Genomic DNA, 493449 nt, shown 5'->3' on the forward strand with positions numbered 1-493449 from the left:
TCTTCTTACATGGTGCAGAGCATGAGAATCAGTGTTCTCAGAATAGGTCTGTGCTATACACAAGCCAACAGAAAAGAAAAATGTTGTCTAGTGATGTAACTTAAATAATTAGCAGGCAAGATTTGGAAAATGGCTTTTCTGGATCCTATACATGTAGGAATCGTTGCCTGTAACAAAATATTCTGCAGCATGGTTAAATTCAAGACTAAAGTGCTGATGTTAGCTCTGTAATTCAAATAATAGTTTTAATGTCAGAATCCATATATCTATTCAGCCTAGCTTTAGTACTCTTATCTTTCTAGCAGATATCTCTGAATATACATTTTTCTTTTAGACTCCCATCCCTTTTTCTTTCATTATCTTTTGCTGTATCAATAATAGGGAAGGTAATAAGCCTGATGCCTTATTAACCTTCTAACTTTTTTCCCTTGATGTGTGTAGGGGCGCAGAAAACTGCCAAAATCTGCAAATACTTAGAAAACTTCATGTGAACTGCTGCACATACCGTAAGCGTATTTGGGAACTATGGTAGGAAGAAGGAAAAGTATCAGTAGTGACCAAGTTTCAGCCTGTCATTAAATAAGCTAAAATGTAAAGGTTTTAGTAAACTAAAAAGCCTACTCATTCAAACAAACAAAGTGTATAATCCTACAGAAACAAGAATATAATGTATAACAAAATGGAATTAACTTTCAGTTTTATGTGAAAGTGTAATTTATAACTCTGAATAAGAGAGATACTGTTAAAGGGTTGATTTCTGGTTAGACTGCCAGATCAGCAGTGTATTCTGTTAGCTAGAAAGCTGTTGGCTCACACTGTAAGGGATGTATATTCCCTTGTATTTTTTCTTAGTATACATGCTATAGTTAGGGTCAGTATGTGCAAGTGCTCCTCTTGTAAAAAATCCTAATGCAGGTGTCTTGGTCCAAATATTACAGTAATTTTAACATCAGTGAATCCTATTGCGTGCTACACAGAAAATGTGTTTTAAGTTCACTGTAAATCTGTTCTTTGCCAGCGTCTTACTTAGAATGTTTGATCACACTAAACCACACACAGTTGTGAATGATGGTTCAAAGGACTAACACACAATACGACACTACATTATTGTGAATTTTAATAAAAAAAGGAATGGCTTTAGCTTTTTTTACAGGAAGTCACAGTTTTATTATAATCAATACAATCACGGTACATTAAAGATAAATTATGTATTGGTAACTACACAGAGAAAAAAGGACTGCCTATTACACGTAATTCGATGTCTTTCCTAGATTTTCTTTCTGGTTTGTTTGTTTGTAACAGAATGATGGTCCCTTTATTTAACAATAAAAAAGGAATAGGTATTTGTCTGTTCCCAGGACAGACCAAATCCTGGTTTGTTTTGAGAATGGGAATATAGGCATTTCCTTGCTTCAGAAAAACAGCATACTCTGGAAACCTGAGGATGGAGGTACTTAAACTGGGGCTTCTCTTCTTTATCTTACCCTGTGTGATTATCCTTCGCGAAATTTATTGCTTCACTGTTTACAATATAAACTGGCTTTAAATTTCAGATAAAAAGCTATACAAATAGTACTCTACCTTCCTATATTTAATATTTTTGCTGTCCTCTGTTACATTTAGCATGTTTGCATACATCTGAAACATGAAAGCGTGGTAGTTAAGACTTAATTCGGAACTCATGGTAATACAGAAGCTTATAAAAAATTAACCTGTGTGTAGATGAATGAGCGGTGTTTTGTCAGAATTGTTCCCCTGGAAATTCTCTAGCCAATTAAAAGTTGGTGAAGGGACGCCTTAGAGAAAATGCCCCCCACCCCTCACGTCTTTTGTTACCTGACAGTATCCTGTGGCTTGTGGAGTTCCAAGGCTACCATGAGGCAAAGCTGTGCTTTGTATGCAAGAAAAACCATGAAAAGGTTTGTCTATGCTCCTGCCACATCTCTCACTGCTTCCTTTTTGTATTCAGCTATAGTAAAAGCAAAAGCAGCAGTAAGCCAGACCTAAGCTCCTTGAAGGAGTCTAGTTTGGCTTTATTAGTGGCATAACATCAGCACGTCCACCTTAGATGTGTGCAGGTGTACATGGAGATGTACAGGCACATAAAAGTACATGGAGAGTACACACACATGTATAAACATATAGGCTGTCTGAGGAAAGCCTATTACAGAAAGGCCAACTTGGCATTGCGCAGCAGCAGATGTGAGGGAAAGAATCTCAGTTTACTTTTGCTGGAATCTCAGTTTACATTTGCTGTGCTAATTGCCCTTTCACATTAACACGTGAAAAGTCTTTTTCAGAGGTTGCAGCCACAGAGTGGCACTGACTGTGCTCAGGGCCCAAATGACTCATCTTAATCTGGGGGATCTTCATGTGTGATGTCCTGCACTGATTTTTTTCTGCCAGTCTGGTTTGGAAGCATCTTACTACTGAACCAAGAACTGGAGCAGAAGAATAATCTGAATACTTACCCATTACCCCAGAAAGCTAACCTTCTAATGTCAGTGCTGCTTTCCTTTTGGCCATGTTAACTATAAGGCTGAACAGTGTTGTGACACACAGGATCACAGAATCATAGATTAGACTGGGCTTGAATGGATTTTGAAGGTCACCTAACCTAGCCCCCAAATGAGTCCTTTTTCCATACCCATGAAACCAAAGCAAAAATACTAATGACTACATCCCTATTTATAAATATTTCCTGAAGCTTTTCCTATTAATGTTTCTGAATAAAAGTTCATTTCCTTATGGGACATTGCTATTATAGCTAAATATGGGAAATACTGCAGTCGGCCAGCTGTAATCTGAAAAAATCCCTGTAACACCCCCCCTCGCACCCCCCCACCCCTCCCCAATATACATTTCTCTGTCGGCTTGGGTCACAAAACAACTAATTTGAAAATAATCCTTAAATTAATAATTTAAAGATGATTTTATTCTTGCATTACAGTTTAACTGTTTCTATACATAGCTCCTCTGAACAGTTGTTTAGGCACCTCAGCAGGAACTTTGCTATTCTCTGGTGCAGGATCTTGGAGCTGCATTACCCATTGTCTTCAACGGGATTTATGGACGCTCAGAAGCCCTGGGCATCAGGCAGTTTGTTTTCTCCTAGCTGTGGATTTAAGCGCCCGACTTTAGGAATCTATATTCAGTAACACGGATACGGGTGTCTTCCTGTGCTGGGTTTGGTTTTTCCTTTGTACAAATCAGCAGCTGAAACGCTCGATGGGTTAAAAACAACGAGTCCCCGTGTGCTTTGAGTATGGCAGGGCCGTCGGAACCGCACACCTGCTCAGGACGCAGATACCTCCACGCCCTGCGCACGCTCTTACTGCCTAACGGAGGCGTTAAAAAGCCCAATGCGCCCATCCAAAACTAGAGCGAGCGTTCCGGGGAACCCCACCGTCGCTTGTGTGCTGTTCCCCCCTGCCGTAACGTCAAGGGGCAGCGCTCGGCCTCTGCGGCAGCCGCTTTTCTTTCGGGTTAGCGACCGCCGCCCGAGCGGCTCCGCCGCTCCCGCCAGGCGCTCACGGCACTACTTGCTGCTGTCGGCCCGGAGCGCTATTAAACCGCGGCAACGCTGAGGCTCTTCCCGAGCGGAGCGCACCGGCCGGGCTAGGTTTTTGCTTCCTTCCTTCGCTTGCCTTGTCGACTAACCCCCTCTAGCGCTGAGCCGGCCGCATTTGACCTGCGGGCTGCCGGCAGCGGCGAGGCGAACGGGCGCTTCTCGCCTGCCTTACGCCCGCCCCACACTCCCCTCCGGAGGGCGGCTGAGGAGGGGCCGCCGCCCCTCCCTCCATCCCGTTTCCCCCGTGCCCCTCCCGCTCGCACCGGGCCGCCCGCTGGCTGGCGGGGCGCGCGTTCCGGAGCGCCCCCGGCGCGGGGCCGCGCTGGCCTCCCGGCGGACCCGGCACCCGCCGGGCTGGGCGCAGCGGGGCGGCCCCGCGGCCGCACCGGAGGGGGCGATCGTTCGGCGGGCGGCAGGGGAGCGGCGGCAGCACCGCCGCCAAAAAACTGCAGCCGGCTGCGCCGCACGCAAATCAGGAGGGAGCAGCGAGCATCACACCAGAGCCGCCTGATTCCTGATTGCTCCGCAGCACAGGGGGAGAGGCAGAGACTGCGAGGGGCGAGCAGCAGAACCGGGAGCGGCGGAGGGGTTGGGGATGCTGCCCCACAAGTTTCCTTGATCCCTTCAGGAGCGGGAGGAGGCGCCTGGCGCTTCTCATTCTCCCGCCTCGGCAGCTTTGCGGCGCGGGCGAGGCGCTCCACCGTGGGGAACTGACGCCCCTCAGCGCTGCCGCCGGCCGGGGATGCGGGGGGCCGTGCGGCGCGGCCGGCGGCGGAGGAGGCTGCTCCAGCGAAGGAGGCTGCTGAAGCTGCTGGGGGCGCTTCTACGGGGCTGACGGTGCCACCGGCCGGAACCGGCGGAAGGAGCGGGGCGCGACCCCCGCCCACCGCTGCCCCTCGAAGTTGCCGGAGCGCTCCGTGCTCGCAGCGCCGCCGCCCCTCCCGGCGGGGCGGTCAGCGGGTTCTCCCGGAGCGCCCCCTCGGCCTCGCCCTCCGGGCCACCGCCGTGCTCCGGGACCCCGTTGGTGGATGCGCCCGCCCCGGCCCGAGCAGCCCCCGGCGGCACTGCAGGCAGCGCAGCCCCTCGGGCCGCGCCGGACACCGGTGAGGCGGCGGGTGTGGACGCCGCGGCGGCGTTCCCCGCCGGCCTGAAGGAGGACAGGGAGCCTCGGCTGGCCGAGGACGCGGGGCGCTCGGCGGGCACCAGCCATGGGGTGTTGTGAGGTGAGGAGATTGCTCTGGAGAGTCGGCCTCTTCCTCCCCCTGCTGACAGCGCGCCCCGCCACCGCCGGTCACGTCGCCAGCAACCACGGTAAGGGCGGCCGGGGGGCGGGTGCGGTGCGGGGGGGCTCCCGTCAACTTTCCGACGGCCGCGGGGTGCGAGGGACGGGCGGGCGGCTGCGGCGGGGAGGGGGCTCGCACCTGTGCCCCTAGCGCTGGTGCCGCCCAGCCCGGGGAAGTGCGGTGGCAGCCCGGGGTCGGTGTCGGGGCGCTGGGGGGTTCCTCGCGGAGAGCTCGGCCTCTCCTGGCCCGCGGGGGGGGGGGCGCAGAGGGAGTGCGGGGCCCGGCGGCCACCGCTGCCTGCCGCCCGTGCCCGTGACCCCGCGGAAGTTCGGTGTTTGGCGAGAGGGAAACTGGAGGGCTCCGCTTCCTCCGCCACCTCTCCGGGAGGGACGAGGTTCCGACCCCGCCGGGCGGCGCTAGGGCCCGGGAGGTAACGCAGCGGCGGCCGGGACTATCGGGGCGTCTGCGGGCTCGGCAGAGCCACCCCCAGCCGCCGAGGCTTGTGACTGAGCGGCCGAGCGGCAGGTAACCGAAAGTTACCTCCCGGAGAGGTGGAGCCGAAGCAGCTTTTTACTTGGAATACGGTTTTAAGGTTTCCTTCATTCTGGCTAACGCAAAGCGCCCTCGGAGTGGGTTTGAGAGGGCTCACTGCGCGTTAAGGGAAATTGCTGCTCCTCGGCGAGCTGTTGAAAGGTGCCTGCCTTAACGCCTAAGTTTTACGTGCTACGGTCCGAAAACCCCGCACATTTAAAGTCTTTGTCACAGACAGTATTTTAATTCCGTCTGTTGCAAGGCGTACGTTAAAGAAAAATGCCTCAGGATTAAGAAGGGAATCATCCTATTTAGGAAAATATAAATGCATAGCACATCATGGGGATATGAAGTTTTGTTAGGAAGAATTGGAAAAAACTCCAAACCCACTCATAACTTCTTGTGAAACACCATGCTATGTGTTATCGACCATCTGGATAGAGCAGAGCATTTCCTTATCTGTTTCTTTAATGTACATCTCTATTTAAAGTTATGGGCTAGGTAGGATGCATCTATTTCTAAATTAGGAGAGTCTGTCCTACTTTTAATATTATTTTTGTGCAATTTAGCTTTCATCTAATGGGATATTAGTGTGATGTGAGTGAAAATATGCGAACTGAAGGGGTAGTCCTGATGTTGCTTCTGATAGAAATCATTTTACTTGTTATTGAAAGGAGTGCTGAAAATGGCTAAGGTGGAAAGTAATGATCAGACAAGACAAACTGGTTTTAGTTGTGGAGTACTATCAGATATATAGTTCATATATTTTCACACTTCTATAATCTGTTTTCAGTGTTTATTGTATCCATATGGGTAACAATAAAAAGAGAGAATAAAATACCTAGAAAAAAGGAAAATAGGGTAGTACAGCAGCAAATACTGACTGCAAATACTGAGCAGTCAGGGGCAGCTACAGCAGGGATGTTCCAAGGTAGTATTGTCCTTTTCCTCTTCCACACTGCATGTGATGAATAATTTCAGTTTGTAATTGTATAACATACGGTCATATCAATGCTATAGTAGATTTTGCCCTAAATCATGTCTTTGAAGCCATTGGATTCTTAGAGTAGCACAATGCAGTTTTCCTTTCCTGTCACTCTCATTAGTGCATGTTATTCTCTGCCACATTACCACAAGGCCAATCATGTAATGTGAACATGGTTAAAAAAAAGTAATCTATCTGTGTTGTAAAATAGCCAAGACACAGTACATGCATCACAGGTAAAGGATTTTTATGTAGTAATGCAAATTGGATTATATTTCTAAACTAGGATTTGATATTCCTGGAATTAAACGAGTAATGTTTAAGTAGTGTTTCAAAAAAGCAGGTGAAAAATTGGGGAAATAGTTACCAAAACAGTTAAGCCCAAAGGAAAGTCTGTCAAGGGTGAAGTGTTTGTTTGATGTTGACATAACTTTTCCCAAGAAGTTCGGGTCTTGCCTGCATAGAGCACTGATGAGGTACTGAACTTCTGAATAACTTCTCTTGCTGCACCTTGTTTCAAAACTTCCAATGAAATGAGTGACTTCTTATCTTTGGCACTGTCACTGTACCGTAAAAGTCAAACTAGAAGCGTGTCACTGAAATCTGGCAAATAAACTCTCTAAACGGAAGGTGTAACTCATCAAAATGCACACAAACAGAAAATTTACTGGATACAGGTGCTTTAAAATGCACGTTCTACCACATTAATGCTAGCAAAAAGTTGGCTGGCTGTGATGCTTTTCTCTAAATACAAGAATTGGATGAAAGAGAATCAGTACAATGAAGAAGTTCCCCATTGTGTAAACACTTAAATGTGTGAGTTTAAAATGCTGGTTATTAACATTTGGAATCCCAGCTGTAAAGAGTATTTTGAAATCTAGCGAGGAAAAAAATCGTAAATTTCCATAAGGTGATATTTTCTGACTGTACATGTTGAAAACATGTTTGCGATAATTGCTATTGGGTTTTTACTAATAATGCTGGTAATTATAACTTAGCTTGGCTTTACTCTCTGATACATTTTGTTTCTATTTTGTATTTACAAACATAGCAGCAGTAGTGCTAAATAGCAAAGGAATATTTTATTTGGGTTTCTTGATTGATTGGGGCAAAAAAGTGAAAGGGGAATAAGTTTATTATTCCAATTTGGTAACAGACAGCCCTTCCACTTAATGGATTATTTCCCATTATTAAAGAGGGATTTTCAGAGAATTAATATACTCCAGTCTTATAATTTATTACTGTGTTGGGATTCATCTTTTTGTTTGTGCTTCTCAAACAGAAAGATAGATTTTATATATATATATATGTGTGTGTGTGTGTGTGTATACATACACACAGTTCCAAGACTCTTAGGTTGTCATTCTTCACCCAGTAAATCAATGTGTAGTGTCTTAAAGTACCTGTAGCAAGGCAGACACAAACAATACTATCGACAGGGATGTGAACTTACTCATTTATCTTAATGGAGTGGTAAGTTCAAAACCAAATTATGGCCATGCCAAGGACTGGGTTTTTTCTGCGAAGGAAAACCTTGTAGGTAGGCAAGGCCATAGAGCTGCATAGGAACAATGTACCACTGCAGCCTGAAACATCGATGCTGGCAACATAAGCCTAAACTAATGGTGTAGGGTGAGTGTTTTCATGTTCATCTAAATTTTCATTATCATATCCATGACATCCAGTTACGAACACGTTGCATTATTATGCAAGATTTCAGCCTGTGTTATATATATAACTATTCTGTAAGTTTGTTTGATTGCCAGAGCACAATGAATTGGGCAATTCCTCTCAAACCTAAAAATACAGATAATAGCATCTGAGCTGTGAAATTCTTTGTGCAAAACTTGTGTGATCTTTTAAGATAAAAGTTGCATCAGGTTAACAGTTCAGTTGTGTCCTGTGCCAAGCAAGTGCCTGTATGTATGTTTCCGCGTACATGTAAACCAGAAAAGATTTTTGTACCCTGGCTTCTTTTAAGCTGTAGCTTAAAAGATAATGGCTACATAAGGTAGCCATTATGCGTCACCAGACAATTAATTTCTGAACTAAACTGTAGAACTTCATGAGCTTATAATGTGTCCCGTCTGTCAGTGAACTTTAAAAGGGAGTTGTTGCTTTTTCAAGTTACCAGGTACCTGTGTATCTTGTCAGATTATGCAAGGTTGGTCTTGTTACGCTTCCTTCTAAAAGGCACTTGTATTCATTTTCTTCCTCTTACAAAAAGAGTTGAGGTAAGAAATAATGTCAGATGTCAGTTGCGAAATTCTTATAGCCTTTATTTTCACAGTGATTACACTTGATGTAAATTGGGTAGCTCAAAGTAGATAATAAAGCTTTTGAATTCTGGTGTTAAAATCTCAGACAGATTACTAATGACCTTGAGTTATTCATCAGTTCCAAGAAGTTGGCTTATTTTTATTCACATATTTATTTTTACATAAGTGCAATCCATCACAGATAAGCACTCTTTTTGAATACAGCACTCAGAACCTTCTTGTCGCAATAAGGAGACCAAGGACTAAGTGTCTGTAGAGACTGAAATTCTGAGTGGAACTCATGTTTTACTGCTAGAGGATATCTCTTACTTAGAGGACTTATGGTCCTGTCAGGCTGTGCTGCTGCCTATATTGTACTTGTCCTGGTGGTTTCTGCTGCTTAGTTACTCGGCTAGTAGTTTTTGTACTTACATCATTATGAAAAAATGAGAAAACAAGCAAAACCACTGCAATAGACGCGTGTCATTCCTTTTTAAGTGTGCAGCTGAAGTCATGAGCAAATAGTATTTTAGTTTCAATCTACTAAGACATTTAAAAAAGATTTTTACCCCTGTGTCCCATATCCATATGGACTTGAGTGCTAAATGAATGCTTAGGAACTCTGGCAGTTGTAGATAAAATGACTTGTTATCCAAAAGCCTTGATCTGTATGCCGTAAGTCTGAGACGAACAGATTTGCAATTAATGCCTCATGATATATTCCTGGTGGTGCATTTGGCAGCACTGAGTGCTGTTTGGATATTTTGTTAATTTGTTTTGGACAAATGAGAATGATTGGTATGGAAAGAATAAATATTTAAATATGTATGGCTTGAGCAGATAAAGTTTGAAACCAAGTCGGCACAGTAGCTCACATGTAATTTGAGGGTGACGAAACACCAGAGTGGAACTAAAGTGTTTCTAAACCTGTTTTATATATATATATATATATATAAAAACTTGGCCTTGTTGAAGAAGGAGGCAAGTCAAAATCAAGCTACATGTGATAGGGAAATAAGGGAAAACAAGCAGAAGAGAAGAGTTGGCTGTTAGCAAGCAGTGGTTTTTACATCTCTCATGATTTATTCAGAGATCAGTGTTTCCAGTTTCAGTTGGTATCTTGCCTGCATCGGAAAACAAGCCACCATAGTTCCTAGAAAACAGACTGACACTGGTGCAGACGGGATGACTGTCCTGCCTCTGCCTACTCTGCTGAGGTCCTTTTCAAAGCATCTGCTGCTGGCTGCTCTAAAATTGGCCTTCAGTATTGGATCAGATACACCTTGGGTTTGATCCAGAACGACCATTCTTATCCTCCTACGGGTTTAACAGTTAATTTTTGGCCGGACAGCACTTCTTTCAGCAAGTCAACTAGTTTACAAATGCGAGAAGGAAAAAGCATGTAGGAAACTAATATTATTTTCTTAGGGAAGTCTCTGTGTTTCCAGATATATATTTTGAATCTAACTACTTAGATCTGAATTCGGTTTGAGGGTTTGTTTAGGATACCTGATGTTGGACTTATGACTTGAGAACTTTAGGGAAGTATTAAAGTTCAGTAAATTATATGTAAGGTACAGAGTAAATCAATATCTGATTTGTTAGCTGTTTCTTTAAAATGAAAAGGCTAATATAATATGTTTCAAGTCTCCTTTAACTGATTGGTAATATTTAGAAACTGATACACATCTGCAGTATGAGAAGCATTTTACTGTTCTTGTATCCCAATATATCATAGCTATGTTAGGATATGTTCTTTTTCCAGCTGTGTGTAAGATGGGATGTTTCCATTAGAATCACTGGATTTCTGTAACATGACGTTGACACAAAGAAGAGGCTGCCCTTTTGTTTGTTATGCCTCTTTACATGCTGAAAGAGACAAGTAGGGAAAACAAAATATTTGTCCAAAATTTATCCTGACTTTCAGGAACCACGTTATCATGGAAGAGTGGTCAAGAGAAATCTGTTGTGAACAGTACATTTTCAGAAGTTGGTTTTCAGCTTGTAAATGATATGCCAATCTTTATGGTAAGGTGTTGAAACCAAGAATCCTTTTAGGATTTCTCTTACGTGATATAAACATGAAAATCTTTGCAGGATTTCTTTCTGGTCCATACAAATCAACTTGCTCAACTTCATGGGAATGTGATTTTCCAGTCTTTTTTTTTTTTTAAATGATTTTCTTAATTTTGAGTGCCGCTTCCTTACCGTTTCGTTTTGTGAACTTGAATCTTGGCAACTTGTGTAAAATTCAGGGGGTTCCTATCAATGTTTGTGTTTTCTGTGTTGGCAGAGGTTTGTATGAACTGTTAGAAACCTAAAGATACCCCTTTATTTTTTATCATCATTTTCAGGGCTTTTAAAATGCATTTCTGAATTCTTCTTTCCATTTCTGTACTTATTCCTTAAGGTAATCATCATTCTGTCTGCTGTTGTAATGATGCCAGAATATTTCCAGACCATACAGAAGCCTGGAAAATTTATCAGTGAAATTGCCTTCTGCTGGTTCATTTCTCTTGTAATCCCCTTAGTCTTCCAGTCTACCACTTACTCCAACAATCCTATACTCATTCCAAATGTGCTTTCATTATCAACCTTGCAACACCTTCTTCCCATGTCTAAAGTCCATTCAAAATAGGTAAGCATTAAAGAAAAGTCACTTCAATTAATCCAGCATTCATTTGTAACATAAGTACTAATTTGAATGTGTTACAGAACACAGCTTGGAGAGCAATCTTGGCTTTTAATCAAATAACTGCATGTTTTATATGGAGGTCTGAAGCTTGCTAATCCGTGGTATTAAAAACAGCAATCCAAAACCATCCCAACAAAACCTAAAACAAACCCCCCTGAAGTTTTTCCCACCTAGTAGGAAATTTCTGCTGGTGTGTCACACCCGCAACACAGTACTAATGTGTGTTAACATTTCTGTTGCTTACTGTCTTGGATGTTAGTATTTGGACGAAATTCCATCATCCTTCTAAAAACCCATAAAGGTACTGAATACCTTGACAATGGTGATAGTTTAATAAATAGAGAAGTATTAATTTTAATCAATGAAGCTATTTTATGATGCTTTAGGTAATGACATAGATAATAAAAAAACCCCAACACAATGCACGGGTGTGTTTTTATGTAGCTTAAAATACTGTTTTCTACGCTTTAAACAATTGGTTGATAGTATGTCATAATAATCCTCAACTCTTAAGCCAGCAGATACTACTACTTGGCTTTATGAGTTTATTCACTTTCTAAATAGATACTGCCTCAATAATTACTCTGTGAATTTAAAGAAAGCAGCTGGATTTTGATCTTTAAACTAAGACTAGATTAAAAAATGGTGTAAAATTCTCAACTGACATTTATTTTGACAGTCCAGTAGGGCTAGTTTTTAAAAATCAAAAAACCCCACATTTATGATGAAATTTTATCTAGATTGAAAATTAAATTTCCTTTCTGTACAATAATCTGAGGACTTAACATGTATTTTGTCTCTAAATATGAAAAGGTTGAATTCATGTTTAACAACCGTTCTGCAATCTTGATTCAGTTCTTGAATCAATCTTGATTAATTTCATTGTTAAAAAAATCATAATGAGATACAAACCAAGGTAGGGTGGTGAGGCACTGGAATGGGTTGCCCAGGGAGGTTGTGAGTGCTCCATCCCTGGCAGTGTTCAAGGCCAGGTTGGATGAAGCCTTGGGTGGGATGGTTTAGTATGAGGTGTCCCTGCCTGTGGCAGGGGGGTTGGAACTGGATGATCTTGAGGTCCTTTCCAACCCTAACTATTCTATGATTCTATGATTCTATATACTGTATGAACTTCAAACACGGGCTTGAAATAAGGTGAATCAAAATAAAGAACTTTAGATTTGAATCTTTTTTTTTCCTGTTCTCTGAAAATCTGTGAGGAATAGGATATTATTAAATGTTGTTTTTTTGTTATTATTATCCCAGTGTTTTCCAGCCTTTATCCCTAACTTTTCCCAAATACGCTTCTCTGCCAAACACCACATTATGTTTGAAAGTTCTGTGTTACTGTGATTTATCTCTGTGCAAAGCAGGAGACAAACGGAAGTTTTGAGCAAAGATTCAACCCTGATTTTGTATTACCCACCAGAGTGGGCCATGGTCATTCATTCACTAGCTTCATGACTCTTAACATTTCCTTACTTGTGGTGGTGCTGTTGCTAGAAATATTCTGGAAAACATGGGGGTTAAGGGAGGCTGGTACAACATAGAAGCCTGTACATGCTTTCCAGGATGCTGCTGTTGGGAAGATGCATGATTAGGGGTGGTCCATGGATCTCTTTTCCTTGTACCAGCTTGTACAAAACAGTCACAGCATAAGAAACATGGAAAAGGCCAGTGGTCTTTTCCTCTCCTTTCACCCACTTCTGCTTTTTCTCTCTTCCACTGTCCTATTGTATGTGTCCATACTTTAAGGTTCTACTTAAAGTCTCTAGGAAGAAACAAGAATTTCAAGATGTCACACTCTTTATTTTAAGAGAAATTACTGGTTTATGGCTCTTCCCTTACAAGAGAGGTGGTTTTATTTGTTCTAAATTGACTGAATGCCAGGCAGTGTGTCTGTGTTGAAGGTGTCTACTGTTTGCTGACAGGCTCTCCAAAAAGAGCAATACCAAATTAATGAAGAATGCACAGCAGCTAGAATGCACAGCAGCTAGAATGCACAGCAGCTCCTCATATGTCAGTGCAGCTCTGTTGGGTAGCATGAGCAATACTTGTATGAGAAGCACTAATATAAACACAGCAATCCAGGGTGAAGATTTTAATATATAGAACTGTTAACTGCATTTGTAATAGAGCATTCCTTCATGCCAACGTGTTTTTTTTAAATTATAGAGGTTTTAGCTTAGAATAAAATCAGTGCTGTGTCACTTCTATGCAAAAAGAAAGATGGGCAGTAGGCACCACCTGTAACAAACCGCTGTGAAGGGGCACACACAGAATGAGGACAGAGTAAAAAGCATTTTTACTGGGAGCTCTACCATCTCAATCCATTTAATGGCTTCTGCACCTAGAACAAAAGGGGAAAAGTCACATACAGCAAATAGTATCATTGATGCATGTAATGAGTGATTTGTTTTGGCTGGGAACCCTTGGTTAGAGTGCATTTGCCGCTGTAATTTGTGTTCTCTGGCTGCTGGTTGCTTCTTAGCTTAAAATAAAGGAATAAAAGAATGAATTGGAAAGCACTCTGTAAAATAATGCACTAGTGTTTTAATCTTGGTAAAAGTGATTATCCCTGAAATTTCCCAGGGCAGTTATCCTGGTGGGTTCCAGCTGGTGGTTTAAAATCAAATTCTACAGGAAAAATTATGCTGAAATTTAGAATTAAATTGTTCGAATATTTTTTTGGACATCTTAAAAAAGTATGAAAGGAGACCTAATGTTTTTTTCCCTGTAGTGCTTTCATTCTTTGTGGTTGGAAATGGACTGCATGAAAAGCATTTGGATGAGGGATTTATATTTCAAAATGTGGTTTGAATCTCACACTTCTTCTGCTAATCAAAGTGGGACCATATGAGATTGCATGGTCCTTCAGCAGCCAGACACAGCAAGGTATGAAGATCTTTGAAAGCAAAGTGAGGGAAATGTAAAACCTGTGTCTCTGCTAGATTGCTTTTGTTTGTATTACTGAAGTTGCTAAATGCTTACATGCCAGAATGATATAGTAGGAACACCCACTCAGAGGGTTCTGTTAGATTTAATCGTTCAGTTTAGTGGACTTTATTTTGTAGAGGAACATTTAATTTAGTTAAATGTGAATGCTGTTAGCATCTAGGAAAGAAGAAACATGATTGAGAGGTGTGGCACATGTGAGTTTCTGAGTCATACCCACACACTGACTGCCATCAGCTCTGATGGAGACCCAAACTCTGTTGCAGCTAAGACAACAGTAGGAATGTTTATCCTGTGATTTTCGTATATGATAAAAAAGGTCATAAAATGTCAGATTTCCAGACAGATAATTTCAGAAAGAAGTAGCTGAATTTGCTTCTTTAAGAAATATAGAAGAAAATGTCTCCTGCTAAGGGTAAGACTGCCTTTGTAAAATGGTTATATCGGAAGTGATAAAGATGTGTTGTATTCAGAGGAAAAGGAATGATTGTGTACACTGCACAAAGAAGAGAGGTCTACCAGAGAGAAGTATTGTGTGAAAACTGCTTCTGAAGACATTTGGGATCGTAAAAGTCAGCCAGGAAATCAGATGGTATTCTGTGTCATGTTAATGGTTCCTCTTGATGCAGATGAATATAATGATGTTATCATATACTCTGTTTTTCTATAGGCTATCTAAAGGGCATCTCAGCTAGTGCAGAGAAGTGAGTGCTGGTGGCTGGAAGGAGTCCAGCATTTCCTGTTGCTGTTTAATACATGGTTCTGTGCAAACAGCCTGCGTGCAGTTATTTTTTGAGTGTTGAATCTCTTCTGAGCTATTATTTTTCACAATATTCTTTTGAATGAGCCTTCTGTGTTTTTTATAGCTGTACTAAAGAGAAGAGTTAAAGGCCCAAGCTTTTAGCTTATGTGGCAGGTTTGTGACACCCTCTGCGTATTTCAAGGAATTAGTTTTTCATGTGCAGAGGTAGATGGTTTTCAGTGCCATCTTCAGCAAAAGTCATTGGGTTTTGGGTTTTGGTTGGTTTTTGTGTTCTTTCTTTTTGTATTTTTTATATTCCTGTGTATAATTGTTGTTCTCTGCTGAGAACACTTTGATCCTATTTTAAAAATTCATGATACATCAGGACTCGGATAAAGTGAATTTGTACCACACAAATTAAGGCTATGAAACTTTCTTGCCATTTTGTGTACCTAGTCTCTCACTGACCTTACTGAGGTCAAGGCCTCACCCTCAAAGCACAAGTCTTGGCCAGCTGGCCCATGGAGCTGTTTGGCACCCACAGTCTTGGGAACCAGCTATCTTTGATGTAGACCGTGAGCTGTAGGGAATACTTCAGTTCTGGCTGTTCCTAACTTTTTAAGTGTGGGATTTACTAATCCCAATAGCATAAAAATGTAGTTAATACAAAATATCCTTTCCTATTGCAATTTTTATGTTCTAAAAAGTTCAGTTTTTCTCTCGTTCTTTATTTATCATTCACATGAGATGGTGGTTAATGTCAATCGATGGTGTAATCCTCTAAAAATGATCTGAATTACTTACGGCACTAGAGGTACCATCATCCGTGGCATAATCATTAGACAGGGATGAAGGCATGCACCTTGCCAGTAGATTATGCTAAGCAGCAAAGAAATTTGGAACTTGCAAGTAAAATTGGCTCGTTTTCAGGTAACACACCAGGGTTGTCCTCTCTAGATTGAATAAGAGCTGTAATCGTCATGACCTCCCATTCTATGGCTCTTTCTGTTACTTCAGTTGTCCTTTCCTTTCTTCCCTTTTTCACCTTTCTTAACCTCATTCTTGTGCTAAATGGCTTTGCCCATCAGTGACCACAATTTCCTTTTTATTTCTAATTTTTTATGGTTCCATTCCTTGTTTTGCCGCATTTGTTTGCAGATGTTTTTCCTCCTTATCCGGCTCCCTCTGAGCTCTGGGTGAGATCAGAGAATACAGATGAAAGTTTTCTGTACTTGTTGATTTGGAAGTCGGAAGATCCAATGATAGGACCATCATGTGCAGCTTGGCAGTCTTAGTATGGAGTATGCTTAATTCCTCTGTGGTAACACTATCAGCATAGTCAAATGGATACATAGAATCTGTTAAGGACGGAATTACCTAAGCATAGGTAAGCTTTAGAAATGCCATCATTTCAAATTTCCATAGTGAACATGTTCAGCTTGGGTAACAGCTTATAGCAGACAACATCAGTGAACGTGTATCAGGATGCTTCAAATCAGAAATGCAACTATTCCTTAAGTAAAGGTGCAAAACATAATTTCCTTCATGTCTCTCACTCTTGGAAATGTTTGAACAGGGTTTTTTTATTATTTTTTTATCATTTTTGGTTGGGGTTTTTTTGGTTTTTGTTGTTCTTTTGGTGGAAGTCCACTTCAGATTTGACCTGGAACATTTTAGTTTGGGAAATGCTGAAAAAGCAAAAAATGATGTTAAAAGATGAGAGAGTTAAGTAACGTGAGCCATAACCGTAGTTAGAATTGAAGTCGCACTTGTTGCCAGTTTCCTGTTTTGTTCCTTTCTCAGGGCACACTTGTCGCCACAGTACATCAAGAGTTCCACTAATGCTTAGCCTGTTCACTTTACTAGTAATAATTTTCCTTACTAATTTTGTAACAAGTAGTCTTGATTTTAAGTAATGTCCTGAGGCCTCAGCAGTATTGGGTTTCCATTATATTAAAGCAGATTAGGGAATTATTTTTAATAGCTATACTCAGATATACTTGAGAGGTGTCTCAAGAAATAAAAGCTGCTTGGAATTGGTGCTGCAGATGGATATTTTGAAAGCAAAAAAGAAAATTAATAATAGATTAGGCTTGATTATATTTTAACATTTAGAACTGCACATAGACAATGTTAAGACTTAGTGACAGCAGGCAGTCATCTTCCTGATTTACATCTGGACCTCCATTCTCGGTTCTGGTGGATCATGGTACATACACTTTAAAGGTTAATGAGCATATAGCTCCTCTGATTGTTCAGGCTTTCACATGAATGGCTGAATGTTTTATAATCCACTTTGTTCTATGTGGAACCCAATTTGTTCTGGGTGTTCTTTTCTGTGTGATATGAAATTCCAAGTTGCTTGAATGTTTAGATGAATTAAAAGTAATGTATGATTTTCTGTCTTACCTTCCTCTGTACACTTGTTTTGCTCTACTGTGATTTAAGCATAATTGCTCCTGACTTGCATTCTTTTTAAAGGAGAAGAATGTGAGGATTGTGGTCTTTAGTTATTTCATTTCTATAAATACATCAAACAGTGCTCCTAACAAAGAGCATTGTTTCATCTTGCTATGTTGTTTTTAACAGTATCTAGCTGCTTATTCCTATTTCTTTTTACCTTCCAGTCAGTTTTTAAAACACAACAGTAGTTTTACCTCCCTGAACAGGATTACCAAGTTGATCTTCTCACCCAATTGGCCTTTGCAAAAATTTAAGCCTTTTCCAGTTTATGACTAAAAGTGACTGAAAAGTCCCAAGAGGCTTGTTAACCCTGCCTCTCTGCTTTTCAATTCCAATAAGCATCTTTTCCTGTTCAAATAATAGTTTGGAAAAGAACTGTGTGTTGGTATTGCTGCTGAAAACCTGAAGATTCTGTGGTGTTTGCACTTGCTTTTGTATTTTTTATTTGAAGCTCACTTTTGCAGTTTGAGGGGCTCATGTCCTTGTCAGCAAGTGTGCTGATGGCATGAAACTGAGGGGAGTTTTTGATATGCCAGAAGTTGCGCTGCCATCCAGAGGAACCTTGACAAGCTGGAGAAATGAGCTGATGGGAACCTCATGAAGTTCAGCAGAGCGAAGTGTCAAGTCCTCCACCTGAGGAGGAACAATCCAGTGCAATATATAGTAGGGACCCCCCAGCTGGAAAGCAGCTTGGCTGAAAAGTACCTGGGTGAGGACACCGAGGCAAATGGTATCTTGGGCTGCATTAGGCAAAGTATTGCCAGTGGGTCAAGGGAGGTGATCCTTCCTCTTGGTGCTGGTGAGGCTGCACCTGGAGTACTGTGTCCAGTTTTGGGATCCTCAGTATAGGAGAGACAGGGACATAGTGGAAAAAATCTAGCATAGGACCACGAAGGTGATGAAGGGACTGGTATATGGAAAGGTTGAGAGAGAAGGGCTGAGAGGAAAGGTTTCTCTGTCTACAGAAGAGAAAGCTTCAGGGGTATCTTATCAGTGTATGTAAATGCCTGAAATGGGGGTGCAAAGAAGGCTGAGTCCGGCTCTTTGGTGCCCAGTGACGGGAGCAGAGACAGTGGGCACAAACTGAAACACAGGAGATACCATCTGAACATCAGGAGACCCTTTTTTATGTTGGTGGTTTTGGGTTTTGAGACCACATTGGGAGGGTGACTAAGCACTGGCACAGGTTACCTAGGGATGTTTTGAAGTTGCCTCCATTGGAGATACTCAGAAGCTGTCTAGACATGGTCCTGGGCAACCTGCTCTAAGTGGCCCCTGTTGAGCAGGGAGGACCTCCAGAGGTTCCTTTCAACCTCAGCCGTTCTGAGAATCAGCAAAATGCGTCAGTAAGCAGTTTCAGTTTTAGCTGTGAATGTTTCCGTTTCACTCGGACTTGGCTTTTTCTAGCTCAAACAGTATCTATAGTAGCTTTCCATTGCATGTGGTTAAATGGTGGGGACAGGGAAAGAGCATCAGTGAAGGAGGAAGGTGAGTTGGTTAGAAACTGAGAGCGGGTTAAACCTTCTTCTTTGAATTGTAACTCTGTAATGATATATTTCAAAAAAGAATAACAGTAAGTTCTTTTTTTTCATCCATTTTGTTCTCTTTGACCTTGTGTGTGGACTGGCGTAAGTGAATGCGTGCCATTTTGAATTGATAAGTAATTTCAGTGTCAAAGTCTGCGTTGGTAAAAACGAAGCTGTGAATGGTCAGTGTTCTCCCAGATATTTCTGTGCTATGGTACCTTGTGCAGGATCATTTAAAGAGGAATCAGCCAGGACATAATCATACCAGGCACTGTTAAGATGTGCAGATTCAAGAGAAACAAGCTTGTGTGTCAGTGAAAGGCACTGTGACTTTCTTAAAGGCAGGTGTAAGAAAGGACAGCTGGACCATTTGTGTATCAGAGCGGAAAACCAACACCAAAGCTGGACAGCTAATCTCATAATGAATATACATGCATATATAATAATCACATGATGAAATAGCATGGATACATACATTCATGGTACTGCTGTAAGGCAACACCCCAGGGAAACACAATGGCTTCTAGATCAACTATGACTCAAGAAGGTATCACAAGGCATACCTTAGAGAACGGGAATTTTATCATGTCCAGTATACAGTAATGGTGCCAAGCCAAATTTGGTGTTAGAAATCAAATCCACATACCCATAGGTTTTAATAACCCCAGACTTCCAGGTTTGAGGAAGAGTCAGAAGTAGAGCCTTCAGTAGAGTTCATAGGGTGGGGTTTTTTCTGTCTCGCGGAGTTTGGTAGATCGTTTCAAACTTTTCCATGTAGCCAGAAGTAAACCCCCAAGATTCTTACAGCTGCTGGGCTCTGAAAAAATCACTAAATCATGGCTTGGGACTTGGTTGTATTAATATAGATCCTGGTCATGTTTTTTGTTTTCTTCCTTAGCTGTCAATGTTGTTTCCACGTTGTTTGAATACAAGTGAAACGTGGCCATTTTAGGAGAAAGTAATTTTGAGAAGCTGTTGAGATGTCTGGCCTAAGTATGCTCTTGTACAGATACACTGGAACAGGAGTTGACAATGTGCTCTGAGGGTTTACATGAGTGTTCTGCACAGGCTATTTATCAGCTCCTAGGGAGTTTAGTAACTCGTATGTCACTGTTTAGTAACTATGTATGTCACTGTTGACGCAATCAGATTATTTCATTTATCTAAGGGGCTCACCTATGAAGTTGAAAGGTCCCATTAATTCACCTGAAATAGGAATGAATGAAAAAATGCCCAAGTAGCAATTTTATGTCACAGCACAAAAATAATATACTATATGTCCGTTTGCACACAGGGATGACTGAAGTGAGTCATCTGGAACCGCACTCCATTACATAAATAAAATTAAGGACACTGTAATTCAAACGTGCGGTGTTTGGCTTATATAGAAGTCATAAAGGGAATGGGTAAAACTGGAGTAGCTGTGTTACAGAACTCGGGTCAAAGTACCATACATTTACCAGATGATGCTGATAATGTGGAGTATGAATGATACTGATAGCACAGTGTATCAAAGTAACACCAAAGAGTGGGAATGGGAAAGACAGTGAAGCAAAATTGTTAGTTTGGGGTTATTGCTGTTAAGCAGAAGCTTGTTAGGTTTGGTTTTTTTTTTTCCCCTTTTTATTGTAGGAATTTTGTTTTAGAAACACTAGAACTTGGTTAAAATCAATACTGGGGTTTGGGTGAAGTGTTCTGATCTCCTGTATAAGGAGAAACCTTTTTGCAGGGAACCGTTTTTTGTGTCTTGCTCATATTATCAAAGTAAGACGAATTGCCACCATCTGAGCAGATAAGAATTTTTTACCTCTCCATGTCAGATGAGCCTGCCAAAGCAATTTGTGATTGGAGATTTTTTCCATCACTATAACATGTAATATACTTTCTCATTAGGTTCTTAAGGACTGCTGTTTTAGAAAAGGAAAAATAAATAAACCAAACTGAAACTGCTGTAGGCAGTTTCTTCATAATAGCCTTCACTTAAGCATCTGCTTTTCATGCTACTGTATTTCAACTTTTAACTGTGATTATGGATGCTTGAGTCTTTGACCTAAGGAATTCTTTCTTTCCGTTATCTGGTGTTCTCATGTCCAAATGAGATGCGATTACACCAAATTCAGTGACTGCATTGTCCAAATGACCTGATTATTTGAGCTGCTAGGAAGTAACTCAGTTTGAGTTCCAAGTTATTCAGCATGCGCAAAAAATGACTTTGAATGATTGGGTTTTGGGGCCTTTGCCACATGGAATGGATGTTAAAAGTTTTTTGGTCTGGTTTAAATGAAAACTATGAAAAGAATTTAAGGAACAGTCTGAGTACAAAATGCTTGATGAATAAAGTTCTTGCTGGTTGGCTTTATGGGGGGGTAGTATTCTTTGAGCAGAGCTAAACATTTATGCAGCTGTAAGGAGCATAAATATGACTGTCATTGCAGTAAAGTGATACAACTTATGGCAAAACCTCCTAAAATAGCAGTGGGCTGTCATTTTTTTCAGATAATGAGATGGAACTACATTTTTGGTGAGGGAGAGGAGCAAAAAAGAGGAAGAAAGAAGAGAAAAGAAAAAAAAAAGTCAGGTTCTCCTGATTCTGTTACATGAATATTCTAATGCACAAAATCTTGGGTTTAGTTTTAGCAGGAAAAAATGATTTGTTCAACAATGTCATCCATAGGTGTAAGCATCCAGATCTATAGACTCCAAGCAGGTTCTAGTGCTTTTTTAAAAATGACATAATTTCAAAAGTATAATAAATAAATTAATTCCAGCATAGGGAAGGCAAGAAATGTCATCAACTTGAGTCCATTGATTCCACTTTTATTGCTCAAAACTGCTACAGTTCATAAAATGCAGTTTTACAGGCTATTAGTCCATAATGTGGGTTATGTCCTTTGGAGACTTACGTTAAAAGATAAATGCAGTAGTTCAGAAAGATCTATATTGTGGTTCTGGGAAAAGGGTTCAAGAATTATTTAAGTGCTTTTTACTGTGTTTCAAAAGGAAAAGGGTTGGAGGGGAGAAGTTACCAGCAGCTTCAAAGACAGGAAAGGAAATTAGCAATGGGAGAGTCAGTGTATCATTCAGCAAGTGGCTTAATTTCCTTGGAGGTGAGGAAAATATTTTACTGCAACAGAATTGGCTTTGAAAGATTGTTTTTTAATTGTTCTTGACAAAAAAACCCAGCATTTGTGTTAGTGGTACATGCTAAGACTTCTTAAAGTGCGTCGAGAGGCTCAGTTGACTGTAACTGTAACATCGGATTGGGAAAGAGCTGCTGCCACAAGCAAATGCCCCTGTGATGCTGTATAAGAAAAATAATTTTATCTTAATTCTATTTAAGTGATGTTCCCTTATTGCTTCTGTTGGGAAGTTGTTCTGATTTTCAGTGCTGTGAAATTAAAATGCATTTATAAACTGTATCTATTACTGCTTATTATTTATGCTCATGCTGGCAGTGTCCCAGAGCTTAAGAACATCTTTCCATTCTCCAGTTTTATCCAGTGGCACTGTTGCAGGAGGGGTGATGTCTCTTCTTTTGGGTTTTGGTGTGCTGTTTCATCTCTCATTCAAGAGATTTCTGATCACTCTCTCAGTTACAGTTGCCTTTGCTTGTTCTTCATCCTGTTTCAATTCATTCTTTGTGGATCAAAGGTGTCCAGATCCATATGCATCTTTGCTGATGAGGTTTTACCGGTGCTTTGTGCAATAGTAGTAGTTGCATTAGAAATACCTGACACTTTCTGTGACGGTGTTTGTCTCTGTTCCCATGATGTTTGATTGGTTCTTGGTTGGTCTGTCATCAGCTAATACGTACACACCTTACCTTTTCTGTCTGCTGCTAGGCTCCCACTTTACAAAAGAAATTCTCCTTGGCTCCCTTTGGATTGCCTAATGATTTACATTCAACGTCCTTCCTTCTTTGTTATCCTTGATAAGAAGAATCATTCCTTTTCTACCGATAGCCCCCCATATAGGGAGCGTTCCAGCCTGCAATTGTGTTGACAATGCCTCCTGACTTTTCCCATGAACAAATATCTTGTTGGAACTAGCCTAGTTTGGCCAAGGATATTACTTAAATAAGATCAGCCTCATGACTAATTTTTGAGGAACTGCATTATGAACTGAGTGGTTAAATACCGTCAGTCTTGAAAGCATGCCTTTTATGCACTTCCCCACCTGTTTTGCTCTCTATTTAAAGCAACTCCAAAAGCTCTTTTGCAGTTTGTTTCAGTTTCCTAACCCAGATTTATTTCTGACATTTCTACAATAAGATATACATGATAAGCTGGAATGTTCACTGCCAGTATGGTGTTGCCACACAAATAAGAATTTAATAATATCTTAACTATAATTCCGCAAGTAATATTTCATAATTTTTCGTAGAGTCAAAATGCTTTGCAGTTTGCATAATTCTGCAATAACGCTGAAAGAAGTACTGCATTTTCAGACTCAAATCGAATGAAATTATCCTCAAATTCAGCTATGATTTTACCTTAATGCATTATAATTCAGATGTCAGCTTTTTCTTCCATAATTTGATTCTGCTTGGCTATTAGGATCGCTCAGTACTTACTCTGTTTTATTGCTCTTAGATGAAATAAATTAAGCTGTATAGCAATATAAAAGATAATATTCATTGTTATAAATTTGGCATTTACACAAATGAAACATCTTAAATTCCCTCTTTATCTGTTTTAAATTAAGTATGAGATTTCAATCACTTGTTCTGATTGAGAGCAAGCGCTGTGTTGTGGAAAGGAGGAGACTGTGGACAGTCAAAAAAGCAGGCTGAGATTCTGATCAGGGCATTCATTATTGTTGGTGGGAAATAGTGTTAAACAATAATTGATTGCATTCATGTAAAGGGTAGAGAAACCTGCCATAAGATAGTATTGTGTTAATGGTCTGAGAATGATTTTCAACAGACGAGAACGGAAGAGTAACAAACAATATTTCAGATTGCTCTGGTGTGGTGGTAGCTAGCTCTTGTAAGAAAAGAGGCCTTAAATCAGTGTGTGTTTACATAATATGTGTGATGAATTTGTATTCAGGTTTAGGCATGATCTCCCTTCGTGGTTGCCTTTTTCAACTTGGGATGTAATTTTGTACTTAATTTTCACCCTAAAATATTTTAACGCTGGTTCTCTTCATCTCATTTCTTACTTAATTCTCACTGTAATCTCTGTAATCCTTTTTATGGGTAGAAAGAAAACACATGCAAGTAAGAAAACCCCTGCTCTTAGATTTAACAGTCTTAATTTAATCTTTGCTAACTCTATTGAGGATATTGTTTGCTCCAGAATAACTATCATTACTGAAATGAAACCTTATTTCTTGCAGACAGGCTTCTATCGTGCAGTGTGAAATGAGAAGACAACTTCAGTTGTTGTAGTTTTAGTATGTCCTGTGAATTGCCACATTTTGAAAGACTGTGATTTAGCATTTTAGACAAATCAGTTACTGATGATATAATTTCAAATCTAGATACAATTCTGGTGGCAAGTTTTTTTAATGAAAGCAAGTTACATGAAAACATGTTAGCAGGCTGTTTCTGACTTGTACATCATTCCTGATGTGCAAAGAATAAGAAATATGTTTCTTTTTAACAGTCAGTGTTCATCGTCTTCCTGTGTAGCCCAGATATCCATTACCACTTTTCAGTGTCTTTTCTGTGTACCAGCCTCTAAATCCATATTTTCCTACAACTTCGGTTCTGTCTTCCATCGTGATCCTTTTTTTGCTGTTCAGTGCAATGCATTTTCTTTCTCCCTTTTCCTCCATCAAGCCTTCCCATATGAAGTTTGACTTCAGGCTAGCCCTTTCTGCCTCAGATTCCTTAATGAATCTTTGGTCCCTCTGAAGCTCTACTACTGCCTCCAAAAGACTGTATTTCCTTTTAGCCTCATCAGGTCATACTATGTTCTTGCAAAATTCCTTGTCTGACTGCTCTAGTCCCCCCACTCAATCTGTTCTCTGCTCCGTAGGCATCATCGGTTTGTTGATCTTTAACCACCTTCATCAAAATCCTGTTCCCACAGCATTACAGTTTACATTGGGTTTTTCCTTAACTGTAATATCCACTCATTTGATCTTTGGGTGAAAAATATCTGTTCTTAACCGAGTGGCCTTTGGTCTTAAGAGTTTGTTAATCTGGGTGTCCCTCGGCCTTGCCATAAATGACTAACCTGGTGCTGCTCTGCAGTGCTTCTTCCTTCTTGGTGCTTTGCTATTTGCATCTTTCACAGGTAACACTGTACTGTGTTTCTCCTGGTTTACTTCCATATTCTTTGTGGTCCCAACTAGACACTGACTGACTGCAGATAGAAACATCACCCTTTAAAATCAGAAAGGGACCCTTTTTAAACAAGACAAACCCATTGAATTATCTGTTCTGCACGACTTGCATAACACCTGCTGTGCAGTAAGTCTGGAGGTGGGTGTACTAGGTGATTCTTCTCCTGTCTCTCTAGTTTGTGACTTTTAGGGCAGCTAGTGCTATAGAGGCATTGCAAATCAGCCCACTGTCTCAAAGGGCTTCTACTCCGCAAGAGGAGCTGGAGGAGGAGAAACTGGTTTAGGCTCTAGCCCATACCAGGAAGCAGGCATGTAACCATACTGTAGTGTATCTTTTAAAGGAAACGGGAATAGCAACATGACCCATTTTGGAAGGTTTCATTAGCAGAATTTAAAAACTTGTGTTAATGATAATTCTTTAAAGTTACTGTGCAAACCCAGTTCTCTTTAATTACATCTGGTAAAATATTCATTTAAAGTTGTACCCAGAATATTAATATGGAACTGTGTATGTTGGGGCTTTAAAGGAGGGAGTCTGTGAGCTACAGAATTTCCTAAAGCAGGAGCATAAATCGCATTCTTCATATGCTTTTCAGAGTACTTATGTATAACAAACTTTATTGGGAAGATGTACAGGGTCAGTAGTATTTTTTCCAGCCTTGGTCTTTGTCATGTTGTTAAAAACTTTCACACTAGACTATAGATGTATATCCTGGATACATACATATGTAAATAGATGTGAACTTCATGAGGTTCAACAAGGCCAAGTGCAAGGTCCTGCACCTGGGGTGGGGCAAGCCCCGGTATCAGACTGGTGGATGACGGAATTGAGAGCAGCCCTGTGGAGAAGGACTTGGCAATACTGGTGGATGAAAAATTGGATCTGAGCTGGTGATGTGTATTTGCTGCCCAGAAAGATGGCTGTTGCCCAGAGTAGTTGTGGACACCCCATCTGTGGAAGTGTTCAAGGCTAGGTCGCATGGGTCTTTGAGCAACTCGGTCTAGTGTGAAGTGTCCCTGCCCATGACAGGGGAGTTGGAACTGGGTGATCTTAAGGTCCTTTCCAGCCCGAACTGTTCTATGATTCGGTAGTGCTACAATTCTGTGATATACTGGATAGACTTATGTCCTGGTTTTAGCTGGGATACAGTTAATTTTCTTCTTAGTAGCTGGTACAGTGCTGTGTTTTGATTTTAGTCTGAGAAGACATACTCTGGTGTTTCAGTTGTTCCTGATGAGTAGTCCTTACTTAAAATGAAGAACTTTGTGGTTTCCCATGCTCTGCCAGTGAGGAGGGGCATAAGAAGCCAGGAGGTAGCAGAGACAGGACACGTGATCAAAAATAGCCAAAGGTTATTCCATACCACAGCACATCATGCCTGGTATATAAACTGGGGGGAGTTACCCAGAAGGGACCGATTGCTGCTGGAGTCGGGCTGGGTATTGGTCAGTGGGTGCTGAGCCAATTGTATTGTGCATCACTTGAGTAGGTGATTTTTTTGTTGTTTTACCCCCCCCTTTTGTTATTATTGTTATTGCTAGTATATTTTACTTTATATCAATTATTAAACTGTTCTTATCTCAATCCATGGGTTTTACCTTTTTTCAATTCTGCTTCGTATCCCACAGCAGGAGGGGAGCATGGGTGGGTGGATGGTACTTAGTTGCCAGCTGGGATTAAACCATGACACCTTCCCAGACAAACTGAGCATTTTCCCTATATTATAGTCTTCAGATAGTAGCAAAGAGTAAATTTTAAATTATCCCTTATTTTTCCTTTAGTAGAGTAATTCATCTTTTCAGTCATTGTGCTCTTTGTCCTATTCTCACGTTTTCTGGGCTCAAACACTTCAGACAGAATGTCAAAAGAGGAGAAAACTGCACAGCTTTTGAAAAGAAAAGGTATAAATCAAATTTTAATTCAGCTATTACCCGTGTGATAATCATTCAAATATCCCAAGTTCCTGTATTCTGCAGTAACACTGTGGATGTAATACTATATAGGCTATGTTTGGCATTGCCTCCAAAGCCCCTTGGCAGCACTCCAGCAATCCTCAGTGACATTCCTCTTGCATCGCTGGATTGTGTAACAGGCACTTAAGTCTGAAGTAGCCTTTCAAAGCGGTGCTTTGAAGTGAATAAGTCACAGAGAGTGCTACTGCAATTCCAGCAGTAGCAATGTAGTGCTATACCTGCCAAATCATCGAGCCCAGGACTGTACATTTCAGGGCAGTGGAAGTCTCACAAATGCATTCCACCCTCGTGCGTGTTACACATGACAGCCCCTTGTTACCAAGAAGTCTGTTTTCAGTCACATCAGAAGTGACTGTTTTTACTTTACACTGTTTTAGAAGGGAGGGATTTTTGGTTAATTAGCTTTAAAAAAAGTATTAATACCATGCTGTTAGGTTCCAACTTCTTTTTTTCTTCTGCTGGCATTTAAAGAGCTGTGGACTAGGAAGAAATAGATTAAAAAATGTTCCCTGCATCATATCCCAATCACCTCTTGCACTCTAGAAAATCTGCAAACCCCCCCCCCTAAAATAATATGGAAAAAAGTAATCTTTTTCCTTTCTCTTCTTGATGTGATATCAGAAGAAAAGTTTCTGTTCATTTAGCTTATCATATAGTCACAGAAAGAAAAAACAGGACAAGTATATACTGTTAAATGTTAGACCAGTTATTCAGCAGACCAGGCACAACGATTTGCTGCGTGAATGATGGCATTCTCAGATCCATTTATGCTCTTCAGTTATCTTTGAAATTTAATCTCCATGTATATGCATTAAAAGTATATGGCATTCAAAGCTCAAAGTCTGCCTGTAGTAGAGGTGAGTACTCCACAATGTCCAATCTTTTAAAGCAATTTGATCTTTGGTTAGATAGTCAAAACTTCTTTCCTGTCAAGTAAATGACAGGATGTTGTATATTTAGCTGTTGAGAATGTTGAAAGTATTGCAAACCTGATTATTTTGTAAAAACAATTGAGCCTTGGTGCTGATATTCCACTGTGAGTAAAGAGACCAAGATTTTCAAAGCTACCTGTTATTAGCATGTACTTTAGCTTGACAGCCTGACCTAGCACCTGTAAAATGCTTGTGCTGTGAAAGCTTGGTGCTTGACACCATAAATTATAAATGATGACCCGGTGGAAAAAGTGACAGACTGATGCAGAGAAAGAGAGAATTACAAAGTGAAAAACATTAAACTGGCTGGCTATGTGGATGTTTAATCAAAGAAGATAAGAACCATTTTATCATGGTGAATATAAACCTAGGATGTCTCTGGGAATCTATGTCAAGAGTGGAACAGCTTTTCTAGTAAGTTGCATTTACTTTGGTATATTTTTTGAGGCTCTGCATTAAAAAAAGGAAAACATTCAATATAGGCAAATGTTAACCTCATGTTTTCTGAGTTGCCTTTGTGCCTCTTTCTGGATAATTCTTTTCATATGAGTTCCGCTGAGCTCTTTTTCTGTGCATCATGGTCATTTTTAGACTACAGCAGTACAGCCAACTGTATTAAATATTTAACTTCTAAAGTAGGTAACTTATCAAGCAAATGAGATGCAACTTCAGGAAGCAAAGGAGAAAAAGCGATCATTTTGATTGAGAGCATTGACACCTTAGAAAGTCATGACTGCTTCCTCTTTGATACGCGTACAGCTTGTGGCTGTACTGATGACTTGCCTTAACTGCTGACAGATAAAATCATCGCTAATCATGTCACCTTTAACAAGCAGGAAAAATACAAATGTAGGTTTGATAGCCCTCCCCTATCGTCTGTATGTCACTTGCTTTCTTAGGTCATTAGGAAGATCAGGGAGCATATCTTTTTATTGGAGTATGAAATATTGACTTCATCCTGCTTATATGGCATTAGCATAGATCTGTAATGCATAATAATGATGTGTCTTGTCACGTTTGAAGGCTCATTTATATGACTTGTGGATAAATTCTGAGTGGTGATTCAGATGGGGATTGAACAGCTACGCTTTTCCACCCTCTGTACCACTTCATGCAGACATTGTTAGCGTTATTGTTAGTTTGGGAAATCAAGGTAGTCAAGATGTGCCATTTGTGGGCTATATGGGCTCTTTGCTTTCTGTATTTCAGCTTTTCTGACTACAAAATGGGAATGGCCCTGTTTCATTTTATGTTGTAAATATACAGATTGAGTGTAGGTAAACTCTTATTTAGCTGCCTAGAGTTAAGAGGTTGTGCTGAGCTACAGAAGCAGTAGAAAATGGGAATGGTTTTAAGGTGACAGAGTGTAGATTTATATTAGCTATTAGGAAGAAATTCTTTACTGTGAGGGTGGTGAGACACTGTAACAGGCTTCCCAGAGCAGTTGTGGCTGCCCCATCCCTGGCAGTGTTCAAGGCCAGGTTGGATGGGGCTTTGAGCAACCTGCTCTAGTGGATTTGCCTGAATGTCGGAGTTCCAGACTCCTGATTCTTGCTCTCAGACAGTCAGAAGCAGGGTGCTCTGCAGCTCTGACTGCACCTGTGAGAACGCCCCCAGGGGCCCTTCCGAAAAGCCTGAACTGGTCCCTTGCCTCAGTTCTTGAGCTAGAGCTCAAACAGCTATTTACGGGGCTGTATTGCCAGTCAAGCATGAACTCTTCAGTTGCTTCAGCCTTTGTACTTCTAACATCTGTCTATGCTGTTCCTCGGGAGTCACCAAACAGCTAATTTTTCATTATGGTTATTAAGTAACTACTTGAGTAAGCAGTGGCCATCTGTCTTCCCTGTCCCCATTTGTCACTTTTGTCAGCTGTTCTCTTCAAAACTTCTTTCTATAGAGGGGCTGTTGTGGAAAAGTCTGTGTTGATTCTGGTTCTCACTCCACTTGAAAAGAAACAGATGACCAGGTTGAAAGGTGCTTTTGTATCAACCTTCCCAGTTACGCTTGGGGAGAAGGCAACAAACCTGCAATAGTATTTCATATTTACTAATAGAGAGGCTAGGTCTTTGGATCAGTGCAGTTCAAGAAGGAATTGGATGCCTCGGGTGGGTTTTATTATCCTCTTGAACTCCTATGGGAAGTTTCTATCTCTCTTGAAGAGGGAGGGAGGTTAACAGCGAAGTGGAGGACATTATATCATCATGATGTCTCTGCCCATGGTAGGGGGGTTGGAGCTGCATGATCTTAAGGTCCTTTCCAGGCCTAACTATACTATGATTCCACAACTGAAGTCCCAATCTAATAGGATTGACTTCAACAAACAAGTAATACATACATTACCAGTGCAAAGAAAGATATATCTGTTTGTCTGAATTTCACTTGTTTCTAATTTCCCTAATGTAGACAGATTAATAAACAGAGCTAACAAAACTGTCAGGTAGTCATGTTCATTAAGAAAAACCGGTCCGATAGCCTGCTGTTGACATGAACGTGTTGGTGAACTGAACATCAATTAGCTTTTTTAAGTTGGAATAAAATTATTACATAGGGCAGCTGGGATCCTATCATAATTTTGTGACTTCTGTTTTTATCAGGCCTTTCTCTTGACCTTCTTGTATCTCACACTTGAAAGGTTAGGAAAATAGTACAGCTATGTGACATAAACAAGCTCTGGTGCTATTTTCTGGACCTGCAAACAACATTAATTTATCTCACTTCATTTTAACAGTAATCCCTGCTGAAAAGCATATCTTAGAAATGAAAGCTGAGTCAATAGTTAAGAACACACTGTTTCCTTGGTACCAAATGCTCCGATTTTTCCATCTTATTCTTTGTGAGAAGTCCATTATAACAGTCTGCTTCTACCTACCAGGACTTTCTCTTCAATTCTGTGTTCACTGCCTGTCCTGCAGGGCTGTTATTGCATTGCTAGCCCCTTCTGATGCATTACAAACGTAGGAATTCATCCCTTCTGGATGTTCTATGGATTTGAGAGCCTCCTCCTGTCTTGCTCCCCTGTTTGGAAGTGCATTGTTCAAGTAAACAATTTTGAAGTCACTTTGACACTGCTCTTAGGGAGAAACCTGTGTTATAGGCTAGGAGAGGTAGGATATTACCTATTCATTCTCAATTCCACAGTTACCTGAGGAAAGCTTGGCAGTTCATCTGTTTCTCAAGTAAACAGATTTCTTTTAGATGTGAATATGATTTTTACTTCAGGAATTGTATATTTTCCTCAAGCTTGTGAATAAGACTCCCACTGAAGAAGCAAGCATTTATGTTAGACCTCAATCTACATAATATTTATAGATATCTTAGGGCAAAACAGCATGCCAAGTGGTAGAATACGCAGTTAAGATCTAATTGTGTGAAATTTGTGACTGTGACTATTATCCCAGAAAGATTTTGGTGCAGAGATTGTCATGTATTTATGTACTGACATTTTCTACATGCTGGGTTTGTTTGGTGCTACTGAGTGTATTGGGTTGATTTCCAAGGCTCTGCCTGGTATTGGTGAAATGAAGCATGGAACTTTCCTTACTGGGGAAGGCCATACCTTTTACTGACTAGTGTCACATGCCTGTGACTCATAAGTTGTTTAATTTCTCCTCTTTCTTTGTAATAATTGTATTATGAAAACAGGGATTAAAGTTGTGTGTTAAGACAGCACATTGATGTTGAAGAAAGAAAATGTTACCCTAGTAGAATAACCATTTAAAGATTTCTGTCCATCATAAGTTGCTTTAGAGAGACATTTACCATGATAGTGGTCATATATGCATGTGCAGAAAAACCATTAAAGCATGGTCTGATGCATCGGTGTGGAGAATCTCTAGTTGCACTCCTGTTGGAGGTCATCATGCAGGGAATCTTCTTCTCAGTTCTGTTGTAAAACAGCAGAAAAGGTAATTTCTTTTTCCTTTATTCATATGTTTATTGCCTCTTTTACACCAGAGAAATAAGGTTTTCCCACAATACTTTGCACAGGAAGCTGCCACAAACATTTCATACGTTGGCTTAAATAATTCGTAAAGGCTAACACTTGGCCAAATAGTATCTATTTTAATTGTACTGGCACTACTTCAGGAGTGAAGTCTGCCTATTACATGTTGTCTAAGCAGAAAAAAAACCCTTCATTTAAATGACAGCATCTAGGCATAATTGACCAGTTTTCATAACTGATCAGTTCTATTTTGTTTGTTTCTTTGTTGCTTTATTTGTTTGTTTGGGATTTTTTGTTAAGAAGTATTTTAACACTATTCTAATGCTGTTAAATGCTAAATGTTATTAAAGCCAGGCAACAAAAATAATGGAAATAAACCCAGAACGTAATATATTACTATTATTCCTTTTGGGTGTGGAAATTGTTTCGTGAAAATAAGTCTGTTTCAGGTTTTTTTATCTTACCATGTCTTAAGCTTCAAGTTTATAAAATAGATGTTTAAATTTGTCCAAAATTTCAAATATTTCCTGATCCTGAAATAAATAAAAGATAAGTATCAATAATGTTATTTAAAGTAGAGGAGTGATAGGTATAGGTATGTTCAGTGGCCTGTGTACAGGTTATAAATTGTAAATTATAATAATTGCTTATCAGAGCATTTTGATAGCTGTTTATAGTATCAAGATTGCTTATTTTACAATAAGGCGACCTGCGGAAGGAAATAAATTTGCTCTTGTTCAAATGGGAAATGTTTGTGCTTGGATACTTCAAACACTGAAGTTAACTTTGTTTGTCAACCTTTAAGTGACAAGTAGCCTCAGATTTACCGCTTTTCTTAAATCCTGCTGCCAGAAACATAAGTGTTAACAATACTAAAGCCACAGTAAATGCAGTAGTTAAGTAGCTATTTGTTCTATTATGTTTTTTAATCATTGAAATAATACATAATGACTGGTGCCTGTTGTTCACTGATTGTGAAAGCCAAAGGCTTTCACTGGAAGGGCAGACTTTTATGACTATCTGTCAAAATTGAGAATGACAAGCACCTCCGGTATGAAGATAGGCTGAGAAAGTTGGGGCTTTTCAGCTTGGAGAAGAGAAGGCTGCATGGAGACCTCATAGCAGCCTTCCAGTACCTGAAGGGGGCCTATAGGGATGCTGGGGAGGGACTGTAGTGACAGGACAAGGGGTAAAGGGGTTAAAACTTAAACAAGGGAAGTTTAGATTGGATATAAGGAAGAAATTCTTTCCTGTTAGGGTGGTGAGGCACTGGAATGGGTTGCCCAGGGATGTTGTGAGTGCTCCATCCCTGGCAGTGTTCAAGGCCAGGTTGGATGAAGCCTTGGGTGGGATGGTTTAGTGTGAGGTGTCCCTGCCCATGGCAGGGGGGTTGGAACTGGATGATCTTGAAGTCCTTTCCAACCCTACCTATTCTATGATTCTATGATACTATGATTCTATGATACTATGATTCTAGATAAAGAAGGTTTAGACATAATTAATGAAGTCTGAAAAGATGCTGGTAGATGACAAATACTTCAACCTTTTTGCGCTGTAGAAGTTATAAAATGAATTAAGCCTACTTGTGGATTTGTGAGTGTCAAGTATTGCTGGGTTTAACTCGGATTACCTTTTTTGTTTTCAAATCCTTTGGAGGTGCTGAAACACACGTTAGGTTCTTTGTTTAGAATGTGAGTGGTTTTTTTCGTTCTACCATGGCTACATGCCTTGTTATTTGGAAATAATTGTAAAGTTGCATTCTTGTTAGTAAATATAAGTTGAGTGGATGTTCATGTAACTCCTTGTTGCACAGATGTAATTATATATGGTGTTCGTGACTTGTTCTTATCAAACAATGTGATGATACAGTCAGGGATCCGTTAGCATTGAACAATGAATATAAAAATACAGTTGGTTTGTGAAGCTAGTGGCTTATTTCTTCCTTCTACCTTCATAGACTCTGATTGCTAAAAAGTATGTGGAGCTGAAAATACAAATATTTGGCAAATGAATTGCAAACAAAAAAGGAATACATAAGCTTGCAAAAGTGATATGTCCTATCCACTTAATTGTTCACATGAAATACCCTGTCGTTCCAAGGTTCCATTGGTTGCTCCTTTCATTTTCACTACCTTGAGGGGTTTGACAGTATATGGACAAATAGTACCAAAGATACAGTTGGAATCAGTTGCTTCTGCCTCCATTAGTTCTTTCAGTAGGTTCAAGGTTTTACTCTTTCATTTTAAATAATTACATAAACTAGATCTCTCAGTGTGATGTCTTTATGATTTTAGGTAGCAAAACCAGCATTTGGTTCACTTGCTTATTTACATGGTACAGTTGAATAAAAATATACATTTAATAATCCAAATTCAGTGAAGTCTTCCACCAAAACAGCACAAGAAGATAATAAATCACAGCTTCATCTAGATTTTTCTGTTCAACCCTTTAATGCTGTGAAGTCACTCTGTTGTGACTGAGGGCTCTACAAAGGTTGGCGATGCTGATAATAATAGAGAGTAAAGGGATTCATGTTGATTATTCAAGTGAGAATGGAAGAAAGGCAATGTGAAAAAGAATAATGTGAAGCTGAAGTTTTTGGTATGAAAATATTGGCTTGCATTCTGGTGAGAGATGGAGCAGTAGGATTATAGAAGCCTTCCACTCTCAGGAGAACATGTATGTTTGGACCTAAGGTACAGACAGGATAATTATGTTGGCTCTGAAATAGCAGGAGCACTATGAAAGTGTAGGAAAGCATAAAATGATACAGCAAAGAGCATAAATTTTAATTTAATTCAAAAAATGATCTTGCTAAGAAACAGACAGTAAGGTTCTGTAGGGGAAAAAGGTTGAATAAAGGAAGTGGGTAGTGGCATTTTATGTAAAAAGAACCGCTGTTTGTTTTAATCTTGTTAGCTCAGAGCCACAGGATTTGAAATTAATATCTATCCAGGTGGTAGTAGGGAACAGTAAGACTGAAACTGGTAAGTGAATCAAATTAGGAACTAGGGTAAGTTGTCCCTTAAGCATCCCTTAAGCATTTCCATGCAATGCATGGAAAGAAAAATTGCACTGGGGGGGGAATTAGTTTTTGAAGGTGTTCACTGGAGACCTCATGTAACTCAGAGTAAAACGCCACCAAGTTAAAGGACGGGCAGTTATCCAACATAGAACATAAAGCAGCCAGTCTAATAATGTTGCAAACTCTTAGGGCTGAGAAGGTGAATTTACCAGAAATGAGATGTTGCATTTTGCACACGAAAAATTATTCTGACCAGTTCTCATTCATTAGAGTTGAATTTTAATCACATGTTTGCATGAGTGCTCAAATGTGAAAATGAAACAGTGGAAAGTGGAAATATGTTTTTTGCATTCTTGATTGGGAAATCATTGGTCAATAACAAAAAGGCCAGTTTTAGTCAACAGTTCATCCTACATGAGACATGTTAGGTAAATAGGTGTTATGTTAGGTGATGTGCAAGCAGCAACTAGAAGTACAAACAATTGTAATAATGAAAAGAGAGGATATATGTGGAAATAAGTACACATTAGAAAATATGAAATATAGAAAATTGTAAATAGGAGGTAAATATATTAGGTAAAAGCCCAAGTGTCACAACACTCAGGATAATGGGAATTTCTCTACTGTATTATAGATAAAAATGTTCACGTGGATGGTATTGAACTATTTTAAAAAGAGGCAGAAAATAAGGTGCTCAGACTTGAGAAGATTAGAAATCAGTGATTTACTTGCATAACATGAAGAATATGAAATACTCCCCATCTGGTGTAAGTAGTTCTCTTCCAAGAGTCCTGAAAGAATTGGCTGAGGAGATCTCTGGGCTACTGATGGTAAATTTAATGAGTTTTGGGACTTTGGGAATTCAAGAATATTGGAAGAGCGTAGGTGTTAGAGTACTGGTTTGGAAAGGGAAGCACCATTAACCAGGTAACTAGATTTTTATAAAAATCACTGTATTGGAGAGGATTCGAGAAGTCATTTACCTCCCTTGCCCCAGGGCAACGTGAGATTATGTAGAAACCAGATCTGACAGTGTTTACTGTGTCTTAAAAGCCTCCCATAGAGGAGATTCCGTAGCTTCCCAATTAGTCACAGCTATCCCTCTTCTTTACAACTGTAGGGGTAGTAAGGATTTTCCTGAAGTCTAACATAAAACAAATGCTGAAGGGAGAGGAAGGATTACTTTATATTTTGCTGTCTATAATCCTGTTTATCTCAGTCAAACAGCGTTGGTGATACTTTGTTTACTGTATGATTTCTATGACTCCTGTATACTTTCCCAGCAGAACAGCTATCTAGACAGGTGCTCCTCATGCGGTATTACTGCATCTCATTAATCTTGACTAAACCAGATAGCTGTTGCATGCAGGACAATGGAAATTACGGAAAAGGATTCAATTGGCACTTATTTAATGAACGCCAGTTCCTTTGTTTTATGGAAAACAAACCTAGTAAAAAATCCCAAGCATTTAAATAGTTTTTCCCAGTTGATTACATGTTAATTGCCAAAGGGCACTTGCATAGTTCTCTCTTCTTTCTGTCTTCCTCAGGCAGACAAGGCACAGAGGTAATATGTGTAGATTTTGTGTAGTATGATAAAATATCACAAAGTGATATTTAACTTCTGACAGCTAAAAGCTTACCAAATTTTTTAGTAAATAGCTCTAAAAAAACCTGAGGTCTGAGAAACCTCAAAGTAGTTTTCAGTGACTGTGAAATCCCAGAATTTGAGGTTCAAAATCCTAAATTCTAACGGATCAACGTTTTTCATTAGTAACATGGAAATAAATATCAAATTAATAGCTGACAAAAGACAAGTAAAGAAAGAAAGCTGGTGTGTAGACCGGGAACAGCCTTTATCACTTTGTAAAGGTCAGCTCTTAGAAGTACAACTTGTCTTAATAGAAACAAATGGATCTTTGTACATTCAAGAACAAAAATGCAACCCAAACTGAAAAATAACGATGAAAAGGAGTGATTCTGGAAAGGACAGTGAACTTTGATAGATAAAAGTGCCTGTGAGTGCAGTGCTGCAGTCAAAAATAGGCTAATGTGACCTCAGATATATAAACGGGATATAAAAATAAGCAGGGTTCTTAATATATGTGTTTGGAAGGAATTATTTCAGCAGGTGATCCTATTTTTCTGCAGCTCCCTGAGTTACTAGTGTTGCCTTCAGAAATTAATGGTTGGTTGTCATTCTGTTTTCCTTGCTAATCTTTGGTTTACCCCACCACAGCTGTAACTGGAATGTATTAGTCTGCAATGAGCAGGAGATCAAGCTGGGTGATCTCGTGGCCTATTCTGATGTTGGACTATGATTCCATATGATTGGCCACAATCCTTTATTCATTTAAAAGTGTTAGGTCAGTCTGCCTGAAGATGTGGAAAGAAAGAAAAGAAGCTGGGGAAATGAATGCTTGGGAAGCTTTGTTCTTGGTTGTGCAGACAAGATTGTAGAGTTCATCTTCAGAACAGCATTTTGGAATTAGAATTAAAATTCCACCCTGTCCTTGGAGTTCTGCTCATCATAATTTTATATAAAACAGTTCTCTCAGGACCAGGCAAAACCTCTGGAAAGATTAATTTCAGTTGTAAAGTCTAATAATAGCAATGTAAGATATGTATAGAAAAAAAAGGAAATGGGAGCTCAGTATGTCATAATGAGTTATAATAATGTAATCTCTATTAAAGTATGTACTGGAAAACAAAGATAAACACTTAAATTCTAAGTATGAACAGGGCACTTTATGTGTCTGCAGCTGTATGCTGAATTTCATACATTATTATTGGGCAGGTTACAGTATTCTTAACTCAGTTTTTTAAGGAAGGACATGAAAGTGCAAAATCTATGTTCCTTCTATTGAAAAAGATTATTTTAAAGGATCTTTGAGTTAATTTTGAATTGTGGTGTGACTTTGTAGTGGTGGACCTACACTGTTTCACTCTTGTTCACTCTGCAAGTTTTATACTCTATGTTGTCTCAAAACAGAATGGCTGCTACAAGTGGAGATCGGGTATCAAAAATGTCAGTAACATTGCTTAGTTGCAAACAATTTATTTACAGCTTTTTTTCCCCATGTCAGTTCCAGACACATACTTTTGCTTATGCTGGCAGCTAATGGCTGTGATGGCTGTAGTGCATGAAGTCTGATGTAGGAGGAATGGGACTTTTTACGGCATATAAAGGAGTGAATAAATAAGTAAATGGAGGGACAAGGGTCATTCCTGGTTCTGTTAACATTTTAGGGAATTCTCTCACTTTAAGCATTAGACATGTAGCGTCCATTATCTGTTTTTAGCCTCTTTGCAATGGCAAAACACTCCATCCCTGGCAGTGTTCAAGGCCGGGCTGGGCAGAGCCGTGGGTGAGGTAGTCTAGGGTGAGGTATCACTGCTCATAGCAGGGGCATTGCAACTAGATGATCTTAAGGTCCTTTCCTGTCCTTTCTTATGATTCTGTGAATTGCCGGTTCTCTTCAGACTTTCACTGTTTTGCTGTCAGAGGAGAAGCATTCACTCCTGTTTGTGTTTTCAGATGTATCCATGTGGGCATTCTTCTTAGTCTGGGTTTCTTTGGCAGAAAAGTGTTTTTGCCAAGGAGCTGTGAGTTGGAAGCTTCTTGGCAGTGTAAATTTGTCTGCCATCAGGTCTGTGCTGCTGGGGATAGACTGCTTCTTAATTACCTCATTTAAAGATAGCTTGGGTATCTCTGTCCCACGCTGAAGTCTATCATGTAGATATTTCTGAATCACTGAAGTGTGTGCAGATTTTATTACTTTATTCGTGTCCTCATTTGTATAGCCAGCCCTGATGATTTTACCACTCTGCTGGGGTTTGTATTTCTTTGCTATAATGTTTACTTGATCTGCGAGTATTTGCATATTTTTGATTGATAATAATTTCATGTCTTTTACTGTCGGAAAAACAGTGTTAACTTTTATGATTTTCATTTCTGAGTCCGAAAGTAATAGCATTCTATGCAGGTGATAGCATCCTAATTCTGATTAATAGTGTGGTAGTTTGAATTGTCAGGTTTGAAGTTCTAACAGATTTCATGGCTATAAGCAAGCATATGTAAGCATACAAGAGGCTTGGTATGTAAAACGTATCAAAAATCGTATTTTAACAAAACCTAGTAATTTGGTAAATGTATATTCCCCCATGGCAGGCTGGAACTAGATGATCTTTACAGTCCCTTCCAGCCCAATCCATTCGATGATTCTATGATTATGGTTCAACTAAATTTAAACTTAGCATGCTTTCAGTGATGGATTTGCTCTAGCTCTTAATTTTTAATGTATAGCTTTGAGCTTTGAAGTAGTACTTGATTAATTTGGGCAGGGAATTAATTAATTCAAGCTCCACTGAAGAAATGAGTTATTTTTCCTTGCTGTATTTTGGGGCCTGTTCCGTGGCAATACTGGCTTTGGTTACCTGGACAATGCTTATTAAATCATGGTCCTGCTGCCACAAAAGTTTTAAAGAACAGAAGTATCAGAATAGCACTTCATAAGTAGCAAGGTATAACCTTAGCTGAAAACCGAGTGTATTTACAAGGAGTCTGCTGGCTAGAGAGAGGTAGGGAGGAGAGATGGAGCGAATAAATCAAACTCCTAAGAGGAACTGAAATATTCTCAGAAACCAGCTGAGCATTTAGCCTTCTCTGTGAGAAGGGGATAGCTGAACCCAGCAGCTTCATTCTTTTGGAGGTGGCAGGTCCCCAGTACATTGTAACTTGAAGCTTTAAAAAGGAAACTTCTGCATCACAGGCCAAATAGGAAGATGCTTTTTTGACTCTTCAACAAGCGTATGGTAGCCTGATGCAAGTAGGAAATACTGTAGCAGCTGCAAATGTCAGCTTTTTAAGTAAGCAGAAGGCAGCAATGCTCTCAGTGGTAATAGTGATTTCTTTTCTTCTATTTCTTAAAGTAAAATAGAGCTTGTAAAAAAAAAAGTTTATCTTCAAGTTATTCACAAAGCTTCATAAACTGGCGCAGTGGTGAAGAAGTGGAGAGCGGAATGCTGCCCTTAGTTCAGTATCCTTTTTAAAATACCATTGCTTTCTTCAGATAAATCATGAAACATTTATTTGGTGAATGTTGAGCTTGTTACCTGACTGTAAATTTGCTGATAAGACTTATTTCAGTTTCAGGTTAAAAGTCAACATAACAGTTAAATATAGAGGAACTCCAATTATCACTAATACAAAAGACAAAGGAAGATGCTAGATCTAGTTTCCTCTAATAAGCTGGCAAGCTCATATGGTTCCCATGCCAAAGTGTCTTTTCCACAAGGCAAAAAACCATGACCTGGCTTCCGCTATTGCTGCTGTACTGCTTTATAGAAACACATGATAGATAACTGATGGTTTGGACAGATAAGAGGTGGAAGACAGTGCGCAACAGCATTACCCCCTCTCAAATGTATGGGTAGTGGTGTCATGTTCCAAACTAATAGCTTCATTTTTCTCCATCATTTAACCATCCAGGGAAGAAGTAGAATTTGTGGGCTATAAGGAGGAGCTCAGCGTTCAAAACACACCCACTTGATGGTTAAAATAAATTGCCCTATACAATATTTTATGTTTAAATACTAAATTTGCAGTTCTTAAATTAGAGGGTCAGATGAAACAATTCCATTAGAGGGCAGTAGTACATGTAGGTACGATGTCTCGGGTATTAAATAGTAAGTTTGAAGTTAGCTGCCTTAGCACTATGAGCTGTAATTTTTGCGATGTTAGTGAAAATGTAAAATGAAGCTAATGTAATTTAACATACGAAGATAGTGTAGAAATATTTTGTAGTATACAAGCACAATAATGCACATCCTTCTCAACATATATTAAAAAAAACAAAATGCGACAGAAGTGATGTAAAATATGCATAGCTGCTTTCAGCATTGTGATATTCCAGCTAAAATATCAACTCTAAGGTTTTTAGTCTGTTTTCTTTCTGAATTATGCAATTTGTATATTGTATAACTTTATTTCTGATAAGTTTACGGTTTCTTTTTAAACATCTTACCTTTGAAACTCTGTTTTTCTTTAATTTATATGCTTTAATATTCAAGTCCATGTGTAAATCTAGATTTCTGGACAAGCGACTGCAGAAATGTGCATACCTGTTAAGGCACCTTTTAATGATTAAGCATCATTAATATACTGTGATTTTGCAATGGTTTCTTGCAAAGGATTTAGGGTTTTTTATGAGTTACATCTTCTGAGACATTTGATAATGAAATGTAAGCCATGAAAACCTCAATGCTTAGATTCTGGTTTTATTCATACTCTGACATTTTATTTGCTTTAACAGCTTTAAGCAGACATACTTGGCTAATATGGCTAATTCAGTTAATAACCTGTTTAATACTTGATGTTGCATATGCCTAACTAAGCAATACCGCAAACATACCATTTCTTTTTCCATTTTCAGTTGTGTTACTTGACACTACAGCTGTCCTTGGAGAACTAGGATGGAAAACTTTTCCTTTAAATGGGGTAAGTCACTCACCATTTTGGTTTTATTGTCTGGATTTTGGCATTCTGATACTCTGGAAGTGAATGGCTATTATACTTGGGTGGATGTTCTTGCAATCAGAATGATTTTAGTTCTCATGACTGGAGCAGCCTGTGCTGTAAGTAGGAATAACAGATGTGAAAATAATGTGAGTACACATTGTTATGCCCTTTTCTTGCTTTTCTGAGTGTTAAGAATGTGTCTTACTTTAAATCTAACTGTTACACATCATAAAGTTCCATATTAAAAATTTCTATGCTAAAGGAATGTTAGGACTACATTTTTTTGTGAAATATGAGGAAAAATAATTTTTGATATTGTAACTTGAAACAAAACTTTAGTAATTTAAATGAGGATTAGGATAGACTTTAGCATCTGGTAAAATGGTGTCAGGTTGGCTAAATCAGAAGAACATTATGAATTTGCTAATATCATTAAATCAGTTTAAATATTTATAGAATAGTTTTGTGGGGCTTTTTTTTCCTGCACTGACCGTCTAGTTTGAAGTTTGCTCTTCCAGTTTAGTGTCTTACATGGGTTCACTGTGCTGTAACTAAAGGCTGCCAGGAGGCACTTGACATTGTGTACAGGGCCCCAGACCGTTAGTGGTGTCTGGTATACTTGGAGATGGCTTGGCAGGTGAGGCACAGATGGAGAAATGTAGCATTTTCACTCTCTGAATTTCAGCCGTCAGTGCTTTGCCAGTGGCTACACTGACAAAACCCATCTTCTCTTTCCACCCAGGTAATGCACCTAACAGAATTTCAGAGGCATTTGTAGTTTCACTTTATAAGTGAGATACAATATGCTGGAGCATTTAACACCTATTGTATCGGCTTCTAGTTCCGGTGTCACTGTGATTATCATTTCTTTTTATGTTAGCTGGCATTGTCTCTAAATTCTTGTGTATGAGGCATACAATTACTTGCTTCTCTGAAATGAGCTCAGAAAATACTGGTTTTCTGAGTGAAAAATCCTGTGTATTTTTAGTTATTTTATTTCTCGTGATCTGTTCCAGAAGGAAGTAGGAACTGTCTATCCTCAGAACCTTAACAATCCATTTCCATAAAATGTCGTCTGTGTTTTTGCCCTCAGGGATTTCAAGCAATGTGGCATTTCTTAATCTCAGCCTATTTTCAACTTTATGGATTACTCTTTTTCAGAGTTTTCCAGTTCTTTATATTCCTAGATGAAATCTCAGTGTGTTACAGATACCTTTATGTTTTACATTTAGTATGCAGGCTCATGCAGTCTGAGTTATAATTCTGAAGTCTTACTTCCTTCCAAAATTCTAGATAAAGTGAATACTGTCATATACCATGATGAGAAATGGTATATGTGAGGAATTTTTTGCTCTAGCTTTGTGATAAGCTCCACTGAATTGAACGGGCATTTGGAAATCATACAAGATGTAATTTCATTTCCTCTATGAATTCTTAAAAGTTTTAGTTATTCCAATAAAAACAGTCACGAATAAGCAAGCACAAAATCAAAGTTGATTTAAAACGTAACTGTTACAACATACCTATTTTGGTTGGTCATATGGAAAATTAACATGAGTTTTGCAATACGCAGAGGGTTTCAGGTATCTTAGGACCTTTGCTGTGTTTTAAGAATTGGCCGTGTTTACCAGAGTACAGGTTTACGTTTGAGGCAGTACTTGCGATTCAGTTATTGGGGATTTTCCCCAATAGGTATAATTTAGTTGTCATACAAGTAGCTGGAGTCAGTAAGTGGGAGAAATGTGGTTTGTAGCTTGAGGAAAATACACAGAATAAGGCTTCCTGGGAATTTAATAGGCAGAAGAGCCTAGAGTGAGAACTGTGAGATGTGAGCTGGGTAAATAGTTAAGAGAAGTGCATGTGTACGTTTAACTCGGGGGAAAAAATACATATAAACTGTTGATGAATTAGCCTGAGCTGTAAATGGCATAAAGGTTCATGTGCACTAAAACAAGTAAGTTTTTGAACAAAGTCCTGGGAAAGTTGTACAGCTGAGAATCCATGATTTGGAGAATCCATGATTTGGAGAAGCATGTTCCATTTAAGAAAGAGACTGTAAGATACTGGTGACACACAGCAGGAGATGACAGGATATGCAGGCAAACAAGGTCTTCCATTTCTCACAGTGGAATGAAGGAAGATGCCTTAGGTCAAAAGGCTGCTGTGAGCAGTAGGACCTAATGGCAGCGATGCTCCTCTGAAATGGTGTGAAGAATGAGCAAACAGAAAACCCCAAATAAATAGTGGAGATATGAAATGAGAGTTACTTCTCTCATTGAGAGTTATGGAGAACTTTTGAGTAAAATCAATAATTGCTAATTTTTCAGAGTTAGTGTCATTCTGACAAACTGCATTAAAATATACCACATGTACCTGTTGGTTTACATATTTGAACACAGTGAAGAATTGCATAAAGCTATTAAAATATGAAAAGTCACATTACTTTGGCTTATAAAATATTGAAAATGCTAAAATTAACAAGGATATATTTCTAAACTGTTTTGATACAGCTTATTTCTTTCCCAGTTATATTTTGGGCTTCTGTACCTTACACAAAGGCAACAAGAAAACTGAGCGTACAAGTGCTCATGTAATTAACAGAATATGACATTTCTATGCTTCTTCATGTCACTTTTGTATATAGTCTCTGCAAAAAAAGGTCAATAGTCATGTTAATTATTATTTGATTCTTATTAAAACGTAAGGCAGAACAGTGCTTTTGGGATCATCTAATAACTTCTATAATATTACTGACCTAGTAAAGAACAGTAAAACTGTTGTCTTTCTAAATCTCTCACAAACATCAGGGATGTCATATGTCCACAGTCCTGTCTAATCTGAGCTACTTATCTGTTCTAATATAATTCAGAATACGGCATAATTTTTCGTGTGATTGAGACTATCACTGCAGAAATAAGAACCTATTTTGTCCTGTGATGGGTTGGTCCATCAGCATTTTCCCTTTTCTTGGAGGAGAGTGACAGGTTTTGGTTTGTTTGTGCATTTGGTCGATAGAGATTTTTTTTCAGATAGTGCATAAATCTTAGAATTAACCAATAACTCGAGTAATTTTAATTGTCTCCTTTTTTAAATAACTGTATATGTTGATGTTTAGATGTATAAGGCGTCATTGACATAGATACTGCTCTAATGAACATTTTTGAGGTCAGGAGGATGGGATGATAGGTTTTGTTGAGATTGTGACATTACCAGAAGTCATGAATTTACTGGCAAACTCAGTCATGAAGAATGTTTCCATTAAATTAAATAGCAACTGGACAAGTAGTACTTGGAATTTGGTTAGTATTGGGTATCCCTCAGAGATTTCCAACTATAACAGGCTAGGGTGAAGCAGGAGAAAAAATTAGGATGTATTCTTTTGGAATTGGCAGAACCTTCACCTCCCAGACTTATTTATGGTAGTTTCAGAAAATAATGTTTGCAAGCTTTCAGTGGTTTTGGTAACCTCTAGAGGTAGCTACAAGCAAGTAAAGATACAACATGGTAGTTTCCTATGCGGCATTTGTATGCAATGCCATCATTTAGCTGCAGAGTTGAGTTATGCACAACTGTGTTATCCATTCCTTTGTAATACAATATGTGATTTTAGTTTTTCATTTTCTCCTCAGTTATTTGTGCAGCCTTCCTGAAGCATGAGAATACAATAGTTTTTCTTGCAAATGTGTCTTCTGTATTTTCTTGTCAGGTTTTTTTTCCTTGTATTTTGAACAGGTAATAAATTAAGTGCTTAGAGCTACAAAATGCAGCATATCTTTGAGGTCAGTAGGATCAGCTTTTGTTGACTGAATTCTAATGTAGCTTCTCAGTGATAGGCTGTCTAAAATTTCTGCTTTAATAATAGACACATCTGATACTTCCTGTGTTCTTTGGGCTATGGTTCAAAATGACTGATTTATGAAAAAGCATGTGCTAAGAGATGAAGGTAGATCTTTACTCAACAAACTGTCACTCCATAACCTTGAAAATGTAGAACAAATTGGTCTGGATTGGGAAGGATACCCTTCATAGGTTTGAAAACAGAGTGTAAACGTGTACTGGTGGGCAGGCTACTTGAGTTCATGTGAGCCATCATACAGGGTTCCAGCTGAAGTCAGTTTGCTGACTTTGGGGACAGGATTATTTGTTAGGCTTTCTCACTACAGCAGGTGGTGCTGTCCCTGTTAGAAGGGCAGGTTTTTTAGGGGATTAAGCCTGGTTTAAGGTTTTGAACATTAAGGAGGAAAGGAGAAAACAGAAAAGCATATGTATTGGTCCACTAGCAGTAATGCTAATAAAATAATGTACCTTGGGCAGCTCCAGTTGGGTTTTTTTCTTCTGTCTTTGGTGTAACTTCTTAAAATATTTATTTCCCATTACATTAAACAATGTAACACAATTTTGTGAGTGAAGCTTGCTCACAGGCTCTGGTTTGGAGACTGCTGTCATAATGGCCTCTCTATGCCTGAAAAACTTCTACCGTAAGTATCCTACTAAACTCTAAGACTGCCAAATCTACCTGGCAACTGTTAATTTGGAGTAAAGTCTTCTTAATTAAAGAAGAAAACTAATAATGAAAACATGTGCTTCTACCATTAATCGAAATTTTAGCTTGTGTGTGACCACTTCATAAACTCCAAAATAATTTTAAAGTCAGTGTAAAAAATGGTAAGGTGACTCATAAAACAAAGCTGTGAGAAATTATTTACATGTGGAAGGGCCTTGTAGCATTTACCTTGTCACATTAGGCACAATGTATAGACTCAGCAGTGAAGAGCCTACTAGAAGCCCTCTAAATTATTTGACAGCTGTGTGAATGATGAAACTATTTTAATCACATTTCCCGCAGTTATTGGAACAGCTTTCTTGTCAATTGGCGAATTTCCTATTGATTTATCCACAGAAGCAGTTCTGGTTTGAGTAACTTCTTTCTTTGGGGGATCGTTTAAGCTTTTACATAACTCTCAGTAATTTACAGTTTTAGTGGGGGTTTTGTTTTTCAGTAGTGAATTTGTTGCAACTGGACTTGTCAAAGCACTGATTGATTATTTTTTTGTTGCCTACCAGACTGATTATTTACCCTCTATGTTAGAATAATCTTTTACAGTAATGCATCAGTCAACAATTGACTTAACTCCTTCTTAGCTGATTAGAGGATACTATTGTAGCTTATAGTAACATATTTTTGAATGGCTTAGCGCTGGTTTTCATCAGTACTCACTAATCTTTTTTCATGTTGTCATCAGAGGTGATACTGAGGTTATCCGGTGCTAATGTGTAAACATTTCTTCCAGCGTAGCTACATCCATCTTCTCCTTCACTTTTAAACTAATACCTCTGAAGATGATTTGACCTGGAAAAATGTCTGGGGACATTCTTGCACAGTACATAAGATCTTTATTATGCATTTTCTGAAGTGGATTGATTATTATTTTCAGAATTCTCCTGATTTCCTTTGAAGTCACATGGAAACAAAACACTTCCAAAGAAAGAGAGAAACTTAGACCCCTTCCTTTAGTAAAGCTGTCAGTAAACAACACAGTATAGTAGGGAGTAGTATAAAGTGGAGAAATGGTTAAGAGAAGACAGAGGAAGTAATGTGCCAGTGGTAAAAAATAGGAAGATAAGCAAGAAAAACACAAGCATCTGAGATACAAGACTAAGATGTGCATAGTGAAAAACACTAATAAACAAACAGAAAGAGAGATCAGTGCATTAAACATGTTCAGGTAGCAGTATGGCATCATAAGAAAAAAGGTAGGGAGTGAATGGTGTATGTGGTGATAACTCGGTGTCCACAATCTAGTTCTGCATTTCATATTATGCAGTTACCTAAAAGCCAAGAACTACATTTTACAAAAGATGACAAGTGCCCAGTACAGAAATGCAAATCCTCCTCACTAGTTCCCAGTTGTTTTGAGTTGCTAGGAAATAGAAATGGCTTAAGTTATGTATATTTGTAAACATACAATTTGCAAGCCTACCTGGCCACTTTAATATTAATTTTGAAGGATGATGATAATCTGAACATCTCATGTAGCAGTGTGAATTACAAAATCATCAGTACTTCCAATCTTCACCTTTAATACTGTAACTATTAGAACTCAGTAGATATTTAAAGTATTTATGACCAGCAGGAATAATTCATCAGATTGTTGTTTTGTCAGAGGCTTAAGATTTAAAGCCTAACCATTGCATTTACACAGAAACAAGTGTTTCACTGAAGTATATATTTTTAAGAGACCTTGAGGAACCATAATTCTCTTGGTTAATAGTTCCATTAAGTAATTAGAGCACTGTTTAAAAAAGGATCCCTACCGCCTGATTCTTCCTTCTCAGCATCGTACTGTATCTGAATTGATGAAAAACTTGTGAAGCCTCACTTGGAGTATTGTGTGCAGTTCTGGTGTCCTCAGCATAAAAAGGACATGGAATTGTTGGAGCAAGTCCAGAGGAGGCCACGAGGATTATCAGGGGGCTGGAGCACCTCCCGTATGAAGACAGGCTGAGGAAGTTGGGGCTGTTCAGCCTGGAGAAGAGAAGGCTGCATGGGGACCTAATAGCAGCCTTCCAGTATCTGAAGGGGGCCTATAGGGGTGCTGGGGAGGGACTCTTCGTCAGGGACTGTAGTGATAGGACAAGGGGTAACGGGTTAAAACTGAAACAGGGGAAGTTGAGGCTGGTCATAAGGAAGAAATTCTTTACTGTTAGAGTGGTGAGGCACTGTAATGGCTTGCCCAAGGACATTGTGAATGCTCAATCCTTGGCAGTGCTCAAGGCCAGGATGGACAGAGCCTTGAGTGACATGGTTGAATGTGAGATGTCGCTGCTCATGGCAGTGGTGTTGGAACTGGGTGATCTTAAGTTTTTTTTCCAGGCCTAACTATTCTGTGGTTCTATGTGTATAACATAGCACAGCTATTCTGTTCCATTCAATTCTCTTCTATTCCATTCCATCTTATTCCGTTCTATTTCATTCCCTGCACTCACAATGAGTTGTTCAATGAAGAGACCATTAACTGTTTGAAATGCCAAGGGAATTTCAGCTCCAAAAGCACTTTCAAAGACACAAATCAGAACGGTTACAGGTGGAAAGAGTGTTTTATTTACAAATAAAGTTATTTTAGTTGGCTTGGTTTAGTTTAGCTTAGTTGAGTTAATTTCAGCCTGGTTTAGTTTAGACCATTCAGCTGAGCTGGAAAAAACCTCCCTTGCAGCCTGACAAAGGAAGGGCAGGGCAGGAGCGGTGCCGTGGTGGTGCGAGAGCAGTGCAAGAAGAACCCAGCCAGAAAGGGCCAGGGCAGACCTGACAAGGGGTGGTGCTCAGTGCCACAGAGGACAGCAGCAAGTCCCGGGGCCACGCTGGGGCCACCCTGGGAGTCCAGAGGCTGCCTCCCCCCGGATGCGGGGCACGAGGGCCACCTGCGTGGTGCACGAGCACCGGGCGATAACGCAGCCAGACTGGCCCCAGGAGCCCTGACAAGTGGTGATGCTCAGTGCTCAGAGGAAGGCAAAAAACCCCCGGGGACCGGTGCTGATCTGCCCCGGGGGAAAATTCCTTCCTGACCCCAGTGCTGGCGATCGGCTGCTCCCTGAGCACGTGAGCAAGACCTGCTCCTGGTCCACACGCTGGTTACGCCTCTGAGGGGACAAGGGGACACTGGCACTGCCTTTTCTGCCTCCGTCTGGAGCCATCTCAGGGGCTTCCAACAACAGCAAAATGGCGCTGGTCTGATGACTCCTTGGAGCAAGAATCTTCCTGTGCTTGGCAGTAGAGCTCCAGAGCACTGGGGGAGGGCACTGAGCCATCTGCGCATCCTTCTTCTTCTGGCTGCTGCCACTCTCTCCCCAGGCGATGAGGATGGCGAGCTCCCCGACGACTGAAGCAGGATTTCCATCCATCCATCCATCTAATGACCATTGAGCGTGGTCCGTCCAGGAGCTGGAACAACAGCAGAGAACCTCCTGTAGCTTCATGCAGTTAAGGGTTCCCTCCCTCGATCCCCCAGTCACCTGATTTCCCGGTACCCAGGAGAAGAGGATGGCGAGCTCCCCAATCACTGAAGCAGGATTTCCATCCATCCATCCATCCATCCATGCATCCATCCGATGAGCTTTGAGCGTGGTCCCTCCAGGAGCTGGAACGGCAGCAGAGAACCTCCTGCAGCTTCGTGCAGTTTTGTGTTCCTCCCTCAGCAGCCCCCCTCACCTAATTCTCCGGAGCCCAGAAGATGATGATGGTGAGCTCCCTGATGACCGAAGCAGGGTTTCCATCTATCCATCCATCCATGCATTCATCCATCCGATGAGCTTTGAGCGTGGCCCTTCCAGGAGCTGGAACAGCAGCAGAGAACCTCCTGCAGCTTCGTGCACTTAAGGGTTCCCTCCCTCGGTCCCCCCCTCACCTAATTCTCCAGTGCCCAGGAGATGAGGATGTCGAGCTCCCTGACCGCTGAAGCAGGATTTCCATCCATGCATCCATCTGATGAGCTTTGAGCGTGGCCCCTCCAGGAGCTGGAACTGCAGCACGGAACCTCCTGCAGCTTCGTGCATCTTCCAGTGTTGCTCCCATCAACCCCCTCCCCCTCCCAGTAATTCCCCCGATGCCTCAAGGGCTTCCTCTGGGATGCCCTCAGGCTGCCAGCTCTGTCCCGGTGGCAGCGCCGGGCACTCTGGCAGTGGGACAGGGGAGGGCGCTGGCCTTACACTGCCCCAGAGCATTGTGATGCTGCGTTGCCGGGTGCTGGCGCTATGACATCGGGGTGATGGTTCCCCCACAGCCCTGCCCACCGCAGCCCTGCTGCTGCTGCCCCTTCTCCCAGCATCCCTTGGAGAAAGGCCTTTGGGCTGCTGGCCCTGAGGCAGTGCCTGTGCCCAGGAGGCCCAGGGGGATGTCCCTGCCCATGGTGGCCACACACTGGGCACCGCTGCGAGGTGTCCCTGTAAATAGATCTGTGTGTTCAGACCGTATCAATAAAAGCTTTTATACCATGCAGTCATTTGACTGTGGCGATCCCAAAGGTGAAAGAAAGGGGTTTGGGTTCCCTCTCCTTAAACTCTGCAGAAACGCAGAGAGCGTACAGCATTTCCTCACCAGTCCTTATCAATGCACCAAGTGTCATTTGCTGCTACACTGCTTATGCTGACGCCTTCTTCTTGGAAAGAAGAATTCAAGGAATCTCTTCTATGTTTGTGTTGTGGTTTAAGCCCAGCTGGTAACTCAGAACCATGCTGCTGCTTGCTCGCTTCCCTGCTTCTTCCTCCCTCTGCTCCCAGTGGGATGGGGAGGAGAATAGAAAGAATGTAACTCCCACAGGTTGAGGTAAGAACAGCCCAGTAACACAGGTATAACACAAACCCAATACTGCTGCCACCAATAATAATAATGATAAGGGAAATAGCAAGGGGAGAGAATACAACTGCTCAGCACCCGCTGACTGATAACCAGCCTGACCTGAGCAGTGATCTGGGTTTTTTGGGTAACTCCCCCCATTTTCTATACTGGGCATGACGTGGTGTGGTATGGAATACCTCTTTGGTTAGTTTGGGTCAGGTGTTCTGTCTCTGCTTCCTCCCGGCTTCCCCTCCTCCCTGGCAGAGCATGAGGCTCAGAAGGTCCTTGGCCAGAGTAAGCATTACTTAGCAAGAACTGAAAACATCAGTGTTGTCAGTGCTGTTTCCAGGCTCAAAGTCAAAACCACAGCACTGCACCAGCTACTAAGAAGGAGAAAAATGCCCGCTAGTGTTGAACTCAGGACAGTTTGTTCCACAGGGTAATGTTTCTTGTACAGGCTGTTTAGATACTTGCTTGTGTCTATTAGCATTCATGTGTCTAGTGTGGGGCTTTACCTCTTGTATTACTACTTGAACGCAGCATTTCACTGACTGCTGCCTAATTCCACGTTCTTGAAAGCTCCAAGTGTTTTGATCGCAATTTGGTTTAAGCTATCTGGACTGAGCAGGTTTTCTCTGCAACACTCAGGAAGAGCAAGTAAGTGACTCAGTTGTTTAGAACAGTTTTAAAACTCTCAGTTAAGTGTCATGTAAGAAGGACATGGAGCTGTTGGAGCAAGTCCAGAGGAGGGCCACGAGGATGATGAGGGGCTGGAGCACCTCCCATATGAAGACAGGCTGAGGAAGTTAGGGCTGTTCAGCCTGGAGAAGAGAAGGCTGCGTGGAGACCTCATAGCAGCTTCCAGTTCCTGAAGGGGGCCTTTAAGGATGGTGGGGAGGGACTGTAGTGATAGATGATGGGTTAAAACTTAAACAGGGGAAGTTTAGATTGGCTATAAGGAAGAAGTTCTTTACTGTGTGGGTGGTGAGGCGCTGGAATGGGTTGCTCAATGAAGTTGGGAGTGCTCCATCCCTGTCTGTTTTCAAGGCCAGTTTGGACAGAGGCTTGGGTGACTTACAATCATTTAATAGTTAAGGTTGGAAAGGGTCATCTAGTTCCAACCCCCTTGGCATGGGCAGGCACACCTCACACTAAACCATGTCCCCATGTCATGGGCAGGATCTCCTGCCTTGACCTGCTGATCACACTCCTTTTGTTGCAGCCCAGGTACGGTTGGCTTTCTGGGCTGCAAGTGCACACTGTGAAGCCGGCTCATGTTAAGTTTCTCATTGATCATCACCCCCAAGTCCTTCTCTGCAGGGCTGCTCTGAATCTCTTCTTTGCCCACCCTGTTGCTGTGCCTGGGATTGCTCCGACCCAGGCGTAGGACCTTGCACTTGGCTTGGTTAAACTTCATAAGGCTGGTGGCAGCCCACCTCACAAGCGTGTCAAGGTCCCTCTGGATGGCATCCCTTCCCTCCAGCATAATCAACTGAACCACACAGCTTGATGTCATCAGCAGACTTGCTGAGGGTGCACTCAATCCCACTGTCCATGTCACCCATTAAGTTGTTGAGCAAGACCAGTCCCAACACCGATCGCCGAGGGACACCACTCGTTACCGGTCTCCAGCCGGACATCGAGCCATTGATCACAACTCTTTGTGTGCGCCCATCCAGCCAGTTCTTTATCCACCGAGTGGTCCATCCATCAAATTGATATCTCTCCAATTTAGAGACAAGGATGTCGTGTGGGACAGTGTCGAACGCTTTGCACAAGACCAGGTAGATGACGTCAACTGCTCTACCCCTGTCCATCAGTTCTGTAGCCCTATCATAGAAGGCCACCAAATTGGTCAGGCAGGATTTCCCCTTAGTGAAGCCATGCTGGCTGTCACCAAGCACCTTGATTTTTTTTTTATGTACGTTAGGATGCCTTCTGGAAGAATCTGTTCCAAAACATGGGTTAATGTGAGGTGTCCGTGCCCATGGCAGGGGCGTTGGAACTTAATGATCTAAAGGTCCTTTCCATCCCTAACTGTTGTATAGTTCTATGATTCTAACTATGTAGTATTTACAGTCAATTTTATTATTTGCTGCAGTAACAAATCATCATGCCACTTTCTTGCTCTCCTGTCTAACCATTACTAGGCTTTTTCAGTACAGTAATGGTACTGGGAGCTCATCATCAGTACTTCCAATCTTCATTTGGTTCACTTGGTTCTCACTGTGACTTATAATTGTCTTCCAAAACTGTAGTTTTACACTGTATAGTAATCTGTCTGTTAGTTAAAAGCAGTGTTTTCACTCCTAGATACATAAATATACATCATACTTTGGTGATCGTTCCTGACCAAAATATTTAATTTGCTATATGTTATATACCAAATAACTTACCTTTGAAAAGTCTCATTAGAAGAAAAACTTCTGTATGTTGAATTTTGTGGCAAAAATACAATACTTAAGATGCTATATGACTATGTAATCTGTAATCTGTGCTTGACTGTTGTAATCTACTCTTAATTATCCGTCATGTGGCACCCAGTATAAAGGCTCAAAAAGACCACAGCACGTTACTTTCACTAAACCCTCTTTATCAGGTCAGGATTTGTGGGGTTAATAAGATACTCTAGGGCATTTAAAAGCCAAATTAAGAAGTCTGATTTTATTTATTGGTTCCTGCTCTGCTCTGTGGTTGGAGAAGTGTGATGTAGTTAACAAGGCATTGTAGTTCAGAGACATCCTCTGCTTCTTAATATGGTTTATTTTGCTGGATTAACCCTAGCCAGTAGCTAAGCCCTTGCCCAGTCACTTGCTTACTCCCACCCAGCAAGAATGGGGGAGAAAGTCGGAAGGGCAAAAACTTTTGGGTCAAGTTAAAGATAGTTTAATAACTTGGGTTAAAAAAAGGGATGCAAGGGCAGCACCTCACATAAGCAGGCTGATGCCTGTCCAGTCTTCAGGCAATGGCTGCTTTGATAAAACTGCTCCCTACCCGCAGCTTGAATGCAGAACTTCACATTATATGGGATGGAATAGCCCTTTCTTCAGTGTTCTCTCCCCAGCTCTTGCCTACTTCTCACCTGTTCTTTGTGAGGACAAACCGAGAAACAGAGGAGGTCTTTGTGCTGTGCAAGCACTGTTTAGCACCAGCTAAGCCACTGGTGTGTTATCAGTGCTATTTTGGTCATCAGTCTAAAATACAGCAACATATGGACATCTGTGAAGAAAATTGACCCTGTCCCTAACCCGGTAAACATAACTAAAATTACTTGTGTGAAAGTCAACAGGAAAAAATGCCAATACCAAAAAAATGCTTATAGCTGAAGGCGTATTACTTGTATCCCAAGCAAATTGTAAAATCATTTGGTTTGGAAAGACCTTTAAAATCCTTGAGTCCAACTGTGAACCTAGCATTGTCAAGTCCACTAAGGCATGTCATCAGTACCTCCAGGGGTGGTGGCTCAGCCACTTCCCTGGGCAGCCTCTTCCAATGCTTGATCACCCTTTCAGTAAAGAATTTTTTCTTAATACCTAATCTAGATTTCTCCTGCCACAACATGAGGCCATTTCCTCTAGTCCAGTAGCTTGTTACCTGGGAGAAGAGACAGACCCCCACCTCACTACAGCCTCCTTTTAGGGAGCTGCAAACAGTGATAAGGTCTCTCCTGAGCCTCCTTTTCTCCCGGCTGAACAACCCCACTTCCCTCAGCTGCTCAATGTAAAAACTTGTTCTCTAGACCCTTCACCAACTTCGTTGCCATTCTTTGGATGCATTCCAGCACCTCAATGTCTGTCTTGTAGTGAGTGGCCCAGAACTGAATGCAGGATTTGAGATACGCTGTCACCAGTGCCAAATACAGGGAAACAATCACTTTCCTAGTTCTCCTGGCTATGCCGTTTCTGATATAAGGTGTGCTGTTTGGTCTTCTGAGCCACTTGGGCATAACTCTGAATAGTCTGTGGAACAGAGGATTGAGCTATGGATAGATGTTGCAGAAGTAGCAAGAAGTAAAGTTTTAACTAAGAACTGAGGACATTTTTGAGAAAAGATGCATCCTAAAGTCTAAATTCTCCCCTCTATTCCAGCAGTTCAATGGCAATAAAGATACCTACTTACATTTATGAAAGCTCACCAGCAGGATTTCAGAGGTGTCACAGAGGCTGTGGTTTTAATAACAGGTAGGGATTTAGCTGTCAGAACATTTAACAAGGATGAAGGAAAAAGAAGGAAGCTAATCACATTTTCACACAATACAGGGTATTTAAAGTGATGGCATTGGGAAATATATTTGAAGTCACGTATTTGAGCTGTAATTTGGACATAATCAGACCCCATGCTCTGCAATACGGTATTTAGCATCCTTTTTGATGGTAACAATGTTGTATGAAGGAAAAGGTAAATGGAGCTTTTTTTTGGGGGGGGGTGGGTTTGGTTTGGTTTGGTTTTTTTTAGATTGATTTCCATCTGCAGGGATTAAACAATTAGCTGTATCCAAGATCTAGTTAAATGTCTAGGAAAGGTTTTGTCAGGGAGTTGCTGTTCCTATTATGAAATGACTAACTTGTGGGAGTCAAGTTTCCGTGTTTCTTTTAGGCGCATCTATTAAAACCTTGAAGGTTTTCTTGAAAAGCCTGTGCTCCTGGGAGTGTCATTGTGTCTTTTGATGGATGCCTGATTTTTTGTCTATGCCTGTGTTTCCTGTTAATACGGCACAAATCTTAATTTACCTGCATATGTAACCTGAAAACCTTGGCCAAAGAAGTAGCCGTGACTCTGCTGGGAATTTGAGTATCTACTGGATGGATGCAGGGTTACCAAAACATGCTCCATCTGAAGTGGTTAAATTCACAAACGCCGCTGTGAAGGAAGAGATATTGTCTCCCTCATTCCTCATTTTTTGGTTTTTGTACATACATTTGGGCAGTATCCTGCTTATTTTTCATTTGGTTTTGTGTGAAACATCTGATTACAGATTCCACGGAGAACAGTTATTGCCATATACACTGTTGTGTTCTTACTTGCTTATTGCAAACACATTAGGGCCCATTTGTACTTGCCCATTATGCAGTGACAGACCTAAAGCCTTAGGAGCCTAAACAGTGAGGTGGAATTTGCTGTAAATTAAACAAATACTAAACTCACAACAAACCAAACAACAAAACCCCCAAGAAAACACTTGTAGGAAAGTATATGTAATGAAGGAGAATTATAAACGTATTTGAATGGTTCAGTATAGAACAGCTATATACTTAAATAGTAATCTGTAATAGTAAAGCAATAGAAGTGGTCTCTAAACTGCTCAATCAAAAGCAATTGATTGTATTTTTAGTGTACTTCGTGGCAAGTGTGAACTTTATGGTAGTAATGTTGCATATACTTTTTGCATTATTTTTCTGTTCCTGTTTAATTTAAATAGTATTGGATATAAATACATTCCTAGGAAAGGCAAAATCTCCTGTATATAACTGGAACTGTGGGCCATCTGCGAAGCTGACGCATTTTTCTTACTGGTTTTCTAGTAGGATGACCTCTTACTAGGATGTCAAACTAAGAGTTTGCTATCTCCGTTTCATTCTCTGTAACTATCCACATATTTAACATAAAACATACCAAGGGGGGTAAAATCCATGCTGAATTCGTAGCTGAAGTTCAAATCTATCAATTTAATAGAGAAAGGATACAACACTTAATGAGTCTGGCTCTTTCTTGTCCTAGATCTAACTTCTCCAACTCACACCTCACACCAGGTACTCCTTGTTTTCTTGCTTGTCTGTATGCTTTCATTACCATTAAGGAATCTGTTTTTTCAGGTTTTTTAGATCATTTTTGAGTAGCATGAACAACACGATAAAGAAAAGTAAAACAAAGCAGGCAGTCTTGTAATCCTTGATGCAGAGAAGGGCTATTTAAAATGACAACCTTTTTTACCCTTAAAAAAGTTTGTTTGCACTTAGGTTAGATGCAGTTGATGCATTTAATGCCCAGAAACAGCTAAGTAGTAAATATAAAGCTATTTCCTTTATTTTCTTACTATGCTGATTTTAATGTATTTTGTGTATCTTGTATGTTATAATGCACAAAGAAAGTTTATTATTTTTCAATGTGTATTATATAGCAAGAGAGGGCACAGGGTGGCAGTTGCAGTATTTGTCTTTTTTCATGTTTCTCATTCTAGGTGTGAGAAACACAATAGGAAGTGGAGCACAGTAAGTGTTGAACTTTTTTGGTTGTGCAGTCCCACAAAATGAATGCCAAATCCTGTATTGCTTTTTCAAAATGCATTGGTTGGAAGTTACAGTAGATGAGTACCATCCATGGGTTGCACATCTGTGCGCTCAGTGTGTAAAAAATACTTTTTTAAGTCTTTGTAGGCTGCACATACACATCTTGCATTCAGAAGTTTACAGTATCTTGGCTTACCAAAAAATGCAGTAAGAAGAAGAAAAATATAATTTAGTGAAAATTAACACATTTTTGCCTTTTTTTTTTTCTGTAGAGAATTGTATTTTGAGAAGGAAAACATACATGGTTGAGGGAGAAGGAACGATTCATTTAAGTTGCATGGGATGTATTTTCAGAGGAGTTGAATTACAGAGTTTTTATTGTTTCTGCCAGCATGTCAATACTCCAAAATTCAAAAGATTCACTCGTATCCATTCCCAATTATATATAATATTGTCCTGACATAATTCAGTGTTCACTGTGCTCACACATGGAATGCTAGAGGAAAGAATACTGAGTGTTGCCTTCATCACTAAATCGTGGAAAAGAAAGGTTGAAAGGAAAGTGGAAGAAAAGCAATATTTATGGAAATAGCAGTTGCATACTGAACATCTCTTTATCTGAACCATTGTATTTTCAGAGACTTAAGAACTGCTCTACTGAACTCCTGGGAAATACCCCTTGGAATTCCTATGTGCTTAGGAAATGGCCTCATAAATGCTTAAATAGTTGATAAATACCTAGGTATTCTGAAAAGCAATCTCTCTGGATTGTTCAAAAGCCATAGAAATATTTTTCCCAGGAGAGAAAGGTAAAAGTGGCAGCAGCAAAAGATGCTTCTCTGTCTCATGACCAGTTGCTGCTTTCTAGTCATATGCTGCGTTCAGTAATTGAGGGGAACCAGGCAAAATGCAGAGACTTTTAGTCATTTCTAGTGACAGGAATTATTTATTTTCTAAAAGTGGATCTTCTGTGTCTAATGAAAATGAAAAACTATTCGTAAGGATTTGCAATAGCCTGACCTTAAATTGGAAGCCTTTACTTAGAGTTAACAGAAAAGGAAGATAAAAAACCCCTAACAAGCAAAACCAAAAGAAACCCCCAAAAATTTACTTTTGAACCTTTCACAGATGTTTAAATACTTTGAATGAATTCTTGAAGTTACAGAAAATTACCCAATTGATAAAGAAATCTGCAGGCTTGAAGCAGTCTCCAAGCTACTTTTAAATACTCAGCACACACATAATTCCCCCTTGAAAATTGCCGTAAAGGACTTATTTTCTGATGGTGCTTTAAATTATGTTGGTACACGGGTACCAACAGTTTTAAGAGTTGTAAGGATGGAAAGACCGTATACTCATAGTTTTTCCGCTCTGCTGGAATTCTCGCCGAGTGGATCTTAGTATAGCAATTAGGAATGGTTTGGGCACAACAAAATACTACTCTATTTCCCAGATTTTTTCCCTTGTGCTGCTGAGACAGACCTGAGTTCTTTTTGAGAAAGTGTGGGACAAGGAGTCTCACTATCACTTTGACGTTATCTGCGATCTTCATTTTAGTTGCAGTCTTCAAGGGGTTAAAACAGTCGGTCTTCATCCTTGTAGGCAGAGACAGTTTTCTTCCTGCTTTTTCTTGCTCCTTCGCCTGTATTTTATATTCTGTCAGAAGGTACCTGTTTTATCTGCTTCCTCAGTGACATGCATTTTGTTGTCCATGTGTTGATGCTAAACATTCAAGTAGACATAGAGGCTATGTCTCTTCCTAGCTAAAAAATGGTCAAGAAGCTGTAGTAGAGTAGATTGTGCACACTCCTTGCCTGTTAACTTTCTCCTTGCTGCGTTGCAGTGATCCCACTTGCTGTCTCTAAAACAGGTCTTCCATGAACTCAGGGCTGAGATACTCCTCACATAAGAAATGGATACTCCTCACATAAGCCTAATAAGATGCTTCAAAAAGTGGAAATAGATAGTTTGCAGATATGTTTATTGACTTCTAATAAGGAAATGGAATTATTTTTAATAATCACAATTATTTGGAGAACAGGATAGAAACCCAGTAGAAACTCCAGGTGTTTATGAATAATAATTTATAACTGTATTTCAAATTTAAGAGGATAATCCTCTGTTGTATTTGATCAAAAGAATCCCTTCTTAAGAGTTTAAAATGTAATATCTAACTTGCAGAAATAAATTGAAAGATCACAAATGCTGTTCAGGGGCAGAACAGCATTTGAAGAATGCAGATGTTTTACTGACATTTGTTTTTTGGGTTTCTTTTTGTAAGATGAGCATATAACCTTGAAATGAACAGGAATGGATGGTCTCATTTGGCAAAATAGTACAGATTTCTTTCTGTGCTTCTGGAAGCTTGATGATCCTGTGGGGTTTTTTGAGAAACAAACAAAACTTTTCCAGTGCACACACACTGAGATAAGGTGGAGATGAACCTGTCTCTGGGTGTTTTAATATTGGGCAAGGATTTTATCAACCAGATCTGTTTAAAAACCCAAACCAATAAAGTCTCCCAAACAAGGCTATCACTGAATGGAACAAATACACATAATTTCAACTAGCAGCAGTTACTTTAAGAAGCCTATGAACGTTTCTTTGGAATTGACAAGTAGTGTTAAAAAACTGGGTTATATTGGAGAGCAAATAAAGAAAAGAAGCAACAAAGTATAATTTAGCAGACACAGAAGCTGAAGAGTGCAGTGATATGCTTAACATGGCCTTGTTCAGTGATTTCTCTGCACGTCTGTAGTTTTCATCAGCTTTCCATGCTGCAAGGAATACTCCCAATTTCTTAATTTTTCTTAAGGAAGAGCTCAAACATTTTGGTTTGCCTCTCAGCTAATGAATACACAAATATTCTTCCATTATGCTTATGACTAGTAAGTCAGGCAGTGGCGAGCATTAGACATATAATTTATGCCCTAAAATTTGGCCAGTAATGTTCAATTTACTACCATAGATGTTACTGCATACATGTTGGGTCTTATGCATGTCACAAGAAGGCTACTAATAGTTTTATATCAAAATAGTTTAAAAGGGTGATAGACTTCATTAATAGCATTAGCATAGCGAAGGAGATTGCTTTGGTTCCCTGTTTCATGTAGGCTAGCTAAAGGGATTGACTTTAGCTCCCTGATTCTTGCCATGATGATTAAGGGGATTTGTTTAAACACCCGATTTCATGTGGCATAGCTACTATAAAAGGATTAGTTTTGGATTCTACTTTCACGAAGGAAAGCTAAGGGGATTAGCTTTACCTTTTAATTCCATGACAAAATAACTAAGGGCAATTGCTTTCACTGACCATGAGGTTGTATCATAATTTTTCTTGCCTCCACTGTTCTTGTTTCAGTTTCTTTTCCTCTGTTCCTTTTGCCCAAAGTCATTCTACTTCAAGTTTTCTACCCTGCAATTAGAAGGCTCATATTGAACTTTTTATCCATTTAGGGAAATTAATGAGAAGTAGTGAAATTCCATATGTTTTTGTTCTCTTCCTCAGTGAAACTCAAGCATTAGTATTTCTTTGGCATTACATGTTCTTTTGCATTTGGTTTCTGACAATGAACATGACCATGAGCTTCAGCTCAGTAGCTGAAGGACTCAGAGGACTGTCTGCACTGCCTATAAGAGCAAAACCACAGAAATTCTTGCTTAAGTCCAGTGAATGGATCACCAGAACCACACGTGGTATAGCCAATTCCATGCAGCACCAAATCCAAGCCAAGAAGCACTCTGGAAGGGCAGGGTTTGTTAGCTAGGCAGCAAAGCCCTTCACTTGAGTGCTCTCAGAAACTCTCCTTGTATTTCTGCACACTGTTGCTTCTTTGAATATGCCAGTTCCAGCAGAAAAATCTCAGAGGCTTTTGTATCAAATTGCATTGTTCAGCTAGGACAAATTAATATCTTTCAAACCACTTTGAAGCAAATGAGATGTCTGTATGTAAATTCAAAGCAAGGTATTTCATGCACAGCTAATGAATTTATCTCTGTGCTATTAAATAAACTGGGATCTGTGCCCTGGCTTTGAAGACAGGTGTCTCTACAAAGCCATGATAAATACTTGCTCTTATCTGAATCTCTGTCTAGGGGATGAGCAGTTTTTAGTCTATAGATCCAGAAACTAATGAGCTGCTTTTTTTGATAGTCTTTTTTTATATCTTTTTAATCATTACTTATTTGCCTAATGGAATTGCTTGAAAATTTATGTATATGCTTACCAAAACACTGTGACATATGCATGTTTTAAAGGTAAGTTTTTATTCTGGTGTGCTTAAAGGTGAAAATACATTCAAATTCTGCGAAGAACTGGCCTTGTATATCTATGTTGTGTCAGAATACATATGTATGTACGCAATTGGGAAAGAATAGACATTGCTTTAGACATTTTGTTGAATGCCCTAACTCAGCTTTAAATTTCCAAGGCTCTTTAGCTGTGACATTTTTCCTTTGCCTCTAAAAGTAAATCGCAACAAATCTATTTGGAAAGAAAGCTGATTTTACATGGAATTTTTCCCATTTCTGAAGAGAAAGAAATGCAATGAAGAAGTTCTTCCAGAAATGTTAACCTGCCAAGCATTGCATATCTTGAGCCTTTTATGGAATAGGTAGTAGTTTATTAAGGAAAACATGCAGGAAACCACCTCAGTAAAAAATTAAGTTCTCTGTAATGTATCTGTGGTAGCAGTGCTATGAGAAGTTAGGCTTTAACCCAGGCCCAGCTGATTTACCCGCAGTATAGGATCAGCGTGTGATGAAGATGAAAACAATTTAGTCCTCCTCCCCTCCATTTGGGTCAGTGCAGGAAATTTCCTGAGGGAACATGTTTTGTTCTTCAGAATTATTTTGATTTATATACTCAGGACTGTTTCTAAGGGTGAAGGATTTCCTTCTTTGCCTGCTACGGAAGAGCCAGGGTAACAGGGTAAGAGTTACTGCAGTGGCTTTAATCTGAATATTCCTTCCCCATGGGAATCATTGTGAATCTACAGCCTGGTTGCATGAGCTAATTTATGGTCAATGATTATTAAATCTTGTATTTCTTTACTCCACTGGAATAAAGTGACTTCCTGCATGTATTTTAATATGAATACACAATATGATATGGTACTAGAGATAGCAAATTAATCACAATGGGATAAATTTTGTGCAAGAGTAAAGCTTGAATCTTTATGGAGTATTGAGGCAGGTTTTTAAATGCTTTTTCTGTAGTACTGTTGTACATAGGAGGGCTTTTTCAAATTTTCACCACGTAAGTTTTGTTCCTGCTGAATTAGGTTACTCAGAAATAAGTCAGAACTTCAGTGAAGACACATTTAGATGTAGGAACATTTTCTAAGAGTAATGAGTGCAAGGGGGTTTTAACTAAATGTCCAAAATAGGATTATAGCAGTAACTATAATACATGGTTATAGTCAACTGCATTAGATTATATAGAGGAATAAAGCATAGGAAGCTTTTTTGGCTTTAAGCCCCAGAAAAATGTTTTCATCAGGAGTTCCACTGAAAAGAAGTTTTTTCTTTTCAATATCCCTCTTTTTCTTCTCTTTACAAAGTAAATCAATTAAATATTAGTGATAGGTTGCCAATAAGCAAAAAGCCCAACCTTCCTATGGTCATCATAGTTCACTTACTACCAACTCTTTGAAAATTCCACAACAGAAATTTAGACTGAGATTTGACAGCTTTGAAAGCAGCATAAGAATGATTTACTATTTCTATGAGCCGTAGTCCTGATTTCCCTAGCATTTTACTTCTCTATGAACACTTCAGTGAAACTTTAGAATTGTTTGTGACTCTAGCCTACATGCTGCTGATTCAGAGGTTGCATTGAGGTCCACAATACTCAATTGTATACACTGGCTAAACATGATTGTGTAATTTGCCTTCTTTTAATATTATGCAAAGGTATATTAGTAAGATTTTGTTTGCAAGTGTTAAAAGTCGGACAGGACATGCTTTTGTAAAGCTTCTGAATTTTAGCTAAATGGTTGCGTTTGAAATGGCATTTCTAGTTCCTTTTTTAGAGTTGTAATTTTAAATACAACTATTGTTGGTGCTATGTAGGAGAACTGAAATACTGTCAAAGAAAGGTCCAGTAAGTGTTAAACTACTTCTTAAGAAGCAATATACTTTGCTGAAGCCACTGTTTTCTGTGATTGTACTGAAAATGAAATGGATTATCTACTAAGTTGTTGTGATTTAAGAATAAGGTCAAGGATATCAAAGATACCAAAAATGTTTCAAAATGTTAGGGAAAACTTGTGCCTATGCAGTTCTGTGGGTGATTTTGTATTTCTTTTTTCAGTTACTTTGAATAGAACCTTTTTTGATTTGTTTTGTCTATGTTTTGACTTACTCAGATTTTACTTCATTACAAGAGTTGAATGTGTATTACTCATTTTGATCTGTTTACATTTGCACTGATACATCAAAGCTGGTTTGTTGAAATTTTAGGAGTGATATGTAAGCTTGTTGTTCCTTAGCACAGGACATGTAAATAACATTGAACAGCGTCACAGAGGAAGTTCTGCGTCAATTGTGTCATACCTGGTTTCTTTGGAAGTGGAATTCAACAATTTCTATAGAGTGTGGTTTTGTATGGCAGAGAAACACTGCCCTCCCTGTAAAGTTCATAGCCTTATGGGATATGATTTGTAATTACCTTCATTACCCTTGGGAATATGACATTAGGAGAATAATACTTTCATTCAAAATCTGAGTTTGTCTAAAATAATGCCACAGCTAATGCTGACTAACGTGGTATTTGAGACAGCAACCTCCTTAATCCCTGGATTTTTAAAAACCCTTTTAAAGAGTAAGGTACGTTTTGAGACCTTAAATTAAAGGCAAATGTAAAGTTCTTACTATTCGTGGATTTCCTTGCTCTTTTTCACTTATTAAAGAAAAGAGGGGACTAAATTTTACCATTTGCAGGTGAATGTAGAAGGAACAGGGAGAATGTCTTAGCCACCATCTGAAAGTAGAATATTTTCATATCCATATCTTGGTATGGATGCGGATGGCATCTGGCATGCTTGATGAAACGCCTTGATCTAAAAATGTATGCAGTATGGGTTATAGGCTATGTCTTTTGTACCTGTTAAATTCACAGTTGTGGGTGATATATACAGTATTTGCCTCAAAAATGAGTGAAACCCTACAGATACTGCAGTAACAAAAATCTCTGAACCACTGGCAAACAGAAGTGGCATACATTAAATGCATCCTTGTCTCTAAACTGGAGAGACATAAATTTGATGGATGAACCACCTGCTAGATAAAGAATTGGCTGAATGGCCATGCACAGAGAGTTGAGATCAATGGCTCAGTGTCCAGTGGAGACCAGTAAGAAGTGGTGTCCCTCAGGGGTCAGTGTTGGGACTGATCCTGTTCAACACCTTTGTCAACGACATGGACAGTGGGATTGAGTGAGACCTCAGCAAGTTTGCCGATGACACCAAGCTGTGTGGTTTCGTTGATACGCTGTAGGGAAGAGATGGGATCCAGAGGGAGCTTGACAGGCTTGTGAGGTGCCCAGTGCTAAACAAAGCAAAATGCAAGGTCCTACACCTGGGTCGGGGCAATCCCAGGCACAGCTACAGGTTTGGCAGAGAAGAGATTCAGAACAGCCCTGCAGAGAAGGACTTGAGGGTGTTGGTCGATGAGAAACTGAACATGAGCTGGCTTCAGTGTGCGCTCGCAGCCCAGAAAGCCAACCGTATCCTGGGCTGCATCAAAAGCAGCGTGACCAGCAGGTCGAAGGAGGTGATCTTGCCCCTCTGCTCTGCTCTTGTGAGACCTCACCTGGAGCATTGTGTGCAGTTCTGGTGTCCTCAACATAAAAAGGACATGGAGCTGTTGGAACAAGTCCAGAGGAGGCCATGAGGATGATCAGGGGACTGGAGCACCTCCCGTATGAAGACAGGCTGAGGAAGTTGGGGCTGTTCAGCCTGGAGAAGAGAAGGCTGCGTGGAGACCTCATAGCAGCCTTCCAGTATCTGAAGGGGACCTATAAGAATGGTGGGGAGGGACTCTTTATTAGGGACTGTAGCAATAGTATAAGGGGTGATGAGTTTAAACTGAGACAGGGGGAGGTCAGGGTAGGTATAAGGAAGAAGTTCTTTATCAAACTGTGCAGAGACACTGGAACAGGCAGGCCAGAGAAGTGGTAAATGTTCCATCCCTGGCAGTGTTCAAGGCTAGGCTGGACAGAGCCTTGGGTGGGATGGTTTAGTGTGAGGCGTCTCTGCCCTGGCAGTGGGGTTGGAACTGGATGATCTTAAGGTCCTTTCCAGCCGTGACCCTTCTGTGATTCTGTGATCTACCTGAAACGAGAGTGGGGCAGGACAATGCCTACAAACAAAAGCAAAGAAAGTATTATAGGAGCCTGTCGTGGTTTAAACCAATCCACACAGCTCGTCCACTCACCCCCCCCCCCCGACCCTCCCCACTCCCGGAGGGATGGGGAGGAAAATCAGGAGAATGTAACTCCCACGGGTTGAGATAAGAACAGCCCAGTAACTAAGGTATAACACAAACCACTGCTGCTACCACAAATGATAATATTGATAAGAGAAAATAACAAGAGAATACGATACCACCGCCGAACGAGTTCGACCCCCCCCGAAGAGCCAGAGCCTGCCCCTTCCCGGGTAACTTCCAGTTCCCCCTCCAGGCATGACGTGCTATGGTATGGAATACCTCCTTGGCTAGTTCGGGTCAGGTGTCCTGTCTCTGCTTCCTCCCGGCCTCCCTCGTCCCCAGCAGAGCATGAGACTCACAGAGTCCTTGGCCAGAATAAACATTACCTAGCAACAATTAAAAACAATCGGTATTATCAGCTCTCTGCCCAGGCTGGAAGTCAAAACACAGAGCTTGCACCAGTTACTAAGAAGGAGCAAAACGGCTCCTGGTAAACCCAGGACAGAGCCTAAATGTTTGGGCCTATGTTTATGGACTGAAAATATGCTCACCAGGGGCTGCGCTGGTCATGTAGATTTGTGCAAGAGACTTAACTGCATTTTCCATCAGAGGTGGAAGCATGCCAAAACAGGGATTTTGTGCATGTAAAAGTATCTGAATCTTTAACTTAGATATGGCTCTTTTAGTGTACTTAAGGTTTAAAGTATGCATCCAGGGATCTAACTTTCCATTTGCCTTGGATCGGGGCTACACAGTCAAAGAACATTTTGTCATAAATCTCTTGCAGTGGACAACAGTTATGAAAGTGTTGCTCAGAGCACAACTGGAAGGACCTACATTTTAAGGGAATTCAATAGAGAGTTTCAGCTGAAAATGCATATCTATGTCCATAAAAGTTTTAAATTAAATAAAATGCAAAGGATTCTTTTCTTAAGTGAATTAATAAATCAACATACCTTATAAAAAGGAATCTCAGTCTAATTTTAAAGACCCTATAGCTAAATGACATATACAAGGTTTTATTTTCTTAGGATCTTCTTGTCCCTTGTAGAAATATTGTGCATTCATTTCTGTCATAAACACAACGCAAATAGTTTTCAAGCTGTGTGACAGCATATGTTTGGTATTGTACCTTGTTGAAGGGTCAAAAAGTTTAGACCTCAGCTACCTAAGAGAACAAAAACTCAACAAACCCTGTAGAAGTACTAAAGGAACTTTGCTTTCTGAATCCTGTAATTAGTCAAGAATAAAGGAGTGATCAACACATGCCACATTTTTACTCTGATTTTCTTTGTATATAGATAGTGCAGGATGCTTTCCAGCAGAAGATTCCCATTGTTTTTGGTAACCATGGCTATTATCAGTTTTGTCACTTTCAGTTTAAATTAATTAAGGTACTGTGTTAAGTGCAGAGAGCATTTTGTTTTCAGTTAGTTGCTGACTTCTTGATAGCAGTAATGCTATAGAAATATGTAGATTGGTCTCTATGATCATATATGTCTTGTGATATGCTGCATTTTAGAAGTCACTGTTATATTCCAATTGTTGTAAGTCTGACTTTTTTGTACCCTGCTGTCTCACAAGTTTTCTGGCTGCATTTGTCAGTTCATTTGGCTTCCTTCTGCTCCCTTCCAATCTGTCAGCAGGCTTGCAACATTTTCATTTCTGCTAGCTGCATCGGTTAGATTCCCCTCAGTGTTCAATCTGTTCTGCATTCATTGTGCCACGTTCTGTGCTGAATTGGTAATTGTGTCCAGAAATAGTAACTGACAGTTGGTCAGTTGGAAAATGGGACAGCTAGGAAATTATGATGAAATCAGTTTAATGTACTTAAACCAAAAATGACAAATCATATATAGGATAATACAATAATAGGTACTTCATTTAAGACAAGGGTTTTTTGATTGAATTTTCTGAGTCAAGAGTGAAGTTTTGCTTCTTTAGAAAATATTAGTACCTCGTAATTCAAATCTGTGGTCCACATTTTTAAACTTCCACCACCATATGTAAAATATCCCCAACCCTAGCTAACCTTTGAGATGTCATGAGCCCACTTACCAAACACAGAGTGAGGATTTGCTCCAGTCTACCATGTCCATGTCTAAATTAGGTTCTGGGAGAGGGGTTTTATTGCTCATATATGTTTATATTACTATATCAGATCTTTGTGGTTTGAGACTTGCATGTCAGTTGAGTATATCCTGATATCCTGCCATCAGTATGTCGTAGGGTGATATTAGAGTATCACACAACTCTGATCAGTGGAGTCCTTTATCTTTATTACGTTCATATTCATAAGCATAGCCTCAAAATCTTCAACTTGTAGAAGTCGTTATCAGTTATTACCTTCAAAGCATTGTAGATCCTTTAAAAAAATAAAAAGTCATGCTTCCAAAACAGTACCAAGCTGAGCAACCCCCCCGAAACATAAATGCCTTGGCCTTACTCTATGTAGGTACATATTGAAAACAAATACGTTCATTTCCAACTAACAACAATTTGGAAACATTGTGTTTGTCTCAAACAAAGAAGTTTGTCTCTTTAGCTTAGCCACACTATACAACAGCATCTACTTTTGCAATCTTAAATGCTTCTTTATTACAACTGTGCATTTGTATTAAGAATGTGTCAGCAAGTACTAAAATGCTCCCTTGGAAAGTTCTGAATAAAAAGTTGTGCTCAGATTATTAGTTAGGAAGACCTTTCATATGAAAATTAGACTGGAAGTGTTCAAGTGTTCATTACAGTAACTTCTTTAAGAATCATAGAATGTTTTGGGTTGGAAGCGATCTTAAAGATTGTCTAGTTCCAGCACCTCTGTCATGGGCAGGGACACCCTCCACTAGAGCAGGTTGCTCTAAGCCTCATCTAACCTGGCCTTGAACACTTCCCGGAATGGGGCAGCCACAGTTTCTCTGGGAAGCATGTTTCGGAGTCTCACCACCCTCATAGTAAGTTTTTTTTTTCCTAATATCTCACCTAAATCTCCTCTCAGCTTGAAGCCATTCCTCCTTGTCATGTCACTTTGTGAAAAGTCCCTCTCCGGATTTTTCGTAGCCCCCCTTTAGGTACTGGAAACTGCTCTAAGGTCTCCCTGGAGCCTTCTCTTCTCCGGGCTGAACAACCCCAACTCTCTCAGCCTGTCTTCATAGCAGAGGCTCTCCAAGCCCCTGATCACGTTCTGGACATTCTCTGGACTTGCTCCAGCAGGTCCACATCCTTCTTGTGTTGGGCTCCCAAAGCTGAATGCAAGTACTGCAGGAGGGGTCCTAGAGAGCAGAGGGGTAGAATCACCTCCCTTGACCTGTTGGCCGTGCTCCTTTTGATGCAGCCCAGCATATGGTTGGCTTTCTGGGCTGTGAGTGCACATTGATGGCTCATGTTGAGCTTTTCATCAATCAATACCTCCCAAGTCCTCCTCAGAGCTGATCTCAGTCCATTCTCTGCCCTTCGCTTTGTCATGTTGACTGCACCACACAGCTTGCTGTCATCAGCAAACTTGCTGAGGAAGAACTCTATCCTACTGTCCGTGTCACTGACAAAGAAGTTAAACAGTGCCAGTTCCAGTACTAAACCTTGAGGAATGTCACTCATCATAGATCTCTAGTTGGACATTGAACTGTTGACTGGAACTCTCTGAGTGTGACCATCCAGCCAATTGCTTACCCACTGAGTGGTCTAGATGTCAAATCCATGCCTCTCCAGTTAGAGACGAGAATGTCATGTGGGACAGTGTCAAATGCCTTGCACAAGTCCAGGTAGATGACATCAGTTGCTCTTCCCTTATCCACCAGTACTGTAGCCCCATCATAGAAGGCTACCAAATTTGTCAGGCACGATTTGCCTGAACAAATTTGATGGCCTTTTATGAAGCTGGAATTAGGAAGAGGGTGCATCCCTTTTTAGGTCATGTTAACCAGGTAATATTACATGTGTCACATTCAGAAGTCATTAAGAAGCACTGGATTTGGACAGATATTCAAAGACTGAGAATAGAGACCTAGAGTTGTTGACAACTAGGCTAGCACTACTCTAGATGATGAAATCCACGCCTAAAGAAAGAGACCATATAGGAATTTTGAAGATGCCATCATCTGGAGAGAAGGAGGGAGAAAAAGAGAGAGGCATAATGTAAGAATGATGAGGTCATTTTATCTTGTTACATATTGCTGTTACTTTTTTGTTATGTATGACTACATTACCAAATATAGACACGCATTAGAATTCTAGTTTTTCTTCAGGCTGATGGGTACAATCAGATAAAACACATCGTGCCAAATGTATACCAGATGTCTGAAGTACTTCAGAAGAATTGCATCTATAATATAACTAAATTGCCAGAAAAACGAGTAAAGATAATCAGTGTAAGTAATCTGAAAGTGCGTGGAAGTGACATAGGACAATTGGTAAAATTGATGCAATATAGATTAGACATGAGTTGTATCAGTCTTTCAAAATGTCATATTATATTTAGCTTGCAGTGGAATATACTGGTCTGAAAAGTACACAATGTTATTTCCCTACAATATGAATCTTAATAAAGCTTAGTAGTTGCGTATATTTTCAATACAAGTTTGACAGACTGGTTGCTATTTGGGAAACAATTTGCATCAAAAAATCAATAAAGAATGATGGTAAGGTTTAATATAGTATTGCTTTCAATAGACTAGGTGATAGAATATGGATCAGTAAAATAGATCATCTGAGAGGTAATGTAAATTGATTTTGGCACAACAGAGTTAGGTACAAGTTTGGAAGTTTGATCCATTCATAAATTTAAGAGACTACGAAATTATTAAAACAAATGTTAGAAATGCAAGGTTATACGTCCTTACTCCTAGGGCAGTACTCCTACGATTGATTGATAGTAGGAATAGGAAATTTTTCCATACATGTATTTCTTAGAACTCAAACAAAACATGCTATCAATATGCTGGTCCACAGGTCTTCGGTTAAGTAAATGATATAGTTAAACCTCTTTATCTTTCCTGCAGCCATACAAGGAAGGTCTTTCAGCTAGGGTTTAGTGATCTGCTTAGTCACCATGGCTTTGGCCTTCAGGAGAACGCTGCTAGAGTAGCTTGTGTTTCGTTAAAAAACACCTACAGAAAGAAAGAAACTCTTCATTGCATGCATTTCATTTAGATCTGCTGCTGTTAAAAGGTTTCTAAAAACCTTTGAATTTATTCATTTGTCTTCTTCTGTTGCAGCTTAGAGTTCTCCTTAGTTTTATTTTTTTTTACATGTGTAATGCTCTTTCGATAAAACCCCAAAAGTAGAGATTGAAATGGTGTCTTACAAGTATTGTTTGTGTTGCTTGCAATTTATACTGAACTATTTTGCCCCAGGCAAGTCAACATTGTTCTGTTGTTTCTCAGTTGTACTGACTGAATACTTTCCAACGTATCATTTCAGTCATTCAGTAGATCCTTTGCAATAATTCTAAAGCCACAAGACAAGGAAAATACCTTTGCTTATTGGTATTTTTTCTGTTGCTCTAAGCTGAATAATCACATCCACGAAGTTGTGAAATGTTTTCAAAACACAGGCGGGGGCTTGTTTTATTTACTTGAAATTCCTATAGGTAAATAGAAACCCTCTTCCCCTACTGAGCCTGCTTTATTCCTGTTAGAAGCTTCAACTCAACTCATACTTCCTTTGATACAATTTTGAAATCTTTTGTCACTACATATAATAGTTAAAATTCTTTCTTAGGCTGTTTCTGGTAGTTGTAGACTGGCTCCCAGTGGACATTTCATTCATGTTGCCAGGTCAAGAAAGAAAAGTACATAGTAAATAAGAGAAAGGGAAGAGGACTTAGGCACTAAACTTAGTAGTTTTCCTTTTGATTAAAACAGGATGAGTGCACTCCAGCAGTGGGACAGTCCTCTGTTTTGCAGTGAACAATGGATGCAGTTAGGGAAGGCTTTGTTTCTTTGCTATGGTGGCGTACGTGTTGCTATTCTTTTTGTTTTAACAAAAGATTAAACTGAATTAATGCCGGTGCTTTCATAATACTAGTCTATTAAGAAAAAAAGTCTAATTTGGAAACAGGAAACTCAAAAAAGAAAACATTTCTGTTTACATTTTCTGTCAAAAATCTGTGGAGTCTACAATTTGTTATACAATTGAAGAGAAGAATGGAAGAACACTGCTTAGGAAGACCGTGTATTTAGATGGTTAAATCAGGTCGTCCTTAGAGGATTGCCTTTTACTCAATCTCAGTAAAGGAGATTATTCTCAGCTGCAATTTACTGTCACGAAACATTCCATATTTTAGGCTGTTGAGACAGCCTAAAGTTAAATCAGTGGATGGAATTCAGAATGATCAGACTTTACATTTAATCTATTCATTGACAGCACAGGAAAGAAAATGGTGATGATTTTTGTAAACCATCTACATCTGTTAGAAAACTATCTTAATAGATAATTAATTTATTTTAAAAAATCCCATTCATATGGAGACGTGGGATTATGGTCAATTAAACTATATAGTTAGGTCAAAAAGTACGGAAAGAAATTGTCTACTTTTACATAGGAGATATTGTTCAGGAGGATAGTTTACGTATATGAACACAAGCAGTCACTTTTTTGACATAAACTGTCTCCTGAGTGGCTTTGCAAGTGACTTAAAATGATAGCTCTTGAAAGTACAGTTTTGGTGCCTTGTAGCATACATTAAGTCTCCACTCCATAAATATATTCCTAAACTATAAATACTCTATTACAGAATGCGTACATTTTGCAGAGGTTTCATTTAAATTGCAACCTCTCCCTGTCCCATAGAAAATCCGTTGTTCACATTCAGTGTGCAAATAATTCTGATGCTGTTAAGATCAGACACAAGACAAAAGAGAAATCATGTACAATCATTGTATGTGTACTCAGTTTGAAAGCTCGTAGAAATTCTCAATGTTCACATTAGCTCTGCTTTCACCTTTGAGAGAATTTATTCTCACTGCTTCATCACTGCCTTGTACAGTGCCTACAACAGATGAAATGCACCAGAGTTTTAATAAGGTTTTACTGTAAGTATTTTATGGAGATCAGGAAGTGCTATCATATGATGTGATAAGTGGACACTTACCGTAAACAAACAAAACCACCACAGTGTTTTTTGTTACAGCTGTGACTGTACCAGCTGTATGGTTTTTGCTAAAGGAAAATAAAAGATCTGTCTTGGAAAAGCATGCATACAGGACATAACTTACTTGATAAAAGTGAGGGGAAAGTACACTTGTAATTAGCTTTTGTACTGCAAGTCAGCTGCAGTGGCCAGAATTAGAGTTTTGCACTTGTCAGATTGACACTGACAGATACATGACCAGAAAGCTCATACACATGCGTGATCTCTGCTTTTATTGGTATGGTTCTTTGCAGGCTAGACACCTAAGGAAAACTTTGGAAGCATGTATTAGTCTCTTAAGTCTCTTATAACTGTAAAATGTTACAATATACAGATGATTGGTCTTTGTAAGAGTACTAGAGTTTTCTATTCAAGTTTACCACTTGATGTTAGGTATTGGCCATCATGCAAGAAAATCAATTCACTATGCCAAAGAGATGTAAGTGAGCAGTAAACTAAGCTGCAATAAAGGTTTTATTTGGATACACAGGTTACAGTTAACCTATTTTTCCTATTGTCCCTTTTATTAGTCACCTAATCTCTTGTATGTGAGAATGGCAAAAATGAGTAATGAGAAATGGTTTAAAGGTCAGACAGCCTAGTTATTGGAGTAGGTACGCAACGGAGTGTGTACCTGCACACTGTACTCTATATCAGAGTTCTGATATGATCTAAACTAAGAAAATAAACAGCCAGTAAATATGTTAGAGAGGGGTGACATGGTCAAAGCAACAGGCAATTAAAACCAAGCTTTATCCATCATGTTTCGCATAGATTGAAATGGGCTTGTAAAAGTCAGAATATTCCTTTCTAAGAGACACGGTCCAAAGGTCAGAGGATAAAGGGTCATAGTTATGATCTTTAGGGAAGACATCAACATTTGAATGTGGTCAGGTGCCTCCTTAGTGACAGATCCTGTCACTGTTAAGGGGAAATGGCATATTCTCTTTAGACGATGTGGAGACTGGTAAAGGCAATGCCAGTAAGTCAAGCAAGAAAACTCACAACATCATAAAATCATAGATTAGTTTAGCTTGGAAGGGATCTTTAGGGTCCAATCCCTTGCTCAAACAAAGCTAATTTCAAAGTTAGACCAGGTAGCTTTGGGCTTTTCCAGGCAAATTTTGAATGTTCCCAAGGATGCAGATCCCTCAGTCTCTGGGCAGCCTAGTTCAGAGCTTGACTGTCTTCATTGTGAACATTTTATTCTTTATAATTGACCAGAGTTCTTATTATTGCAACATGTTTTCCTTGTGTCCTTTTATTATGTGCCTGGCAGTCTGGCTGTGACTTTTCTGCGAGCAGACGTTAGTTAGCTGTGGGCAGCACAATAGATGCTCTGTTAGTGTTCTGTTCTCAGGCTGAACACAGCTTCTGCTTTCACCATGTGTGCTCTACCGCCTTCACCAGCTTCTTGAACCTCTGTTAGACTCAGCCCAGTATGTCAATGTTATTCTTGTGCTGGGAAGTCACACTGAACTTGTTGTCCACCAAGACTCCTGATCCTTTTCTGCTAGGCAGTTTTCTGGCAAAGCAGTCCCCAGCCTTTACCACTACATGGGCTTATTCCCTTCCAGATGCAAGATTTGACAGTTGCCTTTGTTGAACTTTCCTAAGTTTCTGTTAGTCCATTTTCAAAATCTCTCTGAATGACAGCCCTCCTTTCCAGAATACCATCCTCTCCTTCTGAATGTCATATGCAACTAGCTGTGGGTTTATTCCAGTCTATCCACAGATACAGTGGCAGACCATGCCAAAAGCCTAGATAAAGTAAACAATAACTACTTCTCTCCCCTTGGCCACACAGGCACTCATAGAATCATAGAAGTGAATCAGGTTGAGCAGGTGAAATTTGCTCTTGGTAAACCTCTGCTAGGTGTGCTTAGTCACTTACTCTCCTTCATATGCCTTCTATAATCCTCACAGGGACAGATGTTAGGCTAACAAGTTAGTAGTACTCAAAGCCTTCCTTCATGCCCTTTTTGAAGATGGATGTGACGTTTGCCTTTTTCCTAGTCTAACATCAGACTTTGCCAGTAAAGATGGAGGCAAAAAATTTAGTGAGTTCCTTAGCTTTTTTTTTTTGTGTGTGTTAATTTATCCTCAAGTCCTCTGCTTCATTCTGCACTAAGCACACACTTTCCCATTTTTTTTGCCAGTGTACTTACAGGAGCCTTTGTTGCCACCCTTCACCAGGTTCAACTAGGCTTCAAATTTCCTAATTCTGTTCCTACATACCCAGGGTATGTATTACTACATACCTTCTATATTCCTCTCGGGATGGCTTGACCCAGTTTGCATTTTGCATACACTTCCTTTTTGTGTATGAGCTCGCGCAGGAGTTCCACATTTCTGTGTTGACCTTCTGCCATAATGCTTGGCTTTGCAAAAGGCCTTTTCTGTGCTAGAAGGTCAGTCAAACAACTATTGGAGACCAGTCGAGAGTATCTGTGCAGACTTGAGTTATATAAAGTTGAAAGAAAAATGTTTTTGCCTAGAGGAGCAAGCTCAGAAAAGCGAAGCAATTTCTCTGTACCCTATCTGGAAACCTTTAATGAGTTAAACTTTTGTACAAGTCCCGATGAAAAACAGCTATGAAAAATACTTTTGACCTGTACCAATAACCTGAACAGACAAGTTTTCATGCTTGTTATCTACAATACAGTAAAAGGGAACATAGTATAAAATTAATGCACATTTAGAAGTTAAGTAGAACTGTGGGTTATGAACAGGGAAGGAAGACATCACTGTTGCTATTATTATTATTATTAATAATTCCTCACAAAAAATCACTGAACACAATTTCACTTCATTACTTTGAGCACAGAAAAAGCAAATCCCACTTCCTCTTTTCAGCTGTAGCTGAACTCGCTGAAAGGTTGCAAGAGAGGAGTATTTTTAGGCTGCTGGAGTCTTATTTGTTGCTTGTTCTCAGTGTTGAAGACAGGAAAATATGTAGAAGCATTCAGTATTTGTAGTTAGCCTTTCCTACTTTCCTTCCTGAGCATGCAAAAGTTCAAATGTTATCCTCTTGGCTTTTTTAATTTATACTTTAGACAAGTATGGATTCACAGGAAGCGAGTTGGTAGTGCGTAAAGCCCTGGTTATGTTTAGCTTATATAAGAAGGCAAAACTAATGTGTTTTCAGGTATTGCAAAATACACTGGTTGAATAAATTGTTTAAGAATAATAGATTTTGTGGTCATTTTGTAGGGAGGGCACACAAAAATCATGCGATGGGTGTCTTTTTTTCTTTTTACCCATGGTTATGGCAGAAGTCAAGAGCTGCTTTGACATACCTTTCATTTACTATCTTTATGTTCTTTATATTTAATGGGAGTCTTTCTTACATGTTATTGCCTGTATGTGATTTATCTGTAAAGATCAGTACATTGAACATCAGTTAGTAATTGAACTGAAGAAATCAAAACAGAAGAATTATTTCAATATCTATAAACCACTATGTTCTGTATTATGACTCAAGCTTATTCATGTGATTTGCTTGTGACTACCGCCTTTCTCTTAAGACATTAAAAGCCTTGAGACTGCAATGATAATAGCATTTATCAAACCAGTCACACTCCATTGGAAACACCAGTGTGCTTGTAAGGAACAAGAGAATAAGGAACCTCTTTGCGAATTATTGTGTGAGGGACTGCAAAAAAAGGTATCAACAAATGAAAAATAACACCCCTGACCCTCAATATGATAAAGAAAAAATCAACCATATGAAATAGCTTAAGAAAGATGACAGCAAACATACTAAGGTATTCTCAGGTGCACTAGAAACATGGTTTTAGAAAAGCTAGAAAGTTCTTTAGGAACAGATGCTGACTAGTTGGGTGCTTTAGAAGAAAGACAGTATCACATGTTTCTTGATTATATCCATATCCAAAGAAAAAAAGTTGTTTTTTGTCTTTTGCAACTGAATGTAACTTCATCAAAGAAGTCATTAACTGTCTGTATTGGTGGTGTGCTTTTTACCAGGAACCTGAATTTTAACCTGTTTAAAAATAGCAAATGTTGACATTAAGAACTGATCACACAGATAAATATTAACCATCTGAAGGTTTAAGGTCAAGGAACATTAATCATAGAATCATAGAATAGTTGGGAACTTAAGGGTTTGAACTTAAGGGTTCCAACTTAAGGGTTGGAAAGGAGTTTAAAATCATCTGCTTAACTAAAATTATTGGTTTGGGGATCTGGATGCCAAAACTTCATTTTACCAAAAATCAACCCCAGTGGGATACTTGGTGATCCTGTTTTTTTCCAGGAAAGTTACATGTGAAATGTGACATACTTGTTGTCATAATTAACAGTCAAATAAGGTCTGAGAACTAGAACGCTCAATTTCCGGGGCTGCTGTCAGGAGGTCGACAAGTGTCCTGTTCACTCCCTTCCTGCTGAGATTTTCAGTTCTCTGGTATCTAGTGAGACACACCAACACATGAATTTCTGGAATAAATGAAAAGAGCAGTACATTTTAGTTCGGCTATCAATGGATTCTTTCACAGGCATGAGTGATCGCACTGTTGAAGATGTAGTGAGTAAGACAGATCTTTTAATTTATTTCTGGAGGTAGTATCTAAGGCTGTTGTACAAAAAGTCAGTGCTCTGGAGCAGCCTTTGAGCGGGAGAAGGGAGATCTCAGCATACCTGTGGCAGTGGAGTTTGGTGTCCCAGGAGATACGTTTCCCTCCTGCCTTCCATGGATTTCTCCTTTGTCACTCCAGAGGGCTCAGGGTACCTGATATTTCTGCAGAGCAGAAAGATTTTAACTTCTTAGGCTTACCGAGGACAAGGTAATGCTGATGAAATAATACCGAATCCTTCCCATGAAAAAGAACAAATCATAGTTGGGAAATGCAATAAAAAAGAAGCAGTTTAGCTCCTTCAAGCTACCTCAGGGTCAGCCAATAGTGGACCCACATTTGGAATTAAGAAGCTCTTAGATCTTGACAAAGCTTTTTCTTTCTCTTCTGTTCTCACATCATTACACTTTGTATAATGAACTGTCTTTCTGCAAGGAGTCATTTTTTGCAATTACTGATAGCATACTCAGCATTCTAATTTGACACCTTAAAACCAATATTTATTGTAGTGCAAATTTACGTGAAGATAATTTCTCTAAAGAACAGCACTAGATTTATGGAAAACTGGTTTTGCTGCAAAAGGTCAGAAAATCTAATCAAAACATCAGATCTATCATAATAGAGCCTTTTCTCAGTGTAACTTAATCCTTTTGATCACAGAAGGTTTTCTATTGCGCAGGCTCAGAGAAGTTGTTTTTTATCCCCTACTTCAGTTGAAGCATACTTTCAAGTACAAAGCGCAATGTACTGTTGCAGAGAGCTATGAGCAACCATTTTGTTTCATCAGAGGCTTGATGATGCCGAGGGGAAACCAAAGTGAGATCTGCAAATAGGTGCCAATAGTGACCACAGGCGTTCCAGAGTAGGTTGCAAAGAGCGTGTCACTTAGAACTGTAGCATTTGAATGAAGACTTCTAGAAATACAGTGTCAAGTGTGAAACGTGCATATCACAAGAGCTTTAAATTACAACAGCTGCTTTCAGATTTTCTTCAGCCACAGTAAAGAGCAGACACATCTGTACTAACAAAGAGACAGTGGCAATGAAAGGTGCTGAATTAATTTGAATTAATTTAGATAAGGATTTACCCTCTTCATTTGGTTTGAGATAAAATGATAGAATGATTAGGGTTGGAAAAGACCTCAAGATCATCAAGTTCCAACCCGTCTGCCATGGGCAGGGAGGCCTCGCTCTAGATTGTGTTGCCCAAGGCTCTGTCCAGCCTGGGCTTTAACACTGCCAGGGATGGAGCATTCACCTCTTGTTTGGTCAACCCATTCCAGTGCCTCGCCACCCTCACAGCAAAGAACTTCTTCCTTGTATCTGACCTAATCTTCCCCTGTTTAGAATCATGGAATCATAGAATAAGTTTAAGTGTAAACCCATTACCCCTTGTCCTATTGCTATATTCCCTAATGAAGAGTTCCTCACCAGCAAACTTATAGGCCCCCGTTCAGACACTGGAAGGCTGCTATGAGGTCTCCACGCAGCCTTCTCTTCTCCAGACTGAACAGCCCCAAATTTCTCAGCCCATCTTCATACAGGAGGTGCTCCAGCCCTCGTGGCCTCCACTGGACTTGTTCCAGCAGTTCCATGTCCTTTTTATGTTGAGGACGCCAGAACTGCACACAGTGCTGCAAGTGGGGTCTCAGGAGAGCAGAGTAGAGGGGCAGGAGCACCTCCTTCCACCTGCTGGTCACGTTCCTTTTGATGCAGCCCAGGATACGGTACTTGCAGGTTCACACATATTGAATACAAGAACGTCAGTAAAAAGTGATTGTTTTCTGGTGGGTCTTTTCAAAATGAGTGTTTCTGATGAATATATTTCTCACTGAAAAAAAAAGTGAAAGTATTTTTGCCCATATACAGAAATACAGATTTCAACTTCCCAAAGTTCTAATAAAAATATTAAAATCTGTGAGAAATAGCACTCAAGTATGACTATGTAACAGCTTTTTTTAGCTGATTTAATGCTTTTGGGAAGAATGGATGCATTAGAAATGTAATATGTCTTGTAATATTTTAGACTTTCATTTATTTCAATATTGTATTTCCAGGTATTGTAAAAGAATGAGAAATGAGATATACATGTAAACGGAAATAAGGATTTTATTTAAAGTGTACTATTCTGCAACAAACAGCGTGTTTCAAACTTTTTTTATAGGTTATGGGCCAAATCTTCTCAAGTTAGGCTTTCTAAGGAGTTGTGGAGAATTAAGTTCAGTAAAAGACAAAGCTTCCTAAGAGGCTGAAGATTACAGAAATCTGTCACAACTTAAAAGTCTATACCAGAGCTTCTCTACTGCACTTGATGTTGCTATTTCCTGTCCCCTTGAAGTGAGGGCTAGCACTGGATGTGTTCACTTATAGAATGTGTATTTTTCATATTGAGAAAAACATTTGCATTAATGTGCAGTTGGAGTTGTATAAAAATCTGAATGCCCCATGCTCAATTGCAGGTAAAATAAGGAATTTGGTTTTCACCGTTATTTAATGTATCATGTCTTTGACAGTTTAATATATTTAGTTGAGCAGAGAAGAAATTGTGACAGTTTAATACTGGAAAGTATAATTTACACAAATATTAACAAACGGATCTAAAAACCCCACACTGATTAAAACAGAGTTCACTGAAAACCTCCCAACTGCAAGGCAACAGGCCACAGGCCTTGGTGGGGCTGTTCTGCTTTCAGATGTCATCTCTAATTATGGAATCTTACTCAGATTTGAGGCTGAGGGTATAGGATGGCTGTTGGGAGAGTGATGTAGATGAAGCAGCTGCTAAGTGATGCTTTATCGTTCCTTATAAAGTATAAGTAGTACTGTTATTAAGTTGATGGTGGTACGTGGACATAAATTAGACAAAGGTTGTAGGTGGAGGTAATTTAATTCATTAGACTACTTCATCACACAATCTTTCATGTATAAAAGCCTCTCTTCTGGTCTGCTTTAGACAGAGTAGAAAATTTATCGGCTTTTTCCATGATACCAATTCATCTAGGAAAAGCCATAACCTCCACCTACAGATCTTTTGTTATCCATGGAATAAAGTAGTTTATCTCAACATGTCCAATTGCAAGCAGCTAAACAATAATCGAAACCATATGCAAATTTCAGAATTTAAAATCTCAAAGCACAATTTTTGCAAATCCTTAAAATACGACAGCTGCTCAAATATCATTTGTCTAGAGGATTTAGTTAAGCACTGGATAATTACAAATGCATTAGGGATATTGTTTCCGACAGTATTTTTATTCAGAATTTAACAGAACCTCTTAAATTTGCATACTTTGGTGGGACCAAATAAAAAATGCAAGTTTGAACTTGTGGAATGTGATCTAATTTGCATAAAATACACATTTATAATAAAAATCTAGAGCTCTGTGGGACCAACTAGGGCTACAGTGTAGCTAATTCAATCTTTAGCCTAAGTTCATCTAAATATATGGAGAAATTATAGAAATGACTACACTTAAGCGATTAATGTAAACAGATTTTAGGAACTGCTTAACTGTTCACGGTATAAAGACTTAAAAATGATTATACGTTTCTAGAGAAACCAAGTTTGACACAGAAGCAGAGAGACAAGCTCACTAGAGTGTGGCTGAATGTGTAGGCTATGAGTAATTGCTCATTCATATTAAACAACTCAAGCTACTCCACAGATCGACACCCCTGTGAGATGTGACCAGGCATCAGAAGCCCAGATTCTATATAACTGAGGCAATGTGAGATCAGTAACTCCTTCACATTTCCATTCAATTCACTGCGAAGTGAGACTGTGAAATGTGCTGATTGTGGGAACACAAAGACCACAAAAAGATTTTGAACACTGACCTGTTAATTTCCTGTTTTATTAAGGTAGTTAATTTCCTGTTTTATTAAGAAAATGGAAAAGCTGATTAGATAAAATTTAGTAGATATCTGTGTGGACCCAGTGAAATTATTTATGCAGTCCCTAAACAGACACATTAAAAGGATCAAGGAAGGAGCTGAAGCTATTTCTGAAAAGTATGTGGATATCGCTTAACAATGAGCAGAGTTTCATTCAAATTTGTATGCTTCTTATACTACTGTTTCTGTTATGTTCTGATGCTGCTCCTATCTCAGTGCAGGGGATGGTCCCTCTAGCAGTGGAACCCAGAAGCTGGGTTTAAGTTTTCTTCGTGCCAGTGTTATATTCGTGTCATGGTATACACTAAATCATGACTGTATGCCTTTAACAGTACTGTCTTCCAAGTAAGGAAAGCATCTTTCTTACTTGTCCTTGGAATACTCCATGTCACAAACAGATTACTTACCTAATGCTATTCTGGTTTACTGATAAAATGAGAGGCTATGTAATCAACTATACTTTGGAAAAAATGACACAGGCTGATGAAAACAGGTAAGGCATCTCAACAGACCATCTTGTAACCTGCTTTACTTAGCTGTGATGAAGGATATCTTTTGCCACAACAACGTATTGCTAATCTCTCAAATCAATGCTTCCTATGCAGTAAAGCTTCCATCAGAGATCTAATCCTGCTCCTATTTAAGACAGCGAGAAAAATAGAACAGGTTTGAGGCCAGTATATGCAGAGAAGCATGTAATCCCTGTTAATAAACATACATCCTACTTGAAATCAATCATGGGGCAAGTAGCAGCAAATATTAGGAAAAGACATACAAATAATTTGCTTCTGTTACTGTACATTAAGCCTATGATTTTACTGGCTTAAGACTTTTAGTGCATTATAGTAGATAACAGTGAAGTAAATGTTGCAAGGGCAGAAAATGATTTTTGTACATTGCAATGCTGTGTCCCCCTGTGAAGAATAGAATGTGCTAGGAAAGTCCCCTAGGGTTTCTGTTTAATCCAGTGTCCTGCCAGTAGCTACACACACACTGTGTCTCCTTCTCTGATAACTCTGGAACATCTGTTCTGGTTTGACCCTTAACAGGTATAAAATCTTCTGAAGAATTTTCTTTCTAGTCACTGGCACAGCAGTGAGTACGAGAACATACTAGTGAATTAATACTACTTGGGCTCAAATCTCATTTGTTTCATTTGTGATCTTGTCTCCTGGTATTTAGAATACCAGGCCTGGTTTTCAAAATGTGAATACATGGAAAATTATTAAATATGCGATAAAGTGTCAAAAGACTGATGATAAATGGTAGCTAAACTGAGATATGTTGGTGGTGTGTGTCACAGAAACATGCTATTTCCCTGCAGAAGGTGGACGCTTTTTTGCTACAGAGGCATCATGTTTCTAAGATGGGTGCCTTGTAACTGCTGTTGATACTGTCTTTGTTCAGATTAAGTAACTGTCACGAGAAATGCAATGTGGTGCTGTTTACCTTTGTCATGGGTAGAAATGGTAGGTCGCATGTTGACTTCGAGATACCACCATCTCATCAGCTGTTCCCAGGGAAGTGGGCTAGGATAGCTTGTTTTTCACACAGGTTACTTAGTTTTCCTGTTTCAGTACCTTTATTATAGAAGGTGACCCTTTCCTGCCTCAAAAAGATGTTCTGAAGATGAATACACTAGTGATGATGGTGGGAAAAGACCCAACTAGATATGATCTATTGTAGCAGCTCTGCCCGCTATATGCATAGTGAAAATGTTTTTGCAGTGATAAAAACATTTCCAACTCACTCAGAAACTAAAGGTTGGAAAAGAAGCAGTGGTTTGTGGCATTGGTAGCCTGTGCCTGTCTGGTGTTGACTGGGTATAGTTAGAAGGTTTTGGAAAAAGAACAATAGAGACAGTCTGTATCTGTAACATGATCTCAGATTAGAGATTTTAACTAACAGAGGGAAATAGTTCTTCAGAAAAACTCATGAGTTAGAATGATGACTGGAACTTTTCTTAGCAATGTACAGTCTTTCTTAGAGTTCTGTGGTATTTTAATGTTAAGCGTGAAAAATAAAGCGTGAGGTTGTGTGTCGGTACCCATTCCTTCACTACAGTCTGAGCAGTTTCATTATTCACAGGCTCAGCTGGCCCATTTAGAAATCTCAACAAAGCTACCTAATGCAGATATTTTTTAAAGAACTAGATTTTAGAGGAATATTAAAGTCGGTGTTAAGAAATAATGTGTTTATTTTCTGAATGGGGACAAATATGTTAATTCTGTGTATATTAATAAGCCCTTTGATTTTTTTTCTCTTAAATGCAAATAGTTTGGGCTGAATGTTTAGGGGACTAGTCCCCAGCATAAGGCTGCCAGAATGTGCATTCTTTCATATGCAGAAATGTGTAATAAGGATATCTACATCTTGCTTTCCAATAAAGGGCGAATGGGGAAGGGAGGAAGAAGAGAGAGGGAGTTGTGTATAAGAAGATACAAATCACAGTTCACAGAATGAGTAACGAGCTTTGGTTGCTTCTCAAAATGTCTTCAGCTTCTTGAGCAATGTGCTGCATTAGTGGACACTTCAAGCAGTAGTACTTCCTATGTAGTGTCATAAATGCAATCACTTACACCTGTTAGCTTTTTTAAAAGTGTATCATCAAATATATTACGTACCAAAAGGAAGATGGGAAAACAGTAATAGCAAAGAATACCACCTTTAATGTAAGTTGATCTGTGAGATGCATTAACAGCAAAACCAAGTTATCTGTAGATCGGTGTCCTACAAGTTCGTTTTATTCTGCTACTATCTCTACAGCACAAGAGCTTTGTGTGGGAGTTACCACCACAGCAAGAAGGATGTGCTGTGTCTGGTTCCAGTTACATGCATGCTGTCTGGCAGCCAGTATGCAGCAGAGACCAAGCAGCAGAGCTGCACTCTTTATTTGGGTCATTTTATTTTCATGCTTCGATTCTCACAAAATATTTGCCATTGGTGTAGCAGAGAGATTTTCTGTAAGGTAAGAGGTTCAATAGATATTGATGGAAGGAATTAACAGCAGGCAGGCAGCAGTGACAGAAACCTCATTTCTTTGGGAGGTCAGCAATCTTCTTTCATATGTTAGTTGGTTTGAAATATTTTTCCTTCTTGCTTTAGAGTCTCCTTTCATTTTCAGTTAAAGCAGATGAGACACTACCATTAAAATACTACTGCAGAAGCTGAATCAAAGCTATTTCAATGCCTGTGCAATACTGATGTGAGGTGGCAGAACTATCGATAAAGTCGGTGCATGCAGTTTAATGGAACAAAGTTACTGAGTCCTGAAGGTGGCCTTGGTCAGTAATGTATAAAAAATTAATGAATGTATCAGAAAAAAGGTCCAAGTGACTAGGTAGCACAAGTGGGAGTACATACAGAGCCCTCAAGATGTTTAGGTGAAATCATAGGGAATTTGTTTTCGTATCTTTCCTGTGATTTGCAAAAAGGGCACAAAAGTAAATAAAGTAAAACAATAAATGCATATTTCAGCAATTTAATACGTAGTGAGTCTGCATCTCCCTCTTTCTATCTAGATTAATGTTTTGCCTTATCTGCTGTAAGCAATATCCAATCCAGAAAGTCTGTTCACCTCTCTCAGGATATGATCATTTAATCTATTCTTTGGTACACTTCCATATTCATGCTCTTTTGTGTCACAGACAAATTATTTCAGACTTTCAACATCTTGAAATGGCTTATCCTCAGACGGTTATATTTCTTCTTCCAGTAATTTCACAGAACGTACCAGGTCACAGGAGCCAATATTAGTTTCTTTCATTGTAGTGTTTTCAATAGCTAGCATTTGCGTTACCTTTAAAAGACTCCGTCTACTTTTACAAGTTAAATAGATTTGTTGTGTAGTGGCAATTATCCTCAAATATATACTTTAAAGAAGGTTAGACGAATGGTAATCTATTTGCAAATGCTGTAATTAGAAATAGCAATCACAACATCTTTTTCAAACAGCAACTGCCTCAGTAGTTTGCTATATGTAAATTACCAAGAATTTCTCCTTTGATATCTTGGAGATTCCTTTTTTCTGTACCCTTTAACATCTGTGACAAGTCGAATGAAATTCAAAATGCAGCTTGATGGAAGAGAATGTTTAAGAGAATGTTTTCACTCTGTGATGCCTCAGAGAGGGATCATCATAGGTTATTTCATAAACTGCTTGTTTTAAGTAAGTATTAGAAAAAACCAATTAGATCAATTAGATTAGATCAATTAATTAGGCTAGGGAATAGATTGGAAGTTGTATTTCATATGTACAAAGACATATCTTCTGTCAGGTGAATCCTAGGAGCACTGCGTTTAACTTGGCCTTACGAGAAGGTTTTCTGACATTTTCTCCTTAGAATCATAATAAGAAAACCTCCTACAGGATAAGCAGTGTAAGTGATACACTGCACAGCATTCTAAATAAAGCACTGGGCCTCCACCTGGCATTCCAAGGGTTGAATTGGAAGGTAATCAGATAAATCCTATTGAAAAGCTTGAGCTGGGTAGAGTTTGTTTCAGGCATTTTCTCCTCACAGTAAATAAATACTGATACCACAGTGTGTATGGTGGGGCATATTAAGACATTGTGTTATGTGCTGTACTTAAATAATCACAAAATAGCATTTTCTGCTGTTTCAGATTTACACAGCTATATATGCAGCTGTTATTGTTTTAATTTTTCTTCTTATGGTATTGGCCACATGATATTACCTAAGAGAAAGACAAGAAAATTAAAATAAACTTAATAAAGAAGATACATTTGGTATTAATGGATCATTTTGTGGTAATTGTGTTGTTGCTGTCTGGGTGGAAGCACAAGGGATACTAATGTTCCTACCTCTGCTTCAGCAGCCCCAAAGCAATTAGTAAATACAATTAGTTGTGGCAAAAGATTGTGTTTCATTTGAATGCCAAGAAAACCTTGAAGATTGTTGCAAAGCAGCAAATAACCTCATTTGAAATATCTTGCAATAAAAAAAAAAAAGAGATATATGAAGATAGCAAAAGAAGACTGCCTTGCATTGGTTTATGGGGCCTGTAAGGATTCTGGGGAGGGGCTCTTCATTATGGACTGTAGTGGTAGGACAAGGGGTAAGGGGTTCAAACTTAAACAGGGGAAGTTTAGACTAGGTATGAGGAAGAAGTTCTTTACTATGAGGGTGGTGAGGCACTGGGACGGGTTGCCCAAAGAAGTTGTGAATGCTCCATCCCTGGCAGTGTTCAAGGCCAGGTTGGACAGAGCCTTGGGTGGGATGGTTTACTGTGAGGTGTCCCTGCCCATGGCAGGGGAGTTGGAACTGGGTGATCTTGAGGTCCTTTCCAACCCTAACTATTCTATGATTCTGTGATTCTAAATGAATGGTGCAAAGACAGAACCCTGCACAAATATGGGATTGTAAGCATAGAAACATGCTTACAAAGAGAATATGAAGTTGAATAGTGCTTACTAGAAAGCTGATCATTTGTACTCCACATTTTCTAAGTCCCTTTTAAGTTTTGTAAAACTTCACCCCTTTTCTTTAATTATATCTACTATTAGAGAAACAAATACTTTCTAATCTAATGTGAAAGGACAGACCCCAGCGTATTTCCCGTCTGAGTGGGAGTCGGGGATCATTTGCTCTCAAGAAAGCACCAAAAAAATATATGACATAGTATCCTCCATGTTTTCTTAGTTCTACCTATGATGTACACCTTCTGCATTGTGAAAAAGATACAGGATTTGTTTTCACATGTTGCAGTCTGAGAATTTACTCTTGATAGTTTTTTAACCTTTCTAGTTCAGCTATGAGAGCTATAGCATATTGTCAGTGGTAATATGTGTTTGTTGAGTGAATGGTATCAGAAAGGTGTTTTCATTATGATTTGCTGAAGGCTCATCAAAATTTTTCTTGGTCTGCCTCTTTTTCATATTAGATCCTTGGGAAGAAATGTGTGAGTATGATGAAAAATGCAGAAGGGACTCTGGTTAGAAGGTTCAATCAGCTGCTTTTTCACCGTGGATTCAAACTCAGGTTTAGGTAAAATACCTTGAGAAGTATTTGTCTTCAGTACCCAAGCTGACCAGTAGAGTTGCAACCTTTGTTTTAATATTAGACCTAAACAAAACACCTGGAAGAATACTTTGCTTTTTACACTGTTTTGAGCCTGAATAGTGTCCCAGATAAACACCCTGTTAACTTGCTGTGGATGCTGGCCCGAAATGCATCATTATAGGGATGTTACCTTCCTGCCTCAGCCTTCACTTGCATATTACTTGCTTTCTGTACTTGCTTTCCATTGCTTACATACTTGCTTTCCAGTATCCTTTAGGAGCTGTAGTGAGAAGCAGGTCTTCCTCTTGAATCATACTGCAGTTGAATTTATTCAGGAGATAGCACTCCTCAGTCTTAGCACTCTTCTGCCTACATTAAGCAGCATTCATTCCACTGAAGCTACAGTTGTCTCTTCATGAAACACAAGTGGTACTTAATGGTTTACCAAGAAATGGCTGATCCCTTCCCACCTCCTTCCTGACTGTACTCTTCCATCTTTCATGATGAAGTGCTCTGATGACTGACCTGTCTATTTTGTATCAGTCTGCGTATGTGTTATCAAATATACTTGATGAAAACATCTGATTAGGGTAAGAATAGATCTTTTCACTGCGAGCAGATACAACGACAATCAACTACTTAAAGCAGCAATGTAGCTGGAGTTAAGAATCCCTGAAATCTATCAAGGGTTACACTGAGCAGTTTTAAAGGACTACAGTTTAAGGTAATCTGTTGTTTGGGGGAAACATGCTGTTTCAGGTAACAAAGTGAAAGCTATCTTCATATCCCTTCATGGTGAATATGCAGAGAGTCCTTCTTACAGAAGTTGCAATATTCCTTGGACAGAAACACAGTGATAAAATACACCTTTTCCGCTCCCTAACCTCTGCTTTTATCCTGCTAGCATTCACGTGAGATACACATAAAGAGAAAAGGTGCATTAAAGTGCATTACAGTGTTGATTTATAGTGGCGAGTAGTTCTTCTTCTGTAATCCATCATACTGCTTCACCCAAAATGGATGGAGGGTTTTATTTCTCTTATTTTTCAAAGTCTGTAGCTTACATGGAAGCTGCTGTATGTATTTTTAATTCAGAAGATGTCTTTTTGAAGTCCTGTCTGTATTTCTCTTTAATCTATTTTTATATTATTTTGTCTGGCGTTTTTTTCTATTTAAAATGTAAGTTAAATTGATGCAGTCTGCATATTTTGTACTTTTAATGTGCTTCCAGCCCATTCCCTTACAGCTGTCTTTTCTGCTACATTGATGAAGATGTTTTTACTTTGCCTGTCTACATTGCTGCTTTTTTTAATCCTAGGATTTGTCCTGTTCACTTTTTTTTTACTTCCAGAATTTCTGTTCTTGCCTGACTCTAGGATGTATAGTAGGGCTCCTCTAAGTGTTGTGCCTTTGCTCAGTATAGATCTTCTTTGGCTTATACTTTATTTTTTGTTCTTTAACTAGTCCCATTCAATATTTCTGGTCCAACTTGATTGTTTGCTGCTTGTAGCCCAAGTAATCTATCACACAGGACTTCTCTTAAAACTTTTCTACAACTGATGTAAACTGTGTATACAGCCATTGCGTACTTTAAGGGGACCCTTTTAGTATTAGGATAAAAACTTTTGCTGACCATATCTGTCTGCATGATCTAGATTTCAAACGGGCTTAAATCAAAAGTAAACATCTGAAAGCTGTGTTCTAGCAGGAGATGCTGTTCCGAGAGCAAAGTACATGACCTAGACTTACATTGCCGCAAAGCTGGAGGGAAATGAATGGAGTAACAGCCCTGTCAACAGACTGAATTGCAGTACGCTGATGTGGCCACAGTTTTATTTGTGTTAAGGAAGTATCAGAAATGAGTATATGCTCAAGAGAGTAGTTGGCCAGGACAGAAACTACTGGCAGAATTCTCAGTGGGAAAATCTGAGAGGAAAAAACAATTTAAAAGCTACCTTCCTCTCTTATAAAAAAATACCATGTTTAAGTTTGGGTAAGTCTGTGCACCTGTTGTGTGCCTTATCTTTCATGACATTTTCCACAGATCAACTATTTTATATGAGTAGTAAGAAGATTTAAAGAATCACAGAGTCACAGAACGGTTTGGGTTGGAAGTGACCTTTAAAGGTCATGTAGTCCCGTGCAACAAGCAGGGACATCAAATAGATCAGGTTGCTCAGGGTGCCATCCAGCCTAACCTTGAGTGTTTCCAGGGATGAGGCATCTGCCACCTTCCTGGGCAACCTGTTTCACCATCCTCATTGCAGAAATTTCTTCCTTAAAGTCTGAATCTACCCTCTGTTGCAACAGGCCCTACTAAAAAGTCCCTAACCATCTTTCTTGAAGACCCCCTTTAAATATTGAAAGGCTGCAGTAAGGGGAGTGTGTGCAAGCACGTGAGTTGCCTGAATTCAGATGTGAGAGCATCCTGGCCATGTTCACCTAAAGGGAGCTTTTATCGGGTTTGAAGCAACCAGCACTGCTGCGTTGCTGAAATATAAAGCAAGTAGAATGGGCTGTGCTGTCTGAAAAAAAGACTAGAAAAAGATTGCCAGCCCCCCGTATCCTCAACCACAGAAATAGCTTGATGTAATCCAAGGGAATAATCGGTTCTTTTCTGGAAAAGCTTTGATTTTCTGAGGAAAAAAAACCCAAACCAAAAAACCACCAAGCAAGCAAACAAAAAACACCGACCGACCAACCAACCAAAAAACCCCCACCAAAAGCAAACCAGCCAACCACCCAGCAACAATAATCCGCCATCGAAACCCCCTGTGTGCATTTAAGGCTAAGAAGCTACAATTGCTTTTAGAGATATTCTTTGTTAACTGTGACTTCTGTTTCCCTTGTGACAGGCTAAGAAAATAAGGAGGTTTCTCAATGAGAAGCAAATTGAAGACAAAAAGTGACTTAATATAAATAGTAACAATAGCTGTACTCAGGATAAGAATATATAGTCCAGCCAGTGTATTTTCTCAAAGCAAGCCAGGTAATTTTTTTTAATCCAGCTAAAAGCTGTTTAAATGAACAAATGAATGAATGAAATTAGTATGCAAGTAAACAGGAAATCTGCCTTATTGCAAGTTCTAAATGATGCAGATATCTGGGAGCAGGCTTGACTTCAGTACCTTGTGTTGCAAATTTTTTCTTGGTTCCTTGGAGAAGAGAGCTCTGTCAGTATGATGGATTTTTTAATGCTCTGTAGTTTGTTCTCCTGCTCCTTTCTCTTTGGATTGCCCTTGAATTTAAGGTTGTTAAAATAAATGTCTGTGTTTTGCCAACGTCTTTGGCTGACCAAGTAGGGAATGTTTTGTCCATCTTAATAAACAAAGGACACATTGGGTTTGTAAAGAACAGGCAAATTGCCAATGTCTGGAAGTTACTGATGTTAGTTTGTGTATTCCCCCTCAGTTGTCCCCTTAGCCTATTAGGCTCTGTGAAGAATTTCCCAAGTTTAGATGTCAAATTGATTATTTGGGCGGATGCATTAGTGATTTAAAAACAAAATGTGGCCATCACCATAATTGGTTTGGAATAGAAGGTGAAGTAAAGATATCCATTTTCTCCTGCCGCATTTACCTTGTTTGACTTGCAAATTTAATCACTAGCACTGAAGCTAAGGCTCAGGTTGTTGGAGGCGAGGGTCTCCCCACTGATGTTGTTAGTTAAAATTTGTCTGATTTGAAGGTAAATTATGAAAAAACAAATAAACAGAAAAATCCCAAACCCCAAACCAAACCCAACAGAAATGGCTGGGGGCACTTGGTGAATCTGTTTTCCAGTTGAGCAGGGAAGGTGTTCTATTCATCAGGTGTATGAATTTAATAAAGAGCTGCTGCGGTAAGAGCCCCTGTAACAAAGTTCTGGTTTTCACTGACCAAAGAGGGGTGTCTTACCACTAGTTCATGCTTTGTAACATGCACAGTTATGTCAAAATAAAACCAAATGCCAGTTTTAGTAGTTTGACATCCTTTGTACTTGGCTTATGGTTGATCATCTTTGATTGGGTTGCAGTAAAATTAACTTGTATTTGCTACATGTTTGCTCTAGGAAAAAAGATTTTGAAGAGTGAAAATAGGGCCTTTGGATGACTGCAGGCAATAGACACTGTTGAACAGCACTGCCTGAACTGAGATAGTACATTACATATTTTCTTACTTATTGCTAGCTCAGGGATGGAAAATCTGTATCACTTGGCTGGAGTTACTCGGTAATAAACATACGAAAGCCATGAAGTAGTTCTGAATTCATAACATGGACCTGCATTAATTTTGTTATTCATCAGTGTAAGAAGGAGTATTGAAATCACTGGCACTGACTGTACTTATAAGCACGATTTGTGTTGGTAAAGGGAAGTATGTGTGTGTTGGGAAATTAATCACTTCCATGCAGAGAAACTGTATTTTGCTTTAAAATCTGAGAGTTTATAATCCACAATCCTCTTTGGCTGTTCATAAGTGCCAAGCTTATTGTTAGCCACTGAGTTATTTCATTTTTAGAACTTTTATTGGAATCTAGTATTTTCTCAGGATTCAAAGAGATGCCATTGGCTAAACTTACTGATCAGTATTTCTGAAAAAGGCAGATACGCAAAGTATATTAAAATCTGAAGGAGCTGGTGGAGAAGAGAAGCCTGTGATCTTTCAACAGTGTTATTTCAAGTCTTTTCAAAATCATCCCTTTTGGGAATCTCTCTGGAGTTTTCTATTTCAGAATTGAAATATGAAAACTATATACATTTGAAACATTTGGTAGCCTATGCTGACCTTGTATCTAGAGCCTGCATACTACATTTCTCTTATCTCTTACCTCTCAAATAAATAAACAATAAAAGACAGTTCAGGTTACACAAAAACTTTTACAATATTCGTTTGCAACTTGCTAGTTCATTTCTCTGCTGATTTAGTCAATTTATGAATCTGATGTCTCACAATTTAAACAGCATCCTGCTGATGAACTTTGCTGATGTGCTTGGTTTCTTTGTTTCACTATTACTCCTACTGATTAGTATTTCAAATCATTACCTAAACTGTTTAACAGGGGTGCGTCTCGTTCTACTCTAGTAGCTAAATGGTATTCTTCAGGTAAAATATCATAGATCCTGCAAACTTTGAAGGTAAAACCCAAACCGAAGAATGTTCAAAGAATTTCCAAAGGAAATATCTCTAACCACAGAACAGCAGCATCTTATTCCTCTCCATCACACATTCACCAATTTCATGGTAGCACCTAGCTGCATCCATGTCATATGCATTGATAGTTCTCAGCAGATAGCTGAGATTTCACCAGATAGATACACTCCAGTTTTCCACGTGAGCCATGTGAATGTATAATTTGGTGTTTGCCAGACTGACTTGTCTTTTAGGTCAGCATGCGGGGTGGTAAATGAACCAAGGGACAGAGGCTTCAGCCCCCTGTTGCAGACACCTGGGGAGTGTACAGTCCTTGTGGACTTGTCATATATATACTTGTCAGGCCTCTAAGTGCTTTCACTTAACAAATGTTAGGCCCCGTGTTTCATAGGTAGCCACAGACCTCCATCTATTCTGGGAATTACTGCTTTAAAGGGAAATTGCTGCCACAGTATTTGTTATCAGCATTTGTAGAACAAGTTCTTCTAGCAGTGCTTAAGTTTTCAGGCCCACTGAGGCATCCGTAGCTCCATGATTGCTTTTTGTTTCACGAAAAGCTTTGCCTTTCTCTTGCTTTTACTCCAGAAGTGTTGATTTTTTTTCTTCTACTGCTCTGTGTTTCTTTTTGCTTTCTCAGTAAGGAAACAGGAGTTACTTACCAGCTTCAGGAACATACTTTACGTGAAAGTAAGGATCTGATTGCTTTAACCTGTGCCATGGATTCTTCTTGTCATACAAAACATTTTTTCTGTCTTGCCTGAAAATCTGACACAAAAATGTCCCCCAAAATGTAATAACCAAGCAAAGCATCACGAGGTTCCATGATTTTTTCAGTAACCCAGAATCAGAACAATTTATTCATACTTCTATATCCTGATGGAGTAATACCATCCTTTAAGGCTTTCCAGAGCAGGGAGAAAGGAGCAATCTTCTAATTCTTAATGTACACCTCTTTGCAGCACAACAGTTAGATAAGATGATGAGAGATTTCTTTGCAAAACTTCCTGATTCTATTTTTTCACGTTTAATAACTCTCTTCATCTTGCTTTCAGCCTTCTGCACTTTGCTGCATCATGCAGCAATATTAGTTTGACTTAATTTGGGCAGATATAAGCTGGATACTGCCGTCAGTGAACCCTGAAAATTCCTCATTTTCTAAAATGATGTTGCAAACATGACAGTTCTGGCTACCTTACTCTCTAAGCACCTAGATGAGCTTTGCTTTCTATCACAAATCAGATGTGGTTTTCCTGTCTGACCAGCTTAGTCTTCTTACACTTGCTCATGTGTTTTCCCGACCTTGTTTCTCTCCTTGTCTTATGTTTGACTGTCAGTGCTTGGAGGGTGGCTTGTTATCATGAGACGTTATTTTATAGAATCATAGAAAAGTATGAATTACAGAATTTTGTATTTTCCAGTTGCATTTGTTGTAGTGATTTTTAAATATTCATTTTTCAAGGGAAGTATTTGCCCACTCTGTAAATGTATTAAAAACTTTCAACTTGAGACAAGCTTTCCCAGAGCTCTGAACTTGTGAACCTGTATAATAATAGCTGGTTTTCCTTGATAGATTCCTTATTTGGCCAATCCTATAGCTCATAAGAGACCTATTAGCCAGTGTGGTCTTGCTACAAGTCTTCAAAGCTTGGCTGGTATAAAAGAAAGCGCCTATTTTGTCAGGATTCCAACAAACTCATGTGTCATAAATACTGGTGACTGCCTAAGCAGATTCTTTTCATGTTTCTCTAAAGAAAAACATTTTACATACAGCTTTCTTTTTGGAGAAAATTGGTCAGAGAGATAACTCAAGGCTATTTCAAAGGGAACTTTGTCACCAATTCCCTTGGCAAATGAATCAGGAATGTCATTTACTCCCTCCAGCTGATGGGCCTGTAAGAATGTAACTTTTCTGTTTTTGAGTGTCAGTATTCATTGCATGCAACAGATTTCTAAAAGTACTTTTTCATTTCTGCTTTTAGAGAGTGAATCAGAGAAGTTAAATGCAGTTTTTTACTCTTTTACTCTATTTACTGTTTTCTTTGTAAACAGTTTTAATCTTTTATATTTGAGGGATCGCTGCATAATGTTTTCTTAGTGTTTTGGTAATTTGTTCCTCGTTTAGTTGTGAACACCCTGACTCCTATTTCGTCTGAATACAGAGTCATTGGAGATGTGTACCATCTATTTCTGTGTCTTTTTGTCTTTCAAAGGCAATACCAGATCAGCTGTTGCAGAAAACCAGCAAATAGCATTACTACAAGAAGTGCAAGGAATTATTAGTCATTATTTTCACCTTTTGACCTTTGGAGGCTGTGAGCATGTATTTTCTTCAGTACACCATCCTCCATCTAGTAATCCAAAGCTTCTTAATACTGAACTGAGAGAAAGGGATTTCTCTTTTCATTACTTTCTGCTTGTTTTAGCTTTATCACAATGCCAGTGGTACTACTGTGAAGAGACAAACAAAAACACATAGAAAGATGAGGTGCTAATTTCCCATGCCAAAAGGATAAAAGCTGCAAGGATCTGCCATTCCTACACGTCTCTTGAAAACTGAGTGTTGTGCAGGTGGTGAGAAAGACAAGTTTTAATTGGAAGCGGTACAGCTGCAGTTTAACTTCACAATTAGGAGTCTGATTTGCTGCCCCACCTACAGCTGGGGGCTGCCCAAGCAGGACATTGCTGGCAGCTGGCCGCACTGGAAGGACAGGAATTAAGGAGGAATGATGAGTGAAGATGCAAGGTAAATTCAGGGAGAAGAATTTTGATGTAGTGAGGTGTGGATTTAGGACATCATTTTATAAGAAGAAAGGCTGAATTTCCGTTCTTGAAGAATAATTTCTTCATTCTAGGTAAGTTTAACAAGCATTTTAAATAGAGTGTTGTGCTTGTAGGTATTTTTCTCATAGGTAGGGCTCTGCACCTTAACTTTTTTAAGGAGTGGGTTGTTTTCCTTCTTTTTTTTTTTTTTGTGTTTTTTTTTTGTGTTTTTTTTTTTTTTCCCAAGATGCTTACATGAATTTTAGTCTTACTTTAGTTACATGACCCATTTGTGAGTCATTTGGATGTTCTGCTGTTAAAGTCTAGCTGAAGGTCAGCTTTCTTCAGAATTGATGTGTCGGTGTTTTTATGTCCTGTGAAGAGATATTAGCACCTGTTATAATTCCTTCCTGTCTTACTGTTGTTTTTATTTAGGTTGTATGGGTGCCTGTACACTGCTCTTCAGTAGGTAAGAGTCTGGAACCATCCTGAATAAATTCCTAATAAAGTTCAGTCCTTGCTTGAAAGAGTTTATAATCTAGTTCTGGCATAATGCTAGTACCTTGCCTTTGCAGAACTATTTCTTTCTTAGTCACTTTTCATAGCCTGGGAGATAACAGCTTTTATGTGAAAGGCTGAATTCCTGAAGCAATTGCTTTGGCTAGTAGACTATGTGAAGTTCAGGTAGGAGTAGTTGATCTATCATGTGTGACTGCAAGGTAACACCTCTGTTTCTGAAGTTCCTGAAATGATGTTAATAGCTCTTTTTAATTGGTGCCCTTTTGACATTTTTGCCTGTGTAACTTGCCTTTCCTAGCCAGCCTTTTTCTCTTAACCATTGTCACAAGGCTTTTAGCTGCACTAAAAACTTCAGCAAAATCATTCTAGCTCTCACGCTGTTAATATTGGCTCTGCTCTCTTTGGCAGATATAGCTATGTTCAGTTTCTGTAGCTCTGTACTCCACCTTACCCTACCTGTTGATATTTTAAGTGAAATAAGCTTTGTTGTTGCTGTTTAAGCTGTATTGCGCTAACTAGTACTTCCTCCATGTTGGAAGAGTATGGGTGCAACTTACCAACTCCTTTCTGCCTAGCAACACTGGTAGACTTTAAAAAGAAAAAAGCTTTGTAAAATCACTGAGGTACACTTCTGTCACCCCTCAAAAAGCTTCCTCCAGATACCCACTTCTGTATTGTGCATGAGGACATTGTAGCAATGCGTTATCAGAGTATCCTCTTTAAAGGGTTAACTGAGATAAGGTGTTTGGGTTTTTGAAGGGAAGGGATAGAAATACTCAATTTGGGTGTGTATGGAATACTTAGAATCACAGAATCCTAGAATAGTTAGGGTTGGAAAGGACCTTAAAATCACCCAGTTCCAGCCCCCCTTGAAATGGAGGCTGTTGTTGGAGTGCTCAGAGGTGTTGGATCCTTGTGAAGTATTGTCTGAAGCATCTGTTCAGAGCAGGAAAGGTTCATAGCACTGAGAATTTTACTTGAAGTTATTCTATCATGTGCAGACAAGAGAGCAGCTGTAGGACGGTATTTCCTTTAATGCACTTAAAATAGCAGTGCCAGAAGTTTTCACGGATGCGTGACTGTTAATGTGAAAATGCAACCTGCAAGTGTTCATTTGTGTATTTATGTAAGTGGACCCCACAGGAGGTGATGTAGCCTAGCAGAGATGGAAGGAGACCCAGTGTCTGCCTTCTCCAGTCTTTGCTGTTATTGTAAGGGTTCTCTGCCTCTTTGTTCTTTCATCTACGACACAAGCTTGAGGTGTTTATTCGGGATAGATGGCATGCTGCATTTGCATACCAGGAGGAATGCAAAGTTTAATCTCTCATACCAAAATAAGAAATTTCATTGTTTAAATTATTTATAGAATCATGGAATAGCTAGGGTTGGAAGGGACCTTAAGGTCTTCCAACCCCCCTGCCATGGGCAGGAGAATTTATGGGGCAAAGTGTTAATGAAATTGGCTTCATTAGAGCAATTCATTTAGGTTCTTTTGTTTTCTGAAGACTTTCTGAGCTTCAGAATGTTTGCAAAGTTTTAGGACAGTATCTGTTTTTTAAAATCTCCTAACAGGCTCTCTTACCACCATTCTCAAGAAGTCCACATTGGGAAACTGGAAAATCAGTCCTGTTTAGTGAACAGTTTCAACAAGCTGATTCTTTATGAAAAAGTAATGAATTGCAAAAAGCACTGGTAACTGCTAAGTAGTTTCCTTCTTGCAAAGACCTTTGAGATCTACTGATTAAAGTGATGATATTGTTATTTGTCCTGGTGACAACTGAAAAATAATGCATGGGAATTCATGTAGAAATTACTAATGTATTGCTATAACACTTGGATACCTCAAGTGAATAAGTAATAGGTGGGTAATTGACAGAAAGTGATGCAAGTAATCTAAATCTCATTCTAGTCTTGAAGTCTGTCGGTAGAGGTGTTTAAAAAGTAGAATTTATGACCTGTGGGAAATTTGAATAGTTGAGCTACGAAGCATACTAAAACCCTGTAAAAGATGAAAAGGAAAAGCTATGAATATTTTCACATAATGAAAAGTTTCCAGAAATATGTAGCTGCAAACTAGGAGCAAAACTCTTTGCATTTTAAGTGTTTCAATTATTTAAATGATTCTGCATATTAACATAATTTTCTATATTGGAAATGGCATTTCCAAATTAAAATTACTCTTCATATTCTTCTGAGTTATTTTTGTCACAATTAACCTAAATAAGCAAGCTTGAATTAAGAAATTTTGTCCTGTTTCTATGCTCATTTTAACTCGTACAGAAGCAGTAGTTCCTTCTAGCAAAGTTCTAATCATTATATGATACGTTTCTTTGTAAAGCTTGAAAACATTAAAAAAAACCCTAACCTTCTAATTATGGGATTGTAGTGTAAGGTGACATCAATTATCTCTGCTTGTATCTAAGCTGCTCTTGCAGTTCGAATAGGGATCTTGGGTTCCTTGAAGTCTCACTTGGTTTTTAGGTTTGTATGGATGGCTTGTAAAATAGGTATACCTTCACTTAATAATGTAGTATATATAGGAAGTGTGGTGTGGACTGCTTTTTTTTTTTTTTCCCCTCAGGCTTTCTTTATGAACTGATCAGGATATCTTGGGATTGTTCCTGTATGAGTGTGACCATGAAAATGATCCATAGTACTTTTTGTGCTCATGTTCATATATTGCAAAAAAGGTACCAGTTGCAGATCAGGTCTCAATGTGTTTTGTGTGTTACAAATGAAGGATGTAAATCACTTCTGAATGAAGAAGAATGATAATCACTTATCCTAGTGTTTACAAACCAAGGAGAAGAAAAAAAGATGGTAAAAGGGCGCCCAAAAAAAGCTCAATGTTAGAAACAAGTTGGCAATATGAGATGTTTCTGTAACCAGACTATGAAGTGATGCGTTTATATATTGGCAGTTACAGCTAAAACAGTGACCAGATTCATGCTGGTGAGTGATTAAAAAGGCTGATGATAGGGACTGTGCAAAATCCAGAAGAGAATGCTTGGATTTACTTTACAATTAGTAGGAATCAATGTATAAAAGATGGAAAGATCTCTGAACCTATTTATTCATATGGGTGCTCCGAAGCTAAGAGGTTGTGTGTAAACCACAGGAAGAGGAGTCTGTCTTGAATGTAATTTTGATTAATTATGTTCTTAATTGAATCTTAAAATGCAAATATTCCCACAGCATCAAGCATTTCATTCATATTCAGAGAGCTCGAAGCGGAAGAGCACAGCAGTTCTGTTTTCACAATGCTAAATTAGATACAGTGCTAGCAGTATATCTTGTGTCAGCGTTTATTTCTAGGTTTAGTTTCATTAATCTCCTGCACTTTTTATAGGTTAGCAGTTCCTCTGATATTTTAGAAAAGAAGGCTGTATTTTGATAATGGGTCACTCTGTGTCCTGTTGTGCTGAAATGTATTTCAGTATGTCCGTGTCTTATTTTCTTTCATAAGAATAAGATTTAAAAATATACGGACACTGGGAAACATTATTCACCTTGAATGTAGTTCTATACCTTGTGTTTGTAGCACATTATTTATCTCAAAGGCTGTTTTTTGTGGTTGTTAGATTTAAATACACAAGAAATCTCAGACTGAAGCTCTCTCACCATATGTTACAGTGACATTTGGCATTTTAGTGAATTAATACCACTAAAGTACTTTTTCTTTCAATAGGAACATATTTCTTTTATTTGAACCATGAGTAACCATTTATTTTTATGCATGCAGACTGTATAGGACTTGGCAAACTTTCTTAAGGTTAAAAGAAAAGCCTAAAGAAGTTTTGGGGGAAACCTTCAAAATTCTTCAGTTTTTGAAGACTTGTAATGTTCATGGGCACTCTATTGAATGCTATGAAGTATTTAACACAATTGTATTCTCAATGTTATTAATAATATATATTCCTTCCACAAGATTATTCCTCATGTATTTTTATCAAATGTCAAATAAGACCTATGGAGCAATCCAAGGGTCAGTATTTTAGTTTCCAGCTACTTCAAGCTGAGAACTCTGGATTAGAACTGAAGTTCAAGAGCAATGTTAGCGTGCCAAGCAGAAGTCAGTATAGTTCATCTGTGTTTGCTGGAAAACTAACGGAATATAGCTTCCTGGTTGGAAATAAATATGGCAAGTGGGATTCAGCTTTAAAAAAGAAGATATTTTAAATAGGACCAGTCTCTCTAAATACAGAAAATGCAGCTTAATGCTGTAGATTTATTTATTTAAAGGTTTTGCTAAGCATTGAGTTGAAAAGGGAATGGTTCAAACTCTAAACCAGCCTTTTCAATTCAGGGCATTTTGTGGTCAGAAAAAGCATGGCACAAAGACTGAGTTTTGAAAATACAGATATGTTTTTGCGTACTTATCTTCTAAACAGTGGGTTTGGTTTTGGATGGGATGTTTTTGGTTGTGTTGTGGTTTTTGTTCTTGTTTTGTTTGGGTTTTTTGTTGTTTTTTTTTTTTTAACAATCTATTTTAAAAGGGATTTAGTTTGTTAAAAATGAAAGGAAAAATAAGGGGGGCTGTTTTAATCCACCGTTCATTAAAGAGTAAATTGAGATTTCCTTGAGAAAAAGAAGTGTTTGTATATAATTTTTTTATTACTATTTTTTTCAACAAGCAGAGCAATTCTTATTTTACTTCAGTCCAGTTTTCTTCATCGTGGTCACTAAATGACAGAATAATTACTGGGCTCTGGGGTGCATTGCCATCATAAGCAGATAAGACTGGTTTTGTTGATGCGTAAGCTATTGCCTGTTTTACCTTGTGAAGGCATTCTTGAAGAAATTGCCTAAAGGCTTCATGGACTTGCTGGTCTAGAATTTCACACTTGGTGCATTTTAAGCACATGTCTATGAAGATTTAAGTCCAATCTGAATGGCATGTTTTGGGCAGGCTTTGTGATTTTACTGCATTGGAATGATGAAAATATGTTATTTCATCTAGAATTTTAGAGTACTGCATCCTATTACAGTATCATGATCATTTGTATCTCTAACACCAACAAATAGATTTAATACCAGACTAACAACAAAATAAATCGGTTACTAGATGCTTCTGACAGTGAGAATTGTCTCGTCATTCAGTTGAAGACTGAGTCTTTCCAGTCAGTTTTGCTGACAAACATGCATTCACAAGTATAGTAGTTGGTACCATGAATGCATCCCCACGCACTAGAAAGTGCTTTGTAATTTATTTGCCATTTAGTACATACCAGGAGTTAAACTCCTGTGCCGTGTATCAATTACCTCATCTTTATATATCAAGCACAGCACAGTAAGCTGTTTGAATAATGTGAAAAAGCAGATGACATAGCACAGAAGCACTACTTGGTGACCATGCCAGTGTGACGCTATGCAGCCTTCTTACTGGCCATTGCAAAGTTGCAAAGACCACCAAGCAAGCCCTATAAACCCTGTTTGATACAGCTTTCCTGTAGGTTTCCAGGCCCACTCTCAACACTGCTCAGAAGGGGCAGAAAAAGAAGCTGACCTCCAGAACAATGTCCGCATCAGACCCTGCTTTTATATCTATGGATGTTCATGCTGCTGCTCCAATGGAGTCAGCTTTGATATGTTTCAAAGAAGGAGGCAATGTGGTGTTTGCTTCTTTGGTTTGGGTTATTTTCACGTTATGTGCCCTGTTGTGTCCCTCCCGTTACCCCCCAGTATGCTGTAAGATACTTCTCCCAACTGTGTTTTCTACTATTTTACTGCAAAATTAACTTCAGCAGTGTTTTCAAGTATTATAACGTATTCCGGGTTGGACTTCAGTATTGTTTATTAGGTTTTCTGAATATGAAAACTGATTTAAAACTGGATCCCAAGAAGGCAATTAGTTTTAAAATTGGTTTGTTGCATTTCTGTATTTGCGTTTGAGTGAATTGGAACAGCTAAATTTTCTCTGACCAGGAGCTAAATAAAAATGGCACTTGTTTATCAGCTGCAGCAGTTCAGTGTGTAAACATTCCTGATGCGCATTTTAGTGGTCTCTTACTACCACTTGAAGAGCTTTGCGTTATCTGTGTCTCGTATCACTTAAAACCTCAGCAGCTACAGCTATCCTGTATAAAAGGGTTTTATCTCTTCATTAGTTAGCAGTTGGGATGAGGATTTCTGTAGCAGCTGGTAGGTGATATGTGCTGACCCTTACTACATTTCAGTGGTGCTCACATGCTCCTGTGGTTGTGAGTTCCTGAAAGTCCAGGCTCTGTTGCTGAGATGGCCAGAGAAGGAGACAGAGCTGGTGGTGGCAGCATCATCATCTGCTGTTCTCTATTAGGACAACACTCCCTGTGAGAATAGATTTGAATGAAAGATGGTGTTACAGATTTTAATATAAAACCAACTGTATGCTGGGCTGCATCAAAAGGATTAGGGACAGTAAGTCGAGGGAGGTGATTCTTCCCTTCTGCTCTGCTCTGGTGAGACACCATGAGTACTGCATACAGCTCTGGGGTCACCAGCGCACAGGGACGTGGACCTGTTGGACTGAGTCCAGAGGAGGCCATGAAGATGATCAGAGTGCTGGGGCATGTCTCTTACTCAGATGGGCTGAGAGAGCTGGGCTTGTTTAGCCTTGAGCATAGAAGGCTCCAGAGAGACCTTCTGGCAGCCTTCTAATAACCTGAAAGGGGTCTGCAGGAAATCTGGAGGGGGACTTTTTCCAAGGGCACGTAGTGATAAGACAAGGGGAATGGTTTTAAACTAAAAGAGGGGAGATTTAGATGAGATTAGGAAGAAATTTCTTACTATTGAGGGTGCTGAGGCGCTGGCACAGGTTGCCCAGAGAAGCTGCGGCTGCCCCATCGCTGGAAGTGTTCAAGGTTGGATGGGGCTTTGAGCAGCTTGGTCTAGTGGAACATGTCCCTGCCTGTGGCAAGGGGGAGCCGGAACTTGATGATCTTTAAAGTCCATTCCAACCCAAACCATTCTATGACTCAGGGCTTGTATTAAAAATATTAAACATGGGGAACTTGAGCTGCCATTTATTCATGACCCATTTAAGTTATAAAAGATTCATAGCTTAGTAAATTTCCATTTGCCTTACACTTTACGATATGATGTAAAGACAAGCTTGGAAGATGTGCTGGACTATTCAAATCAATTGGGATTAAACGTAACAGAGTCATATATTGATTCAGAATGTCAGTTTCGTGCCACCCAGTAAACTTTAATTTGCTTTTCTGTTGTTTTGTCTGCAAGTGATCAATATTTAGAATATCAACTGTGCTGCTTAAAGGATATATATTTCCTTAAAGGATTCAAACCTTTTATGTTTTTTTTTTGTTTGTTTTATTAATTATTAACCATTTATTTTCATATATATATAATGCCTAAAAAATAGTTAAATACGCGTACTGATTTCTAAAGATACCTGTGGAACTGTTAAGCTCCTTTGGAAGACTGCTGTAGAAAAGAAGTAATAATCTAGGAAGGGGGGCTCAAAACATCAGTCATAGAATCGTAGAATCATTAGGGTTGGAAAGGACCTTAAGATCATCTAGTTCCAATCCCCCTGCCATGGGCAGGGACATCTCGCCATGGCACCCATGGCTTCGTACAACTTGGCCCTGAACACTGCCATGGATGGAGCATCCACAACTTCCCTGGGCAACCCATTCCAGTGCCTCCCCACCCTCACAGTAAAGAACTTCTTCCTTATAGCCAGTCTAAACTTCCCCTGTTTAAGTTTTAACCCGTTATGCCTTGTCCTATCACTACAGTCCCTGATGAAGAGTCTCTCCCCAGCATCCCTATATGCCCCCTTCAGATCCTGGAAGGCTAGAACAGTCCCTTTTTCCCAGCAAGCCATTACCAAAGAATCCTTCATGTTCTAGAGACACTCGAAATACTGTGTTAGGGTTTGAGATGCTGTTACAAAGGTTTCCTTTAGAATAGTTCATTTGGGCCTTTTTAGCTGTTCCACTGAAACTGAAAGCACAAAAGTGGGCTCAGCTGTCACAAGTGGTAGCTGTTAATTTTGCAATGGGTGCACCCTCACTACACTGCAGAATGGCAATCTTTTGCCTATAAAGGCAACATCAGAATCTTGTTGCAAAGATAAGCAATTTGTAGAGAGATCAACAACTTCTTAAAAGAGAAATGTTAAAATAGAAAATTCTGAAGTATAAAAAGATGTTGTATGAATAGATATATATAAATGCAACAGTCTTGAATAAATATTACTTTAAGCCTTCCTAAATTGTGCTCAAGGATTTCCTGGGAAGGAAACTCTGAGGCTGAATGCTAGTGTAGCTCTGTTACCATAAATACGCCTTTTTCTTGTAAGCATTTTTTCTGGACTCCTTTGTATGTCTGTTAAACATCTCTCTTTATTTTGTCTTTTTGGATAATATGTGGGTGTGAGCTTTCCAGTTGTTTTTAAAGTAGGAAATTGGCTTTCTTGCTCGTCCCGTTCTGTTATAATTTCGTTTCTCTCAAATGAGCTAACATTTCTATATTGGTTTTTTTTGTGGGGTGTATTTTTTCTTGTTTTGTTTTTTTAATCAAGGCAAATATTTTAGCAATTATATCAGTTAATGTCTGAAAGAGTTTAAAAGAAATTAGTAGTAGGAAAACAGTGGACTGTATCATAAAAGGAGAATTTAAATGGGACAGTGAGATTAACTTTGAAGAGCTTCTTAAACACCAGCCATAGCCTTCCTTATATGTATTATTTGACTTTAAACTCTGATTTTAAACATTTGACTGTAAAATGGAAATAGGCTTAAGGCAGCATTTCTTACTGCCAGGTACTTCTTAGATGTTTTGATTCTGAATGCACAAGCGTTTTAGTAAAATGTAAACGATTATGTAGACAGGAGTTGAAATGTAAAGAAACAACGAGCTGTATGATCTTGTTGCTTCAGCACTAATTACACTTTAATTACCAATATGCGTGTTTGAGGAAAAATACAGTTCTAAAAGTACTATCCAGCAGTAATTATGTTAATATATTAAATATATGAAAAGTAATATTTGCAGTGTAATAACTGTAAAGGCATGAACCCCCGTAGTTGAATATTTTACTTGTCATGGTTTTCTTCCTCTTACACCTGTGGACTCTAAGGAGAGTTTTTCAATGTGGATGGCTGAATGTGAACATTCTAACTATAGCTCTTCGGTACAATAATGTGAGCAGTTATTTCACATTTAACATTTCTGTGACAAATTATAGTCCTGAATAATGTCTCGAAACATTTATTTTTCCCAAGGAACTGGAAAATTGCTTTATTGCTAATAGACAATTAGCTGAACAGTTACAGAGAGGGAGATTTCAGAAAAGGTAGGATTTTGTTATTGCTGCATGATATATTTAGGATCAACAGTTTTGCAGTATAGAACTACTTTCCCTGGTGTATATAGCAAAGGGGAAGAGTGACACTTTTAGTATAATTCTCTATCAGCTGTTGCACAATCGATGACAGAAGAGGAGTCTTTTTATTCTTGGTTGCAAACTGGGATTGTTCAGCCTGGAGAAGAGAAGGCTCTGGGGAGACCTTATAGCTGGCTTCAGCCACCTTCCAGTGTCTAAAGGGGGCCTACAAGACATTTGGAGGGACTTTATACAAGGGCATGTAGTGACAGGACAAGGGGGAATGGCTTTAAATTGACAGAGGGGAGGTTTAGATTAGGTACTAGGAAACATTTTTCACTATGAGAGCGGTGGGGCACTGGAACAGTGTGTTTTGAGTAACAAGATGATACAACTGGAATCTTAGAATGAGTGAAGGTATTTCTGTAGCTTTGGCTACAGTGCTTTGTTGGCTGTTTGCTTGTGGTTACTGTTATTTTAGTGGAAATTAAAAAAAACGTAAGCCAGTGCCAAGTGCTGCTTTTCATTTCATTACCTTTATAAAGTCATCTTCTGTAATTAATACTGAACACAATTATTAAATCTACATACAGATTTGTATAAAATCCTGCAATATGTAAAGCACACCATGTGTGTTTCTTGAGGGGAATGTCTTTAGTCAAGTGTTTGCCCATTTGGTCCTTCAGTGTCAAACAAGCAGAAGGGATTTTATTTGTTTAAACTTATTTTGAGCAGGTATGCTTTGAAGCCATAAAGTTCAGTGTCCTGTTCTATCATGAGTATGTTGCTTTTAAGATGTTGCTAGAATAAGCCATCTTCTAGTTCTGAGCAGTAGCCATACTCCATACTGAGGGGACAAGACTCCTTTCCAGAGAGCATACACTTCTAAAAAGCACTGTTTTCTTGTATGGAATATCCAGAAACTTTCAGCATGTATGTGACATCTATGGGTTTTCTTTAATTTTTGAATTAAAAGTATGTCTCCCATGTTCATTCCTATTCTGGATTACTTCCATAACTCCTATTATGTTTTTCATAAAATGCTCTTCTCACTTGCAGTATTTTGGGTTGATGTTATTCTTTCTACACAAAAAAATAACTACTGGCTTTTTACTGTAGTGAAAAGTCCTGAAGTAAGATTTAAATAACTAAAAGGAAATGATGCTAGATTTATTTCCTAAGGGAAATACAATCTTCTTTGTGCTTTGGATTTGCTTATACTGGGGAATAAGGAATGCAAATGATGTATTTCTTTTACCATTTTACAATTAGACTGTCATTGCTGAAGATGTATTTTGTTTTTCATTACTCATACTATTTCCATAATCAGAGGAAGTTGTTCCAGAATAAGTAACTCTGTCAGCAGCAGCATCTGAAGGTGGTCACTGGGAAGGAAGTACAGACAGGTGAAACAAACAGTGTGGGGAAATTCAAACAGCTATTGGGGAATCCTAGTGGTGGTGGCTCATTTTGTCTTCTAGATTCTGTTCAGGAACATTCCTTTTAAATAAAGGAGTGGTACAGACGTTTTGTCATTCTGCAGGGCTGTGGTTTATGCCTTGCATTGTAATATAAAACCTACATTAAAGGTACTGTGGAAGTGCTCTTTGTGTTTTGCCACTGGAAAGTACCATTTGAACTAACTAGAAATAAATAAGTAGCTGACATTCTGAAGTATATGTCTGTTAGAAATGAACAATATGCACTTTTACCAGAACAAATATACTTCTAATGTCTGAGACTATTTTACTTTCAGCAGTCATATGAGAGGGAAGAGACAGGCTCTGATCAGCAACTGAAGTCAAATGTTCAAATAAATACACTTTTGAGCAGTAAGGCATGGTCGTGAACTGTATCTCTACGAAAGATGAGAAGAAAACATCCTTTTAAAAAGAAAGGACAGTTCTTGTTAAGGGTTGTAATCTTTGTGATAACTGCGTATGAGTACTGAATGTGGAAAATAGGTATAAACTGACCACGTTTTGTTGTGAAGCCAGTAACAAAACCAATAGAATAGTAGATCTTAATGAAGACAGTGATACACATGCTGTGTGTGATTGAAGACACAAATGTGGGGCACGCATTGCTTGTTGCACACTAGATGACTGTCTTTCCATGAAGGAAATTCTGTTACGTTATATTTTTCCGCTTGCATGTTAGAAAAATCAGTGGGCCTATCTGATCTTTTACTTACTATTTTTGTTATCTACTTGGTATGTTACAGCAGTCCCAAAGCTATTTCGAGTATGGGTTTTCTTTTAATTCAGAGTGAAACCTGCAGAATACAGAAAAGCAGAGTTTTGTTTCATATTATCAAAGTAGCAGGGGTTTAGTTTGCAGCAGGATTTGAGCAAATTCTGCTCAAGTTTTGAGTTGTCTGAATAAGGTTCTCAAAAGGGCTGTGAAACTGTTGGCTCTTCTCTACAAGAATGAATATTAGCCTGTGCTAATACAAGAATCTAATGCACTGATGTCACTGTGTGTATTTTTTGTTATTTTACAAATGTGTATTTTGGGAAATAGCGTGGCCTCAAAAATAATGGTTTATTGAAATCACATGCTGTAAACTTTCATTTTAACTGGTGTCACAGCAGTTGCATCAACGGCCTATCAAGTCTGCTCCCATTTCCTAACAAAATACCCAGATTTCTCTGGAGGGTCCAGAATGTACTAAACATCAGCTGCTTCTTTTGCCCAGTTCATTTAGCATTTAGATGTGTAGAATTATAAAACTAGGCTAGAATATGAGGCAAAACTTTGATAATATTATCAGATTTTAATAATAAAATTAAATATTTGATCGACTGTGTTGCATAACTCGCTGAATTAAGAAAGTCATTAGTGTCAGGTTATGAATACAAATGGAATACCCAACTATAAAAGGTTTTATTAATCAGTAAGGCACATTCCAAATTAATTGAATTGATAGATCATAGCATACAAAGCAGCTTTATCCTTGCAGTTGTGAGAAATGCAGAATATTCTTCACCAAAGCTATTAAAATGGGATCAACATTTTGAATGGGGAATAAATTAGCATGAGGAAAAGACTAATGAATCTTTCCTTCCTTCAAAAGATAGGGGGAGAACAGATTTTCAGAAATGAAAGGCAGACTGAGATGGTGTTGGCTCTGAGACTGTAAGGTCTCTTTATTTTGAGAGGAGACATGCATGCTGTAACAGGAAATCTGTGTATACAGACTCATACATGTGCTTCACATCTACAGATCTTATCTATAGTGATTAAGTACAAGTTTTGAATTCAGAATCATTCTTATCCTTGCCTTTTCAGATCTCTTGATAATTTTTCCTAACCATCGATATTACAAAAATAAAACTCTATCAGATATTTGGTAACCTGAAATTCCCCCATATTAGAAGACTTCTTTGAAAAGCTCAATTGAATAAATGATCACTTGGATTTTTATCACTTTGCTGTTACTATCGTACTTGTCACTTTCAGTGTGACTCTCTATGGCCCAAATCATATATCTCTATACTTACAGACTGATGACCTGAAGCATTCTGGTTTTAGTAACGGAAGAACTAGAGTACAAAGAGGTTAAATAAATTGCCCAGCTATTGCAGACAGATCTGGCAGCTTTCAACAGATTGGTGGTTTCTTGTTGCCACATCACCTAAATAGAGAATAAGAAGATATGACAGAGAATCCGTCTTTTAGTGCAATGGTTTTGAATTTTTGTTACATGACACCCTCATGTCGGAAGTCATCATGGGTGCACTCCATCTTTTTCTCCCAGTCTTACAAAACTTGAGCAAATGTATATATATTTCTGTTTAAGTAATAAGAAGGCTTACACTATAAGGGCGGTATGAGAACTAATGTTTGCATGCCTCTTGGATTTCAAACGCTTCTTGCAACTACCAGTTTTATTCTTTATATTGTTAAGAGTAAGGTGTATAACATGGGAATGAATAGGAGGGAAAATGTCTAGGTGAAAATCCAGGTTAATTCTGAGGGTATTGAACATTGAAGAACATTTCTGTGCATTCAGTTTTGAGAGACATACTCCTTGCAGTGGTAAGGGGAGTTGCAGGAATGCACTGATACTCATCTGCCCCAGGCAAATCCTTGACAAAAAAGGAGTGGTAAATAGTGTTTCATAATAATGAGATTTCTTTTTCCTCAGCCCGTTTAACAAACGAATAAGCAAGAATTTTCACAAAATTGAAGTACTTTAAACTGAAAAACATGACTTTAAATAAAAGTATCTTTGTCTGTCCCGTCCCCCCCCCAATACTGATGTGTCGGTTTAGTTCCATTATGCAGAATATCAATTACTGTTTTCTTACATTGTCAGAATTAAAATTACCAGAGGTCTGCAAGATTAGTCCTGCCTGGTATGCTGAAGTTAAGCATGCTCGATTTAAATGACCTGCTTTAAATTTACGTTTTTATAGGCATGCTTCTCTTACAGCGAGTAAGTAGTGTTAACTTCTAAGAAGAAAATATAGGTGTAATCTTGTGATAAAAAGTGTGATTCAGCTTGTGGAGGGAAGGGTTGAATGATGTGCAGCTATAGGGTCTGCAAAATATAGCTGTAGTCCTTTGAGCTAACCTTCATGTTGACCTTCACAGGTGGAGCTCGGTGAGTTTAAAACCCCAAAACTTTATTACCCATGCCCAGTAGAGTAAAGGTTGTTTTTCTTTCTCTGGCAATGTTAATGATTTTCAGCTGACTGCATTTTAATTAAAAACACCAGGTAGCCTCTTGGCTCAGCACATGGGAATGCTGGTGTTTGGTGTCTGCGGGTGCTACCTGTGCACGCACACACACACACAGCCTGTGAGGCCAAAGTGAGACTCATTCCTTTGTGTGAGGCAGCACTTCACTCTCTTTGCATTTTGGGGGAATTTAATATCTCTTACTGCAGGAAGGCTGTCAAGGAGATAAATTCTTGAGCTTCTTCAGAGCTAAAGGCAGAAAACAAGTCTTTAGTATTTATTGGCTAAGCAAGTGCTGTGTTATAATAACTGCAAGTTGGAAATTCCTGTTTGGATGGTTTTTTACACAAATTGTGCTTGTGCATACAAATGCTGACTTTTTTTCACCCTCCTCAAAAGGGAAATGCCACAGAAAATACCACTGAGCTTTTAATGTAGCTATTCTCAATGTTGTATGTACACAGAAGTCAAGAAACGTAAACCAATGCTCTTACTGTAAAAAGTTCTCTGTAACACATATGCAGAATGTTAAGGTGATGCTGCATGGTACAAAACATGTTGCAGAAGGGGAAAGCAAAAGCAGCTGATACACTAGTCTGAAAATATTTAGTAGTTCTATGTGCCTTACGGGCTTTTTTAGCCACCTCTGCCTAGAAACTTGCACATGTGAGAATATTAAAGATAAAAATAGGATGGAGCATGGTTTCTTTTGCTTAGAAGAAGAAAGATAGACTAGATCAGACTTTCTTTTGCTTCCAAGTATGGTTGGGAAACAATGCTGAAATAGAACATTCATTTTTGGGTTGCATTTGCTCTCTTGTGAAGATGCTTTCCCTGAAACTGTAGTACAGGGATACACTGACTTGAACGTGAATTGCTTGTGATCTATACTAGCATAAACTGTAGTGTTCCTGCTGGGATGAGGAATGTACTCCTAACAAGACCTTGTGTTACAACCTGTATTTTGACAATAAGTAGTATTCATTTGCTCGTAGTTCTTCATCTTCGTTCTTGTGGACATGAATCTTCCCTCCATTAAAGGTTCCGTTATAAAGTGCTGTTAAGATTAAAATACTTAAATTAAAATACCTCAAACTAAGACTAAAATACAGCTGTGTAATACACTTCAGAGTAGAAAAAAAAAAATATGGCATAAGCACACTGATGCAAAAGGTTAAAAATGGAGGGGCTGACTAAAATTGCCTTTTCAATGCTCCTGTGATTTTTCTTAAGACCATATTGGGGGTGAAGCCTGTGTTATCAATACTGTCAAAGATTACTGGAGCACTTTGTTCCTTTTAGGCATAATAGGCATTTCAAAACATAATGTTGAAAGTAAGCAAAAGCTGACTTTAAAACCGAAAAGAGCAGGCTCATGGGGCTTAGTTTGTATTAAATATTGCATGCAGTGCTATCGATTCATGACACTTTATAGCATAATTGTTGGTATTCCAGTAGAGCATTCCAGCAGAACAGCAATTTTAAAGGCCAAATATTCTGTGGGAAAAAGTACCTTAGCAAATTGCTGGGAAAAGCAAGAACCTATACATTTTCCAACCGAACTTTGACAGCGCTATTTAAAATAGTATAACTTTACATGGATAAGTCATTTTGTTCTAAATACCTACCAATTCTGGCAGGGCAAGTCCTGACAACAGAACAAGCCCACAAAAAGAGTTTATGTGCACCAAAGCTTTTAAGATTACTTTATATGTGATTTACTAAACTCTAAACAATATGTTGTGAACACAGTAGAGGGGAAAAAAGCATGGGCAAAATGCAACAGTTAAGTCAGAACCCAAAGTCTTTGATTTCAAAGATGATAAATATGCATTTACTAATTAATTCTCTCTCTCCCCCCCCCCCCCCCCACTTTTCTAGCCCTGTGTTTATTTAAGCTTTCCAACAGGCCCTCTGAATCATCTGAACTGACTCAAGAGCTGTTGCTTTATGTACAAGAGACTATTGTTTTGATTTTAGTGCTACATTCACTACATTGACTGTCATCTTGTCATACTACCTGTCGTTCTCCCACCTGCTAATATTCCACACAGAGGACAACTGTTTAGTTATAAGTGCTCAATACCAATGTGCAGAGGTAATAGCGGTTGTAAAAAAGCACCCGTTGTATAATAAACCTCCTTTCAAGATGCGCAGCAAGGGGCACCAGACTGGTGGGATCGTCCTTGTCCACTGGGAGCCTGAAGGCAATGGCTGACCATGGGCAGTAAGCAGCAGGAGATGTGGGAGCTTGTGCCCCAGAGGACTTGTTCAGTTGGATTTCTTTCAGATCCGCAGGTCATGGTCCGGGGGCAGGTTATGGTCCTGGTGGTGTTTGTACCTGCACACAGAATCTGTAGTGGGAGGTTTTAGTTCTGCTCAACTTCAACACCAGCGGATGGAGCAGGGGATTTGCTTGCAGATGCATCACCAAGCAAAACAGCTTGTTACTGCGCCTATTGTGCGCTTTATTGATGTTCCTGGTGAAGTCTCTGTGGAAAACTGGCAGGGAAATAAGTGGATTTTCTGGTAGGAGTGTGGGGCTAGAGCACTGCATGGAAAAATTAACGAGTCCTGCTGTCTGATTTATCAGAGAGCTGTCATTTTTGAGTATGATTTGTCCTAATTAGTTCACAATCATAAGATCTATGTGTGTATTTATACTGGGTGTACCTATACTATCATTCTACAGTTTCATGATACTTTGGCAGCAAAGACAGTGTGCAAAGTCTATGCCCCGAGGTGCTTCTCCTACGCCGCTCTCTGTTCTCTCTCTCCATCATGCTATTACAGTTTACCATAAATCATATTGCCAATATGCTGAAAATTAACTTTTCTGCACAGGAAAGCACTCAAAAAGCAGTGGCCAATATGTTAAAAGTAACTCAGCTTGCTCCCTGACACAACAACTGTTCCAGACCCAAACAACTGAACTGCAGTGAACTGCACTGCAGCAAGCGGAACAGGCAGTATTACACGCTGGTTGTGCGTATAGCAGGGGTGGAAATGGTATGTGAAAATGTCCAACGCAAGCAACTCCACTGCACTATATCATTAAATAGCACTCTGAAGCTGTCTCCTTCTTAACAGTAGGAGGTGGAAATAGTAGTAGCTCAGAATAAGAGGTAACTCCTGGGAAGTACAGAGTAGCTATAAACTCTGAGTTCCTGATGCTAACGCTTCCAATAGCCTTGGGACCACTTAGTAAGACGTCTGTTATCTTGTCGTGTTTGGACCAGGGTTGGTTTATACCTTCAACTTGTTATTATTCGATTATTTTTTATCTTGAAACAAAAAGGAAGGCCATTAGTCTAAATAAACTTCTCTTTTGTATGACAGTGTAGGTACTAGGAAGCAAAGAATGGGCATGTGGAAGACAAGACAGACAAGCATTTAGTGTCCCCTTTCTCTAGGGCTGGCAATTGTGATAGAGTTGTGTTTATAGGCAGTGCTGACAAGTAACCTGTAATATATTTGAGGAAAGTAGAGTCAAAAGTAGGTTTGCTTTCAAGTATCAAAGAGTCGGCGTTATTGATGGGAATAGGAATTAGGATATGGAGAGGACCTGCTAATTCTGAAGAGCTCTTGAATTGATGCAGAAATGTTACTGTATTTCTTAGACTCAATGTGAACTTTTCGTAGTGTGGTTGTCATCCTGGTGGAAAACTGGGTAAGAGTTATGATTGAGCCTTTACAGGGCATAATTTTTCCCTGTTGGGTGCAGGCTACTCAAAGTAACTTTCATCTGACATTTTCTGAAATATTTTACGCTTTCTAAATTTTCTTATTTCCTTCCTCATCCCGAATGCAAGCGCCTCTTTTGCATATGCAGAGTTCAAGTAGGAATACATGTGCAGGGTAAAGAATTAGGAAATCTGTGAAGTTACAGGGGGTATTTGTGTCAAATTTTAAGTGTCTTCTATATAAAGTTGGATCTAGAAATTCCAGATCATGGCAAAAACATTGATTTTTATCTATGAAGAGAGCAAAAATATTCAACCCTACTCTTGAGGAGCTTTTAATTCATTCATGTGTATTTATTGTGTTTGTGTTTTGAGCCTTTAGTATAAGTATCTCTTTTTTTTTCTATTTCCATACCACAAGTGTTACATCTCACCTTCCTGTTCATTCTGTGCCTGTCTTTTCTTTTAGTTAATCAGGTACTGGTTTTGTATTTACGTGCTAAGATGAAATTTTCTAGCTGTGGTCAGAGCAAGGAGCAATACAGCAGCTAATCAGACCATAAAGAAAGTAACTGTTAGTCATCCCTCTCGCATCAAAATCACGTGTTATCCCCAACATTTCATCTGCTACTTCTCATATATAGCAACTATAAAAGATGAACTTTAGAGTACCTAGCTTACCTGAGCTGTCTGTCTACCCAGCTAATTTGCCTTTCTGAAAACTAGCCTGTTTATTTTCAGAGACTAGTGTTTAATACTGGGACTGAAATGAAAGTGTAGATTGTTATTAAGCGCTGTTATTTACTTTGTTATACACATTTTACTGCTTTCCTTTTGTTGGTGGCAAAGATTGATGAAACTTTTATAAAGTTGGATGGAAACGAGGAGGAAAGTATATTAAACTACCCCAGCTTGCTGCACAGTAATTATTGTGTCAGATCTTGTTAGAAAACAGATGCACACACAAAAGTATGCTTATTTATTTTAGTATCTCTGCTTTAAGATAGGACTCTGCAAATGTGAGAAGGGATTGCAGGTAAATAATCTGCACAAATCAATTTACAAAAGCGTTATTCCTTTTGGCTATTCTCCATCTTGTGTTTCAGCAGAAGAGTAGAATAGAAAGTATTAGGGAAAACTTATACGGTTTACTAGGGACAGGGGTGTGGGAAAGGACTGAATTCAGCACATTGTGCTCGAAGGAAGTACTAATTCTTGCAGGTATGTAATGTCAACAAAACTGGTTGTGAGACTGAGTAGCAAATTATATGTCTCAATTTTTTTAATACCTGCACTTCATGCAAGACTTTTAAATCTGATCAATAAGGGCAGAAATCTTAAGATAGGTGTTCCCATGAGAATCAGAGTTTTGTATTGAAAATGGGGTACAGAAAAAATGCAGTTTAGGTGACTAAATGTAACGAATACAATGCTGAAAAAATACAGTATTCTGTGAAGTTAATAGAAACAATCTCTTTGACTTAATCATACATGATTGTTGTCTTTCTACTCCCATCTACGTGGCTGTGATTGAAGGACAGAAAAGTATAATGAAGGAATAAGAAACTGATCTCTGGTGTCTGTGGTTATATGGTTCTTTTCTACCTTCGGGATTGTGTCTTCATTTTCAGGTGGCTTCAGTCCCTTGCTCTTTATATGAGGAGACTTGGATCCTGTGGTCTCTTCCTTTCTTAGAGGCTCCCATTTTTGTCTCCAGAATAATTAGGGTTGTAGGGAGATGGTGTAATTCCAGGTCTCATCCCAAATAGAGAAAGGTCAAAGAATCACAAAGTTTTGAAGTTTGCAAGGTCATGTGTGTAAGAAGGGAGAAATGTTGCTTTTGTTTTCTTTTGAGTTCTGTCCTTATGAAGGAATTTCAGGACTTGGCTTTCCAATTTGGTCATAGGTAATAAGCAAACTTTTAGGGTACTGAGGGTGCTGTGCTTCTCCACAGTTATTATTCTGCAGTAACAAAAAGTAGACAGTGTTGTATGAACGTCAGAGAGGTGCTAAATGGTTACATGGTCAATCATTTTATGATAATAGATAAAAAATGAACATTAAATTGTCTTTTCCTCCCATTCTCTGGGCTTTTCAGTTGTTATATAACCTCCCAATTCTCCAGAATGGAATTTCTCTTTGTAATTCTCAAAGGTGAATTGTACTGCTTTCTTCCCTCATGTTCTGTGAGTACTGGAGCATGCATGTTCTAGACAACTGAAAGGTCTATTTAAAGCTAAATTTAAATAACAGAGAAAAAACCCTACAAAATAGTTGTCTCTTAGCAAAGATTTAGCTTAGTCTACAGAAAATAAGTTAAAGAAATTTAGCAATATTCTATAAAGATTGTCTCCTTTTGGTGTGTGTTGTTTGAATGACACTAACTGTTATGAAAGCTTTTTTCAGTGTTTTTAATGAGACCAGATAGTCATGGAACCATTTTAAATAATATGTAAAGTCCTTCACTAATGTAGAAGTTCTAAATAAAAATCTAAATCTTTCTAGTGTTCTTCATCAAAAAAATAACGGCTAAGACATATGCCAAAAAATCTGTTCCTTCTTTTTTGGTGCTGAAAAATTGAATGAGAATGGGTTTTACTTACTTGTGATTCTGTGATTCTGTGATAAAAGGGCATCCTGCTGCCAGGCAGTATATTAAGTAGGGACATTGGGCTTGTTGAACATCTCAACAATTGTGTTCAACTGTAACATAATAACATACATTTTCTTAGGCAGAAGTTGTGACAACTGAAAGAGTTTTTGAAGAAAACCATGGAAAGCAGAGTCTTTATTTCACTAAATGATGGCAGAACCTGGTGTCTGACTTGATATATAGCTGACATTCCATGACCACCAACAGCTGCAGTGATTTTTTCATTAGCTTGTGGCTGCTCAATATATTTGCAAACTAAGTTATCTACAGTGGGGTTCAAATACAGTTTCAGTGAGGTGTTCTGTTTTTTTGTTCTTAAAATAATGAAGTCAGTTGCTACCCTTGCTATTGCAGAATCTGGGAAATGTAAGGGTAGTAAGAATTCCAAAATGTAGGAAATTAAGCTAAAAATTATCAACATATGTTTAATTATCTCCTAGAGTTAAAAGTGAATGCAAATATGTGAAGTTTAAATACTTTTGCTCTAAATTATGTGCTTTCAAAGTGACAGTTGTGGCTCAGGCTTGTTATCCTGTGTTGAATAGGGAGATGCTTTTCAACTCAAGCACTTGGGACGTCATTGAATTGCCTAAGCATTATAGTTTGTCGGAAGTTTTTAAGAATTTGGTATTGCTACATGTTTTACCTTGACTTATTATTTTCATTCTTATCGATTCCTTTGTGAATTTTGCCAGACAGACACATAACACAGCTGTGTGGTCTTTACTTACAAAAGGATCCTGAAATATACCTGGTAGGATGAGTTGCAAGGTGGTCGCATGTTGTGTACTGTACTTGTCAATACTAACAGTGGACAGCTGGAAATACTCAAACTCAAGTTCTAGTTTTATTTTGGTATATAACATAACTGAAACAAATACTACTTGAAGATTGGGACATTTAATGTTATTTCAGCTAGAAAGGGATCATTTCCATAGGACTGATTCCCTGAGGAAGCTTCAAAATCTGTGCAGGAAAAGAATAAGAGTACAGCTAAGATGCCTTCATTAGGCATCGTATTCAGTAGAGGTAAATCATTTGATGTGGTGGGACATTCCTACCTTTTATTTCTATTCCCATCTTTTATTTCTATTCTCATGTTCAACCTATCCCTTTGAAGGGATAAAAGATGGAGACATAAATATCCTTTATCTGTCACTAAGAAATGATTTTGCAGAAACTGCAGCTGTCTTGACCAGGATGCACTCTTACCACAGCCTGCCCACATGGTGAGTGAGACCCCATGTTAGAAACAAGGTTCTTTTGGAAAGCCAGAGTTTGTTTATCTATCTTAAGGGGAACTATGTGTTCTTCTAAGAAAATAGTTAACTAAAAATAGAACAAGTAAATAGATAAATCTCTCCACAACTCGCTCGGTAGGTTTTATCCTTCAGAAATATGAACCAGAGACCTATGGAAAAATATGCTTACTGAATATCTTCACATCTCTTTATAGGAAGTTATTCATGAAAGTAATACTTCCTAGCTGTTTTCTAATTTGGGTGAACCAAATGAGATTGCAGACTTATGTAAGAAGATAGCCTGGCCAAATAAGCAGACAGGAACAAAATGATGCTTAATAGGTACCCATGTTATTCAAAGGCATTCATATAACATGAAGAACAGAGAGGATCCACTTTACATAGAGTTTACGAATAAAGCTAAATGATATCTTGTTCTGTCTACCAAAATAAGCTTATCTGAATTTTTCTCCTTCACTCTCATTTGCTTTGCCAAAAATGGATTTAGCAAATAGTTTGTTTTTTGTCTGATTGAAAATACGAGTAATGGGAGGATGAGAGGTTGAAAGAGTGTGTGAATTATTTATAATCATAGTTCATATCTTCTTATTCAGATATATCTGAAGAATGCAGCGCCATGTATGTAGAAAAGAGGTTATGTCTGAGAGGTTGCTCTGATGGTACTGTACTCAGCTGTAGCGAGTGGAGTGTTTTCAATACCAGCATATATACACTGTATGATAACTAAATTCGATGCTTCCTCCATTCGTGTGCTCAAAAATGGGATGAAGCAAGGAGCCGTGGGAAAGGGTAGCAGGTTGTTTTCTTCCAGTACACTTTAACAAGTACGATTGAGCCTGGGCTCCCCCATGAGACAGTGCTACTTCACAAGCTTTCAGTAAATAAGCAATTACATGGGAAGCATGAACAAACTGATTTGCTGGAAAACACTGGTGATTGTTTTCTTTTCCCCTTTTTATTTTCCTCTGTTCTTTCTTTGGAGTTTGCAGACTTTATGCATAAGCTTGATACTGATAGAATGTTTACTCTTTTTTAAAGTATTTTTAAGTATTACAGACTTCCGTTTTCTATGTATTTAACAAAGTGTCCAAAAGACATAGAGAAATAAATATGTTTTCAACCTGTAATGGAAGTTACCCTGCAGAATTCGTGTGCACTGCTCTGACTGAACCTTGAAAATGAGTGAAGTTGTAATGCATATAGCTACAATATATAAATAAATCTAGGAACTTGTATGCAAATAAACTGAGCTGCTATTTTACATTATTCAGCTTGCTCCACTTCCAATAATTGGTTCTTCTGTTCATCTCTCAGATCTTATTTCCAGGACTTTTGGGGTCAATTAAATGGCAGGATATGAGGGCATTGCTTTTGGCTTTCACATCAATGAGTATATCAACATGATCTCTTGAAAGCCAATAAATACAGGCTTTTACTTTTACTTACTCCCATCATTCTGAAATTGGTTTTCCCCTGTTTGAGACTCTATTCAGCTTGGAAGTAAAATGAGGTTGTGAATTGTGTTATTGGTGTGTAGTGGAAGCAGTTGTTAGGGTGATGGTCAAAGGCATGAAGGAATCTGTGAAGTATGCAAGTCTTCAGTTGTTCATCAGCAGTTTGGTAGCAGGTATTTCAGCTAGGTGTGTACTGCAGAAATGGGCTCCATTTTGCCTGGCAGCATATTGCTTAGAGATGAATGAAGGGTGGTTTTGAAGGAGGCCATCAGTAATGTGCTTAAAGGAATATTGTTGTACTGCATTCAAGTTTTGAAGTGGCATCGCTTCAATTCATGTGGGTTTCTGTAGTGTAAGATAAAGGCATCCACACTGAAACAGCAAGCTCCTTATCACTGTATCTTATAGGCATGCTGGTAAAAATCAGTGATCTGTCACTTAACCTTCCTCTCATTATCTTTAGTCTTGCTTCTTTAGTTTTATGTCTTAGTTTGAATTAATGGGTTAGTGTTTGTAAAGCACTCCAGAAATGAAAAGCTTTATATAGCTGCTTTGTATAGTTATTATTTTTAATTGTTTCCATTTGGTATAGTTTAAATTAAAAGCACTAATTGACTAGTACTAATTCAATGAGAATTTTACCCTTCTCCTTTTGAAACACTTGAGGTGTTAGGAAAGAATCGGGGAGAAACAGGAAGATGGAACAGGTAGATACTCTTCTGGGTTTTACTTCATCCATATTAACCTCATTGACTGCTTGCTAATTGCAGGCTTGCTAAATGCCAATGCCCACATTGGAATGAACTCTGAGATCCACTACTTTTAGTGGGAAAACCTGCAGCTTAAAGAGCTATGTATACAGCTGCTGCTGTCACTGGTACTGAAATACTTTTTCTCTGAGCAATTGGTCTAGAAATGAAAATGGGAAACTTAATCATAGCCAGCTTCTGCATGCATGTAGCCAGGACTGCTGTTTTGCTGTGTTTCTGTGGTATTTGCTTAAAGCTCTGCTTTTTGGAGTGGTAAAGACAAAAGATCTTCCTGCTGCTGAAGGTGAATTTCAAATATCAAAACGGAAGATTCAAATCCTGGAAAGTAAAGGGAGCGATAAAAGGGAACAAATACTTGTAACCTCGTGCATTTCCATCAGATTTGTGACTTGATGTGATGCACAATTTTTGAAGGGGTTAACTGGTAAAAGCAGTCAGTCATTTGACTCGTAATGCTGCATGCATTAAATCATAAAGTAAACAAGGTCAGCTCTCAAACTGGGTGCTGAGAATATATTCTACCTAGTTTTTCTCCCTGCCCTGACATTGTTCTGGCTTCTCAGCAGGCCAGACTAATTTGCCGGGTTGAGGCGCATTGGAAGTGGCAGGAGGGAAGTCTCCACTACCAGCTGTGTGACATGAGGCTTGTTGGGTCAGAGTCAGCACAGGACTGCCATGGCTGCACAGAGCTGGTCACAAACAGCTGAGTATGATTAATAGGTGACCTCTAAATTCATAGAAATTTCTGAACTAGAAATGTGGAGCTTGCCCATGGGTTTTTTTTTTTAATCTCTTAAGATACTCTCAGTCTATGTTTTAGCGTGTTTCTAAATATTTCTGCCCACACAAACATTTACTGTAACATTATCTCTGCTATTTTGGAGATCCAGCAAGTTCCCCCAGGCCAGGTAGTTGATGCAGCGGGCTATGGTGCAGCATTACCAAAGTACCCAGCACAGCGGCTTCGATGAGTGGTAGTGTAATGTTCCTGCTCCAGTTATTCTGATCGTGCTAGGTTATGGGAAGGGCGGAGGGCACAAGTTGCAGAGATGGTACACAGGCAGATTTTGAAGGGCACACAGCAAGGTTGAGTGCTAAGAGCCTTAGTACCTTGAAAAGCATAGACTTTCTGCTCTCATATTCCATTCAATTCTGAATACACTGGAAGTGTTGCATTACATAGGGATAAGATGCCCCTGGAAAGGTGGTCAGCAGCACTTTTAACCAGTGACTTGTGGCATCTGTCAACACCTGCTGGGGTTTTACTAGTATGTCTCATTTTATAAGTAAATTGCCTTCTGGAATGCCATCCTTGCAGATCCTTGATGCAAGTCGTTAAGTCTCTTATAGTCCATAACGCTTTCAGGGAAACAGTGGTCTTGTTCCAGAGTTCTGAGGAGAATGGCATTTCATGTGTTACTGGTTGGCTTCAATTATGTATCAGTTTATTAGAAACTGACTTCATGAATGCATGTATGGGTGCAAATTCTTTTATTCATTTTTATGTATCCCTTTTCTGAACATACTTTGTGTTCTCAAGATCTAGAATGGAAAAAAAAGGTGTATTATTATTTTTAGCTTCTGTTTTGTACTTTTTCTGCCATATCCAGACAGCAGAAACGTTATTCCATAAGTAACCTTTTTGTTAGTGCATTGTGATACTGCTGTCTAGATTCTGGTCAGTCAAATGGATTGAGTACTCTCAGTAGTTTGAACCCTACACAAGATTATGTTTTGAAATGTAAACCTGTTTCTTGGCATCTTGATCTTTCCCACTATTTGCAAAAAGGTCCGCCTTCAGGACCTGCAACTCCTTTTTCTTCTGGAACAGCCACAACGTACCTACAAAGCTTGAGCAGGGCTGTCCTAGTTTGCCTTCTTATCCCAAGGTCCTGTTCTGGTTAATCCCCAAGTGAATCAGTTACTTCATATAGCTGAAGTTTCTCTTGTTTGGATTCCAAGGCTCATCCCCCAAATTTCACCAGATCCTGCCTAGTCTTGCTAGCCTGAAGAAAACATTCATATGAACTAGAACAGTTTCTAGAGCAGAGTAACGTTGGATCATGTGGACCAGCTCATCCTTGTTGGTGTTTGGTATTCAGTGCTTCATGCAAATAACAGAAAAGGGAGTTGCTGTTTCAGATTGTCAGTTTTGAGCACAATAACAGGTTTCTGCATCATCCTGGCGACTTCAGCCACAGAGCAGCTGTTCCACAGCTAAGACCTATTAACACTTGCTTTTGGCGAACACAGAATAATCTGCCACTTCCTTTCCTGTATTCCCTTGTTTATATTTCCTTAGTTATCCTTTATTTACTAAAAAAAAAAAAAAACCTGATTTTATCCTTCCCTTTTAATTGCATTTACATTTATGATGAGGGGTTTACCATTGAACGTATCAGTCTGTGCTGTATGCTGCTATACGCTGCTGCCTATGTAGAAAACATGTTTTTCTCTAAGCCTGTGTTGCGATTGCAGTTGCACAGAGTCAATCTAATTCGTGTTATATATTTATATGCATTCTTTAATCAACTTCGAATCAGCTTGATTTAATTGTAAGACCATAACTAGTTTAAGCGCTGTTTTATTTTTCTGTCTACGTCAACTTCTACTTGCTAGGAAGTACATGAATAACTGTGGAGTTTGTCTGCTTTTTTTCTTCTTTCTCCTCTCCCTGTCGTCCCCCCCCTTTTTAGTAGGCACTTTTTATAAGCTGAGTATTATCATTTTTCTTACAGGGCTTTGAAGGTCTTAGCATCTCTTTTCATATACAGAATTGTAGATCTCAAAGGTGAAGGCAAAGAAAAATGAGTTGGAGTAATGAGTAATGGGGGGAAAATATTAACTCAATACCTTTAATTTACAGTAATTCTGTGGTTCTTTTTAATATTCTTAAATCTTGCCGTTTTCAATGTCATGTTTTAAATGCCAGCCGTGTTGTAAAATGTTCACTTTCTAAGTACTCTGAGAAGTTTTTCTCCTGTGATTCCGTAATGTACTGTAGCTGGTTTTGCTTAAATGTCACTACAGCAGCTAGATGTTTAAATCTGCATTTGCAGATGGCAGCCGGCAGCTGTGCATGCCAAGTGCAGGTCTTTCTCTATTGTTTCTTAGCTTAGACCTCTGCGATCTCATTTCTTTAGAGATCATTTCACTAGAGATAGTGTAAGGGAATTTGAAAAACTTTTCAAACTCTATTTTCATCATTCAGGTTGTTTCCATGGTAATGGGATCTAAAAGATTGTCAGTACCGAACTGTTGAAAGTGAGAATTCACTGGTAGATTTCATTAGATGACTCCCAGCTGAGAACTGCAGATACCGATGACCAAAGTGAGTAATAAACCATTTATAAAAATGACAAAATAGGAGAACGAATTAAAATGTTAGGAAAAAACCCTCTGCCTTCTTCTTATCCTCATTGGATGTCATAAATATGGAAATGGTTGCTTAACTGTTCTTGTACGTGAGCTACGTGGACACATTTATAACATTCTCCAGACTTTTTTTGGATAGCGGCAGTTTTATAGAACAAGCGTAGTCCGTCCTTTTTAATTATTAGGGACCTGACATGTGCCCCGTGGACATCTGTGGGCAATGAGGGATGTATGTCAGAAAATTGCATTGCTGCAGTTCAGGTTCACTGATTTTTCAGAGCCTGACTACTTTTTTTGTGCAAGAAGTGGAGAGCTGCATTTCCAGAATTACCTAGCTCACTGAAACCAAGAGAGTAAACCACGTCTCTGCAGCATGAACCTTACCTATCTTGTTTCTTGATGTAAAAAGGAAATATTTCTTCTTTTGACAGGGAGGTAAAAAGACTTATTACCATTGAGGACTTGCCTTTACAGGTGTGTTTTCTTTGGAGGTAGTCAAATACAGAATAGCTGAAGTCAGTATATTTTGTTCGCCACTTTCCTATCCCATGTTCTTTTCAGGCACAACTTTTTCCTTCAGCTCTCTTTGTGGAAATCCAGTTCTTATCCATGTGTGTTTTGCTCAACAGCTAAAGATGAATGTAGGATATTTAACCCAGGGGGCCCATTGCATACTTAATATACGGATGTTTTGCATGCTAAGTCTGCCACAAGCTTTTCTGATTCAGGAGTGAGCTAAGATACACTAGTTAGGTATGTGTAAGTGCAGAACACTTCATTTGTAGAGAATTATCCTTTGGGTAAAAAGGATGAGAAAGGGGAGTGAACTTTCTAGCTTAGGATACATATGCAGCAAAATTTGTAAAGGCAGATGGTCTCTTCAGTTTCTTCAGCCACTGAGTTAAGGGCATGGCCTGAGTAACCAGTGTCCCTACATTTGCCTTAAAAGAAGTGAAATGTCAATAAAAAGAATCTTGAGCTGTGCTAAATGCTAAAACTGCCATCCTGGAATATCCAACTGCTGCTTGGTTTAGTGCCTGAATAACTGTTACCTAAAATTAAGAACCCACTATTAATCCATCAATCAATGTGACAACTTGTGGGGAAAAGCATCTTTAATGACATGTGAAGTTGTCTAGATATCAGCTCATTATGAAGCAGACATTTTCAACTCCTTGATATAACTACCCCTATTAATTGGAAAAGCTTCTTAAAGTGTGACATACAAGTAATATATAGGGATGCTAGGGAGGGTCTCTTTGTCAGGGACTGTAGTGACAGGACAAGGGGTAATGGGTTAAAACTGAAACGGGGGAAGTTTAGATTGGATATAAGGAGGAAGTTCTTTCCTGTTAGGGTGGTGAGGCACTGGAATGGGTTGCCCAGGGAAGTTGTGAGTGCTCCATCCCTGTCAGTGTTCAAGGCCAGGTTGGATGAAGCCTTGGGTGGGATGGTTTAGTGTGAGGTGTCCCTACCCATGGCAGGGGGGCTGGAACTAGATGATCTTGAGGTCCTTTCCAACCCTAACTATTCTATGGTTCTAAATAGGGCTGCTGCTGAGCAGTGGGAATCTGCTTGGCCTTGCTTCTGTGCAAATGGCACAATGGAGATTGCCAGTGTGGGAACTGAGAGGCTCAGGTAACATGGTGGAGAAGAGCCTACAGTGGAGGTCTTCACGTGCGAGCAGATGCACTATTCCTGGCTCTGGTGCAGTGCCAGATCTGGTACAGTCAGAGTGACTGCTGTCTGCTGCCCATAGACAGCACCTGGGAGTGGAAGTCACAGAAGAGCTGTAGGGTTGATATGGAGCATGCTGTTCTAGGGTGCTGCCAGGGAGGGCTGGGAGATGACAACAGAGTGAGCTAATATCCTCACAGTCCTTCCTGTTCTGCATTCCCCCTCTACATCCAGTGTTTGTGTATGGTTAGTACTAGGCAAATCATGCCTAGTACATAATTCAGCACAATATGACCTCAGAGAGGCTGGCCACAGTTTAAGGGTAAGTCAAGATTCAGAATTTGTTGAAAAAACTGGTGTCTTCAGGGAAGTTCCGGCTGCTTCCCTCAGACTGAGACTGGTCCACTCTGTTTACTTCTCTGTAGCATGGTATCACTAAGACATTGTCTTAACATGCAGTAACGTGTTTTAATGTAACATAAAAGATGTGAAATGCAGTCTCTGTTTTTGTAATGTTCATACAGACTTTGGCAATACAACTTGCTGAATTGTAGTAAACTGCTCTTGCCAGTTTTGTGTATCTGTAGTGTTTGGTTAAAAAATACGAATAACAAAGTGGGGAACACTGAAAACAGATTTTAGTATTATATGTACCTAGTACAAGACGAATTAGGTAATTTGCTCTTTATAGTGTTCTATGTATAGCTGTTTAATACTAGTGAAGTTCTAAACTGAAGCAGGTTGTAAAGTAGTTTGTAGAGATATGAAAACAGATGAGATTTTATCTAACAGAAATCTCAGAATGGTTTGTAGCCTGATCTCATACTTTGTACTTAAATATGACAAGTAATCTTAAAATCTTCTCTCTACCGATCTTCAAATTGCATGTTCTTCTGTGTGACATTTACTCCTCCTTTATGCCACATGTGAAAGTAAAATGTAACCTCTTATCCATGCTGCTGTTGATTACAATATTAAAATGGAATTTTGAAGTCTTTTCTCCAAACCTTGTTTTTGATGTTTTTTTCTACATAACTCCAGGTGTGAGGATTAGCTTTGAGCTCCAGATGTAAGGATTAGCTTTGTGCTGCTGCTGTTTCCATTGTTACTGGTGTTTTACCTTGTTTGAAAGCAATGCAGTGCATTGGGACACCAAGAGGCTTGCTTTGAGGGAAGTTTCAGCTTGTCTAAACCAAGCAGCTAACTTTTGTGCATGTCAGGTATTCTGGGGGAAGCTACCACATTTTGTGCCAGCATCATCAAGGAGGTGCTTCTGTTAATCTGTTTTCAAAGTGAAGAGTAGTTGTACACAGCTGAAATGCTTACAAATACTTTTATTTAATTAGGGGCTATAATATGAAATACATGCTAAAGAAAACGAGTGTGTGTTTGATAATTTGGTTGGAGTATTTGTTGTCTGTGCAGAATTTGACTGTTGCTTCACATTTCCTGGCTGGTTTTATCAGAAGGAAAAAGCAGCACTTACGCAAAATTAAAAGCAGATTACATTTCACCCAAGAAGAATGTGTCCTTGTCAGAGACTATCACAGATTGAGTCCTGTTAGACTTTTCAGTAAATCACATTGTCATTTGGGGGAGGTGGAACTCACCTCATTTGCACTCAGTATCCAGCGCATTAGGAGCACGTGCCAATAAATCCACAGTTGCTTTTATAAGCATACTTTATACAGCATGTCTTGGTGCGGTGGCTACATTGAAATGGTACATGTTAACCTCTTTTGAAACTGTTTTATGTGATGATAATTAGGTTGCTACTTGTGTTAAACAGTTTTGCAAATGCCTTCTGAATGTTTTTCTTGCCCAGTGCATGAATTCTTTATAAATTGGGACTTGTCAGTAGGCTATCTGGGAGCTCAGTGGAAAGGCACAGGCATAGAATAGAATCATAGAGTAGTTAGGGTTGGAAAGGACCTCAAGATCATCCAGTTCCAACACCCCTGCCATGGGCAGGGACACCTCACACTAAACCATGTCACCCAAAGCTCTGTCCAGCCTGACCTTGAACACCACCAGGGATGGAGCACTCACAACCCCCCTGGGTAACCGATTCCAGTGCCTCACCACCCTAACAGTAAAGAACTTCCTCCTTATATCCAATCTAAACTTCCCCTGTTTAAGTTTTAACCCATTACCCCTTGTCCTATCACTACAGTCCCTAATGAAGGGTCCCTCCCCAGCATCCTTAAATGAAGCATGCAAGATATCCTTTCAGTGAACCGCTGTCCATGTTTGATCAATCCATCTTGTTTTATTCTTCAAACAAGTTACTGAAGTGATGAGCCTTTACTTTCCTACAGAAGTAATAGCTTTGTTATTAACTACATGGGTAGCAGCTAACTTCAGGGCTTTAATTTTGAAGTTCAAATCAAGATACTGATTCAAATAGAATATATAAATATTTTTGAGGAGAACCCCATGGTAAGGGGAGGATATGTTGGATATATCTTCCCCCCCCCCCCCCCAATAGCTTTAAAAGGCAGTGATATGTTGAAGCTTTTTTGCTTCAAGCTACTTTACTCTGGTTTGGAAGACTGCTCTGTATTTTAAAAACTACTTTGTCATCCCACCTACTACTCTTTTATCCTGGGTTTGATGTGGTGGGCCTTTTGTTCAGCTGGCTTTGGTTTGGTTTTGTGGGTTTTTTTGGTTTGTTTGTATTGTGGGGTTTTTTTGAGACCTCTCTGGAGCATGTAGCGCATAGAATCATAGAGTAATTTGGGTTAGAAGGGACCTTAAGATCATCTAGTTTTAACTCCTCACACTAAACCAGGCCACCCAAGGCTCTGTCCAACCTGGCCTTGAACACCGCCAGGGATGGAGCATTCAGAACTTCCTTGGGCAACCCATTCCAGTGCCTCACCACCCTTACAGTATAGAACTTCTTCCTTATATCCAATCTAAACATCCTCCTTTTAAAGTAGCTTGACACAAATAAATGCAGAAACCCTTTTGTGGTGTTTGGGGTTTTTGTTTGTGTGTTTTTCTCTGGGTTTATGTGGGTGGTTCATTGTCTTCGCTTTTCTCTCTCTCTCTTCCTCCTCCCCCCCCCCCCCCCCCGAATCTACATTGTGGCTGTATTAGTGTATAACATGAAGCTCGTGTAATAATGCTTAAACTTATAGCACACGTTTCATATGTGACGAAAATGGTGGTATGCCCTTGGCTCATGTAACACATAGTAGAGAAACTGGGGATCGGTGACTGAGAGACTTATCTGCTTTGTTTTTAAAGAACCTCTTCTGATGCAGTTTTAAGGCTTGGAGCTGTGGATTTTAATTAGTTTTATTTGAAATACATTTTTGATCGTTTAATCCTTCAGGGCTATGGAATTCTGAATCAGTTCAAGCTGTGTGGGTTCATGCTTGCCAAAAGGGAAGAGGCCTAGCCAGCTAGAGCATGAAAGTCCCCTTTTCCTTTCCGTACAGCCAAGATCTACTTGGGGTGTTATAATGCTTACTGCAGGGTAGGCTTTAATCATAATTCAAACCAATTTGGGGAGAATGGCATGAGAAGCCCTGTGCCGTTTAGTCCGTGATCAAATTTAACCAAATCTGAATGCTGAAGCAGCAGCTTTGCCCTTTCTGAATGCGTTCAGAGGCGAGAAGCCCTTGACTACGTAAGAACCTCTTAAAAGTCAACAGACTGTTTGCCAAGTGTTTGCCATTGTCTGGCTATCATATAAGAAGTATGTTTTGTGATTCCTAGGATAAGACCTTCAGATGATGATAATGCTCCTGCTGTGATAGGAAGAATCCCTATTTTTGGGCACACTTCCCAGGTGCATGCTGCAGTGACCAGGAATCCTAATCCTTCAGTTGCATTTGGCAGTGCTTGGGATTTCTTTTTCCACGTGAATTCCAAAGACGATTTAAAATCACGTTTTTGAGGGAGAGTAAAAAATTTCCTTCACATCTGAACTGTAAGAAAGAGAATTTATAAAGATGTCAACCATGATATGATACCTGTGACTGATTTTTTTAGTGTAATGCAGACCTTATGGAGGCAGAAATGTAGCATCTCTGTATATACAGTTAAATGTTTCTGTGCAATTGTGTAAAGCAAGACAACCTACACCAAACACCTCGGACCCACCAAATCAGAGTGGCTGTATCCCAGCTGTCAACTGGTGCAGGTGCCTGAGCTGTGGGCATTGCCTGGGGGACTGTCAGAACCAGCCCACCAGCGTACCAAAGAGGACTGTTCCAGCAAGTTCTTTCTGCACAGATGATTGAATGGCATGCTCAGGAATGTTCTCAGGTTTACTGAATTTGTTACTATAAACATGGCCAGTATTGCCTTCATCTCTGAGCCATTTGGAAATACTGTTTTTCTAAATAGACATTTATCACAGTTCCCGAAATAAAACTCATACCATTCTGTGGTTCGTATCTGCTTTTAACTACTGTCTTTCCACTAAAATAATTTGGCCCTAAGTTCATATGCATGGAGCATGTGTGCGTATATGTGGGTTCTGTGTAAATGCGTAATACATATTTTTCTTAGTTTTAAAACATTTTTCTTCTTTTCAGTGGGATGCCATAACTGAAATGGATGAACACAATCGTCCCATTCATACTTACCAGGTATGTAATGTGATGGAACCAAACCAAAACAACTGGCTTCAAACAAACTGGATCTCCCGTGACGCTGCACAGAAAATTTATGTGGAAATGAAATTTACCCTGAGGGACTGTAACAGTATTCCATGGGTACTGGGAACCTGCAAGGAAACTTTCAATCTCTACTACATGGAGTCAGATGAGTCTCATGGAGTAAAATTCAAACCAAACCAATACACTAAAATTGATACTATTGCAGCTGATGAGAGCTTTACCCAGATGGACTTGGGTGACCGCATTCTTAAACTCAACACAGAAGTTCGTGAGGTTGGGCCAATAAACAAGAAAGGATTTTATCTTGCTTTTCAAGACATCGGAGCATGTATTGCTTTGGTCTCAGTCCGTGTTTATTACAAAAAGTGCCCTTTCACAGTCCGAAATTTGGCTATGTTTCCTGATACCATTCCAAGGGTTGATTCTTCCTCTTTGGTGGAAGTACGGGGCTCCTGTGTGAAGAGCGCTGAGGAACGTGATACTCCAAAATTGTATTGCGGAGCAGACGGGGATTGGCTCGTGCCTCTAGGCCGATGCATCTGCAGCGTAGGATATGAAGAAGTGGATGGCTCCTGCCATGGTAAGAAAACATTGCCTGTTTTGGTGATTGGTTTGTTAAGGTTTTTTGGTAGGTTGTTTTGGTTTTTGGTTTTGTGGGTTTTTTGGATTGTGGTTTCTTTTTTTTTCTTTAAAAAGAGAAGAAAATAATCTTATGATGCTATATACACAGTGAAGAGCTCATATAGTGGAAATATGGCATCACATTTTCAAGGAAAGCCTCTTATGGAGAAATAAGCATGGTTATTTGAAAGCAATTTACTGTGGATTTCTAAGAAAACAGTTACTCAAGATGACTTTAAAGTTGTCTAACTATAGGTGCAGGTATGTATATATCAGATAGTCACCTTGGCTCCTGTAGCTACTGGAGATAAGTGCATGCTTTGGAGGAAGATTTCTCTCCCAATATTTTGGGTATCTGTCACAGGATGAGATGAGCAGTGACTGACAAAAAAAATCTTCTTTTCCCTCTGTATGCCTCAACAGAGAATCTAGTCACAGTATCGTAGGATTGTTTAGGTTGAAAAAGACCTTTAAAATCATAGTCCAACCATCAGTGTAGCGCTGCCAAGTCCACCACGAAACCATGTACCTAAGTAACACAACTGCACGTCTTTTAAATACCTCTAGGGATAGAGGTTCAGCCACTTCCCTGGGTCACCCATTCCAATGCTGAACAGCCCTTTTGGTGGAAAAAAAAATACTAATATCCAATCTGAGCCTTCCTTGGGACAATTTGAGGCTATTTTCTCTTTGTCCTATTGCTTGTTCCCTGGGAGAAGAGGTCAACACACTTCCTCCTTTCGGAGAGCGATAAGAAAGAAAGCGGTAAGATCTCCCCTAACTACAAAGGGAAATGTGTTTTCTTCCCTTATTAGCACCTCACTTTTATAGGTAGGAGAGTGAACACTTGCAGGAGCAGAAGTGCATGTCTTCTGTGCAGTCCAAGTGCTGTTGTGCCTCTCTACCACTTTTGAAAGTGTGATTGCATTTGTCAGACATTGTGATAACTGGATTTTGTGCACAAATAGAAAAGCTCAGGTGACTTTTGTGCTGTTTAGGACATGAATACATTGCTAAAACTGTGAATGTTGTGTATACTTGAGTAAAGCCCAGGACTCTGAGCTTTTATAGGTTCAATTTAAGAGTACTATCCATGGAGAATGTGCACATTGAGACTTAATTTCCACCTGCCAGGACTGCTGGATAGGTGACAACTATAAAAAGCATGTATCTTTTCACACTGCACAGTTTCTTAGGAGTTAGTTGTTTTGTTAGCTAAATTGCTGCTAAAGGATAAGTGCACTTTATATGTTCTCTTTTACTGTACGTAATAGTTTCACAGTGACTTGAGACTAAGGTACATTTTCTGTAGTAGCGGTTGTAGAGAAAGCCTCAGTAATCACTGAGGTTCAACATTTGCTTTGTAGCAAGAAGGAAGGGAAAGAGTCCATATTCATACATCTCACAAGTGTTATTGCTGTTGCCCAAATATTTTGCTCTACAGCTCCTAAGATTTGATGGTACTAAGCAAGCTGCACGGCAACCTTAGGTAATATAGAGCATTAAAAGCACTCTATGTGTTGTAATCAAAAAATGGAATTCACTTTGTCTGATCTTGCTGGCATTGATTATCAAAATGTACTCATTGCAAAGATAGAGTTTTGACATTGCCATTACTGGAAGCAAGTATAATTTTCTCCATAAGGTCAAAAGATGTCTCTCTTAATGGATAAGGATTTTCTTCAAAACATTAACACTCAATGAATTTCAGTCCATTACGTGAGTCATACTGTAGAACTCTACATCAGCAATATAACCAGCAAAGTCCACAAGAAAAGCTGTCGGGAAACTTCTCTGCTATGCATTGATTCTACTTGTTTCTTCAACTGTCAGTCCAGTTTGCTGCTGAACAGGTACCTCCCATGGGAAATGGAATACCCAAAGCCATTAATGTTTGCGTATTCTTATCTATTTGACCCAAAAGAAACAAATGGCTGGTTTAAAAGTCATAATCTACTAGAGCTTTCATATATGTTTTGAGATAATCTTCATAGGCGTCTGAAGTTATCTATTTATTCATCTTCAGTGTATTGTAATGTTAGTACTACTTTTTAGGTCATTTTTTTGAAGTAGATTTGTCTTGCATTCCGTCATGAGCATCATGCTTAAGGCAAGCCCAAATGTATGAGATACTTCCAGAAGTGAAGAGCAGCAATTTAATTTCACTAGTGCCTGTTCTCCGTCTCTTGTGATTAAAGCATGAATTGGGAGGGTTACTGTCACGGTGGCCGTGTTTCCCTTGGTGCTAAAGCTGCTGGTGGAGATGTATGCTTGGACAGCTGGGAATGCATTTTACATTGTGACTGTTTTGAGCATTGTGAACTGAAGAGAGATCACTACCTATGTGTATCTTTGAGAGAACAGAAATGCTGTATTTTGAGTCTTTGCTTCTTGCCTCAGACACGAATCAGAAATTAGAAGCTTAAAAAATTTGTCACTTGTCAATCCATCCTGAACTATTTCATACCCATAGATTGCAAGATACCTGAACATTGCCAACTTTCTAAAGTAAAAATTAGTCAATTTAGCTTGGTTTTGAGGGATAGGTTGGGGGAAGGAGAAGCTGCTACATCTTAGTCTGGTAAGAAGCCCTGAGATGCATTTAAACAGTCTTCATGTCCTCTAGGTCCCTTACCCAAATCCGAAACAAAAGTCTTTTTGTCTCTTCTATTCCACAGCTAGAGTTACAAATCTGAGTCTTGGGCGTTTGATGCCATTCTGTCAGTGCTTGTAGACGTCCTCTGTGACATATTCAGAACTGATAAGTGTTTCTTTCTTCTGTGTTAAAGTAACTTCCAAAATAACAATTTATATTTTAAAATCTGTTCTGGCAAGTAAGTGGTTGGTGGGCAATACTTGCTAATACTGAATATTTTTTTCTTGTTTGCAAATGGTGTCAAACATTAAGTTATTCACCAGCACCTATCTTTAGTTGAGGAAGAATAAGCTATACTTGCCATAAAGAGCTTATCTGTCAGAGAATTTAAGAAGGAAATTTCTGTTTGATATTTGTGGGGATACGTAGTCTCTGTTCAGTAAGTACTAAATGACGTAAGGAATTATATTTTACCTTTGTCATTGCTAATGGTTTCACAAAGGAGAAACACTGGGAATCAAAAAGGTTTTGATCAGTTTTACCACTGCTGTTAAAATCATGGTGAAGCAAGTAAAGCAGATTTTGGCAGTTGAAAATAACCTAACTGGCGACACCTCAGTTACTTCAATCTTTGCAGTTTATGCATATTTCTCTGTGAATCTATCAGTGTTCCCTGTCCATTGTATTTGCTTTTAAAAACATCATTTCTGAGTGAAAGAGTCTGAGAAGAATTCACAACTGGAATAAAATATCTATACTTATTAAATGTACCCCCAAGTATGTCAAGAACAGTTCATTTACTGTAGGTAACAGTGTAGGTTACTGTTGGTTAGTGTTAAGTAACCTACAAGATCTGTAGGTAACTTGTTCAAAGCTTCTGAATATACTCAACCACATCGAACTGCTAGCATACTGCAAAAAATGGGACTTGATGATCAGCTCAAGTACTGCTCACATTAGAGAAAAAAGTACATGTTTACAGTAGATTAACATTTAAATGCCTGTCTGTTGTAGGGGGTTATTGCAGACGCTACTGGTAGCAGTTTTATGTTCATGCATAGTGGTTCTAATTCCTAAATTGCATGTCATGTGCCAAAATATTTCATGCTGTAGCTCGCTTTCGTTCGCACTGTACTTTTTTTTTCTACTTGCAAATAGAGAACACTTTTGTCCTTAAGGCTCGCGATTAGTGTGAATTAAAATGATATCGTTGCCTAGATGAAGTAGGAGGAAAATTATGTGTGGTGGCCCGCGTGAAATGGATGTGATATAACTTACTATCAGAAAGATGAATTTTTAGTGAGTTTGACTAGTCTGAAGAGATACGACTTTGCTGTATTAAAAGACTTTGCCTTTTTCTGAACACTTTATAGGTTGGTTTGTTGACTTTTCTGTTTCGTGATAATTACGTTAGTGCCCTTTCTTATACACTGGGTTAGGTTCCAGGTTGGCTCCCACAAAGCTTGTAAAGATGTGCATGGTTTTGGTTATGGGTTTGGGTTGATTTGTTTTGTTTATGTGTGTTTGGTGTTTTTTTTTAAGAGCGCTTTGGTATCTTCGGTGTCTTAATGCTGAGGGTATTTCTCAAGTTTGTTGCTGATATTTTTTGTTTGCTTGTGGCTTTCTTATTGCTGCAAAGTGTTAGGAATTAAATAAGTATGTGGGGGTACCTGTCCTCAATGGCTGCCTGAGTTAGCAGCCAGAACATTCTCAGTACCATATAAATTCATGTTGCAGCTCACACCCCCTGCCATCTATAGCCATCTGCAGATCTGTTTAGTTGGATAAATTGTAACACAAGAAATGTGATAAAACAGCTGGAAAGGGGCACTGCTTCAGAAGTGAGGATTTATGAGAAGGCAAGCAAAAGACCTTTTATTAGATTTTATGTAGCAAGGAAACTTCACTGATGTTAAATGAGCCCAAGTTGTTGACACATTCCTGTCACATCGTACTGGCTTATCTTGCATTCTTCTGAGCAAATAAGAAACCTTGTGATAGCTGCCATTAGCTGGTTTCCAGAATATTTCACTGTAAAAGTTCAAACTAAAACCTTGATTTTTTTCTAACTGCATTTGAATAAATCATGTATCTATAGGAAACTTGTTGTTTGTAAGCAGAATTAATCCTCAGAAATTACCGTTTTTCACTTTGATTCTGAAATGTGTATCAAAGTACAGTATTTGGTGTGAAACCTGCTTTGATGGTTGAACCTTGTGAGGTTCCCTGGGTCAGGGCAGCCCCTGGTATCAATATGGGCTGGGGATGAAGTGATAAGAGAGTACTGCGGAGGAGAAGGACCTGGGGATATTGGTGGATGAAAGATTGGACATCAGCCTGCAATGAATGCTTGCAGCCTAGAAGGCCAATTGTATACTGAGCTGCATAGAAAGGAGCATGGCCAGCAGGTCAAGGGAGGTCATTCTGCCTCTCTGCTCTGGTGAGACTTCACCTGGAGGTACTCTGTCCAGCTCTGAGGTCCTTGGTACTGAGAAGATATGGACCTGTTGGGGATGGTCCAGAGTAGGGCCACAGAAATGATCAGGCGGATGGAACACCTCTCCTGTGACAAATGACTGAGTTGGAGTTGTTCAGCCTGGAGAAGAGAAGATGCCTGGGAGATCTTATTGTGGCCTTTTGGTACTTAAAAGGGGTCTATGAGAAAGATGGGGAGAAACTTCTTAGCAGGGCCTGTTGCAATAATATGAGGGGTGATGGTTTTAAACTAACAGAGAGGAGTTTAGGGCTGGATGTGAGGAAGAAATTCTTCGCAATGAAGGTAGTAAAATACTGCCACAGGGTGCTCAGGGAGGTGGTGGATGCACCATCCCTGGAGTCATTCAAGGCCAGGCTGGCTGTGGTTCTGGGCAACCTGATCTAGTTGAAGATGTCCCTGCTCATTGCAAGGGGGTTGGACTAGATGACATTTGAAGGTCCCTTCCAACCCAAACTAATCTATGATTCCATCATGATTTATGGTGGAACAAAGAAGCCAGTTTAGGTTAAATAGCAAGTTTTATACTGATAAACTGTCACTATTTTCTGTTTGTACACATAGACATGAAGTTTCAGAAGCAAAAGCATGCTGATGACTCAGATATGACTTGCCTCAGGTTTTGTGTTAGTGTATCCTGTTGAATATTGATCCTACCAGCTATCTTTGGTAAACAGTAGACAAAAATTGTCAGAGGACTGGAGTGATTGATTTTGTTGTTGTTGTGTATGACTGGCTAACACAGCCTCATGATTTGAAATTAAGCAGCAGCCCATAGTAAATGACAATTATTTGTTCTTGCTCTGCTGAAACACGTACACTCCAGTGATGGTCATGTGCAAAACTTGTAATACTGCTAGAAGCAAATTTATTTCATAAAGTGCAGGTATAAATACAAATGTATTCGTATATCTATTCAGCTGTGTATAGAATAAGTTCACTATAAAACTTTTGCTTGATGTATTATCATTTGTTAACCTGCTATGCAGTTTTCTTAGCTACTTTGCTATCTTCCTCTACTCCCCATCCCATACGTTAGGCTCATGTGTGGCAAATCTCCCCACTGTAGGGTCGGTAGTGGCGCTGCGTCCTAGGGTTGCATCGCAGGGAGTAACAGCAGTTTAAGCCCGCGGACTCTCATGCTGTAGGTGTGAAGGGATTGGCATACATAGCCCAGGAGATGGCGAGCGACTCTTGAGCTGTGCTGCATTTGTGAGGTGCCAAATGAGGAAACAAAGATCAAGTCTGTAGGTCTTATTCACAAATCTTTTGTATATCTGTTGCAGATGGATTTGTCTATATATATATATATAATAAGATGCTGTGTTCCAACAGTAACAAGCTAGTTATAATTGAATTCTTGACTTCTAATGAAATTTGATATTAAAAAAGTCAAAAATGCTTATTTGGCAGAAATGATCATGCATACCACCATTCAAGTTCCTCTTGTGTTGTTAAAAATGGGAATAATAGAAAGACTGACAGGTTGGATGGTATAGCATGGCAAGATCTGAAGAAAGAAGGCACTCATCCTGTATGCTGTCCTGTGTTCTTCACAGTGATGGGATCTGGCCTCAAAACATATGTTGCATCTTAGAGAGACTAACAGAAATGGTGCTTCACCATTCTTGGGTAATAAAATTTTTTCTTGCTTGCCGCTTGATTACTTTTCTTGTTCTGGGAGTCAGTAGCTAAAGCTTGAGCTCAAATATTTTGGATTAATTTAACTTGGAAAATGTTCATTGCTCTTTACACATGATCAAACTGAACTGTTTTCAACAATCAAATATGTTGAACGTAGGCAAGTCTTGCTTGAATGAAAAACCTGGCCTGCTGTATTTAATGAATGTAAAAATACAGCACTGGTTGCTTCTATCTTGTTACAGTTGTAGGAGGCTTGCCTCCAGCTGGAAGTGTGATAGGGTTTTCTTATGGTCGAGTATATTCGCTTCAGCATGTAGGTTTTGTCAATATGCTGAACTAACATACATCTCTGAGTTCTGAAGAGGTCTTTTGTGACAAGCACATGGACAAGAGTAAAGCTGCAATGGTTCACTTGTAAATACTTAATAACACTTGTTGAATACAAAACCCCTTGTGTTAGTCATTGAATTTGTTGAAAGCTGCAGAAGAGAAGTACTTTGTGAGGAAGCTGGGATTTACAAACTTGACCACTAATTGGACAAAGGAATGCCTTGTGATCAGCACAATTGTGTGAAAATCGTGTCTTAAGGATGTCCGTAGCTGTGTGTTGCAACACAATAACAGTTTTGGCGTATGTGTTTGATGTATTTGTGTTTGTGAAAATTCAGTTTCTAGAATGTTTGTTCATCACTGACTTTGTGGTGGAGCCCTTAATAGTGAAAAGAAATATAAGCTGAAAAATAATAGTAGTCAGGGTGCTCAGTGAAAGTTTCCAAGTTTTTAATGCTACACCAGGCTGTGGATTTGTTTTAAATAACAAGACTATTTCTCTTAATTCTTAAACCTCGTAAGAATGTGTACCTTGATAATGGTCAGAAAATTCTGCATAAGAGATTCTCAGAATGTAGGAATTAGATTTAGAACAAAAAATTTATTTTCCTCGTGCTGTTGCTGAGAAGCACTTAAGTTTTTAGGTGGAAATAATTGAAACATTTTATAATATCGTTATTATTTCCATGTAGATGATGTCCCTTTGAGAACTCATAAAATTATGCTCCAAAATCTGAAGATAATCACCAGTACTTCCTCCAAGGCAGGTTATTAATCAGTAACATATTCACAAATAAACCATAAAACCCCTTCTGTAATAGAACTGCTCCCGTTGAGGTTTCCCATCATTTTATTCAGTCAATTATTAAAGCATTTTTGCTGAGAAATTTAATTTCAACAGCAATCAATAAAGGGTTTCCTTTTGCATAGTGTAGCCTAGAAATCATAAGCAAAAGTGAAATATCAGTGTAAAGACTTTTTTGACAGGAAGTTTGTCTTGAATAGAAATCGCGTGTATGAGTGTTTGAAAACTTGAACTATATTTGCTTTTTGTAACTCTTAGTAAGAATGGAACTGAGACGAGATTTGCTTTAGCCAATCTTTTTCTTCCTAGAACTTAAGGTTGAAAATAATATCAAAAGCAGTCATTTTTCACAGCAAGTTTTATGTAGGCTATAGAGTCATTTCATGTCATGGACTACTTTAGATTTCAAGTGCAGTGGTATTTAAAAGGCTCTCAGAAATCATCCCCACCAAAATCTGTGTCATCTTAGAGGTCTTAGTTGAGCAAGGCAGTTTCCGTTCTACTCACAGATTTAAGTCTTGCCAAATGAGAGGGGGAGAAGGGGAGAAGGAAACAAACAAAAATGAAACCAAACCTAAAGAACAAAACCCTGTATGGCAAATGCAATGCTATTAACTGCAGGAGTTACCACTGACACCTTTCTATAAGACCAAAGGGAGAGGAGGGAGAAGTCCCATTGAGTTGAGATGTAAGTTAGAGTTTTTTCTGTCTGCAGTAGTTTAGGTTGGGGTTTGCACCATGATGAATCTTGAGATTTCAGAAGTTTGACTATGATCACAACTCCTCCCTAAGAAAAAACAACATCCTCAGCAGTATATCACGTTGCACTGCTGCTTTAGTGCAATGTGTCCTGGAGCTGCTGCAGGGTCAGAGAGCGAGGGTTGCGCATCACTCCCTAACCTTTATTATGTGGGGAAAGCTTGACGGAGGTGCAGATTTGTGCTGTGACTTAGAGCACTGAGCCTGCAGCTTTCAAGAGAACTGATGAAGATGGATGCCTTTTGAGCTGCAGTTTGTAAGTCTCTTGGCAAGAAGAGAGGATCAGTAACTGAGACTTCAAAAGATCACTTGCTGTATTACTTTGGGATGCCAAATTGTGAAAAGGAAACTGATTCTTTTGGGTCTACAGTGCCATAATGCTTTAGCGTCTTCAGCGCTTCACAGTCTTTTGTAGGGAGCTGGAAGACCTGTCCTGGGAACTGTGCTGGGCAGGCAGCATCAAGTGCTTGCTTGCAGAAACATTTCACGTGGCACCTGGTGCTAGTATAAAAAGGAAATGCAGCTGAACATCTGGGGGGGGGTGGAGTGGGAGAGAGGGAGGAGAAAGAGTAGCATCCCTCTAAACATCTGTCGCTGCTCTGACATATCTGTGATAATCTTACAAAGGTGGTGTTGCTGGTACTTCTTTTATAGCTTTATTGTGTTCTTGTTTTTGTAATTGTTGTTTACTGATCTACTCTGTAGAATATTCCTCCTTACTCGGTATCTCAGTTACCCGCTCTGTGTACTGTGAACAAATATGTTTGAGCTTCTACAAGTACTTGCAATTTGCTCTTTTGGTCTTATTGCTCTCTTAGCATCAGTCTTGCTGGTGTTTATGTAAATATTTAAAAGTTCGTTTCTCTTGTATCTTTGTGTCTTTCTCTGACTCTTTATGTCACGTAATCTGGATTTCTTCAAATCTCACTTAGATTTCTTCTAATCTCACTTAGATTTCTTCAGATCTCATTTAGATTTTCCAAAGGTGTGCACAAGGTATTTTGTACAGTTCAATGCAATATCAGAAACAGTTAAAAACAAAACCAATAACCCCATAACATGACCTGAAGACAGAAAATTCCTTAAACTTAAAGTTCGTAATTTTATTGTTAAATGTAACAAGTGAATTGTATCCAAAGGGCTCATTTGCTGGGAAATATTTAGAAGATTCTAGTGACAAGTTTAAGTGTTATATCCCAAAGGTCTTACTTTCATTTTCCTTTTAGGTAAGTTGGTGACATAAAGTTTTCTGTTAACATTTTTAGTGTTTTGTTGATTAAAAGTGAAATTCCTACAAAGATAAATCATAGAATCATAGAATAGTTAGGGTTGGAAAGGACCTTAAGATCATCCAGTTTCACCCCCCCTGCCATGGGCAGGGACACCTCACACTAAACCGTCTCGCCCAAGGCTTCGTCCAACCTGGCCTTTAACACCGCCAGGGATGGAGCATTCACAACCTCCCTGGGCAACCCATTCCAGTGCCTCACCACCCTTACAGGAAAGAATTTCCTCCTTATATCCAATCTAAACTTCCCCTGTTTAAGTTTTAACCCATTACCCCTTGTCCTGTTGCTACAGTCCCTAATGAAGAGTCCCTCTCCAGCATCCCTATAGGCCCCCTTCAGACGCTGGAAGGCTGCTCTGAGGTCCCCACGCAGCCTTCTCTTCTCCAGGCTGAACAGCCCCAACTTCCTCAGCCTGTCTTCATACGGGAGGTGCTCCAGTCCCCTGATCATCCTCGTGGCCCTCCTCTGGACTTGTTCCAACAGTTCCATGTTCTTTTTATGTTGAGGACACCAGAACTGCACACAATGCTCCAGGTGAGGTCTCACAATAGAACAAAAGAAATAGTCTGCACACTTCTTGGTGATTCAAGGTAACTGTAGGGTTTGAAAAGTCAAACTGAATGCAGTGTGGGTGCTTTATTTGTGCAAGCTGCATTTCCAGGATGTCTGTTGAACAGGTATCTAGTTGTTTAGACTAAAATCTTCGGAAAGTTGGAGTGTATTTATTTTCCATTTCTTATTTATCAGCTTATTCTGAGCAGTGAATGCATTCGTCTAAGGTGAATTCAGGCAAAAGATTGCATTTGTTTGAGTGCATTTCTCTCCAATTTTCCACATTGTTTGGATTCCCTCTTTATATGATTCTTTTTATTACAACCTTTTTCTGTTACTTGTATCTTCCTGTAGTGAACATTGATGTCCAACTGCACAGGATGCATGTTGGGCTTTAGAAGAGCTTAGGTGTTTATTTGGTGTTTGGTGCCCACAGCAAGGGTATGGAAGAAAACATCCTGTAGAAATTGAAGGTAATTTTTGTGGCTGCTCTGTATTACCTTTTCCCCACAGGTTTATGCAGTTGCTATGTTGTTATAATATGGATTTTTAGTAGTGCTATTACAGCTGATGGTTCACAGCAGCTTCTTAACCATAACTTGAATCAATGTATCCTGACTTTTCAGGCAGTGAAAAGTGGCTCTGAGTTATCTGTGGAACCAGCCTCCGCTGGATCAGCCCCTATGGCTGCTCTCGCAGGAGCCCTTCACTACTTCTGGTAGTCTTCCTTGTCTCGCCCCTCCTTAGCCACTTCTCTGAGTCACTTGCTCCCTGCATTTCCTCACCAGCAGCTCACAGAGAGTCTGCCTCAGACCTCGTCTCCAGATGAGGTCCTGGGCCTCAGCCAGCATGTGCCCATTGTGTTTAAGAGTTGTCATAATTCAAGTGACACTAAATAGGTTTTGGTGATTGAAGTAGATCTAAAGGGCTAGACAAACATTAACAAAGACTTGCTATCTGACACTCCTCAGAAATGGAGTCCCATAGTGCTTTAGTTGATGTACTGAAAATCCTTTTCTTTAAGGGTTTAGGGCTTTTTTTTTTTTTTTGTTTGGTTTGGTTTGCCGCCCTGCACCCTCTTAGTTTTACTTGTAGGAGTCCCATCAAAACACGGGAGAATGTTCAGGGAAGGATCCTGAGTTTACAAGAGGCACCTGACTTTGTGATGGTGGTCTTTTGAACATCAGTTTTTCATTAATCTTTCTGTCTTGCAGAGTAAATCATTCTGCAGAGGAGGGTGATCCTTGGGAACCTACCAACTGCAGTAGGCTTGTGTTGTTCTAGTGATATGTCTGCTAACAGTAGAATAAATTATGTAAAACAGGTCTCGTACCTGCCAGTGAAACATCTAACAGTCAAGGACGGCACTTGAAATGTCTTTCTTTAAAGAAGCATTGCTTCAAAGGGATAATGATCAAAGCATGAATACATTCCCTAAGGACATGGAAATGTATGCATACAGAGTTTATACTCTAACAATGAATGTTTAGTTATTTGGTATCTGGCTATTATATAATAACAGTTATGTATGTGAAATGTCTTAATTTTGCTGTGACAGCTTGATGGTATTCCCAGATGTTAAATATTTCAAAGCTTATCTTACATGTATTCACAAACAAGATGAAAGTGTTAATTCTAATTAAAATGATGCCCTGTTCAGTAGCAGCCCTAATAAAGTCCCCATGGAACAGTAAATTTAATAGCAATACATCTTCTATGCAGAGTCAAAATTTAGCTTTCGGTTTTACTGTAAACCGATCTTCAAGGCAGAACTAAATAGTCAAGATAGGAAAACTGTGACAGATCATATTCAAAAGTCATTTGAATATGTGCAGTATTTTACATACCAGAATCTATGTGTATTGGCAGTTCAGACACGAAACTGGGGGCACATCTTCTAGACTTAATGAGTATTCCAGTTTCTTAAAGTACTTATTTCACTCGGTAAATACGATCTTAATGGTCAGACTCACTGTCGTTCGCCGTCTGCCTGTTACAATTTTGTTTTCAATTATTTTAAAGCAATATTTGAGAAACCACAGGTTTTTTAGTGTAACATACTTTAATACTAACCCATTACGTTGTGGAAAAGCCTTATACCTGTTTATGTTCAAGATGCCTTCACAGGGATAGTGAGAATTTTTAAGTCGAATCATTGAGATGTCAGAGAATGCAATAATAGTTAAAGATGTATAAGTATTTTTGTATTAGTAACTCAGAATAAATTTTCCACCACATTTAACAGAAAACATAAAAGAAGCCATTAAGTCAGATGGAGTCAGGAGCCAGTAAAGACCCTGGGGAAAGATCTAGGGGAATGCCTGGAGGCATAGTTGGTTTGTAGCATTTAGGATGCTGGTAGAGGCAAATCCCAAACTAGGAGAATGTGTACACTTTTGAAAATCAAAATAGGGATTCTTTTGCCGTACAGTAAATGAATACATTTGATTACCTCTGCATGTGCTTTTCTTTGTAAACTATGCTTTGTTCTCATTTTGCATATTTATCTCAGGTGTTTAACATTATAGACACAAATGCCATAGTTAACAGGCCCATGTAAGAGAAATTCTGTGATGTGAAGGAAGTTGAGTTTGAAAAATGTCTTTTTAATTTCTCAATAAAAATCTGGATTCTCTTCAAAGTGAAGTTTTGAGGGAGAAATGCCTGAGACTAGGACATCGGAAGATTTCCCTCCCCACACCCCTACCTTCTATGTGATGCTTTTCAAGTGTTTTCTTTAAGAAACACTAAACTGATAACACAAGTTTTTATAAGTAAAATTATAGATTGGGACTGCAGTATCAGAAAGCCGAAGCTCTTGAGTTACTTTTTGGCATCATGATTCCTTGATGATGGTGATTCTTGTTACTAATACTAGTAGTAGCAGTAGTAGTATTTTACCACAATCATGCAATGTGTCAATTTTGTCAGAAAATCATACTCTGATCATAAGTTATAAATACCTGGAGTTTATAGCTTGTGGGGTTCATGTTTGTGCTTTTGTTTTCTTTAACTGCATTCCTTTTCATGTATTGACTTGGGTTTTGGGGGCTGTACTGGCTTTTTAACTCGATGAAGCGATTAAAATTTTTAAATCAAATTTCATACGTGAAAGTTCTTGAATTTTGCTGAAATTCCAAATATTTAGTGAAAAGTCCCAAAATAAGCTACTGTGTTCATCTGACAAACAGGTAAGCAGGGATAGTGGAAGAGAAAGAATTCTGTTTATACCCTTAATGTCCCTTAGCAAATGGCCACCATGTTGTCAAAGTGCCCTTACAGAGGTTTTTTCAGTGCTCTGACCTGGTTGAGGTCTCAATGGCTCTCGGTCTCTCTGTGGGAGACTGGCTCAGCTCCTCTTGCTAAACATCATTAGACTTTACCTTTGATAAACAGCTCAGCTTAGCTGTGAAGAAAGCTGTCATGAGATAAGATAAACATATGTAATGAACCTGAATTTAGCTAGTGCAAAGTGCAGGTTAGTGTGTTGTGTATGTTACAGATCCTGGCAAGGCGGTTAGAGAAGAAGCAGAGCAACAGTCGCAGATTACTGCCATTCTCATCCTTACCTTCCATGCAACTAATGTATCACAGAATCACAGAATCCCAAGGGTTGGAAGGGACCTCAAAAGATCATCTAGTCCAACCCCCCTGCAAGAGCAGGGTAACCTACAGTACATCACACAGGAACTTGTCCAGGCGGGCCTTGAATATCTCCAGTGTATGAGCGATTTATTAGCTGTTGTTTCTCAAGGTTTCACCAAATTTTGCAATCCTGTCTGTCAGTTGATATTACCAACTTCAGAATAAAAAATGCAAACAGAGGGGAAAAAAGTATCAACAATTGCTATAGCCAAATGATGGTTTTGGACAAGCCTGAGCGTCAGAGACCTCTGCAAAAGCTTCCTCTTTGGTAAAGTTTTCACCCTACCCTGAATGAGATATAGTTGCCCTATCTAGGAAAACAGTCCCACCTGTTACCCAGTAAATTCTCTTTCAGAACTTTGGAAATGGGGAAAAGATTTTTTTGCTATCCTTATTTATTCTGGATATCTGCAACCATTAGGGACAGCAGCAGAGAACACTAAAACTGTTAAAAGAATGTAAACCTCTCTCTTACAGCTACATCACTATCAGTTACACCATAACATAGCAGAGTAATAAGTAATAGCTGTGAATTGTGAAATGGATAAGGTATAATTCATGTCATTTGATCACAGCTGGAAACAACCCAAGAAATACTTTGTTGCAAAGTAGTCTTGAACAGAAAAAATACTTTCTCTGCTCCTTACTTTGTGTGGTGGTGGTAAACTGTGAACTTCTTAAGCTTTCTACGGTGAGTAACTACAGGGCAAAAACAGGTTATTGATGTATTAGTGGATTTGAAACTTAGTCTTTAACCTGGTAGTAGGAGTGAGGTGGTAAAGAACCATAAGAAGCAAACTGAATATTTCTTTCAAGTAAGACATGACATAGAATTGTAAGTATCCTTATTTTATCTGTGGATTTTTAAGGGGATGATCAGAAGCTTTAGTGATTAAACTGGAAACAGTGCCAACTGCATCTTCCAGAGTTTCTCTGAAATGCTTCTTTCGAGCAATCGTTACACACCACAGATTGTTCAGCGCACATTTCAAACTGGGAAGCCTGCAACATCCAATGTGACTTTAGCTGAAATTAGTAGGAGCTATCGATTTTTGAACTGTAGCGTTAGTTGTGTTTGTTATGGCATCAAGAACATACTGACCTACATATACTCAAGAACTAAACGCAGATGCATGCTCTTTAAATACGTATCTTAGAGGGTTTTTCTCTGCTTGCGAACAATGAGTGTGTTGTGGGTGAATTCTTCACATTAATCTGGCTAGCATCCTTTGTTTTGTTGTCTCCTGTTGCTGGAGCTGTATTTTTAATACAGCAATTAGGATGAACCTAAGGGTAAGGTGTTATTTAGCCAGGTCATTTTCTGTTTGAACTTTTAAAGTGCCTCTCTTGTTCTTTTGCCGCTTACGCTGGAGGTTAGGGCTCAGTTTTGGATCCTACAGTGCTGATGTATGTATGCACATGAAAATGCTACACAGTAAACAGAATTCTCAGTGTCTGGGTGTTTAGCAGCTCTTGGTTATCACCCTAATGCATTTCTTTAGTATTTTGGGGTTGGGGTGATGGTGCATTTAGGGATGGTGAGTGAAAGTTTTGTAGTCTCGAAAGGAAAATAGTGGCTAATTTCCATTAAGGTCATGGGAAGCAGAACCAAGTCAGTGGTTGTCTCAGTAACTGTTAATACAGATGTGCAAATGTAATCTGAAAAAAATGTAGTCATCAACTTTGTAGCTGTTAAATACCTTATAGATCCAGATTAGAGGGAGGACCACACTTACAGGGATCAGCAGGCACACCCACCTTCATAATTCTCCATTAGTGTGATTTAATGCTTATGCATCAATTCTTCACACATTTTGTTGTGTTTATCTATTTATTTAAGTATAAATGAGCAGCATGTGAAGCAAAGTTGTAGGAGCAACATATTCTAACAATTCAGGCTGTTCTGTGCTAGCAGTCTGACATTTAGATGCAGATGCATCATGACATTTTTAAACATGGAACTAACTTTGTGATGCGTTTGAATGTAAAAATGCCGTGACACAAACTCCTGTGAATAGAGAACCGTTGCCTAAACTAAATTCTTCCTCTAAAGGAAGAAGTGGCCTGACCAAATGAGAATAAATTTAAAAACAACCCACCTATGTTCCAGGTAGCTGTAGAAAAAGAAGTAATCATAATATAAATCAAAACCATTTACAAGTAATTGTGGGATTCCTCTCTGTGGGCATAGTTTGTTGTTTTTAAGAAATAGATCATGCTAATGGCCATAGCCTGTGGAGATAAATAAGCTTTTTGATTTTCCCTTTAACAGTAAACATAAAAATGTTGCTTGCAGCCTGTCTGCAGATAAAATGATGTCTTCATAAAATATATCGCCTGGTCTAATGATCCAAAACTAACCACATCATTTTAAAAGGCAGTGCTGAGATTGCTCTTACCCCATGAGTGTTGAATTAGAATAAATTTGTATGTGACCATATCGTAAAGGAAAAAGATCCAAAGAAGAAATATTCTTTCATGTCATAGCACTCTTGTACCAGTGCCTGGATGGTACTAGTTTTGTATACATCTCCCGGTAGTATGTTTGATGAAAACATAATTATGATGAATCAGATGTGACCCTCCCCTGTTTTGTGTACCAAGGCAGGTGGAGCCAGGCAGGGGAGACCAGGGCTCATTGCTGGGAGATGCTGTCCATCAGGCAGTGTCTCACCGTGGTCTTGTCTGGGCTTCTGCGCTACCTGCGGTGTTTGATGGCAATTGACATATTTGTGTGCGTTATTCTTCCTACTCCTTGCGATAATGGATACATATGGAGCTGAGTCACAGTTACTAGGGAAGGGGGCTGGTGTGGGCACAGCCACCCCTGCCAGGAAGCAGCCTCGGCAAGAACCTTCATTCTAATGCAGCAGACTGATGTTTTGTCCTGGAAATAGGAGCAGGGAGCTGGCTTTTGTGACCAGGACTGCCAAGGGCCCAGGAGTGAGATGAAGAACTAAGTTACTTTACAGCATCAACACACCTGTTTTATCATTTTCCAGTCTTTTTGCCCATCATCTCTCCTTACCAGTGATGCAGTGTCCAAGCAAGATATACAAGCACTTTAGCACATGTAGTTTTTGCTGGTGTATTCTGCCAGACATGACCAGGTTAGCATCTCCTGTCCCAAAATCCCTGAGGTAGAGATTAATAATGATGCTACAGACTGTTTTGCATAAAGTTACTTTGTCTCTAGAAACTACTGCATTGTCAATGTGTTGTGAAAGCTGTGATTTCTTGAGCAGAAAGAATTATTTTATCCACAAAGTGGAAGCTCCGCATGAAAATTTTAAAAGGGTGGGTTATTCAATCTTGGAGCAGTAAAAATAACATAAGGAATAGCAAGCAATGGTGGAATCTACTGGACAGTAGTATTTACAGTGGACAGGAAAGGAATTGTGTATATAATCATAATAAAAATATCTTGGAAACCTGTAAAACTGTTTTCTTTGTTTCTGGTTTACAGACTTTCCTACCCTTTAGGAATAAATTAGGTAAACCTGAAAGAAATGGAGGCGCAGTAGCTATAAAACAGCCTATTGATTTTTGACTGTATCGCTGTCTTTGGTAATCTTTTACAGTTGCCTGCATCCAAAAAAAAAAACCCCACAATGTAGTACTACAGAAGCAATGTAAGTAATCAGTATTTGATTATACCTGTGCCTTGTCCCTCTTTACCTAAATGTTAATAGTATCAGCAGAGCAATTTAACCCGAAACACAAGGACATGAGCACAATAAAACTTTTCGGTTACTTCAGAAATGAATTGTAATAATAAAGATATTTATGTAGCATTTATTTTTGGCTTTAACTTCCAGAACATTAATACTTTTCCACATGCATTCTCCTAGGTCTTTATGCACTTATGTGGTTTTCCATTTCTGAAGGGTGTGGGGTTGTGATAGCTTGTTTGTGTTCCGTTGTGGTTTTTTGTTTCGTTGTTCCAGTTTTGTGTTTGTTTTTCATTTTGTTTCATTTTTCAAGAGGACTACAGCAGGGATAGAAACGTGGGCATTCCGAGGAACAAATGGATGGTTACAATACCTATCATTACTGAGAAAACTCCATGATAGAGCTAATAAAATTCTAATAGGTAGCTCCTTTTCTCAACAAGGACTTGTAACTGAGAGCAATGCATGACCTCAGTTCCACTGTGAACAATTAGATGTAGCAGGTATCTAGAAAAAGGGATAACTTGAGAAAAATCATTGAGTCTATTTCTTCTGTGTTAGGCTTCTGTGCTGGTGATGGTTGGATGGAGAAGGTAATGAATACTTAAAATAAATAATCGGGACACTGTGTAGTTTTAGTATATTGAATGTAAGGAAAGTGGTATCTTTCTGGGCTTGCCATCTTGGTAATTTTGCCCAATACTCTGTTAAAATAATCAGTTTAAAAAATAGTATTATTTAGTCCTTGCTGCTTTTCTTAAAGTATTTTTTTTATTGGTTCTGAAACGTTACCCTCCTGCTGTACTCTGAGCTTCATGGGGCATTCATTATACATCCAAACTCTGTACTGCAGAGGGCTGGAAAAGAGAGGCAATACTATTATTTCACATACAAAAAAAGAGGTTGAATGTGTTTGAAGACTGTTCTGGCTTCACTGCAGAATTACAGCAAGCACTTCCATATTAATGGCCATTCATGAGTTTTTTTAAAAAGGCAAAAGTGACTGAAGGTGTTTTATTTATTAGCAGCATCCCTGAGGCATTTCACTCTTCTCTTTGCGTTTAAATATATTGTCAAGATGTTCCATTTCAAACCATAATACTTCCCTCAGGAAAGCATTGTGACAGAACTTGCCGTAGTCAGTGTTCATAAATACATCTGCCAAGGAATGTTTATCTCTCTTCTCCCTCAGGTTGGGATGCTCCTCTTCTGAGGGGATGTCTGCTGGTCAGTGTATTTCTCATTCTTTCAGAACGAGCATTTGCATATCAAAGGCCTGATATGAGTAAACAAACTTTATACTTCCATCTGTCATTCTCTTCCCATTGAGACACAAAACAAGAACAGTGTAGCAAGCAAGAGGGTTTTGTGTTGGTTTTTGGTTGGGTTTTTTTGTTGTTGTTGTCTTTATTATTTTTTTTTCCTTTAATTTTATACCATTTTGCTTTGAATTATGAAGGATGCCTAGATACTGATTTCTGTACCTGTGTTTCTTCCTACTAAGGTCTTTTGATTGAAGCTATCCTAAAAATGCAATCAGTACTCTTTGAAGAAATAGTACTTCTGAGAAAAACCAGAACACATTCCTTCTATCATGTCTTAACTCTGTATTTTCAAGTAGTTATAAAGGAACATTTCAGAATGTTCTCAGTCTTTCTTCATTAATAAAACTTTAAGCATCTTTACCTTCCTGCAAGTTTAATATTTTTAGTACTCTCTTCTAAAACAGGCATAATTCCTTGGTATCCTCTGAAAATGAGAAGAGGTTTTGTTTTTTTCCTCACTTCTTTTGCATTAGTTGTCAGTAGAAATTTTTCTTTGTAATTTCAAGGAATGAATTTGTTCAGGATCTGGTATGAAGACTGTGTTAGAGATTCCTAGCAGAAATCAAATTGCCTTTAGTATTAGCATATGCCTTCATGTTTCTTTTGAAAGCTGAACTCATTCATTTAGTGAGCACTTATGTGAGCATCCAGCTTACCTCTCCCTGCGTAACGCAAACAAGTCAGGTGCTAGCAGGGTCTCGCTGGTCTGAGTAGCAGCTACATGAAGATCCCAAGAACAACAGGTTCCTCTAGTTACTAGCTACTTCTGTGATGGTCTCCATAGACTCAGCAGGGAAAATGCTCTTGGTCCTTTGCTCTCTCCTGTCTCACCATGTGTTTTCATGGAGGCAACATTTATTCCCTTTCAGTTTGCATCTGCAGTTTTCAGGATGAAAATTGAGATTCATTCATAATGTTTCTGGTTTCTTTTCCTTTTTCCTTATTTCTGAAGCTCTGCTGTTTGTAGTTGGCAGAACTTCATTGTGTGGGACCAAAACAGAAGACCACCTGATTTTATTTTAGTTTGAAACCAAACTTGGATTTACTGCTAAAGAATTAAATTAGGCTTGATATAGAGAGTATGAGCTTGCAAACTCTTTGGAGCATGGCTTTTGTATTTTCATTTATACTTGTACAGTCTTAAGCCCAGCAGGCTGACAACTTCAAATGGGGTCTTTGAGCAGTATTTTAAAGCTATAAAATTCTAAGAGATTTGCTCAGCAGTTCAGAATGCTGGATGCAGTCAAAAGCCTCGTTCTCTGTTGTCCTTAGAAGCATCTCTGACACAGGTTGGTGTGGAAGAAAAATACTCAACTAAATGAAATGTCATCAATCAACCCTTGTGTCCAGTCTGCCAAACAAAAGAGGAAACAAAAGATCTGTCGGTAAAAGATCTGTCAGTGAAGCTGGAAGTTTTCCTTTTCATTTTGGAAGCCACAAATTATGGTCTTTAAGAAATAGGAAATGTCTCAAAACTTACATTCTGGTTGATGCGGAGAAGAATGAGTGATGCCATCCTAATGCTGGACTATATGCTTTTCCTTTGTAGAGTTAATAATTTTTGTTCCAGTTTGACTTATGATATAAAACACCCTAGCATTATAAAGATTTTACCTGTGACTTCAGGGTTAAAAAGACATAAATGTCATTGGTGTTTTTCAGAATACCAGTGTTAGTTGAACTAGATGATCATTGCAGATCCCATCTAACTGAACTATTAATTTAGCAACATTAAAACAAGTAGTTCAACTAAGGTTTATTTTGGATTCGGAGCTATATAATCCAAGATAATGATGACAAGTTTATACTTGTTACTGTAAAAAAAAAAAACAAAAAAAAAACAAAACCACAACAAACCAACTCAAAACCAAACCAAATGAAAAAAGAAAAAACCCACACAGAACCTCTCAAAACTGAGGAAAAAAACCCCCAAAGAGACTACCTTAGGAGAAATGTAAGCACTTAAATAGAATGCAAAGGAGTTTTATTCTTTATTAGTAGGGTTTAGAAATTTTAAAGGGGAAATGATGTTTTGAAAAGTCTAAATAAATATTTAGGTATACATGTTTGTTCCACCTGATTTCAAGTTTTTTTTCTTTTAGTTAAATAAATGTACATACTAGTCTTCTGATAAACTCCCCCCTAGGTTAGTTTAGAGACTACCCTTTGCTGTTGGTTTCTCATAAGCTTTGAAAACTGGTACATTTAGATAATACAGAGGGACTGGAAAGCAATCTTGCAAAAAGTAGAACAGAAATATCTAAACTGGGCTTTTATCCTCTGTTTTGCTGCAGGTGGCAGCAAAGGCAAGAAACATTATGCAAACAGAGAGACATTGTATGAATATTGATATCCTTCACTTATTCCTACTATTGCTGTAGGTCACTAATATTTCTTTCAATCTCTGTCATAACTTCAGGATTGTGAAAAACAGATTCCAATAAAATATAACGGCGTATAAATAGTTTCCAACATGACTGGCAGTTTTAAAAGGCTGTTCTGAGGCAGAAGGATGGGTGGTCTTTTGTATATTTGCTAAACTTTTAAGTGAATTTTATCAAATGCTTTGCAATGAAAATGTCAAAATACTTTCTTTTTAGTCTTCTTTACAATTTCACATGGATTAGGCTAAAACAGTGTTGCTGGTTTTAAGTTGCATGGTAAGAGTTCTGCAAAGATATGTCTGTACATACCTCTGTATGTAAGCAGGGTACCCTGCAGAGCCTGGCAAGACTAGACTCTTAATTGAAGGAGCTGCATATGTTTTACATCAAAAAGTCTTTAGCAGTCGCACCCACTCTCAAGTCGTTGAAACCCTATTGAAAGCCTGTTGCAGCACTAAGTACAAAGGATCTGTCTGCCTGGATTATTAAAAAAATTAATCAGTTCCAACTCATCCATCATGGATGAATTACCTTAACAGAAATTCTTAGCCTGGAGGTTAAAGCAGGAAAGATCATACAATAGCTCCAAGAATCTAAGGCTTTATAAAATCAACAGTACTGTGGAGCTAGGCTTGACAAGAAGGAACCTAAACTGCCTGAATTTCTTTGGCCAATTGCAGTGTCGAAAGTAAGAAGGCTTTCTACTGAGAGTACATCTATTACAGTATTGATTTAGCCAGCAGCTGAAGGAAGAGATTGAGAATTTTAAATATAACACAAGGTTTGTTTGAGGAGAGAGCCAATAATGCAAACTGATTACTGTTGGAGGAGAGTTATGGCTTGTTTTGGTGTTGTGGAGTAATCATAATAAAAGTAAGAAGCCTAACGATTTGTGTTTGTCAGGAAAAAAATTGTGATGTCCTTTAGAGAGACAGCAATGCTACAGAAAAAGGTTATAAAGTAAGAAGTAGTACCCTTACCATATTTTGGCATTATTATTTATATTAACCAAGTACTCTAATGATACAACACCAACTTGTTTTTCTAGGTGCTGTTTAAAAGTTGCAACAAGAACTTTCCTAAAAATACAGTTCTAGCCTGTTTGGATAAAAACCTATAAGTGAATGCAAAGAGTCAATGCGGCATTGTTGGGCAGTGCAGTGTCTACAATCTTAGCTGAGAATTACTTTCTAAATAGTTTTTTGTGTAGGTTTAATGGAAAGTGAGTATGTTTCTCTATGGGAATAATGAAATTATTCTTAAGTTATTTATGAAGCAGGGAAGAAGAAAATACCTGAGTGGAAAGATGTCTGGGTCATGTTGAGGATTGGTATCTGAAGCCAACTAGAGATAGCAGGGTTGGTAGTAGGCTGAGGTAAGTGAGCTTTGGTAGACCACAAGCAAGCTTTCATGAAAACTAGGTACTTTTATTTGTTATTATAAAGGGGGAAGAAGGAAGAAAAAGGTGGGATGCAAAAACATGCAAGGGGTGATCTTTGAACAGTATTTTGAACAGGCACGAGTTGAGTAAGATATGTTGTCAAGGCAAGAGAGTGAGTTCAGTCTCAGTAAATGAACTTGAACGTGCAGATGTCTTGGGGACATAATAGGAAAACACAGCCAACATCTGTGTCAGTGGAGGAGAAAGCAGGAGTTGGTTAATAGCCTGGTCACTTAATCTACCAGAGAAGTGGGCAGGAACAGTACTTGTAAAGCTGGGCATTTGACATAAGATGGTTGAAGTCTGTTTGGAAAGAAATACGTAGTGGCCTTGGGCCTATTTATCAATAAATGCTTGTCCTAAAACTGGTGACTGTTTGCTCTTCATTGATAGTTTTAAGTAGTAAACAGGAAACTTTGAATATATTCAATATTTTGTGTAAAAGCAGGAGTTTCCATAAAGAGGAGGGACTTACAGCCTGAGAAGCATTGTGTATAATTAAAGCAGTATATTTGAATTTGTCTGAATATGCCTCCAAAGAAGGATGAATTTTTAAGCTTTTCTTTGCTGGCTGGCATTCCTTTATCTCACTATTGATTTCACTGCATACTATAGAAACCCTTGACAATACATCATTGTCTAATATTTTCTCTTAATTAGAGGCATATCTACGGGTATTTTGATCCTCTGGCTGTATATTAAAAACCATTCCACGTAAGTAGACACATATGTACTCTCCCCCACGTACAGAGCCTGTTCTTTTTTTTTTTTTCTCCAAAATTACTTTTTGTGTAATGCAGCAGTGAATTTCTTCACAGATGGTCCATTCTTTTTCTTCCGGTATCTGAGAATAATTATCCCAGGAATTAGCTAGAGATTGGGATCTATTTCACATGGGATACTGTGTGATGTAGATTGATCAAGTAAAAAATGATATGATTTTGAGTCTGAGTCTTGGGGGTTGGGGGCTTTTATTGCATAATTGTATTTTCAAATATTATGAAATGCCAGGACATTCTTATTGTTTAATGCTCTCAGAGCATACGTTTGTAGTCCCCAGTGCTTTTTAGGTAACTCCAATACTGTCATTGTGTCTTAAGCCCAAGCTGCTCATTTTGACAAATGACTAGTAAACCTTAGAGGTGTTTTGTACATTTTTGTGTCAGTTATTTTAACTTATTCCAACTTAACTTGATACTTTTTGTCCGCATAAGACTTCCAATTGATTTCATGCAGCTTTGAATTAAGGCAGAAAGATAAATATTTTCAATTACACTACTAGAAATTATTGTATTTTAAAATCCTGCAATTTATCTTTTATTACTTTGATTAAAATTCTATGCATGTTTACCAAGGAAGATAAATTTCTTTCCAAAAATTTATTTTATAACTGTTCTGTAATGCAAGGTAGAGACGTTGTTTTACACAAATGTGATTTAGATTGAGAGCACAACGCTCACAAATGTTAGTGGAAAATAAAGACCTAACAGCAAGAAAATATAATTCCTATTTCAGTATAACTGTATAGCAATTGACCTTTTATTTGAGATGGTATATTTTTCCAAGAATAAGCTGCACACGTTCAGGGATCTGAAGTTGATTTGTCATCTGCTTCTATCTGCATCTTCCAAATAGGTCTTGTTATTGGTAGAGTTTAAGTCTCAGTATGAGAGTTGTTCCTGAAATGCTCTATTCAGTGGTAGAGTTTCCTTTTTTGACCCAAGGCATTAATTTTTCATCTTTGCTCTGTACAGCACTGATCTTTGCTGCAGTGGAACTTGTTCACTATACTCTGAGGCTGGATAACCCTGCTGTGATGCTTTCCTGGTGTATAGTCTGTGTCCCGCTGAAATGAAACGAAGCCTTTGCTCTTACATCACTAGCGACGATACTGGAACCTAAAAAGGCATGCATGGAGTCCTTTTCAACAGTGGATTTCTCTATGCTGTCCTTCACTTTTCTCAGGACAAACTGTAATGACAGAAATTTAATCCCTTGAGGGAACACTGGTGAAGCACATCAGAGAGCTTGTATAGCACAACTTACCCTGAGTCTAGCTGTAAGTGGTGCCACTGAATGTAGACTATCCTAGTCACCGGCACTTATTTTATAAAAAGAAATCATGGCTTGGCAACAAATGCAAAGAAAACACTGATTTTTTTTTATTTATTTATTTTTTTTTTTTTTTAAAGATGCCTGCATGAGGACAGTGATGACTGCTACTATATGTAACTTCAGTCTATCGAGAGAAGACCTGTCTGTCTTAGCATTTTGTACTGTTACCGATCATCTGGTATCTTGACACCTTCCATTTTTAAATCATTACATAGAGACATTCCTGATCATCTTCATGGAAGTGGAATAAGCCTGCTTAATTCAGAAGGCTTTGATTTGATGTGTAATTTTCAACAGAATTACCAGGTGCCATCCAAGTGCGAAGGGGAGAACAGATCATACAGAGTCTTCCCTTGTGTTTATGATAATACTTACGAAATTGCAACCTTTGGTCCTCCTGAGCTTACCTAAGTAGCGCTATTATTAATACCAACCCAAAGGACTAGGAGCATAAATACTAGCACGAAGCTACTGACATCTCTCCTGTTTTTTCCACTCCAGTGCATCATCAAAGAGAAGTATTTTTCAGTATCCCCAAAGGAAGGCACAGCTGCTGGATCCACTTTGTGTTTCTTCAGTACAGCCTGAAAAAGGCTAATTGTGTCTGCCAGAATTCTGTTTCAGTTTCTGCAGCAGCAAACACATCTTTGGTCACTTGCCCTCCTCTTCAGGTCCATCCATGCAGTCCATAACATGGCTATAAATATTCAAGGTCACGAGGCAGTGTTTAGGGCATTTTTATTGCCTGTACTTACCTCTCCATTTTTTTCCCTAGTGGTTCTGTTTCTGTTCACTCATCTCCTTGTTTTGCACAGTCAAGGCTCTGAAGCTAATCATGGCATCTCCCCCATCACACTCACAGTCTAAAGGGGAGTAGTCCTGGCCATGGCTCAGCATCCCAACAGCCGCTGGCCAAGCCCCATATGGGGCTGTCTTACCTGGCACTGGACTCCTGCTCCTTGGCAGCAGAGGCCACAGGAATGTTTCTGCAAGAGGTTTGCAGAGTAGTCACAGAGCTTTTGATGTGTTCACTGAATAATCGCAAGCTAGTGGCAGCGTTCTGATCAGAGAAATGGTAAAGAAATTCCAGCAGCTCTGTGCTCTGTAGCTGGGTTGTGCTAGTTGCAGGTCATGGGTAGATCCAAATTCTGCTTTGGTTATGCCTCATCAGAGGATGCTAACATGTCTCAAGAGATCATGGTTCTTTCAAATAATCTGTCCATTCTCCAGCTTTTCTGTAACTTGTAGAGTTCTCTTTTACCTTCTGAGCAGTGAGAAAGCGAAGCTGCTCCCTCTTGCCTGATCTCAGGAATGAAATCATAAGGCCTCTAGCTATGCATTTAGGCACCTTGCTTCTATTTTGGTTCTTATGTTATTAATCAAAGTATGTCGTTAGCAGCTATTGAACTTTGGTGATGAAGAAACCTCACTTCTAGGCGTGTGAAATAAAAATCAAAGAAAAGAAAAAGGGATAGGATTAATCTTGTATGTAGGATTAATCTTGTATGTATCACTGAACTATCTCAAATGGTTTGATTGCTAAGTTTTCCCAGCCATGTACCTGCATGTTATAGAGAAGTGTTCAGAGTTTCTATAAACCTATAAATTTACTTGCCTTACCTTGTTAAGTTTTTGCGTATTGTCCTCTTGTAAACAAGCACTTGAGATCCAAAACAAAACAGAAAATCAAAGCAGCAAAGTCCTTAAGCTAGTGTTATAAACTGTATTATTTGAAGGATTTTATGCCCCCTAAAAAACCGTACTCTCAGATCTTGACTGAAGATGTTCATTCTCAAAATGCCTTACATCAAGCCTCTTTAATCCTTGGAAGCTTCCAAGTGATGTATTCTGGAGAACTCCATACCACCTATCTTGTACTTAAAATGCTGCAGAAACACTGAGATAACCTTTGGTAAAGGTAATCTTTATGCATCTATTCTGAAGTGAAGAAGGGAAGTTATGCGATAGGTATAGCCGCCCCAAACCTGAGAATGTTTGGGTGTTGCCCTTTTGGAGTATTTTACAGGAGAAATCAACTGGGAGTCATTAGGGAATCACCAGGAACAGTGAAAAGACAGGAAAGGAAGGGGACTGAGGTGATGTGACTCATGTTCTCACAGGACTTCTGCGAAGGGAGTGCGTGTTTGGAGGCAAAGGATTTCCATGATCCCATGTGATAATTTGACTGAGAACTCACCTCAGTACAGAATAAGATGTTAGGGACCTAGTCCTCTAGATACGTTTTAATTGGAGCATTGTGTGGAACATCCTGACTGGTACATAATTTGACGTGTAATAGTTGATATAGTAAAATCAAAGAGTAAACTAATGAGATACTTAGTGATTTGAATTCCTAGGGTCAGATAGGCTGGACAGAATATTCTCAGTGTTTGAACCTTGTACATAATGTATTTTTTTTTCTTTGACAAGTTTGAAAATTATATTATAACTGGTCAATTCTAATTGATTTTAACCTGTTTGTAGTGATCCAGACACGCACAGTTTCATATGTTGAGTTGTCACTGAAGGGAGGATAATTTAATCCTAATTGTATTTGTTGGATCCTGCAGTGACAATATAATACTTTTTCACTTAATACTTGAAGAATGATGGAATTGTTTACCATGAAGAACAAGAAAGTGTAACTGAATTAACTGCAGTTGAACATCTTGCAAATGCTTTGGTTTTTCACTAGTGTTACACTTTCCAGCATTACTGTTTTCTGTTAGACTAAATGAGAGATAATGAGGGTTAAAATAGGGGGAACAACAAATAAAACTTCTGCTAACCAGATAGATACACTCAAGATGTGCTAGGCTCTTTTGATTCTGTTTTACCTCTACTTTATACGGAGTTAAAAAGATGTATTTATATCATTTTGTTGGTGGCCTCACCTTATCCATCTGCCTCCTAACTCTTTAACTGTTGAGCTAGTCATGTACATTGTGCTAATCTTTCATTCATTAAACAATTTTACTTGTTAAAATTTAATCACCTGCCATGACTTTGGTTCCATACACTGCCAGTATGGTATCAAGAAACATAAAATGCAAGATTTAAATGCATATGTACTTGGGTGACTGAGGTTTATTTGCTTCCACTTGCCTTTTTATCAGCAAAAAGGGATATTGAAATTTGAGAATGAAGCTCTGCTGGCCTAGCTTCCACTCCTGCTTCTACTCTAAAATAGCTAAATGATACAGACCAATTAGGTGATCATAAATGAAGTGCTGTATTTATCAATATACTTAAGTTGTTTAGCATCCCTTTGACAGAGCAGCTGCGTACCCAGCTTACTGAGTAACTGGATGTGGGTACTGATGATATCTCTAATTATTTTCTAGTGTTTTTATTACTATTTTTGCTTGGGTTTGTAGTATTCCTGTGTGAATTAATTGGTTCTTAGAAACTTATTAGAAAATGTACACTAAAAGCAATGTTAAAATGAAAGTTAAAAGCATAGACTAGTATTTAATGAAGAAATGTAAAAGTACTGTTACTAAACACATCAAAACTTCTTAGATAATATTTAGTTGTGGTAATGGCTAAAAAAATGTAAGGGTCATTAAAACAAACATATTTGCAGTGTCTTGTACTGATCTCCAAGAGGGAGGAACTACCCCCATAATGTTAGAAAATGTTCATATTTTGTAATTACCATTTCTTGTTCCATGTGAATTCTACAGGAAGGAATCTGTAACAACCAGACAGGGCATGGCGTTTTTAGGACTGCAGAATCATCTTGGCTCATGAACTTTTAAGGATTTGCTGAGACAGCAGCATGGTCATCATTGTGCTAGAAATATGCACAGTTTATTACATAATGATATACCAAAATTTTCATTAGCCGTTATGATAATCTCATTACTGATTTTCAGTATGGACATTCTAAGTATGGGTGAAAAGAATCCTTACAATTAGGAATACCTGTATGTATTTAAATGCATGACTATATGCCTGTAGATGTCTATGTGCCTGTATTTGTACACATAATAACATATATGAACATGCACTTTGGTGCATATATTCACACATGCGTTGCTTCTGTCTTCTTGGTGAGAAATACTTAATTCAACCAGAGAGCAATTTAAAAGATTTATGCTTTATGGGATAGTCATTATCTCTGTCCCAAGCTTGAAGTGTTTTTATTGTACTGGAACCAAAAATTTTACATCAGTGGGGTTTTATCAGATCTATTCCAGAGGTTTTATTCATCTTAAATTTTATGATACATGCAGTAATTTATTTTTTTATCATTATTTTTTTACTGATTTGGTTTTCTTCTGGCTCTTAACATTGGTTTCTTTAAAACAAAGGAAACATGCTTTTGACAATGTTGCTTGTAGTTTACTTCATTTTTGTGAACTTTGCTCACTAAAAGACTTGAAGTATGCATTACAGTGAAATCATGTTAGATAAGTCTTGTTACCTTTCTGTACAATTAGGATCGCATTATCATACTTCATAGGATAAATCGGCATGGGTCTTCCAGAACTGTGACAAAATGTCAAAACAAATATTTCTCATCCTTCTTTACTCTCTGATATATACTGCAAACAACCTACTGTAGCATGTTGCATTAAATACATCCTTCATTAATGTTTGCAATCCAACGTAGACCTGTAGGAGTGAGTCCAGATGAGGCCATGAAGATGATCAGAGGGCTGGAGCACCTCTTCTATGAAGAGAGGCTGAGAGAGTTGGGCTTGTTCAGCCTGGAGAAGGGAAGGCTCCAGAGAGACCTTATAACAGCCTTCCAATACCTAAAGGGGGCCTGCAAGAAATGTGGGTAAGGACTTTTTGCAAGGGTACGTAGGGGAGAGTTAGCTTGCATGCTGAACTCCTGATTACCCATAGTACTTAGCCGTCAGCTCACTTAGCACTGGACCTCAGCAAAGTCCCTCCAAAGTACATCCTGTGTAATCTAAGCAGGAAGAGCCATTAGGCTTCAGGGACTGCTTTTATCTGCAGTACATAGCCAAGGAGACGAGAGAAATAGGCTACTGACAGTTTAGATTTTTTTTTTCTTTTGAAATGTCCAGTTCCACATTTTATTCCCTATAGGAATTAAGTAAAAGGCGATTTGAAGAAAAATGACATCTGATCTAAAGCACGAAAGAACCTACCAAGAATAGGTATATAGGAGGAAAATTATGGCATCTTCATTAAAACGCATATTGACATTAGTTTCACAAAATATAGAAGATACTTCTGTGACTTTACTAGGTTGTCTTCTTCATGAAGAAACAGAGAAAGGACATGTGAAATAAAGCAGATTCTGAATTTTCTGTACTTTCCCTCCCCGTTTCTAAATTTGCAGATTGCAAGAAATAATGAAGAAAATACTTAAGAGCATCAAACCCTCTCCCTCAAAATTAAATGAGGGTTTCCTTTCAAAAAATCTGAAATGTCTGTCTGAAACGTCAATGCTCTGAAAACCTTTATTCTCAACCACATTCTTTGAGATAGGATACAAAACCCCCTCTTTTTTTCCACTCAAAATCTCGTTAAAAGGATGCTTCACTCATCAGTTTAGTACAAACCTGCTGCCTTAGATATTGAAAAATTACCATTGAGATTGTTTATCATTTCAGTTCCAAAGTTCTGTTTCAGAGTTAAACTACTGCAGGAGAGAGCAAAGCTTTTATTATCTGTTTTGTGTAATTTTATGTTAGAATCATAGAATCATAGAATAGTTAGGATTGGAAAGGACCTTAAGATCACCCAGTTCCAACCCCCCTGCCATGGGCAGGGACACCTCACACTAAACCATGCCACCCAAACACCCAACAAAATGTTGCCTAATGCTGATGGTATTATTATACTTCTGGAGAATACATTTTAAAACCATATTACTTTACAACTTTGGGGAAAATATACTAGACTCTTGTGCCATTGAGAGTTGTACTTTTTTGTCAGGTGTTTTTATACCCAATTATTTCCTAGGAGCTATTTCTGTTAAATTCCTGTCCTATAGCTGTCTGCCAGTTACTGTCATAACGATGGTCTTTCCATAACTTTGCCAAACTGTTTTCGTTAAGGTACACCTGTGCAAACTCAGTGCTGCCTTACACCAGGGGAGGACAGGAAGACAGATACAGGTGTTTGCTAAATCTCCCCTCTTTCTTCATAAAATTAAAATGTTTGTTTTCTGCTCTTTCACAATAAAATAAACTTAGCATTAGTAGTTCTCCTGAAGTGCCTAGTCATCCTTTTGTCATCCTTTTTCATCGTTGCCAGCTTTTAGCATTACTCTTCTCTTTGTTCTGGTCAACATCTTTATCTTGGACTGTCTTGTTCTTATGTTGCGGCTAACCCTTTGGTATTCTCTTGGCATGAGATGTCTGTGATGCAGTCACATCTGCTCATAGAGATAAGTAACCCCCTCTTCCAACTGTTTTCCAGTGTCTAACTCATTTACAGGACAGCTTGTTGGACAAGAAAGGCTGTCTTTTATGCTTAGATACACCAAGATGCAGAAAAGCCAATTCCCATAGTGCAGTATTTGACCATGTTGTCAATTCTGTCTTGTTGTGTCTTGCATAGCTTAAAAAAAAAAACCCACCACCAAACCAGAGCACCCCAAAAAGTGCTTTCAGCAATGATGGTCTTTTAGGGCCTGCCTGCACTACACCTGTGATTACTTTTGCCATGTAGCAAGGGTAGCTTTGCAGGTTCCATAATGCCAGGTCTCCTTGTCCAGTTACATTTTTGACTGAATGCCTCCACAGCTTTCCTTTTGTTGCCTCCTACAGCTGGAAGCAGCTCTCCACGAGTATCTAAAGTCTTCCTCACGCTCCTTCAAATTCCTCTTTCAAACTCTGCATGCGTCCCGGGCAGCCCAGTTTGCCAGAGCATGTATTTTGCCTGTTTCACTTTGAATGCAAGAACTCTGGGGTAGGAGTGCCGTTTTGCTGTGTGTCCTGGCCTGAGGCTGGGACACCTACACACCATTGCAGTATTGCTAGTAATAACGATAATCACTGAAGCAGTATGCTCCAAATAAACAGGCTGCCTAAACAAAGTAGCATCTGTAGGAGAAGAATTGCAAAGATCTTATAGACCTATCAACAATTACTGGTTTTGTAATAGATACCCAGAGGATGCTTTTAGAAACAGTTAATGCATTTGGGTTTGATATTCTGCACCAATTAATACATACAATCTCAAGTATCTTGTTTATAGAAAGACTTTTTGACTGTTTGACTGGGTCATTAGGTTTTAGAAAGATTTGTAATCTTCCAGGAATCGGATTCCACTGTTAAATCACCGGGGACTCCTCACTTCTACTTGAATATACTTGAATTATGAAATTAAGAAATGAAGATGATTGTGCTGTTGCCTCAAGTACACACTGAGGCAGATATTAGCTTAGGGTTTCTGCTCTCAACAACTGAATCATCTGTATGGAAACAGTGGTGGTCCCTGATCCTGATCTTGTGCCTGTTCTCATCCGATTTTTCTATTAGTTCTGTGTCAGAATCACAGAAAGTAACCTCCCCTCTTTATCAACCCCCCCACCCCTACCCCTAAAGTTGTATTTTCTCAAATTGGTACAGTAACCATCACCATGCTGTCTGAAGCACAGAGGATAGCAAAATGTGAGGTTATTTCCTTCATAATTTTTTTAGGTGGAAAACAAGTTTTTTCGTTGTGAACAGAGTATGTTTTGCAATAGGGAGATACTTAATTTTATGATAATAGGATATACAGAATAAGTTAGTAAATGTATTAGGAAGTTTTACATTCATTGCGTTTTTAGTGTGAATGGGTTTGTAGGCGTAGTGGTTTTTACTACTTATGTTCTTCTGATGTGTGAATACCAATGCTGTGAGTGACAAAAAGGCCATATAAGATGATTTTATTACAGTGCAGTAAATGGGTATAATGTCTCAGTAACTGAACCTGTGGCAGGAATTTCTGCAGACAGTTGTGAACAAGCCTTTCAGGTCAACAACAAAAAAGAGCAAACAGCAAACCAAACCAAGCCCTGCTTCTTAAAGATAACTTCTGGCTCAGTTAAACAGGAGAACTTTTCCAGAGTTCAGGATCAGTTCCTCGTGTTTCTTCTTGGCTTATAAATAGAGAAGTGAGCTTACCACCAGTTCTGCATCCTAGCTATAAAGTATGCTTCAGTAATTACAGTGCTTTCATAATCGCTGTAAAATTGAAACTAATCAAAATGCATCCTTATAAAGAAATAATTGGAAGTCACTTGAAGATGTCACTGATAATGGTCAACTCTTCTTCAGTGAGGTGCTTCATCACAACGGTGCCACAGGGACAAAGGTGAAAATATTGGTGTAATCTTGTGAATTCAAATGGTTTGTTTCAGGAGAAGAACATGCTGGCTTCATGGACACTGTTTTGGAGTATTCTGAGGAAAGGCTTGCATCATTACAGAGTAGTAGTACATGATGTGTCTTTATTTTAGTTTAGTTTAGTTTTATTTTATTGTATTTTGTATTTTCATTTTATTTTTAAATTTTACATGGATTTAGCAGTGGCTTCTTGTTTAGGATTTTAATAATATTTCTTATTTTTTTATGTAATACATGATCCCGGTGGCTGTGAAAACAGTAGAGGTGTTGATGCACTGTCTTCAGAAACAAAATCAGTGGCAAATTGTTAAAAAGACCAAGTAAGGGAAATGGAGTGGGACCAGGGGATGGCATTTCTGTAAAGTCAATTAGTATTTTCTAGACTTCTAGGGAAAAAAAAAGGCCTTTGGGGAAAAATTTTAAGTTGCAAAAACGAAGGAATGTCATGAAATTCTAAAAGGAAAACTAAAATTAAAATCAGGCATAACATCCTGCTATTGGAAGAGGAGGTGAGGGAAAAGCTCACGGAGAAGGAAGACAGCGTGTTCACGCTAGTGGCAAATCTGCTGCTGATGCTGCGGTGAGAGCAGGATCGGGTCCCAAATGACTGCAACAGAAATACAGTGTACAAGTGTTTTGAAATGATGGTAAGATTCCTGCAGAACAGTTCAGTTTTGGGTTGGAGAGCAGTGGTGTGAGCCAAGAATCTTCCTAAGAAACTGGAAATAGTTGAGGCAGTAGAAAATTCAAACAGTAGACGAGTATAAGTTATAGCTGTGTAAAAGAGAATGTGTGCTGTGACAGAGTTGAGCAAAACCAGAATGTCCAAGCAGCTGATTGAGTTAGATGTCTCACACTGTAGGAGGAGTCAAATCCATATTTCAGGTTCATTCAGGCTTATTATAAAGTCAGAAGCCTTCATCCAAACCTACAGAACAGTCTTCCTGGGATTTTGGTTCAGTGGCCTCAATTTAAATTATCTTTAGCAATTCATCTCACAGCTTCAAGTGAAGTGCTTCCACCTTATTAAAGTGTTCTGTAGCTTTTTCTTACTATGACACTGTAGGTTTGTGCAATCAGAGAGAACAAAAGAATAAATAAGTGCTGGTGTCACTTGGAGCCCTAAATGATATCACAAAGGAGCCTAAAATTAGACCTGCTTCAGAGGAACACATTTAAGCTATTGAAACTTCAGTCAAAAAGTTTTAACACTTAGAGAATGGCTTGTGCAATCATCAAGGGATGAAACATAACAATAGAAATGCTGAAATTTTACAGTTTTGCAGTGCCTTATCTCCATTATGCTATTTGCTTGTAAAGTTTCCACTTAGCTAAAAGCTAGAACAGAAAAAGTGGGGTTTTTTAACATAAATTCAAGCTTCTGCAAGAATCTGTGAATTAATCCTATCAGAAAGACATTTTTGTTGCTATACAAATACTCCATCCTAAAACCTAAACTGTGCCATTGTGTATTACCTTGCGTAGCCACTGCTTGCCAAATCGGGAGTGCCAGATATTCCAAAAAGCTTGAAGATTTCATGAGATTCATGGTGATTGTGCCTTTCTTTGCTCATAATATGGCAATTTTCTCTTGGTGGTAATGGACTAAAATGGAATATTCTAGTGGCTTAGTAGTAGTAATTTAGATCTAGAGCACTGGATGCAGTTCTTTCCAATAACCACTTTCTTAAAAGGAGTTGAAAAAAAAAAAAAAGGCAATTTAAACTTCCTTTTATCACTATATTTGCTAATAAGTTAAAAGGAGCAATTCTGAAGAAATGCCATAAATAAATAGGTGTGATTCATGCTTTGCAAGAAGAAAAAGTATGATGAAAGTGTCCTATTTTGGGTCGCATATGGGTATTTTATACCTGAAGCTTGCTGACAGCTGCATACGTTTTGTGTTTGCTCTGATGCCTTTTCTCACCTCTTTAATTCCTAAGTACTAGAAAACAGCAGGAGAGCTTAAAAACTGTAACAGGCATATTCAATGCCAAACCCATCCAATTACCCCAAAGTTATGACAAGTCCAGTAGTGCACTGCCAGAAACTGTGTTCAGGAAATGATAACCCCAGCACGGGTGGCTGAAGTTCTTTTACGAGTTCATGCAAAGTTTCTTTTCATGGAGGAGCAATTTGCTGAAGCAGATTGGCAGAGCCGTGACTGAAATGGTGGTGGCAGTGGAGGAGTCATAAACGTTTAGCAGATGTTTAGAAGATGTTCAGAAGATGTTAGCAGATGTTCAGCACGTTAGCAAATTCTTGCACAGAGGCTGTTTGTAAGGAAGTAGTAGCTCTGTCTCCTTCAGGAGTTAATTAGAAGCCTAAGGAAGTGATCCTATCAGCCAGAAAGGAAGTATTAATTTTATACAAACAACTGTTATTTTTGCTTAACCGTTTTCGGGAGTGTTTTATTGGACAGTTCTGTAGGGATCTGAACTACTTTTGCAAAATCTTTTCTTGATGCTAATCATAACTTTAGTTACTAAATTTCAAACCTCTTTAACTAGAGAAAGAAATGGGTTTGATCGAGCGCGTGTGTGTGTTTCTTCCCAAGTGTTAGTGATTGTTTACACAGTGGTAGCTGTAAGTAGAATGTGATGGTGTCTGAATGTATCATGCTGTGCCTGCATAATCCTGACTTCATCCTTTGGCTTCAAATATAACAGCAAGGGAATAGTAGCTTTGACATTCTAAAGAGTATAGCCACTGACTGAGTTGTAAAAGAAATGTGAAGTGATATTTGATAAGCATAGTCTTAGTCCTGAATTAGTGACAGGTTTCTGAAGGAAAGTTTGAGTGCCTGGAAGCCCTTTACATAAGACCAGTATTTTTCTTCTTTCCCATTTCTCCATCCCTGCAGCATACAGTGCCTCATCCTCCCAGTCCTTGACACTATTTACAGGGAAGTATCTTTACCTCATCCTATTAAGTCACTGGCATTTTAAAAGGTGTCCCTGGCTGTGATGATGTTTCATGTGGTAAAAAACATCATTGGACATGTCTGCTAGAGGCCTGAGCTATCCCGAGTAGGATATTTGGCTAGTGTTTCCTCTTCTTGGGGCATGTATCTTCCACACCTGCTCTTGTATTTCCTTTTCTCTCAATTACCTCCTCTTAAGGACCTTATGGTGTCCTTGTCTGCATGGTAATGGCAAGAAAGATGTGGATTCTGGCACACATGGTAAAGTTACACATGTCTCTGGAGATTAACTTTTTTCCTTACTCTTTACTTATTAGTAAAGCAATTAAACAAGCAATAATTGGAGCCAAGCATATTTCTGATGGCTCTTCAAATGCTTGCATGGTGATCCTGTGTTTGTGTCACCAGTCTTGCTCTGAAACCACTGAAGATGCACCACACAGCACTTCAGTTGTGCCCAGCAAAACTGACTTTTAAAAAGGAAGGGGCTTTCACCCTCAGGAACTGTAGAGGTACTGCTTTGCTATCTTCCGCAGACTTGGATTACATGTGAATGCTTTGAGAACGCAAAAGAATTTCAGATATCGCAAGGCGCTCTGTCACAACATAAGTTTTACCAAAGTGTAAAATGTACAATGCTCTGAGACGTGGTGTTTCTCACACAAGTGTTGGTCTGGCATCAGAACCTATCAGTGATGATGCGAACTGTGCACTGTCCAGGTGATGTTAGTCCTTCCAGATATATCAGGCTGTGTGGTTAGAATTCTGGTTTCTAAAAAGAAGCCCTTAGCACCAGATAAAAGGGGTTTGTGTCTTTCCTGATACAGAGTTCTTTGGATTACATTTTACACCGTAGCTCTTACTTCATCATATTTATTCATCAATGCCATGTGTTCCAATAATTGATGACATTGAAAGAGTATGAAAGGCTACTAATCATGGTTTGCTGTCAAGTACCACACCAGCCTCGCATAATGCTGAATGTACAAAACAGATCACTGGAAAAAATAGCTTGTATTACAAATCTGTGATGAGCTATAAGTCTTGTTAATCATTCATAATTGTGCACAGAAAGGAAAAGGGCAGTGGTTAATACTGATACTGCAAATGGCAGAATCCTGATTAAATATGAATATGCATGGAAATGAAACTGCTGAGCAGTATCGGGCAAAAGATATTTTGAGTCTGGTGATACTTGCTCATGAAGTACAAAGAAAATAGCTTGAGAAGGACAGACATATTTGAAGAAGAGGGGAGAATAGAGAAGAGGATAGATGAGGTGAATTTCATAGAACCATAGAATCATAGAATAGTTAGGGTTGGAAAGGACCTCAAGATCATCCAGTTCCAACCCCCCTGCTTAAACACAACTGCATTTTCATATGAAAGTTTGAGATATTAATAATATATAGAAAAATAACTGTATCATGTGCATGAACACAGTTTAGTAAATGTGATTCGGTGATACTGTAACAAGAGAGATGAACTTGAACCAACCGAAACTTATGCTCACTCAGTAAAGGATGAAAGAGGTGTATGTTTTCCTGGGATTTTTTGGTTGTTTTAAAATGACTGTATTTTATTATCTGTGAAATTGTGAGTGTTTCCAGAATTTTAACTAATACGCAGGAATCAAATACCTTTGCATTAGCTGCCAAGATGGAGCCTACAGCGTCTTTAGCATTCTTGGTCACTACCTCTCCTGTAATGAAGTTTTTGCTCTGTTGTAAAGGTGTGTTTGTGTGCATGCAGTTTTCTTTCCAGCAGGTTACTTGTGTGAAAAACTTACATCTTCTTTTGCTCAATTTTATTTCGTTTGGTCTCAAAACTGTTTCAAATGTATCTGAAGGGGGCCTATAAGGATGCTGGGGAGGGGCTGTTCATTAGGAACTGTAGTGATTGGAAAAGGGGTAATGGGTTAAAACTTAAACCGGGGAAGTTTAGATTGGATATAAGGAAGTTCTTTACTGTAAGGGTGGTGAGGCACTTGAATGGGTTGCCCAAGAAAGTTGTGAATGCTCCATCCCTGGAGGTGTTCAAGGTCAGGATGGACAGAGCCTTGGGTGACATGGTTTAGTGTGAGGTGACCCTGCCCATGGCAGGAGGGTTGGAGCTGGACGAGCTTAAGGTCCTTTCCAACCCTAACTGTTCTGTGATTCTATCACTTGCACAGAGCAAGTAAAACCTTCTTCACAAGAAGAGTCTCTTAAGGAATTTATTGTTGCATCACTCCTGCATTTATAGCTTTTTACCTTGCTTCTGTCTCTTTTCTAGCTATTAGTTTTATTTAAAGTCAGGTAGTTCTAAGGACAAGTGGTCATGCTTTTGGTATCTGTAAAATAAAGGACCATATTTCTGGGTAAAAGATTTTATCTCTGTTCTCTGATGTTCAGTATGTCATCTGTCAGTACCAGTTCAGGTTTTGACATGCCATGTCAAGAGCTGTAACACCTACTATTAATTTTATTTAGCATCAGCTAGCTAGATCTTCGGCGTAGTTGCTCACACAGTCCTGTGTGACTGTCAGAAGTTCACCCAGGAAGGAAGGCTTTGTGCTTGTTCTGTGCTTGTACGCTTGAAATGCTTCCAAGCCTTTATCTTACAGGTGTCTGGAGTGTTGTGTAGTACAGCAGGTATTTTTTACCAAAATTATAAACTCTTTATTTTTCACTGCTGTGTTAATAGACTAACAGCTCGCTTTCCTGTATACTACTATTGATGCCAGTGAGAGCAGGACTGGGGCCAATGGAAACGTGAGTCCCTGAACTAGACTTAAATATCTTCTGTCTGTCAGTGACTTAGAAATCTATACATTTAGATGTGGTGAGGAATAAATAACTAACAAGAAAAAGAAACATAAAATGAAGCAAAGGATACATGAAAAATCTTTTATAACAGTGTAATGTTCTTTTTGCCATTAGCTTGTTTTGAACCATAGGGTAAACTTTCTTTCCAATTCTGTTTCAAATCTATCTTGACATCTGCCTATTTACCAATTTTAGCACTAGTACACTGGGAAAGCACTGCCTGAGTATGTAACTATGTATGTATTCTTTTTTTCATTCCTTTGGCAGAGGGAATTGGAAAGGCAGCGCTTCTGGCATTGTCCCAGTGCAACAGAAATGATTCTTGTTTCTCCAACAACTGACTTGTGAAATGATGTGGCAGAAAGGATGCACATTTGTCATTCAGCATTATTTTAGACCTTAGATACTCTGATGCACTGCTTTTTGGATGTGGCTTAATGTTGAGAAGTGACTTCCAAAATAAGGTCACAGAGTTCTCTGGATGTGCTGCTCCAGCAACTTCTTAACTAAACTAGTTAGACTGCTCTGTCCTTTGGGGGCAAATCACACCAAAACAGCACTGAAGACCCTTTGGTCTTTCTACTGAATACAGGCTTTACTTTCCTCTGTCAAAAATAGCTTGACTGATGTGGCTGAACCTATTTGACAGAGTGCCTAAGTGATACATCCCTCTGGGTCATAAAATTTACATCCGACTTGGGGTAATGCTACCATAAATGTAGAGTGACACACCACATAGCTAACATGCTCATGCAGAAGGATTCTCTAATACAATGACTGAATATGACCTTTCTTTAGGCAAGCTGTTTCATGAATAAGTGCTGAAATATACTATATGGTTCTTCTGATACATGGTTTGCTTTGGAGAAGCAGGGCATTAACTTGTCTGCAATAGTCATTCAGGTTTTGCTTTGTAGGATGACAACTGAAAATGGAGAAAGGAATTCTAGATGCTTCCAAAAAGAAAAAATATACACTGTGTAATATATCAATATAGACGTACTGTTTATATAGTATTTTGTAATACAAACATAACAGCATTAATTCAGTAGGGTAATATGAACTCAGTGGTGCATGCGTGTGGGTTATAATATTATATATATGTTATGTATTATAAGCATAATACACACTGGTGGTGTGTATTATGCTTATTTTGTCTGGCATACACTTGCTTTTCCATTAGTTCGCATATGGTTGTGTGGAACTCTGAAGTGTGAATAGACCCCTAAAGATCATTTGCATATCTGCTGTATGGCCATATGTGCATGTTGCTATGTACACACAGTGTTTGTTTGCAGAAAGATGCCAGTTCTATGTATCTTCTCATCCACTGAAAAAGGCACAGTTTGAAGAGGGCAGAGTGTTAGATAGCCAAGAGGGTATTGATGTACTTGCAATGTTAATCTCTTTCTACATAGAATAGATGGTGATACCCTTCTCTATGTTTTGGTTAGTTTACAGATTATCTGCTCATCAGTCTGTATAAATAGATGTTGCCTATTTAAAACGAAACAAGTATTTGGATTCATTTACCAGATAAAAACAGGTAAAACCTTAACATTTAGGTCACTTTCTATTTGTTTTACAAAGGGCACTGTTTTGCAGCAAGTGGAGACTGCACATGCCAAGTTGCACAGTTCATACTTCATAATACGAAGTTAATTTTAATGGCTCAGAGAATCATTACCCAAACAACTTCAAGTTCTGAAATCACACTTGTAGCCAAGTTTAAAGAATAATTACTTTCTCTTTTACATTTTTTGTCAAGTGAAGATCAACTGCTACCCTGTGAATTTCTTGTCTAGCTCACTTAATAGTTCTTGTTTCAGATTTTGCTCTTTTGTAATGAATAAGTTAATGCCATAATACAAACGTGGTATTAGGCATAAGTAATAGATGTTAAGTTAATGTATAAGATAGTGGTATATTACCCTAGAATCAATAAATGGTCACATGTTTGCTCAAGTGTTAGATTCTTAATCTTTTAACTAGAAAAAGGTCAAGAAATGTTAGTCCCAAATACTTCATGCATTTCTTTTTTCCTTCTTACATTTAATTCATTCCAGAACATTTGGCTATTAAGTACCAATACCTGAAAGGTATGATGTGAATTTCAATTTGCTGGCCTAAAGTATCTTTGACAATAAAAAAAAAAAAGTGTGTGAAATTAACACAAAACATTTTAAACCTTTTTTTTTTTTTTTTCAAGTTCAGTTGAACTATGGTATGATAAATCTTTGTCAGGAGATAAAAGTGAGTTTTAGTTCCTATTTTATCCAGTCTAGTCAGTCCAGTTTAATTGATTCAAGCTTTAAAGATAACTTGAAATAGTTTGGTGAATTTTAGTGAATTCTTGTTTCCCTTAACAACTTTTCCACATGCTTAATGATTTTTTAGGATAATGCTTTCTCAATAGCTGGCCTACATTAACAGTTCTGTTTCTGTCCTAAAAAGCCCAATGCGAATAAAACCTACTTCTCTCACCAATATGCTGTTACACATTTGTAGGTATTTAATTTGTTGTTCTTTTGTCTTTTTCTCAGGCGATGATACCTCATTCACTTAATTTTTCTTCACTGTGGTTCCTATAACTGAATTTGTAAGTTTCTTAAATGAACAGTATGGTGTCTTCATTAGTTTACTGAAAATAAAAAAGACCCAACCAAACAAAAACCCCAACACCAACAAAAAGTACAAACCAAGTGAAAAACCTAACAAACCAAACCCACCCATGTAATACATTAAATGTATCTTATGGTTATGTCTGTTCGGTTTTCTTTGGTTTATGTTAACGAAGCATCTCATTTACCTTATTGTGACCTTCACGATTACTTTTGCAGTAGAGACTTATCAAGCTGTATACTCTGAGCTAGGCAAAGCTGCTCTTTGTTTTGGCAATTTTATCTGGGAAAGAATTTCAGGATTATAACGCAAATCATGGAAGTCTTAGCTTATCGTTTTATCTTTTGCAAAACCTACATAGGAAAAAGAAAAACTGAGTTTTCCAAATTAACTTTTGGGATTTTTGTTTATTTGTTTGGCTTGGTTTGGTTTGGTTTGGAATGTTTAGGTGTTTTGGGGTTTTATTGCTTGTTTGGTTGGTTTTGATGTTTCATTTTTTCTTTAGTTTACTGTATTGTTTGGGGTTTTTTTTGTGTTCATAAAGCCCTGTTAAGATGATTGCTCTTTCCAAGACACACGAAATGAAGCATATTTAAAGAACAAAACTTGTTCTGTGCTCATGCCTCTTTAGTCACAGATGTGTGCTTGGTAGTATGTCGAAAGCCACCATAGACTTGTAGGACTCAAATGAACTCCGAAAGTCATTCAGACCATTCCCTGACACAACTGGGTTACTAATATCTGTAGCATTCCTAATAGTTTTATATATAGGTAATTCAGTGATGATACAGTAAATAAGTTCTCATGCTTCACTCTTCTTACTATCAAGCATCCTTCCAACCTCAGTGTCTTCCTTGATCTGCTTGCTATAGATAATAAAGTGCAGGTCATCCCGTAGTTCTTAATTGGCCTTCTGACACAGCTGAAAACTGTCATAACGACTGTATTCATTTCATGCGGTTATATAAGTCCAGGCTATTTAAGATTTCTCTAAAAATCATGTTTTCTAGATGCTGAGGGCTTGTTGCTTTCCTCTTGATTTTCATGAGCCAGTTGGAACTAGACGGTCTTTACTAAGGTTCCTTCCAACCCAAACCGTTCTATGATTCCTTTCCGTTTGGGGAGCTGTAGCTGGCCTTTCTGGCCCTGGCCGTTACCATAAACTTTTCAATCTCCATTTTCTGCAGTAAACAGGCCTTTTGCACTGATTATTTTTTTCTACCTGAAAAATGTGGTTTATAATCACTCCTTGTAACAAACACATGACATAACTATCAATTTCTGATCGAGAAGCTATTATTGGTTGTACATAAAGAAGGCTTGGTAAATTTATGCAACTGTGTGTGAAAACCCAAATGCCTGCTCAGCAGCACAATCTGGTGAATTGCTTTTTGACTGTATGTGACCTGTAGCCTTAGGCTGGAGGGCTCTGACAGAAACTGGTATATATTTCTCCACATTTGAAGGACAGCCCCACAGAATAAATGTCTACTGTTCCACAAATAGAGAGTCAGATTGTAGCACTGATGATATCAGACCTAAGTTTGTGTTACTTGGTGCAAGCATGTGTCACAGAGTTAACAGTTCCATGGCTATTTTTTTCCCCCCTTTCAACTCTCTACAAGAATATTAAAGGTGTTGTCTGTGACCTAAATCCAGGATTTACCTTTTTCCTGCGTGCAGGGAGTGTTATAACTGGCATATGAAATGGGATTAATAACATATTCTAATGTGTTACCTGCAGCGGTGATAGCGCTCATGGAAATGTGAGGAGAGGAGGGACCCCCAGACACATTTAATTCAGCTGTTGGCATTGATGCAGGATCTACTGTACTTTATATCAACCACGACAGAGGTTTTGTTTAAGATGTTTAGGACTTCCACTGAAGGAGAAACAACCTTCCTATTGATGCCTTTCTTCATCGTAAGATTGGAAGCGCTTTCCTTGTTATTTACTATGATTCTCTTTGTTGCAGCTTAAGCTGATTTTCTGTTTGTATATCTTCATCTATTGGATAGCATCCTCTTTTTCACAACAGAGAAGGATGAAGTTTTTATCCCATCTTATTTCAGGTTACCAAGTGCAAGATTGCGTTTTGCAAACCCGAACCTTGAACCAACTCCAGTGATATTCTCTCTCTCCCTACCCTATTATTCTCACAGGATCCCAGTTCCCCATAAGATTTATTCTCTTGACCCATTGCTCTAGGATTTTTCTGAGGGAGGGTGATGACATTATCCCATGCCTGTACCCTAATTACGCCAATCAACCAGAATTCCCTTAGAGGCCTGTAAAGACTGTGGCAGTAGAGGGCAGAATTTGAATGTGCTGTGTAGAAAAAAATGACAGATAAAAGTTTAATATTCCTTATAATGCATTTAAGTGCTGTGATCCCTAAAAGCACAGGTCTATTAAAAATAGAGTACGTATTGTAAATCAACTTGAAACAACTGTGTGCTTAATACTGCTGCAGTCTTTAATGCAGAGTGTGAGCAGCTAATGGTTTGGCCTCAGGTCTTTCTGAAGTGTGGAGTAATGTGAGTGCCAAGTGTGGGCACAGTTATTTTTATGATACAAGCTTATGAATAACACAGGTGTTTTATAAATATTTAAATAATGGATTTTCTTAACAGATAAACATTGGATTCCTAGTTGCCTTGCTAGACCAGCAAATATTTACTCCATTACTGATTAATGAGTACATTTCAAATGTAGAATTCATGATGCTGATAGTAACTACCTCATGAACTGGCCAGAAATATCTTCCAGGAATAGGTATTAATCACATTTGTAATTGTGGCACTTATTGTACTGAGTGCCGCACAAATGCGTACAGGTTAATTCTGCCCGCAGTACTCATCATCTGAATGCAGGCACAGGATGGGAGAAGAGCTGTCTTAAAACTGGCTTAGAAGTGGTGTTCAAGCAAAGGGCCGTCTGAAAGTACGTTGGAAATCTAAATGAGAAATGGTACATGACTGTATTATTTTTGTTGTGTTATTATTCCTGTATTCCCCAAATCAAGTCAGTACAATGTCACTGTGTGGGTCTGGCAGAACTGCTGTCATTTCCTATGATGTCATTTGAGAAAGGACTCAGTTTGAATTTTTAGTATAGCATTAGTAGAATTTGGAGAACTGATAATTGGCAAGTAAATAATTTGTTTTGCCTGTTGCCTGTATTTTGGTCTGGTCATTGATAGGAATGGAAAACCAAAGGTTAGTCTCTTTTCAGAGTGGAATCACTGTCCATAGCCTAAGATTTTATGCAAGAAAAGATGCATCTGCTAAAAAAGTGGGAGACGGAGAGGTGACTATGAGCAAGTCTGAAGTAACTGTCTATCACTGTGGCTGCACCGAAGTGCACTTATACCCAGTGTGAGAGGTCTCTTATCAGTCCCAGCTCTGAGCACAAGCCATGCTCATTTGCTCAGATGATTATAGCTTATGAAGACCTCGTTTTCTGTATCAGCTGACAGTATAATTTCATACCTCCAGAAGGATAATACTGGTTTGGGTTTGCACCAAACATATAGATTCTATAGTGTGTTCTCCTATTATATATGTACAAAGAGTCCAGCTGAATTTGCAAGATACTGGCATGCTAAAGCACTTTTAATGCTGTAGTCAATCAGCAATAAAGTCTATTCAAAACTTTGTTTACGCAATTTGATCCTATCATCCATTTTAATTGTGTTCAGATATCTTTAATGAGGAGAGATCTGCTAAACTATAAAGTTGGATGGCAGGCATCTTTTGTTCACGGTCTCGTAAGTATACATATTGAAATACGTTACTTGAATCTTTGGGGGAAAAGTCCAAATTGCAATGTTTTGACAATTATGTCACCTCTGGTAGTACTTATTCTACTGAAATGATGATAGTGCCCATTAAAATGAGAGCACAGCACACATGAAAAGAAAATATTCGTTGGTTTGAATGAAGAACAGACTAATAAAAATTATACTGAGATTTGGTCTGTTTTTAATTGCTGTGCAGTGCACAGCAATTGATAGCTAAAGTGCTAATTATTTTTAATGTAATTACATTTAATTATCGTAATTGCTACTCATATCTCCTGTCTTAATAGAGAGATGTTAAGGGCCTTATTCACACAACTGTTAGGTTCCATCATGCAGGAAAAAATGAATAGAGATTGTACTCTTGTTTCGGAGACAAACTGTTCTAGTGACTGCTGCTTCTGGGGACTCCAATTTGCAGCACGCGTCCATTGCAGTGGGAAACTGAGAGTCAGCTTTTCAGAACACTGCCCGTGGCTTTTCCTCTTGGCTTGTGTAAATGGAAATCCAGAAACTGAGGGCAGACACCAGATATTCCTGTTTCTGGTCTTAAATTTTATCCCAAAAAGTATCCTTCCAGCACTTAAGAAACAATCAGCAATGACAGTTGTGTGCGATTACAGCAGTGATTAAATATGAACCATGCTGACTGATTTGTAATATGAACAAACACTTTTGTTAAATCGGTATTGCACCGCATTCAGTTAAGATATACTGTTCAGTATTTCTGTTGGCAGAGATATGTTCCATGTTTTATCATTAAACCATGTCATATCATGTTTTATCAAAGTGGGATGTATGTCTAAAGCTACTCATATACTACATTGCAAATAACGTATAAGGGAATTTGGTTTCTTTTTAAAAGACACTAGCAACTAAATATTCAGAAGCAGTCGCTTGTGCCTGCCTTACTGGAGACATAATTGAATTATTTCCTCCCATACACTTAAAATAATAGGCGGTCATGGTGCTTGATGCGCATGTAATTCAACCCTCGATCAATAGACAGTCTTTTGGATTTTGGTCTTCATGATATGTAAATGGTAGCTACAGTATTCCTGGGGAGAGGATCAAGGTCTTTTATGGAAACACTGAAAACTATAAAATCAAGTTGCTGTTGACATGGTTAGCCTTATTTTAAAATACAGGATTAAAACTTCAAAAGAAAATACATCCAATGGGGAAAACAAGTGTGCATAGCTGAATGACTTATGGAAACATGCTATGCTGGTGCAAGACAGCAATACACAGCTGCCTTTTTGGTGTGGACTGAAGTGGTGCTTGTGCTTCACTGTGCTTTTGATGTATCTGAAATGTAAGAAAGCATCGCATGGCTGGTTGGTTTCTGTTCAGTGACTGTGACTTCAGTGCCATGATTCAGTGCCACGACTGATAGAGTCTATGAAAAGTCTAGTTTTCTATATGTTTGATATTCTATTTTTATTTTTTGTAGGTTGTAGTAAATACTGTAACTTCTTGCTTGCAGAAGTGTGTCTGTCAGCCTGTTCCAAACACTTCTTCTTGATCTCCTTTCTATTCTGTTTTTCATCCATAATACCAAGAATATCCGATAGGTGGGATTGGGTACTGCATTCAGAATGACTGAATTATGTTTGGGTATCTAAAGTGGGGTGTGTTGGTTTGTGTTTTGTTAGTCTGTGTGTTTCTTTTCTTTTGGGGTTGTTTTTCCCCCTGTCTTCAACAGCTAGTTCTGAAGCAGGAAAGATGGGTTCATATATTTCTTTTTTCCAATGCTGTAAGATACATTGACCATTAGGGGTGAGCACGAGATGGGAAGGAGTGGCAGCCCACTGTATTCCACCTGCCAGTTCAGTACATGCATTAATCCACATTTGTCAGGATGCTTTCCAAAGTTACCTGATGTTATGAAACAATGTTTAAAAACCCTACATAGACAGTACTGGCAAAAAGTTGCTGATACGTTCATTTCCGTTGATCTGTACTTATTGATTTTTTCACATATACAGTAGAGATGTCCATTATATTAAAAGCTAAAAACACAAGACATTTGTTAAGCATGGCCATTCTAATTGGTTTTGAACCAGGGAAGAAGATGCAGGCTCTCTACATAGTCACAGGCCAAGTTCTGTAGGAAGAAGTATGACTAGGTGGTGTTTTCATATAGATCTTTTGTTCATCTTACTTCCCCAAGTCAACTTTTGTTTTGACCCCTTGGTTATTCTTGGGAAAACAGTGATAATTATACTGAATTCTGATGTGGAGAACTGTTCTGTGGTGAACTTGTTTGTTTGTTGGTTAAAACTCATTGAGTTTTCCTTTTGCATGTTTGCATGTTCACCGTATGAAATAGCGCTGTTATATTTCAAGTGTTACCATATTTGCTTAACTTCCCTTGTTCATCATCATGTCATTTTGTCCTTATTTCCTCTAGGCTTTGCTTTCATGTATATCTTGTACAGTACTTATGAATCATTACTGTTCTATAGAGGTTTTTTAATGTTGTATCACAGTACTGTGTCTTGGTCTCATATTCAGAAATTCTTCTTTCATATTGCCTATCTCAAAAGGAAATTAATCTTTTCCAAAGCACTATTAGCCATATCAGCTGCACCATGAAAAGTATAATGCACTTCATCATTTTATCTCCCAAAGTAATAGTAATTACTTCCATACAGTCAAAACCTCAGTTTCTCAGTTCCACCTGGGTTTTGGTCCCCTGAGCCTCCCCTATACAAATACATTATTTATCACAATTCCAAGGATGGTTTGCTGTTAGCACTTAATCAGTAACTTGAATGGGTGAGATGTATTTCATTCACTCAGCCCTCCCTTTAACACTTTAAGGTATTCTGAACTGAAAAAAACATCAGAAAAGAACAATTGTGATTTAAAGTCAGAGCACTAAATGCTATGTAATGGGAACATGGCCAGTTTGCAATGAGGGAACTAGCCACAGCCAATAGGGAAAATGTAGTTTTGTATTTGTTGTCTTGGGATTTTATGCTCAGCAGTGTGAGGCTGGATGGCATTTGTGGATTTATAATTGTGCTTAGAATATTTTAGTGAACTTCAGATCTGGTCAAACTGAATTTGTGTGCAAATCTAATTAGCGTACATAAAACTGGATAGCACTCTTATGTGTAGCAGTAACTTATGTTCTTCAATGTAGGCACTGTGAGATGATGCTTCTTTGGAAAGGAATAATTACTTTAATAAATAAAATTATTTTTATGTTTAATAAATTAGATTTTAATAATTGCTTAAAAAACCCAAGCAAACAGGGAAAAAAAAAACGCAACCCAAAAACAAAACCAAAAAAAAACAAAAACACCCCCCCCAAAATGCTGTAAATATTGCCTATTCAAGGAAAGGAATTTGGAGATGAAACCACAAAAAATAGTACACTAGGTACAGATAACACTGATATGAGGGTTTTAATGTCTATTTCTTTAGGTGCTGTGCCAGTATTGTAAAAGTTGATACTTGATTTCTTCTTATAATTAAAAAATCATAATTAAAAAGTGTTCTCATAATTAAACAATGACAATGTCACAGAATCATTTGGGTTGTAAGGGACCTCTGGAGATCATCCAGTCCAATTCCCCTGCCAAAGCAGGGCCACCTAGAGCAGGTTACACAGGAACCCATCCAGGTGGGTTTCAAAAGTCTCCAGAGAGCAAGACTCCATGTCCCTCCTGGGCAACCTGTTCCAGGGCTCTGCCACCCTCAACGTAAAGAAGTTCTTCCTCATATGTTGAGGTAAAAGTTGTGTTTTAGTTTATGGCCATTGCTCATCCTGTTGCTGGGCACCCGGAACAGGAGATACACAAAACTATTCAGTTTCTGATTATAGCAGTGAAATCTCATTAAGTTGTATAAACACAAATATCAAATTATATTTTACAAAATGTTTTAACTGGCAAAATGGAAAACTGTTTTCACCAATTTTGTATTACTTAGCTTTCGTTTTCCGGTATGTAGAGTCTGGCTGTGGAAAGTAGCAGTTCAGTCTTGGATTGTGTTTTTCTGGTACCAAAAAAGACTCTTGAGAGCCACACTCCTGCTAACTTCCGTCTGACTGGAAATGTCCTTGTAAGTCCTTGTGAGATTTTTGAAGTACCTTTCCTGTTCAGCAGTATTTTTCCAGCTCAGAGTACTTGCAGTTTGGAGAAGACGTGGGAGTTAGTTTTTCCACCCTTTTGAAGCAAGTATGGATTTTTGCCTTTGTTCTACCTATTTCTTGCGTAGTTTATAACTTTTGAGCAGAAGTGTCTGCACATTCACATCCTAGAATCATCTGTGCTAGTCTGTAATTGTCCTGATCACTGTACATTCTCTTGTCTGGTTGATCTTCCAATATGCATTCCAGTGCATTTTCCAGCGCTTCCTACCTCCATCACTGGGCTATTATGGCAAAATCTCCACTCATAGGAGTTGCAGTCTTCTGAGAAGAGAAGTTCGAGGGACTTGTATTTCAGCAGTCACAGATGTTTCATCTCACAAAACTGGAATATAGGTTCTTTGTAGACAATATTTCAGCTGTGATACTGCAAAGCTGTTTCTGCCAAAGGAAATATGTAACAGGAAAGAAGAAAAAATCGGAGCTTGAAGGGGTTGGTAACAGGTTTCTAAGTGCTGCAGGTTTTATTTTCTAGGCATTCGGTATTTATTAGAGGTGAATATTTGAGTCTATTTGAGAGATCTTCACTGTTCAGAAGACATGATTCTGAACAGTTCTTGAGCTGAAATTGGAAAGATTTGTCTTTTTTAATTGGAGTTAATCTGCATGCATGTTTTCCTGCGCAAGTACAGATCGAGCATGAGAGAGCAGCAGACTAACTGGGAGAAGGTATTTAGTAGCCAAGGTTGAAATACCCAGAGCAGTGCAGATGCCTGGGTCAGCTTGTCATAAATGCTGCAGTTGCTTTAGTGCAGGACTGTGCTCAGCATCTGTATCCTCTCCGCCCGCGAGGTTGCATTGCAAAATACAAGGGTGGTAAAAATGTCTTGATACAGGAAAGGATGCTCCAGCAAAGTCTGGTCTGTGCTTTTCCAGCATACTGTAATGGGTCAGGCAGATGTCATTGTAGCTTGGGATTGTTTGTGGAGTAGAGGAATGGCATGGGTGAACCCCTGTGGAGGAAGGAAATGAGGTGGCCAGTAATTGATCCATGTGTGCAGTGTAGGGACGGGCTTGTGTACTGATATCTGTGAAGACACAGGTGACATGCTGATTTATTCTATGGATACATGAATAAGCCCTCTCTTAGGTTTTGCCTCAAGCTTTACTATAGTGTGAAAGATAGCAACACTAAGTGGTATTACACCTGAAATAAGACAATTTCGTACATGGTTATAGTGTTCCTTGTTCACCTTGTTGCACCTTGTGTTTATGTTTCACTTTGTTTTAATTAAATTAACTTCTCACCGTAATGAGTTTTCCAAATTCTAATGAGCACTCCCTAATTCAGTGTTTTTTCAAGTGACAAAATTTAACATTTGGTCAAAAAACCCGTGGTAGATAACAAGATAAAAGGCTAAGGTTTTAATAGAAGATTAGGCTTCTCTATGTCTCTGGGAATAGTTAGAGACCTAGTTGACCTATGAATATTTATAAATGTGTTAATTAAGGGATGTGTGAGTGAATCCACCTTGCTGTGTCACATACTCATTAACCCTAGCAACTCCCAGATGTTCATCATATCTGTGTTAAGGACAACCCACAATTCCACTGTATTCTACCAGTTTGAGAAGGTCTTTCCAAGGTGGTGTCTAAATTTGTGTATTACCAAAGTAAGTAGCACAGGGTCAGGAAAGGCTCTGTGCCGTGTCTGAGGCTTCAGTGTGTTCACCAGTGTTGGTGTAGCAGTGATGCTTACCATTCCTTGAAGAGACAAAGCGCTATTCAAAATTGGTTTTCTCAGTTATGTTATGTATTGGGATTTGATTCAGTACCTGTGTATCTTAGAAATGCCAAAAAAAAACCATCTTATAAATGACTTATTAAGGGAGAGGCTTAGAGTCTGTGCTTGCTAATATTGATTAAAAAATACTGAGATTTCATGCACTATTTTTTCCTGAGATTGCACTATTATTAACTATTTAAGCATCTCAGTGAATTATGGCAGTTTTCAACAGTGTAGGTTTTAATTTGGATAGATCGTGGAATTGTCCTCAGACTTGCAAGAGCAGTGCCTGGCTGAAGATCCATGAGCAAGAGCTGTTTCTGACTGCATGGTGTTTGTAAGCACACCTGCAGCTGGACTGGGAATCTCAAGGCTTTAATGCTGAACCACTCCGTTAAGGCCAGACTGCATTGCTGTCTAGTGGCGTGTTTACAAAGGGTCATGTTAGTCGTGAGAGGGGGGTGAAATCAATTCAGAAAATTGAAAGGTTGTTTCTTAATCAATTTTTGAGTTTTTTTCCTCTTTCTGGAAGAAAATTATTAGCTTCTGTTTCTTCTCAAGAAAGCCAGCGCTAAAGGCACCCTTTGTGAACATTGACTAGTCACACTGGTGTTTTCCAGAATATTATATGGTACATAGTTAGCCTTATGATATGGTTTATAAAGCCAAGTCATGGATTTTTAGTTAAAGTATATATTGTGTTTTGCTAATACAAGTCTCTTTGAATTGCATCCAGTCTGTACTTGGAGATACTGAGGGATAAGAAACCTTCCCTGTTTTGTCTTAATGGTCAGTCTGCTGTTAAAATGCACTGCCTTAATCTGGGCTCAATCTATCCAGCTTTTCTTTCTGGCCAAAGGAAAGGGTTTGCGGGGTTGCTTTTATTTGGTTGAGGTTTTTTGTTTGTTGAGGGGTTTTTTTTGTCCTGTCCTTACTTCCTCCAGTATATCAAAAATCTCTTTAATATCATTTGTTTCTTCCTATGAAAGACCCATGTACTGTATTGAAGTTACCACTAAATCCTGTTTATATTAAACAAATAAATGGATTGGGTTCATTGAGATTGACCATAGGACATTTTCTTCAGATTTCAGGTAGGTTTTCTGTACTCTTCCTAGCTTTTCAGTCACCTTTAAAATATGCTCCTCAGATCAGGACAGGGGGTAGTGGTGAGACTTGTTAACCACGATCTGCAAGGGCTGCATTAGGCTTTTCTAACGCCAACTCCTCAACAGGGGAGCGCCTGCTAACTGTGACAGTTATAAGTATTTCAGGATCAGTGATCTCCACAATGCATTCTGCTCTTCTAGATGTGTCCCCCACTCTTCTGCCCAAGGATACATTGTGGAATAGTTGCAGAGGAGGGGGGCACAGAAGAAAAGGAGAATCATGGAAGGGTTTTCCAAAATTGGCACTGAAATTGCATTTGGTACCAAAGCATAACATTCACTGTGTTGGGTTTTTTAGCATTAATGTAGTTTTAGTCTGATCTGGGAAGATACCAGTGACACGTTCTCTGAATGGTTACACTGTTCTGTGTTATTGAATCAAAGTTAGTAAAGTATGTCTGCATCCTCCTTATTGCACTGCTGTTCTGAATGAAAAGAATATAATATTAGGAGATAGGGATTTTGTTTGGTGGTGGTGCTGGTGTCAAGTTCACATTACATTAATTTTAACAGAAGTTTTTTGACTGAAATAATATGTAGAGCCTCTTAGGAGAGTGGTAATCTGGCCTTGGGCTATATGGAAATAATAGAAGAGGTGAAAAAAGCCCTATTAATTACATCATTTCTCATATCAGCCATGGAAACCCTTGTTGCTTTCTGCATATGCAAGATCTGGATTTAGAATAGTTTAAACAGCACATGGCTGACTTCTGAGTTGCCAGCATGAAAAATTTAACACTGAATGTCACCTCTCAAGAACTAGGAATTTGGCTCCAATGTAATGACAGCTGTGCTGACTCCAAATGAGTCGGCTGCCCAGCTGCTGCAGGTCAGGTTAAAGCACTTGCCTCCCTGCCAGCTGCTTGACAGGTCCTAGAGGGTTGCCAGGGGCTGCTTTCAGAACTACCTGCAAGTGCCTGTGGCCTTCACAGGCCAGCTGGACAAGGCTGATGAAGAAACTGCATTTATAAAGCAACCGTCTTTCTGTTTTGCCGGCTTTATGGGATGCCCATGTGGCTCACAAGTGGTGGGAATCGAAAAGGTTTGAGGCGTGTAGAGGGTCTTTGCTGTGACTTGTTAGTCCTTACAGATACATTTTGGTTTTCTTACTGAGCTGCAGTGTTTCCCCTTTCTCTCTTTTCGCAGTCTCTCCAAGGAGAAGGGCCATGCCCAGTTGTCCGCTATGTTCCAGCAGGAGGAGAGGTGGAACAGGAAGGGTGGTGACATAGCTGCTCTCACCACTCTGCTCTTGGTGGAACAGGGTGCAGGGAGAATGCCACTTACTGCGGTAAAGACAGGACAGGATCCCTCCAAATGAGGTGTCCATTGCCTAGAACGGCGCTTAAACAAGTGGTCAGTGTTTTGTTTGGTGGTGGTGCTGGTCATGACAACATGACCCTTCCAGTAAAGTATCGAAAATAACTTGGTTCCCCCCCACCCAGTATTTTCCTTAGAGTACACATTCCTCGTTTTTTGGCGTTTTTAACTTTTTTTTTTCTTTTTTATTTGGCATTCTAAATTGAGGAGACTTCTTTAATTTAAAGTTGCTTTATTAAACTACCTTTCATTCAGTATTCACAGACATTGGGTTCCTTACCATAAGATTTAGTTCCTTACCATAAGATTTAGTTGAAGATAGGCTTGAAGCAATAAAGTCTTGCTTTGTCAAAGGAAAAAGATTTATTAGTACTCATATTTTATTGGGTTTTATTAATAGTAAGCATAGTTGGATGTGGTTTTGGTGAATTATCTGCATATTGGCAACCTAGGGCTCTCTCTAGACTGATGAAAAATAGTGAAGTTCATAATCAGCTGTTTTGCTTAAAGGGCATAAACAATTTAAAAGGATAGAAATGTTTAAATGTCAGACTAATTATCCCACTGTGGTCATTCTCTCAAAGGAGAATGATTCTCTGCAATGCAAAAGACTAATCTTTTATTTCCATACTAATATTTTTTCCCATAAAACTTATCTTGCAATAAGCATTGTTGTTAAAGTTAACAGAAATTCTAATAATCGGTATTCCAAGCATATCTTTGCTTGTATCCACCTGGCTATTTCCTTCTCTCATTTAAATTGTAAGCTTTTAAGTGTATTAGGTTTTAATTTTTAAGATTTTAAGTGTATTAGGGTTTGGTCTTTTGTAATGGGGTGGGTATGGTGTGAAAATTAACTTTAAAATAGATGGAGTGTTTTGGATCAACCCCCCTTTTGTTTAAAAAAAGATAATTAATGGAAACATTCTTAATGGGGTTAAATGGCATACGTAGTAATAGTAGAGCTCTACTTTTTATTTGCATATATATTTATTTCCTAGGTCATAGTGTACACTGTGATATTTACAATTCAGAAAATACACTTCTGAGTATACATACCATGATGCTAAACTCGCTTTCAATAGAAGCAATTGAAACTGGTTTTAGGAAAAGCATTTAAGACACTCTTTATCTTTTCTCTGGTGATCTAGTGGAGAATAAACACCTCAAAATAAGATAAAGAGATTAACAAGAGGCATGTTAGCAGCTAGTAGCACCTAGTGCTGGCCAAATACCTTCCTTGGGTTTTAAATGTAGGGTTTGGTTTTGTTTTGTTCTGTCATTATCATCAGCACTAAACACATTTTAACACAATAGCCTTCTTGGGGGAAAAATAAGTATTTCTGTTAGTTTATTTTAAAGGTACTGTTGGAAGAACAGATGACTGCATGGCGAACTAGAACAGAGTTTTTAACGTAGTAAGAACATTAGAAAGCTGTGTAATAAGGTACAGATATATTGAGCTGTGTTACATCTGGCTTGTTAAGGTATAACTTGTCCTTCAGTTGTTTCAGTGGGTGGGTTTTCAGAGGGATTCAGCTGTACACCAGTCAGAGGTGCCAGGCTGCTTCTTGGTCCCTGCCCCGCAGGGGTGTGTTGTATTATCAGTCCTTAAATTAAGGTAACAAAAGCTCTGCTCTGCCCACTCCTGAAGTCTATTCAAATAAAAAGGAGAGATTTTCTGGCAGTTTGTAAAGAAACAACCTAGGGGGAAATCTTAAGAGTAAAGTTTTATTTCAGTATCTCTTACCTACTGCAGTATCTAGCTCTTCTGGGTGTGTGTAGGTGCTTCATTGTAGTCATTTTGAGATACACAAGCTCCCACATTAGTCCAGAGGGGTTTACAGGAAGTAGAAGTCTTCCTGTATTGACAAATGGTTTTAGGTTCAGCAGTCTGTTTTATATGGGAAATTAAAATTGAACAACCTCTTGATTCTAGTAGCCTGGAACACATGAGAAGCGGCCGTCTGGCTTTGAATGGCTCCTTAGTGCCATTTCTGAACCATCCTCCTGTCTTCAACCTTTCCTGATCTTTACCAGAAGTTAATCCAAAGCAGCAGAATGTAGCAAAATCTAAACAATAACAGAAATCAGCAGAAGTAAACCAGAGGAGCTATGCAAAGCATAATCATTCTCAAAACTGTGCAGCACCACACCTCGTCGCTGGCTCAGTCTGGTTATACCAACTAATGACTGCCGTTGCTCACCAGGTTCCCGGTGATGTTGTTCTAAACTGTTCTTAGCATTTCTGTTTACTTGTTTCATCCATACGTTTAGAACTTGATACAAGAAAAGTTTTGTTTCTTGGTTCCTGGAATAGTTTGGTTAACAATGAATTAGGATGACAATTTTTACATTCAGATCTTGTATGGTATTGAAGGGGTGGAGGGGCAGCATTTTCAGGAGGTAGTCAGTGACCTGGGACTCTGTTTGCCGAGTTGTTGATATGTTAATGTGGAATAACTGTTCCAGTGAATTGAGGCTGAAAGTCAAAACGTATATTCATTAATTCAGAATAAGCTGCTTCAGTGTTAATCTTGGTTGGGATATCTATTTCCAGAACACCATCCTACAGCCTTCTCAATATCACTGTGTCAAAATATCAGATGCATTTTTGAGGATGTTTCTTAGAATAAAGTTTATTCTAGTAACGCTAACTTTAGGACTCCCAGCTGAAGGCACTTTTCTGAAGTAATTATTTTCTCCAAACATTTTGCACTGGCAGTGAGGATAGTTGTATTAAATTAGTTTCTGTAAAAAACTGTGCTCTTATTGCAGTCATTGCGGTGGACAACCAGAACAGGTTATTATATTTTAAAATTACTATATTTATACAATACGTTTATGCTTTTATAAACTGATTTCCTCTGTAATTCTGTGTGTACCCAGAGTTGCACAGCCAACTAAATAACATCTTTTCCCAGATCAATGTCCTTTAAATTTCTTTATGACAAGTTTTTTGTTCAGCTTCATTGTTAATGAGATGCCATTGAGGAATCCAAAATCAAGGCTGTGCCTTTAGCTCAGATGTAATTCGAATGTGCCTGTGAGAAACTGGAACAAATATGTTTTCTCATGAAAATGACACTATTGATGTTAAAGGTGTACTGACTAAATTGTCATTTACACTTACTAGTAAAATTGTGTATTGCCAAGGCCTTTAATGATCACAGGCAGTTTAGGAGCTGAAATACTAAAATGATCTCTGGAATTCAGTGTCTATCTAAAAGGGTGTTCTTCTGATTCTCTTAAATTTACCAAGCAAATTCGGTGTTTTTTCTCTAGCTTAAACCAAGGCTGATAGCCAGGGATGTTCTTCATATTTTTATATAAAATGTACTATATATTTGTGCATGGGATGGTGAATTTCCTCTAGCCTCTAAATTCACTCTTCCTTAGTCTATCATAGCTATTAGTTTTATTTCTTTATTTTAATCTGCTGTTTGGATAACCAGCATCAGGTTGTTACAATGAGGGAGAGGACCCACTTTGAGCATTTCCCATCACCTTGGTAGTAACATGGATTTCTCCTCTGCAAACTGAGCCTCGCCTTGATAGAGGTGAAAGAAACAGAGAAATGAAACAACCGCTATTGCTAACATGAACAAAGTCACTTTGGTGACACAAAGGGCGTTGAAGTTCATTTCCAGACTGGTTCCAACCTATCCCAGCCCTGCCCTCCGATTGCCCTGCATGGGATGGGCATGCTCACGAGGGCACAGGCAAAAGGAGCTGCAGGAGCCTCAGCCCTCCTGTGGGGATATGGGGGACTTCAGAGGTAACAGCTTTGCCCGTATCTTTTTTGAAGCCTTGTGTGGGATGGTTTAGTGTGAGGTGTCCCTGCCCATGGCAGGGGGGTTGGAACTGGATGATCTTGAGGTCCTTTCCAACCCTAACTATTCTATGATTCTATGATGGTGTTTAAAAATAACTAATAAATTATTTCCAGTGAAAACGTTTGAAATGCAGAGCTCAGGGTTGTATTTGACTGTGCCAACTGCTCATTTGGTGTCACTTAGAACCTTCTAAGCCAAGTTGCAGCAGCTGTGGTCTATGACCTTCAGGCTCCTGCAGCCTTAAATCAAGCACCTAAACTGATTTTTATCTTCTGTCAAGAGTAACAAAGTGGCTTTAAGATTCTGTGGGTTGTTCCCCACCCCCCCACCCCGAAGACCACATCTTCTTTAATGAACAACTGAAATTATATCCTGCCTGGGTAACTAATGTTATCTTAATTATAAATGCAAAAACCAGATGGAACTTGTTGAAGTTGTACTAAACGTGGTCTTTGTAGCTCAGCATTTTTTTAAAGGGTAGGATTTATTTGGGGGTTTTACATAACAAAAAAGGCATTTTCAGAAAATACACCCTTTTCTGATAGTGAGATTTGCAAAAGACTCATCTCTCAGTAGCAACTATATTAGAGAAATATTTTATTAATAATGTATTAGACAAAACCCTTAGAATATTAAAAGCTTCCCCTTGAGTATTCCTGCTTCCTGTTCTAGCTATGTGGGTGTGAAAGTTAGTAGTTAAAGAGTCATTAAAAATTTGGACGACTTTGTTTTGTTCATATAAATAACCATTTTTAACTTGGAAGTATGAAGTAACACCCTTGGGGCATCCCTTCACATGAAGATGCAAGATGCATCTTTCCTTCTTCTCCTGCTCTGAGGCAGAAAAATCTTCCAAAGATTTCTCAGCCTACAGACCATAAGGCATTAGGTCCACAAAATTATTGGAAAGAAAGAAAGGTATTAACAATGTGGCAATTAAAATGAAGATTGAGCTGTTGCTTCTTCAAGTAAGGAAATGGTAGCAGTGATAAACAAAGTTTAGTTTGGTACCTGCTTTAGGTTGTTTCTGAGGATGTTAATGGTCTGTGGGTTTCCTTAGCTATTGTTTTTGATGTTTAGGTTATCTGCTTAGGTACAAATGGGTTGCAAAACAATTTTCTGCCTCACGAGCTGCATAAAGTTACTGCTTCTGTGACTTATAGATCCTTACCATTCAGGTCCTGCGTAGCGTGGGGGGACACTCTTGCATCCTGGACTTCCTGGAAAAGAGGGTTTCTTTCATTCATTTCATGTATCTGACAATCTGAGGGGCAAAAAAGACAAGTGGAGAGGAAAGTATCCTGCACAGTGTTTGTGCACATGAATCAAAACTCTTGTACATTCTTCCCGTTTCTGTTGCCTTTTAAATGGAATTAAATGTCTCAGGAAAACGCCGGTTAGGAAAGCAGAGAATTGGAAATCTGAAGATTTCTTTATTCAAGGAGTTGCAGCTCTAGAGTCCCAGCTTCCTCTCTGTCCCTTGCTGACTGCCTTTGGGATGGGACTTCACGGGGACTAGAGTTGCATGTTGCATATTAATGCAAGCAGAGCACTTCATGGCTCTGCAAGTCTACATGTTATATATAAACCTATGCTTACTGCAACAGCTGTATCACTACCAGGGGTTTTAAGATATCTCAGTTTTTAAAAGGACTACATAGAATAATATGCTATATAATAGAGACCTTCTGCAGATTCACACAGAGTCCAATGCGTGATGTTCAATGGGAATACATGCATTGTGATGGCAGTAACTCTGTAACTTTTCTCATGCTGCTTTTATTTCTGAAAGTGCTGAGGTGAGGGCTTGTTGCTTAAAAGAAAACAGTGAACTGATTGCTGAGATGAGCTTACGTTTGAAACCTGGAAGGCAAGGAACAGATTGCATATCAAACAATATTTTGTCTGTCAGTGGAAAATAGTAACAGAAGGATTTTCAGTTGGAGTAAATCAGATGAGTAATGTAAGTAGGAGCTAAAATTGCCTGCGATTTAAAATGGAAAGAAAATTGCAAATGCGGTTGGCAGAGCATTATTTCAGTAAGAAGGCCCAAACAGGCAGATGGTTTATGGTGTATATAAGCTACAAAATGGGTCTTTTTTTTTTTCTTTCCTCTGCATCTCTGCTCCTAAATTTCAGAAAGTCTTTATCTTTTAAAAACTAGTTCAATAATATTCAGCAAATTGGTAGATAGCCGCCATCTGAGTAGTCTGTGCATTAACCAAAGGGTTTAGCTTTGAAGTTCTTGAAACAGCAAATACTGACATAATATGACTGATAACTTGACTCATTCTAACCATTCTTTTTTGAAGGTTTGAAGGACAACCTCCTTTTTTTTTTTTAATGTTTTTTACTGATTTACTTAGGGACTATTTTGCACCTACTTCAACAATTAAAAATAGTAATAACTTTACTCTACAATATGTTTTGCCAGGAAGATGTCTTGAGATTCTCTATCATTCAGGAAACTTCTCGGTATGCAACTGGTGATGTACAAAGTCAGTTTCCCATGGCTACCTTCTGAAAATTTGACAACACTAACGTTTAACACATGCAAACTGATACAAACCAAACAAGATGGGACTCATAAGGGAAAAAGAATTTTTCTGACTGTTTTCGGAAGTTTGATCTGTTCTTACAAACATCCAAAGTAGCAGGTGCTTGCTGTAAATGTATGATCCAGGACAACCTGTGATTGCTGTCAGTGGCTACAATAGTATCTCTAGCATTAAATGATCTTTAGAGTAAGAAGCCATACTGACAGGATATAGTTTCTGTTCCTGAAGACAGTCTTCCTCAAGGGATGCTACTACTGACAGCCGTGTCTCATGCAGGTAGTCCTTGCAGGGTGCTTTACTGCTCAGTGCAGCATCCTACACGTGGAATAATCATTGGTTGGTTGTTATAAATCTACCTGACAGAAATCCAGCTCAAGGCTGGAAGAGATGCAGGGTCAACAATGATCCCTATTAGCATCGCCAGCAAAATGGAAATGCAGGAAGAGTACCTTGTGCCATCTTGGGCCAATAATTGAAGCAGGAGGTGGCTGTTGCTGACCAGTTCCCTCAGTTCAGGCATGGCCGAGGCAGTGACCCAATTGCTGTCTACCACTCTAGCTGCAACAGAAAAACTAGCAATATCCCCATCACTGTAGGTATCAGTGTTGCCCGTCATTGCTGATTGCGATGTGTGTTGTGTCCTTGACTGATGCTGTACTCTGCATGAGAGAAGGATTTCCTGTGTGAACATACTGAGGGGGAATCAGGGGAATGTAATTGATTCAGAGACTGTAAGGACCCCCAGTTTCCAGGGTGCCTAGCTTGTGGTTTGCAGCAGTTTGGAAAATCAGGACTCAAATACTCTTAGAATCCATTAATTTAATAGGACTGAGGTTCTGACTAAGAGTACCATCCCTCCAGTTTCTGAAGTTAAAAAGAATTTCAGTCTCTTTGTGATATGCTACATCTGTATAACTGAACCAGAAATTACAAGGATAGGTGCCAGAAATCAAGGGGATTTGCTATTATTTCAGTTTTTAGCCTAATAAACAGTATGTGCTATCAAAAGTGTCAAGTTTTATGCCAAGTAGATGGTGGCAGCGAGGAAGCAACACACCAGGCATGTTATCATCTAGTGATAAATTGCAAAAGGGAAAGATGGGCATCTGGGTCACTGTGATTTATATTAGGCATTTAAAAGATTTTGCCAAAGAAGAGAAAGAAAATTGTTTTCCTTTATATGACTTTAAATATGAGAGTTATTTCTGTATAATGCTGTAACTTTGTGTTTCAGGTTTTATTTAATAGATCAGTCTTTGAAATATGTGAGGCATCATACCAGCAGAAAGTTCGTATGTGTGTTAAAAGAGTTAAAGGAAGTGTGACCTCTTCCAAATCTACAGCCTCTCTGTCTGAACCCATTATGCCTTAAAATATCTCCTACTCATTTTGGTTCATTAGTTTTGGAGATGTTAACATAGGATGTTTTCATGCAAGGACAGAAATTCAGCTAATGTTCCTTTCCTGTCACTAGTTCCCTGTACATTTTATTTGCTCATATTGCTCACTGTAAGAGGTCTCTTACTATAGTAACCCTTCCAGTGCATGAGCTTATATAGAGGAAATAAAAGTAACTACAGCAAGTTTAATTGGAATATATGTATGTTTAGTGAACTGATAAAGCACTCCTGAAATTCCATTCTGGTCTGGGGATGGATATCACTTTAAATTCTCTCCTATTTCTTAAATGTTACAAAAAATGACTGGCAATGTTACCAGTAATATGATGAAATATTCCCACAGAACTCCGAGATCGGGAGCTCTGTAAACACGAGTGCCTTCCCCAGCCACAGGCTGAGCTCATGCATCTCATGCATTCCGATCTTGTCACAGGTACCGCTGGTGACAATCGCAACCAGCTTTCCAGCTCACCCAGAAAAGGTCTATCATTTTACAGCCTTGACAGCTGAAAAATATTCTTCTACTCTTTCTGTGACAGGTATCTTGTCCCTCACTGCAGTTTCAGATCATTGAGATCTTCCTCCAGTCACTTGGTTCAGCTGGGCTCTGGCAGCAGTCATGCATTTATCCTTTCTTAAACACACAGGTGGAAGCAGCAGCCAAGTGGCACTCATCAGGCTCTTGGGAGCAGTCAGTATAGTGTGCCTTAGCCTGGGGCTGGGGTGATTTTTCACCCCTACTAGAAAAATTCCACCTCTTAGAAATCAGACCCTGATTTTTGGAGAAAGTACAAGTACACAAAAATAAACTGGGCAATTCATTCTGTTTCATCACTGTTTATGAAGCACTTACGACCAGCTGAGATTGGCTGTTTGGGGTGGGGCTTAGGGGATGGTCACATTTCCATTGTCATTAAGCACAGCTTAAGACTGTCACCTAAATCACTTTTTTCATTAAAGGTAAAAGGGAAGGTTCTATTTAGATTTACAGACCCTCAAGGTGCCTAGTAAATAGAACATTTTAAGTAAGCTTCAATCCCTGGAAAGTTACCATGAATGGGGAGTGGTGGAGAGCTGTTTTTCCAGGGTTTTGTGAATTGCAAGTGGGGCACTCAGGAAAGGCATAGCTTAAAAGCTCACTATCAGCTGTATCCTTTTGGTTGCTTTTCAACATGATCTTATATACAGATGTTTTCCTAGTCTTGTATTGTTTCTTCTCTTGGCTCAGTGTAGTACCTAGAAGTTACCTCCAGACTGAGGAAAGCTTGTGTCTGCTTCTTCACAACCCAGGGTAAACCAGAGCGAGCTCAAGAGTGGTCAGATGTCTGTGATGACAGCCCACAGGAAGCTGCAGTTCACTTGCTCATCCTGTGGCTGAGGAGATGGGTCTTGGCTCTTCCCTTATCCCCAAAAGAGCTTCCCTACTGTATGCGGAGAAAAGTCCCAGGTTACAGAGGAGGCCACCCCTGGTCCAGATCACAGTATATCTCCATGCATCATTGCTCAAGCCAGAAAGCGCTGTTTTCAGACGCTTCTCCACCTTGTACTCCTGCGATCTTTCCTCTGCACCTGGACTCGTCCTTCCCACTGGTACAGAAGGTCCTGTCCCTCACCCATCTCTCTTCATTTGTTGCTTCTCCAAAGCCCACAGAGGCTCAAGCTGGGGAGCAGGGCAGGATGTAGAATAGAGTCCTGAGAGGGACCCCTGACCCAAACGCAGTAGGAATGACAGTAGTAAACCCTCTCCCTGCCAGCTCCTAGAGCACTTACCTCCCTGTGAAACCCCACCTCTCAGCTAAGGGGGCTGATTCATTTATGGCAGCCATATAGGTAAGATTGTGGGGGACCATTTGTGTGACTGAATGGGAAAGTGGAAAATAAGAGAAAGGAGCTGTAGAGAGGAATGGTAACTGGACATTGAGGCGGAAATAAATAACCCTATGAGCTAACTGTCTATAAAATTTCATCTTTTAAAGATTATGCTAATGTTTTGTTTAAACATATATATGAAATTTTATATATGCACACATAGCCCAAAACAATAATCTTCAAAACAATAAAGGAAAACATATATTACGAGGGTTTTTTTTCTCATAGGCTGAATTCCTGCCCTTGGAGGATTTTACTATTGAAATTATAAATCAGTGGTGCATTACTGTTATAAAGTAAACGTGAGAGTCATAATTTGAAATGTAAGTCCTGAAGGAATTGGATGATCTAGGATTATTAAAATACTTTTATGCTCGCAAACAGAACAAACAAAGCAATCTGTCGTGGTATTGGCCAACTAGTTTTTCAGGACTTACCTTTTCTTCTTTGCTTTAGCAGTAACTGTGATGCACACAATTTGCCTTCTGTCTCCTAAAGAGTGCTATTTGATGAGCATGTGTTATTCTCAAATGGGTTTTAAATACCTGTGTTTTCAGCAACAGATTTTCAAAACAGTGGTGTTTTACTGTCATGTATCTTGAGCAGAGGGGAACTGTGTGTGAAGCTTTTGTCTAGATTCAGGATCCTGTGCTTTCTTCCAAGTAGAATCGTAAAATCACAGAATAGTTAGGGTGGGAAAGGACCTTAAGATCATCCAGTTCCAACCCCCCTGCCATGGGCAGGGACACCTCGCACTAAACCATCCCACCCAAGGCTTGGTCCAACCTGGCCTTGAACACTGCCAGGGATGGAGCATTCACAACTTACCTTGGGCAACCCATTCCAGTGTCTCACCATTCTAACGGTAAAGAACTTCCTCCTTATATTCAATCTAAACTTCCCCTGTTTAAGTTTTAACCCATTACCCCTTGTCCTGTCACTGCACTCCCTAATGAAGGGTCCCTCCCGAACATCCATGTAGCTCACTTCAGATACTGGAAGGCTGCTATGAGGTCTCCACGCAGCCTTCTCTTCTCCAGGCTCAACAGCCCCAACTTCCTAAACCTATCTTCATACGGGAGGTGCTCCAGTCCCCTGATCATCCTCGCGGCCCTTCTCTGGACTTGTTCCAACAGCTCCATGTCCTTTTTATGTTGAGGACACCAGAACTGCACACAATGCTCCAAGTGAGGTCTCACAAGTACAAAAAAATAATTCTGCCCTTTACTCTCAATGACCGAAGTATGATCAGCAAGATGACGAATTAGCAAACTTGCTGATTAAAATCATCCTTAAGCATATGTGGACAAGGTGGTCAAAGCCTGGTGCACTCAGTGACCCAGCAGCGTTCCAGCAAAGAGCGTATAAGGCTGTTAGTTCATTTTTTGTTTTACTGAACTCCCAGCAGTTGCCTTTAATAAACTTCTGGTTGTTGCAACCTTGAAAGCCAGGCTCTCAGTTTTCACAATCCTAGAAGCTAAATTGCATTTGAAGGGGATATCCACAGTGGCATTTCATCGGTGTTGATAGGTGTAACTCCTAAAGAAGTGATCCTTGAACAGTAAAAGTGGCTAGCAGCCTGTTTTCCTGAAGACAGAGATGAAGAAGCTTTGCAGCCAGGTAGAATAACAAGAGAAACCAATTGTGCTCCTGCCACCAGCCAGTGTCCGGCTCCCAGAGTCGAGGCTGATCTACGTGCCCTCAGCAAACTGCGTTTTGAATGGAAGGAGGGGATCAGCAGTTCGTGCACTGCTAAACTGAATTACCCAATGCATCACTCAGAGAAGGCACATTTTCTTCATCATTCAAAAATGTAATCTTCTGACTGGCAGCACAGATTCTCAAATTTAGATACATTGGTTGTCACTGTTACCTGCTGTCAACTCCACACCTCAGCAGGATCCTAACAAACGGGCCAAAGGAGAACAAGTATATCATAGGATTGAAGTCAGTTGAAGTTTTAAATATTAGCTGATACAATGTGTATTCAGGGCACTGCACCTCAGCAACACTGGACAGATTGCAAAATTTGATACAAAAGTCTGGTGTTCCCCCAAGGAGAGAGAGACCCCTTCACTTCTCATACAGAAACAGTTTACATAATCTGTTTTTCTATAATCATAGACTCAACTAGGTTGGAAAAGACCTTTAAGAACATCAAGTCTCAAAATTGTAGAACTCAACGCATTAGCAATACAGTCATAAAAATCTGATCAGGGAGTAAGATATGAGGGTGAATATATCTACATAAAAAACCTGACAACAAAATCCACCTTTGCTCAATAACTACTGCGATGTAACTTTCTACCCACTCCCTCTTCCTTTGGACTAATTTTTTGTGTAAAGTAGATGCAATTAATGGGCTTTAGAATCACTCCTCTGTAGTGGATCACACAAGATTATTATTATTATATCAAATGCTCAAAATGCTTATAGAAGACTTCTGTAATGCTAGCAATATATCCCAACTGCATGCAGCTGAGCACAGTGTCAGGATGGTTTTCTTCTGTAGTTGCAAGAGGATGCTCACGAGAGCATCAGATAAAAATACATAAATGTCTGTTGGAGTAGCAGCCTACGGCATTTGTGGTTGCCTTTTGCTGTCAGATGAAGACAAAAATGTATCCTCTTTCCATGCTCCACATTTAAAAGGTGAATGCTGAAGGACAGTGAAATAATTACCAAGGAAAGAATACAAACTATTTTGAGATAATAAGCTTTTTAACATTAAGTAATGGCTGTTTTTATATACTTAAAGTTAATGAACCATCAAAAGTACTTTTACACTTCTAATAAGCTCTATAGCAGTTGTCAGTGGTGGTAGGAGTTAGCCAAGGCGTCGGCCTCTACTGTGCAGAAGAATTCCAGCATTCCTTCAGTTTGGGGCCAACTACTGCAATAGATCTGTTTGAAAAATTGACTCAACCACTTTGTTTATATCTAAGATGTATTATGTTTATTAATTTATAGAAAGAAAGAAGAAATGTCTGAGCTCAGGTATGGGGGAGATTTTGAATAGACAATAGCAGTTTGTATCGTGTGCCAGTACAGCTGCCATGAGGGTTTTCCAGATAGTCCTTCTCTGCTGCCTTCCCCTCATGTGTCCTCTCCAGGATGGCTACTTTGAAACCTGTTACATCTATGTCAAAAACAAATACAGAGGTATTTATTTGGCGGAGTGGACAAGCTGCATTGTAGGTTCGGAAAGATGCAGCAGCCAGGTAAGGGCAGTGATCAGTACTGGTAGCCACTAAGAATGGATGGGGATGGGATACAGCAGGGTAAATCTAGAAAATTGACAGAAAGGGTATTAGAGCAGCCACAGTTAATAGGAAGTGATCTGAGGGAAGAAAATATGAGTGTCTTAAAAGAAGTTTTGATTTGGGAGCATGAAGCCTCTCAGCAGCCAGGTTTGCAAGGAGAAGGCAGTTCTAGGATAAGGGAGGATGGGGTAGAAAGCCTTTATGAAATGCAGACTAGGTGTAGCAAAGAAGTAAGAGGAAGCTCAGTGGCAGAAATTGCTGCAGGATTTCAGCTGTGAGGTGAGGGGCTTGGGGAGGGACTGGGGAGTTAGTGGGGATAGCCCAACCCTGGCATGTCTGACTTGGTTTTGGTGCAAGAACTCGGACAACAATACCATTGATACCAGAAACTGGCACCCTTTAAAAAAAAGAGAAAGAACAGAAGTGTTGTAGCCTTACCTAATATTGTCCTTATTTTGACACAAGCTTACTGTGTTTTTTCTGCTTTCTGTGTCATGATTTTACGTATTTGGGGCATTTTCAGCTCTGTGGAGGTCAGAAGGGAAGCATCCCTGTCTCAGCAGATGCATGTTCAAGTGTACAGAGACAGGGAGGGTCCCAGACCCACACATAACACAGAAAGGAGGCTGTGATAATAGAGATGTGGGAACACTTTGGCAGCTTTCCCAGCCTGCAGTATGTTATTTTGCAATACCATAATGTGTAAGAACAAGAGGTGGTGTTACTGTGGCATGAATGTACAGAGAAATTAAAACTTTCTGCTAAATGTTTTCTCATTTTGAAAAGTTGTCTTTGTAGCAGCATATGTGGAGGAGAGGAGGGCATGTAATATAGATCCCCTTGATGATGCTTGTCAAGTTCTAACCACAGAATCAGTCCTTGCTTCAGTTCTGTTTCATTTTTAGGTTCTTACTTAAATCTTTAGTTTGTTTAGTTCCTTTAATGCCATGCAGTTACTCACAAAGATGAGTCTTCTATTCCCTGCATGGTAATTCATTCCTTTCCTCCATAGTCTGTTCCAAGCTTAACTAATTGAGAGTCTCCACCCACAGAGTTGGCAAATTTGGCTACATAGGTCTTGCCATTACAGTCTTCATCATTTTTTGGCATCTTTACTATGCTTTCCTTCATAAAAGTACATAGTACTTCCTTTCTGTACATAGGCATCTTTTTCCTCTTCCTTTTAAGATGTAGTTAGTTCTTTCCTGCTTCATACAAGCACAGACTTCAGAATGTATTTCAGCTTGATCTGCTGTCTTATTTAGTTGTCAGTTTTTCTGTTTGTTAGCACTAACAATCTGTTTTCTTATGCCCTCTCTCAAATTAAATTCCTTCTGTATATACTCATATTTAATTGCATACTTTATAATAGCCATTATAAAAATAGCAAGGAACTATATTTCTGGATGTGTAAAAGGATACAGCTCTAAATTTCTCCATTTAAATAATAATGAAATCTGTTTGCCATTATGCTTTACAATTTGCCAGAATATGGAGATATTTTTATCAGTTGTTACTTTGTAGCATCTTTCTATTCCCTAAAACAGAAGCATTGAGATTGTTTAATATGCCTTGTATTGGTCAAAAAGCTCTGTAGGAATGGGGATTCTATGACTTTACCATTATGAGCCACTACAATGTGGCCTTTTAAAACAATAATAATGAAATCCCACATTTTCATTTGAAACAAATATTCCAAGGATTCCTTGGTGGTTTTCATCCTTGCATCATTAAATTGTAAAAAAACATAGGAACATGTTCTTTTTTACAGCCCACAAAGCAATACTGCAAAGCTTCAAGATGTTACTTTTCAAGATGCAGAATATAAACGCCCCAAGTTGTCATTAACTGAATACCTTGAATCACAATAGTGACAGCCCGGTTTCCACGCTGCTATGCAAGTGCAACTTGCCATTTGTTTTTATACCTTTATAAACAGAAAGCAAAACTCAATTTAGATAATTAGTCAGAACGCCTGGCAGTCTTGGTTAGGAATAAAAGAATAGATTTGTCCAGTATCTTTCAGTGATAAAGCAAACAACATTTTCAGCACTATCAACTGTAATATGGATATGAAGTATCTGAAGCCAAATGACTGAAGCGTGTCAATTGTTTTAGGATGCTGAGCTATATGAACTGTATTAAATGAAGTGGAAAACTAGCAGTGAAAATTAATTGATCTAAAGTGTCCTGTATTTGAATCAACACTTTATATTACTTTGCTCATCAGGATGCAGAAGTACAGTCCATCTGACCTTAAGAATAAAATAAACAGTCTTCATGAGATCTATTTATACATCTTAGCTTAGGACATGATAGCTACGTTGCATTATATAAAGCTGGATCCACTAGGGTAATAAAACCTTCCTAATTAGTGTAATGGATTTCATTGCTTTTATTTTCTCAGTTTTGTTGTACTTTCCTCTATGTTAATACATACCTTAAAAATAATGTTCATGGCCCTCAGCATGTCTTTTATAATGTTGACTAATAAGTTCCAATTCCAGATAATGATTTAGTCCTGATTTTGGACAGTGTCATTTATTGAATAATTGTCACCTTCTGTGGTACCAGTTCATCCTTGAACTGCTATTGCATTGATTATTAATTATATTTACAAGTAATAATAAAAAGGAACTAATTTTGGTTTGAGCCTACCTGTTAGAATACATTCTGACTTTCTCTGAAGATTTGATTGAATAATCAGTGCCGTGACTCTCAGTTGTCCTGCGTATTTTTACTCATTTTTATATAAGCTTAATTCTAGTCTTTATATGAAGCACAAAAACTAAATATGAATGTAAAGAGCTGTTTAAAGATATGTGCTACAAGATTCAAGTGATTTTTCTTTAGAATGACAGAGATAAAGGCGGTGCACTTGCAACTAGATTATGAATTTGATTCTGATAATAATTTAGATCCAAGTCTTCACTTAGCATCAATCAGCCTCCATCCTAAGCGCATGAGACTATTTCAGTTCTTTACTGCTGCATATTTGTCCCTGATAATATAATTGTTATGTACACATTCACTCCTTCTAGTAAGAAATTCATAATATGTTGCAGCGTTACAACTGACAGGTTAGGAAAATAAAGTTTGAACATTTCTTCCCAGTAATTATACTGGGTTTTGAATCTACAATTGAGTTCATGAATAAAAATACGTGAATAGGAAGCCATCTGTGTCTGTTAACTGCTGAATGCTTTGATTCACTTGGAGATTGATTGCTGCCTCAGTAAAATAGGCACGTATTTGTTTTCTCAAAGTATTATATGATATGAGACAAAGTTAGCAAATGACATTCAGCCTGCATTTCCTCTTTTCCGCTTTTATCATTTCACACAACTGAAACTCACTACAGGGTATCTGTAGATGCCTGCCACAAGTGTGTGAGCTTTTCTGTTACAATTGTCCTTTCCCCAGTTAGTGGCCCAACAAGTAGTTGGTTCCCAAACCCACTGCTTTGGGGTTCTTACCTGCATGTTCTGTCGTTTCTGCCTGAGGTCCAAATCTCTGAAGTGTGCTACGCTTATATATGCATCTATCTTCAACTGTCTTTGTAAGACTATTCAAGTCTAGTCATGTAAGGGTTGCATAGACTTCTGCTAAGTAGCATAAAACTACAGCTGTTTCACCCTGCCCCGAGCATGTCTCTTGAAAACTTCTGGTTTATTTTTGAATCCTGCCATCTAGGATACAAAGAATTAAGTCACTCCAAATGATGGAATGTGTCTTAGGTGGGTGAAGCTTTTGTAATGTCAATGGATTCATGTGCTTACTATTCAATTGCTATTTGCCTTTTCTTGCTTTTTTTGTTTCTCAGTCCAGTGCTGACCAGAAATGGCACTATTCACCTGCGTGTACAGGTACCATGCCAAGCAGTTTCTCTCTGTAAAGAAATAAAATGCACTGATAAACAAAAGTACAATAAACAGTACCTGAAATATTGCCACCTTCCTAGCAACAAGTCTGCCAGTGCTACTTCCTACATCAGTGTTTAACGTTGTTTTGTTTTACTTTTGATAATCAAGCAATTAAAGTTTAGTTTGTGACATCTGCATTATAATATTGTTAGGTTAGAATTAACAATTCTTTACTCTTTTGCAGTTATTCTTTTCTCCACAGATTTTCTTTCTGTTGTATCAGTTTGCATCAGCTTAAAATATGCAGTGTCATTTGAGTTTCATCCTGTCTTAAAATGAAAAGCCTCTTGGTCAAAAATGAAATAAGTGAAACTCCCACTCCTCATTTATAACCTACAGCCTAAGAATAAGTTTTTGATTAAAGGTAGATGATCTTGTAGTCAGATTGTAAAACATTTTAGTGCTTTTAGTAATTTCTGTGACTGAAGCATTTCATATTGGTAGCACCATATTTGTTTTGTGCTGAAGATTTCTGAGGGTTTTTTTAGTGCACTATTGCTGTTCATGTTAAGCAGATTATATCCGTTATATTCATCACCCCTTTTCTGTTTGCATAGTGAGGATTAAACTTCACATTTTACATGTAGGTAATAAATTATCTGACTTACAAGTGTTCAGAATTCCTCCTTGCTCCTACTGAAGTAAATGTGCAATGCTTATTTATCTTTGTTTTCTGATGGGCTAGAAAACTGGAATCCAGATGAAGTGCTTCAAGAGTCAGAGAACACTGCAACAAAAATACCCGTCTGCACTTTGAAGGACGTTACTAAATGAATTGTTGAGAAAGAAAAAAATCACGTGCAATAATCTTTGCATTAATAGCATGCTCTTTGGAGCTGTTTTCCGTAGAATATAGACTATAAAGGAAACTGTATTACTGTGAGGACTGAAGGAAAGAGACTCATCTTGAGAAGCAAAAATGTGTTTTGATTATTAATGGTCTTGCTAACTTGCCTTAACAGACTCCTTTTCCTATGGTATCATGATGTAGCTACAGTTGATAATCCATTAATGATCACTGTGTTTTGTGATCATTAATGCTCAGAAGCACAGAGGTCAGTGGCACGTTTCGCCACACGTGAAGGATTGATTTAGAGCCCACAGATGTTCAGAAGCGGTGCAAATTTATTACCTTTCCCAAGGCTTCTAATAGGCAGCTCCCCTCCTGATATTCAATTGACAGCTGTAGGGAGGCTTCCTTTATACCTAAAGAGCAACATTTTCCTGAAGTATCTCTTAAAAATGACATTTCAGTAGTTTTCTAAAAGTTTAGAGAGTTGTGTGTCTGCTTACTGGAAGTTCAATGCCTGCCTATTAAGTAGGTAAAGAGGTTCTTAGAAAACTTCCCATTCTTTAAAAATAGTCCGATGGAACAAAGAATAACTTTATTTGTGGAGGGCCTCATCAAATTAAATGCTGAAGCAGTGAAATGTGAGGAGCACATTATGCTTTCGGCACTGCAGTCTCCTTAATAGACTTCAGTAAATTATCCTCATTCAGTCTCTGCAAGCCCCAGTGCCATTCATGTTCACTGCTCTAGGCAGGTCATGACAGAATGCCAAAATCAAAATGCTGACAGGACTCCAGACTGTCTTCCTGCCTCCTTTTCACCCAGATTTCTGGACACTATAGAGCATCATCTGATGATGTATGGGGACATATTTATTCATAGTAATCTGATAGTGAGCAACATATTTTCTGTTGGTTTAGGTTTCAGAAGAGTCGATAAATTGCATGAATCAGGCAAACATGAAAGATTCTTTTTATAAAGGATGAGAATAAGTAAGATGAATTATTTTTCACTTGAAACCGTTCTGCAAGGATGCGAGGTGAGGAACCTGTTGGGTTTTGTTTTTTTTTTTTTAATCCAAAAGAATAAAAACCAACTTGAGTCATTTGCATTGTGAAAATCAATACTCTGAAGTTTAAGAGAGAGTGGGGAAGAATTATTTATATGGTAAATGCTAGAATTGGTGTTTCTTCAGGCTACAAGTAACTAATGAAAAGTTCTCATGAACTGGGAAATAACAAATACTTAAGAAGGTCTTTTAAGGAAAAAAACGATGAATTTATTTGCAGGAAGAATTGTCAGCCTTAAAAAAAGACCTGGGAACTACAGGCCAGTCTGTCTCACCTCTCTGCCGAGAAAGATCATGGGGCCCTGTGTTAAGGCACATGGAAAATAAGGAGGTGATTGGTAACAGCCAGCATGGTTTCACTTAGAGCAAATTGTGCCTGACAAATCTGGTGACCTTGTACAGTAGGGGAGGGCCAGGAAGATGATCAGGGGGCTGGAGCACCTCTCCTGTGAAGACAGGTGGAGGTAGTTGGGCTTGTTCAGCCTGCGCAAGATAAGGGTCCAGGGAGACCTTCTAGCAGTCTTCCAATACCTAAAGGAGGCCTACAAGAAATCTGGAGAGGGACTTTTTACAAAGGCAGGAAGTCACCGGACAAGGGGGAATGTTTTTAAACTGAAGGAGGGTAGATTTAGATTAGCTATTACAAAGAAGTTCTTCACTGTAAGGGTGGTGAGGCACTGGAACAGGTTGCCAACAGAAGCTGTGGATGCCCCAACCCTGGAAGTGTTAGAGGCCAATGTGGATGTGGCTTTGAGCAGCCTGGTGTAGTGGAAGGTGTCCCTGCAATCAGCAGGGTGGGTTGGAATTAGACGGTCTTTAAGGTCTCTTTCAACCCAAACTATTCTATGATTCTATGATTAAATTGCTTCCTTTTTTTTTTTCCAGTGGATGACTGCTTAAGCTATTACGCAAATGTACCTGTGACATTTCTTAGCTGTTTTTTTGTGAGAACCTGAAATCTTTATTACACATTCATTGATTTTTAAAACACCTCTATTTTAGTGAAAAACTGGCTTTTCCTACAGTACAAATTTATTTCTGTGATTTTTATATTGCAGTTAAAGTCTTTTTTAGCAGCTAGGTCACAACATTTCATTGAGTAGCAAAATGTAAGTTGCCATGCTGACTCAGACAACATCCAGCTGCTCCAGTTTTCTTTCTTTAATAAAGCCAATATCAAACACTTCAGAGGGAAATTTGAGGTCTTTACAGAGTGATATCAGCCACACATTACCTATTATCTGAATATCTAATAATTAGATTCTGTAAACTGGAAGAGCATGAATTGTATACATCCACATTTTTTGTTATAAATTATTCTGCAAATTTTTGATATAAAAGTATTTTTTTCTTTGAAATATGACTGAATTCTTTATTACAGATCTTACAGTAGCAAGCATCATCTAGATATCACATACTGTTTGGAAACAATACATCTCAACTTTCATATTCACTTCATGTCCAATATCCATTCGCTCTGATTGGGTGGCAAAATGGGAAGAAACTAAATTCCTACAGTCTCTTGCCCTTTAGTGTTCATTACTTCATTCATTTTTATCATATCTTTACTATGATCTTCTGTATTTGACACTGCGCAACGATTTGATTAAGGAACTAGAGCAACGCAAATCACTGTGGTATATATTAAATAGGTTAAAGTTTATCTGACCTGTGGATTTAAAGCGCGTGTATCTGGGGAGTCAAAGTTGAAGTTTTCCGAAGAACAGTTCTTGTCATGAAGAGGATACAAAGTACAGTTTTCAAGCCACTCTGACTTGTCAAACTGAGTAGATGTTGGGCTGCAGCAGACAGGGTGTGTTTGAGCAACAGCCAAATACAGCGTAGTGCATCCCTGGAAAGGACTGTGGTCTCTAAACAGATATTTACAGTCTCTCAGGGAACAGTGAATTGCTTGGATAAACTTATACTGTGATATTAATGAGGAATTCTTTTGATTCCAGCTTGGATCCACATACAGTCTATGATTTCATATATAGTTGTAATTCTCCCAAGACATAAAGCATTTGATCTTTGTACTTCTGAATATGCTTTATTGTATGTTTTGATAAAGACAGGTAACTCCTATTGTTATTTTATATATATATATTCTTTAGTGCATTATGGATGTAAAAACTTCCATGGCAGTGGTTAACTGTGCTAAGTTGGATACAGGTCAGCAGGTATAGTTACATTTTAGAAGGTCATCAGTTACTTTGAGTTGAAGATCCCTTAGCACATGGAGTTCAAAATGTCAACTTAAAATAATTTATTAAAATGCCCTTACTGGTTTTGCAAATGCACAGGACATATGGTCATGGTTGGAATTAGATGATGTTAAGGTCCTTTCCAACCCTAGCCATTCTATGATTCTATGAAATGTTAGTGCATATAGCATGTGGAAAGAAAAGTACTAAATCTGTGTTAACTAGGCAGTCAGCATAGGGAGCAGATTACGGAATTTCTGGGTGTGAAAAGTGGGATCAAATTAAAATTGTCAAAAGCACATCTGTCTCATTTTTAAAAGCCAATTTGAGGTACATATATAACTTTGTGAAAGTCTTCAGGAAGCCATTGAGTAGATGTATTTTTAGAGGCGCCAATTGATACTTAACACAATTTTCAGAAGCACCAGGAGGAGATGAGCTTTCTCTGGAACCCGTAGGTTTAAATTCTCACTGCATGCTACTGGTGTATTTTCCAGGCTCAGAATTTTCAAGGCTAATTATTACAGCAGCCTGTTCTTTCTTCCCATCTGTGTGTTTACCTCAGAGCAGCTGAAAAGATCAGGACTGTGCAGGCACACTCCCGGGTGGATTATTTACAAAAAACATGTATCTGTTACAGCTAGCAAATCCCATTATTGAGATAATTACAAGATGTTTATGAAACGCTTTGGAGATGCTGCAGTTGAAATGACAAGGTCATTTGGCTAAAGCCACCCGCAGAAAGGACTCTGAAGCCAGTGGCCCCTGGGCTCAGTGGTGGACATAATGGCCAGACGAGATTTTCCAGTATTGTGTATCAAGAGGCATGTTACAAGAAAGTATTTTTCTTCATAATATTCTTTAAGAATACATACAAATGAATTAAGCTTTGGCTGTTTTATAAATAAGTATGAATAACCACTGCATGAACCTGACCATTTTTTATCAAGAATTTAATTCAGAGGATAAGGAACACTCAGAAAATCTCTTCTTAACACACTTGTAATATAAGCAGGCTTCTCTGGGTTTTTGTAAACCATGGATCATGTCAGTAAAATTCACAGCTGTATAAAGGAATGAACAGAGAGCCTACACTGTTATGGACTTTCAGTTGCAGGTGCCTCTCAGCCTTGTGGGTTTTGGAATAAGTGTTTCTAAAAAAGAAACAACCAATTGTAAATATCTTTTCCTACTGCTTGGTTTTCTACAGTATTTGCTACATTAACTCTTGCAAACGACTAAAGGTATAGGGCTTATTGTAGCTAACTGTCATGACAACTAAGCTTTTGAATGAATAAAAGTGAGAAAATTGTGTTTAAAAAAATGAGATTTATCCCTTAACAATTCTGTTGCATCCAAAACCTGTAGTAACACCAAAATCTCCTGTTTAAAGTCGGTAAGTAACACCTTACTTAGGGGACTGAGTCAAAGCTAGTATGAAATCAGTTCAAGGGCTCCCTCTGACTTCAGTGGGCTTTAGATCAGTCTGAGGTGCACTGTGTTATAAACCTGCTGCTTACAGCCATGGTGAACTGATTTCCAAAAGTTGTATAGCTGGTGTGAGGTGGTGCATCCACTGCACACGTCTGACTGTGGCTATACTCAGTGGGCTGCACTAGAGATGCCTCTAGGGGACTTTCAGAGCTTTCCCAAGGAGCAAATACCCCTGTGGCTTACTGGATGTGGGTGTCTGGAGGTGTTGCTAGATTTAAATGATTCTAACACCTGGCAAGGGCCTGGTGATCTTTTCACAACACATTTTGACTGTACTTGGGTATATGCTTGTATGAATGCGTGTGTCTACATATATGAATGAGTCTAGTTTTGCACGTTGCGTTACTTAATAATTGCAACTTTCCATTAAATTTCATGTTAAGCTAGTCTAGAGGGTACAGCATATTTCCCCCGTTAATACGTGCAGAAGAGACTGGTAAACTCATTTAGTATGCTTTTAGGATTGCGTAACTGGGACTACGATGTGTACGAAGTGTTCTGGATACTTGGGTTTATTACTTTGGCAGTCATAGATTGCTTGGTAACGTTTCAGAGAATGCATAAAATAAATGAGAACTCTTCCACTTATGTTGGCTTTATTACTGATGAGCATGACCTGTTAAAAAATGGGGTTTTTTGGCTGGCTGTGGAATTTGATTCCGTCTGAGAATGAGAGAAAATTTGGCTATATTTTATACTTCTATTAATAGATAATATACTAAGTATATTTATTATTCAATTTAAATTTATACCAGCATAAGGGGGAAAATTATATTTAAAAGTAAAGGTGTCTAGGTAATTGAAATTTAAGTTATATCAATCAAAAAATCACAGCTCATTATCTATCCTTACAGGTATATAGAAAGCACACTTAGAAATTAATTCTTAGTAGACTCTGACTGATTGACTCACCATTAATAGTCATTCTTGGTGTAATTAAGAATCTAAGCAGAATAAATAGTATTCTTGCTTTCTTTTTCCTATTAATTCTTAACCAGATTATAGTGCTGTTGCTATTTTAAGTATATTCTTTATTGGTTTCCATCTATACCCTGGAGGAGGCTAATTCTAGGTGAAAGCAAAATTCAGGAGGGCATAATGCACATTTGTCTTTTTGAGTTGCTAGCGTCACTAAGACCCAGGTATTACCTCTTCTCTCAATTCTTCTCTTTTCTCAGCCTCTCTCTCCCCTCTTTGACTAACAGAGAGCAGTAGGCATTGCCTTTCTCTGGTGAATATTCTCTTGAAATGAAAATGAGGAACACCATGGTCTACCAGTTTGCTGAAACTAAAATAGGAGGCTTTGGATTTGTGGGTCACATTGTAATGTTTGTGGACAAGCAGGTGTGCATTCCTTATTCCCTCTCCTCTTCCTCCTCTGCTCACTTGATCTCTTCAACATTCTCCAGTCTGCCACCATCCTGCTTTTCCAACCGAGACCTTGATGCAGTCCTTGTCACCCTTCATTCCCAAAATCAGTGTCCATTTATGAGGTCTCAGTATTTATCTCCCACCTCAGGTTGCATCGTTTGGCTTCAGGATGATCTTCACACAATGTAGCAGTTCTTCTGTCCCCCATCAGAGTCCCTTTGGTTACACATAAACCCTGCGTTATTTGTTTCTGCATTCCTTTTTCATTGCCTCCTGTCCATAGGCACTTTTTCCCAGGGTTGTCATTTAGTCACGATCTCCTCCACTTCCCTCGTGTTTTTGTCTTTTGTCTTTGATTCCTCACTGTTCCCTCTCTACTTCAGCTTCTCATTTGAGTCCTCTCACTTCCATAAATACCTGTAGTAAGATTTTCCTTCCCCTTGTGCTTATTTCAAGTATTAGTCACAAATCTAGCCAGCTGCAGTGAGCTCAAGGAAGATCTGTCTTCGTTGTTGTTCCTCTGGCCTTAATCATGCAGGTGTGTTCTCTGGGGATGATACCTGTGATGGCTCATGCACAGGAACTGTGTAGTTCAAAAAAATCCAAGTTTCACTTCAGTGCCCTTATTCCAGTCCAGCTGTGCATCTGTCGAAAGCCATGGCCTGTTGCATCAGCCACGTGCTTCTGTCCCAGCTTTCCAGTCATCTGTATTAGTAATTTGGCAACCACACAGTGAACAAGATCAGTTCTATCATTTGCTGTCACAAAATAAACGTGTCAGAAAAAAAAGTCTTCTCTCAGCTCTTCAGACTGATCCTTGTCACTGCATATCAGAAGATCAATTGAATCTTATGCAAGGGAGGAATCTGCTCCAGGTGGCCAAGTTGAGAGAGGCAAGAAAAGAAACGTAGGACTTCGGTTTTGGCCACAGTCTACCCTGCGTATCTCTGATCTGCAAGCATTTGGAGCAGCTGCAAGTGCCATCAGCCCTGCACGTGATTGTGCTGACTCCACGTGCAATGTTTTTTTCCTCTGGAAAATCCAGAATTTTCTAGTACTTTTCTTGTGCCATTAGGATCACTCAGCAAAAAAAAAAAAAAAAAAAAAAAAAAAAAGAAAAAATCCAGCTCACTTTCTCGAGCCATTTCTTTTTTCCTTCTCTGCTTTCCAGTGTTTTTGAAAGGAATTATTTGTTTTCTCCTCAAACTGAGCAATCCATCTCTGTCCATTTCATGTCCTCTTGGAAAAACCAAGTTACTTTGTTCAGGACATCTTAACAACACATGCATAACTCTTCCTGTCTCTTCTCCACTTTCCCTTTTTTTTTTTTTGCCTTTTTTGTCTTCTTCATAATCAAGCAAGTCAGCAATAGGGGTTCTTGCTGGTTTTCATTCTGTGAACTTTTGGTCTCATTCATTAGTTCAGTACCTTGGGCATGGAGATTGTACTGAAAAGAAAACAAATGATCTTTTCCATAATTGCTTTGCACACACACACACAAAATGCTGAAGTGTCTTAAGGGAAGGATTTTTATCTAGGTAATCATAACCTAAAATTGAAACCATGACATGGAAGAGACAGATAAGTAGGAATAGAATTAGTACTTATTCAGAGTAGCTCATCCTTATCATCATTCTGCACACTTCATTATGAACTATAGATCCTGAAAAATGCTTTTCAAACCACAATTTGCAATGTTCTAAAATATACTTTATCATCAGTTCCTCTTCTGACTTGTATGCAAGGATAAATGAAGCAAACAGCTCTGCCACCTTTTTCCCATGGAAATGAGAAAAATTAGAAACTTCACAATCCAAACTTACGGATGAATTTAGTAGAATTCTCTCAGCTTTACAGTTTGCCAGATATGGATTGAATAACGCTGAGCATCAAAGAACATATATTTACTTAAGTAGGTTTGCAAGGATGAGCAGAGAAGCAAGTTTGGCTGCTGAAAGAGCTGCGGCTCATGCCTGTAATGCAGGAGCAGACAAAAGAATAAGTGACATTTTTAAAACACATTATTTTGTCAGCTGCAAAGTGTCTTGACATCTACCTTGGAGCGAGTTCTGAGGTGCACAGGGGTGGTTACATTTGGATGAGTGCTCAGTGGTCTCTGTGCTACACCACTGGCAGCAGCTGGACCGGGTACAAGGTGGCAGCCCAGAGCAGAGATGATTTTGCAGAGTTCGAGAGGGCACCATGGGGCTCTATTTCTATTATGACAGAATAAGAAAATCCCGTGCTCTGTCAGGGAAATAAGATATGCTGGTTTTGTTTCAGTGTATGGATCTGTCCCTTTAAACCATAGACATGAGCTTATTGTCACTAATTATTTGGACCATGAGTGCTGTGTATCTGATTCTGTGACAGTCATTTATCAGTGGGGTGAACTGCACAACAAGTTGTTTTTTATCATTTAACTGGGTGCATTTCATAATGTCCAAATTTAGATGCTTACATCTGAACTAGCAGCTGAGGGTTTAATTTAGTAAGTAGAAAAAAAAACCTAATTTGGTGCAAGATCAGTGTGTTGTGTTTTGCATGTTTACTTTAAGATGGTATATATATTAGGACAAGATGAGTCACAGCTTGAAAGAGCCTTTCCTCCTTGCCTAGAAAAGGTTTCTAAAAGTGACTTGCTGAAGTCAGATGCAAATGTGTAAACATTTGCTTTTGTTCAGACAGATGCTACCTGTAGCATCCACCACTTCTATACAACATCTGTTTCGTATTTTGGAGGCAGTGGTAAGAAAAATGGATGCATCTTGTGTTATTTTGTGCTTTAAGGAAACTTTTCTCAAAAGAAATACCTGAATGTCTTGAAAAGCCAACATGCTTAAAGGACTGGACTACCTAACTCTACATCAGATTGAAACAGGGGCCGCACATTAGAAGCTTATAAAAGCAAGAAAGTGAAAGGCTCACAGGAAGCAAGCAGAAGCAACATCTTTGGTGTGTTTTTCTGAGATAGCAACATGAATATTGGGAAAGCTTTTATTACTTGTGATGCACACGCTGATACACAACTCTTATTAACAATGATGATCATACAAAAGGTGCAGTTCTGTTCGATCTGAATAGGAAAGACATCATGCGTGCCATCTGTACTCTCTCCTCTGGAGTTCAACTGTAACTGTAAGTGTAACAGAGGGGATAACACAACATAAAAGTCTGCATTCTCTCTGTTCAGTGTTGTTGTCTTCGGGTTTACCCTACAGGATTGTAACTCACTGTCCTTGCAGTTTTGGTGAAGCTAATGAGACATGCTTCCCACTGTCAGCAGTTGCTGAAACTGTTCTTAGACGACTGCTGATAGCAGCCGGCGATGGCAGCCTGTGCCCATCCAGGGCTGCTGCATTCCTGTTACCAGAGGTCTATTAAAATTAGCTCCTCTGCTGACAGAGAAAAAATGATGGGTTTTTTCCATTACTGTTAAGGTGCCTATTGCTAAATATTCTTCCCCTCCAGCTGCATTGCCTAACTTCATGTGTAGCCAATTAGCAAGGTCTGAGATCCTGTACTCTGTACTTTGACAGGATTTGGATGGTGCAATTGGAAAACACAGGTCTGAGAAGAACGTGGTTTTAGACAGGCTGAAGCCATCCAAGCATTTTAAATAATGCATTGCTGCTGTTTCTGAGCTATACAGAGTACAAATGGAAATGGCCTTTCTTACAAAGCAGCTGAAATAGCCTTGTCCTGTGAGTTACACCTTAGAATTTCCTGGTGAAGTAGTATGTGGAGAGAGGAAAACAAGTGGCTTTCTATACAAAATTAATATTTAAAATGTGGAATCGGGCTTGCAAAGAGTGTGAAATCCTTTCCAAGATTTAACCTAGAGGAGAATTTGTGGTGTTTGTTGTGTATCTGAGAGGTTCCTTTAGCTGTGAAGGGCTCTAAGGGGAGGAAATCATCATGATCGCATCCAGGAAATTTTTTCATCAATCGCCAAATGGCTAATCTCCTTTAAAGAAAAAGAATAAATATATATAAATAAAGAATAAATGTATAAAGAATAAGAAGAATATAAATAATATATATATTATATAATATAAATATATAAAGAATAAAGAAAGAAATATATAAAGAAAAAGAATAAATATAAAAAAAAATATAGAAATATATATATATTAAAAAAGAATAAATATATACTGGGCTCTGGGTTATCAATTATGTCCTTTGGCATGGAAGTGTTGAATATCACTGATGTTCAAAAATCTCTTAGCTGTTCATTTTCCATGCTGTTTGGCTACCTTAGTTTAGTTGCTACAGACTAAGCAGAGCAGACATTTTTCTGTAGCTTGCTTTGTTTTTCTAATGCTTTCATAAGAACTAAAGTAATCAGTGGTATTAGGAAACATGGGAAAAATTGCCGACATCAAAAAGCAAACATTTTGTAAACACTGGAGGTGAATGCATTCCTTCACGTGAGCGTTTTCAGTTTGAAGTCAGTCTGATTGTGAACTGAAATAGCTACTCCAGTTTGGCAGGTGGCACTTCTACGTTCTTCTCTCCCGATGAAGCATAACAAGGCTAAATAAAGTCTCTGTGAATGTAAAGATCATAGCGAATTTGGCTATATTCCTCTATGGTGATTTTGTGCTAGACTTCTGGTCTTAGTGTAATCTCTCTCCAGTGATCCTCACAGTTATGTCCTGTTTGAGGGCCACTGCCAGCTTCAGCCAGGCCTGTTCTCCAGCCTGTGTTCCCTCATGTGCTGAAAACAGAATTGAACCTTTTGTGGGTATCCTCAGGTGTCAAGACTTAGCCTTGCTAAGCCTAGATTCAATATAGCGAAAGCTCTTTTCAGCTTCTTTGAAAAACAAATGATCAAAAAGATTAAAAAGCAAATACAGAGAAAAGAAAGGTATTATGGGTTGGGTTTTTTCTTTCTTTTTCTCCAGTAAGTTTCGTCCTTGCTAAGGCATTTGGACAGCTGTTTTCCTTTAGTTCTGGAGGTAGCGTTGGTTTAGAGGGTCTTTTGTTTCTGTGCTATCTGCTTAATACTATGACAATTTTCATTAAGTTTGGGCTGGGAAGGTATTTTGAGAGGAAGAGGTGATTTTCAGACCTAAAATTTGCTATGTTTTCTTTCCCGTGGCAGATACTGCTAACTAGTCTTTCAGTTGTACCTGCTTCTTTAAGCTGTTTTAGGACTAAGTTGAGAATACTTTCTCCTTTGTTCTCTAGATTTACATGTTGTATTAAGATACAATTTAATAATGCTTTTTTATGCATTGCATAGTGATATATAACAAGGTTATATGTAGCTAGCAATAATTTTGCTTTCCTTTCTTAGTAGACCTGTTTGCTTCCTCACCCCAACTCAATGTTGTGCACAATACTGATGAAGGTCTTCAAACTCAAGTAGGGATTTGATAGGACATCTCTTAGTAGTTGCAAGGGAAAATATGTCATTTCTTGGTAGGGAAGATGAGCATGAATAGGCTACTGTTATACATGATTGTTTTTAGTACCCAAGGTGGCTTAGTAAAGGGTACCTCTGGGTTTCTCTGCAGTACAGATCTCTCTATAAGTTCTTTACTTCAGTTTGTAGATAGGTGACAATATATTTGTACTCTAATGACTTGAGACTTGCTCTTGCTGTGATTCTGCTCTGTTCTTTCCATTGAGGCATTGCAGTTCTTCAGGCCCTGTTGTCATGCAAATCACCTACATGAGGTAGCCCCTCCTCTGCAGTCTGACTATGGTTCACATATGGTAGAAATGTTATGCTCACAGCTTTTTCTGAAGGAGTGTCTGTCTTCAGTATGCACACCGTAGCTTGTCCACTGTGTAGACATTGTTTCTTAAAATACCTGACAGCTAATGCATCTTTCAGCTTCCTTCATGAGATTCTAACAGAACTGTGGATGCACCATACCCAACAAAGCTGATAGATATTATGTAGTATTTCAGTTGTAAAGCATATTTTTACTTTGCTTTTTCTTTCTGAAGCAGAACAGAAGCAACTCTTGCTGAGCCGTCCTGTGACATAACCTTCTTCTGCAATACCAAAATTTATTAGAATGGTAAAAATAGTACTTTTAATTTTTTTTATCTTTGTATACTCCAGACCAACAAGTAATGCCTCTATATTCTTCTCCCCAAATAATACATGATAAAGCTAAATAAAACTGCATCTGTGATAAGACCCTAACAAAATAAAAACTAGAAGGGGAAAAGAATGGCGGTCTGTAATAACCTTTTGTAGTTTATCAGCTATAGCATATTGTGCTGGACATGAATCAGTAGTTTTTCTCCCTGGGATTAATATAGTAAAGGAACTTTTTCTCAGCAATAAATATTCATAATTCCATTCAATACTGATAGGGAACTATGTAGACAGACTCTTAGACTAGAATTTTAAAGTAAGTATGAGGAGAGAAGTTGCCACAAACCAAAGCCGTGCAGAAGAAATGAAGAATCTTGCCAACTGCATTGATCCTAGGGTAAAATTGCCAAGGGTTCCTCATTATATCTGTAACTTCAGAAGAGCCTGGTGAGTATCAGAATGTGGTAGTGAGGGTACTGAAAATATTTCCTATTAGAAGATTTTCTGGAGACAGCAATGATTATGCTTTGTAACAGCAAAGCATAATGTGTACTGCCAATCATTCTAAATCTCTTATGGAGAGGAAATCCTTTCTGTCATATGGGATTCATTTTCTTATGTTTTAGCATTTGAAGATTGAAACTTGGCAAAGGTTTACTGTTGTGAAATAGGGGAGATGATTTTTGTTTGATCTGGGATGAGACCAGGAACATGCCTTTGCTGCTGCACATTTCCTATTTTTATCAACGAGACAGAACATAGTACTTAATTATGCCTCATTCAGAATTTATAATCACGAGCACAGTGCCATTTTTATGCAGTTTATGGAAAGTTGAATGACAACTGGCAAGAATGCTGTAGTGATCAAGGCGGCCTAAAATCGGTTTGCTTTCTCAGTATGTAGACTTAAACTTGTAGACTTCAGTGAAATACAACTGAGTTTTATTCCTACTTTCCATTGAAATATGTTTATGGATTAATAGTGCAGACCACAGGCCATAGGATTTATTTTCTTAGCACTTCTGTAATGTGAAAATTCTGAAATATAAAGAAAAAAAGTAATAGTAATATTTTCTAATACTAAATAAATACTATAGTAATAAATACTATGATTTTATAGTAATAAAGCAGTGCTGGAATAAAAGTTCCTCTTTGGATCATCTGGAAAACCTATTTGATGCTTCCTTGGAAGACAGGAGCATATAATTTTTTGGACAAAATCTAGCTCTTATATTACTGTGTTGCTATTTTAATGACCCCATGCAGTAATATACCTTTATGAGCTACTGAGTAACCCTTAGGGGCATAAGAAACTCACTTTCCCAAGATCAAAGATCCCTTCTTTTCCCCTTGGGAGAAGAAAGTGTAAGGCTGTTTCCTCCATTATTAACATTTTGCCTCAGGGCAAGTGGCAACATAATCCCTATCATTTTTACCTCCTGCTGCTCCACTGGGAAAACACAATCCAGCTGCGTGTGTTTGTGGCTCTTCCTTTCATTTGTGTTTCCTGCTGTGCCTGTGCTATGACAGGGCAGCAGCAGGTGGCATAAATAAAGGAGAAACCTTGCAGAAAAACTATAGACAGCTTCTGAGATTTTGCGTTTGTTGATGTTTTGGCGTGCCATCATCTCTAGGAGAAAAGAACAGATTTCATTTTGTCAAAACTCTCTGCTTTCAGCCTAGCAAGGGTAAACTCCCCACCCTTTAGCAGGAAGCAAAAATAAAAGCAGTGTTTTCACAGCTCCTGAGAACAGTTTCCAGACATAAATGATGTTTGTGAGTGTGTTTTCCACTGCTGTTGGTTTTTGAAACTGGTTTAAAATACTGTGAGTGAACATAAAGCCTGTATGTGAAATACTGTTCATCTGCTTGTTAACTATGGGAAGGCTTTAGTGGTTCCTGAAAAGAAAAACTTGAAAGAGCTTTCTTAGCTTCAAGTCTTTTGGTGGGTGATTAAAATAGTGTCCTGGGTTCAGCAGTAGCAGTCTTTGTTTTTCCTCCTTGGTGGCTGGTGCAACGCTGTGTGTTTGATTTTTGGCCTGGGAATGGTGCTGATAACGCCGATGTTTTCAGTTGCTGCTCAAATGTTTGCTCTGGCCAAGGACTTTCTGAGCCTCATGCTCTGACAGGGAGGAGGGGAGGCTGGGACAGGACACTAGCGGAAGAGAAGCATTATAATAATGTAAAATTGAATTTTATAGAATACTTTAAGTAATGTTAAATTAGTATATCTTACTTTATCTTACTTTATGCTTGTCTTTTCCATTTGATTTTGTGAAACAGTTTTTCTTGTGTTGTAAAATAAGTTGGGACTTTGATCTTTTATTTAGAACATCTTCTCACGTATCATAACAGAATATAAGCCAGAAATGAAATATTTCAATACATAAACATTGCAGCCTGGAGAAGAGAAGGCTGCGTGGGGACCTCATAGCAGCCTTCCAGTATCTGAAGGGGGCCTATAAGGATGCTGGGGAGGGACTCTTCATTAGGGGCTATAGTAACAGGACAAGGTGTAACGGGCTCAAACTTAAATAGGGGAAGTTTAGACTGGATATAAGGAGGAAGTTCTTTACTGTGAGGGTGGTGAGACACTGGGATGGGTTGCCCAGGGAAGTTGTGAATGCTCCATCCCTGACGGTGTTCAAGGCCAGGTTGGACAGAGCCTTGGGTGGCATAGTTTAGTGTGAGGTGTCCCTGCCTGTGGCAGGGGTTTGGAACTTGATGATCTTAAGGTCCTTTCTAACCCTAACTATTCTATGATTCTGTGATTTTGACATAAAATTTTGATTTCTTCTGAAAAATGTGGGTTGAAGTATTTACAGTTTTGCTGGAGTTTTCGTTGCAAACAGTATTATTTCACATGTTTCTGTTTGTAACAAGTAATGGCAGGAGATTTTAAGGTCTCCCTGAATTTGCTCTGCAGAAGAAATAAAGAGTGGATGGGTAATCTATGCATAATTTCCTGACAGAATGCAGAGCTCATATTCATGACAGTGAATCTGTCTTTGGGTGGCAACTAGTTACTTGTGCTTTACCCAATGGTAATCATTTGGCTGGAAATTAATAGGAATAAGTGCAAAGTTTGCTAGAAAAAATGAAGCCATTGAAATTAAATCTAAGTATGTGACACGAAAGAAAAAAATATGTTGAAGCCACAAATAACCTAGATGAATCTGAACAATAAGTAACTATATGAATCTGAAGAGTATTGGGAGCTTCAGTTACTTCAGTAAGTTGATAACAGAAGACTGTGCGTGTTGCTTAGAGGAATAGGATTGAAGTGACAACTATTGCTTTCAGAAAATATGGCCACAAATAATTAAAGTGAAGAGCAAAGCTGTTGCAGTCTCTTGAATCAGCATGAAACTGCATGGGCATTAACAAAATTGGGTAATAAAAAATTTCTGCTTTGCATCCTACAGAAGGTTGCTCACATTCACTGAGCAGAGAAGTAGTCACTTGAATGTGGATTATAAATAGACTGAGGTTGAGGATTTTCAGTACGGTTAGACAAAGAAACTCAAGCATAGAAAATCCTGCATTCCCTACCTGAACACTCAGAGTAGAAAATTAACAAATTGAATAAGGGGATTTCTCTGGCCTCTCTTTTTTGTGGAGTAAACAAATTTTTAATAAACCTAGAGATTCTTAAACTTGGCATGTGTGGCATACTTCAAAGTGCTTATGAAAGGCATATATCAAACAGTTTCTTTCTGAGCATACCCATAGATGAGAGAGACCGTGAGCTGCTTCTGTTGCCACTGCAGATGGTAGGATGTGACCAAAATATTTATAGTTAAAACTGTCTTGAAAAACACAAGTTTTCAGGAAAACGGATTCCTGATGTTAGTCTATATTTTGTAGTGTTTGGTTAGATAATGATCTATGCACCTAGAGCACCGTGCCCAGTTTTGGAGCTCCCAAGTAAAAGAGAGGCTGAGGTACTGGACCAAGCTCAGCGGTGGGCCACCAAGCTGATCAGGGGCCAGAGCATAGGATGCAGGAGGTGATGCTGCGAGAGCTAGGCTTGTTCAACATGGAGCAGGGAAGGCTGATGGACATTTAATCAGGCAACAAACAGTGATCATTATATGGAAGACAAAGCCAGACTCTAAAGAACATATAGGCAAAAGAAAAGATGCAATGGGTTCAAGTTGCAGTACAGAAACAGAGCAAAGAGAAATTGTTTCCCCAGTTGTTTTGAAGGTGGTCAAGCACTGAAGCAGGTGCCTAGAAAGGTTGAGGAATCCCCATGCCTTCACATATTTAATACCTGACTGGTTGAGTCCCTGGGCATCTGATCTACCTTGGACTTGCTCGTTTGGGGGTGCAGCAGATGTCTCCACAGATTGATTTCAACTTTAATTATTTTGTGATTCTATAAATTAAGAATGTTTTCTGATGAGTTTGTTGGTTTTTTGTTTGGTTTTGTTGTTTTTTTCTGTTTTTTTTTTTTTTTTTTTATTGGTTGTTGGGGTTTTTTTCCCCAATTATTGCCAGGGAATATTAAATTAAAACATCTTCCTCCAACAAACAAAAAAGTTAAAATATATTATTAAAGCAGAATACACTTAGATTCTTCATGAAAATGTAAAAGGAGCGAGAGTAAGAGAGGCTTTTAGGCTCCCTTTGACTCTTCTGAAATATCAAATGTTATTGCAGATAACGAGTTTCTGGAGAATGCAGAACTAATAAAGTTTTAACAGTATTCAACCCCGGGGTTGTGGTGTCTTAGCTTAAATTCTTCCTCTCCTCTGTCCATATAACTAATCAGCTTTGAGAGCTGGAGCACATACGCGCCCTTTCAAAGAACAGCATAGCAGCTACTCTTTCCTCTGGCCTCACGCTCATTCTTCTATTACAGTCAATGTTTCTATTGGAAACCTGTAACCTCCAGCAGCTGACTGTGAAAAACAAGGTAGATATAATGAACAACAGTGCTTCCTGCTATTCAGAAACAGAATTTGAAATGATCCCTGCTTTGCTTTCTGTCATGTAATAAGAAGGCATATTGACTTAGTATTTGGGGTTTTTTTAATTCTCACTGTGGAGTTTGCAAGGCATGGTAAAAAAGGTAAAATTCACAGACCGGTCTCAATATCTAATACAGATATATTTTATTATAAGAAATGTATGCATTGTTTATTTCAGATTTGTTATTAAGAATAGTTACGACAGTCACTTATGCAGAACATTTAAAAGCAGATTCAAATGCGGCCATGTTGGTGTTCCTTCTGAAGGTCTGATTCTCTAACAGCATTTGATCCCGTCGGCTATTAGTAGCAGTGAGACTCAGTTGCATAAACATAATGCCTAGTGCAGTTTTAAACGTCCTAAAGTATTCTCTCTGGTCTCCAACTATTCCTCCGGAAAAGGCGTAGGTATCTCACAAGTCCTGTGTTGTATCTCACCAGCCCTGTGCATACCTCCACGTAGGAGAACAAATACACGCAGGAGTAGTATTTATATCATCAGATACATCAGTTAATGTGATTGTACTTCTTGATTTTAAGACCATAGGTTCTACAAGACAGTGGGATTTTGTTTCTTTCTTGTGGCCTTTCCCAGTTTCTGATGCTGTCTCTCCTTCAAGCCAGAATATATGGAGAAAGCCATAAGGAAAACCACTGTGTATAGATCCAAAGGCTTCGGCCATCCTTCTCAAAATTTAGTTCTTTTCTCTTGCTGCTGCTTGCTGGTTGTCATTGCTTATTTAATTTTGGTGCTTGAACCCCTCAGGAGGACTGCTTTGCCGCCATATGCCACATAGGAAGTGGCACCTTCCTTACTGCAGCCTTCCTTAGTGACATCCTGTAGGAGCGGCATCTCTTTTTTCGATATATGATGCTGTATGTGTACATGAGTCTTGTTCCTTAATCCTGGAGAAAATGGATGAATACCATGTGAGTCAGGGCAAATAAAGCTCTGATTTGTCTCTCAGAACTCTGATTTTTTTATTATTTATCAGACTTATGCATTATCCTTTCTTTTGCATCTATGTATTTCCTTCTTATGTCTGTGTGTGTGTGGTAGAAACTCATTTATTATTTGACATATGATGTCTAATAAGAAGTTTCTTCTTCTGTATCTCTTCATCACAATAAATATTCTTCCCCACTACTAGACACAAAAGTATGTTAAGAATTAAAACTATCAGCCTTAAAACTCTCTTTGCTATCCTTTCATAAAGGTGTTATTAATAGGAAAAGAATTTTCAAATGTTGCATTAACTTCTAAACGCCTCCTATTCCGTGTGCACTATGGATGGAATTACATAACTTAGGTTACAAAGCCATCAGAATTTTTATTATGCAAAATGGTTTTTTATCCTCATCATTGTGCTAGCTTCTCTGGGAAGTGACGTTTTCACTCCACCAGCTGGGACAGAATTCCGTTAATCAGTCAGGGTTACTGGAAGAAATTGGAGAGCTGTAAGAGGAGTTTCTGTGTATCACAGAGAGACAGATTGTACAAGGTGATTTGTTGCTTTGGAGCACTCCATTACATATCCCTGTGTAGAAAATTATGAGGGTTTTCTTAGGAACTGGTTATTGATTGCATCCTGTTTTCGGAGAAAAACCTTTTATCCAGTCCATCTTGTTTTGCTTTATACCCTATTTTAGCCCTCCTTTCCCTATCACCTTGAACTTCATTAACAACATTTCTTCAACAGTTGAATATCCCTAAATGGAAAGCCTTAAAAAATACTTCGTATTGTTCTGTGTAAGTCAGATTCTGGGCTTGAAAACTGATCATGATGTGTAGACTTCCTTAGGTGTGTGTATATTTATTTGCATGTTTGTCTAGAGAGGTTGGACTTGGTTCAGTTATTTTTGCATTCGAAATGAGATTTGGTACTTGTGACAGCACTTGAGAGTGTGAAGTATATGCCTACTTATTTGAAAAAAGTCATGCTGACGTGGATGGAAATCAATTTAGAAGTGTGGGTTGAAAATGAGGAATGTTCATCCAATATTTTCATGATGAGTTGGAAATAATTCAATTCAGCACAATCATACTTGAAATGTAAACCCATTTAAAACCTGTTATTGTAATTGCATCCACTGATACAACAGAACTGTCAGGATTGATTCTGAAAACATATATGGAATTTACTAATTTCTGTTGGAAGAAAGTTTGTTGGCCACTTATGCAGGCTGTGCTTTAAATATAAACATCTGAAGTTTTAATTCCTCATTATGCTTCGGGATTAGTTTCTAGGCTTATTATTCCTGGTGGCGAAGAATATAGCAGGTACAGGAATCATCCTATCCCGATAATCTAGGATGATATCAGGACTCAGTTTCCCATTGAGATGAAATATTAAAAGATACAACATGATTTGGTTCACCATTCTTTAGATAGTAAGATCATATTTTATCTCTTTTGATGGTAGCAGAACGATCAAGGGGTTTTTGAAAGAAAAAGGGCAAGTATTGGTATATTCTGAAGTTAACAGCCTATCCTAAATAAGTTTTCAATGTCCAAAGTGGCATAGAAGGTTGCATTAAGTTTTTAGCATCTTCTATTTCATTCCACAGTCACTGTGTTTACTTTCTTGTTGATGGCTCTGGGATGCATCAAGTTTGAAGGCAACTGAATAAAACACGGTTTCTGTCTGATATAATCACATCAGTGGAATTTATTGAATGTTTCATGGTTGTTCATTGTTTGAGTGCTAATATAATTCTGAGTTGCCATGGTAGATGTGCAAAAGGCCCAATCTTGCATCAAATTTATGTCATTCAAGATCCCTTAAAAATACCCAGAAAGAACAGTCCCTGCCCTTCAGAGCTTGAAATGTAAACCCTGTGTCATGGAAATACTTTGAATTTGGCATGACTATCTGTTTTAACCATCTTCACATTAAGGTAGGATTCCGCTCAAAAGGACAATAGATTTTAAATTGAATCAGGATGGAAAGGGAAATTGACTTTAAGACCACTTGAAAGCTGGTCTGATTATGTCCCATTTCCATCCAGTAGCTGTTCCAATACCAAATAATGAATAAATGGAGATAGAAAAATAGCAGATAGTAGATAGCCACTGATGCCTATCAATAAGCTACTTGCTTTTAGTTTTATTTCCCCTTATTTTACTTGATCCATACATATTTGTTTGTATATGTGGTGTGTGGAAATATAGAGGAAATAAAAAAAAATGTTCTATAAAATTTATATATTCTACAAAGGACATAATAGAGGGAATACCATAACAGCAAGAGTTGCACTTTCTGTAGTTCATCAATATGTGAACTGGCTTTCTATAAACTGGTTTTCTTCCTTGCTCTGCTGATGACCAGTTGCATAGTGTAACTAAACACATTTATAGTTTCACAGAATGAAGGATATTTACATTTTTATTGCACAGGCTGCATACCATTCATAGCTTCAACCTTGGGTTACTTCTGTTCAGAATGGAACTTCGTGCGAATTTTTAAGTATGGATTTCCTGAAGAGTCACAGTAATATTTACCTAGATTTCCTGGGCTTTGTCATTTTCCATAATTTCACGTGTCATGTACCTCTACAAACATATTAAGTTTTCCTTGATTTTTGACTTGTCTCATGTGCTCTTTACCTGTGTTCATGTAAGTAATTAAACCCCCTAGAAATTGGATGTTTATGTATACATTTGTATGGTTAAGATTCTCTGCTTATATGGCTAGAATGGTGTGTGTTTGGAATGTGCTTTTCAGGTATTGCAACTACAGGTTTTTGGAGAATAGTTTGAGCAGCCAAAGCCTGGCAATGTCAAGGATTCTGTTCTCTTCCTCAGGAAGCCCATGGTAAACCTGGAGGTAGTCATGTGTTGCCAGATGTGTTGCCCCATTTCTCATTATGTTTTGTCATGTTTTACTAACACCACTGGACTCTTGTTCTTAAGCCCTAGTGCAGCTTACAGTGCTCATTTGTGCGTGGTTTGGCAAGCCAAAGTGAACTATTATTAATCTTGTAGCTAATTCTTGTACAGGGAAATTTTCCAAGTCAGAGACTACCTTCCTCAACAGTCATATTTACTTTTTCCAGTATTCTCTTATTTCAGTTTTATTCTGGGAATACCAAGCCACAGTGCATTTGATGGAGACAGATACACTGAAAATCATTTAATTCCTTCCTGTGATGCAGTCCACACAGCAAATTCACCTCTGAGCTGCTAGAAGCTATTACAAGGTACCTCTGTCCTCAGACAGCCTTCTGATCTTGTGAGCTCAAGTTGTTCACAGTCTGGAATCCCCAGCAGTTCTTCTTTTCCAAAACATCCAATTTCTACAACTAGCATTTTCCATGGAAAAACTATTTCAGTGCTAAAATGCTGATCTGCTCTAAACAGCGCCAGCAGGAGAGGTCACTCTTGTCAGTTTGGAAGTCTTATTACACAGCTATAGCTGTGGCCCTCGAAGTCACAAGCATTCATTTATGTGAATTGAATTAATGAGAAAAAAGAGTATATCCTTATTGATATAACACTTCAAGTAGGGAACAGGGCAACAGAATCTGAGTGCCAGTGATACACATTGAGTATCTACTGAGAGCTTGGCATGTTTAGACTGATTGGTAATACACTCTTTGGTTGAGAACAAAAGCTGGGATCTGCACAGTGAGGCCTCTTGTGGCATGGAGCTATCCCCAGGAGAATCTGATCCTTAGTTGGAACTTGTGCTAATTTTCTTTTTAATAAGAATAAAATATACTGTTTTCTCCTAAAGATAATTTGGATCTTCACAGCAAATAGGAGCATGAAATATGGCAAAATTGATTTAATCACTAGTATTAGTAGATAAAAGACAAGAGGAGCAAGTCTGTTGTGTTGATTATCCTTTCTAATGATAAGAACTATTTTCTAACAGTCACATTTCTGTTTAGAATCATATTTTAAGCAACCTGCCACATTGAAAATCTTTACTATTTTAAATCGTGTGAATTTCTCCTATGACAGTGTTGCCAGCTTAGTCTGGCAGCAGAACTTATCAAAATCCTGTCTCCTCAGCATTGTAAATTTGTTCACATTCTAAAACTTTCTTTTTATTGAATTATCAATAGCTAAAAGGACCAATGGATTTGGTAGCAGCTGGTTTAATCTCAGCAGAAACAGATTGCTGCCAAATTCCATGTTGCTGTTTAAATTGATTCAGCCAGACATCTTTTGCACAAAAAGACAACTGTGGTGCAAGAAAAGCATTTTGTTTCAAAATTGTATATGAAATTGGTGGTCCTTTGTGCATGTGTGTGCACCAGCACATGCATGCACACATATACTATCAGCTTTTTTATTGAAGAGACTCTAGGAAAGAGAAATTGCTTTACTCAAGACACCATCTAAGTACGTTCTTTTTTCCCAAAGCTGGCACTGCTGTTATAAAACTGGAAAGGGTCTGGGTTTTGGTTCCTTTTTGGTTTGTGGAGGTTCTTTTTCCTCTGCATGTGTTGTTGTTTTTCTGCTCTACCTCTCTAAGCAGTTCATATTACTTTCTGTTTTCTCAGTCGTTCACTATATACATACATAACAGATAATTTTCTCTTTTGTCACTGAATCACAAATGAAAGATAGCTAAGTACATAGTAGGCATTTTAGAATCCTTATCACACACCATTAGACACTAATGTACTATGATAATGATCTTGATAATTGCTCTCTCACCTCACAGCACACCTGAGACTCAGATAATACATTTTCACATCTTTTTTTCTTTTATATAAATTGAATCTCCTTATCAGTATTACATGATGAAAATTCTGCTGTTAATGTTGAATGGTGAGCATGTAAAGTACCATGTGTAGAACTGTGATTTAGATGGGCATGAAACATTAGGAATTCTACTGTTTCATAAGGCTAGTCTTTGGAGAAATGGATAATACAAATGTTCATTGACTTATGAACATTTAAGATAGAGTGGACAAGGTCACTTTCTCCAGAGCTGAAAGTTTCCTATATTATTTTCTTTATGTTAGTGACTTGTTTGCAGTGGATTTAAAATGTCATAGGTTATAGAACTTCTGTATCCTCCGGGAAAGTATTTCACAGCTGAGTAGGTATCGCTGTCTAACATTTTCTTCTTTCATCTGGGCTACACTTTTTCCTTTGTTTGTCTTTCTTTAGCTTTGTACTGTTATTCCACTAACCTACAACCCACCTGATCATCCTCACTGATCACCTCTTCTCTGAGTTTATGTGCTCTACAGATTTGGACACTATTTTCAACTTCTGGAGTTTGCCGCTTAGCCAAACTCCTTGTATTTAGCTGTTTTAATCTTTATTAGTTTCTGAGGCACAGTACATTCTCCTTAATGCTATTCTTGTAAATAAATCCAACTACTTAAGCTCTTTCTGGGAAAGGGGCTCTCAGAATGCAGATGTTACTGTAGATAAAGTATCATCAGAACTGTCCATCAAAGTTCCCCTCAAGTTGTAGTTGTGACTCGTGTACTTACCAAGTGATCTTGCTAAAACCTTTAGTTATAAATGCAAGCTTGTTTTTCTGTGACTTCTCACAATTTGATTTAATATAATTGTTTTTTGCCATTTAACAGCAATCATCTTCAGAATGTTTGTTTCCTAGTTGTCTATCTTGGATGTATTAGGTTGCATTGAGGTACTCATATTGGGCATCACCAGATGCTCACCTGAACTGCTTGGCTTTTAGTAAAACCTGGAGGGAAATGATCTGTGATATCATTCAGACAGGAGAATCTGTAAAAACATCAGTATGCCTGAGAGAAGGAAAGCAGAGAACTTGAACGTGCTTGGAAAGCTGCAAGTCAGGTTTTTTGATGTACGTGTATTTTGAGTATAACAGGTTTATGGGCAATACATTTTATTCATTATTCTAAAACGTGATAACGTTTTTCTTTAGAAGACTTGTCCCGTTGAAAAGATGTCTGACATTAAACCTAAGTTCCATAATGTGCATGATGTTTGGGTCATATAAATGATTCTTAGAAGCCCAAAAAATTCTTTTCCACCAGATGTTTGTACAGTCCACCAATTTTCAAGAACAGAATTCAATAGTATTTCTTTTAATGTCAAATCCAGTATGATACAGTAACTTGTCAGTCAAAGCGCTGATTAAAAATGGGAAGAGAATGTTTAATAAACATGCTTAATTAAAGAATAGGTTGTCCCGTAAGAGGCAGATTTAGAAACCAAACAACAAAAACCACCCCAACAGACATAATCTTAAAGCAGATAGGGTAACCTGTGGTTGTCTCTGCCAAATATGAAAGGGCAAATAAAGTTTCTTTTTTCTGTCTTTGCATGACGCATAGTGGAGGCCTTCTAGCAGTCTGGTGCTGGTCCTTAAGTGGCATCCTTTACCCTCTGCAGCTTTCCAGCATGCTGTGCCCAAGTAGTATGAGAAGGACAAGGGTTTTTCCCATCCTTTCTTCTCCTCCTAGTGGCCTGATTAGAATTGGGTCCTGTTCACTCACTGAGCACATCTGGCATTTATTCAAGACATTAAATTTGTTAACCTTTCTTCTTTATTTACCCAGTTGTGTTTCAGCTGTTTCTGTCTCTGGGACAAAAGTTAGACACCTTGCACTCTTTTTTTCCTTCTCAAAAGGGGAAGTGACACAGGAAATATCTCACACCCTCTCTGCTCTTAAGATTTAAGAAGAACCTTTTTCTCCAGGATGTCTTCTCCAACAAACCTGTCCCATGGTGGACAGCTTCTATTCCAGCCTTTCCTCATTTCTCCTCAGAACAAGTCTGTTGATCTGAAATGCCAGAGATGAGAGAAAAAACGCATCTTGCTGTTAGTGTGTCATATCTGCACAATCTGAGTCCTTACAAGACTCAAAGTATTTCTGCCTGTTTGAGCCTTCTTGTATTTGAGATTTTCGTGTCAGGAGTTTTCCTTTCTTATTTCTGGGTGCTTTCTAAAGTCAACTTTCCCTTTGATCTGTTATCCCTACTTTTATTGTGTCCTGCGGCTTAGTCTGTCTTTGAGATCATAGAAATCTGCATGGGGAAGGCATTACTTCAGCCATGGTATGACCCAGACATTCCTCTTTCAGAGGGAGCACTGTGCTATCTAGTTCAGGTCATCAAAAAATCCCATGACAGAGGATAAAGTAATTCTCCATCCATATGGCTGTTTCCGAGGTCTCATCCCTCAACTAGTCTCCTCTGATACTTCTGAGAATCAATTCCTTATTGCTCAAAAATCCTTCAACAAAGAAAAAGATCGCAGAAAAGATTAGGAAGTAGTAATGTCAGTGCTGACCATCTGGTCCCTGCAAGGTGGACCTCAGGGAATGGTCCTTCTGTTACTTGCCTTCCAGCCATGTAACCACGAATCTCTTTGTAGAGTTATAGCTGACCTCAGAGAAAAGAGATCTCATAACTTTTCACTTCTGTGCTTATATAATTTCCCCAGATATTTCTAATCATGTAGTAGCAAAGAAATTATCTGGTCTTTGCAAGTCTCTTTTCTCCATAGCCAAAAGAGTCAAGCCCTCTGTTTCTCTGCTGTCCAGGTATTTTGGGCATTTCCTTGATTTCAGATCAAATGTCAGAATCTCCTCAAAAAGGCCTCTGTACTATGATGAGCAAAACTGGTAGACTGACCCAACTCAGCTAAATTTAGAGGAATAAAATACGATTGTTGGGCTGACCCTGGAAACATAGCAGACAGTTACGTAGCACAAAGCTAGTTCCTAAAGGCTTGCCCAAAGGCTGTTGGATTTCTCCCTGTCCATACCTGAATTTCTTTTCCTGTTCTTTCTTGTTCTAATTTTGGCAGTAGCAAGTTAAACAAGCTTGATGCATGGTCTGTGCCAGAATTGGGCCCCGTGAGATGTCAGAGTAAGGCAGTATGTCCTTTATTTTTCCTTCTGCTGTGTATCAGCAGTTACTGCAGTTTTACCTTACAGATGTATCTACTGTCTCAATTCCTCTTCTTTCTAAGAGTCAAAGAGGCATTAGGAGGACTTAATTCTGATTTCAAGGCTGACATTTTAAATGTCACTTTAGACCATCTTTGCTTGAAGATACATCTTATAGCTCACACTGAGAAGCATGGGCACAAAAAACCTCTGTCCTAGCTAGTGACAAGCGAGCAGATGTCAGAGAGTTCTGATATTGAGCAAGTCACCTTGATGGAGTGTATGCACACTTTTAAATAAGAGTATGAAAGCATCCCAAAATGCCTGGACATCTCCCAGGTTTCCCAAAGATTAAAAATGAGTACCTTTCCATGAGAGTCTTGGGTCTTTTTGTGACAGAACTTAGAGGTCCCACTCAGAAATTACGAGCTCCGTTGCTTTGGGAATTTTGACCCACTTCTAACCATCTCCCTTCATGACAGTGTGCTGAGAAACAATTATTCTCTTCATTTCTTCTTCTGTTTCCCTCAACTCCTTCATTTCCTGGGGACTAGTTGTCATGGTAACATTTTATGAGGCTAGGCTGGATCCTGGCCATTGATACTATAGAAAAGGCATGACTCAGTTTACACCTAAGCTACCTACCTGGCCTAGTCTTCCCATCCCTTTTCTGCTGCAACTTTCCTCTGGCAGTAAAACTTTGCTCTTTTGGCTCTAGGTGTTTCCAGGAAGTTACTTTCTCTTTTTCCCTTTCTTACGTTTCTGTCCCTCAAATGAAAGAGATGTTAACTGTGATTATTTTCTAATGCTGTTGGGAATTACATAGGATTGACACTTGTCTTCAGAAAGCCAAATGCCTGTATGTGCAGGTTCATGGTGATGAGAGTAATTGCAACACGATTATAGCAGAAGTGGTCGGGCTTGCACACACTCACATCGTGATTGCAGCTTTCTCATAGAAAGCTATGTATATTTTAGTCTATTAATATTTTCAGGACATATTCCCACCTCTTTCACTCAAACTTTTGTAGATGAAATGGGCTAGATCTCTTACCATGCTTTGGCAGGTAACTGCTGGCAGGCTTCCAGCTCTGTGGAGAGCATGTAGAGCTCCATTTAATCTGCTTTCAGTCTTCAATTCCCCTTTAACAGTTTGACATTAGAATACACCAGAATTTGGGAGTTAGGGATGCCCATGACGTGAATGGCCATATCAACAACAAATGTTGAGGCACTTACAGTGACTTATGCATTGTATTTCCTTCCTTGATTCCCTCTACAATAAGTTAACCATGTTCTGGGGAGAGGCAGCGCATGGTGTGTTTCCTTCACCTCATTGTTCAAATTGTCATTACTAGCACCTAGCAATTCTCTTCACTCACCCCAATCCATCATAATATTTCAGTGGGATGGAGAGTGGCAGGCAATAAAATGTCTCCTGGAATATAAATAGGCTCCTAATTTGTTTTTCTCTAAGCTATTATTTCTTGTGCGATGGTCTTCTCCCAGGTGTTTAAAGCCTGTCAGTCAGTTGTTGCACGCGCTTGTTTCCCTTTTCCAAGTTGTGGTATCTCTGGACCTGGCAGTAACAAAGTGGAACACCCAGCAGTTGTAATGCCATGTTAAACCCAAGCGAAATGCATAGATTGCCACAAACAAAACACAAACTGCATTACCAGAAGGTCAAAGTGTTGCTCACTAGGACCTAGTACAGTTCCCTGGATGTTCATGAAAGAGTGCTCTGAACTTTCCTGATCACTGGTGGAAAATTATCTGCTGTGAGACATTGACTGATAGAATAGGGATGCCTGTGCTTTCTGTGCCACAGAAGAGTATGTGGGGACAGTAACGAGAACTTCTGTGCTCCAGTGCTGCCTCTGTATGCATCACAGATACTTGCCTCACAGATATGTTTCTCTGCTACTTTTGCTGAAGCTTACATTTACTATTCACTCATGTCCTGGAGGCCGACAGGACAAACTCACTGGCCGATTGTGTTCCAGGTGACCAGCTTTGTCTAAGAGGGATTGGTTCTGCTTCATTTGTGAGCAGGTCTCAGAAGAAACTTTCTTACATGAGAGCACTCAGCAAGCCACCAATGCTCATGCACTGAATTCAGTCATAGGGGATTTTGTGATACGACTATTGGATTAGTAAATTGAGATGGACAAAACAGGGCTGGAGTGCCTAAAAATAAAAAAAAAAAACAAAAAAATCTAGGTCATGTAATAATAAATAAAAAATAAATAAAAACGTCATTATCTTGCATACTGTGAAGAAAACTGAAATAAATTAGGCTAGTTGATAATTTACCATAGTCAATTTAATTTGGCTGTTTTCTTAGCAGAGCCCAGTTAATATTCTTCGTGGTGCTTACATGAAATGTCCAGGTTTTTGCCTGTACAGACAACACCAAATTATATCTCTCTTTACTGTTTCCACTGTCCTTTAGTGCAGAAGACTCCATCTACTGGACTCTCCTCCATGACCATGAATGCCTTAACCTCAGGATGCATCTTCTGCAAGTTCACAATAAAATCACAGTAATTTACTACATTACTGAAAACAGCTTCTAGTCTGTATTAGTAAGTCTCAAAATAGTTTCAAAACTAAGGGTTACGGTTAGCTGAGGGTTAGGTGTGATGTATTATTATATCTTTGGTATTATTTATGTTTCTTATTTGATATATACTGTATCACCGTCTGAACAGGCCTCCTCTGTAATTCAGCAGCAGTGCAGATTACGTAAATGTAAGTGTTCCAATTAATTGTTTCATGAAAAGGAAATGCTGGCAGCTGCTAGGGTTTTTTTTACCATTAGAAGTACTAACAAATTCTGTTTCTTTCTGTTCTGCCAGCTCTACTCTGTATAAAGTCTATTGTCAGTAAAACACTGTTTTTTTTCCTGTAGCATCTTTCTGCCTTTGAAGCCCAAGAGAAACCGTCAGTCATGTGTTTGGGTCAGTTCTATTTCTGTGCGCTTTGCTTGAACTTAATGTGGCAAATAAGTAGAGAAAAAAGTAAGAAAAGTAAATCCACATTCCTGAATGTGGGAGATGAATGAAATCCCTGAATTCCTTGAATGGCCTGAGATGAGTGAAAGTAAGATAGAAGCTGTGGCACATTGCATCTGAAATAATGTTCAGTTTGTTATAACAACCTGGCCACTGCACTGCTCACATTGAACATGGTGATACAATTGCCAGATTTGCTCTGCCACTAGAAGGGTGCTGTTATCTGCTAGCCATAGCAGTTTCATTCCATGTTTCTGGTTAGTGCATTCAAGGCCTGCCCGGCAGGAGGGCAGTTCAGCAGTTTAGCTAAAATCACTCACTTCAGCAGTGAATTGCTTGGTATCAAGTAATAAAGGATGTCTTTCATAAAATATAATATTTAATAAAACAAAACCTAGCACTAAATTACCTAAAACTGTGTCCAAATAATAATTAGGAAGCAACAGCCCACTCCTGTGAAACTAATCATTAGCTCTCCATCATCGCTTTGAATGTGTGGGCATCTTATTTTTTATTTCAACAATGTGCCAACTGCAGGCTGTGCTAAAATGCATAACCAGCCGTTTCAACAGCTTGTCTGGCTGGCTGCACATAAATTGCAGTAATTCCAGCTGCTTTCCCATTCCACTGTGTATCAAACACCTCATCTTTGCTTCTGTATGTTTTGTACAAAAGGTGAGAGACAGATGATACTGCTAATGGTCATTGAAATGTATTTGTAGGCAAACAGACATCCCTGCCTTGGGGATTTCGGAGTTCTCCCTTATCTATGCAGAGGATAACACAAAAAGAGTATCTCTTAATTTTTTTTTAATGGTTTAAGGGGTGGCTGTAGAAATCTGGGCAATTGTGCCTGTGTAGACTAAAGGAGCCTTAAAGGGGTTACTGTTGTTCATGGTGTGAAGAGCATTCCTTCTTTTTAGCTTTTTCTGAAATGTTAAGTTTTTGAATTCTAGCACTTTGCTGCTGGCTATGAGAATAGATAATCCAAGAATCCCGGTGGTTTCGCACATTAGCCTCAGCAGTGGTGCCATGTCTGCCTAGCTTGCCTCCCAGGCTCCTTGACAGTTATTGAAGAGGGTGGGAAAGGCACTGTTTACATCTTTCACCTCTCTCAGGTACGTTTGCAGGCTAAATCACGTCGTCCTGAGCAGTGCTCTCATCTTCATGGCTACAGTACTGTATCAAAGTGAGCTCTTAGTAATCCAGATGAGGTCTCTTACTGCTTGCTGGAGGCAACTTACGACTGCTACTTGTGGGGACTCAGAGACAGTGTATCTGTCTTTCCCCAGTGTCCTGTAGTGTTGATGCACTTGATGAGCATTAGCATCAAAGCTAGGAAGGTGGCTGCAGCTGTAGTGCAATATCAGCACAGCCTGAACCTCCGGTTTTTCACAGACACCACAGGAATCCTTTCCTCTGCCTTGCTGCAACAGTGATAGCTGATGGGGACTCTTTTCTCACAGCTCTTGCAGAAATCTTTTCCTTTTGAATTGAGAATTGGAGTTTAAGTTCCTCCTGGCTTTGACTTTGACCAGCTGAGGTGGAAGTGGTTCTGATTTGTGAGTTCTTGTGGGCTCCTCATGACAACATGCAGTTTGGCTTTTCAAGTAATGTGTTGGGAAACCTTTCAAAATACAGCTCTTGCTTCAGCCTGTTGGGGTGGGATGCTGAAAGCAGTGCCAGCAACACAAGTAGGAGTATGAGGGAACACAGATGTTGCTAAGGTGGCTTAGCTTGCGTGGCCAGGATGGACTTTTGGAATTTACATCAATGGTTATGATTAATTTTTTCCTAACCCTCATGCTCAGCCCTTCAGTGGAAAGGCTGACGTTACAGTCTGGAAGCTGATATTGCTGAGTTTGATTAGATTATAGAGAAAGGAGATTTTTCATCTTCCCTCACCTCTTGCCAATTAAGATTAAGAGTCTCATGGTTGATTCAAATCTCATTTGTAAGATTGCATGTACTTCAGTCTTACATTAGAAAGGAGTGTACAAAGAAGCAGCTGTAATATGGGTGAAATTTTAAAGACTTAATTGTGATCATGAAGGAGATACTAGAAGCATTATGAAGCTTAACACTCTATGTACCACAGAGTTTGCTTCCAGTTTTATATTTCAGCAGTATTAAAGTACAGTAACTCACAGACATCCCATTTGTGTTGGCTTTTGTTCTGTTCTTATGCTTCCTGATTGCTGTGTTAAGTCTTTTTTTCTGTCTGTATCTCATTGTTTCTTCAAAATACTACCAAAAGTGACTGGGAGTCTAACTGACAGGCCTTTTTCTGTGATGTTTGCGTGCCTTGAAAGTTTAGCTGTGCTCTATAAAAGAGACTGATTAGGATACATTCTGCAAGTGCAGTATTTATAATAGGTAATGGAAAAAAAGGGGGAGGAGGATGCACACAGCTTGTGATTAATTTCTATTTATTATAAGTGTTGTAAATTTGTAGCATGAGTTGATATCGAACATAATATCCAAGATGTTGTGTATGTTTTCCAAGACCAATACAACCTGTGAATGAAATTACCTGTAACTCCAGTCTTGTTCCTTTCTTAATCGGACTGCCAGTCAAATTCCTCTCTGTCAGTTGTGGTGGATTTGAAATGTGCACATGCAGATTTATAACTGAGATGAGACTGCTCATATTAATTTCCATTTTTGACCCATGATGCTGCTTCCTTTGACCCCTAAAATATTCTTCAATTTAAGAATTGCAAATCTAATATGAATAGGTGGATTTTTATTTACTACCCTTAGGTAATATAAGAGAATATTCTCATTTTAGTAAGTGTTTACATTTCATAACAAAACCAGTTATTGTATCTGTCCTGGGTTTAGCAGTAGCAGTCAGTTTTTCTCCTTCTTAGTAGCTGGTGCAGCGCTGTGTTTTGACTTTTAGCCTGGGAACAGAGCTGATAACACCAATTGTTTTTAGTTGTTGCTAAGTAATGTTTACTCTGACTAAGGACTTTGTGAGTCTCATGCTCTGCCGGGGACGAGGGGAGGCCAGGAGGAAGCAGAGACAGGACACCTGACCCAAGCTAGCCAGAGGTATTCCATACCACAGCATGTCATGCCCAGCATGTAACGGAGAGTTACCTGGAAGGGCACAGGCTCTCTTCGGGGGGCGTCAAACTCATTCGGAGGTGGTATTGTATTTCTCTTCCCTTGTTATTTTCTCTTATCATTATTGTCATTGGTGGCAGCAGTAGTGATTTGTGTTATACCTTAGTTACTGGGCTGTTCTTATCTCAACCCGTGGGAGTTACATTCTCTCGATTCTCCTCCCCATCCCTCCTGGAGCGGGGAGATGGGGGGGAAGCAAAGAAAGAGGGAGAAAATAAAAGGGGGGGGGGGGGGGGGAGTGAGTGGACGAGCTGTGTGCCTCAGTTTGAACCACAACAGTATTGCATAAATGGCACTATGCATCATCAAATGGAAAGATCTCCCTTTTGCTCTTTGGTTTTCCTGAGTTTTCAAATGAACTTTTCTGTTCCCTATCTGTTATATGTGTGTCATAATGATGACTACAGTCTCATCCAGAGCTCCACATACTGTAGGTTGCAGATTCAGCCTATGATGCAGTGAGATCAAAGTCTCATCTATTTCATACTTCCCAGGGAACAAAGCACTTATTCTCTTTTGACTTTCCAAGCACCTGACCAAGATGTACACATGCTTTCACTGAGTAATCGTAGATATTCTTTGGTACAAAAGTAGACAGAACAGCTGCTGTCTTATAGGAGCTTTCCAGATTGGGAACTCGGAGTCCCAGCCTTAAACAGAGCTGATAATAATTCATACTAAGATAGAATACAGCTAGAAGTTGAAAGGCAGAAAAGGCACAAGATAATATTTTGAAACAAAGCCACAGGAAGACTTAAAAAAACTCCAAATACAATGAATGCATTTTTTTTAATGTATCCATTAAAAAATTTCAGTAGGGAATATATATGTGGTATTATGGCCCAATACTCATAAAACCAGAAAGGAGATTCGGGAATAATTGCGGAAGAAAAGGCCAAGAAAACCAGCTTAGGAGGGGAGTAAGATCACCATGGTAGACAAGAAGAATTTCACATTCTTAGAATGAAACCAGCAAGGAAGTGAATAAAGGAAGTGATCCATGATTTCACTCTAAAATACATGCTATTTGAAACAGATCTTGAAATTGCTAAGCAAAGATAGAATTTATTTATTGTGCAGGAATACAGAGTAGATGATCATAATAATCATTACCTATTAGAGTATGGTGTGAATACGGTGTAATTAAAATAATTAGGTTATAACTAAATCTAAATGCTGAAAAGGGTGACATTATGCGACGTGTGCATTTATGATTTAAATGTTAACTGCAAATGTAGATTGCAAGTTTCAGTTACAGAATTGTGGCTGAACTTGTTGTCAGAGATGTTTGTCCCTCTACGGTTTTCTCTCCAAAAATGAGTCTATTAAATAAAGCCAGTGTAATATCAAAGAAATATGCCAAATGGAACAGTCAGTTGATATTATTTTGATAAATATAGATCACTGAGTTTTATAGTTCGAAATACTGAGCAATGATAACAGATCTCATCTACTATCAGAATTGTAGACCCTGACCTTTTGCCTCCCAGTCATTTTGTTCACAGTGTGATAAACGTGAGTATAAGAGGGGGGAAAAAAGGTGAAAATTGACCACATACAAGCAATCTGTCATCCCCATTGTGAAATAAATGTAATGTTAACTGCTGTAAGGCTAAGACACAACCAGGGTCCCACTGTTCAGTGAGTGTGTGGTAGCTTTCTTGCTTCCTGTCATATGTCTGCACCCCAGTTTGAGTAGCCAATATTTACTTCAGAACGAACTGTCCTGCATGCTTCTTTATGAATTTCTTCAAAAGCTTTAATGGAGATAATCTTCACTAGAATTATATTCACAATTTGATTAGAACTGGGGATGCAGCATGAGTAGTTTTCAGTGATGTAGACTATGTAATCCTTATTTTGAACTTTCCTTTGGTTTAGGGATTATTCCAGATAGCACTGATCATCTTTCAATTGCCTTAAAATCTATATTTAGAATTTGTTTCCAGGTTTTTTTTTTAAATGTATGATTGCCCTGGAATGTTACCAACAGCACATTGGATATTACAAAATTTACACGTTTTGTTTTCAGAATTAAAACTGTCATGTGAACTTACGTATTTAAAAATAGCAGGATACTGTAGCTACACAATCATGTTTGAGTGATGCCAGTAACTTTAAAAAGAATCTTTTAAGCTAAACAATCTCTACTTACAGTCTGTAGTTAAAAGGTAAATTTTATGCCAAATCCCTGTCTGATTGTTTGCAGCTGTGGGAAAGTGTCAAAATGAAAAAACAATTAAAAGGAAATAAAGAAAAAAAGTAAATTCAGTTGCAGGCTGACCTGTTGGTGCTGGTTACTGTTCTGTGGTGTTTGGCTCCTCATTTAACTAGGTACAGCCCTGCCTGGCCTGTGACTCGTGAGGGCGTATAGTCAGGAAAATTAGGTGGGTGACCTTCTCTCTGCTACAGGGTTGTTAGACAACCTTGAATAGCTCACACTGACCTCTCTAAGCGTAAGGTTTTGGTTGGAATTTTTTGAGGATGGGGATGATGATTTTTGCTTCCCTTGAAAGCACTTAACACTGTAGTGTGTATTCAGTATGGTTGAAAAATAGAAATAAGCTACTCTGGTACTTCTTCAGCAAACCTGGGGAACATTCAGATCCTATGCAGAATAAGTATGTTTTTATAGTAATACTTACCTTTGTTCTTATGTTCAAATTTCACTGTTGATATCAGAAGCCTTATTGGAGGGAGTATTTTTCACATCAACCTTGTTACTGAGAATTCATATTAAATTCATTTTTCATCTCTGTGAGAGTCCTGTGAAATACCTTAGGAGATTCAGTAGAATTACTTAATTCTGATACTTGTCATTAATCATGTGAAATATTCTAGGCACAAGGGTTGAAGATATACCCCACATAGCTACTTCAATGAAACACAAATTACAAACCTTATTCTGCTAAAGGGCACCTTCATGATTTCTGTTTTATTAAAATGGGGTTGGGTTTGCATCACCAAAGGACTTAGTTATTCCTGTCTTACAAATCTAATAGAGTCATATTTGAGACAGCATTCAGAGTTTTCCATTGGGTTACCAAGGCATTGGCAATATATTGAAATTCATGTAAATCCGAATGCAGCAGTGGTGGTGGGTTTGGAGATGTTGGCTATGTTTGATTATGAAATAAAAAAATACAAGAACGTTGATGTGAGCACTAGTGGCAATTTGTCTGCCAATATCTCTCCATTTAGGAAATGTGTGTGTGTGTGTATATATAAATATATATATATATATGAGGTATATATACACACACATATACATATGTTTTTATATAACCAGCAATAACAAAGAAATGCATACCTGCATTAAACAAAAGTTTGTTTTTTGTTACTTCTGTTGTTACTGTTCATCAGTCTAGACTATCTACACTGTTCTTTGCCATTGCATATAATGCTACTAATAATTTTTTAAGTTTTAGTCTGTGCTTTATGCTAAGATAAAACTTTAAAGTGCATAGTCTTTTTTTGTTTAAATGAATGACTCTTTCTACCAGAACAGTTTAGTCTTGTTTGCCTCTTGTTTGCTAGTTTGCACTAGGTCGCAGTTCTTACATAAATATAAGGCTTCACATAAACATTCTATATTCACTATAAAGGCTTCACATAAACATTGTATTCACTATTCTCTACTGCTGTAGAGAAAGCAATACACAGTATATTCAGTGGCGATAGTCATGAATGCGTCTGTGCATATGTAAAGACAACTTGGTAATTGTTATCATTTGGGGCTGGTGCTGCAAGTGGTTCTTTATGTATCCTAGGGAAAGGGAAGGGAAAAGGAGAGTTTGTTTGGACTAATTACAGAATTTTGTGTGTTGCTTCCATGGCAAAATTGGCTGGAACTAAGACACAGGAAAACCAATTGCTACTGAGGTGAGCTATAGGTGAACGTAGTTGCCCTGACTTTGATCATTAGCTGTAATTAAGAAACACATTTGTGAAAGATTGACAGTAATATTTGATAACACAAAAATAAAGACCTTTTGTGCCCAAATGAATGGCAGTTTGGCCAGTGTCGTGTTTGGGAGCAGAATCTACTTGTGTAGTAAACAGAATCATAGGTTAGGGTTGGAAAGGACCTTAAGATCATCTAGTTCCAACCCCCCTGCCATGGGCAGGGACACCTCACACTAAACCATCCCACCCAAGGCTTTGTCCAGCCTGGCCTTGAACACCGCCAGGGATGGAGCATTTACAGCTTCCTTGGGCAACCCATTGCAGTGCCTCACCACCCTTACGGTAAAGAACTTCTTCCTTATATTCTATCTGAACTTCCCCTGTTTAAGTTTTAACCCATTACCCCTTGTCCTATCACTACAGTCCCTAATGAGTCCCTCCCCAGCATCCCTGTAGGCCCCCTTCAGATACTGGAAAGCTGCTAATAATTAAATATTAAATAAATAAATTGAATAAATTTAAATAATTAAATTAAATATTAAATAAATTAATAAAAAGCTCCCAAACCAAAACCAACCTCCAAAACCCAGAAATAAAACAAAATCTTCAGTTCTTTTAGTCTAAAATATCATTTGCTTGTACTCAATATGGACAAAACCTGGACATTTCAAAGGATGGAGAAATTCCATAGTATAATGTATGGACTGCAAGTTGGTGAACTTCCTTAAAATCATTTTAAATGCTTCATTAACAGCCACAGCAGTGATCAGTATTTGAATATTGTGTATGTTGCTGACATTAAGTGTGACTTTATTCTGAAGTACCACATTGTGTTACTCCATGTCTTACAATAATGATAGAATAAAATTACGTAATATTTACTCCAGTAATGTAGAAGATACAAAGATGTGTTTGAAATAATTTTTAATAGCCAAGAAGATTGTTTTCTTGTGACTTGGGAGCACTCAGAGATAATACAGAAGAAAATGGTATTTGGTTCCCACGTAAGCATGAGCACTCCATTTTCATTGTTGCTGAATCTGGTAAATCAGAGCTGAAATAGTTTCGGAGTCGCTAATCATGTTTGGTGTGTTTTGAAAATTGAGCTTGTGAGTTTTTCTATGAAGATGTCAAAAAGGATTCTGTTTTAAAGACCAAATGCCCAGATTTATATGAACATTTCAACCTTTTTTTTACATCAGAAATCGCACACCTGTACAGCTACCTGTTTCTAGTCACATATTCTTAACATATACTTAATATTCAGACAATTACACAGAGAAGAAGAAAAAATAAAGAATTGTATAGCTTTAGCTGATCCATTATAAAAGCAATTGGTCTCAGGAAAGTTGTGAACCCCAAAAATGAGCACTGAGATCTTAAATCATTAAAAACTACAGTCTTATAATAAGGCCATAACAAGAAATGGTATCCTTGTAAATAGTGACTGTACTGTTCTTCGGTTTAATGTTTAATAACTGCCTGTAAGAATATTACATTTCTTCAAGGTACGTCTTCTCTAGAAAAAGCTGTTCTACAGTTTATAATAAAGTAGTAAGTCATGTCAGGGAGAACTTCAGTAGGCTTTCAGTGTAAGCCTCAAGTATGTTCAGAGGCATGAAGCCAAGTGCCATTAATTATTTGAGAAGTGTGCTGGTAACTTAATGTTCTTACACAGCACATCAGTCTGACATAATGCCAGCCAACTCATGTCATTGCAACAACATGCAGGCTCGAAGTTTTGATATTTGTCAATAGTTGAAGTCTTACAGACTCAGAAAAATTGCTTCCAAAAAAAAGCACCTGCAAAACAAATGAAATTAATTAATTAACTAAATTAATTAAAAAAACTAGAAATTAATTAACACAAACTAGCCGGTTAATTTCTAATGGACAGAGAGAAGTGCATCTGCAGATTCAAATGATCTGGTTTTGTACATGGAAAAGGGAAATCCATGATGAATTACCCATCATACATACAAAGTGAAAAACAGAAAGTTTTCTTGTACTGGAGTGTGGGGGGAACAGAAATAAAATTGTGGCAAAGGATAATGTATAAGATACAAATATAAGTTTATAGTATCAGTACAAGAGACAGAGATAAGAATCACATGTATATGGTAGCATTTAGGAAAGGATATCATAAGATCAACACTGCTGTCTAACAACAATTTTTGCACATATATCTAGTAAGAAAGCACTTCAAATTCTGTACATGTATCTGATAGGAAGCACATAGAATCCTTCTCATAGTAGGAGGTATTTTTCTAGCATTTAGATACGCTCTGATCAAGATATGATGATTTTATAGCTGTTATTACCGCACTCAGAGAGCTCTTTTTTAGCATCTAGTAGAGAAAATTAGTTTTGGAAACCAGCACCACACTGGTCGCTTTCTGAACTTATTTATGATGCTTCGGAACACCTTACAAACAATAGAACAGTTAGTTACTCAAACTAGACCACAAAGCTAGCCATGCAATGGTGAATTGAGAGATTCATCTTTTTACAATTGTTATGACAATAGAAGCCTAAAAAAGAAGAAAGAGAAAGCCCTATCTTAAATGGGCCTGAACATCCAGCCCCTAAGCTAGCACCAGCTTTGCAGGCAGTGTTTTGCTGTGTGTTTGCATTCATTGTGAGCATGAAAGATAAAAGAATGAGCACCTCCTTATAGAAATGCTGCTTTCACTTTTATGTCACAGAGATAGATAATGTGCGAAAGGAATTGGCCACAAAATAGATCTGATTTCTGCAGGCCAGTTTTTCCTCTTGCAGAAAGAAATATTTGATACAGTCTGATACCTGTTTGCAGTGTTTTTTGGTAGGGCTCCTGCTCAACTGTACTTAGGAATGTAAATGATTCTATGAAACCAGAAGCCTTCACGGCCTTTCAAGTTGGACACTAATGCCTCTTGAAATCATATGGAGAGATTCCAGAAACACAGGTTTATTGTGCAGTTGTAATGAATAACATTTCTTGTTGCTGTTTTTCAGACTTCTCTTTTGTAACATTCACTGCAGTGTTGAGAAACTTATCATACTCCTACCTTATCCCTTGCCCCTAAAAGCCCTTCCAGCTACAACTGCAGTTCTACCACTGTTTCAGCTTTCCTTTATGAAAAGCAACTTGATATTCTGAAGAGCTCCCAGCAATGTTAAATAAACTACTCCCTACGTGCATTAATGCTATGGTGTCCTTGACCTAATGGATTTTCTGGATTTCCGCATGGCTTTAGTCTGAGGACTACAGCAGCAACAGTTTCCTTCTTTTATTTTTGGAAGTGGTAAAGAAACCTCCGGAAGAATGTGTCCTCCTCAAAAATGCAAGGAGGGGTGCGCCAGTGCAACATTGCATCACACAGGAGTAGATGTGCTCCTCTCACAGTGCACAAATTCTTCCATTTGGCCTTGCCTTGTGTATCTAGAGAGCTAAGCACGCTAAATACAAGTTGTTAAAGTTTACCTGGAGATTCAGGCATTCTCACTGCTGTTCTGATATGTGCCAGTGAGCTTTCTTGGTTAGTGCTGGCTACTTAAATATGCTCTGCCATTTTGGTTCTTTGTATTATGAGTTCCCAGATAAGCCAGGGCAGCTAAGCAGAGAAATACTACTACCTTAGACATGCAGAGAAGATGGTGGAGTGTTGACTATTACAGCTGATAATCTAGTGTTTCAGTTTTCAGGATTTTCATAGCTGCAGAATGCTCCTTGGCATTGTCATTATTCCAGGTCACTCAGATACCAGCTTTTTACTGGTCAGGACTAAAGGAAACGAAGATAGTATTTTCTTAAAAATAAAGCTCTTCAATAATGGAACAATGATTAAAAAGTGGTAAGACATATTATTAAGACTATACCTTAAAATGAAGAGTTTTTACAGCTACTATGGACAGGTCTTGTGACTCAGAGTAACTTCTGCCATTTACTCCAGCGCTGCATTGCTTTGAAATGTTCTCAAGATTATGTTTCTCCTGCTTTTCCAGTTAAAGTTAGTTGCTGAAGATGGGTGCTTGGAGATGCAATGATCTTTTCCTTCCATTCTTTTCCTACAGACCTTCCTGATCCCAGGAGTATGCACTAGTGTACTGTAGGAAATTAACTCACTTCTTTTTCCTTTTTGCAGGGATTGCTTTCCCTGCTTTTTCACTGCTGTCACATTCCTTCATTACCATTTCTATTGTGTGCCTTAATTAGCTTGACTGATTTCCTTTGTTCACTATTTCCCTGAAACACAGTGATTTCCTTTAAAAATTATGCAGTGTAGAAAATAGTATTTATACTATCTCTTCTAAAGATTAACGAAGGCTGTCTAATTGTGTGCTTTCTATGGGGTCTATCCATCAAATATCAACAGAAATAAAGACTAATTTGAGTATGGAGCCATGCATTTGAGTGTGCATAGTTCCAACCTCAAGGAATTTATTAGATTGCAGGGATCCCCACAGCAGAGTCAGCAGCACAAGGTGGCAAAAAAATGGTTGCTTGCCTCTTCAGGGAGGTGCATCACTAATAAGGTACCACTTTTTTCCAGCCATTTTTGTCACTTGCCATTTCTGTGAGACATCTTGACTTTTTGTTCTTCCGAAGTCCACAAATATATCTGAGTATAAGTGTATTTTTATTCTCTGGCTAATAAGAGCCTGCATATGTATAGTTGGTACTTTGCACATTGTTGAGACGACTTGAAGACACTGTGCCAGGTGAGCATCTTCCAGCATCAGTGTCGCTGTCAGAAACTGCTGACAGAAATCAGCACCAGCTGTGGAAACTAGGGTCTAGATTCTGCTTTTAACACCTTTACCAGTTAACAAGAGGCCTTGATGGCCACATACAGTACATTTGTGTGAGGTGTCCCTGCCCATGGAGGGGGGTTGGAACTAGGTGATCTTAAGGTCCTTTCCAACCCTAACTATTCTGTGATTCTATGAATTATAGTATATTTGACCACAGAAGTTTTCATTGCATGAAGGAATTGGAGATCATTGCCATTATAGTGACCCAGGTTTGCTAGTCATGCTTGAAAATTTTGAGCCTACGTTTGCAAAGGCCATGTGTGTTTTATTTAATGCTGGTTTCTTATCATAATGCCAGTAAGACAGTGCTGCAGTAATGTGAATGTTTAACTGCAGTCTCTGTGCAGTTAAAAACTGGAGTCTTCCCATTCCAGTAGCTTCTGGTTTTTACGTAGGCAGCCTTTTTATTGACTCAGATGCCAGAAACAAATATATTTCTCCTAAATCACATCTTCACTAGTCAGAGGATAATCATTAATTTCTTACAAACCTATTTAAGTGGCATGAAAGCTTTTGTTTAGGTTTTATCTCAAGTTTGGTTTTCACTGTCAGAGCTTATACAGACTTACACAAAAAGACTTAACAAAATGAAACTGTACTGTCACATCTGGGTCCCCTTTTAGGAAGGTGTACCTCAGCTAGATACCCAAAATAAGTAGCTGTAAGTTGCAATATAGCAACTTCCTCAAAAAAAAAACAGGTGTTGACAAATCACTGCAGTTGTAAAACGTGCTTGAGGAGTAATTTTAAAAGGTTGCAGACCCTCTGTAAAGTAGGGTAGCCTGTATTATGAATAGCTTTTATTTTTATTGATATGGTCTTGATCTGTAGTTTCAGTGCTTGACACTTCCAATCAGGAATCCAGCTCATTCTTAGAATTTAGTGAAAAACAAGGTTTTATCAGTATTGAAGACATTACCTATCTCTTTCTTTGAATAGTACCTATGCATTTAGAATCATATTCTTGAATTCTAGTCTTTGTTTAGGAAGTGTTTAGGATGCTCTTTTTTATTTGTTTGAAAGTACAAAAATGAGTCCTTAGTCAAGTTTTTTTTAAATAGAGGTTAACAATGCAGAATATACACCTATAGAAAAGTCTATGAATAAGGTGACAAATGCAATGGGTGGGCTGCCTGTTAAAGTATCTGCTTGTGATTAGCAAATAAAAGGGCCCCAGTTACCTGTATTAATCCTACATTGTCACTTGTCTCCATCTTGCCTGTAAGTTAGCAGGAAACCACAATACAGAAAGTCTTCCTTCCAGATTGGAAAATCCTCCTATTACTAAGCAGTGATGGCCTCCAGCACCTTAAGTCACTGAGTGATTATTGCTCTGTGTGCGAAAACCAAAGTTTAATGAGATACTTTGTTTCCACACTACAAACACTATTTCAGTCACCTCAGTGGCAAACAAGGTGTTTCTCTTTGTTGTTATCAGAAAGCTTTAGTTGCCAGCTTAAAAGTCTTTGAGAAGTAGCTGACAAAGCGTCTTAAGAAGTGCAGAATAGTATTCACCTGTGCTGTGTATTAGTTCGTAGTTCTTTGATGAGCTATTGAATTGTACCTAGTATGACAGCCAGTGATAAAATTAATATCATTGACTGTTCTCCTTGTCTGTGTTAATATGTTTGATAAACCACAGATTCTTTAAAAACATGGTATGTGACCTGAATCGCTGCTCAAGTTACTGTATTGCAACTAACATTTTATAAAGAAAAAAACCTGCATTGATGTGAATGGAAAACCCTGTTGGATATATACCAGTTATCTCTTGTAATTTCTTCTAATCATTTTAATAAACAACTGCAATAGATACTGAAATATGGGAATGACAGAAAATAAGTACCAGCAAGTGGGGTAAGAATTGTCAGAAAGAAAAAGAACACTTAATTTAATTTATCTGTCTTCATTATGTAGTTATACTTGAGGGAGAAGCCTTATAGTTACCATCTTTTCTTTCCTCTCCCTTGTTCCTGTTTAGAGTCAAGGGTGTGAGTAATGTTTTTATCTGTTCTCCACCTCACAGAATAGAAATATTAGAGAGCAAAAGACAAGAGATTGGCTGGAGCATACAAACACGATGCATGTAAGTGCAATGTCCCAGCCCATGGCAGGGGGGTTGGAACTAGATGATCTTAAGGTCCTGTCCAACCCTAACTATTCTATGATTCTATGATTCTATGCTGAAGCACACAGAAATATGATCCGTCGAATTTACCACAAACAAAACAGGAAAATCAGTCTACTGTCCCCGCTGAGTGTCCTACAAGTGATTGTTGTCCCATCCTTACCATCAGAACTGATCTGAAGTAGAGCCTTGTTTCTTGATGCATGATGTCTTATATTCTTGTGGTTTCAACTTACCAGCACGTTCCGTAATTCATGCTCTGTCATGGCTGGTCTTCCTCCAATGCTTTCTTCATAATGTCTCCTGTTTCTAACAACTCCTGCTGCATAGTCTTGCTATCATTTTGAACATGACCCAAAATGAATCCCCACTCTTTTCTCATAGTCCATTCATGACCTGAATAAAGCAAGGATCATGTGAAGAAAGAAAAGATATGAGATTACTCAGATAGTACTCACAAAGTTTGTCATCATAGCTTCATTGTCCTAATTCTATAATATCCTAATCTTAACTTTGTGATCATAGTCTCTTCTGTAATATACAATATGTATCTTTTGTCATGTTCTTTTCTATATACTTTTTTCTTTTCTAGGCACTTCTACTAAAATATAAGCTGGTTAAAATAATATTATAGTTCCTTGTTTCTGCACAGTGGCAGAATAGAATAGGCCTTATTGGATTGCTGCTTAAGAAAGCAATCAGATATCAGAGGGGTAAGAAGACTTTAAAAGTGGAATAATTCTATATTGACAGAATGTAACAGATACGAAAGATGTTAGTCTCATGGTGCATTAGTGGTTTTCAGTAAGCAATTAAAAAAAATGTGTGAGGTGGAACAGCATAGCAAATGATGTGTTTCAGGAAGATTAAAACACCTCTTCCACAGCTGCTGATGGTTGCCATTCATTGTAAATGACAGCAGAGTCTTCTGTATTTAAATTTGATTGATGAGTTCTCCACAAGCTATAAAAATCCCATTTTCATGAGAAATGTCTTCCCACACGCAGACCAACAGTGTCAGACATACTTAAAAGTTTCCTAATTTTCCTTTGGAATCTCCATACTTCAACTAACTTGGTAACAGTTAATTCAGATGTTGTGAAGTGGAAACAACTGAAAAGTGGGATAATTTTCTTTCTTTCACAATTGCATGCTCCCACAGAACAGTGAAAATGCTCCTTTTTTAAAAAAACAACAAAGTTTATGACCATGAAGATGACCAAGCCCACATCCAAAGGCAAGGATCCGCCTCACGACCAGTCTGTCAGGAGCCTTTCCCCATGGCCCCAGCAGGATGGGGCCACCCTCAGCTGCACTGCTTCCAAGCTGACCCTCAGCCCCCAGCCAAAACCCTGGCAGGGAGATGCACTCGGGTCCTTAGGGTTGCTAACGGCCATAGACCAACCACACAGCCATGGCAGCTTCCCACAGCGTCTCACACCACACACGTGCTGTCCTGTTTGGAACAGCTAAGATTGTATCTCATTTTAGGTGGTAAGTGTACAGTGCACTTCTGAAGTTTTTTGAGTCTGCTTCAATACCTCTGCAAAGAATATTAACAGTGCTAAACTTTTGCAGCTTCTTGATAAATGCTTTCTCTCACTTTCTGCCCAGGCTGGGAAGCCAGCAAGCCATGAATCACTTTCTTTAAGAGTTCACCAGAGCTTTGCATAGCATTAATTTCTCTTTGCATACATCTGTGTATAACACAAAACTAAATGCCATATAATAAATTTTAAACAAGGAAAATTATATTAATTATAAAGTTTCTATAGTTTAAATACCTCATAGTAATATCCTGATAGTAAAGCTGTAGTAAAGCACATTTGTAGATGCGTTATCCTTTATGAAGCCCATTAAAGTAACAGTGCTTCTCTGCGTGATCTCTAGTATTTCATTGGAGAAAGCTTTAGTCTTTTAATTGTTCATTCAGATACCCTGCTAATTACTTAACCAATAGGACAATATATTATCTTCCCCCAGGCTTTACAAAAGTAAAATCTCATACAGTTCATATAATTAGTAATAAGCAAAGTCACTTCTATTAGATAATACTAGGGAAAATAAGGTGCCTCCCATTGGAAGGCACAAAAAGTACTCTGTGGCAACAAAGATAAAAACAAAATTTATGGTGTTTTTAATAGTCATCATTAGAAGATTTTTCAGATGGCAGCTTTTCATAGTTTAAATTTTATTTTATACTAACTCATACAAAAATAATTTGTGAAAATTATATATGCAATAACTATGAGCTGGGTGAACAGCATGTTATGAGAAACACTTTGAAAATACTGATTTATCAAGCCATGCAAAATGAAACTTTCTGTATTCATAAACACCAGGAACAACAAGTATTAAACTTACCTTCAATATATTTACATAGGGTATGATTTTGCATGGGAAAGATGTCTTTTTTCCTCCTCCAAATGCAAAACCACAACCCATTTATAATTAAAAGTTCCCGAGTTTCTGATTTGCCCATCAGGCAGTTTGAGTATTAAATGATTTTGTGTGGCTGAAACTGCCACAGAGAATAAACAATGGAAATAATAGGAGGCTAGGCAAAATCTGAGGTTAACATTGAACATAGAATCACAGAATGATTTGAGTTGGAAAGGACCTTAAGATCATCTAGTTCCAACTCCGCTGCCATGGGCAAGGACACCTCACACTAGGCCAAGTCACCCAAAGCTCTGTCCAGCTGCATATTCATGGATTTTGGTAGAGTAATGATTTTCTTTCACCTTGAGTGTTGGCAATCAGCACTGAGCTATCCAGAGAGCTGAGTTACCCCAGGCTTGTGATCATTTGTGGGTTTTCAGCTTGTGTTATTTTATCTTGTTTATGAAGGGCTGTTTTTTACTTGAAAATATCCAATAGTCATGCTTGTGTGCTTCTACATTTGGGCAGTTATAAGTAGCTTTGTAAACTTATCCATAGAAAAGCTTCCTTGATGTCTTCCTCTCCCTCATAATTTATGGAACATACCTGGCCTAATGGATAAATGTGTTGGATTCAAAACAAGTAAAATGATCCACTTATTCATCCATTACTTTTTCCCATCTTTTCTATAAGTGTATAGTGCTTTCTTTTAAGAGACATAGCATATCAAACCCATAATTTCTTTAAATACATTACAGGATGCCATTTCATAACAAAACATTCAGAGTCTTTTCCTTGAGTTTTAGTTTAGAACAGTGAACTGCTTGAAGCTTAAACAAAACATTTCTCTTGAAAGAGAATGCTGTATTTCTTTTGATCTGAAGTGATTTGTCATTTTGGGGGACAGAAGGCAAGAAGGAATGATTTCAGAACTGACAGACTTGAATTTCAGAGGTAATAGGGATTTTAAAGAGCGTTCATTTTACACTGACTGAAACTGTAACTTGGAATTGCCATCTCCTTCATCACAAGCTTCTTTGTATTGCACCACATATATGAAAGGCAAGAATTTAATATTCATCCTCAGATCAGCCAGGGCAGGATTTGGGATGAGAAAAAAAGAAAGGAGCAGGTAAGTGTAACACCTATCCCAGGTTTTTTGCCTTATCTCCTCTCCTCCTCCCAGCAAAGCTAAGAGGAGTCAGTGCCTACAGCCTGTATCTACAATGCTGCCTTCTTCCATGCACCAGACCTGCTGTCTTTCCAATCAGTAGAAAATTACCGCTCACTATAATCACAGTTGTATCAGGCCAGTAGCCTTCTTTCAAGGGGAAAATCCCTGCTGTTCCCTCCCCTCTTATCTCTAACACCAGAAATACTTTTTTTTCTCTCTTTCTCTAAGTGACAGCGGGGCAGGATTCCTCAGTAATGTCTCTTCAGCGAAGTCAGAAGAACACACTGGGAGGAGAATTGCTGAAATTGTTGGGTCAAAATTAAGTTCTTAAAATTACATTTGAAAAGTTGGCTCTTGGATCCTGATAGGCAATCAACTGTTATCTTTTTCAGTCCCATCTTCTCACTCCTTTTCCCTCAGCTACTAGTGAAACTGCTTTCATATCAAACAAGTCCTTTGGAATCAGAAGCAAAACTGATCTCTGTATATGTTATCTGTGAGTTAATACTTTTTAATAACTTGCTTTATATGAACTGACAATGAATCCGTAAAATGCATTATTTTGGATACTTTTAAAAAGCACCTCATTTTATTATAGTTATTTTGTCTTAGTACAAGAGAAGGAAGTGCTGCCTAGTTGCTCTAGCAATGTAGAGAAAGAAGTCTTGAATATGTCAAAATGAGAAACAAGCACATGGATCTTCGAAATTGTATTTATAGCAGTGTATTCTGTCTGTGCTGCTGGAGGAGTCAGGAGTATGTGTTTGTTCAGTCTACATGTTTGAGTTGCTCTTTCATTTGTTTCAGTTCTGTTTTTGGATCGGGAAGCCAGAAGATAGTAACTGCAATACATGCTGGCATGTGTAAATGTGGTAACTGACAGAAGAAAGAAATCCCTGTTTTAGACAAGTGTGGTGAAGTCTGAGGATGGTTTTAAAATATTTCAGAATGCATAACCAGCAGGTGTATAATAAGATTTATTTTAACAAATTGTTTCTGTTTTAATGGCCAGCAGAAAGGCACGTAAGGCTATGCTATGGTCAAGAACAACAGGGACCCCTGCTCTAAGTAACTGGGAATGCAAGCTCTGACCATCACAACATCTCCTGTCCCCAAGGCAGCTGCTCTCTAGGTTGTTTCCTGACATAGTTAACAATAGCCTCAGGCTTGCCGTACTTTATGCTAGAGGGTTTTGGCATCTCCTTCCTACATCTCTGAAGGTTATTATAGCAGCACCTCCCAACTCATGCCAACAGGGTGCTGAGGACCCAGCTGATGTGGCCTTTTTGTCACAGGCTTCTCAGGGGACGGTAGGGAAGTCAGACCCATCTCTAAACATATAGGGCTGCCAGCCTTGTCTCATTAAGGCATTGTGAGGGTAAACATACTGGGCGTTGCAAGTCTTCATTACTTAAATAAGGAAGCCATATAAATAGCTTTGGTGGATAAGAAGTTATCTCACTCTTTCTTATTAACAGATGGAACCTACATGAAACATAGATAATGTTCTTTTGGTTAGTGATATTAGTGATGTTGCCTAGGTAACAGTTTCAGGCAGCAGTGAGGACTGTGTAAGTTTGGAAGCTGCCTTGTAATGATTTCCTATTATACACAAGACATTTATTTTTTCTGAAGCCCATATACTAAAATAAAAACTGTAGCTCTGTAGAACTGTGTGATCAAAATAGCCTATATATCTAGGCTGGAAAGGAATGAAGGTGCATTGTAACTGTATGGAACAGATTTTACTTATGACCAAACTTTGCTTCTAATAATAATACTCATTTTCTTGTTTTGCAGCTTGCAGGCCTGGATTCTATAAAGCATTTGCTGGAAATGTAAAGTGCTCCAAGTGCCCTCCACATAGTTTGACTTATGTAGAAGCAACTTCTGTCTGTCAGTGTGAGAAAGGTTACTTCAGAGCTGAGAAGGACCCACCAACTATGGCATGTACCCGTAAGTCAGATCAGTACCAGTGTCTCCAGTTCTCTTCTCCTGTGCCTTACTTATTTATTCTTGTATTTTAAAAAGTCACATGAATTTGCGAGTTTTGTGAAGAATTCCATTCAAGATGACCAACAGTGATTTCAAAATTCAAACAGCATGTTTCTGTGTAGTGTAGATATCCCTAAAAACACTCATGTGTTTTTTAGCTTGGTGACTTTTTAACTTGTAGTTCTGAGAGAAAATATAAGGTTTGTAATCCTTGTCACATGGATGAGGTTTAACTACCGGGATGTATTTTAAATACATGAGAATATGTTTGCACAAAAACTTTCAAACACCTGAGGAGCCAGGTAAAGAAAAGAAATGATGTGACTGCTGTCTCCCTGGATTTAAATTAAAATTAGAAGGCAAACATCCCAGCACGATCAGATAAAAACTGAAAGACAAGAAAATCAGACTCATAGAATCAGCCAGGTTGGAAAAGCCCTTTAAGCTCATCCAGTCCAACTGTTAACCCCAGCACTGCCAAGGCAACCACTAACCCATGTCACTGAGGGCCTCGTCTACACGGTGTGTGAACACTTGCAGGGATGATGACACCAGCGCTGCCCTGGGCAGCCTGTTCCAGTGCCTGAGCACCTCTGGGGAAGGAATTGTTCCTCATCTCCATCTAAACCTCCCCTTGTGCAGCTTGAGGCCATTTCCTCTTGTCTCATCATTTGTTACTTGGGAGCAGATCCCAGCCCCTCCTGGCTCCATCCTCCTGTCAGGCAGTTGTAGGGATTGATGAGATCCCCCCCTGAGCCTTCTCTTCTCCAGACTGAACCCCCCAGGTCCCTCAGCCGTTCCCCATCACACTTGTGCTCCAGGCCCTGTACCAGCTCCATTGCCCTTCTCTGGCCCCGCTCCAGCACCTCAATGTCTCTCTTGTAGTGAGGGGCCCAGAGCTGAACACAGAATGCCAGGTGCAGCCTCACCAGTGCCCAGTGCAGGGGCACAAGCACTGCCCTGGCCCTGCTGCTGCACTGGTGCTGATACAGACCAGGATGCTGGGGGCTTCCTGGCTGCCTGGGCACAAGCTGCTTGTGCTCAGCTCCATCAATCAGCACCCTCAGGTCCTTTCCCATGAGCAGTTTTCAGCTGCTCTTCCGCAAGCTTGGAGCATTGCGGGGGGTGGTTGTGGCCCAAGTGCAGGACCTGGCACTTTGCCTTCTTGAACCTCATCCCGTTGGCCACAGCCCATGGATCCAACCTGTCCAGATCCCTCTGCAGAGCTTCCTACCCGCCAGCAGATTAGCACTCCCACCTGAGTTGGTGTCATCTGCAAATTTACACATCCCAGTATGGAGCAGTACGGACCGGTTTGCACCGGTGCAGACCAATATAGGCCACTATGGCCTAACTAACCTTTGACTAACCTAAATTTGACATAAAGACAAAACTGATGCCCAGCAATCTAGAGGCAGAAATTCTGAGGAGAGATTTTTATTACTTTGATCAATATGCTCATGTCTAGAAACATACAGCATAAATTTTCTTGTTACGTAATCAAATATTCCTCATAGGTTTTCATTCATGGTTCATTGCTCACTGGGATTCATTTATTGATCATAAAGCAACTATACCTGTTTAATCTCAAAACTGGGAACAAACAGCAGCATTGAAAAATCTGCGGGTAAAATACTCTATTTACACAAAAAATCCTATTATTTAATAAAGATGACTAACACCTATTGGAAAATTCTCTGAGATACCTAGCTTTCTGTCTAGTGTTTTGTTAGCTCTTCTGGGGGAGGATTTGATTCTAGTAAATTTTGTGCCACAGTCCTTTTGTTAACGGAATTCTATAAAAAATGACACGACAAACAAAATATACAAAATGCTTGAAAGATGGAACCATAAAAACAAAGTACTGTTGCAATAGCTGATTTGCAAAGTCATAGGCAGTCTGTAATCCTGAGGTCATTATGTAGACCAAGACATCGTCCATCTCCTAATAGTCACTAAAAATGGTGTTCCTCAGATCCAGAGTACTTAGCAGAAAGTTGTCTCATCTAACCAAAGGGTTTTCAGAGGGGAAGGGTGTCAGCCTGCACCTCCTAAAGGGAGGTAGGGTTCAGAGAGGCGCCCCAATCCACTGCACACGATCTGCTGCCAGCTCACTCTGGAGCAAGGCACATCTTTTTTGCACAAAATATGTAAGGGAATAAGCAATGCTGTTCCAGACTTTCTGCAGGAAAATGATGATTACAGATAATTCCACTTAAATGAGTGCTCCAAGCACAGACCATTAAAAACTTACCCACAGAACTGATATACATCCCAGGCACCCTTGACAGTTTCATGTTTAGAAAGATAGTTTCATTCATGCGTTATGCAAATGTGCTTCATGTTATTTATAAGTCACTGACTTTTCATCTCCAAAAGACAGTTCTTCTCTGAAAAAATTACCCGTACGTGGCATTATGCTTCCATAATTACCTTTCAGAGCACAGTTTTAAGCCCTGCTACCCATTAGTCTTGAATAAGGTAGGGAGGAGTGTAAGAGCCCTGTGGCATCAGGGAATAGGCATCTACAACACCGTGGTGCTTTATCAGACAAAAGCAGGGTGCCGAGAGCTGCTTTGGCTGAAAACTGTCGGGGAAGACTTGGTGCCAGACTTCTATTTTCCTGCTGAGGAGGTCAGCCAAAGCAATTGAGTAAGTGAGGGCAGGGAAGAAACCGGCCGCAACAGGAGTACCAGTGCCCCATCTCACCCCAATTTGGGACAAATAAGAAAGAAAAGAGGCTGTGAACCACATCCTAGTGTGTGCTTTGCTCTTCGTTCAGGGTCTCCATGCGTTGCCTCTTACTCAGCCTAGACTGCAACGTAGCGGTACTTCATTGACTGTAACAGCAGATGTATTCATCTTACACCTATAATGATGATTATTTCACTAATTGTCAGCTCTGCAAATGACACTGACACTCATGACAGGCAGACTGCGTTCGTATCGTCTTGCGCATCATCAGTAATGAAGAGTCTGCAGGCCAAATTATTCCCTAAGTGGTATCTTTAGCCCCACTGCTTTCAAATTATGCTCTCAGTTATTAAAATTATGTTTCTGTCATGAATACAACCTCACCGCCTTCGGTGAATGTGTGCAGATGTGGCTAATTTAAATTTAATAAACAAAGATACCGATATGAGTGGAATTTAGATTGTTCCTTCCAAACTGTCATGCTTTACTGTAATAAAAGGATTTGAAAAGTTAGGGGGGGAAATAAGCCAATTTGAATAAATAGAAAAGGCTGTGCAGTAAGAAAATGTGTTTCCTACATAACCGGGTTTGGGGCAGATCTGCCCCTACATTTGTACATTTGTACTCTGACATGTGACACGCGACAGAAGAGATTAGGAATTTTTCTTGTGATGTTTTGAAAGAGAGTTGTTCTTGGGTTAGAGAATGAATAGTGGATTCCCCTTACAAAGTTATTCATATTCCAACATTTTGAACCAACCATATTCATACCTAATTTATTTGCTTCCTCAAGTTCTGCAAAGCAATAGGCCTAAGATAGGTAGATATTTTATTTTCTTCCTCTTTTCATTCCTGTATAGGGTCAGACAGTATTCCTCACTCCATAATTTTTTGTCACTGGAAAACTTGCATATGCAGCATTATGGAAAATAAAGACCTTGATTTAAGAGACTGAAATTAAAGAGTGTAGCTTCCAGCATCCACTTTTTTCAAGATGAGCTTCAAATCTAATTTCATTAATTCTGTGAAAGTGCATACTGTATGCTGTTCCAAAATTGAACATTTCCCGTTTTGTAAAAGAAGAGTGTGCACTTTGCAGAAAAGCATAATAGAAATCCAATTTTAATAAGAGGAATGAAAATTACATTAGGATACATTGTTAATCACTTTCTCCTAGCCTTTTTCCATTTGATTGGCAGCTCTTATCAATCTCTTGCTGCCACCTTTTCTCCTTAATGTATTTCTTTGCCATATGTGAGTACTTTATCAGTGATCTCTCTGCATATACAGTGAACAACAAATAGCATCATATCTAATCCCCTGTCTGATTACTCTGTACATAAACTCTAACATTTCCCACTATAATGTAATTGGATAAATTGATCCCTCTTTGCAAGATCAAAGGCAGGCAGGCTTATATTGGGTGTCTCAATGCATCTCTCTTAATTTTATACTCAAAACAGTTTTGAACTGACAAACTGATGCTCTGCTCAGTAAAGTCTGCCACAAACTATATCCTCTAATGTTGAGTCAACATTGTATTCCAGCAGCAAAATCAAACAACACGCTTGAAGTCTTTGGCTCTACTGCCTCTATTGTTACTTTTATATATATATATAAAAGTATATAAATACTTGTTTGCAATTTACCATTACACACAGTGACTGCAAACCAACAGTCCAAATCTAGCTTCCATTCCTCACAGAAAAATAATAGGTTATTGTGAAAAGAAAAAAATGTAATACAGCATTCTGCCTCAAGTGACACTGCATATCTATGTTTTTATATACATGTATGCATATAAAAAAGCAATTATGAACTCAAGAGGCACAGGCAGATGCTGTTTCTGAGTATTCTCAGAAGACACCGGTTAATTTTGGCCTCCTACTTTGAATTCAGCAGTCAAATAACACACACATCTAAGAGTCCAGTAGTTGGTGAAAGACGTTTCTCAGTTAAACAACAACAAAGTTGTTTCCAGTCATTGCTCTGTTGTGTTTAAAATACTGCATTATTGCCCTCACTGGACTTCTGCAGCCTTGAATTTGCTTTTCTCTCCTTCCATAAAGGGCAAAATGCACTTCACAGAGGGAGAGGATATGCAAAGCAAGATGAGGTGTGAAGCTCTGCATGAGGCATAGACTCAGCTCTGCTGCTTTTGCAGTGGGCCTGCTTCTCCTTAAGACATCAATGCCAGTCTACTCTCCAGAGACTGTAGAAACACTTCTTACATTATAATGTGTAAATGAAGCAAAAGGCTGCTTGCACTCAGGCTGTTTCATCTAAGAAGCTGAAGAGCTGCATTTTTTTTTAATGCTCATCCACCTGAACTGTTTTATGCTTTTGCATAAAATGCAAAGTCATGAATTTTACTGTGAGGAAAGGATCCATCATTTTTACCAATATACTTGTTTTCGTTAAAAATCAATATAAGGAAATCCCTGAGAGCTTTGCGCACAGATGTCTGCAGAAGGGTTATTGCTGCCAAGTCTTTCCAATGTGTCACATAATCTTTGTATAATTTATAAATGATAACAAAGCAATCAGGCCACATTCATAAAAGCCCAGTGACACATAATTTAGCTGAATCTGAGGATTAGAATTAATTGTCTCTCTTTGTTCCAAGTTCTAAATCTTAGTAAATGATTCACTGCATGTCATTACAGCTTAATATTTGCATGAAATCACAGTTTAACTGGCATAATTTAACAGCAATTAAAAAGCTATTTAATCGTCATGCAAATTGGCATGAGGGGCCTTGAGTATGAAACGTGTTGCAGGTTTTTTTCAGTATTTGCAGGCGGACAATCATATACTTTCAGACACCGCTAACGTAATGGTTGTTTTCCCTGTTCTTTGAAATGGGAATGTACAATAACTCATGTTTTCTCTTACAATTGAGGACTATGTCCGAGATCGTTAATATAAGAACCTTCACGCCCCAGTGCAAATAAAAAATGCAGTTTTTAAAAAGTGTATATTATCTGCTGTATTGATACAACCTACGTACAGTACAACAAAAGTCTGATAGAAAAGTAAAGTTGACAAAGCCAGATAAAACTCTTCTGTTGCCTGGATTCACACTGATTCCTACTTTGGCCTGCCAAAGTTGAAGGAATAACATTAAAAAAAGGAGCCGTGATGACCCATTGTCCTAATATCTATAGTTTATGTAGGATTAAATTTAAGCCACTTTTAAAACATTGGCTCCAGTCCTTCAAGCAATTACACACATGCTTAGTTTTAAGTGCATGAGTATTACCAATTATTTCAAGGGGACTACTGATCCGCTTAAAGTTATGCACATATGTAAGTGCAATTAAGGCTCATCCTCCATATCCTAAAATTCCTCATTGCTTTTAACAGTGGGAATTTGTTAAGACCAGTCATTATTTAATTCTCACAGCATGTTTTCAGAAGAAACATAATTATTCCTGTCTTCCGCACATAAATAATAAGCACTGAAGCTGTAATCTGTGATTAGTTTAGCTTATTCTGATCTCAGGACTGTTTTCCAGAGTAGCTAGAACAGTAATTTTCTGGGAAGTTTAGAGATTTGTCAATCTGAGAGACTCCTAAGGTTGTAAGGGGCTTTTGGACCACATCAGCATCTGCAAGGCTGTTTTCCACACCATTGGAAAATGATGTATCAATATAATAAGCCTTTGTTAACAAGCTGCATTTATAAATGCTTATATATTACAGTATTTCAAATGCTTCAGTGTTAGATTTATCCCAAGGTCACAATAAAAGATCAGGAAGGAAATACTCAACATATTATCTGTGATCATAACAATTGCAAATTATAATTTTCATCTGACAGGTTCCAGAAATATCAGTCCTCAGTACAAATGAACTACAAATGAGCTAAATGATTCCTTGATAGACTGAAAAATAACAGGGCTTTACTCTCTAGGGATTTTTGGCTGCTAACTATAAACTCTGCACACATAGAAATAAATAATCATACATTCAAAATAATTTGAACTTTCTTGACTAGTAAAAGAATGCAAAGCAGCAACACTTCCAGTTATTTTAATTATCAAGTGCTTGAAATCCAGCAGCTAACTCATCATTACTTTAGGGCAGAAATAATGTTAATGAAAACATAGCCTCAGTTATTTCAAGTTACAAATGAATACAGGAAAGAAAAAAGTAACTCAAATGCTCAACTGCAGTTCACAGAAAACCTTGACATTTGTTAGTTCACATTATCCCTCCCACAGCAGACATTTTTTTTTCCTTTACAAGCCTTCCAACCTTTATACCCACATTTGTGCCTCATAAAAAAGCAGAGAGCATCACTTAAAAATTACCGCTGTTGGTGAATAGTGACTTTTTTTCCCCCTGCAACTATTACTGCCCCTTTCCTTCATTAAAGCTGTTATTCGTTCCTGCTGCCATGTGTGCATACAACTGTATAGATCCTTACTTACTGCTGTATAGTTTATTAGTAAAATGTAAGCTATAGTAATGTTTTCTGTTAAAGTATGGTCCTGTTTAGTATTCAGGGTCATCTTCAAGAATGAAGAGCTTGAATAAATGGATTTATTTCAATTGTAGTTGCATGTTTCAGAACCACTCATGGGCTTGATTTTCTAAATCACTACTTCTGTTTTGGTCAAGTAAATAGCTAAAAGTTCAAAGATCAAATCAGCTTATCAGTAGCTCTGCTGCAGTAACTGCAGATTTAAAGAAGAAAAAAATAGTGATTTTCAAATGAATGATTTGAAAAAAGTCGGTTTGTTGGTTTTCATTTTTTTTCCTGAGATGTCAGATCCTGATTTCTGCGTGAAATGTTATGAGGAGTTTGATATTTTGATGTCCTTCCTAGTGCAAAGTTCTGACCATTAATCTGACCATCTCTTGGGCATAAGGTCTTGCCTTCATGCTGTAAGTTGTGGAGCTGCAATTTACAAGAGTGTTGCTCAATATTTTTGTCTGTTTAGTTCTCCTCTCATCGTCTCACAGTTTTTATGAAGAATATTGTGATATTTTAATTATCTGACTCTCTCAGATTTACTGTGCTCTTCAATTTGTTGGGTGAAATACATTCTGTGTAAGAATTAGCTAATGTCATTTGCAAATGTTTCACGTAGTCTTTCAGTCTGCTTAAGAGGCCCTGGAGTAATGAAAAGCTCACTCAAAATGTGAACAGTATTTCTTAAGTCAAGTCTTGCTGGCAAGTTGTATAAATCATGAAAAGCTACAAAGCAAGATAAAGGCTTTCAAAGTTCTGCTAACCATTGGCAAAGCAATCCGTGTGCACTGTGATTTTTATGTTGAGAACTGGAATATAATGCTTATTCAACTCATTCAGCTCAAAAGCCTCCAGAGATCAGCAGTTGAGTTTACCACAGTCATCTTGTATATATCAATGCCTGGAGTCTAAACCCTGGAGTTCATTTTGCCAAATCTGTGTTTTTTACATGACTTTTATGGACGTATTTTGGGACTGTATACAAATTGTTTTTTAAAACTATGTGTCTCTAAGTGCTTGGTTGAAATACCTTAGTTGGAGAAGAATAATATAATAAGAAATGGAAAAGTGCTTCCATCATACCGTGGAAGCTGATATATAAAGCCTCGGGGGATTTGTATGTGATCTACACAGTAAATCAGCATAACAGCTTAAAACTAGTTGAATGTGCATTGCCTGTTGTGGGAACCATGGGAAATGGGTCACTTGTGCTTCAGCAAACAGTACATAAAGAGCTTTACCCCCTGCTTGCTACCTGAGAGCTTTCCGATAGTCTGCTTGCTGCAACTGTCTTTGCATCCCTCTCCAGAGTCTGTAAGAATTAGTTTTATTTCCACTTCATGGCCATCCTTTCAGACCTTTAACTTGCAAGGTTGCTGTCTTCAGTGTTATACTGATGCTGATGAGGTGATAGGTGGGAAAGAAAAAAACTTGTAAACTGTCTCTTCTGCCTAATAGTCTTGGCTTGATGCCATCTAACTCTGTTAATGAACAGCAGCAAAGAAATCCCTGGGGATAAGCAGTGAAGGAGAGAAAAAATACCTGGCACTGCAGAACTAATACAAACAATTTTATCTCCGGTAATTATTCCAAAGGTGTTATTTATTTATTATTCAATTTGACTCTTTTAAAACATCAAAGATTATAAGCATCAGGAAAGCCTACATTCCTAGGCATAACGTAAGGAAGTAAATTTTGTGGTTAAAGCTCTACGCCAGTATCCCACAAGATCATGAGCTATTTAGTGCAAATTTGTGTTATCGAGTCTAGGTTTGACATTCCCGAGTCACTTTTATGTTGCCTTAAATTATTTCTGTATTAATTCTAATTTATTTAGATTATTCAGCTTTTTATGATTTCACCCATTTATTATTCCTGCTTAATTTTCAGGGATTTTACATTCAATCGGTTACTGATACGTAACTCTTGTAGCTTCCATTTGCAAATAAATGCCTTAAAACAAATGTATTTTTGTGGTTGTCTTTTATCTGTTTATCTATTTATTTATTCTCTCCAAATTAGACAACTGTCGCTTATTAGGCTTTCCCCTCCTTCTCCGCAGGGCCACCTTCTGCTCCGAGGAATGTGATTTTTAACATTAATGAAACAGCTCTCATGTTGGAATGGAGCCCCCCAAGTGATACTGGAGGAAGAAAAGATCTCACTTACAGTGTCATCTGTAAGAAATGTGGGTCTGATGCCAGCCAGTGTGAGATCTGTGGGGGAGGTATCCGTTTCATCCCCAGGCACACAGGTCTCATCAACTCCTCTGTGACAGTGCTTGACTTTGTGTCGCACGTGAACTACACCTTTGAAATAGAAGCCACAAATGGGGTCTCGGAGCTGAGTTTCTCTCCAAAGCAGTTCACAGCTATCACCATTACCACAGACCAAGATGGTAAGTGCCAGCACTCTATGTCTGTTACTGTGCCCCTGTCATCTATACACTTCTAAGAGGGATCATTTTGTTTCTTGGAAGTCTGGGTCAGCAAGTTAGGATGTTTTGCAGATTGCTAAGTGGTATTAAGTGCTTTTTGGGAGGACTTTCAGCTTCTGCTGATGAGGACATTAAATGCTTTTGGCACTTGGCCTTGACCCCATTACACAGGGCACGAAAATATACCTTCCTGTTTAAAATTAAGTGCAAGCTTTAATTACCTGAGACTAACTGTATTAGTGGTTCATCATAACTGGACTCTGCATGTGGTTCTTTTCCATGTTTTTCCTTGATTTTAGTATTGAAAGAATGAAACACCATACTATCCATTACAACTTCAGAATTCAAAGGTGAAATGAAAGTGAACTCACTTCCTTTAGTATCCATGTTTCATAGTACTAATACAGCATGCTTCACTGTAAGGTATTTCAGCATCTGTATAAGCCATTTCCTTATGTGAGGTATAGATTTTCTTGTTTCTTTAATTGTCAACTTTGTATTATTGTTTTTGAGCAGTTTTTTTCCTCCAATTTCAGTTCAAATTCATGTCCAAGGTCAACTTTCATGAGAAATGTGGGAAAGTAAGAGCTCTATGTTTTTGTTTATTTCTGCATCCTTTTCCTTTTCCACGTTCAGAAATACTTGCTGTGCCAGGAAACAGCATTGTAGCTTACCAACAAAGCAATCTTTATAGCAGCGTCGTCTTCTGGCTTGTGTTACTGTAGATGAGAAGGCTATTTCAAAATGATCCCTTGCTGACATTTGTTCCAGAAAAGTTTTTCACCTGCTGTGCAGTGACATTGCAACTGTAGCTGAAGTGTTTAATATAGAACAGGAGCCAAACTGGCAAAACTACCGTTTTAAGTAGAAGACTTTGATAATATGGAAGTATTTAGTAAAATTGCTAATGTTCAGGAGGATCCTGTTATGTTCCACTTGTAGGAAGGCCCTGGGTTCTTTCAATGATGAGGCTAGCAAAAATCTGCTTACCTGTTTATTTAGGACGAGTAGTTGTGTTGATGAGTAAGTAATTACTCGTTTGCCTTTGGGCATACAAAAATTAACAGCTTGCTGTGATGATGATAATGACAGTAATGATAATACTAATAATATTCATTAAACTGAATGAGAAAAAACACAGAAACCACTGACTCGTTGTTCATATGAGGATGGTAAGAGAAAAACTAATTTTATAAGATGCCTAAAATTATATATGCTTTGCACTGAGATTTGCCTTAAGCTCTAAAGCTGTGTATCATGTTGTGAACCTGTACCTCCCTTTTCCTTTCTCATTAAAGGAAAAAAACCCAACATGGTACCAGAAACTACTGCTATGTATATTTACTTTTAGGTGTTTTGTTCCATGGTATTAAATGCAAGTCACCAAGCATGTACAGGTGGAGGTCACCAGAGATATGGTTTGATTTTAGACCGGCTAACAGCTGTGTGAACCCAGCTCATGATGTGTATTTAAGTGGTGGGCTTTTAAAAAATAATGTCTTTTTCTGTTGCCCGTTCCTGGTTTAAGGATATAGATTTTCACTGCAGTTTACTCAAAACAGGGAAAAGACCAATCTTTTGATAATTTGTGACACACTGACAGTAAACTCTAGAGTGTAAACTCCTTGCATTCCCTGTAATTCTAGCATTGCTAAAAATGCTGTTGGAAGGGCTTCAGAGAATTTAAGACCAGATTTCCAGAATATCTGTCAGTTTATTTGGGTATAAATAGGGAGCTCTGCAGGAGAAAGTATTGTCATAAGTGAAATGCAGGCATCTATAAAATTTGCTTATAAAGATAAAACCATTTTTGTAGGCTTACAAACAGTGTGGTTGTATAAAATTGTAAGCACACTAACTATATATTTAGCAGTAAAAGAGGAAAAGATAATGTCATATGAAATAAGGAAAAAGATTAATGGTGTTTTCATTGATGGAAATTATTGAGAGGACAGTAAACATTTTTGTGAGTTACTTTAAATCATAAATAAGTGATACAGAAAAATCTAGGGCATCTAACCTCAGAAAAGGAAGCTGTAGAACTAGAACTTCAGAACATTGCAGAGATTTTACTGATGTTTATAAATCACTTTGAAGTTCTCAGATAAAAGCATTTGTGACCTTTTTTATTGTTATTGTTAGCTCTCAGTAAAGATTTTATAGTTTTGCTTTTGCCATATTTACAAAAAATACTAAATAATCGCCTTTATATTGCATTTCTTTTTCTATCTATGCCACCAAACAGTAAACTCCATGTTACAATCTTTCCTTATAATCTTAATTATACTGAAAGGGATAGTACTTATTTCATGGTGCTGCCGGTTTGCGCTCATGTTCATAGAAAACAAAGATCCAAGATTGTACACATGATGTGACAACAAATCAAAAATATCTTAATGTGTGCAAGGACTACGTTACCAGAAGTTCAGACATATTGCTTTAAACCAATTTTTCTCTTTTGATTTTGGCTAATATGGAAGATCAACATCTATAATAAATTGTACCTGCACAACATAGAATTACAGAATAGAATCATAGAGTAGTTAGGCTTGGAAAGGACCTTAAGATCATCCAGTTCCAGCCCCCCTGCCATGGGCAGGGACACCCCACACTAAACCATGTCACCCAAGGCTCTGTCTAGCCTGGACTTGAACACTGCCAGGGATGGAGCACTCACAGCCTCCCTGGGCAACCCATTCCAGTGTCTCACCACCCTGACAGTAATGAACTTCCTCCTTATATCCAATCTAAACTTCCCCTGTTTAAGTTTTAACCCGTTACCCCTTGTCCTGTCACTACAGTCCCTGACGAAGAGTCCCTCCCCAGCATCCCTATAGGCCCCCTTCAGGTACTGGAAGGCTGCTCTGAGGTCCCCATGCAGCCTTCTCTTCTCCAGGCTGAACAGCCCCAACTTTCTCAGCCCGTCTTCATACAGGAAGACCGTGGCCTCCTCTGGACTTGTTCCAACAGTTCCATGTCCTTTTCATGTTGAGGACACCAGAACTTATTTATCCCATGTTAATACTACCTTCTGATATGTAATTTTTTGTTACTGTTTTGATGGTTTTGGTATACACATTGCATGAAGTGCTAGACCTCTTTGAAATATATCAGTCTTGAAAAATATATAAAATCTTCAATTGTTGTATCTCTGTTAAGGTATAGAACGATATGTTCAGCTGTTGTAAATCCAGCCCATTCTGTTGGCTACGTTAATTTATAGTAGCTGAGGAGCTAGCATTTTATTTTCTTTGAGCATATTGGATTTGCTTCCCTCTAGTGGCCCTCTCTTTTTGGTGGTTTACATGAAATTAACAGATTCTTCTTTAAACGTGAAATTTATTATTTTTTTTGGAGAAGATACTGCTGTTGGCATTCTGCTGAATAAAGTAATGCAATGAAGAGTACTGTAGACGTCCATAGAAACTGAAGAATTGCTCTACCATAGGTAGTGAGTGGAGTAGTCTGAGAGCATCAAAGGAGAATATTTGCTGACAGCAGAAGTGAACTAATTCAAAAGCGATTAAGGCTCATCTTTATGCACAGAGCTCTACTGAAACTAATATTAAAATTTAACTGCCTCCTCGTGCAATCACCAGCATCAACAAGATTAAGTTAACTGCTCAGCTCTGACAATGACAAGAAGCAGACTAAAGGAAAGTAACACTTTGAAAAGGCTTTGCAAACTGCATCCAGTTCGCAAATTGATGACTAAAGCATTACCAGACGTGATCAAGTACTGAAAAAAAAAAAATTATTAATATTAATGTAAGAAATACAGAATTAACTTTGTGGCATTCATAGTTTTTTTTAGTTATTAATTTGGTAAAAGTATACATAAACTTCAGTATCGGTTTTGGCTTTTTCTTCCTCAGACTTCTTGAGGAAACAGAGTTTCTGTGGTCACATTGTCAGGCTCTGTAAAGAACTTTTAAACTATTAGCCAACATGAGCTCAACAGAGAAATAGACTTCACAGATATAATGTTCTTTTGAACAGAGTTGTGACAAATCGTACAATCATAGAAGAGTTAGGGTTGGAAAGGACCTTAAGATCCTCTAGTTCCAACCCCCCTGCCATGATCACTTAAGAGTCCCCAAGCTCTTGGTTGGGTCTGTAAGTTGAAAAGCAAGTTTCAGCTACATAATGCTTACTGGACTAGAGATGCTGCCCAGCTGACTGACCGCTTAACCTGTCTGTTGGCTAGTTATTAAAGAAAAAATACATATAGCTCCTCTATGATCACAGCACATGCTGTGTCTTGTCCAGCACAAACAAGGATGGGGTAGGGATGCATTAGGATGTGTAAATGCTACAGATGGAGAGGTGAGGAAAGGAAGCTGTGTTCTACTTTTGTGTGGCTTTGTTGCAGAATGTTTTGAGATACCAGAATAATCATGACTTTGAATTCACATAAACGGACAGGTAAACACAAGGTTTTGCTCAGAAAAACACTTAAGCAAGTCCCTGTTCAAGGAAGAACTTTAGTGCATATTAACTGCTTTCCCAAAACACTGCTAAAATAACTTGAAAACAACTGAAAGGTAAAACATGTGTTTTGAAAATAACAATCAAAAAATATGTAACAGTACTGTTGTGCAGAAAAGTGCCTGGATGCCTTTCTTTGTGGGAGCAAGAAAGTTTTATAAAGCAGTAAATATGCTGAGTATGTAGTAATTGTACTCAATCGACTTTAAATCATTGTGTGAAGAAGCAGAGAATTATATGCTGACTTGTAATTTATGTTTCTCTTTTGACTAATGGAAGGAAGAGACGCCTCACTATTTAGCTTTCTTAGCATGCCTTCGAGTCTGCATTGCCCAAAGAAAATTCAGAACTACTTGAGATTTTTCATGCATAATTAAAGCTGCAAGTAATGAATAATTAAGCAAACCAGGACTTAAAACAATAGTTCCTATTTCCAAATAATAGTCCACATACGCATTCACCCAGTGGATATTCATATGTTCTATTCCCTGAGAACAGAGGGGTTTTTAACGTTACATTGTGCAGGGCAGTAGGAGAGTCATGAGACATCCTGAGTACGTGATTATACAGACAGTGGCCTGCTCCATTTCAGTTCACCATTTCAACTGCATCACTGAGGAGTGGCACTCCAAAGCTATAGTGTTTCTCTGACTGAATATGTTCCTCATTGTCTGGTCTGCATCTTCACTGCTTCATGCTCCTCCTGTGGGACTCCATGCTGGCAGCCCTGAGCTCACATTTCACCTGCAAGTCCCCCAGCAGTGACCTCCCCTGAATCACAGTCCAGCCATGGGACACTTTGCAGGCATTGTTCTGCATGTCTTTCCTGCCTTGGTGGAAAGTTTACACTAAGGAAATGCTCCTGCTGCCACTGCATCCCAGAAATCTCTATTTCTCCCTCCTCAGTTCTGCAGTTTGTGAGTGACTGGTCTCCATGACATCGAAGACCTTGTACCAGTGGACAAAGTTTGAGGCATGAGAGAATTCACTCTGTGAGGGTACAGACCCTATCACTGTATTAAAGACCTGTCTAGTTTTGCTGTGTCTGTCTGGTGTTGACAGCCTGTGGCTAGCTGACATTTTCAGGCAGACTCTGAAACAGCAAATCTGGCAGGATTCCTTTGTCTGATACATTTTATTTTATGTAAGTCATGGCCAGACATATCCTAGGTGATGTTTCCTAATCTGATCCTAAAATCTTGCCAGTTTCTGAAAGGGATTGCCTTTCATTTAATTCCTGTTTCCAAGTAAGTTGCAGCAAATTTATTGTTCCTAGTACAGGTGGCTCCTCAGACATACTTGTAGCCCAGTGTGGATGGTGTGTAGCAAAAGCAACTTCTTACCAGTCGCTTAGAGCTGTGGAACTAAGGAATGCATGGGAGGATTTCAGTATCTCTTCCAGGAATAAGCATGATTATCGCCATGAATTAATGGCACATACCATTATAATAACAATGCAGATGACGTAAGTTGTTAAGAGCCCCATCCAACTGTCAGAAAAGTGTCTAATTGTCAGTACCAGGACAGTTTATCAGGACTAATCCTTCTGGCTGATGACAGTATAGTTTCAGGATACTCATTGGAGTGGCAGGGGAATTTCCTATTTGCTCATTCTGAGTTGCTTCCCGCAGTAGCATCTGACTTTCACCGTAGTAAAAGTCAGCTTTCCTTTGTCCCTAATACTCAAATCTCTACAGATGTGGTTGTCCTTTGTAACTTAAAAGTCAAGAAGGCTTGTCTTTTCATAATGACATGATGAAACCCTTTGAACCGTCTTCCAAACTGCTTATATTAAGGGTTTATAAATCTAAAGGTACAGCTATTTCTAGCCACTGTTGAGACGGAATATTGCGTTGCGTAAAAGCCTGCTACCTGCCGTATGAAGACAAGCTGAGAAAGTTGGGGCTGTTGAGCCTGGAGAAGAGAAGGCTCTATGGAGACCTCATAGCAGCCTTCCAGTATCTGAATGGGGCCTATGAGGGTGCTGGGGAGGGACTCTTCATTAGGAACTGTAGTGACAGGACAAAGGTTAACAGGTTCAAACTTAAACAGGGACAGTTTAGATTGGATATAAGGAGGAAGTTCTTTGCTGTGAGGGTGGTGAGGCACTGGAATGGGTTGCCCAGGGAAGTTGTGAATGCTTCATCCCTGGCAGCATTCAAGGCCAGGATGGAAAGAGCTTTGGGTGACAGGGTTTAGTGTGAGGTGTCCCTGCCCATGGCAGGGGAGTTGGAACTGGACGATCTTAAGGTCCTTTCCAACCCTAACCTATGATTCTGAGAAACAGTCACGAAATAACCTATGATTCTGAGAAACAGTCACAAAACAACATCCATCAGATATTGCCAGATCTCAAGCTACGTTAAAGAAAGATGAAGTTTGTATAGATGATAATAACTGAGAAATTTATGGCATTCGTGTGCCTGATAACTGCAACTGTATTGATAGTTTTATCCTGTACCTGGTACAGAGCAGAACAATGCTGTTGGTGCTAATTATGTGAAAAAAATCTAAAAGAAGTATCAATTCATTGTTTACTAGCTAGGGACAGTCTGTAAAAGTCCATATTGAATGTGATGTGAAGACAGTAAGAGGGATTACGAACAAAAAGAAGAGTTTGAGATGTGTACTCTATTTTCAGTCATTTCTGAGCATTTAAATAACCCATTTAAAAAAAAGGGTATTCAGCATTATGCAATGAATATTCAGGCCAGTCTGTTAAACTGTATGAATGTATATACATATTTATGTCAGTGAATGTCAGAAATTAAGCATTTACAGTTGAAAAGAAAACCACAAGGCAAAAAAGCTGTATCTCAGTTCTCAGACTTGTTCAGCTAACATTCTGCTGAACGCTCTTCAGGTCTGCCAAAAGTTTCAAGGGCTGGGTTTGTGCAGCATGGTTGCCACCCACGTTTTCATCTGCTGATCACCTCTATACATCTAAACTACTTTTTGCTGACGTTTCTTCACACGTATGCCTGATTACTGCACAGTGATCACTGGTGAAAAATGGCTTTAAAACAGCCTTGATTTATAGCCTGAAGATTTTTTAAATATTTATGATTTTTTTTTTAATAAATATGTTTATTTTTTTCTGGCAGATATTATTGTTCAGTCATTTCTTTAATGCAGGAAAAGTCAACCTGACTGCATTCACTTTTTCTTCTCGTTCACCAGTATTACCCATTGAGGTAGTCAGAATGTGTTCCTCTAAGTTATGCAATATGAGGAAAATAAAATGAAATTCTAATTTGAAGGAGGAGGGAAAGGAGGTTAATCAATACTATGCTTTTACCATGGCATACCTACTAGTGGTCTTTCAGCCTTTATAATAGATTCCTTCACTGCATGACACCCTATTATTTATAACCATCGGCAATTTGTGTGACATGCATTTTCAGCAAGTTTCTGATTTAATTTACAGTAACTAAAGTACCACATCCAAGTGCTGCAGCAATTGTATATTTAATAATAATAGGTGTTTTTTTTTTTTCAATTTGTAAAAAGGACATTTGTGGATAAAATGTAAAATAATCATTATGAAATTGGTAGGCAAAAAGCACTGGTATAAGAAATATGCTTTTATTTTCTTTGTTCCTGTTGTAGTTAGTAGCTGCAAAGAGCACTGAGCACATTCTTAAGGCCCCTAAAAATAAGATGTTTATTCATCAACTTTGGTGATTTTAAACAAGTATTTCAAATAACCTTATTGGCACTATCTGTACATCACTCAGCTAAGAACCGTGTTAGGATAATCAAGCACATTTCAATTAGGTGGAACCTTTCACAGTGACTGATATATAGTTAGAAGAAACATTATTGACTATTCTACTTAGGGTAGGGTACACTATATTTCAGATATAAACTGGTGATATAAGTAATTAGAAACCTCTGCCACAAATGTAAATTGACCAACTTGCAGATTTCTTCAGAGTTACATTAAGAACCTTCTGTTTTCAAAGTTTACTTAAACATTTCTGAAAGCTGTTTAATTAAAAAAAAATCAGACAAACAAATTAAAAGCCAACCACAACCCTGGTGTTCCAAGTATTGGACAAGTGAAATGAACGCTTCTGTTGCATTCTTAGCAAGAGGGAGTGATTTTGGTCAAGGGTAGTAAAGGAAGACATTCATCACAGCTAGTCAATCTAAAACAGATTGTGTTTGTACATGTCACGACTTTCACGCAAGCCTTCAGGGACCATGCTCAAAATGAAGGACATGGTAAATTACAAACCAGTTCTGCTGATGTTCGCTACGGGGCTTTAGAGAAATTATGTCAGTAGCAGGTTGCTCCGATTCATTTCCTTCTTAAAATGTAGTTTTTTCATTACACTCAACAACCCTTCTCCTTCCACTGCTGTGACTCTTCCTTATGCATTTGCCTTAGGCTCACAGTTTGGAAACAGTTTTCATTTATCTACGATAATGGCATTACGTTGTGCATATTGGAGTAAGGTTGAAAGCTGACTCAAAATTACGTGATTTCATAAGCTTCAGAAGCCTGTTTATTTTACAGTTCTGTTAGCTTCAAGATAATATTTCTCATATCATGCTTATGTCTTTTTCTGCCTAGACTAACAATGAGAGACATCTGTTTACGATCTTCATATCTGCGTTACATATTGAAATGTTTTCCCACTGTGTTAAAATTTATCCTGGGTCTTCCAGTGAACATCTAGTAAAGATTATTCCTCTGAAAAGATTATGCTAGCCAGGATATGCACACTTAATATTTAGTATAGAAATGCATCTTGCCTTTAACAACCCTGTCATAAGTGAGCCTTCATGTTCTATTCTCAATCCTAATCTGACAGGGATGAAGCAGGGGTTGACAACTAGTGTCAAGATTGGCCAGTGTGTTGGTTGGCCAAGAGTGAAAGAAGGAAAAAGAGACACTCTGAATCTGATAAAAGTTATTTCCATCCAGTATGCAATCTTTGATTTCCGTTGAGAAGTGGTGCTTGCATATTAAATATGACTATTTTTCTTTATCCTCTTTAAGACTTCCCTTAAAACCTTCACTTAAACAGGAATATTGTCAGGTATACAAGACATGGCTATAGGTTCTAAAGTGGACATTTTCAATAAAAGACAATCAGTTTCATACTTTGTTGACCCTCTAGAGTGAGTGCATCTAATTCTGTGAAGGACTAACTGTTCAGAGTATTTTGTGTAAGTTGTTTTCACTTACCAAAGTGACATGGAAGTTAGCAATCACTGCAACAGATTCAAGTGCTTGATTTTGCCATCTACATGTAGAGTCATGATAGACAAAATGAGAAGGCAGGTGAATCAAAGAGCCACTCCCAAGGAAAACATGAGCAAAAGGAAGAGGCATGTGCATTAAAGGATTTATGCTATAAAATGACAGGACAAGGGGTAACGGGTTAAAACTTAAACAGGGGAAGTTTAGATTGGCTATAAGGAGGAAATTCTTTCCTGTTAGGGTGGTGAGGCACTGGAATCGGTTGCCCAGGGGGGTTGTGAGTGCTCCATCCCTGGCAGTGTTCAAAGCCAGGTTGGATGAAGCCTTGGGTGGGATGGTTTAGTTTGAGGCGTCCCTGCCTATGGCAGGAGGGTTGGAACTGGATGATCTTGAGGTCCTTTCCAACCCTAACTATTCTATGATTCTACGATTCTATGATTTTAAAATATTAAATATAATGCTTTTTTAAAAAAATCTGTGTTCAGCAAATCAGACCAATTTGATAACTGTATTTCTTCTTTGAATGGCAGTATAATCTTGTACACTGAACTACCCAGTATTTGAAAATTGAAATTTTGAATCAAGAATTTGCAGGAAAAACAATTGCAAAATTTGATCTGATGTCCCAAAGCTGTTTCACTGGCAGTCAGTTACAGATGTCCCACTGGATAAAAAAGCAAGGGGGGGCCTGGCTTAGCTAACATTTCCTGAACACCCCTGTTGTCTCCTCTACTCTTGCTTATTTCCTTTGCCTTCATCCACAGTATTTGGATAACTAGTTGCAACTTGTCTGCTGAAGTTAATGGCAAAGCCTCTAAATTGCTGCAGTGTTAATTAAATCCCATTCTTCATTGAATTAATCTACAGTTGGAGGAATTTTCTTCGTGCTATACAGTCTGAATATAAATATTTTTAGAATTGCTTTTTCCATATAATTTTAAATAATACATAAAGCAGCTTCTAAATCATGTGCTTGATCTGTAATTGTATTGAAGTGTTTAGAGATTAATGTACATTATCTAAGTGACTTATAAATTCTAACCTCTTATGCATTGCAGACAGCTGATGTATGATCCCATGAGTTTCTGACAACTTGCTCAGACAGTTTCCAATAATGTATTTTGCCGTTTAGAAATAAATGGTTGTTTTATTCTATTAACTCAAATCTGTCTATAAAGCAGATTGTCTGATTCCTATGGCTGGTTCATATATACATATTATTAAACTGTAAGCTCAGATTTTCAAAACTATGTTGTCCTCCTGAAATTATCTAACAATTCTTTTTATCCTGTAATTGAAGATCAATGAGGACTGAAAAATAGTTATTTTACAGGATAGGGTAATGGAGTAATGGGATTCAGGGAATTTAGTCTATAGTTCAAGGATGATGGGCTACAGTCTATCGGCAAGAGAAAAGATAGGAGCCTGCCGTATTTCTTCAACTCATACATTTTTCTGTCAAGCTAGAAACGGTCATTTACTAATTCAACATGAGGAGAATTTTTCATATCTCATTGCCATATATTCTTAGATATGATTTATTCTCATAAAGGGAAAATATTTTAACTGATATTTAGTATCCCTCTGTTCCAGTTTACGGAAAGCATTGGTTTCAGTTTATGCAACTCAGACTAGAATATGAAATATTTGGAGAGAGTAAATAGAACAAATCACATTTTTCTAACTTGGTGTTAAATACTATTTATCTCTAAAAATGCTTGCTTTTATTTGCAAGTTGATTTTGTATGGTCAAAGAAGCAAGTTGACAGCATGGAAGAATCAAGTCTGTACATTTTGAGAGACCATGTGTGACTATAGAGCTGTGTTAACATAGTTCCCAGGTATACATTATTTTAGTGCTGGGAGAAGAACATAGTTTCATCTGCATTTATCTCCCTGACCTTTTCTTGAAACAGTCAGGTTCATCAGTGCCAATTTCAGTGGTAACTTTTGTTATATGCAACATACTGTAAGACTAAAAAAGTTTTTAAATTCAGATGAACACAGAGGTGTTTGCAAGATCTTTGAAGTGAAATTTCACTGTGAATAGTTTTTCATGTTGCACCCCGTAGGAGCTGAGGTAAAAGGAAATAGGTTGTCCTCCAGTGCCTCCACCGTCTGCCCACAGAGCCACCTGCACCAAACACACTGCTAAAGCATTAACATGATACTGAAATGTTTCTGCGTTGCATTTCAGCATATGTATTGGTGCAGTTCTGTGCATGTTCACAGACCTATTGCAGGTTATCTGCTTTCCAAGCTAACATCACATTTGCTTCATTATCTTCCCCTTTAAAATTTTTGCTTTTCTCTTATAACCATTGATCTGTGACACTACTGATTCATAAAGATGGCCTGACATTTCTATGTAAGCACACAAGATGTCAGCCACAATACTGGGTGGTGAACAATTCCAAAAGGCCAGGCTACTGCATGAAAAATCAGTTTGGATCCTGATTTTCCATATTCATGTATAAAGTAACTTTCTGGATAAGCTAAATTTTTACATTCTCATAAACATAATAAATTAAGCTCTTTTAAGCAGCAGTGTGATTTTTTTCTCTTCTAAGATGATGCGTATTTTGTAAAATGTTTAAAATGTGGCTTTCTCATGCAGTTTCATGGAGAATAAGACTAACATCTTCAAAAAGAATTTGTGTGGGTGCAATATGTGTCATTTTTTTGAGCAAGTTACTATTATTCAGTCTATCAGTTGATGAAGGATTAAAGTTAATTACACTCAGAATCTGGAATTTATTCTGTAATTAAATGTAATTTAAAGGATAAATGCATAATATTTTCTCTATATAGTTTTATTTCTGTATGCATCTGTATATTATAAAAAGCCGTCATTAGATGTATAAATAGTGTGAAAATAATGCTTTGCCACTGATTAGTTAAGTCTAACTTACGCTAAATGCATACTGATACGTTAGTGTCTTTGCTGTGAGAAAATATAATTTTACTTCCTTGAAATATTTTAATAATATTGTCATATTTTCATGCTTACCAGATTGATACCTGAGCTGCATTTCTTTGTAACACGAAAATTGCATTTTCATTGAAAGTATCCAAGCCAGCTCTTCAAAGGATTTCACAGATGAAATGCACTCCATTACTTACTCTCTGTATCTATGTAAAATGTCTTCCCATCTTTCTGTTTGAGTTTTTTCAGTGACAGGCAAACATTTTAAGTACCCAATATATGTGGGGTATTGTGAATTAGGTAGCAATGCGATGACATCCAAAAGCAGTAGAAAATAAAGACCTGAATCACAAGAAGTTGGTTACCTCTTACACAGTTACCTATACGCACCGTAGGTGTTCCACCAAGTGAGAGGATGCACACAGAGAGCAGGAAAAGTGTGTGCAGGTTTTCTGCAAGACTGACAGGTTTTCCAGGGAACTCAGGTCTCATTAAGCCTCTCGGTGAAAGGAAAGCACTAAGAGCTGCAGTTCACTGAGCACCTTTGAAAATCTTGCCCCATCACAGAGATGCTTAATGGAAACTGGCGCGTTTTACAAACCAGGCCGTTAGTCCTTTCTCAATCAATAAAATTCACTGGAAGTGTAACATTTCTCTCAGAAGGATGTGGGGTCCCATATTATCTCGTACTGATAGAAGTGTAGAGCAACTGTGAAAGTAAATGGTTTAAGCAGAGCTTGCTCTACTGGTACTTCTGATGTCTTGATAGAAGATGAAATATCTGAAAGTGTGAGCTTTACACTCTCAGCCTTATTACTGGGTGGCCAGTGTTTTGACCTGATTTTTCTGTTCATAAAGTGTTAAAAAATCAGCTTACAGATGTGGGGGGGGGGTTGCTTTTTTGTTCTTTTTCTACTTAGAAAACCCTGCTTATCTACTGAGTTTGTTTAGATGCCTTTACAATAATTAAAGATAAAAAGATTTAATAAGGGTAAATGTTATAGCAATATACTGTTTGGATTTTAGAGCATGAAAAGATTCCATTATTCTGAGTTAAAGCAATATGAGGCAGTCGCTGTAAGAACTGCAATTCTGCAACAGGAAACAAGGCTATCACAGAATTTGTTGGAAGTAATACAAATGCTCCAGATTTTAATGAAAGAGATTGCTTAACTTTTTGTGACTTTCACAGCCATTTTTATGCAAAGTAACATATTCATTTCTTTAAGAAATTATTTTTATCTAGCAATAGAACATCGAATACTAAATTCAAACACCCACATTGTACAGAAATTTTCATTTAAAATAACCTTGAGGATCCAAATTAAATTGCTGGAGAGTTTTTCAAGAAACCTTTATTCATAATCGTGTTTTTCTCTGCAGTCTAACAGCCTACACATTTTTGGCCATGTCTCCATGATAACAGGCCAGTGTTATCCCACATCATCCTCATCTGTATGCACATTACAAACATTAACCCAGTGATCCTTGAAGGCAAATAGGTAGAATTCTTCACATCTCAGAAAGTAAGGAACAAGTCTGTGACTGTAAGACCATGTAGAGCATAACCATCCATTGGGTTACAGATACCCTACTTTTTGGACTTGGGAGAACTCAGAATGACACCGCCAGAAAAGAACAGGAGAAAAATGTTCACTATTCGTCCAGTAATTTATTCACTTTGAAAATTCGTTATTTCTTTTTACTGGGATAAACGTTTATGATCAATCCTGTAATTGGTTCTGCTTTGCTTCATTTTTTCTTGAAGCGTTTTTCCTGTATGCGAACTTTGGTTCCAAAGTGCAGCAAGCTGCTTTTAGCCACTTCATGGAATGAAAATTGGGAAGGTAAATAAATGAGGGTAGCAGAGTAGGGGTTGATAATCCTGTAAATTCAAAGAGCAACAGCGAGTCCAATAAAAGAGAGAACAGCCCTCAAATCACCTTTGACTGTTTCACAGCTAAAATGTGGAAAAAGCTTCAGGTTTTGGATGATACTAATGATCTCAAAGCAAAAAATATTGACTCACCAAAGATGATTCAAGATTTTAAAACGTGTGTCAGACTTTTCCTGGATGGAAAACTGTGTTTGAGAAAAGGGTGGTTAGAAAAGCAAACTAACAAGAACATTCCCCCCAAAAGAAGTCTTTCTTAAAATTTTTAAGTTACTTCTTAGTTTTCATAGAACAAGAGTGGTTTGTTCTTATCGCGTAATATAGAGTAGTGTGGAATAATATGCAGATTTCTGTTTCTCTCCTTCACTCTGTTTTTCTGATGTGGATCGGTGAGTGAATTTGTGCCGTCACTGTACGGACATACGTGGATGGCTCTCTGCAGTCCTTATTTCTTAAAAAAAAAAAAAAAACCAAACAAAAAAAAAAACTAAATTTGTAAAAATGTTAGCAAATGATAATAGTATAAAAATATATGTTTATTTGTTTAACTTCTTAAAGGAATATAAAAGTTAAAGAAGTTAAAAGCTAAATGTGAGATACTGGACCAAATAGTCCAGAATATTCATCTGCAAAGAAGTTCAGAAACATAGCTGACATTTATTTTCACAATAGCAACTGTAATGCAATGTGTTCTTCTGTTTACTGTTTTTTCTTAACCTTTTGCTATTAATTTCTAACAGTGAAATGTTATATAGTATCATATACGCTAGCAACAATCAGTCCAGGGACTGGCATGCGGATACTAGTGTATGCTTCTCTAGGTGGATGCACTCGCCTTTACTTGCTTTGCAATATTTCCTGAGAACATAACATCAATAGTCCACTTCTGTCCACCAAGTAGAGGCTTACTGCTGCAATAAAAAGTTATTCTGAGTATTAAGGTGGGAAAAGAACTGTTTGAAACATTAGATTCTTTCTGTCAGGCAGCTGGGATTTAGCTGGAGCACAGTCAGTTGTGGTTTTCATTGATCTGAGTGTTGGAATTCTTAACTGTAGTTTATTTTCCCTTTGATTTTGAAATCCATAAGTGCCAGTCATAGCTTTAAGAACGAAAATCATTGGCATGGGAGTCTAAATTAAAATTGATGAATTGAGACTGCTAGTGACCCCTACCTCAGCCAAACACAAATGCCATGACTGTAGCTCTTGCTGCGTGCTTCACTTTAAGTGTGACGAATTAGGCAGGAAGTTGATTACTAACTTAGAATAAAGATGATGATGCTGATTGGAAAAGGCATCATAAACCAACTTTTTTATTTGCAGCAGTAGCATCTGATGTATCAACAAATACAGAAGCACTAACAAAAATTAGTCTGATTGAAAAAGTGGGCATTTGTTATGGGTGTATATGGCTGTGGCAATAGCTATGTGTATGTGAAGGTGACTTTCCTTTGGGAATGTGTTTGGCAGCTTAAAAATGTAAGAGCAAATTGAAAGATGCATGAGACAGTTTTGTACCTAGGTTGTAGGTTGTTGGGGGTTAGGTACATATATCTCTATCACCACTGACTAGATATTATAGTTGCCGTCAACTGTCCTAGTGGCAGCAAGTGCCAGGATGAACAATTACTCTTTAAGAGAGTATGACCTTAAAGACCAAGCGGAGCTGTAAATCTTACATCTCTTTAACTAGTCTCTCATTTATTTCACTTTATGTCCACTATGCACAGATTCAAAAGGAGGCACAACAGCACTCAGGAATTGACCAGACAGCAGTTTCCCTATTCTAAAGTTTCAGTATCAGTGAGACTATTTCACAACTGGTCAGTTACTTGTTCTTTCTAGCAACACATTAGTTACTCATTAGTACATGAAAAGGCCCTTAGGAGTATATAAATTGGTGAAATATTTCTCCATTTGCCTCAGGTGAAGAAAAGTATTTTTAAAAACCTACAAAAGCTGAAGTCCGTGCAAATGAGTCTTTACCTCCTAAAACAAAGACATAAGTATCTGAAGTTGAAGATGTAATGAGAGCTCTCAATGCAAGTGTGAAAGTATAAATAAGAGTACTAAGCTGAGCCCTTCTTCCCTCGTGGTTACCAAGCAGCTTGCTTGGCACTCCCTTTTCTACCCTCGCACTCCCCTCCTGGTCTCATGCTTGATTTCTTTTCCCACTGCGAAGCTGATGGTATCATTTTTTGGTATTGTTCTGCCTTGGAGTGACTGGTACTACATACATTCATACATACATACGTCCATCATCAGTTGTCATGAGAAGATTGCTCTATGTTACTTAATCCTGGAGGGCATAGACTTAAAGGTAAAAATTGCTTTAGCCCTTCAAGTGAGTGACATGAACACACATCGTACTTTCAGTATTCTCTGCAGTATTAAGTGTTGTACCAGTTTGCTAATCATGAAGTGAGATAGTTGCTGTATATGCACAGTCTGTCACTGGGCAAGGCCTGTTTATTCTGGAGAGAACTGTACAGTTTTAATAAAGGTTTGTTACTGTGCTACATCATTCTGCCTGTATAGTTAGCAGTCTTCCAATATTGCTACCATACACATTTTCACAACTTTAAGACTCAACCATAAACGCTTATTCAAGTTATAGTTTTTGTTGTGGTGCCTCAGACCAAGTGTTAAATTTAGTAAACTCTTAAAATAATTGTATTAGTCTGGTATCATGCCCAGAAAGAAGGTCTTATTACTTCAGAAACCTTTTCTTGTACAACTAAAACTTGCCTGGCAGCAGAAAAATTGTTGCAAGATACTAGATAATAAAGACAGAACAACTGCTGCACGAGAACTGAATGCTTAAAAGAAAGTGAGTACTGAAAGGAAAACCACCAAAGCTCTGTGTATGGATGGCATAGAAAGCTGTGACTTCTGACTTCATTTTGGAAGGACAGCTTTCTACTCTGTTCAGACTCTGGTGTCTTGTAATACCTGCCTACATACTGTAGGTACTGTCTGAACCCTAATGTTAGGGCTAGGTAAAGGGATGCTGAGACATTGAAAGACAGATTGCAGTCTTCACGCACTTCACCGAAGCTTATGTAGCTGTACATGAGCTCACTAGAGAAGGGTTCAAATATTTGTGTATGTTCGCAGTCTCTTTCCTCTGGCAACTATTTGAAATTTTCAGCGTTGAATCTGAAGATAGACCATTTGCTTTATCACGGCTGTGTGGTTCTGAGTTACCGGCTGGGCTTAAACCACGACACAAACACAGAAGAGATTCCTTAAATTCTTCTTTCCAGGAACAAGATCTCATCATAAGCATAAGCAGTGTAGCAGCAAATGCAATTTGGTGTATTGATAAGGAGTGGTGAGGAAATGCTGTACGCTCTCTGCGTTCCTGCAAAGTTCATGCAGAAGGAACCCAAACCCCTTTCTTTCACATTTGGGATCGCCACAGTCAAATGACTGCGTGGTATAAAAGCCTTTGTTGATACGGTCTGAACATACAGATCTATTTACAGGAACACCTCGCAGCGGTGCCCAGTGTGTGGCCACCATGGGCAGGGACATCCCCCTGGGCCTCCTGGGCACAGGCACTGCCTCAGGGCCAGCAGCCCAAAGGCCTTTCTCCAAGGGATGCTGGGAGAAGGGGCAGCAGCAGCAGGGCTGCAGTGGGCAGGGCTGTGGGGGCCCCATCACCCCGATGTCATAGCGCCAGCACCCGGCAACGCAGCATCACAATGCTCTGGGGCAGTGTAAGGCCAGCGCCCTCCCCTGTCCCACTGCCAGAGTGCCCGGCGCTGCCACCGGGACAGAGCTGGCAGCCTGAGGGCATCCCAGAGGAAGCCCTTGAGGCATCGGGGGAATTACTGGGAGGGGGAGGGGGTTGGTTGGAGCAACACTGGAAGATGCACGAAGCTGCGGGAGGTTCCGTGCTGCAGTTCCAGCTCCTGGAGGGGCCACGCTCAAAGCTCATCGGATGGATGCATGGATGGATGGATGGATGCATGGATGGAAATCCTGTTGCAATCGTCAGGGAGCTTGCCGTACTCATCTCCTGGGCAACGGGGAATTAGGTGCGGGGGAGACCGAGGGAGGGAACCCTTAAGTGCATGAAGCTGCAGAAGGTTCTCTGCTGCCGTTCCAGCTCTTGGAGGGGCCGCGCCCAAAGCTCATTGGATGGATGAATGCATGGATGGATGGAAATCCTGCATCAGTCGTCGGGGAGCTCGCCATTCTCAACTCCTGGGCACTGGGGAATTAGGAGATGGGGCTGCTGAGGGAGGGAACCCTTAACTGCATGAGCTGCAGGAGGCTCCCACCTCCCAGTGCACCTGTTCCAGCACCCGGAGGGACCATGCTCAAAGCTCATCGGATGGATGGACGGATGGATGGAATTCCTGCATCAGTCGTCGGGGAGCTCGACGTCCTCATCTCCTGGGCACCAGAGAATTAGGTGAGTGGGGGCGCCAAGGGGGAGAACACAAAGCTGCATGAAGCTGCAGGAGGTTCTCTGCTGCCATTCCAGCTCCTGGAGAGGCCACACTCAAAGCTCATCGGATGGATGGATGCATGGATGGAAATCCTGCTTCAGTCGTCAGGGAGCTAGCCATCCTCATCTCCTGGGGAGAGAGTGGCAGCAGCCAGAAGAAGAAGGATGCGCAGATGGCTCAGTGCCCTCCCCCACTGCTCTGGAGCTCCACTGCCAAGCACAGGAAGATTCTTGCTCCAAGGAGTCATCAGACCAGCGCCATTTTGCTGTTGTTGGAAGCCCCTGAGATGGCTCCAGACGGAGGCAGAAAAGGCAGTGCCAGTGTCCCCTTGTCCCCTCAGAGGCATAACCAGCGTGTGGACCAGGAGCAGGTCTTGCTCACGTGCTCAGGGAGCAGCCGATCGCCAGCACTGGGGTCAGGAAGGAATTTTCCCCCGGGGCAGATCAGCACCGGTCCCCGGGGGTTTTTTGCCTTCCTCTGAGCACTGAGCATCACCACTTGTCAGGGCTCCTGGGGCCATTCTGGCTGCGTTATCGCCCGGTGCTCGTGCACCACGCAGGTGGCCCTCATGCCCCGCATCCGGGGGGAGGCAGCCTCTGGACTCCCACGGTGGCCCCAGCGTGGCCCCGGGACTTGCTGCTGTCCTCTGTGGCACTGAGCACCACCCCTTGTCAGGTCTGCCCTGGCCCTTTCTGGCCGGGTTCTTCTTGCACTGCTCTCGCACCACCACGGCACCGCTCCTGCCCTGCCCTTCCTTTGTCAGGCCGCAAGGGAGGTTTTTCCCAGCTCAGCTGAAGGATCTAAACTAAACCAGGCTGAAATTAACTCAACTAAGCTAAACTAAACCAAGCCAACTAAAATAACTTTATTTGTAAATAAAACACTCTTTCCACCTGTAACCGTTCTGATTTGTGTCTTTGAAAGTGCTTTGGGTGCTGAAATTCCCTTGGCATTTCAGGTAAATGATATTCTCCTCATTGTACAACTCATTGTGAGTGCAGGGAATGGAACAGAATGGAATAAAAATGGAATGGAATAGAACAGAAGAGAATGAAATGGAACAGAATACAACAGAAAGCTATGCTATGTTACGCATACAGAATCATAGAATAGTTATGGTTTGAAAGGACCTTAAGATCACCTCGTTCTAACCCCTTAACATAAGCACGGACACCTCACGCTAAACCATGTCACCTAAGACTCTGTCCAGCGTGGCCCTGAACACTGCCAGGGATGGAGCATGCGCAGCTTCCCTGGGCAACCCATTCCAGTGCCTCACCACTGTCAGAACACAGAACTTTCTTATATCTAACTTAAACCTCCCCTGTTGAAGTTTGAACCCATCATCCCTTATCCTGTCACTATAGTCCCTAATGAAGAGTCCCTCCCCACTTCCTTATAGCCCTCCTTCAGATGCTGGAAGGTAGTTAATTTATTTTAATTCATCAAATGTTAGAGAATGCGTAAAGGGCAGTTTAAGGTCAGGATATCTTGTAATTCAAAAGTAAGTGTTTTAATTGTTTCCTAAATGAATGGGTTTCAGGCATTTGATTGATGCTCATATTGCTTTGTTTGATATGCCTGAGTACCTCTATGAAAACATATTTAGGAATAGATGCTCCTTAAATACACTGAAGCTATCACAGATTCTCCTGTGGCTTTTTCAGTGAAGGTCTGTGTGTAACCATTTACCAGCATACTTTTTAGCAAAGATATTTAACTACTCTACATTCAAAATGAGGCATCTTGTTGAGTCTCTTTAAAGACTTAACGCTGATGTCAAAATCACAATATTTTCTTTTATTGCTGGGAACTGGACTCTTATCTCAGCCGTACGTAACATGATGCTACTTATAAAATCGGTTCCACTTAATTCATTTCTGGAAATTTTAATTATCCTTGTACTATCCCTTCATAAGAACAGGCCTTTAATTTGAACTTTGTCAATTTAATAAATTGTGCTTTTCTTTTGCATGAAGTTTTAAGAACTACTTTTTTTCATATCCAGTGGTATCACTGACAGGCTATAAGCAAGCAATAAATTAATACATTTATGGAGTATGTAAAGTTCAACCTTCTAATTTCATCCTTCCACTTCTTAATAGATTCTGTATAAGTGTTTTTTGTAAAAATACCTTTTTTTGCATGTTGGTTTTTTTGTTTGTTTTTAACCTTAAAAATGAAGTGATTTGTAGTATGAGTAGCAAGACTGGTATGACTTAATTTCCTTCAGATTTGTGCTTCGGGCTGTTTCCTACTGATTTGGCTAGAGTATTGGCAATAATTGCTGCGACTAGTTCACAGTTACACATATATTGTTGGATCTGTCTTTATGTAGATACTGATTCTCAGGGAAGTTATAGAAATATATCTTTTGTACTTCTCTAAGTTTGTCTGAAATTCACCAGTTGCCTCTGAAGTTGTTTGTGAAGAGCTAGCAAAAAGAGGGCAGATGATGGGCAGTCATCCTGCTCCCATAAAATGCTTTTGAGAAAGAGAAATTTGGTTTTGTTTCTAAAAGGTTTCATCTTATCTAGAATTTTATTTTGTTTTGCTTGCTGAAGACACAATGACAAAGCCTGAATAAATTCATTACAGTTTTTCACTCTGATCAGGCCTGCATTTTCTATGTATAAACACACATATGGACCTATATAAAAAATATATGTGCATGCATCCATCTGTGCCTGTTTATGCAGAGAGAGGGGAAGAAGAAGAACTTAAAAATCAAGTTTGACACATTTTGACTTGTTTGACAGGCAATGCTTGGCAAGTATCAGCTCTGTTCTCTAAGCTGTGGTGTGATGCCGTTCCACATCTCTCTGCATCTTTGCTGTTTTTAAAGACCAAATAGAGACATTTCTGCCATTTGGAGAATGAGCTCTTTGCTTTATTACATTGCATCTCGTCATAGCAGGCTTAGAACAGTTATATCAGAAAATAAGCAATAATCCCTCTTTTCGCTAAGCTGTCCCACAGAGCTATAGCAAGACAGTAGGAGCAGGAATCTCACCCTAAAACTGACTGAAGGGTGTACGCTCCAGCTTCTGTTGCAGATCTGATTTGGGGTGCCTGAGCAGCCTGCTGAGCAGCCTGCTGAGCAGCATGGGTGGCTGCTGGTGCCCATTGCCAGCTGATGGCAGTGCCTTTTCTCTGTGTCCTCAGAAACAAGGCTGATGCCAGCTCTTGCTCCTTCCTAGGACAGAACAGCTTTCAGCATAGATTTTTATCTAATGCTTGGGTATAGAGGGACCGTGAAAGCTTTTACAAATTGAGTTTTGCTTTTCAATCACTGTTAAATCAGCATCACAGTAAACCTACTGGATGTCATGCCTCGCAGTCATGTAGGTGACAGATATGTCATGTCAGACCTCAGTGAAAACTGAAAAGGGAGAGACCCTCCCTCCCACAGCTGCTGTACTGGAGAGGCTTGTGCATTGATCTGGAAGCTGAGATTTCTGCATGCTCTCTGACTTTTATCAGTCAAAGCCTCACACTTCTGTACTCAGGGCAGCAGCCACTTTTTCACTCTGAAGTCACCCGAAAAATGGACAAGGTCATTTCTGGCAGACCTGACCTCTTCAGTATAGCCTTCGTTTTGCCAAAATTAAGTTTCTTCTGATACTGTGGACTAACTTGAGTTAATTAGGAATTGGTTTAAATTCAGTTGAAATAAGTAATTTATAATCTGTAAAAAAGGGGGAAAACAGATTCTGCATTATATTTACTATCCTTTCAGAAAACTGTTTAAAAGTTATTTATGTTAAACCATCTCAGCATTCTCTCAGCGAGGCTCTCAGTTTCTGGTGTCATACACAAGTATTTTTGTATGCTTGTCACCAGATAAAAATAACAGGTGAAATCCCACAAAATCCTTAAGTCCTGAAAACAGTGGGTCCCCAGGGAAGAGCTAATGTTTGAGAACATTCTAATGCGGATAGGGAAATCTCATCTTCTTGCTAGCTATACTGCAGATAAACAGAACTTCATGAAGGAGAGCTGATAAGGCAGCCCTTTCCCCACCACCAAATCCATGCCTTTATTTGGTTCTCAAGCTTTCTGCATATGCAAGTTATGTGTGAATATGCAATTTAAATTACCAGAGCCAAAGCTGCAGGCTTGGAAATTATCAGAGCTCATTTTCTGTACTCTTGAATTACACAGAGGTCACTTGCTGGGTGCCTTGGAGCTCTGGAAACAACGCTGTAAGAAAGGATGCAGCCAGGGAAAAGAGTGACTGACATCTTTGTATTTCTAAAGACAGAACAGAAATAGAAATACCCCAAACAGCAAAGAGCTAAAGACATTTTGTTTTTCACATATGCTACAGAGTGGAGATTGTGACAGTTCTGATAGTTCTGGCATTTTCATGTTGATTTCTAGACCTGTAGGATTCAGATAAGCTGTGAGTAAGCTCTCCAATTTGTGGCTCAGTAGCAAACCCCTCAGTAATCTGAATGCAGCCTATCACTTGTTATTTTATTATTTTTAATGCTGCTGCTACTACTACTAGTACTATTCTATTGCTATACTACTATAATTTTAAGTATCAGCATCCCTCCTGTGATCCTTATGAACTGGCAAGTGCTTGAGAGTTAGAGAGTTGGGTTATAACTTTTCCTACCAAGCTGCAAGATGCTAACCTTATTTGTGATGGAATTCTTCAGGTCAGAAATCCAGTTTCCATTTCAAATCAATGTTTCAAAAGAACGTACTTATTGCAATTGCTAAATCTTGGTTTAGGAATGTGTTGTATGGGCATTTATTTAGTTCTTTAGCTGAGCTAATTACTTGTATCAGCCTAATTCTTTAGAAGGATTACAGGCTAAGTCAGTCCAGAAAGAGCTTGCCTCTAAGATGAAGTTTTGGTTGCTAGAACAGTTTGATACAGGTTTCCATCTTCATATGTTCTGCAGTAATGCTCACTAGCATTCACTCAACTTTTATTTACAGTTTTAATTGCTTCACATGCATTGCTTCAGATGTAAAGGTAAAAAAGCAATTTGAGAGAAGAAGACTAATCCTGTGCAAATTGCTGTCTTTATAATTCCCCAGAAATACTTCATTATGTTTGTATAACATGCTTCCTAAAGGTAAAAGGCATACTTTTTGCTGCAAAAATGTTATAAGAAGCAGCATTTCCTATTATTTTTACTGTCCCAGTTGCTGCATGCTGCATATGCACTTACACAGCAATTTACTAGTTTCTGCTATGCGAACTGAAAATGTATTGTTTTCTGAAAATCTGTGTTTTATTCCAAGTCACTTTACTTGCAGTAGTTCCTTCTGAAGTCCTGGTTATGACTTTTGTGTATAATGTTACATTTCTTCATTAACTGGCAGTTACTTGCTGGGAGGTGGCCATGTACACCTTTTAAGTATACCTTCAAAGTTCTGCAATGAAACGATGTACTGAAAGAGCACTGCTGTCTGCTGGTGCTGCTGGGGGGGTGGTGCCCATGTCAAAAGATGGAGTTTTGGTCTCTTTTCTCCCCCATAACTAGGGAGATCCTCCTCAGTAGTCACTATCTCACCAGTGTCTCTGTGCTTTCTGATTTGCAAGGGTGTACCTTGGACAGTGTGTTTGGAAGTGAGGCAAACAGTATTTGTCATTTTTTAAGTGAACACTTTCTAGGCCATCAACTGAGCTGGACAGGCTACCCCAAATGCAATAATATTGTCTTCAGTGCTTCTGACTGTGACCTGAGCATGCATACAAATATTGCATGCTAGTGCAGCATAAAATTCCTAGTGATGGGCTGCCATATAACTGCTCTCCACTGCAGCAGTGTTTGAGTGATGCTGGGAATGGTCATGCTGTAATTAAGCCACAGTCCTTTAGATTCTGTATTCATGTCAACAGTGAAAAATGACAAAGATTTATTTACTTCCATCCTTAAATAATTCTAGAGATATTTGAAACCATTTCAGGCATTTGAAGCAGTTCTTGTCCTAAGAAATGTTTTCTTCTGTTTTCAGTAAAATGTATTAAATCTCAGAGTCCAGTTTTACAATTTTCTGATGAGTTGAGCATTTCTTGTCATTGAAGCAGATAGAAAATAATGTGGAGATAACACACCTTTATTGTAAATGTAAAGTGGTCAGCTGTCTGGTTAATAAATCACTGTGCCTGTGCAGGCTTCGTCATTTTCACTGCAGTGTATTTAATTAAGGTCCTGTGTGCCTAAAAGCAAAAGCACTGAAGTTTGAGGGATGGAATAGACTGGAGACATGTACTTCTATTGGCATTTGCAACATAACTAGTCAGAAATGCGTTCTGAAGTATGATCGATTCAGACAAATACGCTGGTGAGGAAGTTTTAGGTATGAGCGTTCTTATTCCTATATACAAGTTCAGTTTTTCCATAAAGAAGTGAAGGGTACAATTGATTTTCTTTAAGCTTTGTGTGCTTACATATTCTTCTCTGAAATTTAAAAGCAAGGCTATAACAAATCCATGTACCAAAATTCACACTTTGGAAAAAGCAGGGAGTTGTGGGTTGAGAAAGGCAGCAAACTGTTAAACAGCTGAAACCATGTAGGGTTTTAGAAATGGGCAATTATATGGAACAGTATATAGAAATAGGGAACTATTCAACCTTTAACTACAAAAAAAACCCCAAAATCCTCTTCAGAGGGTTTACAAATTCAGAGTGTATCTCATGGCCCAAGTAAATATGGAAAGCCTTCAAATAAACTGCACTACTTTCATGGTTTTTCATGATTTCCCACCTCATTGCCACTTAAGCCTTCTGCGCAAAGCTGTGTGACTAATTGATTTTTCATCTCACTGGCCATAATGAATAGTGAAAAAAATTATACTAATTGAGTATATATGTAAAAAAATGAATCTAAAGCACAGGTTTCATTCCGGCATGCAGGTAGGAATCAAAGCTTTAGTCTAAATACTATCAATTTTGGAATTTTCGAGTTTCACCACCCTTCATGCTAATTGTTTATATCTTACTCGCCTGGCAAAACCACTTAGACAAGATAATTAGGAGTTAGACATGATGGAGGGTCCATTTAAAATTACAGTTTTTGTAAATGACAGGTCTGAGAGGCTCTGTGCATTATAGCCGGTGATTTCTGTCAAATACCAGTAATAAGGACTGAGATTTCTGTCTGATAAATAAATTGCTAAGCATATTGGCTTTGAAAAAAAACAAATGTGACATTAGCCATATCTCTACCCTGTCATGGCTCTGTTCTTTGTTTACAGAGATATTTCATCATTCCCTAATAAAGGGTTCTCATTTTTAGCAATTATGAAACCTTTTAATGTCAGTCAGTAACTAAACCAAAGATACGAGGTGATTGATTTACACTAGTTTGTTTGGGTTTTTTTCTTTTTATTATTATGGATTGATTCTAAAGGAGTAACTTTGGAAATGCATTTAGACATACAGAGGAAGGAAAGTAAGCTGACAGCATACAGTGAGACTGTATGGTTCCAGTCACTGTGGAAGTCAGGGAGGTTTTTTGCTCCCTTTCCTTGAAGATGGAGCCCAGAATTTCTTTTTCAGAATTTCTTGTGGCATTAGGTCCTGCTTATGCTGAGAAATGAAGAAACCTGTCTTTCCTTTCAGAAGTTTCTCCTGACAGACGTACTGTGTAGATACGATTTACAAACATAAATTTCTTGTGACAGTGAATATGCTGGGCAGAGAGCATTTTATTTCATAGAATCATAGAATGGTTAGGGTTGGAAGGGACCTTAAGATCATCCAGTTCCACTACCCTCCACTAGACCTGGTTGCTCAAAGCTCTATCTGACCTGGCCTTGAACACTGCCAGGGATGGAGCATTCACAACTTCCCTGGGCAACCCATTCCAGTGCCTCACCACCCTCACAGTAATGAAGTTATTCTTTATATCTAACCTGAACTTCCCTCTGTAAGTTTCCCTTGTTTACATTTAAACTTATTACCCCTTGTCCTATCATTACAGTCCCTAATGAAGAGTCCCTCTCCAGCATCTGTGTAGGCCCCCTTCAGGTACTGGAAGGCTGCTATTCATTCCTCTTCTGAAAGTTGTGAATTTCAAGGACATTTCTGACTGACAGAGAATTGTATTACTATGTTTTTACTAATTAGCATGGGCTTGTTGGGGCTTTTTTTCCTGACAATTATCAGTACCAGATAATTCAGAGGAAAATTTAAGAACTACTTGCCAGTTACAAGATCATTATCTGGAGTGAAACGTTGTGTATTTCACGGTATTTGTTAGATCTTATCCCTCTCAAAATGTTTATTTGCTTTAGAACTTATTTATATATCAACAAGCAGATGTATTTGGTAAGCATTTCCCCTTAGCTAGTGACAATTTATTACGGATTGAATTAAATTGCTATTATTTCACATGGCCACATAAAGATAATAAAGGTACCAAAAATGTCTGATTCACTTCTTTAAACTGATGATTACACAGAGGATCTCCACTGCTGCAGGGATTTAAGTTCTGTAACATGATGCAGGAATACTTAGGAAGAAAACATCAGTCAGTTTCCAGTTGCATTTTACACACCTGTACACAGGGCTGTGTAACACTGGAACCCAAGGCACCCTTGCTGCCCAGGATGGATGAGGTCCCCCTGTTCCTGCATTTGACTGTCTGCAGTGATTTCAGAGGGTTTAGATCCTTTTGGAAGCTAATAGAGATAATGTGGACGTGTAACTGTCATTAGGAAACGTTATGAAATCTTACAGAAGGAAAACTTTAGACTTATAGAAAGGTAAATATTCATATGTTCTATGAATATCTTTGCATTGCCCCCTATTATTTGCACTTGACTTTAAAAAGAGCCGTAACAATTCTGGTTCTCAGAGGCTTAGCCAGGAATCCGTTCACCGTCAAAACTTCAAAGTGAAGCTTAGGTGTTTGGAGGCTGAAGGTGTGTCTGACTTCCAGAGCTGGGGACGGTTTACTAAGAACTGTCTTCAACAGTGCAAAGCCAGAAGGAGAGTCTGTATAGGTAGTTGAAACAACTGCAGGATGATTCAGTAAAACATAGAATTCTCCATGAGGCTGCAAGACCATTTTGTCCAGCCTTTTGCCTGGGCAGCCAGGGTACACTTTTACATGGTTTCTTGCTTGTTTAAGCATTTTTCATTTACTTTTCTAAATCCTTCACTACCTCTTTACTTATAATATCCTATTCCTTTTCCTTTTATTTTTTTTTTATTTTGTACTCTTTAATTGAATGCTGTTGGAGCGTATCTACATGATCTGCTGAAAAGGCTTTGTTTCTTAAATGGCTTTTCTATTTGTTTGACTGCTGTATTACACAGTAAAAGGAACACAGCCGCCAGAGGTGTCAACTTATCACTGTGGGGTAGAAATGGCCCATAGTGGTAGCGGATTTTGTAGTGACAAGAAAAATAGTGGAAAATCTCAAGATTATTTCATAAGTGCTTGATCAAATTACGAGACAAGTACCCTGTCACTGTTGGATATTCATGTAAATGGTTTTCAGAAGAATGAATTCACATGAAAATAATGCAAACATTTTTACTGCCTAGTATTTTAACTATTTCTTAAATATCTTCTGTACCGTTTTCTACATTGTCACCTGACCTCTTTGCAGTTAGACATTTTCTGATGGCACTGTACTGAAAATGAAGATGATAATTTAAATGTCAACATGATAAATGTACCAATGATGCTATCTGATGGATTTACCAAGTGGTTTATACAGCATTTCTGAATATCTGCTCTTCCCATGTTAGCACCCAGTGACCCAGAATAAGAAGGAAAGTACAGAAAACCAGGAAAGTACAGGGAAAAAAGCCAGAATTTAGGGTCTGAAAAAAGAGGAGCAGGTAAATAAGGAACTATAAAAAGGGGAAGAGAAAAGGTAAAGCAGACAGGTGTGGTTGCATGAGCCATTAAGGTTGTTACCAACCTACCATTTGCCGTAAGTTAATTTTTGGGGTATTTCACTGTTCCAAGATGGATCTGTATTTCTTAATTCAAACAATGGAACAGAACACCAGAATAATCCAGTCAGTAACAACTGACCATCTAACTATTTTTCTTTCCTTTGTCTATTCTGAATATAAGAACAAGAATTAAGTAGAGGTATCATCCTTGGGATAAAGGACTTCCAAGTGAATTATGACTTGGTTAGTAAATCATACTGTTTGTATAACTGTACAGTTAGTCAATCATTACATTGGCATAGTTGTTGGACAGTATTTAATATTGTACTTCCCTGACAAAACCACTTGTCATAGTAGACTATATATACGGAAAGAGCTAGAAGTCACAAAACAAGATGCAGTTTCTAGGCTGAAATTAGAACCACAAAAGTTCAAGTGAAATGCCTTTATGAAAATTAAAGATTAATTTCATATATGTAAAACAAAAAGTGCTGAATCATAAGGTGATATTTTTAAGAATTCTTCAGAATAAGCCTAAACTCAGATGACAAAAGCATTCCTAAACAATGTCAGTAAAACTGGCAGCATTAACATCTCATTAGTAAGTTGATCATTACTAATGCCTGGATTGTTATTGCCGCCCAGTAAACAAGTTAAAGGAAGGATGACAGGGAATGCGCTACATCTCAATTTAATGCAAAAATAGACTATAATTAGAATTAAAAAAAAATATAAAATATCTGAGGGAAGTCAGGAAAGTGAAAAAATTTTGGCTGAAGTATTCTCTACATTATTTATGGAGCTGTCAGCCTGCCTGTGCAAAAGTTCTTTGCATGCTCAGGCAGTGTCAATCTGAGGAAGGATAAACCTTCTGTTAGACAGAAAGTAAATCCAATTTTCAGGGATACAAGATGTCTTGGAGTGAGTATATGCTGGAGAGGGACTCTTCAATTGGGACTGTAGTGGTAGGTCAAGGGGTAACTGGTTCAAACTTAAACAGGGGAAGTTTAGATTAGATACAAGGAAGAAGTTCTTTACCCTAAGGGTGGTGAGGCCCTGGAATGGGTTGCCCAGGGAAGCTGTGAATGCTCCATCCCTGCTGGTGTTCAAGGCCAGGTTGGACAGAGCCTTGGGTGACATGGTTTAGTGTGAGGTGTCCCTGTCCATGGCAGGGGGGTTGGAACTGGGTGATCTTAAGGTCCTTTCCAACCCTAACTATTCTATGATTTTATGGGTCTATAATTTCCAAGGGCTTCTTGTTCTTCTCTGAGATAGACCCTGTGCTTGTGGGGAGAAGGTGCACTGATATGAGGACCACTGTAGCAGATCCTAAATACAGTTAATCTGATGATCAAGAGCAGGTGAGCTGCTGACAGTTTTGTTGCTCTTATTTTAAATCCTCTATCCTGTAGTGTATTCTAAGTAACTATCAACCCCTCTGCAGGCATATTATCCCAAATGAGGACAGAAAAGGATATACTAACATGATGCAAAACTTTTGAATGCTAATTAGGCACTAGGTGTTTCACTCCATGTATTACTATTCTAACATGGAAGTTACCTGTCTGTAATGTAAGTAGCTGGCTTCCCCTAGGCCACTGGAAACTCAGCTGTGCTTTATTGGTATTTTCTTACAGGTTTCATACATATAAACCCATTAGCTGGTTTTTATTTTCACATTTTGTTTGAATGTCAGGACAGCCCATTTTACTGGCCTTCATTTTTGTTTATAAAGCAAAACTTACACAGAATCATTGTGCTAATTCCATTTGTGTGCACGCTGAACAGAAGTACAAAAGCAATAGAAGTAGGGAGACATAAAAAGAGTTCAAAACAGAAAAAACTGATCTTTGGAACATAATGCTTCCTGTTCCCACAGAAAGACTCATTAAATATAAAATGTTTGTTAGAATAAATGTGCTGTCTTACAAAACAATATGCTATGGCATTCCTTTTCTTTATTTAGTGGTAAAGTTCATCACTGACTTTGGATTTGTTTGGGGTTTATTTTCCTTTTTCATGATACTGTGAAGGTATTTGCTTAGTGAAACTCCAAAGCACATATTTGACAGACTTAGGTTCTTTTGTGGTGTTGCCTTCAGCATCATACTTTAGTGAAAATGTTCCCCAGCTGGTTTCCTTTGTGCATGTGACCAAACTGTTCTTGTAGTCATCACCTCACCTTAATTCCTCAGTCAGATTGCACAGAAAGAGGACAGATGACAACAGACCAGCTTTTGTTGTCATCTCTGTGTACATACATGGTAAACACCAGAGCAAACTGAACATATGGAAAACTTCACCAGCTGACAGCTAGCCAGAATAGTTGTTGTGCAGCAGTTAACTGTTAATCCTTACTTCAGCATGGCTGGCACATGGTTTATCCCATGCATATCAGTACTAGCTCACCTATGCCTGACAGTATTTGAGAGGAAAGGTTTATATTTGGCATCAAACTGACAAACCCTTATGCATAGCAATTCTCAAGACAAATAGCTGTTACATAGGCTAGAAAATACTCTCTGAGGTCTGTAACAGCAGTGTTTTATATTCACTTGCAGGATGCACACAAAAAATTCAAATGCGGTACTTGATTTTCATTTTACATTTACTTTTCAAATACTAATTTAAAGCTCATGAAGCCATTTTTAAATATCACAAATATCAGTATTTTTCTTCTCCATGTATGCTTCTCAATGATTACAAAGAGGAAAGAATCAGACTGTTGTGTTTTCTCTATAGACAAGCACCTTTTCCATATATATATCTATATATTTATAGATATATATCTATATGTTTATATATATCTATATATATATCTATACATATGTATATCTCTATATACATATATCTTTTTATACAGCTTTCTATAAATGTCTAAACACAAAAATATTGATTACAAAGAGGAAAGAATCAGACTGTTGTGTTTTCTCTATAGACAAACACCTTTTCCATATATATCTACATACATATATCTATATCTATATCTATTTATATCTATATCTATATATATTTATATATACATGTATCTTTTTATACAACTTTCTATAAATGACTAAACACAAAAATATTATGCTTCAACTTCTATATTTATGGTTAAAAAAAAATAGCTCTTAAAGGACTTAGCAGATCAGTATGAAAAGATCAGCAAGTAAAGACAGAGAAATACAGAATCAGTAACTGCAATTCATAGCAGAAGTTTGGTTGTTGTGTTTTTTTTCAAGTCCAGAATTAGGTAATAGAACAGCAGATAACAAAATAATGGGTGAAAGACAAGATAGGTGTATCTATGGAAATATTTGAATATTTGAATCCATCAGATTTATTTGGGCAGGGTTGTTAGGTAAAAAGGGTTAACAAAGGAAATCGTCAATTCAGAACAATGTATTTATTCAGCTGTATTACAGGAAGAGACTATCAATCCCCTTGTCTCCTCTGACGTTAGAGTACTGACATATGTATATGTCAATCATAACATGTAAAAACAGCCCATACTAAGAATATATAAGTAATACAATACATGCTTGAAATACTAACTTCTAACTCATTTTCTTTCCAGAAAAAAATGACATCACTTCTACCGTTATTTTCCAGAGAAGACTCAATTCCTATTACTCATGAGAATATGCAGCTTTTCTGACTGCCTGTCTCACTAAGTCCTATATTCCTTTTATATTTCATGTATCAGACTCAAATTCTGTGGCTTCAGTCCTTGAGCATGATTTGGACATGCACAGCTAATGTGGCCTATTTCATGCCCTTCATACAGTCCTGCAGGAATTTCTGCAAGAAAATGTCTTGCGAACTGATGCAGAAATTGGAGGGAGAGAGTTTGGCTGTTCTTCTTGACTAACAATCTCTTTTTCCAGAATAACTTCCTTAACAGTATTCTGATCATGGCTTCGTCCCCACAAGGAAATGAGGAGAGAGCTACTAAGGACAGTATAGACTTAGAAGAGATGCCTTTGTCATACCTGTTTAGGGATGGGTATCAGTGAGTGATAAGAGATCAGTGATCTGTAAGAAAAACGCCATTTGTCTCAGTGTAAGTGGGGAATTAAAATATACTCCGTAATATATACAGTATTACATGGCAAAATGAAGATAATTTTGTGTTACTGAGAGCTCTGCTAGAGCAGAGCTTCACAATCTGCTTCAGACAGAGTTGTTTTATTTAGTAGTGTGAAAAAGCACTGAACCAGGTAGCTATGAGCTTTTCATATTCTTTTTTTACCTGTTTGGTTACCAAACTACTATGTTCTCAGCATATTTTCTTTGCTAATTCACACCCTACACATTAAAAGGACAAGAAGAAAATGCAGTTTGCTTGCCTTTTTTTTTTTTTTAAGCATTATTCTATGTAAAGTAGAAAATACTATTTGCATTTTCTTTCATTTTATAAGGAAGTTTCTTGGTAACAAATGAAACCTTCAATACAATAAAATTTACATGAAACAAGCTGTCACTGGAGAGCTATGTGGTTGGAATGACACCAGTCAATAATAGATTGCATACCTCTGTTTAATTTATTAGCCACCTGTTCCAGAATCCATTATAAGAGCACATTAAGATGCTATCAAGTTAGGGTAGTATTTTGAGCTTCAGGCCTTTGAATGTACTCCTTTCCAGAGAGGAAAAGGGGGAATACTCTATAGGTTGCAATTTCTGCTTCCTCCTTCTTTGAGAAATAGTTGGGGTTTTTTTAAGAAAACATTTTCTCACTTAATTAAAATGGAAGCTAGTGGAAATAATGCACACAAACATTGCAAATGTTAGTGCCGCTGATGGCCTTTACAGACACGTGGGAATGTTGCAAAACTGTAAGTTATTGTAAGCTAATTTGTTTCCTGCCTTTCATGAGAGAGGAGTCCTTTCCCATATGCATATTTCTGCAGTTCAGAGCTTAATTTTTATAACCTAACTTCTCAGGGTGTATCAATGTCACATGCACAGTTACAAAGTAAAATTACAAAATCAGAAACTAAGAAAGTCAGATGGAGAAGTAGCAGGACGGTTGTTTAGCCTGGAGAAGAGAAGGCTGCAGGGAGACCTTATAGCAGCTTTCCAGTACCTAAAGGGGGCCTAAAAGAAATTGGGAGAAGGATTTTTTTAAGGGGCAAGTAGTGATAGGACAAGGGGGAATGGCTTTAAACTGAAAGAGAGTAGGTTTGTGTGAGATATTGGGAAGAAGTTCTTCAATGTGAGGGTGGTGAGGGACTGGAACAGGTTGCCCAGAGAAGTTGTAGAGGCCCCATCCGTATAAGTGTTCCAAGTGCTTTGGGACAGTTGTCTAAAGAGAAGAGATTTTAAGAATATCCTTGTATAGAAAAGGTGATGATGCCTTCTCTGTGCTCATTCAGCCTGCACCACTGCATATTGTCCATGCACAAATGAGACAATCAGAAGACACAGATTTGCAATACTGAGAAATAATACTGTTGCACTTAACATGGGGATCTCGTGGAAAAGTTCCCAAATCCCAAAAGAAACTCAAAAGTTAATGCGTCAGGGTCCAGGAAGGAACTATCATACCACTGTTTTTAGAAAAGGAAGGAGAAAGAAAACAGCAGAAGTGGAAATAACATACATTCTCAAGTTAAATGCATTCTAAATAGTACTAATGAAAAATCCTTTTGTGAGCTGAGTGGCTCTCAGTGAACGGAAGCTTCGGTATATATCTCAGTTCAGAGAAATGGCACATCATGACTTTAGCATTGACTCGGTACTGATTAAAGAATAGTAACTGCTGAGCAATCAGAAACATGCTTCTTCAGTATATAAATTGTTACAGAGATATTTTACTGGCCTGACATGATGACAAGGTGGTAGCCGGAGGGGTATTGCTGTTGGCCTGAAGGTAAAGAGAGAAGAGCTGAAGGTGAGAATCCTTATTCAGCATCTCATCAGAAAAGAAACATCTGTGATTAATGTAGTATACTACAATTACCAGAACTGATTGTTTAATCTTAGATGAGACAGCAAAAGAGTTTCCATGCTATATCAGCCCCCTAAGTGGTCGACGCAATTAAGACATTTTTAACTGCACATTATGTAATGCTAAGGGAAGAACACAGTTCTGAGGCAGAAGTATGTATTCTTGAAACTGTTCTATTGCTACCACTTTTTCTGGGTGCAAGATGGAGTCACACTGCTGAAAAAGTCATTTTGGTAGTTAAATCTATCTCTAATATTACTACAAGATATTCTCAATTGACAGAGAATGATTGAGGTTCTGCACTCATGGCGACACTTGGTTTCAGCCAGAAAGAAAAGTAGCGATAAAGCACATGGAAATTAGGGCCAGATCCTTCACTGCTTTTCATCTTGTGTAGACATGTATAGTTTTGCAAAGAGAAGGGAAAACACTGTTATTCTGAGCTGATGCCTTTTAGCTCTCATACTGCATGAATGTAAGTACTTACAGAAGATTGATTGAAATAATGAATTAGACTCAATATCTCCTCGAGGAACAGCCTCATTAATGTGCCATTCTTTAGAAAAATGTTACAGATACCTGATGCAGACTCTGCGAAGTCTTACCCATTTCTCCAAGCCATCCATATGTACGGCTTTCCTTCAAACAAACTAATGCTGAGAAGTGTAAAGTAAATAGATTTTTTTAAAAAGTGATGTTGTGGGGCAGGATTGATATTCAGTGGATCATAGTATTGTGGTATAGAGCATTCTCTGCTTGTATAACCAAAGTAAAATGATGTTGGTAGCAAACTCTCAAAATGCTCTCAAAAGCAATATCTTTGATGAGTTAGTTGTAAGGCTTAAATCTTAAATGACCAACACAGGTGGCATGAATCTATCAAATGTAAGTATAGAAAGGCTGATTTCTCTCATTCCCTTTCTCCCCTCTGTTGCAGCATAGCATAAACAGAACAAATCCTTTGGAAATCTTCTTTTTACAAAGGTGCTTCCTCTTGGAAACACTGTGACCACACTGTTCCTTGGCCACCCAGAAATACTGAGCAACCACAGGGTGTTTCAGGCTGTACCAAGCCTGAACAGCTCCTATGGTTGTTCTTAGCTGTACTGGGGGCCAAACATCCTGGCCCAGACTGCCGCAGTGACACAAAGCCTGTGTTTTCCTTCCTCTGCGCGTGCTCCCTGATGCTTGACTTAGTGAGGAGAGTGAATTCCTTAAGACCAAGAAATTTTAAAACTTGCTGAAGAGGCCATGCATGTATTTTCATGTTCTTTGCAATTTTTAATGTTATTTTATTCCAAAATTTTAATCCATTATTAAAGTGACGCCTGTCTTGCAAATGATTGTTCATTGTGCATAGTTGGAAGTACTGAAAGGAGAACAAAAGATTAAAAAATCACTACTGAGCTATTTTTTGTGAAAACATCTCCAGATTCCTACTAGATTCAAAATTAAACTGAATTTTGAAACGGTGATGCTGTGCTGTTCCCTCTATTGAAGTGTCATCAAGAACAGCAGTGGAAGGCGTAGTTTGGAAAAAATCATGTTCTTATCAGGAACTTCTTATTTAAGATTCTGAACAGAACTAAGTTCTATTTAACTGTTCACTGTAAATCATGCTACAGTAGTCATCCATTAAACAATACATAGGAAATATAAAGTCTGAATAAATTAAAGCTTTTTGAAGGAACTGTATCTGAGCCTTTACAACATTGGCTGAGAACTGAACAATTTTATGTTGGCTTATGATAAAGGTGTATTTCATGGCTCTAAAAATGCAGTTAAAAGTAGCAGGCTTTCTAAGCAACTCATATCCTCTAAGCTGGATGGACTCTAAGCTGTCAGCTTTCTACCATAGCTGTTGCTAGAAGTAACTTGCTCAATATAAACAGAGCAAAATGTAACGTGTGCATCTTCGCAGCAGATGAGTCTGCTAGGAACACTTATTCAAAACCTAGAGTAAGGCTAAAAAGTGGCTAATGAACATATAGTTACTGAGAAACTGCCTTTCTAATAGTGAGAATGTAGGGGAAGCCTGGCATAGAAAAATCATATAGAAGAGACATAAAAAATTAAGAAAGGGTTGAATAGCAAAGAAACTTCCACATCATTGCTAAGAGGCTATTTAGAGGAAGAATGAAGAACAGGACATTTTGCTGAAGGCTTCCAATGGACTGGACCAGTTAGACTTTGACAAGAAAGATAAAGGCCTTCTGTCGTGGTTTAAACCCAACCACAAACCTCGTCCACTCACTCTCCCCACTTCTTGCCCTCCCCCTGCTCCTGGAGGGACGGAGAGGAGAATCGAAAAGAATGCAACTCCCACGGGTTGAGATAAGAACAGTTTAGTAAGTAAGGTATCACACAAATCACTGCTGCTACCACCAATAATAATAATGATAAAGGAAATAACAAGAGGAAAGAATACAACACCTCAACACCAGCCCACCGATAACTCGCCCCACTCCCCCCAGCCGAGCACCGACCGATACCTCGTCCAACCCTGCAGTCCCTCTACCCCTTCCGGGTCCCTCCAAGTTACATCCTGGGCATGACGTGCTGTGGTATGGATACCTCTCTGGTTAGTTTGGGTCAGGTGTCCTGTCTCTGCTTCCTCCCAGCCTCCCCTCCTCCCTGGCAGAGCATGAGGCTCAGAAAGTCCTTGGCCAGACCAAACATTCGAGCAGCAACTGAAAACATCGGCGTTATCACCACTGCTCCAAGGCCAAAAGATCAAAACACAGCACTGTACTAGCTCCTAAGAAGGAGAAAAATGACTGCTGCTGCTCAACCCAGGACACCTTCACAGAACTGTAGAGCTGTTCATAGGTGCCTGGCATCTTATTCAGATTTAATATGAATAATTTTGCATATTCCACATAATTTGCATGGAAAGTAACTCTACCTGTGAAAAAAATATTCTGAAGGCTTTAGTGAAGTGCAAACAGTCCTCTCTCTCCCACTGTTCTGCCACTCTTAGTGGCAGATCTTAGTCTTATTGACTCAAATGGTCAATAGGCCATTTCCTTTGAGGATAGCAGATGTTAGTCCACCCTCATGAATATGTTAGCATTTCAGCTGTATGTCCAAAGAGGTTAAGAGGAGGTATGAAGCAAAGTGAAACACTGAATTCACTCTGTTGATAAAAACCCTACCAACAGAATAGGAACTGCTAATGTTCACCACCAAAAGTGAACATCTAGAGACACTGGTTTGTTAGATGTTTTTATGGACATCACATAAAATGGGCCTTGCATTAAAGCACTGAAAATACAATAGCAGTATAATAGCATTACGAAGTACAGTTTAGTGACTACAAATACAGGATACTAAAATAGGCCTGCCTTAAGTCTGGGACCACATGGTTCTTCAGAGCTCTTCTGCCTCAGCAGCTGAAGGTCAGCGTGGAATATAGAATCAGAGATAGTTAAGGTTGGAAGCAACCTTAAAGAATTTCTTATATTTAATCAAAATCTACCCTCCTTCCATTTAAAGCCATTCCCCCTACATGCCTTTTAAAAAGTCCCTCTCCAGGTTTCTCATAGGCCCCCTTTAGGCACTGGAAGATGCTCTAAGGTCTCCCCAAAGTCTTCTCTTCTCCAGGCTGAACAGCCCCATTTCTCTCAGCCTTTATTCATAGGAGAGCTGCTCCAGCCCTCTGGCTATTTTCATGGCCCTCTTCTGGACCTGCTCTAACAGACCCATGTCTTTTTTGTGCTGGGGTCTGCAGAGCTGCACACAATACTCCAAGTGAGGTCTCATGAGAGTAGAGTAGAGGGGGAGAATCACCTCCCTCAACCTGCTGGTCACATTCCTTTTCTTGCAACCCAGCATATGGTTGGCCTAATGTTGGGCTGCAAGCATGTGCTGCTAGCTCATGTTGAGCTTTTCATTGACCAGCACCCCAAGTCCTTCTCCTTCAGTACCAATCAGTAGCAGACTGACATTTCATTGTAGAGCAAAATCAGTCTTACATATAGTCTTAGAGTGCTTGGATAGAGGTCATTTTGTTCCTATTTTCCTGTCTCCCTGTGTAGCTTATGATCATTGCATCACAGAATCACAGAATCGCAGAATCCCAAGGGTTGGAAGGGACCTAAAGAGATCATCTAGTCCAACCCCCCTGCAAGAGCAGGGTAACCTACAGTACATCACACAGGAACTTGTCCAGGCGGGCCTTGAATATCTCCAGTGTAGGAGACTCCACAACCCCCCTGGGCAACCTGTTCCAGTGCTCTGTCACTCTTACAGTAAAGAAGTTCTTCCTGATGTTAACGTGGAACTTCCTATGCTCCAGTTTACACCCATTGCCCCTTGTCCTATCACTGGATATCACTGAAAAAAGCCTAGCTCCATCATCCTGACACCTACCCTTCACATATTTGTAAACATTGATGAGGTCACCCCTCAGTCTCCTCTTTTGCAAGCTAAAGAGACCCAGCTCCCTCAGCCTCTCCTCATAAGGGAGATGTTCCACTCCCTTAATCATCTTTGTGGCTCTGCGCTGGACTCCTTCAAGCAATTCCCTGTCCTTCTTGAACAGAGGGGCCCCATCCCTTCAAAAGATAGGAAACATGGATTTTAAAAGACTTTGAGGTCCACAAGAATATTAACAATCAGCACAGGATGTAGAATTAGACCTCCAAAGCCCTTGTCTTGCTGTTCAGTACATCACAGGACACACTGTTGCTCTAGGGTAGTATGTGAACACACAACACTTCTACGTTTCCCATACTGAGAGCTGGCAGATCTTCTGGCAGCAACCTGGAAGAAACCCAATATATATATTGCAGGCTGACATTGTCCCCCTCAGAGCAATCTTTAGCTAGTAAGTTTTTTTTCTTTTCTACCTCTTAAATGATTGTAATATGCAGGAATGAATGTGTGCATGCGTGATGAATGGAGTTTGGCAGATTGAGGGTTGTTGGGGAAAAAGTGAAAAGGATGTGAAGTTATTAAATGCTGGAGAACAGAGAGGGATATAAGGGGAGATGGTAAGAGACTTACTGTAGGATGATGAGAAAGAATAGAGAGCATTTTGTTGGTGGGAGTTTTCGCATGCGCTTTGCACTAGCCAGTAGGTTTAGCTGTGTCACAGTAGCCACTGCTGGGAAAACTTCCCAAGTTTTATTTTCCTGTGTGATGAGGATGTGTCTGAAACCCATAAGTTTTACAAAACTGCTGAGGAAATCCATGTTTACAATTTTAATTTAGTTGCTTTTCTATGAACGCATTTCTACTCATAAATTCTTTCAAGAGTAATCTCTTCATTATATGAATTAAGCACCTCACACAACAGGATGCTAATAACAGGATCTAATCATTGTTCCAGAAATCATAACTCGTTAAATATTAAAAATTGTATTTCCATTAGATTTCATGCACATATTCATTTAGACTCAGCTCAAGGAAGTCTGTGATTCAAGCCAAATGTTTCTTGTTTCAATGCTTACTATAGGTGTTACAAGTTTCCATGGTTCACTTTACCAAGCGAGTGAAGAGGATCTGCTTGCATAGTAAGAAAATAACAGTAATAAATTGCACCTTTCTAAGTACTGAAAGAAGCATATTCTGTACGGCCATTTAGGCTCAGATTATCCTGTATTGCAGGTCTGAGTGCTTATAATCTTTGCAGAGGGGCTAAGGCTGGGAAAATCTACCTTTGTTTGCCAAGACCCCAGCTGGTGTCCCTCCTGTGCTGAAAATCCTTTTGATGTATCATCTGGCCAACTAAATAATGAGTGCTGGGCAACAACTCAATGTTGTTCCCTAATCTGGTGAAGTGTCAGGGTGTGATCAGAGTTAAGGGAATGCATGCTGTCTTCTGAGCTGCCAAAGCAATGGGTGGTGCAGAATATATGAAAAGATCTGCCAGTTAAAGTGCAGTAAGCAAGCTCTTTCCCTATGAAGAACTACCACAGATAATGGTGTACTTCAGAGAGCTGAGCGAGTTGGCATGACAAGAAACTCTTTGGGTTGACAAATTCTTCTCAGGTAAAGCAACAGTGACAGGACAAAAAGCAACTCCCTGCAAGGGTTATGAGGTAACTCCCTCTCCTCCCTCACAAGATGCAAGTTGCATAGATAGTCAAAATAAACATCTGCCTTGGAGGTTGGACCCAACCCTGACTATAAATTAAAAGCAGTTTTAAGAAAAGAACAGAACTAGTAGGGCATAAGGGGCCAGAACACCGCAGCTGGCACTTTTTCCTTAAAGCAGAGTAAACGTTTGCCATCTCAAAGGATCTTTTTCTCTTACCTTTGATTTTGATCAGTGTGAAAGTAGCAGATTACAAAGCCCCTGAAACCAAAGGGTCCAGGGAGATCCATAGCAATTATTCCAGCTCTTGCTATGAGGGTTCGCCAGCTAGGATGTATTTCAGATTTCTTCTTGTGAGAGAATCAGGAAGGATTGGAAGAGAAGTGAAATATGTCCTTAATTCCCTAAAGGGAAGTAATAACTTGTCTATGTTTGGAAATTATCTGAATAGCTGTTGCACCATAAATTATTCCACAGTTGCTGTCATTATTGTGAAATATTTATTGCATTTTCTGACTAATTATTCAAAGAAAAAATAATTTTTCAGAGATAGAATGACCACACAGGGAGTTAAACTGCTAATTCTTTAATAATCATTCTTGCGACCTAGGTAGGCAGCTTCTTATCACTGTTCCAAGTGAAGAAAAATGTTTCACTATTACCGCCAGTTGTGCAATGGACATAGTAAATTACATTCACCCAGTAAAGTGCAGTATCAGTATGCATATTCATTTAGTGATCCAACGCTGTTTGAGATTTAATTTCTGTAACAATTCAAGGAAATAAATGTGTTTTGTGATCAGTTACTCAGAATAAAATATAAATGAAAGCCACTTGCGAACAGTTTGTAGATGTTCCATGAGTAGGTCATAGGCATCTATTCCATTATGCATTTAATTCTGTCATTTCCCTTCTAGCACAAGTTTTGGAGTGGGAAGAAAGAAAGTGGTATCTTGCTGCAAAAAGGCCCACCAGCCAGTTTTGTTCTGTTATAGTGATGGAATTAGTGGGGCTGCAACATGTAAATGGAGACAGAATTTTGCGTCCCGTGTTTACTTTCCAGTAACCCTGTGCTTCTTGTTTAATAGTAATTTATTTCAAAATCCATGTCCCTGCTTCTTTTCTATTGATATTAATTAAACAGACTTCTTGCAAGCAATATTCTACCAAATACTGGCATTTGGACTTCTTTATCTTCTGTGAGTTAAAATGTGAGGCCTTAAAAACACATTTGGGAAATGAGTGGGGGCCAAATGAGTCATCAGAACTCATTCTGGCTCTCATTTAGTAGTCTGGTCTCCTCAGGATGCTTTATTATGATGCTTAATTTATTATCTGCATCTGCTAATCTAAGATAGGTTGTTCTGCAGGATTAGAAATAAATGCATATTTAAAATACCTGAAGAGAGGGTACAAAGAAGACTGAGCCAGGCTTTTTTCAGTGATGCCCAGTGACAGGAGTAGAAGCAATGGGCACAAACTGAAACACAGGAGGTGCCATCTGAACATCAGGAAACTATTTTACTGTGACGGTGACAGCATGGCAGAGGTTGCCAAGAGGTGGAGTCTCCATCCTTGGAGATAGAGACAGTCAAGTCACCTAAGGGTGCAGAGGGGTTCTCTGGGCACCTGAGATCCCTGCTGACAGAATCTTTAGCTTGCAGGAGTAATTCCTAATATGTGGCAGATATGAGATTAGTTATTAGATTTCACAAGACAGTGGATAGCTATATAGCCAGAATTTGCTTTCCTCACTATTGCTGGTTAATTTTCACCCTCTATAGCAGGAGCTGGTATGCAGTTTCCATTTGGGTATTCAAAGCCAGTCTTGCCATCAGACCCAGGCAAAGTCAGGAAATTGTTTGACAGAGGCTCTTCTTAATAGGATATAGTCTGGTTTGAGATTGTACCTTTCCTATATCATTGTTACTTCATGCTTAAGCAGGTTTGTTTCCTGTAATCCTTTACAAGGAAGTATCCCAAGTTGAATTAAGATTAAATTCCAACTAAAAAAGCCTTGTCCTTTCACTGTAAGAGACAGTAATTTGATGGAGAATCTTCTTTCGGGCAATGAAACAGCAATACATCTCTCATTTAAAAAAAAACTATTTCATGTTTCTTCAAGCATAGTAACTGAATAACTGCTGATACCTCTGTTCAGATTAAAACTGGGTTAGGTACTTTTGTCAGCAAAAGACCTAGGTGATTTAATTCACACTTGACTGTTTGACCCAACTCAGTGCGCATCCGTCTGCCATAAAAGAAAGCTAGGACATTTGCACAGTGCTTCACCAAATAAATACCTACTCTAAACTTCAGTAGGAATGCAGAGTGAGAAAACAAGTAGAGGCTAGGAGGATTTGTATGACACCAGTACTAGAGCATGTCTGATACCATTTAAAGCTATTACTTTGTGTGAAGTCACTCATGCTATTTTAGAAGTTCTGTGGGTTATGGACCCATGTGGGTTATGCAAAGATAGAAACTGTTTACTGTGAAAAAGATGAAGATGACTGGGATGCAGCTTAAGTCTGTCACCAGCACCTGAACAATTTTATGTTACTTGACCTTGAATGATATCTTTTTATCAGCAGGAGACAGAACTGGGGCTGGGATGAGAGCTGGGGCTGTTCATCTTGGAGAAGAGAAGACTCCAGGGAGGCCTTACTGTGCCCCTTCAGTACTTAAAAGGGGCCTATGAGAAAGATGAGGAGAGATTTCTTAGCAGGGTCTGTTGTGACAGGACAAGAGCTTTTAAACTAAAAGAGGGGAGACTCAGGCTGGACACGAGGAAGAAACTTTTTACAATGAGGGTGGTAAAATTATTTGCATAGGTTGCCCAGAGAAGTGGAGGCTGCCCCATCCCTGGAGACATTCAAGGCCAGCCTGGATGTGGTTCTCAGGACCCTGATCTAATTGAAGGTGTCCCTGATAATTGCAGGGGGGTTGGACTAGATGACCTTTGAAGGTCCCTTCCAACCCAAACTATTCTATGATGCTATTAGCTCCTGGCTCTACAGACTGCACTAAAATATGCCCATATTTATCCTGCACATATATCCACATACCTATGAGTGTCCAGAACTTTTGGGAAGCTACTTATTTAGACAACATGAGCTCTTGCAGAGAAAAAGTCTGTATATCACCCTTCAAGGCATAGACTTCAATTGTTTAGTTTGAAAACAGGAAGGGACACTTTCCAAAACCGTGGATCCAATTTCCAAAAAAGTGGATTTTGTGCTCCTTTTTTTTTTTTTTTTCTCCCTTTTTTTTTCTTCTTTTTTTTTTCTTTTTTTTTTTTTTTTTTTGCCTTCCCAGCCCCTGAGAGAATGCACATCCAGCAAACATCAAGTGGTTGATACATCCCTGTTAGCCACTGGCTAGTCTTCATTCAATTCTGAAGTTTTGTGCTGCAAACTCTGCTTGTCTTAGGTTTACAAGTAGATAGAAAAGTTAAGGCATGGAGGCATGAGACAAGTGGGAATTCAGATTTCACTTACAGTGACACCACAAGCCTCAGGAAACCTGTTTAAATTATAACCCTGCATTATGCTCCCTTTCCTCTCTCCAGCAACTAAGGCTGTACTTCAGAGCTTAACTAAAATGGTTTAGTGTAGCAGTTAACATTCTAAAAGTCCTGTTTCTTTCTACAAGTCTAGTAAATTACATGTTGAGAAGTATACTGAAGTATTTGAACAGTTAACAACTGATGAATCTGACTAATTCTATTTTATAGATGCAATTTAGGACTATAGAGATTAAAAAAAAATAGCTGCATATATGTATGCAACATAGATTGAACTGATTTTTTCAATATTGCCTTAGAGAAGTAAAACCTGATAAATACTGCAATACCATCCTTATTTCCTTTTACTTCAGTAATAAAATGGATGAAGAGACCAGATTAACTACAGGAAGGAACTTCAGACATCCATCATCTGCTACAGATGAGTCCAGATGTTACTGTGGGACACTCTGGCCAAACCCCCTGTACCTGCTCAGGATTTTTATTCTGCTGGACAAATTAATTCATGACAAACTCCAATGCTAATGTCAGTGGGAAGCCTGACAAGGCCACACCATTCGTGTACTTTTAAACCCTTATGTGAGAAGACATATGACAGTCATTATTCCGTAGCTTGTTGATTTTTTCACATGTCACATACATTACAAGGTAAATTGGCTGGATTTTGCTAACAATGAATAGCCTTTACTTGTGTAAACATTTTGGTGCTGTTCTAGTAATGAGTAGGAGAGATAATTTATTGTTTTGTGTATTGCTTCACTGTTAATGCTGTTCCCAAGGCAATTTCTCAAGTGATTCTGGTTAAGTCAAAGTCGAAATACTGTTTTCTCCCATGCTCATGGAATGATACGTACTGAAGATGCTGGAATGATACGTACTGAAGGTACTGAAATGATACTTACCGAAGAGCAAAAAATAATGAGGAAAATGGCAAGAGCTAAATTGGCTAAGACAAACTCTGAACAGATTGAATGTTCATGTTGTCCCTCAACCACCTGAACAAAATTTCTAGGTGATACCTTAAAATGCTCCAGGAGATATATATGGGCGCTTGTTTTGTTTGGTTTTTTTTAAGTCAGAGCTGTTGGCTCAGGGAGATTGTTTTCAGCAACTCCAAGCATTAACTTGACTTTCAGGTGTTTATTTTGATATGCTGTTAGTCAATACTGCAATCATGACATTTTATTCTGGAAACTGGCATGTTAAGAAGCCCCTTTTTCTCTGCAGGCAGTGCATTGGCAATGAAAAGAAGAAAAGCAAATTACCAGATTTTACTTCCATTCTGTGTAACTTGTGATATCTCTGATTTCTGTAATTATCTTCTTGAAGCAGTCTTCTTGTTCAAAATGTGCTTTTAATTAAATGCACACCAAATGGCATGCAAACATGATATTCACGTAGGGCCATATCCTCCTTGGCTTGCAAACAGTTTATCTTTGGGACTAGTACTCCGTGAAGAATGTTTTCCTGTCTTGAATTATACAGTCTTAATCCTGGTTTAATACTTGAAGCAAAAGAAATGTTGAAGTTCTTTCTTAATCTAGGTCCTATTCTGATGTCTCATCAGAATACTGGGGTTTATTCATTTCATCCTGTGGATTTCAACTGATAAAACCCCATTGTCTTCAGATGCCTTTGAGCCTCTCTTTCAAATCAGACAGCACACCTACTCCACATCTCCCCCTCAGCTAGGTTTGCTGCTGTGTGCTTTCTCTCCTTGTTGTCTTCTGCTAATTTTCTCTTTGTCTGGAGTTTCTCTGCCTGTTGTTCCTCTTTCATCTCAGCATGTGTTGTATCAGCATTTTACGCTTTTTAGCCCAGAAGCTCCATCACTTCACACATAGATGTGCCGTGGCTGAACTTCTGTTTGGTCTTTTTTATTAGATCTGTGCTTCTAATGCTGTATCTCTTTCTGTTTAACAAAGGAAGCGGGTTATTAAGTTATACAAGGCAGTCTGTGAAAGCAGGATATTCTGCTGCCAGTCCTAGTATCAGATGCTCCTAGGTCAATTCCACCAGTTTGATTAAGATATATCAGGCATTAAATAAGGCTCTGGTGTTCAACTGGTTTTTTTTCAGAACTTAGGAAGAATATGTGATGCACAGTACTGGTTTAATTCCCAGCATGTCATAAGACCATAAAACCTGTGAGTTACAGTTTTTTTTCTGCTATATTGTGTAATGGAAAATTGCAGTATCACAATGTAGATTTCACTGTGTCAAGGAGAGTGTGCACATGTTTCAGGAATCATTGGGTTTAAATCCTTGCCTTTTTGGTTTTTTTCTGTAAAATACAGAAAGTAAAACCAATTCACAAAGATAGAATTTGACACTATATTTTGGTACCAAGTAGATTACAAAATCCCAGAACAGGAACATGGCTCTTTAGAGCCACAGAAAATATGATCTGGGACCATGCTGGATTAAGATAAGGAATACTGAATTAGGTCCTATTCAGTGAACATGATTTATCCTCTTCAGTAACTGAAGTGGTGGAATAATGAGTTCATGCATGTAATTAAGAATTGTATCATGGTTTAAATGCATAGCGTTTAATTTGGTTGATGGCCAGCCATAATTCCACCTCTTCTAAATTTCGAATGCTTTACTCTGCAACCCTCTAAATATAATTTAATATATGGATGCCATTGATAACAAGACATACAACATTACCAACTTATGCTGTTTTATCGTAATTCTTAACTAATAGAATCCTAGAATAATTTAGGTTGGAAGAGACATCTGTGAATGATACAATTCAAGCCCAAATCAAAACAGGTCTAATGAGATCAGGTTGCTTAGGGTATTATCCATTTGAGTTTTGAATATTTCCAAGGATAAAGATACCACAGCATCTCTAGCCACCGTATTCCAATATTTGACCACCCAAATAGTGAGAAAAATATTCCTTTATATCTAACCAAATTCTAATGTCACTGGCATGAGGAACACTATGCAGAGAGGCTAAACAACCAGCATATCTGGACATGAAAAGCAGTGCTAAAAACTTACCTTTATCAGTGACCACAAATTTAGTCAAATCCTAGAACTGGTGCTTAAGAGGTTTGGGTTTGTTTTTTATGAAACTGCATATTCTTAGTCTTTTTTTTTTTTTTTTTTTCCAGAGGGATGATTTGGATTTGTTGATTGATAGGTTTATTGGTGCTTAATTCACTTGTTCAACTGGGCTATCAAGCACTTGGCAAACTAAGGCTGAACTAAAAATGGTTGGATGGCAGAGCTGAAGAGAATGGACCTTGTAGATCTGATATTTTCTTACCAAGACTAAGATCTTTGATAACTCAAATTGTTTAAATACTTTTCTTTCCACTAAGAAATCAAAAATAATCATGGGCAGAGAGCCCAGCTCTAGATCATATGAAAGAACTGAACTTTATAGTTTGAACTACTTACCTGTTTGAAACTTATTTTCCCTGTATACAGTGATGGAAAACTTAGGTTTATCACACATTTTTCAGGTGAAATCTTTACTTTAATTCACACTCAATTAATAATTTACCTATGTATTTATTACATTAATGTAATTTAGCATACACAATTACTGTGATGCTTTAGTGCTAATATATTATAATCATTGGCTATGGTGTGGATATTAGAAAGTTTTATCAGTGTTTTGTGAAGTTTAGTCCTGCAGGCAGAGTACCTATTTCTGAAAGCAGTGAGCCCAGTGAAGCCTCATGCACTGTGGTTTCAAGTCTCAGGTACTCCCATTTCATAAGGGTTGAGAGCAGCCCTCCACTAAAGTGAAGGATGTTAATAAAAGCTTTCTACTTTGCTGAGCTACTTATGTAATACTTGTGGAAACTTGATACCCTGAAGACTTCTACCCTATCTTTGGAAATATTCAAAACTTGACTGAACAAAGCCCTGAAAAACTTTATCAAACTGAGACATGTTTTGAGCAAAGGGTCAAACCAGGTGCCCTCTGAAGTCCCTTCACCGATGAAATACAATAAAATGTATTAGTTTAATTATTACTTATTAATAATTGATTTAATCTGGTACATGCTTATACTGCAGGAATACAAGGATCCCAAAAGATACTGGAATAAATGAATAGTCCTCTGTAACAGAAATTCTATTTTATTTTGTTTACATGAGTTTAAAAAGGCAAGTTCAGATTTCTGAGGAGGTCAAATCTAAACCTGAGAAAATCTTACAAGTTACAGTGGGGTCCATGCCTGAAAAATGCTTACTGCAGGAATTACAAGACCACTGTGTCTTTTATGTAGAAAGAAAGAGACAGTATAGGAGAGTAATTTATAGCTGAGGTTATTGAAGACAATACTTCTCTAGGATTGCTTGTGAGTTTACCCCTAGGAGCATGCAGTCGCTTTGACATTTTGATTTTTCACATCTCTCTCTGTCATGGTTTGTCACCAGGTGTAATTAACTAACTAGTTCTTACTTGGTAAGAAAGTAAATAGTTACTAACCAAGGGATGCTGTCTCTTTTTTTAATGGTTTGAGTTTTTTCCCCTAAAAGCATCATAAAAATAAACATTGGTGGAAATTTACCCACATTTCTGTTGGGCAATACATTGGTTATTTTTTCAAATAGGAAGCATTTTTACATGGACACGAGAATGTTATGAACAATGCTGAGAGTCTTTTCCTTTATAAACACTAGCTTGGAAAACATATGCTGTGTTCTCCATAGCATTCTTGCCAGGATTGGGTAGATGAAGAGGATTTCGTGCCTTTGACAGGAAAAAGAAATCATGCCAGCATGGAATAATTTTAAGGGATCCTTCTGAGCTCTCCGAAAGCAGCATTCCTTCTCCTTGGTCACTTTGTGACTTCTATACATCTATGTGTGTGAGTGCTGAACTAAATTATATATTTTTTTCTACACTGCATTGTTTTTGTGGATTTTTATCATGTGGATATCATACATAGAATCATAGAATGGTTAGGGTTGGAAGGGACCTCAAGATCATCTAGTTCCAACCCCCCTGCCATGGACAGGGACACCTCTCACTAAACCGTCCAACACAAGTCTTCATCCAACCTGGCCTTGAACACTGCCAGGGATGGAGCACTCACAACCTCCCTGGGCAACCGATTCCAGTGTCTCACAGTCACATTTCTAAATTTAAGCTGTTTTGAATAAAGCAGCTCATATTTGCTTTTCTGTTTACTTACTAATGACAGAAAGAGAAACTCAGGCTTTCTTGTGTCTTCAAAGGCATGTTTCTGAATGCATGGCTTTGGCAAAAGCTGAGATTTTTGAAGAAGCTATTAAATCATCAGTTCATCAAAGACAATAAATATTATCCTCTTTTACCTTTATTGGTCACATTCATTTGAATAAGATTCCTACCAGATTTGGGGAAGCAACCAACCATCATTCATGCCCTGAAATGCCCTTGTCTGCTCAGTAGTTACAGAGGGAACTGACACCGGCTGTTGTAGTTCGACACCACAGTTATGTTAGCTCTACAGTGGGTGCTTGAGTGGAAAGTCTCATTTCAAAAGCTAGCTGGATTTTTTTTTCTTAGCTGTAAAAGAATCTTAAAATGAGATAACATTTTTGATATAATGTACTCATATCCTTCGAAGTGAGGCTTTTCCCCTGCTTTCTCTTTAAACAGCAATAGAAGATTTTTATAATAACTGTCATAGGAAAACTTAAAAGAAAGGATCACAGACAGCTTTCTTTTACTGGCACTAACTCTATTTTGTAAAATGTTTGAGTCTCCAATTTTGTCTCTATCTTAAAGCTGTAAAGCAGCTCGGGCTATAAAAATATACCATTTTATCTGGTCCTAGAAGGACTAGAGAGGTTTAGGGATGGTATTGTGAATTAACGCCATTTATCTTTAGAGTCTAGTTTCTAACATCAGTCATTGTAAGTCTCTAATATCAGTTTAAACATCCTCTTTGCTGTGAAATGTTTTTGTTTTTTTCTTTTTCCTTTATTTTCAAAGAAACATTCTGTCCCGCTGATCAGGTGGAAAAAGAAGCAAAAGATTTTCTCTTCTCAGTCCCCTCTTAAAGAATTATTCAAGAATAATCCTGTTCCATTGGACTTTTGGCTTTTTCCCTAAAATATAAATAGTGCTGCATTAAAAACACATCTGCTGATACTTCCTGTCTAGGCTATGTTTTAATTGAGAAACCCTTTAAAGCTAAATAAAACCAGCTGTTGCAGGTGACGAGATCACTGGCATATCCTTATCTAGAACAATAAGGAGTTTTCCCACTTGGTGATTATCCTTCATTACTTATGGGTACCTGTCAGTATTCAGCAAGTTCCTCTGGCTAGTCCAAGTGCAATACCAGCTTTTCAGCCATTTTTCCCAATGTGTTAGCAAACACATTGTCAGATTGGTTGTATTTGGGCATGTAAAACTGCACTACAGCTGCGTGAAAGCTGCCTATGTGCATACAACCAACCAAATGTTAAAGACATCAATGTAAGCTTATGTCACAGCATCACAGAATCATTATCATTAGGGTTGTAAGGGCCAAAGCAGGGCCACCTAGAGCAGGTTCCAGAGGAATGCATCCAAGTGGGTTTTGAATGTCTCCGGAGAGGGAGATTCCACAACCCTTCTGGACAGCCTGTGCCAGTTCTCTGCCACACTCAGCGTAAAGTTCTTCCTCATGTTGAGGTGAACCTCTTGTGTTTTAGTTTATGGCCATTGCTCCTAATCCTTTTGCTGGACAGAGCTGAAAAGAGTCTGGCACCATCCTCCTGGCACCCACCTTTGAGATATTTATATTCATTAATGAGATCCCTTCTCAGTCTTCTCTGGACTGAACAGGCCCAGCTCCCACAATCTCTCCTTATAAGAGAGGTACCCCAGACCCCTGATCATCCTTGCTGCCCTCCACTGGACCCTTCCCAGTAGCTTGTTGTCTTTCTTTAACTGAGGAGCCTCACTGCAAATATGGCTGAGAACCAGACTATTAAAAAATGATCATTATGTTGTTTTAAAAATAAATTTAGGAAAATCTTTACTTTTAGTACTTGAAAGAAAATTAAATACCCTAGGTCTGCTTCTTAACAGTGTACAGTGAAATACAATGTGGAGGATATTCATATTGTCTGCATGTGGACATGTCCATTATGAGCTTAAGACAGCCAGCTTGAGCATCCACCTTCAGCTACCCACATAGCCTGGGAGTGAGAGGCGTGTGCTCCTTTAGAATGTGCCCAAATTGGATGGTAGGAGAGCCCTGGTAATACTGTCCAGTATATTTATGATACACCTATGGCTTTCACAGGAAAATACTGGGGTTTGTCATAATGGAGTTAGCAGCAGGCTCAGGACACATTTCTAAAGCAGGGATGATTTCTTAGCCTTTTTTGTCCTCCCGTGATTAAAGCTTTCAGTTGCCTGGCAGGAAAGATATATCAAATTCAAAGGAAGATTCACATAACATGAAATGCTGAGGATAATGATGGTGAACTAATCTCAAGGATGCATTAAAAACCTTTTTGGAAATGTGTCATTTTATTATGCCTTTTCTCCTGTTTAATAATTTTATTGTTAAGAGGGAATTCAGTCTTGAAAATTAATCTCTAGTGTCTTTCAGATATTGTACACTTTAAAAATGCTGCTGTTAAAAAGACTTGGGTGGCCTGCCACTGGCAGTACAGTGCGATTGACCTCACATTGCTTCATCTGCACAGCTATTGATTTTTCTTTTTCTCTTCATTTTGACATTTCACATGATTTAATCCAAGATTCATCACTTTGGAAATGTCAAGTTTAAGGTAGTTTTTTTTATTGTTTGGGAAGAGTAATCTTTGAAATGGTTTGCTACTTATCTTTTTTCAGACAGTCAGCTAAACACATCAGCACTGAATCAGCTCGGGACTGACTGAGTCTATTTTTTATTCTTCCATAGTGTATTCCAATGTGCTTTTTTACCGAGTAGCTAATTGTACTGAAGTCAAAGATAGCAGCAGTATTTTGGATAGATTTCCAGCATCTCAGCGCATTTCATGAAAAAAAGCTCTCTAGGGATAAAAGCCTTTATGCAACATCACGCTATGTGATGGGAAGGCAATAGAAAGCAAGCATGGAACATACTAATGCAGTATATATTACAGAAATAACAGCGTTGCTTGACATTTATTCAGCACCTAATAATTAGAATTATAGTCAACAGATGCATGGGGCATGAGAGAAGAGGAACCCAAATGGAAACTGGCCGTCTGAGCTCAGTACAAAAATGTAAGCAGTACCGTGAACTTGAACTTGCTGATATGGAGCCAGTGCAACTGCCTGGTTCAACTTACCCATTGCTCTCTAGATAGAACATCTGACTGAAACATTAGTTTCCAAAACACAGTGCAGCCTGGAATGTACTTCTAATGGGTCCTCCAACACATGTTTAAAGTTCTGAATGGCTGCTGAAAATAAACCAGTGTTTGTTCAGTGCATCATCAAACCCTCAGAGCCACACACCAAACCTGTCCTTGGCAGTGTTCAAGGCCAGGTTGGACAGAGCCTTGGGCAACTTGGTTTAATGGGAGGTGTCCCTGCCCATGACAGGGGGGTTGGAACTAGGTGATCTTAAGGTCCTTTCCAACCCTAACTATTCTGTGATTCTATGTGTGTGCCACAGGTCAGAAAGCAGAGAGGAGCTGGCCACCAGGAGATTGCAGAGGCTCTCTCATGTGTAGGATTTCATTTTGACACAGGACTGGAATCAGAAGACATCTGGCTCCCAGGTCTACCTAGGGAGATTGCTGCCTCACTTTCTCTCATTGTTGTGTTATTTAGCAGCCCCTATGGCAGCCCTGCTCCACTGCCAGGCAGATTTGCTGCCCTTGAGCCATGCTGGAGCTGCTAATTTGGTTCCTGAGACAGCCTAAGAGCTCAGGGCTGGTCACTCCTATGGAAACCTGATCGCTTGCACCTTGGTGCTGCTCTGGTTGTGGCTGGCCTCTGGCGTATGGAAGTTTTTTCTATGTAGAGATCTGATATGGAAAGTGATTTTCATTTCCAGGTCATATCCCTCACATACTCATCTTCTTTTACTGACTTCTCTGTATCTGACAGAGTTTGTTTAGTCTGCTCTCTCTTTACATCACAGTTCCCTGTAGTATATACCACATCTTTGTCCTACTCCAAAACACAGCATCTTGCCTCAAGCTGAGGCTAGCTACTGCTTGTTACCTTCAGTCTTTGCTGAAATGCTCATCTCTTGCTGTCCTTGCCACTGTGTGACTCTCTAATGGGCAATGTTATCTTGATGTTACCTGGAAATTTTCCCTTCAGGGTTAGTGAGGGAGGACAGATAAGTCTCACCCAGAGCAACCCTGTGTTTTAAATGTCTTGGTAGAAGGTATATAGGCAATATAATAAAAATGGGATAGGAAATGTCTTTTGAAACAGTAAAGTGTGTATGGTTTACGTATGTTATGGGGGAGCTGAAATTAAGGTGGTGATTTATGCAAGCAAAACCTGTCAAAAGAACCATTATAAAACATTTCAAAGTATTATCTCAGTGGGATGAAGATTGATTAATTATTTTTGAAAGGCTTGTCTGTTCTTCTTCTATTCTGTACCTAATATTACCTGGGCATGGCGGTAGCTGCATAAAGCTTTGTCCAGTTCCTATGGCTTCATTATCTTGCTATGCAATACACTTGTTTTCTTCAGTGTTGGTGATTCAAAACTTCTTCTATTAACTCCTACTAGAATTCTCAGGACATTAAAGAGATGCCCATAAGCAAAGAAGAATTTAATATTCTGTAAAAGAAGTTAATCTAAATTTGAAATACAAGTTTTTAGGAACTGGTGGTTCCAGTACACCTAACATTCAGCTCATTGATGAGTTTATTCGATTTTTTACCTGGAGGTTTCATAGGTGTGAAGAGTGATGTGTTTCGCTTTGTAAAAAGCTTTCATCATACTCAGTTGCATCAGATTTTGGCAAGTTGCATCAATGTTTATTTAATGATTGTTCATATACAAATTGAACTACCTAGTTGTCTCTGCCACTGTTCCATTAATATCGACAGTACCTTCATTTCTGAGTACTCTGTGGGTTAATGTGGAAACAAAGTGATAGCTAGCTGAATAACTTGCATACATTTTCGAACCAAAAAATACATTTATTGAAGATCAGTTTAATAGTAGTAGTACCATTGCAGTAGTAAATGTTTCTTTTTAAAATCCCAGAAAAACCTTCCTCTCTCCTTCATGAGAGGCTAGATAGCAAGTCCATTCAAAATGAGACTATGAACATGATTTATGTTTTCATAAACTATTGATGTCTTCGTAAGTTGAAACTGGCACAGCAAAGGGGAAATTCAAGAACATTCTGAAAGCTAATCAATAACCAGCAGTAATAATCTCTCATTTACTCACTTGCTAATGTGGGAAAGTTTTCTCTTCATAAAAACTGTTTTAGTAGCTGTATTGCTTTTGTAAGATTACAGGTATTTGAGGCTTAACTCATATTAGCGTTGAAAACAAGGCCAATGCTGGCTGGAGACAGTGCTTTGAGTTCTGACACCATCAGCATAGTTTGACTCTAATGCAGACTCGCCATATCAGAAAGTCTTTTGTCTTCATCTGTAGCATTCCACCTCATACCGTGGATGGTATCCCTGTCCAAAGCAAGGGGGTGATTGTTAAAGGTACCTCATCCCAAACTATTTTGTAGTTCTGTGATTTATATCAGACCTGCTACTCTGTAGCACCTAGTCAGTGTCTTATCTGCCTATCAGGAAATTAAATGACACTGTCAACCTCTATAATTTTTATTGTTAGTTTTATGTTTGTGACTTTTTTTTTTAACCTGAGAAATGTTTAATAATTTTTGTGAAGTGCATAGAGAGCATCCTCTGAAAAACAAAGCAGAACAAAACAGAGATTTTTGGTTTTTATTAAATGATCTTAAAGTTTGCTTTTAAAGTAACTCTGTCATTGCTGATAGATTGCAAATATTTCTATTCAAATGGCTTCTTCTTGCAATATTTTACTACTACTGCTACTGTTTCTAGCCATGGCTAGAGCAAATGCATCTTAAAAACCAAAAGACATAGTACTGCTGAGAGGTACAGGGAACGGATGCCTTTGAAAGGGTATGTGAGTTGGATGCATGTGGAAAAAAAAGAAATACTTTGGCATGCTGAAATTAACATTTTGCAGAAAAACATATTAGTATTAGAAACTGTATTTGTCTATTAGAAAAAGTAAGTGTTGCAAGACAGAGATAAACAGTGAAAAAGAATGTGGGAAGAAAAACAAAAGAAGGCTGCATATGCCTAGCACTGACTCGAGCTCTTATCAGTTGTGACAGCCATGCAGTCCATGCATTGTGTGCCATTTTAAAAAACAATAAAGCCTCCAGTGAGTGCATCTGCTGACTGATTGATATTCCTGAAGGCCCCATAGTAGTTGAAGCTAGGAAAAGTGGGTCAGCACAGTGATATACACAGCAAATGGATAAAAATAGTTTGTTAAATGAACATGTTATCTCAGCAGTTTAGATTGTAAGAAACAGTTCTTATCATGAGATTTATAGCTGACCGCTCTTAAATAAATACCTATGATGCCAGATCTTGAACAAAGAGGATGACAAAGAAAAAGAGCAAGAGAAATTTACTCTGCTGTTTGTAATTACTGTAAACTCTGCAGTCATGTAGGATAAGTGGTATCAGTTACATTATTAAATGTACCCAGTAAATCATTTCCTTACACTTTCTCTTTTGCATTTTGAAGACAAAAGCCGTATTTTTCAGAACAATTAATGAACATATTTTGGAAGCTATTGAACAATATTTTAAAGTAGAGCTCCTTGACTCAGTTGTAGTGAATTATTCCTGACAAAAAGGTTGACAATTTTCTGCAAATAAAGCATTTGCAAAGAAAAACATTGCTACTGATCTCCAGTTCAACTTTTTAATTCTATGTTATTTAGTAGATTAGCAGGTTTGAGACTGTAGATCGAAGGTGATATTTTCCTGTATGTAAATATAGTATTTATGCTATTCCTTTATCAGCATCTCTACACCAAATTCTAGTGCAAAAACACAAGGCGAAGGGCCCTAACTTACTGTTTTCTGAGACTTTTCTTGACCAATACAAGTAGTTAAATATAAATCTTAAGTCCTGGGATTTCACATTTGGGGTTTGTTTTTTTCTCAATTCCACATTTGCTGTTCAACATAATGTTCACTCTTCTTCAGAGAAAGGTCAAAGACTTTTTTACATGGTTGCTTGATCATGCCATGGCTTCAGAATGAACAGTAAACAGTTTCTTGATGTCATGATGTACGCCATCACAGCATACAGTTGTTAAACGAATAGTCTTGCTGTGCAGAAGAGAATTGTCTGAAATGCAAACGAGGGCAGGCTGAATAGAGGCTTTTCTTTAAAAGTCCTCCTCAGAAAGAGACCTGGGATTTGGAAGGGGGGCATGAAGAGACCAGAAAAGCATTCTCTGAAAGGATGGGCAAGACACGTAACACCTTCCTCCCCGTAAGAAGTCAGTGAGGCAGTGTGTGCCACAGGTGCAAGGCAGGGCTGCAGAGGACTAAGCTACTTGCTGGCACTCTTTTCTGCTTAGGGCAGATATTCTTTTGATAAGAAATCTGACTTTCTGCTAAATGAAATTGGAAGAAGTCTTGGAACAAGCATTCCTTAATGAATGCTTTATTGACTCCATCTAACCTTGTCCCTCATATATACATCCCTCATATACAGGGAGGGCAGTGCTTCTCTTCTAGCACACTGGGAAATCACTTCAAAAGTAGAAGGCTGTGATGGTGGCTCTTTGGCAGGCATCAGTTTATTAAGTCATGAACTGCCTTGAATAAATTATTGCTGATTCCCAGATGAATTAACAAAGTCATGTTCTAGTTAACTGTGTCCATCTAATAGTTGTCTGTGTGGTGAATGCCAGGACAACCAAATAAGAAGCAAACATTCCAATGCTACAAAACCCTGTAAACTGGTGATCAAGTTATGCTTTTTCTAACTAATTTTATCAGATTATAGTTCAGTAAGGAGTTGCAAAACTAAAAGATAAATAAAAATAGAATGATAATGTGATTTAAAACTAAATGAGATCTGTCATTACTGTCAAATGGGGCAGAAATATGGGTCTGTGAACGTACAAACACATACGCAATTTCTGGCAGTTGGCTTTCTTAGAATGGAGCAGCAGCAGCATACTTCACATGTGAATTACATTAGACATAACAATCGAGTCATGTAGCAGGTTCTAATTGTGAAATGTTATCTGTAAGAAAACAAAGACGGCCTTTGGGATGAAACTGAAAGATGAGGTGTCAGGGAAAGAGATCCATCCTGGCATGTACTATAGTTTCTCTTCAAGGGTGGTAATTTGAAGTAATGAGTAGTCCTTGTTGAATGACCTTGTACATCTGCTGCGCTGCCTATTCAATCTGTAGCTCACTTTCCATCAATTGCACTCTTAGTACAATTGAATGTGCGATCATAGAGCCCTAAAAATGAACAACACAGTCGCTGCATATGTTCATAGCTATTTAGCCGGGGACTGGGAGGGTGGCAGAAGTCCATCTTAAACCTTCTGTTCATGCCAAAGTGCAATTTGTTGATTGAAAGATGCTAGCTGATAGAGCTGGGAGAGGATGGCAGGATTTGCTTAGCATGCACAGAAGCACACACAAAACAATTTGAGACTGGAATGTGTGCTTGAGCCAACGTGCTGCTAAGAGGCCACCTGGATGGCAACATGAAGAACAAAATGCCCTTTCCCTTTCTACCCCCACCGCTCCATTCTAGGTAATTTAAAATCCCTTACCAGCATAGCATGAATAAAATTATGCTGCCATGTTGACAACAGAGAGACATACCTGTTTTGTCAGAATAAAGATATCAAAGTAAGAATAGTTTGGACAGGTTTTGTTCTCACATGGGTTCTGGTAGAGCCAAAGTCTTCTTCATATGCGTATTTATCATTTGGTATATATTATAAAAAACTTAGATCCCCTCGAAGCAAAAGTGAACAGCATCACCTTACAGGTAATGTAAGGACAGAGCATCATGCCACAAAACTGTTTGGAGGGATTTCCCTAGGGCTGCTGGGTGGAAATGTGGTAGACACTTTGCTGGCTGAAGTGCTGTTCGTCCTGGAGGCACTTCCCATCTGACTGTCACCTGTCACCCCATTGCCACCAGTGGTATGCCCACAGCAGAGGAGCAAGTGCCCATCTCCTCTTGATCCCATCTCATACTCCTGTGCTTGCTATAGCCATGCCTTGGAAACAGGAAGATTCATCTTCCTGGAATCTTGCAAGACCCAGGGAAGAAGTTGCGATGGCAACGTAGAATAAGTAATACATTTGAACAATAAATCAATTAAGAGTACTTAGAATGTTGTATTCATATGCAACAATGGGCTAACAATAAGGAGGAAAATTGAACAATACTGGTAAAGTAATAAACTTGGAGATTTAGGATTTTGAAGCCTTTAGCTACAGGGAACCTAAGTTAATTCCAGTTTTGCACACATCCCTACAGCATTTCCCCAACAGACTGCTTGCTTTTATTTGGAACTACCACTAAACAGAGTTGAAAGGCTTGGATGTTGGTGATTCCCAGGTTATTCTTAATATTTTTAAAGTCTTAAATTTAAGAATAGTTTCAGAATTTTGTAGAGACACATAAAGCAGCACTGTGAATTTTCTCCGCTATTCAGAATTGCTCTTTGTCTCTGCATTTTGGCTGTACTTCGTTGCTCAAAATCTGTTTTCAAAATTATTTAAATGTGTAGGAGCTGATTGTATTTGCATTAGGGCCAAATTATGCTGTGCAACAGTGGAGTTGCTTTATTTCAGTCGCCTTTGTATATAGAGACAACCTATTCTGGACCAGTGGGTAAACAAATGTAACAGAATTAAATATTTCTGCTGACTGCAATAGACAGTGAAGAACTGTGTTAAAATTTCCTTTAAAATATCTTGTCTTTATGTGTGCTTTAGAGTAGCTTGATAGATTTGACACAGTTAATTTACAGGATGGATTCTTTTCATTATTGATATTTGGCCAAAGCATAAAACCAAGATTTTTGTATCTATGTAATTTTCTCCATTATGGTAGGGGAATATGAAGATTTCATGTACTGAAGAAGTATCTATTTCAAACCATCTTTCAAAAAGTATGACTGTTAGGATAAATTGTCCACTTTTGTAACAGAAGTCTTAGAGTCTCAGTGTAATTGTGTAAGCTGCTCTGGAAAGAGTCATTTAAAGAGCATATGCATTTCTTTCTATAGGTAGCTTTAAGGAAAGCTGACCCTACGTAGTCACTCTAAACATGCAGAATGTGCTGTGCTGTTCCAAATTCTTATTAGTTACCTGTGTCCTGATCTGCAAAGAAGCTGGGCAGCTGTAACTCCATCTGGATTCTCTGAGAGCTCAGGATATCCGGGATATATGACCCAATACATACATTTCAAAATCGGTAGCAATTTAAATTCAATCCTTAATTGTAACCAGTTATACCCTGCATTGTAAAGCTCTACAGCTACTATATAAAGGACTTTGACCATAATGAAGGGCCCATAGACCCAAGCCATTCTGTGTGAAAGGCATTTTCACTGTAATGTGAAAATTTTAGAGCAATGTTTCTAACATGGAATTAGTCCAATATGAACCCAACAGTAACCAGCACTACTTATGCATTATTTAGAATACAGATTATCTCAGATCATTTCAAGTAATTTTATTAAAGTTCTTACATATTCCAAACATTGGGATAGCCTACTACGAGTGAAGAGGAAAACACGATTTATATCCTCACTTAGGAAATAATCTCTTCCTTTCCCTTCTGTTCTTTCTTTCATTCCTCATCTCTTGGATTCAAGTCTTTAAGAAAGGGACCTTTTCCTCCTACCCACACTTTTCTTGCTAGATCATAAATTATGGATCATAACCAAGCATTTTCAAGTACGTTTATTGGCTGCCAGTATGTATCTTGTCTACACTTTACTGCAGTGTTTCCAAATGCAGTAAAATCTGAGACTCAGGCCTGGTAACAGTCTAGTCTTGATGATCCTGTTTACTAAAAGTTCAAGATGTACAGTGCCAGTTTTCCCGTCTGTCACATCTTAAGAGCTTTCTTTTATCTTGTTGAACTTGTGCAGGACTCGATTTGTTCTGTCTCAGGAACAAGATTTGTATTTAATCCAATCTTGAAAATTCCCCTCACTCATCAAATGTCTGTTTGCAGTGGTTGTGGTGAAACCCATCTGTGGAGTTCTGGATTAATTTTGATTCATCAAGCTAGCTGTAATCAGATGTGGTGTATAAATTCTGTATAACTTTGGTACATGATTTTAATTCCTTAGAAAATGTACTCTGCTGTTGGTCTCATATATTCAAAAAAAGCCTGTGTGCTCCTGTGTGTTCAGTAGCATCCACATCTTTTGCCATTCTGGCATTTAAGTGTGTAAGCATATCATACAGAGAGAAAGCAATAAACTTTCATATGTTAACATAGCCAGGCTGGTAAAACATTTTCCATTAAAATCCGCATTACTGTTCATTTTTATCTATACAAAGTCTGGTTTTATTGATAAGCTTTTGCTTTCCATCTAAGAAACAAAAGTTTGAAAACTTAAGTTTGGCCATGATCAGAGCTGTAATTTCCTCACGTCACCATCTTCTGTCTCCCATCAGACAATATCATCTCACGTTAATCCTGATGTCCCAAGGATTAGTTGTCTCTTTCACAACTAGAAGAGGAAACTATGGTGCGTGTAGGAAATCTTATAAGGAAACAAAGTCACTGAAACATAATATAGGTTTTCCAAAATTAAAATGTTTGGGGTTATGGACTGCTTTATATGACCTTTTTGTTCTTTTTAACCAAAGACTTAAATGGATAATTAAAATAAAAACAAACTCTTATTTTCTGGTGAGAATTTCTATGGGTGGTAAAACCACCATTGTCTTCAGGTCTGTTAGGAGACAGAAAGGGGCTAGGATGCCTTCTAGGTAGGAAACCTAAGGACAGAAACATTTTCTCTGTGCTATTACTGGCCAATTTAACAATGTGCAGTCTTTAACCAGAGTACTCTTAGAAGGGCCAAAATAAGCCATGTGAAGAGAAAAATAACTAGACTTTTGTGGCAAAATCAGTTCTATTTTCTGTGGTTGCTCACCTGATTGATCCTACCAGTAGCATAATGTTTGTTCACAAGAGTAAGCCATACAGTTTTGTATTGTAGTCGGACACATTGAGATAAATAAGTAGTCTTACATGCACTTGCTTTTTAAGTAAGCAATGTTTAGTACAGTTATTAGATAACAATTATAGACTCTGATCTATACATAGTTTAAGATCCTTTTTTTTTTCCTTATTCATTCACAGCAAAAAAATGTTTCAAGGAGTAACTAATACGAGTTTCCACAAGTTTTAGGGAACCTAACAAGTTCTCTGTCTAAGAGATTTTCAGTAAATTGGTAAAACCCAATGGAAGCCATCTGACATACCTCTGCATTCATACTGTTGTTTCTTACCACAGGATAAGAAAACTCAGTTTAAACTTCCAAAGAAGTTTGGTGTCTTTCTCTTTTTTCCATTGCATGATAGTAGTGTAATCATGAATAGAAAATGTTGGGTAGGAGGGACTTTTTGTTTTACTTTTTTGCATGCTGAGTCATATCCCCATTCTAAAAATAGTTTGTAATAAATGTACATGTAGACATGACAACAAAAAATTTAATGCATTGTAAAGCCACCCAGGAGCTGCCCATTTTTATGCATTTTTAAGTTCATGTGCCAGGCAGACTTAAAACCCTTTTGGAGTTTTGCTTTCTGGACAGTTTAGACAAAAAATCAGTCCCTGTGTAAGTGATCCATTGAACTAGTGTGGGTACAGCATATGAATGTGTCATTGCAGGCAATGACACATCCATCAGTAGTGCGTCTGACAGCCTGACATATCACCCTTGTCTCTCAGCCTGCAGATGCTTACCCACCTGCAAGCAAAAATGATTGTAGGTGGCTTTCAGTGCACAGGGAGGGCAGAACTCAAGCTCATGTCTCTGTTTCGGTTGCAACATGCCACAGGCACTTTGCTTCCAGAACACAGATGAGGCAGCCTCAATCTCTACATATTTTCTGTTTGATAAGTAGACAAACATGCTTATTATTTTTTGACCTGTGGAAGGAGACTCCTTATTTTATGTGCTTCAGGATTTAGACAGTGAATATTCAAGGTTTTATGATTTGCATCCAGACTAAATGTGCTACACAAACTTTATTAAGTAATAAATCTCATCACATAAGTTTTTCAACTCTGTCCTATCTTTACTGAAATAAATGGCTGTTGTTTTGGTAGTGATGAATCTTAAAACAGCACTGAGTTCTTTAACAAAAAGTCACATTAAAGGAGTATAGCTCATACTTCAAAGAAAGTAATGTCTCAGCCACTCTATGACTTATGAAAAAGATTAATCCAGTGGCGTATTAATTTCAAGCCCTACTTTGTGTGATCGTAAAAATCCCCAGGCAATCCAGATGTCTCTTGGATAATCCATTCATACAGGTGTGCTGATATTTCAGCTTACCCCTTTTTTTCAGTACAACTCCCTGCAGACATTGTGTAAGTTTCATTGCAATGCTTCCCTCCATAGGATCTTTCCTCCTTTGCTGCTACAGTAGTCACGATGTCTCGAAGTCTCTTTGCTCCTGCATTTTCAATCACTCAATGCACATCCTGCAGTCTTCGATCATTCTCAGTCCCAGAACGTGGATAACAAATGGTGCAGAGAAGTCTCCCTCTGTTCGTGACCATCCCAGAGCAGTTTATCCACTGATGAATCTGCCCCAGGCCAGAGAAGCAAAACAAACCTTCCGCAGGGAGCCAGCCAAACGCATATAGCCATTATCAAGAAGTTCCCACATTTTGCTGACCTCTCTGCCTAGCAGATTACCTTCTGGTCGAGTAGCTGGCTGTCCAAAGAGTGGATGTGCAGTGGTTTGCTGACTGCTGGACTATGCGGGTAGCATGCACTACCTCAGCTTACTTACAAATTAGCTGTTGTGTGTTGTACGTAGGATCAAGTGAAAGTGTGCTACGTTTTGGGTTTACTTGTGTGTCAGTCTTTTGTCTTCATGCGTGGTTAGGACTTTGCCAACATACGATAAACCAGCTCACTTCTTATGAAATAGTTGCTGAATGCATACAGGTGAACTCCATGCTGAATGAATCTACTGATTCTACCAGTGGTGCCACAGGTTGTGCAAATCCAGTACAGTGTGCAAGGTGAAAGCAGTTTCTCCGTCACATGCAGTAGATTCGGTGGGAAGACAACAGACTTACCACCACTACACACACACACAGAGATCAAAACACCCCCTAAAAGTAATAAGATTCTTCTTCCAGCTGCTAAATACAAAATCAAGCCAGGCAGTAACCCTGGTCTCCACATACATTTATTTTCTATTCCTGTTGGTAATACAGAAGAGCAGCTGTATTGGATCACACCACTGGTCCATCTGGCCTCATATCCTCTCTTTGACAGTAACCAAAACCTGAAAATTAGAGATAAAAAAAGAGAACAGAAAAAGTTTACAAGCTGCATTCCCTGAGTACTCACCTGGCTTCTGACAAGTTGTACTTTGGAGACGTCCTTGCCCAGTAGCAGTTTAAAAATTTATTATTAAATATATGTTAAAAAAGAATCCGTAACATCTCTTGGCAAGGAATTTTGCAGCTTAATTTCACATTTTATTAAGAATCACTTCCTTTAAATTTTGCTTGACAGTGCTTTTGCAGTTTTTATGCTGCAAGAAGTGGGATCACTCCTTAACGTTCTCCGTATCATTCACGATTTAACCTTCCATTGCATCCTCCTTTTCAACTTGGAAAGCCCAAATCTTCTCTGGAGTCACTTGAGTGTAAGTCATTCCACAGCTTTGGTGTACTAACAGTTTTAGCTATTTCTGAACCCTGTCTTGTTCTAATACATCAATTTTGAGATGAGGAGACAAAAGTGCACACACTATTCAAAATATATTTGAAATCTGAACTCATGCCATGGCAGTATGAAGTTCTGTTTTGTTCTCTTTTCCTTTCTTTGTAATCCCTAACATTTTGTTTAATCTTTTTATTTCTGTTGAGCACAGAGCTGGCATTTTCATCTATTTGTTTATTACAGCTCCAAACTTTTGCTCCTGGGTGGAAACAGTCAGTGGTTTTGTGAATGTGGATTAAAGGTGAGACATTTCTAGTGGTTGAGAAAACAGAACTCAATGTTTTATAGGCTTTTCCATATCCAGATTTTTTTGCGAGCAAAATTCATTAGCTTTTATGTCAGTGCAGATATTTGTAGCTTGTGTGGAAGACTTAGCTTAGAGTTAAAATGAATGCATGAATATAGAGATAGTATGTTTTAAATATACAATTGCACACATCATAGCTACATTCCTTCCACTCTTCTGTTGTGCAGCTTCACTGACCCAACAGTGCTTGAGGGACAAATTAGAAACATAAAGTACACGAGATGCTTCCAGCTGCAGAGGTGCATTAGCAGAGACGCAGGGTGTGTTTGAGCAAGTGCTTGGCAATTAGCAGGTCCTAGGTGGGGGGAAGAGCAACATTTGTCTTACTCTTTCTGATCTCTGCAAAAACAACCGGAAGTACCTTGCATCTCAGCTCTGTCTTTCCAGTCTAGCCACTGTTTCTGAGCCTGAGTTACTGGGTGCAGCACCAAAGAAGGTGTGCAGTGTGCTCAAATAAGTTTAGACATCTGAGCTGCATTCTCTGCATCTCCATCTGGAGGCACTCTCTGCCTGCCCTGTTTGTAAAGAGTTCTGATGCTCCTAACTTCAGATGTTCCCATTGAATTATATGCCTGAAGTAACTGAGAGTAGGTGATCTGAACACCCTGGTATAAATATAATGGGAATTGACTAGCAAGTGAGGACTGGTAATAACCACTGACAAACTCAAAGCTGTTACAGTTAGAGGAATTCATTCTCAGCGTAGCTAAATCCTCTTGTCAGACAGAGCAAATGAATTAATTATCAAAACAGCCTTTCTTCCTCAAGATTTTATGCATTCAGTCAAAGTGGAAATTTTTGGAAGGACTTTTCAGGGGAACATCAACTTGCATAATGTGAGCACTTAAAAACCCAATCACAATCTATCTGACCACCCATGGCATGAGTAGCTAAGTCAACACCGCAAATACTTTGTGATCATGATCATTAATGAAGCATAGAAAATTCTGATTTATGGCAGAGTTAGCATGATGGCTCAGCAAATTATGCGGGATCTTCAAAACAATAACAAGTATATTTTAGGATTAAAAGCTGCAATACCTAAGCAGACCATTTGTTTTCATTAATACTTCCCCCCAAGGTTATAAACACAGAATTATTCTGTGCAAACAGAATATTATTTTTAGAAAACTATTTTACAGTTACTGTGTATGATTTATTTTGTTGATGTTTTTAAACTTCCTTTTTGATTGCATTTTACTAACCCTTATTTTCTGAACGTATATGTTTATATGAGTATATAAAGAAGTAGATCTGGAGTGCATATCTGAATTTGTCAGGACCCTTTCATAATCATACTAGGGTGGTATCCTTTACATGGCATTCAAGGAATTGCTACATGTGTGAAGGATGTTTTTTCCCTTATATCAAAGATTCCCTTAGTAGTTGCTGTGTTTCAGTGGTTGTTTTGCACGTTTCACCGTATGTTTGAATACAGAGGGACTTGAGATGAGTGCCTATTGTAGAATATTCTATGATTCTAATATTGCAAGATGAATGTGACAGAAACAGAGATCGTTGCCAGTTACCGAGACATGGATCTGAATCAGGGGATCTTACTGTTTGGGTTTGTTTGTTTGCCAGAGAAATTTAAATACCCTGTGTGAGCACATTAATTTCTCAAACTTTCCAGTCAAACTCCAGACACACAATTGAATTATTTAAGGAGGGTTTGAAATGGGAAGATTGACTTAATAATAAGATTAAGAGGGTAAACAATATTTTGCTCATAAAAGCTGTATTTTGTGGATTATTCCAATTTAACAATATTGCTTGTAAGCAACAGTAGAATACCAGTGTCTAACCCTAATGGCATTTACCACCCACGTGTACCTAAATCAGCTCTCAGTCTGAAAGTTGTCTAAATTCTCAAGTTCTGCTTTTGTACATGCTCTGGATTGCCTCTGTTTTGACAGCATTAAGGACCTTTGACACGTAGCGTAATTTAACTCTAAATCTTATTCTGAGGATCAGGCACTTAAAAGTGAGACCCTGAAGCACTCAGCTCCACATCACTAGTGTACTGTGTAGATACAAGCCATTATTTCTTACAGACAACTACTTAAGCTGCATCACTGGGTGTTTTCTCTTTGTAGAATTCCTGCAGCTCAGGAGACTGTTTAGAGATAGATAAAAGGTTCTTTCAGAGGGGAGCTGTATGTAACAAAGTTGCCATTCTACTTGGGGCTCAGTTACATAGAAAGCTTTCTAATCAAATAGTGCTTCTGAATTTCGGAAGTTTAATCTAATCCATTATTTTCTCTCTGACAATAAGAAACAAGGGGCACCAATGGAAGAAAATCACAAAACTATCAAATGGTACTTCTCCTGTGTACTCTTTCTGCTCTCAGTAGTGTTCGGTAGCATGTTACTTAATAAGGCATGTTTTCTGTTTCTTATCTGAATGTCTATCAACTTCCTAACTTTTTGGAGGCCACAAACTTTTTACAGTCCTCTTTACAAAATGACCAGTTCAAACACTGCATGTATCAGCAGGTCACCTACACTTTGTCTCTTGGACAGGAAAAGGTGAAAAGGACAGCAGTGGTCAGCTTCTCTCCTCAAACCTTCCTGCTTTTCCTTTTGTAGGAAACACCTTTGTTGGGCTGGTTTGGCATAGAAATAGGAGGTGAACAGTAGACTTGGAAAGAACCTACAGGGGCAGAGTTCAGCATGCAAAATGTTGAAGAACACAAAAACTGGTTAAGACAGTGCCAAGAAAAAGAATAGAAATACCAAAGGGACATAATGGAGAAGCTCTGAGAGTTCAGAGGCTCTTGCTAAGAGGGCAAGTTCTTGGAAATAAAAACCGGTTCCCTAAGCTAAGTGATGCACTGATCCAGAAGTGTGAATGCTCAAATTTCTTTCTCACCTGGATCTCTGTCAGGAGATTGCCTATTGGTGCAGAAATTTAGATAGGTGTAATAAGTATAAAATCACAAGCTTCAGACCATGAGCTAACTACTTAATAGTAGAAGAAGCTTGCCTTGTGAAAGGTTATTCCATAATTGCCCAGGATTCCACAAACATTCCTTTGAAACATCTTTTACTGCCCATTGTCTGATCTAATTTCTAGGCTGCTTTATTTATTGGTGGTTTAATTCTTATACAAGTCAGAAGGATGAAAACTCTTTAGGCCCCAGTTCAGGGGGCAGGGGTGTATCTTCGTGAATAACAGACTCAGTGTTCTTGGAAGAGAAAAACAGAAAAAATACTTCTTTTCTTATTCCCCCAAACACATTTAATACTAGTGTGACATGTGTTCGGAATATGTGAGTACAATAGTCCAGAAAGAGCCTCTGCCCCTTCTGAACCTCAGATCCTAGACATAGTGGAAGTTAGAGGTAAGACTATCCATCCATTCCACCTGACTGCTGTTTGCTTTTAGTGTTGATTTGTCCTGATGGCATCAAGTGTCATTGCTTCTATTCGCACACCTTGAGAGCCATCCTCAGACCTAGAGGTGTGCGAACATACCCGTGCTCTAACTGATAGAAGACGTAAATGCTTTCTCACTGCAGAGTGTGTTCACTGATATTTTGTCTGAGTTTTCTTAATAACTTGACCGTGCTACTTCTTAGTTAATTCTCTGCCATTCACAAAAAGCAGGAGAGAACTACCTTTGTAGACTGCTCTTATTTGCACATACACAGTGTGCATCATCTTTCCTTAACCTCACCTCATGAATTTCCTATTAATTGTTCTTTTCCAGTACTTTATATCTTTCTGTGGTATTTCCAGCACTGGCTCAGTATTTTCTCCCAAAGAGTTAATCAGGCTGAGCTAATGCAGATGTATTAGTTTCAATTTACAAGCTGACTAACTCAAATACCTGACTTACCTGTGTTGGGTCATAGAGAAACACCAGCCTGACAAAACCACTTTGATGTTGACATACCTAAAGTTACTTTTGCATTGCTCTAGAGGTCACCTTTAAAGAAGATCTGTCGCTGATTTGCACTAAGCTTCTGTGCTAATAGTAGGGATGCAAGTACTGAATGCTGTGGCTGAAACTAGGGGATTCATTTGATCTGCCATCTCAAAGTTCAGATGTAAACAGGCAGCTCCAGTGGGCAGTCTGTGCCACCCTAAGATGGTGGCTGTGATAGGTATGATAAATTGCCCTTTGGAGTTGTCTGTCTCCCTCTAACTACAGAGGGAACCAAGACAACTTGCCAAAATGTAAACCCAGTTTTTAAATTGCCTGAGTCAAATAAACGAATTCCAGCCTACTTGACTAGAAATTGGCCACCTAACGTATGTTGGACAGTAACAGTGCTTTGCAGTGATTCATGTACATTAAGTATAAACCATTGACCTACTGGTCTTCTAGAAATGTTTCTCATTGTCTGTATGACAGAGTTTAAAAGGGTCTGCTTTTCTGTGCATAGGTCTACATATTAAAGGTTTAAAAGGTACTTGACCCTGTGTAGAACAGGCTAAACCTTAGTGCTTATTGTTATCTAATGATTCTTTGTAATGAACAGATAAGAGCATACCTTTGGTATCTTTTTAGCATTAATATAATATCAAATAGCATACAACATATAGCATATATTCTCTTAAATATATAATATTTTATATTTTAACATAGTATATATGTTATATTGCATATAACTTGTGTTATATATATGTCATATAATATATAGCATATTATATGTTTATGGTATATATAATATATAGCAAATAGTACATAATTTTGTTTGTATCACTGGGAGAATTAATTTATGAAGGCATATTTATTTATCATCACTATGATTTATACATTGCTTTGCAAAATCAGTGGGAAAATTGTTTAAGATGTACATTTTTAAAAAGTATCAGATGTGTCTGCATGCACTTATATGGTCACTCAAAATGTTGAAGTACAGTAGCTCTGACATTCTCTGCACAGGCCAACAAACAGCTTTTACAGAGGGTTCACAGAAGTTCATATAAAATATTCATGACTTTACTTGCTAAAAGAAAAACCTCTTTCAGACCAGTAAAGTACTGTTTGACAGAAAATGACCTGCAATCTGATGTAGTCTCATGTCTTGATATAAACAAGAGCAGGAGAGATTTGCAGAAATGAGTGTACATTTTAGGTTTGTCCTTGTTGCATAGCAGGATGAGTAGCAATTAATGGAGTGAAAAGATTGCAGATTTCCTAATGCTTTTTAACCTGCTTATTTCATTTTCAAACTTCTGAGATCAATTTAGCAGCAGGAAGTTCTGCAGAGCAATTTGGTTCCAGTTGACCCTGGAGAGGTTGCTGCTGAATAAGACTTAGTTACAGCTCTGTTTCCATAATGACACCTTGCTGCAATAAATGACACCTTCTTAACCTCAGGTTGCATTTCCAATACATTTGTAACAATTCCCAAGCTACATTAGGAGACTGAAAACAAAGTCCTCCAGAGAAATGCCTCAGCACAGGATGTCACCACACCATAGGGCACCTGGCAGTGCTGGCATGGTATTTCTAACTTACGTAACACATTCGCTGGAACACATATTTTTTCATGCTGATTAACATCATTGTAGTAGAGATCTGAATCTTCTGATAAACCAGTTTCTCCGCCTCTTTCTTCTTCAGCAGAGGTTTCCCAAGAAGGAAACCCTATAAGCCACCCTGCCTTCATTTTCAAGAGGAAAACTGCATGTCAGGGGTAGTTCCCCCTGAGAGCACGCACACCAGTTTCAATGGTATGCGCCACCGGCCAACAACCTGTAGCTTGCCCTAATGTCTGAGTCAGGAGGGGCAGTGAACAGTACAACATATAACATTGGAGCTTCTGAAAGCAGCACATCAGCTATTTAAGAACAGAGTATTCTGTTACTTCTGCTGTACAGGTACCACAACAGGGTTTATAATCATCTTAAGAGGTGATGGGAAGGGAAGTGATTTCCTGGGGAGGGGGGCTCTTGCGCCCTTCCCTGTGCCATCAAGTAGTCTGTTACGTGATCCTGAACAAAATGCCTGGAAGAAACAAATGAAGTGAGGGCTCATTTTTTCTGGCCCCTCCTCTCCCTCCCCTTCCCCCCCTTCAAGTTACCATATTCTTGCTGTGGCATTCAGCCGCATAGGTTGCTGCTGCCTCACATGAGCTGATATGCCAGTGCCACACAACCGTAGTGGTGTGTTCTGCCAAACAAGGACAGAGAAGCTCTGATTTTGGGAGAGTTGTTCCCTCAGGAATCCCAGTGACCTATTAGGTCTTTAAGCCACTTACCATCTCCTGCTGCTCCAGCAATAAAAGGCAGTGGAAGGGAGCCAAGAATCTACTTATTCAGATGCAAATACTTTTGGTTGTCAGAGGGCATTGATTTGATATGATTTCCATTGATGTGACAGGCAGTCCTTTTCAGTTTTGCAGATTTTTTTGTTTCCATATGATTCCTGGAATCACACCCTTCCGCTAAGCTTGTTTGAACTGAATTTATCCCACTTGCTTCAGAAATACAGAGCATATAAAGTAACTCCTTAAAACATACATTTATTTGAAACATTTGTGTGATCTTTTTTAGCTACTGTTATTTAAAGAAACATGTTATTAAAATCTTTTAAATTGTTCACTGCATTATAAATTAAGCCACATGCTTTTTAACTTTGAGGTTTTTGCACATACACCTCGTCAGAGAGAACAGAATCATGGAACCACAGAATCAGCTAGGTTGGAAAAGATCCTTAAGATCATCAAGCCCACCTGTTACCCCAGGACTGCCAAGTCCACCACTAAACCTCCTCACAGTCTGACTGACAGCTGATACGGCTTTATTTTATACAATTGCTTTTAACATCTTCCACTATAATCTGTTTTGAAGAATGAGGAGCAGAGCAAGGCCTGTTAGAAGTAAAGACCTAGGAGGGCTTTTGTCTTGAGCTTGTGAGATAATGAATGGCGGCACATTCTAAGAGTGAAAGAAAATCTGTAGTGTTGCAAAATCATATGGATGAATAACTACTGTCTCTATACATAATATCAAGAATAGATGAGAGAGAATTAAGCAACAAAGAAGAAAAAACTGCATTATGGAACATAGAAGCAAAAAAAAATTTGTTGAGCTTTGTTTAGCCTGGAGGAAATTTGGGGGTTGCATCTATCATGACCTCTAGCTTACAACACTGCAGCAGAATCCATTTTATGATAATGGTGTTAGGTTCACTTGGCTTCCATCCACCATTTCTGAGCAAGCAAAGAAAATCTGTAAAGGGAAAGAATTTAAAATGGAGGGAGAAATTCTAATTATAGCTTGCTGGAGGCCTATTTTTCAGTAAATGAAGTGCTTCAAAAGGAGCATACTGTTAGGCTGTCTTTTGAATGCAAACCTTCAGGGAACTAGTGTAAGAAAATAAAGTAAAAACATCATTTTTCTACCCAAACTTGTTAATTTTCTAGCTCTAATGCCTTGTCAGTAAAACTCCATGCTCAACTTTGAACTCCAAGGTTAGTGCCAGTAATAGTATTCCCTCCAAGCATTAGAACTGTGAATTACCACAGAAATGATTAGGAAGATAAGAGACACTATTATGGAAAGAATCAAATATCTTATCTAGTCACTCTAATTGGATTCAGCCTTGTATGGCAGGAAAAAGAATTCCTACTGAATTCAACATAAACCCAAAGTTGTCTCAGCCATGTGGACATCTTTAACATACAGAGAGATGGGTTATGAATTTATATATATAATTTGTGTTCATATTTCCATAATTTTTTTCCATGTAAACTTGTTTTCAGTCTTTTCTATAGACAGACACACACTTCTAGCATGAAAGGGCTCACATACTGTAAATAATGGGAGGTATTGACATTCACATTGTACGTTAGGATAGCTCAGTCAAAAGAATAAAGAAAATCTCTAGAGCACAACCAGAAATGAATATAAACATAGGTCTTCTCAATCTATATTGGATTTGTCGCTCATAAAATAGTCTCTCTTCCCTTATTTGACAAAGATAGCAACAGAAAGATTAACAAGCAAACATGAAATAAAAGAAAGGATGAAATGTGCCTCTGCTGGAGGACATGTAGGAATGAAGACCGCTATAGATGATAGGCAGCACAGCTACATGGCTGTCTGTTGGGCGCTAATGCATGTCATGCATGGGTTTAGTAATGGAAGCTGAAAGCTTTTGGCCTCTTCTCTGGTAAATCCTTCCTTGGTAAATATCTCAAGTGTTGATAATACTGGAGGCATTATCACTGATCAGGAAACGTTGTTTCATTACTTTCAGTTCTCTTACTGGAGTAAAATATCTCCCCTAAGAAAACATGTTTTTATTTCATATTACCTTTTACAGACTTTCTAAAATCAATACTTTTTTTACTGTGCCCTGAAATAATATTTTTTCCAAGTCTGGGATCATGAGTAAAATCTCAGACTTAATTTATTGCTATGTATAGTATAAAATCATACTCAGTGACCAATAGTATAGAAATTCTAATACAGTTAGAGAACCTAGGCTGATGAAACACTCTGTAAATGTAATAGCAGTTTCTGGTATAGAAACTGGTGCAGAGGTTGTTTTTACCATCCGGAAAAACATTTGGAAATTGAAGCTTGTTACATTTCTGTAATTAAGAATTAAATACTACATATAGATGGTTTGACAAAAAACTGACAGTGGTGGTTTTAAACTATAGCTCTATTTATAAGGAGAAACACAAATATAGACCACTTTTTGATTTCCAACCTTATATCAGCTGTCCTTCCCTTAATGAAAGATACTGTTCCCCAACCAGAGGATTGCAGGTTCCCTGCAGGATGTTAAAGTAGGTTTCCTCTTCTAATTATATCATATGAAACAAGGAGGGATCAATTAATGAGTTTTCAAAGAGAAGCAAGGTTGCTGAATGGGCCTTAGTAATTCCCTCCAGCTGCAGTTGGGAAATGGCTGAAGTAGGAGACAAAGAAGAGGCAGGGAAGGGTCTCAATTCCTTTTTCTGCTGGGAAACCCCTACTGAGAAAATATGATAAAGCCCTATATTTTGGTGAGTGTGTCTTGAATCTTTTCTGTGTCTTGAAGCAAGGAGAGGTCTTGATGAATGAATAACATGTAACTATGCAATTCAGATTATTATTGGTAATGGTAGAAGTATAGAAACACCTAACTAAATTAACCAATGTTATCTCAAATGGCAGTATTTTGCCCCTTGAAACTCACAGCCTTCTCATGAGGATGGTGTCCAAAGGAGTGAACTTGCAGTCCTCACTGCAGCATATGCGCAGTTCTCAGATCTCTCTTCTGCTCCCTCCCCTCCAAATTTGCATCTGCTGGCACTCCATTAGCTTTGGCCAAAACAGATCCAGTGCAAAGGGGGAAGAAGTAAAGAGGACAATGGTGATACAGCTGTCTTTGCTTGTTGAACAGTATATATTTTTTTGACAAGGCAGTGATTGTGCATACCTGGTAGGTATAGCTGCTCTGCCAGCCCGTGAAAGTCCATTGAGCTGTCATGGTTCCTTTGCGCCAAAGAAATAAGATCCATAATGAGATGCCGGAGGGGTAGAGTACTCCATGTACAGACATCAGGTGAGCTTTTAGTCGTCAGCTGCCTTTGGGTCTGAAGCTCTTCATAGCGAACGGGCACCATATCGAAGTTGTTCCACCCTGGAAACCAGGGGAGAAATGCTGGCAATACTTAGCTCACTTTCAACAGTGTGAAACAAGAAATTGGAAATTTAGAAAATGGTCTAAAGGAAAAAAGCTTCAGAAACCGAACAGATCATCTGTTTTCAAATCAGAAAGTTAGAGATAATGGAAGTCAACTTCAGAAGAAGAGCAAGTCTCTAGAGAAGTGACACCGGAATCCAATCATCATTTAAAATATACACTTTCTGTCCTTCGTATAGCCTGTGAGAAAAGGGATTCTGAAAAAGAGAAACCAAAAAGATTTAGGATAAAATAAGCTCACTCTGAATGAAGGAATGAACTTTCATTATTCAATACATATTTGAAAAGACAAACTTACCAGACTAAATTAAATGAGGAGCTCACAGCTTTGTAGATGACTCATCGTACTTGAAGAAATTTATGACAGTATAGAGGAAAATATAAAGAGCAGATGGTGCAAAAGATCCTCAGTACAAAACAGAGATCAGCACTGAGCTCAAGAGCCAGAAAACATCCTTTAGCCTAGTACCAGTGGCAAGAAAATGCTGCCATTAAAGTGATTAAAAGCCATGCTGAGCTTCTAAGCATTATTTTCTTTTTATCAACTGGTTTCATTGGGTAACCGAATTAGAGCACTCCTGCAGCTACTGGATTTGAGGCAACTAATTAAAAGAACTTCCCATTGATTCATCATAGGAACATTAGAGCAGTCTTTGTAAGTGGGCAAATAGGATTTACCTGTCTTAAATTTTCCAGTTTAAAAGAGCTTTAACTATAAATGGATAGGCTCTTTAGGGTCTAAATAATTTCTGCTCTAGTGAGCAACTGTTACAAGAAGCTGAAATTTCTCCATACAAAGTATTGCTTTCAGTAACATTTCACAACTGAAGAATTAGAAAATGAGCTAGTTGCAGCGTTTAATTACCTGGGTTTATTTGTCTGTTTCCTTATACAATAAATTTTTTATTTGAGTCCTTTTCCTAAAAGTCATTATTTTGTCTGAGATGTGAATAGATAGTCTCTGTATGATAAATACAGGATCATCCCTATGAACATACAAGAAATGGTCAGTGGTGGCTCTTTTGTGGCTTTTTGTTGAAAGGTACATGTGGTTTTTGCCAGGTACTCTCATACAAACAGATACAGTTCTCATATTCACAGCCATATTCACAGCCTCTGCATTTTGATTTAGGGGATGCATTGCTGGCACAGTACTACAGGTGTGAAGTGAACCTTCCTGTATGGGGTTTTCAGTTTCAAGTGCAGGTCAATCACAGCTAGTTTAGGAGAAGGTTGAAGTAAATCTTTTCCCTTTAATACACTACTGAGTTGTTTCCCAGGAAGAGGACTGAGGTTATTTCTTTTGAGAGGATCTTCAGATGTGCCAGGACAGTGTTTTGATATGCAGTTCTTCAGATGGCAGAGTTACTGCAGATTGCTCAGGCTGAAAACCTGGATAAATTGCGATATGAATTTGGAAATCAGAACCCAAAGGAAAATGCACAGCATGAGGTACATATGAGAAGCTTATACAGGGTAGGTGATGATTTGAAGAAGTGTAATAGCAGTAATCTGTATTTAAAAATCCTAGCAGGGCCGAGAATGTGATTATGTCTGCAGTTTAACCTGGTGTTTTCTGTAATCAACCTCAGTCATTTCACAAGGATTTAATCGTCTGAGTAGTGAACCCGCAAATGCAGTGAGATGAAGCCGTGATGTGCTAGGGAAGGTGGTCCAGCTGATGTCCATCACCTGTGATCAGGCACACAGGGTGTACCAAATGTATCTGAAAGGTTGCTATAGCTCCCTCAGACCTACCCGTAAATTACAGCTGGATACCAGTGAATGACTCAAACCAAGTAGCAAACAAATTTATATAAGCAATGCCCTTGTAGGTGCTTGATCAGCGTTTACCAAATACAGATCCGTGTTAGCTAGCTCCTGTTTTGCTTTAAACAGACCTATCTTTGTTCCCTGCTTGGAGTAGCTGATGTTACCCCAGAGAAACATTATGAATGCTCAGTCTCACCCTCAATTTCAAGAGTACGAATTTCCTTTTAACTGAGGGAGTAGTTACACATACCCAGGGATAATGTTTTGGCCCAGAACCTATAAATGCTTTTTTATTTATTTATTTGTATTTTTTTCCGTTCAGTTACTTATCTTACGCTTTTAAAGGACTTCCTGAAAAATAGGTTAATCTTTATTCAGTATGGCAGGAATTCTTTTTATCTCTCATCCCTTTACATCAGACCTGTAATTAAACTGGCATTAGTACAGGTTTACATCAGTTCCCTGAGTAAACTCTGCTTTGTCCACTTAATACTTGTGGTAGTTTTTGCCATTAGTGTTGCATGTTGGGTTGTGTGGAGTTTTTTCACATCAGGGAGGACTGGACTATTATACCATAGAATTGACAGTGAATGGAAGTTAATTTTCTCTCTCAGATAAATGCACTGTCACAGAGAAAAAGATTGTTTTGTGCATGTCTGTGTGTAGTTTTCCTCTTTTCAAAGGAAAGCAACCAGTTTTGTTTTCTTCAGTGTTTGCTTGCATTGTAGAATTCATTTTTCGCTTTCATTTCTTCAACTTCCTGAAATACTTAGAAGAAAACTAAGGCATGAAATTTTGTGATTAGGAACAGATTTTTTATTTCATTTTCCTAGGGAGACCCTTTCATTCGAAAGATAAAAACAGAAGTCATAAAAATGTGTTATTTTTAGAAGACAGCTCCTTGGAAGCTTAGAAGAGGTTAAATAAGATCCATAATAAAGAGGAATGGGGGGAGTGTGTAATAAACCAATCTTTGTTAGTGGAAAGACAAATAGTGAAAGCTGTGAACCACTTGGGGGGTTTTATGATAACTGGTTTGTTCAGCTGGCTCAGTTGTCTTCAAGGCTCTTGTACCACATGAGTGGTTTTGTTGTAATATTTGGGAAAGATGCGTATCAATACTATTAAAAACAGCATTAGTGTCTGGACAATATTAGACCTCCTTTGACGTGCTTGACCAGATTAATAAAATAAGCAAAGATCATTTTCTAGAATGCAATTTTAGCACCTTTTGAAATTATTGCATAGGTAATAGTCCACCTTCTTTTCCAAAAGGGCAGAAATCTGTTTCTTAAAATTACTTAACCCCCTAGTGAGATAATTTGGCTCTTGGGTGAACCAGCCCATGTTGGGCCCCTTGCAATAGCTTCTAGAAATGGTTTCTACTAGCTGCACTGCTGCAGACCTGCAGTATCAGTTACAGTAGGTAAGTTTGGGGGTGCCTTTGCCCTCATGGTTTGCCCATAACCCAATCCCTGCCTCTGGCCTCTATGAAGCTCGCTCTTCTGGGTGCATAGCTATCTCACAGACAGGCTAAAATGCCCTTACTGCTGCCAGCCTGGGTAGCAGAAATAGGATTCACTGCATCTGCTTTAAGCTGTGTCACTATATTTGACCCCAAAGAGTAAACCGAATGTACATTTTACACAGTTGAATTATACCATTTCATGAAGATTGTCCTGAATGTACAATTTACTGTAACTGAAATGTGGTTCTGCTCTGGATGTGATGTCCTCCAAGCCAGCAGTGCAACCTGGTTGCACGCAGCTGGTAGTGGGAGCTGGCACAGGCTCTTCTTTCTGTACTTTTGCATACAGCCATTTTTCAGAAGCTGGTCTGCACTTTAACAAAGGAGTTACTAGTATGTACTTGAGGCATTAATTCCAGGTTATATGGTTTCCCTGAGAATTGCCATCTGTCATGCCTTTCTGTCTGGAGGTCACTCCAAGTTACCTTGGGTTGGTATCCTTAAACAGTAGGTTGAAAGGATAAACCATGTGCTTCGTCTTTAACCCTTAGTTATCCTTTTCCCTTTCAGCACCCTCCTTGATAGGTATGGTAAGGAAGGACTGGGCTTCCCAAAACAGCATTGCCCTCTCCTGGCAAGAGCCGGACTTTCCCCATGGAGCAATTCTGGACTACGAGATCAAGTACTATGAGAAAGTAGGTCTCACTTACAGCATCACCCAAACTCAGATCCTAAAGAGCAATATGTTTTGTATTTCTAATATCTTAAAAAATACTTTAAACTTCTCACTTGGTCCCACATACAATGCTGTATAATTATAAGGTTTATTCTGTACCATTTTTTTTTGTAGTTTTACTTCTAACTTGTTAATTACTGTCTTGTTTCACATCAGAATCAAGTAGAGCAGCAAGCAGACATTAGATATACCTGTCCAATAGTAACTACATTTATGATCATGGGCAAATGGATCATATGCTTGAGCATATTTTGATTTGTGGACTGTAAAAACTTTACATTAGAGTGACCCTGAAACAAAACAGTTATGGTGAATGACAATGTGATTTCATGTTGTGGCATTTTTTAGCAATAATCTGTTCTAAAATGATAGAATGATCCAGCCTTGTTTAAAGGGTTGCAAAAGGTTACAAGAAAGAGAAACTAACTGCATGGCATTCATGTAAAATTTCTGGAATTCTGTCAAAATTGGGCGATCTCACAGAAAAGAGGGCAATAACATGCATTGCAAATAAAAGGTACAAGGTACACGCGCACAGCATGTCTGGTGAACACATTTTGAAGTGTGCTTCTCCCAAACCACAAACACGTTTTGTCATTTCCAGTTCACTGCAGGGTCTCGTACCACTATAAAATTTAGTGCTAATCAGTGTCTTCACTCCTAAAGATGTGCACAGGAAATTTTTGCTGTCCGTCCCTTAAAAGGTTGCCTGGTAAGTCAGTTTTTGCTGTTTATCTGCCCGCATCCGAAAGTCACAATGAAACTAATGGATATGTAAGAAGACCACAAAGAACAGAAATATAAGCCAAGTCATGAAAGAAAGATTTAGGTTTGTTAGGCTCTGTAAATGTCTGAGAATTTTCTTCCTTGGCTGCACTTCTCTATTGAGATGATGCAGCTTTAATGATGCAGGAAAAAAAGAGTATATTGAAAAAAAAATTCCAGAAATAAATAAATATCACAGCTACAGGTTGGGTGGAGAAGAGATTCAGAGCAGCCCTGTGGAGAAGGACTTGCAAATGTTGCTCAATGAGAAACTGAACATGAGCCGACTTCAGTGTGCACTCGCAGCCCAGAAACCAACCATATCCCGGGCTGTGGCAAAAGGAGCGTGACCAGCAGGTGGAATGTGGTGATCCTGCCTCTCTGCTCTCCCGAGTCCCCATTTACAGCACTGTGTGCACTTCTGGTGCCCTCAACATAAAAAGGACACAAAGATCTTGGAGCAAGTCCAGAGGAGGCCACAAGGATGATCAGGGGACTGGAGCACCTCCCGTATGAAGACAGGCTGAGAAAGTTGGGGGTGTTCAGCTTGGAGAAGAGAAGGCTGCGTGGAGACCTCAGAGCAGCCTTCCAGTATCTGAAGGAGGGCTATAAGGAAGTGGGGAGGGACTCTTCATTAGGGACTGTAGTGACAGGATAAGGGATGATGGGTTCAAACTTCAACAGGGGAGGTTTAAGTTAGATATAAGAAAGTTCTGCGTTCTGACAGTGGTGAGGCACTGGAATGGGATGCCCAGGGAAGTTGTGCATGCTCCATCCCGGGCAGTGTTCAAGGCCACGCTGGACAGAGCCTTAGGTGACATGGTTTAGTGTGAGGTGTCCGTGCTTATGTTAAGGGGTTAGAATGAGGTGATCTTAAGGTCCTTTCAAACCATAACTATTCTATGATTCTGTATGCGTAACATAGCATAGCTTTTTCTGTTGTATTCTGTTCCATTCCATTCTCTTCTGTTCTATTCCATTCCATTTTTATTCCATTCTGTTCCACTCCCTGCACTCACAATGAGTTGTACAATGAGGAGAATATCATTTACCTGAAATGCCAAGGGAATTTCAGCACCGAAAGCACTTTCAAAGACACAAATCAGAACGGTTACAGGTGGAAAGAGTGTTTTATTTACAAATAAAGTTATTTTAGTTGGCTTGGTTTAGTTTAGCTTAGTTGAGTTAATTTCAGCCTGGTTTAGCTTGACCCTTCAGCTGAGCTGGGAAAAACCTCCCTTGCAGCCTGACAAAGGAAGGGCAGGGCAGGAGCGGTGCCGTGGTGGTGCGAGAGCAGTGCAAGAAGAACCCAGCCAGAAAGGGCCAGGGCAGACCTGACAAGGGGTGGTGCTCAGTGCCACAGAGGACAGCAGCAAGTCCCGGGGCCACGCTGGGGCCACCCTGGGAGTCCAGAGGCTGCCTCCCCCCGGATGCGGGGCATGAGGGCCACCTGCGTGGTGCACGAGCACCGGGCGATAACGCAGCCAGAATGGCCCCAGGAGCCCTGACAAGTGGTGATGCTCAGTGCTCAGAGGAAGGCAAAAAACCCCCGGGGACCAGTGCCAATCTGCCCCGGGGGAAAATTCCTTCCTGACCCCAGTGCTGGCGATCGGCTGCTCCCTGAGCACGTGAGCAAGACCTGCTCCTGGTCCACACGCTGGTTATGCCTCTGAGGGGACAAGGGGACACTGGCACTGCCTTTTCTGCCTCTGTCTGGAGCCATCTCAGGGGCTTCCAACAACAGCAAAATGGCGCTGGTCTGATGACTCCTTGGAGCAAGAATCTTCCTGTGCTTGGCAGTAGAGCTCCAGAGCACTGGGGGAGGGCACTGAGCCATCTGCGCATCCTTCTTCTTCTGGCTGCTGCCACTCTCTCCCCAAGATACAAGGATGGCGAGCTCCCCGACGACTGAAGCAGGATTTCCATCCATCCATCCATCCATCTGTCTAATGACCGTTGAGCGTGGTCCATCCAGGAGCTGGAACAACAGCAGAGAACCTCTTGTAGCTTCGTGCAGTTAAGGGTTCCCTCCCTCGATCCCCCAGTCACCTAATTTCCCGGTACCCAGGAGAAGAGGATGGCGAGCTCCCCAACCACTGAAGCAGCATTTCCATCCATCCATCCATGCATCCATCCATCCATCCATCCATCCATCTGATGAGCTTTGAGCGTTGTCCCCGTTGAGCTGGAACGGCAGCAGAGAACCTCCTGCAGCTTCATGCAGTTTTGTGTTCCTCCCTCAGCAGCCCCCCTCACCTAATTCCCCGTTGCCCAGAAGATGATGATGGTGAGCTCCCTGATGACTGAAGCAGGGTTTCCATCTATCCATCCATCCATGCATTCATCCATCCGATGAGCTTTGAGCGCGGCCCCTCCAGGAGCTGGAACGGCAGCAGAGAACCTCCTGAAGGTTTGTGCTGTTAAGGGTTCCCTCCCTCGGTCTCCCCCTCACCTAATTCCCCGTTGCCCAGGAGATGAGGACGGCGAGCTCCCTGACCACTGAAGCAGGATTTCCATCCATGCATCCATCCATCCATCCATCCATCCATCCATCCATGCATCCATCCGATGAGCTTTGAGCGTGGCCCCTCCAGGAGCTGGAACTGCAGCACGGAACCTCCCGCAGCTTCGTGCATCTTCCAGTGTTGCTCCCATCAACCCCCTCCCCCTCCCAGTAATTCCCCCGATGCCTCAAGGGCTTCCTCTGGGATGCCCTCAGGCTGCCAGCTCTGTCCCGATGGCAGCGCCGGGCACTCTGGCAGTGGGACAGGGGAGGGCGCTGGCCTTACACTGCCCCAGAGCATTGTGATGCTGCGTTGCCGGGTGCTGGCGCTATGACATCGGGGTGATGGTTCCCCCACAGCCCTGCCCACCGCAGCCCTGCTGCTGCTGCCCCTTCTCCCAGCATCCCTTGGAGAAAGGCCTTTGGGCTGCTGGCCCTGAGGCAGTGCCTGTGTCCAGGAGGCCCAGGGGGATGTCCCTGCCCATGGTGGCCACACACTGGGCACCGCTGCGAGGTGTCCCTGTAAATAGATCTGTATGTTCAGACCGTATCAACAAAGGCTTTTATACCACGCAGTCATTTGACTGTGGCGATCCTAAAGGTGAAAGAAAGGGGTTTGGGTTCCTTCTGCATGAACTTTGCAGAAACACAGAGAGCATACAGCATTTCCTCACCATTCCTTTTCAGTACACCAAGTGTCATTTGCTGCTACACTGCTTATGGTGACGCCTTCTTCTTGGAAAGAAGAGTTTAAGGAATCTCTTCTGTGTTTGTGTTGCGTTTTAAGCCCAGCCGGTAATTCAGAACCACGCAGCCGCTCACTCACTTCCCTCTTTCTTCCTCCCCACTGCTCCCAGAGGGTTGGGGAGGAGTATTGAAAGAATATAACTCCCACGGGTTGAGATAAGAACAGTCCAGTAACTTAGGTATAACACAAACCCGCTGCTGTTGCCGACAGTAATAATGATGATAAGGGAAATAGCAAGGGGGGAGAATAGAATTGCTCTGCACCCGACAACCGATACCTAGCCTGACCCAAGCAGTGATCCAACCCTTCCGTGTAGCTCCCCCCATTTTCTATACTGGGCATGACGTGCTGTAGTATTCAATACCTCTGGTTAGTTTGGGTCAGGTGTCCTGCTTCCTCCCGGCTTCCCCTCCTCCCTGGCAGAGCATGAGGCTCAGGAGGTCCTTGGCCAGAGTAAGCATTACTTAGCAAGAACTAAAAACATCAGTGTTATAGGCACTGTTTCCAGGCTCAAAGTCAAAACCACAGCACTGCACCAGCTACTAAGAAGGAGGAAAGTGCCCGCTAGTGTTGAACTCAGGACAGTTTGTTCCACAGGGTAATGTTTCTTGTACAGGTTGTTTAGATACTTGCTTGTGTCTATTAGCATTCATGTGTCTAGTGTGGGGCTTTACCTCTTGTATTACTACTTGAACGCAGCATTTCACTGACTGCTGCCTAATTCCATGTTCTTGATAGCTCCAAGTGTTTTGATCGCAATTTGGTTTAAGCCATCTGGTCCGAGCAGGTTTTCCCTGCAACACTCAGGAAGAGCAAGTAAGTGACTCAGTTGTGTAGAACAGTTTTAAACCCCTCAGTTACGTATCACGTGAGGAGAACATGGAGCTGTTGGAACAAGTCCAGAGGAGGGCCACGAGGATGATGAGGGGCTGGAGCACCTCCCGTATGAAGACAGGCTAAGAAAGTTGGGGCTGTTCAGCCTGGAGAAGAGAAGGCTGCGTGGAGACCTCAGAGCAGCTTCCAGTATCTGAAGGGGGCCTACAGGGATACTGGAGAGGAAGTCTCCATCAGGAACTGGAATGCTGGAATGGGTTGCCCAAGGATTTCCAGATCCACCAGCCCCAGTTCCACCGCCCTTTCCACCACAGCCCTGCTGCCTATGCCCCTTTGCCCAGCATGCCTTGGAGAAAGGCTTTTGGGGTGCTGGGCCTGAGGCAGGGCTGTGTATTTTCAAAGCAAACATTAAGAATCATTTTCATCAACCCCATTATTTTTAGTTCAGTGTATGATATGCACTGGAGATAAAGATTCTGTATGGAATAATAAAGAACTAAATTCCAAGATAACACACATTACTTCAGAGCTGTTAGGTAATTGAATTTTTTCAAACTAATATATGTTGACAGAATTCAGTTACGTGATAGGTAGCGGTTTATCTAAAGCACCATAAACCAGCAACTTCTTTTGACACAAAAAAAACAAGAAAAATGCTGCAAAATACGAAACATAGGTACTGTTTGATGGCAGACAAAACTGCTAGGGTTAGAAAACTCATTGTATCACTATACCTCCTATAATGCACCCTTTTTTCAAAGCTTTGTTTTCATACCTTCACCCATCTCAGAATGCAACTTCTCAACCACACTACTGCTACACTACTTGGGTTTGGGAGTACAAAGAAGGTACATACCTTGTTATATTTGTTTATACCCATCTAACTTCTGCAGACACCACAAGTACTTGCCCACGTTCTTTCTACAACAACTACTCACCTACTCAATTCAGACTTGCCCCAGATTCTTAATTTGCCTTTCAAAGACCACTTTCTCTCCAACTAAAGTCAGTTTTGTACAGTGTCCGGAAAGATGAGGTGGACTCGTCATTTATACTCCGATCATTACGTTAACAACTTCCAATTGTTTACCAGGAGATAACGTACACAGGCATCTCTGCTCTTCCTGGCTCGTCACCAAATCAGGAAAACAAACCATCGTATTCACAAAGAAACTGTATGAAAAAAAAATAATTACTTATAAATTATTCATAACAGCGCTAATTCCGTCACAATATGATTATGTACTCTTTTAAAAAATTTGTTCTTTTTTAGTTTCTGTTTAGGTTTATCCAGACACTCCATTTTATCTTTACATGCGGGTGCCAAAAAATCCTTACATATCCAGAGATCTATGGAATATTTACTCAGTATTTTGCAGATCTGAGTATCTGAAGGGAGCCTACAGGGATACTGGGGAAGGACTCTTCATCAGGGACTGTAGCGATATGACAAGGGGTAATGGCTTTAAACTTAAAGAGGTGCAGTTCAGGTTAGATATAAGGAAGAAGTTCTTTAATGCGAGGGTTATGAGGCACTAGAACAGGCTGCCCAAAGAAGTGGTAAATGCTCCATTCTTGGCAGTGTTTAAGGCCAGGTTGGAGAGAGCCTCGGGCGACGTAGTCTAATGTGAGGTGTCCATACCTATGGCAGCGGAGTTGGAACTGGATGATCTTAAGGTCCTTTACAAACCAAACCATTCTGTGATTCTAGGATTCTAAAATACCCAGAATGATAACATAACAAAATCTTGTTTGGCTTTCTAGCTCTCTCTAAAAATTAAATGTTGAGAAAACAGCAAAACTTCATTGTGAGCCAGTTTTGGATGGGTTTTACAGAGTTTTAATTTCCTATTTAGGAATACACTGGTGCCTATTTATCTGGTTAACTGACAAGAGGTCACTTTGTTCTGCAGCTTTTCAGCCAAAAATGCAGTGAACATAAGATGACCTAGGCCTGTGAGGAAAACAAAAATTCCTAAACATTGTGCAAGATGCTATGAGTTTCTGTCAGAGTAAGGAGAAAAATTTTTCCATTGCTTGAATAGTAATGTGATGTAACCAGGAAGAGAATATAATGAGCCTGAATTAATGCTGTATGTTGAGTCCTGGTAGCTGAAATACCTTATCTCCAGTAGATTATGAATCATTCTGAAAGCTATTTAGTTAGCAGCATTTGTCACCTTACACGATAAGTGAGTCTTTACAGCAACACACAGAGAATTCTTTAAATGTTTTACCTGAGACCACTAAGGCGTACTCTGAAAAGTATTTCTTCATAGACCTGCTTTGGAGTCTTCATAGATACTACATATTTGCGAAGTATCTTTGTTGATACAGGCTGTCTGCCTTATTCTGCAGTCTGTTATCTATCCATGAACAGTCTGCAGTCTGTTATCTATCCATGAATACACCAGTACTTTTAGAAGAAAAACATCTCTCATAGGCAGTATTGTCTTTCCCTTTAAAAATCAAACTCCAGATATCAATATAACCTCTGTTTCATTGCTAATAGTAATCAACTTTTCTTTTATACTTAGAACAATTACTCAGATACTGCCCAAAACGTGTACTTTTTGAAAGATTCCAGGACATTATAATCTATTTACGTCTCACCAAAAAGGTTGCATGTTCAAGTCAAATGGAAGAGCGGGGTAAGATATGGCCTTGATACAGCCTTGTAATGACGCTTAAGTCCTGCTGTAGGGATTCCCTCAAGGAAAAGGAAAGAGTACACAGTGGATATAAACCATACTAGCTCCACTTGAGGTTGTGCAGCTGAGCTGGAAAATGCTTATTCCTCCCCTTTTCCACCCAAACCCTTAAAGTTAATCATCAAAAATTAATGCTCCCTGAGAGCTGTGTTAAGCATACCAAGCTGTGTACGTATCAGCAACTGTATTTTGTTCTCCCATATGGCCCAAATACACAGCTGGGTTATATTTTCTGTTACACATGAGATAATACATAATTAGCTGAGAAAGCATGTCTATAGAGAAGAGATTTTAATGGGATATACCCAAGTACTATCCCAAGGCGTTGCAATGACATCTCCAAACAGAGTATCTTTTGCAGCAGGATGTAGGATGGAGGGGCTGGTTGACGCTTCTTTGCTTTCTTGTCTTTTGATGCTATTTACACTAAAGCCAAATCCTTTTGGCAAAATACTTCATTTTGTTGACAGAGTCAATTTGCAACTCACAGGCATTTTCACATAAATATTTTAACCCACCTCCATATGCCAGTGAGTGCATAGGACATGTAGGATGTCAGGTATGACTTTTCCTCTGTTGCAGTATTATTTAGAGTTGAATTCATACATAAAAGAGAGAAAATAACTGAGCAATAGAGGCAAGAGGGAAATTAGTTTTCCAATGGGATTTTAAAAAGAGATGGAGATTGATGATGCAGAGAGATAGAGGAAAGTGTCAGATTTAAAGAATTAGAAAGCAGTATGACCTTGTTAATTTTTCTGTCAGTCTACAGCTGTATTAACTTATACAGAAAACAATGCTCCTTCTTAAAATCTAGTATTAAAATAAACGTCACTGTTTCTTTGAATATTCATTAATATGAATTAAAATGAGCCATCCTGAATTTGAGTAGTAAAATACAGACTAGATGTTGAGGTAAATTACTTCATAGGAATTGTGTGAGGATTTAAAGACTATCAACACATAATGTTTTGAATGACAGAATTATTTTTACAAAAATTAATATGAAAAATTATAAACACAAAAGTAATATTGCCTTTCAGGATAGTTTGTCTACAGTAGTATCCTGTAGTATAAAGAAAATCTGTCTGTCTAGAAATACATGCACCATATTATTTCAAAGCCACAGAAGTGTGTATGTGCAACAGATTACATACTCTGCACTTTGACAACAAAAAGATGTAGCACTCAGTGCATGTACAGATGAAGATGTTTTTCCGTGCCTATTTTTTTCCACATGTTCTGAGGAGCAGATAGTTTTGTGCAATGCTCAGTATCACACTAGACTAGCACAGCAATAGCACAGTCCTGGGAGCCTTCAGAATGCTTCAAGCTCATTTTCACATAAGTGCCCAAGTTGCTTTATTCCAGTTGGGTTTTTTTTTCCCATGTGAACTGCCAGTGTAAGGTATGTGACTTATCCCATTTTAGGACAACAGATGTTCCCCTGTGTCTTCTCCAGCTAAGGAGATATTTCATTATGATCTTCTCGTATTAATTCAGTTCTGCTCAGAAAGAATCTGACCCTACTTGAGCATCAGCTGGAATCTAACCTCCATGAACAGGAGTCATTAGACAAGATATGGACATTTCTTATAAGAAGCCACATCCTGTAGATCAGAAAATCCTCTGAATTTCTCGGTGACATTTTGGAAAGGTGAAGTAAAGTCCGTCATTTCTTTTCTATAGCCCTATGCCCTTCTGTGAGGTGTATATGACGTGTGAGGTTCGTTGACAATCAACCTCCCAACTGCTTAAACAGCTAAACCACTCTAGTCTTTCCATTTCTTTTCTTACAATTTTGCATAATGTTTAACTGAGTTAGAAAGATTACATTTTTTCAGACACAACTATGTTACAACTTCCCTATTTCCCTTAAGTACCAGCTGTTACTTACTTGGTTCAGATTTGGCTTTTATGTTAGATTTTTAAATCATGAAGAATAATATATGCACCATCTCCAATCCACATGAGGCTGAAGAGAGCCTGCAGACTGTGTGACATTATTCATGAGCAGGTAGAGTTCATTTGGTACTGCTGTGCCTGGATTGGTAGCATCCGCTGGCTCTTACTCCGGCCACATTCTTTTATTGTTGTTAAATCTGCCATAGTATGCTTGATAACCTTGAAAGCTTCCTGACTATATTTTAAAGTCAACGTCAGTGACAAGACTGGGGAACAGGAAAAGGCTTATAACAATTGGGATTGAGCACTTAATTGCCTGGGTAGTCAGTAAGTATAGAAGCGCTATGCTGTTAGCATTGAATGATTAGTGGGGCAATTTGTAGCCTCATGCTAATCATTCTCTCAAAACAAAATTGTTTGCTCCTGTAATATTTTTCAATTATTCAAATTATTTGAGGTGTAAGTAGCAATCTGCTGCCTACAAGTAAAATGTTTCTGATGTGAGTAGGAGCAAGAAATCTAGTGCTCATGCAGTAATATGTTTTCATTGCATTTTCAGCACGTTCTTATAAAAACAAGAGCATCGGGTAATTTGGATGCATAAGAGCTTTTAGACAGTAGTATTAAGCAGACCTTAGTATTTGTCCATAGCTGCAGGAACAGATCAGCATGTCACAGTGAGGCCCCAGGGCTCCAAGGAGTGCTGCTGGCATTCTCGTCCATTCAGAGCTCCTGGGAAATGAACCATGTCTGGTGAATGTTTTTAAAAAATAATCACTACAAATGTGCTTTGGGAGATACTCATTAAAATGAGATCTCCTAGCTTATTTTAGCATGGTAAGTGATGTTAAACAAGCTTCTCAGTTTTTCTATTCCGCTGTTATTAACCTAGTTTCCCAAGGGAAGAACTGTAAAGGCCTTACATTCTAGAAAGAGAAAAAAGTAGTTCTCAGAACTGTTGAAAGCGACGGTGAATAATTATGAGACTCTCTGAGCAGATATAATTTTTGCCTGCAGGAAAGAAACTGTGGACCTTGAAGCAGCTATTATTAATGACGCTGATATAATTACTACTAGGAGAAAAAGAAATCTGGCCTCTAAATATCAATTGCATGCAGCAATGGGTTTATCAAAGAAGTTCTGAGCTAGGCATTCTCCATTAGGTGCCTGGTTTAGCTAACCTCCTAATAGTTGTTGTCAATTATTTAGAGATAGCTTCTAAGCCTTTGTATTTAATAATAAAGTAGCCTACAGAGCTATTCCTATTGTCATTCCTGCTGAACCAAAAAATCTGAACGAGAAATATAATGTTGTTTAAGCAAGCCTAGTGGATTTAATTTAACAAAAAACATAGTTCAGTCTCTGCTGATCTTTTGTTCTTGTCTGTAACCAGTACCATTTTCCCCAAGGAAAATTGCCTGTACAAAGCTTATTCCAGTAAGTGCTAGAAGAGCTGCACAAATGTAGTAAAAGTGCGTTAATGGTTTTGAATAAATGGTTTTCAAACTCTTTTAAAGACATAGGCATAGGGGGTATGCAAACTGTTACAAGACAAAAAAACACAGCTAGTTACATGCTTCAAAGAAAGCTAAGAAAGCTAACTCCGCTGATGACAGAGGCTGATTCCTAATAAAAGGAATTATTAAACATTTTTTCTAGACGTTAATCATTAGAACTTCAGAAAAAAATAGTCTTAAAAATAGATTACAGACACAGCAAGAATAATAATATTAACTGCAGGAATCAGCTGTTAATCTTGAACATGTGATTAGGTAGGGTCAAAAATCAAAAGCATCTATTTCATAGTGCAATAAGCTTCAGCTACCTCCGGAGGACAAACTTCAGATTATTTTGATAAACGTATAGTGAAAAAGAAATGTCTCTTCAGAGAGACTGTATCAGTTGAACAAAAGAAATTGGTAAGGAGTTTAACATGTTTTATCCTAAATTAACAAAATAGAGGATGTACTCTCAAAGCATTTTATTGCTATCGTTGTTATTGCCATTGTTGCTGTTATTAACTAGTTGTGGTGGGGTCAGTTTTGAGTTTAGGTGCAGTAAGTTTTAGTAGCATCTGAACCTAGACTTGTAGTTCCCTCAGGTATCTTAACAGACATTCAGGAGTCAAACTTTGGGGTTGAATGTTTAACCCATTTTTACAAAAAGAATAGTGAGTTTCATGAGCAGTGACCTAAATATAACCAGTGTAGTTGCCAGAAGATGGTCATCTAAGCAAAAAATTATTTCCTTATTTATAAGTTATCTATAATGTTCAGGTCAGCATTTCTCTGAAATATGTTTCAGAAAGTTTCCTTTAGAGCTTCTTAAAATAAAAACTAGCTCGAAAATTCCCAAAAGTCTTCATCTGTGAGCCCAAACTGTTTTAAAAACTGAAGCTAGGATAGTGTTTTCATAATACACAAACTACTTACTGTTCATAAATTGTTCTTTTGCAACCATAAAGGTGGATTTGCAGGTTAAATCAAGAAGATATGTCCTTTGAGACATAAGTGAGGTTTCATCTTATCTAAATGTGAAGGAATGTTCCAATATGAGGTATCATTTTAACTTAGTTTTATCCTGCAATCCCTCACACGTTCAGGAGATATTTGGGGAGGTACAGGTAGAGACGTGTTTTGGGGGGCAAAGGGGAGAAAATAGAGAACTTTCCATTTTTTATTAATCTTCTTCTTTGACTGCATTGCAGCTGCACACTAACCACGCAGAAGGACAGATTGTTGTTAGTTTTCCACTTTTAACAGGTTTTTTTTCCCACACAGAAATGTATACAAAGCCACTGACTGCATAATATAAGCAACTTCTTTTTTATTAAGTTGTGATGTCCCCAGAGCAGTCATTCTGAGAGAAAGGAAGAATTATTCAGAGGGAACGAGGAAGCTCTTTTAAGGAAACCCATTCTGTTTTCATGCAGTAGAACATGCTATTTCCATTTTTAATATTTAGGTAAATATTTTGCTACATATTGTATAAAAACTGTGGGTTTGGCTGGGTGGTTGTTGAATGGACAATGAACAGTAGAGGAGCTTTTCGTTTAAATACATGAATTCGTTAGCCAACTTGAATTTATAGAATGGGTATGTTATTCAGTAACTACCACGTAGGATTGTTAGTTTTGTATCCTAATAAAATAATGAATGTTTGTTTTGTTGATTTAAGGAAACATAATGTAAAAATTCTCCTTTTTTAATGTATTAGTAGTAATAGCTTCAAAGTGCCCTTTCTTGATGTTCTTGTCAGGGAGGCTGAGTTAACAACCTATTATTATGTACTCCTTACTGAGCTGTTAATAGCTTTAGAGTCTTTTGCAGTAATTCACCTGCTGCTCATAAACACATTTATGTTGCTGTAGGAACTTCACCAGGTTGATGCATCTTGTATTTGCAATGACCTTGCACAAACTATCTGATTTTCTTGCATATACTGCCAGAAGTACTAACATAATGTAATAACAGTAAGGCAGTTCTTTAGTGACTGAGACAGCCCTTCCTTTTTAAAAGGGTGTTGTCACCTGTCTGTTTAATTGAAGAAATCAAACAAAAAAAAGCCAAAAAAAATCAGACTGTTCTGGTTCGTCTCTACCAACTCAAAAAAATGTTATTTCTGCTGACGTTAGTGAAACTAGAAATGGGCACTTCCCTGATGCAACTACAGGAACAAAACTTGTTTTGTCATTTTTGAAAGCGTAAACTCACCATTTTAGTTGATTTGCTAGATTGTTAACTTCGTCCTTTGATATCCATGTTAAACTAATTGGAAAAATATTTTGATTTTTGCTGTCTACTCCTCGTTAACTGACTGAGGTGTTTGAAGAAAACATAAATTTAAATAATATTCTGTATTTATTGTTGATGTAGTGCCAGGATTTGCTATATAGTCATGATGCCAGAGACGAATTCAGCCCTTTGGAGTTAACGTTACAAGACAGATGTTTGCTGAATCCCAGCACTGAGACACAGAAAGATGCACACACATGCTCACAAATACACAAAGAATGTAATATCTCAGTGACTTTTCAATAGCTCTTGATATATTTATAGTTGAAGAGGTTTGCATAATGAAAAACTCGACACAACCTCTACGGATTACCCCTATATATAGATTAGCAGGTTCCTTCTTGCTTCTCATTTATTTGTATTGGAGTGATTAAAGTCAAACTATAGTTAATGTCAAACTTTGTATTTTATTGCCAAAATTCTTCCTCCGAAATTGATTTTTGTTGAGTGGTGTTGAAATCTATATTAATGCTGTCAACATTATTCTGTAAATTCAGATTTTCTTTCAAAAGGAAAGTGTCTTAAAGAACTGTATATATAGTTAGCATGTGAAAAGCTCATATAATATTCATGTGGATATAAATTAATCTTAGTGACCAGTCATTTATTCCAGATCCACAATAGCAATCTGAATCAGTTCCATCTATAAAAGTATTTTGCTAACTTAAATAAAAGGGATAGCTTTATTAATATCACTGAACCACAGCTGATAGCTCTCTTACATGTGTCTGTAATCCAAGTAAACAACTAGGAATACTTTTGCTCTAAGTATGGCTTGTTTCCAAATGGTTGTATATCAGTAAGGATCTTCTCTTTATTTGCCAGGTAGGAAATATCCACTAACATATGTGTACGTTAGTCTGCTCTTCTAAGAATAAAAGAATCTTCTTATCTAGAAGATTCAGCCTGGGTTCTAACCAGTATTAAAATAAGCCCAGTTACTCTACCTGTCCTAACACCCCTGAAAGGCTGAAATACGTTTTTAAAAGAAGTTGAAATTAGGTAAATTAGGCAGATTTTATCACCAGCACCATTAGAGCTGGGTTTTGTATACCTGACTCAGTGCTGTAACAATTCTATTGTAACAAGTCAACATCGCTGTAGAAGTCTTGTGAAAAATTGGATCATTGCTCTAGTATTGAAATTCCACTTCAGTTGTAAGATGCTTCTTTATACCTTCACACTTCAAGGTGAAATAGGGGAATGACGATTTTGGGTTCTGCCATGAAGGAGCAGCAGTTTTGTGTGTACAGCTGTGATTTTACCAAGGCTGATAATGTTAGGCATGAGAAACTTGCCTGTCATATGTCTCAGCAATTTAGAGAACTCCAGGTGTTTGGACTGTGGATTTTGCATTGCAGTTTTTTTACATCCCATGAGTTGTCCAGTTTTTGTTATCTTTCATCCAGGGTCTTGCATTTTCAATTTTAAAATTTCATTATCCAGTGACCTACTTCCTATCTGTAACTACAAGTACTGTTCCTATGATGTACAGAGATATGCTGAGTTTGACTGAACAAATCATGGATATTCATGACTATTCACAACAAAAAAAAACAAACAAACAAAACCAAACACTATTTTTAAAATAAATCATTTCTGTAATTAAATAAAAAAATATATTTTTTTTAATTAAATGTGTTACCTAGCAACATTTTGGGAGCTACAAGCAAATTTGGATCAAAAAGTAAGTAAATTCTTGGAAGAAAGTCCTTGAGCTGTAAAACATAATGAAATAAATTTAGTTAATTCAGAAACCCACTAATGTGCACATTGCTGGACGCTGGGGGAGTGTTAAAGGTGAGTGTGGGGAGAAGGAACCTGTACTGCTCATACGGAGTCTCATCTACAGTAGTGTGTACAAGACCTGATTCAGAAATTCGAACTACGAATCTCATATACCAAAGGAATGAGCTGGGAATTAGCCCACAGGCTGTGTGTACATAGTTCCTGGGGCTTGTTTCACATAAAATTACAGAAGGCTTCATTCAATCTTTAAATTTTGCAGTATTTCATCTGTTTCCGGATGAGTTGTATTTGTCAGCGAATCTATTACCTCATTTTGAAATACACCTTAGTGTAAGGTATCTGAGAAGAAACTGTGCTTTGCCGTGCAAAGATGCCAGCAAAACTTTTAAATACTACTTGAGTTGATTTTACCGTGAGTAGGCTAATTCATGCTTGCAGTAGTGCCTTGCTTTTTTCCAACTGAAAAAGATAGTGCTGGGGAAAAGAAAAATAAAATGAGTGAAAAAATAAGAAAAATCTTCAGGGGCAAGCGGAGAGGCTGCCATTTTTATGTGCTTAAGTGAGAAATGCTCCTGGAAATCCTCTGCAGACGTTTTCACTGGTAAATATTTTTAATTAACAAACAAATTTTATCAGAGTAGCTTATAGCTGCTAGGAAGATGGAATTTAATATCTGCGCTTATCTGATAGGTCAAGTCATGTTCCCCAGCTCCCTTTATTATATTCTGCATTGCGCCCTGTTCCATCACCTACTTAAGGCACAGACCTGTTTTTATTCCTTTCAATTTAATCTGCTTGTCAATACAATCAGCAGAGTCCTATCTGCTGCTCTCACACTTGGTGTTCCCATTTGGCCTGCCATGTTAACCACACAGCTTTTGCTCTGCCTACCTCGTTGTGCTGGCAAGAATGTGACCACTCATTTAGAGTCACCCTGTCATCATCACTTCTCATTTAACTTTCTTTTTTTCATGGTTTACCTCACATTAACTCATTTCTGCCTTTCCAGTTCTATAATCCAATTAAATGGAGGTTTGGCTGGGTTTTGACCTTTCCATATTTTCTTGATGATTGGTTATTTATTCTTCCCCTTTGCTTGTTGACAGCTTCACTTTATATATGGAGAAAGTGATGAGCTGACTGGCAGGCAATCAAAATATAAAATATTGAATGGCCAAATAGGTAAAGCTGCTGTATTGCAGTCCCCAAACTGTTGCATCTTAGATTAATCACAATGGAGGTCAAGAAGGGAAGGGAGAAGATTACAACCTAAAGTGGCTGATGCCTTAAAATGCTGCAGGTTTCTTCTCTGAAGCAATTACTAGAGCCACCAGCAATTTTCTGTATGACCCTACTTTTTCCTGTCACAGTTTTCATCTTAGTTCCTACTGATCCTCAGCTGTTTATAATCACCTTTCTAAATTTACTTTAAGTTTGTTGGTCAGCTGGAAACTAAAGCTACAAGATTGTTAGGAAGTGTTTTCACAAGAATATGAATAGTATCTTCCACTGTTACTTGTATTATTGAAGTTTTTCTTATCACTCTGTTGCAATGAGAATTTACATAATGCTGTTGAACATATTGTAATTAGAAAGTAATTAATGTTAGAAGCATGGTTTTGAACCAGTGACTGTTTTCTCTAATATCTGCTAAATATTATTGCTGTCATTCATGTTAATTGATGTACCCTAGGTCAAAATAATCACCTAAGAGAAAATCAGGCACAAAATTGATAAATACAGAGAGAGGCGTTTGAAGACAGACTGATTTTCCCAGGTGTAGTGCATTTTACTGATTTTGATGTAATTACACTTCATCTACAAGAATCTATGTAAGATGAGAGGAGTGATATGACATGGGGCAATAGGCATTCAGAAATCATATTATGGAAATACTTTATTGTGAAGAAAGAGAATTTTTGAGAGTTATTGGGGGCAAATTAGTTGTGAAAGGAATATAGGCAGTATGAATCAAAGGCAATTTCTGTAAATTAGAGCTGTGGGGGGCTGTGTTTTCCTTGGAAAACAGAGACAGTAGGCATAAACAAAGCTGTTATTTGTCTTTAATAGATTCTACTGGGACTGATTAATCACATATTGATTAAACCTAATAATTGCCTACTGTCTTATTTGAATGTGTATCACACCATAAAAGTTCAGATGACTCTGAAGGTAATTAAGTGCCGTCATAGATGATTCCATAAGAAAAGTAGGGAAGGTGCTGGAGATTTCATTTCACGACAGATCAGACCTATGATTAATAAAAAATCCTGTCTTCCAGTATCATGGTCTTTCCTTTAAAGTAAAGATACTTCCTCTGTAGATCACGTTGTGTATATCCTTCCAACTGACGTATCAAGGCAAGAGGAGAAATGTGACCAGATGATCTCATAAAAAATTATTTTTTATAATTGGTGTTTTTATTTAAACATTGATAATGTCTGAATCATGGACCTCCAAATCTTTTTTACTTCAATGTGGTACTTATTCAGCTTATACATTGTGCTTAATGCACAGGAGAAAGACCTGGTCCCTGTGGTATATAGATTGAATTTCTATTAGTATTTCTTTCTGTTAAGCGATACACTTTTATGGCTTAAGTGCAGAATTTTCATGTCAGAGGACAATGGATATAAACTAGAAAATACATTTTCAAGCAGTAGATAGTAAAATCAGATACTGTCTCCTTGGATTCTTTCTGTACCTATACGCATGGCAGTTGTGGGTACACAGTAAGTATGTTTTCAGCTGGCACTTTGAAAACTCTTTCCCCACTAAGAAGGCTTTTCAGTTACTCATGGGACTCAGTAAACTGAATAGTTTGATTGTCATTCATAATATAAACTAGACACAGAGTGGTAGTTCCTGGAGTTCCCATTATATATTCTAAATGTTAGAAAACTATAATCAGTTATCTTTTCCGTTGCTAAAATAAGAACTGATACGATTTCATTTAGATCCACGTTTCTTGTTCGCACTCAAATATTAACAGTGACAAATCTTGTATGCCTGAAAATGCCTGGATTTTTATCCGTGCTTTACTGGTAAAATTAATCTTTTAAAGGTTATTCACACACTGTAAGCAAAATTCTGTATTTCAGCTTTTATTTATTTTTTTTTCCTAACCATTTGTAGCCATATATACTTTCTCTTACCTTTAGCATCAGAATGTAAGCTCTTTGATTGCTGTATGAGTATGAACTGATGAAAGGTCTTCATATTTTGGTTAATCCTTGTCAAAATTTTATTTCATTTATGTGCACAGTCTTCAATTCTGTGCTGTTTCACTCTGAAGTAAGGTGGGAATAAATTTAAAGAGCAGCATGTTCACACAGATGTGGCAGTTGGAGGTGCATGTATTAGTCTGCAAGTGTTAGTATCAACAGAAGGAATCCCCTTTCTTTTGAGTATATGAGAAAAATTGTGATGCTCATCATGATAATGTAACATCTGGATATTGACTGACTATGACATTCATTAATAAAGTAGCTGGTTTCAGTGAGTGATGAACTATCGTTTAAGCTGATGTTGTCATACAGTGGAAATGTTTCATTACAGTGTACGCTGATGGGACAGATGCAGCTCGTCTGGTGCATTGCAAAAGAAGGCAGCTTTTCCTTATTTTTTATATCTGATCCTGCTGCTCCATTAAATCAGTTTGTCTACTCTTAGACCATAGGCACCATTGCAATCTCCAGTCCGTGTGTTTCTTAGGATATGAAAAAATGTCTTGACTATAGAGCCAGATATAAAATTAGGATGCATACAGATTCAGATATTAATGCAGAGTTGGCTGCAAGAAAGAGTTTGATTCTGAAAGGTGTTCATGTTCATGCATAGGCCAAACTGTCACAGATTTGTGGACATTGTCTCTTTCATAATCAGACTGAATCCAGTGACAAGAATCACACAAACAATAAGAAAAACACAATTTCCATAGAAATAGAGATAGGATTTTCAAAGTTATGATACAATTCTGTTTAGCTTGAATAGCTATTCATAGGCTTTCTGTTGCATTGTGTAATAACATTGGCTTCACTTATTTTTTGGATTATATTTCTGTTTTAATTACAGGTTTTCACCAAGATAAATTTGCAGTAGGCTATAGAAGAGGCCTTGTGAAGTTACTCTTATCAGAATCTGACTAGTAGTTATATGAATATATTAGATAGACTCCTGTAACTTATGTTTACATCCTCAACCCCTGTGTTCTCAAAACTGCTTCTTGCGAGTGCTGTGCCATCTTAAGAACACAAATGCTGCTCTGGTACTAAAATGAAGGATCAGAGCATCTGTTGTACTTTTCCTTTGTATATGAACTCCTTGATGTTTCCCATCACTGTCCACATTGGGGATCTATCACAGAGCATACTGTAGCTCCTTCCAGCCCACAGAATCATGCTTCCTTCCAGTGGAAAATAGGGTGCATGGCAGGAGGGCTGATATATGTGTAAATTTTGCCACAACATAAAATCAGAGTCTGATGAAAGCACACACTAATATCCATGAACTACATCTAAGTCCTGCCATTTAAAATTCACTTTTTGAACCTAGAATCCGTGCAAAAGTGTATGTGATATGTGACAAGGATAAGACAAAGCATCCCATACTTCTCTGCAGCCTAACATTGTATTGTTTTATCCCAAGACCATCTTTAGCTTTCCTGGGAAAGATCATGGGCCAACCTTGAGAGCCACCCCCATCAACCTCAGATTGCATCTCTCTGTGGAAAGCTTTGGCTTGCTGGGTAGCTTCAGGTCTTGAAACTGTAATGAAAACAGTGTAATGGCAAAACATCCGCTCTTTGGAGAATTGTCTTATGTATGAATCCAGTCCAGAAAGGCTGATGTCTTTGTGTGAAACATTCACATTAAACAGTGTGAAGTTTCCAGCTATTAATCATTTTGTCTCGAGTTTGAGCACCTTTCTCCTTAGCTACAGGCTTCTGAAGCTTTTTCTTCTCAAATACACCAAGGTGGCAAGTTCTTTTCCCCTCATTTCACTTACAGTTACAAATCCTACCACCTTTCCCATATGACAGAAATATTACTTTTATGACTGTGGACTCCTAGACACCATTTTGACTGTGATGGATGGCATAAGAGGCTGCAGAAGGCAAAGAAGGAAGTAGGCAGCAGAACACAGAGATGGGACCCCTCAGGGCCTCCTGCAGGCAGCTGCCGGCGTGTGGTGAGGGCAGCAAGCCAGACAACCCTTGGAGGTGACCAAAATACCTTCCAGTGCCCAGAAGGATAGGCAGAGATGGCAGCCCCTCAGGAAAATGCTGTTAGCCACAGCCTGCCCACACAGATGGAAGAACCCATTTTGTTGGTTAAATGTTACCATCACAATCTTTGTCACGCTCACTATCTTTGACCAGCTACAACAAGAAATTATACTCAGTAACTGTCTGTCAAAAAAAACTTATAGAAAAAAATATGTATGCATGTTGCTCAGAAGAGGCTGAGCCAAACAGAATCTAATGGAAACCTATACTTCTCCTGGTTCTATGTTTTCTGTGAACCAGATTGTTTCTTTTTTAACAGGCTGAAAGCACCCTTTGAATAATGTATACGTACTCTTAATATTACAGTATGGTATAATAAATGTATATGGTGCCCTATGGATATCACAGATTGTTAAGCATATGCCAATGACATTTCTGTTCATTTGTCTGTTTGGAGACAAATCCTGCTGCAGTGAAGTAGAGCTAGCCTTAAGGCACCATATAAAATATTGCGGATTACTGATTTCTCAAGTGACAGTAATTAATGACAGGGAATAAACTCTCTGTTCTGAGTCATCCCTTCTTGTAAAAGTATCATCAACAACCTGTCTAGCAAAGCAGCCCTTAGTTTGTTCGCAGCAATTGATGTGGCTGGGCTCCATACTACAGCAGGTGTCTGCAGTGGTAATTCCCAGTGATCTCTACACCATAATTCTCAGTGATCTGAGTCAGGAATTTCCTGACTGAGTTCTCAGCAGATGCCCAGGACCAACTGCTAGGAGATTAACAACACACTTTTGCAGAGAGCGTTTCACCTTATAGAGTGTGAAAGGGAATTTCATGTGCAACTACATTACAGCTACATGGAAAGAGAAGTTAAGTTCAACAGCAGTGATGCAGTTGAATCATTCTAGAAGCTTACAGACTTTAAAGAAAAAGTTAATTTTTATTTTCTTTTACCCACAGGCCTACCCACGGATAGCGCCGGCATTTTGGCACTACCTGCGGGTAGAAGTGAGTAGCGGGCATTTGAATACTCGAACATCTTTACTTTACAGCTTACTAGTATTTACTGACCTCCTAGTTTGTCCATTGTGCAAAAGTAATTAGCTACCATTCTAGCTGCCATTATCTCTAAATGTAGTCTTGTACTAATTCCATGTTGTTTTGACTACAGTGTAATTACTAACCCGAGTCACAAAGATGTGATGTGATGTTTATGAGCAAGATCAAAGACAAAAAGATGAAATCTAAGTCAAGGCCATATCATGCATTATGACTACAGCACAAAATCAAAGTACAGAAATCCATGCCTACACCTCCTTTTATAAACACATTTTACATTCATGAGAAGAATATGGAGCTTCTGTTATATCATTTTTGCAAAATTTGTACGACTCAACTTGATATAATTTCTCCCCTCTTTTGTCCCTCAGGAGCATGAGCAGCTCAGCTATTCCTCCACAAGGTCCAAGGCTCCAAGTGTTATCATCACAGGTCTCAAGCCAGCCACCAAGTATATATTTCATATCAGAGTCAGGACGGCAGCAGGATACAGCGGCTATAGCCAGAAGTTTGAATTTGAAACTGGAGATGAAAGTAAGTTTCACTGAAGGAAAAAAAAAATCACATCCAATAGAAGCAGCATCTGTTACTGAAACATTGAGACGTTTGGGAGTTCAGATGGCTGGTAGGTTACCCTGCTCTTGCAGGGGGGTTGGACTAGATGATCTTTTTAGGTCCCTTCCAACCCTTGGGATTCTGTGATTCTGTGATTCTGTGATCTATACCATTTGCTTATCACAAAATGACTACTACTCTATGACAAAAACAAGTAGGCTTCAGCCTCACAATTCCTAACATTTAGCCCAACACTGCAGCTGAAGGAATCTTTTCTTCTGCCACATTTCCTTATGGGTCCCTTCCAACTTGAGATATTCTGTGATTCTATTGCTTAAAGAAGGCCTTCCTTTTGACATCTAGAAGTAGCCTTAGTCAGACTTTATGTAAGTCTAGCAGCCTCATGTAGGCTCCCAGAACACAGCAATGAACTCTTTTTTCTGTGGTTATTAGTGCTCCCAGAGTCTACAAATTAAAACAAAAATAATCAAAAAAACCCCAAAAATTATATGCATTTCTATCAATCAATAAGCCTACTAAATTTACCAGTAAAAAGCAAAAAGCCTACATATTCCTACATAATAATCAAAAAGGCTTCATGCTGTGGATTATGTTCATGCCCTAAACAATTTTATTATATTCGTCATGTATTGCCCTCCATGTTCGAAGAAACTGCAGACAAGGTATCTGCAGGCATTTGAGATAAAATTAGTAGATACGACAGTAAAACATCCATTAATGAAATTGTTTTAATTAACTAGTTTTTTATGTTATGTTTTTCATTACTGCTTTAGAACTCAAGTTGCTTAAGCTAACATACAGACTCAGAACTATCTGTTTCCAAGAGCACCCGTGAGTTTGTGTTCTGTTTTCATTGCTTCTTAACTTCTAGTTCAAAAACATTTGTGGGATAGATTTCCAAGCACATAATGCCTAATTGTACATTTTAAAATCTTCTGGGTACTGAAGCCAATTGGTTTGAATAGGAGGTGAGCACTTGGGTGCTTTCAAGAATTCCGGTAGATCCTGTCTGCATCTTCTAGTGCAATAAATACTAGGTACCCAGGCACGTAACTAGTCAAAAGTAAAGGGGACTTAAACCTCTATGAGCCTATGTTTGTAAAATGTGATTTACCAATGTAAATCAGGAAGACTGTGGTTCCAGTGACATTTCTTTCATTGGCACTGCTGATTGAATTATCTCCTGGGAGTGAGATTCCACCCCTTCCTTGCCAACCCTACATCTCCTTCTCAATTGCATTAATGCAACGGGCTCTTGGGCTGCATGGTGAGCTAGAGCTTACAACACTCTTAAATGTTTAATGCTTCTATTACTTCTAAGCACTCAGTACGAATCTTGATAGTGAAAGATAAATATATATTGTATATTTGCTGTTTACCAACATTTATTGTTTAAGCTTGTGCCTGACTAAAGGTATGTGATTTGTTATAAATCGTGTGATTGAAAGGAAATGTAGACAGAAGAGGTTTTGTTTATGATCAATCGAAATGGAGGCCAAGAGAAATTCTGCTGCATTTTGAAATGGTACCTGGAGCTAGGTAAAGACTTCAATTTGATTAAGTAATAGTTCAAATGACTGTGGTCTTATCCAAATATTTATACAGTATTGCTTTAGATTTCAAAGGGAGAAAAAATATAGCAAAGTGCCTGATGGTAAGTACTACTTATTTCAGATGGAAGCAGTACTCAGTGACCAGTCAAATGATGCCTTGCTACTCTCCAAATATCTCACTTTCTCACAGCAGTATTTTGAAAATTGGCCTATTCTAAAATTTAACACAATGTGAAAGTGATTTTGATCATTCATTTGCACCCCTTTCATGACACGGGCCAAATGTCTGTAACTGTAACTTTTTCGGTTAGCTAATGACAAGAGATTGAAATGCAACATCTACCATGTACAAATAGTCTCCCAGTAATGGGGAGCTCAACATATTTATAGGTAGATGGATAGTGCCAGTGCTTAAGCCTCATAATCAAAAATTTTCACCTTATTTCTAGCCTGAATTTTTTTATTTTGTACCTTGTGATCCATTTCTGCCGAATTAATAAGTTAACTATCGAAAATCTCCTTCTCATCTAAATGTGTTCATGCCATTTCAAAGAACTCTCTTACCTTTCCCCAAAGTGATATAAATGCTCTCTCTCTCATCTAAAAAAACCTCCAACCTGTCTTCCAAACATTGATCATTTTGTAGCTGTCTAAGATTCTAATGTCCTTTTTGAAGAGAAAAATAACACCAGAGCTGAACCTGATACTGAATTAAACTGGAAACTAAGTCTGCTTATGATGCCATAAAGTGACCTGACACTGCTTACCTTCTTATAATTCAGTTTTCTTTTATTTACACATCTAAACATTTGCTACCTGAGCTAGAGCATTGTCTTACACAGCTGAATAACTAGAGCATAGCAATGTTTTTATCAATACCATTGTATTCTAAGCTACTGACCTACATTTAGATGAAAGAATTGGGGAGGAATGTGTTGAGACATGGACTGCATAGTTACATCAGTACACGTGAATGTTAATTTGCCCTTGCTGGCATGCATCTGTCTTGCAAACCAGTTCAAGACAAGCTGTGCCGGAATTTTATCTTCATCACGTACTACTCTGGCATATGCAGCTCAGCTGAAAACGGTCTGATTTTTTAATACATATTCTCAATTATTCTGAAAGATACCAAACAATATTAGACCGAGGCAGGCTATTGCAGCTCCCCCCCATCCCTACCCATTAGAAACAAGTTACTTGGTGAAAATTCCACATTTGCAATTGCTTTTTGTGGTCTTTCAGTTAGCCAGATTTTCATTTATTTGATGTCAGCTGAAGTTAACGTTCTCATGAGAAGGCTGGAAAGAATGCAGTCTTTTAAAAGGCTGTGTTGACAACAGAAAATTTATCAACCAACAGTCTCAAAAGTTACAAAAAAGTCTTTCAAGTCATGTGTTTGATAAAAATCCTTCTCAGGCACGGTAGCTTTTAGCATCCTTCAGCTCTCTACCAATTGTACATGTTATAGTCTTAGCATCTAGAGAAGAATTCAAGGACAAGATGAACCTCCAAGGTTACTCAGTTTACCCTGCTTGAATATTGACATGATTTGTTAATAAATAGAGGTAAAGCAAGCAATCCAAAAATAGGATTTTTCTTTAAAGTGATAGTCAAGTTGTAAAAATCAATGTCTCATCAGTTGTGCAATGTGTATATTAATAACCTAAAACTTGCTGTTCTTGGCAGGACAGTGCTGTCCTGCCTTCTGCAGTTTACTGTTTGAAACACTACCTGTTATATAGCATAAAAGCTGAGGCTGCTGCTGGGAAATCATAGAATCATAGAATAGTTATGGTGTGAAAAGACCTTAAGATCTTCTAGTTGCAGCCCTCCTGCCATGGGCAGGGACTCCTCGCACGATACTTTTGCAAAGCGTAGTAACCACTGCTTTTGTCCGTTTTCCTTATTACCATTTTATTCAGTCTCCCTGTTTCATCATGTTACAGGCAAAACACTTCCAGCAAAGCTGACTATTTCATACACTCCAGTACATGCATGTGTACACTGTTGTGGCTATAAATTGAAGCATAACTTCACTCATAGTTCCTGCTTTTATGTATCAGTAGTACCAACTATTTGAGTCACCACAAAAAACTCTGGTCCTCCCTAGGACAGAAGCTGTCCCTAGGATTTTTAGAAATACGTTGAATTACCAATGTGAAATGGATTTTTGTTGTTGCTGTTAGAATGTTTGATACTTTGTTAAGAATAAATTTAATTTCCAGTTGAAACAAACAAATGAGCACATATCTCATACTTAAAAACTGTCTTGCTGGATCTCTCCCCATGTCTGCCTTGTCCTACTGTTCATTCAGTAGTAGTCAGCACTGGATAGTTCAGGATGTCTCATTTTAGTCTTGAAGTATTTCCTTACTGTATTTTATACTTGCAGCTATTTGTTCTTCAAATTTGGTTTTGGCCTATCTGATTTCTCTACTGTATGTTCCCAAAAGCATTCCCTCTTAGACTGGAGCCCATCAGCTCACTGGAGCACGGGAACTGCAGCACTCCTGAAAATGTAAAGGTTACCCCAGTTAGACTCTGTACTTTTCTTTCTTACTGTTCTTAAGCACTGATGTTTGCAATGCCTTGTAAATCCATCTGACAGCCAGTTCCTGTCTATTAGAACTCCAGTTCTCACAATCCACACTTACCTATCTTACAGCTGCTCACCATTATCTGTCCAGCTGTCTTTCTGTCATTTTTTTATCTTTCACTCTGCTGGAAGGCCTGCTGCCTGATAGATGTCAAATTAGAATAACTAAAGGATGTAGCTAAGAGACAGAAGTGAACTGTCATTAGGGCTTCCAGCCCTTTTATACCAAATACACAACCTTTTAAAAGATTTTGGAGAAAAGAAAGGAGGACTGAGCTGGAAGATTCTCTTTCATCCTCTCACACTGTGACAAAAATGTCTGCGCTATTTCTTCCAGTCTGCCCAATGAGGAAATGGAGAAACCTCGAGATATTTGTGTTCAGCCCAGAGAGGAGGGAAAGTGCAGCTCCTCCCCACAGATGGGTGAAGAACCCAGGGAGGAACTGGGATTGGATGCAAATGTATAGAGTAGGTGGGGATAGAACTGGTGCCAGGCTGGATGCAGGAGGGATTTCTGGGCATAGTGTTAAGCATGGAAGCTGGAACAATACAGTTAGACACTTTACGTCATTCTGGGTATATAACCTGAATTAAGCATGAAGAGTAACGGGAGTGAAGAGTTTATCTGGATAACACATTTCTCAGTACATGTATGATGCGTGGTCATTTTAAAACCAAATCACCTGACTAATCACACCAGTTGCAGCTACAAAGTGTTTAAAGAGTTTTGACACCCAAACTTTATAGAGTACTATCTAATCATCTTCTGGGATAAGAAATAAATCCCCCCTTTTCACTGCCTTGTGCTACTCAATTTGAAGTATGTTTTTGTCAAAATGAACTTCCTGAGCAGACAGGCAGAGGGAATGAAACACACTACCAGGCAAAACAGCCAGCCCAGCTAGATAGGCGCAACTCCCAGAAGTGTCTTAGCACTGCTATTGATTTACATATTCCTGTAGAGACAACAGAATACTGATTTTGGTTACATAAATTCTGGTCTTGTTGTTTAACTAATGAGATTCTGTGAAAAATGTTATGTACTTCTATGATTAAATGCAGCACTCTGATACACAAACACTGAGAGACGAAATAAGGTTGCAAGAACTTGAATGGCTTTGCAACCTGTTGTAATTGGTTTAAAACTGAGGTTTTCTGTCTTGTGTAATGAAAAATAGTCTTGAGGAAAAACACAGGGTCATATACCAATATGCACAGCTGATAGAGAGGAAAATTGAGGGAGGAAAAAGCAAGAAATGACAAAAAAGGTTCAAGAAAGTGCACAGCAGAAACAATGCATGTTAAAGCTCTTGTTCACACCTTGACCTGTACCTCAAGAGAAAACTGAAGAAATGAGAACAGAGATTGAGGGGCATGCTGAATTTCATTTAGAATGGCAAAATGATGTAAAAAGTTTAATTATTGAGTGTCCCTGATTACTGTCTTCTAACCGTCTAGATAGTGTTTTATAAAACCTTTTACCTGCATGTGAGGAGTCTGTGTATGCGCATACACGTGTGCTTATATATGTGCTGTTCACTGCACTGTGCCTTTATTGATTTCTATAAGGATCACTTCAAGCAAAAATAGGTATTTCCATCCTTTTCCCTTACCTGCCTCTCTGTCAGGTTTTAAGAAATCCACATTTTCCAGTTATACTTGTCTGTCATTTGACATTTTTATCTGACAAGTAAATAAAGCCCATTGGGAAGTTTTAGGCTTGAGAGCCCCTTATACTGATTTGGGTACTTGAAAAAAAAACCCTAATGTATTGGACTCTGGCCCTTCTGCCAACTCAATAAAATACAAACAAGAGAAACAGGATGACCACTTTTTAAGTATGTGCAATCTCAGCTAAAAATCATATTGCTTAGAGGTAGAAAGAACTAAGTCTGGAATTTCTCCCCTTCATGTATTTCACTCTGGTTCCTAATAGAAAATATGCTATTAAACTGATATATTGCATTCTGGTTTAGCTAGAACACCACAAAATAGCAGCTCCAATCGGCAGAAATGATCCAGGGCATGTGACTTTCTTCATCTTGATAGTGGCAGAGTGCTTCTTTGGAATATGCAATCAGCCCCCACATATGTATGCACCTTTAATTCTCACGAAGAAAAACCCTGGGTTGTCTCCTTGCCAATGAATGCCTGCTGAAGAAAACCACAGCTAATTTATCTGAGCTCGTGGATTGCTTTTCTCTGGCTGACTTCACTATTTTAGCACACATCGTTTTCCTATTAGAAGAAAAAAGGAAGACTCATTTAAAACCTCCTCCTGTATTTACAACTTCAAACTGTGCCTGGCTTTAGCAATCTTCGCAACATTTAGCACAACTGCCTATAGTCTGAAAATAGCATTCAGCCTGTGATTTGGAGAGCCTCTTATTTGCGTGGCCACTTGTGTGGTATGATACTTGTTACGTTGTACTTTTCCAAATAAATCTGACCCTCTGAAGCATAACACAATGCAGAGCTAGAATCCACTCCCATAATATCAGCAGATACCATTTTGGAGATTAGCTATTCAGTATTTGCTACACCATTTATTGGAAGAAGTATGTATGTAACTTGTCTGTGGAGCGCTTATGACCACATACAATGAATGCTTTGTAATTTGCTGCCTGTGCCTCTACTGCCATTAAATCATATGGGCAAAAACCTAATGGCAGAAAATTAACAAATTGGTTTTGCTGAAAATTTGATATAAACTGCTATTGTTTTTATTTACTTTACAACCTTTGCAGACAGTTTACAGGGCTAATTTCTAAACTGCTCACAAATATTATTTAGAAGCCAAATGTTTTTCATTTTATGAGGCTTTGGGCAGCAATGTGTGCGTTGTATTGGACTTCATCAGCTGCGAAGTGAGAGAATATAGCCTGCCTAGCTTTCCAGGCTTTCTACGTGATTTTCCAAAGCTTTAATCATCTGGTACCTAAAGAAAGCTGAAGATTTTGCTTATAGCGCAGTTTTAACGTTTGCGAAATTAAAGTTGAATTCTTGATAAATCTAAAATTATTCTTTTCTACATTTACCACTGTTGTCGGAGGTCATTGACTAGAATTATATATTTTCCTGTCAGAACAATGTTATGTTTCTTATGGAAACAGAAAGTTGGAATTAAGTGAGTGGTATGTGGTATGTAACTGAGTTAAAGAAATAAAACTGGATTCACAAGACAGGAGAGAGAAAAAACTGAGCCTTATTCGTTTTCTGCTCCTGTAGTGTTTGGACAGTGAGGACCATCCGGACTATGAGTACTTTGTCTCTGTAAAGATTTAATGTTATTCAGAATATATTCATGAAAAGAGTAAGTGTCTGGAGACAAGGTAATTTCAGGTGGACATTTTTAACTCCCAAATTTTCTACAAAAAGCAGAGATAAAAATATAAGGTATAAGAAAATAGTCCACAAGAGCATGCTATAGGTAAAACTGCATACAATTTGTGACAACCAAACTAAACTCCAGACATACAGAGAAGTGTATGAGGCTACACATTAAGTGTGCTTTTTCCTGCTTTCTCCTAAGCCCAGCTTAAGATCTCTTACCTATATAGCACTGCTGCTGACTTCACTGGGACAGTTGGATGACTCAAAGTTCTGAATGAGATGCAGGATTAAGCTAGATAAAGCCAAAAAACCCCACCAAAACAACCCCAAAATGTCTAGTTTTGTGTCCAAAATCCCATCATATTCAAACTTCAGCAAATTGCAAGTGTCTGATAATACCAGCTCCTCATTTTAAAAACGTGTAAACCTCATCTCCCCCACATTGTAGCTAGGACATGGATTATGGCTTTTTGGGCATTCACACCTTGAGCAACAAGGAAACTATTAGAGAGTAGTTGCAACATTTGACCAGTGAAATGTTACCACCCATTCTGTAAGAACCCTGGATTTAACCTCTTTGTGCTTCCTTTCAGCTTCTGATATGGCTGCGGAGCAGGGACAGATTCTTGTAATTGCCACTGCTGCTGTGGGTGGATTCACTCTGCTGGTCATCCTCACTTTGTTCTTCCTGATCACTGGAAGGTAATTAACACTGTAGTGTTCTTTTTTAGTCAGGGTCACAGTCATCCAAAACTAAGAATTTAAGAATAACAGTTACACATTTCCAGTGTCTAAATAGGGTTAGACATAGCAGGGTGAATGTCTTCTTGGTTCAGCACTGCTCATGCTCACAGTTCTATTGTGAGTGTTGTTTTTCGTAAGAACCCAGTTTGAGGAGCTAAGCACTTACATGAAATCAGAGAATTGGCAATTTTCAAAACAAGTTTCTGGACCTCTTCCCAGCAGAGCAAGAATTGAAAAATGCAATACCTGCACAATTATGTATATGTTTTATAAGCACATTTATGCAACTATTAAGATAAAATACAGGAATTACATAATAAAAGTAAACTAAGGAAAACTTTGCTTCAAAATGCTAGAATGATTCTACCGCCTGTGCTATCACTGAACAGAAAATAGTTTCCTGGAGGTCCTGAATTGCTGGTTTTGGGCTTTTCTTAAATTGGATTGAAGACATCTCAATTACATCTGCTTTACAGCAGTACTGTTGCACTGGCAAGGGAGTTCACCAAGCTGGAAAATGATTATTTTTTATAATGGCCCTGGTTCTTATACTTACAATTCTTTTAGCAAAGTGCTGATTGTCCACCTTTCTTCAGCTGATGTGTTGATCAGGATCAGATAATGACCTTACGCAGATTGGATGAGAATGCATTTGATTTATATGGTCAAATACCATGCTCAATTAAACACTGAAGGCTTTAAGGGAGCTCACAAATTCTAATTGGACATGCTAAAAACCACATGTAGAGGTCATCAGTCGTTGCTGGGACTCAGATTACTATAGGCATAAACTCTTCCAGGATGTCTTGTCTCCTTTTCCATTGAGCCTCCAGGTGTTTCCCATGTGGTATGAGGACTTCACCTGCTTATAGTCAGAAAGCAAAGCAGAATTTGAAAGAACAAAGACATTATGTCTCTGTCTCCTCTGTTAAACATCAGTGGCACCACAGTCCTGCCATGGATCAAGAAAGCCTGAAGTCAGACTGATCCCTTGTAGAGGTTGTGAGCCTTTGAGCAGAGGAGTCATACTCAGCTCCTGCAGTAGGCTCTGTAGGGAGTGTATGTGTGGAGACATACTTTCTTAGAATATAACTTGGGGGGGAATCCCTACGTGGCATCCTGAAACAATTCAAATGCTTCTTTTAGGGAAAAAAATCAGTAAACTCAGGAGTGAAAAATACGTCAGTGGGTTTCTTTCAGTGTTTATTCCTCTTATTTGCTGATGTTAAGGATATCAGAGATTCCATAGAACCATAGAATACTTAGGGTTGGAAAGGACCTTAAGATCATCCAGTTCCAACCCCCCTGCCATTTGCAGGGACATCTCACACTAACCATGTCACCCAAGACTCTGTCGAGCCTAGCCTTGAACACCGTCAGGGATGGAGCATTCACATCTTCCTTGGACAACCCATTCCAGTGCCTCACCACCCTGACAGTAAAGAATTTCCTCCTTATATCCAATCTAAACTTCCCTTGTTTAAGTTTGAACCAGTTACCCCTTGTCCTTTCACTACAGTCCCTAATAAAGAGTCCCTCCCCAGCATCCTTATAGGCCTCCTTCAGATACCCTTAGCTTTCTAACATCTTACTCAGTGCGACCATTTCAGTAGTTAAGATATGAATTCATTTTGAAGTGCTGCTTAAACGCAGTGATAAGAGTGTATTCCGCAGAAGACAGAGCAAGAAAATTTTGAATAAATACTCAATTTACTCTAGGACTGGAGGTAAATTTCTGCATGAAAAAATGGGAGCGGTACCCTACAGATGTGCTCTGCTTCACTTAGAATTCTGTTTAGAATTAACAGTTTGACGAGCTATCAAGTCCTAGGGTTGCTGATGAGTCTATTCATAGTGGAGAGGCTGGGTTAAATGAGCACCTGCTTCTGCACTTTGCTGAGTGATTATCCAAGAGCAAGCAGGAAGCATGGCTGTCAATTGCAGAGAGAAAAATGGAAGCGACAGAGACTTTGAGGGACAGGATATGCAGTGAGAGGGGAGTCTTGGCTAAATTCTAGGAAATGTGATGTTAAAGCTCAGTGTGATTTATTCTTATCATTACAGAAATTATTCCTCTGATTTTCTGTATCCAGCACTAAGAGGGAATGGGGAGCTGGAGCTGGATGACTCCTCTGCTGGTGATTACTCGCTGGCTTCTGTAGTCAAACGTTTGGGCCACGTGCTCATTTAAGAAGATTGGAGGGTTAAAGCCTTTCTTTGGTTGTCCTCTTTGGCAGACAGTTTAAGTGTAAGATCTTGTGTTGAGTGTTCTCGGCAGTTGGCACTCTACAGACCAATTGTTCAGGTCCTAATAGTGGAATTGGCATGCTTACTGGTCCCAGCAACTAAAGATTTCCACAGAAGCTGAGAATCCACTGGTTCCTTCTTCCCTCCCTAAGGGTGCATAGCCATGACAGCTTCAGAAGTTTCTGCCCTTAAGGTGTTCATCGTCATTTGTAGCAATGAATGAATTTGTGAGTGTTCCTATGCTGTTTCAATGTTTAAATGAACTGTTGAAGTGGTGTTTTCATGTATTTCTAGTATCTTGATCGTTAGTATTTTTCTGGATATAATATATATAATTATAGTTTATTTTATTTTATAAAGCTGGTAATTACACAGAAGCCAGTAATTTTGTTCAAGCTGGTCTTAGAACTGAATATCGGTACACCAAGGCACATATCTACACACACTGCTGTTCGCTATTGGGGTCAGTGCCCCAATACCCCTTAGCCTAGCTCTTAGACCAAAAGTTTGCACTCTAAATCGTACTACTTAGGCTGCTCAGTGCCTGAGAGCGAGCTTTAAGACCAAGAGCAAATACTTTATTTGATTGAAACAGTTTCTCCTAGCATATGTCTCTCTAAATTAGCATGAATAGTCCTGCGGGTAGGCAGCATTCAGGCTGGGGGAGATTTTATTACAGGGAACCTGAAAGCTTGCCATGTGTCAGCTTTCTCCAGCATAGCCTTGCATTGTCAGGTAACAGTTCATGAATATCCAGAGTTTTGTGTTGTTTGCCAAGGATTTGCAGCAATCAGAGTGGCATATGCTAAATCATCATGTTCGCATAGCAGGCTATGTATTGTTTATCTTACAGGTTAGCTGCTCTCTTACTAGAAGTAAAAAGTCAGTGTCTGGCTCTGACTGCACAGAGCTGTTAAGGGAAAAAGAATAAGGGGAAAAAAAGAAAAGTGGTGCTGATGTGAACAAACATTTTCTTTTTTTCCATGAAAAATGGTAAAGTCATGGAAACTCTTATCTTACGAAGAAAATGTGAGCTTTTTTGACCCACCGAATATGAAAGTTAATGGGATAAGGTTTAATTAGCATGAACCAATGTATCCAAACAAGAATGCAGGGAAATACTCATTTATTAAGCTATAAGGATTCTTTGGAGGAGTCAAACTTGGAAATAAAGTATTGCATCAAACATGAACTTCAGTAGTCATATTCATACTAATCGTTCAAGCATGATTTATTTGTATCTAATCTGTTTGTAGTTCTTCATGCATATTTCTCTCTGTAGGTTCATAACTAAATTTAAATTTAAAGATTTTGGCTTTCATAAAAGTGCAGATAAAACTTAATATGTATTTATTTTATGCATGACAAATATTTTAATTAAAATCTCACTTGTTTTTCTTAAAAGATGCCAGTGGTACATAAAGGCCAAAATGAAATCTGAAGAGAAAAGAAGGGCTCATTTGCAGAATGGACATTGTAAGTAGGTCGACACTATGTTGCATAATATCTATATCATAGTTTAGATTTAGAATGTTCAGTCCTTGAAGTTTTAATCTGACCATTTGAATAGTTCCTTGTTATGTGCATCATCAAGGGTGTTTTTATTTCTACATCCTCTTGAACAATTTCACTAAATTCACTCTAGTTAATAAGGCTTTTAGGTATTCTGCTAATAATATGTATCAGTTTTTCAGGTATATTTCCTTGAATACTCAGCAGGTCTGGAGCATATTGAATTTCTGCCTCAAAAATCCCTTCTTGGTGACTTAGTGCCTTATTTGTATCCGATTCTCTTTGTCTTGAGGGGTCTACTTTTCCAGCCACTCAAGAAATAAAAAGTGGCATGGGTTGTCTTCCCTTATGTTCTTGCTGACTGATGAGTACAGTGAGAGAAAGTCCTGGCAATCTCTCATGGGCAGTATATTGGTTTTGTTTCATTTAGTTTAGCTACTTAGTTTAAATTATTAGTCTTACTGGTTTATGTTAGGGTCGCTATTTAACGTATTGATTTATTCAAAGGATATTATACAAAGGCTATTAATTTTCTGTAATTTTTGTCATTTTTTGTAACATCCTTGGAAATACTATGTTGAAGACAGAAGCTAAGTCACCCAAAGTAGTCTTTTTTCAGATGGCATGATTATATCCAGCCAAATGGCTCTTTTTGTCAAGGCAAAGGACACATTTCTCCATAAAGGATACTTCCTTGAAGATTTGTTTGTCATTTGTTTCCAAATATGGTCAGAAAGGAAAGATGAGAAAACCTTCCTGTTGGAGTGTTTGATATATGCCTCTGAGACAGTGACTGAGTTTGAGAAAAGCCCCACTCAGTGTCTTTCAGGCCGAGGTAGATGAAGACTGTGTTTCATACTGACACGCAACTTCATCCCAGAGGCTTCTCATTCATTTGCAGTTATCTCAGCATCAGACTTGAGGGGGGAAGTCTGTGCCCACGTATGTGCACCACAGAACCAAAGATAAAGAATTACCGTGATTTACCCCAGCAGCTAAGACTGTATTGCCAACAATACTCCCTCTTTCACACTGAGCACTCAGTACCTCCATAAGAATTACCTCCTTCATGTTAGTGGCAATCTTTGGCTGCTGACTGCCTACAGACTTGGTATCCAGCATCTCAACTTAAAACAGTACGTGGAGCTGCACAGTCTCTGGTGGGATCAGTATAAGGGTGACCTCTCCTAGGCTGGCTGAAGCTGTTCAAAGAAAAAATCCTCTGCACTGGTTAGCATCACATGTTCCTGTTTGCAAGTTTGTCATGTCCACGCTTTACATCCGATGCTTCTGCTGTGTGCAGAAGAAAGCCATTTCCTGTTCATCCTTCCTTTCTCCCTTGGGAGCTTGGTGTGAGTCAGGAAGATTTCAGGAAACAAAGTCTTTGAAGGTAGTTAGGAAGGGATCTGTGATCTTGCTGGTAATACGACTTCCCATGATGTCTGGTGTCCTCTCTGGTGTGTGCACCCTATAGGCAGTGGTCTAAATGGCTTTTGCACACTACTTGACGTAGCCCAGTCACACTCGTGTCCTGAACATGTGTTCTTCGCCTAATGCATTTAGACTCATCAGATAATGAGCTGCTTTAGACTTGGCTACTAGGTGATAAGAGGAAGAAGGTTGAGAGGTACTTAATGCTCTTAAGAGGTTCTCTGGACCCAGCTGCAGTACCCTTCTCTTATGCTGATAAGTTCATGAATTATCTACATCAACTTCTGTTAATGGATTGAAAGTTTTCCAGAACTTAATCGCCACATGGCGGAAGCTTAAAATAAATCCCATCCAGATAGTCCAACAAAACAAGTCCTTGGACATGCTATACTCAAGAGCACAAGGGATATTAGCCGCGCCAGAAAATGATGGCATGCTGGAGACTGCCAAAGCAGTCTGGCAGCAACCCACTACTGCCATGGCTAGCTCCAAGAAATTATTGAAGCCTTCTAAATGGATTGGGATATTGTTGTTTTCATCTTGCATCTGGCTCTCTGGTTGTTCCAGCTAATCAGAAGAGAACAACACAGCACAGTCCTCCAGGACCCATCCTCATAGAAAAGGATCTCAAAATTTGGACATGTTTGGCAAAAGGAATGTTCTGCCATCCACCCATACATGAAAGGAGTGAATTAGAAACCACTGTGTTCAAAATAAAGGACAGATTGCCTAAATTGCCCAAGGAGCAGCAAAGGGGAATATAAACTGCTTTGGCAATAATCACCGTTAGTCTTGATGATCTGTTTTTCTCCATATTTTTGAGCCCTCACTTGATGTCTCTGTAGACACCTCCTTTCAAGTGACCAACTCAGAGCTCGTTATTTTCTCTCATGACTTGCTTCATTTTCCAGATATACCAGCTGTACTTGAAGCATTCTAAGGATGTGAGCTAAGTGCGGAGACGCCAAGGAGCTTCTTTGAAGTAAAATACTAAATAGTATTTGGAAAGGAAATGCTTACAACAGCAACTACAACAAAACCAGTAGTTTCTGACCCAAAATGGTGTTTTCCTTTCAACTTAGCCAGGGCTGTTATTTTTCCTTAAAGAAGTTTCCAAAAACTTTATTATCCTCTTACTTTTCCTGGCTGAAATGCTGTACTTCAGGACATGCTTGTGTTCAGCTGGCAGAGTGACAAAACAGCATCAGAATTTGACACCGTCTTACCAGTTGAATACCAAAGACTGAGTTTTCTAAAGGCCTTTGACTTACTGTTCCTGTGGGACAGGATAAAGTCTGGGACCCATGTAGCTAACAAACATGACAATAACTAGAGGTATAAATAACATTCAGAGAACCCAGTGCCTGTATTTCCTCCATTCTTTACACTAACGCTGGCCAAAAGGATGCTTGATGTAACAATGCACTGCAGGAAGCCTGAAAAAGTATCCATACTTTCAGTCACCCCGAACATCTCAGGAGGTTTGAGCAGGGTTCAGCAGGACCTTTATTACAGCTTCAACCAGTACTTTTGAATGCTTTTGCTAGTGTTGGGGTGGCAGAGCCTTATCTTCTGTCTAGGGAGTTGTAACGCTCAGCTCTTCAGTGTCTCAGAAGCCTCATCTCAAAAAGCTACTTGAAAGATAAGAGGAAATGTTCAAGTCTGTGATCAGTCAACCTTCGAAGGCTTTAGTGCTGACAGCAAATAGGGAAAATTTGTACATTCTACAGTTGGTTTCTGTTAAATCAGTAGCAAGCATTAGTAATTTCTGGTAATTATCCTCTTCTGTTGGGCTCTGGAGCTTTAAATGTGAGAGATTTAATGTATTATTTCCAATCCTTTCAATTGTCTAGTCAACAACAACAAAAAAAAAAGATAAACCCATATCGTTACAGCGCATGAATGTCAAAAAATTCTTGATTCTGAGTGTTTTCTCTTTTTTGCAGTACGTTTTCCGGGCATCAAAACATACATTGATCCAGACACGTATGAAGACCCGTCTCTTGCTGTCCATGAGTTTGCAAAGGAAATAGATCCTTCAAGAATTCGTATTGAGAGAGTTATCGGTGCAGGTAAAAGTATACCCACTTTAAAAAATGTCTAGGCATGGAAAGGCTGCTTTTTTCCAGTCACCAGGATAATGCAAGTGTTTCTCTGATAGCAGCAGTTCAGTTTCATGTGGTGTACATGAGGTATTGGTTTTGGCTGATGTTCCAAATGTGGGTGTATTCAGTTAAGGAGTTCTGGAGAGCGGATTCTCCAGAGCAATAGGTTTATCCCTTTTTTAAAGGCTTTATCAATTTTTGGGGGTAGGGTTGGGTTTGTTTGGGGTGGTTTTTTTGTTTGTTTATTTGTTTTGCTGGTTTGGGGTTTTTTTGCTTTGTTCCAAATGTACTCGAAACACTATCACTCGGCATTTGCCAGAGTCACATATTCTCTGTCACTGAGGGGGAGATCAGGTCAGAAACTGTTTCTGGGGGCAGATAAGATAAGAATTTAAAAGACTAAGAAAGAAATATTCTCAAATAGAAAATAGGAGGAGTACAAAGGGGAAAAGAAGAGTCTAGCTTGGGATAGGCTTTCCTGTAGCTTTTCCTATAGCTGTGCAGAGAAGGATCATTGTCAGAGAGGGAAAGGTGGAGCATCTGATGAGAAGGTGTGGACAGAATGAAAGCTGACATGGAGCTGGGAAGCAGGATGAATGAGAAAAATAGCAGGAGTATCTACTCTCACATCCTGTTTGTCTTTGAGTGCGTGGTGGGGACGCAGAGGAATTACATTTAACAGGTATTTTAGACCCTGGGGTGTTTACCATCAGTTGAGAATATCCCATTGAGGTTGTAGGTCATTGCACTGCTGTTTGAATATAAGTTTCAGAAGCTCATTAATCCTTTATGTATTTTGGCTCCTTTTTTTTTTTTTTTTACAAAGGGATATGACATGCCCCTTGTGTTTTTAGGGATCTTACCCTTTGCTAATGTGCTCTGTTTATAAGCATGTCTGTTATGGGCATTGGGTGTTAACTTCTTGTCTTGGCTTTTGTTTAGTTGTTAGGTTTTGATATTCAGGAAAGTGCTGTGCAAGTTCAGTTTGCCTTTGCAGGGATAAAGGCTCATGGCTGCTCTCCAGAGTTCAGTAGAGGTCCTGGTGACAGCTCAGTGGTGACAGAAAACACACCTTTGTGGTTAACACAACAAAAGTTAAATCCTTGTAAAGATCAGAGGCTTGTAGAACCATTCCTTGGAACTTTTGTACTGACTGTCTAGGGCAGATAGCATTTCATTACTGACCAGGTCTTGGGATTGTTTGCTCTGTGGTTTACACACTGAAAACTTAAAAAGAAGGGACTTACAAACTTGCCTAACTAGTGGTTCTCACTACATGGCTTGTGACCAACGTGTCATTCAGAAGGCCCACTAAGATTTCACACAGTTATAACAAATTAAAACAACAGACTGACAAGAAGGGTCTGAAGTTCATGTGGTACCTTACACCCACACACTGTCAGTGGCTTAGGAACATGAATCATTTCTCAGCCCAAACAGAAAGGGAAGGTGGGAGAGCTAAGGGTCTGTATCAGAAATTTGGATGAACATGGAAGCAGAATCCTGAGCTGTAGCTCTAATGCTGAAATTTAATTTCTCCTGTGAAAGACATTAACATTCTACCTGTCTGTCTTCGGTGTACACAATATGGATATTTCTCTGTGTCCTTAAGATATTAAGAATGACTGAGTTTTGTAAATCACTGTCTTAAAGGTACTTATAATACTAACTACGTAGAAATTTTGTCTTCACCTCACTGCAATTTTATTTCAGTATCAATAATTAGTATGTTCCATGCTCCAATACCAATCTTTGAGCTATCCGTTTTGAGTTTTCTTAATGCTGTTTTATTACTTACTGTGTAAATGCCAACATACAAATGCTTTTTTTTAACCTTACTTACTTTCTCTAACTTTAATGTCATCAAGAAGAGCATTTCACAATACAACAGACTGCAATAGCCAGAGTTACATCTTGTAGAAGGGGGGCAGTGGAAAAAATGTGGTTTTATTTGCTGGTGAGCCCACCAAAGAACTCATACTAGCAAGTATTGTCAGGAGAATTACTATCAGAAGACATAATATACTGTGATCCTTCTTTTGTATCTTTGTTTCATTTATCTTAGTCACTCTAGAAGGCGAGGTATTTTTCAATGAAGATCTCTCTTTTAATGATCCATTACTACACTGATAGCAATGGAAATGTCTCCAGTGTTGCTAAAAGTCCATTAAAAAGTGGATCAATGCACTAGAAAATGTCATTCAAATAACATAACAGAGACAAAACCAGGCCTGTTAACAAACAGGGGAGAGAAAGTATCAACCTGAAAGAGAGAAAATTCTGTTTCATGCTGCAGTCCATTTCAAGAGAGTACGTCAGAGTTTACCTGATTGCTTAAGCTAGATAACATGTAGCTGACACTTTGCACCGTAGGAATTATGTGCTTGAGAGAGTCAGCCCATAGGGCTGACTTCTGCAAAAGCATTCTATCTGATTTCTTTTATTTCTTCTTTTTCCTCATACATACGATAGATACTGATGCCTTAGATTATAAAGCATACTAAAATACATTCAGCATTGTGGTATAAATGGCGATTTCAAAGCAGTTGAATACAACAGACAAGGATTAGTTTATTGATTTTAGTTCACCTGAAAATTGTGTCCTTATTCTTGAGTTAATTCCATTATGAAAATTCTTTACTCAGCTTCTCTCTCCCTTTTCTTGTGTATGCGGAAGTGAATTTTTGCCTGCTTTGACACATTTTGTATTTTTTATCTTCTAAACTTACTTGGGTAATCTACTTTCTTCAAAGATACTTGCCTAGCAGGGCTTGCAAACTGACTGCAATGATAGTTAAACCTGTTTCCATATGGGCAAGATCCATGCTCGAGTCATGGAGAGTGAGAGTACAAATTCTCACAGAGTTTTTGATAGCTGCTAGGAGACATAACATACCGTTCTAATTCACAGCAGTCCTAAAACATTCTTTATACCTTCTCTCTGATTCTATATTAAACATTGCAACTCCATGTAAAATGGACTGCTTCTGATAGCATTACTTTTAAAAGATATTTACGCTTTTCACCTAAGTGAAACAAAAAATGGAATCTTCTACAAAATGCAACCTTAAAATCTTTTAAGAAGTTAATTAATGGATGCATTTGTTAAATTTGTTTTGTTTGAGCAGTTTGATTAATGATTTTCACTGTGAATTTTTGCATCTTCAAGTTTTCAAAACAAAAATTGTTTCCATTCAGTACTAAAAGTTTTCACTTTGAAAATGTCAAAGTGGAACATTGCAAATATTTTAATTTATTTTTTTTCCTAACATTTCTGGCCAAGAAATTTTTGAAACTGATCTTTTGTAGAAAGCAGTTTCCAGTTTGTTTTTTCAATGGAAAAAGTTGTGTCCAAGAGCTCTTGACAATTCGCTAGTTGCAATGCAGTCTTCTAATAACTTCTGCTGCTATCTTGGTTCGAACTGGAATGTAAAGGCAGTAGGGGAAGGAGTTTGCAGCTAAATGGAAATTGCAGTTTGGTCAAATATTTATAATAGCAAGCAGATTACAATACCAAAGGCAAAAGAGAACCTATTTCTGAGTGCTTTGCTTATGTTCTTCATGGTACCATCAACCAAATAAACAGGTATTAATGAAGTTCACATTCTAGCAATAGTTACTGTTGAAATGGTGACATTGATTAGTCGATTCCCTTTTCTTTTATCAACTACTTATGATAAAGTTTTACTGTTGTCCAACTTGATATTGTATATTCTTGTATTCAGAACTCTTGGCTGAGATTTTTATCACTAATATTAAACATTCCATGGGAACTGCAGTTGGTTCAGTACAATGATCCCACAATTTGCCATCTATTCGTTGCTGTAAATTTTCTTCAGATGGTCCCTTTCAACCACTCTTCACATTCAGGTTGCTGAACTTATTGACACGTTACCATATCAATTGATATTGCCATGTCCATGACATTTTTTTCTGCCCCATCAAGAGGTTTAAGGCTTCAGCAGCTCTTCATGGAAGAAATTCTCATAGGTACTTTGCCAGGTCTTAAAAATTACAATTATCATTTTATTTTCTTAGTTAAAATGTTGTAATTCTGGGAATTGTTTTTTCAGAGTAAACTGTATTCTTTTTATAAACTAAATCCTATGCCAGTTTTCCCAGAGGCCTAATGTCTAAAACTGGGGAAAATACGTTGAATTGTATTTGGTGCTGTGACCTTTCCGTTCTATCAACAGCAACTGTCTGTGTTGTAAGATATTTGTTTTGATCCCATGTAGTAATACCAGACTGCATATCAGATTTTAAGTGACTGACATTCCTGTTTCATTTTAAATAACACATCTGTTAACACTGAATGAGAAAAGGGATGTGTGGTTTCCACAGGGTAAGTTTCCAGACTGCTCAATTAGCTTCTTTTTGTATAACATAGAGTAAGATGTGGGGGATTTATATCATTAAACCAGGGATTATTTTCACTTTATTAAAAATGAACAGAAAATGAACTCTTCTCTTTTTTTCTAGTTATCACCAGCTTTTCCCCTGGAGCAAAGAAAGATGTTGACTTCGTTGACATCTGGCTCTTAGCTTCTGCTTATTACACATGCAGAACCTTTACTGCTGCAGGGTCAACACTTGTGAAACTTAAGTAATGAGACTTAGATTCGTAGATTTTTAAATTCCCTTTTGTTGAATACATTCCCCTTTGACTTTAAAACCATTCAAAATTCTTTATCTGAACAAAACTCCAGAAAAAATACTCTGGGATGAAATCTTGTCAAACTCTTTCTCAGTGTAAATAATTCAGTGCTTCAAAATATGTCATTGATCTCCATCTAATCTAAATCAGCACTAGAAGTTATTACGCATACCTTAGGTTTCCAAAAGTAGTGTTTTGTGAGCTGATGATCACTTGCTATTTGTTTGACATTATGTCACAGAAAAAATTACTGTGAGTCTTAATGTTCACCAGTTGATCAATCTCAATAGCCAAAAGCAGTGAAATTACTTTCTAACTGCATGAATCACTCATCCAAAAAAGGGAAAAGAAACAGGTCAGGGAGAAGACACAGTTTTCCCTTCCCCTGCTTTGGATGCTGTACACATAATATATCTTGGGATTGTAAGTCCTTCACCTGCCTTCTTCAGTATAATTCATTTCAAAATACTTGGTGAACAGGTTAACAGTCCCTGAAGTATGAATGCCATTATTTATGAAATTCTGAAGTTGTACTATTCTTGTATAATCTTCAACCAGCAAACCAATTTATTCTGTAGTGTGTGCTTTCCAAAGTATTCTCCAAAATGAGATTTTGCAGTTCTGCAAATTTATTGATTGTGAAATCTCTTTTAAAGTCTGGATAGTAAGGCTCTAGTATTTTTGCTTTTCACATCAAGAGAAAGAAAGTGGAAATTTTTCTCATTTTAGGTATTTGAGTTTGAAAAGCCAGAGGTCATGGGTTTAGAGATTCATTCTAGCACTGCTCCATGTATCACAGAGTAGAAGATTGATACACCGTGTCTTTTTCAAAACATTCACATTTCATGACTTTATGGTAGGACTTTGAAAGTCCAAATTGGCTACCAGTTTTTCCTTGGAAGTAGTCAGGCAAACAAACTTTTAAGGAGAGCCTTCTAAGACCTAAAGGGGCAAAATCTGTAGGAAAATCCTTATCGCAATATCCCTTTTGTCAAAAGTTTCCCAAAGCATTAGTCTAATGACATATATTTTCACACATATACACACATTTTCAGGGAAGAACATGCTTTGATTTGTTTCTTTAAGTAGAAATAAAACAAGTGGGGGACAGGGGTGGTAGAAAGAACCCTAGAACACTTGGCTTTTTCTAGCTGTTTAAGAAGCTGCTAATTTATTCAGGGATTATGTTCAACATCTGTTAATTGTGCTCTTGCACTTGATGATGTCTTTGTTTTCAAGTGAAAGACAAGCTATGAAATTGGTTTTTTAATCCCTCCACTCTTCCTGGATCTTACTGGCTAATAAAACCTTATTTTGTTTTAGTGGAAGTGACAGAACCTAATAAGGTAAAAGCTGTATAACAATATCCATTCTAATCCTGTAACATCAGGGAGTTATAATTTTCTGAAGTGAAGCTTCTGCCTTTAAGGCCTCGCTCTTCGAAATTCATATCTGAACTCATACTGTTCCAGGATAGAGCTCTCTCGTTTTGTTTTCTTTTGTTCTGTCCTTAAAGTTTAAGGAAAACTACTTCAGACAGCATGGAATGGAGGGGGTAACAAATTATTTCCTCCAGTTACATATATATCTGTTTATGATGGGGGTTTTTGTTTGTTTTTCAACAGTTCTGATTTCAAAATGATGGGTACAAAATTTAGTTTTGCTATAGACTTGCCTTTAAATATTTTTGTGAACATTGTTTTATATTTACTGAATTATGACCCACTGAAAACTGCCCTGCAGGCATCCAGAGTATATTTGCTAGGGGCTTCAAATAACTTCTGACTGGGTTCAAGACCTAAGGAGCATTGTGATTTCCAGACAAACTTAGTTAGTAAGTCTGTAAAGGGAATGAGGAGAGACATGGATTCTTCAAAGGCCCTAGCATACACAGGAAAACATCAGCTGAAGCAAGCTTCAAGATTCCTCTCATATGCAGCTCAGTCCTGATTTGCTGAAACTGTTTGCCCTTGACTGTCTGAACAGTGAAATATGTAACTAATTTCAAGTAGGTGTGTAAATCCATTTAAGTAAACCATGTTCAACTGCTTTTCTGTGTGCTAATACATTGAGTACTTTTACATGCTTTCCGAAACCGGGGGGGTAGTCAGGTATTCTGATATTCTCATGGCATTTTTTTTCATATAGGTCTTAGTGTGTGACACCCCTATAGATAGATATTGCTATCAATAGGATTTTTTGGAGATAGATATTTTGTCTGCATTAGAATGAAAATCTAAGTGTCGTTACATTCCTTCCTCATAGCATGCCGAGTTACATCACAAACAGATTGATATCATAGTTTCAGTCTCAAAGTGTCAGTAAAGCAAAATGAACAACACTGTTGAGGGCAGATGGTTTGGGACCATAATTGCAGTGAAAGTACAAGTCCCTGTCATGTCATGGTGTGGCACAAAGGAAAGGTGATTATTTATTGTGAATTAATGCTGAATATTTTGCTTTTCTGGGATATGATGAAAACTTGGGAACTTGAGTATCCCATCCATTATTTCTGTGTCTGTGTCTATGGGATATGTGTTACTTGAATATTTTTGCATTCTTGTTTCACTGACAACTACAAATAACTCTGAACTCATAAAAAAGGACAACTTTAAAGACGGCTACTGAAGGTTCTTTTGAAAAACAGGGTGTATAACTTAAGCAGTACAAACTGTACTGTAGTTCTGCAGGCACTGTGAATGATCTAACAAATATTTCATCTATTTAAGGTGAGTTTGGAGAAGTGTGCAGTGGACGTTTGAAGACACCAGGAAAAAGAGAGATACCTGTTGCAATTAAAACTCTAAAAGGTGGCTATGTGGACAGGCAGAGAAGAGATTTCCTGAGAGAGGCTAGTATTATGGGACAATTCGATCACCCAAATATAATTCGCCTTGAAGGAGTTGTTACCAAAAGTAAGTTACTACTACTGGTTCTTTTATCACTGTTCCCATTCTGTGTCATTTAGTATCAAAATTAAGTGTTAATTCCACATTTGGTATGGATTGCAATTCTCAGAAAGCATCCAAATCATAAAATGACTGTAGATACTGCAGAACTTGGGACTATAATAGGAAATGCGTAGCTGTTTTCATTTTAAAATGTTTTATTTCTGTTTTTTAATAAAAATCCTTCTAATTCAAATAAAGTTTTTACAGGTTCTTATTAAATAGACTGTAAAGTTTGCTTATAGGCAAGTGGAATACAGTAGAGAAAACCATAAATGTAAATGACTTGATAATGAAGTCAACTCGTCTTGGAACGTAGCAGCTATATTCTTCTTTTCCCAAAAGAGCTCATTATTTATTTGGTTATGTTTTATTGATTTCAGTACCAGAAGAAATCAATTTCCTATATTTTAAAGAAATAAAATATAAACTCTCTTAAACTTATTGTACACTTGCAAATTATTCACTAAGATTCCAGAATAACATGTGAAACGTCTTACTCTTTATACCTGTTGCAGCTGCCAAGAGATATCACTTGCCTCTGAAACCTAGTGTTATGGACTTTTCTGAAATGCTGAAATATCTAATTTACCATTTAAGTATTAAGTAAAAAGTCTTATTAAAATGCATGTGATTTCTTTAATGCCAACTTTTTGCAGTAATGAGTTAAAAAACTCATGTTATACTCTTCTCAAAATTCGTTGCCTCAGCTAAGCCATGTTGTTTGCTAATTTGAAGTACTTATGTTTTTCCTTTAAAGATCAAGTGTGGTGTGTATAAAACAATGATGTCCTCTTAATTTAACAGTAAATATGTTATGAATATTTCCTATTTTCCCCTTGTTACAATGCTATGCTTGGAAAACACAATATACTGGAACAAAGAGGATAGTATAGCTCCTGAACTCATGTAATAGAATCCTAGAATCCTAGAATGGTTATGGCTGGAAAGGACCTTAAGATCATCCAGTTCCAACCCCCCTGCCATGGGCAGGGGCACCACACACTAAACCATTTCACCCAAGGCTCTGTCCAACCTGGCCTTGAACACTGCCAGGGATGGAGTGTTCACAGCATCCTTGGGCAAACCATTCCACACAGTAAAGAACTTCTTCCTTATATCTAACCTGAACGTCCCCTGTTTCAGTTTAAACCTATCACCCCTTGTCCTATCACTACAGTCCCTAATGAAGAATCCCTCCCCAGCATCCTTATAGGCCCCTTTCAGATACTGGAAGCTGCTCTGAGGTTTCAACGCAGCTTATCTTCTCCAGGCTGAACAGCCCCAGTTTTCTCAGCCTGTCTTCATACAGGAGGTGCTCCAGCCCCTGATCATCCTCGTGGCCCTCCTCTGGACTTGTTCAAACAGCTCCATGTCTTTCTTATCTTGAGGACACCAGAAATGCATACAGTCCTCCAAGTGGGAAGTCATTGGAATGCAATAGGTTTATGATATGAATTGCTCAAATCTGTCCATGTGGTTCGAAATTAAGATGAAGAGGATCTTTTGTGTTTTTTTTCTTCACACAGTATTGAAAGGATAAATTCATTATTATTTAGGAGTGTTTGGTTGCTAGAGTAAAAAAATCCATTATGTTGCAGGCTTCTGGAAACATATTGCTTAACGTTTTCCATTGCTCTCCTGTCAGTAGCTGCTCTGTCACAGCAAATGAGAACATGAGTTAACGGTGGGTGAGCAGCGCTGGAGATCTTTGTCAAGAGATGTAAATATGTAGGAATCTCATTGAATTTAGCTCCTTGCTGTGTAATGAGCATATATCAAAAATTAAATTCCACCAGTCTTCACCAACATGGGCCGTTTATTAACAAGTATCACAGGTATGGCTAGGATCCATGTGGTGGATCTAGCAGTGTATGTCTCATTTCTGAAAAAGGCTAATGGCTGTGATTTACAAACATTGTTTAAATCCAATTAGATGGTACACACAGGGTACGGTATAATGTGCTTGGCAATGGCATGATTGTTTAATCTCTGCCACATTTATACATTTTCTTTCTATAGTGGCTCATTGTCAGTCTAGAGAAAAATGAATACTGCATTCAGAAAATAGAAGCAAACAGATAAATCAGTGCTCCAGCAGTAGAGTGTCTGTTCCTGTTCTACAGGAAAAGTGATTATATAGACAACTGTAAGTCAAAAAGTCATCATTAGCAGTTCTGCTTTTCTCTAAGGAGTCAACAAACTTGACTATTATTTTTTGAATGTTTGCTTAGAAGTATGTGAATACACCAGGTGTTACTGTTACAGTCATACTGTCCTATGAAAATATCTATCTCAGGTATTAAGAAAGTAGAGAAAGTTTGAAAGGAAATATGGGTCAGGCAGGTTAAAAAAATGCAGCAATAATTATAGAATAAAAAAAAAATACATGCGTTATCAACAGATTTCTCCATAATGCATGGAAAGGGCAAGTTTTGTAAAGGGCAAAGTTGTGCAGTACTGCTCTGCTGCAGGAAAGAAGCTAGGAGGCAGGCTAAGCAACGGCCTCTTTTTGCCAGTTTCTTTAGGATGTTGCGTTGCATTTATACTGCCACATCTGTGGTATTTAGAGAATAACATGCTTCATCTGGCAGCAGAACCACTAAATCCTAAATCTAGGATTGCACAAGCCAACACAGGACAGAAATTTCCTGTAACCAAAAGGTGTGCTGTAAAAGTCAGACAGAACCTTGTCCCAGGCAAATTATTTATGTAATGATTAAAAGGTTTTTTGTGTTAAAACTTAGATTAGCAACAGCAGAAGCTGATATGCATTATAGTTCCACTGACGTATAAAGGCACATTGGATGCAGTAAATTTGATTAATAGGCATGTAATGCTGTTCTTAGCACATGCTTTCCTGTTTGTAACCATTAGTCATTAGCTGCTAGCAGTTGCTGATATATATTGCATCAGTTTTTAAGCAGTACCTTCCATTGCAGTGTCATTGACTATTGAACAAAAAAGAAAGTGGATTTGATTGTAATAAGCAGAAGTGCTTTGCCAAGTCAATAGCTATTGACTAGGGCAATAACAAATTCTCCTGTTCATTACAAACGAGAGCTTTTATCTGGTGCTACCAGCTAAGCAGATGTTAACTTTTAAATTATACTGTTTTCAAAATTGCCATGGAATATGTACTGTACAGGATGAAAAAAAATGCTGAACTAAGCCTGCTCAAAAGTAGGGCTGAAACAGTGTTTTAATGCCCTTTTCTGATTGCTTCATTTCTCATTTGTCCTAACTGCGATCCTTAATCACGGAGAGCAGTAGGCAGAACAGTTGCTGTAGCACAAGCTTTCTGTTAGCAGAGAGTTCATTTCAAGGGCAATTTGCCAGGCCAAGGCACCATAGCACAGAATCTGGATCCGATTTTTCGCTTACATTGCTAATCAGAAGTTCCAAGGGAAACTTTATTCCTATTTGGTTTGGTTTAGCAACACCATTCATCGCATGCTTTGCCATAAAAGGCTGTGTATCGTCTTGCAAATGTGTGAAGGATGCTTAGGTACTTTATAAAAACATCCATGTTTCCCTTTCAAGTCACATTAGCACAATAATGATTTAGGGATGTCTTCTTGGGTATGTCAGGGCATGCTCATCTGAGTTGTGTGTCGTTGTCCAAGCTGATGCTATTTCATAAACAGGTATAAGAGAAATAAAACCTTTTTCTTCAGAATGAGTATATGTAACCAACATTGCGATCTGAGCTGTATAGAAGTACGATCTGTCTTCTACATCATGCTAAAGTCTGTGTTGCAGACTTTAAAAGTCTGTAAGGTAAATTAAAGGCATGCTTACAGCAAATGCCTGCCAACATAACTATGTCTACAAGAGACATGAAAAAGTGGTCACTCAGTATTGTAACTGTATTGGAAGAAATCATTGGTGTTGCATTAGCCAAACTGGAATCTATAGTTAGTTTAACTTTATGATATCCTACATAATAGTTTACAGCACAGCCTTGTCAGTACTGTGTAATACTGTGTCAATTCAAACTATCAATGCATGCAAGGGATTTATTGTAGTAATAATCTTCATTTGTTCCCCTCCTCCTCAGACTTTACCCAAAATAACTTTAAATTATTAGAATGAATTTCTAAGGAATTGCTTCCCTTTCCGAACTTTGACTACTGGAGGATTTGAACCTGTGAGATGTACAAGAGCAATACTTTTAGCACATTCATTTTCTTTAACAGCATTATGTATCTTGTTATTCTCCAGAAGAAGTTACAAATTAATCCCATCACAAAAAAGAGGATGAATGAAGGCAGCACCCAGAGTTTTGGTTCTGTGTAAGCTCACATCCTCTTAACATCAAGTCTGGATTTGGAGCAACACCTTCAACTCCCTCATTGTCTCCTCACTGTTTTGCTTTAGTGACTTTCTGCTTATTACAATATAAGCTTGTTTTGAAATCTTTAGTCAGTCATCTGGCAGATTAATTCAAAGCTGTAATCATTAAGTTTCTCTTTAAATTACTTTGTGTAACCTGTTCAGTGCAAGAAGAGTCCCGATGTCAGTGTGCTTTGCCTTGTCCGTGAGGAACGCAAAGCAGCACCATGATCCTCTTTCACTGCAATTTGCAGGATATAGCTCTTCATATCTGACCCATTTTTCAATTTTCAAAAATGCTGTGATAACAGTCTTTTTGGGTTTGAGTTTTTTTCAGCTAAGACATTGTGTTCTAAGCCTTAGAACCCTCAGGGCAGTGAATTTAATGCTGCCCTTTTTTCCAACCAGTTAACAGGTTAAGACTGCTAAATGGAGTTCAGAATTCAGTTTGAAGGGTGACATATTTTGCAGTGCCTGTGTTTATTATACACAGCAATGTCTATTTGGCTGTTATGCAAAAGGACTGAGGAAATTCTGTGGCAGCGTTAGTAACATCCTCAACTTAGTCATGTATGGGGAAACTGTACTCCCAAGAAATGTGATTGTGCAAAGTTTAAGTGTTGACCTTTTAAGAGTTAAGTTGTGACTATTTGAAGTAGGCTACACCGTGATAGCTGACAAAATATGATTATGATTATACACTAAAAAAATTGTGACCTACATTACAGTACTTATCATTGATTTCTGAAAAGTAAAACCTTTAGGGCCAACAGAAAACCTACAATGTTAATAAATTCCATGTTAGCATTGTATTAGTTTATAACCTGCAATGTAACCCATTTCAAAGCTTGACATTTACTTCCGCCAGTAATCTCAGTACATCACTGAGACATCACTGGCACCTCCAGGCACAGATGTACTTGTTGGAGACCAAAATGGCTTCAGACCCACCCCTTGAAGCCCACCTTGTGCTGGCAGGCTGCCTTGTGCAGCATAGATGCACAGCAGGGTATGAAGACATTTTCATCCCTGAATATCTTCCATTCTGCTTATGGACAATCCACTAGGACATATAGTGGTGGTGAGACTCTATGTGTGTCATATTAGCCAGTGGGCTAATATGGCATTAGGCATAAAGCTTGATTTGTCTGATGAAGCATATGGCTCAATGTCCAAGTGGAGACTGGTGACAGGTAGCTCCAGGGAGACCTTAGAAACAGCCTCCCAGTACCCAAAGGGGGCCTACAAGAAATCTGGAGAGGTACTTTTTACAAGGGCATGTAGTGACAGAACAAAGGGGAATGGCCTTAAACTGGAAAAGGGCGGATTTAGATTAGGTATTAGGAACAAATTCATCACTGTGAGGGCGGTGAAAGACTGGAACAGATTGCCTACAGCATATGTGGATGTCCCATCCCTGGCAGTGTTTGAGGCCAGGCTGGATGGGGCTTTGAGCAACCTAGTTTAGTGGAATGTGCCTCTGCCCTTGACAAGGGGGTTGGAATTAGATGATCTTTAAGGTCCCTTCCAACCCAAACAATTCTGTAATTCTCTGATTTCTACACATGCATGCATGCGGGCATTTCAAGTAACACAGTCAAACTAACGTGCACTCCATTTGTTGAAGGTTGTTGGCAAAAAATGATTCTTGATTCTCCTCAATGACAGATACGTAAAAGAAATTAGCTTTTAAATGTCTGGGGAAAAAAAGACTTTTTCTTTCACTCATTACATTCTGAGAATTGTTTGCAAAAAATCAAAGTGCCATTATCATTTCCTGCAGTTCAAACCAGTCACATCTCTGCGTTCTGCTTTTCTGGTTTGCAGCTAGCAAGCTATACATTATAACTGTCAGTTCTGTTGTAACATCTTTCATAGGATGATAAGCAATGAAGAAAAAGCGTGTTGTCAGACAGCTAACATCTTGTTAGCAGCAGCTCAATCTGACCATGATACAGCATCTAACATAACTAAACCTCTGTAATTCTACTTTATAGGTTACATCCAGGAAACACAATCTCACTTTCTTCGGGATCCTTTGACTTCAGATGTCTGTATTCAGATACGTTGAACTTGACTTTCAAAGATATTTAGATGCCTTGTTGTGGGATGTGGTTCTAGGAGAAAAATAGGTAACAAAAATAATTCATACCAACAGACATAAAAAGGTGAAGTCCTGCAGATAAGAAATTGCCAGAGTTCATGTTTTCTTTCTTTTTAAGGAAGATCATGGTTTTCAGTTTGCATAATTACATCATTATTAACTGAAGTGATTGCATTTCCATTCTGAATATAGTATGCAATTTCTTTCTCCACCATGATAGTAAAGAATAATGTGGTATAATAAGTTAAAGGGCAAGATAGTTACAGTGTGTAGGTGATATATGAAGGGTAGGAGCTTTTATGAAAACTGTAACCAGAAGATTTAATGAGTGACAGGGGAAGACAAGATTGCAGTGTCATGACGGGTTTGCAACAACATGGCTGATACGTTGCCTGTGTAGGAAAACCATATAAGCAAGGATGGGAAAATTATAAATGACAATTGCAATTGCAATTGACAGTTAAAGGAGTGAGAGTGTTAAAGAGTGTATATTAAGCAATTAATAATCCTGATTCACAAGCTGTGTTTGGTTGATTTATTTTGGTAACTGTACATTCATTTCTTATTCAGTATGGAGGCAATAGCACACTAGTAAGTATACATGTGACTGAGTATTGGTAAAACCCGTTTGCAACTTTGTTGTTGCTAAATCTTTGCAGAGAAATTAGATGCTGTCACTGAGATTAATACTGAGACATGCTGAGTTTGAGAATAATTGATAATGATAGCTGAGAGAGGTTCTGCTGTATTTTAAAGCTTAGTGAAGTCAGATTATACCAGAGGCATTATTTGGTAAGCTTCAACCTAATTGTTAAATATTACAGTGTGCTCAAAACTGAAGCAGGGTTGTGTCCTCTTACAAGGCAAATTAAATAAACTTTGTATTATTTTTCAACAATAAATCATTCTTTTGTAATTCACGGAATATCAGCATTGGGCTGTGGAGGACACTGGGAGGTCATCTTGTCCATCTTCCTGCCACAAGGCAGAATCAGTTATATTTAAACTAGTCTGGATAGATGGTTGCCTCTATCCTATTCGCAGAAACCTCTCCTGGTGAAGATTCCACAGCCTCCCTGGGCAATCTGTTGAGTGTTTAGCTATCCTCATACTTAAACTTTCTAGTGTTAAAGTGAATTATTTTTTTTACTGCACCTTAAGGCCATTAGCTCTTTTTCTGTGTGTGATGGAACAGTTTGTGCCTTTCCTCTTCACAGTAATATTTTACATTTGTAGACCATTATAATGCCTTTACTGTCTTCAGTAAATCACCCAGGTTCTGTCAAGTCTTTCTTCATGGTATATGTTTGCAAGACCTTTGCTCAGTCTTAATGCTTTCCTTTGGACTCTTTCCAGTCAATTTATATGTTTTTTAAAGCACGCCTTTCAAGAGTGGATACAGTGGATGCTGTATCCACTCTTGCAGGAGATAACTATTTTTAATGCAAGCTGTTTTAATGCAAGATCTTTAAATATGTATGGGTTTCAATAGTGACCACTGATGGCTTTTGTTTTGATTTATTATTATATGCAGATCTTCCTCTGTGAACCAACTGGCTGTCTAGCGTTTCCTCCAGGATGTATTTGTGTGGTTGTTTACTGCCATCTCCATTGACCGGCTTTGTCTTCCAGAATTTTGTCCTGTGTTTTCTCACAGTTTGTCGTAGCATCTCCTAACATTGCCTAGCATGCCTAGCATTCCATTTTGGTCTTTCTTAGATACAGATGCACAATTTTAGTTCCGGCATCACAATCATTAAGGAGAAAACAGAACAGTAGCAAAAGCCCTGGACCATACTATTTGTATCTTTCCAGGTTGACAATGAACCACTGAGGACAGTTTCCCAGCTGTTATTACCCTGAATGTGCAGTACTTTAGTCAGAAATTTCCTGGGGAAATTTGAGGAAAGTGCTAAGGAAAAAGAATTCAATCACACAGTACAATTTGGAATATATACGGATCGTGAAGTAATGTAATTGTCATCTCATTGGCTCAGATTAATTTGCTTGCTAACTTCCTTTTATGCTGTCATTAGTCTGTTAGTTTGCATTTGTAGTTCTTGTTCTGCCAGTCACCTAAATCATGAAAGAGTCGCAGTAAAATTACTCTAGGCTGCAGTGACATAAGATAAGGCTGTCGCAGTTAGAGGAATATCTCTATATTTTCATGGATTACAGGTGGTTCTTGATAATAAGCCAACAGATGTGTCTGGCTTAGTATAGAAGCCTTTTTATACCAAGTTTTACTTTTTTCATGATATTTTGAGTTAAGATGTTGCCCTAAGACTGAACTTTTATGGGAGAAATCTAGATTAGATATCAGAATAATAGAGATAATTTGATGTTTCAGCGCCATGGCGGATGTTTGTCTAGATCCGTGTCTGATACCAATGAACACAACTTCTCCTTGAGGTGACAAGTTGAAAGACGGGAGACATAATCATGGTGACTGTTCAGTTGCCATTGTTATTTTTTTAAGAGAAGCAGCTGCTATTCTCACTGGCTTAACTAAATTCAAATTTACATGAATGTATCAAACTAATAACGTGTCCTCAGTGCTTTCAATTTGATTGTGTATTTTAATGTTGCCCAAAGTTTGCTCCTGGGTGAAGAGTTTGTGTTCACCCTCACCGTTTTGTTTGCATTTTTCTGATTCTTTGGATAAGCCTACCTTACATGTATGAAAATTTTAATCTAGGGACTCAGAAGTTCATTTATCATAGAATCATAGGATCATTTAGGTTGGAAAAGACTTCTAAGGTCAAGTCCAACTGTATTTATGAAGTGTTTAAAAACCCAGGGGGCAGAGTGCTATTGAAGCCAGAATCTAAGCTAAACAATAATGTTGGAACCTTATTACAGAAAAGTTGTAAAATGTAGTGAATGTTACAAGTAATCTTTTCTAATCCAATGTATTTTAGGTATCTAAGGATGGAGGTATGTATCTTAGTACTCTGCAAGCCTCAGAAAATGCATGTCTCATTAAACAGGTACAAGATAGCAACTAGATTTTTATTGGCAAGTTGAGATCCTTAAATAACTTTTTTAAGCTAATGTAAATGTCTTTGTCACTGAAAATAGAGCACTGTTATCTGTGCTTTCTCATATTGGATATACTGACAGTCTTTGTGGACCAATAGTATTGGTGTTAGTACTTTTGATCATGTTTTGCTGCCAGGTTCTAGTTACCAGCTGTTCGAGTTAAAGCCTTCACAGAAGAAATCAGCAGTGTGTAAACATACCCTAATTCACCTACTATTCAAATAGATCAGCTTGTATGCTTGAACTTTGATTAAGTGGGTGAATGTTTGAGGCATTAAAGCTGTTCCAGAAAAGCTGTACCCCTTCTGTTGTTCACATCTCTAAATTTTACATTTGTTTGCAAGTATATGAATAAGGAATGAAAACATAATTTCTTCTTATTCTATGTTGCTTAGGCCTACCAGTTCAGTTTGCCAAATTTGTGATGAAACAGCACGTGCAAGACCAACAAGTAATTAGTTGAAGAGGTAATGCCAGCAATGTGGTAGAGGTTAATGTGTAAGGACAAGTTGTGGTCCATAGATTCACCTGAACTAGAATTAGAAAGAGCTTTGTGATTATTCTCCTGTCACCTCAAAATAGAGCGGCCGTCAGCCATAGTTCATAAGGTAGTTATGGTAGGGGCTGTCCAGATGTCACACGTGTAAGCTGTCATATGCAGAAACATTGTCATGCAAACCTCTTCCTCAAGAGATTGTATTGTGGGTTTTAATATAGCTTAAGGATTATATCTAAATTTCTAATGGAAAGCAACAAGCTTGAGATATCATTAATAGCAGATTCATATGAAGAAGAAGAATTAAAATAGGGATTATTAATTTTCTCATATAAATTATCTGATACTGTATTTTATGGAAACAGGAGATTTGGATGGAAGAAACCTTTGCTTATTTACAACATCATCTTCTTTCTAATGCAAGGATTTCTGTAATCAGCTATAGATTTAATGCATTGGAAGGGACAGAAAGAGAACAGGGAGAAGAAAGGGACATCCCAAGAAGGAAGTGCTACCAGTTTGTTTTAGCAAACCACAAATAGGTTTCTCTGAATAAGAGTTTCTATTTATCTCAAACCAGATGCATCCTTCTCACACATGAATCGAAGCACTTGCATGGAATATTGCCAGCTGGACATGCTTCCTACATACAGATTAGTTTTCCAGTGTGCAGCAATGAAAGGTACTGAAAGTAACCGTTTTCAGTGATTAGCAAGAAATCTTTGACATTTGGAAGCAGAACAGTCATATTATGCAATGAAAATCTGTTCAGACTTGTTTGAGCAATGGTCTGTTGAAAAGTGCCATGTGTTTTCTGTGTTCTGCTCTAGAGAGCAAGTGAGAACTTTAATGACAGATGTTTGCAGTGAACACACACTCACACATTTTGCTTCCTGATCTCAGTCAGCATTGCAGCTCCAGCCAAGGCAGATACAAAATTTCTGCTTCCACTGTTCTTCCAGCACTATCATCAGCATCCACTCAAAATAATGCCATCACTTTAATAGTTTTTATCTGTAATGTGTTTATTCAGAATCTGTTAACTTAGCCCGTCACTTGACATTCTTTGTATATTTCTGACCTCCATATTCCTGTCATTACTTACTGTGGGTCTTGCTGTATCCATCTCTCAGACTATAGTTATCTTTCTGATTCTTAATACACACGTAGTTCAGGTTCCAGATGAATTAACAATTTAGATGCAAACTCTCTGGGATCCATTCCAGACTCTTGAAGTTTTAGTTAGAAATACAGTCTGCAAAAATTACTGCTTCCTACATCTCACAGTTCTTCACAGATAAGCATAGCTTTGGCACTACTTATAAATCAGGAGGAGATGATAAACCTTTTAAGGGGGACACAAGTGAAAGAGAGAAGCAATGTGGGAATAAATAGTTATCTGAAAAAACATAATTCGATGGCATGAGTTTATAGAGTATTTAGCTTAAGTATGTTCTAAATACAAGCACAAAACACTAAGAAGAATCCTGAATACAGTTGAAGACACAAATGTATTCAGTCTGTAATTTCAGAATAGATTTATGACTACATCAGTTGGTAAATATTGTCATTTTTCTATTAAACTTTAAGAAGGTAATTTCTGCTGAATAAAATTTGAAAGTAAATAAGTTTAGCTGATAATGGCTTTATTTCAGTATTTCATCTAGAGAAGCGTAGTACAGAATTTTTATAATAGTAGAAATCTGAGACAAGCTACTGTACTGTTGCTAGAATCACATAATTGGTTTCCTTTCTTCCTGAAACAACAGAAACTTCTTAATTTCTCCCTAGACTGATAATAACTTACCCACTTTGGAAATGAGTGTCCATTCTTTCCTTTCTGCTTTTTTTCCTCTCCGCTGTAGTTGAGTACATTCTTCAGTATATACTGTTCTGCTGTTTTAGGTAAGATTGGCAATTTATTTCCAATTTTCAATGAATACCTTTATAAGCTTTGAAAAATGTGATTTTGTGGCCTGTGTAAATGCTGACTGCCCAATATTCGTCTAGCCAGAATTGCTGTTGCCAGAACTAGCACAAGATCAAAGGAGAGAGGTTTTACCACATGGCATTCACCCGTAATGCCAAGTGGTCTTTGAGCTTGAAAGAAAATCCTCTGCATACACTGATATCCACAAAGAGATAATTAAAAAGCACAGCTAATTCTATTTGGTCCTTAGCATTTACCAAAAAAATAGGAAGCAGAATGCCCATGCATATGCCACAGCCCATCAGATAGCTACAGGAGCCGCCTACAGCCTGGCTTCTAATATGGATTATCAGATGTGGGCTGGGACATCTGCACTGACCCTAGGCAGAGATGGTTTTTTTATGTAGCATATACATTTGTAAACGTAAACCAGTATGTAATACATTTCTAATCAAGAGTTCATCTGAGGTTATGGTAATGATAATAATGGCAGTCTTCCTAACTTCTGATTTCGGCATCGCTTGTTTGAGGGGGAGTCACTTGTTGTTAGTAACCAAGAATAAAATCAAACCTCTTTACTTAATTTCATTGATATTAGTGAAATGTGAATTGTGAATGGTATTAATGTGAATAGTGAAAGGAATCCTCACCTTCAGTGTATACTCTACATTTGTTTAACTTTTTGTCAACTGACTCTTTGGAAATTCATCCCCAAGTGTTTTTCTTGACTGGAAACAGCCTGTTTCAGTGGTGCTGATTACTGTTTGTAAGTGGAGACTGTTTATCTCCTGCTCTTTGTTCATACTGTTACAGGCTAGCAAGGCTAAAAGAGTGGATAATCAGAGCTTTAATTGCAGAACTGCAGAATGTACAGCAGGCTGCATGAATGCATTCATCTTCAGATGTCATCCATGAAAAGCTACTTCACTCACTAAATGAAAACTCACTGCAATTTTTAAATATTAAGTGCAAAATTAAAACATACTAGCTCTCTTTTTATGGAACACATGAAAATCTTAAAGCCCATAGAACTTCTTAACCATCACATTTATAAGACTCCATCAACATTTCACATAGGAGGTTTCTGTCTTAAAAGATTAAGAAATCCATATCGTAGGGATGTGCAGGTTGTATTTGGGATCTTTCTTTCCAAAATCACAAAAACTGAGTGATCAAAAGATGACTGAAATGAACATTGTATTGCTAATTATTAATGGTCATTCCCCAAACCAGGATGTGAGGATGAGTACAAAATGAATGACAGAGGGTTTGGCCAATATTGCAGGCTTTTTTTTTTTTTTTTTTTTTTTTCTATCATGAAAACTGTAATCTTAAAGTATTTTCAGGTAATTTGGTAATACATGCATGATCATGAAATCCAAACGTGCAGTGTGCAGTGCTTGGAACAGCATTCTGGGTATCATACATAACTTTAAATACATAAAGATTTCAGAGTTCTTGTTTGCCATTGTGCTAAAGCTATTTTCAGTTTAAGCACTGACTGAAAAATACTTATTTAGTATACAGCTTAAATACACACAGATTGTTTTATCTCATAGCAGAAGCACACTATTTCCAATTACTATTCCATTAAGACTACAGAGATGACTCAACACAACAGTTGTTGTTTCTGTTAAAAGCCTTAATCATATTAATGTTGTCACACCAGTCTTCTCAGCAAGCAGAACTTCAGTGTGCACTGACATTTAACACATTACAAAATAAATGGCTAGAGTGTTTGTAGAACTCTTTCAAGCAATTGCCTCAGTTTTTTCTCCCAGATTGCCTGTTTGTCTAGAAGCAGCAAGGGAAATTAAATTAGATGTTAATATTCTATCCAAGTATTCTGTAATTTCCATCAGTTCCTCCATAGGAATTGTAAGCTTCTTGCAGCATTTGCTTTTTCTCCCAGAGAAGTCATAAACTAGCTATAATTGCAATTTTCTATAATAGTGTCATTCTATGTAAATATTCTTAAATCTGGATTTATTCCCATCCACCAATCAAGAAATAAGAGTATTCCAGCACTTCAGGTTCATAGGAAAGCATTGTCTTTCACAAGGATCTCAAGGTTAAACTCACCAGGGTTGGGGGCCAGAACAGCAACTTTGCCCTACCAAGTGTTTCTATTCTTCTTGTTCCCAGGTAGACCCCATGAATTTCAATCTGGAGCAGAGATTAGGAGACTTGATACAGAAAAGCAAGCCTTTTAAAATATTTCCTCCAAGAACTAGGTTTTAGTGGTCTTCTTCACAGAATTGAGGCCAAAACATGTGGATGCTGTATTATTCCCAAACCAATAAGATTAAGGAAATTCAGAATTAAAATCAAACTGAAAGTAAAGTAAGTTTTGCTGCTGTTTGTAACTGAAAACTGATTTGTCAACAAAAGTGTTATCTTCCACTCCCTGGATTTCTTAGAGTTGTCCTCTACAGGTGTGGGTTTTTTCTATTGCTCTTAGGGCACATCTGCACCACATATATTTCGGTCACAGCATTTTGTCATAAAAGGCTACTACATCATATTGTTTCTAGTGATCTAATGGCTGTCTTAAGAACTGTTTCTGAATCTGGGCTCATTGAGTACTTTGGAAAGCTGCTGCACTTTCCAGAATAACCACCTAACCGTAGGCAAGATACAGCTGAGAATAATGGCAGCTGACTTTTGGAAAAGAGCAGTCCTGCTGGGGGTGTTGTGTCGTACAATGTTATTTTTTTATCCTTTTCTGAGAAAATTTATTATGCAGAATAGCATGGAAAAATTTGCCTTTATTTTTTACTTTTTTTTTTTTTTTCCAAAAATATTTTTTCAAGTGCATAGAATCTCACTAAAATATAGCAAAAGGGAATTTTAAGCATCTGTCAATCCATTTTTCAGACTATTTAGGAGAAATATATATGATGCAGCTTGTTCAGTTTCTCAGAGAGTTTTTCCTAGAGTGTGTTTTGATTAAAGATAACCAACTTGCTCACAAATGTGTTAAAAAATCCATTTCATTTTAAAGAGTAATACTTCTAATTTGGGATGAGATGCATTCTTGTTTTAAGTTTAGACAGCAAAGTTTATTCTTAGAGTAAATCACTAGTGGTGTCTATGTTACAGCGCTCCAAAAAAAATGAAGTAACATGGTGTTCCATGGTGTTGCAGACAAGTTCCTGTGATCCTTCTCCTTTTCTGTCAGAACTAAAGTTAAATCTGGATCATCTTTTGAAGTGAGATGCTGAAACCCTAGTGAAGTAAGATAGTTATTCAGAGGCAGACAAAAGGACCTCTGGATTATTCCAGGTGTATGGGCATCTGTATCACAGACTGAGAATGTGGCTGAAGCTCATTGCAGCTCCCTTCTAAACAGAACATACAATTTTCTTTACCATTGGCACATGTCAAGGAGACAGTATGTACTTATGCCACATCCTAGGATGAAAGTGCTGCCTCACTGTCGTGGTTTAAGCTGCTGAACCTAGAACACTCACTATAGTTAATCTTTAATCTTAAGAACTAGCAACAGCACCTAGGTTTTATAATAGAGACCTTGCTTGAGTTACTATTCACCTGCACAGTTTCTTCGCAACTTAGAATCATAGAATCATAGAATAGTTAGGGTTGGAAAGGACCTCAAGATCATCTAGTTCTAAACCCCCTGCCATGGGCAGGGATACCTCACACTAAACCATGTCACCCAAGGCTTCATCCAACCTGGCCTTGAACACCGCCAGGGATGGAGCACTCACAACCTCCCTGGGCAACCGATTCCAGTGTCTCACCACCCTAACAGGAAAGAATTTCCTCCTTATATCCAATCTAAACTTCCCCTGTTTAAGTTTTAACCCGTTACCCCTTGCTTAGACACTGCTCTGTATTTGAAATTGTGAAAATTCATTATCTGAAGAGGTTCTGCCAAATAATTCACTATCTTGCCTAAGTTCCACACCTTAAATGGAGCACAACAGGTGCAAAGGACTTTTGCTGGTTTAGGTGTTAACAGGAGTTCCTTCAGAAGGAATTCCAATCTCACTGTTTGAAAATACCACAGTGAGAAGTCCTAAACTACATCCCTCCAAGAGCAGTTTATATTTCATTTTCCTGTTTCTTGTATTCATATACTTTGACATCTTGCTAAATCTACTAATGTAAGTGATGTAATTTCCATAGTGGTTGTTCCCTTATAGATGTGTCAGGTAATTACTATTTCTAACTTAATTAGTCAGAGTCTACCTGGTAAATGAAGATGTTCTCAGTTTTACATTTGCTGCATATTTAGAATATTTAAGTATTCTAACAGTACGTTCTACTTTAAGATTCCAAGCTCTGCATTTTACAGCAGTGGTATAAAACAATCAGGCTGCTTTGCTTAGATGAAGGCAGTTAAAGACCTATGAGTTCTTGAAAGTGCATTCAAGAATGACACAGATATTTGTGAGTGCTCTGTGATGATGTCGTTTACTCAAGCGAAATCTGGGGAAATAAGTTTAGGCCACTCTTTGAAAGTTTGCTGCTGGACATTAGAGCATAAATTTCCCTCTGCACAGCAAAATGCTCTTCATAGAGGTTTGGTTTTACTAGCTTAGGTACCCGAGAGCAGAATTCAGCCTTCATGCATTCTCACTGTATTACTTGTAAAGTAGTGGAAGTCTTCCCATCATTTTGTTGGACTTGATGACCTCCAGAGGTCCCCTCAAAGCTCAGCCCTTCTGTGATAATGGCAGTAGGGGTAAGCACACTCATTTTTGTTAATTTTTGTTATGCTGTAATATTTTATGATCTCTACTGCAAAATACTGTTCAGTGATCCTGAAAGTTACATTTACCTAAGGCATATAAGTTACGTGAGTAAAAATTCAGGCGTACTGTTCTATATCGCCTTTGCTTGAATGTGTCAAAAAGCTCTAAAATACATTATTAAAACTGTATTCTAAGTCTCCAGATTAGTTCATTCAAAACAGTTAAAATCAATTGTACAGATGAATGCTTTCTAAGTGTACTAAAAATATGATCTAACACATTCATCGGGAAGAAATTTTAGCCCTGCTTCTGATCTTTTCTTTCCATTCCAAGTCAAGCCTTTTGAATGCGCTACAAATTGTAATCTGACATCATAACTTCAAGCTTTATGAAGCCATTCTTCATGAAAAGCTTCCATATGTTTCCCCATAAAAGATTATGATGTGCAATTCCTGATGGTCTAGAAAGGATAAATCAAAAAAATCATGTGAGAGAGAAGTTGACCGGTTTTCAGTACTTTCCATAATGGATATATTACAAATAATTTTGGAAAACAAGCTTTAAGCCTTCTTTTAGCTTCCCTGTGGAAACACTAGTAACAGTATGAAACAGGTTTTATATTAGAATGGAAGGTGCTCATAGCAGAGCCAGCCTTTTCTCAGATATTGAGTGGTAACATCGGATAATTCAGAAGCAGGAAAACTCTTTCTACATTTTGTCCTCTAGTAGTTCATTACTAAGTGTTACAGTCCCACCTTCATGAGAATGTAGTTAGGAGTGAAAACATCCTGAAGTCATTCTGTTGCTTCCTGCCAAACTGAATGCAAAAGCTCATTATAGCCCTGTTTCAGTTTTGGCTGGGAGAGAGTTAATTTTCTTCCTAGTAGCTAGTGCAGTGCTGTGTTTTGGCTTTAGTATGAGAATAATGTTCATAACACACCAGTCTTTTAGCTGTAGCTCAGAAGTGCTTACCGTAAGTCAAGGGATTTTCAGTTTCCCATGCTCTGCCAGTGAAGGGATGCACACAAAGTTGTGAGAGAGCAAAGCCAGGACAGCTGACCCAAACTACCTGAAGGGATATTTCATATCATAGAACATCATGCTCAGTATATAAACTGGGGGACCTGGCCAGGAGCTTCCAATTGCTGCTCAGGGACAGTATGGGCATCAGTCAGCAGGTGGTGAGTAATCGTAATGTGCATCACTTGGGTTTTTTTTCCCTGTTTTCCTTGGGTTTTATTCCTCTCTCTCTTTTTCGTTATTGTTGTTGTTATTATACATTACTATGTTTCACATATCAATATATATTCTTACCTTAATCCATGGGTTTTTCTGGTCATCCTCCCCAGCCCATAGGGGTTGGGGGACATGCAGTAAGTGAGTGGCTGCCTGGTGCTTAGTTGCTGCCTGGGGTTAAACCATGACAAGCCCTTTTACTGAGCTCCCCAACGCCTTCATCTGCAAAGTTGCTAAGAAATTTCTCTTAGCTATATTTTACAATCCCTGTATGAAAAACATCAATGCAAGAAACTATATAAAACACAAATGGAGGGGGGGGATGGGAAGAAAGGGGAGTATATCGAATACACTGACTCTGTATTTTTTCTTCTTTCCAAAATTCTAAGCAAAATCTATGGGAAAATAGTAACAAACTAAAGTATGCTTTTGATGGTACTGATAAGGAGAGGGTACTAGTAAAAAGAAGTGTGACCTCTCTAGAACATCTCCTTCCTGTTTATTAAATTGAATAGCCAAAGAGCTCCTTTGGACTCTGAAGCTGTTAAGATGCACAAAAATACACAGCACCTGAAATGGTCAATTCCACCTGCAGAAAGTAATGGATCAGTTTAAAGTATAATAAACAAGAAAAAACAACAAGTAACATGGCTGAAGAGCTGTCTGCATCTTCAGTAGGCTTTCCAATAATGTATTTCAGCCAGGTCATTCAACACAATGCAGAGACTCTGGAAACGTTCACAGTGTCATAGCATCAGAATAGTTTGGTTTGGTAAGGACCCTCAAAGGCCATCTAATCCAACCCCCCTGCAACAGTCAGGGACATCTTGAACTAGATCAGGTTCTCCTTTTTAAAAGCAAATCTCCATAAGTTGCACTACAAGCACAATTGCTGTAGTGAGAAAAAAAGTGCTTTGTTTGCTCCCAGTAAGGCCCAGGGACACTGGCACAAACAGAACAATCTGATTGATGGCCCTGCCTGCCTGTATCTACATAACTTAGGAGCTTCATATGCCATCCCTGTGAGTCCTGTGGGGGCAGGTTGTCCCCAGGGGACAACCATGGCATTGTCTTAAGTGCTGCTGATGGTAGCAGGGCACAGAAGCCAGTAGCTGGAGAGAAGGAAAGGGTGGGATGTGGGCCCCAAAGACAGCTGTTAGTGTGCTGGCACTTTACTGCATATGGGAGCAAAACTGGTGGGAATGCTTAAGTTCAGGTCAGCAGATGTGAGTTGGTGTGTGCTGTCATTAGCAGAACAAAACTGTCTTCAGTTTCTGAGGGTCTTACGCTGAAGTGTCTGTAAAATGTCAGCAGCAAAAATAATGGGTCAGGTTAACGTTTATCAGCTGGCTCAGTCCTTGAGAGTAAGTTAGTTCCTTTTAAATGTTTTTTTACTACAGCTAATGAGCACGCACACACACACACATTCAAACAGAAGTTGTGCATTCCACTCTAGTTCATTTTGTTCCACCAGTATTGTACCAAGTGTATTTGGCACCATTCTCTTCATCCATCCATCCATCCATCCATCCATCCATCCATCCATCCATCCATCCATCCGTTGAGTACTGCAGAGCCGTGTGGCAGAACTGTCTGTCCTTTGTGTATCTATGGCTCTTCAGCACAATTACACTGCTGCTAGACCTAGTCCATGGGATGTGCCCTTGGTGTGGGGAGAAATGTCTTCCTTCTGGCTGGCCATGCTGTTGTGATGCAAGAGCTAATAAATGTGTGCGAATTAATGTATGTGCTCCGGAGCTGAACTAAGCATATATATTTCCTAAACCCAGCTATCTGCTCGTGCCCTTCTTCTCTGTGTGATAATACGCTACTAAAACTATGCCAGTTTAGGATGTGATGCCAGTGAATTCCCTATCAAATTCTACAATTTGTGGGATGATATTCCCCCTGGAACAAGAGATGAAGGTGGAAGGCAGGCTAATTGGTTCAGCATTCCCCCACTGCCTCTGAGCACAGGCACTTAGCTGCGATAATTGTGAAACAGAAGAATTTACCCTTGAGTTATAAACTGGTATCACAGGACTCAGTAAACGGTGTATACTTCATGAACTGTCAGCTATTCAGAGTACTGTCATATATTTTTACTGTTTCAATGCACTTTTCCAACTAATATCTGTAGCTAATGTAGTTTTCCATGTTAAGGTGGCATAGTGTTCATGGAGCAGGGAGAGGTTGAGGTTTTTTTCTCAATAAATCCATGCCAGTAAGCTGCTAAATAACAGCTGTATTTCAGAGCGCTGAGGAACTGTGGCTTAATATTAATGTCTCCTTTTCCCAATTTAGAACCAGTAAAACCTTATACTGAAAGTCCTTACCATTAGTGTAACTGCACCCACTGCAGAAATAAGTGTTGATTTTTACACAAAACAACATTATGAGCGTAAAGCAGTAATCTCTGTATGATGTGCACCGACAGAATAGCATTTCTCAAGGAATTTGTTTAACCAAAGAAATAATATCCTAACATCTTGAAGGTGTCCAGAGTGGTTGCCTCAAAGAGATGGTTTAAATTAAGCGTTAGGATTTCTATTGCTAGCATACACCTCTAAAAAATGACTATTGCTTTTGCAATTTGGAGCATAAAGCAGCAGGATATAACGCAGCAGGCACGTTTTTGGTGCACTTTAGCAAAGCATGGTTCCAGTTTGGAAAAAAAAGAGGAAAGACAACGTCTTCATTGCCCAATTGAAAAAAAAGAAAACAGTTAGAAGGAAATATAATCATTCTGAATTGATTTCCTCACAGAATTTTGTATTTCTGCAGAACTGATGTTTTCTCTTTAATATCATGCTCAGACCTCCCTTCTGTTTTGTGGTATTTGCAGAGAGCTTTCTCCCTTTCTCTCTTGGACACAAGTTTCTGTTGCAGATTTTCTCTCAAATATTTAATGAATGCTTTCATGCAGACAAGTAAAAATTTGAGTAAGCTTCTATATTACTGTAAATGCCCAAGGCTCTTATCAAACCTCTGTCCTGGTGATGGTTGATGGGACGCAAGAGGATTAATTCTCTTTACCCACTATCTGCAATGATAATCAATGTCACATATATAGTCATGTAATTATCTCAAACCATTTTCCCATTTTGCAGGCAATAATATCAAAAGACTAATGAACTTTCAGCCTCTCCTTTGTCTGCAGTGTGTTGATGGATACTGATCAGGGCTGAATGTTATCATCCTTGTCCTTTTCAGAAGCTGTTTGTGGACTTGTAGGAGAGACTAAGTGAGGTCTTGTTCTTGTAACTCTCTAGTCTACTTAATCAGAGGCATTTTTGAAGTGACAGTAGACTATTTGGATGGGATTAAATTGCCTAAAACAACACTAGATGCCTACTCATAGATACCAAATTAATACTGCTTTTCCTCTTCCTGCCACTTACAAAGAGTGCAAATCTCCTGCAGATATTGTCAGATCTGCCAGTCAAATATGAGTGTTGATTTTCTAGAGCATCTCAAATGGCACAAAGATTTTACACTTACATAACAGAATCTTTTAAGTGTGAGAGTAAAACATTATTTGTATGTATTCCTTTAGTTATTTGCTGCTTATAAAGCCTCAGTCATTTTATTCCTGTAGCTCTCTTAGTATTCACTGACTGAATTGCTCCAAAATTCGTTGCTCCTCTTTTTTTATTTCTGAATATGTACAATAAGTGAAATGAATTTGATTGCGTCTTCATTACTTCCTATAACAAAGCAACTTACTGTAAGACTGCTAGGAAGTGAGTTACTTGGCATTTAACAAAATTTAAATGTAAGAAAATGTCGATAGTGAAGCTCAAGCTGTTTGGCTCTTCTGAAGCTTTGTACATATGGTATGTGACTCACAGTGGGTGTACTTTATGGTTGGTATAATTCCTATTTTGAATCAGAGAAGCCTTTGTATGTTCATTATTTAGCCTTCATGTTTTAGGATGCTGTTTAGTACCAGATATCTTGGAGTTAATGAAACAGTTTCCCATTTTAATATTGAATTTCTGTGTATTTCACTCTGGAATCTCTATCCATGATTACTTCTGAACACATTTTAAAATAAAAGCCATGGATGTTGGCAACACTTTTACTTTGCTGAAGGCTTTTCAGGAGTGGTCAGAGAGAAAACTTTTATGCCTTCTCTCTAGGCATCATATATAAAAATACTGCATCCAGAGCACTAATTAAATTAATTCTTCTCCCACAGACTGTAGCAGGTCTAATAACAAATTTAAAGGGCAAGTGTATTGCAAAGAAACAATAGAACTCTTGCTTGAAAACTGCAGAGAAAAATTCAAAGCTCTCTTAAGCTACTTCAAGTTCAGCAGATATGTATGTGTGTTTTGATGCCAGATTTTCCTCTCTGTATTTTCTGAGCTAAAAAGCCAAACAAACAACTATTGCATTAATTTCAAGAGGGCCATTTGTTTTTCTCATTGTATATAAATACTAAGATGTTTTCCTTCTCTTAAAAAAAAAATCATGTAATACCTGCGAGGTGATGAAAACAAACCTGCCAATGCCTAAAATTTTGGATGGATGCTTGGTGTACTTGCAAAAAAACATAAATTATTCTGATTGTCAGTTTAAATTTATTGTAAGATGGGAGAATCTTGACTCTGTGCTTTTAAGCACCATGTGTGGAGCTCTCATTTCAGATCCATCTTTGATGCTGGCATTAACTAAGCATTAACACAAGCTAGCTGAAATAATGTCTCTAGATCTCTGTACGTGTGCTGAAAGCTGAAACAGTGGATCAGATGATAGAATCGCTATCACATATCATCACTCTAATAGATATGTCACAAGTACTTATTTTAAAAGAGGTGGATGAGATAATCATTGTTTCCAGAAATAAAACTGTAGATTTAGGCAATGAGAAGGATAAAAAGTTTATTATATTGAAAGCATAAAATGTGTTAAGCTTTTGTTGAGATCAAGCAGAAAGGGGCCATGTCTATTCTCCTGGTTTTGGCCTGGATCCATATATACTGACAGTTGTTAGGAGATGTGATAGAAGCTGTGGCTGATACAGCTGCCCTGACACAGAAGTCAGTAATGTAGCTCCCAATTCTGATTCCCCTTTTCGTCTTGCCTGACATGACTTCTGTCAAGTGGCTTTAAAATACTAGATTAAACACACCTTTGGTGGTATAGCTTCACCTCTACTGGTCTCTCTTTGGTTTGTATACAGAACTGTAAAATGCCTCTATAGCATAGTTATTTTGGAATGCATTATGAATATCCAGTAGTTGTAATTTGCCTTTAAAATACCATTATTTTTTTTCTTCAATTCCTAAAGGTGCTGGAGTTCTTCATTTGCAAAGTATGCAGAAAACAACCTCTTTCTGGTTAAAGCTGTGTATTGTTTGACTTGGTTAAAAAGCAACAAAGATTTTTAACTGCTTTTTATAAGATCTGTTCCAGTGAAACTGTTAACTCTGCATAGATTTGGTTATTCTTTCTTTAAACAGTCGACTTCTTTTATCAGCCAAAGAACAAGTCATTTGATTAATGATCATTTTTATCTCTTTGAAAGGATCCTTTCCGACCATTGGGGTGAAGTCTCTTTCGAGATTCCTGAGGGCGGGATTTTTAAATAGCATCCTGGCCTCACATCCAGTGTCAGGGGGTGGATCTTTACCCCCCAGCATTTCCTCTGGTAGGTATTCCAGCCTATTCCCCCGCCATCAGTCTTTCCTTTTACCATTTGCCCCATGTCTCCACACATCTTAGGGAAACAAAATTTGTTATTGGTCTGGCAGGGAGACTATAGATGTTCCTTCCAATAAAAAGCCAAACTGAAAGGAAATGGTAAAGATAAATTACTTTTCAGGAACTAGCCTGAATCAGTGTAAAAGAGAAATTATGGGAGAAGCTGATGTGTTGTTAGGTGATCAATGTAAATACTGGAGGAGAAGGCCTGGTATTCTCTAGTCATACACTTCATGAAGCATGCCCACCTGCACCAAAGAAACATAACTTTAAAAATGCTTCTATAAAAGCACAGGTTTTATGTACTTCTGTGACTCTTCCCTAAAAATTTTCATTCCCTAGCTAAAAAATCAAAGCAAGACAAATTTGGAAAAGGAAAATTCAATTATGTATTGATGTAGTGTTTGAATCCTGTGTATGCTTCTGTAGTTGCAACTTGTATCTCATGAAAACAGCCTTAACATTTATCAGTAAACTTTTATGACAATTTGAACTTCTATAATTCCCTTAAAATGAGCGAGAAAGCCCTATTGCCTGTGTTGCCAGTGTGGTAATCTTTACTGCTTCTGGCAAGGTCCCCAGCAGAGGCACAGCTGATGATGGCGCAAGGGACCCTAGAGGGTTGGCATAAGGTTGAGTGTAGGCCAAGAATGAGAACACCATGCCAGGTAAACAGGCTGCTATCAGGTACTGGGCTGAAACAGGAAAGGACAGGCTAGAGGCATCCTTTCCCAGAAAGGCTGTATGTGTTTCCATTCTCTTTCAGAGCTATTAAGCACCATCTTCCATCAAAACTAAGAAATGAAGAATAAATACATGCACCTTAATTACAGTTAAAACTGGATCCAAGTTCAGTTCTGCTCCTTTCCAAATTACATATTTCTGTGTAAAATTAGTCTGTACGTGGGCCAATGTCACATTCGTATCCTTTCAGGACATCTTACCTCTAATGTTACTTACAGTTTTTCTTAAAAAGAAAACGCTCTTATGGTAAAAGTAGGGAGAAAAATGAAAAATTACATTCTGTTATTGATTTGCTATACAAAAGAAACTGTTCTACTTCTCTCTGTTCCATTTGATGTATTGGAGTATTTATAGGCCTCACTAATACAAGATAATCCTTTTCCTTTTTTCTAAGTGGTACTATGTCTTCGTTTATTTTTTTGTTTAAATAGAAGATCCTCAGCAACTTTGATGTCCTTTTTTATGACTGTTTGGGTGTCTTTTTTGAACAGTTTGTTAAATACTTTAATATTTTTCTCCTTGGGATATCGGAGTGTTTAATAACCCCTAGGCTATTGGCAGTCAAAATCACAATGAGATTGGTATCTGTAACTAAACAACTGTGTGGAAGAGGAAATAGTCCAGGTCCCATAAAATTCTCTGTTTTGAATGTATTGTTATATATAGCATAAATGTATTAGATTACAAATGGTTTAACTGCACCCATGAACTGGCAACTCAACTACATATCTACCTGCAGGTTTATTTTATAAGGTCCTCAGGAGTGTTTTCTGAGTGCTTGCAAAGCTTTTTATCACGATTTTTGGACTTAAAGCAGAACTCTTAAATGTGGTTTCGAAATTTCTTGCTATTAAATGTCTTTTACTAAGAATTCTGATTCAATCTGTTGGAACATTTGAAACAGAAAAGAAAATTGAAGTAAAGCTACATGATGTGCAACATATAGCCTAGCAAGGTAATGGAAACAGATGTTATTGCTTGATAGTGTCAACAACAAAAAAAGCAGCAACCCCAGAGAAAGGGAGATGCTGCCCACCTTTTGGATAGTGAGGATTGCCAGGTGGTTGAAAGCCAGTGAAGAACTGCAATAAGGATGATAGGCGAGACATGTTCCTTTGAGAAAGTGCATATGGGGGGCCAGGTGGCATGAAACTCCAAAGTACAAGTCAGAAATTGCTGTTAACGAAGGTATCCGAACAATCTCGCCTGTAGGGCTGCTATTTAACTCTTTATTTTTCACTTTATCATATTCATATTTACATTAAGCATAATGTTAATTCTGAACTGCTTCTTTTTGTTACAGAGATGACCAGAGGATGCTAATTTCTATTTCATGATAACTGTCTAAATTGCTAAAATCAGCTTTGCCATGCATGTGAGGAAAAAACCCATATGTTTAATACGTTTATTTCTTTTTAAAGAGGTTTGTTGAAGGGAGTACTGATGTAAGATGTGAGAGACTCAGAACTGAAACTCTTGCTGTGTATGAAAATATAAGTTCATCCTGGTATCATGAATCTCTTAATACAAACAGAAGGGATGTACCCTTTGTTCCTTTGTATTGAAAACTACCGCACTAAACAGCTGACCTTTTTTCTGACTATTGCTTTACCAAGGAACAAAGACACCTAAGGCAGCAATGCTCCAAGAAGGTATTTAAGCAATGATGTCTGTGTTATCATGGCAGCCTCTGGCTGTTAGAACAGCAACAGGCAGGCAAAATCAATTCCCCATTGCAGTCTTGATGCGGCCTCCAAGGCTTCCCCTCTCATTATAACTGAGAGGATTGCTGTTTGTGTGTTGGTACTGGAGGGAGGCATGCTCAATTGCTGCTTTTGCTAGCACAGTGACCCCACTTTCATTATCTGAGATGTTGGGCTCATATTGGCCAGCAGCTTTCATAAGCCTACCAGAAGTACTTAATGTTTAATAACTTTGCTGAATTATAACGTAATTGCTTCAGATGCAGCTTTTGTGTAAGATTTCAGTGAATTTAACTACATGGAAGGCTTAAAATGCCTGCATTATTCTGCTATTACAGTCATTGGAACAAAGATAATGGGATGGTTTTTATTTTCCAAAGCCTTTAACTCAAGCTAAGTGGCAGATTTACTCCAAAATAGTTGGAAAATTTATTCCTTACTAAAGACAAAATGCTTTTACATCTTTTCTTTCTCTACAAAATCCCCCACAGATGTTTTAAAGGAAACACAGAAATAAGCTGGAAAGCATGCTATAAATAACTGTTTGAAAATCAGCTTGGCAGGGCAATGTAGCTGTTGGTTTCCTTCTTTCCCTTTTTACTTTTCATTCAGTAGTTGTGGGGAGCGTATTTCTTTTACCATTGCACTGACAGATGATGTTCGGTGTTGTGTAATGCAGTGTCTGCTTTTGCACTCTGCAAAGGTTCACTTATGTAAAAGGTATCCTCATTTAGCCAACTTAAACATTAATTTATGCTGCTGGCAGGGGGCATTACATCGTTCTGTATAAATAGATTGCCTCAAATGTAGGTGGTTTTTAAGCCTAAACATAACTATGCTTGTACTTGATAGTTACATCAGAAGTCTGTCACTGCTGTACTGCCATTTCAGTAGAAGTAAAGCTTTTGGCAGACCTGCAAATATCTATCCTAGATTTTTGCAAAAACAAGCCCATTTTCAGACAGCTCCTTTTGATTTATTGATCCTTTATGTCACAAATTACTTAATTTCTAATTATCCCACCTGTTAGCAGTACAAATTCACAAGACTTAGTTTCTGTAGGTCTATAATGACAGATGGATTCACATAAGTAATATTTTCTCATTTGATATCCTTACATATATTAGATAGAATTCTTAAACCACTTAGCAGTTTATATTCCTCATCAGAATTGCACTGGCACGAGCTGTGGAAGTTTACCCCTTCCTATTAGTTACACACACACACAAATATACACATATATACGCATGCTGTGAAAAAACAAATAACTAAATTGCCAGTGCTACATCTATGTTTTCCAAATTCCAGCTCTTCCAAACTAAGTTGAGTGTTACTTGTTCCATTTGGGGGAAATTCTTAGTTTACTACTTTTGCTGTGTGTTGGCAGCTCTTGATTTCAGTCATGTGTACAGGGTTTCTTACATAAGTGCATACCCATATTGCTTGGCAGAAGTTCCAGATAGGAAAATATGTGGTATGCTGCTGTCTTTGAAGAGTGTCAGACAGATTGTTAAGCTTGCCAAGTTGGAAAGGAAGGGAGGGAAAGCAAATGCCTTTCCTACTGTTTCTTTCAAGCTAAACTCCTTTCCTGGGCTTTTCTGTTCACAAGAACTAGAGATGGGTGTCAGGATATGAGAAACTATGGAAAAGTTCCTGTTAAGCAAACCTCACAGACCTCCTTCATGCTGTTCAGCATTCAAACTACATTAGCAGGAGAGGGGAAAAAAAACATCAAAAATATTCTTTCCACACACATCTTTCTATGAACATCAGTGTTGTGATTTGCTTGTGAAATCTTCTGATCTCCCCATGTAGTCAGCACCTGGATCATTGCCCCATATTTCATTCATTGAGCACAGGACTCCTCCTGCATATGAAGTACATTGTACAGAGGATATCCCCCTTTCACTGTTTGCTGCCTGGTTTTCTATGACTGTCTGACATATATTGAAATGTTCACATTTATTACAGAGAGCTTCTCAAAGAACTCAGCTATAACTGTGGAATACTAAACCAGATGATTATCAGTTTTCTTTTTCCCCCAAATTAGTATTTTATTACCATTTCCAAGTGCACCTGAGTGAGCCCATTATTCTTGATATTGTATAAACCAACAATTGAAAGCAAATTATATTGACAGATCCTTATTGAACAAAATTACTCAACAAGAACCATCGAGGAGCCATTGTTCATAGCGAAACTCAACTACAGTTATTGGTACTCCAATAATGAGAAAAGTGACTTCTTTTTTTTTTTCAGTTAATGCATTTTTCCCTACTGTAGATTCCAGCACCTAAACTGCTGTATTTGTTATTAAATGAAAATTGCTATTCCTTTGTCCGTAGCTAACAAATTGATTCTTTTATTGCATATGCATTTTCTAGTATATCTAAAATGGCTCTTCCAGTTGATTTTTTTCCATCCTAAATGCTGTTTCACTGGCACGTCTAACCTATAAGCCCTACAATAATACATAATGGTGTGTATTTTCTGAGGCTAGAAGTCCAGTGAATATGGACTTTTCCATTAGTCAGGTGGGAAGTACCTCAGAACCAAAATAGGGATTGAGCAGTAAGTTACGTCAATAGTGAGATAAACTTTTTTGTATGTGCTGCTCCATTAGGGTTTAGCTTGAACTAGAACTGGAATTAAGCTCTGAGCATAGTACAGGGCGTGATAAAAGGAGGTCATTCTCCACCCTTGCTAAATAGCAATTTCCATGCTTAGGTGGTCATTGTAAACAATTCCAAACATTTTATCCCTGGAAGTTCAGAAGCGTTTATTGGCGTACGTGGTCATTTTTACATAATGGACATCACTGTTGCATATTTTTTAAAATCTGACTGCAGAAAAGGTGGTAATTTACTGTAAGAAGCATGTGAATTGACGCAAGTTGCTGTTCGTCACTAACAGGAGCAGAAAGGTAGGGAGAGCTGGAGGAGCCTGATGGATACACACGGAGATGTATTTGTAAACAAGCACACCTCTGTAGATAACACACAGTTATTCTTAGTTTCAAGATGAAAGGGGAGGGAGGAAACCTGAACTCCCTTTTTAACGTAGCAGTAAAGCATTGGATGTGAAAGCAGATCCAGATTGATTTTTTGTGAGGTGGAAGGTGGAGGGAATAGTTAACTTGTGTAATGTTTAGGGGGTTTTGGTCTGTTTTAGGTAGGAAGCCAGTGCACCTCTACCAAATTGAACTTGCTGAAATAACATTCCTATGTGCATGGAAAAATAATCTGCCTAACTCTAGATTTTACACACTGATATTTCACAAGCCTATTTAGGTGCCTTATACGATTGGTGAACACTAGACAATTCTAGACTGATGCATAGGACTTGTTTGTGATGTCTAGTTATGAAAATTTGACTCCTTCCACTGAAATGCCTTTTTCTTTCTCAGGAAAAAAAATCTAGTTGTTGCCAGCTATGTCTGCACAGTTACAGGAGTTGTGTTATGGGAGATGAATGCTTTTGGTTTTCTTCTTTGTGTGTCAAAGAGTTTCTGTGTTTTTCTTATGTTCTCAAGATAGATAAAACTCTGCATCTGAAGTTTGCTACTGGATCAGTCTTCATTATAACTCGTCGGGTTTTGTTTATGATCAAACTCAGAGTTGAAGGGAGAAGCTTGAGAATGTGTGCCTTCATATCCGGAGGGTAGAAAACCTGAAAGAGAAATAAGAATAAAAACCCCAAAATGATCACAAAAATGTCACAAGGTTAGGTCCACAGCATAATGTGTTTGTTGGAGCCCTGACTCACGATGGTTTGTTTTCCTAATTCTGGATTTAGTAATTCACACGTTACAGAGCTTCCTTTGTGGATTTTAGAAACTTGAGGAGTATTGATGTGTAGCCTCCAATGCCTCTTGAAATGAGAAATTATGCCTTTCTAATCTGTAGAAAGCAGCAAGACACTCATAAATAATGAGGAAGGAGGTGGTGGCTCATCAGTTTTGTATAGCTCAGAAGTTTAAAGTTTATGTAGACCAAAGGGAAATAGGAGCAAAACATGCTCAAATAGTAAATAGGAAGAAACACATAAAGAATGTTCTGAAGTGCAAAACATGTCAGAATCTTATAAAGCTCACAATCAGGCATAATAATGAGAAATTGCTCTGTTAGTCTTATCTCTTTAGCTTTAGAAAGAGGTAAGTTTGTGGGGAAACAAAATCAGAACATGGCTTTAGAGTGAAAAATGCCTGATAATGAGGTAATTTTCTGAGACGTGAGTTCTGACTTTCAGAAGGTATAGAGCAATGTTCTCTTACATGAACAAGAGAACCGATTCCAACCTTTGCTGTTTTAAGTGGAAGAGTAAGTACCCTGTGTTTATGTTAACAGATCTATTGACACAATGAGCAGTAAAGATTTCATTGTAAGTAAAGACTATAGAAATGAACAAGTAGTAACTATATTCCTTTTGATGGATTAATATTACATAAAAAAATCATTAAAGTAGGCTTTGCTGCATTATTTAAAATGGCAACAGGAGACAACAAGCTGACTATTTTGTCATTAATATGACTCTTCAAAATCTCCTTCTTATTCATCACTCTACCACTCAATTAAATTACACACTCTCAAAATCTTATGTTATGGAAAAAGAAAAGGAGAACTAAGAATATATACAGTGTAAGTTTTAATTATAATTCACATCTCACATTGTTCTGCAATGTTTGTGGTTTTTCTTTTTTGTATTTCTGCTTAGCAAGAAAAATGTCAAGCAGATTGATCAGTGCAAAATACAAAATCGCAACGTATTCTGAGGTGGCATGGCATCACTACAGATTATGCTGATTTTATTGGAATGGCATTGCAGTACAGCTGGGTGGGAGAATTCCAGTGAAAAACGTTCTTAGGGAAGAAAACCCACCTTGTCAAAACCAGTCAGCTTCTTAGCACAAGGTAGTAGTTGCATTAAAACAATTAATAACTCCTGCACCTTCTACAGATTCATCTGAGTAATTAAATTCGTATCCTTTTCCTGCATCATGCCAAGCATCAGTACTGCACTTGGGTGTTGAGCCTGGTTTTCCGAGATGGTGGGAGTCTGAAATGCATTTGTCAGAGTCAGAGTTGCTCCATATGAAAGGAGGTAAAGCTGCTTTAGCAAATAGCCCACACACATTTCTGAGCTGAGAACATTTACAGTTTCACAGAAAGTATGATGAAAACAGTGAATGTGGCTATGGTATCAGTATATGTCATGTATAAATACAATTATAATTTCATATTGTTACCTTAAGCATGTAGTAAAGTGATGAATTTGTTACACTAAGGTGCTGCAGACACTAAATGTGATATAAACAGTGTGTAAAATCCATATTTGGGGTTAAGACCTATTGCCTCAGAGCACTATATAATTCTTATACTTTAAAAGTCTTTTTTCTCATAGTATTTCTTACTCCAGCACTGCTAGGTATCCAGAGCTGCTACAAGAATGATTTGTTTGACTGATTTGGTCATTGCATCCATCCATCTTCAGACTTTTTTTGCTTTATCCTTCCCCAGTTTGAACATGAAGTTCTGTGCTCTCCTCCAGCAGCACCCACAAATTTTAGCCCCTAGATGCTCTTGACGTCTGTCTTTTATTCCAAGTCCGCAGCCCAAGATTGCACCTTTTTCAGTGTTCTTTTTCATGCCTTCTCTTATGTGGACTTTGACTGTAAAATTAACTCCTCTCTTTCTCAGGTCCTTCTCCAGTGCCTATGCCTGTATCTGTGTGAAAACACTCAGCTGCTCAAGTCTGTAAACTAGAGTCTGGGTGTCCACGTATCTGGTGTGATGCCCACATGCTGCAGATGGGACTCATCATCAGTCACAGGAGTTGTCTTTTGGTCCATGCTCTCTTGTTCCCTGGGGCTACATGTGAACTCTTTCAGGTGCTTATGTGCTTATGTAGCAGACTCACTCAGCGCTGGCATCACTGTCTCTGCGCTGCAGCCTGTGTCACCCTTCTGAGCCCTGAGTGCTTTCCAGACTTCCATCTGTACTGCTTCCCACTGCTATATGTCCTTAAACCCATTTCTTCAAGTAAAGATGTCCATATTTTATACATGTAAGCAACCATAAATATGTGAAAATAATTTGATGCCTTCCAGAATTGCATTAGCCTACCCCATGATAAAATAATAGAAGATTGCTTCTCCATTTCAGAGACTTCTCTGACCCTCACCTTTATTCATTCCTGCCCTTGCTTTGAGGATGAAGAATTCATCTTTTTTAATACCATGAGAGCAACAAGGATTTTTATAATCTAAGTTATAGGTTTTTTTTCTTTATCTAGAGGCAAACATTATGCTAGTTTAGAAATCTCCCAGTATTATTTTTCAAACTCAATTTTGTTGTCCTCTTTAAAGCAAAAGCAGTATTCTGTCTCTGTACAGCATTCAGCACATACCTTAATCTTTTCTGGACTGCTCTTTACAGCTAAAATGAAATAACATCAACTAATGTCATCCATAGCCTTTTGTCTTACCAACAACTTTGTTCAACACAAGCCCTGGGTTGGCTGCCGCCCTCTGACTCTTCGGTGATCAAGTATTCCAGATTGCAGTCTGATCTGTCCCACTGCATGTCCTTAGGATGGTGGCTTGGTCTCTGGACTGCGATGCCCAGTGTTGGATTACACCCTTGGATGTGCAAGAGTCAGCTGCTCATCTTCACAGCTCATCAGCTTCTCCAGAGCCAATTCCTCCCATTCCTTCAACTGTTTGCGCAGAGTCTGTTCATACAATGCGAATGCACGACAGAACCACTCACGTGCCTCTCTGGGGTACTGATCTAGGGAAGAAAATACAACACTGTGTATTGGTAACCAAACACAGTCTTGTTGGGTGTGGTATACTATACTGAGTAGATGGAGAGGCCCACTTGATTTCCTGAACCTGTTTTTCCTACCACACCTCTGAAATCAAGATGTTCCCTATCTGACTTTTCCTGATTCTTGACATACTTATATTTGTAAAACGTTTAGACATCCTTGTATGAAATTTGCAAACCTATAAAATTATTGGAAAAGAATTGTTTGCCGGTTATAGAACCTGTGTGTTACAGCTTTGATGATAAATGTACCCACTACAATCTGCTGTGTAGCAGATTTTTGCTATACCTTCAAGCAACTGAAACAGTAGCTGAGGTATTTTTGATCTGCAGGTACTCCAAAGACAAATACTATGCTGACTAGAAGTTTCAGTATATAGTCTGTCACAATCCAGCTTGGAATACATTAATATCTTCAGTGATACATCAAATTTGCAGCCAAAATAGGATGGCTTTTATCAAGTGCTGGCACACTAAAAGATTGTTTGAGAACTTGGTGCTAGGATCCAGATGTAATATTTTGGCTTCATATAATCAAGTGATGGAGCTGGGTTCATTTCTGTGGTGTCTTGACACAATCTTGCATCAAGTTCATTTGAGATTTAGGTAGGAGGGGAAGTGATGCAGACTGAGTTTGTGGGAAGCAATCAGCCAAAGTGAGTACATTTTATAGTTCACCAAAATTCCCAGATACATAATGATCTCCAATATACAGCAACCTGTTTGAAGACAAACACTACTTATTTTAGTGTATTTACCAGATCATGCTACTCCTATGCTATCATGTACAAGAGCTGGTTTTCTGTTAAGGCTTATCACTGCAAGTGATTGAAGGAACACATCAAACAGTTTAGAAGTACGTTAATATTATCCAGTGAAAAATACTGAAATCTCTTTCCTAAATCCACAGAAAAATTAATACAGGTACATTTCATAGTTACTTTAGCCTAGAAGCTCATGCTGTTGTTCTGAGCAAAATGAAGTACAGTTTGTTGGGGTTTTTTTTGGATAGGGGAATATTTTGTGAGAGCACGTAAAAGAATTAAAAACCGCTTTTACAAAGTAAATGTGAAAATAATTTGTGTTGAAGGATATGACTCTAAGGAGCATAAAAGATACAATGAGAGCCTATGTACTTCAAAAAACCCTTACAAAATAGCTTCCAGAAAGTGTAGGGCACCAAAAGATTACTAACAGGAAACTAGGAGCACTGTTTTGAAGCTCAACAGCAACATTTGTCATTCCCTTCAAATGCAGATCTTCCGTAAAGGTCTTTTAGTTGTCGGTTTACCCAGAACAATTCACTGCAAGATGCTGTTGTCCGCCACAATTTAGACACTGCTACTTGAGTGAGAGAGTTCCTCATATAGTAAGATCCTGTAGCATCAGGCTGCTGTTAGTTTACTTCTCTACATTATAGAATATTCCTTTCACATGGAGATGTCAACCCCTTGACAGTAAGAAAATGGTAAAGGTAAAAGAATCTAGGGCATTCATGTGCTTGAAACTAAAGAGGCTAGGCTATACAACATCATCATTAGCAAGCTGAATAAAGAAAATACCAATTTTTAAAATGCTGTGATGTCTATGAGCTTAAAACTGATGTATTGTTTAAGCTTATAATGCAAAACCAGGGTATAACCAATGGGTGCAGATGAATATAAATTGATTTGGTGGCAGATGGACATCTGCCACTGAGATCAAGCATTCAATTAAAAGAAAGAAGCTGGTAATTCTTCACACGTGAGAAAGGCAATCCAAAGATGTTAAGGCATCTGAGAATTTTCACACGGAAAAAGAATGTACTACTGTGCCAACGTTATGAAGCACTGTTCTGTTCACTGAGGACCTAAACGTCAGGGTGAATACAGAATGAAGCCCAAATTTTAGTCAAAGAAATGAAAGATCGTTGTGAGGAACTCCAGAAAAACTAGACCAAGCTACGTGAATGAGCATCACCAGGGTGTCTGGAACTCCAAGTCCGCATTTTAGGACAGAGAAATGGCTCATTCACTCTTTTAAATTTAAGGTTGGCTCTAAGACCTCACAAGAAATACATACCTGGCTGTGGCTTATTGTATATAGTGGACAGTTTAATAAGCACCTCCACTATTAGCCAAGCTGAACAGAAAGTTAGCATGCACAGAAATGGACAGTTGTGCTGGAAGAATCACAATGCCCTTCCACGCTTTCTCACTATGAATACTGCGTGTTTCTTATCTCATTTTCCAAATAAAGCACAAACATAATTTGAGAAGCACAGAGAAAACAGTAATGAAAGAGGCTTCTTTTGGATTTGAAATGTATAGGAACAGTTAGTGTTGTATTGAGAAAGTGAAATGGGCAGATTGCGGTGTCATAAACTGGCACACTCCTGATTTCCCACAAACCCCAAAAGACAGGCTTCTTGGGAAAGAAAAGGTTGCCATTTTAAGACTCTTTACCTGCTTCCCAATCTTTCTAACATTCTTACTCATTACCTTAGTTTTGCATGTATTGGAATGGCTCGCTTGTAATAGTAACAATTCTAACAATCTTGCTTCATAGCCTGATTAGCATGCTTTTTGGTCCTTTCCCATCAAGCAGTTCTAGGGTGGTAGTTTATTCCTGGGTATCACAGTGAAATTATATGTGGTTAAGTACCCAATTTAAAAGTTTATCTTCAGATTTGGATATTCTTTTAAGAAACAAATGTAACGTTATTCTACATCAATTTGAATATGATCCCACCTGGAACCGTACAGGAAAGCTGTTGAGCAAAACTATGATTTGAATAACATTGTTCATGTTATGTATGTACAAACATATGAATTCAGAGTTTTGCTAGATTATACTCTCCCAACACACACCCAGTCTAGGAGAGCTTTTTCTGTGACATGCCCTTCAATCTGTCTACCTATAGGCCCCTAAGTCATCGAGATATTTTTCTCAGAGAGGAAAATTACAGCACAGAGTTTATAATTTCTAGGACATGGCTTATGAATATGGGGGTTTTTGCCTTAACTCAAATATGTTCCACAGTGTTAAACACCTAATGCAGCAAGTGGTGTTATTTGGAAAACAGCAGGCTCTTCTTTGATCCATTGGAAGGGAAAAAACACCAGAGTGAATGATGCACATTCAGCTAATCCAGTACCAAAAAAAAAAAGATAGAAAATAATTCTTAGAGAATAATTAGGGAATTGCACTTGTGATATAAATGAGGATTTTGAAAATTCATACTGTATTTAACTACTGTGAATAATCTGTGTATAACAGCTGGATTTGTAAAAGCCCCATAATATATTTATAATCCTAATGTGTTTCTTTGCTGTTTTGCAGGCAGACCAGTAATGATTGTAGTTGAATACATGGAGAATGGATCCCTTGATTCCTTTCTGCGGGTGAGGTGCCATTTTCTGATGACATTTGAATGAGACACCATTCTAGGTCAAGATTTTAAATCATTTATCATAAATTAATTTCTACATAATGTTATTCATGGATTTTTTGCAAAGAATAGAAGCATTTTCCCCAGGGTACATTTCTAAGGTACAGTTATACATTAGAGCATGGCTGGAAAAGAGAAGATTTAAGCTTAAGAATATAATTGATTTCTTCTACAAAAGTGGTTCCCATATTTAGAAAAATGTATTTCAAATGTGAAGGAAAAAATAAATTGAAGCACAAACACGGAGCTTTATGGAAGCAGCTCATTTTGCTCAATGACCTTCAATAATACTTTGGTATGATTTTTTGGGGTTGGTGAAGTGTAGAACAGATACAGTAATTGATTTATAATTATTTACGATTACTTGCATTTAACAAATTGAATCAGAAAACAGTTCATGGGTGAAATGTCCTGGCATTAATTAACCCCCAAGGGTCACTAATAAATATTAAAGAGGGTCTACAGAAAGCACAAATAATATGTTGCTACAGTTGTATTTAATTTTTCTTAGAAACGTAGAACAAAAGGATGATCCCCCTTAAACTAAGTTAAATTTAGCCTACAATAGTCTCTTTGTTAACAGAACCCCTGGAAATGCTCTGGAGGCCCAGTGACATAAGACCCTATGTGGATAATTTGATTGTCAAATTAGTCTTAAAAAGTAAACATCAGCCTTTACTAGCCTTCTGTCTTGCCATTGCCATCTTGCAGAATGGCAAAGCTGGGGTTGTAGGCAAGCTTGGGGCAGCAGGTAGAGGGACCATGGTTTTGTGAACTTGTTTGAAAGGGTGTTCCAAGTGCAAAGGAGAGGTGTTCAACAGGGAGCTATGAAAATATTTGCATGAATATAGATGGTGGTGACTCAAGGATGCTTTGCTAGCAGGAAGATGGGACTGCTTAGAGGAAAGCATGAATAAGCAGGAGGAGTTAAAAACAGCCAACACTTTAGAAAGAAGACCTAAATCCGAGAGAGGGAGAGGAAGTCATACAGAGAGTACATGTTTAACACCAGGTCAAGAAAAGAGGTAGGCGAAGAGCATCTGGAATAGAGGATGCTACCCTGAAAGCACATCAGACCCATTATCTTCAGTATTTCTGGACATCACTTTTCCATTCCTTTTGCTTTTGATTATTCTGTAGTATTTTTTCTCTTAACATTTCATCTTGTCCTCTTCACCGACTGTCCCAAATAATTCTTTACTTTCCGTTGTGAAGACACGTGGCAGATACATGCTGTGTTGTTAGAAGCACACCAGCACCACAGTTTCTGGTGAGAATTTGCTGGTAACTCAAAATCAAGTTATTTTTCTGGAGAGTTTGATATCATCAAGTTCTTCTTAGAAACTGGGTAGGTTTTAAAATCACCCCCCTTGCCTTTCTGGCTCATCTCTCTCTAGCCATCTGCAGCAGACAGACTGCCACTGATTTGAGTACCTGGGGCTTCCCTGGTCTGTAATTTTTCAGCAGTGTCCCAGGAAGACTTGTCTGGACCTGAAACTCTGCTCTGTACATGTGTGTGTGTGTGTGTGTGTGTGTGTGCGTGCAGAATTTTGTAGAAGAGAATAAAAGCAAATACTGGAATAAGTCATGAGAGAGAATTACATTTCTCTGAATTGCTCTGGTATGATGCCTGTATTCCCGTTTTTCTTCACATGCATTTATTCATCAGAATAGTTACTACTTATGAGGATACTGTAATAGAAACTGACATCAGCAAAATTATGATGTTACTGCGAATCAATACTTCTCACATTGCATGAGATATATTTGTAGGCAAAACTGCTTGGGGGAAAATGGGAGCTAATCATTTCTACAGCTGGTTTCCATGTATATTATTTTCCAGTTTTAATTCATACTTCAGATATGGTTTATTCTTCTGAAATGCTATTTTAAAGGACTTCAGATAATATTCAGCATCCCAAAGCACTGTAGATATATCATCAGCGTTTCTGTTAATAATTAGCAGAGGAAATGGCTGCAAAGTAACCTATTTAGAAAGAAATCCAGCTGCTTCATTAATAATAGTTGTTCCCTGCAGGTAGCAGTCTACACTTTTTAAAGCTTTTGTGAAGATACAAAGAAGTATAGAAGGCTGGTTTATCTTTAGTGATTCTAAGAAAGGTGTTCAGTGAATAAAACAATTCTTACGTGGTGCTATTTAGCAGGGCTCATAAGATAGTCTATCTTATTATTTAAAGGAGTCACTTGTTACACTGTGAAATAGTTTTACAGAGAGAGGAGGAAATCAGTTTCTCAGCCTAAGAAATACTTCTCCACACATTGCAACCTGCAAAAATCCACCAGCACATCTCTCCAACCTGTCATTCTCCAAAGCGTGCAAAAATGGGTCAGTCTTTCAATTTCAAAGTGAGACTCTGTGATGAACCATGTGGAGGTATTCCAGAAGACTCTTTATGGAAGACATTTGCCATCACCCTCCTCACAGACTTGGTGGAGTATTAGCTTCCATGCCACGTGCCAAGTTGTGCCACTAATCGTAAGCTCCCGGTAAAACTCGCTGAATCCCAGGACAGCAGCTTACCCTCATCCTTCATCTTGCTTAGTGCTGTATTTTGGTTGCAGTTATGTGATCCAAGTCCCCAAGCCAGTGCCTTATTTTCTGCCATTTGTATGGATTAAATAGCAAGCTCAGCTAGATTATGTCTTCCCCACCCCACAAATATCCTATATACTGGCTGCTAACTTTGAGCATTTGGGTACAGAATTTGTTATGCATATGCAGTATGAAGATGCTTCAGATATATTCTTAGTGGAAAGGCATCAGCTAATTAGAACCAGTTCTGTAAGATGATGGTAATTAATTACAGTGATTGTGCACCATCAGACCTCCTAAATTGCTGGAGGTACTCGACACTAAATTTTCCTTGGAAGCCATCCTTTTTTTTTTGCAATTATATAAAACTAATTTCCATAAGATGAAACTCACTTCTCTTTTATTCTCATGTAAGTTAATCATCCTACAGAAGTATACCTGAAATATGATGTCAATATAATGGTCATTTGACCAGAAATAGGGTTCATGTGACTTAATTTCTGGTGACACTTGGAGGAATTTCTCACCTATGTCATGGAGATCTTAGCAATCGCTTATTCTGCAGTCATATGAGGAAAATAATAAAACACACAAAGAGCTGAAAGAGCAGCTATCTGTATTGATGGGAAGATGTACTTAGTAAATAGGATAGTTGCAGTCAGATATTTTTGCTCAGGTTTACAGATACAGACTAGAGAAGATGTAACAAGACAAGAGATGCCTGGTACAATCATGGAGCAGGTTCTCCTGCAAACCATGCTAGGACACATGAAAAACAATGAGGTGGTTGGTGACAGCCAGCATGGCTTCACTAAGGGGAAATCCTGCCTGACCAATTTGGTGGCCTTCTATGATGGGGCTACAGAACTGATGGAGAAGGGCAAAGCAGTTAGCATCATCTACCTGGACTTGTGCAAAGCATTTGACACTGTCCCATGCGACATCCTTGCCTCTAAACTGGAGAGACACTGATTTGATGAATGGATGTTGCAGTCAATGGCAAAATGTCGAAGTGGAGATCAGTAACGAGTGGTGTCCCTTGGGGGCCAGTGTTGGGACTGATCCTGTTCAACATCTTTGTCAGTGACATGGACAGTGAGATTGAGTGAGCCCTTAGAAAGTCTGCTGATGATGCTGATCTGTGTGGTTCAGTTGATACACTGGAGGGAAGGGATGGGATCCAGAGGGACTTGAGAGGTGGGTAAATGCCAGTCTCATGAAGTTCAACAAGTCGAAATACAAGGTCCTACACCTGGATCAGAGAAGTGATTGAGAGCAGCCCTGAGGAGAAGGACTTGGGGGTGCTGGTCGACGAGAAGCTCAACATGAGCCGACTTTAGTGTGCGCTCACAGCCCAGAAAGCCAACCGTAACCTGGACTGCATCAAAAGAAGCTGTGCTGGACACCGCAATACTTTCATCATTCTTGCCTGTCAGATGATTCCTATAAAAGTTCTTTGCCCCAAGGTTGGTTCTCTCCCCCTGACACACCCTCCCCCTCTAAGCTCACTAAGTAGATATCCCATAGACCTTAAGCTATTAAATCTCATCTGCTGTTATCACAGATCCACCTGAAGGGTCGTTCTTGACTAAAATAAGTGCATTTAACATCACATAGATAGGAACAGGGTGATTAGGAGGCTAGGTGTCTTGTGTGCCTGGGGAGGAGGGCTGCTGCTTTTTTGGGTTCAGTTGCACAGAATGATACCTGGGGAGCATTTGCTGACTGTGGTCCGTGCTCATCCTTCTCATGCATCATTCAGTATGGGCATGGATATAAACCACAGAAAAGGAATGCATCTAGAAGCTGTCTTTTGGGGATGCTTGTTTGTGGTTGGCTACGTGGAATAATGTAAAATGAACCAAAAAACTATCACCAGAGTACTTCTTTCAGTATTATTCTGCAGCTACAGACTACCAGACTACCATTAGTGTTTTATTCTTGCTTAGCATCCAAGGGGTGCTAACCGGTTGTCAACTCGGTGAGGCAAGAACCAGGGACATAGCAATATTGATCAGATGAGAACTCACAGTATTGGGGCAGGTTCTGTAACAGGCCTGATGCTAAAATGATCTATCAGTCAGCTGTATCCACCGCACTGCACTTGCTCACCCTTCTTTATTAGGAAGGGAATGTGCACTCTCCAAGGATCAACCTGGGAAAGAAAGCTCCTCAGGTTTTGCAGCATTTTGCCTTAGCTACGTCCTGAAGAGGTAGATGTTTACATTTGAAAGATTCTCCACTCTCACCCACTTTTGTGAATCTCAGAGCTGTAGGAGAAAGCGATTCATTTACCTAGGGTGATCATAGGGTTGTCTTGCTTTTTTTCATTGTTGTTTGCAATAGTGATGCTCCTTTTCCTACCTAGAAACTTGTGACTGATACATCTCATTTCACTTCGGAAAATTAAAATACTTGTTAAAGAAAGTTAGATTTATTTACAAGCATGCATAGTAGGCAAAAATGCTGTAAAATATGTTTTCTTCTTCCAAAAAGTCTATAAAAAATAATGCTTAACTGCCTTAGAGCACTAACTGCAGCAGACTGTACAGCACATGCAACCTTGGAATTCATCACCAAATTTTAATCCCTTGAGGCCTGTCTCGCAGAGACTAAGATAAGTGTTCCTAGAAGGAGAAAATATTATGATATATTGCTCTTTGATGCAGTAATCATTAGGAAGTTATTCTCAAAACAGCTTCACTATCAGGCTCACCCTGTTCTCAGCTGGAGTTTAGATTCTGTGGCAGACACGTGCATTTACTGAGTTTGGGGGAAAGGGAGAGAAAAGAAAAATGAAGACTTACATAAAGTTCTACAAAACGATGTTGTAAAGTATGTGTTGTATATCCATCTAACATGGCCTCACTGGACAGAGTCAGCTTGGGGAAAAAGGGGCCAGATGGCCTTTCCTGAGTTTAATGGTTCCTGTTATTATTTATCTCTATCCAGAGAGGCAACAACATAAAGCTCATAACTAATACTCTTTCTTCTGCTTTCACATGCATTCATCTTTATTGGATGTGTGTTCCTTTCCTGGCAGGATAAAACAAGCATTTTGCTTTCAGAAATGACTTTGTAAAGAAAACAGCCTGTCCTGGAGATGGGTGATACAAATACTTCTTTCTGAACCAAAAAAAACAAGTAAAGCAATTAGAAGCTGAGTTCGAATGAATGTCTTACCTTAATAGTGGAATCGTAAGCAGTATGTATTTATGTGATCTAAGATTACACTGAGACACTGTCACTGATGCTACAGAGCCAACATTTGTTCTCAAGCAATGTTTTACCCTGCTAAAAGTAGGTAGGAAACAGTATTTCTGATACTGCTGTGAGTAGTTCATTTACATATGCTGGGTATTTTTAATCACTGTAGATACTCTTCTTACTGAGCAATTGTCTTGTCTTCTGAGCTAAAAAGAATTTGATATATAATGTGGACATTTTCACCGTGCTCTGTACCTTTGCAACTTTGTGGAGAATATGTAAGATACCAGGAGATCAGAAAGAAAGGGAAAAGACAAGAAATTGCAGGCCAGTCAGCTCAATGTCACCTGCTGCAACATTTCTGGAAGAAATTATCAAAAATGTATTTATAAGCACCTTAAAGATAACAGTGAGATAAGTATGAGCCAACATGGATTTGTCAAGAACAAATTACATCAAACAATCTGATTTCCTTTTGTAACATGGTGCAGGCTTTGTGGGTATGGGAGAAGCAGCTGATACCATGAGTCTTGAGTTTAGTAAGGCTTTAAAACTCCCTCACATGAGATCCTAATGAGCAGCTAGAGAAATATGGTTGTTATGAAATTTCAGTTAGCAGACACTGTATAGGCTACATACTGTGTGGAGAGAACAGATTTTTGATCGGAAAATATATGAAATAGGGTTGTTCTGCAGTCTGTTTCCTCATCTTCCCATTAACCTTCCACATCCTGAGACCATGACTAAGTTTTCAGGCAATGCAAAAACAAGTAGGAACACAGGCAGACAGCAAGACAGAGCTACAATTTAAAATCATCACAATATAAGAAATAATTTAGTAACTAATTCATTTTGATAACATTAGAAATAAGTAAGGACAAGGGTATGGTACTGCACTGAGGCTAAAACAGCTATGGATTCGGGGACAGAGAATAACTGTTCAGAAGAAAGCCTGCTGGAAGAAATTAAGTGGTTGCAGTAGGTTAGGGGCATTCATGTTGGTGTGAAAATGGCAAATATCACAATGGAATGTAGAAACAGGAGTATCTCCTGCAAGGTCTGTAAAGTAACTTCTCTTCATCACACTGGTGAAGCTTCAGAGTACTGTGTATTGTTTGGACCATAATGCTTCAGGAACTGTAAGGAGTAGGTGGGCAGAGTCCACAACAAAAGCAGAAAGAATAGTTGCCAAGCAAGTGAGAGCTGTGGGCTGAACCTCTGTTAAGCCCAGAGAAAAGGCCAAGAAAGATACTTAGTCTTCATGGGCATAAGAAGCAGATACAAAGAGGAAAAGAAATCTGTGCCTCTCAAAGTGCCATGCTGAAGGGAGGCATCTTATTTAGGATGCGGTGTAGAGCAGGTAGGATAAGAAATATTTGCCGTAATGGTCTTTAATTGCAGGTTAGAAAAGCATGTCAGAAATAACCCAGGGAGAGGGGGTGATTTGCTCCCCCCCTCCTAGTCCCTTCCAGCTCAGTGACAGCTGTAATCCAGTGCACCGAAGTGGGCAGGAACACCTGGTTATTCCAGGACATCCCTTTCTTGTTGCCTTAGCTGAGTAAGGAAAACAGGGTCACAGATTGCAAGGCTACTGTTGCTGTTCTGTCTGGGTTTGAAGGTGGCTGTAGTAACCTAAAATAAGCTTTGGCATGGATTCATCTTGCAACATGTTTGGGGTTTTTTTAATAACAAAAATATCGCCTGTATTTTTAATGGTTGAAGAGGCACTTAGATTCTTGCATAAGCTCTCTCAGTAGCATTATTAAGTATAAACTGAGCATAAGTAGCATAAACTAATTTCAGGGGTTTATGTATTATATTTCCTAAAATTAGTGGTACTAATTGTACAGAACCCTCATAACAGTTGATTAAAGAGGAAATTGACAATTGACTTTATTTAGTACTAGCAATATAAACCTGAGTGTAACCCACGTGATAGTCTGAAGCGTGAGTTATACCTGCAATGTGAATTTTGGTAGATTTAGCCTGGTAAAGTTCAATACAGAAAAATTCAACCACCACAACTCCAAAAGGCCGCTCAGTAGCAATATAGAAAAAACCTTAAAGCACTGAATTATTGCATGCTGGAGCTGAAAGGAGAGGGTGAAAAGCAATGAGAGAAACTTAGGGTATCATCCTTCCTCCCCAACAGTAACTGAACCTCTTCACTACCCCATTATACATCAGTGCTATTGAAGGGCCTGTAATAGGAGGAGGATATTTAATGTACTTATGTTTTTGAAAGCAAACTGTAGCTGAATTAAAAACCAACATTTTTTCAGGGTGTTTGCAGAGCTGCATAAATGCAATGGCAACTACTCAGATATTGCATCTGTACTCAGCTGTTGAGCGAAGTTTATTTAGCTAAGCCATTAAAGCCTGATTAAAATTTGATGGGATGATAAGACAAACGTGGTAAGTCCACTGAGGTCTGAGTTGCTGCCAGTATTGATTAACACCCTAACACCCAGTGGGAATCCTATCAAAAGCATATTTCACATCTAAGATATGGGAATCAGAATAAAACCCTGGACAACAACCACCACATCATTCAGATGAGTGGTTTATATCCCTATATGACAAGCATATGAAACAAGATAATGAAAAGTTGCCAAAGGATTGGTTTGACTCACAGATGGACATAGGGATTTACAAATGCTACAAATACAAGGCCAGATTCATATCTGGTATAATTTCATCAACTTAGTTGATTTTCCAAGGGTTAAATATGGCCCATATTCCCTAACCATCAGCTTAAATCAGACAAATATTTTGATACCTTGGAAGATAACAGACTGTGGATTGCAAGGGAATACAACTGCCATGGAAACTGATGCAGATGTGATTACAGAGAAACTTGAGAGAGAGGAGACTCTTGCTGGCAGGTAAAATGTAGCTGTTCCAACTGCAAGGCTGGCAATGAAATCATATAAAACCAAGCATGAGAAGGGACAGAGAAAAACAGATGTAGAAGAGGATTCAGAGAAATAGAGGGAAAAGGAGGACAGAACAAAATTGCAACCGGTATGTTATCAAGTCTGTAATTTCTTCAAAGGTGGAGATAGGAACTTGAGCTTTTTGTGTCAAGGCAGAAGCCCAAAGAAGTTTGAAAGAAGGAGGAAGAAAATGGCAAAAGCAAGAGACTGTTTTTAACAGAGGCATTTCTGCTGTACCAGTAAGGCAAATACCGAGACTTGGAAAGTGCAGAAAAAGGTTACATTTTATGAAAAATCAGTCAAGTGTGGTCTAGATTTGAAAGAATACAAATTAAAAAAGGAAGGAATGAATGCTTGTGGTCCATGGGGACAAAAGGTTAAGGGAAGTGTTGCAGATGACTCTGAGGTTTGCTGAAAGAATGGATCTGTTAATGATGATAAGGAGGAGGTAAAATCTAGAGGTCTGGGGGGTTGGTTTTGTTTCATGCTTCGTTGGGGGGACAACGCTTCATTCCAAATCCTAATGGGGGGCCTGTAAGGATGCTGGGAAGGGACTCTTCATTAGGGACTGTAGCAATAGGACAAGGGGTAACGGGTTAAAACTTAAACAGGGGAAGTTTAGGTTGGCTATAAGGAGGAAGTTCTTTACTGTGAGGGTGGTGAGGCACTGGAATGGGTTGCCCAGGGAAGTTGTGAGTGTTCCATCCCTGGCAGTGTTCAAGGCCAGGTTGGACAGAGCCTTAGGTGAGATGGTTTAGTGTGAGGCGTCCCTGCCCATGGCAGGGGGGTTGGAACTGGATGATCTTAAGGTCCTTTCCAACCCTAACTATTCTATGATTCTATTACATGATTCTAATTCTACAATCAGCTAAAAAAGATATCTATACAGGTAAGTGTGGACAGTATTAACAGTTTGCAACCAGCTTAATAAATTTTGAGTCAGTTGAACAGTTAGAACTATTAAATAAAAAGCAAAACCCAAATCCCATGTATTTCATGACATAAAATACTGGATAGAGTTAGTGTCCTCCCTTTACTGAAATTGTATTAAGAATATTTATTACAATAAATACAGTATTTATTAAGAATATTATCTCTATTTTTACTTAATTGCTGGCTGGAAAGTTTTCATTGAAAATACCTGTCAGTGGCATGTTTTGGATTCTGAGAGGCTCCCTTCATTTTTGTGATAGGGGCTTGTGATAGGGCATGTAATGAGCCCATAATAGGGGATGGCCTGTTGTAAAATATCTGGTTATCACACTTGTGTCTTGACCCTCAGGTGAGTGTCGTTTGCAGAGCTAACAGCTTGCAGGTTGTTTTGATGAAGACAATAAAGGAAGAGGGTTGGTTGTGGCTGTTGCATGATTACTTGGGGAGATCTGCTTCTGCTTTTGCATGGGGAATTTAGAGACTAAAAGACTCTAGAGTACTGCTGAGAGAGAAACAGCGAGACTAGTGAAGGGAAAAAACTTGCTGTGAGTCAGTCATAAATAGCTGTTTTCAAAGAAGCATCATTAAGTGTGATATAGAGAGGTCTGTGAGATGGCTGTGGCATCTGAACTCTGGTGGAAGCATGGCTCCTGAAATACAAGTGGTTTGGGGAGGTATGATGAGGGTGTGAGGTATTCTAGCTGCAAGGTGTATTTGTATCTTAATTTTTGCATTCTGATGTGTTGGAACAGCAGCTTGGAAGCCAAACTGTGTAGCAACTGTATGTGTCTTCTGTTACCATTTTCTTTCTTTTTTGTCTTGTTGTGTTACAACCTGATAGCATAACTAGTTACACTAGTCAGTAAGGGGTGAGTGTTGCCCGTAATGTAGGTTTTCATTTGCTGCTGCACATGGGTTTTTTTTCCAGTTGATTTTATGAAAGGAACTGTAAGAGTTTCAAGGCGCTCTGCAAGTTCTGTAGAATCTGCATTGCTTCTGCCTTTTCTGTTTGCTAGGTTTGTCTGTCCTTCTATTTGCACCCAATAGAATTAGAGTAACGGTGACTTCAGGAACTAGTTCCTCCAACTGCTTCCATAGGCAAACAACTTTTTCAATTTAGCAGTCTGTTATGCACATTAAATGATTCATCATTTAAGAATGTATAATTTCTTGATTCAAGTAGCGATATACATATATTTGAGGTAGGTATTGGTCTGGTATTGCTTCATCTCAGAAGACTAGTGTGAGGAGCAAGTAGCATCAAATTTCTCCATGTCTGGGGTTTTGTTTGGTTTGTTTGTGGGGTTTGTTTGTAATCTTAATTACATCTGAGTACTAATTCCCTATTTCTTTAAATATTTATGTCCTCACTAGCTAAATATAAGCCCCAAATCATTAAAGCTGAAATACTGTGGTGATCAGGTTAAGCATATCCATACAGTTCCACCTGTTGCCTTGCTTAACCTAATGAACTTACTGTAAATGTCTCCCCTGAATAAAAATCATTTTGCTTTAATATATAGGCCAAGCAATAGCAATGTCCTGAATGCTGACCGGAACATTGCTACTTGTCTGTAGCTCAATGCTGAAGGTGTTGAAAGAGAAAATGAAAGTTAACTTGCAAGGAAGAATTGTTTTCTTTCGTTTGGCTGTTCTGCTAACATAAAAGCCTGGCTCCCTGAATAATCCATGAGAAGCTAAATGTCTGCCAACTGAAAATACTGCTGTAAGCAGTCTGCTGTAAATGGTAGGTAGGTCAGACCTAAACAAGGCAAAGAGCCCATAACTGGATTTCTATACAGGTACTCACTTAGTCCCCACTGCCACATAATTCAGGAGTGTTCTGATGTAGGAGGTACAGAAGAATTAACATTAGTGTTGCAGCTAAGAAACTGAGGCCCACCAGGACTGACCAGATAACAAGTGTGGTTAACAACATGGCTCTTAGTTGAGTGTTCAATTCCAATAGATTTGAGCAGGAGTTAAGCAGCTTAATGTGTTCGTGGGTCTGAGCTTAATGAGCTTAGCCCAAAAGACTTTGGAAAAGCCAAGTAACCTCTGAACTTAAGCACAAATCTCACTTTTAACATACTGTTCAGAGGTTCTATGGCATTAGGTGCAGAAGAGATACAAGGTAAAGCTTCAAGTGTTTTGCAGGGTTGCCTTAGGTTTTGTGTCTAGGGGGGTTGGTTTGGTTGGTTTTGTTTGTTTTTTAAGTAACTCCCCCCGAAAACCAAAAAGTGAGATAGCAGCAGTACCTCATGCAGACAGTCAAGGCTGAAGCAATAAAAAGAGGGTGGGTTTTTTTCCTGAGGCCGTGGAGTAAGAGATGAAGAGAGGGTCTGTGTGCATTGTGATATTTGACTGAAAGAATAGTTTTGAGAGAAAGTGATCTTGGTAACTGTGGATAAAAGACATTCAATGCTGCTAGGGCAAAGATTGTGGAGTGTGTGAAAATTTGGATGAAGAAGGGCATAAACTGTGCAATGTTGAATGCTTGCAAAAACAAGCTTGCAGCAGGCAGGTTGGCTGGCTGGATTACAAATGTATTTTAAACATGTGCTGTAGTTAATAGCGCTATTATGAAATTAATGAAAAGTAGCTGTGTTCTTTGAACTTGCATCTTTATTTGCAGAAGCACGATGGCCACTTCACAGTCATCCAGCTGGTTGGCATGCTGCGGGGGATTGCATCTGGCATGAAGTACCTCTCAGACATGGGCTATGTACACCGTGATCTGGCAGCCCGTAATATCTTGGTCAACAGTAACCTCATGTGCAAAGTCTCTGATTTTGGTTTGTCACGAGTGTTAGAGGATGATCCTGAAGCTGCTTACACAACAAGCGTAAGTTTGTCTTATCTAATTTGAACAGTCGATTGCCTTGTGCCTCTTTTATTCTGGTTTCAGATATGTCTATGCTATAGACACAGTAGTTTGAGTTGTGTTGTTCCAAATAGAAAGTGTGTTTAAGAGAAGTTGTTTCAGTTTTTGTCTGTGTAACTGATGTATAATAAACTTTTGCCAAATATTTTCTTTAAGCAAATGTGCAAGCATAAGTGGGAGACCTCTTCCATTCTTTGGGGTTTGTTTGGTTTTTGGGGTGTTTTTCCACATCATTTCCTCTTCTGCTACCTTGTGTTCATTTACAAAGGTACGTTTTTAAAAGAGGGAGGTGAGGGAGGAGAGAATCTCACCAATTCCACTGTTGGTGGTGTCAAGCCTTGTATTTGTTAATTCAAACTTTGATTTTATTTCACTTACCCTTCCATTCTAACAGGAAATGTAGGACCTTTCTCTCCACATTTGTTTCATTAATACTTAAATTCCTTATGTGATGTAAGTAAATTGTTGTTAAACCACGACAATTGTCATACTGGAAAATGTTTTAGATAGGTTTGCTTTAGGGGGAGGAGGCATTCACGGAAAGGAAAAGTTCTTGAACATGGAGAAGCTTCTTCAAATTTGATTTAGAAGAAAAGTCAATTGCACCTGAAGGGTGAAGAAAGCAGTGGAAGGAGTGTGGCGGTGCTAAGACAATTGTTGAGTTCAGATACAGCATTTTTTCACCATTCTGAAATGTTCAGTTACGTTCCTGTTATGATTATAGCCACAGCGTTAAGAATCTTAGCTAATTTTAAGCTGATTTCCACCAACTTTCCTATCTGTCACTGAAACTAGAAGTATTTCGGAGCCAGAGTGCATTCTCATTAGCACTCTCGCAGAATGCACAGAATTTGTATGTTCCTATGATAGGGCATAGTGACAGAATTCTAATGGAGATAATAAATTAGCATTAAATAACTTATTTTTACCTTTTTTCCATTTGACTTTAAGAAGTGATGTATGGCTAAAACAAGGAATCATCTAATTGAACTGTGTTGTAGTGAGTACTCTTGGTGTATATATTTAATTTAATATAGCTATTATAATGACAGTTTCCCCCCTTTTTTTGCCTAAAATAGGGGTGTTCTGATAAATTCACTTCTTAGAATATGGTCTACACAGAAGTGTGAGCTGACTGGAGCAAAACACTTCGCAAGGTTTTCTATCAGTATTGATATGCAAGCTGGGGGAGTGTGGAGGAATCATAGTTTTCCCCTTTATCAGGGAGATTTCCTTCCCTTAGTTCTCAAAACCTCTTTTGCTTCACACTGCTTCTTGGTATGAGGCTCGAAAGGAAAAATAAACATTACTGTATCTTAACAAGTTACTGCATGTTGGCTGAGCCTTGCTAATGGTCCATGTGAGTGTGCTCAGCTGGCAGCAAATGCCCCCAGTGACAGGCACATTACATTTCTCAGCACTGATCATGGGCTAATCAGCTCAGCTGGTGGAAGGCACTGGAAATTGCCAAGCAATCTCTCCCAGTTAGGTTCAGGAAAAATACCAAATGGTAATTTGAGGCTTTCAGCTATTACTTGTCCTGTAAGTTTTTTCTGGATGCCAATACTGAACAATTAGTTTTTCAGAGTAGTTTGTGCCTGTCTCTTTCATCATAGCATTTCCTGATTAAAAGCAGTTCTAGCTGTGTTATTAAAAAAGGAGTATTTCATGGCAGTTTATCTATGTTGAAGGACTTTCTTGAAACATAGGACAGCTTTCATGAAATGCTTTCACTGTTTTTCCTATCTGTTCACCTAGCTGGTTAACATGAGACTGAGACAGCTGTTGTACATGGTATACCTCAGAGCCACTGATTCTGCCCTCCAAGGTTTCAGCCACGTGCTGAGCAGGTATCTTAAGCATGTCAATCGGGATACTGCAGATAAGGAGGGGCATTATAGAGGCTGATGACCAGTGGCAGGACCTTGTATCAGCCAGGTATTTCGGATGAATCTGCTTCCACCATGAAGATCAAAAAGCTTTGAAACTCAGGTAGGAAAATGCAATGTGTCATCATAAAATCAACTAGAAACTTTGGAAACAGGAAGAATTCAAAGCAGCAGAATCAGGCATAATAGAACAGCTCCCTCTGCCCTTGCAAGTATATCCTCACATCCAGGCTGTTTTAATCACTGTGGTTGAGTCTGCCCAATTCTCTTGTGTCACCTCTGGTCCTTGGGAAATGTCCTTTCCTCATCCCTGAGGGTAGACTGATGGCTACAGTCCCAGTTTCATGTTGCTTTTATTCTGGGCAATCTGCTGATAGTCAAGTAAGTTTCCTGTGAGATGCTCTTGCCTGCCATATGCTCCATCCTTTGGGTCTTCCTCTCCTTGAGCAAGTCCAGTAAATGCTCTCTGTCGGAGGCTCTGTAGGGAGTTACTTCTTAAAGGAACACAGCACAATTATGACTAAAATGGGGTGGTGGGAGGAAGAAGGAAATGTTTGTCACAGTCGCTGTGGAAGTCTCAGTGAAGACTTTCACCCCTTAAGCAGTCTTTCATGGCAACAGAAGAGAACAGAACCTTGCATCAGATTCCATCTCCTCGTGTAGCTTGCCCTGATCACCATTATGGCATTGATCTCTGTCCTCATCATGAATTTCTTCCCAACAGCAGGGCACGTGTATTGCTAGAAGGTTTTAGAGCATCTCTTTAGTTCCATAGTGTGCTTTTGCCGTATGAAGGTTAAACCTTCAGTGCTTACAAAGGTTCTGAGCTTTTAGAATTTGTGTTTCCTCTCCGCAGGGATTTTTACTGATAACAGCGCAGTACCTATAGCTACAAGGAATCTGTAAGAGTGGGTCTGCACATTGAATAGTAGCATTTTTAGGTTCATATCTCCCAGCACACCACTGTCTATCACTGCTCAGAGGAAACTGGTTATTCTTTATTCCCCTTTTTGTCTTGGGCCTGATATCAGAATGGTACAATTGAATGTTTTCTTTGGAAGCAAGAGCTACAAGACAACCTAAGCCAAGCAGAAGCCAAAAAATGGAATTTTATACTTGTAATGCTGTGGTCAATACTATGTGACTGTATTTCCAGACATAAAAATGTGAACTGACGCAAAAACCTGGCAAACCAGGTTGCATTCTCCAAAAAATAAGCCAGAAGGCCCTTGTATCTTGTGGATTTACCACATCTGAGCAGGCACAGCCCTGAGTCAACTAATAACATCTTATGCTTTGTCTGCCTGTTGTAATTCAATATGCACATCTCCTTCTTTACTTGCTAGTTTCTGATAGATCTTACATTATTTCTATTGGCACATCCTCACACATGCAGGGGAAAAACTCAGAAATCTAAGCCTAGGAAAAGCAATAACTGACAGTGAAAATCTGGAATGAAAACAATCTAGCAAATTCCTACATTCCATTCTCACATGGAAACACTAGTTTAGTTAGGAGGCTGCATTCAACCTGATGGAAAACCTCACAAATGCCCTAAAATAACACAGTGGTTGCCAAGAAATTCAGGCTGTGACACTGCTGGTTGGAGAACTGTTGAATGCTTTATAGCAGTAATGAAAAGACTGAAGTATTGGAATTTGACTTCTGTGAAGTTTTTGGTTTGGTATTCTTTTTGTCCACCAGTCTGTTGAGGCAAAAGATGAAAACATCTTTTTGGTAAGAGGATTGGTAGGAAAGAAGAGAATTATCGCTACCAAGAATTGCGAAACTTAAAGCAACATACGGTTTTAGAATAGGAAGAAGGACTTAGGAGTAGAAACACCTGACTGCCAATGCTTGTGTTTCAGTAGATCAAGGAAAGAAGGTAAATTTTGGATAACTGAGTAGTATGGGGTTTTTTTCCACAGAGATTAAATTTTCATTTGTCACAGTGGTTTCCAAGGCAACAGTTCCTCATAAAAAAAAAAAAACCATTTCTAGTACATAACCAAGCATTTCTGTCAATAGAGAGGACATCTAGGCTCTCACATTCCTGTGTTTTAGATAATCCATCTTATACGATGTAGATTCATTTAGTTTAAACCTAAGTTTTAAAGTTGGGGTTCAGATATACTTCAAGAAGCTCCACGTGCCTCTAGAAAAATTGTTTTCATGCAACGAAATGTGTACGTATAAATAAAATCAGAACAGGATCTGTGACACTACTGCAAAAAGGACTGAACTGGTATTTCTGTTAAAGGTGACACCTTAATATTCTCCTTTAAGTCTGATTTTTAGTGAGACAAAAAAGCTGCTACAAAGTGAATTATATGTTGCATAAAAGAAATACAGAATATAGTGGGTTTTTTTGTCAGCTGCATTTCTAAATTCAGCCTTAATATAAAGAATGTTTCCATAACAGTAGTTAAAGAAGTTATTTATTGCATTTCATTTCCTGAATCATTTAATAAACTTCATAGGTCTGACTCTTCTCAAGACAGTTGGACAAAATACCCAATCCAGGGAGATTTCAGGCTTAGTTGATTTATTAGAGCAGCAAAGCAGATTGATGCCTTTAATCTGTACAAATACTGGCAAGTAGCAAAACTTTGGGAGAATCAGGATGAAGAGTTGCTTTTTTTTTTTCTTTTGCTTTATTACATGATTTCCATCTATTAAGACATTTTCCGTTTTCTCTTACTCATACACAAATAATGGCCTTGGGGGGAGAAGTACTAATTTGCTGCAAAGTAAAACAAGGCGCAAATGATTTTTCTAGTTAATTTGGGATGTGAACCACTAGTCTGAATAACCTGAGTGCTATGACAAGCATATTGCCTATGCCATTCTTTAATTTAAGAATCAAATTAAACATAGACAATGGAGTAAACTGATTATTGACAACCATTCAGAAAGGGAAAAGAGACCCTGTGTACTGTAAAGGTCTGTCTTAACCTGTTTTCTTGAAAACTGATTATAACTGACATAAGGTTGATCATGATCGTTGTCAACTGTTTAATTCTGTATATAATATGATATGAAGGGTCTAGAGCAGAAGTCTTATGAGGAGTGGCTGAAGGAACTGGGCTAGTTTACCCTGGAGAAAAGGAGGCTCAGGGGAGACCTTATTACTCTACAACTATCTGAAAGGGGGGGGATGAACAAATGCATTGTTCCCTTCTCCTGAGTCACAATCAATAGGACAAGAGGAAATGGCCTCAAGCTGCAAGCTGTGCCAGGGAAGTTTAGATTGGATATTAGGAAAAAATTCTTCACCAAAGCATTTGTCAAGCATTGGAATGGGCTACACAGTGAAGTGGTTGAATTGCCATGCCTGGAGGCGTTTAAAAGACATGTAGATGTGGCACTTAAGGATGTGGTTTAGTGGTGGGCTTGGCAGCGTTAGGTTAAGGGTTGGGCTTGATGGTCTTAAAGGTCTTTTCCAACCTTAACAATCCTAAGATTCTAACATTTTGTCTGACACGTTTGTGTCATCACCAGACTAAGACAAACACAATGATAGGCAGGATGCATCACGACCATGTTTGGTTCTCAGACTGAAACCAAGCATATGTTGTGTAATTCCAACAAGCCTTTCCCTTATCTGGAGGGTTTTTTTACATTTGATTTTGCTAGAGACTGGCTGTGAAATTAATGGGCTAATGTGCCTTATAACTGGCTAATGCCTTGTGATAAGAGTAATATTTGTTTCCAAGCTTTACAACTTCATCTTGCCAGGCTGAAACCTGACAGAGTTACTTTGCCTGAATACTCTGTTGAAAGCCTAGTTGAAACCACACGGCCCAGGGCTGTTTGCAAACCCCACCTTTCTCCATCTTTCCATAGGCAGGTAAGCTCTTTACGGCAGCCTTGCTCTCCTCACAGCATCTGTCCTCCTTAGCATCTAAAAGGAGGGCAAGCACATTCACAAATCCTTGCAGCTTGTAAGGCAGTCCTACAGTCTGATACCTCCAAACAGCTTTCTCTAATGACTCAACAGGATGAGTAGCACAGATGTTGCTCTTCTTCCTGGTACTTATGCCACCCTATAGTCTTCTGTTCAGTCTGAAAATCCCTTTCTTGTTGCTCTTTACTATCACATCTATTCTACAGCCAAGTATCAGATGCAGGATATTTGTTCAGAGAGTACTTTGCAAAATGACAGATTAGCTGGAAATGAGGGGAGAGGAAAAGGACAGATATTTCTATTACTCCTACCATTTAGTTAAGAGGTAAATATTTAGCCCTTGTGGCCACAGATAAAAGATATGCCATTCATGATCTTGACTATCTTTTGAGCAAGTGCTGATGCTTGCAGAGGCCTTCTAACTAAAGGTTGTATCTGCTGTAAGATCATAATATTGTTTGCCAAATTACAGGTACAGAACTCAATGGGATCCTGAAGGGGTTGTCTTTTGATAAGGCAATCGGTATCATTTTGCCTCATCAGGTTTATTGTGCTCCTGTGCAGGAATCCAGCTGCTGGCAGGTGCCGCCTATCTCCTGACAGTGCATGTCCCTGTTCTTAGCTGAACATCAGCCTCCTGAGTGCAATGGGTTGCTTTTAACTACAGTATAACAGTAGGAATTACTGTAGTCAAATAGTTAATCGTACTTCGGTGCAGTGATTGTCAACCTTTCTCAACACGTGGATTCCTGAAGTTTATCCAGTTGAGATGCAAACTCGGTTAGGAATTTCACATTTGTGGGTTTTGCAGATTGCACTTTGGTATTTTTAACAGATCTCTGTAAAGTATTCCACAGACTCTCAGGAGGCAGTGTACCTGGGGCTGAAAACCCACTCTGAGTATTTTTCCAGCCCACACTGTTAAAGTATTTTGTGTTGATTCGCTGCATGCATGTTTTCATTGAACTCATGTTAGCTGCTGCAGCCAGGAAAGGCATAGATAGGGATTAGGGTTATGAGAGGTATCCCAGGTTATGAGAGTATCCCAACACTCAGAAAAGATATCTTTAGCTCTGTGAATACCATTTAAACCTACTGTTCCAGAGGGTTAACAGCATAACGTACTTGTGAACTGCAGAAATGTCAAGAGTAACACAAGAAATTCACATTAGCAAGTCTTTTATCTGGACTAAAAATTCGGTTCAGATGATCACTGGAAACACACTATGTTGAAAAATGAATGGGCTAGGTCAGAAATACACACTCCTGTTTCGTACGGTATAAAAGGTATGTTCAATTAAGTTAAATGATAGGAAGTTCAAATCTTTTAAAGGTGGCAAGTAGCTTTATCGCACAGCATGTAACTAATCATGGAGCTGATTGATTGCCATAGAAAACTATCTGGGATGAGATTTCAAAGAGTTGGGGTTTTTTCTTTGTTGTTTTAAAAAGGGGAGGTAAATATTCTTAGGAAGAAATAATGTTCAGTTACTACAGTCAATAACAGTTTTAAGGAGAGATGAAACCTCATATTTCAGCAAAGGGAAGCAAAGAAGGAGCGCAAGAAGAAAACAAATGTGAAAGAGAGAAGTAGCTAAGTGTGGATTGTTTTCAAGGTTTCACACCTTTCTCTGAAACACTGATATGGCTGCTGCACAGGTTATGGTTTTAGAGCACCTTGGGTTTGATTCACTATGGTAGGTTTTGGACTCTTGATCTTAAAGGTCTTTTCCAATCTAAATGATTCTGTGATTCTTGCTTCATACAGCAAGAGTAACTCTTAACTGCTTGTGCTGGTTATGGCTGGGATTGAGTTAATTTTATTCATAGCTGGTATGGGAGCTATGCTTTGGGTTTGTGCTGAAAACAGAGTTGGTAACACAGGGATGTTTTAGTTATTGCTGAGCAGTGCTCACACAGCTTCAAGGCCTTTTCTGCCTCTCACCCCACCCCACCAGCGAGCAGGCTGGGGGTGCACAAGTAGTTTGGAGGGGACACAGCTGGGACAGCTGACCCCAACTGACCAAAGGGATGTTTCAGACCATGCGACATTGTGCTCAGCATACCTGGGGGAAGAAGGAGATTTTACCCTTCTGATTCTTTTCCCCATCCCATGGCAGGGGCAGTGAATGAGTGCCTAGTTTGGTGGTGCTTTGTTGCCAGCAGGGGCTAAGCCATGACACCACTAAACCTGTCTGTAGATATGCAGGATGTCTGTTTGTAAAAGTCCTTGGATGAGGACTGCACCGTTCTGAAGTCCATGCCCTGTCTTGTACAGAAAAGGCTGTGCAGGATTCACACGGTGAAATTCTGTGCCACCTGCTACATAGATGTAAAATAAATCAACCTGGCATCAAGATTTTTTCAGTAAGTCATTACTTTTAAGTAGGTTAATTCTGCAAAATGCATTTATTAGTGAAAGCAATAACAAAATGTGTCTGTGGGACCTGCAATCCAAATGGAAATGGTTGGGTGGTAGAGTACAATCCACCAGAAAGACTAATAAAATTAATCTGTAGTTTACTTTCAAGAATTAACAATTTAAAAATACCCTTTTTTCCTTTTTCTACAGCATTGAGATTCTGCTTTTGCTTTGTAGTTGTCACACACCGCTGTGGGGATACGACCTGGCTTTGCTTTTTAATTTGGGTTAGAAACACTAAATGAAATACGGATCATCAGTGTTTGCTTGAGGGTTTGTGGGACCGTTGTTTTCCATTTCATTCTTTGTCGTTTGGTTCAAGACAGAATTCTAGAAAACTGTTGATAGAACTTTGTGTCCCATGTAAAAAAAAAAAAAACCCGAAACTTCATAATTTGTAGTTTAATTGCATAATATACAATTGTCTCGTCTTTGGGAAATGCAAGTTTCATTACCATAAGATACTATTAGCAGACCCTTTTAGCTGTTAATCTTCCTTTCTGTAGCTCATTGCAGCATTGCCAAGTCCCTACTGGTAGGGAGCACAAAAGAAGTATGACTATAAAGAGAGATTGCCATTTAGAAAGGAAACAAAAATAAGCTGGGGAGCCTCTGTAACTGCCATCCTTCAAAATGTAGCTGTTTGACCATACCACTGTCTTTGGGATATTCAGTAGCCTGACAATTGTCTCTCTTTATCTCTATAAAAGTTGTCATTAAATGTCTGCATGAAGCTGCAAAGAGGTTTGTTTGGGTTTGTGTTTGGTGGTGTTTTTCTCCAGACAGCTTAGATTTTTAAATGTTTAAATGTAACAGATACCTTCTTTATCTTCAGAACTGTAATTGCCATTGCTTCTGGTGACCCAATGATCTGATTAGCACTTTGGGGAAGGCAGTGACAAGGGTCATTTTCCCTGCAGAGCTTAAGTAATACTTTCCATTGCCTAAGAAGAAAATGCTAATTGTGTTTTACTTCTGCTATAGCATAGAATGAAGGATTATTTATCAAGTTTGTTAAAGTACCGACTGGTTTTAAGATCACAAAGGCCGGTGTTACTAACTGGTAGAGAATCTGCAAAGTTATTGCAGCAAAAATTATCATTCCTTACTTGTGGTTATATAGCTAGTGAGGGGAGGAAAAACAAAAAGGAGGTGCCCTTTCTGCCCTCTCTTCCCCCCTTTCCCCTCCAACAGTGTTATATCAGTCATGAGTGTCAAGTCTGGCTTTGGTGAAGATTCAAAACTTGCTGATATTTAACCCATAGAAACAGGCAGTCCTGCTCCTCTGAGCAAACCTTATATAGCTCTGCAAGTGGAGGGGAGCCAATGCACTAGACTATTACTGCAGAAATGATTTGCAAGTGAAGATTGGGATGCTGGAGAGGGACCCTTTATCAGGGATTGTAGTGATAGGACAAGGGGTAATGGGTTTAAACTTAAATGGGAAGCTTAGGTTAGATTCAAGGAAGAAGTTCTTTAATGTGAGGGTGGTGAGGCACTGGAATGGGTTGCCCAAAGAAGTGGTAAATTCTCCATCCCTGGCAGTGTTCAAGGCTGGGTTGGGCAGAGCCTTGGGTGATATGGCTTAGTGTATGGTGTCCCTGCCCATGGCAGGGGGGTTGGAAGTGGATGATCTTAAGGTCCTTTCCAACACTAACTGTTCTGTGATTCTGTTTCTTTGATTCTATGAATATCAGAAAGCTACACGTGATGCTTTCAGAAAGACTACCAGTTGACCAAGGCACTAAAGCTATTGACATGAGAACCTCAGAAAATTTTGTTCAAGCACACTACTGTTCTTGGAAACCAAGCCCAATAGAGTTAAGCAATGTACTAATATATATATATGTATGTTTGCACTATACTGTATAAGCAGTCATAGCATTTTATTGTTAACTCCTCATACTGCTGATAGGTATTTTTTTAAGGCTAATTATTCTCAGAATATGAATGCAGTTCTAAACACAGCTGTTCTTTTAGCTGTATAGGGACTTGATTACATGCATTTATAATTGTTTAATTTTTAATCAGAATTGCCATTTGCAAACTATAATTGAAGAAGCTATTGTAAAAATGCATAATATGCATACACATTAAAGCAGTACCTGCGCACTTAAGATTAAAAATGTAAGTGTACAGATATAAAATCAAAGTTATTGCTTTGTTGCTAATTATGTGAATGGATATAATCCTAAACACCTGTTTTCTTAGGCTAATAAGGATCACATTTCACTTAGTATTTTAATATTCAGAATATAGACCAAGGAGCAGTGTATTGTAAAACATCTTGACTGTGTTTAAATACATTGGAACATACCTGCAGTATGCACGGCTCCTGATATACTGTTTAATGACTTTAAAGTCAGTCCATTAAGGTCAGAGGTGTTGCTTTCAGTAGCATGTCAGCCAACAGTAATTACTGTAGGTTATAGTATTCTGAGATAGAGAACAAGGAGAATAACCTCCTGAAAGCTTTGAAAAAGTATGTGGCTTAGTTGTATGTGTGGTGTGTTTGCTCATTTAAAATTATTGGTACTTTTCAGAGACGGGTTAAGAAACTAAATTTGTTTAGTGTGTGCTGTTGAAGTCAGAGCAATTCATTGGGAAAAGAAAACCATTCAGCTCCAGTGATCCAGACAGCCCAACTCTATTATTTAGCTGTTGTGAGGTGGAAGGAAATAAGATCTGGATGATTTTTTTGTTTTCATTTGTTGCACCACTCTCCAAGGGAATTTATGACCCGCATTAAACACTGCTGTAAAAAGTAACCTCTGCGTACAGCAGTATAAAACTTCTGGGTTGAAAACTTGAAGCAGTTGGCTTCACCAGGGTTTTTTGAAGCTTCATAATTAAAGCTTGACATATTCTACAGTAGGATGTAACTCTTTTGTGTGATGTCCATGAGTGCAGTCAAATGAATTCCTGACTCTACTCCCATAAAAGTAATTTAAATTAAATATCCCACCTGTTAGACTTGGTTATTTAAAAGCAGCCAGTTTTTCAGGTACATATGCGTATTTCAAAGCTCACAAGGAAGGAGCCTTGAGAGAAGGAAGCTCATACTGTGTCTTCAAATGCTATAGGAGATCATCTGTGTTTTTGTCTCAATTTCCCCTGCTGTACTGTGTTTTGAACTGAGCATGCTGTGTCAACTGGAGAGAAACTATTATGACATTGGAAGAGACCAGAAATTCCTGACAACACTCCTAGACCATGATGCAGTCTTATTTACTTTTTAGAATTGGGAGTTCCTGTGTGCTGAACACCCAAAACTTGGATGCACCCATTTTTTTCTGCTGGTTGGTTTTGTTGATGAAGTTTTTTTGTCTGGCTTCAGGGGGATCATCCTACGCTGCAGTTGCATGTGTCTAGCTAGACCTGTGTTTCCTAATGGCTTCTATCAAATTCAAATTTATCAAACTAGAAAGTGGCAGTAAAAGTTCAGAGTCACTATATTCTTATTTGATGAAAATAAACAGTAACATAGGAAATAGAAATTCTGTTCATTTAGCAACAACTTGACCCCTATTGATTTTTAGCCTGGAATGCTGACATCCAGTCTTCACAAGGCAAACCTGGGCAAAACCGGTTTTCCTTTTTTTCTTTTACTTATGGAAGGACTTTTCAGGTGTCGTTTTGTTTTGTTGGATTTGCTCTTTTTAATGAGGATCAGTATTATTAATGTCATTAAAAAGAAGCAAACAGAAATGAGGGAAAGGACGGAATAGCGATGAGGAAAGCATGATGCTTCTGAAAATAAGGAAAGTTAGTATTGTTTTGGTTTTGTTATAGCCTAATATTTGCTTAAGATATTAATCCATAAAGAGAGGAAATAGGGGCTTTTGTGGGAAACACAGCAGTGTCATGGAGAAGCTAAAGTCCAGTCTAGGCAACTTTATGTAAATGTATGAGAAGATTATGTTTGGATGCAGAACACTGAGAAAAATCTCAGATGTTATAGTGGTCTGAGCTGTGGTCTTCTGGAGCATGAGTCACCTTCTCCGCAGCTGTATTGATCAAAGAGAACCAGTTCTTTTTCCTATAGCATCTCAGTGCCTCACCTGAAAATTCAACTGAGGCAAAGCAAGCAATACTACGCTTTCAGATCTGGTGGCAAAACCCAGAGCTGGTCGAATTGGTAGAATTTGTAGGTTTTTCATTTTCAAGGACCTGCCCTTTAAAAATCTTATGTTTAATTTCATAGTCAAAGGCTATTTATCTGGCTGACTGGTACAGCTACTTACTTCTTGTGGTAGTATTAGACCAGTTGCGCAGCTCAGAAGGTTTAGGATATATTACTGATGGAAGAGCTCTCAGGTAAAAAAAGGTATCTTTTCACATTGATTAAGTAATGTTCTTTTTATATAAAGGCATAGTGCAAAGGGTAGATGCAGCTGAACATGGAAGGGGGGAGTTTTAGCTTGGTATGAGTTGTTAGTATTTGCAAAATGCAGTATTTTCATTCCACCATCTTCCCCTCAGCCTTCAAGGAGATTGTTCCAACTGCTGTTGGTGGCAAGGGTTTTGTTATTCACTTCAACTAGAAGCAGGAAGCCAAAAACATGCACATCTAGCATGCTTATGAGGTTTTCTGGTCACTTTGATACCAATTCTAGTATTTCTCCTGTACATGATACCAAAGGTGTTGAACATGGGATTCTGCAATTATAGAAGAAGATTCTGAAGCACGATATATGCATATGTTAAACATAATCCACTTTTATATTTCTGTAATAGAAACGTTAAGTTAGGAACAAGACTGGCCTAGTTATTCACCTAAATTAATCCCCAATTATCAAGTAGAGGAACCAAGTAGAGGAATTTCTGCTGACCATGTAGGAATTGCAGTTTGCCCGCAATCAGCAGGGTAACTATGGAAAAAATTATGCATTGTTGCCAGTTTGCTTACAAGAATGAAAGATTCTTTTCAGTCACACACAAGCCTTTGTGAATCTCACTTGCACACTTCTCTGTATCAGATTCCCAAAACTTTCAAGGGTAAACTTACTCTTTTTAGTCTTGCTCTTTGGCAGACTTTCAAGATAGCAGCTCCTTGCCCAGCTGTGAGTTTTTTCCTTCGCTATGTACATGAGAGGGTGCAGGGAATGATTCATGGTTTACTATAACCGTGTTTTCCTTTAAACAGAAATACTGCAGCACAGTGGTGCCTATCTTAAAAACATGTTAGACCTAGATTTGTATGACTCCGATAAATCTAGGTCAGACATCATAGTCTTTGCTCAGTACTTACTCAGGCAAGACTCCCATTGGCTTTAACGGGAATTTTGCCTGACTAAGCACTGTGGGATTTGCCCTCAGTATCTAAAATATTTGATCTGTTCCTTGTACTTTGGAAGTGTTCAAGAATCAAATCGTATGGCTTGTCCTTGACTGCCCCGCTGTGGCTGCATCATCGTCAGCTTTAAAGGTGTCAGAATCGTCTGTCTCCTGACATTAAGCATATCTTCATTGTCAGAATATTAAAAAAAAGCACATGACTTTGTATTTATTATATTTAATTACAAAATCTGTGCATTAATTCTGTGTATTCCTGCATGAAAAGGAAATGTGTTATTTTATATTCTAGATTCCTTGTTCCCATTCTTTCTACTGTGCAACTTCAGCTTTTTGTTTTCAGTTATGGAGGGCTTTATTCTTAAGAAATCCCATAGCTTTTTTGTTCTCTCATATAAAATGGCTCACAGGTTCATATCCCTGTGTATTCTGTACAAGGCTTGTAGTTCACAGTTCAAGCGTCAGAAATGCATTCAATGAGCGTTAGGGCCAGCTTTGTGAAGTAAGAGATGAGGCAAACTGAGTCCTTGATAATCTCAAAAATTTCAGTGCTTTCTTAAAATATTTTTTCTTTGCAAAGCAGGCATTAGATGAAAATGTTTCACTGGCCTCACCAAGGAATGTGCAGTAGTCGGGAATAAAGGCATATAAAGACTTGAAACCACATGGAAGAACTAGTTTTATTCTAAGCAATGTACCCATGCTTACTGCCTTAATTTTGTGTTGTTCTAAAATTAGCTGAAGTACATTTTGAGGTGAGGTGTCATCCTCTCCTGTAACACCACACCACCAACTGGGCTTTCATTTCTACTCTAATTTCTGCCTAGAAATAGTGCATTACCTATTATTGCTCCCTTTGTTTACTCTTTTCATTGTATCTCGGTTTATATTGAACCTTCTGAATGGAACTAACACATTTTTATCCAGAAACACTCTGCTTTTGATTTATATTCCACATTTGAGGCTTTAATTCAAACCCCCTTGGAATAAAAATGCTGTCACTTGTTTAAAAAAGCTCTAGGGTGAATTTCATAATAAATGTGTTACGTATCTCCTTAGGAGGTTTCTTACCCTTACTCAGACTGAATAGCTCCCGAATCTTCAGTGCTTCCACCGATATAAATACTTCTAGTCATGAATAAGCTGTTATTCAACGTGAACAATTAGCTTGAGTGTGTATGCTCTTTCTCCCACTACAGCACTTCAGGCCAGTACAGAAGTATATTTGCTAAACAGTCAGTTCTAGCCTGAGAAAAACATGCTAGATTTGTCCCTCCAAAATGAACAATCTGGTAACAATATTGTGACAAGTAAGAAATATTTGTCTCTTTTTACTCAGACTCCCTATAAATTCATCTTAACACATACAGCAAATTCCCATGAAAATTTTGATTTTATGCCCAAAATCCCACAACTCAGCCATCACATTAGCCTTTTATTTTATTTCAGCCTCTTTAGCGATGTCTATTATGCTTAATTGATTTTATTTTTACACAGAGAGATTTTTCAATGCAGTTACACTCCCAAAATTACAGAGCAGTGCTACTGATTAAACACTTGGGTAGACATTCTCTGTTCACAGCCATTTCCTCCTGGAGAAGCATGGAATATCCAGCAGTCTGGTCCTGGATTGGTTGTGTATCAATGAATGAACACTGCACAATCACTGTAACTGCATTTTCATATTATGCTTAATGTACTTCATTAAAATACCTTTCTCTGGTAAGTTAGGGGTTTTTTTGTGAATTATTAATGACATCATTAGATTCATAAAAGTATCTAACCTGAAGAGACTCTCCTCAGCCTTTTCTCTAACAAACTAGAATAATTAATTCAAGTTGCCAAAGAATGTATTCAACTACAGCTTTAAGTAAATCTTCTTGGTATAAAGTTTAATTTGGTCTTTGTTCCCTCGGTCAAATTTTGGTCTCATTTTCTCAGGCATAGCTCGCTGACTAATCTTTAGTTCAGTAGTTCATCACAGGAATTGAAGTCATTCAGATGTGGTCTAAAATGCCTCCTGAGCTGGGGCTATGGTTTACTCAAGATTCCTACTTTTCAAATGTACAGGTGTCAATTATGAATGGAAGCACATCCTCAGAAGTTGAGAGAGCCTGTGTTGTATTTGTCTTGAGTAACAACTGCATCAGTCCTATTACTCCGAACAAAAAGAATGTATCGTGTCCTGGTCTACATTTTACTAAGCTAGCTACTTCTAAACATTTGGAGCTGTAAAATGGGGAGCCACCAGGCCATCTTTCAAAGCAGCTAGGCATGTCAAGGAAGCCTATTACAGCATTTATTATTAGCACTGTGGAACTGCCCATTTAATTCTCTTCAGTTTTTGAGTACTCAACTGTACAGCCACACACTTTGTTTTACAGGATTTCCTGGTTATTATGTAATGTAAGAAAAGTATTCTTTTAGCCAGCTATTCTGGGTAAGAATGGAAGCAGGAGTACCACAGTTTCCCTCAGCCTTAGGATCAGATAAGTGCTGAATTGGCTTGTTAAACTGGGACTTTATTCCATGCACTAATCTGGAAAGTTCTTTGCCCTCTCTTGCAGCTCTCACTAAAGTCAGCAGCATTTCTGCTCATGATTTTGTAGTCCTATGCCACCAGTGAGACATGCCACATGGGCTAACCTACCTGCTTCTCCAGAGTTCATCTCTGCGCCATGTTGCTTGGTGTTGTAGATGTGCTGGTGCTGGGTATTTCCAGCTACAACAGAAAGGCACACTTTAGGCCATATAAATGGATTATTTGTTATAAGCAATAAATTTCCTGCACTAGGTTTTTTATCAGAAAGAGTGAAAAACTTTAGTCTCTTGATCAAACTGTCTTTGTTCAGGTAGAGCAATGTTACAGTAAGAGGCTGTGTAGGAAAAAGAGAAATAGAAAGACACCCCTAACAGCTGTGATTAACAAAAGGAATATCTTTCATTACTTAAGGAAAGATATTCCTTTCCATTGCTGAACTATTGCTTCAGAAACTTGCTCAGTTCATAGAGTGGGGTGGACACCTCACCTCACTCAATGCACTGTAAATTATTCAATGAAATCAATGCACGCTGTGTGTGCAGACTCTCTTTTCAAAGTCTTTTCTAAATGGGAGCTGCCAAAGGTTCATGAAACTGTCATGCTCATAAATTATTGAGCAGATCTGCTACACTCTTCTTGAAACAAATATATGGGGATCCATAGCTTTAGTTATTTGTTGAGGTTTTAATATGTGTGCTTCTTTCCAACTGCATATAGAACATTTGTACTCCATCAGAAATAAAACCATAATTACAATCTGCTTCTTAATTAGGAAAGGATAATGAGAGGGGGCTCATATATGCTTAGCATTAACTGTCCTCCACAGAATAGTAATACTGCATTGTGATGTGTAGATGACTGAATCATCTACAGCATAATTTGATTTGCACAGGATACTGTGTTTCTGTAGTTAAATATTTTAATGTCACAAGGAGTTATTTTGGGTTTCCTTCCTATCAGGGCTTCAGATTTACGCTATCAGTTAATGGAGAGAAAAAGCTTGTGACAGGACCCCGAGTCAGACAGAACTTTAGGCAAACATGTAGATCTTCCTTGGAGGTTATGCTTAGTCAATTACTTTATGAATTGTACCAACCAAACTGTAAGAGGGCAGGGACTGTTGCTTGGGGTGGTTTTTGTCCTTTTGCATGCGGGTTGGTTTTTCCCTTTTCATTTAGTATCCCTACCAGTGCCAGTATGGTACCCCAGGGCAAAGGCAGCAAGCTCTACATGCTTCCTGACAGCACATTAGACAAGGTGCCTTTGACTGGCTTCTCTGGAAGCCTCTCTCCGTTACAAAACAGTTGGGCAAGTACTGTGTGTGCTGCTTATTTTGGGTTTTTTTAATTCCATGCAACTGTCTGTTCAGCCTTGCCTTTTGACCAGGTGTTGTGAAATCAAGCTATTATGCAATTGATTCCAATGGTCTCCTCATAGTTGCAGATTGCAACGCGACAAGCTGTATTTTCTTTGCCGAAGTACCTTTTTGAAGCCCTGTGTATATTGTACTGGAGTTAAATTCTTGTGTATTATAAGGTGCATAGATAAAAGCAAGAAAAGGCCTCTTGAAATTGTTACAGGGGCAACATAACACCGTCCTATACACCACAGATGCAACATAATGCTGGTGGTTTTTAACGTTGTTTTGAGGTTTTGCTTTTAGGTTTCTGCCTGTGGTGTACTGTATTGTCCCGGGCTTTTTCCACAGATCTTTTGTAACCAATAGTAAAATGTATTTGTATTAGCCAGGTATACATCAACAGAGGTTCTTTGGTAATCTAGGAAGTAAAAAAAAAAAAAAAAAGAGTATAAAAGTAAAGATTGTTTGATTGATTGATTTATTTATTATAGATTTTTATATATTTTTATTTATTGAATTATTTTTATATAAATATATGTTTATAAATATAAACATATAAATATATATAATATAAATATACATTTATATTTTTATACATTTATATTTTTATATATTTTATATAATATATTTTTTTAAATATGTATGAATTTATATTTATTATATAAATATGTTTTTGTTTATTGATTTATTACTTTTTTATAAAAGTAAAGATTGATTTAATGAAGACTCATTAGAAAGAATTTAACTTGGGCTTTGAAAGTTCTTTCTGCTCAGAAGGTCTGTCCCGTTAAGAGGGATAACACTACTGTATGCTTCAATATGCATGTACCAATTTAATTATAGTGGACAGAAGCCGTGCTCCACAAACCAGCATCTCACTTGTCAGCACCTGTGATTTTACTCTGAGTTATCTATCTGGGGAGAATCAACTCTTGGAAGAATATGGGACTGACATAGTGATTATTTTTTTTTCTTTCCTTTTTTTCCCCTAGTTCTTAGCAAGAAAACTATAAAAACTTGTCCCTTAAAAGATCCCCCCAAAGTACTTGCTTGAAAAATAATGATCTTTTGAAATTTGAGTCATAGCTCTTTCATGGAGGACAAGGCTGCAACAAACATTTATCAGGAACCTACCTTTTTCCACCCAAGATCTTATTGTGTTATTAGAGGATGTGTGTATTGGTAGACTTTCTCTGGGAAAAAGCTATACCTCATAGTTAATATGGCCACAACTCTTCCTGGTAGCTGTGCAACACCAGTTTTATAGTCAGTGTGAACAGCACCTCAAACCTCTTAAGCATTCCTGCAGGTTTCATAAGCGTTTTTATTTGCAGTTGCTGTGTTGCTAATGTGTCCGTGGAGCTAGCTGTTTATTGCTTGTGAACAGTTTCTTCATGCATGCACGTGTATTCTTTTTTTTTTTATGTCAGATTGCTTCAAAATACCAAATCCCAATTTTCTGTCCTATTAAGTTTTTATAGGCCAATATCTTTTGGTAACATAACAGAAGTTGGTAAGACCTCATGAGGATTCTGGGAGGGTTATTCACACAGTTATGAGCTATTACAATCATCTCACTTCTACCCAGTACTAAACGTGATTTCACAGTTTTTTCTACTTTCGAGTATAAATACCTCTACCTACCTCATTGCGTATAAGGAAATGTACATCTTGTGGCAATAGGCAAGACTACAAAGGAATCTTCAAACAAGAAAATATTTAGTGATGAGGCATGAAAACCACAGGATTTTTTCCCTTTCCCTAATTTTGCCTTTGCTACCCTTGCTTCCTGCTTCATGTCGACTTGTCAGAAGTATAGAGCTATAGACAGAGTAGATGAGGGGATTTAACTGATCTTACTGCTTACTTATACAGGATTGTGACACTGTAGATAAAGTAAACCATGATGTTTATCCTAGAAATGGACCAAATGCCATGTGTTCATTGAACATCTGTGATTTTGGCTTGATGACAAGTCCCAGAGCAACACATTAAAGCCAACATTTTGTTCCTGAGGCTTAGTAGTGGTGATGTGAGTTTAATCAAAATAATAATAAGAGAAACAAAATTTAATAAAAAATAAAAAAACATGACTGCAAGCCTAAGATATGAAACTGAACTTTCATTATGAAAGTTAGCATGCAAGTTGAATAGCAAAAGAAGAGTTATTACTAGCTTGCTTTCTGATCTTTTGAGCTAAACTGAAAAAGGGAAAATAGAACAGATTGTGTGTTCTTGGAGGTTAAACATCTTTCTGCTGGTTTTGTAGTGTTTACAAAGATTGGAGATCAGAGACCAACACCATTGTACTTCAGGAGATGCACCACAGCGTTGCCCTGAGGAAAAGGTTTGATTTATTACAGTGAATATGAGTCACTGTTTAGTAACAGTCTAGAGACTTATATGTGTTATTGTTGCCTAATACCTGTTGCAACATTTCTCAGTTGTATGTGGAATATAATGCTAGAACTGGTAAGCATTGTAAAGATGGCTCCATAATGGAATTACTAAAGGTAGTACCTTTCTTTGCGTTGTGTATTTCATCCTTTCCTTGGTGAAGCTCATACTGTGAGAATAACTTTTATTTTCCCGTACCAAAATAGAACGGGTTCTGCTTTGTTTGCAATTATTTCCTTCTTAAAAATCTGCTGGTTGATTTCTTTACTGACGTAGACAGGCTGAAAAGGAGGAAGGTGTCTGTATAATCATTCATGGCAGGTGGCTGTCAATTTGTGCTTCCATTTTTCTAAGTACAAAATCCACCATAAAGTGCTCTTCACTGTGAGATGAAGGCACAGCCCAGGAAACCAACAACTGCATAAGCTGGAACTTTCTCTCAGAGATTCTTGCTCTTCTACCTTACAATTTTACCTAGCATAAATCATTTACAGCCTGCTTTCAGTACTAGAAATCCAGTTATTGCCAGTGGGAGTTGCAGGCATTCAGCGTATTTGACAGTCCTCAACCTCTGTGTTTTTTCCTACTGTCAAACGGACACAGTGTCTTCTTCAGAGGGTTGCCATGAGAATAATTAGTTAGGAGTTGTAAAGCGCTTTGAAAAGCAAAATGGCTAAGCAGTGTTATTGCACCATTTTAATGTTTTATGAATTTGAGCAAAATCACTTCTTGTTTTTGGAAATACTTATAAAATATGAAGTGTGAAAAACAACTTTCTTCATTTGGTTACAGTGCTTGGAAAAATATTGGTCAGCATACCTCAAACAAATGTTTTATAGGCTTTTATGTAATTATGGAGACAATTGGGGATCAGTACAAAAACAAGCTTGTTTTTCTGAGTCAAGATTTTTTGTATGGTTCATTTGCTGTGATTACTGTGAATCTAAAGAAGGCAGTTTCAACACTAAGCTTTTCAATCCTCAAATACTAAAATAAACACGACTATTTCACTATCCTCATGCTTATTTTTGGTAGACATTTTTAATGCAGCAGAGATTGTCCATATTCACTGCTGAATATCTTAAAACAACCGATGGATTTTTGAAGTACTTTAAAAAGACCAAAAGTGCAATAAAATATCATGGCTTTAGTCCATGGACGCAGTGTTTGTGTATATTGCAAAAAGCAATACACATGCAAAAAGCATACATCATGAAAAAACTGATCAGCTCGTTGCTTCCATTAAACCTACATGTCCATGAGAAGTTGAAGACTTGTATTTCTTCCTTCTTGGTTTCTTTCTTTCTTTCTTTGAGTTCCAGACTGTGGGTGAAATGGGAAAGGAGAGCTAAAAAGGCCAAGAGCATGCCCTCAACAACTTCATTTAGACAAAATGAAGTTTTGTGAAGCGAGATCATGAGTGGAAAACATTTTTGAGGTTGTAATTACTGAGCTCTCCTGTACCTTGAATAAATAAAGTAGTGTTCTGGAAGCTGCTGATAAGGGATGGTGGCTGCTTTTCAGTGTTGGTTTTGGTGGGGTACAATAGGTGGAAGCTGTGTTTACTTGACAAGTTTTTCATCTTGATACCACTGGTTTTACCAGGTTTATGCATGTTACACATCCTTTGCAAGATTCAGGTTCTTTCTTCAGTTCTTTCACTGGAACTAAACAGACCCTGGGGGTTGCAGGGAATTACTGAGAATGACCACCAGTTCCGTCTGGAAATTTTCCAGTCTGCGCTGAAATGAGCAATGGAGGGATGCATGTACTATAAAATATACACCACTTTGTTGTGAGGGTGAAAATAGGTGGTGTTTTCATTAGTATTCTGGCTCTTGAAGTGATACGAATTCCTGGTTTTGAAGATAGGCTTGAGCTTTACCACTTCACACAGATCTTAAAAACAAGGAATCAAAACCATGCATTAGTATTCTGTAATTTCATACTTGAGTGATACCAAACGCAGTTGCCTTTAATTTCCTTAAGTCTACAAGGTAATAATCAGAAATCAAGGGGAGCAAAAGAATACATTGTCATCTATCTACAGACAAAGGGGGAAAATGCTTTTTCCTAAAATGTCATTGAGTTCTGCTGAATGGTTTTGATTTACTCTCTCTTACCCAGTGCTATTACTTGAAAGAGTTTGACTTCAGATGCTGCAAGCACAGCTGTGCTGGAGCTGTCTGTTGGAATTCATGTTGCTTTGCTCGTCCACCAGAAGAGCTTTGAAAATCCATTTCCTGTATATATAAGCATATATGCATATATTCATTTTCAGGATGCAAATGTAACAGAGATGATTAGAAAAAGAAAAATATCAGTGCATATGCTTTGTTACAACACAAAAGGGAACTTCCTGTAGAGTTGCACCCTTATGTGAGCTGGCCATGTAAACACAACTGCCCTGCATCTGTGTCTGAAGGCAGGAGTTCAGCCAGCTTTGCCACAACTTAACTAGATGCATAGGCTTAATTTGCATTAAGCCTGAGTGCTAAAAATTATTTAATCACTGCTTCTCAGTGATTTTGTGGTTGAAAAAGATCTGTCGTTTGCCAGTCTACATCTGCTACATTAATATTTCTAAATTAAAATAGATATATAAAACACAAAACCCCCTCATTATTCTGGTAGATTTTTATAGTGAAATAGGTACACTGGCATTTTTTTTATTTGTAGAGGCACTCTGATTTGTCAAAACAAGCTTCAGCTACTTTGAAGCTTTTTGGTAAATTCATGAAGGTAATACAAAAGTCACCTCTGCTTTAGAGGGTGTATAGCAATTCAGATAAATTACTGTTCCAAGATAAACCACAGCTGGTCTAGCACCAGTGGCAAACCTGATATCAGTGAATAATCACAACTCTCATTATGCCATGTATCTTCTTACCTTTGTATTACACTGTTCTGTTAAACAAAATACCCCCAAGAGCTGTTTATCCCTAGGTAATATGCTCTACTGTTAAGTAGAATCATTTAGGTTGTAAAAAACCTTTAAGATCATAGAGTTCAACTATAATGCTAGCGCTGCCAAGTCCATCGCTAAACTATGTCCTTAAGTGCCACAGCTACATGTCTTTTAAATACCATCAGGGATGGCGACTCATCCACTTCCCTGGGCACCCTGTTCCAGTGCTTGAAAGCCCTTTCAGTGAAGAAACTTTCCCTAATAGCCAAGTATCCAAGTACAATATCCACAGTATGCAAGTACTACTGCATCAAAATGTTTCCTTCTGTTGATGTCTTACTGTAATATATCACAGAAGAGACAACATTTATATGATAAAGTAAAATCATCCCCTGAGCAAGGTACAGGGATGATAAATTATGTTAATCTGTTATTCCCATTACATTACCATCAGTCAGATGATGATTTAGTGTGATGCATCATGAGAAAAATATAATCTAATAGGGTATTACTCAAAACTTTATGCAATCTGGGGAATACAAGGAGTAAAGTCAACTGACTTATGGGACAAAAGGTATCCCAGTGCCACAATTCATAGCATATATTAAATCCACAATTCTGGATATATTAAAATCTATCCACATGTAGAAAATAAGTACAAAAGTCTAGGAAGTGCAATACTACTTGTCAGAAGCAGATTCTCAGTGTTTGTAAACCAACATTGCACTTGTATAACTGCTATATATTAAAATGGCATTGCCATTGCATCAGTCAGTGCTTCATCCTGTAAGCTGCTGCTGATAGTGAAATAGAAACTAGCTTGGCTTTCAGTGCCCTTTATGCAGACATTCGACAGAGATGTAGTTGAACGTGGATCTGCAGGAAGGCTTAACCACATTTCCGTGCCAAACGATTCATCATCAAACAGATGGTTATCCTATTATTCAACAATTTGCATGCTGCCATGCTGCAGTGATCTATGGACAATACCAATATGTCACTAAACCAAATAGAAATATCAGGGAAACTTTGTGTGAAGCACAAACTTGGACTGAAAACTACTCTTGTGGTCATTTCTTTGGTGAGATGCTACATGCATGTTTGTGCAGTTACGGTGTGATAGCACTGTATTGTAACTTCTACTGTAACAGAATACCTTCTTTAGTCAGAAGATAGGGGAAAATTTATTTCACAAGAAGCAGATTGGTGAATCCTATGTTCTAGGACTCCATTACATACATCAGCTGCACGTTCATATTCTCAGGCTGTGTTCTGCAGCCTCTATAGCGTAGCCTCTGATATGAGCCTTCTCATGGCACCTTCACAGTACCTCTAGTACTGTGCTCCACCAGTTTCACTTCCCTGGTAAAGATTAGATCCCCCCCCATGTCCCTGTGGCTTATACAATAACAAATTGCTCATAAGACCCTTCTCATCCCTATACCTATCTCCCCAGTAGCCCAAATGTTTGCCTAGTTTGCCAGCTGGACAAGTGACAGTGTATTGTCCCTGACATTGTGCAGTCTGAGCAGCCACCTTCTAGCTGCGCACCGAGCTCTTACATCTTTCTTTCAGGAGAAATACTGTCATTTCTCTGCTTTGCGTTCTTTTTCATTAAATATGGGGGAAATCGGGAAGGGATCAGCTGCCTGTAAGTAGATTCCAAGTAGTAATCCAGTGCCTCCTGAGATATCATGGGGAACCTGAGATCTCTGCAGAGGACTAGCAGTCATGAGGCAGTGGGAGACCTGCACTTCCCTAAAATGACAACTAGCAAGCAGGTGATAGTACCTGAAGGGACAGCAGACACCACATTTATTTGATCTAGCCTTTGATGTCTTCCCTGCCTGTCCCCTTCTGTCATCCATGCTTCTTGACACTGACAGCAGTTCAAATCTCCTAGCTCGGGGGTTGGCTGACAAGACAGTCACTTCATTTCTTTGGAAAACCAGTAGGACGGCACTGGGAGCATTTTAACTTACTCCCAGAGAAACATTACTGGCTGTTACCATCCTCTGCTGAGCCTCACTGCTCACCCTGGCCTTGGCAAAGCTGTTCCTTGCCTTCGTCCCAGCCTGTCCCCAGATAGGAAGGCAGGAGATAGTGCCCAGTATTTGACAGGTCCCTGGCCCCATCATGCTTCTTGACCCATGGCCTTGGACTCAGCTGCTTCTTCTTCATCAGCATCTGTTCTCCCATCTCCCCTACAGTACATAAAATTTTTATGCAGCATGAGGTCTCAGAGACATGAAACTTGCATGCTTCCCAACAGTCCGGGAATACTTCTGTTCCCTTTTTCTCCCAAGTGAAAGCATTTATTGCTGATGAAAGATATGAGACCGAACTATTTACAAGATAGTGTCATCCCTTCATGGAACAAACATAAAACCTTTACACACTCACCCAGGAGCCAGCCCTCACTATCTTAGGGCAGTATTTTTACATAGCTAAGTCTGCCAGTTTACCTCCTTAGTACTTGCTCCTTTTTCTGTAGCTAAAACATCCTAACAGTAGAACTATTTATTTCCTTTTGTCAAAGGGTTTGGTCATAAAGGGTAAGTATAAATGTTGGGGTCCTGTACAGAAACATAGAAAAGTAGTCATAGAATCAATAACAAAACACAAATGTCTTGTGATCCTTCAGATAGCCATCTACAATTATACTGTCTCGCATCAAAGAACACCTCACGTCAGTGCCTTTCTTTAAATTTCACATTTTCATTTTCTTTAACGTTCCCCCAAAAGGTTGAGGATAGGTTCACCATCCACTTTTTTCCACTCTTCGCTATTATACTACCTGTTTATATTTCACCTGCAAGTGAACTGAGATCATAGGAAAGGAATAATGATCAAACTCAGACAGCTGCAATGCTGGTGAGCTCAGAAGTATGTCTCTAAAATGCAAGCAAGTAGTGAATTACACTGGGTTCAGGGTTGTATAGAAATTTTTAGTGTCTTTTATTCTGTACCCTTGAACACCCTTTTTGTACAAGTCTGTTAGTTTCAATGGGGGGGACAGGGGATCAAGACTGCAATGAATAAGCAAAATGCAGGAATATTGTAGATTTTAACAGTGTCATGCTTTTTAGTTTTTCTGATTATTTCTATTATTTCATCTCTTTTTTTTTTTTTTCCCTTTAGTCTGCTTTTGGCCACAGAGTTGATAGTGTTACAGAGCCATCTATCTGTTACAACCACAACATCTGTGTTTAAAAGCACTAGTTTTGTACAGAGTCCTGTTAGTTTTTTATGTAAAGTTAGGAGCATTTTATTCTGTGTGCATCACTATGACACTGAATCTTGTGATGTTTTCTAACTTGGCAACTCAGTATCATAAGATTCTTTGGCTAATTTTTGTGGTCAGTCATCTTCACTACCATGCATACCTTTGCACTGTTAGCACAATTTCACCTCTTTGCCATGCAGCCTGTATTGTAGATTCTACACACATTGCCAGGAGGACATGAGCACTGGTCCCAGGGGGATGCCACTCCAAAAACTGACCTTTTCTTTCTGTTTGTTTCCTATCTTTTGACCAGCTACTTACCCATAATTTGACTGAATCTTATATAACCAGCAAACTCCTTCAGGATAAAATGAGAAGAGACCTTACAGAAATGTGAGCAGAACATTTAGTTCATCAGTTACTGAGATATTAATTCTCCTCTGCACTTCCTGAGGCAGCTGGGATGAAAACTAAAGCAATGATACTTGCAGAGTAGCTCAGCCTCATAATAATTCTGATTGTGTGTGTATCTGTGCGTGGCACTGTAAGTCTCAAAAGTAAACCCTGATTTTTCTGGTGTTTCTGACTTATCTCTAGAATAAAGTTTTAAAGAAGCCCAATACAAATAGAATCTAGTGTACCCCAGAGAAGTCTGTACATGAATTCAGTACTAGGTTCCTGTGTGTTCTCTCTTATACAGCATCCCAAAGAATGGAATATGAAAATTTATATTGGAGACAGTACTGTAGTCTATATGGTGATAATTTTGCATTTGAACCCATTTCACTTTGTCCTTAATTTTCAAGTTCCCATATGCTCCTGAGTTTTTATTGGCCACTTTAAATTGAATGGTGTGGAAGGAATTATGGCAAGGCAGTAGAGTGTGAATGATCTGGCCATTATGGCAGCACAGAAAGAGGCTGCTTGAAACATAGGAACTGTTTGTTGTGCATGTCAGTGAGCTATGCATGTGGAAATCACTAGCTGTGAAATCGTTAATGGTAGTTAATGACATGAAGTGTTCAAGCAGCACGTGGTAACGGTTTACTTTGATCCAATAATCAACACTTCCTGAAGCCCTGGGCAAGTCAGGGGCATCATTTCAGAGACAAGTCTTTGTTGATGCTTCTAAGAAAGCATAGTGTCCAGTAGCATCTTTTCTTTTTCAATTTAAATCACTTGTGTTTAGAGATATATTTGCATTCAGTAACCCAATTCTACTGTAAGAATGGACTTTGTTGTGAATTCCGCTGTTACAGAGTTGTGCAATGTAAGGTATCCTTCAAATAAGCATCTCAGAACAAATCCTTTTCACTTACTTCAGTAGGGCTACTTGTGTAAGCAGAGCAGATAGGCTCAGGATGTGCAGATGGAAGGACTCTGTAGGAGTTACTTTCAAGAAATTGGTTACGGCTGTAATGTGAGCTGTGCTGACACAGCTGGCAGATAGCTTGAAATTGATGCTCTTGAAAAGAGATAGATCTTTGCCAGAAATATTAGTTTCAAGAAAAATTACATTTTTTTTCCTATCATTACTGTCAAGTAGTGCTATAGTTTCTAAACTGGATTTGGTAGAGATGCATGGTTCTGATATTTAATTTCAGAAAAGGAAAGGATTTCTCTGTGACTGAGGGCCAAGCACCCAATACTGTAAAATTCACTGGTGCAGTCTTAATCCTAGCGAATGCAAAGTCCCACTCTCTACAATGTTGTGCAACTCTTTGGCCCCACCAGTCTCACCATTATCTCTTAAAGAGGTTCTGAAAAATGCGCATGTTTATTTGTCTTTGTACAATTGCCTAGTTCTTAACAGGGCTCTGAGGACCAGTCCTTATAGCCCTGCCTGGCCTCCCCACCCCTGCCCACAGGCCCAGCAGCCTATTTTAGCTCAGCCTGGGGCCATCAATCCCTGCTCCAGTGACATTGCAGCTGGCCAACCCCAGCCCTGTTGGATTGAATTTGTTTGGGTTTGCTTGATTCACCTTTGCTTGCTACCTTGCCTTGAACCAATGCTCACAGTCTACGGTGCCCGTTGTCATCAGCATCTTGCCCTGTTCATGCCCCCCAGACACGATGGTGTTCAGCCTGTCCACGATGTCATTGCCCAGCCTCCATGGTGGCCAGCCATGGCTGCCCTATCCATAGGGAGCAGCCCTGCTGTTGCTGCTCTCTGACAGCTCTAGCTGTCTGTGCTGATGTGTAAACCAGTTAACTTCCAAAAGTGGAATCTTTTTTAAATCTCTTTTATTCTTTTTCTTCTTCCTTTTTACTTTCTCTCCCCTTCCTCTTCTAAAAAACACTTTCAACTGAGCTTTCGACTCTGGAAGAGTGAGATCCCTTCCCATCTTCAAACATGGACCCCTTTTGCTCGATCTCTGGAATGAACTACTTTGTTCATTTAAAAACTAAAGAAATGTATGTTCTTAAAATGGGTAAAAACCTTGGGTCCTTCAGTGAGGACCTTGGAGAAAAAAGCATCATGGCTAGCAAGAAAAGATGTCTGTGGTCCAGTTAGTTACACAAACAAGAGAAAATGGTATCAACCACTTGTATGTGGTAGTTTACTGTATATTTGTCATTGCCTAAAGTTCTTTAAACTGCGCTCTCAAGAGAACATGAATACAGGACAGATGTAAGTGGTCAGAAATATTCACTGCCTTTTCACTTACATGTATTTTGATGGTCAAAGCTATGCGTTTTTCAGACTTATTATCTTCCAATCCAAGTGAAGATCAGTGCCTCAGAACAGGCAGGGGACTGCATGTTGAAGTGTTTTGTTTCAAAGGAAATGCTGCTACTACTACTACTAATGAGAATCCCAGCTGTTCTAGAGAGCAGTCCTGATTTCCTAATTCATCAGTGTTTGGCACACTAATTTAATATTTATTTCTTTATTTTTTACAAAAAGACAATGGGGTAGAATATAGATGTCTTTCTGGAGGTTTTCTCCATATGCATACCGCTACTCAATGCATCTTACTGATGATCTTGAGGAAGACAAAGTGAGAGCTTTCCCCCTTTTGGAAAACACAAATAGATGTGTACTATAGGGGTTAACATTTACTAAAATTGACTTATTCTTAAAATCATAAATAATGTTTTCTGAAAAACTGGATAGCTAATTTAGGGGGAAACAGTCAAGTTGCACATAGTTAACTTTAGCATTGTTAATCAGAATCTTTTGAAGAAAATTAATATTTCCCCAGAGGTTAAAAGTAAATCCAATGCTTTTGAAAATGAGGGGTTTTGTTCATTTCAGTTCTGAGGGAAATGAAAGACTGGTGTAACTGACTGGAATTTGGCCTGATGAGAGCCAATTCCAAAATGCCTTTTCAGAGCAGTTTTGTTATCTTGCCATTAGTTTCTCTGATGTTCCAACAGACACCAGAGAAGACTGTTGATAATACTGAATAATTCTAAATTATGATTTCAGGATGCTAAATTCTGACTATTTGTAACTTTGTACATGAAAAAAAATTGATTCATATGCTCAAATAAAAACTTCACCCCAGTAGAGTGGCATAAGGCTTTTGGTACAGAATGATGAATTATGTACAATATTTAAAACTAATCTCTCTCATTACTTTTGTCTCTCTTCACTCTGAAGTTCTCTTTCCCCCCCCCCTATTTCTGTCATTTGGGGGGGAGAAAAAGACAGATACTACACTTCTGTCATGGAAAATTATTGCACGATTCAGTAACATCATACATAAGGAAATACTGACAGATGCATAGGAATTACTGTGCCAGTTTAGACTAATGGTGCACATAGTTCAGTAGCTTTTGTCCTAGAAATAGACAGTTCTAGATGTCTGTACATCTGGAACCGATGGGTTTGCATCTCAGCATTTAGTAAAACTGCAGCCAGCTCTGTGACAGTCCCTCTGCAGTGTCTGTCATTCAAAGAAAATACAGAACAGGCTTTTCAGCAGAAAAACGCATTGTTTCACATCACTGCTAGTTCGAGGGCATCGCGGGTCTGGTGCGCTGTGTTTGATTCTGGCTGCTTACGTGTATCACTGTCTTGGCACATCGTCCACATATCTTACCTTCAGTTTTCTAGCTAAGGTTCTCAGTGGTAGCACTCCTCAATTTAATTAGCTAGCACGGCATGCCAAAAGTTCTGGACATTTAACAGGCTTCCTTCTTTGCTTCTGTGCTCCCTCTGCCATTTTTCACATCATGCATTTTGATAGTGCTGATATATCCTGACCTTCATCTTGGTGGAATAATGGGCCTTAGCTGCCACTTACATTGTTCTGCTGGAGTTTTAAACTATATTTAAATATTTGATTAAAGAAACTGTTAACATCTCTTGGTTTTAAAAAGATGTCTAACATGTGACATTAAACAAAAAATCAAATGAGATCAAATCAAAAATGTGCTTGTGGCCTGTTGGACAATACATGGCAGTCAGTGTCAGTTGCTTCACCAACCAGATCACAAGCACTTCTGTTGTTGTAAGCTCAAAGAAGAGACAGCATTTTAGGGTGTCTGTCTCTCTCTTATGCATAGCTTGAGGTAAAGAATGATGCATTCTGCAGCACGTAGTTCCCATTCTGTCTTTAAATGTGTGGCAAACTGTGCTGTTGCCAACTCTGCAGGGAAAGTGAGTGTGGGTGACTGAGGGGTGAATTTCATTTCAGGGGCTGATCTCTGAACAGTTCTACAAGCTAAGCAATGTGAGCTTAATCTAATTCCAAGGGGAGTCTTGACACTGCATAGTAAAATTGCTTATTAAATTACAATCGAGAAAAAACTCAGGAGATGGACAGTATTCAGCTGGCAGCATAGGGCAAAAAAAGATTGAATTCCGGTTATTTGAATAGCACTGTTAGTGTTCTTTTACTGTGTGAAAATAAAATTAGCTTATCACTGATACAGTTATTAATGCATGAGATGAGACAGAAACATAATTGGGTTCCTAACACCCCTTATGCCCCTTTCCCCTGCCCTCCTAAAAGAGAAAGAATAACCTAAAAGCAAAACAGGCTTGCCTTAAGGGCTTTCTGATACAGGGAGCTGTGACAGATTTCATTGCTACAATAGAAAAACGTAATTATTTATAAATTATCTTAATGTGAAGGTGGGTCATTGTGTAAACAGTAAGAATTGCATTTATTATTTTCCCAGTTAGATCAAAATATGAGAAGACGTGTCCAATATCAGTAACACTGGTTATTACTCTAATCAGAAACAGGAAATATATTTTCAGCTACACTAAACCTCATGTGTTCTTTTATTATGCATGAGCAGCTATTGCTACTGTTCAGTCATATAGATCTCTTAAGGTAGTCATACTGGAATCTCCTCCTTTTGAATGGCTTTCAAATAAATAAAGCAGGTTTTTTAGCATGGAAAGATATTCTGCACACATAATTAAGTACTGAGATTTACATTTTTATGAATATAACATCTTCATGCGCAAGACAAATCCACTGTAAAAGTTTTAGAGGCTTTGCTTCACTTTGTCATTACAGCTAGCACAAAAATGCTTATTTTACATTACAACACTGAACACATCTTATGCCCTTGAACAGGAACTGCCTTGAATTTTGGTAAGACTCTGTTCTCCATTCTCATTTTCACACTCAAGGAGCCACTACTGTTTCAGTCCAAAAGGGATCAGTAAAGCTGTGTTATGAAACGAGACGTAGTCTAATCAGATTCTTTAAAACTCATTTATATTTAGCCAGCAGTCACAAAGTTAGCTGCAAATGCTGTTCAAGATGGTACTTGTTTTTGAGTATAATTTGGGAGTGCATAATCAGATTTATTAAAAGGGCACACTAAAAAATAATTTCCCTATTTTATAGACATTAAAAGTAAAATCTATAAATATCCCAATGTGTTTTATTTGCATGCATAGATTTAAGTTTTCCCTCCAAGTAGATATTTAATTATTAATGTAATAGTTTCCATTAAAATTGAAAAAAATAATAAATTATTAATAAAACTCTACAAATTAGAAATCGGGCTCATAGTAAACCTGTTGATTCATCAGTTTGTCTTGATAAAGTCTTACATTAACACAACCATTCCTGTCACCTCCTGAGATCTGTAATAAGGAAAGACAATAATGGAGTTTTTATTTTTGCGTGCTCCCTCAAATGCTGTAGCACTCCAAAAACTATCTTGAGTTAGACATGAAGCCAAAGGCATCAAGGGGATTGCTTTGTAAGGCAAGGTTAAGACAATGAACTCCTGTGCTGGAACAAGTGCCTCGCATTCTACATCATTTAACAGCCAGGACTGATATGCTGCTGGTGAGGAAGGGCATTGAGGGTTGTCTGGGCAGTGTCTCTTGTGATACAGATTGGCATGACTGTTGCTTACCTTTCTAAAAGTGCATGTGCCCAGGTCCAAAGGAGATAAATTCCTACCTGTGACTTTGGCTAGGAAAACGCCCCCAAAAAGCTGCAGAAGCCAGGGATCTAAGGGTGGAATTACACACCTGTGACAATAAAATGCGTAAAACTAAAGGTTAGAGCCCAATGCAGTAAAAAGGATAAAGCCCATAACACTGTGGTGTGAAGCAATATTTTGAACTATACTTTGCACTTACACCCTAAAATGTTCTGCTCCTCAAAGGACAAATCCTTTTGGTTGGACAGCTCAGTGTGTAGTGTACATTTGGGGCACTGAATATCTACATCTTCCACTGCCTCAGGAAGCTCGGACTCAGAAATCCCACCAAAACACTGTTGTAACCAGACTGTGAGCTCAAACACAAAATGGTCTTATGCAGTCTGTTTAGAAAGCTTAACTATTTCGTAGGGAAGAGGCAGGATTAGGCTGGTCTTTCCTTGGAGAATGTCTTCTCACAAAACTCCTTTGTCACCCTGTCTTCATTCTCATACCCAAAGCATTTGTAATTGCTTCCCAAGCAGAAGAGCTGTACTAGGAAGGGACCAGTAGTGTCCTGCAGTGCTGGCAAGGGCAGGCTCAGAGACGGCAGCAGGTGGGGTGTGAAGTCCTTTGCACCTCACAGGAGTGGTCTGATCACCAGGGTATTGAGTTAAGAAAAGCAGGTAGGGAAGCCGCTTTGGCAAAAATACGGTATTTTTTAATAGTGTAAATTTAATACTTAAGAGATCTATGAGGCTGAACAGTAATAGCTGCTCATGCATAATGCTTAGAGTAGCTGAAAATACATTTCCTATTACTGATTATTTTAATACCTTGATTATAGTAATATACATTGCTACTGCAAAAATCGGTAAGTGGTTTGCCACTGACTTCAACTACAGCTGAGCAAGGAAAGGTTTTAAAAAGCAGCTGCAAAATACGTAACTTCATGCAAAGGATATCTTGGCTACTGTCATAACTACCATACAATATAAATGTTAACCATAAAACATAAATGTTAGCCATACAACATACATGTTAACCATAGATTTTTTGTCAGCAGGTGAGACTTGGTGATGAGAATTCACCTTACTGGCACATCAACACAGAGAGCTTTGCTTTTGAGCACTCTCTTAGTAAGACAACCATCTTCTCAGGCAGTTGAAGTCGGGCCTCAACAACTCGCAGACAATTCTTTATTCAAAGCAAATTAACGGAGATTTACGTACTTGTTTTTAACTGTGGCTTCTATGTGATTGCCAAGTGGATGTTCTAGTTCATTTCTGCTTTTGTTTGTCAGAAATACAATTATAAGGCTGAGCAGAATCTATTACTGCTTGTTGAAAGGAGCTACTGCTGACTGCCTCCTACCATCTAGTGGCACCATAAGTGTACTGCTCTTTATATATACTTTTTAAAGAGTTAAATGGAGGACGATAATAAATGTATAGTTTTGAAAAGAAAACTATACTTTCGAAGAGATAAATATATATGAGAGGAAATACTTTGTTCTGAAATGGAAAAGTAGGTTTTGTATGTAAACTATTTGTGGGAGAATAGATTGAATGGTTTAAATTGCTAATATCAGAAAAGTTCTGCATCCTGTGGTAAAGGGTAAGTCAGGTTTGTTGATTGAATCTTACCTTTGGTTGTTTTTTGTGCATGGCAGTACTTGGATTTTAAGTTGAAAGCTGCAGAATGAAACTATTCAATATCTCAAGGAAACACCTATGAGACACAAACTTGGTTTGCTACTTGCCTGCATATTTAAATGCACAACAAAAATTAAATGAGCTTATCTAAAGCAAAGAACAATAGAAAGCCTATAGTTTCCTTTCTGATTATGCAATTGTATTAAGTGCTTTTGTTGTTCCATTTTGCAATAGATGTTTCTTTCATTTAAGGAAAGAGTTTTAATGTCAGCGTCCTAGGAATTTCAGGCTTCAGATGTTTTAAATCAAAAGGCATGCTCTAATTATGTGACTAAACAAGCATGAATCATCTAAAATGCTTTCTGTTCTTTGAACTGAGTTTTGTTTTCACAGAGTGCTGCTTTTGGTGAATTAGGCTACAAAGAAAAATGAATTTTTATCGAATCCTAGAAAAAGTGTATTTCTTCCTTTCTACTTGCAGCAGATTGACAAGGCAAATTGACAGAAGAGAGAACGTCGAATCTCAGCACCCAGGATTTTTTTTCCTCCATTTAAACACGTGCTATTCTGTATTCCAGTCATACTGACAAGTTTGCAACATATTTTCCAGGGCGGAAAAATCCCTATACGATGGACTGCTCCTGAAGCTATAGCTTACAGGAAGTTCTCTTCAGCAAGCGATGCGTGGAGCTATGGGATTGTAATGTGGGAGGTGATGTCCTACGGTGAGAGACCATACTGGGAGATGTCCAACCAGGATGTAAGTACTGCCTTGGACTAATCAGCAGGTTTCTGAAACGTTCTTTGAAACTGATTGTCACTCCCTGCCCTGCTTTGCTTTCTCATTCACTGTCTAGGCTGGAACCTCAACTTACTCTGTTATCAGCATAACTCTGTCAGCTTCAATGTGACAGTTAATTCATGCAACCTGAAGGGTTGGCCCTCTATAACTAAAACCTTGACTAGTTTCCTCCCATGGATTAAAGACATATTACAAAAAGTCGTAGTCAGCATGCCAGGTTTAATGGTGGCTGTATGTGGCTTTCATCCAAATCCCTGGAAATCAGCATCAGATTTGCAAGTTGATGCAGTTCTCTGTAAAGCTGTAAATCAAAATTTGAGGGAATACTGGAACTATAAATGGGCCCATTATCTCCAATATAGTCTGACACTACCCTTCAGTGAACAAACATGGTTAAAGTCTAGAAGAGTTAAGCTGCCATGAGATAGGCAGAGAAAGTTAGGGCTGTTCAGCCTGGAGAAGAGAAGGCTGCATGGAGACCTCATAGCAGCCTTCCAGTATCTAAAGGGGGCTTACAAGGATGCTGGGGAAGGACTCTTCACTTGGGACTGTAGTGACAGGACAAGGGGTAATGGGTTGAAACTTAAACAGGGGAAGTTTAGATTGGATGTAAGGAAGAAATTCTTTACTGTGAGGGTGGTGAGGCACTGGAATGGGTTGCCCAGGGAGGTTGTGAGTGCTCCATCCCTGGCAGTGTTCAAGGCCTGGTTGGACAGAGCCCTGGGTGACATGGTTTAGTGTGAGGTGTCTCTGCCCATGGCAGGGGGGTTGGAACTGGATGATCTTGAGGTCCTTTCCAACCCTAACTATTCTATGATTCTGTGTGTTTGCGGATTCTCACTTCTAAGAATTAAATGCATTCAGTTTACCTTAAAAACTACACATAGGCTTAGCCACAGTGCAGGACATAATCCTCCCTCCTAACAACGTCATGTTTTCCTCTGCTTTTTTTTTTTTTTTTTGTTTTTGCAAAAGGCCAAATAAGCCCTCCCAATTAAAAAACTTCTGCTTCCAGCAAAATTGAAGGCTAGAAATGAGACATGGGAAAGGGGAAATGGCTTTTTCTCCAGCACAATTTAAATTTTCACTCAGCCTCTTGTTTGATAGATCCCTGTGACAGCTCAAACTGGTATATTCAATCTTCACATTGGCCATCAATCTCTATGTCAAAATGCAGAATATAAGCCAAACCATCTTAACCTTTTTCATGGATGTGCCTAGAATACCTCTGCATTGGTTCTGAAGAGTTGACAAGACTTTTCCCAGACGGCTGTTTTTATGTTGTTGCTAAGTTATTCAGCTGTCTGAATAACTGTTCAGGTCTGGTTGCTTGTTAAGGCTGATCAGTCATTTGGGGATAAGGATCTGAGAGAGATTTTCATTTAGAAAACATCATTTCAGAGTGTTTCAGGAAGAAAAGGAAAAAAACAACTAGAACTACCTAAAAGAAAAGACTAGCAGAACTAATAAAGCCTTATTTCCTTCGGATTTGTGCTCTACAGCTTGACCAGTACCATAATCCTAACTAATCTCCAGCATTTCTCTTTTGAGTTCACCCTTTGGAATTAGACCAACTCTCCTGTAGATTACTCTCCCCTGACAATGCCTACAGCCTCCATCCTCTCTCCACACATCCACCTGCCAGCAGCCCAGCTCCCTGCTGTGCTCCTTAATTAACACCAGGTATGGGATGATACATACTGGGCCTGGTTTTGAGCTATGCTTCTGTTGATTGACCAGGCAGTGGTGGCTGGTTGCTCATTTAGAGAGACCAAGCAACCACTGAGATGAAATAGACTTTTTCTCTTCAGTGGAGACATTCTTTTGGTACTATCTGAACTATAAACACAACATGGATCTACTGTAAATAAGCAGATAAGCCCAGTGGGCTCATTTCTGTTTCCCACAGCTAGCAATCTGTCGGCATTTGAGATACCCTAGAGTAATGAAGATCTCCACATGTGGCTGACACAGGACATGCAGGAGACCTGAGTCCTTCTGGAGCAACGACTGAAGGCCAGACAGGATACTCAAGGGAGTCTAAAATTAGACACCTAAGCTTGGACTACTGAATTAAGCTTGGTTTTTCTTTTCCCAGGGGCACAGTATGAAATCATCTGTGTATAGATTTCTCATATATTTAAGTCTCTGTGTCCTACAGCGAGTTTTATGCCTCTGCCCAGCTGCTGATTCTTACACAACTTGTTTGATTTGATTGAAGTGGGCCAATGGATTTGAAGTTAATAACACAGAATGAGCAAGCAGACGCCAACTAAAAATATGAGTACCCCAAGCTCAGTACTTTGTCTGAACTGAGAGCCGCTTATCAGCTCCTGAACTGCCACAGCTTGCAAACACCAATTTAAGGCAAACTGCTGTTATTCTCCCTAAAAAAAGCCACATTGTAAGACCTTGCTGTCCGGTTATATGCAGCCTTGATGCTAGGCTGGGAGGTGTCCTACCATCCTTCATACTCTTCTTATCTCCACTGAAAGAGGGAATGGGGATTGGAGCCCAGCTCTGATGTGATGGGCATCCACATGCCCCACAAGCTCCCTGACCCCACACGCTGATACCACCCAGTACCACAGCAATACCTCTCATCACTGAGCCACCTCCTGAGCAGCCTGCAAGCACTGCAGTGGTTCATTAGGGAGGAGAGTCTGAAGGCCAGGTAGGTAGGAAACAGTACCCCTTCATCTTTCTGTTGCTCTGTTAGTTTCTGTTCTCCCTTATTTGCCAGCACTGACACTGAATGCTAATCAGATCTGGCTTTATTCAGCCTCAGGCTGCCATTTCCAGTTAATTAGTCCAGGTATCACTTTACTCTGACGTCCACATATATCGAGCAGCTTTGGTAATCCATGGACATTTCAGAAGCATGTCTGAGACCTGAATATCTCAGTTCCTGCCACATCTTGTCTGTAAGTTAAAGAAACAGTGCATTACTGTCATCACAACTGTAGCATGCTGCATGCTACAGAATATCATAATTGTACAACTGAGAGGCTTTTTATAAGGGGATATAGGGATAGGATAACAGGGAATGGCTTTAAGCTCAAAGAGGGTAGATTTAGAAAAATTATTAGGAAGAAATTCTTTACTATGAGGGTGGTGAAACACTGGTACATGTTGCCAAGAGAAGTTGTGGCTGCCCCATCCCTGGCAGTGTAAGGCCTGGTTGGATGGGACTTGGAGAAACCTGCTCTAGTGGAAGGTGTGTCTGCCTTTTCTGATTGGAACTAGATGATCTTTTAGGTCCCTTCCAACCCTAACTATTCTATGATACGGTGTTTAGGAGCTGATTGCTAAGGAGTTGAGACATTGCTTCAGCCTTGCAACAGCAGAGGGTGGGATTCTTGAGCTAATCTTCCATTCAGAAGCAAAGCTTGAACACAGCAATGGCAGCATCAGCCTGTTCATCATTAGTATGCTGTTGCAAAACCCAATTACTCTGCATTGCATGGAATGCACTTTATATCAAAATGCACATAGAGACTCAAATTCTCTGCCTTTCCAAATAATAGATGCAATGGTTAGTTTCACTGTGAGCCTTCTTTTAATGGGTGATTGAACGGAACAAGAAACTGACAAAAAGGTACTAGCAAATCCCACAACAGCTGAGGCTCAGGGACCTTTCAAGTCTGTCTGGTCCAGCCCCCTGCTCAAGCAGGGACAGCTGAAGCGGTTTGCTCAGGGCTGTCCAAGGATGGAGACTACAACCCCTGGGCAATCTGTGCCAGTGTTCGGTCACATGCAGAACAGAAAAGTGTTTTCTTACGTTCTGCTGGCATTTCAGGATTATCAATTTGAGCCCCAGCAGGCACAAACTTGGCCACTCAACACTCCCTGAGTAACAAGTACAACTTTACAGAAAAGGCTCACTTACTTTTCCCTTCCACACCCATTAGCACTGCCTGGTTGAGGGACCGCACTGTCATAAATGCAGTATTTGGCTCACAGTCCTTTCTGCTCTTGCCCCTATCAGTTGCCACATCCTCTGAGCATATTGTGGGCAGTAGTTTTTGCCTGGTTTTTCCTCACCATGTAATTGGTATTTCATTTCTCCACTCCCTCTGCAACACCCCATTCATGGTTGATTTTTAGAGATCTCTCTTAGTCCTTATCTTGATCCATGAGCCTTTTGTTGTATTTCTCTCCTCTGTCCAGCTGAGGAGGTGAGTGATAGAGCGGCTTTGGTGGGCACCTGGTGTCCAGCCAGGGTCAACCCACCAGTCATCGTGTTCCATTGTCTTGCAACCTTGTGCCACAACACCAGGACTTTCAGTCTCTATTCCAGTTGTGAGTGATTTCACCTGGTGTTGGGTCAACTCACTATGAGGAACCCAATTGCCATCATCTATTTTGCTTCAGTAGTTATAATCCTTCTCCTCTCAGTGGCTCTGTTACCAGCCCACCTCTTGACTCTCCCACTGCTGTTACCACGGGGAATGGGCAGGGAGAGAGATTTACAATCATGTCCATTCAGCCCCACTATTCACCTCCTGGAAAGAGGGTTTGGATGAGTGGTAGGACCCTCAAAGAGAGTCCAAGTCACCAGGTGAGAGTAGTAACAACACAGACCTTCATTCCAGCTGCCTCTTCCCTTTTTTGAGGCTGGCTTCTGCCTGTCCTCTTCCCCTCTATAGATCTTAAAATGTATCTATTCAAGCCCAGCCATAAGAATTCGTAACGTGACCGCTTCATTCAACGTATATTAAATATTCTACTAAAGAATGAAGATAGCAATATGTAATTAGGCCTACATCCAAAATAGAAATATTTGTTAATACAGGATCATGATGAGAGCAGTATGGATGCTGTTTATGCTATGATGCTGACTCCTAAGGGCTTTCCTTGAAGTTCAGCAACACACAGCACAAAGGACTCCTTTTCTCTGGAGCCTTCCCCGCAGGCTTTCAGTGCCCAAATGTTAACAGTGAGCACCTGTGACCTTCTAAATTTTGTGACTCTTAAGTGTTCCTGGGAAATTGCAAGTTATCAGACGCATTGTAAAGCTTACTTTTCTGCATATCGGGACATTTCCTTTAGTAGAATAAATTACCCTGAATTCACATGAACTTATTTTGCAGAAATAATAGGACTTTTCCAAAGGTCACTGATACTGTACATATGGGCAGGGAAAATAACAGAGAGGGGCAGGCACTAAACAGATTCATAAAAGACACATTATGCAAACAACAGGTAATAAGTACAAAAGTACAGTCAGAGGTTCTGCTATGGCAAAATGGCAACATTAACATTACTACGCTTACTGTGTTTTGATCATAGTAAAACTCTTCTCTAGCTAGCAATAAAGTACTTAGCAAACTGGGTTTTGTAAAGTACTAGTTTTCCAAGACTAAACTCCACAGAGCCAGATCTGTTTTTTCACATTCCATTTTACAAATTGCTTTTCTAATTAAACAACTTCAGGAGATCAATTCACTTTTTTAGACCGTAGCTAAGTGATGTTCTGAGTGGCTGACAGTTAAAAGTTCATTTCTTACATGCATAACATAGAAGCCAGTGATATGCCCACCCCTACCCAAAGGGAAGCAATGCCAGGAAAGGCAAGTTCACATTGCCTGATGCTGTGCCTGTATGTCATATGAACGTGTATTCAGTCGTATGAAGAGTAGGGCTGAGCTAAGGGTCTCTTGTTGATTCTATGATTCTGTGACTTATCTCTCAGTCACAGCAATTGAATCTTGAGGAGCCAGCACAGGCAACACAAAGTCCAAGCTGATGTGAAGGGTTAAATTAATACTTGCCACTGAAATAAATGCAGTCTGATTTTGAGAGACTACAACTGTTCACAAGTACAGATTGGGTCAATGCAAGCCACAGAGACTCAACACCTCTACAAATCTAGTGTCCTCTCTTTATATTCCTAAGCAGGGGTTTGGAAGCTGAACTTTAGGGAACTGGATTTGAAAATGCCTCTCATAATTTTTTTAGTACTGTATACAGAATAATGTAGAGGTTTAAAGCTGTTACAAACTTTGAGGAATGTTCTTGTTTAAGTAAATAACATTTTATTATTGTGGTAAGTCACTTCCGACCTGTGTTGATGCTGATTAATGCACTTCTTAGATGTGTGGCATGCACCAGAGGTGTCCATTAATTAGGGCTGCTGCACAGTCTGTCGTGTCTTATTGCTTAATTAATAAACATTAGCTAAGATATTGAACATTCCAAGGAAACTAGTGTACTGATGAACAGATTGTTCTAAGAGCCTGCCTTGCTAATGCTCATGTGAGGAAAGGAAGATTTATATTCCATGCATTTGGTTTGTAGAACAGCTGTGAGTGAAATCTACTGGGACACCTGTTAGGGACCACTGTATAAATTAGTGCATGTTGCAGAACTATGGTATTAAAAAAGAAAAAACAGAATATTTAATGGATTGGCATCAATATGCAAGAAAACTACTGTAGGAAACAGAATAAAAGCCCTTACACTCATGAAAGTTTCTTGTGATAGTAAAAATAACTTACCCTAATATAGTTCTTTCAGCCCACAGATATCAAAACACTTGGCAGGCACCTGGAATTGGCTCCATACCAATGAGGCATGAGCAGCTGTCTCTCCCTCCTGGTAGATTTTCCAGATGTCAGCAGGACACAGGGACAATGTCCCTCTGGACTTTTCTTCTGCCTCAGTCTCATTAAAAAATCTGTCAGTTACCTTTTGGAAGCAAAAGTTTACGTTACTCTTAATCATGAAGCTATCAGAAAGATTACAGCTTAATTTTCAGGTGCAGTTTTTGCCAATTTCCAAGTATTTTGAAACTAAACTCGCATAAATATCAGGTACAAGTCCATAAACTATTGTTCAGGTAATTTTGTATTATAATTTATATTTAATAACAACTCTGTCTTCAACCTTTACAGCAATGTCTAACATCATACAAAAAAAAAAAAAGATAAAGTGTATTTAACAGGCTCCAGTGTTTAATATCATCTGTGTTCAAAAATACATGAAAAGAATTGTCCCCTTTTTATAGAAGTAAAAGCATGAGCATTAAAAAGCATGGAAATGATTAGCTCTGTTAACTGTAAAAAATACTCCCTTTGCCTTACAGTTTATATTCTTACCTGCTAAAAAGCAGTGCTTGTAAAGATACACCCTGGCTATTTTATTCACATGAATGCTGACCCACAAGACCTTCTAAGGAGTTTTGAAGTTACTGGTCACTGAAAAGATACCTACAGCCTCTTTCTCAGTGTTTGAAGGCGACACAGAATATCTGCATGTTTTCCTCCTTTGATACCCATCAAGTGTTCATCACAAAGCCAGAACTAGACAGCAGTAACCAGCCTTTTTGTTAGCAGACTCTGGGATTCATTTGCATAGGAACTATGCTGATACTCCTGTTCTTTCAGGTTGAAATAAACGGGACGTTGATTTGCCAATGTGGAAAGTGTTACACCGATTGCTAGAGCTCTTGCTATATGCCCCTTGTAGACACAGACATTTAGACCATTTCACGATTCATGTGGTGCTTCTTCAACCTTAAACTGACAAGGAAAAAAAAACATGTAAAAGATGTTAACATGTAGAATCTTTACATATTATACAATATACAGTTTTATATTACCAAGAAAAGTTTAATACTTCTTTCCTTTAGGTGTATGGATATCTGACTTATCTGTTCAGAGATAGGTGCTATGCAAGTAGCAGAGTGGGAGCTAAAATAAATAAGTAAATAGGGAACTAAAAAGCTCTAATTCTTCCTTTGAGACTTGCTTCCCATTGCAATGCTAGACACTTAGCACAGGTTTCCTCTTGCTTCTTAGACTCTAAAAATAATACTTGCTTCACAAGGGATACTAATGAGGCAATAGTTGCAGTTTATTTTTAAAATGCGCTGGTATTAATGAGAAATTATAATTATCCCACTACCATCTGGCATTTCTCTTCATACTGAAATGTTCCTTTTGAACAAGAGAGGAAACAAATGCACTATAACTTCTTTTTCAAAGATCCGGTAAAACAGAGTGTGTCAGAGAAAATGTAATGTCTGTAAAATTGGGGTTGCTTTTGGGTTTTTTCCTGAATAAATTATTGTAGAAGAACCTCATCAGCTCTCTATTGTTGTGTTGAACAGATGCTGTGTGTCTCATAAAAGTAGAGAAGCTTTCCCTCTGCCTGAAAACCAAAATACATCTCATACATTCATCATTTTTAACCGGTATAGTTAAGTATAGAGGTGAGAATAGCAGTATTTCTGGGCTGCTGAAGATTGCCTCTGCAGTGACAAGTATCAACTAAGCTATACCCCACACTGTAACAAGCACCTATGTTTTATGAAGCCGCCTTTGACAACCTGCTTGAGATACGTGAGCTTTGACGGTTTTGTGAATAACATTTTGTGCACGGAGGGTTGAAGTTCACCCATCCTGAGTCTGTAACAGGATCACTCTAGAGAGCATATTCAGCATCAGGAAGCAAGGCTTTGGAGGGAATATTTCTTGGCAATCTCATGGTATTTTTTTCCTATAGCAGCCATTTCAGCAGTCCAGATTTTGGATCACTGAAGTAAATCCCAGGGAGATCAACAAGTAGCCAGAAAAGCAGAAGGATTATCATATTGACAAATCATTCGCTGCTAGATATTACCTCTGTATGTGCATGGCTAGGCCTGTGTGCACATACATGATCTGTCAATGCTCACGTATGTGTAAAATTCAGAGATCCCAATGGCAAGTAACACTGCCTTTGGAGTAGCCTGTACGTCCCACTGCTGTTGCTGATGGGGCTAAAACTTACCCTATGCAAACCTAATTCCCTGTGTTATTTCAGACACTTGATTTTCATGCATAGGTGTTTGTGGCAGGATACAGTAGGACTATACACTGTAGGACCAAATCACCTCATTTGATAGAACTAGAGACCCAGCTGTGTACAGCTACAGGAGTCTTGTTCCATTTTCTACCATGCTATGAAAGGGAGCTAAGGTCCTAATGTAGCCTCATTACTCTTATTTATTTGCATAATGCTTGCAGCATAAGCGTTAGGCATTGCTAAACAGAACCCACAACATTAATTCAGAATTCAAAAAGAGAACGAGGATATATTCCAGGATAATAAGATTGAATATATTGAAGCTACAGCTAGTGCTATAAAACATTGATTTGCTGTAAACAGTTTAATGTACCCCTTTCCAGCTGCATTAATATGTCTGCAGCATGTATGAGAATGATAAATGTCCCCTTAAAGCAGCATATGTATGAATGCAGTAGGTATGTTTCTCATAACGGCATTGTGTTGTTATAAATATTGTGTACAATCATTCGTACTTCAGAGAACATTTAGCATTGCTTGGATTTTTACGTGGAAGGGATATATGTGTGTGGTAGGGTTGGTCTTTTTCCTAGCTTTGTTTCTGATCAACCACTTACGTTCTACTCTTTTATATACAAGAAATCCTGACTGTGATTTCTATCATCCCCACTGCTACTATCACTCATTGCAGAACCTTGTAACCTCTTGTTTTTTTAAATCTTGCATAGAATGAATCCAGAGAGCTTATCATGGACCTTACCTACTTTGCTACCTCCTATTACATGTTAGGACATTAGGGCTGCTCATGTCCTTTTCAGGCAATGTTTTTTGTTTTACTAAAAAAAAGCCTCTCCTTCAATTCTGAGCAAATGTGATTTTTCATACATATGATTTATCTGTGACATCAGATCTGTTTTTTTCCACATCCTGCCTTAACATGTTTTTCACATCAGCTGAACCTAAAAGTTACTATATACACTTCAGGGTATATGGTAACACCGTAATTTTACTAACTCATAAACAGCTTGGACATCCTAACCATAGTGATCACCAGAAACATAGTATGACCAGGTAAATTTGCCAGGTGCTGTAATGTGCATTTGTAGTGCTTGATTATATCATGACATTGCCATACACTTCCCTCCGTGAAGCCCATGCAGTGCATAAAGTGAGGGTAACTGTGCCATTAATTCTTATCACTGGTTTCTAATTGTCAGCTTTACACTGTCCTTTCAGCATTTAATTCTCATGCCCAGTAACTGTATGCATTGTATTTCTTTAGGTTATACTGTCTATCGAAGAAGGCTACAGGCTTCCAGCTCCCATGGGCTGCCCTGCTTCTCTTCACCAACTAATGCTTCACTGCTGGCAAAAGGAGAGGAACCACCGTCCAAAATTTAGTGACATTGTCAACTTCCTAGACAAACTGATCCGCAATCCCAGCACCCTTCACACTCTAGTGGAGGATGTACTTGTGTAAGACCCTTTTTGGTACTTTATTGTTTGTATAACACACAGTGGCTATCCTTAGATGGTTTAGGGCATTAAGCAGGGGTGGGAGAGAGCTGCAGAGTTCTGAATTCACACAGCTGTGGGGTTTCAAATAACTTTAAGCCACTTTCAAGGCTTGTTTTATTAATGCACTGAGTATAAGGACTCTTTTTCTCAAATTGTGCAGATTATATTAGTTGGGTTTTTTTGTCTGAGCTTTGTGTGCTCTGTCCTTAATCTTTGTGAATCTCTTTCTTTGTTCGGGTTTTTTGTTGGTGCTTCTCCTACGTACTTGTTTTCTCTTTGTAAGTTTTTTTTTCCTCTGTTCAACATCCTATCCATCTGACAGTGCTTGAGCAATTTCTGAACTGCCTTGGAGTAATTTCGTGCAGAAAGTAGCTGTGTCTTAGCCTGCTAAAATCTTTCTTTATCTGCAGAAGAATGGCAACAGTGAACAAATAAGAGATTATGCTATTACCATTCCACAACAAATTCTTGATACTGTTGCCCAAAGTTTTTTTCCTTTAATAATATTACAGAAATGTATGCAGCCACAGGAGAAGTAAGGCTGTGGCAGGAGAAGTTGTCAATTTTTGTATGCTTATTGATGCAAGCTGTCCCTGGATATCGGCTGAAATGGGTGAAGGTCCAGGTGCCATCACTCTCTTCGTCAGCTGAAACTCACCTTTAGATAAAGGTGCTTTGATGAAGATCTGCATAGTTTTTTCTGAGAACTTTAGTGGGTTTCACCATCTTTCTGTTTTAGTCGCACTAATGTTAAGGAAAAGACCTGAAACAGAAATGGGACTAAATTAGCTCCTTCACTTTTATTTGCTACTCTATATACTTCTATGTAAAAGCAAAGATACAAAATATCATTCTTTTTGCTTCTTCTAATATTCATTTTAGGCTTTTAATCAAAGTGTTCCCATTGCACAATGGTGTAGCAATAAGAAGCCATTTCAGGTGAGGTTTTTAGTAGATATATGTGAAAATCATCTTGCGGTGTTTTAATGATTTTAAACGTTATCTCACATTAAATTCTGTTTGTCCTTCACTTTGACTACTGTATTTACAAACTACAATAATCCTGAACATATAAGATCTGTAAAGAAACACTCTGTGGGATCATAAATAAAAGCAGTGGGAGAGCTTTGTTCCTCAGTTTGTTACTGAGTTGCAATGGTTTAAAAATATGTATTGTTTAAGTAGTGCAGCTTGGCAGACTGACATGACTCCTAAGTTACAGGCAATGGGTTAAAGAGATCCTCAGTTAACACCTGACCTTTACAGCTCAGGCTCTTCTCTCATTCCTTCTGCCCTTTAATAAAACTAATGCCTACCAGAGTAAGTTGTCGTATTTTGTAGTGCTTTGGTAACCTTTGCATTTTGTTTTTACAGAATGCCAGATTCACCTGGTGAAGTTCCAGAATATCCTTTGTTTGTTTCAGTCAGTGACTGGCTGGACTCCATAAAAATGGGTCAGTATAAAAATAACTTCATGGCAGCAGGTTTCACAACTTTGGATATGGTCTCAAGAATGAGTATTGAGTAAGTATGTAATCTGTTATCCCTACAGTGATTAATCTATCCGAATTTGTTTGGATGCTGCATTGACATAATTACAGTGACGTATGGAACAGTGCTTTCATTTCCTTTCCTACTTGAAGCTAATAACAGACAAATACAGGTTTTTACCAAAACACCACTGGAGAAAGAGATGATAAAGATACGCTGAACGCAGTTTTATTCTGTGACCAAACCAAACGCTACCAAAGGCCAGGCAGTGAGCATCCTGAAATGTTTCTTGGGGAATCAGTTCTGACCACTGAAATCCATGGCAAAAACCTTTTCCTACTTTGCTATTAACATCATCATGCCTATGTCAGTCCTCATGAGGCAGTTGTTCCTCTCCTTGCTGCCCTTCTGCAACCATCTCTGACATTACTGTATAATTTTTGAAATGAAAATCCCGCACTCAGTATATAAGGGGTTTGGGCAAACTGTGGATTAATACGGTATCATAATGATATGATATGTTTTGCCCTCTATTCCTTTCCCATGAGTTCCTAATCCTCTATTTGATTCTAGGACTGTCTGTATTAATACTGGTAATGGTCAGTTATGATTCAATAATTTTACACGTGAGGTTAGGACTGTTTTTCTCCCATGTGCATCTCTTTACATTCACCGACATTAGATTTCATTTGCTGCTTTATGGCATTGTCACTTAGTCTTGTGAGATCCTTCTAAAACTCATCACAGCTGGTCCCTTCCCTTACTACTCTGAACAATTCAGTCTTATCAACTGACTTTTTCACCGCTCTGCTCTCCACTTTCTCCAGACCATTTACTGAGTTCTTGAACATAACTGTTGAGTATTATCCCAGTATAGATCCCTGTAGGTTTCTATTGATGACTACATTGTAAAACTTGACAACTTACCCCTAACCTCCTGACTTTAAACCAGTTAGTCATGCAAAGACCTTCTTATGCCATAGCTCCTTATTTTCCTTATAAAGCTTTGATGAGGAATCTTCTCCAAAGCTTTTGGAAATCCAAGGGGGGTGTATCAAATTAATTGCCTTCATCCATATGTATGCTGACTCCTCCATTGAAAACAAGTAACTTTCTAAAACAGGACTTCCCTTTGCAAAAGCCGTGGTGACTCCAGTAGATAATTTACCCAAGCATCCAGTAATTCTGTACTTTACTGTACTTTCTATTATGCCCTGTAATGATTTCAGACTCACAGATCTGTGGTTCCTCAGATCTCCCCTGGAAACTTTTTCTTTTGTCTGGCACCACTATCCATGCCTCGGGCACTAAGAACTTCTTAAGCATGTGGAACACAGCTGATAACCCCCTTGCACATCCCTGTTAGTAATTCCACTATTTCATCCTTAAGCTCTTGTAAAACTCTTGGCTAAACACAATACTGTTCTGGAGGTGGGTTGTTGCTTGGTTTTATAATTTGTCCTATAACCCCTCCTGCAATCACTTCAATTTCAGCCAGATCCTCTGGCAAGTGCCCTATAAAGGTTCTGGCACAGGAGTCACTTTGATTTCTTTCACAGTGAATATCAGCTCAAATAATCAGTTTAGTCTTCCGACAGTGGCCAGTCTTTCAGTGCTCTTTTGTACCTGTCATTAGACTCTACAGACACTCTGGCAGGCTGCTTGTACCCAGTGAGTTTGCCAAAAGGTTTATTATGAGTTTTATTATTAGGTGTTTTTCCCTTCTTCCTCTAGTTCTTTTTTAGCCTGACTGTGCTTTTACAGATAATCTCTCTAAGGTTACCATCCTTTCTTCTAGCGTTAGATACCACTTCAGCTTTTTGAAAGATTCCTTCTTTCTCCAAATAACCTCCATTACCCTAGGCCTGCTGGCTTCTTTCTGAACTTTATCAGACCTTCCTTGATAAGTAGTAAGCATTGTACTTGCATTTCTAATACCCTCTGTAAAGTTTTTATTCTCTTGTCTGACTCTCTTTTGATTCTAAGATGCCCAATATTTTTGCATATTCTCTGCTGACCCTAAGTGTTGTGTATTGTCCACCATGTGGATGGTAAGCCTAAGTACATAATAGTTGCTACTATCCAGTGGCCCTTTATCTGGAGGATACAGAGGCAGGTATCTTGTACTGCAAATCTGAAACCCATAAAGGTCATGCCTCATCCTGTAAGCTCCTTTACTAGCTATATTGTGAAACAATTTTTGAGGATATCTATACAGGCAATGTCTATGCTATGTCTCAGTGTGGGATTTGCACAACTGACAAGGCATATCTGAAGTTTCCTGCCCTTGCCACCTTTGTGATCTTTCTCAGCATCTTGCAGTTGGTGATGTTCAGAGAACAACTAAACTAGTGGATTGTGCTGGATGCTGAGGGTTGTTGACTTCATTCCTGCCAAAGAGTTGAGCTCAGTGTGGGTGAGCTACCCACTCCAGGGTGCAGGTCTAGGTGTGATGAAGAGACAGTGGGAGGGAAATCTGGGTCAAGCTGGAGGACTCACTGCTATTCTGATATTTTAGAACATCTCTCACCACTATAGTTAGGGTTTCTGATTCCCAAATCATCAGAAGCACAGCCTTTGTTATTGCCACTTCAGAACTGCAAGAGTATCAGCCCCATTCCTTTGCAAGTATGAGTGGGAAACATTTGCTAATAACACATTACTAGAAATGGGCTATTAGATCCCACCTGTCCGGTTCTTCCTCAAGATTTGGAAAAATTACTTGACCATTAATATAACAAAAGATACCAGTGCTCTAACTGCAAAATTTCTTTTTATTTCCTTAAATGTCTGTCTTTAAAAATTTAGAATTGAGCATTTGCAGCTTTCCTGTGTGTCCCAGACAGGAAGGTAAACTGTCCTGAAGAACAGCAACTCACCTTATATTTATACTCTTTTGTGTACAAGAGACTTGACTTTACTTGCATCCAAGCTGAAACTTTTTATCTTGCAGTGACGTTAGAAGAATTGGAGTTGTACTCATTGGACACCAGAGAAGAATAGTCAGCAGTTTACAGACTTTGCGGTTACACATGATGCACATACAGGAGAAAGGATTTCATGTATGAAAGTACTAGAATCAACTGTGTTTTGTGCCTCAGCATTTCTAAAATGGAAAATATTCCCAATCTTCCCTTCTGCTCTTCCTAACTTCAAGAACTGCAGTCTCCTGTTCAGACTATAAAAGTACTTCTATGTTAATGCTTCCAAACTGGAATTTTTAATCACACTGCATAGCTCCTCCACCAGTTATCTGCCAATAAAATCCTGGCCTACTGCAAGACTCTTGCCACACATTGATGAATAACTCAGCATGGATGTGTAACTTTGTATAACAGTATTTGGGAAACTTTCATGAACTTCCTTGAAAGTAATAATCTATTTGGCCTGGTGTGGCTTCTTTATCGATGTATTTAGAGTTTGCTGGTAGATCAAAAAGTATTTGACTTCTTTCATGTTCTGTGACCATGTAACTTCCAATACCAAATGTGCAATCAAAAAAGTTTGACATAACTATTTATTTCTTAACTAAATCCAAATGTATGGGTCCTATCATTGTATTACTTTATAATACTTTGAATGCTGATAAGCTGGTGCCTCAAAGCGTTAATATTGTTTGCAGGAATGATTGATTTTATGTAGTGAATTCTCATTGTGTGAACAATTGGGAGGATAGTGAGAGAAATCTGTTTGAAATCTTCAGGTCCTTGATTTTTAATTACTTTAGCACTTGACACTTTTTATGCTTTAAATTTTAGATTAGGTTGGGAAAGTTGTTCATCCTTGGGATTCTTCACCATCCTAGAACTTCTTTTTTTTTCCTTTGTTTTGTTTTTTTTCTTAAATGCTCAGCATTTGCTTCTACTATGTGGCAGATATTCACTGGAAAATTGATTGTAATGTTGCCATAACCACATGTGAAACATGTTTGTCAGCTATATTGTGGCCAAGTAGACTTCAGAAAGCTTTCTGTTCTTAAAGTGCAGGCCTCTGCTGCTTGAACTAAGCATAATTTCCATCAGTGGTAGTAGACCTTAGAAGGCCAGCCATATCATCCTCCAGTCGAGGGCAATGGTACAACCACCAACTAATGCTGGAAGTTACATGCAGCAGTGTGCAGCTACCTTGTACGTAGGCAGAAAAGCAGATGTAGGACAGCAGTGTAATAATATGTTGCCTTGAGCCTACTGACTGCTTTTAGAAGTGAAAACCAGACTGCTGAAATGGAGCTCTGGTTACTATAGGCTAGACCTTCATTTAGTACAGATATCTAAATGCCATCAAGACAATTACCTTTAGAACCCTTCAATAGCCATATTTACATGCAAGAAAATGTCCATAAAGGCCTAACATAGTATTTGTACCTCTCTAAGACTTACAGCTTTTATGTTTTATTCAGACAACTTACACAGACGTGCTGGGCTACGTTTCCAAATTTCTGCATGGGATATGCACTACTGGGAACAGGGGAACAAGCGCACAGTAGAAGTCATGCGCAGACCTACATGCATGTCCCATGTAAACCGGGTGCAGATGGTTTTGTTGATTTATACATAGTGTGAAGGATGTTTTTGAGTTATGTGGCATTCCAAATATACTCAAGCATTACAGCTCTTCCGTTAAAATGTGCATTTGGGTAATTAGTATAATATATGTATATATCAAAATTAACTATGTACTTTATGTAATCATAGTGATATTTACTGCTTAATTTACAGCTTGTAAATCAAAATGTATTTCCTAACTCTTGGGAAAGGCTGCCATTGTGTATTGGTGGCCAAGAAGGAAAATCAGAAAGCAGCTCAGAAAAGATTATGCTTCCAACCTAGCATGTCACAGAGTAAGACATGCTAGGCCCGAGTCACTTTTGTCACTTTATGTTGGAATAGCTGCATTAATTTAAAAGGGATAGCAGTAGTGCAAGAAGCAAATTTTTCTTTCTTTTGTTAAAAAAAAACCAACCCAGATTTAATGGAGGAGCAAGTTTTCCAAAGATAAGGATTCACTAGGATCTACAGTGCCGATATAAAGAGCTTGTTTAAAGAAGGGCAGTTCCAGTGCTATTCGAGCTACAGCGGTAATTTTGCCAGCGTAAATAGTCTTGCTGAGCTCAATAGGACTGTCTAAGCATGTGTGTTTTGTGGGGAGAAAAAACATTTGTTCTTTCCTGTGACTGTCACTTCAAAAATTTCTTCCCCAATTCCACATCTGAATAGTTTTTTGGGAAAGGTTCTCTCATGGAAAGAAAATCACACTTACGTGAAACCTTCTGAAAAATACTGTCTTCACAGAGTAACTTAAAAGTTGATTTTCCTTTATGATTTTGTTATCCATTTTACCTGTCACTGCTTCCATGTCCAAAAATGTGGCATCTGTGGAAGGAGCATCTCTCACAGTTAAATACATTATCAAGGAGGTGTGACTCTGTTATTTGTTAATGGGGTTTCAAAGTCACTCAGAAGTAATCCAAACCATGTATGTGCACTTTTAGACTCTCCTTTGCATGAGGATGCAGTGGCATGTTATCTGCACACAGCCTGGAAATTCATTTCCAAATTTCTCACACTACTGAAAATATATTTTCAATAGGCAAAATGAATTAAAACGTATATTAATCAGATATATTTTTATATAAACAAGAGTTGGGCTACCCAGACAGGAAAGAACAAAGGATTCTTTGGGTAAGGATATTTATTCAAAACATTGTAAATCCAGGATTTTTGGGGTTTATGCAGCTTGGTTTTTTGTTGTTGCAGTGTGGTACGGCACTTTTATAAGAGTTAGCTTGATCAAATTTATATTTCCCCCACTTTGGAAGCATTTTATTTGTTCTTGCTCTGATTCCAAGCCTGCTCTTGGTTTGTTTGGGGTTTTTTCCTATTTTTTTTTTTTTTTTTAATTTAATACCAATAAACAACAGGTGTTACTTTTCAAACATGAACTTAATTCTGTGCAGGACACAAATGTGTATGAGAAACTAGTGAGCTTTCTCTGTTACTTCTTTTCAAGCGAAAATTAGCTCTATTTAGTTATCCTGCATATTACAGGGTGCAGTTAGAGTTTTAAATATAACAAATTTAAGCAAATCTAGTAGGCTGGTTTTGAGAATCTGGCCCACATTGCAGAGTGCTTTATGACTAAACTGGAAGTTCACAAAATACAGTGTGCATTATAAGCAAGCAAGGAGAAAAAAAGCATTATAATGTGGACAAAAAGGAATAGCTCTTAAGTTATTTACAAGTAATATCAACACCTAGATTTTTTTCATAGATCCGATTGTTATTAATCTAGAATTAAATCCATCCATACCACTACTCATGTACCACTTGAGCCTCCAAAACATAGATTAAGTGAGGGCTTTGACTACTAAACAGGACCAAGTTAGTGTTTCGTGGCTGACAAGTGCACTGCCCCAGCTTTCTATCTTGTGCCAAACACAGCACTTCCAACAAGCAACAAGTGGAGTGGTCATCTGACATGGAAACCATATCAGTCATCCTTACTCAATCTATCCCCTCTTGTCAGTCAGACATTTGTGTGTCAGTGAGACCAGCTGGAGGAATTCTTCTCACCAAATGCAGACCTGGTTATGGAGGTCTGCATTTGAACTAGTCATCTAAGAGACCTTTTTAATCAATGAAGAGAAGTGGTCCCTTGTAGGATGTAACTCATCTGATAAATCTAATTACTTCTCAGATGAATTGTACCAAAGAAGCACTTGTGTCTCTGCATTCAAAGAGATCAAAATCACAAGCTCGTATCCAGGCATCTGTGTTTGGTCAGTTGAATCTTGTGCATTGATTGTAATCAGTCATTATGCTGAACCTGTGAAAAAGAGAGGATCTTATGCATAATGTTGGTGTTAAAATTGACCAAGTAGCAGCAGAAGGTTTAGTAACTTTGCTCATGAGGGGTTTGCATATTGGAATTACTGAGAAGCAATAAGACTCCATGGGGTGAAAGGAAGAGAACTGAGCTATGTAACTTAAATTTTTCTTAAACAAAAGTTACCCTTTTTATTTCCCATGAATATAAATTCAGTGTCTGTCCAATAAAAACTTAGACATGTGCTATGCTTTAAGATATTAGCCAAGACTTTTTTACATAAGGCAGTCTTTAATTGCAAGTAGTGCATTCAGTAAGTTCAAATAAATTGGTTGCTCTGGACAGTGCATTCTGTGTCCAAAATTGCATTAGGTATTAGCTGGATTATTCTGACATGGAACTCATAGACTTTAGTACTTCGATTTTCCTGTCATTTAAGACTGACTTTCAGTTTTCTATTTCTCGTATGATGAGCCTAATGCTGGGCCCCATTAATTTCTTTTTCAGTGCAGATTCATGCAGCATCCAAAGGTGGGTCGTAAGTAGCATACAGGTGGCCTTTATTCAGATGCGGTAGAGATTCACTATGCAGAATAGTTTGGATGGTGGAGGTGCCTAGTAAGACTGTATTAACAACAGCAATTTCCAAATTAGAATGAACCCATGGGACCATCTCAGCCACCAAGATAAAGCAGCACAGATTATATTTAACTTGTATTGAAGACCAGCTGATAAATTTCAGCTCGCACCATTGCAAATGGAAGCATGTATTCAGCTGTTTTACCTCAGCTGATTGAATGCTTCTATGGGACACGTTCTAGCACCTGAGAAGTTTTCTTTTATGAGCACATGTAGCGTAACTACCCCATCATGGGCTCAGTCTGTCTTGGAATATGTCCAACAGAAAGTGGAAAGGAGGACACTCTTCTAATCCAGTCCAACACATCTTTTAGAGTACAAAAGTTAGAGTCATAATAAAAAGTCTGTCTTCCATTGTATCTCGTAGCAAAAGTATTAAAAATAGAGATACTTCACTTACGGCATTTGCACAAGGTTGAAGAGCACTGTATTCTGTTATGCAGTTTTCCTCCAGAATACCCTTGTTCACCAACTGTAATTGATCTTCCTGAATAAATGGCAAAGATAATCTTTTTTACATTTTTTATTAATTTTGTTATAATGTTACTATTATCATTTCTTGCGAGTGAAGGAAAGATGTATTGGGTTGGGCTAACACTTAGTAGGACAGTGATCTTTAAATCTCCTGGAGAGACAAATGACTCAGCACTGAAAAGGAAAAAAATTGCCAAAGTCTAGAACAAGGTCAGAAAGGAAAACCTGTTCATATTATGCTAAGGAGCTCTAACAAAAAACCCAAAAGAGTTACATAAGACAGTTACATGTATTTACAGTATATAATGGTAGAAGATATTTGTGAGCTGCTCATCCATGAGTGCTGTGGTTGTATACTGTTCCTCAGATTATGGACCAGGATATGTTAAGTACATTAGGGATATAAAATATTTGTCTATGTGTACATAAAGAATTGTAAATATAATGTATATTAAAATGTCTGAAATTTTTCAAACCTGCAGGAATAATTACCTAACTTCCAATAATGCTAATGGGGCTGATCTGCTCCATTGGCTTTTAAAATTCATAATGGCATGCACTGTATGTGTAAAGAACTTCCCAAACTTCCTTGGTTTGGTACTTGGAAATGGACAGCCTCTCTTTTCCTCCACACACAGAAGGAACATTTTCAAACTGGCTTACACAAAGCTGCCTGGTCACCTGATGCTGACCTTTCTACCAGCGCCACACCAAACCCCTTCTACTGATTCTTTTCCGTACAACTAATTGTAGTAGAAATCATCAGTGATCATAAAGGGGAAGCAAGGTGCTCATGAGCCAGCGTATCTAGTAAGATGTAGTCCGTACTATAAAAAGTTTGAGTCCCTCTGCTGAAGTCACCAAAGATGTTTAAACAGTATTTTCTTTTCAGTAGCCCTTGATAGACACTTAATGAGGATAAAAAAAGGGAAATTTTCAAGGGAATATGAGTAAGGATAAACCAGTGTATAGTATAAAAAGATATGCTGAATTTTAGAAAGGAGAACCAACAAAAATCACTGATGAAAAAACTTGAGGTTAAAAAATGGATTAGAATGGAATTATATTTTCATATTTTACATGTGAAATAATGTAATGCCAGTTCAGTAAAATTTGTGTGTTTGTGTTCATTCATATAAGAACGTTGATTAGAAACTCGACTACTTACATGTGTGGAGTTAGGCATAATGGACTTGCAAATCAAAGTCCCTATAAAATACCTGTAAGGCAGCAAGAGATAACATATTCTGTAATTTTTAACTTCAGTAGCACATATGGTTTCCTTGGGGAGTCTAGTATATGACATTATCACAAACCTCCTATGCATATTGTTCTTGATATGTGAGGAGATATTGCTGACTTCTTCATTTGGGAAATACTTCATGTTTTGGGGAATATTCATCTCTAAAGTGCATGTCAGCAAGTGATTAAAATTTGTGAATAAACCGTAATAGTATCCTAATCTTCTTCATTATTGACAGTTCAATGAAGAACATTAAGCAGCAGAAAGTATCTTGGATAAGCCAAAATCCTGGGACGGAAAATTCACAACTGAAAGAAAGATCTAGCTCTCTCTATTCTGAACTGTGTGATACCTGTGAATGATGAAAAAGTACCCACTGAAACAGTCTAGGGAGTATTTTCACAGTATCATCACCACATAATGCTCTGAAGCTCCTCTACAGCACTGATAAGAGAAAAAAATCTATTTGCTGGTTTTCCAGGTTCTAGACTCTGATCAAAAAAACAGGTACAATTGTCATCATTCACATCAGAACCTCTAGTGGACACAAGTTTGTAACTGAAAGGCTACTTCTTGTTGTATACTGGCTTTTCTTGAGAAGAACCTACATAAGCAGTAAAGAGTAGAGCTATATAGTTAAAGAGTGGCTTGCAAAGAGTTTTCAGTTCTCCTTCATTCAGACTGAGCTCTACTTGAGAACGATTAAGAGGCAAAAAGCAAAACAAGGTATTTTTTTTTTAAGAAGCTGGATGCTCTAAGCTGTGTAATTTACCAGCACAGTCCCTTCATATGCAACAGGATTAGCTAAAAAAGACGAAAGTGTAGCCAGTGTTTCAAAGCTATAGATTATTTTAGTTACTAAATACCAAATTCACAAGTTTCAATTTTGTCTTGGGACGGTTCAGTTCTAAAACCTGTGGTATTCCCAAATCCTGCTGAAAAATTTTGATGAACTTCTTGATGGACTAATTCCTCGGACAGTGATGTAACTATGAGAAATTAAATGTTTCGCTGTCAATAGGCACCGTCTTTCTGCAACCAAAATTCATGAGTTTGTTACTGACTTCAGTGGTGGTGGGATGAAGACCTACATTATATGCACTGTGTGTAGGATACAGCTCTCCAAACAGATTTTCCTTTCCTGCATCCCGCTACCTGTCATGGTTGATTTGTTGTTAAGTACCAGCACTTCTTAGGACACACGCTGTCTTGTCATTCAAATGTATTGCTAAAACTTTTGCTAGTTTTAATTTTTCTGTTGAGAGCTTCATGTTAAGATGTAGGTTGGTCCTTCAGGGCACGATCTAAAGTCAATTAAATCCATAAGAATGTGTCAATAGACTGAAACAGGTTTTGGATCAAAGGTTTCTATAGACTTGCACGGAATGGATGGCCTCATTTAATAGGGTAGAAGACAGTGCACTAAGTATAGAAGGCTACTACCTCAGTGATGTGATGAAATAAATTATGGTTACCTTCAACATGGCAGAGCTGAACTGCAGTGTACAAAAGTTGGTTGCTGCATAATTGTTTTGCCTGGAATGGGCTGTCATCTCTGAGTTTGGAATATTTAAGTTAAAATGACCTACACATCTAACAGAGATTCTAACAGAAATGGTTTTGGTTAGTTCGTTGGGGTTTTTTAACTAGAAAATTTCCCAAACACCTGGATTTAAATTCAGGATAGAACCACAATCAAACAAACAGGACCTACAAAAACCATAGGATTTGTCTCTCTTTTTTCTTTCCTAAACATATACCATTATGCAATATGATCTCCTCTTCATAATAGAAGTTTTAGCTGATTATTTGCCTATTTGAACAAGCTGTTTCATACTCCTAGTGCACTGCAGTGTGAGTTTTGAGATTTGCCAGTTAATGAAAGGCACAGTAGCAAATAAAATAACTAATGCCCTCCTAGTGATTCTGCTTATTAGTCTCTTTCATTAATTCCCTATCTCAAGAAAACCATCCTACTGTAAGATTCCTGACACATAAATGTTTAAGCATTTTAAAGCTTACGGCCATGGTTCCCTATCTGGCTCTCCCTGAGAAACAGCTTTGAGTTCACACTATAGCATTTTTAATACCATTTATTTTGCAGCAATTCCTTCTCCCAACTTTTCTACATAAGGTAGGGAGGGGTATTTCAGATTAAAATGGGAAAAGTTTCTTGGTTAACTTTGGTGAAGGAACTGAATTCAGTTGGTACTTCAGTTACATTGCTCTTACCTAAAGCCCTGCATCTGCTTCTGTTGAGGCCAATGTGAAAACCCAGAGACTAAAAAAAAGGCCTTGTTCTTGTCCGGTGCAGTGTAACTCCTAATGACTTTGGTAACAATGACAGGTACTCCGCGTTTCTCAGGATTGCATCTGCAGTTTCACAAGGGGGAAAAATATCTTTAAAAGATCATGTGAAACCCCGCTTACTGAAAGGCAACAGTTTATTTGCTAGCAAAGCGACCTTCATTGATCAAGTTGGAATTAGCTGTTTTAATTTTGTCATCAGGTTGTTTTTTGGGTTTGTCTTTTTTTAAACAAACTGCTATGGCATACAGAAAAAAAAAAATACAAGAAAAATATTTTACTACCTTCCAAAAATTAGCTTTGATTTACTCTTGGAAGATAAATGTGGTTGGTATGTTTTCTCAGGATATTCTCTATCTATTTCTGTGTGTTGGTTTTAAACATATCTGAATTAAAAGGGGTTTTAATCTGTCTCTTCTGTGAAATTAGATTGTATACAACTAATTATGACTGCTCTTCATAGTTTGCTGTTCTAGCATAGCCATAAAATGTATCAACGTATGTGTATATATTAATGGACTGTTTGATGACAGACACTTTAGATTATATATTTAAGCAGCCATGTCAAAACTTTAAAGGTAGATGGCTTCAAAAGTAACGGCATAATCATAATACTTGCAAACTATTTTACAAGCAAACCGTGGCCTCAGCACAGATCTCTCATCCTTACCAGCAGTCTGAAATCCACCTTTTCTTTAAAGAACCCAAATTACATTTGTTTTGCCATTGCTTGTTTTCCTCTTACCAAGATGTATTTAAGTAATGACAACTACCTGTGACTCAGTCTTCACCATTCATCTCAGAGAAAAGCAGCCTTGGTACTGTACCTCTAAGTTGTATCCTCGTTGGTCTGAACTTGTGTCGCATTGCGCACAGCAAGCACGATCTACTCATTCTGAGAGACTGAACGTTTCACAGCTGGTATCGTTGGTTTCCCCCTGGGACTGCCTCACTGTTCAGAATGACTTTTCTTCACGTAATATATCCCTTGTACATGTTCCCACTGCATTTTTTCTTTCTGCCTTTTCGCCAGTTTATAACAGTATTGTAGGAATAGCCATGAAATAAAAAGCTTAATGTACTGATTTGCAGTCCCAAGGGGAATTTACATTAGAAGTGAAGTTGTTATTATTTTCTGAAAAGTGGTGTTATCTTCCTTTTTATTATTATTATTCTATTCCTATGATAATATGATGTTCCATGTAAATTTTCATGTGCTGGCATGCCTACAAGTTAATAGTGTAATAGAATGCTCAGCTCTCAACATTAGGGTGTTTTTAAGGTGAATTGCATTACACATGCCATCTCTTTGCAGAAAGAATATGGGGTTTGGCAAAGCTACCTGCTGAGCAACATAATAAGATTTTTGTACAAAGTACAAGTTACTGATTATTATTGTATTTTATTTTTCTATGATTTCCTAAGAGGCATTATCAGGTCTTACAGATGGGGTAAGCCTGTTTATTAAGATATTTATTAGCAAATAAAAGTTACAGTACTGGTGGTTATTTTTGAGTTAATGGTGTTTGTTTTGCCTTAAATTACTAATATAATGATACACAGTGAAGCCTGTCATACATGATCATGCAAAAAAAAACCAGATGCTTAACACAGGGTGGTGTACTAATAAAGATGGACCGGCAATATGTTCTAACACTTGAGATGCTTCAGGGTGTTGTTGTGTTTTTTCAGCTAAAGAATGTTTAATCACAGTGGCCTCTTCTGTCCTTACCACTGAGCATTTCTGCTCTGATAAATGCCTTGTCAAAATGCACATACAGTTAATAACATCAGGAAAAAACGTACGCATTAAAAGCTCCAAACAAAAGCACACTCTCCTGCTTCAGAAACACTGGGAATATGAATTTTAACTAGATTTTGATGTGCTATCAAGATTCTGCTGTACTGTTTGCCCTCCTGGTGGCGATTCACTGAGCCATGCAATTCCTACTCTATTCTTTTTTTTTTTTTTCCAAAACTTACTGATAAATGCAACTTTAAACCTGATTGTACTATGTAAATAATGCTAGGGCAAAACAAAGTGATTCACAAATAAGTGATTATCATATGCAGTAATCAGACCCTCCCTCAAAAAGTTTAAGGTTATAATTAGGCTTTAATTTCATAACATCATATACATGCAATACAAAACTAAACAAGTGTGTGTAGATGATAGGAAATGAATGTCACGTGTCCACGGTCCATTACATCCTGCGTATTTTACATGGCAAGAGTTTTCTCACTAAGGATTGTCAGGTTTAACACAGTGTATATAATGAAGAATGAGTATTTCATTTTAGATAAGGTTGCAGAAATGCCTTTGCCATTCTTTGTTCTTAATTGATTTCAATATAAAAACGTAGGAGATGACACCCTCCTCGAACGCATACTTACACCACAACCACATGAGCTTTCAGGAAGTGTTTCAACCCAGAATTTCACTGTGAGATTCATGCTACTTGCTTTTCCTTTAATGGCATCTCACCTTTTAGTCAGGACCCTTCTAGTATAGGGAGATCATGAAATCATTATTACAATTTACCTCAAATCTTTATGGAAGCAACAATAAGAATTAGAAAGCCAAATGATAGACAAAATGTTTGTAGTATTTTTAATCTTTGAAGTTTAACATAAAGCACATTGTAACATCGCTCTCAAACAGGCATTTCCACTGCTGTCACTCCTCAGGACAGCAGTTGAGGCAGTACACTGAAAGCTCCTTCAGCACACATGAAACTAGGTTAGTTTTTCAGAATGAGGGTGTAGTTCCATGAAAGAAAATTGCTTCTTTGAGCCAAGCAGTGGTATGGTCCATCTTTTGAGAAGCAGAGGCAGAACCATGCCCTCCACCCCTCACTCTTTGAAGCAATCAAAGATGGCTTATTTTTGTTCAAAAGTGAAGAACAAACCCCAAAACATGCTTAAAATTTGGAATTACAGAAATATCAGATTGTAGTGAGGGGAGCACAAGGTACTGAGTTGCTCTTCCCTGCCTTGACCCTGGCTTGGCCATGCATGGTCTAATTAGGGGCTGCAGTATAGGGTTATCATTCCAAACACTGGGAGTGGTGTATGAACAATCTTCCACATCCCATGAGCTGAGAGTGAAGAAAACTCAACCAACCATTCCAGTTAAGCAGAGAAGAAGTCTTTAACTGCATTTGATAATTGCAGCAGAACAGGAAGTTGCAGCAGTCACTTTTACAGAATTAGGAACAATTTTGGCAGCTGAAATCATAAAATCATAGAATAGTTAGGGTTGGAAAGGACCTCAAAATCATCCAGTTCCAACCCCCCTGCCATGGGCAGGGACACCTCACACTAAACCATCCCACCCAAGGCTTCATCCAACCTGGCCTTGAACACTGCCAGGGATGGAGCAACCTCACAACCTCCCACAGAGAAAGAGATCAGGGTTTAGTTTATATGTGTCCCTGCTTGGAGCTCATTTTCAGTACCTTAACTTTGTGCCACAGACCTAGAACCAGTCTGACTGCCACAACAAACTACTAAGTGCTTTTCTAGCCACTGTGTCCCATCTAAGCAAGGTGCCATCTTCCCAAACCCCCGCTGCTGCAGTTACCTAAGTGACAGATGGGTTTCAGACCTTCCCCCAACGCTGTGCTCCACCAAACTGCCCACTTAATAACTGGAGTTGCTGTGAACACCCTTCATGGTGTTTATTAGACTTTTCTTCATACATCAGCAGTAACTCCCAAGAGGATTTCTCTCTTGTAGTCCAAGAAAGGAGCAGGAGTCAGAAAAACATTCC

General features: G+C 38.7%; 1 protein-coding gene across 1 annotated transcript; it reads left to right on the forward strand.

Moving 5' to 3' along the window:
• Positions 1-4751: 4751 nt before the first annotated feature.
• On the forward strand, positions 4752-482820 carry LOC136012938 (ephrin type-A receptor 6). Its single transcript, XM_065676043.1, has 19 exons — positions 4752-4882; positions 41609-41673; positions 129172-129835; positions 249771-249926; positions 259202-259537; positions 337680-337804; positions 359048-359095; positions 359518-359680; positions 367801-367909; positions 371604-371674; positions 375088-375213; positions 382633-382818; positions 406249-406371; positions 419020-419081; positions 431394-431603; positions 466199-466348; positions 476463-476656; positions 478073-478222; positions 481143-482820. Exons 1-19 carry the CDS (start codon positions 4780-4782, stop codon positions 481255-481257), a joined length of 3156 nt encoding a protein of 1051 aa, XP_065532115.1. The 5' UTR covers positions 4752-4779; the 3' UTR covers positions 481258-482820.
• Positions 482821-493449: the final 10629 nt, after the last annotated feature.

This window comes from Lathamus discolor, chromosome 4 (genome assembly GCF_037157495.1).
Source record: "Lathamus discolor isolate bLatDis1 chromosome 4, bLatDis1.hap1, whole genome shotgun sequence".
In the NCBI taxonomy this organism is placed as follows: Eukaryota; Metazoa; Chordata; class Aves; order Psittaciformes; family Psittacidae; genus Lathamus; species Lathamus discolor.

Excerpts from the sequence above, each read along its gene's own strand:
- LOC136012938 (XM_065676043.1), top strand. The coding sequence starts at position 4,780 with ATGGGGTGTTGTGAGGTGAGGAGATTGCTCTGGAGAGTCGGCCTCTTC. Across the intron at positions 4,883-41,608 it reads TCACGTCGCCAGCAACCACG|TTGTGTTACTTGACACTACA; the intron begins GTAAGGGCGGCC and ends TTCCATTTTCAG. Across the intron at positions 337,805-359,047 it reads AGATCAAGTACTATGAGAAA|GCCTACCCACGGATAGCGCC; the intron begins GTAGGTCTCACT and ends TTTTACCCACAG.